This window comes from Diabrotica virgifera, chromosome 6 (genome assembly GCF_917563875.1).
Source record: "Diabrotica virgifera virgifera chromosome 6, PGI_DIABVI_V3a".
NCBI lineage: Eukaryota > Metazoa > Arthropoda > Insecta > Coleoptera > Chrysomelidae > Diabrotica > Diabrotica virgifera.
The window spans coordinates 56,738,817-57,315,532 of record NC_065448.1 but is presented as its reverse complement, the minus strand read 5'-3'; the positions used below and the strand labels follow the sequence as shown (position 1 = coordinate 57,315,532).

The following is a 576,716-nucleotide window of genomic DNA, read 5'->3' as shown; positions in this document are numbered from 1 at the left end:
ATCAAAGATAATCTCGGAACCCGATGATGTTTTTGTAGTTCGACGACGTTGTTCTGCAGCTTTAATATTCTTTGTCGAGTCATTGTAGCCGTCAAATACCACTGTCACTGTAAGCCCGTAATGTCTGCGTAGATACTGAACATATTTATCAAAAATAACGCTAAAGGTTTCTTCTCGATCCCACACAACATGATGTAGTAGGTACCCTCCATCAATAATGTAAGTAGCGTTTCTACGATCAACCTCAGTATTGACTGATTCAAAGCAATCATAAATTGCTGACTTTGTTGTTTTACGCATTCCAGCTGCATCGAAAAGTGATACGGGGTAAGAAGCTAACTCATACTCAAAAAATTTTTCAATCTCATGAACCAGACCTACGGACAATACTGTAGCCATTGCCTATAATAGACAATCTGTTCTTTTTTAAACAATGGTATAGCCAAATGTTTTTCAAGGCCACGTGGATAGAGGAAATTCAGTTTGGGACTAATTACCTTTTGAAGAAATATTTTCAGAATAGTATAATCTACTATATAAAAGAGACACAAATAGGCATTTATACTTGTCTTAAGGGCCACATATGTATATACGTGGCTTATATGTGCATATAATGTATAAAGTAACTTTTAAAATCACGATATCTCAGGAATGGTAACTCTTAGGAAAAAAATTGTAAGGACAATTTTTGTAGAGAATGTTAAGATCTACAACTTTGGTTTAAAGTTTTTTTTTGATAAAACTTACCGTTTTCGAAAAAAATCCAAAAAATCTCAAATTTTGACCTTTGACCCCGAATAACTTTTGACGCACACATGGGATCGATGGGGACTTTTTAAACTTTATTTGTTATGGTATACCCTAGCTCTCCACCAAAATTTGGCTCTCCGGCAATTTTTGTTATTTGCCAAGCATTTTGATGTCTAAGTTGACCGGATTAATACTTCTTCTACCGATTGGTGATTTAGCTCTTGGTATTTTGACCACACGTTTCTCCCCCATTCTCTTTATGTGGCTATTCTATTCTGTTTTTTATTCAGTGTCCATTCAATTATACGCTGCACGTTACATTGTCTTCTAACGTCTTCACTCTTCTTTCGATCTTTCAACGTACCTATTTCCTGTAATTCTTCTTCTCAGTACTCTTATCTCTGCCGTTTCTAGTAGTCTTTTTGTTGTGGCTGTATCCTGGAATAACATTAACAGACAAAAGATTGTTCTTTAGATTCTTTAAAATTTTAGCAGCTTAGTTAATTTCTTTTCGTAACCACCTCGTCATTATGACAAAAATACTGTGTTTATTTTTTTTTTATTTAGCTAATGCCTCGACAACTAATGGCCATTGGCATTGGCATACTTTAAATTTTTGCAGTTGGATACCTAGTGTCATGTGTAGTGTGTGTGTTGTTACCTAGAGTAAGTGTCTTGTTACTTTGCAAAGTCGACGTCATTGTCTTTGCAAAAAGACGCTAATAGGGAATTGCACATTTTTTAATTACATAGTAATGTTCAGTTTTGTTTAAAAATGAGATTTTCAAAATTTCACTCTTCAAAAACTCATAATAACTTAGAAATACAAATTTAAAATCTTCTGCGATATTGAAATAGTTCAAAAGACCCGTGACGTCACATAGTTTAACTATATGGTTATATTTAGGTATATCCTTCGTCTCCTTCTTTAGTTTATTGGCCTCCACCTACTTGGGTATTTGGCCAGCTTATCATCGTGGAATAAAGGAAAAAATATTTGTATTCTAATGACATTTACCGTATTTCATTATAATAATATGGAGAGATTGTTGAAATGAGAGACGTGAGAGATATGAGAAGAGGTATGAGAAGAGATATGAGAGACAGTTTGTTAAGATTGGAGTTTGATACGGTTTTTGAAGAAAAGGAAAGAAGGTTTTCTATGGAAAATAAAACCATTTTGTAAAAGTACATGTTTTCTATGAATAGTTTAAACGATCAAAAATCCTTGTGACGTCACAACTTTTTTATCATTGATACATGTTTTAAATTATATTCTGTTGTGATTTATAACATTTTTTTTCGAATTTAAAATGTTATGCAAGTTTCCTATGTCTGCGGTCCCTCCGGTGAGTACCGATCCCACAAGGACAGAAACTATTTTCATTCATTAATTTATAATAAACGAAAAATTTCTGACCCTGGTGGGATTCGAACTCACGACCATTCGGACCTTTCGATCCAAAGGTAAAGGTAGGCGCTCTTACCACTGAGTCACAGAGGGGGTTACTGTGTTTGATTTATTTATCAATAAACTCAGTTTTTTAATGAACAGCCAGTAACATAGCAACGTCACATAATTATAACTGTGAATTACCACCAACAATAAAGGATTATTATATTATTTGGTTTCTGTCTGAACTGAAATTCCTGTAAAGAAATAACGAAACGTTATGGATCTACAACCCCGTCACACTCTAAGGAACATATGAAGTTGACAAAATGCTGGTCTTTCAATAATCCTCCATCTTGATAATATCTAGATCAAAGTAAGTGCACAAAAAGAAAACAAGAATTGTTCAACTCTTTCCAGGACTGGCGTTGCATTTTATGAGATATGCGACTATCGTAAAAACTGCTCCCGATTAATGAGTGAAATAAAAATAACCTTTTGTTACAAAAACCTTGATATATAGAATGATAAATAACGCATGTATTAACGATAATAATGGTGATGTGTTACCGTGGACGTTCACATTATACACTGCGCGTCATAGAAAACGGGCACCCAAAAAAATGGGTCATTTTTGATATCACGTATCTCCTAAACCTGTTGTTCGATTTAAGTGATTTTTTAAATATGTTATAGCCTTATTCTTTTTCAATATCCCTGTAATAATATTTTTGCTAAACAGGTAAATTTTCATTGTATACCGGGTGTACGAATCAAACTGTGTTTTTTCTCAAAGTTCGCAACACCCTGTGGCATATTCTAGCATTTATAAAATACTAAAATTAAAACCCAACTAAAGCCTCAGGTTTTATTAACATTCTGTTTTTTGATTAATTCGTTTATGTTAGATAATACAAAAGTTATGTACTTTAACAACTAGTCATGTTCTTCATCAGTATAGGTTGTTTGTAAATAAGTGCGACAAACTTTAAGGGGCAATTCTGCATGAAAAAATAACGACCGTTTTCTTTATAAACTTATGTCCGCAAATGTTTCGTTTACGAGATACGGGATGTTGAATTTTTTTTACAATAGATAGTTATTGCGAATTTTTTGACTTGCAATTAAGAATTTTATATTCACTATTGGCGTGCATACGGGTAAAATAACCGATCATATTACCCGTATACACGCCAATAGTGAATATAAAATTCTTAATTGTATGTCAAAAAATGTGGAATAACTACGTCTTAAAACCCACTAAATTTCATTTGCATATCTCAACGAGTTTTAAAGCAATAAATAAATCGTCAGTTTGCAAGAAAAAATTCAACATCCCGTATCTCGGAAACGAAGCATTTGCGGACATACGATTATAAAGCAAACTGTCATTATTTTTTAATGCAGAACTACCCCTTAAAAGTTTGTCGCACTTGTTTAGAAACACCCTGTACTGAAAAAAAACATGGCTAGTTGTTAAAGTACCTAACTTTTGTACTATCCAACGTAAGCGAATGAATCAAACAACAGAATGTTAAGAAAACCTGAGGCTATAGTTGGGTTTTAATTTAAGTATTTTATAAGTGCTAGAATATTCCACAGGGTGTTGCGAACTTTGAGAAAAAACACAGTTTGATTCATACACCTGGTGTACAATGAAAATTTACCTGTTTAGTAAAAATATTACAGGGATATTGACAAAGAATAAGGCTATAACATATTCAAAAAATCACTTAAATCAAACAACAGGTTTAGGAGATACGCGACATCAAAAATTACCCTTTTTTAGGGTGCCCGTTTTCTATGACGCGCAGTGTATACGTTTTAACAAGTGGTGCATTTCAATAGTCTACTCTACATTTATCTAATGCATCAACTATTTTTTCTGCATGTCTACATTTGGTTCCAATTTTTGTAAGGTCATCGGTCCATGACCATCTGTCCTCTCCTTCCTCTTTTTCTTCCTGTTTATAAGCAATTCTGGTTGTTCATTGGCAGATTGATACCTCTATGGAAGGTTGTGACTCCACATACCTCTATGGAAGGTTCCACTGATTGGTGATTTATTGGTGACTCTGGTTGTTCCATTCTTTTTTTATTTAGTATCCATTGGTTTATTCACTGTACGTTACATTGTTTTCTAATCCCTTCTAGTGCCTATAGTAGTCAAATAATTTTCTTCTTTTTACTTTCATTTTGTAGGATCGGTCATCATTTTATTATAGGTACCTATTTATAATAGTTTACTACATATAACTGTTAAACTGAAAATAATTTAAGTTAAGGTATTGTATCCCACCTTCTATTTTCATATAATAAATATCTACAGAATACTAAAAATCAACATCGGAGAAAAAAATCATCATCATCAATCATGGATTTGTCCATTGTTGAACATAGGCATCCTCCAGATATTTCCATCTTTTGCTGTTTTGCACCTGATGTAACACAAGATGCCGAGAAGATCGGAGTGGGCAACTGGAAAATGCAAGTAAGGGACAGAACAAAATGGTGTAGAAAGTTTGAGAAGGTCGAGGCCCTCTAAGGGATGTAGCACCAGGATGATGATGATGATGTTTTGCACCACTTCTATCCAATTATTAACAATTCTTAAGTCGTCAATCCATCCCGTTAGGACTCTTCTCCAGCGTCGATGGTCTGCCCGTGATCTCCACTTAAGCAATTTTTTGTCCACCTGTCATCTTTTATTCTTGTAACAGGTTTTTTTAATGACATGGACTTTGTCATTCAGCCAATCACAACATGAGGTACTTAGTGTCATGTGTAGTGTCTGTGTTGAGTAATTGTCTTGTTACTTTGCAAAGAGACGCTAATTGTATCCAAACGTCTGCGGTCCCTCCGGTGAGATAACTTTCACTAGATTAGATATTGATTCCACTCCGGTTTGTCGAAGAATTTCCTCGATTTTTAGTCTATTTCTTAAGCTTATTTGAAGCATTGGTCTCTCCGTTTTACGTTTTGTCCTTCTCAATTTTTCTACTAATATTTTTGTGGGGTTTGCTATATATGTCAGGACTGGTATAACGCACTGACTGAAATGGATTAGGACATTTTTTTTAAACTCGTCTTTACTTTATGTCAATCCAGCACAACCTAAACTTCTGAGTAGCCTACATATTTGGTTACCTTGCATTAACCTTATTTCCTGATTCGAATACATACATCTTTCTACAACTTGAGCGATTTCTTGATTCTTGTTAGCTCATTAAGGACGAGATTTGTCATATTTTTTTTCTCATGGTGCTGTAGTTGCTGTAGACGGTGGCGCCCAAAATCCCGACAGCCAAAATCCCGACGACGGCCAAAACACCGACACGCCAGAATTCCGACACGCCAGAATCCCGACATGCCAAAATCCCGACATGCCACAATTCTCGCATAAGTAAAATTTCGACCACTACATTTTGAATATTTATTATTTCTTTTTCAAATGCAATACCAAATCATATTATAGAGTATTGAAATTGAAAAATGATTACTTAATAATAAGTACGGGTTCTGTACTTAATTCTAATTTTTAAAGCTTACAAATTAGGAAATCTTTAAATATTTGAAAAATGAAGGGAGATAGGTATAGGAAACCCTAATAATAATTGAAAGCTAAGTAAATTTTCTACGCGACAGACTAGTAAGATACAGGGTGTTCCATTTAAAATGAGTAAGTTATTACAGCTTGAATTTTTTAATAGAACAATCTAATATTTTGACGACCCTGTAAAAAGATAAGTATAGGAAACCCTAATACAAATTGAAAGCTAAGTAAATTTTCTACGCGATAAACTAGTAAGATACAAGGTTTTCCAGTTAAATAAGTAAGTTATTACAGCTTGAATTTGTTAATAGAACAATCTCATATTTTGACCACCCTGTAAGAAATTTTGTTACAGTAAGCATCTGCTTAAGTATGCTAAATAGTCTTTTATTAAGATCCAAGAAAGAATTTGTTACTTATTCTTAGATTCGTAGATATTAATTTTTTTCTAAAACCTTACATTTTCATAAAAATCGAAATAAATCAAAACACCCTGTCTTTAGGTATAGGGAACCCTTATGAAAGTATAGCTTTAATTGTGGAACAGGTTAAAAATTTGGAACGTCAGACTACGAAAACGGTCCATGTATTTTGTCGGACAGAACGTCCAATTGATTTGGTACCATTTCATTAAACTCTCATGCAAAAAGCTGAGATAGCTCTCAGGCTGGTATTTATCACCAACTGGGCATTTTAATGAGTGGTACACGAAGAACATGTCAAATGACAGAAATCATGTTGGTTAGTAATAGCAGTCAGACAGAACTGGATGTTCTGTCCGACAAAATACATGGGACGTCTTCGTAATCTGACATTCCAAATTTTTAAACTGTTCCACAATTAAAACTTCCCCTGTTCCAGTGTTCCCATACATCAAAGTTTGTCCGACTAGATACCGTTAAGCTATTAACAAATTTTCAGCTTGCTATTAATCAACTTTTTTTTGGTACGCGGGATCCAGGCCTATAAATTTTATAAGAGTTAATTGGAAGAAGGGTACAAGTTAAAAATTTTAGTTTTGATATAATCGCAGTTAAAGTTTCACAATTGAGGTGGCTTATAACTTTTGAGTTACATTACTTCTTAAATATATTTTGGTGGTAAGTAGTAGGCACTAAAGTCATTATATATGAAATATAACTATTCGGATTTTTGATGATATCAAATGGAGTTTTTTTATTAAAAAATTATATTTGTGCCCTTCTTCCATACACCAAGTACATTTGTTAGTGTTACTTTCTGTATATTAAATGGCGTTACAGAGTACATGTACCCTTCTTGCCTGCCAGATTAATTACTTTTTTTTATTTTCCATTGAAAAAAATATACCTAGGGATATTCGTAGGAAATTTGAAATGAAATTCTTGAATCACTTGTTTCATTGTATTAGAAAAATTTAAATTTTAGATACAAGTAGTAACACACTTCGTAATTTGTTAAAAACTTATTCAAAATACAAATCAAAATAAAACTGCTTAACATTACAAAATGCACATTACAAAAAATGACCTTACAACTCAATCTTTAGACGTTAGTTTTCTGGAGAATATTTTCGTAAAACCACTTGTGTTGCTCGGGAATATAAATAGCAATCTTTTCTACTGAAATTTTATTTCCTGGTTTCTTCTCTTAATCAAAATATTTTCTTGTGGAGACCAACCAGTTTTTCTTTTGAGGTCAACCATTAGAAAAGGTTTATAGCAGTTAAAAGAAGACTTGTATAGATAACTACCGAATTCAACAGTCCTTATCCACCTTATTTCATCCCTGTAGTTTACCTTTTGTTTCAATGTATTTTCAGTCCTTATTACCAAATTCATGTCAGTTTTCAATTGATCGAAATCGTAGAAATGTTGCTGCATATCTATTATTTGGGATTTTTTAATGCTTCCTTGTATTATGTTCCTATATTTATCAGGACTATAAATATTTTGGTGCTTTCTTAAGACCTTTTCCACTCTATCAAAGTCACGATCTGAATCCAAATAAGTGTGACCCAATTCTGGGAATTTATGATCTATTATTTTAAACTTTGATTTTAGTATAAGGTACTGATACAGCAGTATAAGGTTACTGTTTTTATTCTGCCCTCCGCATGAATCAGACCATACTATGAGGTGATCTTTACCTGTAATCATATTTTCACACATAATTGTAAAATAATACAGACAACTCATAATCTCGTTACTCCCTTTAGTACCAAAGTCTTCAGTCCAGTTAAGCATAACTGTGCTGTGATTAACTTCATCTACATTCTTAGGTACAAAATGTATACCAAAATTAAAAAACCAAATTTGTCTGAGATAGAATGATAGAGAAACTGAAAGTTTTGGCATGGGCATTAGCTGCTGAAGATCCATGGTAAGAAAGCACATTTGTTCATTCTCCTCACATTTTTGCCGATCAGACTTGATAAGGCTGTAACCGAGAGCAGCGTTCTCTTTGTGAGTTATTAACTCAGTATCTTCATTGACTAAATCACATTTTGAACAAGTGTCGCTCCTTGGAAGACCAAAACAAAAATTGAATTCTGTACAGAATATTTTTCTATATTGAGTTTCTTTTATTAAAAATGAGTTGTCTTTAGATTCCTCTTTACATGTTTCTTTATACAACTCATACATCTCACGAAGGGATAAAGTCGGTGATAGAAACTTTTTGTGGTGATTTTTGGTTCTCGAATAATGAGATTCTTCTGCTGGAAAGGATCCTATATGTTGACGTATATATTCAAGTACTTCTTTTTTAGTTTTATGAGGCCTATTGGTATGTTTTCCTCTCATATCAGGAGTAGGGGTACTGAATCCTTCGCACAATTTTTTTTAATTACATTTAGTTTCTTGGCACTAATTTGATGAAGGTTCATAAATGCCTTCTAACAAATTTATACAGTACCAGATTCTGATTGGATGAAATAGGTATATGTGTAATCTCTCTTTATTTTCGGGTTTCTCTTACCAAACTTGCATGGTTGGCGTTTCATATTTTGAAACAAGTATATATATTTTTTTGTTATTTACATCAAGTGTGTACTGTTCTTACGATGTCAGTTGAACCAGTATAAAAACAAAATTCGACACCGATTGTCGGCACCGTTTGTAAAACATAGACGGCGCAATAGAAATGAATGAGTAAACTTTTATTTTTAAATTATGGTTCAATATTTGTTAAACAGTAATAATGTTGTTAATTGTTCACATTTCTTTATGAAATTGACACCAAAGATAATTAAAAATACATAATACAAATGAAATTTAACGTGCTTATTAATTTGAGAACTAAAGAAATAAGACTACACTTTGAATATACACATAAAATACATGAAAACGAACAATTCCTCTTCCAGTCGAATTGTCTAATTCATGACTAATGAAGAGATCACTTTTACTATTGTATAGTATTTTCACTACAAAAGCGATATTACGTAGGTCAAAATTTTTGACGTAAGAGAACTGTCGAAACATTAGAATGTGACTCTTCATTAAATCCATGTTTATAATAAACATGGCAATAATGAAAATTCACATTCTAATGTTTTGACAGTTCTCTTACGTCAAAAATTTTGACCTACGTAATATCGCTTTTGTAGTAAAAATACTATACATAGGACATATTTTTGACAAGTTGAAATATATCACTATCCGTGTGTTCAGAACTTGATTCGACACTTGTCGTGTTTATAACTACCACACCAATATTGGAAAAGAAGTGAAAGGCGCAATTTACACAACAGTTATCAGACCAATAATGACATAAATACGCGGCAGAAACACGACTTGATACAGAAAGGACAGAAAGAATGCTAGAAACAGCAGAGATGAAAATACTTTGAAAAATCGATGGGATATGGGAAGAGCTAGAAGTGCAGATATACGACAGATATGCAAGGTGGACAACATCAATAACTGGGTAAAAAGCAGAAGAGTATAATGGAACAACTACATGAGCCAAATGACAAAAAACAAAGTAGTAAGGACGGCGAGAGACGGTTCCCCAATAGGAAGACGATCAGTTAGGTCTGTATCCCGCGTATGAAAAAAAAAGTTGATTAATAGTAAGCTGAAAATTTGTTAATAGCTTAAACGGTGTCTAGTCGGATAAATTGTGATATATGAGAACACTGTAACAGGGGCAGTTTTAATTGTGGTTAAAAATTTGGAACGGTCAGACTTAAACTCTCCGAACAGAGATTAAACTCTCATGCAAAAATCAGACTGCTATTTATCAGCTGTCATAATTCCTGTCATTTGACATATTCTACATGTTCCACTCATTAAAACGCCCATTTGGTGATAAATAGTAGGCTGATTTTTGCATGAGAGTTTAATCTCTGTTCGGAGAGTTTAAGTCTGTTCTGCCGGACAAAATACATGTGCCGTTTTCGTGGTCTGGCCGTTCCAAATTTTTAACCTGTTCCACAATTAAAACTTCCCCTATTCCAGTGTTCCCATATATCAAAGTTTCTCCAACTACACACCCTTAAGCTATTAAAAAATTTTCAGCTTGCTATTAATCAACTTTTTTTTCATACGCGGGATCCAAAACTAAGTGGGAAGACCACGAAAACGATGGAATGACAACTTACTGGAGCCACATTGAAAAACAGACAGTCATGTCTACACAAGAAGAAGAAGAAGGAAAAGAAGAAGAAGACATTAATATTGGTGACAAAGCAAGATAATATTTTTATTTTACTTGAACATGAGCTACACAATTTTTCCAAATGTCACTTTTGACTTGTAAGTATTGTTATGATCTGCTTCTTATTAATTTTATATTAATTGTTATTTATTTGATTAATTATTTAATTGTCGCAAATCATACATAAAAATTGAATAAAAAATCTCAGGGTGCCTTTTTTATACTATTAAAAAAATCCAAATTATCTCACGTTATACTTATCTTCTCTCGTGGGTTCAGTATCTCTGAGTTGATCCTAATCGGGATAAAATAGGGAAAAGAAATAAAGCAAAACATTAAAATAAAAATACAGAATTGTCTTTTATTTATCAAATTAATACTCTGAAATCTATCGAATCTAAAAACCTGTGGACACAGATGTCCGAATGAAATTTATACCACTTAAATTTATTATAGTAAAAAAAAACAATTTATCGGTTTGTTCCCGATGACTTTGGTAAAACAAACTAAACCAAACAAATTTATGTCTTCGCAAGATTACCTATATTTACTATTTATATTTTGAAATATTGGAATTTTAATTCATATGCTTTTTACTCAAAAATTTAGTTCCCAAACATAAAAATCTCTTTCACATAAATTGACTGACCTTTTGCTTCACTCACTCAGATGTCTTCTCGTGACCCCAAACAGCTCTCCCTCGTTGACTATGTTAAAGGCTACTCATCAAAGCCTCTCTCCGTTGTCCAGCTTCAAAACTATTAGCATACCAGCACCAATTCTCCAACAAGCCGGGTATCTTTTGACACGTACTCGATTCAAACAAAACTCCAAAAATTCTCTGCTCTCCTTCTCACAATAATACAGAATCAAAGAGGTATTTCGTCTCAATTTGATCTGTCTCTCGTTCCACTTTTCAACACTATTCTCCACTATCAAAACAGCCACTGGTATCTGCTAACTATCTATCCACTTAACACGTCGAACCGCTCAGCGATGCCAAAAACATAATGCCTTCCTTTTCAACCTCTCTCAATCATTCTAACTACTTTTCCCCTTCCACATTGCCAATAATCAGAAACATCGACTTTTCCATTCGAACAAACAAAACAGTCACCCTCAAAATTATTCCGATCATCCTAATTACTTTCTGAGAACTATACAATATTTACTCGTGTTGAAACAAAGATACTAAAATTCCAAACTTTCTCCATAAAACCACTTTTCTAGAAATTGATAATTACCTCTAAACTAAACAATCTTTTTCCATTTTAAATCTAAATACATCGTTATTTTCACTTTAATTATTCACAAAAGTCTTTAATGGTTCATCGGAAAGCTCATTAAAAGAGAAATCTGCTTACATCCAAACTACATTCTAAGAAATATCTACAGCTCAATACAGGGTGTATCAAATTTTGTGCCCGCGTTATTTAAAAAAAAATTAATTTAATTTTCATTTTGCTTTTGATTGATAAATTGAAAACACAATAGTATATATATTGTATTAAAACAGAAAATAGTGAAGAATTACCAAGAATGATGGAAGCACTAGATAGTGAATCGACAAAGATGGGACTGAACATCGCTTACAGTAAAACAAAAGCCATGACCGATCAACAAGGAGAACCAATAATTACAGTGGCACAAACAAGAATAAAGCAAGTAAAAGAGATATTCTAGGACAAATCACTAAATTAAATAAAAAAAATCAGACCGAAGAAATAAAAAAAAAATAATAAGATTGACCTGGGCATCACTCGGAAAACTGTCTTTTATTCTAAAGAAAAAAAAATACCCCCAATACCTAAAATCAAGAGTCTTCAATCAATGTACACTCCCTCTCCTCATATATGGCTCTTAGACATGGACGCATACAAAGGAAAATATGGAAAAAATAAAAATATGAAACATGAAAAATTCCATTAATTACATTATCCAATCAGCGGACTGAGCAAATTGACGTCATTAAATCTCGCATAATATATGGGACATCCTGTATAAACAATACAGTTTCAGTATAATACAATACAATAAAATTTAAAATTGATCATTAAAAGTATATAATACTTACAAATGCAATTTAATGTGCTTATTCATTTTTTAAGTACTAAAGAAATGAGACAAAAAATGTATTATAAAAATAAAATAATTGTAAGTTATGACAAAGACACTGTCTATTTAGTGTTTATATTGCTTGCCGCCTTTGAAACATGAGAAGGTATTTTGACCAGATAACGATATGATTTGAGCCTAAGGACTTCCGAACAATTTGACCAATTACTCTTCAGTATTGCCCAATAAGATACGTTAGAAAGTAGTAAGCCACACCCGCGTCCATGTGGACTAATACAAGAAGTGATCAATTTTGAAGCAAGCAAATGTTTATATGGTTTATCTTTATTTCTATGCTCTTCGTAGAATTATTGACCGGACCCCAAAAATGTTTCTGGTCCAACTGACATCGTAAGAACAGTAGTAAGTATTCATAATACGTTTCTTGTCTTCTATTGTGAAATTTTTGTTACATTTCTTTTTACAAGAACATATAGGAGTTTCGCACATTTTTTTTTGCGGGAACTAACTGTCCTTTGTAATTTTTATAGTCAAGACCTTTTTCTCTATTTATGTAATTGATCTTTCGTTTCCACGTTTCTGGATTGCACTGTCGTTTTCTTGTTAATTTCTCTTTAGCAGGATAGTCGTGTTTACGTTTTCGTGGTGTATCCAGTGGTTCTATTAATGTTAGTTGAGTTGACTGTTGATTGATATTGGTAGGTATTTCGGATTCATATTTATTATTATTTTCATCGCTAATATGGTTCAAACTTGTCATGTTACCTGGTATTGCCAATTCTTGAACCAGATCAGAATTAAATAATAATTATTGATTATTATTACTAGCAGTAGCATAGATTTCTTCTGATGAATAATCTTTGTTTTGAACAGAGTTCAAAGTCTGCAGCTCATTTCCTTCATTCATCAGACTTTCATCACTGTCATCACTACTGTCTGGGATGTAATTATCTGATGAACCTGCAGAAAATGGTTCACTTTTCGATGAAGAAGTACTATCTGAAAAGGAAAAGAAAATATTTGGTACATGGTTCCTTTTCTCATAGCTTTACAAAATGTGGTTCTACATAAGTATGACTTTGACCCTACGTTAAGTATAACAAATTGATGTTTTTCTGTATTTATGTGAGATTGAGAACTAGATAAATCGGTACTTGATACAGTAGATCAAATTTTGTAAAAACAAAAAAATACTAACCATATTCATCATTCGCTGCAGAACTAGTAATTTTTTGCTCAAATAATTCAGTGTCATTATTCCTGTTGGATTCTGCTCTAGTCACTAATTCAAGAATTTTTTTCCTCTAGTGTTACTCATTTTTGCTGAAGAATGAAAAAAATCCACTTTCTACTACAAAACTGCACCTTTTGTATCAACACCACAATTAACATAACTACAAATCTACAACGTTTTACGCCTGAATGCACGAACAGAGTGAGAGAGAAATACTGACTACCTGCGTTTAAAAATCAAAAAGACTCCTTTTGAATGAAGGTAATTTCTTTTAGGATAACAAAGTTGTTGTAGGAATGGGTTAATATCGTAAGTATCTTTCATCAAACGACATTCTATAAATAAAAATTATATTAACAATGCAGAAAAATGGGCACAAAACATATTGAATCCTTCATCCATGAAAAACAATGACCAGCTTTTAGGCATTTTTAAAGTGAAGAAGGCTACTAACATGTTTGAGTTCTTTTATGTTTAAATTATTTCATTAATATTTTTTCTTTATTTGCGTATGAAGGTTTCAAACTGACATGAATTATTTTTCCACCAGACAGTTGAAAAATAACCTCCTTAAACTTGACTTTTAGAAGATTCAAAAATTAAAGACCCTGTTTTACAACTGAAAACATGTACACCTAGCAACTTGTATCCTTCTTGCACTTGATATTTTCCTTAATTTTAGTCGTAGAGCAATGAAAGTCAGACACAATGCAACTATATAAAAAACTGTACATATTGGAATGATTTACCGAAGAAGGGTTTAAGTTACATATTTGCCTTCTTCCAATTAACTCTTCATGTAATGCCTGATAGAAACTTTTCACTATTATACATTTGTGTAATATGCCTGTAATATAAGTTGGAAGATTTTTTTGCCATTTTAGATTTTTCTTCTCAATGCTTTCATACTTTGGTTTTGTTCTATGGTTTTTGTTATCTTTCCCTTGTTGTATTTCTAATGTCTAGAGTTAGGCAAATATGCAAATAAAATGGTATGAAATATGCGCATAAATATGCAGCAGTATTTTGCCAAAAATATGGATGCAAAAATATTTTTGTCTAGAAAATATGCATGTAATAAAAAATATTTACAGTATCTTCACATGTTTCTTAAATAACATGTACCTATGTATTTTACAAACTAAGCTTATGTAATTAAATATTTAAGTATTTTAACAAATAAATCTAACAATAAAATACTGAAAACGTTTGTTTTCTATACTTCCACAAAATGTATTACAACTATGTGACTACAGCTGTTTCGGCAGAGTGCCTTTCTCAAGTGACATCTCAAGTGCCTTTCGTTACTTGAGAAAGGCACTATGCCGAAACAGCTGTAGTCACATATTTTTATAATAAATTTTGTAGTAGTACAGAAAACAAACGTTTTCAGTGTTTTATTGTTAGATAAAATGAACTTCCATCAAGTAACGGTCGAATCCATCAATTATAACAAATAAATGATTTATTTTGAATTGTGGCAACAACAAATATTATCAAATGCCGTTCAAAATTTTCTAATAAAAATTTATGGCTTCCATCTAAGTACAAATAAAACCTTCTTTCAGCATCAACTGATGTAACTTGGGCATTTTTCAAATTTACGATAATAGTTGGTTATAAATTAAGTGGTTCGGAAAATGTCCCAGCTAACACTGATGTAACTGGGGCGTTTTTCAAGTTTACAATAAGAGTTGGTTCTAAATTAAGTGGTTCGGAAAATGTCCCAGCTAATACTTAAACCACTTCAGAAAGAACCTGGTAACCACTGTTTTTCCCATGGTTGTTTTAAATTTTTGGAAAATTTTCTTTCCAATAATGTATTACTTTTAACGTTTCACGTTGACACAATGATTAAAATTCTTTTATTAAAAATGTAATGTCTAACAATGATAATTTGGAGGATTCTAATTGGGTAATAGTTTTCTAAAGTTACCTTACTTTTTTATTATCCAATATAAGCGAGTGAACAATAAAAAAAGGAATGAAAAAAACGTGACAAAACTATGTGTAAGCCTATAAATCTTTTATTAATTACTACATTCCGATACCAAAAATTTGAATGCAAAGAGATTATAAAACAAAATGAACTATTGAGATTTTCAAGCTATTTGTTACATGGATATAAAAAGATATGTATAGTTACAATCAAAATTTCAAACTATATGCACTTTATGCACACTTATACAAAAATATGCAAAATTGGACATTTTTGCATTTTTTATGCCTAATATGCAAACTATATTTGCCTAAGTCTACATGTCTCATTTGATAGCTTTAGAAATTTCTTTATTTATGGTGTTTATCAATTGTGGGTCAATAGTTTTTTGAGAGAAATAAAGATAATATTTCCTAAAAAGCACGGGCCTGCTAGAATAAACTGTAAGTAAAATCAACCCCTAGTTTTCACAATCATAAATTTATCAGGATAACACGTTTCACAATGAAAATAAATCACGTTCCACAATTAAAGCTTCCCCTGTTCCAGTGTTCCGATACATCAAAGTTTGTCCGACTAGACTTCTTCTTCTACGGCACTACAGCCCAAATTGAGCCTTGGCCTCCTTTATTTTTTGCCTCCACCCTTGCCTGTCTGTGGCTGCTCTTCTCCATACACGGACTCCTAAAAGGGCTTGTGCGTCGCTGTTTACTGTGTCTTCCCAGCGCTTTCGTGGCTTCCCAACCGGTCTCTTTCCTTGCATTCTAGCATTCAGTGCTCGTTTTGGTAGCCTATCCTCTCCCATTCTTATCACATGTCCGGCCCATTGCAATCTTTGTAATCTAATGAAGTCTGACAGGGGCGTTTCCTTATAAAGTTGATAAAGCTCGTTGTTGTATCGACTTCTGAAGATTCCGTTTTCCCTCACAGGTCCTAGTATTCTCCTAAGTACTTTCCTTTCGAATGTGTCGAGTTTGTTTTTGGATGTTTCTTTCAGCACCCAGACTTCACTGCCATAGCATGTTATTGGTCGAATTAAGGTTTTATAGATTCTCATCTTTGTATTTCGGTGGACACTTTTTGACCGAAATATATGGGAGAGGGCAAAATAAGCTCTGTTTGCCTGCGTTATTCTCTTCCTTATTTCTCCATCTTCTGATCCGTCGGCATATATTTCTACTCCCAGGTATGTAAACTTTTCAACCGATTCAATGTCATCTTCATGTATAATGTTTTCTGGGACTATATTTCTTCTCGTCTGAGTCATTATTTTTGTTTTTTCTGTGTTAATTTCCAGACCTAGCATTTTTGTTTGTGTTTTTAACTCTGCATATGTTTCCTGTGCTCCTGTTGATGTTCTACTCATAATATTAATATCATCAGCATAAGCGGCCAGTTGAACCGTTCGGTTGATCAGTAGATTTCCTCGTCCAGTTTGCATTTGCCTAACCGCATACTCCAGTGCCAGGTTAAACAATGTTGGGGCCAGCCCATCTCCCTGTTTTAGTCCCTGCGAAATGTTAAAAAAGTCTGTCCGGTGGTTTTGTATTCGTACACATGCTTGAGTTTCATCCATTGTGGCTTTAATGAGTCTTATTAACTTGTGTGGTATTGCCAATTCAGCCAATATATAGTATAGTTTGTTCCTTTTGACTGAGTCGTATGCCTGTTTGAAGTCTACAAACACGTTGTGAACATCAATATCGTGTTCCCATGCTTTGCTCAAGATCTGTTTTACTGTGAATATTTGATCCAGTGTCGATCTTCCCCGTCGGAAGCCCGTCTGATACTCTCCAATAATATTTTCTGCTAGTGGTTGGAGCCGCTGGTTTATAATATACGTGAGGACTTTATATGCTGTACATAGTAGAGAGATTCCACGGTAGTTTTTGCACTGGAGTTTGTCTCCTTTTTTATAGATCGGGCATACTATACTTTTCTTCCAGTCGTCGGGTATTTTCTCTTCTTGCCATACGTCTCTGATGAGCGCGTGGATGTGACTTGCTAGGTGGTCGCCACCTACCTTATATAGTTCTGCTGGTATTTCATCAACTCCCGGAGCTTTATTGTTTTTCTGGGCCTTAATGGCTTCGAAAACTTCCTCTATGGTTGGAGCTTCTACTCCATTCTCTTCTACGTAGATCATACCCATTTCATCTTCCATGTCTACTTGAGTTCCAAGTAGTGTCTGAAAATAATGCTTCCAGGTTTCTGTGACTTTCTGTTGGTCACTGATTATTTGCCCACTTTCATCTTTACATAGACTTGTTTGAGGTTTATACCCACTTTTTATCTTTTTTAGGTATTCGTAAGCCCCTCTAATTTCGTTATTTTTGAAATGTTCTTCCATTTTTTCTATTTGTCCATTTTCATAGGCTCTCTTTTTATTTCTACATGTCTTGTCTGCTTTCCGTCTTGCGACTTCAAATAATGTTCGTCTTTCCCGTGTTCTTCTTGTTATGTACATTTTGTGTGCTTCATTTCTTTCCTCGATTGCTTGTCTGCACTCGTCATCAAACCATGCTGCTCTTCTCTCCTTTTTCTTGTTTCCCAGGGTGGACGCTGCTGCTGTCAGTACTGCTGTTTTGATATTAGTCCATTTGCCCTCTATGGAGTGCAGTTCTAGCGTCCTTAACTCATTTGCGACTACTTGTTCGAACTTCTCTTTACATTCCTGAATCTTCAGTTTTTCCAGGTCCAGTTTGTTTGTTCTTTGTTGTCTTTCGTTTCTTTTGCTGTTAACTCTGCATCTAAATTTGGTTTGTACTAAAAGATGGTCTGATCCACAGCATGCTCCTCGTCGTGTTCTCACATCGGAGATACTACTGGCTGCCCTTGTGTCTATCAGCACATGGTCAATTTGATTGGTTGTGGTTCCATCTGGTGAAATCCATGTCATTTTGTGTATGCCTTTATGTGGGAAGCATGTGGAACTTATAACCATGTTTTTACTGGTGGCAAAATTTATCAAAAACTCCCCATTCTCGCTTGTTTCATTGTGCTGAGAGTGTTTTCCTATTGTGCCATAGAACTGCGGTTCCTTGCCTATTTTAGCATTCATATCACCCATTATAATCTTGATGTCATTTTTTGGCGCATTATCATATACTATCTCCAGCTGTTGGTAAAAGCTTTCCTTTGTATGTTGCTCTTGATCTTCTGTTGGACAGTGAATGTTTATCATTGTTAGGTTGAAGAAGTGGGTGCGAATTCTCAACTTACATATCCTTTCACTAACTGCCTGGAAGTCGATGATTTTTGACTTAAAATCATTATCCACCACAAATGCGACTCCACATTCTTTGCTTCCTTGTTCCTTCCCACTATATAGAATTGTGTGCGTTTTAGTGTCCCTGACACCTTTCCCCAGCCATCTCGTCTCTTGAAGAGCAGTAATCATGATCTTATATCTTTTTAGTTCTTGCAGAAGTGCGGTTTGAGCTCCTGGTCTATTTAGCGTCCTCACATTCCAGTTTCCAAATGCATAGTCCATGTTTCGTAGCTTGAGTCGTTTCCGAAAGTTCCGTCCTGTATTCCGAGGCAAATGTTCAGGTTTCGTAACAGTGTGTTTTTTCCGGGAGTGGGTTGTCAGCCCACTGCCCAACCTTCCTCCTTTATCCGGGCTTAGGACCGGCAGTGGTGACTCCTGAGCTACTCGATTCACCCATTTGTCACCACAGGCGGAGTTTGTCCGACTAGACACCGTTAAGCTATTAACAGATTTTCAGCTTGCTATTAATAAACTTTTTTTGGCGAGCGGGCTCCAGGCCTATTCTGTGAGATATCTGATGCATTTAAAACACCACTTTAAGTAGTTAATTGAACATTTCAATAAAAGCATATTATTATAAGACATCAGTATATTCGTTCTCATGTTGTGCAAAACACAAGAAGTGTTTACAAATACAGCACAGTTCGGACCTGAGAAATTCTAGTTACGGCTACTGTTGAACTTGACAGAAAGCATTTGAAGATGAATGACGTAGAGACTAACCAGGCCGGCGTCTCTGCTAAAACTCTCATGTCATCGGGAGAGGAGAACAGTGCAGTGGACATATTTATTTTATTTGAAAAATATACGACTGCCTGTTTTTGCCCTTTACTGCATAGAAACAGTTGCGTTTCATCATATGTTATATAATTGAATTAGCAAATATGATGTAAAAGAAATACTACTCTGGTGTGGTAATACCTAACCATCAACATTTTAAAGGTAGGGCTAAGAAAATAGAGAGAATCTTATACTGCAAGATGATTAAAAATTATAACAGATAAGTATGACTTGAAATTCTAGATTCGGTTAAAAGACTATAGACGGTAAGCTGTGAAAGCAGGTAAAAATCTGTAAAAAATACAGATCCTCAGAAAACACTGTGTTTACAGTCTTCAGGTTAATTCCCAAACAAATCAGGAAGATTTATAAAACACAGTATCTACATTTTAAATAATAAATTAAAAAGTGTAGGAAGAAATAAAATCACAGGATTGTCAACGAAATGGTAAGGTAAATGCAATATAATCGTTAAAAATTAAAACACGATATCGTAATAATTATTATCGATATTTTGATCACTTTTCTCGTGAAAGATGAGACTAAAAAATTTACATCACAGTGTGGACGCTAGACGAGACATCGATTGGTATCTCTAGACTCTAGACTATGTCTATGTTAAAGTTTAGACCGTCGCGAGACCGTCGCGCAACGTGGTCTACAAGTGAATACGAGGCTTAAAGAAGTACCTATAACTTCAATAAGTTTTGTTATACTCTACTAATATCCTTTTGAATTACACTTATTACTTATTACCAAAACAAATCAAGACAAAATGCTTTCTAAGTAAGGAAATTAACAAGCATCGTTATTTAATTGGCACCCTTTCCGATAAAGTTAGATCTGGCAATTTTTCACCCCGCTGGTTCGTACATCAGTAAGATTTACTGAATTATTCAATCACTGAAATCACAAAAAGAAATACTTCTTTTTATCTTTATATCCCTATGCTTCTACTTTACCCGGAAAATCCATTAGATTAATTGCATAAAATTCATTGTGGGTTTGCTCCTAAGTAAATATATGTTTGTCTTAAATTAGAGCCACTCTCCCGTTCTTGAAGAATAAATGGCGTTGATTTGCATTTATCAATTCCATCTTTCTCTTCTTCTCCTACAAGTTCAAGTATCCATTTTAAAACGGCAGATGAATGTTAGAAAATCAAATCTTATTTTTTTGAAAATCAGTTCTGCTTAAAATCTTTCATTATTTACGTTTTTTGGATACATAAACAATATTTCGTTATTTAATACTAATAAAGACACATTAGATTTTATGTCTCTGCATTTATGTACATAAGTAAATGCACAAAGTCCAAAATCAAAATGCTTATTGCATAATTTATACGTCAGTCAATAAGTAACAAACCTACCCATGCAATGGTGACTCTAATAAATTTTTCATATACAGTGCGTCCATAAAGTAACGCATAAATTCATTATTTCGTAAACCGGCGGCTTTAAGGAAAAATGCCCAAACGCCCCGATTTTTATTTTAAATTTACGATTTTTTAGCATATATATGTTACCGGCCAAACCCGATTTCAGGAAAAACTAGTTTGTCCTAACCGCCTTAGGATAAACTAGTATGACCTAGGCCAAACTAGTTTATCCTATTGCGCGTAGGCCAAACTAGTTTATCCTGATATAAATAAACACACTTCAGGCCAAACTAGTTTATCCTGATATAATAAACATTCACACTTCAGGATAAACTAGTACGGCTTTCTTCTTCTTCTTCTTCTTCTTCTTCTTCTTCTTCTTCTTCTTCTTCTTCTTCTTCTTCTTCTTGTTGTAATGCGAATCCGTTTCGGATGTTGGCGACCATCATGGCAATATCTACTTTTCACACTGCTGCTCTAAAAAGACTTGTAGTGGTTGTGTTGAACCACGTACGTAGATTTTTCAGCCAGGAAATCCTTCGTCTCATACGGCCTAGCCTACACTAATTTAGCCGAGTCGAAAGTAATTTGACTAACATGTAAGGACTTTTACATGTGGGGAATTCCCAAACCACGTCCTTTATAATCCAAGGATGGTACCAAAAGTGAGAAATTTGACCTAGGCTGTCTGTCCGTCGGTCCGTCCGACCGCGAATATAACTGCTCCATCACTATACCAGCTAGAATGACAAATTAGGTGTTAAATGAAAGCTTATAATCCAAAGATGGCACTAAAAGTTAGGAATTTGACCTAGGCTGTCTGTCAGTCGGTCCGTTCGACCGCGAATATAACTGCTCCGTCACTATACCAGGTAGAATGACAAATGAGGTGTCAAATGAAAGCGTATAATCCAAGTCTGGTACTAAAGGTGAGAAATTTGAGCTAGGCTGTCTGTCCGTCGGTCCGTCCGACCGCGAATATAACTGCTCCGTCACAATTACATTGTTTACATTTAACTTGTTAATATTTAAGTGTAAGTAAAAAAGTAAAATTACACAAATTTAATATTTCAACACAATTAACTTGCCCGCCATCGATCAAGTCGAGTCGGGTTTTAATTCGTGTTAAAAAATAAAATAAAATGAAAAATAATTAAGTTTCTCATTTCTCTTGTAACTCTATAGCTCGTTACAAACCACCTGTAATTACCGCATTTGGCGTTGGTCAATCAACCAATCGCGAATGAAGGGTAACAGTTATTAATCAAAGGATTTACACTAATTACAGCCTCCATCAATGCACCGACTAGTCGAAAGTGTTAATTATCCAATTTCTGAGTTTAAAACGTCGACATTTTATTACGGAAAATCTCAAACTCGTTTACTTGATTCACTGGACTTTCGATTAACTGATTGATAGATAACCTCCTGGATTTAAATATTAAATCATAGGGTGTAATAATTAATTGCAATTTGTTTGCTACAATTCGTTAGAGTTATAAGAATACATTTATACACTGTGTTTGGTAAAGAATGGGCCATAGCTTAACCTTAGATTCTTGTGCTTAAAACAGGTCAATTTAAGCTAACTTACCTTAGTACGAAAGTTGATAATAACCGAAATACAGGGTGTCAAAGTTAAACTTTTATTTTATTCATTCTTGAATATTTCCTGATAGGCACGGGATAACAACACGAAATTTGGTAAGCTGGAGTTTTTTGTGATGATAAATCTAAATTCGCCACCAACAATTATGTATTACCCAGAGGGCGCCACATACGTCTTTCAGCGCACATTTAATACGTTCAATTTTTTTATCCGCCACTCTATATACTATTTGAATCAAAACTTTTTTCTCTTAATATTTCTACTTAAAACTGGTATACTACATTCATCTCACCAAATTCAACTGTTTTCGAGATAAATGCATTTTAAATCTGCGATACAACCTAATTTTTTGGATAATATCATTGTAGTTAGACCGGAAAAATAAACCTAACACCATAATAATTGTGCCAGTTCTCATATTTATGTCATTGTATCGCAAATTCCATTTGAAGAAATTTGTGATAATTTTTTTTTTAATTTGTATGGTTTTAAGTTATATCTCGGGTCTAAATACAATGATATTATTATGCAAAAAATTATGTTACCTCGCAGATTTAAAATCGCTTTATCTCGAAAACGGTTGAGTTTAGCGAGATAAATGTAGTATGCCTTTTTTAGGTAAAAATATTAAAAGAATAAAAGTTTTGATTATATACAAATTTTTAGGGGGCCAGACGTGAAGCTGTTGCATTACTTTGGATTACAATATATTGCTTAAAGCAACCAAAACGGTCTCTATGTGTATGGGCGCCTATGAATCAACCCCCGGTGCACCTGGTGCTCATAAATCCTCCAAACATCAGAAGATAACATGCTTTAGCAGTGACCTTTAGCACTAGGTGGTCTGAGAGTCCTTTCTGATGGCGTATTAGTATTCAGCGACCCCAAAATCCGCCGAGTAATCTATTTGCATGCATTAAAGGCCGAAAACCATCGAAACTCCAGAAGAGGACGTACCTTAGCAGTGACCGTGGGCGCCAGGTGTACCGGGAGTCAGTTGTGTTGGCGTATACGTGTTCATTAACCCCAAAAATAGCCTGTGTAATCTTTTTGCACCAATTTAGTACCGAAATCACTCGAAACTCGAGAAGATGACGTGACCTTGGACACCAGATGCTCCGGGTGGTGGTTCTGATGACGTATTCGTTTTCACTCACCCCAAACACCGCCCGAGTAATCTATTTGCATCAATTTAACCCACGGTTACACGCGTCTGCTATTGTGACGTGGTTGGATGCGTATGAGCAATCGCCCTCACCTACATCAGTTCGACTTATTTCAAGGAAGAATGAATGTCAACATGTAATAAATATAAAATGGGTTGTACTCACATATCATAAAAAGTCTCGTAAACCAACTTTTTTTATTAATTTAACAAAACAAAAGTAAAAATAATATAGATCCAAAGTATAAAAATGTCAGATACAAAAAGCAAAAATAATATGATAATAGACAAAAGAGATAGTCAATACAAAAATGAAAAGTTTTAAAAATATTGCACATCTCTAAAGATAAGTAAATACATCTACTCAGATTCTTCCCCCTCTATTTCCCAACAGGAATTACACTAGTTATTAAATTAAATTAAGTTTTTGTGTTTTCCTTATAAGTTAAAAATTGGTCTTCTATGTAAAATTTAGCTTGCAGCATTTTTTGTGAATTTTTCTGTTCTGCGAATTAGGACAGTATGCACATTTATTAGATACTTTTTTCATTTCTGCAGGCTCTGCTTTATCTCGAATTCCCAAATGATCCCTTATTTGCATTCGTAACAATACAGGAATAGTTCTTATGTTCGCGGCCATTCAATATTAGTAGTTTCATAATATTAATATTTTCAAAACCTTCATTTGTGTTTTCTTCATTTTCAATTTCAGCAAGCCACTGAAGTAATTGACGTTCTTTACGCGAATCCATTTTAATAAAAGAACAAATTAAAATTAATAATTTTTCTGTAGATATTTCTTTGTGGCATTTATGTAATTAACTATTAATATTTTGTATTTTGATAACGACGTCCAAGGTGGAATTCGAAATGTCAATAAAATCAATTTTTCAAGTTAAATTGTGGCTTATTTCAAAATTAGAATAGGTAAAATTAAAAATGGGCTCTTAACCAGTGGCGCACCTAGTATTATTTGTGAAAGACAAGTTACATTTTCCTTCTTTCATTTATATATATTTCTATATTATGCTCTGGGAGGGATTTTAACTCCCAAACCCTCCCCCTTCGGTGCGCCACTTTCCCTAACCTAACTTAAACAATAATATTTTAATTAAACTTACCCAAATATTAACAAAAACCTAAAAGTTTCTTTGAAATAACAGAAGCGTGATTTCACCGTGATTGCACGCGCAGTGAGGAATTCTCTCACTTGAAGAGGGATGTCACTTCTTTCAAGTATCACAGCGCGCTGACCACCTGAAATATTCTATAGCTTTGTCATACCCTCTCATGGACGATGATAAAAGCATTCCTGGGTGCTCAAGGTTATCGTAATAGTTAAGACAATTTCATTGGTTATAAACAAATATGGTGAGGTGTTCCCTCATAGCGCGTGTAATGGAGGGGTAATGCCGAAAACCCTTGAAACTCCAAAAGATGAAGTGCTTTACCAGTGAAACGGGGCACCAGGTGCTCCGGGGATAGGTTCTGATCGTGTATCCGTGTTCATCGACTCCAGAAACCTCCAAGTAATCTGTTTGTATCAATTTAGTGCCAATAACTTCGAACTTCCTGATTGTGTGCCTTAGCAGTATCTCTGGACACCAGGTGCTCTGGAAGTCGGTTCTGATGGCATAGTGGTTGTGTTCAGCGATCCCAAAAACCCATAATAGCAAAATCTGGCCCTTGACAGGTTTTTGCACTTTTGGATGCATTTTATGCCTTTAAAATGCAATTATGCATTTTCATCCATTTTTAAGCGCTTTTCTTTACTTCAATAGATTGCATCGAATCTTTAGACGGTAATTTGACTGACTTTTCTTCAATGCAAATGAATGAAAATTTGCAGACGTATGCATTCGCGGAAACAATACACGAATAGTCAATATTTTTTTTTATGTTTATTACTTGTTTAAATGAAAAAAAAAACGATTTTAATGGAAAATGCTTAAATTCTCTTCTTTGTTTAATTTCACTTTTTACGTTAATTGTTTACGTTATGCTTCATAAATAAACAATAAAGCTTCAAATTTTGAACGCTCATATATTTGTTTATATATAAATCAGCGTTTATTCGTGTCAAATTTCAATACGATACGAAACAAAACTTCAACCAAAACTCGAATTAAAAAAATTCGTATTTTTATCGTAGTCTTAGAAAAACCACTGGTAGAGACGTTTTGTGCTACAATTACAATTAGAATTCGTTTTGTATTATTAATTCATTAAACGCTTTTCTTTAGTTCAATCGTTTGGTTCAAATGTTTCGACGTTAATTTGACTGCCTTTTCTTCAATGCAAATTACTAAAAATTTGCAGACATATGTATTCGCGGGAACAATACACGAATAGTCAATAAAAATTTTTTTTTATTAATTTAAATAAAAAAAAACGATTTTAACGGAAAATGCTTAAATTCTCTTGTTTTTTATATTGAAGAAACTTGAAACTTGTACAGATTGTAGCTAATTATATTAACTATAAATAATTTCAATTTTTACGTTAATTGTTTACGTTATGCTTCATAAATAAGCACTAAAGTTTTAAATTTTTTGCCGATTCTGACTACTTTTCATGTTTGTACATCATATGTTTTATACATATTTTAAAAAACATGACGATATATTTTATTGTTTGAAAAGTGTAAGACTAAAAAGTAAAAAATAAAAAAATATGAAAAAAATATTTTTAAGAAACGCTTTTCTTTAGATACGAGTGACTAAAATTGAACATATAAAAAAATCGGTAACCCGTCAAAATAGCCCCGTCAAAAAAGCTCCGACAAAATAGCCCCGACATAATATGCCGCACACAAAACAGCTCCGACAAAATAGCCTGCAGACAAAATAGCAGCGGAATAATAGCCCGCCAACAAAATAGCACCGACAAAATAGCCCCGACAAAAAAGGTCCCTTCAGAATTCATCATGAAATAATTCCTTAAAAATACATTTTTTCGGAAATGGTAATTATCCTCTATTCAGATGTTTATCTTAACCACATTAAATAAAAATGGTTTTTTCAGAGACCTCGAGTCCTGTCTTCCCTGCCTCTGGGAAGTTTGAACATTTAAATTAAGCGAAAATCAATGTTTATTTATGATATAAACATTTTTTTCTGTTTTCGAGCTACAGTAAAATGCATTTTAAATTAAATAAATTAAAAATACATTCTTCCTTTTTGTCAAATAATTTAAATTAAAAAAAAAGTTTTTGGACACCTTGTATAAACAATTATGTAATTGTTTATACAAGGGCCGGGCTGTTTTAGCCGGGGCTATTTTAGCTGGGGCTTTTTTGACGGGGCTGTTTTGACCGGGCTATTTTGAGGGGTCATAAAAAAATCAACTAAAAACAAAAAAATAAAAAAAAATTGAAAAAATCTAACACATTCGTTAAAGAAAAGCGTGGTGTGAAAACCGTTTATTCGATGAAGACGCGCCACGCTTTTCTATGACGAATGTGTTAGATTTTTTCAATTTTTTTTTTTGCCTTTTGGTTGATTTTTTTATATTATGTTTAATTTTAGTCACTCATAACTAAAGAAAAGCGTTTCTTAAAAATATTTTTTCTACGGCCGTGCTAAAAGAGCCACTTTCACGCACGCATTTCGTTTCCGAAAGTTTTCGAAAATAAAATACCTTATATGGAATTATAATATATTATAATACATGCAATAAACTAATATTTAGATACTATTTACTAATTTATTTCAAATTTATCTTATTATGTTCATGTTTTAATGAAATTAGCGCGATTATTTCATTTATAGGAGATTCTGACCAATAGAAAGCTACAGAAATCTAAATTAAATCGATAATTTTTGATAATTTTCTGTCGTCAAGTATATTACGTCAGATGCCCTTCGTTGCTACGAAAAAATACATTCAGTGACATTAATGACAATTAATGTTTTAAAAATTATAAAAGTGATGACTTTCAACCGTAAAATTATTATTTATAACAACTGCTTGTTTAATTGTACTAATTTGTACAGATAAATAAATTACAATAAAATTTTGGTTTTGAACAGTTTTATTCATGAAATAATCGCAACAAATTGCACTCGATCTCTAAAATTAATATAGAACTTTTGCCCTCGTGACACTTTGACATAATCTCACTCGCCTTCGGCTCGTGAAATTAAAACTGTCAAAGTGTCACTCGGGAAAAATTCAATAATTTTAGAGCTCTTGTGCAATTACTACTGATAATTCGATGAAATAAATTTATTTTTACATAATATTTAAAAGTCAGATCAGTAGACAATTACAATGGTTTTGAATCGTCGCGTCGTCATGGAAACCAATATCGTCGTCATGGTAACCCATTATATTGAAAGTTTGGTTTTGAGAACCTTGTCAAATAATTAATTTGTGTATTTTCGCTTCTAAATAAAAATTGATATAACTCTGTTTTTTGTGGCTTTTTTCCAAACGTACGGCCCTAGAAAAAATATTATTCCGAACTCATGCGGAAAGTGTCTTTCCCGCACTCGACTGCTTGCCCGAACTCAGCTATCGCGTCGTTCGGGTCAACGGCAGTGCGTGAAAGTATCACTTTCCGCACTAGTTGGGAAAATAACTATTTTTCATATTTTTTTATTGTATAGTATATGTACTTTTTTCCTGACGTCATATCATCCTGAACACAACGCAAAAAGTTGTAAGTCTATAGGTGGTGTATTTAAAATTCGATTTATATCGGTGAATTAGTGCTAGATGCCCTGGCCTATTATACATAAAAACTTTTAATCTGTTCACTAAAATAAAATTTATTTTAATAGTACATTTTACAAAAAATGAGTAACAAGGGATAAAAACTAGAAATTTTATCTGACTAAATACCAGCAAACGGGCAAAAAAATCGTGACTCAAACATTTCAAGCTACTTTGTGCCTAAAAATTGTTTAGTCAGTAGTGTCTTCGCGGAGAGGCGGGTTTTGGGACGTATTGTTTTGTGTGATTAAAACGGTTTTCGGTTAAAAACTATTAATTTTATTTACAATCGTAATTTAATGAATTGACTGAAAATAGTGCCATAATGTGAGCTTGAAGTATAATAGTCCAAGTAATGAAGCTTAAAATAGGAAAAAACCTCGCAATTTTTACAGAATGGATCGATTTGTTTGAAAATTTGAGAATAAGTAGTGGATAGTCCAAGGATCAAAATCTATATCATGCCAAAAGGCGCTTTCACTATGGGTGTGGTTACCACCCCATCTCGGGGGTGAAAATTTTTTCTTATATTTTAATCACGAAAGTTGGTAAAAACGTTCATTCTAAGCAAAAAACGTTCCATACATTTTTTTGATAAAATTGATAGTTTTCGATTTATTCGCTATCGAAAATATTAGTTTTATATCGAAAAAATCAATGTTTTTAATAAGTTTTCTGCTAATAACTCCAAAAGTTTTCGTTTTATCAAAACAACTATACTCAACAAAAATGTATCTTTTGAAAAAATAAACAAAATAATTTTTTTAAATTTTCTTTAAGACCAATAGTAATCGAGCTATACTGTATTATATATTGGCTCTTCTTCGTCAAATGCTAAATATTGTACTTTCAGCGTCAAAAGACGGGAAAACTATGCATTTTTCGAGGACAACTTGTTCAAACTAATTTAAAGTACCTAAAAATATCCATCTTCAGAAATAAAAAAAAGTCTCTAGCTCAAAAATTAAGTGACTTATAATGAAAAGAATGTCAGTCCCTATTTTTTTCAGCGATAAAGTGATTGCAAGCAACCCCCTAATCACCAACCTAATTAAAATTTGTCATTGACCTTATTTGGTCTTTTTTATTTATGTATTATTAATAGGTTCTAGAAGTTTAACCGGCTTAGAATGATTAGTTTTAAATAGATGGAGTTAAAATAAATAACGAATTTTTGTAGTTTGGAAAAAATGGCCTTTTCTTCAGAATAGCAAGATTATCATCAGAGATACGAAAAAATGTTTTAATATAAAATTGTAGCTTATTTAATTCCCAAGAACCTGGTTTGCAAAAATTTTTTTTACGGCAAAAATTGAGTCAGATATTGATAATTAAAACTTGTAATAACATGCAAACACCACCTTTACCAACCCTTTCAAAGTCACCTCTTCTTGCGACTGAGGATTTTAAAAAGATTTAATACCGATAAACTTATAGATCATGTAAAAACCTACAAAATTATTTTCTACCAAACTTTCTGAGATAAAAAATAAACAAGTTACGGTTAAAAAATCAATATATTTAAAAAAAAAGGAGAAATCCAATTGGAAGCATAATAATGTAAGTTAGAGGTGTTTTTAGTCATTGGCCTTATTCATTCTTATTTATTTACGTATTATTAATAGATTATAGAAGTTGGGCTGGCTTATAATAATTAGTTTTTAAAAACTGAAGTTAAAAGCGAATAACGAATTTTTGTAGTTTGGTAAAAAATGCCATTTTCTTCAGAATAGAAAGATTTGCATGAGAGATAGAAAAAATGTTTAAATACAAAATTGTAGGTTATTTAATTCCCAAGAACGTGGTTTGAAAAAAAAATTTTTACGGCAAAAATTGAGTGAATCGTAAATGGGTACGTATATCGAAAAACATTGATTTTTTCCATACAAAACGAACATTTACGATAGCGAATAAATCGAAAACTGTTAATTCTAGCAAAAAAACCTATAGGACATTTTTGCTTAGAATGAACGTTTTTATCAACTTTTGCGGTCAAAATATAATAAAAATTTTCCACCCCCAAGATGGGGTGGCAACCACCCCCACGGTAAAAGCGCCTTTCGGAATCATATAGATTTTGATCCTTGGACGATCCACTAATTATTCTCAAATTTTCAATCAAATCGATCCATTCTGTAAAAATTGCGAGGTGAAAAGCTTCGATTCCTGGCCTATAAAGAAAGGTTAGTAATTATTTTTATATTTTCCCTTTAGACCAGAGAAATTAGCAAATAAGTAGCCTATTTCGTACAATAACGTAATATTTCGTAAAACAATAACCTTTTCCTATGTTCATATACAGTGAGGACGTCTTAGTTGGAATAAATTCATTTTCTCGAGAATCGGCGACTCTGGAGCTAAATCCCTAGACAGGTCGATTTTTGTTTTTAAATTATAATTTCTTGGCATACATATCATACTAGTGATCCATCTGGGAGTGATGACGTAATTGATGATTTTTATAAACGAGAATAGGGATCTTGTGATAGCTCATTCGGAAGGTTATTCAATTCTCTATAATTCTCTATTCACTAATATAAACATTAACCCGCGAGTACTCGCGCGGTGAGATAGAATCTAAATTTTTATCCTTTTTCGCGATAACTTAAAGAACAATTTTGCAATTTTGAAAAAATTTCGTAAATGCCTCGAGGAAGGGTGTAGTAATGCGTAGGACTTTTTTTTCTTCTTCTTCTTTTTGTGGAATTTATGGCTTTGGGAGAGCCAATTAGCTTTAACCCGCGAGTAGTCGCGCCGTTAGATAGAATCTTACATTTCATCCTTTTTCTCAATGCAGTAAAACCTGTCAGTAACGGCCACTAAAAATGAAAGAACTATTGGCCGATATAGAAAGGTGGCCGCTATTGCCAGTTTTTGTAGTCTACATAATAATTGGTTTGGGACATTTTTAAACTGGCCGTTAGAACAGGTGGCCGATGTTGGCAGGTGGCCGTTAACACAGGTTTTTTTAATAAAATTGTTAGAAATATATATTTTCAATATAAAAAGTAGATAAAAATAGTACAAAATAAAAATTTGTTATAAATTCGTATTTTGAGATAGAATCTCACACGCTGCTATCGACGTTACAGAAGTGAGCGCGACTACTCCCGGGTTAACATAATTGTTTATACAGGGTGACCCTAAAATTTTTTTTTAATTAAATTAATTGAGACAAAAAGAAGAATGTATATAATTTGTTTAATACAAAATACATTTTACTGCTGTCAGAAAACAAAAAAAAATGTTAATATGAAAAATAAACATTGCATTTCGCTTAAATTAAATGTTCAAACTGCTAAGAGGCAGGTGAGTGGCAGCTTTAATATTAAATTTAGGGGAAAAACAATATTTATTTATGAAATAAACATTCTTTCCTGTTCTCTGACAACAGTAAAATCTATTTCGAATTAAATAAATTATATACATTATTCTTTTTCTCTCAATTAACTTGATTAAAAAAATTTTTTTGGGCACCCTCTATAAAGAATTATGTTAATGGTTATATTAGTGGATAAAGCATTGAATAACCTTTCGAATGAGCTATCAAGCGACCCCTGTTCTTATTTTAAAAAAATATCGGTTAGGTCATCACGTCCAGATAGATGACGTCACTCGTATGATGTATATGTCAAAAAATTATAATTTAAAAATAAAAATAAAGCTGTTTCCGGATTTATCTTTATAGTCCCCCATTCTCGAGAAAATTAATTTAACAAACAACTAAGTTTTCAATCTTATAGCACATAAAACAACATCCAAAAATGTTATTCTACATCCTATCAGACTGAAAACAATGGGAACCTTCTATGAAAATGAATTTATTCCAACTCAAACGTCCTCACAGTATATTGTTAATTAACTACTAATTGAGTATGGTAATTAGCATTATAATATGTCAGAACAATGATTATATATCATCATTTTAGTATAACTTTTATATTACTAGTATAATTAGCTACTTGTAGTAACTCCGAATTTAACCTAATTTTGCAATTAAAAAGCTTTTAATTTTGTGCACAAGTACGGTTGTAATTAAATAAATAAATGCCGCTATTCGAATACATTGGTAAAATTGTATTAGTATTTAAATTAATTTCGATTTGGGGAAATAAATAATCGAAAATCTACAGGCATAAATTGAAATTGTAATTCAAAATTCATTGATGTGACGACACAAGAGTATTTAATTAATGTAAAAATACAATAATTAATACAATACCAATGAAATACCCGATTTTTAGATTGTATGCCTCTATTTTGTTTTACAAAATATGTCCTTCTTGTATCAGTATATATCGGCCTGTGAGTTTGACCCTTTAAAACCTAGCTTATCCATCGAGTAAATTTTTTATTCATTATGACAACTATGTCTGTATTGTTTGTATAGGTATATTTTGAAACCATCACAAAAATTAAATTTATAAACAGTATCACGAATATTACTGTACGAGTAAGCAGAGTAGCAGAATCGATTTCAAGATTGCACGAACATTTTAATCAGTGTTTGAAAAATAGTGTGTTTTGTAGTCTGGAGTTAATGAGATTTGAGCCAAATTGGCCATACATTGGCAAAATACCTGGCCAAACCTATTGCCGAATGTGCTTCCACTTTCGTAAAACTTTCTTTTGATTTCATCGAACTTCTCAAACAATACCCTATCTCACACTCAGACATTCTAGTAAGTTTCGACATCGTTTCACTTTTTAAAAACACTCCTAGAGATGAAACCCTAAATATTCTGCAAACTAAATACATTACCTAGCAAGACCACTTATCCCTCATTAAACATTTCATGTTCAACATTTCTTTCATCTTCCCCAATCAATTCTACAGACAAATAGATGGTACCGCAATGGGCTCACCACTCGCTTCAGTAATTACCAATATCTGTATGGAAGATTTCTAGACCCGAGCACTATCTACGTCTACGCTCAAATCTCGATATGTTGACAAGACATTCATATTTTGGCCCTAATGCAGGGATGCTCTGGTGTCTTTTCAGACATATCTGGATGGTGTACATGCAAGTATTCAGTTCACGATGGAGATAGAGACTGCCTCTGACCTGCTTCTTGGCAGTTTTCTGACCAATGTTTCAAGAATGTTTGGATAAATTAATATCACTATCCTTTCAATTAACGACTAGTTTGTTCAATATAAGACAACACACAATGTGTGTTGTTTTACACACATCAGTTTACAACGAATCCTGTCTACTACATTGGTCTTCTCCATTTTTATATAATATATTTTATACACTCACCGGCACAAACTTCCTCCACCCAAAAATTTTTATTAAGTTTGACAATTTATAACTTTATTATTTGTGCTCCGATTTTCAAGATTCTTGCACGAGTGTGTAGGTGCATGTATTCGTATCGTTTGGTATTATTCCGGTAACAAAAAAAATTTGCTTACATGGCATTATACAGGAGTGACTGAAAGCGGTGTGTTTACTTATAACTTTAAAAAATTCTGTGGAAAAATGAAAGGGCTGACCTTTTTCATAGTAAAGTCATATTATCCCGAACGCATCACTAAAATTTTGTTTTTTGAATTATCCGAATATCTCTTTCCTGTAAGAGCTGTACCATTTTTTTTTAAATAAAAACACTGATTGACTCATAAAATAGAGGTTGGATTGATAAGATTAAAATGGCCCGCACGCAGCCCACATCTCAATCCTATTGAGCATTTATGGGACGAATTAAAAAAAGCTATTCGCCTTCATCTCAGGACTCCGGAAAATTTGGTACAGTTATGGCCTTTTAGAGGAATACCGGGCTATTCCCCAGGCAAGGATAACATATCTTTATTCGATGAGAAACAGATTGCGAGCAGTCATTGCTGCAGGAGGTGGACATACCCGCTATTTAATTGTTTTGTTTTGTTGTCAGTTTTGTTTTGTTAATTTCAGTGGGTTTGATATTTTTAATTAAATACACCTTTAGAGCAGTGTTTTAATTTACAGCTCCTACAAGAAAAGAGATATTCAGATAATTCAAAAAACAAAGCTTTAGTGACAAATCTAGGATAAAATTTCATAAAGAGTATGAAATAAAATCAACCCTCCATTTTTTCCACAGAATTTTTTGAAGTTAGGAGAAAATACAACGCTTCAATTCACCCCCTTATAATGCCATCCAAGCAAAAAAAATTTGTTACCGGAATAATAGCAAACGAGATTAGTTGCTTACGAATGTGGTACATATCAAAGAAGAATATTCTGAATGAATTGCTCTTAGTAACTAGAATCTGACCATATTCGAAGCCATAGTGGTCAGAAGGCAGAGCATGTGTGGATACAGCACAAGAATGTTTATATCAATTAATATCACTACGATGCAAAATAAGGCGTCCTTTCAATGGACGACCAATTTGTCCGACATATGATTCAATAAAATTGTGTTTTGACTAGGAAAGTTTTGGGGTAGTTCTGATTTCTTTTAATAAATATGGATTTTGGGCTGATGAATCCGAATATGAGGTTTGCGGACAAAATTTCTTGCCTGAACATTGAAAAAATCGCGAAAAAAGCGAAAAATTTCAGCTTTTTCCCACTTTTTTGCTCAACTCTCGAAAACTATTAACTTTTAGTAAATGTTCTGTTAACAGAAATTAAAGTACTTAAAATTATCTACAAACATCACTATTTACTTTTTTTTTCAGACGAACCCTTTGGTCTAAAGTACAAGTTGAAAATTGCCAATTTTTAACGGTCTCCGCAAAACCCATTTTTTACATTCCAAAACTTTATTTTTTATTAGAATGCTGTCATTTGATAAATTTCTCCCAGTTTTCTGTACAAATAATAAATGTTAGTTTATAATATGAATATGGTATGTCTCTTCTCACAGCTTACATGAATCCATTCCATCCTAAAATACCGAGAATGTCCCTGCTTTTCCCTTAGAGCCACAGAAGATCAGGCACAGATGGAGGCACAGTTTCAGTTGGTGTGAACATCCCCTTCAGATCTTGATTTCTGATAAACCTTGAGGTTTTGTCCTTTGTATTAGTTGAACAGCTCTCTGACTTCCATAAACCTTAGGTGCGGGTTTAGTTTTAAGCCGAGGAATGGATTGGTTAGGAGCTATTGCATGTTTTGGTGCAATACAAGAAATGCCACCCATGACGTAAAAAGTGTGGTATCCGTCGACTGTATGTACGTTAACCCTTTCTGTCCCAACGTTGCATATATATGTTTTTGAAAAAGCGGGTCTGTATTCCCAGCCGCCGTATAATACGTTATCGTACACCTGCTGTGTGAAGCACGGCAGGTCAATTTTCTACGGATCGCCTGCGAATGCTGACACTTCCAGGCGAGCAGCTTCTGTATAGGATGAACAAAACCCCAAAGAGGAAACTACATCAACCTATTTTCTTGAGCCGTACTTTTTGTAGAGAAAACGTCCAACCCTGCAAGGAATGGTGAGACCAACTATCTGGGCCTTACTGCCGCTACAAGACTTTGAGCAAGCGCGTTGCTTATCTGGAAGTGTCAACAATCGTAGGCGATTAGCAGAAAATTGACCAGCCGTACTTTACACAACAGGTGTACGAAAACCCTGATTTTAACCCTTTCTATGCCATGCCTTAATTTGCATGTTGGTCCCTCAATCCCAAAGGTTTTTTCATGCTTAGAGTCCCATTGCCTTATATATACGTCGCATATAAATAAACAAATAAATCATCAAAACATGATTGTTAATGAGTTTTCTTTAACCAACTTAAACGTTTTCTTTTCAAAAGTACTCATCAGAGAGCAAAACCAACTTGAAAAGATGTAATAAACTTAAAAAAATAATGTAATGTAAATTAACATTAAAAGTTTTCTTTTGTCTGGTACTCCTCAAAACATGACACTACGCAAAGGCCGACTCCGCATCTTGCACACATGTTTCTCGATTCGCTTCCTTTTTTCTGGTCTTTTCTGTGGCTACAAACGCTTCACCTTCTAGCAGCTACCTATAAGCGTTGCCACCAGTGCTACAATATAGCATATATCTAAAATATGTGAACAAATATATACGGCAATGGGTCCGCATGACCTGTCTTAGGTGCCAATATTTTGAGGCTTTGAATTAAATGAGTCTAAAATTTTATAAGCAACGCATATTTTCGGCTTTGGTAAATTGAGACCATAACACCTTGAACGTATATATACGGCGGCTGGGAATACAGACCCACTTTTTCAAAAACTTATATACGCAGCGTTGGGACAGAAAGGGTTAACGTACATACAATCGACGGATACCACATTTTTACGTCATGGGTGGCATTTCTTGTATTGCACCAAAACATGCAATAGCTCCTAACCAATCCATTCTTCGGTTAAAATCTAAACCCGCACCTGAGGTTTATGGAAGTCACAGAGCTGTTCAACTAATACATTTTGAAAGGACAAAACCTCAAGGTTTATCAGAAATCAAGATCCGAAGGGAATGTTCACACCAACTGAAACTGTGACTCCATCTGTGCCTGATCTTCTGTGGCTCTAAGGGAAAAGCAGAGACATTCTCGGTATTTTAGGATGGAATGGATTCATGAAAGCTGTGAGAAGAGACATACCATATTCATTATGAACTAACATTTATTATTTGTACAGAAAACTAGGAGAAATTTATCAAATGACAGCATTCTAATAAAAACTAAAGTTTTGGAATGTAAAAAGTGGGTTTTGCCGAGACCGTTAAAAATTTGCAATTTTCAACTTGCACTTTAGACCGAACGGTTCGTCTAAAAAAAGTAAATAGTGATATTTGTAGACAATTTTAAGTACTTTAATTTCTGTTAACAGACCATTTACTAAAAGTTAATGGTTTTTGAGATTTGAGCAAAAAAGCGGAAAAAAGTTGAAATTTTTCGATTTTCTCGCGATTTTTCCAATGTTCTGACAAGAAATTTTGTCCGCAAACCTCATATTCGGATTCAACAGCCCAAAATCCATATATAATGAAAGAAATCATAACTACCCCAAAACTTTCCCACTAGGGAGCTCGTAGAGTACAACAACAGAGTTACAAGACAACACGCAATCTATACAAGCAATCCTGTCTACTGCATGGGTCTTCTCAATTTTTATGTAATATATATTATATAAACAATATCTTGTTTTTACGAATTTTCAATAGAATGTTGTGTCAATAAAGAACACTAAATAACCGTCTATCTGTATTCATAATTTAAATTCTGTCACCATAATAATTAACTATGTAATCTCACTGCTTTCCCATTTAAAATAATCTGTTTCCATTCGACATACGGATTACTGTTTTCCTGTTTTTTTATCCACTGGTCTGTTTTTAGTACCAATGATTTTCGAAAGAAAAATCACCATGAAAAACAGTATGCAATTTTAGTTTTGCCTGACGAACCGAATTGGTTGCATTTGTGTTGAATTTGCATGTCGAATTTATAGCGCATCAAAGTTTATGTGCGCCTTTAATTGACTCGTAGTGTGATAGAGGCACGTCATTAAGGACACATTCATATAATTACTACAAGCTATTACGCTTCTGATAGGACAAATCGTTTGTACCTACACTAAAAAAAGATAAAAGTACCGACGTTTGTTGCTGTTTTACGTTCGACAAAAAACACTTTGGTATTGACGTTTGTAATTTGTATAAAGTTAATTACTATAGTGTTCTGTGCTATCAATAAAAGGACCACACACGGTCGCATTTGTTACTTGTTTTAAAATATAAAATCTAGCACCGACATATTAAAAAAACTTTTTGAATTTATACTTCTTTAGGCGCGAATAAGAGTAAAATTTCATAATACTGCGCGCATGCTCACACAAACATTATGGCGTTTAGTTGCTGAATTTTTTAAGTTATATATAAATATATTAGTGCAAGAAAAGGCGTGATAAGTATATATTTATATAGGTGTTTTTAGTAAATATATTTATTATAATTTTTGTCTCTTTGGATTTGCCTTCCTCAGGAGTAAGATGAGTATTATTAAAACATTTTATTGTATATTTATTATACTTGTCTGTTTTTTACCGTGGATTGTCATTAGGTACGTCCGAACCGATACAGACAGTCCTCGTAGCGTGTTTGGTATAGCATTCGACCAGAGATCGAGAGGTCTTGAGTTCGAGTCCGGAGCAATCCTATACTTTTTTTTATTTTTTTGAAAGCGGTAGGCACAAAATTAGTTTGGTGTTTAAAAAATTAAAACAAACTGTTTAAAATATATTTATTTTTAAGAAATCATATAATAGAAGTATAACTTCTTACGTGCGTACAAAGTACACACACATTATGTTGTTTTATATGCCGTTGGATTGAAAACTTAGTCTTTTGTAGCAGTTGCCGCTAGGGCATCTATGCCATTTCGTTCGTTGCAATCCGTGACTGCACGCCGGGTTTTGTTTTGGTTGGATCAGAGAGAGCAGCATATGTGCCTCCTGATGAGAGACTAATAAGTTTCGAAACCGGTAGAGGTGCTTGCTGCACTCTCTGATTGGACTAGAATACTAGAATATGATGCGGCTGTATTTTCATTTTGCAACGAAATTGAAAATGGTTATTCATTTTTGATTTACATTTACTCTGATTGGACTACGAAGGGAACCATTCTCGTTAGAACTTTACCGCGCTGAGCAGATGGGACGTGAATTATAAATTGTAAAATTCCCTCATCTTCCTTGGTCTCAGCATCCGTTATGGCTTGCAAATTGTAGAAGCCTCGGAGGTGTAACCAGAGAAGGTTCCCAGAGTTTTCAGTCTGGTGGTATGTAGAATAGCATTATGTTGTTTTATATGCCATTGGATTGAAAACTTAGTCTTTTGTAGTAGTTGCCGCTAGGGCATCTATGCCGTTTCGTTCGTTGCAATCCGTGACTGCACGTCGGGATTTGTTTTGGTTGGATCAGAGAGAGCAGCATATGTGCCTCCTGATGAGAGACTAATAAGTTTCGAAACCGGTAGAGGTGCTTGCTACACTCTCTGATTGGACTAGAATACGATGCGGCTGTATTTTCGTTTTGCAACGAAATTGAAAATGGTTATTCATTTTTGATTTACATTTACTCTGATTGGAGTACGAAGGGAACCATTCTCGTTGGAACTTTACCGCGCTGAGCAGATGGGACGTGAATTATAAATTGTAAAATTCCCTCATCTTCCTTAGTCTCAGCATCCGTTATGGCTTGCAAATTGTAGAAGCCTCGGAGGTGTAACCAGAGAAGGTTCCCATTGTTGTAACCAGATGGAAAACTTAGTCTACTATTTTTTTCTTTAAAAAATTCAGACCATTACCCCTACGCGCGCCAATGGTCAATATAAAATTACTCTATCACCTTTAAAGGAGGTAATTTTAAACATTTGTTGTAGCCTTGCACATATTGGAGAGTTCTTGATAATGTATTAAGGTGATACAGTAGCGATCAACAGGTAGCCAAAACGCGTTCCAAGATTGCGGCTGTAATTTTGAATATTTTTTTGAGATATTTGGCACACATATTCGTCTTCTTCTTCCTTCTTCCTTCTTGTATGTAGGCTTTAAAGACTGTTTCTTCTTCAATATTATCCTCCTAAATTGTTTAGGTTATCGCACCACCTTTTTCTTGGTCTGCCAATACTTCTTCGTCCATTTGGTGACTTATCTCGTGCTATTCGTACTATCCTATCCTCTGCCATTCTACTAATGTGTTCGTTCCACTCCTGTTTCCGTTTTGTCACCCATCCATTTATGTCTTCTATATTGCATGATCTTCTTATGTTTTCGCTCCTCTCCCTATCCAACAGACTTTTTCCTGATATTCGTCGGAGTATTTTCATCTCTGTTGTTTCTAGTAGTCGTCTCGTTTTAGATGTGTCAGTCCTTGTCTCCGCCGTGTATGTTAATATAGGTCTAATTGCTGCTTTATAGATTCTTGCTTTTGTGTCTTGTCTTAAGTGTTTGTTCTTCCAGATTGTGTCATTAAGAGATCCCGCCGCTTTACTTGCTTTTAAGCTTTGTTGTCGTACTTCCTCTTCAACATCTCCGTAACTGGTTATATCAATTCCCAGATATCTAAACCTTGCTTCCTGCTTTATTATTTTCCCATCAATTTCGATTTTACATCGTAGTGGGTATTTAGATGTTGTCATATATTTGGTTTTTTCTGCTGATATTATCATATTGTATTTCTTGGCTGTTGTATTAAAGATGTGTGTTAATCTTTGGAGATCGTCTTCTGTCTCGGCGATTAATGCGGCGTCGTCTGCATAACACAATACTTTGATTTCTTTATTCCCCATTCTGTAACCACGACCTTTACGTACTGCTTCTATTATTTCGTCCATTATTATATTAAAGAGCAGTGGGCTTAATGAGTCACCTTGTCTGACTCCACTTTGTACTGGTATAAACTGCGTTAGTTTTCCATTTATCTTTGCCTGTATTCGATTATGAAAGTAGATGTTTTCGATGGTTTGTATAATATTGATTGGTATGTTTCTTCCATACAGTAAATGTAAGACGTCTTCGACTTGGATGCGATCGAAAGCCTTTGTCAGGTCTATAAAACATAGATATGCTGGTTTATTGTACTCAATGGCCTTTTCTGTGATTTGTCTCAGTACAAATACGGCGTCTACGCAGGATCTTCCGGATCTGAATCCTTGTTGTTCATCTGATAAAGTTGTTAGTTTATTGATTTTGTTGGTTAGGACTTTTGTGGTTAGCTTAAGTGCGGTGTTTAGTAGATTTATACCTCTATAATTGTTGGGGTCTTCTTTGTCTCCTTTTTTGAACATTGGTATCATTATGCTGTTTCTCCATGCGTCTGGTATCTTGCAGTGCAATATTAGTTTTTGTATAAGTTTTGTCATCTCTAGGGTTATACTTTCTCCTCCGTATTTTAGAAGCTCGTTGGTTATTCCGTCTGGTCCTGGTGACTTTCTATTTTTGAGTGAATTTATGGCTACCCCTACTTCCTGAAAACTGATTTCAATTTCGTGTCTTAATTCAGGTAGGTTATTATTTTGATTATGATTTTCCTTTCCTTTAAACAGTTCCGTCAAATATCTTTCCCATTCGTTTGCTGGTATGTTATTGTATTCCTACAATTCTGCGATTTCTTTCCGTTGGTTTCTTATGAATCTCCATATTTGTTTTTGTGTTCCGTAGAAGTCGCTTTCCATCCTTTTTGTAAACTGTTCCCAGTGTTCATTTTTTGTTCTTCTTACCAATTGCTTTGTTTCATTTCGTATTCTTCTATAGGTGTCTCTGGATTCTGGAGTGTTTGATGTTTTATACTTCATGTAGGCGTCTCTCTTCTCTTTACATTTGTCTTTTATTTCTTTTCTGAACCATGGTGTATTGTTGTTGTTTCTTTTGTTCAGTATGACTTTGCGTTTTCCTAGAGCTTCTGTTGCTGCCTCTTCAATATTGTTTTTAATTTTCTCCCAGCTCGCGTTTATATCTTCGATGTCGTCAATCTGCTTCAGCTGTATCTTCTGTGCTAGCCTCCTTTGGTACATTTCTTTGGTAGAATCGTTCCACAGTGATTCTACATTGAATTTTTCCTCGGTGATTTCCTGTGGAAAATGTTTTGGTGTTAGTTTCATTCTTATTTTTGCTAGGACTAATTTGTGTTCACTCCCTGCGTCTGCCGAGTTTAAAGTTCGAATATCTAGAATCTGCTCTGGGTGGATTTTTCTATTAGTGACTATAAAGTCAATCATAGATTTATGCCCCCTGGAGTTTTCAAACGTATATTTATACTGAAGCTTATGGTCGAAAAATGTATTATTGATTCGCAGTTCGTTAAAAGCACAGAGATTAGCCATGAGTTCTCCATTTGAGTTGACATGGTTTTCATTGAATCTTTGTTTTACTCCTGGAACTATTTCATTTCCGATTCGTGCATTAAAATCCCCCATAAGAATTAAGTGTTCTTCATGAGGTATGTCGTCCAGGGTGGTTTGCAACTGTTCGTAGAATGCCTCTCGTTCCTTCTTAGGTTTGCAGTCCTCGGGGCTATTGATAGATATAACATTTAATTTTTGGTAGTCCATTGTGATGTTCATATGTATTATTCTTTCGGAGATGTAACGGCAGTTACTTATGTTGTCTTTAAATTTTTTATGGACAAGTATACCTACACCTGCTCGTGCTCGTTCTTCTTTCTTCACTCCACTATATGCTAAAATATATTGGTTATAGTCTCTTTGACCTTTAACTTTCTTCTTGGTTTCTTGGATTGCACAAATGTCTATGTTTTTGTTTATCGGTTCTTCGATTATCTTTTGGTCTTTGTTGTTGAACGAAGTTATGTTCCATGTTGCTAATCTGATTGTTGACTTCTTTTTCCTTTTCGTTTTTTTTTTCTTTGCGTGGCTCGTCATCTTAGGTTCCGTCGGGTTCCGAGGCTTTATATCGGTTCTTTGAGCCTTGTTTTCTTTTATAATGGGTAGGATGCTAACCTGGCCCATCAACCCTCCTCTTTTTTTCCGGGCTTGGGACCGGCTGTGAGTGTGAACGTGACTTCTGAGCTACTCAATCCACTCAGTCTTCGCGCTCACAACCCCCAGGCAGAGTTACACATATTCGTAATATAATAAAGAATGGCGGTACATTGCCCAATTTGAAAAATATATTAATATGTGGAAATTACTCTGTAGTTAAATACAATACTAAAAAAAACGAGCCTGTACCGCCATTAAGAAGAACAAAAAATACACTTTTCCGCAAATCGCCAGGAAATTTTGACATTCCTGTCAAAATTTCTTGAAGAAAAAGTCAGGACTTTCTTACTGTAAGGAAATGTCATTTCCTTACTGTAAGGAAATGATATTTCCGTACAGTTGTTAGTGTTCTACATAAATGATAGAAAACACATTGCTTATAAGGAATTAATTTATATTTTGAAAACATCAAGTCATTGCTGAATACATTTTTAAGATCAATTTGTTATATTTACAGTAATTTGACAGTTAGTACAATTATTGAACATTGGAGGAACACTCTTAGAACTATGAGAAACATTTTGGACAACATGCAGGGTGGAAGGGTCATTTTGTTGAATATTTTGTACTGTGAAAATTTTATTTGCCACCTCAACCTTATTGTTAAGCGATTCTTCGATATATCCTTCAGCAACGTTTGATGACTTCCATCCGCCATGTTTTTTTTAAATCAATCAATATCTGTCGAATTTTAAACGATTTGCGGAAAAATAGTATGTTTACCTCGTAGGAAAAGCCACATTCCTGGACTCTGTGTTGCTAAGTCTCGGCTTGCGCCTCGACTTAGCAATCTTCACAGTCGTCCAGGAATGTTAAGCTTTTCCTACCCGGTAAACAATGTACTATTCTTCAAATAAACTTTTTTTATCCGATGCCTAGATTTTGTGTCATTTTGGAACAACTAATGAAATAAAAAATTTTAGTAGTTCCAAAATGACACAAAATCTAGGCATCGGATAAAAAAGTTTATTTGAAGAAAGTGTATCTTTTTGTTCTTCTTAATGGCGGTACAGGCTCGTTTTTTTAATATTGTATTTAATTACAGAGTAATTTCCACATATTAATATATTTTTCAAATTGGGCTCTGTACCGCCATTCTTTATTATTACAAATACGTGTGCCAAATATCTCGAAAAATATATTCAAAATTACATCCGCAATCTTGGAACGCGTTTTCGCTACCTGTTGATCGCTACTGTTTCCTCTTAAGAAATGAAAAATACGCGCAAGATGTTTTATTTTTTTGCATAAAAACGGTGCACCATATAAAAAAGGCAAGAAAGGTTTTTTAATCATAAATAAGACGTGGAATTTCAAAATAATTTTTATTCGAAATATCTCAGTGGCGTACTATTTTTTTTAATTCAGGTCATTACCCGTAGGTTCGCCAATGATGAATACAAAATTCTTAATTGTATGTCAAAGAATGCACAATAGCTACCTCTTAAAATACACCAAATTTCATTTACATAGCTCAACCAGTCTTAAGGGATAAATAAATTGGCAATTTGAAATAAAAATTTCAACACCCCGTATCTCGGAAACGAAGCATTTGCGGACATAGATTTATAAAGCAAACTGTCATTATTTTTTCATGTAGACTTAACCCTTAAAGTTATCATACTTACTAACACCCTGCATATTTTTTATTTTCCATTAAAAAAAGTGATATGAGTTAAGGTGTAGACAATTTAATTTTCTATAAATACCGTCTAATAAAATTTTCTATAGGGTTGTTAGTTTACGAGATAGCGTTCGAAAATCATTTGCACCACTTTTTCCAATATGGCGGCAGGGGGACACGGGTCACGACCCTTACTACTTGAACTTAATCTTATACTTACCTTCTCAATATATCACAAAAACAAAATTGGGTCCTCTCACAAATGCACGCTAAGGCCTAAACAATCTAATCATTTTAATGGAATAATGTTTAAACAACTTTACTGACGAATTGATTATGCTACAGCGAAAATACACTAATTGGATTTACTAGTAAAATATATTAGCAAAGAATAAAAACAATGAAACACCAAAATTTCATTTGCACATTAATGTAGTTACACATTTAAATAAACTGTTCATGCATTTGTGTTTAATTTCGATTATGAGTTAATGTTCAGTTGAAATGGTCCACAAAAATGCATAATAGGCCTGGATCCCGCGTCCCGAAAAAAGTTTATGAATACCAAGCAGGATATTTGTTAATAGCTTAACGGTGTCCTGTCGGACAAACTTTGATGTACGGAACACTGGAACAGGGGAAGTTTTAATCGTGGAACAGGCTACAGGTTTCACTTCAGACTACAAAAACGTTCCATGTCTTTTGTCGGACAGAACTTCCAATAGCAGCTAATCTGGAAAGCTCAGCGTAGGCAGGCGCGGATCTAGAAATTCATAATAGGGGGGGGCTGGACTTCCCGAAAATGTTATTATTATTATTATCCAGATTTAGCCATACGGCTCGCGCTCCCCCTAAGGCACTGAGTTGCGGTCCCAGTATAGCTTGTAGTTGTCGTTTTGAAGCATTTAGTCAGGGATGTATTGATAACAAGGGAGATGGTCGGTTTGGAGAAGTCCCACTTTACTGGTAAATTCCTGGTGAATAATCTTTCCTCTGCTTCGGCAAATATCCTTCCTGATATCAACCAGTAGTTCGACTCATCCAGGTTTGCATTTTCTTGCTTAGAAAAGTGGTTTTTGCTCATTGTTTTTCCATCAGTTTAAGCCGCGCTGTTTCATTTAATGCCCAAATTGCGCGATTTAAAGTAGATATCTCGGCTTGCGGCTGAAAATAGGTTTTTAAATTAGCATCCAGCTTTTCTATTTGCTTGACTATACACATAAGTCCTATTCCTCCTGGATACCGCGGTAATGTTGTTCCCTCTACTGCACTCAATGGATAGAGCTCTGGTGCTACTATCTCTATCCTATCTCTACCTACTCTATCTCTTTCCATGCTACTGAGCCCTAGGTAACTTTGTATGCTGGAGTATCTGCCAAAAATAAAATTTTCGTGTATATCTGGTCGATGAAACTGGTACACCTTTCAGCATGGTCTATACAGATATTCATTCAGACTCTACTATTTTATGTTTTCTAGAAGGTTCTTCGGAATGACTCCAGTAGTAGAGAGAATAATAGGTAGGTATTGTTTCGGTACTTCCAAATCTCCGTACTTGGCTTTCTTTTCATTATATTTTACACGCAGATTATTGTTGTTAAGTATCGCCACATTAATTAGTGTTTTGTATCATGAATTTATTAACAAATGAGATCTGTTCTATTATATGCCACTGTTTAGTCTGCTGTCCCAGTAATTGTAATTCTATTGTATTTATAATATGGGAAATAAGCCAAAATTTTATTAAAAAAATTATTTTATTAACGTTTCGACGCCCAAATCGGGTGTCGTTGTCAAAATACAAAAAAGATTAATGTTTTTTGTATTTTGACAACGACACCCGATTTGGGCGTCGAAACGTTAATAAAATCATTTTTTTTAGTAAAATTGTGGCTTATTTCCCATCAAAACTAGTTAATTGCAAAAATGTTACAAGAAAATAGCTTTATTAATATTTTTTTTATTTTGACAACGACACCCGATTTGGGCGTCGAAACGTTAATAAAATCATTTTAAAATGATTTTTTTAGTAAAATTGTGGCTTATTTCCCATCAAAACCAGTTAATTGCAAAAATTCCAAAAGAAAATAGCTTCAGAACAACATTATAATATGGGAGATGGTTGGTTTGGAGAAGTCCCACTTTGATACCTTATTTGATATACCTGATATATCTGATTTTATATATCTGATCTCTTAATGAAGGATCTTTCCCACTGAGTCATGCCGTTCCTTATTCAGCAAACGCCTGGCATCCCCCGGTAAGATATTGGATGGTTTTTTGGGATTGACATCCATATCAGAAATTGTCGTTTTGAATCTGATTGTGTTTAAATACCGCTAGTTTTGCTACACCCAAACCGAATTACAGCAGTGAATCAACTGTATTGAATGTTCCAATGTTGCCACATAGGCTCGACCGTTGTGTGAATGCATTCGGACATACCTACTGTTCATTGTTTAAAATGTGGAAAACATATTGTTGCAATAATTAATAATTCAAATCAAACATTCTGCGTAAAACAGTTACACAGAATGAGAATTAATTGCAGTAATGTTCCTTTGCTTACGTCGGGACAATTGTAAAACTGTAAAAAAAAATAATATTTAGAGACTAATTACAATAGGGGGGTCTAAAGCCCCGTTGACCCCCCTCTGTATCCGCGCCTGAACGTAGGTGGCGCTTGTGTAGTTGGAGGTCACGTAAACTGACGTCAACTATTCAAATCAATCTTTTAATTTGAGTCTTTGAATTTAATTTGAGAAAATAAAATGCCTCAATGTTGTGCCGTGCCTTTGTACTTATCGAGAACATCAGGATACAGGTTACCCAAAGATATTCTGATGAGAAAAAAGTAAATTGTTGCAAAAAGAAGGGATAAATATCTGCCGACAATAAATGTACGTATATGCAATAAACATTTTGTTGAAACAGATTACGTATTGCCCCTGGATTCGACTGTATAAAGTCGAATACTTCACTATAAAACTCAGATCAACATAAATATTTTTAGATAAAAAAGATCAAGGCAGGTTTTGTTTATATTTGATTCAGAGTTGGACCACCATCTCCATATAGCTATTTCAGCATCCTTATGCCTCATCAGTGAAGCTCAGAAGTCTCAACTCTGAAGGAAATACAAACAATTCTGCCAATTTAAGGCAAACCATCGCAATGCAATGAACCCACCTCTGAGACGCAATTTAGCGACATCTCTCGTATTACGAGGAAAACAACGAAAAGCCCCAGATACAAAGTTTACTACCTTTTAAACAATTAAAATAATTGAAATAAAAATATAATAAACAATATTTTAAATCTAAGACTTTTCGTTATATATAAATATTTTTATTTTGGTCTGAGCTATAGAAATAAAATATTAAGGGCCGGTTGTTCGAACGCTAATCAAAAATGATCATTATCAAATATATAATTACTGTCACAACTGTCAATGTCAACTTTGATTGGGTTGCTGAAAACATAATTATTGATTACAATTATGAAATTATTTAATCAATTATGTTAATAATTGTTATATTAATTGATTAACTAATCTCATAATTATAATCAATTATGTTTTAGCAAACCCAACCAAAGTTGACATTGACAGCAGATGACCGTAATTAAATATTTGATAGTGATCATTGCTGATTAGCGTTCGAACAACCGGCCCCAAGACGATGATAAATATAGCTTACCCTTCGAAAAGGGCTACCTTTTTTCCAGTAACTCTCGCATTCCAGCAAAAAGAATATCGAAGGAAAATGGAAGAACTGAAACTTATTAATGAAAAGGGGCTTCAAGATATTAATCAACTACGAAATGAATTAAAGATCTCCAACGAAAGAATACAAAAATTAGAAAGAGAGGGAAGAAGGAAAAATATTGTGATTCAAGGACTGCAGATTGACACCGATCAACCACTCGTGCTAGGGAATGAGGTAAAAAAATTCATAGAAAAGAAAATGCGAGTAAAAGTAAACGTTAATGAAGCAAGAAAGCTGGAAGACAAAATATATTTGGTAGAGATTAATAGAAAGAGAGAAAAGAACAAAGTAATGCAAAATAAGATGAATCTCAAACAACTGAGAGAAAGAATGTACATAAATGATGATCTGACGAAGGACGGAAAGGGAAATAATGGCCAAAATAAGAAGAATTGCTAAGGAAGAGAAAATCAAAGGAAGTAGTACAAAACAGGGTACCAAACACTGACAATAAACAATGAATTATGGAAATGGAAGAAAGAAAAGAAGCAGCTGGAAAGAATAGAGGAAGACGTTGCAAAATACTAGAATTGAATGCAGTATTAGGAGACCTAACAAAGATGACCCGGCAAAGAAAACGGAAACGAGAATCGAAAAATAATAAACGAGATAATGGCAATAAAGAAGAACTAGTTAAAATAGCGACGTGGAATATAAGAGGATCATCAAAAGAAGGAAAACTGAAGCATCTAGTAAACGAAGCCAAAAAATATAAATTTGACCTTGTGGCAACAAGAGACTAAGCAACTGGGACAGGGCAGTTAGGAAATAGATATTGCTATATAAACAGTGAAGGCTGTTAAAGGGCTTCCTTTTTTTCCAGTAACTCTCGCATTCCTTCTCCTCAATTCATTTTTCAACGTACAGACAGTCCAAGATCCGTATTTTTTTGCCATAATGTATTATTTATTAAATCGTAAACAAAAACACCATATACAAACTTCACGAATTGTCAAAACGTTGACCCCCAACTACACTAGCGCCCCCAAGCGGGAGCAACGGCGCACATAGCTGCCATTGATTTGTTACCCTTTCATTAAACTCTCATGCAAAAATCAGACTGCTATTACTAACCAACATAATCCCTGTCATTTGACATGTTTTATGTGTCGGACTTATTAAAATGCCCAACATATTTGGCGGACAAACCTTTTTTCATATAATATTATAAAAAGTTTAGTATTGAATACACTTAAAAGCAACCTGCTAGTTTTCACAATCATAAACTTGTCACAATGACAAGTTCCACAATTAAAATCACGTTCCACAATTAAAACTTTCCTGTCTGTTCCACTCTTCCCATACATCAAAGTTTGTCCGACTAGACACCGTTAAGCTATTAACAAATTTTCAGCTTGCTATTAATAAATTGTTTCGGCACGCGGGATCCAGGACTATATATTTTATGCAGAAAAAATTAAAAATAACAATAAAGAAGTATTTAATTATTCCATGTACATATTAACTACAAACCTATGACAGTTGTAATGGAAAATAAACAACATATTTTCATAGAAAGCAATGTACATTTGCATGTTTCAATATGGTTTTTGTAACGTATATCGGTTTTAATAATGTAATTGGGATTTGCACATGCATTATGTTTGTTCTAGCTTTTGGGAAAATTGTATTATCTCACCATCGTGAAAAAAGTGCACACTTTACGATAGTGCATTAGACTCTGTATTAGATTCCGCATTTGTATAAAACAAGCGTAAGAGTAACTAATAGACCCGGATCCTGCGTACCAAAAAAAAGTTGATTAATAGCAAGCTGAAAATTTGTTTATAGCTTAACGGTGTCTAGTCAGACAAACTTTGATCTATGGGAACACATGGGGAAATTTTAATTGTGGAACAGGTTAAAAATTTGGAATGTCAGATTACGAAAACGTTCCATGTATTTTGTCGGACAGAACTTCCAATTGATTTGTTACCATTTCATTAAACTCTCATGCAAAAATCAGAGTGGTGTTTATCACCAACTGGGCATTTTAATGAGTAGGACACGAAGAACATGTCAGAGAGGAATCGTGTTGGTTAGTAATAGCAGTCTGATTTTTGCATGAGAGTTTAACGAATGGGTAACAAATGGAATGTTCTGTCCGACAAAATACATCTGGACGTTTTCGTAACCTAACGTTCCAAATTTTTAAACTGTTTCACAATTTAAACCCCTGTTCCAGTGTTCCCGTACATCAAAGTTTGTCCGACTATTTGTCAACTTTTTTTTGGTACGCGGGATTCAGGCCTATAACTACAATAATTCTTTTAAGCAAAACTCAAATTGAATAAAGTATGTATATACAAAATTCTTATCTATCGTTACATAGTCAGAATTCACCTTCATGCTGTATTTTTTTATTACAATTTCTAATACTAATTTGAATAATATAGTGGACAAAGAATCTCCTTATCCTAGGCCTTTTACAACCGTAAATTGACCCGAAATGTCACCGTCCCAGGCAATTTTACAGGTAGAGTTATTTAGTGTAATTTTGACTAGTCTGATCAATTTTTTTGGTATTCACTGTGAGCTTCGCTGGTATGGCCAACTAGCGGATTACTAGCGAAACTTCGGCTGGAAATTTCAAACTATAATATCAAAGTGTGAAAAAACCAAATGTCAGTATTTAAAACGTAAATATATTTAAGGTAAAAATATATGCCACAGCTTTTGCCAACTAATATTTTTTCCTAATAATGTATTTAATTTCAATGTTTTAAATTAATCACTTTGACATTTATGTCAAATTTCCAGCAAAAGTTCATTAATTTGTCACTACTCCCGCTCACAAACTTTTTATTATCCCCCCTACCTGCGAGCTCACAGCAGATACACAAATGTTCCATTACTCGATACATTTTGACTCTATCTGCTCTATAATATGCTTGTCTAAAATCCACTAACAAAACATGCAGGGGTCCTTTACCTTCATAACAAGTTGCCTGTATCACCTTTAAGGAGAAGATTTGATCTATATTAGATCTGCCCTTTGTCATATATCTCTATTCTGTCTCAGTATAGCAATTTAGTCTAATCGTATCAATATTTTTACACAATATCTAGTAAGACTATACCTCTATAGTTGTCACAATTTAGTTTATCTCCTCTTTTATGCAGCGGATATACGCGGACCCCAAACCAATCAGTTGGCATTATTTCATCTTCCCACACTTGCACTATTAGTTGATAGATCTTTCTTTGCAGTTGATCTCCACCAATCTTTTGATCATTTCTATGCACACGTCATTAATTATTCCATGTGCACATTCAGTACAAAGCTAAAAGAGTTGTAATGGAAAATAACCAACTTGTTTTCATAGAAAATATTGTACATTTTCATGTATATGGTTTTTGTAACGTATTGGTAATCGGTTTTAATAATGTAACTGGGATTTGCACATGCATATGTTTGTTTTAGTTTTTGGGAAAATTGTATTATTTCACCATCATCGTGAAAAAAGTGCACAAAGTGGCGTAACTAACGCCAATGCAACCAATGCGGTGCATTGGGGCGCAGGCCTTAGGGGGGCGCAAAATTGTGGAAAATTTTTAGCAAAAAATATGTTGAAGCAAAACTCCCTGTAGCTTACCGAAAATAAATGTAAAAAATATTCGTAGTAATAATTGCGATATCATGTATACATATTGTATAGGCATAGGGCACTGAATAAAATATAAAATGTTAAGTAAAGTAAGACGTAGTCTATATTTTATCGTCCTACAAAGTACATTAATTAATTGTAAGTATCTACTGTGATCCTTACTGCAGTTGTGTTAATGATGTTTGAAAATGTTTAGTAACTTAATTTTACTTTTAATTAATTTTTTTAATAATAATTTTTCTAATAATTAACTTTAAAATTACTGTACATTACAATAAATTATATTTCTTTGTATACGTACAGTTGTATACAGTATTGTTTATTGGTAAAAAACTCACAAACTAAAAAAAGTGAAAAAATGTTTGTTTTGTCTGATGAAAATCGGTTCGGGTTAGCCGGACTTCCGAGTTATCGCGGGCCGTCTTATCGGGGTTCGGGGGTTATGATTCGGGAGTTCTCCTAGTACTATTTAACGTGTCTTGGTTTGTTTATTTCAACTGTATCTTGATTGCAAATTTAGTATAGTACCTGTTCCAATTACAATGTTTTGTCCAATTCTGATATTTTTCAGCCAATATTCCGTTATCGTAATTATCACACAGTCGGGTAATTTGATTTTGAATGTATAAATCAAATTGGCTGAAATGTTTTTCGTGTATTTTGGCACCTTTGTATTGTAGTGTAATTGAAACTAGAGGATGTATTATGATTTTTCGCGTTTTGTTTGCTTTCCCCAATCGAGTTTTCTGTAATTGGTTTATCGTTGAATTAACCTGATTGATGGAAATTATAGTTTAAAACTGTTTAAATTGTTGATAGGCGAAATGAAATAGTCAATATAAGTTTTCAATTGAAAGCTTGAAAACATCAAAACCAGTTAAATTAAAAAGGCAAAACAATTTCTATATATATATATATATATATATATATATATATATATATATATATATATATATATACAGGGTAGCGATAAAGTATGGAAACACGGTAATTTCTCGGAAACCGCTAGAACGATTTTTATAAATTTTGGTGGGTAAGGGTCTTCTACTGGGGCCAATATTATTGTGGTAATTACATTGTTCTGTTGGAGAAAATCTAATGAACTTTCTTATTTTAAATGGAACATTGCAGATGAGAGTTGACTTTGATAACGGCCGACACAACCATGAAATTTGCCTTAGACAAACTAAATAGCCAGGACTCTAGCCTTAGTGCCGATATATCTGAAGCACTACCAACAGAATCGTGGAATGGTGCCTCTCTGAAATTACAGGTATATTAGTGCACTTACAAAAAATCTAAAATCTAAAAATCTAAAAAAGTATGGCGAAGGACTAAACAATCCTGGTTATTTCCTCATGCTGAAAAAGAATGCAATGCGACAAATGATGAAAAATTTGTTGAGTCGTATAAATAAACAAGTGATTGTGGAACCAGTGCAACGGTTCTATTCTTGGTACAGACACAGCTTTTTTGGTTGTCTCTCAACAACTAACTCTTCACCCTCAAGAAATCCCAAATCCCATAAACTTGTTTACCTTTGTAACATTCTCCGTCTATTCCACCATATCCCGTTAGCATAACTTAAGCAGAAACATCATGTTAGGAATACTGAGGTTATAGTTCCTTGTATCCGAATGTAAGTACGACACGTTATAATTGCATGATTGTTGACAGTATACATCTGCATGTGTTTGTGAGCTTGGGGATGTTTGTTACCGCCCCCGTTTTTACATGCTTATGTATTTGTCTGCTGTTTTTACTATTTTTATGTATGTTGTTCAACATTGGCTTGATCTTATCGATCTTTAGCATCTTTTATAACCAGACATTGTTTTAACTCTGGTTTTTATTTGTAGCATTTAGTGACTTGTAACCGTTGACCTGATGATGCTCTGCAACCTATAGAGAGCGAAACCGGTCATCGGAAGTACACAATTAAATGATTGAGAGTACGTCTGTCTTTTACTTCATTTAAAATGAACTCTCACATGCAACCCATTCAACATTTGAAATATTATATCTATTTTTTATAAATATAAAGCCGAGTAAACTTTATTGATTAATAAATAAAACTTTTTTGATTTATAAAACCAAATAAACAATAAACGCAAATAAACCAAACGCAATAAAACGCAGATAAACTGTCACTGTCATTGAAAATTATAAACGTCAAAATTCATAAGCTATCAAAGACATTCGGTATTGTTTATCCTTGTTAAACTTATTGTGATTTCTATGGAACAGCCGCTTAATTTTGCAATACTAGTTTCTGTGAGCTAAAAGAGACCTAGTATACAAAGTAATTCGTGAATAATTTCATGCACGCTAAAAGCTGGCTTGGAAGAACTATATGAGCATATATCAAAAATAAAGAAAAATAAGACAAAAAGACTAAGTTTTCACTCTAATGGCATATAAAACAACATAATGCTATTCTACATCCCACCAGAATGAAAACAATGGGAACCTTCTCTGGTTACACCTCCGAGGCTTCTACAATTTACAAGCCATACGGATGCTGAGACTAAGGAAGATGAGGGAATTCTACAATTTGCAATTCACGTCCCATCTGCTCAGCGCGGTAAAGTTCCAACGAGAATGGTTCCCTTCATACTCCACACAGAGTAAATGTAAATCAAAAATGAATAACCATTTTCAATTTCGTTGCAAAACGAAAACACAGCCGAACCATATTCTAGTCCAATCAGAGAGTGCCGCAAGCACCCCTACCGGTTTCGAAACTTATTAGTCTCTCATCAGGAGGCACATATGCTGCTCTCCCTGATCCAACCAAAACAAACCCCAGCGTGCAGTCCCGGATTGCAACGAACGAAATGGCATAGATGCCCTAGCGGCAACTGCTAGCAAAAAGACTAAGTTTTCACTCTAATGGCATATAAAACAACATAATGCTATTCTACATCCCACCAGAATGAAAACAATGGGAACCTTCTCTGGTTACACCTCCGAGGCTTCTACAATTTGCAAGCCATACGGATGCTGAAACTAAGAAAGATGAGGGAATTCTACAATTTGCAATTCACGTCCCATCTGCTCAGCGCGGTAAAGTTCCAACTTCTGCACGCTGGGGTTTGTTTTGGTTGGATCAGGGAGAGCAGCATATGTGCCTCCTGATGAGAGACTAATAAGTTTCGAAACCGGTAGGGGTGCTTGCGGCACTCTCTGATTGGACTAGAATATGGTTCGGCTGTGTTTTCGTTTTGCAACGAAATTGAAAATGGTTATTCATTTTTGATTTACATTTACTCTGTGTGGAGTATGAAGGGAACCATTCTCGTTGGAACTTTACCGCGCTGAGCAGATGGGACGTGAATTGCAAATTGTAGAATTCCCTCATCTTCCTTAGTCTCAGCATCCGTATGGCTTGCAAATTGTAGAAGCCTCGAAGGTGTAACCAGAGAAGGTTCCCATTGTTTTCCTTCTGGTGGGATGTAGAATAGCATTATGTTGTTTTATATGCCATTAGAGTGAAAACTTAGTCTTTTTGCTAGCAGTTGCCGCTAGGGCATCTATGCCATTTCGTTCGTTGCAATCCGGGACTGCACGCTGGGGTTTGTTTGGGTTGGATCAGGGAGAGCAGCATATGTGCCTCCTGATGAGAGACTAATAAGTTTCAAAAACGGTAGGGGTGCTTGCGGCACTCTCTGATTGGACTAGAATATGGTTCGGCTGTGTTTTCGTTTTGCAACGAAATTGAAAATGGTTATTCATTTTTAAAAATAAGACAGTTTATCAAAAAGTATTGCAAGCGGGAGACGAACAAACAAAAATACAATATAAAACGTTGAATATAGCGGTAAACAAGAAGTGCTTACAAAAATAGCACCTGGGAAAAATGTTAATATAAAGACAACCACCTAAGAGACACAAGCAGTTCAGAAGTGACCTGATGTATGCTAAAAAAAGGACAGAGCTAAAAATAGAACTTGTGAAAGATTCATTTAAAAGGATGAAATTTAAAAAATCAGCGGTGGAACACACCCTGACCTAATAAAATATAGTTCACAAAATCTGGGTGAATGACAAAATCTACCGAAATGTGTGAGGAAATGCCGAAGAATGGGAATATCGTTGTAAGAACAGAAGCTTTTTACACATTTCTTTGCTGATGACTAGACTTAGGCAAATATGCAAATTGCATATTTTGCATATAATGCATAAAAAATTCAAAAATGTCAAATTTTGCATATTTTCATAAAAGTGAGAATAAAGTGCATATAATTTGAAAATTTGGTGTTAACTATATATTTTTATATTCTAACTTACAGATAGCATGAAATTGCAAATATTTAATTTTGTTTTATAATCACTTGATATTCAAATTCTTGGTATAGTAACTAATAAAAGACAGCGGCTTATAGTTTTGTCACGTTTTGTCCTGGAATTAAGGGTTTGTGTTTGCCAGTTTATGTCTCTAGGTAAAGATTTTTATTTTGACGGTCAGTTTCACTTGTTTTGTACAATTGGAGATACACTTGGTGTATTTCTAATTGTGAATAATTATTTTGCTTTGAAAATTCCGAAAATAAGCAATGTTTCAACTTGGATAAAACCTTACAAAGATCCTCTATGGATATGGATAAACGTTATTGCTCATGTTGTGGAAAAACCGTAAGTACATACGTATTATTTTGTATTTTATTTTAAAAATTTACACGGTGGTACCAACAAAGGTTTTAAAATTGGAGATTATGTTTAAGGAAAGTACCGACACAAGGCTAGTTCGCAATAAATCGATGTATTTTTGCTTTTTTCAGGCATTTTTTAAACTCCTTGCGATAAAAAATAGAATACTTATTTAAAATTCAAACCATTCAATAGTCTACTGAAAGGTCGCTAACATTTTTTTCTAACAATAGCATAGTTTGCTTTAATTTTGCTAAAAACAAAAACATATATATCGGACTTAATTAATTAAGCGCTTTTCTCACAGTATTTTTTCTTTAAATGTAAACAGAAAAGAGCAAGAGCCTCTTGTAAATATTTGGGGGTTCTTCCTTCTTGCACAGTCATTTCTTGACATTATAAGATTACTACACCGATTTTTATTTGATTTAATTTAAATATTTTAATTGTTATGCAAAAATGGTTCATTTTTAGTTTATTTCTACAATATTAGATTTTATAGATGGGAACAACTATAGAATATTTATATTCTTTTTTGGATTCCATCTGAAAAAAAATTTCAGCAAATTTCAAATAGATCAGCATGTCAGAACCGCCAAACATTTAGCTAAAAAAGTAAAAACCTCATCCGGTGAAAAATATCAACTTTCAGTGTCCAAGTGCTTTCAGTCAAGTTCCAAAAAACAAACCGAACAAGAAACTTTTAAGGAAGACTTGTGTCGTGCATTAGTATCTTCTAATACACCGCTTTCAAAATTATCTAATGAAAACATTAGTTCTTTTTTAAAAACATTTTGCAAACAAAACATTTCCAGTGAACGAACTCTAAAGAGAAATAATGTCAATTTGTTATACTCCTCAGTTATCCACAACATAAAAGCCGAAATAGGTAATAATTACTTTTACATTTGTGTGAACGAGACCACTGACTCGTCAGGAAGATACATTGTGCACTTATTGATTGATGTACTTAGCGATTAAACCTTTCCAAAATCGTATTTAATTTCCTGTAAGCAAATGGAAAAAACCAACGCTCTAACAATATCACGGTTTCTACAAGAAGCATTAGCAAACTTTTTTCTTCCTGCTGCTGTGCCTAATGATGAATTATTGCTTATTTTATCTGATGCCGTACCAAAATATGGTTTGCAGGACAAAATTTAAAAATATTTTATCCAAACTTAATACGTCACTTGTTTAGCGCATGGAATAAACAGAGTTGCGGAGGAAGCAAGAAAAAAATTTCCACTAGTAAACAGCTTAACAGCGAGCGTCAAAAAGGTATTCCTGAAATCACCTGTAAGAATACAATGTTACAGAGATATGCTTCCTGCTATTCCACTGCCACCGCAACCCATTTTAACACGTTGGGGAACATGGCTGGAAGCAGCTAATTTCTATGCTGATCATTTTGTTGATTTAAAAAAAATAATTAACCTTTTAACGGATGATAGTTGCCAATCTTTATTGGAAGCTAAGCAAGCCTTCCAAAATAACATCCTCCAACAGCAACTGTCATTCATAAAATTAAATTATAGTTTTGTCCAGAAAACTTTAACTCAATTAGAATCCTCCAAATTATCATTGTTAGAGAGTACAGTTTTAATAAAAAATTTGAGTCATTGTGTCAAAACGTTAAAGGGACTATTGGAAAGGAAATTTTTCAAAAATTTAAAGTAACTATGGAAGAAAATAGTGGTTACCAGGTTCTTTCTGAAGTGGTTCAAGTACTAGCTGGGACATTTTCCGAACTACTTAATTTGGAACCATCTATTATAGTAAATTTGAAAAATGCCCCAATTACATCAGTTGATGTCGAAAGAAGTTTTTCTATTTACAAATATATGTATTCAGATAGAAGCCATAAGTTTTTATTAGAAAATTTTGAACATCATTTGATAATCTATTGTTACCACAATTCAAAATAATATTTATATGGTAAAATATTTGTATATGTTATGTACATATTTATAATATTGTAAGAATTTTTGCAAATAAAAAAATATTGTAAATATTTTTTATTACATGCATATTTTCTAGATAAATAGCATATTTTACATAAAATACTGCATATTTTTGCATAAAATACTGCATATTTATGCGCATATTTCATACTTTTTTATTTGCATATTTGCCTAAGCCTACTGATGACCAAATAGTGATCGCTGAAGATGAAGATGTTCTTACCTATATGATAAGGAAATTAAAAGAAGTGTGTGTCTGTTTTGTGTTTTATTGGCACTGGTTTTCACAACCAACTGGCCAGTCAATTTCATAATGATTTTTTAGGCTGTAACTTATCACTAACTCAGGGGAGTAATCTGTAGTATGTGTGTTGAGTAGGTGTCTTGTTATTTTGCAAAGTCGATGTCATTGTCTTTGCAAACAGACGCTAATTGTATCCGAACGTCTGCGGTCAATCCGGTGAGTACTGATCCCACAGAGACAGAAACTATTTTCATTTATTAATTTATAATGAAGTGCTTACGACCAAAACTGGGAAAAACAGAAATAAATGCCATCAAAAATACTCATAGGCTATTGATTATGTATTTTAGAAAGGAACTACAAAGTTAACGGAGTTTTATTGTTTCATATAGTCAATGGACCTCTAAGTATGAAAAACCCGCGGAGTGCTACCATTTAAAGGGGTGCGTTTTTGAGAAAGAGGTGAATTAGTCCCTAGGCACAGGGCGAATTAGGGTGAGTTCTATGCACTTTTGGTACAAACACATCTACAGGAAAATTGTTCCAGGTTAAATTTACTATCCAAAGATCACATTTTAAAGTAAAAAATATTTTTTTTTACAAAAATGTATTCAAAAGAAAAGCAAGAAGAAAACACAAAAGATAGCAATTTTCCTTTTTGGCCCATAACTTTTTTCTACGGGGATATAGGTATAGGCATTGCTTCATACAAAAAAAACTTCTATCATTATTCTTTAAAATGACGTTTAGTACAAGTCTCTATGATTTACAGTTTCCAAAATATGATTTTTCAAAGTTCACCACTCACAGCGACTTAGGCCCATTTTCCTTGTTACTTCTCAAACATTGTTCTGTAACTTTTTTCTACGTAGCTTTAGGTATATGCAATGTTACATTTAATAGGAAAAAAAGTAAATTACCTTTAAAACAGTCACGTAAAAGGCTGTGTGACTACTTTTGAGCAAGATATGGTTGTTCAAAGTTTTATACTTTTAATGATTTTTAATATATTTTACGATTATTTTTAAATTTCGCATTATAACTTTTTTTATTGTATATGTAGGTATATACATTGTCTAATAAAAAAAAGCCTATTTTCTTTACTTTAAAATGGTGTACCGTGAAAAATTCTGTGACTATTTTTAAACAAGATATGCTTTATCAAAATGTGACATATACACATGCAATAGGTCCCACTAAGTTGGAACCAGATGGAAAACTTTTTTATTATTAACTTTATGAAAAAAAATTATTCCTTATAAAATGCTCTGCATAGTCTAATACCTAAGTTGCAATCATCAGATATAAAATTTTATCAATAGTGTACGAGGTATATTAAAAATATGAATTTCGATCAAGAGTAAAGTACCTTTATATTTCATAATATCGAAAAGTGTTATTAAGGAAAGGTATTTGGAATTAAAAATTATGTTATAATATGCAATCATATTTTTCTAACTGAAAAAATTTTAAAAATTTTAATTTTTTCTCAAATTACGGATACTCTTTGATATCCTACGGATATCTTGTTTAAAAATTATCCTAGAATTTTTTCCAATACACCATTTTAAAGTAAAGAAAATAATCTTTTTTTATTCCACAATGTATATACCTAAATGTACAAGAAAAAAAGTCATAATGAGAAATTTAAAAAATAATCATTAAAAATATCAAAAATTATTAAAAGTATGAAGCCTTGAAAAAGCATAACTTGTTTAAAAAGAGCCGTATAACCTTATACAGTAGGCCATTTCAAAGCTAATTGACTTCTTTTTCTACTAAATGTATCATTGCATATACCTAGAAATGCGTAGGAAAAATTTACAGAACAATGTTTGCGAAATAATGGGGAAAATTGCCCAAAAATGCTGTGGGCGGTGAAGTTTGAAAAATCCTATTTCGGAAACTGTTAATCTTAGAGAATTTTACCAATCTTTATTTTAAAGAAGAAGGATGGAAGTTATTTTTCACTAAAGCAATGCATATACCTATATCCCTGTGGAAAAAAATTATGGGGCAAACAACAAAATTGCTTTCTTTCGTGTTTTTTTCTTGCTTTTCTTTTGAATATGTTTTTGTTAAAAAAATATATTTGACTTTAAAATATGATATTTCGATTGTAAATTTAACCTGGAACAATTTTCCTGTAGACGTGTTTGTACTAAAAATGCATAGAACTCACCCTAATTCACCCTGTGCCTAGGGACTAATTCACCCCTTTCTCAAAAACGCACCCATTTAAACGGTAGCACTCCGCGGTTTTTTCATATTTAGAGGTCCATTGACCATATGAAACAATAAAACCCCGTTAACGTTGTAGTTCCTTTTAGCTCTCTTATTTTGAACATAATCAATAGCCTATCTGGGAGAAGAGACCAACGATATACATGAAATATTAGCAATAACACAACAGTATTACTTAGACTTATATCAAGGCAAACAACCACCGACACAGTAAACTCTTCAAAAATTGAAAACTATAATAAAAAATGCTAACGCCCGGTTTCCGAAAGGATGATCATCTCAAAAATTATGTAATCGACGATTAACAATAGATTAAATGCGTCAGAAACGTCAACCAAACTAGTTTTAACAACAGTCGATCACCTGACAAAAGATTAATCGTTAGTTAACAGCCGATCATGAGTGTTTTGAGCCTCTGAAAGGTCGATTAACCAGTTTCGCTTGTCAAACGGCGGTAAAAATGGACTGTTACCTAATCTGCGACTATCCGTCGATTAACGGGCTGTTAAGAGTTCTTTTTTAGTTTTTTAATTACTGTGATTAACAAATACCGGGAAAAAATTGTCAAATAACACATATATAAATGATATAAATCATATTGTTCAATAAAAATAAGATTTTTTTATGGAAGAAATAATTTAAAATATTTATTTAACTTGCAGAACATGGATATCTCGGACATTTTTTATATTTGATTATATAATTTATATTTTTTTTCTTTTAAAAATTTAAGATAACAAGGATGCTAGACTCATAGAGCTATTGTTTGAGAGGCCAGAGCTCTAAAAAGCAGAACATAATGATTATAGCGATGTAAATAAGAGGGAAAACGTGTGAGAAATTATAGCAGCTAACTTTGAAGAAAATAAAACAGCCGGTAGATAAATTAAAAATAAATATAAAAAGTAAATAAATAGACCAAAAATAAAAATAAGATTATAAAATATTATAGATCATAAATAAACTGTTTTATATTTCCAACTCTCGTCACATTACCTAGCCTCATTTTTAAAATGCTCTCGTTCAATTCTTGCTTCAAACAAAAGTGACAGTACGTAAAAGAGAATGCACCTTTAGAATCTAAAGATACAAGTTTGGATTTAGAGGTTAATATAATTGAAATTTTGAAGGATAACAGCCAATTGTGACAGTATCGCTACCAAATTGTATGTCAGATCATCGATTACATGATCTATGATCATGCAATTTTACAATAATTGGCGTTTGAGAAACCCATCACAGGTTAACAGTTGATCAAATCTGACAGCCGATTAGATGATCGGAGATTTGAATAACGTTTCGGAAACCGGCTGTTAGTCTGACCTACAACCAGAGATTAGCAAATCAGAAATAAAGAAAGCCCTAAGAGAAATGAAAAATAATAAATCACCAGGAAGAGACGGCATTACAGTGGAGATGATTAAAAATGGCGGAAAAATTACAAGGGAAGGCTTATAAAATATGTAGGGTGAGGCAGATAAAGGGCTAAACATATCTCAAGAAATAACGGTAAGAGAATTATGAAAATTGGAATACAGGGGTTTTGAGGTATGAACTATTTAACGAAAATATTTTGGTTTCTTTGCTACTTCCGGTTATACCGGAAGTTGATTGTAACTTCGTTTTTTTTTAATAGGACACCCTGTATATTTTTATATTTTTGGATTCAGCTCGACGTCTTCTTTCTTAAAGTATGAGGCTTTGTAATTTTATACAGGGTCATTTAAAAGATAATTACGGTTTTTTATAAATTTTGTAGCAAACTTCACACCCTGTAGAATTGTACTGATTTGATATCAAAAACTCCATTTATGTTCAGGTGATTTTTAATATAGTCTATTATTATTAAAAAATATTAACATAGCGAAATGTTGAATTTTAGTATACAGGGTTGATCGAAATTCGGAATGAGTATTTTCTGAGTTTTGTTAAATAAAACACCCTGTATTTTAGTATGGTAATGAAATGATATTTTATAGTACTTTTTCATTTCTTAAGCATTCCCTATACCTAACTGCTTTAGTTTGTAAGTCATTCGTAGTTCTTTAAGACAAACATTAATTGCAACAAAAATTACGTGAAATTTTATTAGGTTTGCCGTGAAAATATTCAATCATAAATAATTTTTTGAAAATAAATACATGTTTATCTAGAATGTTCCTTAATTTGTTAATATTGGATGAGATACCAAATAGTCCGTTCTTTAACGGTAAAATATTGCAAAACCTCTAAATTTTAAAGAACCGCTTGGATTGACATGAAATTTGGCATACAGATAACAAGTCAAAGAAAAAAAGTGATATTGTGCCGATATGTGCTTTTGCACTGGGGGTGGTTTTCACCCCCTCTTGGGGGTGAAAAAATATTCGTCCAAAGAAAGTCAGGAAATGGATAAACTGGCTAATTTTAAGTAACTTTTGTTCTATAGAGTTTTTTCACTAAGTCAATAATTTTCGAGTTATTTGTCAGTGAATATGTTAATTTCTTCAACAAAATAACCACGCTTTTAGACGGTTTTTCGCAAATAACTCAAATAGTAAGTATTTTGTCGAAAAAACAATCTTAGAAAAAATATAGCCTGTAAATTATTTTAAAAAATGGTGTATATATCACGTCTCTACACCTAGTAGAAGCAGAGATATAGCTAATGAAAAATAGGTTCATATTCGTCAAATTCCAAATGGAATACTTTAAAGCGAAATAACCAAAAATAAAGCACATTTCGGAGAAAACACATTTTTGTTTTATAAAAAAAATTTCTAGCATCAAAATTAAACAAGTTACGCTCCAAATAAAATTAGTCCATTTTGGTTTTGGTAAAAAAATCGAGAAAATCACCCCCTAATTAGTATCTTAAATGAACTTAATCGTTACGACTTCACAAGTTTCTTGACTCGTGTATATATTGTTTATATCATCTGTAAGTTTCATCGGTTCAAAGTCTTTATTATTGAACGGGCTGTAGTTAAAACGGGTTGAACGAGTCACTGATCACGAATGTATGCAAATTTAGAAACACCAAATCTTAATAAATTTTTGTCTAACAGAAAAACAAAGAAATACATGATATTCAGAAAAGCAAATCTGACTTTTTTTGTTGTTCGAGATATTTGGTATCGCTAACAATTTTTAAGTTATTTTGAAAAAAAGCATATTTTTCAAAATTTAAATTTTTAAAAATTTTAATTTGAAACCAAATTTTTTCAAAAATAAGCACTTTGAATCGATGAAACTTACAGATCATATAAACACAACATAAGTAAAATATTTTGTGGAGCGGTAACGATTAATTTCATTTAAGTTGCGAATTAATGGTTGGTCTTCCCGATTTTTTTTTTCAAAAACAAAAGGGACCAACTTTATTTTGAGCGTAACTTGCTTAAATTTAATGCTAGAAAATTTTCGTAAAAACAGAAATAAAGCTTTTTTTAAACAATTTAAAAAAGTTATAATCAGTTTTCCCCAAAAAGTGCTTAATTTTTTGGATATTTCACGTCGAAATATTCTATTTGAAATTTGGTGAATATGAATCTATTTTTCATTGGCTATAACTCTGGTTCTACGAGATCCAGAGACCTAACGCGTACACCATTTTTTTAAATTTTTTATAAGCTATATTTTTGTTAAGAACATTTTTTTTCGACAAAATACTTACTTTTTGAGTTATTTGCGAAAAATCGTCTAAAAATGTGGTTATTTTGTTGAAAAATGAACATATTTACTCGCAAATAACTCGAAAAGTGTTGACTTGGCGAAAAAGCTCTATAGAACAAAAGTTACTTAAAATTAGTCAGTTTACCCTTTTGTGGACTTATTTTGGACATATATTTTTTCACCCCCGAGAGGGGGTGAAAGTCACCCCCAGGGCAAAAGCACACATCGGCACAATATCACTTTTTTTCTTTGACATATAAGCTACACGCATGCCAAATTTCATGTCAATCCAAGCGGTTCTTTAAAATTTAGAGCAAAAACCGTGAAAGAATGGACTAAAAATGGCTACGTTGTTAAGATTGTTGGTGCATAAAATATTAATAAAAACAAACCATATTCTACCTAGTTGGCTATGGCTTTGACACTAAACTTGATTAAATATAAGGCATTCTATAATTTTTATAGTTCCAGTTGGTTTGTTACCATTACTAATATAAATCTTTGTAATGGGGAACTGATTAGCAAAGTTTTTTTTCTAGGAGAGTATAACAAAAATGTGCTACTAGCAATAAGAATAATTTATCATCTGCAACTCCTTGATAGACAACAACCAAGAAGAGAAACTTTTCAAAGTTTACTAGAACCGTTTCGACGTACTAGATACTTAGATTATGAGAACGTGCATACTAATATGCAGACTCAGTAACACTAACATTTAATTCATTTTAATCATTTACAATAGTTTTTGTTCGCTCAGATTTCTCATAATCTAAATGTTCGTTGAAACCGCTCTAGTAAATTTTGAAAAGTTCTCTTTTGGGTGGTCACCAATCATGGAATTGCTGATGATAAATTCTTATTGCTAGTAGCACATTTTTATTTGTTATACTCTCCTAGAACAAAAAAAAAACATCTGAATCAGTTCCTCATTAGAAAAATTCATATTAGTAATGGTAGCAAAGCAACTGGAACTTCAAAAATAGTTCTCTAGCGTTAGGGTAAAAGGACTTAAGTCAGTAAATGGTTTATTGCAGAAATAATTTTTAAATATTTCATTAAACATGCTAAATCTATTTTTATCCTAATTAAATATTTTGTCAGCACATATGGGTCAAAAACAGCTTATTTACAATACATATTATAGTTTAATATGCAATATTGTAAAATAATAAAGTTTGATGTGACTTAAGTCCTTTGGATCAGAGAATAAAATACTTAAGATTTTTTGACCTGATATTTTAATCATATTAATTATAGAAGTTTATATTTTAATAACAGTAATATTTAGTTTTTATATTATAATATAACTATGATGAAGTTATTCGTCATCAGAAACAAACTCCTCTAAATCTGGGTCCTTATCGTCCTTATCGTTTATACTTGTAGTTGGCAGTTCTTGATAAAAAAATTTGTATACTTCTGGTACAAGAGGTAAGAGATCTAGAAGATGTTGCTGTTTTTCAAGAGTTATAGGTATGAACCCATCATACTTTTTCTTGGGTTCTATTGCACTTTGTCGACCTCTTCTAGTAAAATGAATTTCCTTAAAATTTTCTGACTCTTCCAGAGAACTCTTATAAAATATTGTATGTAGTATGTAGCATATTTTTTTCTGTGTTACAGCCAACGACATTTCGGCAATTTGAACAACTCTCCATCAACATGTTTTTGCTTCTTTACAAACGTTGTCCTTAATAAAGCAGCAAAATCGTAGAAGTCATCTAAAGTTAATTCAATGAACTTAAATGGACGTTTCTTGTTTGTGCATCTAATGAGAGTAGCCCAATCATGAGGATGAGCAATTTTCATTCCCGATTTTTTTTCTGTTTTTCAATAAGGGAATAGTCGACATCGCATTCCATGTGTAAATGCCCAGAGATCATAAATTTATGGTTGATCTCATTTATTGAGCTTTTCATTTGCATGACTGACATGAATATGGCAGCTACGTGGAAATTTTTATTCTACCCTGCACATGTATCTGAGTAGAAGGTTATTTTAGTGACTTCAGGTGGCAGGTTCATTATTTCCTTGAAAAGACAAGAAGCAATATCATATGCACCACGGTGAGCAATTGATTCATGTCAGATATAACAGGAAGCTGCTCGTGAAGCACAATTATGTACAGAGTACAGTTAAATTGTAATTCCAGTACTTTCTCTTATAAAAAGAAACAGAAGAAGAAGAAGAACACTTTTAGCGTTTATCAATCAACAAGTGAGTGTTTTAGCACGATCAGTAAGATTTATATCATAAACACATACAGCGGCACCTACGCGTGGACTATTGATACAGAGGACTTAAGTTTCATAAGTCGTTTATATCGGACAAAACAAAGGATTTAAGTTAGATACAGTCGAAAAAATGAAAGAATACCCATGAACGTACATATAAAATACGCTGTATTTTCCTGTCACCGTTTCACAAAGAAAATTGCCCAGCTCAAGTACATGTAATAATAATTATTACATGTACTTGCGCTGGCCAATTTTATGTATGACACGGTGACAGGAAAATACAGCGTGTTTTATATATGTTCGTTCATGGGTATTCTTTCATTTTTCCTACTGTATGTTCGTTTGCTCAAACAAAAATAGTCTGATGTAACTTATATTCTTTGAACCAATCTTAATAAAAACCTTATATTTTAAGATAGACTTAATTCTTTTTTACCAAAACAAACTTCTTCACAATTTACAACCAAATGTGTAGATAACTCATTTTGGCCAAAAATGGACTTAAGTCCTTTTGCCGTAACACTAGAGAGTTGAATGTTCAAGCAAAGCAAATGTTTAAGCATAAAGTCATAGCCAACTAGATAGAATATTGTATGTTTTTATTAATACATATTAAACACACCAACAATGCAACAATCTTAACTACGTAGGTATTTTGATATATCAACCAGTATTAATAAATTAAGGGTCAGTCGAGATTAACATGTGTTTATTTTCGAAAAATTATTTATGAGTGAATATTTTCACGGCAAACCTAATAAAATTTCACGTAATTTTTGTTGCAATTAATGTTTGGCTTGAAGAACTACGAATAACTTACAAATTAAAGCAGTTAGGTATAGGGAATGCTTAAGAAATAAAAAAGTACTATAAAATGTCAGTTCATTACAATACAAAAATACAGGGTGTTCCGTATAAGAAAACTCAGAAAATACTCATTCCGAGTTTCGACCAACCCTGTATACTAAAGTTAAACATTTCGCTATATGATTAGTATTTAATTGACTATATTAAAAATCACTCAAATATAAATGAAGTTTTTGATATCTAATCAGTACAATTCTACAGGGTGTGAATTTGCTACAAAAATAAAAAACCATAATTACCTTTTAAACTACCCCGTATAATATTACAAAACCTCATATTTTAAGAAAGAAGACATCGGGTAGAATCCTTCTTCTTCTTTCTCATAATCCTTAGTGCCCTTCAGGGCGTCGGATGTCGGGTTCCGCCTTTTATCCACTTCTTCCTATTGCTTCTATTGGTGGCCAGGTTCTTCATATCCCTCATACTGATGTGTCTCCTTTCACCTATATCTTGGATCTGGTCCATCCGTGTCTTCCTCGGCCTTCCCTTTTTTCTTTTGTTTCCCATTTTGGCTTCATGTACCTTCTTTGTAAGTCTATTTTGCTCCATTCGTTGTATGTGTCCAAACCAGCTTAATTGTTTGTTTTCGATCTTCCTAATTATCGGTTCTTGTTCCAGCTCTCTTCTTATATCTTCATTTCTGAATCTGTCAAACTTCGTAACTCCGGCTATTCTTCTCATGTATTTCATCTCGGTCGCGTTTATCATTGATTCATGTTTCTTTTGGATAATCTATGTTTCCGCCCCATATGTTATTATCGGATTTACTATGCTGTTATATATTCTGAGTTTAGTTTTATTGCTTATTTCTGACTTTCCAAAAATTGTATTATTTAAAGAGTAATACACGCTAGTTGCCTTCTTCAGTTTATTACTTATTGCCAAGTCCGTTTTCCCATCATCTGTTATTATATTTCCCAGATATTCAAAAGTAGATACATGTTCTATTACTTTTTCCCTTACTATTGTATTAGTATTCCTTTCTCTTTCCTCATCTTCATTTATTATCATAAGATTTGTTTTGTTGAGGTTCATTTCCATTTTTAATTTATGTATCTCTTTTTGTATCTATTAGTTTCTGCATTTTCTCTACTGTGTCTGTGCTTAAAACTATATCATCAGCGCGGGTAGAATCCAAAAATGTAAAGATATACAGGGTGTCCTATTTAAAAAAACGAAGTTACAATCAACTTCCGGTATAACGGAAAGTAGCAAAGAGACTAAAATATTTTCATTAAATAGTTCATACCTCAAAACCCCTGTATTCTAATTTTCATGATTCTCTTACCTTTAGTTCTCATTTCTAATAGGCCCTTTATCTGCCTCACCCTGTATATTATTGAACAAAATACTAAATACCCGAAATATACCCAGTAATTGGAATGAAGCAATCATCCTATTATTGTTTAAAAAAGGAGACAAAAAGGATCTGAAAAATTATAGACCGATTACCTTGCTTAATGTTATGTACAAATTGTTAACTAAAATATTAACCAACAGACTAACGCCTAAATTCGAAAATTATCAGACCAAAGAACAGGCAGGATTCAGAAAAGGCTACAGTAAATGTGATCACCTACTGACAATGAAGTTACTTATTGAGAAAATAAATGAATACCAAATACCCATATATATGGTATTTATAGATTTTTCGACTCCATAGAACACTGGGCAGTGAAACAATCACTGCACAATAGCAGAGTAGATTACAGGTATACAGAACTAATTTCTAATATATACAGTAAGGCCACAACTACGATCCAATTTGAACAGAATACACACCCCATACCCATCAAAAGGGGCGTTAAGAGATGATAACAAGTTAAGAAGATAAGTTAAGAGTCGTAGTTAAACAAAACCAAATAGAGGAAGTGAATGAATACATATACGTGGGACAAATAATAAAATTGAATAGAGACGACCAAACAGCAGAAATAAAGAGACGAACGAAGTTAGCCTGGGCCTCGTTTGGTAAGCTCAGCTTCATATTGAAGAACAAAAAATACCCTCAATATCTAAAAACGAAAATCTACGACCAATGTGTTCTTCCGGTCCTTACATATGGATGTCAAACGTGGACGTTCACAAAAGCGAATATGGACAGAATTGCGAAAACACAAAGAGCAATGGAAAGACAAATGATCAACGTAAGACTGTCAGATAGAAAAAGGAATTCCTGGGTAAGAAATATCACAAAAGTTAAAGATGCTACTCTTCAAACAGCTAAACGAAAATGAAAATTCGCCGGTCATACGATTAGACAAAAAGACGAAAGATGAAATAAAATTATTACAGAGTGGAGACCATGGACATATAAACGAAAGAGAGGGAGACCACAGATGAGATGGGTAGATGACCTAAAACACCAAACCGGCTCAAAATGGATGCACATGGCTCAGGATAGAGAAAGATGGAGGAGCGAAGGGGAGGCCTATGTCCAATATTGGATGTCACAAGGCTAATAGATAGATAGAATTTATAATAAACGAAAAATTCCTAACCATGGTGAGATTCGAACTCACGACCATTCGGTCCTTTCGATCCAAAGGTAGGCGCTCTTACCACTGAGCAACAGAGGGGGTAAAATTAAAAGAAGAATAATCTAATTGAAGAATCTAATAGTGGGCAATGACGAAACACCCACAAATAGTCAAGGGTAATTTTAAATAAGAAAGGGAATAGTTAAGATGAAGTCAGAGCGAGAATAACTAAGGGCAGAACAGAGACACGAGCGTTAAACTCTTATCACTGGCAAAAGTCAATAAAAAAAAAACAAAGAGAACACGTAACTGCAGAGAACTGCAAAAGTGTTACTCTATACGGTTCGGAGGTTTGGGATGGTATCAAAGCTAATTAAAACAAACTTACGTCGACAGAGATAGACTATTTAAGACAGATGTGATAAATCAAAATTAGTAAGAGTCAAAAACGAGTCATTACGTCGAGCAGCACATCCCTAATTTGAAGCTTAGAAATCGAAAAAGCGACCATGATAGGTGAATGGCAAATTTTGGTCATTCTTTATATTTTCGAGGTCGCTGAATCCAAATATGAAGTTTATTTTTATCTAGAATTGGTGGAACATGTTCAAAAATCGAATTTTATGCAAAAATTCGGAAAGTCCATTTTGATGATTTTTCATATTTACCTCGCTCTATCTTTGGTCGCGGTAAATATTTTCTTTTGAAAATTTTACTTTGTTACCTTTGAAGGATTTAGATTTAGATAACAACGAACTTTGTCCAAAATGTTGAAAGAAATTAAATTAAATGGGGAGTTGCTAATTTTTAAATATTTTGTCGTCAGATTTCGTTAGTTTCATGTTTACTTAAAGAAGTTGAGTGACAAACTTTTTAATTTATAATTTTAACTAACACAGCAATATAATATGATTCAAGAAGAAGTTTTATGAAAAATTTTAAGTAAAAATATGAAATAGGAAAAAAGTTATGTGACTTTAGGCAAAATCGCAATTTTACCTTAAAAATAAAAAAAATGAAATCACATTTTTCTTAAAATTAAAAGTGGCGTTATTTTTTTTTTTTTCTATAAAAAATTTTATTTTTTGTATCCTATATTTTAACATAAATTTAATTAAAAAGCTAAATTTCAAGTTTTGTCACTCAAGTTTTGCGATTAAACTTTGCAATTCAAGACTTTGCACCGTTTACTTTAAACAATCCATAACTTTTGTTACAATAAGACAGAAAGATTAAAACTAATACCATTATCTTCAGAAAGGTAAGAAATATATTTTTTAAAAATTTCAGAAAAAAATATTAAAATGGAACAGAGTTGTCGCGAGTTAAACGCAGAAAAATGTGATTTATTTTTTTTTATTTCTAGGGTAAAATTGCGATTTTGCCAATTAGTCCAGAGAAATAAGATTTTTCTCGTGACACATCCCCCTCCAGGCCGAAACCAAATTTTTTGAGTAGTATGGACATCTATATTATTAACCTATATGTTTCCTGCAGCCGATTTTGATCATATACATAGTTATAAACAAATGAAGATCAAAAAACGCTAAATTTTCGCTTTTTTCGTCTATTACCAAAAAGTTAAGCACTTTAAACAAATTTGACTGTAAGAAACTCATAAATCGTATAAAAAACTTCAATATGGCGTTCGCTGAATATGTCCATCCTTATTGGTTGCTTAGAAAATTGCAAAATAAATAATAAATTTTGAATTTTTAAAAATATTCATAACTTATTTAAAAATTAACTTAGAACCTTCTTATTACACGGAATGCTGATACTTCTTGTACTTAAATTATATTTTAAATTTCAAAGCAATTGGTCAAATAGTTTAAAAGTTATTTAATTTGTTTATCCCAAATTCATTTTTTTTGCAACACTATAAGTCAGAAAATTATGAGGGTACAATCATACTTCGGACAGTTTATGAAAGAAGAACATTTATACTATTACCATTATTAAAAATAAATGACAAAAAATAATTTTAAACAGTATAAAATTATTTTGAAAAAACATGTCGATTTTTTGCTTATTTATAAACAATTAGAATAACGTTTTAACCGTTACCTGTAGAAAAATTATTTTTTCATATTTAGAAAGACTGAATTTTTATACACATTTATAAAGAAAAACAACTGTCCTAGGACAATTAGGGACAAAGTTAGCCCCCCCCCCCCCATTTATTTAATTCACATGTTTTTGCAAAATAATTTTGCAATATTTATAATTATTTTTTGTAATTTTTTTTAATTAAATTAATACTGTAAATTTTCTTCTTCCATAAACTATCCAAAGTATTACTGTAGCTTCATCATTTTCTGACTTAAGTGTTGCAAAAAAAATAAATTTGGGATAATCAAATTAAATAACTTTTAAACTATCTGACCAATTTCTTCGAAATTTAGGGTATTAATTAAGCACCATAAGTCTTAACATTACGTGTAATAAGAGGGTTCTAAGTTAATTTTTACATACGTTATAAATATTTATAAAAACTCAAAATTTATGATTTATTTTGCAATTTTCTAAGCAACCAATAAGGATAGACATATTAGGCAAACGCCATATTGAAGTTTTTTATACGGTTTATGAGTTTCTTACTCTCAAATTTGTTTAAAATGCCTATTTTCTTAGTAATAGACGAAAAAAGCGAAAATTTACCGTTTTTTGATCTTCATTTGTTTGTAACTATGTATATCATCAAAATCGGCTGCAGGAAATATATAGGTTATTATTATAGATGTCCATATTACTCAAAAAATTTAGTTTCGGCCTGGAGGGGGTTGTGTCACCAACAGGCTATTTTTTTCCTTATTTCTCTGAACTAAATGTTCCCCGACGTAAAATTCAAAATAAACCTAATTTTCGTATTCAGCAGCATCAAAAACATACAGTATTACCAAAATTAGCCATTCACCACACCGAGGTCATCACACCACACAGTATCTCGAGAAATAAGCATTTTTGGGGGTGTGTCGCTCGTATATAAAGTCACATAACTTTTTTCCTGTGACATATTTTGCTTTAATATGTTTTAGAAAATTTCTTCATGAATTATGCTTTAATGCTGAGTTGGTTAAGTTTATAAAATAAAATGTTTGTCACTCAACTTTTTTAAGTAAACGTACAACTAACGAAATCTAACGACAAAATGTTTAAAAATTAACAACTCCTCCTTTAATTTGTTTCAACCTTTTTGGACAAAGGTCATTGTTATCTAAATTCTTTAAAGATAACACAGTAAAATTTTAAAAAGGAAATATTTACAGTGACCCAAGATACAGCGAGGTAAATTTAAAAATCATCAAAATTGACTTTTTGCATTTTTGCATAAAATTTGATTTTTGAGCATGTTACACCAACTCTAGATAAAAATAAACTTCATATTCAGATTCAGCAATCTTGAAAACATTAAGAATCACCAAAATTGGTCATTCACCTTAAAGTTGATTTTCGTGGTCGGTATAACGAAATTTTAGGAAAATTGAAGAAAAAAAAAGAATGTGTGTACTTTGTACGCACGTAAGAAGTTATACTTCTATTATATGATTTCAACGAAATTAATATACTTTAAACAGTTTATTTATATATTATTTAAATATTAAACTAATTTTAGTACTTACTACTTTTCAAAAAATTTTATTAAAACAGTACCAAAAATTAAAAAAATCAAAGAATAAAACACACACAAACACATTGAAAAATGCGACAAATGATTTCTGAACAATAATTGTCGGAAAATTTTTTAACTTAATATGTATTTTCTGAAAAAAATTTATATAATAAATATACTTACAATCATAAAATGTATAAAAAAAAAACAAAAAAATAAAAGTTTCTATTGGGGTTCGAACCCGCTTATGTTTGCGCAGTTAGTATTGGAATTCATTAATTTTACACTTCTTCACACAGAGACACCTGCATCATGTGGGAAGATCGACGAACTAAACGGTTTAAACTTTTGACAGTTCTGAATTTAACCAAATTATTTTGAGTTTTGTAGAATATTGAAATGTTAAAATACAACAAAACATAGAGTAAGAAAACAATATATTAGGTGAATATTGACAGAAATTTTGATATTCAAATTATGTAAATCAAAGCATTACATGCTATTTTGATAGGTTCATTTTAAATTTTCCAAATAGGTAGGTATCTATGTAATTTTTATTAGGATACTGAAACATTTACAATTATTAGGTACCCGTCGCTTTTAGAAACTATTTAAAAAGTCACTACAATTATAAACATGCTTTTTTCTCTGCCATCACAACAACAAAAACTAATATACACAACATTTGTTAATGTACAATTATTGACAGATGATTTTAACACCCAATACGATCCCGTATAACGTTTGAGCGACTATACTGTCATATATAACGATAATTGACTAATATACTGTCGGTGTGCGCATGCGCCAGGGAATGTAAAATTCACCCTCGTGCCTAAAGAAGTATAACTTCAAAAATATTCTGTATAAAAGGTATATTTATTTGAAAACCCCAGTTAAGGGCTACATTAAAAAACAGAACGTTTTCGCTCTAAAGGGAACATCATCAGTGTTCTAAGCAAGCTCTACATGCTAGCTTAGAACACTGATTATGCTCTCTTTAGAGCGAAAACGTTCTGTTTTTTAATGTAGCCCTATATTGGGGTTTTCAAATAAATATACCTTTTACACAGAAGATTTTAATTTGTAATTTTAGGGGTTGCTGCCATTCGCCTATATAATATGACATGAAGACATGAAGCTAGATCGTAGCATAAGCAAGCTTAATGTTTTAATTTTTTAAATATTAATATGTTTTTTTTTTGTTTCAGGTAAGTTAGCGACAACGTACATTTAAAATTTAAGAAAAACATCTATAATGTAGATAAGTCATTCGGTAAGTTTTGTCTTATAGAATTATATTGTAAACTAAAAATTATGTGTTTTTTTATACTCTGTCAGTGGAAACACTTTCCGTGGCGTTACAACCCTTGGTGGGTTTTAGCCGACTTGAAAACATGCCTCCATTCATATCTCTCTCTCTCTCTCTCTCTCTCTCTCTCTCTCTCTCTCTCTCTCTCTCTCTCTCTCTCTCTCTCTCTCTCTCTATCTTGAGAAATTTTCTAACCATTAAGTTTTTGCCTAATTTCTAGTTATCAAGACATACATTGTTCCACTGTTGACTGTAAAATAAAATTGTTTCGTGTTTTAAAACCAAAATTGCAACCCATAATATTACAAACTTATTTGGCTGTTATTTAGTAAATATTTTCTGTTTCTATACATTAAAAGTTAATCTGAAACTCCCTAAATAATAAATAAAGTTTGCTATTTTACATTTATACAGGGTGTAACAAAAATACAGGTCATAAATTAAATCACATAATCTGGGACCAAAATTAGTTCGATTGAACCTAACTTACCTTAGTACAAATGTGCACATAGAAAAAGTTATAGCCCCTTGATGTTACACAATAAAAATCGATTTTTCCAATATATTAAAAACTAATAGGAACTTTTTACTGAAAATGGACATGTGGCATTCTTATGACAGGAACATCTTAAAAAAAAATAAAAGCGAAGTTTGTGCAACCCATTAAAATTTTATGGGGGTCGTGTTCCCTGAAACCCCCCAAATATTTGTGTACATTCCAATTAAATTATTATTATGGTACCATTAGTTAAACAAAATAATTTTAAAACTTTTCTGTTTCTTTGTAATTTTTCGATAAGTCTTTTACCGAGATATTTTGAACATTTGTAAAATCAATCACACATTTTTACATGGTAAGTACGATTATAGAGACCTGGTAATAATATGAAAATTTTTCATGAAGAGAAGTATCCATATTTCTCAAATGCAAATGTGGTCTCGAGGTAACGAAGTACAAAAAACTCGAAAAAGCACCACAATTTTTTTTTATGTTGAAAGGTCATACCAGGACGCGTTTGGGCTCATCCCGAGCCATCATCAGCTTAAAATACAGGAACAAAAACAACGGACTGACCAGACCAGGAAGGAGGAAGAATCCACTAGTTTACATTATACCTATAGTTCTGCAAACTTCATTATTACGCTTTTAAGCTATTTTAACATTTTAGTTTTAATTTGACTGCAAAAATTGTGTTAAACTACTACATTGGGAGGAACCATCTTGTGGACAGATCAGGTGTCCCCTGATATATAAAGAGGCAAAAAAGTTTTAAAAACATTGTGTTTAACTAATGGTACCGCAGTAATAATTTAATTGGAACGTACACAAAAGATTGGGAGGGGGTTTAAGGGAACAAACCCCTTAAAATATTTATGTGGTGTACAAATTTCACTGTTTTTCAAAGGGCTGTAACTTATGTGCACATTTGTACTAAGGTAAGTTAGGTTCAATCGAGCTATTTTTGGTCCCAGAATATGTGATTTAATTTATGACCTGCATTTTTGTTACACCCTGTATAATGAAAAATAAATTATGGCGTTTTGGCAGATTTTTTGAGGAGCCGTTGAATTTAAGATGCAAGAGAGAGGTGAGGGGGGACTGTGTGGGTGTGAAGCAGTAAGTGGCAGACTGACACGGTACTGTGCGCGTGATCATCACAAGGGAACAAAGTATTTTATGTATTGCGAGGCCTAAGAATGTCTTCCAAAAATATAAAAATGACGTGGATTATTTTTTCTATATTTGCTCCCTAATTGCATTGCTCCATAAGTTTCTATCTTGGGTCATATCAGCATCAATCCCCTTTACCGACATGTCCTGCCTAATCGTCTCACCAGATCTCCTTTGGTATTCCCCGTCTGCTTCTTCCAGGAACTTCCAGTGCAGCAATTCTTCTTATTTGGTGATTACCGTCTTGACGTTGAACATTACCAAACTATCTCAATATATGCTCCCTCATTTTGGCGTCAATTGTCCCCCAGACTTTCGCGAATATACTTATTCCTAATTTTATCCTTTTTTGTTACTCCACTCACCCATCTAAGTCAAGTATTCCTATTTCGGCCAAATACAATCGCTGTTCCTGTTTGGAGCAACGTAATGTTTTCAAATGAGTGGTGGTTTTGTCTCAATGGGTCAGACGGACGTCGTCGAGTATGGAGAAGATCCGGAAAACTATATGTTGCGGCTTGTATTGATAAGTGATTCACATTAATTTGGCGGTGGGTCAGTTATCGTCTGGGCAGGAATTATTTCACAAGTACGCACAGCGTTAATCTGCACAGAAAATGGCTCCGTTACGGCTCACAGATACATTACAGAACTTTTAAATGATTATGTTCTGCCTTTCATGACCATTATGGGCGAACATGGCATTTTCTTGCAAGATGATGCTAGACCCCACACCGCCAGAGTTGTCAGAAAATATGTTGATGAAGTAGGAATTAAGCGGTTTGATTGGCCACTACTCAGTCCAGACATGAATCGTTTCGTATATGTCTTGGATGAGTTGTACCGAAGTATCCGAAGGCATACACCCTCTCCAAGAAGTACCCAGAGGCTACGAGAATTGTTATTGCAATAATGGAATACCATCGACCAGAATGAGATCCGTGATTTAATTGAAAGTATGTCTTGTCATCTACAGGCTGTCATTAATGCACGGGTGTAAATACACGCAACTGATGAAGATATCTTTTTCCAAATAATGTTAAGTTTTAATCATTTTTTTTTCAGTTTCTTTCTCTTCTTCTCAAAGTCACACTTTGTTTTAACTGTAAACTTGTTCCTATCTCTAAATAAAGCTCAAAAACCAAAATATTGCTATTAATTCAATATTGACTGTTAAAGTTAGTTTTCAAAATACAGTACCAATGGTTTACAAGCGCAATCAGAAGTTTGCAAGCGAAAATATCAACGAGATATAACAATAATTTCAGTGTGACCTAGTTTGTTTGCTCGCCAGTGTATTTCAATTTAATTAAAAATTATTTCAGTATGTATTAATTGAAACAAAATCTTCTCAAGGGTAAATAATTTTATAGTAGATAAATACCAAATGAAAAAAGAAAGCACACATCTCCTTTCATCTTATTCTCACAGAACTTTTTGCACTAGTCATCGTTGACGCAATAAAAAATCCCAATGTCCCAGTTTCCGTAAGATTCAGGAAATTTGAAAAGTTAAAAAGAAAAAGGTATTAAGATAATCTTATTTCTTCTCTCACGACACGGTAGAGTGGTAAAAGCTCCTCTAAAACCATTACATTCCCTAAAACATTTTGTAACAAGACATGCTAGGTTAACTTTTCTTTTTGTCGTGTTTTTCCAACAGTATACTTCGCCGAAACTCAAGTAGGTTTTCAGTTTCCTGGTGATATATTAACGTTATTTCTTTCTAAAAACAAGCTCTGTTGGATTTGAATACTTACAGTCAGAAGTCAAGGAAGGCAAATATAGTAAAATATATAAACTATTAAAGTTCTAGAAAATTTCCTTTGTATTTACTAGGTAGGTACTAAATAATTTACAAAAAATGATGTACAGTTACGATCACTGAATAGTGTACACCTAATTTTTATATTGTAATACTCTACAATTATTGCAGTGTCGTACGGATTTGATAAATGTCAAAGTCAAAAAATTTAAAATTCAATGCTTGTCAAAAATTTCGCTAGTGTTGAAAAATAAAATAAAATAAAATAAAACGATATCAAACTCCTCCAAAATGGTTAGAATGCATTTGAGTGATATGCAAAAAGCAAGAGCAATTGCCAAACTCGAAGAAAGTTGTTCACTAAGGAAAGTTGCTGCAGATTTGTACGTGAGCCACATGTGGATATGGAAAATCAAAGAAAGATGGGATAATTATAACTCTATAGCAATGCTGGGCGGTTCAAGACGACAGAAGATCTCCACAGATCAACAAGATGAGTTGTTCGTAGATTATTTGAGAGAATCTCCTTTTGTCAGAGCTCAAAAAGCTAACGAAGAGACAGCGTTTCCGGGCAGTATTTGCACTGCACGTAGAAGCATTACACAAATTATGGTTTATTATTTAACATTGTTTATCATTATTTAATATGAAATAGAGTTAAATAAAATGGATATTTTAAAACCATACTTCCCTAGTTTCGGTACCTATTAAGACTACAATTCATTTTATTCAAATAATCTTCTTTCCATACTATCCATGTTGTTAAATTTTGTAAAATATATTTTTTATATTATTTTGATTTTTTAATTTTAATCAACATAATGTAGATACACCACTGTTAAGGTCACTTTAACGTAAAAGGTGGGTTTAAACGAGGTAAAAATTTAAAAAATTGGCTCCTAGATACGTAAGCCTGTAAACTATTCAATGATCGTAACTGTACCTACAGACAAAATTATTGCATATTTTATCTTCAATCATTATTTTTTCTACGGCCGTGCTAAAACAGCCACTTTCCCGCACGCATTTCTTTCCCGAAAGTTGCAATTTTCCGCACTAGTGCAGAAAAGTAGAATACCTTGTAATATAGCTTTATAGAATATTAGAATGCATGCAATAAACTAATATTTAATTGATGTTATTTACTAATTTATTTAAAATTTTTCTGATTGCGTTTTAATGAAATTAACGCGATTATTTCATTCATAGGAGATTCTGACCAATAGAAAGCTACAGAAATAAAAATTAAACTGATAATTTTTGATAATATCCCGTCGTCAATTATATTACGTCAGATGCCCTTCGTTGGTACGAAAAAATACATTCAGTGACATTAATGACAATTAATGTTTTAAAAATTATAAAAGTGATGACTTTCAATCGTCAAATGTTTATAACAACTGTGTGTTTAATTGTACTAATTTGTACTTACATAAATAAATTACAATAAAATTTTGGTTTTAAACAGTTTTATTCATGAAATAATCGTAACATATTGCACTCGATCTCTAAAATTATTATCGAATTGTTGCCCTCGTGACACTTTGACATAATTTCACTCCCCTTCGGGTCGTGAAATTAAACAAAGTGCCACTCGGGAAAAATTCGATAATTTTAGAGCTCTTGTGCAATTAGAAAGCTACAGACATGCAAATTAAGGTGATAATTTTTGATAATCTCCCGTCGTTAAGCATATTACGTCAGATGCCCTTCGTTGCTACGAAAAAATACATTCAGTGACATTAATGACAAATGTTTTAAAAATTATAAAAGTGATGACTTTCAACCGTCAAATACATATTTATAACAACTGTGTGTTTAATTTCACTAATTGGTACTTACATATACAAATTACAATAAAATTTTGGTTTTGAACAGTTTTATTCATGAAATAATCGCAACAAATTGCACTCGAACTCTAAAATTAATATAGAATTTTAGAGCTCTTGTGCAATTACTACTGATAATTCTTTGAAATAGAATTATTTTGATATAATATTCAAACGTCAAATCAGTAAACAATACCAGTCTTTTTTAATAATCGTTATGGAAACCAAGTTGATTTTATTGAAAGTTTGGTTTTGACGACAACCTTGTCCGAGAACGTAATGAACAAATCAAGGATCAGCTTGCATCAGTGATACATTTGCAAAATGGCACGAATTGTTCATTTATATTACCAAGCAATAAGGAAAGACATTCTTGTTTTTCCAAATGATTAAATTTGCATACATTTTTGTATTACGTATTGTTGTATGTTGTATTTAATCTTAAATAAAAATTGATATAACTCTATTTGTTGTGGCTTTTTTCAAACGTATATCCGTAGAAAAACTATTGTTCCTAACTCATGCGGAAAGTGTCTTTCCCGCACTCGACTGCTTGCCCGAACTCCGCTATCGTGTCGTTCGGGTCAATGGCAGTGCCGTGCGGGAAAGTATCGCTTTCCTCACTAGTTAGGAAAATAACTATTTTATCCTTGAAATATTATATATTTTTTTTATTCCGGAATGTGTTATCTTGGAATGTTACAATTACAATTTATTGGGGATAAAAGAATGCTTAGAAATATTTTTTATAGCCGAAGCCGAAGAAGCGGTAATGTCACAAACGAATAAACATTGCATAGTATGCAAAGTTTGCTTTGGCGACACAATGATTCTTGTTTCGTTTATTGGGATTGAAATATCAGATGGAATATCGTCGGCTTACTGCCAAAACCAACTAACTCCACTTTTTAAAGTTTTGAGGAATCGACGTTTTAAACTTTAATTTGAAATGAAAAATCGTTTGAATTTAAAAATGATTACTGACTGAAAAATATTAAAGTAAATAACATTATAAACGAAACATTTTGTTAAAAAAATTATTAAAATGAAGTAAAAGTTAAAAAAAAAGTACAAAAAACATTTTTTTTTCGGCACTTGTCGGGTTTTGGCTGTACAAAGTTGTCAACTTCTAGGTAACTTTGAACATCACTGTCCTCCAAATCAGGCACTTGTCTTGTTTTGACAGAACTAGAATATTGTAAATGATAAAATACTATTTTATTTAAACAGAGATGTGCAGACAACTGCACATATCTGTTTTTGGCTGAATAAAAGTGTCATCATTGGAATTAGTTGTTTTGAGACCCTTCTGTTTCCCACATTTAAAATCTGCTTTGAAGTGTCTGGTTTCATCAGTACATTCTTTGATAATTATTAAGTACAAAGGCGTACTTAACTCAGAATCGACAAAAAGTGGAGTTAGTTGGTTTTGGCAGTAAGCCGACGATATGTAAAGTGGATTTAAGTATTATGGTTATAATAGGATTTGGCCACAATTAGTGGTGTAATGAAAATTACATTTTTAATTAACTAGTGTTTTGACGTTTCGATTTCTGGGAAATCTTCACAGAAATCTGAATTTCTGGGAAGATTTTATAACCTCATTTTTGTAAAATAAATTTTTTACAAAATAAAACTTTCCCAGATTTTCTTTAATTTTTGAGAACGATTTCCGGAGTGAAAATAAAATCGTCAAAAGATTAGCTAATTAAAATTAAAGTTTCATTACACCAATAATTGTGAGTAATTCACATATAACCAAAATCATCATCATCATCATCAATCCGTACGCGTCCACCGTTGGACATAGGTCTTCCCGCAGCTCTTTCCATTTGTCTCTGTCCTGTGCGGCCTGCATCCAGTTACTGATAAAACGCTTCAGATCGTCGGTCCATCTGGTTGGTGGGCGTTTTCTGCTCCGTATTGCTTCTTCTCGTGGCCTCTTCACTCGACAATACGTTTTGTCCATCGGTTGTCTGATAATCTGGCGAGGTGTCCTACCCAATTCCATTTAAGGGACGCGATTCTTTCGACAGCGTCTGTTGTTTTTGTTCTACAACGTATTTTTTCGTTTGGAATTCGGTCTCTCCGGAAGGCACCCAACATCTGGCGCTTCATAGCCTCTGAGTTACGCGACTCTTTTTCACTAGAGATGTTGAAAAAGTATCTATTCGTTACAAAGTACTCGTTACTTACGAATACCGAAAGTAACGATTACTATACAGAAAGGCAAATCGTTACTTTGATTACTCTGATTACTTCGTTACTTCGTACCAATCCTATCAGCGCGAGTAACTACTATTGTATCAACTTTGATTACTCTGATTACTTCGTTATTTCGTACCAATCGTATCAGAGCGAGTAACGACTATTATATCTACACACATGTCCAAAAGTTTGGAATACGTACAAATAATATATCTACGCCTATGGTGGTTTCAAAACTGTTGTTGATATTCATTTTAGAGCGTTTTTACATGAAAATGATAAAAACTTTTAATCGTTTTTGAATCATTTTGCCCATTTTGGTCACATTCAACTGATTAGGCGTATTTACACATTATTTCAGTCTGTGTTTAAATTTGAATTGAGCTGTTTAAAAATGCTTAGAAACGTGATATCTCACTTTGACAGATCTAGGGTAATTGCTTTGTTACAACAGGGCTTTAGTCAAAGTGATATCGCGAATATTGTTGATGTTACTCAGAGTGCTGTATCTAAAATTAAAAACAAATCCAAGAGACAATTGACGTCAAGGATCGTCCCAGAAGTGGTAGAAGTCGATGTAAAACAGCAGCACAAGATCGGCAGATAACATTGATAGCTCGAAGAAATCGTCTGGAATCTACAACTGATATATCCAGAGGAATTTGTGGGCTGCAAGGACTGAATATTTCACGGCAAACAATAACACGCCGACTAAATGCGGTAAATTTGTATCGTAGAAGTCCCTTACATGTTCCTAAACTAACCTACCAACACAAAATAGTAAGGTTGCAATGGGCTAGAGAAATGGTGCAACATGGTCCTAACTAGAATAACGTGATGTTCTCTGATGAGTCAAAAATTGGCTTGGTATCTGATTCGTGAATAACACTGGTTTGGAGGGCCCCAGGACGACAAGCCCGACTAGAAACAGCCCAACCGTGTGTCCCGTTTGAAGGTGGCAGTATTATGGTTTGGGGTGGTATTATGAGTGGTACACGGACGCCACTGCTGGTTCTGGAGCGAAGTGTCACTGGTGCTGTGTACATCCAGGAAGTTTTAAATCCTGTAGTACGTCTATTCCGAGGGGCAGTAGGTGATGAATTTGTGTTTATGCATGACAACGCACCTCCTCATCGAACAGCAGCAGTACAAAATTTTCTGGAAGAAGAAGGAATATCTACATTACAGTGGTCCTCGAATTCCCCCGATATGAACGTTATTGAATATGCTTGGGACATTCTCAAAACACGCATCAAAAAGCGAAACAATCCCCCTATTACACTTCGCGAACTAAAAGATGCTGCTCGTGAAGAATGGGAGAGAATTCCGCAAGCCCAGCTCGACCAGTTAATCGACAGCATGCCAAATCGCCTACAGGCATGCATACCGGCCAATGGAGGAAATACTAATTATTACTTTTATTGAAAATTATTTTTTTCTTTACCAATTTATTTTTAAATGTAAGTTGTACTTTCTAAGTTTTTCACTCCAAGAGAATAAATATTTTTTTTTGCATATCGTTTATTTGGTTTTGAGGTTTATTTAGTATTGTTAAGAATTGAAACAAAATGATGTTTAACCATTCAGAAAAGTTTATATATAAAAATCAATAAAAATACGAAATATTCCAATATTCCAAACTTTTGGACATATGTGTACTTTGACTATTGTATCTACTTTGATTACTTTGATTACTTCGTTACTTCGTAGCAATCGTATCAGAGCGAGTAACGACTATTGTATCTACAACCAGTACACTTGATTAGTTTCTACCAATCGAATCCCAGCGAGTAAAAACAGATCGGTGAAGGTCATTGTTATATCGGAATACGAATACCTATACAAAATACCTACCTACTGAGAAATACGAATCTTAATATGATTAAAGGTACTCAAATACAAAAATAACAAAAGTAATCATAGTAATCAAACCATTTTTATCCCGTAAACAGATCGGCGAAGGTCGTTGTTATATCGGAATACCTATACAAAATACCTACCTACTGATGAATACGATTCTCGATATGATTACCGGTACTTAAATACAAAAGTAACAAAAGTAATCATAGTAATCAAAGTAACGAATACTGTAAATTATTACTTTATACAAAAGTAACGATTTGTAATGAATACTCGAAAGTAACTCTAATCAACATCACTATTGTTCACTACCTTTTTTATGAGTGTTAATGCAGGAAAACAGTTTCAGAATCATGTCAATTGGAGTGTTTTAATTTTTGGTTTTGAAAATTTCTTGCTGATCTTCCACATTTAAGTGAGTCACTGTTAGAATTGTTATTTTAGCACTTTAGTAAAGCGTAAAAAATAAAAGTAAAGGTAATGTAGTAAGGCGATACAATGAGACTTAAGAATACAAACGGCGATCTGTTCAAGGACGAAGAAGATGTACAGCACCAAAAGAAGACCAATGTTTGAGACTTCAATCTTTGCGAAATCGCACACTTACCAAATATCAAAAATGAATTACCGAAGACAATACAAGATAATGTAAATATTAAAACAGTGACAAGGAAACTTAAAGAGGTTGGTTTAACTCCAAAATGGCCTGCGTCAGGCCGCCTGCCAGAGTTCTACGTCTTTTCACATGGCGCAAAACCCAACGGTTACAATTTACAAGAGCCCAAAGCGGCTTCTGCCGTTCTTCAACAAACCTCTCTCTTTGAGAGCTCCAACTTGAATTCACAATCTCACAACTTGAATACCTCTCCTCAAACCAAAACGCTTCCTTCCAAAAACCCACTCCATTTCTCTCATTCTACCCTACTCATCCAATCAACCAATAAGAAAAAAGTTTAATCATTCCTTCTTTCATCAATGAATAATAAAAAAATAACCAAGCGTCCTACATTTACTATCGACCAATAGGTAAAATCAAAACACATTAATCAAGTCCAACCTCTTTGGTAGGGAATTATACTCTTTAACCAATAGGGTTATTTAGCCATGTCAGAAAACCTTATTTCGCCTTAACATTTTGAAAAAAGGTATTGCTGAGTCCACAAGTAACTCCCGCGCGTTCTGATATTGATACTAGCACGTATCTATATCTAACTCCCAGGATTCGTGGGGCCAAAACGATCATTAGCTACATTGTAACTCTTTTTTACATCACAAACTGAACACAGGAAATCGAATATAGATACCCATGACCGTAAAATATAGTAACGTATTTCTTTAACAAGACGGATAAACTTCAAAATCTTACGTTTTTTTTTTGAACAGAAATAAATTCCTTACATTCGCTTGGCATATGAAGCGATATTTTTATGTCTACAGGATGGGACAAAAATATGTAACGATATATTTACAATTTTTGGTTTCTACATAAGGCAAAATAATTGCGTTCTATTGAACCGTTTCAATCTGAACGTCCTAAAATAATGTATAAGAGCAAGAAATCTAGCTTCAAACTCATTTGAATAATTGAGAATTGATGCACAGAAGGAATGGGATCCACTTCCGCAATAATCCGTTCAAGTGCTTCTGTTAAGCATCCTAGAAGAATGCAGGTTATCAATAAAGCTGGAAGAGAAAATACAACGTACTAAATTGTTGCAATGTTGCCATAAAATAGTGCTCTATTGTAGTTATTGTTTTTCTTTCTAATTATGTGTTGTATGCACAATCAGACTATTTCATTAGTTTCTATACAAATTTGTTGTAGCTGTTCAATATGCAAGTTACTTGACAATACATATACGTAGAATAGTCCAGCACTACTTAGCAATAAAAAGTATAAAACTTTTCAAAAGGAAAAAATATACTTACAAGATAAAATATACAACATTTTTATCTGTAAGTTTATAACTAAAACGCTGGACGGAAGGGCCGCCCGAGACCTTTATCGTACCGATATATTATTGTTATGGTACTAGATATTGGCATTCTATAAAAATAACAAAGTTACTCGTTATTTTGATATTTTAGAAACACCTTGTGTACTTGAAAGTATTTTATGGTTCTACGCATCATTAATTCCTGCAGTTGAGAAAATGTTCGATGCCATATTTCGGGGACACACTATAGATGTATAGATTATAGCATAAATCAATAGAATATTATAGTCATACTTTCATTTCAAATTAGTTTATTTTTCTGAGAAATTAATAGTTTACAATATTTACATTTCATTCTATTTCGATTACGCCAGTTAATGAGCGAAATTAAGAACAAGATATTACCTCCGAATTCTATCCTACTGCATGGATTTTAATCAAATTTTGGGAGTAGCCCAATCTCCTAATTCAAAGTCTATCCTATATACTATGGCGCTTTTATCATGGGGGCGGTTCCCACCACTTCTCAGGGGTGAAATATTTTTATTTTCGAATTACATGGAGAAAAAGGAAGATTTTTAAGAAAATTTAAAAATGCATTTCATAATTTGATCACATTTTTTAGAAAAACCATTCATTTTAAACCCGTTCAACTTTTTGAAAGTAGAAACACTATATTAAAAGGTATTGCAAAAGAAAAGCAATACATTTAAATTATGATGGATGGGGAGTTGAATGTATATACTTCTCATTTTTCCTTAAAGTACATTAGTCATACATTTTTTTTTACCATATCTCGCTTAGTTTGTACACTACAACACTACAAAAGGTGTTGGTAGCATTATACACCTTAAACCTACCGTTCCTCTGTTATTTCAAGTTGAATACATCAATTTGTGCATGCACCAAAAAACAAACTATTTTCACCTACCATATCTCTTTTTATATTATAAATAGAACATTTACGAAAGAACGAATCTCTTTATTATTTATAATCTAAAAAATGTTTTATATAGTGTTTTTAGTTCGATGCATAGTTTTTAAGGATTCACAAAAAAATCCGTCCGAAAAGGTGTCATTTTTCAATGAAAATGGCCAATTTTTAACTACGCAAGACTCAAAAAGTATTGAGTTCTCAAAAAAAGTATAGACCAGTTTTTGCTTAGAAATAGGTTCTTTAGCCACTTCCGTGCTTATTTTGACCAACAAATTTTCCACCCCCTTGAAGAAGTGGGAATCGCCCCAAGATAAAAAGCGCCATAGTATATAGGGTAGATTTTGTTTCTTAGGCTATTCCATACTTACTGTGATAATATCAAGTTACATCAATGTAGTAGGATGAAATTCGGAGCCAAATACCCTTATTGACTGCCCTACAATAATGCTCTGCTATGATCGCGTGAGAGAGGACACACATAAGATTATAGCAAAATTTCTATTTACCGTAACTTTTCGAGTTTTTGAGCTATAGCAACGAATTTTATGTCATTGGAAAGATAATTTTGCATTATTTTAAAATATGTAAAAATATGCAGAGCTTATCTAAAAAATAAGATTTTTTTCTTCATTTCCGGTTCAACCGGAAGCCATATTTTTGGTAAAATTTATTGTAATAATAGATAATAAAGTACCATATATGTCTGCAAAATTTCAAATTTTAGCTTCTATTAAGAAGGAAGTTACGGGCACTCGAATATTTTTTTATAAAAAATTCATAACTCCCCTCCTATGGGGGGTTAAGAAATCTGACTATTGTCATTCAATTTACCGATAGGATAACAAAATATATCAAAAAATAAAAAATTCCTTGGAGCCATTTTTGAGAAAATCTAGTTCAAATTTATGTCAATTTTTGACCCCTTAAATATAGCCAACCCGTAACTTTTTCTGGAAAACGATAATATTCTTCTTATAGCCCCATCTTTAGGCTATATAACTACTTTTTCAAATTAATCTTATCTTAAACAAGTTTTTAGATAGGTAGGGAAATGTGTCGGGTGGGCGGTCAGCCATGTTGGCCGCCATTTTGAATTTGGAAATGTCAAATTCGGCATTTTTACTTACCTATCGATGGGCTAACTTAGAGTTGAATTTCATTCATTTCGGTCAAAATTTGCAAAAATGGGCCCTAAATAACCCCCCTATTTCGGCCCCCCTTTGAGTTGTTTTTTTTAAAGCTTAGTTTCTCGACAAAATTCTCTTAAACTTACTCATACCGAATTTCATCGAAATCGGTCCAGTAGTTTTTGCTGGGCGGTGGCGACATACGTACGTACGTACATACGTATGTACATACGTACGTACATACTTCCGACATGTTTTTTTTATTTGCTTTTTAGACTCAAGGGGACTCAAAACGTCGAAAAAAAGTGAAATCTGAAAATTTTTCTTTTGCACGATCCTATAACTTTATCTATTATACTATACTACGTATATAGTACGATAAAGTAAAAAATCGTACATAAACATTAAAAAATATTAGCTTTATAAGTTTTATGACTGTATGATGTGTCAATGGTCGGTTGTCAGTATGTGCACTTTTATACACTTCATTTCAGAGACTTCACCTAGTTTATTATGAAGTCGACACTTTCACAGCTTTACCATTTTTGTTATAGAGCTCAATCTTTTTGATAGCCTACATAAAGTTTATTCACAATTATAGTAATTGACTTATGCAAGATTTAAGAGTATACGCTGATAAGGTCAAAGAGCTAAAGGAATTTACCAACTTTGGGTAGCTTGTATAAAGGGCCAGCTTAAAGAATTTGATATAAGGTCTTTTTGTGTTCACTTGATAGTATTTATTCATTTTATGGATTTAAATGTGGCGAATAATATTTCCTCGAATTCTTAACTTAATCCATCAAGGCCCAAATGGTTTTTTTTTAATAATTTAAAAAAAATTACTTATACGTAATTATCAGTAATATAGTCCAGGGTAATAAGGTTTTTTCCATGACACATTGAACAGCCAGAGTACTGAAGCGTTTTTTCGACAGCTATTACCTATAAGAGCAAATTGTATCTATTTCCTGCGTAGGATCTGGCGGCTATTTTTATTTATATACAATTAAGTGTCAAAAAATGGCATTTTTCACTTTTTTTTTCAAATCAATGGAAAACAGGGAAACTTATGGTTGTTTTTGTACAAAATAAATATCTTCGAGATTATGGAAAATGATTTAAAATGACGTATTACAAAGTTTGGTATACTCATTTATTGTTAATATAATTGCGAAAAAATTTCGGAATTGCAAAAAAAAATATTTTCTCAATAACTGTTGTAAAAATTAGTGTACAGCTTTGAAATTTTTGTCAAATAAGGGTTCTTTGGTGTTGCGATAAAAATTTCAAAGCGATTCATTCATTTGTTTAAATTTTATTCAAATGGTTTATCCCAGAGAGCATTTTTTGCAATAACATAAGTCAGAAGAAAATGACGTTAGAACCATTCCACAGGTGTCAAATGAAAAAGCATGAGCTATATCTTCAACTTGTTTTAAAAAAAGTGAATAAAAAATGCATTTATTAATAATAAATAATTATGCAAAAGAATCGTAAATCTTTCCTTATAAACTTTTTATTTTGCATATAAGAAATTATACATATTTATTACAATTTTTTATCAATTATGATATAGATATTATTACTTGGTAGTTGTGCACTTAAAACAGGGTAGAACAGTTAATTTTTTTGGAAAAAGTTATTCAAAAAGTTTATAAAGAAAAATTGACGATACTTTTGCATAATTATTTATTACTAATAAATGCATTTTTTATTCACTTTTTTAAACCATGTTGAAAATGTAGCTCATGCTCTTTCATTTGACACCTGTGGAATGATCTAAGGTCATTTTTTTCTGACTTATGTTATTGAAAAAAAAAATGCTCTCTGGGAAAAACAATTTGAATAAAATTTAAACAATTGAAAGAATCGCTTTAAAATTTTTATCACATATTAAGCACCCAAGAACCCTCATTTGACAAAAATTTCAAATCTGTACACCAATTTTTACAACAGTTATTGAGAAAATATTTTTTTTTGCAATTCCGACCTTTTTTCACAATTATAGTAACAATAAATGAGTATATCAAACTTTGTAATACGTCATTTTAAAGCTTTTTCCATAATCTCGAAGATATTTGTACTAAAAAAATCATAAGCTTCACTGTTTTCCTTTGATTTGAAAAAAAAGGGGAAAATGCCATTTTTTGACAGTTAATTGTTTATAAATAAAAATTGCCGCCAGATCCTACGCAGGAAATAGTTATAATTTGTTCCTATTACCTGTCGAAAAAACGCTTCAGTACCCTGGCTGCTAAAGTGTTACGAACAGGGTATATTTTTGTCTTATTACCCTGGCCTAATATTGTTCTTAATAATTGACCTATACCACAATCACAATTAAGATTCACTAGAAATAAATAAACAAAGACACATTGAATGTTCGAAGAGCACACCCAAATTATGATTTACAATGTATGTATATGCTCGTACATTGTAAATACCAAATCATGATTTACAAAGTTTGTACATTGTAAATCATGATTCGGGAGTGCTCCTCGTAACATTCAGCGTGTCTTGGTCTGTTTATTTCTAGTGCATCTTTATTGTGATTTTAGTATACATACTTCTTTTTACATTGTGTTCAGGAACATCAGGCGAAAAAAGTACTACAGAAAAATGGGTGTAAATGCATAGTTGCAATTTAAGGCACATAAAATGCATCCAAAAGTTCATAAACGTCAAAATAAGTGTATTAAGTGCCAGATTTTGTTACTCGGGGGGTTTTGGGGGTCGCTGAACAAGAACCGACCTGGTATAAAATTTGATATGTGACGGTTGCATTTTTGGTATTTGACCAGATATAGCTTTTTCTTAAGAACAACTTTTTTCCTAAAATTCATAATTAAAAAGTTATCCATATTGTTCCAAGTTCCTTAAGCACACTGTATTTTAATAAATAAATAACTGTAGGCGTTGCAAACTTAGAGTTCCTATGTCAAATAAATGTATGATACTAATTAGGGATTGCAATCCAGCAGCATTTTCAATCCAGCTGGATTTTTGCAAGATTGGCCTGAATTAAGCTGGATCCAGCGGAAATCCAGCAAAATATGGAATCAAAATAAATACACGATTTTAATGGTTCTTTTATCTGTATTCTAAATTTCTAAACAGAAACATGAAATATTTAGTTTTTTGGAAATGTGACTTTAAAAAACATAGGCCTAACCTACTTCGCACTTTGGTCTCATAAACGGCCATTTCCTTTTCCTAAATCTTTTGCAACCCAGCAGTATTTTCAATCCAGCTGGATTTTTGCAAGATTGGTCTGAATCTAGTTGGATCCAGCGCCGATCCAGCAAAATATGGAATCAAAATAAAAACACGATTTTATTTTTTTTAATCTGTATTCTAAATTTCTAAACAACAGAAACATTAAATATTTAGTTTTTTGGAAATGAGACTTTAAAAACAGAGGCCTAACCAACTTCGCACTTTGGTCTCATAAACAACCATTTCCTTTTCCAAAATCTTTTCGTAATCGTTTTGAGAACCAGTTTTTTTTGGTTATACATATATATTTTCTCTTTCTGGATTCAATTAAATCTCAAGTTCTTGTTCAAAAGTAAAATTCACAGACTCCTAATTAGTTGGCCCATCTTCTTCCATTATGTCCTCTTGTACTGGTTCCACAATCACTTGTTTATTTATACGACTAAACAAATTTTTCATCTCTTGTCGCATTGCATTCTTTTTCGGCATGGGAAAATAACCAGGACTGGTTTAGTCATTCGTCATACTTTTTTGGATTTTGTAAGTACACTATAGTCCATTCTTTCACGGTTTTTGCTCTAAATTTTAAAGAACCGCTTGGATTGACATGAAATTTGGCATGCGCATAGCTTACATGTCAAAGAAAAAAGTGATATTGTGCCGATGTGTGCTTTTGCCCTGGGGGTGACTTGGTGAAAAAATATATGTCCAAAATAAGTCCGGAAATGGGTAAATTGACTAATTTTAAGCAACTTTTGTTCTATAGACCTTTTTCGCCAAGTCAACACTTTTCGAGTTATTTGCGACTGAATATGTTCATTTTTCAACAAAATAACCACATTTTTAGACGATTTTTCGCAAATAACTCAAAAAGTAAATATTTTGTCGAAAAAAACGTTCTTAGCAAAAATATAGCTTATAAAAAAGTAAAAAAATGGTGTACGCGTTAGGTCTCTGGATCTCGTAGAACCAGAGTCATAGCCAATGAAAAATAGATTCATATTCACCAAATTTCAAATAGAATATTCCGACGTGAAATATCCAAAAAATTAAGCACTTCTTGGGAAAGGTCCATTATAACTTTTTTAAAGTGTTTAAAAAAATCTTTATTTCTCTTTTTACAAAAAGTCTCTAGCATTAAATTTAAGCAAGTTACGCTCAAAATAAAGTTGGTCCCTTTTGTTTTTGCAAAAAAAAAATTGGGAAGACCAACCCCTAATTAGCAACTTAAATGAAAGTAATCGTTACCGCTCCACAAATTATTTTACTTATGTTGTGTTTATATGATCTGTAAGTTTCATCGATTCAAAGTACTTATTTTTGAAAAAATTTGGTTTCAAAGTAAAATTTTTAAAAATTTAAATTTTGAAAAATATGCTTTTGTTCAAAATAACTTAAAAATTGTTAGAGATACCAAAAATCTCGAAAAACAAAAAAAGTCAGATTTGCTTTTCTGAATATCATGTATTTTTTTGTTTTTCTGTTAGACACAAATTGATTAAGATTTGGTGTTTCTAAATTTGCTTACATTCCTGATCAGTGACTCGTTCAACCCCTTTTAACTACAGCCTTTTCAATAATAAGGACTTTGAACCGATGAAACTTACAGATATATAAACAATATATACACGAGTCAAGAAAGTTGTGAAGTCGTAACGATTAAGTTCATTTAAGATACTAATTAGGGGGTGATTTTCTCGATTTTTTTACCAAAACCAAAAGGAAGTAACTTTATTTTGAGCGTAACTTGTTTAATTTTGATGCTAAAAATTTTTTTATAAAACAAAAATGAAGCTTTTTTAAACACTTTAAATAAGTTTTAATGAGTTTTCCCGGAAATGTGCTTCATTTTTGGTTATTTCACGTTAAAGTATTCCATTTCGAATTTGACGAATATGAACCTATTTTTCATTAGCTATATCTCTGCTTCTACTAGGTATAGAGACGTGTTGTATACACCATTTTTTTAAATTTTTTACAGGCTATATTTTTGCTAAAAATATTTTTTCGACAAAATACTTACTATTTGAGTTATTTGCGAAAAACCGTCTAAAAGCATGGTTATTTTGTTGAAAAAATGAACATATTCACTGCCAAATAACTCGAAAAGTATTGACTTAGTGAAAAAACTCTATAGGACAAAAGTTACTTAAAATTAGCCAGTTTATCCATTTCCTGACTTTCTTTGGACGAATATTTTTTCACCCCCAAGAGGGGGTGAAAACCACCCCCAGGACAAAAGCACATATCGGCATAATATCACTTTTTTTCTTTGACTTGTTAGCTATGTGTATGCCATAGTTCATGTCAATCCAAGCGGTTCTTTAAAATTTAGAGGTTTTGTAATATTTTTCCGTTAAAGAACGGACTACTAATGTACCTGTAATTTCAGAGATGAGCTGTTCCGCGATTCTGTTAGAGTCTTGGCTATTTAGTTGGTCTAAGACAAATTTCATGGTTGTGTCGGCCGTTATCAAAGTGGAATCTCTTCTCCTAAGAGCTTCTACAGCCAGTTTCGCCGGTTAAAGAGTGGTCATCAACTCATTGATTATTGACCACCGTCATCAGAGAATTTTATCGCAGAATCAATGTCTATCAACGCTTTATCGATGCAAACTTTTAGGCTGTAGAAACTTTCCAGCATACTGAGCTACTGTTAGCGCGATAGAATGGCAAGTTGTCGACTCATTACAAAATTTGGCTTTGAATAAATTGGCTAATGAAGACATTAAGTAACTTATTTCGAATTTGACGCTTTTACGAATCCGCGCTGTTGGATCCAGCACAATTTGCTGGATCCAGCATGTAAGAATAAGCGCTAGATCCAGCTGGATTGCTGGATCTAGCAATTGCAATCTCTAATACTAATTAGAACTAAGAAGAATATAATACAATAGTGCATTTTTTACTTGCATTTTATTATTCAGTTACACGGATCAAGATTAAAAAGTAACATGTGTTAGTCATTTTTGCAGCAGGAATGAATAGAAAAAACTACAAAAAACCGCACACACAGTTTTCTGTTTTGCCGGGTAGCGTGTCACGCTACACCCTGCAACAATGGTTCTGCAGCGAGAAAGGTGGTCTGAATAAAAGCGAGATGGCCAATCGAGCGCATCATTGGTATGCGATGCACCAGCAGATAAACCAGAAGCATCAGACCATTCAACCATAAGTCGCCTTCTAACTGTCCATTCACTTACATTTACATGTTTCACTTATTGCAGATGATTTCGAAGCTAAACTACCGTGACCTTTTGGTTTCCCAAAGTACTAAAAATGATAAAGCGGTCATCTCTAGCTATTGTAATTCAGTCACGACCTAACCAGGTCCTCAAGTAAGCAGACCAGTCTCTTCGTACCATACACGTTGCATATTCGATAGATTTACACCAACGTTTCTTGCAGTTTTGCGCCGACCGTGGCTATCTTCTAACGCCCCGTCACAATTCTTGGCACCACAACAGAACTAACTTATGCTTAATGCAATACGCCGACAGTGACAACATTATATAAATAATTACAATTGACGTTAAAACACACAGAAACTAAAATTATTCTGATTATTTCATTCATAGGAGATTCTGACCAATAGAAATCTACAGAAATAAAAATTAAACTGATTATTTTTTGATGATTTTATCTTCCAATCGTATAGTAAGATATTTGATCACGTGTTTAATTCTGTCCAATCAGATTAAAATTATACTGAGAATTATCTACTGTAGAAAATTACCGATAGAATTTTTTTAAGTAGATTGGTTCTGTTTAATGGCAACCAGTTTCCTAGTTTTGACAACTGTCACATTTAAGAAAATATCCATAATACACGTATTAAAAAATAATCTTACGAATATCACACGACAGTAAGAATAAATAAGAAAATAATGCTTCATTTTTACTCAAATTTGTTGTCATTGGGCAATAGCCACTCGAGCCCTGCTGGCTCTCGTGTCTACTGCCAGACAACAAATTTTCGAAAAACTGTCGCATTATTTTCAATTTATTCTCACTCTCTTGTGATATTATACCCGATAATTTTTGATAATACCCCGTCGTCAAGTATATAACGTCAGATGCCCTTCGTTGCTACGAAAAAATACATTCAGTGACATTAATGAGAATTAATGTTTTTTTTCTTTTATGGCCTTTGTGAACTGCGCCCATTTAGCCAGCAACACTTCTTGCAATCGACACCTCACCATATACCAAGACCATTACGAATCCATCTCCGAATCCATTACAAAAACAATCCAGGGTAGGCAAGGGAAAAAAAACTTTTCGCACCCAGATCGTTCAGGGTGACTAACCACATACTAAGTAGGGATACGGGGTATTATTAATTTATACGACTAATTTTATAATCTAAAGTTTCAATTTACACGACATAACATAATTTAGAAGAATCCTAAAGATTGACGGTTTGTTCAAAGCTAGTAAGTTCATCAGATTATATGGGGGATAAACGTTTTCTTGCAATAGCTGCATATTCAACAAATTTCTTTTTGCCACATATTTGTCACATGCAAAAAATATATGATCCAAGTCACTTATTGTACTGCAGTTTTCGCACAAATCCGACTGTATTATATTGATTTTATATAGATGTGCGGGATAACAGGCATGGCCAAATTTTAGTCGAGAGATAGTAACAATATCGTGTCTTGAAAAATCTAAAGTTTTATGCCAATAATCTGTCAGGATTTTCGGATGTAAAATGTAAAAGAGTATACCTTGTCGGACAGTTTATACAGTATTGATTCCATTGAAGTTTCCAGTTATCATGTAATCTGGTTTTACTTACGGTTATACATTCTTGAAGTCCAATATCATTCAATGTTTCCTCGCCACTGAAAATGCTGTCTTTTGCCAACTGATCTACTTTTTCATTATTTTCGAGTCCAATATGAGCTTTAATCCACGTGAACACTATATTACACTGCATAGTTGTTAGATTAGATAATAGTATCTTTAATTCTTTGAAGGGATTTACGTTAACAGAATTTTTCTAGTTGACTAGAAAAACTTTTTAAAACTGATAATGAGTCGGATAATATGTTTATTTGTTTGAAATTTTTAATTTCGGCGTATTGGTATGCTTTTAGGATAGCTATGGTTTCTGCTGAAAATATTGATGTACTGGAATTCAGTTTAAATTTTTTTTGGACATCTAGTGATGGTATATAAAAAGCACAGCCCACACCATCACTTTGTTTTGAAGCATCGGTTAATGTTTTAAAAATTATAAAAGTGATGACTTTCAACCGTCAAATATTTATAACAACTGTGTGTTTAATTGTACTAATTTTGTACTTAAATAAATAAATTATAATAAAATTTTGGTTTTGAACAGTTTTATTCATGAAATAATCGCAACAAATTGCACTCGATCTCTAAAATTATTATCGAATTTTTGCCCTCGTGACACTTTGACATAATTTCACTCCCCCTTCGGGTCGTGAAATTGTATGTGTGTTTATGTTTTATTGGCACTGGTTTAAGCAACCAACTGGCCAGTCAATGAAATTGAAATTAAAATGGTCGTCACTCGGGAAAAATTCGATAATTTTAGAGCTCTTGTGCAATTACTACTGATAATAGTTTTCAGTAATTAGGATAAGGGCTCCGTTTATCACAAAAGCTTTTCGAAACAGCAACAACAATTTTTTTCAAGCAATGCATTAGAAAAGTATGTAAATAGTAAAAAAAGAATAACTATTTCTAATATAAAGTCAATTTAGGGACAGATCCTAATTTTATGCTCGGTAGTACATTATAATAATTAAATATGTAGCTGCATGCGTTAAGTAAAAATATAAAGTTTAAGTTTCTTTCAAACCTGACGTCCTATGTCGAATAAAGTAATATGCGTTACTAATTAAAGAACATACTACAATAGTGCATTTTTCACTTGCATTTTATTATTCAGTTACACGGATCTAGATTAAAAAGTAACATGTGCGAGTCATTTTTGCAGCAGGAATGAATACAAAAAACACCAAAAAACCGCACACACCGTTTCCTGTTTTGTCGGGTAGCGTGTTACGCTACACCCTGCAACAATTGTGGTCTGGAGAAAAGCGAGATGGCTAAGCGAGCGCATTGGTATGTGATGTGTGAATAGTACGTACGTAGGTAGCCAGCAGCCAGCTCGCCGACCCTTCGTTGATTTACAACGCTGTATTTGGCCATAGTCCAACTAAATCTTTAGCTTGCTAAAAGCAATATAGCCCGCTCGATTGCATCCCACTATTGCGATGCGCTGGAGGCAGAATGAAAAGAAGAGGAACATGAATATAGACGAATCTGCATTTTTGGTTGAATAAGTCAATTCAATTTTCCAACAGTTTACGTGAGACTGACCCTATCTGCTTGTATCCCATCCATATTTGAAAGATATTATTATTCCATAATTCGGGTTGAGTATTAAATTTTATTATAAATTTAGACTATACAGGGTCATTGATTAGTGTGATAAAGCTCATTATATCCGCGATAGTAATAGATAGCAATAAAAGTTAATAATAAAAGTTGTAGCCAACTTTGAGCTCCACATTATAAAATTAGATAGAATGCTACAGGGTGTTCGATAACATAGTGGTAGACCAAACATATGTTTTCTTTAATGGACCACCGTGCATTTTATTTTGTATTCGAAATCTTCTTAACTTCTTCATTACAAAATACCTATAAAGGTTTGTTATGTTATACAGGATATTTACAAAGTTATAACCAATTTTATATAAAATTGTAACAAGTTCAACTCACTCTATAAATAAAAATAAGTACAACAGCAATATATTGTTGATGCCATATTTTTTTTATTTATTGTCAAAATTTTCAAAAATGATTGATATTGCTAATTTTCTTTATATAGAATACAGGGTAAGTCAAAACGCAAGTACATTATTTTCTCAGTAATTTTAAATGGAACACCCTGTATTTTATATAGCTGTCGAAAAGCACCATTACCTTACTTTAATTTTTACATAACATTCTCTATAATTCATTCTAAATTTATTAGTTTTCGAGATATTTTCATTTTCAGAGCAAATTATTAATTAGGTGTCAAAATTTTTCCAAATTTTAAGTAGGCCATGACTGAATTGGCTAAAACTGACAATTTACGATTACTGAGTATTAATCCAGTAATCAATGTAACAATATAGTAAATAAAGAGACTGATTTTAATGATTGTCGCTATGATTTTTTAGGCCACATCTAACAGTGATATTCCCCGATAGTTTTGACATTCTGCCTCATCGCCATCCTTTAAAATCGGTATTATTGTTGCTTTTTCTCAATCCTTCGGCATCTGCTCCTGTCTCCATATGTCCACAATTAGTTCATACAGTTTACATTTTATCTCTCTGCCAGCATATTTAATATTTTCAATTGCTATTAAATTCTGTCCGGCGCTCTTATTGTTTTTCATGTTACTTAAGATTTTTTGTACCTCTTATTCTGTTGGTTCCTGTACTTCAATATTGCCTTCTCCTATTGTCTGCCATTCTTCTTCTCCTGGGTTTTCGTTCAGCAATTCACAGAAATATTCTCTCCATCTCTCTTTCATTTTTTCTTCGTCGCCTAATAAATTTCCTTCCTTGTCCTTTATATACACATTGTTATTATATCTATTTTTTCCTTTCCTTAGTTTCTCTGTAAAAGTCTCTAATTTCTTTTCTTTTATAGTAGCCTTCTATTTTTTTACTCTTTGTTCATTACTTGCTCTTTTCTTTTGTCTGTTAATCTTTTTCACTTTTGCTCGCTGTTCCTTATATGCTACTTTTGCATCAGGTTGCTGTGTTTTTAATGCTAACATTCTTAGTTTATTTCTTTTTTCTCTCTCTGCACGGCATTCCTCATCCCACCATGCTTCATTTTTCTGCGGTTTTTATATGATAATATTTGCTCGGTAGCTTTCGTCTCTATTATTATTAATTATTGTCCATTATTATTATGTCCTCTAATTGTTTCCATTGGTCGTTTATACCCTCTACTTTATCCTGTTCTTTTTCTTGGCATATTCGTTGCAATTCTTTCTCATAACTTTGTTACACTTTTGATTCCATCAACTTTTCTACATCAAATCTTTTAATTCTAGTTTCTTTATTTTTATTTTTCCCTTTTCTCTTTCTTTTATCTTGACATCTATTTTGACTAGAAAGTGATCTGAGTCCATATCTGCCCCTCTACATGATCTTACATTCTTTATTGCTGCATGATGTGCCTTATCTATAACTACATGATCGATTTGATTTGTGTATTCCCCATTTGGTGCCATCCAGGTTCCTTTATAAATGTCCTTGCGCTTGAAACGTGTGCTCATCACTTTCATGTTCCGCTCTTTCGCGAACTCAATTACTCTCCTTCCATTATTATTTGTTATTTCATGTTTGCTTTCTCCTCCTACTATTTTTTTGTACCTTATTTCTCTTCCTATTTTGGCATTCATATCCCCCATGACGATCCTGGTGTTATGCTTGTTCAGTTTATTGTATTCTCTTTCTAATATTTCATAAAATTCATCTTTTAAATCTTCCGTCTTCTCCTCTGTTGGTGCATGTACGTTTATTAGTGAGATGTTATTTTTATCCTTTATTTCTATGCAGCATATTTTATCGGAAATAGGGACAAACTGCACGATATTTCCCTTCAATTCTTTATTTGCGAGAAAGCCAACTCCATATATCCTTGTTTCTCCTCCACTTGTAAACAAATATAATCTGCCAGCTCCGAGGTCTTGTTTCTTTTATATGGGTCTCTTGAACTGCTAACACGTCCAGTTTCTATTTCTTTGCCTCTATTTCCAGTGTTTTTATTGCACCTTCATCATTCATTCCTCGTACATTCCATGTTCCAAACCTCAAATGATTTTCTTTTATTCCCCTTATTTTTTCCCTATGTAAATACTTTTTGTCTTTGTCCTTTTCGTTATCCTGTTTTGTCTCAGTATAATCAATTGGTGCATCCTTTTTTTGTCAATTATCCGTTGTGTAAGGACTGTCATTTGCTGCCGCTACCAATTCGTTCTTTTGCTCGTCCCAAAACCACATTTTCATTACGTCTCATTCGTTTACTATTAGTTTCATATACCCTATCTTAGTTTGCTTTCCTCTTTTTTTTTCTCTTCTTTGGCTTTCTGAGAAATCTTGTTCTGAATTTATTTTTTCTTTTTTTGTCAGATCTAGACAATCCAGATCAATCTAGACCTGACACCAGCTTAATAACGTTAAAATTTAAACATACTGTCATACTATCAGTAATAACGTATGTTGGACAATGGACTCTGAAACAGAAAAAATAATAGATGCCCTTGGGATGAATATAATATGCAGACTTATGCTGATAATTCCATGGGTACAAAAAGGCACCAATGATGAGGTACTTCGTCGCACGACCAAAACAAAAGAATCACTAAATATGATTAAAGAGAGGAAACTATAATACTTGGGTCATGTTTTGAGAGGTGTGAGTTATGAATTATTTCGAATCATAGTGAAAGGTAAAGTACAGGGTAAAAGATTAGTAGGAAGAGTCCACAAATCGTGGCTGAAAGACCAGAGGGGATGGTGACCGCTTATTTGTAGAAATCTTTCGTGCAGCAATTTTCAAAGTTACAATTGCCATTTGGATCGCCAAACTTCGAGGCAAAATGGCGCAATGAAAAGAAAAATTATTTATTATGTTGTCTCTAAAAACTGTATGGTAGATACTCGTTACTACCTCTGGACGGCCAAAAAATAATGTAGATAATTAGGAAACATTTGATTATTAATATTATTAACTTAAGTCAAAAACCCGATAACAAAGTCGCTATTTAAGTTTAAAGGTACAATATTTTGGGTTTAGATTCCATTATTCAATATTAAATAACACCATTTCAATAGTAATCTGGAAAAAAAAACGATACGATTAAATCAATCGTATAATATTTCGGTAACAATAAACCAAACAAATGAAAAACCACAGAAGGTCCTCTGCGGGTATTTTACGGTTGCTCTTATATAATTAGAAAACGACATCAAATATTTATACACTATCGTCGTGCGAAAGCGCCTGTTTTTCCATCAACCACAGCTGTTTACTGCGTTGCGAACAACTTCCGGCCATAAAAGTACCACTTTCAACACCGAGCGTGTACGTGTAGATGTATATGCATGTTTTATTGATTATCCAAAAGCATTTGACTATGTTAACCATCAAAAGATGATCATTCTGAGAACAACAGGAATTAACGAACAAAACTTGCGAATTATTTCAGAACTATATTAGCCCTTAAAGCCAACAATTGAAATGCGGCACACAATATCCAAAGATAACGACGAAGAGTGCGACTTATCACCGTTATTATTTAAACTGTATTCGGAACCTATATTCAGAAAAACAATAGATGAGATCCAAGGTAAAATCAAAATTAATGGAACGAACATAGACAACATCAGAAAAGCTGATAATACCGTCGTAATAGCAAGGAAACTATAACATATAATAAATTCGGTAATTCGTCATAGAGAAATCTTCGGTTTAGATGTAAATCTTTTCAAAACTAATATTCTAGTTTTTTTCAAATATATCAATAAACGTACATATGTATGCCAAAGGACAAATAATAGAAACACTTACAAAATATTTGGGAGCAAACGTGAATGACTGTAACCAAAAAAAAAAAAATGAAATTTTACCAAGAATCGAACAAAAGAGGACACTCATGAACGTGAAAAAAATATTTTTTAGAACGAGTAGAAAATGTACACTTTCTGAATAATTTTTGGTCCAGAAAAAACCAGAAAGTTTGGGATCGGTAAAAGCTGTTTCCGGTCCTTATAGTTTATTTTCTAATCGCTATTTCGACTGAATTCGCAGGTCACTGCTTTCGTTGAAGCTCAGCAACTGTACTCGTAGATGGAGGAGGTGATATTATAAATTTAAAACGACACGGAGGATGAAAATCCTCTACTGTAGCAGAAGGCTACCTTGAAGATTCAATAAAAAACAAAGTTGAAACAAAGAAAACAAACTTTTCTGTCTGGTTCAAAAAACAATATACAGGAAACTAATTTTGTTAATACCACTACAAATAAAATATAACAATTCCTAGCATTTCAGACACATCTTCCCTTGAGATGTTTAACAGTTACAATTGTACATTTAACATATTATCTAAATATTAAAAAATAATGTACCCATTTATTCAGTTTATGCAGTTATATTCATTATCTAGTTTTAGTATTTGTTAATAATTTTATTATATAAAGTAAAATTAAATAAAGAATTATTCCAGGGAACAGTCGTCAACTCTAAATGGGACCAAACAACCGAAATACGATCTAGAATTGAAAGGTCCAGAGCAACATTTAACCACATGAGAAATATATTCACCCATTCCGATATATCTCTCCCAATAAAAATATGGATGCTTATATGTGTAATAATGAAAACCTGGTATGTAAAAGTCTAAAAGGCTATTTATAAAAAAATAGAAGAATAATAAATATTCTGACACAAAATTGACATAAATCTTGTTCCGTCAATTTTAAAATCTAATTTAATATTTTCTTACATATTTGTTAATTTTTTTCGTTTAAACTTGTTAATGTATTATTTGTTATTGTTAATTTAAAGATTAGAATGTTAAAGACTTATAAAACCGATTTTCTTTAAGGTATGTAAATATTTTGTCATGATTGTATTCAAAATTAATAAATTTTGTTCTTTAAGGAGAAAAAACGGTGTTTAGTCTATGTCCCGAGTTTCCAGAGTTTCTACATTATAAATCGGTTTTTGGTCACCTTGAAAACAGGAAGATGTCAACAAAGAAGGTACGAATCCATTTGGAACTTGGTGAAGAAAATAGCTTAGAGGTAGTTAAATTAACAACAATTAGATTATTATCAGATGATATCACTTATTTCTTTCCAACAAATTTACAAAATTTAAAACATCATAAAGATTTATTTGACACAAGTAGTACTGTCAAAATGGCAAGTAAAGCTTTGACAAAAGTAGGTCAGTATAGGAACATCACGATTACATTAAATCCTGAGATTGTTACTTTGTATTTAGATGAAGATTGTAATTTTGTTTTTAAAAATTGTTATTTAGAGGAATTAGTAGAGAATAGCACGCTGATAAATACTCCGGTTTCATTAGAAGCAACAGATAAAACTAAAGTAGATTTAATTAGACTAATTGATAAATTAAGTAATAAACTCGAGACAAAAGTAAACAGGGGGCTGGATATCTCCCAAATTCAAAGTCAGTTTGTTTTAAATAAATTTCAAGGCAAAGAAAATGCTAGACAGTGGATGACTAATTTTGAAAATGAGTGCGAAAGACATGAAATAGTAATAGATGAAGCTAAAATACAAATATTACGTCTATTTCTGGAACATAATGCTATAGAATGGTATAGCTCAACTTTATGTAAATTAACAATGCATGGAGCATGGTTGGAATGGCAAAATTCTTTTTTAGAAACTTACGGCGATAAAAGTTGGCGAACAGTATATCTAGCATATACTTATAAGTATATAAACGGTTCTTTTCTAGACTATGCGCTAAAAAAAGAAAGGATGTTGTTAGAGACTGAGCCATCTATGTCAGATCAATCGCGCATAAATCACATTGTGGTGGGTCTGCCATTGGACATTCAAGATCGCTTGGACAAAGAGACCATTAATACTACTGAACAGCTTATGAATCAGCTACGTAGATACACATCAATATTTCCTAGATTCAAAAAAAGACAAGGAAGATTTTTAAGTGTTACTAATGAGACTGATATTCGTTTGAATGAAAGTAGAAATCAAAAATCGATAGAAAAACGACCATGCAGTAACTGCGAGGCTCGTGGGTACCCAGGACGTTTTCATCCAGTTGAAATTTGCAGATACAAAACCCGTAGCGCTGAGGCGAGAAGGGTAAATCTAGCGGATGTGGGTGAAGTTGCTGTTAATGCTCAAGAGGAAGAACAACAAAAAAACTAGATTATACACCACTAATTAAATTAACTGTTACAATAAACAATAATAAAGTTACTGGAGTTTATGACAGTGGATCTAATATAACACTGATAAATTCAAAGATTATTGAAGATGTTAAACATAATATGTTGGAAAATGAACAGACATTTAGAGCAATTAGTGGTGTGGAAAAAAGTTATAATAAAATAAAGTTACCTATGAAAATCCATAAAATAGAACAAGAAATAGATGCTTTTGTGATTAAAAATGATAATTTTTCTTATGACGTATTGCTAGGATTAGATGCCATTAAACAGTTTCGTTTGCTGCAAGATGAAAATTTGAATATTCTCCAAAGAGTGGATGAAAATAAGATAGAAGATATTAAGATATTAGAGGAAAATTTAAGATATAGTCATAATAGTACAACCGAGACTGTAGATAACAATAAAGTTCAGGTAAGACATTTCGAAGAAAACTCCTATGATTATTTAGATAAAGTAAAACATCTAGACAACATTAAAATAAAACACATTTCTAAAATTTTGGATGAAAACTTATCGATATTTGCGAAACACAAGTACGATGTAGGAGAAGTAAAAAATCAGGAAGCTCACATTAAACTCTTAGAAAATAAATATATTTCAAAGAAACCTTATAGATGTTCCATTCCTGATGAACGTGAAATTGAAAGTCAGATAACCAAGTTACTTGAAGCAGGATTGATAGAGGAATCTGAATCTCCTTTTGCTGCACCAGTGACCTTGGCATATAAGAAAGATGAAGGAAGACGATCGAGACTCTGTGTTGATTTTCGTGAACTGAATAAAATTTTGGTACCCGAATCACAACCATTCCCACGAATCGAAGACATTATAGTAAAGGCTCGAAACTGTAAATGGTATACAGTTTTGGATATTAATTCAGCATTTTGGACAATACCAGTAAGGCAAAAAGATCGTTATAAGACGGCATTTGTTACACAGTCCGGTCATTATCAATGGAAGAAATTACCTTTTGGTTTAAAAATATCTCCAGCGATTTTTCAACGAATACTAGCCACTACTATTCGACGTAACGGACTTCAGGGCTTTTGCATAAATTATATTGATGATATTCTAATCTTTTCTTCTGATTTCGAAGAACACATACATCACATAGAACAATTACTTCATGCACTTAGACAAGAAGGGTTCCTGCTGAAACTATCAAAATGTAAATTTGCTCAATTTTCTGTGAAGTATTTAGGCCATGTTCTCTCTTACAATTCTGTTAGACCACATAATGATAACTTAAAATCTATTAAGCACTTTCCCAGACCTCAAAATAAGAAAAATATTCGTCAGTTCCTAGGAAAAATAAATTTTTACCATAAATACATTCCAGATCATACTAGGTTTCTTGAGCCCATCCATAATCTTCTACGTAATAAAACAGAGTTTAAATGGACAGATGAATGCGAGGCAACATTTATTCGAATCAAAGAATATCTCTGCCAGAGTCCCATCTTGTCAATTTTTGACCCAGAGAAAAGAACTTTTTTATTTACAGATGCTAGTGCTTTAGGAGTTGGGGCAGTTTTGAAACAGTTACAAGACAATGGTGAGTTGCATCCAGTAGCATATTTTTCAAAGAAATTCACGCCATCACAAGCAAAGAAAAAAGCGGTCTATTTGGAGTGTCTCGCAATAAGAGAAGCGCTACGTTATTGGCAGCATTGGTTAATAGGGCTTAAGTTTCAGGTAATCACAGATCATAAACCATTAGAAAATCTTAAAATAAAAGCACGAACTGATGAAGAACTTGGAGACCTAGTGTACTATATGTCTCAATATGATTTTACCATTACATATTCTCCAGGTAAAACGAACCAAGAAGCAGATGCTCTTTCGAGAAACCCTGTTTTGGAATCATTTGAGAATACTGATGATATACTACAAGTGGTTAATTTGATAACCATCGAAGACCTAAAAGAAGATCAACAAAATAATAGCACTGAGCTCTCTTTAGACAAACGTATAGTTAAAAAAGGCGAACTTCTTTATAAAAAACTAAGAAACAAAGAACGCATCTTTATATCTAAGAACTTTGGTTTACAGTTGGTAAAAAAAATTCATTCTCACTATGGCCACATTGGAACTGGTCATATGATAGCAAAGATACGACCTTTTTATTATTTTAAACATATGGATGCAGTTATAGCAGAATTTTGTAACCAATGTGATATTTGCAAGAAAAACAAGTCAAGAAGAAGCCGAGAAATTGGTCGTTTATCACAGTTAGGGCCAGCCAAGGACCCATATGAAATCATGTCACTTGACACTATTGGTGGGTTTGCAGGCAACCATTCACCTAAACGTTATCTTCATCTTCTGGTAGATCATTTTAGTAGGTTTGCTTATACATTCCCTTCTAAAGGCCAACAAGCTAAGGATCTAATCAGGTTCTTACGTCCTATTTTTGAGAAGAATAAGGTGAAAGTTCTCCTGGCTGATCGTTATGCAGCGATTAATTCAAATGAGTTCAAATCCTTCATACGAAACTGTGGCATAACTTTAATTTTTACGGCTGTTGACTGTCCTTTTTCAAACGGATTAAATGAGCGTCTCAACCAAACACTGGTAAATCGTATCCGCTGCAAGGTTAACGAGAAACCACGACATCCATGGTCCAATATCGCAATTGAATGTACAGAAGAATACAACCGGACAACACACAGCGTAACAAAATTCTCTCCACTTTATTTACTCACGGGTGAACAATCTTCAATTTTGCCCTTAGATCTTAATCAGCCCCAAGATTTGGCTCAGAACAGAACTCTGGCATTCCAAAATTCACAAAGAGCTCACAATAACAATAAAATTAGAGTTGACCAGAAGAAGCAAGACTATGAATTTAAAGTCGGAGACTTAGTCTATGTCGAAATGGGTAACCGTCTTAACAGAAACAAACTTGATCCGATAAGAAAGGGGCCATTCAAAATTTTAAACAGGTTTTCGTCATCAATTTATGAAATAAATGGAGGCTATCGTCGGAATCAGAAAAATTTTGTCCATAGCAGTAAGCTCTTGCCTTTTCAAGGGGGGGAGATGTAATAATGAAAACCTGGTATGTAAAAGTCTAAAAGGCTATTTATAAAAAAATAGAAGAATAATAAATATTCTGACACAAAATTGACATAAATCTTGTTCCGTCAATTTTAAAATCTAATTTAATATTTTCTTACATATTTGTTAATTTTTTTCGCTTAAACTTGTTAATGTATTATTTGTTATTGTTAATTTAAAGATTAGAATGTTAAAGACTTATAAAACCGATTTTCTTTAAGGTATGTAAATATTTTGTCATGATTGTATTCAAAATTAATAAATTTTGTTCTTTAAGGAGAAAAAACGGTGTTTAGTCTATGTCCCGAGTTTCCAGAGTTTCTACATTATATATGTTATGTATTTCCAGTCTTGCTGTATGGCGCAGAGGCATGGACACTAACGGAAACATTAATGAGGAAGCTGGAGGCATTCGAAATGTGGGTGTATCAACGTATCCTCAAAATATCCTGGACGACTCACACCACCAACGTAGAGGTATTGCGTCGATTGGGAAAACAAAAAGAAATCTCTTTCACAATTAAGAAACGGAAAGTTGAATACCTCGGTCATATCATGAGACATGATAAATATTATATACTCCAACTAATAATACAGGGTAAAATAGAAAGCAAATGTAAACCCGGAAGAAGAAGACACTCATGGCTTCAAAACCTACGTCAATGGTTTGGACTAACATCGATCGAGTTGTTCAGAAACGCCGCAAATAACATTAAAATTGCTGTGATGATAGCCAACGTCCGCAACGGACAAGGCACATGAAGAAGATTCCAGGGAAGTAGATTCCAGGGCTCGCCTGCGGCTCGTCCTGGAATCTGCTTGGCTTGACTTAAAAAACACCACTTTCCGGTCTTGTAACGTAAATACAGTGGAACCCCGTTAACTCGGATTAATTGGGACCGCGGCCGATCCGGGTTATCGAAAATCCGGGTTAGCCGGAGAAAATGGTAAAAATTAATAAAATATGGTATGCTTACAGATAAACTCCGTTATAATTGTCACACAGACACTGGTAAACCACGTTCGCATTCCACACAAAACCACACATACAAAGCGTCGTCAAAAGTCTCATTCTTAGCTTTATTAGCTTTGCACCGATTAAACTGTCTTTTGTTATCATTTTGAAAAAAAAAATTCTTCGATTTTAGTTCTATTTTTCTTCCAATCCGATACTGTAGATGTATCGACACCATAATATAATGCTGCAAGATTCACCTTTATCAATTCTACTTAATGCTTCTAGTTTCTTTTCCATTGTCACTACAACATTTTTACGTTTTGTTGCCCTTATAGACAAAAGACACACAAACACAAAATCTGAATAAATTTACGAACGATTACAAAACGGAAGCGAACAATAATACGACTTTACTACACATAATACCGTCTCTGATGTTATGTTATTTAATAAAAGTGATGACTAAGACCATTGTTAAAAAAAGAATTTTAATAGTCTTTTCTAAACAATGCTAACACAGACAGTTTCAAAAAAATAAAGGATAATACAGGTGCATGTTGTTTTCGACAATGAATGTGGTGTACCATGAGTCATTTTTACTATGTTATATGTAGTTCAATCCGGTTCCATTATCTCTCAAATATTATATTACATAGAGTTGGTACAAAACCTCGTGAACCTTGAAAATGCGTATGTATAAACGAAATAAAATGAAGCCAAAAACATACGACTATTTTATTTGCTGCGAATTGCGCGACAGGGTCCCATCTGCACCCTGATTGCCCTGATATTTTCAGTAATGTCGGATTCATCAATCGTTTCGTTCGTATATTGACGTCACCAAATGAATGAATTAGGTTTACGAGATTTTGTAACAGCAATACATTTTTATTGTTGAAATGTTTGTCTGATAAAAATCGGTCCGGGTTAGCCGGAGTTCCGGGTTATCGGGGGCCGACTTATCGGGGTTCCACTGTAACTATTTTCTATAATGTCTCATAAATGCTGTATTGCAGATCCTGGTTTATAATTCTCGTTGACCGAAAAATACTGTAGATAATTAGGAAACCCTTGTTTGTTCTTCTTAAAGTGTCTATCCGTTCCGGATGTTGGCGATCATCATTACTATCTTGACTTTGTTTACCGCAGCGCGGAACAGTTCAGTGGTAGCCGTGTTATACCACTTTCTTAAATTTTGAAGCCAGGAAATGCGTCTTCTTCCCGGTCCTCTTTTACCATTTACCTTACCTTGGAGAATCAGTTTGAGAAGGCCGTAACGTTCTTGATTTCTCATTACATGTCCTAGATATTCTATTTTTTTTTGTTTTGATGGTTATGAGAATTTCACACTCTTTCCCCATTCTACGCAGGACTTTCCCACATTAGTAATTCGGTCAATCCAGGATATAGGTAAGATGCGCCTATGACACCACATTTCGAAAGCTTCGAGCCGATTCATAGATGCAACAGTTAGTGTCCACGCTTCCATTCCGTAGAGCAGAACTGTGAATATGTAGCATTTCAACAGACGGTATTTTGTTTTTAATGATATGTCTCGACTGTTGAAAATGGGTCTCATTCTAACGTATGCTGCTTTCGCTTTTATTATTCGCTGTTTAATTTCTCTATTACCGCCATGAGGTGGTAATAGGTCTGGTGGCTGAGCTATAGCGGCCTAAGTCCGGGATTTACTTGGATGTATAATAAAAATACCATATATATATATATATATATATATATATATCGGTTTTAAAACGTTCTCCTACGTCTTCCGATGCCTAGTCGCCATTCACTTCGTCTAGTCGCCATTCAACTAAGGCGGGGTCTTCCTCTTTTTCGTCTACCATGAGGGGTCCACGTTAGGATTTGTTTCGGGAGTCGTTCTTCGGACATTCTTTGTACGTGTCCATACCATCTAAGCTGTTTGGTACTAATGTCATCTACTATTGTGTGTTTCACATTCATTATTTCCCTAATTCTGTTGTTGGTTACCCTTTCTAATCTTGATTTTCCTGCTGAGCGCCTCCAGAATTTCATTTCTGTTGCTTCAAGTTTTCTCTTGTATCTTTCTTTTATTTGCCATACTTCACTGCTGTAAGTGATTATACTCTTAACAATTGTATTGTATATTATATGTTTGTTGTTGTTTGATATTGACTGGTCCCACAGGATGCTATTGAGAAGGGTAATTGCTTTTCTTCCCTGGTTGTTTCTTTCTTATATCGTCCGGTCTACGTTTCCTTCTTGTGTGATGGTCATACCCAGGTATTTATATGCGTCGCAATGTTTAATAATTTCGCCATTCCCCAGTGTAAGCTCCTGCTGTGTCCCACCGATACACATATATTCGGTCTTCTTTATGTTTATTTCCAAACCACCTTTTTTGTACTCCTCTATTAATTTCCTTGTCATATATTCTATATCATCGTAGTCTTGCGCTAGTACAAGTTGGTCGTCTGCAAATGACAAAGTGTATATTGTATTGTTGTTGATCGGTAATCCCATGTTTTTGCATTTGCGTTTCCAAAGTTTTAGAGTTTGCTCGAGGTAGATCTTAAATAATGTCGGTGAAAGGCAACACCCTTGTTTTAGGCCTTTGCTAATTTGGAATCCTCTCGATAGCCTGCTTCCAACTTTCACCCTTGCTGCAGTTTTGGTATAAAATTGTTTCGTCGCTGTTATTAAATTTGCGCTTATATTGGTTTTCTCTAATGCTTCCCATAGTTTGTTTTGTGGGATGCTATCATACGCCTAAAAAAAATACCATTCTCACCATAATTATATTTGAACTTCACAGTGTTCGTTTAAACATTTAAACAACGGTCTATTTATAAATAATAACAATGTCGCGACTAGCGTGTTATTATTTCATAGCGTGATTAATTGATTGATCTGAAGTTGAGTGGTCCCATTGGCTATTTAAATTCGTGCCCAGATATGTATATTGCTTAACTCTTTCGATATTCTGTTGTTTGATTGTAAGTTGAGCGTTTAGTATTAGCTTTTTACTAATTGTCATAAATTTGGTCTTCTTTATGTTTAGAGCTAGTCCGTATCTGTTGCTGACTTCTGTTATACGATTTGTTAATATCTGTAAATCATTCAGATTGTCGGCAAAACTATGGTGTCATCTGCATATCTAATGTTGTTCAACCATTCACCATTTACTAATTCTCCCTTCGCACAACCGTCTAAAGCTTTCTTAAATACCCATTCAGAGTAAATATTGAATAGTAGTGGAGATAAAAACAGTCCTGTCGTACTCCTCTTCCGTACTAAACGTTTGTTTATTAATGTTTAATATAGCATAAGCAATAAGAAACAATCAATTCAGCGACCCTTTAGTCAAAAATCCCATAACATAGTCGCAATTTAAGTTTAAAAGAACATCTTCTAGTTTGTTATTCAATTATTATTGAGTATGATATAATAACATAATTCCAATATTTATTTCAACGAACAACCACAAAAAGCGATAAGATTAAATCGCATAATATTTCGGTAACAATAAACCAAACAAATAAAAAACACAGAAGGTCCTCTGCGGGTATTTTACGGTAGCTCTTATATAATTAGAAAAGGACATCAAATATTTATACGTTATCTTCGTGCGAAAGCGCCTGTTTTTCCATCAACCACAGCTGTTTACTGCGTTGCGAACAACTTCCGGCCATAAAAGTATCACTTTCAACACCGAGCGTGTGCGTTTCCTGTATGAACTGATTACCCTTTTGCCCTTTTGTCTTTCGATTTCCTGGTCACGTGTCTACACCAACTTACGCCTGTTTCGAGCGACTTAAATGTTCTAATTTATACCGTAGATAAGACACTATTAACTTGCAGATCGATTTCCCAAACTAATTTGCATGGGTACCAACTTTGGGGCACTATTAGTTTGCGGTAATTTACCGTATCAATGTCTTCACCTCGATATATAACTCCGGAGGAAGTCGTGATGCCAACTTGATCTCGCGCTGCTAATAATTATGAGACGTGAGGTAAGAACTAAATCCCCAACTTCGTGTGTACGCTGAAATAGGAAAATTAATAACTACTAATTAACAAACACGTACACATAATAGAGTACACAGAAAAGAAAAAAATACGTGTATATTTAAATACTACCACCACAACGATTTTAAACCTTCGGTCTACTTTCATTCCTGGCTACTATCTATTTCTAACCTGTTTGATTGTTTTCGGATACAGAAATGCTGTGATAATATTTTCTTTATGGCGAACACTGCATCTGTATATCTGTACCGTTGTGCATTATTTTTTACCGCCTTTTTTAAATAGTGGGATTAGTATGCTTGTCCTACATTGTTTCGTTATTTCTCTATTCTATTATTGTTTACACCCATTTTGAAAAAAGAAAGTTGTTTCACCCATTTTGAACAAATGTGAAAAATTTGAATAATCTCTGTCCGCCCGTCCCAGGGACATTGTAAACACAACTCCTACTATTAGTAGGGGAGCGAAGTATGCTAAATGTGCAGTCACTCGAGCGCTTTGGGGACATATTGGGTTGTGAAGAGTAGGTCCTAAAACCAAAAACAATAAGTAAAGTGTTCCATTTTAGTGGGCGCTTGCCATTTTTTAATTTAATTTTCCATTTCCAACAATCGTTTGTTCTGATTACACCGCCATCTATCCATAATTTGAGAAAATGTTTCGAATAAAAGTTGCATATTTTTACGTAAAGAATCCAAATCTGGAATAAAAATTTTGGACTCCTATTTAAGATTTTAAAGTAACCCCCACCCCCAGTGGCGGCTGGTCCTATGAGGCAGGTGAGGCAGTGCCTCACCAGTATACCAATCGACTATTTACGTTATTTCGTTATTTCATCATCAATTCTTTAAATACAATTTAACTGTTTGAAATTTGCTAAATAACTTTATTTTCGTTATATCATCATCAATAATTCTTTAAATACAATTTAACTTTTTGAAAATTGCTAAATAATTTAATTTTTATTATAAAACTTTTTTTATTAACTTTATTTTTATGATAAAAAAAAATTAGTACGGCCCTGACCCGTTCTTCATAACACACCGATATACCTACTCTACAAGGTACCATTAGAGGCACTGCCTCTGATGGTACCTCGACTAGCATATTACGAAGCCGACGGAGATCGGCCGGCAGCATGACTGAGAATAATTTTTGGAAGCGGGATTAAGTATCCTTTCAGAGGCAGGCAAAAATATGCCTCTAGCGTGGTTTTGCAGTTTTAGGTAGTTTGTTAGAGCAGTTTGTTCTAGTTACGTGTACTTACTATTAGTATAATAGATACAATAGATGTTTAGAATATGTTACTATGCTCTGACTGGCTGAAAGTCATTTGCCAATGTCAATTAAATAAATAAATTAATAAAAAAATTAGAAATTATGATTTCTTTCATAATAATTCATTTACTTTTAAGTACGCTGTTTATAAAATAAATAAAAAACCAAAAAAATAAAATTTAACCCTTAGTTTATTTAACATAAAAAAACAATCTTATAATATAACCGTAATTTGCTTACTTGCTTGTTTCTATTTGCATATATGCAATACATTTACAATATAATAAAATTGGTTCTAAAATGAAATTATCACGTGTTTGCAGGTATATTTTTTGCGTACCATAACTTCATTTTGGCAAGTGATTAATAATAACAGAATCAGTCAACGGCCAAACCAGAATGATCCTAAGGGGGGCTACAACTGGTGGGTCTCTGGGGGTATGGATTTAAGGATTTAAGGCATTTAAGGCTTATAACCCCCAACCCCCCCAGTTAGCCACTGGAATCAATTGTCCGTTGTTTTCATGTAGTATATAATGTAATTTTTGCTTAATATGGCTGTTCAAGTGTTCAACGCTGATGAGCCAACGACGAAACATCTGATTCATGCTGTTTTGATATGTGGTATCATATTAATTATTATTTTTAGCTAAAACAACAGCTACTATGAGTATGAACCTGTTAGAGACTTAGAACTTGCGTAGCTATTCTTTTGCGAATAAAATTGTTATTTAATATCGTTTGGAAGCCTTAAAATAAATACGGTGCCGTTCTGTGACGTTATGACGTCACAAAATCGACCTTCCGGCTATTAAAGAAAATCTAACCATAATAATAATAATCCTCAAGTGTAGTGTGCCTCACCATCTTGTACTATCACGAGCCGCCCCTGCCCACCCCACCTCCGTGGGGGTCGTGTTTGGTACCATTCGATAGATTTTTCAAAAATATTGATTAAGTGTAGTTTGCAGTTTTTCGATCTAATGTTTATTTTGCGAAATATCCCGGGATTTGTATTTAAAATTTTAAATTTACCCCCCCCCCCTCTCCGTGGGGTGTCATGTTTGGTATCATTCGATAAATTTTTGAAAAATATTGAACACTTATTTTTTAGTTTTTCAATCTAACGTTCATTTCACGAATTATTCGCTTTTTTTTGTGAAACTTTTTAACTCGTCCATTTCCTTACGCCCCGCTCAAATCGTCAGATTTTTAAAATATACACTGTTTTGCATGTCCTTAACTTACCATATCTTAATCTGACAATTTCGAGTAATTTTAAGGATATATTTTTTTTCGGGCCCCCCTTAACGAACTCCCCTGTGTTAAAAGCCAATATATGGTAGAGGTACATCTACAGGGTACCAGGTTTTTCCCCATATGATAATCTGACGCGCTCGAGTAACTGCAAAAATCCCCGCTTGGGCTCCCCTACCATACGTGATTGTACCAGATAGAATGACATAATGAGGTGTTGAATGAAAGCTTATAACGCGAGGATGTTATTAAAGGTGAGAAATTTGATCCCGGACTTTAGAGTTAAAACCAGAAGTATGAAATTTGAGGTCTTGATATGTTGCTACTAGCCACCAATGATCAGTTATTAGAATATTCCTTTTACAGGAATACTGGTATGAACAGATTAAAAAACAGGAAAGCTGCAGTTGTGGATAATACAGGGTGTTTCATTAATAATTGTCCATATGATAACTGGAGAAACCTTAGCACAAAATACGAAGATTTAACCTAAAACACTTAAATAAAATGTGGTTCCTTACTGAGTTACAGGGTGTTTTATCTAAAAATTTAAAAACTATTTTTGATCAGCATTTTAAAACTGTTCGACGTATCCTTTTCATACTTGGCAGGTAGTATAGGTACTGTACAAGCTACTAAATTACGTTAAACAAAGGTTTTTGGCTATTACCAGCGGCGTACGACGGGGGAAAGTGAATGGTTGACCCTTTCCAAATTCTACGTCACTGGCTAAATTGCTAATTTAGTTCAATTTTTTGATTCTCCAATACTCTCTATGAAAATAATATACTCTTCATTCGTAACGATAAAGTCATTAGTTTTCGAGATCTTTGAAGTTAAAAATGAAACGACAAACGACATGGTTATTTTGATTAATGTATTGTGTCGCTTCATTTTTAATTTCAAATATCTCGAAAACTAATCATTTTATCGTTACGAATGAAGTGTATAATATTTACATAAAAAGTATTGCAAAATCAAAAAATTACACTAAAATAGCAATTTCGTCAGTGGAGTAGAATATGGGAAGGGTCAACCAGCCACTATCCCCTGTCGTACGCCTCTGGTAGTAGCTAGAAACGTTAATTTATCTTAATTTAGTAGGATGTACAGTACCTACACTTTCTGCCAAGTATGATAAGGATACGCCAGATAGTTTTAAATTACTGGGTACAAATAATTTTTAAATTTTAATCATATGAATTATATTATCATAAATTATCAGTAGTAATTGCACAAGAGCTCTAAAATTATTGAATTTTTCCCGAGTGTCACTTTGGCAGTTTTAATTTCACGAGCCGAAGGCGAGTGAAATTATGTCAAAGTGTCACGAGGGCAAAAATTCTATACGCTGTGAGCTCGTACGTAGAGGGGATATTTACAAATTCGCGAGCGCCAGTAGTGACAAGTCTGTAAACCTTTACCGGAAATTTGACAAAAATGTCAAAGTGATTAATTTAAAATTAAAATTAAAAACATTAATTATAAAAAATATTAGTTGGTCAAAGCTGTGGTATATATTTTTATCTTAAATATACTTGCGTTTTAAATACTGAATTTAAGTTTTTTTAATGTTCTATTAATCTATTAATATATGAATCTTACCACCATCTACACGATAATTGTGAAAGTATCCCACGTAAGAAATTCATATTTTGTCAATCGAACGTCAAAATTATTAGCAAAATCTTAAAAAAATCGATTAAAATTTAATTAATTTTTTGCGTTGTAAATATTAAGCGATAACAATTAAATAATAAATTTAAAAATTACCGCTAAAAGTTGAATTAGTAACCGCTAGGAGCGACACCAGCGAAGCTCACAGCGTATATTAATTTTAGAGTTCGAGTGCAATTTGTTGCGATTATTTCATGAATAAAACTGTTCAAAACCAAAATTTTATTTTAATTTATATATGTAAGTACCAATTAGTGAAATTAAACACACAGTTGTTATAAATATACCATAAATATAATATAAGTACCAATTAGTGAAATTAAACACACAGTTGTTATAAATATGTATTTGACGGTTGAAAGTCATCACTTTTATAATTTTTAAAACATTTGTCATTAATGTCACTGAGTGTATTTTTTCGTAGCAACGAAGGGCATCTGACGTAATATGCTTAACGACGGGAGATTATCAAAAATTATCACCTTAATTTGCATGTCTGTAGCTTTCTATTGGTCAGAATCTCCTATGAATGAAATAATCAAAATAACTGTACCGTTTCATATTAAACTTCAAATATCTCGAAAACTAATGACTTTATCGTTAGCAATAAAGAGTATATTATTTACGTAGAACATATTGGAGAATCTAAAAATGACACTAAAATAGTAATTCCTCCAATGGAGTAGAATTTGAGAAGGGTCAACCATTCACCATCCCGTGTTGTACACCTCTGGTAGTATCTAGAAACGTTTGTTTATCATAATTTAGTAGGGTGTCTAGTAGTCGCACTTTCTGCCAAGTATAAAAAGGATACGTCGAACAGTTTTAAAATGCTGAGCAAAAATAGTTTTTAAATTTTTAGATGAAACACCCTGTAACTCAATAAGGAACCACATTTTATTTAAGTGTTTTAGGTTAAATCTTCGTATTTTGTGTTAAGGTTTCTCCAGTTGCTATATGGACAATTATTAATGAAACACCCTGTATATGCAGTGAACAAATAAAGCATCTAGGCCAAGGAGCAAGAAACTGGATCTTGCAACCTTACAACACGTGCTGCAAAGACTGCAAAATTCCAAAATTGTGGAGAAAATCTAAAGTAATAGCCCTGTTTAAAACCAAGAAAATCCCAGTAGCTACAGACTTATTTCGCTGTTGTGTCACTTTTTCAAACTATATGAGCGGATCATCCTCGCCAGAATAGAAAAAAAAAATATCGACAAGCACCTCATCTCACAACAAGGAGGACTCAGAACCGGCAAATATTGCACCGGTCAAGTCCTCGCACTAACAGAACACATTGAAGAGGGATTTAAAGAAAAACTTATAACACGGGCTGCTTTCGTTGATTTGACAGCAGCCTATGACACACTAAGACACAAAACATTGCTCCGCAAATTATACGACACTCTCTATGACCACCATCTAGGTAAGGTGGTATATTCCTTACTGCAAAATAGACGTTTTTTCGTTGTGCTGGAGGATAAAGTGAGTAGGTAGAGTCCAAAAGAATGTTCTCCCACAGGGCCGTGTTTTAGCACTAATGTTCTTCAATATATACACCAACGACCAACCTACGCCGACTGAAACCAAGCATTTCCTCTATGCTGACGATCTCGTAATATGTGCTCAAGGAAATAGCTTTGAAGAAGTGGAGGAGAAACTCGAAACTGCCTTAAAACAATGACAGAGTACTATCTGCAGAATTCCCAGAGACCCAATCCCTCTAAAACACAAGTCTGCGCCTTCCACCTTCACGCAAAGGAAGCCAAGCGAAAACTCCAAATTGTGTGGAATGGTAATATACTAGAACGCACAGAATATCCTATATATCTTGGAGTAACTCTGGACCGGTCCCGCACCTACAGACAACATTGCATAAAAACGAGATAGAAAGTAACAACTAGGAACAGCATACTCAGAAAGCTAACGGGAAGTAAATGGGATGCATGTCCTGGCGTCTTAAGAACAACGGCGCAGGCACTGTGTTTCTCAACTGTGACTTGCCACCATATGAACCACATGTGAACAAGTCAATTTTGGGATCAAATGATACCTGGAGCATAATACATTGGATATTTTATACATCTATGTTTAAGTTCACATATTTTATCTATGTTTCCATGACGGATAAATTTTAAATGGTTTTTACCCACATATTTTTGTATTTTGGTGGTTAGCATGTTAGAATTACGTAAGCATGTATGATGATCGATCATCCGATCGAAAATTAGTTCTGTGATGTAGCGCTTGTTAGGGATTTTAATATACCTTTAATAAAGTATTTTATTCGTTTTTAGAATAAATATAAAATGTAATAAGGCTGAAAACATAAAAACGAAAAGGTACCCTATAGTCCAGGGTAATAAGGTTTTTCCCATGACACTCGAGCAGCCAGGGTACTGAAGCGTTTTTTCGACAGGTAATACCTATAAGAGCAAATTGTAACTATTTCCTGCGTAGGATCTGGCGGCCATTTTTATTTATAAACAATTAAGTGTCAAAAATTGCATTTTTCCCTTTTTTTTTTCAAATCAATGGAAAACAGTGAAACTTATGGTTTTCTTAGTACAAATATCTTTGAGATTATGGAAAAAGCTCTAAAATGACGTATTACAAAGTTTGATATACTCATTTATTGTTAATATAATTGCGAAAAAAGTTCGGGATTGTAAAAGAAATTAATTTCGCAATATCTATTGTAAAAATTAGTGTAGAGTTTTTAAATTTTTGTCATGTAAGGGTTCTTTGGTGCTTAATATGTGATAAAAATTTCAAAGCGATTCATTCAATTGTTTAAATTTTATTTAAATTGTTTATCCCAGAGAGCATTTTTTTTGCAATAACATAAGTCAGAAAAAAATGACGTTAGAACCATTCCACAAGTGTCAAATGAAAGAGCATGAGCTATATTTTTAACTTGGTTTAAAAAACGTGACTAAAAAATACATTTATTAGTAATAATTAATTATGCAAAAGTATCGTAAATCTTTCCTTATATACTTTTTATTTTGTTATATAAGAAGTTATATATATTTATTACAATTTTTTATCAGTTATGATATAAATAACATTACTTGGTAGTTGTGCACTTAAAACAGGGTAAAAAAGTTAATTTTTTTGGAAAAAGTTATCCAAAAAGTTTATAAGGAAAGATTTACTATACTTTTCCATAATTATTTATTACTAATAAATGCATTTTTTATTCGCTTTTTTTAAATCAAGTTGAAAATATAGCTCATGCTCTTTCATTTGACACCTGTGGAATGGTTCTAACGTCATTTTCTTCTGACTTATGTTATTGCAAAAAAAAATGCTCTGTGGGATAAACAATTTGAATAAAATTTAAACAGTTGCATGAATCACTTTAACATTTTTATCACATATTAAGTACCAAAGAACCCTTATATGACAAAAATTTCAAAGCTCTACAGTGATTTTTACAACAGATATTGCGAAATTAATTTTTTTTGCAATTCCGACCTTTTTTCGCAATTATATTAACAATAAATGAGTATATCAAACTTTATAATAAGTCATTTTAAAGCATTTTCCATACTCTCAAAGATATTTGTACTAAGAAAACCATAAGTTTCACTGTTTTTCATTGATTTGAAAAAAATGGGGAAATGCCATTTTTTGACAGTTAATTGTATATAAATAAAAATGGCCGCCAGATCCTACGCAGAAAATAGTTACAATTTGTTCCTATATGTATTACTTGTCGACAAAACGCTTCAGTACCCTGGCTGCTGAAGTGTCACGAACAGGGTATATTTTTGTCTTATTACCCTGGCCTACTAGAGATAAACTATACAACGAGTGGATCTCTTTTCTTCATAAACTGAAACTAGCGCCAAAAACCAAAGATACATAAGGAATAAAAAATGAAGAAGATTAAAAAGAGATGAGAAGAAAACACGAAAATAAAAATACCCAGCAAGAGCAGAGGACGCCATTATAAACGAAAATGTCCAGATAAATTATAATAACAAGAAACCATTTTGATCGACAACAAAGATAGAAAACCAAATAAAAGGAAAGAAAAATCTTACCAAAAGTGGATGTGCACAGGAGATCAAGAAGACAAAAAAATATACAGAAGGGAATCTTATAAAACAAAAAAATAAGTAAAGCACAGAAAAACAAATTTTGGCAAAAAATGGTAAAAATATAGATAGATTAATGGGAATGTCAGAAGTAAGGAAGTCAGTGAAAACGTTGAGAGACTTCAGACAGAATATTCATGAAAGGATAAAGATAGAACCAATTCAAATGGACAATGGGGTGAAATATTACTCAGAATTATTGCAAGAAAAAAGGTATCTAATACTTTATGGTCTAAGAGCATCGCTTTCGAAAAACTATTTTAAGACAGCTGATTCTTTCATATATTGTTCCCTATGCTTCCTCGAACACCGTACCGTCCATATGGCTACTGATACAGGTTGCGCTCATTACTGCGCAGCACACCGGTACAGGTAAATAGAAAATCAGGGTGATTAATTAGTGTGATAAAGCTTAGTAAATCCGCTATAGTAATAGATAGAAATAAAAGTTAATAACAAAACTTGTAGCCCACTTTGAGCTTCACATTACAAAATTAGTTAAAATGTTACAGGGTGTTCGATATCATAGTGGCAGACCAAACTTATGTTTTTTTAAATGGAACAGCCTATATTTTATTTTATATTCGAAGTCCTGTTAACTTCTTCATCACAAAAATATAAAGGCTTGTTATGTTATACACGGTATTTACAAAGTTATAACCAATGTTCTACGAAAATCGTAATAAGTTCAGCTCCCTGTATAAATAAAAATAAGCACAGCAGCAATGGTTTATTGGTGCCACATTTTTTTGTGGATTGTCAAAATTTTTAAAAATGGTTGATATTGCTAATTTTCTTTATATCGAATACAGGATGAGTCAAAACGCAAGTACATTATTTTCTCAGTAATTTTAAATAGAACACCTTAATTAATAACTTGTTTTGAAAAATGAAAATATCTCGAAAACTAACAAATTTAGGCATAGGGAATATTATACAAAAATTAAAGTAAGGTAATGATACTTTTCGATGGTGATATAAAATACATGGTGTTTCATTTAAAATTTCTGAGGAAAGAATGTACTTGCGTTTTGACTCACCGTGTATTCGATATAAGGAAAATTAGTAATATCAACCATTTTTATAAATTTTGACAATCAACAAAAAATATAGCACCAATAAACAATTGCTGTTGTGCTTATTTTTATTTATACAGGGAGCTGAACTTGTTACGTTTTTCAAAAAAAATTGGTTATTTTGGTTATTGGTTATTAAAACTTTGTAAAAGCCCTATAAACATAACAAACCTTTATATTTTTGTGATGGTAAAGTTGTGTGAAAGAAGAATTTCGAATATAAAATAAAATATAGGGTGTTCCATTTAAAAAAACATAAGTTTGATTTGCCACTATGTTATCGACCACCCTGTAACATACTAACTAGTTTCGTAATATAAAGCTGAAAGTTGGCTACAATTTTTGTTATCAACTTTTATTGCTATCTATTACTATAGCGGATCTACTGAGCTTTATCACACTCATCAATCACCCTGTATATCGAATTTAAAATTATTGTAAGACGAAAAATTATTTTCTCATTACTTTTTAAACCACAAAAATGTCTGGCGATTATAGTTTATATTTCTAATAATGTAAAGTAATGACAAAATAATTTTTCGTCTTAAATAATTTTAAATTCGATATGTTTACCTATACAAATGTGCTGCGCAGTAATGAACGCAACCTGTATCAGCACCCAGATGGCCGGTAGATGTTCGAGGAAGCATAGGAAATAATATATTAAAGAACCAGTTGTCTTAAAATAATTTTTTTTCCGACGTTGCTAGCTCTTGGTTCAATGACTTACTGGGAGATATTGGATTCCATCAAACCAAAAAAAAAAAAAATTACAATATTTGGGTCTTATAACACGTGGTGACAGATATGAACTACTAAAATTAATAATGCAGGGAAAGGTTGAAGGAAGGAGCAGTATAGGTAGAAGAAAATGTCCTGGCTGAGAATCATCAGCGAATGGTTTGGATGCGGCGCAACTGAACTCTTTCGGGCTGTAGTGTCAAAAGTTAGAATAGCCATGATGATTGCCAAGCTTCGTCTCTGAGATGGCACGTAAAGAAGAAGGCTATACTTACGAAATAAAAGACAAATAAACACAAGTTACAGATATATCTGAAAACAAATTAAGATATGCGCTAAAAAGGATGAAACACATCAGAGCAACCGGCCTTGGAGACATAACTCCATAACTGATCAAATACGCCTCTTAGGCCTTAATAGAGGACAACTATTAAATGAAAATCACTATTTAACAAAAATGCTTATTTGATGGAAAAATACTCCAGGAATGGAAAATGGGCTTAAGCTTCATACATAAAAAGGAAAACAAAAAAGATCCCACTAATTAAAAGTGAATATGCGTTACACCTCCTTGAAAATGCGTTACCTTGAAAATGTCATAATTAATTTATAGAGATGGCTTTTCAATGTTCTTGTATAACTGTTATTTTTATAATTGCAAATTATTAACTCAGTTAATAAATGTGATAATTTTTTCACTAACTATGTATTCAGTGATTGTAATAATTTATATGTACAACAAAAACTAATACTCAATCGAAAAAAGAGGAAAAGTGTTAAAGTGATTTTTTAATAATATACCTATTGTTACTATGGAACGCTTACAATTTTGAACATCTTTAACAACAAAATATTACTTGGATCACAGAATATATTATCCTGATGTATTCTCTGCTTGGATCTTCCACAAATAATACACAATAAATAACTTTTTATTAAGTTCACGTCTTAAATCAATTATTTATCAAATACACTATATATCAATATTACTTAATCAACAACTCAAAGTATTCCCGATGCCATGTCAAATATTTAAAATTGTCACTGATTGTCACTGTCTGACTGACAGTATGCTGACAATATTCTATTCGACTGAGTGCGTTGTATCACAAAGATAGATTTGGAAATATTGCCACGGACATTGTGTTCATTTTTTTCGAATCCTGAAAAAACCAATAAATATTTTTGAAAAATTTAAACGCAGAATGAAAAACTATATTATTACCGAGGGCTGAAAGTCCCTTATTATAAATAAAAAGTTTATTTTGAATGAGACATTTTAAATTAAATATCACACTAAATTTTCTCTTAGTTTTTCACCCCTGTAACTTATTAAAATAAACATTATAGAAGTTCTCAGGGACTTTCTGCCCTCGCCAATAACGCAATATTTCATTCTGCGTTTAAATTTTTCAAAAATACTTATTAGTTTTCTCAGGATTCGAAAAAAAAATGAATCCCAATTTGAATAGCATTGCAGCCGAAAATACGTACCCATCCTCTTAATCCAAAAAGCGCTCTCTTGTGTTTATATTTTTGTTGTTGTAAGGCATAAATTGCTATCAAATTCAAGGGGTGGACAAGTAAACGATTGAAACAATACAAACAGATAAAATTAAGATAATAAATGTTAAGAAAAGTGTATGTAGCATCAATAATTGTTGCCAAAGTGAGGACACGTATGTTAAGATTGTTGGGTCATGCAAAATAATATGGTTACAGTCAAAACTAGAAAAATTTGGATAAATGTGATTAGGAATACCCACCTACAATAAGAAAAAAATTAAATACCGTAACAGTCACTCTCAACATGCGGCTTTAATAGTGTATTAAGCAATGTTAGTAACTTTTTCTTTAAACATTGAAAGCACTTTATAGATATACTATTACTACATAATGTACTTCGTTTTTAAGATTTATTGTTATTCTAAAATCGTTGTTCTACTCGTAAATACAACAAAAAACAATACCTAATACAGTCAATATCGTAGAGTTTAAGAAATTCTTATAATTTATTTCTACTCCATTTGAAAATAAAAAAGCAATCAAGATGATTGATTTTAGTACATTCTATAAATTTTTGCACTTGTATATCACTGTCAAATCCTGCAGGGTCCATTATCCTCGCATTCATCGTAAATAAAGTCAAATAACGTCAAATTAGGCCATAAACATAATAATGATTAATTTGGCCCATCCGTACATACAATAAACAAAATCCGCTGGCCCATTTCCCAGAACAAATGCCACCTAATAAATTTTTATATATCATAAACGATAAATCTCACAATGGGAAATTATCAACTATATCGCGGATGGGATCGGATTGGAAACGCATTTATTTCCATCATAAACAGCAAAACATTTCTCCATAAAATAAACAAATAACCACTAGAATATTATACATGCGCTATTGTTTTCCTCAAAAATCGGTTTCTTTTTTCATTGTTGAATATAACATATTTTGAAACCTATTGACATAATATATTGATAAATTTTACGGTAATATGTTAAATGTTGGAGTGAGTTATGAAATAATAAAGCGGTTTGTTTTTTTAAATAAAAAAAAAGAATTACAGATCCCCCTATCTATTTTGCTATCTCATCATCTGGATCAAATTTCCTATCTCTCTTACCTTTTCGAGGGTCTGAAAGTAGATATTGTATTAGCCATTAACAATTATTTAATGTTTCTTTTATCCCACTGCTGTCACCAATGTTAGAGATGTTTTTAATCCTTTTTTTAAATAGCAAACAATATTACAATGCTTGTTAACTAAATGACAGAACTATTCAAATACTCAATTACTGTTACTCCTGTGAACTGTCAACTTTCTGTCTATATACATTTTCTGACGTTCCAAACTTTACGAAACATATTTCCTTAATAGTGCGGCAAATTCGTGCAAATATTATAAGAATTGTGCATTTAATGATAAAAGCATATAATTTGGACCACATATACTACACATATAAACGTCCAAATTTAGATGGGAGGCCATCTCAGATTTTGCCTTTTACTTACAAAAATGGCGGGAATTCAAAATGGTGGCGACTATACATTGTGACTAATAGCACGATAACTTTTGAACGAGACTTCAGATTTCAACCAAATTTGATACATAGGTTCTTTTTTTGATGAATAATATCGAGCTGTTGAACCAGAAGAATCGGTTTACCAGGATTTGTGTTTTTACTGTTTTTTTTTTTATGTAAAAATAGCTTGTTTCTCTTTCAATTCTTTCACCCTGTACATGCTAATTTTTCAAAAAGGTAACACCGGCGTTGAAAAGAGCGTAAAACTATTTTTTAGGAAATATTTTGAACTCTTTAGTAATATTAATTACCATTTAATAAATGCATAACGTATCTTCACATCTAGGTACCTATGTGCGGCAGATTCGTGCAAATAATAATATAAGAATTATTGTGTATTTAATGGTAGAAGCATATAATTTGTACCGCACATACTACACATACAAAGATTCAAATTTAGATATGAGGCCATCTCCGATTTGGTCTTTTACAAAAATGGCGGGCATTCAAAATGAATCTGCCGCCCTTAGGTACATGTGAACATACGTTATGCATTTATTAAATGGTAATTAAAACAACTGAAAAGATAAAAATATTTCCTAAAAAATATATTTACACTTTTTTCAATGGCGTTATTACCTTTTTGAAAAATTTATATATACAGGGTGAAAAAATTGAAAAAGAAACAACATATTTTCACATAAGGAAACAGTAAAAACACAAATTTTTTAAACCGATTCTTCTGGTTCAAAACTTCGATATTATTCATCAAAAAAACAACCTTTATACCAAATTTGGCTCAAATCTGACGTCTCGTTCAAAAGTTATCGTGCTATTAGTCACATATGTATAGTCGCCATTTTGAATGCCCGCCATTTTTGTAAAAGGAACAAAAACTGAGATGGCCTTGTATCTAAATTTGAACCTTTATGTGTGTAGTATATGTGGTCAAAATTATATGCTTCTACCATTAAATGCACAATAATTTTTATAATATTTGCACGAATCTGCCGCATATAGGTTCATGTGAAAATACGTTTTGCATTTATTAAATGGTAATTAACATAACTAAAAAGTTAAAAATATTTCCTAAAAAATATTTTTTCCTGAAAAATATTTTTACGCTCTTGTCAATGGCGGTATTAACTTTTTGAAGAAATAATACATACAGGGTGAAAGAATTGAAAAAAAAACAGCATATTTTCACATAAAAACCAGGAAAAACACAACTTCTGGTAAACCGATTCTTCTGGTTCAAGACCTCGATCTTCTACATCAAAAAAAGAACCTATATACCAAATTTGGTTGAAATCTGAAGTCTCGTTTAAAAGTTATCGTGCTATAAGTCACATATGTATAGTCGCCATTTGGATCCCCGCCATTTTTGTAAAAGGTAAAATCTGAGATGGCCTCCCATCTACATTTGAACCTTTATATGTGCAGTATATGTGGTCCAAATTATATACTTCTACCATTAAATGCACAATTGTTTTACATATCGGCTGCACTATAACACAAAGATTTCGATACCTTGCTGACATTTTGATGACGTATATACCTCGTTTTTAAACTAGGAAGAGTAATTTCAATTTACCGCGCCGTAATGCTTGCTTCTAATTGTTCCAACCGCAAGCAAGTTATCTCCATTAAATTATGAAATTTTGACACTATTGGCATTTAAAATTTATAGGTTAATTAAGTTACATCAGTGATGTTTGTATTTTCTGTATTTTTTTTTTGTATTCTTTTAATTTTTAGGTTTGCACTCTGCATTTATATAAAAAAACAGTTGTTTTTTTGCATGGATTACCGTCGAAGGCTGACACGATCAACCAAAAAGAAAATGAATCTAGTGATTTTCCTAGTGATGTTATTGTGTAAATCTATCTTTTTTATAGAACATTTTAATTTATTTTTCTTCTTTTCGTCAAGTGACTTTTTCTATATGGATTAAATATTACGAAACTATCGTAACAGTCAGCTATGAAACAAATATGTATAATTAATATATTTTATAAAATAGAATAAATGACCACAAATAACAATTACCAAACAACAATTTATATTAATATTACTCAAATAAAGTTTGGTAAATTATAACCATTAATTTTAATTTAGAATAAATTGGATAGACAATGTTATTTATTTATATTTCCTTTTATTGGTGTATGTGTATTATATGTTCATAATTTTAATCGACGCAATGATAGGCCTGTCGCCAATGGGGGTACAACGGCCTCCTTTATTCAGATGGACTTACCCAAGTTTTGTGTGTATTTTGACCCGTAGGACACGAATTTTTTGAATAACAGTTGATCCGAATGTCGATATGATTGTTATAAACAAAGAACTTAAGGAATTACATAACAGCTATTTTTCGCAATACAACTTTTTTTGTAGTTTTTCGGTCATTGTTAGCAAAAATGTTCTTACAAGTTTTTTCGTAGCCTGCATAGTTTTCGAGATAAACACGGTTGAACTTTAAAAAAATCGAAAAATTGCAATTTTTTAACCTGAATAAATTTTGATTAAAAAATAAAATAGCAATTCTGCTTACCGAATTTCAAAGTTCAAGTCAAATTATACCGGTTTTGATTATTTGCATTGTTAAAAATATTTTTTTATCGTCAAACAAACCTTATAAACAAATAGTGTCTGAGAGTTTTGACCCGTGCCCAATGCATGCGTTGTAAATCAAGCTACGTAGAAATTGCCTCTTTTTTGACGCACATATTCGTTTGATTTTAAATGAGAGATGCATTAGAAACATCACTCAACCACTATGTGTTTATAGCTTTGTTTAACAATAAAAAAAATAATTTTTAGCAATGCAAATATTCAAAAGCGGTATAATTTGACTTGAACTTTCAAATGCGGTAAGCAGAATTGCTATTTTATTTTTTAATCAAAAGTTATTCGTGTTCAAAAATTGCAATTTTTCGATATTTTGAAAGTTCAACCGCGTTTATCTCGAAAACTATGCAGCCTACGAAAAAACTTTGCTTACAATGACTCAAATAATTCAAAAAAATATTTTGTTTTGCGAAAAATCGACGTTATGTAATTCCTCAAGTTTTTTGTTTATAACAATCTTATCGACATCCGGATCAACTGTTACTCAAAAAATTCGTGTTCTACGGGTCAAAATACATAAAAAATTTGGGTAAGTCCATCTGAATAACAAACGCCGTTGTACCCGCCCTGGCGACACGATTATGAGCATTATGACAGGACAGGACTATGAGCATAGCGATGGATAGAACGGACCTGAGCCGAATCTCAAAATATGTTTTTATTACAGTTGAACCCGCTTATTAAAATACCAGTTAAAGGAATATCCTGGTCAAAGGAATATAAGTTGGTGGTCCCGAAACCTTTCTACTAGTTCGGATTATATTAAAAATTAAGCAATAAAACACAAAAATTAAAAATGAAAAATAAATACAATTTTTTTGTAATTATTAGGTATAGATATTTATATGTATTTTCAGATAATCCAAAATAATTTGCTGATACATGTTGATACATAATGATTTCGTTCTAAGTAGACTATCAGCAAAGGGCCTTGATCAATCCGTACTTATAACATCATACAAAGAGGTTAAAAACCTTTGTGATAGATGACGTAACCCAGATAGTTGGACATATAACTAAAATGCAATATTTTGAACCTTTTATCCGACACTTTTGTAGCATCCCGTATGTCCGAGCAGTGTAATTTTCTCAATAAAAAAGTAGTTAAACAAAGTTATATACTTTCTAATGATGTTTAACATAATACAAATTCTGTTATACAAAAAAAAGCATTCGCAATAGTAGTAGCAGACTTTAATAAAGAGTATTAAGGTAAACGGCATATTTTTTATTATATATGCCCAGGACATAACGATTATTACAGATATTATCGAAGATCTTCAACGTCTTTTAAATGATCTAACTCTTGCAGGTGATGCTTTGGGTTTGAAAATAAATATAAAGAAGAAAAAACAATGATTATAGGTAGAAATAACTAGTTAAATACAAAGATTCCTCCATATTATGAGGAACCTCCATATATTATGAGAAGAACAATACACTTTTCAGCAAGTAGAACTAGACAAAAAGATAGAGGGCAATTCATATCCGAGAATTAAACAATATTTTAATTAAACAATTAAACACTCAGTATATCATATTGTAATGATATGATGCCCACAGCTAGCGATCGGCAGGTCAACCGTAGATGATCGAAGGAGTATCCAAGTTGGTGCATCCCCTCTACATACCCCACTAGGCGAAAGCGAAGGAGAAATTGCACCGAGAGCGTATTTAAGACGAGGAGAAGAATCGTAAAATCGGTCCTACTTGACGGATTGAATCCAGAAGGGCTCAATGGCAGAGATGCGGCGGGTTGAGCCGGTACTTTGCCGAGGTAGGCGCCTCAGTATTGACGTTGAGTTCCACCGTCCATCGTTCTACGATGGACGTGCGACTGTGTGTCGCTGTTTAATGTTATCGCATTGGATTGAAATGCAATGGCTGCGAGTCTGAATGTGTAGATAGGTTGATTCCGTGTAGCGTGGTTGCTATTGTATATATTGTGTTGTGTATTGTATCATTTTAATATTACTGATATGTTTTGATCATAGTAGTAAGTATAATGTTATTTTTTCTTTGCAGAAGATAGATTTATATTTTATTTTATTTATTTTCATACTGTATATAAATATCTTAAATATATTTACTTTGTTTGTGACCTGTGTTTTACTGAGTCGGTAGTCCTGAAAGATCTACCCGTTACAATATTAACACAATTTTATTATTGTATAGTATATACCATGCGCGACCGGCCAATTTAGTTGATAATTACAAGTCATAAGCAACATATTTTGGAGATTGCACACAAATGCTGACGATGTAATAATATCCTTTGTTTTTTTTATATTTGTTATAACATTACGACGCGTGGGGCCTGACCCAAAAATATATTGCCACTAAGAAAATCATTAACTATTATTATTCATTCGAATCAGTTCATAGAGACAAGATGTAGTTCCATTGATTACTAGCTTCATACTTTGCAACTGTTAATAACTATTGGGTATCTCCCGGGTTGGAGTTTTTAGGATAAATAAATTTGTATCCTGGTAAATTGATGTTTCACTACATGAAGAAGTCCGAACTGCTCCTGCAACGATTCAAGGGTCATCTAGGTAGACTTCGCTTAGCTGATTCTTTTCACTTCGTAATATTCGCCAATGGACAAGAAACAGATATGAAATGCTTCGCAATGCTGCCAAAAATAGAATAATTCAATTCTGACCATCTAACATCTCACTTGACAAGACAATATACGGTGGACGCCTACGCAGAAATGAACGGCATTTTAACCCATTTAGCGCCAAAGGTGCGAAAACGCACCATTTTTTTGTAGAATTTATTTTTGACAATTCGTTAATTTTTTTTTAGATCTTTGTATTTTTAAGCAACCAGAAAATATAGGTGTAACTAAATTTAATTTTGTTTAATTTCCAAAATCATGCTTTCATCACAAAAATATTTTCTAAATGTCCGACATTTTCAATCCTTCGACACAACTTTATTTTTACTGTAGTAATTTTATTGACATGACATTTTGTGGTCAATTAAATTAAAACATTATTTTTTTAACCTATTTGTACACCAGTTGTTATAAAAATACAAAAAAAATTATGAGTCATCAAATCTCGTGTTTGAAAATAATGGTTCGATAACGAACCATTGGCGGAAGTCGACATATATAATCCTGTCTGATCAGGAATAAGTTCAAGGTGATGCACAGGCAGTAATTTGTTGGGATATTTCTTTATTATGTGTAAAAACACGTATCCACTATGCTTGCGCTCCGAGCTCCTGCAACTGCTCCACATAGTGGACACGTTTGGCGCTCCCGGACTGTGCAATTGAGCGCACTCTGCCTCGGCGCTCCAATCTATGGCGGTTTATATGTAAGGGAGCGCATACCGTATCGATTGGAGCAGTTGCAGGGAGCGCGGAGCGCAACAAGTTCGTGAGCATAGTGGATGGTTGGCGCTCTCGGACCATGCAACAGTGTGCGCTCGGCCTCAACGGTCCAATAGGTGGCGGTTTATATGTAGAGGAGCGCATGCCGTATCGATGGGAGCAGTTGGAGGGAGCGCGGAGCGCAAGATGTTTCTAAACATAGTGAATGGTAGGCACTCCGCCTCGGTGTTCCAATTGGTGTCGGTTTATATGTAGAGGAGAGCATACCGTATCGATTGGAGCAGTTGGAGGGAGCGCGGAGTGCAAGAGGTTCGTGAACATAGTGGATGGTTGGCGCTCCCGGACTGTGCAACAGTGCGCTAAAGACCGTGCGGCAGTGCCTCGGTGGTCCAATATTACGAACGTAGTGGATACGTACCTTTAAAAAGACGGGTATTCTGGTATTCAGTTTTGTTATAATCTAGGGTGGGGGAGGGGCTACATAAGGGAGGTTGTGTAGTGTTGTAGACAACATGTCGATTTGTCGAATTTATGCAACTAGCACAGTGCAAGATACAGGATTGGAAAGTGTGAACTGGAAATATCTAAAATAATTTCTAAAAAAGATAGAGGGCCGTTCGACTTCGTTTTTGAGAAAGAAGCTGAAGAAGGTGTAGGCAATGTTCTAACCATACTATTTTTGTTTATCAAAACTTCCAGGTCCATTTACACTCTAAATGTTTTGAGACTTTTCACAAACAATAAAATTGTGTATTTCAATTTTTATATCTCATTTCCGCCAAAGGTTCGAAAACGAACCATTTTGTTGTTGTGACACCTGCCATTATCAAAGTGTAAAACAATTTTTTTACGAATGTTTAAGTTTATTTTACTCTAGTTAATCAAATATATTACTTATTATTGTAGTATTTCTTTGCTTGGCGGTTAATGGGTTAAGAAGAAGAATGCTTTTTATGTTCATATTATTACTAATAAACGACTGTTTTACACATTAAATGAATAAATAAACTACGTCCATTATTATGAAAAAATTAATAATATTGTAGTAAATATAATTATTTAGTGACATTACATAGAGAATTTTTAATTAAAAATGGTGATAAAAGTCAAACTATCGTTAAGTTTTTATTTAAATTTTTAGAAAGTAACGATAATCCTCTTACCATAGCGTCAGCCGACTGGTTCACTAAGATATTCCCGTCAAAAATATAACTCCCTTTCTGTTTGACAGAGTATGATTAAAATTGGCCCGCTGCAGTAATTCTCATAAATATTCATTGAAAAACGTGCCTTTGTGACCGGAAAATACTTCGAAATTATCAAATACCCATTCTGGAGCTATTTCAGTTTAATGCGTAAGATCAAAGTCAAATAATGCATTTTAAATTGGCTCTTATTTGTCGGAGAACTACCAGATGAGCTATTCCTAAAAGGATAAGTTAATTAAGAAATTCCGTTCGACTGTTTGTAGTGAGATTAAAGAATAAGCTACATAGAGTACAAATAAAAATCATAGAGCCATATGCGGTCACAAATAAAGAAAAATGTTTAATTAAATTATGTTGAGTATCTCTCTCTTCAGTCATGATCCCACGGAAGGAGTGTAGTCCTCCTAGTGACGTGTATTGTCCGTGTTCAAATATTTCTCTCTAATCATTTCTTTTAACTCACGAATAGGTCGCATATTCCTGTAATTTAGTAGACCCATCTTGTTGGGATCTTCCTCGTGTTCTTTGACCGTCTACCTTTCCTTGGATAATAAGTATTTCCATGTTTTCTGCCTCTGCTCTCATAAAGTGTTCTTTTTCTTCAGCTCTTTCCCTTTATGAGTTTACCTTTTTCGTCCTCCATAGTCCTCTCTTCTCCCAGTCTCCTTATCTGAGGTCTCTATCTATCATAGAATTTCCTATGTATGTAATGTAATTTTTCATCTCATCGCAGTTTTTCCTTTTCGTCTTCTTCTTGGCAGGTCCCAGTCCAATATTCTTTTCGGCCACATGTACCCTGGCATTCTTTGTATATGCTCGAACCACAACAGGGCATTGCTTGTTAACTTTTTTGTATTTGAGCATTCTACGTCCATTCTGTTCCATATTTCCTCAGTCCTTTCCGACATAACAGTCTTACAACTTTAAATATAGTCTCTTCTAAACTGATGGTCAAATCAGCAACCTCTGATCTAATTCATATATATTTAAAAAACCATTAAATCCTTTATAAAAGGTATATTTGTTAAAATCCCTATACAGGGCTACCTCACATAACAGAACTAGTTTTCAATAGGTTGACCGATCATCATCAGTGTTTGCTTGAATCTAACATGCTAACCACCAAATAAAAAATATTTGGGTAAAAACCCTTTACAATTAATCCCTTATACGAACATAGAAATAAGATGCGAATTTAAACATGGATGTTTAAAATATCCAATGTTTTATGCTCTTGGTACCATTGAGCTCGTATTTGACTTGTTCACATCATCACTTTATGGTAGCAAGTTGTAATAATGAGTATTTTTGGCCTCTCTTCATATGTTCCAAGTACTCAAGTTTTCGTCTTTTGATAGTTAATATTATTTCCGGTTTATTTCCTATCCTTCTAGTTATTTCCACGTTTTACATTCTTTGAATCCATGATATTCGTAGGATTCTTTTGTAACACCAAAATTCAAAGGCGGCCAACTTATTCAGATTGACTTGTTTTAATATCCACGCTTCCAAGCCATAAAGAAGAGTAGAAAACACGTAACACCGAAGAATTCTTAAGCGTAGTTCTAACCTTATGTCCCGACAACAAAGAAACTTTTTAATTTTAATGAATGATGCACGTGCTATTTCAATACGTATCTTAATTTCTTTGATTTGGTCTACATTTGATGTTATCCATGTGCCTAAGTATTTGTAATTATCCACACTCTCAATTACAGTATCTTCAATGGTCAATTGGATGTTTGCGTCTGCTGATTTAGTCATGGTCTTGCATTTAGTTTTCTTTAAATTCATCTTCAGAACATACTCATGACAGCGTTCATTAAGGCGCTGCATTACGTTCTGTAAATCATTGTTGTTATCCGTTATTATTACTGTATCGTCTGCAAAACCTAAGTTGTTTAAGACTTCTCCATTGATAGATATACCTTCGATTGAATCTGAGAGCGCTTCTTGAAATACCGCTCCACTGTAGACATTGAAGAGTAGTGGAAACAGCACGCAACCTTGACGGACTCCTCTCTGTATTTTGATGTCTTGGCTTTTCCGGTTGTCAACTCTTTCCTTGGCAGTTTGATTCCAATATAATAAGATATAATTTTCATATCACCACAGTCAATATTTTTGCTTTTTAATATATCTACAAGCTTTTTATGTTGAACTTTAGCAAATGCCTTTTAAAAGTCTACAAAACACAAGTACATATCCTGATTCATGCCCATGCATATCTGGGCCAGCACATTCAAGCCGAACAAAGCATCTCTTGTGCTCATACCATTTCTAAAGCCAAATTGTGTGTCACTAATTTCATATTCAAGAGTTTTAACAATTCTGCTGTGTATTATTTTCAAAAATATTTTAAGTGTGTGACTCATTAAATATTGTTCTGTGATCTGAGCAGGTTGTTGCACTTGACTTTTTGGGAATTGCTACAAAGGTCGACTATAACCATTGTCTGGGGATTGTGGCAGTCTGATATATTAGATTAAAGAACTCAATCAATACATTGATAACATCTTCATCAATAAGTTTAATAATTCGATGGGCACAACATCTGGTCCAGTAGCTTTACCCTCTTTTGTGGTTTTATTGGCACAGATGATTACGTAGATAGGGCTACGTATTTCTTATGGACGAGAGAAGCGCACCGATCTATTGTATCGAGAATGAATCGTACATAGGCAAACTAGTAGCAACACGTGCGTGAGAGTTTTGGAAAGACTGATCTGCATAAGCCAAATGTTCCGTTCTTAATGTGAAATAAAGTACAGTATTTCAAAGTTAAGAAAGTTAGAAACAGACAAGAAACTTTTAATTGAAATACATCTTTTTATATAATATTTAATGTTATTTATATAGGTACTTGTGCGGTATGCAGCTCAAACATGTTCAATCAAAGGTGGATTAACTTATTCTTCTTCTTCTTCTTCTTCTTCTTCTTCTTCTTCTTCTTCTTCTTCCTTTCATTCTTCTTCTTCTTCTTCCTCTTCTTCTTCTTGTTCTTCTTCTTCTTCCTCTTCTTCTTCTTCTTCTTCTTCTTCTTCTTCTTCTTCTTCTTCTTTAAGTGCCGTGTCCGTATTCAGACGATGGCCGTAATCAGACTTACAAGTTCCTGAAACCTTTCTCTATCGGCTGCTGCTCGAAATAATCCTTTTACTGTGGAACCACATTATTGTCAGATATTACGCAACCATGAAAGTTTCTTTCGACCAATCTATTTCTTTCCCCCCACTTTGCTATTTAGGACCTCTAATTAATTGGGCGAATTATTCTGTTTATCTCCTCTTTATGATGTTTATGAGCAGACGTTCTGAATTCATCATTTGAAGAACATCTTCATTGGAAGTGTGCGAAACCCACGACATCTTTAGGATTCGTGGATATCATCACAATTCGGATGCTTCTAATTTGTTTCGAATTGTGGTTTTTAACGTCCATGTCTCACAACCATACAATAAGATGGATATCCATTAAGCGATAGCAGACCTTGATCTATATTAATCTTTCCAACTGCCATCCACTACACAGTAAAATTTTTATTTCTTTTGCATATTATAAAAACTGACTAATTGTGTTTAAATATGTTTTTAGTATTATCTATAATTTAAAGGTATAAATCATACGTCTAGATTTTAATCAACTTACAGGTATACTTGAGTAAGCGAATGTAAACAAGCCATTATACCGTTACGAACGGAATGATCAAAATGTCAAAGAAAATATCGCAACAGCACTGATATATTACCTCTATATAATTTACCTTTAGAGAAAACAGTAAATTATATATAAAGCCTTATGTAGTCCAGCAATAATTGAAAACGGCTTGTTTGTTTTGAATTAGACACAGGTGCACTCATTTCGTGCACTATATTTGACTTTTATGATAATATATTAAGTAAAATACTATTTTAGCCTTATGGTATTAGAAGCTTATTTAAGAAACATAATTTTGTAAAATAATAGAACTGGCGTTAATATTCGCATAAAATGTTAAAAAATGTGAATTTTTCGAAAAATTATTTTGCAGTTTAGAATGTTTCTTATAAAAGGTTATTCTTATGCACTCATTTTTTCTTTAAACGAGTATTTGTTCCTTCATATATTTGTTCCAAAGATAAGAAATCATTGGCGCAGTAGTTTAACAATATTCCTTTCAGTAAAAGCTTTATTATTAGTGTATCTTTTCATCAATGAAATTATGAATATTCTGAAATGTATTTGGTGTTTACAGATATTTAGGCCACTTTACCAGTGGTGAAATATGAGATATTAGGGCTGACAATGTAAGGTAAAATTAAGGGTAAAAAATCCACATGAAGACCAAGAATTTCCTGGCTGAGAAACTTAAAAGAGTGGCATAGTTGCAGCTTAGTAGTTCTTTTCAGAGCAGCCGCTAATAAGGTGCGGATAGCTGTGATGATAGCCAACCTCCGACAAGAGAAGGAACTAAATGAATAAAAAGACTATTATTTTTAATCGATTGTTCTGTAAATCCAAAATTACACAACAGTCTAATACACGTAAATCATAACATTTATTAAGTTGTTTCTTCACAAAACTCGTATTTAAAGGATTTATTGTTAATTATATTGTTGAACGTATATAGAATTATTGTAGTACATCGTTAGACCGCAGGTTCGATAGAAACAAGAATAAATTCATTATTACTCTTCTATTTTATGTCCCTGTTCCGTTATCCCTTACGTTTGCAAAATTCTATTGAACGTTTCCCGATTTTTCCCGATTCCAGCGCATACCTATCCAGATCAGGTCGCGAATGTTCTTCAGCCAAGCTGCTTGTTTTCTACCAACTTCTTTTCATCCTACTATCGTGTCCTTTATTATTAGTTTTAAGATGCGATACTAACGAACCCCAAGAATGTGACCTAGATAGGAAATTTTTCTTAATTGTGTGGTTGTTACAAACTCTCAAATCGTATTATAACTCCTTTATATTTAGTCCTTTATATTATGTAGACCTTTATAGAACTTTTTTGGTTTTCCACCCATAGTGTCGGTAAAATTTTTGTGGAAATCCACATCTATAGTTTTTTATGGTGGATATTTTTAAAGGTTAGGTTCAAATACCGTACCAAAGCAGGTTGACTATATTTAACAGCGGCAGTGTTTTTACGGCATCAGTACAAATGTAGATGTCAACCGTTTGCTTATTTTACTTTACTTTTTCGGGTCTGCCTAAAAGAATTATCGCGTAACAATATAAACAGAAATTGTCAAATACATAAAAAAAGAAGGAATAGCGCCAGATTTTAGAACGAACAATAACTTAAGCACATATTTATTAAAAACAACCAGAGCCAAAAGAAAAAGCAATTACATAGTGTATATTTACAGTTCAAGTTGATTCTCAGTTAACTAGTTGGAGTCAACTCCAACTGAAACGAGCAGTAAAAGTTGATTTTAAAAATTTAAATCAACTTTTACTAGTTGGAGTTGACTCTTCCTGGATCGATTCAGTAAATGTTGATTATACGAGAATCGCAAGTGCATTTTTGATGAGTGTGCGTTTCTTTGTTTTGACCGTTTCAACTACTTATTAGTATAGCCTGTAACGTCGCCCCCGTTAGGTAAATTATTCTGATTCGATTTTTTGCACAAACTTACTCAAAGAAATACATCCGTATAACAATCCTTATAACAAATACACAGGGTGTCACGCGGTACCGCGGTCGAAAAATTGTTTAACCAATTTTTGTTAACCAAATTCACAAAAATAATTTTTATCTACTCTATCTCATATTATGTAAAGCAGCGGTTCTCAATCTGTGGTACATGTACCACTGGTGGTACATATCATTATTTGCGGTCCTGCCAAAGACAAACCATTTTCATTTCCAATAATGACACGAGCCGTCTCACCGTGCCTCGGAGAGCACGTTAAGCCGTCGGCCCCCTGGGCTAGTGTACATCGACACTAGTTACTTGAAAGAGGGTTAAAGATGTAATTGGCGCCGGAACTGTCCGAAAGGCAAAAATGCCATACGATATTGTATATTATGATAGTCAGAAACTAAAAAAAAATCAAAAATTAAAGCTACCTCTATAAGATCCTGAAGAAATTTTTGTCATTATTTCATTAATAAGATATTATTTTTAATTATCAACAATGAGCGCTAAGCGTGTATTGAGGTGGCCGTCAATGCGAATGCGAGTGAGATTCACCATAGGACGGCCGGAATGGTGTATCTCTTTAGCACTCACCATTGGCGGCCGCCTAATACGCACTTAGCGCTCATTGTTAACAATTAAAGATAAAGATTAGTAATAAAATATGTAGTGACAAAAATTTCTGCTGGATCTTGTAGAGGGGGCTATAAACTTTGATTTGGTCACTTTCTGACTTTCATAATAATTAATAATGGATTTTAACCGAGTTATTAAGCCTTGAAAGTGGCTATTTTCGCATTTTTCAAATTGTAAATCACGTATAACTCGACAACAATCAATTTTAGAGAAAAATCACAAAATACCTTTTTTTGCTCAGACTAACCCAAATGATCTAAAAAAAATTGTTCGAAGTGAAAAAATAATTTTTGTGAATTTGTCTAAAAAAATGTTTAAACAATTTATCGATCAAGTAGTGCCTGGCACCCAGTAGATTTGTTATAAGGACCTCTTTTTGAGTAAGTTTGTGCAAAAAAATTCGAATCGGACTAATTTACCTAACGGGGGCGACGATACAGCCTAGACTAATTTGAACATATTCAGTAACATGTAATTTCTAGAATCGGCTGTTTGTGTGAACCAGAATCAACTTTTACTAAATGGCATTGGGAAGAGTATACTTTTCCTAGTTGGAGTCTACTTTTACTAGTAAATGTTGAATATAAATCTTCATTTTATATTTATAATCAACTTTTACTGAAACCAGCCGTTAGAGTTGACTCCAACTAGTTGGAGTCAACTCCAACTGGATAATCAACTTGAACTGTAACATATACATACTTACATATGGTGACCGCCCAAAAACTTACATCGGTCAAACTGTTAGAACCTTTAACACACTTATAGCAAAACACAAAATAGCTTGCAATAATAGAAAAACTGATTCTACGTACGCACTTGATCTAGTAGATTATAATCATTATTTTAATCACCAATGTCAAATTCTCCCTATTCAAAATAAGGACCTTGAGCTATCTCGATTGGAAGCTATGAAAATTAATAAATAAAAAAATACGCATATAATTCTCAACTTAAGACAAACAAACTCTCTCATGCCTTCAAAAGATGTATGATGCATATGGGATACATCTTCTTACATATGATTCACCAAAAACCATGGATTAATTTGCACCCCTCTTTTGGTCTGACTGCACATAAATGTTAAAAATTTCGAATTTTAGAATTAAATTTTTCTTAAATTTCTGAATGCCGAATTAATTCGGCATCGTTTGTATAATCAATAAAAGAAAACACTTCTATTATGCCGAAATAAAAGCAAAACATAAACCGAACAGGTTTAAAATTCACGTTTCATATTGTGAAAAAGTTTACATAATTTAAAATGTTTGAAACTTGAGACAAAAATCGGCAAATAGATGCTGTCATAATTCAATGCAAATATCATAATAAAGATAGCATAATATTAATTAGCAAATTTACTTATTTTGTTTGCGATCAACCACTATTTCATTATAATCCGGTATTCTAATAAAAATTATGAAATATTCTGCACTAATGTGATATAAATGAAATATTAATAGAAATACATACACAGTTTTGTTTTATAATTAAATGAAATGTTTAGATTTGCATAACGGACTCCCCTTGTAGAGTAAATTGACTCTTTCAACTATTTTACGTGTCATGACAATTTTTCATTTTACTATCCGCTGGTAGGTTTGATATGGAGGAGACATGACATGCCGACAGTGCTTCTCATGGTGGCATAATTTATAAGCCGTCCCCCACTAGAGATAAATTCAGTTCTTTTTCTTCACCATATTTTCTTAACTTATTAATGAAATCCACCTCTTTTTTCAACCAGATCGTTTGGAAACACAAAGAATCTACATATCCCTCCCCCTTTCACTATAGTGCTTACAATCCTAGGCAAAGCACATTACCATTTTTATTATACAAAATACAATGGTTCACAAAAGTTCCTAACCTTTGCTTGGGGAACCTTTGCTGATTACTAAAAAACTATATTTCATCGACATTTAAGACCGAATTATGGTAGTATTATCTTAAAAAACACTATACTTTAGCAGAAAAAGGAGCAAAGGAAGCAAAATTTTAACTCTACAGGAATTAAAAAGGCTTGAGATCGGGCAAATCCTGGCTGTTCAACCTTTGTTTACAAACGAGATAATACCAACATAACAGTAGTGACGTCACACTTCTCCTGTCAGCCATAAAATCTCTTCGTGTTTTTTTATATTTAAACTTCAATATTACATTTAAACTATATTTATATTTATCATGTCAGACATTTTCTGCCAAATAGAGTATTTATAGCAACTTTCCAGTAACATATTCATGCATTAGCACAAAATTAATATGTAGAACATTATTAAATAATTTCTTGTTTTTGTAAATCAAATATAAAGCATACACATAAGATCGTCCCCCGCGTTGACAGAGTGTACCAAGTGATCTATAGTCAAAGTTAACGCTCCCAGCGGATAGAGAAAAATGAATACAAAATCTGTGTAAAAACTCACTTCAAAGACTGCGTGCATAGTTTGTAAATAATTCGTTGTGTACATATATTCAAATTGTATTCAGTTTTTATCTGTGGTAACCTTTTATACTATAGTTACTTAGTTTTGTTAATGACTGCAATCTAGTTGCGCATGCAATATTAAAATTTCCGTCGTTTTGCATAATGCACAACATGGATAGTTGAATTCCTCGCAGACACTTTACCGTTAACCTCTTATCTATTCGCGAATGTCTTTTGCACATTTGCCAATCCTAGCGAGAAGAATAACAATAAGTGCGAGAGCCAGAAGCGGATAGATGCTGGTTGAAGAGGACATTTTAATATGCACGTCGAGTTTGGGAGCGCGTTTGGAATCCTGAAAGGGAGAACTTACTCTCGAAATTATAGTTAAGACGCAAGACATTAGGACAATGTAGCCAAGTTCACAGTGCTTGATAAATATGCGCTTTTGCCTACTAACTAAAAAATTAAAGTAAATAAAACAGTTTAGACAACGTGTATTATACAAAAAGGTAGAATATATTATATTATATAGCATTTAAGAGTTTACTTGGATATAAATAAAATACACATATAGTTTCAAAAGATATACATCACCCAAAAAATTTTCAGTAGTAATTGCACAAGAGTTCTAAAATTCTATATTAATTTTAGAGATCGAGTGCAATTTGTTGCGATTTTTTCATGAATCAAACTGTTAAAAACCAAATAATAAAATTTTTATTGTAATTTATGTATGTAAGTACAAATTTGTACAATTAAACACACAGTTGTTATAAATATTTTACGGTTGAAAGTCATCACATTTATAATTTTTAAAACATTAATTGTCATTAATGTCACTGAATGTATTTTTTCGTAGCAACGAAGTTCATCTGACGTAATATACTTGACGACGGGAAATTTATCAAAAATTAACGATTTAATTCAGATTTATTTAGCTTTCTATTGGTCAGAATCTCCTATGAATGAAATAATCGCTATTATAAACTAATTTCAGAAACTACTGTTATAGATCATTTATAAAAAAATATCGTAACGTTAGAACAGAGGTATGCTTTATTGTAAAATTGTACAATTTTATCGACAAAGGTTATAAAAGGTCAAGAAAACAAAACAATAACAATTTAATTTACTAAAATTACATAAATCGTCAAAATAATAAAAAAAAATAATGAGGTAAAACAGAAACAATCAATTGCAAAATTTAAATATTTAAACAAATTGCAAATTGCATAGTCTATCTAGTAACTAATAAGTTTAAAGTTAAGCTGCTGCATATGATACCCAAATATAGATAAACATAATAATAAAAATACTACTTGTGTAAAGGGTACTGTAATTTCTTATGGTAGGGGAGCAAAGTATGCTAAATGTGCAGTCACTCGAGCGCTTTGGGGACCTATTGGGATGTGAAGAGTAGGTATTAAAATCAAAAAAAGTTAAGTAAAGTTTTCCATTTTAGCGGGCGCTCGCCATTTTTTAATTTAATTTTCCATTTCCAACAATTGTTTTTTCCGATTATAACGCCATCTATCCATAATTCAAAAAAATGTTTCGAATAAAAGTTACTTATTTTTACGTAAGAAATCCAAATCTGCGATAAAAAATGAGGGTTCCTATTTAAGATTTTAAAGTAGCCCCCCACCCCACCTCCGTAGGGGGTCGTGTTTGATACCATTCGATAGATTTTTCAAAAATATTGAATAAGTGTATTTTACAGTTTTTCGATGTGATCTTCATTTCGCGAAATATCGCGGGATTCGTATTTAAAATATTAAATTTACCCCCACCCCTCTCCGTGGGAAGTAGTGTTTGGTATCATTCGATAGATTTTTAAAAAATATTAAGCACATATTTTTTAGTTTTTCGATCTGTCATTCATTTCGCGAAATATTCGCTTTTTTCTTGTGAAACTTTGGGACCCACCCATTTCCTTATGCCCGGCTCAAATCGTCAGATTTTTTAAATACACACTCTTTTGCATGTGCTTAACTTACCTTATCTTAATCTGACAATTTCGAGTTTTTTTAAGGATAGATTTTTTTTTTCGAGCCCCCCTTAACGAACTCCCCTGTGTTAAGAGCCAATATATGGTAGAGGTATATCTGCAGGGTACCAGATTTCTCCCCATATGATAATCTGACGCGCTCGAGTAACTGCAAAAATCCCCGCTTGGGCTCCCCTACCATTAGTTATTGATTAAGAAAATCTACTGAATAATAATATGGTCTTTCAGATCGGTAGGCTTTTGTTATATTACGGAATTTGGGGAAAGATGCTGCAGATTTATGTTGTAGAGGGAGATGGTTGTAAAGTTTTTTTGTGAAATATAATATTAGTACATTGTTTACCGGGTAGGAAAAGCTTAACATTCCTGGACGACTGTGAAGATTGCTAAGTCGAGGCGCAAGCCGAGACTTAGCAACACAGAGTCCAGGAATGTGGCTTTTCCTACGAGGTAAACATACTATTTTTCCGCAAATCGTTTAAAATTCGACAGATATTGATTGATTTAAAAAAAAACGCGATAATTTTATTCCCAAAATAAATGGTGCTTTGAAATTCCTAATAAAATTACTTGGGTTACTATGGAAACGTATTGAGGTTGAATTGTCAAACTTGACGCTTATAAATTTAATTGCTGGTGTTCTCGAAAGTAAAATGATAAGTGATAATGAAATTTCCATTCCTGGGACTCCTCCAGAGCTGGTTGAGGCAGTGAATACTGCTTCATTAGAATTATTGCCAAAGAAATCAAGAGAAAAGTACGAAAATGCATACAGACGTTTTATGGATTATCGCATGAGTAAAAATACGAGTTCTTTCTCAGAAAATGTTGTAATGGCATACTTCCTAGACCTTTAAATAATTGATGGATTCGACCGTTACTTGATGGAAGTTCATTTTATCTAACAATAAAAAACTGAAAACGTTTGTTTTCTATACTTCCACAAAATTTATTATATCTAAGTGACTACAGCTGTTTCGGCGGAGTGCCTTTCTCAAGTAATATAGTTTACAATGTGTTTGCCTTTTTAATCTTCAACTGAAGAGGTTGAGGAGTGGGGAGCTGTTTGTCTCGAGTTGGTCATTCAGAATTATATCTGTATTTTTCAGTTTATTAATTTCCATAGATTCTAAAAAAGATAGCTTAAGGCCTTTATTTTGAATATGTAGAATTTTAAACTCTTCATTGAAAGAATGATTATGATCTAGAAGGTGAAGTGCGTATGTAGAAGTGTCTGTTTTTCTATTGTTGAATGCCCTTTTGTGTTCTGCTATCCGTTTGTCAAAAGTTCTGCCAGTTTGACCGATGTACGTTTTCGGACAGTCACCACAAGTTAGTTTGTACACACCACTCTGTAGTTGCTTTCTCTTTCGGCTTTTATTGTTCTTAATATATTTGCTTAAGTTGTTGTTAGTTCTGAAAGCTGGTGTTATTCCTTTCTTTTTTATGTATCTGGCTATTGTTGTTGTTATCTTTTGTGGTAATTTTTGGGGGGGTGTTTTTGACAATCTTTGGTGGCCGTCATTCTTTGAAAGACTTCGAAGAATGAGATGTCCAAAGAATCTGTACGGAAGTCTCAGAAACTACTGTCAAGACCGATATGCAAGCCTAAGCTGTCCAACAGGAAAAAAGACAAAACATATCACAAAAGGATGTCCACAAGGATCAGTTTGTGGACCTATGTTCTGGGATGTAATGCTAGAGGAACTGCTGGAACAATTGACTATAGATCCTGAAGTGCTTGGAAGCATAGCATATGCAGATGATTTGTTGTTGATCATAGATGCAAACTCAAGAAGAGAATTAGAAAATAAATCAAATGAAGTATTAATAAGAGTAAATGATTGGATGAATAAAGTAAAATTAACAATATCAGATTCAAAAACAACATATAGTTTAATAAAAGGAAATTTAGAAAGAGATCCAATTATAAAAATTAGAGGGAAAACAATAAAAAGAAAAATGGAAACAAGATATTTAGGTATTATAATAGACGAACAAAAATTATTTACAAAACACATGAATTGTGTCTGTGAAAAGGCAACAAAGATCATGCATAGCATTGCTAGTCTAGCACAGAAGGAATATAGAATTTCGTTCCGACAGATGAGAATATACCTAAGTACAATACTTGCATCAATTGTAGGGTACGGTTCAAGTGTATGGGCACATAGATTAATAAATAAAAAAAACGCAGAAAAATTAAATAGAGCTCAGAGAGGATTTCTTGTAAGAATGACGGGAGCATTTGGAACAACTGCAACACAGGCACTCACAGTTTTAACTGGAGTAATGCCAATGCATTTAGAAACACAAAAAAGAGCATGTAATTATTGGCTAAAAAACGAAAAACATGAAAAAATAATACAAATAATAGGATTAGATATAAGAAATAAAAGAGAATTAAAAGAAATAATAAATAGAAAAAGACAAAATGAATGGGAAAATTCAACAAAATCTAGACGTTTATACAATTTTATACCAATATTAGAAAACATTCCAAATTATTTTAATCCAAAACAAGGTTTAATACACTTTTTAACAGGACATGGACCGTACCCAACATATTTGGAAAGATTTAACTTAAAAGATGATGCATATTGTGAATGTGGAGAACTAGGTACACCAGAACATATAGTGTTACATTGTGAAAATACTATAGAAAATGAAGAACACAGAGAAATGAGAAGAAGATTAGAAAGAATTGAAATAAGAGATATATTACAAAATGAAGAATATTTTGAAATATTAAACAATCTCGCACAAATAATATCTAAAAAACAACAAGAAATCTATAATAATAGAAGAAGACAACCAATAATCCAACCCTGATGAAGTTGAGTAAGATAAAGTTAAAATAAATAAAATAAAATATAAATTCAAAAATAGATATTTACAATTATAATAATAATAATTCAATATAAAATAAATAAATAAAAATAATAATTCAATACATAATTCATAAAAATAAAAAAAAAAAAAAAAAACTACCAACTCTCTTCTGAAAATAGAGGGACTGTCTTTATAACTTAGAAGGGAGTTGATAGTACCAAAAATATTTTAAATTGTTTATTTAAATTTGTTTGTTATACGTAATTAAGAGATTATGGCAAATTGTTATTGTAAAAATAGATTTAATAGTTGAGTAAAAAATGTAAAAATATAAAAAAAAATATCTGTAATCCCATCAGGAAAAAACGACCTGGATTAGTCACTAGAGGCCAGGTCATATGTATAAATAATAAATAAATAAATGTTGTTGTTATCTTGCCAGTATATGTGAGAGAGCAGAAGGTACTGGGTTCTTTCTGTGGTGGTGGATACACTAATTTCAGGGCTTTCTTATGGAGTTTTTGGTTTAAAATTTTGTTAACTGTTTGTTCGTTATAGCCGTTGTTTACTGCTATTTGTTTAATGATGTTTAGTTCTATTTCGAAGTTATTTTTTGTCATGGGAATTTCTGTCAGTCTATGTATCATGCTATGGTAGGCTGCTAATTTGTGTTGTGTAGGATGGGATGATGAATTGTGTATAGTTGTGTCAGTATGGGTAGGTTTATGATATATGGAGAACTCATGTTTGTTGTGTAGTCTGGAAATCGTTACATCTAGAAAGTTTATAGAGTTATTCTGTTCTGTTTCTACTGTAAACTCAATATTATTATGAAGTGAATTAATATATGATAGTAATTGGTCAAGTTGTCTGTTAGTTCCTGTAAAGCATACTAGTATATCATCCACGTATCTCCACCAATATAAGAACTGTTTAAATACGGGATGTTTAGAAATTGTTGTTTCAAGTTGGTTCATAAATATATCTGATAGCAATGGGCTTAGAGGATTACCCATAATAAGTCCTGCACTGTTGTTTGTGTATATTTGATTATTGAATTCAAAATAGTCTTGATTTATGCAAATTTCAAGAAGGTGTAAAATTTCAGATGCAATGATCGGATTTAGACCATAATAGTACAAATCCGATCATTGCATCTGAAATTTTACACCTTCTTGAAATTTGCATAAATCAAGACTATTTTGAATTCAATAATCAAATATACACAAACAACAGTGCAGGACTTATTATGGGTAATCCTCTAAGCCCATTGCTATCAGATATATTTAAGAACCAACTTGAAACAACAATTTCTAAACATCCCGTATTTAAACAGTTCTTATATTGGTGGAGATACGTGGATGATATACTAGTATGCTTTACAGGAACTAACAGACAACTTGACCAATTTCTATCATATATTAATTCACTTCATAATAATATTGAGTTTACAGTAGAAACAGAACAGAATAACTCTAGACAGAAATTCCCATGACAAAAAATAACTTCGAAATAGAACTAAACATCATTAAACAAATAGCAGTAAACAACGGCTATAACGAACAAACAGTTAACAAAATTTTAAACCAAAAACTCCATAAGAAAGCCCTGAAATTAGTGTATCCACCACCACAGAAAGAACCCAGTACCTTCTGCTCTCTCACATATACTGGCAAGATAACAACAACAATAGCCAGATACATAAAAAAGAAAGGAATAACACCAGCTTTCAGAACTAACAACAACTTAAGCAAATATATTAAGAACAATAAAAGCCGAAAGAGAAAGCAACTACAGAGTGGTGTGTACAAACTAACTTGTGGTGACTGTCCGAAAACGTACATCGGTCAAACTGGCAGAACTTTTGACAAACGGATAGCAGAACACAAAAGGGCATTCAACAATAGAAAAACAGACACTTCTACATACGCACTTCACCTTCTAGATCATAATCATTCTTTCAATGAAGAGTTTAAAATTCTACATATTCAAAATAAAGGCCTTAAGCTATCTTTTTTAGAATCTATGGAAATTAATAAACTGAAAAATACAGATATAATTCTGAATGACCAACTCGAGACAAACAGCTCCCCACTCCTCAACCTCTTCAGTTGAAGATTAAAAAGGCAAACACATTGTAAACTATATTACTTGAGAAAGGCACTCCGCCGAAACAGCTGTAGTCACTTAGATATAATAAATTTTGTGGAAGTATAGAAAACAAACGTTTTCAGTTTTTTATTCCTAGACCTTTGTTTAAAGATGAAATCTTCAACATTATGGGCCAATTATTCAATGCTGAAGTCAACCCTTGCACTTAAACACAATGTAGATATATCTACATACTCAAAACTTCGTTCTTTATTGAAACGGCAAGCTCAAGGTTATAGGGCAAAGAAATCTAAGATTTTAACGAAGGAAGAAATTGAAAAATTTATCCAGGAAGATCCAGATAAAGAAAATTTAATGATTAAGGTAATTGACAAGGTTTTAATAGCAATGTGTTTTCTATCATTTATGTAGAACACTAACAACTGTACGGAAATATCATTTCCTTACAGTAAGGAAGTCCTGACTTTTTCTTCAAGAAATTTTGACAGAAATGTCAAAATTTCCTGGCGATTTGCGGAAAATTATATTTTTTACTAACTCAAAAGACGGGCTCGGTTAAATAGAAATATGTTTTATTGTTATGAAAAATTTAACAATTTTATAGACAAAGCTTACAAGAATCATCAATCGTTAATATAAATAAAATATAATGAAGAGAAACAAAAAACCGTAACAATCTATTGCAAAATTTAAAAAAATTTGCAAATTGCATAATCTACCTTAAGAAATTTAATAAGTTAAGTTAGGCTGCTGCATATGACACTCAAATATAGATTAAGATTCTACTTATATATAAGAATACTGTACTTTCTTAGTTATTGGTTAAGAAACTCTGCTATTGAGTAAATTGGTCTTTCAGATAAATAGGCTTCAGTAGGAGATGGTTGTAAAGTTTTTTTGCAGAATATAATATAGAGTTCTTTACTAACTCACTGGACGGGATCGGTAAATAGATGTCAAAGGTAGAATTTCTGGTGGAATAGTCATGTCTAGGTCTTGCTGGAAAGACATGTAGATGTTTACGAATTAAGCAAACAGTTTCTAAAACATATAAAGAAGATAGTGTTAGAATACTGTGATCTTTGAAGTAGCTTCTGCAGTGTGTTGTTCTTCTGAGGCCAAACAAATATCTTATTGCTCTTTTTTGTAATTTGAAAATAACATCGAATTGGGCAGCTGTATCAGAACCCCAAAAAAAAGGACCATATCGAAGATGCGACTCGAACAAAGAAAAATATGTTACTTTGGAAGATGCTAAATTGAGTTCATTCGAAACAGATCTTATAAGCATAGCAAGCTGAAGATAGTTTCTTCCTTAACAAATCGATATGAAGGGATCATTTTTAAGGTTGCTGTCTAAAAATATATCAAGGAATTTTGCAGAATCAACGGTACTGATCTGCCTGTTATTAAGAGGCAAAGGCTGAAGCCTTCCTTTTTAAGATAATGCTTCTGTTTTATCTACGTTAAACGAGAGTAAATTGGAGTCAACAGGTTTTTATTGATAGTAAATCAGAAATTACAGTAGCATGAAAAGTTGCAATATTTGAGTTGCTCCAAGTGATACTGGTATCATCAGCAAAAAGAAAAATTTTCCCATCGATTTTTAAATTAGTGATGTCATTTATAAAGATAAGGAACAGAAGAGGACCCATACTGAACCTTGTGGTACTCCACATACAATGTTTTTGAGACTAGAGTCAGTATCATTTGCTCTAAATAGTTGTTTCCTATTATTCAAGTAGGATTGGAACCAATTTAAAGAAATACCTCGAATTCCATAGAAATTTAGTTTTTTTTATCAAAATAAAAACCTTACACCATCAAAAGCTTTGGCGTAGTTATAAAAAACGGTGGCAGTGTGAAGATTATTTTTCAGTGCTTGATAAACCTCATGTACCTAGTACAGAAAACATGGCATCAGTGGTGGAATTTATTATTTAAAAAGCCGAACTGATTTTGTGATAAAATTATTTTAACGAGAAAGGACGTAAGTCTTTTATGAGTCTCTCAATAATTTTGGAGAGTGAAAGTACCGGTAGTAGTGCAGTAGGTCTATAAATGCAGGTATTAGATGTTTCCCCAACCTTACGAAGAGGAATAATAATGGCTGTTTTTAGGCATTCTGGAAATTTACCTTTCTCAAAAAAATAATTAATTAGCATTATTTTCTATCTTGTGCTATTAGTTTCATTTCTTCAAGCGTTTTCTCTTTAATTTTTCCCGCATCTACTATTTGCTGTATCCAATGTTTCCTCTGTCTGCCTTTTTCTTTTTTGTCAGATTCCTTATTTCGTGAATTTTCATTGTTAGTCTGCTAGGTTTCATTCTCATCAGATGTCCATATCAGTTTAATTGTCTCTTTATTATTTTATTCATTATTGGTTCCTGTTTAGTTATCCCTTTTATTGCCTCATTTCTTATTCTATCCTATTTGGTCTTTCCGGCTATAGCTCGTAGATGTCTCATCTCAGTTGCATTTATACTACTATTATGCTTTTTCTGTAAAGTCCAATTTTCGCTCGTATACAGTATCGTCGGTATCACAATCGTATTCTACAAATATTTTAATTTTTGTTTTGTGGGACAATTCTTTTTTCCTCAGAACTGGCGCTAGTGCGTAGTACAATTGGTTTGATTTTTTAGTTCTGTTAGTTATTTCGAGGTCTATTTTCCCATCATTGGTAATTATACTTCCAAGATAATCATATGCGGTAACTATTTCCAGTTGAGTATTTTTCCATTTTATATTTATTTCATTTTCTTCCTTTTCGCCAATGACCATTATTTTACTTTTCTCGATTTTACTTTATAAGTTTTTTGCATTTTGTCACGGAATCTGCTATAAGGATTATGTCATCCGCATACAATAAGGCTTCTATTTTTATTGGCTCTAATCTTTGGTATCCTATGATTGTCTGTATTTGATTCGTTCTTTCTCCAGCATTTCTAGTCAATTCGTTCATGACTATTATGAATAGTAGCGAACTAAGACTGTCTCCTTGTTTGATTCTTCTTTTCCAATTGAATTCTTCAGATCTTTCTCCTGATATCTGTACGCGTCCTTGTACTATTTTGTATATACTTTCAATTATTTTTATCAGTGTAATTGGTACTTTCATGTTCTGTAAGCATTTCCATATAATTTTTCTTTCTGTAGAGTCGAATGCTGCCCTTAGATCTATGAATACCAAAATGAGCTTGTTTAAAAATGAGATTTCCAAAATTTCATGCTTCAAAAACTCGTAATAACTTAGAAATACATATTTAAAGTCTTCTGCGGTATAAAATAGTTCAAACGACCCGTGACGTCACATAGTTTTACATTAGTTATTGTTATGGTTATATTTCGCTGTGTCTAGGTACACGCTAACGTGTACGCAAATAAAAAAGTTAATACACGCGAATTAAATTTCATCAAGCCAGTAACGTCATTAATTAGCGTGCGAAGTGACTGTATATAATATTTTGGTACATGTTATTTTGATATGTTTAGTGTTTGTTTGATAGAAAAATATTTGTTAAGAGAAGGGAAGCAGAACTATTCAGATGTTTCAAACTTAATTGTAATAAATCAATGTAGGTATATATAAAAGTATATATTTAGGTTAGCATAATAAATATATGTATTTAGTTGACATGACACGAACAAAATATTGTTAAAATAATTTTTATACGTAAGTTATTTATTATAATCAACTATTCTAAATGGGAAATAAGCCACAATTTAACTAAAAAAATGATTTTATTAACGTTTCGACGTCCAAATCGGATGTCATTGTCAAAATACAAAAATTAGTCAGATTAAATAAATTGTTAGAAAAAATTTTTTACTAATTAACAACATTTTTGTTTAATTTAATAATATTTGTTATTTTGACAACGACGTCCGATTTAGACGTCGAAACGTTAATAAAATCATTTTTTTTAGTTAAATTGTGGCTTAGTCCCCATTTAGAATAGTTGATTACAAAAATGCCACAAGTAAATAGCTTCAGAACAAGTTAAATATTATTGTGAAAGCTTTAGGTCTTCCTTTTATTTTAATTTTGAACGGTAATACTATTTCACTTATAACTAAAAAAATATATATGTATTAATTTATAGTCTCTTAACTTTTTCATACTGTTTTAAAATATTGTTAAACTCATTAAAACAACTAAATAATTGTCCACACTGCATAGTTAATTTAAAAACAAACACTAAACAAATAAAAAATAAGAAATCTCTTTACTAATCAATATTAAAATTAAAGTGTAAACACAACGCGATTAAACAAATTCCAACGCTCTGACACTCTAACTTTTTTATTTATTTGCGTACACGTTAGCGTGTATCTAGACACAGCGTTATATTTAGGTATATTCTTCTTCTCCTTCTTTAGTTTATTGGCCTCCACCTACTTGGGTATTTGGCCAGCTCGTCGTCGGGTAATAAAGGAAAAATATTTATATTCTAATGATATTTATCGTATGTCGTTGTAATAATATATACCAGTTTGTTGAGATTGGAGTTTGATACAGTTTTTGAAGGAAAGGAAAGAAGGTTTACTATTGAAAATAAAACCATTTTGTAAAAGTCAAAATTTTCTATGAATATTTCAAACGATCAAAAACACTTTTAACGTCACATCACTGTATTTTTTACTGACGTTTATGTCTAATTTAAAATTATATATACAATTGGTGTAGAATGTAAACATACAGCGGCGTGACGTCAAGACGCGTTTTGGAGTGGCTGGTATAAGTTGAATTTTTAGTCGTCTTTAGGGGCCAAACGAAAGACAAACAAAACTTTTTTATCTTTGTTACAGGTTTTAAATTAGGTTCTGTTGTGATTTATAACATTTGTTTCGAATTTAAAATTTTATGCAAGTTCCCTATTGAAATGTTTATTACAACCTTCAGTTATTTTACAATAAAATATAGTTGTAGAAATATTTATCTAAATCGATATGTAATACTTTTTAAATACTTATAAGTATATAAAATTTGTGTATTCAAAAGAAAACATAAGGAGAAATGTCGCCGCCGAATGAAGCCCACGAAGAAATTTCGGCGATAATTTGCAAAAACACGTAGCCGTATACACTCTTAAAGCTTTCAAATTACCTCGTGCCTGTCTAATTTGCTTCCAGCCGCACAAAAAGAAACATTTATTACGACTCAAACATCTATTAAGGCGGGTGTTCCACAGTTTCGGCCACCAACCGCGAGTTAATGAGGCGCTAAGAGTCGAATGCACAGCAACCCGTTCTGATCCGCCAGGCCAGCCGACATGGCCCGGTTAAGATCGTAAATCGGGACGGAAACTCTCTATTTTGACCTTAGCGGGAGCGGGGTTTTCTTGGCGGATCCGCCACGATATTTCAATAATATTTATGTTTCCACGTGATATGTGAGACCACCCCGAACTGTTTATGAAGAGTGCTTGTAGGGGGTATAACTTAATTGTTACCAGTTTATCTTTCAAAAAGTGTATTTTTTTATTCCATTTTATTGCTACCAATATATTAGAAGTCATGTATTAAGTTAAAACAAAATAAAAGTCCTAATTTTTTTTCATTACAAAATGTTGCATATAAGCCACGAAGGAATTTCCCAGAATAAAGGGGTTTTGTTTTTCAACTACTTTGAAATTCTTTAGAGTAATTTGGATGCGGATGGATGTTACACTTCGCACGCACACACTAGTAGTACTTTTGCACTATTTGCATCTCCTTTTTTCATTATTATCTTCCATTCCTTTGCAATTATATAACGGAAATTATAAAATCGAATCGAATCCCAGCTCACAAATTATTTCTGTATTGTCGTCTGCAATTCTGGACCTCGGAGGTAAACTACACTATGTTGACATAGTGTTCTTTTGAATCAGTTTTTTTTAATCCACTTATTTTATTAGTTGGATTATACAGGGTGTCCCGAAAAGATTGGTCATAAATTATACCACACATTCTGGGGTCAAAAATAGTTCGATTGAACCTAACTTATCTTAGTACAAATGTGCTCATAAAAAAAGTTACAGCCCTTTGAAGTTACAAAATGAAAATGGATTTTTTTCAATATATCGAAAAATATTAGAGATTTTTTATTGAAAATGGACATGTACCATTCTTACAGCAGGAACCTCTTAAAACAAAATTATAGTGAAATTTGTCCACCACATAAAATTTTTATGGGGGTTTTGTTCCCTTAACCCCCCCCCCAAACTTTTATGTACGTTCCAGTTTATTCATTATTGTGGTACTATTAGTTAAACACAACGTTTTTAAACCTTTTTTGCCTTTTAGTATTTTTTCGATAAGTCAGTTTTTATCGAGATGCGGCTTCTTTTTTAATATATTTACATAAAAATTTTATGGGGATTTTGTTCCTTTAAACCCCCCAAATGTTTGTGTACGTTCCAATTAAACTATTATTGTGGTACCATTAGTTAAACACAGTGTTTTTAAAACTTGTTTGCCTCTTAGTCTTTTTTTGATAAGTCACCTTTTATCGAGATGCGGCTTCTTTTTCAAAATATACCGAAAAATGTAAATTATAAATAAATTTTAAGATTATTAACAGGTCTATAATCGTACTTAACCAAACCATATACAAATAATATGTGGTGGATTCGACAAGTATTCAAAATATGTTGATAAACACTGGCTTATCGAAAAAGCACTAAGAGACAAAAAAGTTTTAAAAACATTGTGTTTAACTAACGGTGCCACAATAATATTTTAATTGGAACGTACACAGAAGTTTGGGGGGGTTGAAGGGAAGAAAACCCCAATAAAATTTTTATGGGGTGCACAAATTTCACTTTATTTTTTTTTTAAGATGTTGCTACTATAAGGATGTCACATGTCCATTTTCAATAAAAAATCTCTAAGAGTTTTCGATATATGAAAAAAAAATCGATTTTCATTTTGTAATTTCAAAGGGCTGTAACTTTTTTTGTGTGCACTATTGTATATAGGTAAGTGAGGTTCAGTCAATCTATTTGTGACCCCAGAATCTGTGATATAATTTATGACCAATCTTTTCGGGACACCCTGTATAATAAATTGGTTATATTTGTATTATCATTAAAATATAGTCACATTGCCCTTCGAACAATTATGGGATACACCAGACTTTTTCATGGGATATATCAGATTTTAAATACATTCAAAGTGCTCTACTTCACAGTTTGTCGAAACGACATAGTGTAGTTTACCTTCGATGGACAGAATTGGATCTTATAGGATTGTTTATTTGATCCTGTGGAGCTGATCTACCGTCTCCTTGAACGCTGTCTTGGATGAGTGCTACTTATATGGATGAGTGCTATGTAAGACAATCGAATAAGCACATTTTGCTTTTGCTTGCCACGTTACATATTTTCCATGCACTGACAATAACTCTATCTATTGATAGATAGATCAATTTACATTGATAATTTTAGAAACATAATTTTACCTTTAGTAAGGAAATTATCATAAGGAAATTATCAGTATTTCATCGACTTAGAAAAAGCGTTCGACAGGGTCCGACATGAAAAACTAATAGAATTATTGAAAAACAGAGATATAGACAGACGAGATTTACTAATTATCATCAATCTGTATTGGAATCAAAAGGCCAATATAAAGATAGAAGAACAGGAGTCCGAGAATATTGATATAAAGAGAGGAGTAAGACAGGGTTGTGTTCTGTTGCCGCTACTGTTTAACCTGTACAGTGAAGCCATATTTCAGGAAGCGATAGCGGAGCTAAGTGATGGATCCTCTATAAACGGAAGAATAGTAAATAACATAAGATTCGCTGATGACACCGTTATAATGACAGACACCCTGGAATCACTACAAGAATTGCTAAATAGAATTAACGAATATTGCATTCGATACGGACTAAAAATAAACAAGAAAAAAACTAAATTTATGATTGTCTCAAAAACAGAACATGGAAATGAAAGGTTAATGATAGAGCAAACCCAAATAGAAAAAGTTAAGACATACAAATATCTGGGAACCTGGGTTGATGACAAAAATGACCAAAGCAAAGAAATTAAAGTCCGAATTGAAACTGCAAGGCAAGCATTTATAAAAATGAAGACACTGCTTACAAACAAAGACCTTCAGTTGCCTCTCAGATTGAGGGCTCTAAGATGCTACATATTTTCTATATTGCTATACGGAATGGAAGCTTGGACATTGAAGAGACAACACATAAGAAGAATAGAAGCGTTCGAAATGTGGTGTTACAGAAGAATATTGAAAATTCAGTGGGTTCAAAGGATTACCAATGTTAAAGTGCTACTACGTTTAAATAAAGAGTTAGAAATTATGAAAAGTATAAAAACTAGGAAACTGGAATATTTGGGTCACATTACCAGAGGAGAAAAATATGAGTTGCTGAGAATTATTATGCAAGGAAGGATCCAAGGAAGAAGAGGCATAGGAAGAAGACGCATCTCCTGGCTGAGGAACCTTAGAGAATGGTTTAACTGTAGTTCATTACAACTGTTCAGAGCAGCAGCCAACAAAGTGACCATAGCCATTATGATATCCAACCTCCGATAGGAGAGGGAACTTTAAGAAGAAGAAGGAAATTATAGCGACAAAAATATGAAAAATTACCGGACAGATAAAAAGAAGAAAATCTGTGACAGCTCATTGACTTATAACAAGAAAAATAGTGCAAACATATATCTAGGACTTGGCATTAATTCCGATCAGAATCCTGTTCTTTTAAAAGTGCACTCAAGACAAAATTACTAAAGAAACAAAATAGTCCAGGGTAATAAGGTTTTTTCCATGGCACTTCAACAGCCAGGGTACTGAAGCGTTTTTTCGACAGGTAATACCTATAAGAACAAATTGTAACTATTTCATGCGTATGATCTGGCGGTCATTTTTATTTATAAACAATTTAGTGTCAAAAAACGGTCTTTTTTCCTTTTGTTTCAAATTAATGGAAAACAGTAAGACCTATGGTTTTCTTAGTACAAACATCTTCGAGAGAATGGAAAAGCTTTAAAATGGCGTAAAGTATATTCAAATGGGAAATAAGCCACAATTGTGGCTTATTTCCCATTTGAGTATACTTGATTATAAAAATGCCACAAGAAAATAGCTTCAGAACAACATTAAAATGGCGTATTACAAAAGTTTAATACACTCGATTATTGTTAATATAATTGCGAAAACAGTCGAAATTTCAAAAAAATTAATTTCCCAAAAATTATTGGCAAAATATGTATAGAGCTTTGAAATTTTTGTCAAATGAGGGTTGTTTGGTGCTTAATATGTGACAAAAATTTCAAAGCGATTCATTCAATTGTTTAATTTTATTCAAATTGTTTATCCCAGAGAGCTTTTTTTTGCAATAACATAAGTAAAAAAAATAATAATAGAACCATTCTACAGATGTCAAATCAAAGAGCATGGGCTAAACTTTCAAATTGTTTTAAAAAAAGTGAATAAAAAAATGCATTTATTAGTAATAAATAATTATGCAAAAGTATGTTAAATTTCTCCTAATAAACTTTTTATTTTTTTATATAATAAATTATTTATATTTATTACAAGTTTTCATCAATCATATAAATAACATAACTTGGTAGTTATGCACCTTATAAACGGTAAAAAATAGATTTTTTGAAAAAAGTTATTCAAAAAGTTTAAAGGATTCAAGAAAAGAAAACGTGATACTCGAACAATTTGAAAGTTCAGTTCATGCTCTTTCATTTGACACCTGTTGAATGGTTCTAACATTATTCTTTTCTGACTTATAGTATTGCAAAAAAAGCTCTCTGGGATGAACAATTTGAATAAAATTTAAACAATTGAATAAATCGCTTTAAAATTTTTGTCACATATGAAGCACCAAAGATTCCTCATTGGACAAAAATTTCAAAGCTCTATACTTATTTTTACAATAGTTATTGCAAAATTAATTTCTTTGCAATTTCGACCTTTCTTCACAATTATATTAACAACAAATGAGTGTAAGTACCAAACTTTGTAATACGCCATTTTAAAGCTTTTTTCATTCTCTCGAAGATGTCTGTACTAATAAAACCATAACAGTCCAGGGCGCATCTGTTTTGAGATGGACGTTGAGAGGTGACTCAAATTTTTTTGCAGAAATTGCTTGAAAATAAATCAAATAATAATATTTGAGTTATCCTCCCTCTCAAAAAGTTCCGGAACATTGTTAAAAATAATTAAAATATCAAAAACTTAAGAAAAAATTCGATTTTTTTTTCGTTTTTTGATTATAACTGTAAAAGTATTCATTTCCGAGAAAAGTTTTACTAACATAAAAGTTGCGTAATTAAATTTCCTACAATATAGAATTGGTAAAAAATTTTAAAAAGAGTCACCCTTGTTGCAAAATAGCAATAATTGCGAAAAACAGTACAAAAACAAGTATTCGCATTTTACGTTTTTCAACCATTTATGCTATACTTAGGACCTTCATATTTCACCCAGAAAAACTTTATGATACATTAAAACAATGCTGTAAATTTTATTAAGATCGGTTCAATAGATTTTGCAAAATAAATTTTGCAGTCCAGCTTTCGCAAAAAAATTCATTTTTTCAAAATGTTACAGGAATGAAAATGAAGCAGATAGCAAGTTGAAAATTTTTTGCTTATAGACGTATACTGTACCTTTAATTTGCAATTTGCAAAATTAAAATCGATTAACTACCACGGCGTCAGGAAACTTTTTAAATAAACATTAATTTTTGGTGCTACGCGCAGGGCAGCGGTGTTCAATTCACACAAGTTGATTTCCACCAAAATTTCTTATAATCTTTATCTAATATATTATTTTCTTACTCTATATTTTGTTGTATTTTAATATTTTAATTCCACAAAAATCAAACTAATTTTATTATTGTTTGTGAAATATTGTTTAAACAATTGCTTTTATGTTTAAAAATAATAAACTTTTATTCTCTAAGTTAAAATATATAAACAATAAAGTTTTTGGTAATAAAAGTGTTACAAAGGAGAGAGTATGTGTTTTTATTGTGCAATAAACAAATTTGTTTATTTATACCGAAACGTAATAAAAATTAAAATGTATCAATCATTATCAAAGGTCATTGGAATGCCCAATAAGAGCAAACTATCCGCTGTCCTGCGCGTAGCACCAATAATGAATGTTTATTTAAAAAAAATTCCTGACGCCGTGGTAGTTAATCGATTTTAATTTTGCAAAATTGCAAATAAAAGGTACAGTACACTTCTATAAGCAAAAAAAATTTCAACTTGTTATCTGCTTTATTTTCAGTCCTGTAACATTTTGAAAAAATGAATTTTTTTTGCGAAAGCTGGATTGCAAAATTTATTTTGCAAAATCTATTAAACCGATCTTAATGAAATTTACAGTATTATTTTGCTGTGTAATAGAGTTTTTCTTGGTGAAATATAAAGCTCCTAAGTGTAGCATAGATGGTTGAAAAACGTCGTAAAATGCGAATACTTGTTTTTGTATGTTTTTTCGCAGTTATTGCTATTTTGCAACAAGGGTGACTATTTTCTTAAATTCTTAATCAGTTCTATATTGTAGGAAACTTAATTAGACAACTTTTATGTTTGTACAACTTTTCTCGGAAATGAATACTTTATAAGTTATAATCAAAAAACGAAAAAAAAAATCGAATTTTTCCTTTATTTTTTGACATTTTGATTATTTAAACAATGTTCCGGACCTTTTTGAGAGGGAGAATAACTCAAATATTATTATGTGATTCATTTTCAAGCGATTTCTGCAAAAAAATTTGAGTCACCTCTCAACGTCCAAATGTGCTAATATTTTTACAGATGAGCCCTGGTCTATAAGTCTTACTTTTTTCTATTAATTTACAAAAAAAGGAAAAAAGACCGTTTTTTGACACTAAATGGTTTATAAATAAAAATGGCCGCCAGATCCTACACAGGAAATAGTTACAATTTGTTCTTATAGGTATTACCTGTCGAAAAAACGCTTCAGTACCCTGGCTGTTGAAGTGTCACGAACAGGGTATATTTTTGTCTTATTACGCTAGCCTAAAAAGCTCAACACAACCTAGATATTCCATTATTGAAATCAACACTATACTACAGACAGTACACAAAAAATTATGAAATATTGACGACCATAGAATTACAGAGTCCAATAAAGTAAACCTTTAATATTTAGATTACTATAGCCCAAGGAAAACTATAGGTAAATTTCTTGATTTTGACGGTTCCAATTTTGCAATCCACTCCTGAGACAAAATATTGGATGCGCAACGATAAAGACCAATCACGGGAAACGTAGGATGCAGTTAACTGTCATTCATCTGCGCAAAGGACTAAAATTTTTGGTAAATTCGGTGACATTGTTATCAAAATGGAACATGACAACAAAGTATTTTTCGCGGAGTGACCCTACTGATTCGTTATATACAGTTGAGTCCGCGAATCTTTACCCGTGTGTCATCATTTAAAGCATACGAAAGTCGATGACAAGTCGGAAATTCAAATTTACAAAACGTAACAGCAAGTGACAGTAAGACCGGGAGCAAATTGAACCTAAGCCAGACACAACCTGCGCCGGCGGGAAGGGTGACCCGTGCATTTATTTTTCTAGCGTGCCGCATATTGAACACAAGCCAACCCAACCGTTCGCTATCGACGTCGCGAATAGAGACGGGCAAAATCAGTGCGGACATGTAACGGTTACTTTTGATACCGGTTCTCAGTGGAACTGAGTACAAATACTGATTACAAAATACTGATGTATCTGGTTCTTGTACTGAATTGAGTAGGCAACTTAAAATCGGTATTTCCGTACTTGTAACTAGTAACGTTTTAAGCCCGCACTTCACTCTCGCCGAAGTCGATCGAGGTTCAACAAGTACGAGAGTGTAGACGGCCACCTTGTGTAACTTGGCCTCACTTCGTTCTACTTCCATCCTCTGTCGGTCTGGTCAAGGGGATCTTTGTCGGTATCGCACCGTTCTTTGTCAGTATCGCACTTCGAACGAGTGTGTAGAGACCATGTGTATAGAGACAGTACTTCGGTTTTGGGTCAACTTTGGCGAAGTAACTTCGCCGAGAGTGTGGAGCCCGTTTTAAAAATATCTTACACGTCCCTAGTAGTCGTAGCGGTATGACTTTCGAAAACATCGAATTTGATCATAAGCGGGTGCATAAAACGATATTTGAGTATAAACTGAGTATTTTATTTCTGCATATAATACCTACATATTTAAAATAATCTCTCCCCTACTGCTAGGTCATAACTCATATTCCTCAATTTACTGCTCGAATCACAATCATTTACAATTACTGCATGTCATAATTCATAATCCCTCCGCTACTGATCGGTCATAAAAAATAACACTATTTGTAATAAACAAAAATGTAATATGCCGACAAGTTGAATTTGAGGGTAATACGATATTTTTATCGATCACGGTTTTAAGTAACATGAATATTTTCTAATAATGTGTTTTTGTAAAGGCATAACTTTGATTATTAATTTCGTATAGCCGCTTATTTAGTCTACCAAAAGTTATCAAAATTTAATGACAAAGATAACGCAGTTTTCACTCGGGGTGTTGACTATGCTAATATTTTTATTTATCATAATAAATTGTACTTAGGTACCATCCGTATTCATTTCAGATACGTCCACCTCGCAAACAAAAACAAGTAAAAATAAACATCTGGCGGTGAGTCACGCGTCCCACGGCCCAAGAAAACTGTGCGCCGATGACAAACGCTTCCAAGCTTGACTTGCGAACGAATGAACTGATAGCAAGATGCGCAGAACTGTTTACGCAGTTCGCCGGCGCAGGTTGTGTCTGGCTTAGGTTCAATTTGCACCCGGCCTTAGTGACTTGCTGTTGCGTTTAGTAAATTTCAATTTCCGACTTATCATCGACTTACTTAGTATGCTTTAAATGATGACGCACGGGTAAAGATTCCCGGACTCAACTGTACCCTATAGCATTTTACTGTGGTATGGGCTACTTAGGACACCCTCTCCACTCCCGCTGTAATGTGACAAGCCCCATTCACTGAAGTCATAATTCCCGCTCCCAAGATGACCGTCATCTCCTTTTCTCTCTGTCAAATCTTCTTTTTTCCGTAGCCTTCGGCTGTTGTGGTAACTGACAATTCTTCTTCTTTTCAGTATGTCAATTCGTCTTCTTTTCTATCAATGAACTCGTTTTTTTCCCGTCTGTCAATTCGCCTTCTTTTTATTGGTCAATTCGTGTTTTTGTCGTCAGCCAATGTGATTGCGAGTTTTTCCGTTTCGAACAGACTTCTAGTATTATTGCAATATAACTTAAAGTTCGAACGTTTAGACAATTCCTCCCGAGGATTCTTAACGAAAAAATTATATTCATTTACCAATAAAACATCCTCTATTTTGTGTTCGTTTACTTAAAAAAAATGTTTACTTAATGACTCAGTGTACAGCAGCGTACAATGTACTGATATACAAATTAGTAAAGCTTTTTATATAGAAAATAGTTAATTTATTCCAAACTGGTAATATATGCACTTTGCTATCTCTGCCTTGTTTTGGTGCACAGGTGGTCCAAATAAATCTTTTGCTAATGGTCTTCTAGACTTAATCAGATAACATATTGTTAGCGACTAAGATTTCGAAGAAGATTCTTGTTTACGTCAATTATTAAAATCAAAGAAAAAACTACACTTTTAACAATTTTCGAGCACAATATTTGAAATAAATTTTACTTCCTTGTGTCTATGTTAGTTTCTGTTTCTTTTTAGGTTTTCTCCTGATGATTTTAAACTACTAGTTTGATAATTTATTACTAATTTTTAACTTTTCGTTTCTCGGAAGTATACATTTACCTAGTGCATTATTCCTGATTGATTTCAAATTATTATTTTGATTATTTTTTAATGATTTTAATTTCCAATCATGTAGTAAAATTTTTCATCGCGTGTTTAATTCTGTCCAATCAGATGATTATTATACTGGGAATAATCTACTTACAGTATTATACTGAGAATAATTTTTAAGTACCCATTTTGTTTCTGTTTTATAGTTTTGATGACAGTCACGTTTAAGAAAATTAACCACAATAAACTTTTAGTTCTGCATCTAATGTCAATTTGTCACAAGGGGAATAAAAATCGGCAATTTTAAGCGCTCGAGGGTAATTCAGTAAGATTATTTCATAAATAAAACTGTATTTATAAATAATTTTAACTAATATTTTATTGATATGTTCGTCTAAATATTTGCTAAACCAACTCATGTTGTTCAGTTCGACAAGTTGTAAAACATTAATAATTGTGATAAATGTCAATGAATGTTTATTTACAAAGACTTTAATTTTGTATGTTTGTATTAAAAAATAATATTTTGAATACCGCGCGATAGTAATAATAAATAAGAATATAATGCTGCAGTTTTTTCTCAAACTTGTTGCCATTCGGCAATAGTCACTCGAGCCCTGCGGCTCTTGTGTCTATTGTCGCATTATTTTCAATTTATTCTCACTTGATTCAGTCAATTTGTACTCTACGAGGCCCCCATTGGGAAAGTTTTGGGGTAGTTCTGATTTCTTTGATTATATATGGATTTTGGGCTGCTGAATCCGAATATTATGTTTGCGGACAAAATGTCTTGCCGGAACATTGAAAAAATCGCGAAAAAATCGAAAAATTTCAGCTTTTTTCCGCTTTTTTGCTCAAATCTCGAAAACTATTAACTTTTAGTAAATGGTCTATTAACAGAAATTAAAGTACATAAAATTATCTACAAATATCACTATTTACTTTTTCTTTTCAGACGAATCGTTCGGTTTAAAGTGCAAGTTGAAAATTGCCAATTTTTAGCGGTCTCAGCAAAACCCACTTTTGACATTCCAAAACTTTAGTTTTTATTAGAATGCTTTATAAATTTCTTCTAGTTTTCTGTACAAATAATAAATGTTAGTTCATAATATGAATATGGTATTTCTTAGAGCCACAGATGATCAGGCACAGATGGAGTCACAGTTTCAATTGGTGTGAACATTCCCTTCGGATCTTGATTTCCTGATAAACCTTGAGGTTTTGTCCTTTCAAAATGTATTAGTTGAACAGCTCTCTGACTTCCATAAACCTCAGGTGCGGATTTAGTTTTTAGACGAGGAATGGCTTGGTTAGGAGCTATTGCATGTTTTGGTGCAATACAAGAAATGCTACCCATCACGTAAAAAGTGTGGTATCCGTCAATTGTATGTATGTTAACCCTTTCTGTCCCAACGCTGCATATATATGTTTTTGAAAAGGTGGGTCTGTATTCCCAGCCGTCACGCGCCGTATATATACGTTCAAGGTGTTATGGTCTCAATTTACCAAAGCCTAAAATATGCGTTGCTTATAAAAATTTTAGACTCATTGGTATCCCAATGCCGTAGAAATATGTCCGAAAATGTTAGATTATTGATCCCAAAGCCTCAAAATGTTGGCACCTAAGACAGGTCGTGCGGACCCATTGCCGTTTATATTTGTTTACTTGTTAATTTTAATTTTAATGTTAATTTACATTACATTATTTTTTTAAGTTATTTACCTTTTTTGAAGTTGGTTTTGCTCTCTGATGAGTAGTTTTGAAAAGAAAAGGTTTAAGTTGATTAAAAAAAACTCATTAGAAACATAGTCCTGTCGCCAGGGGGGGTACAACGGCCTCGTTAATTCAGATGGACTTACCCAAGTTTTTTTTATGTATTTTGACCCGTAGAACACGAATTTTTTGGGTAACAGTTGATCCGGATGTCGATAAGATTGTTATAGACCAAGAACTTGAGGAATCAAATAACAGCGATTTTTGGCAAAACAAAACAATATTTTGTATTTTTTGGGTCATTTTAAGCAAAAAGTATTTCTACAAGTTTTTTAGTAGGATGCACAGTTTTCGAGATAAACGCGGTTGAACTTTCAAAAAATCGAAAAACTGCAATTTTTAAACCCGAATAACTTTTGATTAAAAAATAAAATAGCAATTCTGCTTAGCGCCTTTGAAAGTTCAAGTCAAATTATGTCGGTTTTGATTATTTGCATTGCTAAAAATTTATTGTGTTATTGTTAAACAAAGCTACAAACAACTAGTGCGTGAGTGATGTTTCTATGATTTCTCATTTAAAATCGAACGAGTAGGTAGAATAGGTACTAGTGCAATCAAGACTATTTCTACGTTACATGCGTTAAAACGCATGTAAAAGCACGGGAAACCCTACGTATTTATAGCTTTGTTAAACAATAAAAAAATAAATTTTTACCAATGCAAATAATCAAAACCGATATAATTTGACTTAAACTTTCAAATGCGGTAAGCAGACTTGCTATTTTATTTTTTAATCAAAAGTTATTCGGGTTCAAAAATTGCAATTTTTCGATTTTTTTAAAGTTCGACCGCGTTTATCTCGAAAACTGTGCATCCTACGAAAAAACTTGTAGAAATATTTTTTACTTAAAATGGCCCAAAAAATACAAAATATTGTTTTGTTTTGCCAAAAATCGCTGTTATTTGATTCCTCAAGTTCTTGGTCTATAACAATCTTATCGACATCCGGATCAACTGTTACCCAAAAAATTCGTGTTCTACGGGTCAAAATACATAAAAAAAACTTGAGTAAGTCCATCTGAATTAACGAGGCCGTTGTACCCCCCCTGGCGACAGGACTAACATGTTTTGGTAATTTATTTGCTTATTTATATGCGACGTATATACATATAAGGCAATGGAACTCTAAGCATAAAAAACCTTTGGGATTGAGGGACCAACATGCAAATTAAGGCCTGGCATAGAAAGGGTTAAAATCAGCATTTTCGTACACCTGTTGTGTAAAGCACGGCTGGTCAATTTTCTGCGGATCGCCTGCGATTGCTGACACTTCCAGATAAGCAACGCGCTTGCTCAAAGTCTTCTAGCAGCAGTAAGGCCCAGATAGTTGGTCTCACCATTCCTTGCAGGGTTGGCCGTTTTCTCTACAAAAAGTACGGCTCAAGAATATAAGTTGATGCAGTTTCCTCTTTGGGGTTTTGTTCATTCTATACAGAAGCTGTTCGCCGGGAAGTGTCAGCATTCGCAGGCGATCGGCAGAAAATTGACCTGCTGTGCTTTACACAGCAGGTGTACGATAACTCTGATTTTAAGGTACATACAATCGACGAATACCACACTTTTCACGTCTTATGTGACATTTCTTGTATTGCACCAAAACATGCAGTAGCTCCTAAGCAATCCATTCCTCGGATACAACAGAAACCCGCGCCTGAGTTTTATGGAAGTCAGGGAGTTGTTCAAGTAATTCATTTTAAAAGGACAAAACCTCAAAGTTTAGCAGAAATCAAGATAACAGATCCGAAGGAAATGTTCACACCAACTGAAACTGTGACTCCATCTGTGCCTGATCTTCTGTGGCTCTAAGGGAAAAGCAGAGACATTCCCGGCCTCTTAGGACGGAATGGACTCATGTAAGCTGTCACAAGAGACATACCATATAGTCCTGTCGCCGGGGGGGGTACAACGGCCTTCTTAATTCAGATGGACTTACCCAAGTTTTTTTTATGTATTTTGGCCCGTAGAACACGAATTTTTTGGGTAACAGTTGATCCGGATGTCGATAAGATTGTTATAAACAAAGAAGTTGAGGAATTACATAACAGCGATTTCTCGCAAAACAAAACATTTTTTTGTATTTTTTGGGTCATTCTAACCAAAAAATGTTCCTACAAGTTTTTTCGTAGGATGCACAGTTTTCGAGATAAACGCGGTTGAACTTTCAAAAAATCGAAAAATTGCAATTTTTGAACCCGAATAACCTTTGAATAAGAAATAAAATAGCAATTCTGCTTACCGCCTTTAAAAGTTTGAGTCAAATTATATCTGTTTTAAATATTTGCATTGCTAAAAATTTATTTTTTGATTGTTAAAAAAGCTCTAAACGCATAGTGTTTCCCGTGCCTAATACATGCGTTTTAATGCATGCTACGTAGAAATAGCCTCGCTTGCACTTTTACCTCTTCTACCTACTCGTTCGATTTTAAATGAGAAATCATTAAAAACATCACTCAAGCACTAGGTGTTTATAGCTTTTTTTAACAATAAAATAATAAATTTTTAGCAATAGAAATAATTAAAACCGATATAATTTGACTTGAACTTTCAAATGCGGTAAGCAGAATTGCTATTTTATTTTTTAATCAAAAGTTATTCGGGTTCGAAAGTTGCAATTTTTCGATTTTTTGAAAGTTCAACCGCATTTATCTCGAAAACTGTATCCTACGAAAAAATTTGTAGGAACATTTTTTTGTTAGAATGGCCCAAAAAATACAAAAAAACGTTTTGTTTTGCGAGAAATCGCTGTTATGTGATTCTTCAACTTCTTGGTTTATAACAATCTTATCGACATCCGGATCAACTGTTACCCAAAAAATTCGTATTCTACAGGTCAAAATACATAAAAAAAACTTGGGTAAGTCTATCTGAATACAGGAGGCCGTTGTACCCCCCCTGGCGACAAGACTAATACCTATGAACTGACATTTATTATTTGTACAGAAAACTAGGATAAATTTATCAAATGACAGCATTCTAATAAAAAATAAAGTTTTGGAATGTAAAAAGTGAGTTTTGCCGAGGCCGTTAAAAATTGGCAATTTTCAACTTGTACTTTAGACCGAACGGTTCGTCTGAAAAAAGAAGTAAATAGTGATATTTGTAGATAATTGTAAGTACTTTAATTTCTGTTATCAGACCATTTCCTAAAAGTTAATAGTTTTCGAGATTTGAGCAAAAAAGCGGAAAAAAGCTGAAATTTTTCGCTTTTTTCGCGATTTTTTCAATGTTCCGGCAATTAATTTTATCCGCAAACCTCATATTCTGATTCAGCAGCCCAAAATCCGTATATACTGAAAGAAATCAGAACTACCCCAAAACTTTCCTAGTCAAAACACAATTTTATTGAATCAACTCTCTTGTGATATTTATGTTGATAACTGAATAATACTAATTTTGAAATTTTCGTTTCTCGCAGGTATACTGATTCACTCTAAACTAAACTTAACTAAAAAACTAAACTCTGTACAATTTGATACATCTCGAAAATAATTATTTAAAGTGACACTTTAAATAAATTAATTTATTTTAATGGAACAAACGCTTTCTAAACGTTGATTTAAAGGTAAACAAATTATTAAATTGAACAACACAGTAGTTTACTTTATATTTCGACTTGTGAAGTTACTTTTACCGTTATAACTTTTGTAACCACTGCTCTTCAATTTAAATAGCTAACTTGCATCCGAGTTAAATTTAATTCAACGTCTGTATTGCATTACTTACTTGTTAGCAAAGATGTAGCTTAACTCAGTTACTTCACTTCACTTCTGTGTGTTCTTGGATTATGGTTATGCGGTACCTCCGCAGCAAATAAATTGTGCAATTCGGTAACTAACGTTCTCCTCTGTCTAGTGGTTGTATCTTGCAGGCAGGGTTAATAAGTGCTCTTTCAGGCAACTGGAGGCTGTGTAAGAGGCTGTTTACATAGACGTGCTTATTTCATTTGCTCGTATAAAAGTGTTAGATGACAAATATTTGATTACACAAGGTTAATCACGTTTTTAGTTTTAATATTTCGAGTATTTTTTGAAAGTATAATTATTATCGATGATGGATTCGAGCCTCAATGTTCTTCAAGCACTCCTTCATAATCCCTCTAATAGCACGCTACTTACTTACTTTCCGTGTCCGGAACACCAACAACTTTAAAATTCGATATTTCCAATGGTTGGCCACATATATGGCCTTGTCATTTGCTAAAATTAAGTCTTCTTCTGTGCAGGTCTCTCTCATCTCTGTGCATGACAGTAGATTCCGGCTGGTCTGAACCGCGCCACAGTGGCAGATATCGTCCTCCCGGTATCCCCATTTTTTCAAGTTACTAGCACAACGTGAAACGCCGGTTTCCAAGTCAGATACGGTCTCTTTAACGCTTTCCAAGTCAGATACGGTAAATTGTGTCCAGCAGCCATTTCCTCTGAGGGAGGAAAATGTGTTGCGGTTGCTGACGCTTGCCACAGGTGTATGCGGTGCATCTCTGGCGCTTCGGGGATGGATCTTGATGTTTTCAGAAAGCTTTTCCGAGATCTTAATCTACGTGGCTGAGTTTGGTGGTCATAAAAGGGGTTTCTTTGGTCTGTCTCCTGCTTTTTTGGTTCTACATCTGACGTGACTTTACTCCTGATAGATGGTGGAGCAATCTCAGCTATGGGGTAGACCTCTTCGATAAGGGTCGGTTTCAGGCAACCCGATATTATACGAACCATTTCATTTAGAGTCACGTCAACGTTCTTTGCGTGAGCAGAGTTTGCCCATATCGGTGCTGCAAACTCCGCGGCCTAAAACATAATGCTAAGGCAGAAGTGCGGATAGTGTGTGGTTGTGCTCCCCATTTTGTATTAGTTAGCTTGCAGATGACATTATTTCTGGCACTTACTTTCTTCTTGACATCTTGACAGTGGTATCAGTAAGACAGAGTTCTACCCAGACGTACGCCGAGGTATTTTGGCGTCTCGTTGTGTTCCAGCATCTGACCACGCCATTCCACCTCCAGCGGCCTTCGGGCATGCTTGTTTCTAAGGTGAAAAGCACATACCTGGGTTTTTGTGGGATTGGATTTCAGATGGTTTTCATCGTAGTATAGAGATAAGTCTCCCAGGGCATCTGTCAGTTTCACTTCGACTTGAAGGTTCTTCCCTAAGCTGCCACAGATCATCAGCGTAAATAAATTGCCTTGTTTGTTGGTGTATGGGTTGGTCGTTGGTATATATGTTGTATAGAATCGGCGCGAGGACACTTCCCTGTGGGAGCCCAATTTTTTGCTCCCTCCGCCGATTGTTCTTGGACTGGAGCGTTACGTAGAAGCGTCTATTCTGGAGGAGACATTTCACTAACCTTGTTAGTCGAAAATCCTTTGTAGTTTTGTAGAGTTTTGCGAGTAGCCGTTGATGGTTAACTGTGTCATAGGCGGCAGTTAGGTCTATGAACGCTACTCCTGTTATTTCTTTCCATTCAAAACCATCTCCTATATGTTGGGTGAGATTAAGAATTTGACTGCAGCAGCACTTACCGGGTCTGAATCCTGCTTGTTCTGAAATAATTTTAGTATCCACAGATTCAGCGATCCGGTTCAGTATCATTCTTTAAAATACCTTGAAACGGTGGCACAAAAGAGAGACAGGTCTAAAACTCTTTGTATCCGCCGGATCCTTCCCAGGTTTTAAGAGGGCAACCACTCTAGCTTTCCTCCAGATTTTGGGGATTTGTAATGTACGGATCCACGCTGATAAGCTATGAGAGGCTACTACCATAACGATGCTTGTAAAGTGAGAATCTTCGGAAACGAGACTCTCACTTGACGTCTTCTCTGCATGAACAGCGTGAGGCGTTTTGTCCCGTTGATTTCTTTTTCTAGTTATCTTTATGTATTTCAGATGCTTAGCATCGAACTTCTATTCTATTAGTCTATCAGAGTCTTTCGGCCAAGCAGACTCCAGATACTCCAGAGTCTCAATGTATTGATTTTATTTTTCCCGAACACTGTTATATATTCGGTCTCTGTTATTTAATTCAGGGGATCTGGCGTTAAGCCAGCCACTCACGATACTGCGGCGTTGTTAAAATTTGTCGAATTCGACTAATTGACAAAAATGTTGATCAAATGTGACCGTGCATCCAAAAAAATTGACACAATTTGACCACAGAGAGACTGGCCGCCTCTCTCCTGTAGTACTTCAGAATTGATATCATAGACCATTTTGTCGAACGACACCGCAGAACCGTGAGTGGTTGGCTTTAATGTCACCAATTATGATTCTTGGTTCATCTTTGTTGAAGAATGCGTCCAGTTTTTTGTCGAATAGGGAATCTCTGGATCTTACATGTACTCACGTTATCCTTATTGGGGTTTATCTCATTTGGACTGTGATCGAAGTTACGTCCATGGTGTTGAGTCCCGCTGGTGTTGCCAGTTTTATGTGTTTTATATATTTCTTCAAAAGGATTGCTATTTTCCCTGAGTTTGTTCTGTAGTCATTTCTGTACATGTATTATCCAGGGAGCTTTATGCTCATGTCCTTGCTGAACTTTATTTTTTGAATTGCAACTTTGTCCATTTCCAACCTGTTTATTATTTCATCTAGGATGTTCTTGTTTTTTTTTTCTGTCCGTCTGGATTCCAGGACCCTATCTTCAGATTTCCCCTTACTTCGTTGGTGACCATTTTTGCCGAAATATTGTGAAGGCTTCTTGCATGAAGGTTTGCAAGAAAGCCTGCAAGAAGGCGAGGAAATCCACCTGTCTGGTTTCTGCGATGCCTAGGATCTTGGTTGGCTGTGGAATCTGTGGTGAATATATTATTAGTGTTTACATTACCTGGATGAGCGGTTGTGGCAGCGGTATGTTTCCTGGAGACCTGGGCCTAGGTTGGCTTGGCTATTTTCTAATTAGTTCTCTCTTCCCCAAGTTAGTACTATAGGGCATCGTTTGTAGCTGGCTGGATGGTCTCTTTTGCAATTAGCGCATTTCGCTTTTATTTCTTTTCCCATTTTCCATTCGTGGATGCGATGTTCTTTTCCGCACTTTGGCAGCTTCTTGCAGATATTTTATATATGGTGGAAATCCTGGCAGATGTAACAGTGAGTTAGGGCCCAAGTTCTTCTAAAGTTCCCTATTGTGGCTATTATTTTGCAGAGGTAGTGTACCTGGACTAACTACTTCCTGTTTTCTTTATTCACCTCTGTGATAAATATGTCAGAGATTTTTTGTCCAGTTTTCTTGATATCATATTCGCGATTTCTATGATATCTACGTCTTGTCCTATTAATCCTTTCTTTAACATTTAACTTAACCGGTATTAGATTATCCGGTAGGCCTTTTATCAGAGCTTTGCAAGTTATGTCTTCCTCCAGCTGGAAGGCAATTCATTCTATTAGTTTCTTTTTTGGGATTTTCTAAGATTTTTTATTTTCCGTGGCTATATCCAAGATTTTTTGTTCTAGTCACTATGCAATTTTATTACGGGTGACTTGTATGCTTTCTTCACTACTGGAGTTACTTCTTCTAGATGATTATTTGATATATTTGTTTTGCGATGGTGGACATTGTTCTCTTTCCTTTTTTTGGGTTTCCTTTTTATCTTCATTCTTTCTTCTTGTCCCCTTATTCTCTGCCTTTCCACTGTTTGTAGGAGCTGGTACTGTCTTCTTTTACTGTTGGTTTTGTCTTCTTTGTAGAGGTTTTCTCCGCCTGTTGGTTGTTGAAACGCTGCTTTAGCTCAGAATTTTCTCTTTCAGGCTTTCGATTTGTTTCTTGGGATTCTTGGTTTATATTAGCAGCTCTTTCGACGAGATCTCTCCATCATTGTTGCTGTCCTGGCTGCTATTTTAAGGCTTTGTTCTCTTTTTGCTAGGTTCGCGTTCTGTCGCGGACAAGACTAAAGATGGATACCTAGTCGCTTAACGTGAGATCGAGCACCTGGCGATACACTGGTCACTGCGTTGAACAGGACACAAATGTTTACTTCGAAGTTCACAAAATTTTTTTGGCAGTGGTAATAAAACTTATAATTAATAATTTAATTGAAAACAGAGCCAATCTCATACATATCCCATTCATTAATCCGTTTCAAAGAAAAGTTGTATCCACACATAAAACCTAAAGTCGATATTAATTACAGTCTTCGAAATAAATCTAAATCGTATATTCAAATTTTGGGTCAAATATTTTCGAAAATTTTGCATGCATATCGTCATGACCAAGAAGAAGACGCTTTCGATTTTTCATTACTTCCAGAGCTGCTGGACCTCAGAGTTTAGAATTTCAACTATTCAATTTACCAGAAACTGTTAAACTAATAATTAATATAGATTATGTTCGTTTTACACTCACCGACAAAATTAACCGCCACCTTATATTTCTTACAATTTGCAGAATTTGGAAAATTTGCAGAAAATGATATCCTAGATATCCGATTGAGGGATATTGTGCCACTCATCTAACGCGGCCGTCTTGCTCTTATCCGTTTTTTGAGGTTGTCTTAAATGTGTTCAATTGGGTTAAGATCGGTACTGTGTGTCGGCTATAGTAAAACTTAAATCCCGACTTCATTTTAGGTACTAACGGATGAATCTTGTGGTATGGCCAACGACATTGTCATGCACTAATTTAAAGTTTTCACCAACGAACGGTGTGAAAGGCCTGACATGGTCTTGGAGAACTTCTTCCACGTATGTTTGAGCATTCACTTTGCCTCTTTCGAGCCCAACGAGATCCGTACGAGCTTCGTAATAGATACCTTCCAAAATCGTTATTGATCCTCCTCGGTAAGCCACTTTTCGCTTATAGTGCATGTAGAAAACCTTTCATTTTGACGTCTATAGACAAGCTGACATCCATCTGGACCTCTTACATCTATTCTTCTCTGATCTGAGAACCGTATTTTCTTCCATTCCGCCACTGTCCAGTTAGCATATTCTCACGCAAAACCAAGTCTAGCTCTACGATGCTGTGGGAGCCGCTGTGGGGCGTGACCTGGATGTAAAGCCCTCAAATTTATGTCTGTCAGTCTTCTGTCTTCTTCTAATGGTACGTTCACTCACAGTAAGATGTCACATCAAAAACACGCAGCTTTAGTGTATGTGCTTCAGGAGCAGTTGCTGACAATGAAGCTGTCATCTCGAATTGTAGTGCATCGATGTCGGCCTTGACCTGGCTTGCGGGTATATGAACCTATCTCCCGAAATCGTATGATAGCATCCCGTACCATATCCCTACATCCTTCGGAGAGCCCAAGACGACCGTAGTAGAGGAGTGGCACAATATCCGCCAATCTGATATTCGGGATATCAAAAATTTATTGACGAACCTGATCTAAGATGCCCTAAGGTCAAATGGCGGCAACACCCATTATTATTACTCATATTTTTGGAGATATTCTTCTTTAGCGGCGAATCGATTGAGGGTAAAATTGTACATGATCCGCGCGCCTGCGCACACTGACAGTATGTAGTTCTGACAGTATGTAGTTCATTGCTAATCTTTCAAGATAGGTATGTATGTATCTGTAACCGTGCAAATAAGTCATTAAAAGAATATATTAGTGGTTTTAGGAAATGTATTATTTATTATAATTCTTGTGTTTTTGGATTTGTGTTTCCCTGTAGTAAAATAATAAAATATTATGTAAGCATAACATTTTTACACTATATGTCGCCGTGTTGTGTAATTATATCCGAAACTTACATGTCTACTTCTAGGGCCTCGCTGGAGTAGTGGGAAATGCGTTAGCACTGAGATTGGAAGGTTGCGGGTTCAATTCGTGGGCGATTCATATTTTTTTTATTTTTGGTTGTTTTAATAAAGTTTTTTTGAAAGTGGTAGATAAGAAAGTTAGTTTGATTTTTAAATAAAATACAAATAACCTTTTAAGTATATTTATTTCGTTTAAATTACCTATTATATAATAGAAGAATATCTTCTTACGTGCGTACACAGTACACACACGTTCTTTTTTTAATTAGACTGGATTTTCAAAATTATATTTGTTTGCATTTTCTTCGAAGATTTTTAACATTAGATTTTTTTGGGTTTAGGACGTTTCATCGCCGCCAGTTCTTCGCCGCCGTTTCGATGCCGCCAGTTCATCGCCGGCCGATTCATTGCCAGTCAGTTAATCGCTGTCTGATATATTTCCGAATGTTCGACAGCTACATTTATTATTTATTTTTAGTATTAATTAGGAATTCTAGGAAATGCGAGATATGACCATTCCCGTTGCCATACTTAATCTTTTAATAGACTTTTAAACTGTTATAATATAAAATAAACTGCGCGTCATAGAAAACGGGCACCCTAAAAAATGGGTCATTTTGATGTCACGTATCTCCTAAACCTGTTGTCCGATTTAAGTGATTTTTTCAATATGTTATAGCCCTATTCTTTGTCAATATCCCTGTATTAATATTTTTGCAAAACACGTAAATTTTCATTGTATACCGGGTGTACGAATCAAACTGTGTTTTTTTCTCAAAGTTCGCAACACCCTGTGGCATATTCTAGCATTTATAAAATACTGAAATTAAAACCCAACTATAGCCTCAGGTTTTCTTAACATTCTGTTTTTTGATTCATTCGTTTATGATGGATAATACAAAAGTTATGTACTTTAACAACTAGGCATGCTCTTTATCAGTACAGGGTGTTTCTAAAGAAGTACGACAAACTTTAAGGGGCAATTCTGCATGAAAACATAATGACCGGTTGCTTTATAAACATATGTCCGCAAATACTTCGTTTCCGACATACAGGATGTTGAATTTTTTCTTAAAAACTGACGATTTATTTATTGCCCTAAAACCGGTTGAAATATGCAAATGAAATTTGGTAGGTTTTAAGACGTAATTTTTGAACATTTTTTGATATACAATTGAGAATTTTTTATTCACCATTGGCGTAAATACGAATAATATGATCGGTCATATTACCCGTATGCGCTCCAATAGTTAATTTAAAATTCTTAGTTGAATGTCAAAAAATGCGCAATAACCATCTCTTAAAACCTACCAAATTTCATTTGCATATCTCAACCGGTTTTAAAGCAATAAATAAATCATCAGTTTGTAAGAAAAAATTTAACATCCCGTATCTTGGAAACGAAGCTTTTGCGGATATATGATTATAAAGCAAACTGTCATTATTTATAATGCAGAATTACCCTTTCAAGTTTGTCGAACTTATTTAGTCCCTAAAACACTTTAGACTTATAACACCCTGTACTGATGAAGAACATGGCTAGTTGTTAAAGTACATAACTTTTGTATTATCCAACATAAGCGAATGAATCAAAAAACAGAATGTTAAGAAGACCTGAGGCTATAATTGAATTTTAATTTCAGTATTTTATAAATGCTAGAATAATCCACAGGGTGTTGCGAACTTTGAGAAAAAAGCACAGTTTGATTCGTACACCCGGTATACAATGAAAATTTACCTGTTTTGCAAAAATATTATTACAGAGATATTGACAAAGAACAGGGCTATAACATATTCAAAAAATTATTTAAATCGGACAACAGGTTTAGGAGATACGCGACCTCAAAAATGACCCATTTTTTAGGGTGCCCGTTTGCTATGACGCGCAGTTTATATTATAATGAATAATGATAATCTTCTAAATTTCACGGTCAACATTTCCAACAAAGACAAACTGTTTCTTAAATTCGAAAAGAACCCAAAATTTCTATACAAAAATTTTGGGAGAAGTAGAACAATAAATATAATAATATTTTTTATCTTTTTAATTGTCATAAGTTTTGAACTGAATTTAACGTCGTGTCGTGTCATCTCCCATAATACAAAATCAACTGACTAACTGGCGATGAAACGGACGGCGATGAAACGGACGGCGATGAAACGGATGGCGATGAAATGGACTGGCGATGAACCGGTGGTATCGAAACGGCGGCGATGAACCGGCGGCGATGAAACGTCCCATTCCGGATTTTTTTAAACATCCCTTGATAAACGACTTTTTTTCATAAATTTTACTGCTTTGTTTCCCTCAAAGGTGGTTTTTATCGTATCTTTCATAAAATGAGGTCCAAGATTGATAGTTTCTGCAAATTGAAAAAAATACAAGCTGGGCAGTTAATTGTACCGGTGAGTGTATTTACAGTCGAAGCTTCTTATTCGCGGAGTATATGTTCTGTAAATAATAATAATAATAAAGGACTTTATTTAAGGGGAAAAAATTATTATTATTATTATTATTATTATTATACATAAACAAGGGCAGAGGGACAAGTCCCTATTATGCCCAAAAACAAAGAAATTACATAAGTAACCTACTAGTAAATACAATAAAAAAAAAAAAAAACAACAACAAAAAAAAAAGATACAATTTGGGTTTACATAAAAAATATTTTAACTATAATAGAAAACTGTCAAGTCTGTTTTTAAATGTGTTGGTAGAGGGGGCTGAGACAATGTTATCATCCAGGTTATTCCAAATATCGAAAACTCTATTTGGTAAAAAATTCTGTCTTGGTCTCGTACAAAAGTTCTCTTTTTTCAGTTTAAATTGGTGACCTCTAAGGCGTTCATCTTGATTGATTGTAAAAATTTCGTCGAGATTTCCGAAATTAAATTTTAATATTTTAAATGTGGTTATTAAGTCGCCGCGTTGTCGGCGAAGTCCAAAAGAAGTTAGGTGGGCCATACTGAGCCTTTCTTCATAGGAAGGTCTTCTCAGTCCCAATGGAATTCGAGTGGCTTTTCTTTGGACGTTTTCCAACAAAATTTTGTCTCGAACCAAATCAGGATACCACGTTGGGCCAGCATATTCAAGAATCGGTCTTATGTAAATAGTGTAAAGTTTACAGAATGACTGCATTGAAGCTCTCGAAAAACACCTCCGAATAAGATATAGTCTGGAGTTCGCACGTTTACAAATAGACTGAATATTACAGTCAGTTACAATAATAAAAAAAAATGTTCCCTATCATGTCCTGGTTTGGTATCATATCCTAAATATACCGTGAATACAAAAACCGTGAATATGGAATGGTAATTTATATGGAGTTATAAAGAATACGTTCTTAGATGACGAAATAACAAAGCAAATACTTAAAAAAACAGTTTAATTTAAATTTTTGACCATACATATATCGATCAATTACATATTATCTTCAGGTTTAGCAATGGTTTCAAGAATTTAGTAATTTTCTCTTGCTTGGCAGGTTTAAAAACTCCTTCAATTCGGACTGGTATTTAGGAGTGGCATTGCCAATTTGCCTCGTAAGAATAATGGTTCGTTCCATAGATGGATCAATTTTCATAAAAAAATCACAAAGCTCATTTTCCATTCTTAAACCGTCACAATTTTTTTTCAAATTAAATGTTAAGTTTGCAGTGCTTGTTAAATCCTCTTCTTCAATGGATTGAGAATTTAACATTTCCCCCATCTTGCGATTCAAGCATCTCCTGAACCTCACTTTTTTCTATCTGTTCAAAACTATCTCGTTCCATTTCACTCGCAATTGCAGGAATGTTTGCAGTTAAAGTTTGAGCTTGCACAGATTCTTCATTTCCCACAGTTAGAACAGTTCACACTTTTTTCCAGAACAATTTGAGTGTCAAACTTGAGTTCTTGCAATAATTCTTTTATTTTTACAATTCATTTTGCTACGTCAAATTCCTTCCACATTCCATAACATTTAGATATGCTCTGGGATATATTCCCAAAGCTTGGAGAAGGGCAAGGGTGGCGTTTATTCCCAAACAAGGAAAAACAGATTACACCTTAGCAAAATCCTACAGGCCTATAAGTCTGACCTCATTCATGTTAAAAACCATGGAAAAAATCTTGAATGAACACATCAAGAAAAACAATTTAAATGAAATTCCACTGCACCAACGGCAATGGGCGTATCAAGCAGGGGAAATCAGGTGAAGCCGCCCTGAAAAATCTAGTGTCGGAACTCGAAAGGAGTCTGCATCAGAAAGAAGTCGCCCTTGCTGCATTTTTAGATATAGAAGGTGCATTTGATAATACCTCAATCGAGTCTACAAAGCGCACTGGTGAGGAAGAAAATCAACAACACAACATGCAAGTGGATTATTCAGATGCTTCAGAGCAGAATAATATCCACAGATACGCATGAAGATACCATAAATCTGAGGGCAACTAAGGGATGCCCTCAAGGCGGTGTATTGTCACCGTCATTATGGAACATAGTTGTCGATGATCTGATTCATGGGCTAAGCGCCCAAGGAATCTGGGTCCAGGGTTTCGCAGATGATATCGTAATAGTAAGTAAGGGAGAATTTTCCAGCACTGTTGCGTATCAGATGCGATATGCCCTTCACTACATAGAGAACTGGTGTCTGAAAGAAAACCTATCCGTGAATACTCATATTGGGATATAACCTGGGGATTGAAACCAAAGGTGATATGTTGGTTGTACACATCAGTGATACGACCGACAGTTACTTATGGGGCAGTACTCTGGTGGAGAAAGACGGCTTTGCAATCTTGTGTGACCACTCTCACCACCCTACAAAGACAAGTGCTTCTAAATATAACAGGAGCCTTGAATAGTACAAGAACGGCTTCATTAGAGGCCATCACAGGTCTCCCTCCGCTGAAATTATATATTTGGGCGGTAGCCTTTATGACCATCCTGAGGCTCAAAGCAAACAATACTTGGAGGCCAAATTATGTATTGAATAGCCACACAAACATTACTGGGACTATACTTGAGGAATCCATCTTTATGATGAACTTAGATATGATGACACCAGAACTAATCTTCACTGAGAAGATTAACACAATTTTACCATCTAGAGAACAAAAAGTCTCAAACATTAATGGGGACTTAATATGGTTCATTGATGGATCTAAAACTGCCCATGGTACTGGATCAAGAGCCTTTGGGCAAACATGTAACTATAATAAATCTTACAGCCTAGGTCAACATACAACGGTGTTCCAGGCTGAAGTTTCTGCTTTGGTGGCCTGCATTGATGAAATCAGTGATGAAGACCCTAAATCTAAGAGAATCAACATTTACACAGATTCTGGCTGTAAAGGACCCTCTCACCAAATCAAAACTAGTGAGAAACTGCAAAGATCTCCTCAATAACCTGGCAAAAGACAATAAAGTGTCTTTAATATGGGTGCCGGGTCATGAAGGGGTGCATGGGAATGAACGAGCAGATGTGTTAGCGAAACAAGGCTCGAGAGAAACTTTTGAAGGCCCAGAACCTTTCTGTGGCATCACTAAAGATGCTATGAAAAACGAGGTTCAGAAATGGCTGATAAAGAATCATCAAAATAAATGGAGAACCACTCAAGGGCAAATCCAGACTACAAAAATAATCAAGAATATTGATAAAAAACTCTCGAACAGTTTGATGATCCTCAATAAACGAGAGATCAAAACGGTCACTGAAATGGTGACTGGACATTGCCGTTTAAGAAATCACCTATACAAACTAGGTAAGGTGAATGAACCATGGTGCAGAAAGTGCGAAATGGAAGAAGAAACTGCCATACACATACTATGCCATTGCAGTGTGCTAGGTGATGTAAGGCAGGACTTCACTGGTCAAATAAGGTTAGAACCAGGAGAGATCCTAAAACTACCAATAAGAAAACTGTTGGCCTTCGTTGAGGCCATAGGACAAGTTTAAGGAGAAGAACAGGGTTTGGTACAAAGGTCTTATGACCAAGTGCCAGAGACTAACGAGTTTCGCCTGAGTTAAGAAGAAGAAGAAGAAGAACATTTAGATATGGATCACATTCCATGTTATTCAGTATCCTTTTGAAGGTTCGTCTAATGTAATAGAGCTTAAAGGCCTGGATTATTCTTTGGTCCATAGTTTGAATTAAAACCTACGCCAATCTAGGTGTAGTTGTAATAAGGTCAATATTATTTTTTTTTGTCCACTTCCTAACGCGTTGACAAAGGATACCGAATGCTTTTTATTTTGGTATATGTATGTACCGATGTATCAATTCGATCCGCGAACAAAACAATCTTAGACCGCGAATACAGGAATTGGATCGCACTTTTTCAGTCCGCAAATAGTGAAAACTCGAATAAAGGAAGCGCGAATAAGGAGCTTTGACTGTACTTTGTTTTATTTTTTAATTTTATAATTTGTATTTTTATAATTTTGGTTTATCAAAAACGTCATCATCTGCTAAAATTATGCCGTTTACAAATATTCCATTTTCAATCATTTAAATTTTCCTCTGATACGACCGAGGAAGGAAGTATGCGAATGTTGGTAAGTGTCTAAACAGAAAGTGGAACTAGAGAGAGGGTGAAGGTGCAAAAAATCTCAAGTCTGAGGTCGTTGACAAACAAAATAGGGTGAAATACGAAGTTATAAATAAGTTGCTCAGATCTTTCCCCCTCATGTTCAAATGCGATTTAGGGATGGATACAGAGCATACAATTTTAATTGTATCTACTACTAAGCTAAGCAAGAATCTTAGTTTCACATGATTAATACATTAATGTATTAGTTAAAAATAAAAGTAAAATCGTATTTAAAAATTATGAAATATACCTAATTTTTAAATTGCAAAAGGTATCTTAATAGGCTAGTAATAATAAGGTACCCTGAGGCAATCCTTGATAATTTTTCTAAAATTATTCTAATAATTATATTGTACTCAGAAGATGTGGAAGATGTGAGTTAAATGTTTTAGTAATTATAGTGCAGTCACTAAAGGTTTTTACCTCCGATTTCGTTGAACCTCCAACGACTTTCATGAAAATGGGTGAGTAGTTAGAGGATACCTCAAGGAACAAAAGTGACATGGTACCAACTTGCGCTTTCACCCTGGGGGTGGAGGCTACCCCTTCTCGGGGGTGAAAATTATTGTATTAAAAATAATACCATAATTTTTGTAATTTTTGTAATTTTTGTTAAAATAGTTTTTGAGTTATTAAAGATCAAAGATTTTAGTTTTTCGTAAAAAGAATGCATGTTTTCTAGCTATTTTTCACGTATCACTCAAATACTATAAGCTTTTACAAAAAAAATTAACCAAAATTGCCAAAATTGAAGATAATCAAAAATTTAATACATTCCTTACTTAAAGAACTACACTCGTGTTAACTCAAAGTGAGTTATGGATAATTGAATGTATATTTTTTAGGCGAGTACTTAAATCTAAGTATTCAAGATAAAATAACGGGAAAAATATGCATTGTATAAGATATACCCCCCAAGCCCAAGCACTTATCAAAGTACTTCGAAGTATCTATCAAATGAGCTCCAGTATAAGTTAATGGCATCAAAATTAAGCAAGTTTTATGATGAAAATAAGAGAACTCTCTCGAGTTTTTTAGGAAAAAGTGAAAAATAAAACATACGCCATTTCCACAAAATTTAAAATTTATAGTAATCCTTACAAGAATTAGCATACTAATGCTAATAGTAATGATTTCAACAATTTTGACTGGTTTAGATGCATGTTTTTGAAAAAAAGATATACCCAATTTAAAAGAATCAAAATTTTTGAAATTACCGTAATTTTCGTTTTTTTTTCTTTATCAATTATTTTACTTGTTTTACTATTTCTGTAAGGTAAAAAATAACCGAGGTAGAAATGTTTAGAGCTTAAATTTTACTGTGAGAGCCATGTAACCGGGGCCATTTAACCTTTTATATTTAAAAAAGTAGGCGGTTTAAAAGATTAAATTCATTTATTAAACATGGTTTAATAGCCCCTGAGATTAGCTTTAAAATTTTTTTGAAGGTGAGTCTAATATCGTAAAAATTAAGGGAGTTATTCAAAAAAGAAACAGTAACATTTTTTGGTAAAATTTTTAGAAGATAAATGTTGTCAAATTTTTGGAGCATAAATTTTAATGCTATCAAGTTGTTCGGCGGCTTATTTGATAGATATTTTTACGTACTTTGACAAATGTTTAATAAGTTTATGTTATAAAATGCACCATTTTCCCGTTATAAGCTTAAATACTAAATACTTAGATTTGGGTACTCGCTGAAAAAAATATATGTACATTAAATTACCTACAACTCACTTTTAGTTGACATTAAAAGGTTTTTCAAGTATAGAGTTTATTTTTTTTAATTGTCTTCAATTTTGGTAATAATAAATTTTTTGTAAAAACTTATAGTTTTTAAGTTATTTATGAAAAATCGGTTTAAAGCATGAATTTTCCTGACGAAAAATTAAAACCTTTGATCTTTAATAACTTAAAAAGTATTGATTTCGTTTAATATATTTATTTGACAAATTTTGCTTAGAATATGTCCCTCTATCGATTTATGGGGTCATTTTCAATCAAATAATTTTCACCCCCGAGAACGGGTGGCATCCACCCCCAGGGTAAAAGCGCAAGTTGGCACCATGTCACCTTCGTTCCTTGAGATATCCTCTAACCACTCACCAATTTTCATGCAAATGGATAAAGGTTCCACAAAATCGGAGGTATATCCACCTTCAGTGACGGCACAATTAGGGGAATTAGGAATTTCGTTGTATTTAATATGCGACTTTGACGACTATTTATTCAATATATAGGATAACCGACAACTCATACAAACTGTGCATATAAAAAAAAATAAAGTAGAAACTTCCCAAATATATTGTTTAAAAAACCATTTACTGCAAGGTAAATTCTGTTTATAGAAACAATTGCTTAATTTTAAGTAACTAATGCTAATTATATATTACAACAAACAATTTCGCTTATAACTACTTCTGGAGTTGTTGAATCTTATGACATTCTCGTATTATGCTTCAACGATAGTTCCCTATCATATTTATATTCCATCTACCATGCTACTGTGCCGACATGATCTTTAAATCTTGGGGAAATCGCTCACCCTGCTCAGCACTTTCTACACCAGGATTTTCCGGGAAATCCAGCATGGTGGCTATGTAAAAAGTGCGGTTTAATGCTCATGTTGCAATCTAGCTGCTTGAACTCAAAGACTTGCTGGACAATTTTACCGTAATTATGTGTTCGTATACTTCTAAGAAAGTCCATAACAATGCTTTGAACGGCCACTAAGCATTTCTTCAATTTCTGGCAGTCTTCCAATGAATTATTAATCTTTTAGAAGCTGTATAGACCATCAAAAACACCGGCCTTTATTTTTTCAAATCTCAGGCTAGGAAATGCCAAAATTAGATATATGTACTTGAAAAAGTTTTCGTTCAATTGGCAAAGTATTAACGAATTGTTTTATGAGACCCAATTTAATATGCAGAAGTGAAATATTACGTACTATCTATCAAAAATTGGTTGATACAATGTTTGGTTTACCAGGTTTTAGGTCAGATATTAACAGCCAATTCATTATGAATAAAACCATACAGAATATATGGGAAGCTTGGGAATGAAAGATACTTCGCAGAATATTTGGCGAAAATGTAGTTAAGGGAGAATGGAGAAATCGAACGAATGAAGAAGTGTACCAGCTGTATTCGAACCCGCTTATATCAATAATACTGAAAAAAAGCAGACTAGAACGGCTTGGGAATCTAGAAAGAATGCAGGAAGGTAGACAAGTCAAGTATATTGGTTGGAGAGCACCGTAGGGCAAAAAAAGAGAGGAAGGCGAAGAACAAAATGGAGAGATGCAGTAGTGGAAGACCTCATTGAGTTGGGAATCAGAGATTGGAAGCAGACAGCTAAGAATAGAAAACGATGGATATTATCCATTCAGCAATATGCAAAAGGCCTGTTTACGCTATAGATACATACATTGGCAGCCAATTCGACTATATCCAATATTTCTTCCAACTTCTGCTGCCCTACATACACAAAATCAAGGATACTTTATATGTCCAAGAAGATAGCAGATCATTTTAAGGTAGACTCAAGTTATCTGTTGGTCCATTCCATTGAGGAGAAGAATGCACTTCAAGTTTCGGTTTGAGCTATCGATAAACAGTCGTCATTCAGTTGAAATATAAGATGATATTCCCAACTCTCATTAAATTACGTACATTACGGCAATACACAAATACACCAACACTTCGAATGTATTGTAGAAACGCACTTTCTCCTGATAGAAAATATCTTGGCTCCGCTTTTAAGCATATTTTTTCTTAATCCGTCAAGATGCTTAGAACTCTGAAACTTTTTGAATACTTCTAAACCACATACTAAATCATTCAACCACTACGAAGGTAACCATTTTCAATTTCACAATTTGATGTATTTGGGGTCACTTTGATCTTGATTCTAAAAAGGGTAATTCACTGAAAACCTGAACTGAGATTTCAGCTGAATGAGGCATTGAGCGTATATAGCTGATGGTAAACTAAATAGTATGCCTGCTCTATTTTCCATTAGTTTTTCTTGATGAAACCTGATGTATTCACTGTAGAAAAGTAACAATCATTTGAATGATTTCTGGGCTCTCTCCAAATCATAGGTATACAGAATGGAAATTTATCACATATTCCCTTGGTTCACATCAGTAAACTCTTAACACAATGCTCACACACTTTATAAGGAGCCCATGATTTATCTTCATTACTAATTTTTACTTTGGTTCACATAGATAACAAAACGAATCTGGCTGTTTAAGCACTTGCGACGGGAACCAGCAGAGGTAGACAAAAGGAAGTTTTAGATCATATAAATACTAGCTAATCTACATACAGTGGTGCTAAAAAGTCCTGCATCACCTAAGCGCCTTATAGTTTTTGAGGTTTAACACAAGTTTTTTGTATATTTTAGCTAATTCATTTTAAGTTTGTGCTTGTCATTAGCATTATCGGTATACCTACTAATGTTTTTTTAATTACTAGCTCAAAATTCTACAGAAAAGATTAAAATAATGTGATTGAAGGAATTTCCCATAATCCGAGAGAATTATGAGGTGATTATTAAGTCGTTAAAGTACCATTAAATTGAATCTTAATGACAAATTTGCCACATATTTTGACTACACAAACACTGTAATTACCCTAACACATTTATTCGCTCTTTGATTTTTGATAAAAAGATCAAAACGTCATCCCAGACCAAAAAAACTAAATTATCGAACGAAAAGCGTTTTGAAATTATTTTTCACCATAAAAACGACAAATCTAGTCGCTAAATAGCATCCGCAGTAAACTGTAATCAATCTACAGTAATTAGGAAGTATGCTGAACAAGGAAAAATCGACGACAGACCGCGTATTTGGTAAGGTGATGCAGGACTTTTTAACACCACTGTAGGAAGAACTAACTACAAACTAACTTTTGTTACCCTTTTTATAACAGTCTAGACTTTTTGTAACATTTTTGGTTGTAAGTGATCATTTAAAACGATTTTTACCACTTTTTTTCCTTAAGCTACCTACATTAAGAAACATTGTACGAAATCACAAACCTAACATCTAATGATTTTATTATGTATTTATATCACATGTTTTTCGTTTATCACGTAGTATTACGACTTCATACTACTTGAGCTAATCATAATAAAAAATAAAAGATACTGCGAATAAATTTAAGTTTGCTCGTTTTATTTTATTTTTTAAACTTTTCTCCATACTTAGCACTTGTTTTGAATGGGTTTTTGATTAAGTATGACTTCCATGACAATATACTTAATATATTCACGGAATTACGCCCTTGAGATGAATCTAATTTTGCGCTTCAACGTTATTGATCGTCAACTTAAAACCAGCAAATACCAAACTCGCGAACCGTATTTGCCTCGTTCTAATTCGAAATTCAATGAGCCCTCACTACTCAACACTAATCGTGTTAACTTCTTCCTAGCAATTTAAGCTTTATCTAAGCACGCGATCTGATCTGCTTAGCATGTCTACCACGCATATTGATATATCATTACTACAGATACAGGTAATGCATTAAAGGGTTGTCGTGAGATATAAATCGCGGGAAAAGTCGCTATCCTTTGTTGTAATAGTGAGTAATATCGGCCGAAGAACACGGTAATATAGTTGAAACTAACGATTGTGCAAGTGATTAGAAAGCTAGAAAAAGTCCTTTGCTTTTAGAGTATGTTGAAACTGTACATACAATTATGCTAAAGACCTTCTATACATTCAAATATAGCTTAGAGCAATACTAACACGATTTGTAGTTGTAGAAAAATAAGGAACTTAATAATTTTTAGGCCTATTAACCCTTATAAGACCTTGCAGTTACTGGAGACCCAAAGCGCAGTTTCAAAACAATTTCCGATTAAAATTTTTTTACTTAAATTAAAAAAAAGTGTAATAATCTAGCAATCAGTGTATTAGCCAAGCCGCACACCAAAGAAACATGAAACGAAAAACATGAAACATGAAACGAAAAACATGTTTCATGAAAAGAAAACACTGCTAAAAAAATCTCAAAGTCCGCCTACTAATGAAACGAGTGTGATTCATGCTCATGACACATTTTTATTTTCGGAGAGTTTCATAAATGGCCGGACGTATATTTGTTTAGCAGTGGTTTATTTCCATGAAACGTAATTTACGTTTCATGTTTCTTTGATGTGCGGCCGGGCTAAGTGTGAGGTTTCTACCTATAACATTGGCTACTAATTGTTTAACAATAAAATAACACCTGAAATTACTTGTTTATAGCTAACAACGGGTAGTCATTTTTAGTCAAAACCTTGGTAAGCAGGTTTTTTTTCCTTGAAATGTATTGAGCTGGTGCTTTGAGCTCTGTCATACGTTGAGTTGATGATTCCTTTCTTGATGTTTACGTTGTGGTTGAAGTAGTTCTTTTCTGTTTCTTTTAAAATACAATCTGTTACATTACATAGCAAGTAACACCAAGCACTTTTGTTCAACGAATATATTGTAAGCAAAAGTTTAAATCCAATCACTGTCAATTCCTAGTTAGTTTTTCATATTGGAATAGTAGTTTAAATATCTGTTTTCATGTCCACCTTGAAACAGGAAAACAATACCTCAGGTGTGCTACTTACAAAAGTGGACAAAGGAAATGCAACCTAATTATACATAAAACCAATCCATAAAACATAATCTACACAACCACATCTATGAAACAGATTTCACAAATAAATAAACACATTACAAAAACAGGCAGAATTTGATATCCTTAGGCCTAGGGCAATGACTAAAACAATTTTGTCACCTACACACTTGCTATAATATCTAGGTCAAGGATGTCAATTTTTGAAAAGGGATACTTCTTCTTCTTCTACAGCAGTACAGCCCAAATTGAGCCTTGGCCTCCTTTATTGTATGTTATTGTATGATAAAGGCCCCTTGCTTGTTTGTGGCTGCTCTTCCATATACATGGACTTCTAAAAGGGTTTGTACGTCGCTGTTTAATGTATCTTCCTAGCGCTTTCTTGGCTTTCAAACCGGTCTCTTTCCCTCATTCTAGCGTTCAGTGCTCTTTTCGGTAGCCTATACTCTCCCATTTTTATCACATGTCCGGCCCATTGCCATTTTTGGGTTCTAATGAAGTCTGACAGAGGTGTTTTCTTATAAAGTTGATAAAGCTCGTTGTTGTATCGATCTCTGAAGATTCCGTTTTCCCTCACAGGTCCTAGTATTCTTCTCAGTACTTTCCTTTCGAATGTGTCGAGTTTGTTTTTGGATGTTTCTTTCAGGACCAAGGCTTCACTGCCATAGCATGCTATTGTTCGAATTAAGGTCAAAAAGGGATACAGAAGCTAACAAATCTAGGTTATACAATCTTCCTAGAATTTTTAGACAATTTTTTTTGAGAACTATTTCCTGAGTAGAAAGGTCAAACATTCGTTAACTAAAAATGTAATTTTCCTTACACCAATAATTGTAGCTCAATCCCATAACAACATAAAACTTAAGTTAGACATGTCACAAAAAAACAGTTTCAGAACCTCAAGATTATCAAGTAACCTACATACACTGAAAATTAAATGAAAACAAAATCTAAAAATATTTTATCGAATCGTGTCTCCCACCCACACATTCGCACAGAACATATTTTCTAATACACGGACCCCTTTACTTTATTAATATACATTTCCCAAGGCTCTACAAATTCCACGAAATGGAAAAATCGGATAAATATAAATAAGGATCCTACGTCTAGAAATACCCTTTACACAACTTTTCCCGATGCCGTAGTTGTTTCCAATTTCCATCCTTTTTTGTGTCTTCTCAACTTTAAAGTCCATATAGTACGTGCCGTATCCGCAATAAAACAAAAGTAATTAAGTCTGGGTGGAATGTATTCACACAGCAAACTAGATTCTGTCGTCCTTCTGGTAGTTTCACAAAAAAAAGTAATAACAAGAGTGTTAGGGGTGCAGAAATAATAGGGTTCTCTGAACCGCAATATTCCAGTGAGACGCCCTAGAGACGTGGACTAAAGGATTCGATGTCGTTATTGAAGCTGTGTCACGATGTTTTCATTACGCAGAGTCGGGTTTTGGGCGGATTAGCTTTTTTAGGCTTTGGGGTAGTTAACACCAAAACTATGCAAAATAAAGGAAAGATATTGTTGCGGTAATGTCATTAAATTTAATAGAAAATTAAGTCTTGGCTGTCGCTTTAAGAAGATAGAATACGTTGAACAATACGTATTTAAAATGAGTGAAAACCGTTGTAATACGGTTGTAATACGGAACTATACTATGAAAATTAACTTTTTAGAGCTGGTAGTTTGTCGCTTTCATACAATAACAATTTAACATTTAAATTGAACTTAAATATTTCTACAGTAGGAAAAATGAAAGAATACCCATGAACGAACATATAAAACATGCTGTATTTTCCTGTCACCGTGTCACAAAGGAAATTGCCCAGCGCAAGTACATATAATAATAATTATTACAAAAGATGTAGATCTTTGAAATACACTCAGTGATCAAAAGATCCAAGGTTAATGGTTTAACGACCACTCGTACGAAATCAAACAGATGAAATAGAGAATGTGGAAAAATCCCTTACGAACAATAATTCACACATCCACCATTTCGGGCTGGGAAAAATTTTTTGAATAGAATCAAAGATCCAAACACCAGTTCGTAGAAATGTGTTTCGCCCTCTTCAACCTCTCTGGGCTCATCAGTAAAGATGAGAGGTTGAATACCTTTAGACACATTCCAATCAAAAAACAACATTCGAGACCTAGACATAGCAGGAGCGTAAATCTACTGCAAATCTGACAATGACAGTCTCAAGTTTTAATTCCCTAATTACTTAAAGTAAGTAAAATATATGTTTAAAAACAAAAGATGTAGATCTTTGAAACACACTCAGTGATCAAAAGATCCAAGGTTAATGGTTTAAAGACCAATCTTTTAATGTTTTAACGTAGTTAAATTAGTTCTAGTTAATGGTTTAACGTAGATTTACGCTCCTGCTATGTCTAGGTCTCGAATGTTGTTTTTTGATTGGAATGTGTCTAAAGATATTCAACCTCTTATCTTTACTGATGAGCACAGAGAGGTTGAAGAGGGCGAAACATATTTCTAAGAGCTGGTATTTGGATCTTTGATTCTATTCAAAAAAATTTTCCCAGCCCGAAATGGTGGATGTGTGAATTGTTCGTAAGGGGATTTTTCCACATTCTCTATTTCATCTGTTTGATTTGGTACGAGTGGTCGTTAAACCATTAACCTTGGATCTTTTGATCCCTGAGTGTGTTTCAAAGATCTACATCTTTTGTTTTTAAACATATATTTTACTTAATTTAAGTAATTAGGAAATTAAAACTTGAGACTGTCATTGTCAGATTTGTCATAGATTTACGCTCCTGCTATGTCTAGGTCTCGAATGTTGTTTTTTGATTGGAAGGTGTCTAAAGATATTCAACCTCTCATCTTTACTGATGAGCCCAGAGAGGTTGAAGAGGGCGAAACACATTTCTAAGAGCTGGTATTTGGATCTTTGATTATATTCAAAAAATTTTTCCCAGCCCGAAATGGTGGATGTGTGAATTGTTCGTAAGGGGATTTTTCCACATTCTCTATTTCATCTGCTTGATTTCATACGAGTGGTCGTTAAACCATTAACCTTGGATCTTTTGATCACTGAGTGTGTTTCAAAGATCTACATCTTTTGTTTTTAAACATATATTTTACTTACTTTAAGTAATTAGGGAATTAAAACTTGAGACTGTCATTGTCAGATTTGCCGTAGATTTACGCTCCTGCTATGTGTAGGTCTCGAATGTTGTTTTTTGATTGGAATGTGTCTAAAGATATTCAACCTCTCATCTTTAATGATGAGCCCAGAGAGTTTGAAGAGGACGAAACACATTTCTAAGAACTGGTGTTTGGATCTTTAATTCTATTCAAAAAAATTTTCCCAGCCCGAAATGGTGGATGTGTGAATTGTTCGTAAAGGGATTTTTTCTCATTCTCTATTTCATCTCTTTAATAATTATAACATGTACTTGCGCTGGCCAATTTTTTGTATGACACGGTGACAGAAAAATACAGCGTGTTTTATATGTTCGTTCATGGGTATTCTTTCATTTTTCCTACTGTACTGACCGCCAATGATATTTTTTGCCTTCTTGCAGGTCCATTGTTTTGTTTGTTTAAAGTGCATAACTTTGCAGTAGAAAAACAACACATTTCTTAAATAAAGAAGAATTTTTTCCTTAACATAATTTTGAAAATGTGAGGCCTGCATCGCGCCAGCTAAGAAGTAAAATTGTCGAGTTGATGCCATGCGCTGTTGTTAGTACATCCACTCGCAAATATCCGAATTATAGAGGACAAACTTCATTTCTCCAACAAAAGATACGTCTTGCGCACGATAGAGAGCTCCCACATTAGAGCTAAAGGAACCCTGAAAACTCCTTGACACCGACCAGCCAATCTTCTACATTTGGACGATACCGAACTAACTGATAAGTACTACGACGTTCTAGAAAAAACTATGCTTGTTAAGAGGCATTCCCAGTTCCCATGTATAACTGGTAACCTCCTTTTTTTGGACTGAGGTGGAACGCTCTTAGCAGACTAGGGAAGGAGTCCCTAGTACTGTTGCACTCGAACAGGAGAGGAGAACACGCTAGGGTGCACCAACCACAGTATGGCCCATGCGTCCCGCGTGTCCCCCATGACCAGCCGCTTACCAAGTAAAACCATCCCCTCTTCCGACCCGGAATATCCCTGGACGTGCTCCTTAGGGAGCGATACATGGGATATCCCGAGCTGTCTGGAAGAATGTAACTAGAAGCATTGGGTCATTTAAGGGTCTATTTTCCAGCCCAAAAACGGTAGGACTAAATAGGGAAAATATCTGATTCCTATACGGAGGAAGGTGGGCTAACCCCTGCCTGAAAACGGCAGGGCTTGAGTAGCTGTTCTGTAGTGTGGCAGATAGAATAAGCCTAGAGGAATTAGGGTCATATTTCTCTGACGCAGGTTACGGTGTGGACTCTTTCTGTGTGCCAATATAACTTTTACACGTACAGAGGAACTTAATACGTTGGGTTTGTAGGTGTGCCCAAAGGAATTCTACACTTACCAACGCATTATCTGCGATTGCTACGCTTATTTGTTTTTAGTTTTTTTTTATTTCTTATTTTGTTTATTTTATTTATTATTTTTTATTGTTATTATTTTTTATATAATTTTGTTTTATTTTATAACTATTGTGGAGATCCACATCACCCATCACCCAGTTTGCTCCAGTCGTTCTAACTGGGATTTTCTCTTAATGATACCGGTTATTGTTAGGACCGATGTCGCCAAACCTATTACGAAGCCTGACCTGCTCGTGAGTAAAGACGCTGCACCGGAAAACGCAGTGTTCTACGTTCTACGTCTTCTCCCTCGCGCGACAGGTCCGACATAGGTCATCGTCCGACTTCCCGATCCTGTGGGTGAATGCCTTGAATGATCCATGACCGGTCAAAAATTGCGTAAAGTAAAAATTTACTCTCTTGAACTTGCAGGCGTACCACGACTCTACATTCGGGATCAGCCTTTTGGTCCATTGGGCTTTGGTAGATTCCGTCTCCCATTCCAGCTGCCAGTCCGCCAGGAGTTGTTGTCGTCGTACGGCCGATCTCACCTCGGTGGCCGTGCCGATGCTCATATAGGAACTGGCGTTCCTTAGCTAGCAGATGGATGGGAGGGGCGCCCGCAATCACCTGTAGAGCCACGGTTGATGCAGTCTTGTATGAGCTTACTACATCCATCAGAGGCTTCCTCTGTGCCTTGTTTATCATATCTCTATATTTCTTGTGACGTAGAACCTCAATACAGACCGGGACTCCGTAGAGAACGGTAGACTGTACGATATGTAGGTACAGTCTTCTCCGGGCACTACTTGGCCCTCCGATATTTTTTGTTATTTTTCGGAGAGCTGCAGTTTGTGCCTCGGCCTTCCTGACCACCCTTTCGAGGTGTTTGGTGTATCTCAGGCCATTGTCGAGGTCCACGACAAGATATTTGACACAGAGGCTCGACTTGACTTCGCTGTTTCCAAAATGGAACAACAGGTCCGGTCTATCCCTAGGTCCCTTTAGGATAACCACCTCTGTCTTATCGCCTGCGAGTTCAAGGTCGTTCTCGTTCATCCAGGCATTCACCCGCCTGAAACACATCTCGGCCGTACTAACCACCTCCCAGTACAGATCGCCGGTTACGAGAATGGCCAGGTCGTCACCGTATGCAACTGCGATGCAATGTCCGACCGGATCGTATATTCAAAGCTGGTAACATCCTAGGTGCTTCATTCTCACGGTTGGTTGAGTTGTCTACATTCACTATAACAAACACTTCACTCTTAGGTTCTAGCTACACCAACCTTACTCTCCCCGCTCCACTGGCAGTTTTCCTACTTCGCCTAGCAAATACCGTTTGCTCGTCCCAATCTCTAGGTTCCCGTAAAAAAAGTCTACCGTGAAGAGGCAAAAGCTGAACCAAGGTTTCATAACGTTTAGGATTCGATTTGCCATGCGATGCATACCTGCCTAGCAAATTTGCAACAACAGACCTGCATATTGCAGCTGATTGGTTGAGTCTAATCAGTGTATCAATTCAAATCGACTTGTTACCATAGTAAATGTGTACTAGTAAGGGAAAAACGGGTGACTGTGACACATATCAAAGAAAACTTCAAGAATTAATGGATGATATACTCATATGTTATCAAATGAATAAATGTTTGGGTATTCATCGTAGAGTTTTGAAATGCAGTAATAGTAGGGTTCTCTGAACGGCAGTATTCCAGTGAAACGCCCTAGAGACGTGGCTAAATGATTCGATGTCGTTATTGAAGCTGTGTCACGATGTTTTTATTACGCAGAGTCGGGTTTTAGGCGGATTAGCTTTTTTAGGCTTTGGGGTAGTTAACACCAAAACTATGCAAAATAAAGGAAATATATTGTTGCGGTAATGTCATTAAATTTAATATAAAATTAAGTCTTGGCAGCGGCTTTAAGAAGATAGAATACTGTGAACAATAGGTATTTATTTTGAATGAAAACGTGTAATGACGCAAACTTAATACTTAGAACAATGCTGTAAAATTTAACTTTTTATAGTTAATGCTTTGCCGCTTTTAGACAACAACAATTTAATATTGAAATTTAACTTAGACTACAGGGTTGCACCTGGTATACGGACGGGTCTAAAACTGCAGACGGTTCGGGCGCAGGAGTATTCTGTAATGGTGGAAATTTCAACATTTCTATTCCACTGAGAGAATATACCTCCGTATTTCAGGCAGAGATTTTTGCAATCTTGCAGTGTGCAAGAGAAAACAACCTAAGGGCATCCGAACTGCAGCGGGTTAACATATGCACAGATAGCCAAGCAGCCATTGGGGCTCTTATCAGCCCTAAGGTGAACTCTAGGCTGGTGTGGGAATGTCGACAAGAACTTGATAGACTCGCACAACATAACAGTGTTATACTGGTATGGGTTCCAGGTCATCTGGGCATATACGGCAATGAAAGAGCTGATGCACTTGCCAAGAGAGCATCAGCTACAAAATACCTGGGTCTAGAGCCGGCCGTGGGAGTGCCAAAAAGCACCGTCCGTGAACGAAAAAAGCCTGGATCCGAAGCCAACACAACTCACACTGGGAGAGTGTACCTGGTCAAACACATGGCAAGATGTACATATATTGGACGGAAATGTGCTAGTAGGGCTGAGTTACTGCTGAAAACAAGCAGGAATCAGCTCAGAATCATAACAGGTTTCCTCACTGGACATGCGCCAGTTAAGGGTCACCGGCATACAATGGGGATGTTTCATGGAGACTTGAGCTGCAGACTCTGTAACAGAGAACCTGAAACAGTCAACCATATTTTGCATGACTGCGAGGCATTGGATCGGAGGCGTCAAACACTTTTCGGAGACATCGAAGTGACTCCAAATTTATATGGCACCCACCCACTAGACCTGTACAAGCTGGTACAGGGTTCCAGAATTCTGGAATGGGTTTCATAAACGAATGAAAGATGTACAATAAGCCAAGTGGCTGCAGAACAACCGACAACAAACGGCTTCCAGGAAAAAAAGCCTTGACCGCAGTTTTTCAAATTTTAATTTACGTATAACTCGACAACAACCAATTTTAGAAAAAAGGCACAAGAGACCTTTTATGCTCATAATGACCCAACAATTTAAAAAAAATTAAATTGTACGAAGTAAAAAAATTGATTTTTTGAATTTTTTTAAAACAAATTGTTTAGTTTAAACAATTTTCCGACCGTGGCACATCGAGGCACCTTGTGGATTTGTTATAAGGACCTCTTTTTGAGTAAGTTTGTGCAAAAAAACGAATCGGAATAATTTACCTAACGGGGGCGACGATACAACCTGGTCTATCTATATGTTCTGCTGATAAGACCCTTTGCTATTTTGTTTTCTATTCTAGTCTGTGTTGATATCAAGTTTTTTGTTGAGTCAAAAAATTTTTCTTTTTGAATTTTTTTTCGTATATTGATGATTGTTTTGTGATACACTTATGAAATTCTATGATATATTTTTATAAATTATTTCATTTTAGCACTTCACCACTTTTTTTATTTTTACATTGAATACACTGAAAAGTTTAACAGTGTAGTATAAAAACAATCTTCTTGTTTTCCTCTGAAGTCGCATTAAAACCAATAGCTTTATATGAGTCTCGGCATAAAAGGGGATAGAACTTTGTGACACTCAACACTCCTGAGTACACAGTCACATGCGATTTAAATGAGATATGTAGCATACTTCAAATTGTTCTAAAAGTTTATTCTGTTAGACTAATTTTAATTTGATCTGCTTGTGTGCTTGAAAAACTTGGATGTCTTGTTGAAGAGACTCAGAGCGAGGTTAAAACAAAATGGGGTGAGAGTTTCATTTCGGGTCTCTTGAAGTGTATACAAGAATTTAAAGAAGATAACGGCTAATTAAAATAAACCATATGATAAACGAATAATAAGCATTACGTAATTAATTGGTGTTTTAGGAATATCTGCTTGCAATTAAATTAAATATAATAGATATCTTGAAGTAGCTACGAACTTAAGCAGGCAATTTAATAAGTAATATATAAATGACAACATTAATACAAACAATTAGCAAAAAAGTGTACTTTGAAAGGTTAGTCATGTAATAGACCTAGTCAAAACTTCTTGCTAGCCATAAGTCGCTCTCGACTTATGGAAAATTGTTCTACGAATTAAACACATTACAAAATTTTGTAAAATATAAATTTTATTAAAGTATTTGCCAAATTTAGGCCACACATAGTGCAAGAATGTGTATAAGGTTGCGTTAGGTCACAATGAAATTATTATATTAACAATATTTTGAACTGTCAGTATTTTTAAATTTATCATTTATTTTTTAAAAAACAATAAAGTTGAAAAGATTTCCTCAGTTGAGGAGAAAGTAGTAATAATAAAGTTGTTTTATTCAGTCAATAGTGTGCACACTGTCAGAAATAGTAACATGAGGTCTTACGTTTACGCACTTACTATGGCAATAAACGTATTATATTTTTCAAAATTTTAAAATGTGTTTAAATCTTAGAACAATTTTAACTTTTGATTTTAATACAGATTTTAATCCTCTACAAATAGTTTCTCATGACTTTTGATGTAAAATAATTAGGGAAGTAGGAATTCAACAATTTAGAATTTTACACTGAGTTTCCTATGGCCCGTTTTCCAATTCACCACCCGGTATACAAAAATTTTCTTAGTATTATTGACAAAACTACATTTTTTTAAACGCGTTTTCTGAAAAACACGTTTTTTGAGGCGGTGTACATCATAACTCAAAAATTAATGCACCGATCTTTCTGAAATTTTGCATACTTCTTTTTTAGATATTTTACTAGGTAGTGACGTCGAGCTTTTGGTCATTTTAACAATTTTTTTGTTTATATTACCATTTTTCTCTTTATCAAACACACTTTTTTTGTTTTTTTTTTCGACTTTTTCACTTTAAAGTTATACCATGAATTTAAAAATCAATATAATAATAAAAACTCGACGTCACTACCTCAAGAAACCCTTAAGCTAAAATAATCTTTTTGGTTTATATGTTTTAAATAATTCTGTCCGAAGATATAGTGTACACCGCAAATCATCTTCTTTTTTGGATCGTCTACTTAAAAATGACGCTACTGCTTTATTTTTTAAAAATTTTTAACAAAAATTTAACTAAATAATCTCCGTGTTGTTCTTTAAGATATCCTTTTATCCATTTAATTTAACCCCACTACTTTCAAGGTAACGCGTTTTAAAGTTATGCAAAAAAAACGCAGAATTAACTATACCCCCTCCCTTAAACACAGCCTCACTTAAATTCCAAGCTTCTTATTAAGTCCAGACCGTAGCCCTGGAAAAATATAGCAATATGTCATCCCAATGCGACGAGTCAATATTAAGATAGGCTGCAAAGTACGTTTCTCATTTTTACAAAAATGTTGCTCGTGCTCATTATTATTCTTTAGGTTCCTTCCCCTATCGGAGGTAGGAAATCATCATCTCTATTTTAATTTTATTGGCCAAATCATGGAAATCATCATCGCTATATTAACTTCTGAATAATTCTAATGAGCTGCAACCGAACCACTCGCTCAAATTTCTTAGCCAGGATATTTTGCGTCGTCCTGGGTTTCTCTTCCCTTGTATCTTCCCTTGCATAATTAACCTAAGTAATACGTACTTCTCGCCCCTCATTATATGACCCATATATTGAGTCTTTCTAATTTTAACAGTTTTTATGACTTCACATTCTTTCTTCATTCTTTGTAACACCTCTATATTAGTTACTTTTTCAGTCCACGATATTCGGTAGATCCTCCTGTAGCACCACATTTCAAAGGAGTTTAATTTTTTGATTTCAGACTGTTTTATTTTCAACGCTTCCATGCCGTATAGTAAAGTAGAAAAAACGTAACAACGTAGCATTCTTGTATGTGTTTCTTGCCATTTCTATTCTAGATCTGATTTCTTTTGTTTGATCTCCATCTTCGGTTAGCCACGTTCCTAAATATTTATATGTTGTTACTCTTTTGATCATTGTATTATTGATGATCAGGTTATCTACATTTTGTGTTTTTTTTTGAGAATATCATTGCTTTCGTTTTCTTGAGATTCATTTGCAGTCCATACCTTTCACATGCATTGTATACATCAGAGGTCCCCAAACTATTTTTTCTCGTAGACCACAGTAAACTACTTGTTTCGGTGGACCCCCTGGTCCCCCCCGCGAGAGGGGTAAAAATAAGACATTGAAGGTCGTACCGTGTTTTTTTCTTCTTTTTTTTTTCAAAATATATAATTTAAGCAATTTTACACTGTTTTTGAATTTATTTAAACAAATTTGTATTTTTTGTCAATGTATCAATGGAAAAAATAATGCTTTAATAGAAGGGACTCAAAAATGTGATTATTAGGCATTATAACAAGTTTTTTAATTGAAAACAAGTTTTTGATCTAATTTTAATGTAGAAAACGTTAAAATACTATTACATTTTCCTCCATTGCCAAAATACATGTTCTTCTATTTGGCTGAAAATTTGCCCACAGATAGCCAAAGCACAGAACTTTAAGTGGTTAAAAGAATTTGTATAGTTTTACAATACAAGAAAAGTTACATGCAATAATATCAGAGTCAAAATTATATAGTCCAGTTGGGTTATCATTTGATCTTGCAAATGCCGAGCTACCCAAACAAAATTCCATTTTTCCAATCTCTAGGGGTCAATTAGTGTAAATTTAAAATCGCGAATGAATTCTGCCGTTGCGTTAGCCGTCATCTTGATTTTAAAGGAGAATCGTTATTGCTATATTTTCCGAGTTAATTGTACTTACAGTAGACGCATATATTTTTAAATTTGATTATTCCACGCTTGCAGAACATGAAAGTACCAAGTACACTGATAAAAATAGTTGAAAATATATACGGAGTAGTAAAAGGACGTGTACAGATAGCAGGAGAAAGATCTGAAGAATTCAATTGGGAAAGAGGTATCAAGCAAGGAGACAGTCTTAGTCCGCTACTATTCATAATAGTCATGAATGAATTGACTAGAAATACTGGAGAAAGAACGAACCAAATACAGAAAACAATAGGATACCAAAGATTACAGCCAATAAAAATAGAAGCCCTATTGTATGCGGATGACATAGTCCTTATAGCAGATTCCGTGACAAAAATGCAAAAACTCATAAATATATGGACAGAAGAAATAGAGAAATTAAAAATGGAAATAAACATCGAGAAAAGTAAAATAATGGTCATCGGCGAAAAGGAAGAAAATGAAGTAATTATAAAATGCAAAAATACTCAACTGGAAATAGTTACAGCATATGATTATCTTGGAAGTATTATTACCAATGATGGGAAAATAGACCTCGAAATAACAAACAGAACTAAAAAATCAAATAAACTGTACTACGCACTAGCGCCAATTCTGAGGAAAAAAGAATTGTCCCACGAAACAAAAATTAAAATATATAATACGATTGTGATACCGACGATACTGTATACAAGCGAAAATTGGACTTTACAGAAAAAGCATAATAGTAGGATAAATGCAATTGAGATGAGACATTTACGTGCTATAGCCGGAAAGACCAAATGGGATAGAATAAGAAATGAGACAATAAGAGGGATAACTAAACAGGAACCAATAATGAATAAAATAATAAAGAGGCAATTAAACTGGTATGGACATCTGATGAGAATGAAACCTAGTAGACTAGCAAGGAAAATTCACGAAACAAGGAATATTACAAAAAAGAAAAAAGGCAGGCCGAAGAAAAAATGGATACAGCAAATAGTAGAAGCAGGAAAAATCAAACAGAAAACGCTAGAAGAAATGAAACTAATAGCACAGGACCGAAAGGAATGGAAGAGATGGGTGAATATGTAGCTAAATTAAACCCAAATCCGACACCTGAAAGGGTATAAGGAAGGGGAGAAAGAAAGAAAGATTATTCCACGTATTTTTTTTTGTACTGTAATACTACACAAATTCTTTAACCACTTAAAGTCCTGTGTTTTGGCTATCTGTGGGCAAATTTTCAGTCAAATCGAAGGACACGTATTTTGGGAATGGAGGAAAATGTAAAAAACGGTATTTTAACGTTTTCTACACTAAATTTTTAGCAGAACTTGTTTTTAATCAAAATTATAAATATTATAATGCGTTTTAATTATATTTTTGAGTTCCTACTATTAAAACATTATTTTTTGCATTGAAATTTTACGATAAAAAATTGCAAATTTGTTTAGATAAATACCAAATCACTATAAAATTATCGTGAACCCCCACTTAAAACTTGTGAACCCCCATTTTTCTTTCACGCCAACGTAGACCCACGTTGAGTCCCTCGTGGACCCCTGGGGGTCCACTTGGACCACTTAGAGAATCACTGGTATACATGTTGTATTATTTACTGTAGATCTTCCATGTCTCTTGCAAATATGACCGTATCGTCCGCATATCTAATAATATTAATGCTATTTTCGTTGACCAAAATACCTTCCACAATATCCAATAAAGCTTCCTGAAATATCACTTTACTGTAGACGTTGAATAAGAGTGGTGAAAGTATGCACCCTTATCGAACTGCTCTAAGTATACTTACTTCCTCTGTCAGTTCTCCTTCGACTCTTACTCTTGCTTTCTGAATTTGATACAATGCTCGTGCTCATTATACTCGGCTTTTAATTCCTACAGTTGGATCCCGGCTTTCAATAATATTGCTGTCGAGATACACCAGTTTCTCTACCTTGTCGATGACTTGTGTACCATCCTTCTGTATATAATTTTGTTTGCTACCATACAATTAGTTTTCTTAAAGTTGAGTTTCAGTCGAGTTTATTCTGTTTACTAGATCACATTTAAATGTCTTTGGCTTCGCAATTAGCCAGCACTAAAGTATCGTCGGTATATCTAATAATGTTCATAGTTACACCATTCCCAATTATCCCTTCTCATGCCTCCATTAAGCATTTCTTAAAATATTTCCTTGTATATTAATACAAGTTAAAGAATAACGGCAGGAGTATAGAGTTGTGTATTACTTTCCTTTTTAATACTACTCTGGGCTAATTAGCAAAATACAAGGAAAAGTTTTACCAGCAATTTTATTGCTGGAATCGAATCTTATGATTGTATGTATTAATAATATAGGTATGCAAAGTTTGCAGATAGTGTGCTACTTTTTTTATAAACAAAATGGCGCCCAAAAATCGTGTTTTTTTCAATTTTTGCTCGATAACTCCAAAGATTTTAACTTTACACCAAAAACACTCAAATAAAAATTCACCGTAATTAAATTATTCATAGAGACATGTTTTTCCCGATTCACTTCGACGAAAACTTTCCCCGGAAAAAGCGGGTTTTTCCAACAAAATCTTTAATTTTCAACTAAACTTTTAGATAAGTAATTGTTAATCAATAATTAAATAACTTAGCAATGTAAAAGCCTTTCTCGCATAGATTATAATTCCAGAAGCCGATGGAAACTGAATGAACAGTTTAGCAACAATTGAATTGTTAATTAAAAATTTACGGTCGCTATAATAACGACAATAATTACGATGTATAAGAATAACTCTGATTTTTTCATAAAAAGACACTATACATATCTAATGTACTTTACAGAATTGAAATTGGACTATTTAAGCGGCCTCAGGAATATTTTAAAATTATAAACAATTTTTTGGCTTATAAACAAATAGAATATCTCGGAAAATGTTAAATTAAATTAAATTTTGAAAGTGGTATTCGAAAAACAGCGGCAGTACGCTTCTTCTAAAAGAAAAAATGTTTAATTAGGACGAGTCGTTCCTAAGATACAACCCATGAAAGTTGACCGGAATTTACGGCAAAGATATAAACAATAGGATCATAATTTTCAAACCATCACCTTTTTATTTTTGTCCTCTTTCTCCACACCAATTTTCATATCTTTAAATACTCATAACTATATTATTATAATAAAAACTATCGATAATACGTGTGAAAATTGCCAAAAATAGCAAAATTCCAATCAAAAATTAGGTTGGAGAAAATGTAACTCTCAAAGTTCGAAATCGGTATACGTTAAAAAAATGCATTTTCTCGGCTTCCCGTGGAGCAATTTCCTTCATTCTTTTTTTGTTCCCTAATAACTCGAGTAGAGCCATCGAACTAACGAATTATTAAATGTCAAACTTGCTTTTGTTTTGTTATAATAGATTAATTTATTTATAAGAACAGTAAACTACATATTTTTCCAGTTGTAGGCTTTTGTTTAGATAAACTTACTACAAGTGTACCTTTTAAAGTTAAAACATAAATATTCTCATTTGAAAGCTGTATAATTATTTAAACAATTCTTATTTAAACACATTAAAATTTTGTGTTATAATAAATTAATTAATTTATTAAAACAAAACAAAAACAAGTCTGATATTTAATTATGCGTTAGTTCGATGGCTCTACTCGAGTTACTTGGGAACAAAAAAAGAATGAAGGAAATTGCTCCATGGGAAGCCGAGAAAGTGCATTTTCTTTAACGTATACCGATTTTGAACTTTGAGGGTTACGTTTTCTCCAACCTAATTTTTGATTGGAATTTTTGCTATTTTTGGCAATTTTCATAAGTATTATCGATAGTTTTTATTATAATAATACATGTTATGAGTACTTTAAGGACATGAAAATTGGCGTGAAGAAAGACGGCAAAAATAGAAAAGTGATGTTTGGAAAATTATGATCCTATTGTTTATATCTTTGCCGTAAATTTCGGTCAACTTTGACTGGTTGTATCTCAGGAACTACTTATCATAATTAAACGTTTTTTCTTTTAAAAGAAGCGTCCTGCCGCTGTTTTCGAAAACCGTTTTTAAAATTTAATTTAGTTTAATATTTCCCGAGATATTCTATTTGTTTATAAGCCAAAAAATTGTTTGTAATTTTAAAATATTCCTGAGGCCGCCTAAATAGTCCAATGTCAATTCTGTAAAGTACATTAGATAGGTATAGTGTCTTTTTATGAAAAAATCATAGCTATTCCTATGCATCGTAATTATTGTCGTCATTATAGCGATCGTAAAATTTTAATCAACAATTCAATTGTTGCTAAACTGTTTATTCAATTTACATCGGCTTCTGGAATTATAATCTATGTGAAAGGGGCTTTTACATTACCAAGTTATTTAATTATTGATTAAGAATTACTTATCTAAAGGTTTAGTTAAAAATTAAAGATTTTGTTGGAAAAATCCGCTTTTTCCGGGGAAATTTTTCGTCGAAGTAAATCGGAAAAAACACGCCTCTATGCAGAATTTAATTGCGGTGAATTTTTATTTGAGTATTTTTGGTGTAAAGTTAAAATCTTTGGAGTTATAGAGCAAAAATTGAAAAAAACACGATTTTTGGGCGCCATTTGGTTTATAAAAAAAAGTAGCACACTATCTGCGGACTTTACATACCTATATTATTAATATATACAATCATAAGATTCGATTCCAGCAATAAAATTACTAGTAAATAACTTTTCCCAAAAATGGCCTATTCTCCGATAATCAGCCCAGACTATACACATTTTATTCGACAGTTATTGTTCAACCTTTATCCTTTTCACTCAATCCCTTTATAGTTTTGTAATTATTATACAATACAAATGACCTGCGTCGTAAAAATCGTGCTATAAATAATTTTCAAACGGAGTATAAGATAAGACATAAAAATATTAAAAACATCTACAACTTCGAGGACATAAATAGCTCTGAAATTAATATTTTGTATTTATAATTTTTGCGGCATTCTCTTCATTAGCAGGCAATAAAGACAAAAATATAATAAACTTTAAAATTGTAAATTCTTGTGTGTTGCGTCCGAAACGCCTATAAACAAAAAGTAGCACCGAACAGGGAGGTAAAATAATAAAATCGAATTCATCAGGTAAACCTCAATAGCCGCAATTGCACATTATCCACCTCTTTGGAGCATTACGAATACCGCTATGGAAAATTCATTTTAAGTGGTGGTTTAAAACCCCATCACTGCGCTAAAAACGTAATATATCTCACCTATGATCGTGTTTGACATTTGAATAGCGATTGGGCCGGCCTTGGGCCAGCATTAAATCGTCGTACATTCAAGCGATATGGAATACTTTGACAATGGGCGCGATCACAATGTGGTAGTATTGTTTTCGGTTCTTTTTTTATTTTTTTACTAGCCGCTAGCCGCAGTTTGTGTTTTGTTCTCGAAAATTTGTATTGTGGTGTAGGTCTTTGTTCACAGCAGCCATATTAGTTTGGTAACTTGGAACAATTTAGATTTGCTTTGTTTTTCAGGTTATAAACGAAGTTTACTATTTTCCGTATTTGGTCAATAAAACCCTCATTTATATTAAGTGGGAAACGCGAACGTAAAATGTCGTTCCTCATTTTGTTCATACATGAAATTAACTTATACAGTGAAAGCAACTAAACAATTACATACACAAAATAAGTTAACATTGTAAGATGCTACAATATTCGTAATGTATATAATTTATATATACTCTAACAGTGTTTGCACATATCCATAATTCAGGAAAACACGTGGCCTCTACGAATGCCAACAGTTTCATTATTCGTAGTTTTCGGATCTATTTTGGTTCAAATCTCAGTTGACCAGTGATCTGATGCCTCAACTGCCTCATCACTCAGCAGGTGGCAAAAGCATAGGATATAGGATGTTTCCATGAAGTAGCAAGCGAAAATCAATGTCAATCTGAAAATAATAAAATAATATTAGATGCCTTAAATATAAATGCATCTAGATTTTTTTAATTGAGGTTTTCTTCGGAAACATCTGTATCTTCGTAGTTATCATTTTCAGTTTGATCTAGATTTAGTTGACGACGTATTTTCTTCCTTCCGTCTGTCTTCGAGTTTGGGGTAGATTTCTGTTAGCATTGTTAATAGTCCTGCTAGGTCCTTCGTGTATTTCTGTGCGATACTTAATGGATTGGGGGAACCGTGTGCATCATCCAGAAAGCTGACTATCTCTGTATAGTTTAATTCAAACAGGGTTGAAGCTTTATCAATAAATTCCTTTGCAGGTTGGATAAGTGGTTCATTAGAAACTGTTTCTCCAGTTTTTGTATCAGATTTAGTGACTCTTGGCTTTTTTGTTGATCTTGCTTTAGGTTTTGTAAAATCTATTTCTGTGTTTTCTACCGGTGGTGTATTAACTGGAGACTATATTTCAGAATGAGAACGTGTCGGTATAGTAATTTCTGTAGGGAGTTCTTGGGAGTCCATTACTACACCAGTGTTTTCTGTTTGATTCTGGACAAAGTGATTTTTGTCTTCAGCTGTTGCATTACAGGAAGAAATAGAGTCTTGGTCAGTTTGGGATGTAGGTATGGACGGGTTTGACTGGATGGCCGTATAGGTACATGTTAAGGCGATATGACTAGATTGATGACAGAGATAGCAAGTGAGTCCATCAGAAAGAAAGATTCAGTAAGATGTATTATCGAAGTCAATGAGAATTGATTCAGGTATAACAAGATTGTCGACAGGTATATAGTACACCTGCCTACGAAAGGTTAATAGGTGACTATATTGAGGATCTTAAATTCCCGCTCTTAAGAAAGACATCGGTGAAAGAAGATGAAAGCCCTTCTCGGCAAGATATTTTTCGAGGATGTGATGAGGCATAGACGGACATATACTAGACAGCAGTAACCTATTAGCAGGAGTGACTAGTCTTCTTGCTCCGATAACATTATCTCCTATTTTTATACCTCCGTGGTCTGTTAAAAAAGTGTCAACAACTTCTTTGCTGGAAAGGTAGATGCAGATTCTGTCGTTAGAAATTCGTGATGAAAAAAGTACATTTTTGGGTTGTACTAGTGATCCTATTGCTGTAACGTAGTCTTCTAATTTTAGTATGTCTACTGCTGGGATAATAACGGCTTGTAATTTCGAAGGGAATGTAGCTGCTTTCCGTTGGGTAATTGTAGAGTAAGATGGTGTTTGTTGATCGGGTAACATTGGAGGACCCCTGTAGTCAGAAGTACCAGCCATCGGATGAAATCGTTAAATACTTTTTATTTTAATTTTCTTATTTCGTTTCATTATATTGTAATTGGGTCTGAAACAATCAATTTAATGTCAATCTATAAGTTACTATCGCTAAATTTAACACCTCCACTAGGTTCATCTCTTTTGTCTCACAACTTAACATGTTTTCCATCTTTTGCGTTATTTTGCCGGTTATTAGTGCGCTCATCACTGTATATTTATTAACAAAAATCAAAAATCAGAAAAAAAAGTCTGTCATTAGAAAAAGTCTCGCCGAAAAATCTCCTCGTTCTCTGAATCTCAAATATTAACTTAAAGAACCAGAATTTCGCACAGCGATTGCGAAAACTTAAGATTAGTGTAACAACATATTAGATATAATCAACAAATCAACCTAGTATACCTGTTTCCTGTTACCTATAGTGCGTGCAGAAATAAAAGTTTGTATCGTGTTACTCTTATCTTTACGTACTAAAAGAAACTCCCAATAATACAGTCCATTTAACAACTCCAGATAATACACCAACAACCCCAGAGAAGACAAGGTGGTTACAGATTCACAAGAACGAAATAACACAATTCAATCTCAAGCCGCCTGCCTTTTCTCCATGGTTAATTGAAAATACAGGCAGAACCTAAAGCTAGAGAGGGAAGCAATAAAAGGATCACTGAAAAAAGATTTTAAAGAAATTGAAGAGGTGAATCCCAGTGACGAGAAGACAATACAAAGACTCCTGCAACAAATTGATGATAAAGCAGAGCGAGTATTTTGTTCTATAGACAACAGCATAAAAGACATTATTTGCAGAAGAAAAAAATAGAATGTAAATTATTGATCAAAAATTTAAAAACTTTGAAAGATCAAGGAAATAAAGGTACAAGAAATGAAAAACCTGTCAAAAAATACATCTGCCAAAAATTGAAATAAAGATATTTGATGGAAATGTCAAAAATTGGATAAATTTTTGGGGCCAGTTTAGAAAAATCAATGAAGTCGCAGACTTTCCAAACGAAGACAAGTTAAGTCAGAAAAAGGTTAAAGATCAAGGTATTGAAAGAACATTGAAGACTCCTGTCAGATTCCCCGTCGCCTGATTCCTGGGTCCGGAGAATGTTGGGACACTAGAATCTAGTATATACACTAGATATAATACGTTGTTGTGGGTAACCACATATAGTTTAGTTTTACGATTAGTATATTGTTTTTGAGTTGTCAAATAAATTAATAAGAAAAATCACAAATTCACGTTTCCCTTTCTACATAAAATACTCTACATAAAACACAAAAATTACATTATTATATATTTATTAACAAAAATCAAAAATCAGAAAAAAAGTCTGTCATTAGAAAAAGTCTCGCCGAAAAATCTCCTCGCTCTCTGAATCTCAAATATTAACTTGAAGAACCAGAATTTGGCACAGCGATTGCCAAAACTTAAGATTAATGTAACAACATATTAGATATAATCAACAAATCAACCTAGTATACCTGTTCCTGTTACCTATAGTGCGTACAGAAATAAAAGTTTTTATAGTGTTACTCTTATCTTTACGTACTAAAAGAAACTCCCAATAATATAGTCCATTTAACAACTCCAGAAAACACACCAACAACCCCAGAGAAGACAAGGTGGTTAAAGATTCACAAGAACGAAATAACACAATTCAATCTCAAGCCGCCTGCCTTTTCTCCATAGTTAATTGAAAATACAGGCAGAACCTAAAGCTAGAGAGGGAAGCAATAAAAGGATCACTGAAAAAAGTTTTTAAAGAAATTGAAGAGGTGAATCCCAGTGACGAGAAGACAATACAAAGACTCCTGCAACAAATTGATGGTAAAGTAGAGCGAGTATTTCTTCTAGACAACAGCATAAAAGACATTCTATTTGCAGAAGAAACCAGCACGGAAACTATTAGCAAGGAATTAAATGGTGAAGAAAACTTTCGTGACGAGGTAGAAAAATTTTGAATAGAATGTAAATATTTGATCAAAAATTTAAAAACTTTGAAAGCTCAAGAAAATAAAGGTACAAGAAATGAAAAACCTGTCAAAAATTACATCTGCCAAAAATTGAAATAAAGAAATTTGATGGAAATGTCAAAAATTGGATAAATTTTTGGGGCCAGTTTAAAAAATCGATGAAGACGCAGACCTTCCAAACGAAGACAAGTTAAGTCAGAAAAAGGTAAAAGATTAAGGTCTAGAAGAACATTGAAGACTCCTGTCAGATTCACCGCCGCCTGATTCCTGGGTCCGGAGAATGTTGGGACACTAGAATCTAGTATATATGTTACAGTTCAAGTTGATTCTCAGTTAGAGTTAACTATTCCTAGTTCGAGCCAACTCCAACTAACACGAGCAGTAAAAGTTAATTTGAAAAATTTAATTCAACTGTTACTAGTTTGAATTGACTATTCCTGGATCGATTCAGTAAATGTTGATTATACGAGTATAATTTCACGTGCTTTTTTGATGACTGTGCGTCTTTTTGTTTTTACCGTTTCAACTACTTATCATGATTTGAACATATAGGCCAGGAAATGAAGCTGAAAAAAATGGAAAAACCTCGCAGTTTTTTCGTCCAGCATAGATTTGTACAAAAAATTTGGGATTAGGATCATTTTACCCTCTAGTACATTTTCTATATTGAGCCGTTGTATGCTTTTGGTTTTTTAAGGGTGATAACTACCCCTGATTATTGTAAAAAATTATAAAATAACATTTTAAACTTTAATATGGTCAACATTTAGTTCCTATAACTTAAATCATCATTATTTTATGCTTTAAAATATAATATTATAATATTTCAACTCTTAAAACCACCCTTGTTGGAGCTATATATAAAAAATATTTATTCTAAAAGAATGATTTCGGCTTGCATTAATTTGCATAAAAATTTGGGATTAGGATCATCTCACCCGGTACTTTATATTCTATATCATGCCCAAGGGCGTTGATTATCCTTAGGGGTGTAAACTACCCCTTATTTTCAAAAATTATATAAGACATTGTAAACCTTAATATGGGTAAAATTTGGTTTTGATTGGTTAAATAATGACTGTATTATGCTTTAAGATATAATATCATAATACTTCAACCCTTAAAAATCACCCTTAATAACATTGCAATTTTTATAAGTAATTTAATAGATCTATACAGAAAAAAAGTAGAATTACGTACAAGAACATTTATTTACACAAAAATACGAATTTACAAATACAAATACAAATAGTTTTTTAGTCATCTTCATCGAGATCGATGTCATCTTCGTCTTTTTCTATAACTGGTGGGCTATCTTATATCTATATGAGCTAAATTTTACATAAAGACTTTGTAAATTAAATTCCTTAAGATCCCTTAGTTTTTAAGTAGGGTGAGTATAAAGGGCTCGAATGAGGAGTTGTTTGCTTGTAAATAGAGGTTTTAAGCAGCTATAACTCGCTAAATGTTCACTGTAAAGAAAATCTTTGCAAAGGTTAATTTTAGATATTAAAAAAGATAAAATTTAATACATACTTTATAATTTTTTTGTATCTCTAATATTTCGGAGATATTTTGAATAAGAAATATTTGAGCAAAATAAAAAAAAATATCTCTTTTAACTCCAATTTTTCTAAATTTGAAATAGGTCACACTTCTTGGGTGTATCGATAATACATATATAAAAAGAATTACAGAAGGCCGAAGATCAATTTGAATTAGGAAGGGTATTTTTCACTGATTTTTTCGTAGAAAAAAGTAGGTACCGACCTTATTTTGATCATAAGTCGCTCAATTTTTATGCTAAGAGCTTTTTTTTTAATGATCTAATTTTATACTTAAAAAATATTCTGAAAGTTTTCCTCGAAAAATGCAGTTTTTCCGTTATTTGGCTTGGAATATTTCAAATTATGCATTTGACGAAAAAGCTAACCTTTAACATGCCGTATCTCAGTTTGTATTGGTTGTAGAAAAATGATAAAAAAACGATTTTGTTTCTGTTTCTAACAGATACAACTTTTAAAACTACAGTTTTTTTATTTGCTGTATATTTTTTGAGTTGTTCTCAAAAAAACCTCTAAAAAGTCGATTTTTTGTCGAAAAACTGTTACTTTCAACCGCGAATACCTAAGGAACAATTTTTGAAAGAAGAAAACGTAAGGAACAATTTTTTTAGAAGTGCATTTTCCATCGATTTCCCTGGTTAAAATGTAATGAAAAATTCCCGCCCCCAGATGGGGTGGCAACCACCTCTAAGGTTTTATCGTACAGCGGCATGATATAGAAAATGATCCTTGGGCTATTCCCTACCTTCTGTGAAGATTTCAAGTAAATCCATGATAAACGAAAAAATTGCGAGCCGAAATGCTTCATTTCCTGAACTAATATCCAGTTACATTTAATTTCTAAATAGAACCGGTTGTTTGTGTGAATCAACTTTTACTAAATGGCATTGGCAAGAGTATACTTTAACTAGTTGCAGTCTACTGTTACTAGTAAATGTTGAATAAAAATTTTCATTTTATATTTATAATCAACATTTACTGAAACGAGCCGTTTAAGTTGACTCGAACTAGGAATAGTCAACTCCAACTGGATAATCAACTTGAACTGTTAGTCCAGGGCGCATCTGTTTTGAGATGGACGTTGAGAGGTGACTCAAATTTTTTTGCAGAAATTGTTCGAAAATAAATGAAATAATAATATTTGAGTTATCCTCCCTCTCAAAAAGGTCCGGAACATTGTTTAAATATTCAAAATGTCAAAAAATTAAGGAAAAAATCGGTTTTTTTCTTCGTTTTTTGATTATAACTTTAAAAGTATTCATTTCTGAGAAAAGTTGTACTCACATAAAAGTTGCATAATTAAATTTACTACAATATAGAATTGGTTAAAAATTTAAAAAATAGTCACCCTAGTTGCAAAATAGCAATAATTGCGAAAAAAACATACAAAAACAAGTATTCGCATTTTACGTTTTTCAACCATTTATGCTACACTTAGGACTTTCATATTTAACCCAGAAAAACTTTATGATACAGTAAAACAATACTGTAAATTTCATTAAGATCGGTTCAATAGATTTTGCAAAATAAATTTTGAAATCCAACTTTCGCAAAAGAAATTAATTTTTTCAAAATGTTACAAAACTGAAACTAAAACAGATAGCAAGTTGAAATTTTTTTTGCTTATAGAAGTGTACTGTACCTTTCATTTTCAATTTGCAAAATTAAAATCGATTAATTACCAAGGCGTCAGGAAATTTTTTAAATAAACATTAATATTTGGTGCTACGCGCAGGACAGCGGTGTTAGATTCACACAAGTTGACTTCCACCAAAATTTCTTTCAATCTTTATCTAATATATTATTTTCTTACTCTATATTTTGTTGTATTTTAATATTTTAATTCCACAAAAAACAAACTAATTTTATTATTGTTTGTGAAATATTGTTTAAACAATTGCATATGTTTAAAAATAATAAACTTTTATTCTCTAAGTTAAAATATATGAACAAAGAAAGTTTTTGCTAATAAAAGTGATATTTCAAAGGATAGAGTATGTGTTTTTTTTTGCAATAAACAAATTTATTTATTTATATCGAAATGTAATAAAAATTAAAATGTATCAATCATTATCAAAGGTCATTGGAATGCCCAATCAGAGCAAACTATCCGCTGTCCTGCGCGTAGCACCAATAATTAATGTTTATTGAAAAAAATTCCTGACGCCGTTGTGTTAATCGATTTTAATTTTGCAAAATTGCAAATGAAAGGTACAGTACACTTCTATACGCAAAAAAATTTTCAACTTGCTATCTGCTTTATTTTCAGTCCTGTAACATTTTGAAAAAATGATTTTTTTTTGCGAAAGCTGGATTGCAAAATTTATTTTGCAAAATCTATTGAACCGATCTTAATGAAATTTACATTATTGTTTTACTGTATCATAAAATTTTTCTGAGTGAAATATGAAGGTTCTAAATTTAGCATAAATGGTTGAAAAACGTAAAATGCAAATACTTGTTTTTGTATGGTTTTTTCGCAATTATTGCTATTATGCAACAAGGCTGACTATTTTTAAAATTTTTAACCAATTCTATATTGTAGGAAATTTATTTACGCAACTTTTATGTCAGTACAACTTTTCTCGAAAATGAAAATTTTTAAAGTTATAATCAAAAAACTAAGAAAAAAATCGAATTTTTCCTTAATTTTTTGACATTTTGATTATTTAAACCATGTTCCGGACCTATTTGAGAGGGAGGATAACTCAAATATGATTATTTGATTTATTTTCAAGCAATTTCTGCAAAAAAATTTGAGTCACCTCTCAACGTCCAAATGTACTAATATTTTTACAGATGCTCCCTGGTCTATGTAACATATACACTAGATATGTATAATACGTTGTTGTGGGTAACCATATATAGTTTAGTTTTACGATTAGTATATTGTTTTTGAGAAGTTGTCAAATAAATTAATAAGAAAAGTCACAAATTCACGTTTTCCTTTCTACATAAAATACTCTAATAAAACACACAAAAATTGCAGTTGGGTCAAGTGTATCGAGCTAAAAGGAGACAAAGGTTAAAAATAAATCGCCACTTTTCCAAAATTTTCATTTTTCTTTTGAAGGCTAAATTATCATATAAACTATATGCTGGCGATACCTTAGTACCCGCCAATTCAACCTTCTGAACCTGCTGAGCCAGTGACCTTCAACATCTAATGAACAAAATAAATTAGACTTGTGATTAGTATGGATTAAAACATAATGTCAAGAAACCTTTTCTACATCTACTGAAATATTTACAATCATTTAAGTAATGCACCTACGAACAATATTTTTTATTACAATAATAGCCTTTGTTGACATACTGTATTAATTTTTATTAAATCTGCTTATGAATATAAAACATATTTTCCTTTTCTTCAATTATTTTGATAATCTGGTTTAATCAAATTCCATTTCATTAAAAAAGAAATTCAGGACCAGCTCTTATTAATTAATTCTACCATAATTTTTTGATCTGACGAAGTATAAACAAAGAGAAACATTCAAAATGATAATTTATTTTTGACTGTCAGCATTGCCAGAAAGAAAATGTGTAAATTAAACCGATTTAACGAGCTTTGCTGTACCATCAAAATTTGTCAAAGGACGAAAATTAGACAGTTTATTTCCTTATATTTCCGTTCTTCTTCGAATAAAGATTGTGTGTAGAGCTTATTTTTTTCTGAAAAATACTAAAAGATTACTACATTATTCCTTAATCATTAGATTAAAATATATATGTATGTATTTTAAAAATGTGTATAATAAAAATGGTGTCTATTATTATGACATTTTTCACTTTTTTTAGTATGGTTTTTGTTGGTTTATCATTTAAAAATTAATTGTTTCCACATAATAGGCGTTTTAAAATTATTGTTTTGTGTATTTTAGATTAAATTGAAATATATTTGGTTTCAAATTTTGACATCTTTTTTTATCATTATTATTGTTTTAAATTTCTAGAGTCCAGGAACTCTCTATTATTTCTGTTATGTTCAATTTTTAGAATTTTAATGTTCGTGAAAATCAAATTTATGTTTCTTTTCGTTTCCATGCTTTGTTAGGGGTGTAGAGTTTTTTTGTCATATTTGGGAGAACGTATTCTTGAGTTAGGTAGCTGACTGGCTTGTCCAATACATACCCTAATGTAATTTTAGTAGGGAATTTCATATTAAACATTAGATTTGTTTTAAGTTATGTTTTTTTTTTTAGTTTTGTAAAATTATTTTCAATAGAACGAGTCTACAAATTAGAATGCAATAACTACCGAGGGCTATCAGTAACGAGTACGGTAAGTAGGATCTATGGAAGAATAATCAGAGATATGATCGAAGACGAATACAAAAACCAAGAGGAAGAGGAGCAGAGCGGGTTTCGAGCTGGTAGATTTTGCACAGACAACGTGTTCTGCTTGAAACAAATTATAGAGAAGAAACTAGCACGGAATAGATCAACACACTTTACATTCATAGATTTAGAAAAAGCATATTTTATGATAACATACCTATCTATAAACCATGGCAGGTACTCCAGGAAACTTATCAATCATACGCTCATAAAGGCTGTTCAGAATATATACAACAACATGGAAGCCCATATAAAATTAGACAACAGAATATCCGAACCATTCAGCGTCAATAAAGGCCTACGACAGGGGTGCTTCATATCACCGACACATTTTAAAATCTACATTGGTAAATCTCTTCACCAGTGTAAATCGAAATGCAAAGGAATGGTCATACAGGTGGACGATGATACTTGTTTGTATTCTTCTTCTTAACGTGCCCTATCAAGTCCCCTTGACGTTGGCGATTAACATGGCGAAACTGTCTCTGTCTCGAGCTATTCTAAATAGGTGTTCTGCTTTCTTTATTCCTGTCCACTCCCGGATATTCTTCAACCAAGAGGCCTGCTCTCTACCAATTCCTCTGCGTCCTTCGATTTTACCCATCATAATAAGTTGAAGAATATTATACCGGTCTCCCCTTACTACGTGTCCAAAATAGGCCATCTTTCTATATTTGATGTTATCAAGCAGCTCGCGGGTAGCATTTGCTCTCTTAAGGACTGCCACATTTGTCAGCATAGCCGTCCATGGTATTTTCAGAATACGTCTGTGCAGCCACATTTCAAAGGCCTCCAAACGGTTAATGGTGGATATTTTTAATGTCCATGCTTCGACACCATACAAGAGGACTGACCAAATGTAGCATTTAATCATGCGCTTTCGAAGCTGAAGTTGCAAGGTATCATTACAGAAGAATGACCTCATTTTTAAAAATGTCGTGCGGGCTATCTCGATTCTACATTTTATCTCTTTATCTGGATCTAGTTGTTCAGTAATATGGCAACCAAGATATTTAAAACTGGGTACTCTTTGAATTGTATGACCATCAACATATAAACGTGAATCTTGATGGGCCAAACGGCTAAATACCATGTATTTTGTTTTTGAACAGTTTATATTTAGGCCAAACTCTCTTCCCACTGTGTCAATGGCATTTAAAAGGTGTTGTAATCCATTTATATCATCACTTAAAATAACTGTATCGTCTGCATATCTGATTGTATTTATCAGAATTCCATTAACCTTCACACCCCATTCCAAATTATGCAGCGCTCCCTTAAATATTCTATCTGAATACAAATTGAACAACAGTGGGGACAGTATACAACCCTGTCTGACACCTCTTTGTATTTTGCATATTTCTGATGATTTTCCATTTATTATGCAAGCTGTCGCTGTTTGACGCCAGTATAATTTTTCTATGATTCGCACATCTTGAATATCAACTCCTTTATCCTTTAATATTTTAATTAATTTGTGATGTTGTACTCGATCAAAGGCCTTCTCATAGTCAATAAATACAGCAAAGACGTCTTTACTTTGATCTCGGCATTTCTGCAATAATACATTTAGTGCAAAGAGTGCGTCCCGGGTTCCCAGTCCATTTCTGAAGCCAAATTGTGTTTCATCCTGGTCTTCTTCACATTTATCTCTGATTCTACTGTGGATGATACGTAGAAAGATTTTCAAGGTGTGGCTCATAGGGCTTATCATTCTATAGTCGCTACAGTTTTTCGGATGTTGTTTTTTTGGTAGGGTTTGAATTCGGGCTTTAACCAATCTTCAGGGATATCACCAGTCGAATAAACATCATTGAAAAGTTTGACTAGTATTCCAATGTTTTCCTCATTTATGAGCTTTAACATTTCTGTAGGTATGTTGTCGGGACCAACGGCTTTCTTGTTTTTTGCCAATTTTATAGCATGTTGTATTTCTGATTTTAGTATTTCTGGTCCTTCACCTTCATCTAAAGTGTCCAGTTCTTTGGGTCGATCATCATTATACAGTTCATTTATATAATTATACCAGGTAGTTCGAATTTCGTGTTCGTCTATTATCATTTTTCCACTTGTTTGTATGCCCTCCAATTTGCCGATGATCAAGTAATATGTGCAAATGACAAAGAGGATCTCGAGTACATGACACGAAAATTAAATGAGGAATTTGAAAAATAAGGTTTGCTAATGAACATGGAAAAGACGGTGTACCTCTGAGTAGGAGACGAAACTACTGACCTGCAACTGGAAAACAGTAAAACAGTAAAAAGATGTGAAGACTGTAAATACCTCGGAATAAATATTAACAAAAAAGGAACGGATGATGCAGATATAAACAGTAGAATAAATAAAGCTAGAAAATTAATTAAATCTCTGAATGGAATTTTATGGAGTACTGAAAGAGGAAAACAAAGAAAATTGAAAATATATGACACAATGATAAAAAGCACACTGCTGTACGGATCTGAAACTTGGCGTCTGAAAGAACATGAAATAAGGAAAATAGAAGCTACAGAAATGGATGCACTAAGAAGAGCAGCTAGAAAAACGAAGCTTGATAGGGTTCGAAACAACACAATTAAGGAAGAAATGGGTCTAAAAGACACTGACCGACTGCATAGATAGAAAACAGCTTATATGGTATGGGCATGTTCAAAGAATGCCAGAAGGAAGACTACCAAAGAAAGTAGCAAAATGGATACCACCGGAACACAGGAAACGAGGAAGACCAAAGAAATCGTGGATGGAAAGAGTTCGAAGATCAATGAGCGAACAAGGATTGACAGAGGACGACTGTAATGATAGGACGCGATGGCAATTGGGCATCAGACAACATCGCAGGACGTTCTAACCCGAATATATTTATAAAATTATTTTTAAAAGATTGTACCCTTTTGCAGCAAATGTAATATCATTTTTGTTCTGATAATATTTTTTATAGAGAAGAGACATTTCTTCTTTACCCTTTTTAAAACCTTTTTATATACTTGGGTTGGTTGGTGTCACGGACTCCGCAAATTTTTTAATCCATTTTAAAAATAGTTCTAGGCTACCTAGACACCTGAAATTTTCAGGATAGCTTAGAACTAGCTAACAATGTAATATTTTATTTCTATTATACAGAGTGATTAATAATTAGTGGGGTGAAGCTCCGTAGATCCGTTATAGTAATGTGTAGCGATAAAACTTAATAACAAAAATTGTAGCGAACTTTGAGCTTCACATTACAAAATAAGTTAGAATGTTACAGGGTGTTCGATAACATAGTGGCAGACCAAACTTATGTTTTTTTTTTAAATAGAACACCCTGTATTTTATTTTATATTCGGAATATTCGTAACTTTTCGATTACAAAAATATAAAGGTTTGGTATGTTATACAGGGTATTTACAAAGTTATAACCAATTTTATATGAAAATCGTAACAAGTTTAACTACCTGTATAAATAAAAGCAAGCACAAGGTCAATGGTTTACTGACGTCATATTTTTTTATTTATTGTCAAAATTTTCGTAAGTCGTTGTTTTGCTAATTTTCTTTATATTGAATACAGGGTGAGTCAAAACACAAGTACATTATTTTCTCAGTAATTTTAAATACAACACCCTGTATTTTATATCATTATCGAAAAGTACCATTACCGTACTATAATTTTTGTATAACATTCCCTATGTGTAAATTTATTAGTTTTCGAGATATTTTCATTTTTAGAGCAAAATTATTAATAATTACGGGTCTAAATCTTTCCAAATTTTAAGTAAGCCATGACTGAATAATTGTCTAGAACTTACAATTTACGATTACTGATTATCAATCTGTAATCAAAGTTGGCTACAATTTTTGTTATTAACTTTTATTACTATATATTGCTTACAACGGATCTACAAAGCTTTACCCCACTGACCAATCACACTGTATGGATAAGTCGACTTTTTTTTAATTTCAAACTATTTTAAAAATGTGACTAATGCAATGATATTTTAAAGTACGTTAATAAATCGATATCTACAAATTGATGGTGCCTCAGTGGCATTAGACTGCAGATCGAGAGGTCCCCAGTTGGAAACCGGCTGTTGCGGATCTTTTTTTAATTGTTTTAATAAATAATTAAAAGTTTATATTTAAAATTATAATATACCATTTTAAACAACCGTGGTATTATAAAAGATACTATTTTATACTAGTGTAATTTTTGGAATCATAATTATAAATAACAGTTAATATACCTACTAAAAATTCATATTTTATAAGTTAATTATTCTTTCCAAACATGTTGTGTCCTATATGTACAATAACAAAATCGTGATATTATAAAAAGTACTTTTTTATTAGAGTGTAATTTTTGGAATTTTAAGCATGTTATCGTTAAATCGTTTATCGTTAAATTATTTTATATTCTTTCCTATAAATAATAAAAAGGTTTTATTATAAAAAAGTTCTTTTTTATAAAAGTGTAATTATTTTAGTTTCTATACTTGTTAATGTAAAATGTATGTAATCGCAACGTAAAAGTGTTGTTGACGAGGTGATGTGGGTCTGAGGTCTATTGATAGGGCCGGATAATCTTATAGATCTGTCGGCGAGGCCGATACTAGCTCTTTTGTAACTAGGGATGATGAGAGTTGAAATTCGAATTAACTTCAACACGTTGCAGAACATATTGAAGTTACTGTTCTAAATTATCGGTATTCATGTCCTCACAGTAATCCCCGTTTTCTTTTTGATAAACAAATTAAACCACCGTCTCTCACGTAACCGCTATCAAGGCCATATGAATCGCTACCCTTTACCTGTAGGTCATAGGAATTCTTGGAATAGAAAAGAATTTCGCCGTGAAACGAAAACAAGAGACGTATTGTATTTCAGTTTGTTCAGAGAGCGCCATGCATACCCTTACTAGTTTCATCCCCATTAGAAATCATCATTGAGTGTATATATGGATTAGTGATGTAACGAATATTCGTATTCGCATTCGCATTCGCGAATATTCGCGTGTTTTTGCATATTCGCATTCGCATCCGCATTCGCGAAATTTGTGCGAATGTTTTGCGAATATGAAAACCAGAAAAAAAATAATTTTAAGATAATATTAGGTTAATAAAATCAAAATCTATTCACTTCTCATCTTTTTTTTATTAAGAAAAGGTAACTTAACCTCAAACATGCAGCTACTCTCAAATGGAAATATGCAGGACACAACAGCAGACAAAGAGACGGAAGATGGAATGAAGCGATAACTCACTGGAGACCTTGGGACTACAAAAGAGGAAGGGGCAGACCACGGACGAGATGGTCGGATGACCTAAAAAGATACGCATGGACCAAATCGACAGCATTAGCACTGAACCGAGAAGAGTGGAAAAATAAGGCGGAGGCCTACTTTCAACTTTGGACAAATGAAGGGCAATAGATAGATAGAACTTAATCTTGTATAATCACATTATCAGCCTTCACTTTTTTTATTATTTGGTATTATGTAATAAAGCTTAAGATTCAGATTGATTTACACTAAATATCAATTAACTTTTCATTATAAATTTAGGAAACATTACAAAAATAAAAACAAATCTAAAAAAAACTGGACATTCGCATTCGCATCCGCATTCGCGAATGTCGGTAGCAGATATTCGCATTCGCATTCGTATTCGCGAATGTTCAAAAAATGACATTCGTTACATCACTAATATGGATATCTCTGAACAAACTGAAATAAACCGAGCCCACTAGTATCGAATCCCGACAAAATAACTCAATATGGATGTAGTAGCAACATTTGTCTACAAGAATTTAAAGTTTTATTTCTGAAGAAAATAAAACTTTTAATGAGACCAAGTTTGTGGTTACGCCTTCGTGGTTTTTATTACAGTGGAACCCCGATAAGTCGGCCTCCGATAACCTGGAAGTCCGGCTAACCCGGATCGATTTTCATCAGATAAAATAAAAATGTTTTCACTTTGACTGAGTTTTTTTACCAAGAAATAAACAACAATGTATACAACTGTACGTAATTTAGATGTACTGGACGTAAGTATTTCATTTTTTTGGCAATTATAATTAAGTTTATCTGTAAGGGTACCGTATTTTATTAATTTTTACCATATTCTCCGGCTAACCTGGATTTCCGATAACCCGGATCGGCCGCGGTCCCGATTAATCCGACTTATCGAGGTTCCACTGTACTTGCAAATCATATGAATATTGAATTAAAGAAGACTAGGGGAGGTCTATAATTTGCACTTCAATTCCCTTCTATTCAACGTGGCAAAATTCCAGCTCTTACTAATTAATTTTACCACAATTTTTTGAACTGATGAAGTCTAAACAAAGAGAAACATTCAAAAAGATAATTTATTTTTGACTATCACCATTGCCAGCAAGAAAATGTGTACATTAAACCGATTTATCATCAAAATTTAACATCCAGGTTTTTGGTGCACCACGAAATAGTTATAGTACGATTTTCTCTATGTAAAGTTAGGCACAGAAAATTGATCTGACAATTTTTTTTTTAATTTCTAATGCAAACTTTACTTTTTGGTGGAAGTTATTAAACTCATATAACAAAACATCCATTTTATCCTCTGGTGCCGCACTAAAACAGTCATATTGTAACAATAGATAAAAGGTATAGATTTTAATGAGTAAAGATTTTGGGTCATCATCGTCTTTTAAATAGTGTGAATTTTTCTGAATTAAAAATAATGTTCTTTAAATATTTTAAAGGTTTTCAAAAGCAAACTGAATACATGAGACAATAGAGCTCAGAGGCATACCTTCTTTATGTGTTTTGTGCATTCTCATAGTAAGGAATATTTTTCCCCGAAGGCATTTTTGAATTTCAGCCTTTCGGCTTTTTAAAGTGTGAGTGTATTCACTTTGGCGACTATGATATCAAGCAATATCCACACTTATCCATCATCAACACAATATCCATCGTTATCCATAACGATCACGCAGGACCTTCAACAAGACGCAGAACATATTGAGACCAACAAACACAAAGGCACCTGTATATTTCTAACACAAAATGTACCTTACTCTGAGAAAACTAAATATAATGGGCAATATACTCATCCTGTCTCTGTTATTGACACGCTTCTTGGTAAAGGTCCTAGTGATAGCGTGAACGTGAGTGATCACGTGAATGCCTCATTTCATTATTTTTGTTTGAAGAAGTTATTGTCTATGTGTGTAGACACTAACTACATAATTTCGGTGATGTACTTATTCATTTTAATGATCTCAGCCTTTAAGGCTTATCTTTCAAAATTTTAATATATCGGCAATATTGGATTAAAATGATGCAATTTATCACTTTCTCATATTTATTCAAATCCCTATGTTTGCACAGCATCCCAATGCGAAAGATGTTTACAAAAAAAAAACAATTTATAACCCAAACGGAGTGAATTAAAAAGCGGTAAGAGGCTGACAAGATGGGAGTGAAAGATAAAGAGACAGTATTCTATGCATCGACTACTAGATGCAAATTACTGCTCGCCAGCATCCGATTTCGAAGCAGAGCAGAGTGATTAATTTAAGCAAGGATTAGTTAAGGCTAAGCTGTCGTCGTGTTTATTAGAACTTACAGTTTGTTTTATCGATGAGCGACTTAATTGATTCTTATACATTCACATCCATAAAATTATAGGGGAGACACAATATTTTTGTCGTAAAATTAGCGAAATGTTTATTTTATTTAGTGTAAGCTTTGCCGACAATTAACAAGGATTATTTGTTATTACACTATGCTGCTATAGAATTTGATATTTTTTGGGAAAACTGTTAAGTCATATTAAAATTAAACCATATTCTTAGATATGTACATATGTTCAAAGAGGTGGGCTTTTGGCCTATATTCCACTGCAACCTGTTCAAATATATTGTGTTCCTCTAGTCCTAGACCTTTTAAAAGGTCTAATAGCTTTGAGACGAACTTCCATGTAGCCCTTTGCCGGTGAATTTTCTTCTCCTAATGCAAAAAACCGCACATTTGCCAGACTGTCACACTGACACAGAATGTGCTCTGCTGTTTCTTCTTTCAGATGCCTGAATCTGCACAGGTCATCATCTGACAATCCCATCAGCTTTACGTGCTTCTTCAGCTTACAGTTAATATACCTACTAAGGCTTTGACTGTGGTCCTGTCTTTGCCTATTAAGTCTGCCGTAAACTTTGGTGAATATTCTGTAATGAACTGTTTCGCTTATCTTTATCCTGGTGAGTTTCTCCCACCATTCCAAAGATTTGTGAGCTACCCACTTTCTTGTAGCCGCTCTTGTTACTGCCTTTGCAACGCCGCATTGATCAAATGAAACTTGTTTGGCCAGTTCATCTGCTTTTTCATACACCTTATGAGAATGGCGATGATGCTTCCTACGGTTCTTCTTAGACAAGACATTACTGCGCATAAGAAAAGTTTATCCAAGTCTGTGGTTCACTGGTGTTGCTTCCGCTGAGAAATGTTTCTATATTTTGTTAAACAACTTAGACAAATTGGGCAGTAAAGGGATTATCGTCGAAGTAGATGAAGCAAAATTTTGTAGGAAAAAGTATAACATAGGTCACTTGTATCCTGGCCAGTGGGTTTTCGGTGGATTCGATCTCAACCCCAAAAAAATTTTTTTAGTGTCCGTAGAAACCAGAGATACAGATACTTTATTAAAATAATTAAAGAATGGATTCTTCTGAGGGAAAACAGTTACAGTGACTGTTGGAAATCTTATATATGTTTGGCTCATGAAGGATTTCAACACCAAACCGTAAATAATTACAAACAATTTGTCGATCTTGAAAAGGCTACCGACACAAATGAATTGGAAAGAATGTGGAGGGAAGTAAGAACTACCACACCAAATATGATGTAAAGCAAGATGACTACTTCGTAGTTATCTTGCCCAATTCTTTTAAAGATAAAATTTCCCGACATGTGAGTGAATACATCACTTTTTTCTTGCTGCCGTGAAATTATATCCACATGCATATTAGTATCACCAGAAAGTATTAATTCATTTAAAAATTAAATGAGTTTTCGTTGTTTTGATGTTTGATAGTTATAATTGGTTTACCGATTTTATGTAACTAAGGCCATTTCGTCTTTTGATAACCATCTTTGCAAATTTTCTATTTCCTACTTTTTATAAAGTTTTTTTTTTAATGTCATCGTCTGGAAAAATGTGTATTTTTAGCTATTATTTTACTACTGGAAACAAATGCCCAGATAACGTAATGAACATGCGAAATATTGTAGATACTTCTTTGTATTTTGTAGTTTACTTTCAAGTAATACCGAACATACTTCTTGCATTCGAACTTGAAATATTTGACATTTGCGTTCTCGCTTCTGTGCACTTAAACCACTTAAACGATACATTCTTGTAAATTTGGAATCGAACGAGCTACATAACGGTCGCTAGTGTTGCCTCTCTTGGCACAAAGCCGAGACTATGGCTCGAATGGTTTCGGTCGAATTTACGAGCAGGGCATGGTCAGATGTTTTATATACCAGAAGCAAAACTGCTACATGGTACACTAGTATTTAAATGGAAAAGCTTGGTTAATACTGCAGCCTCGTAAAATGTCTAAAACCACGCACTGGATGATATTGTACATGGAGTAAACAATCTGGTTTCTGATAATGAGCGAAATGAATAAAGGATATTATAAAAAATTACACACACAGTTTAAGAAAAACGCCTTTATGTAGAAATATCTTTTTCTCTTTTTATATATTGTTATGATCTGCTTCTTATTAATTTTTTATTAATTATTATTTATTTGATTAATTATTTAATTTTCGCAAATCATACATAAAAATGAATAAAAAACTCAGGGTGCCTTTTTATACTATTAAAAAAAATCTAAATTATCTCACGTTATACTTATCTTCTCTCGTGGGTTCAGTATCTCTTAGTTGATCCTAATCGGGATAAAATAAGGGAAAGAAATAAAGCAAAATATTAAAATAAACATACAGAATTGTCTTTTATTTATCAAAATCAATACTCTAAAATCTATCAAATCTAAAACCTGTGGACACAGATGTCCGAATGAAATTTTTATTATTTAAATTTATTATAGTTAAAAAAATAATTTATCGGTTTGTTCCGATGACTTTGGTAAAACAAACTAAACAAAACAAATTTATGCATTCGCAAGATTAGCTATACTTCCTATTTACTTTTAGAAATATTGGAATTTTAATTCATATGCTTTTTACTCAAAATTTAGTTTCCGAACATAAAAATATCTTTCACATAAGTTGACTGACCTTTTTCTTCACTCACTCTGATGTCTTCTCGTGACCCAAAAACAGCTCTCCCTCGTTGACTATGTTAAAGGCTACTCCTCAAAGCCCTCTCCGTTCTCCAGCTTCAAAACTATCAGCATACCAGCACCAATTTTCCAACAAGCCGGGCCTCTTTTGACACGTACTTGATTCAAACAAAACTCCAAAAATTCTCTGCTCTCCTTCTCACAATAATACAGAATCAAAGAGGTATTTCGTCTCAATTTGATCTGTCTCTCGCTCCACTTTTCAACACTATTCTCCACTATCAAACAGCCACTGGTACTTGCTAACTATCTATCCACGAAAACGTCGAACTGCTCTTCAGCGATGCCAAAAACATAATCTCTTTTTCAAACTCTCTCAATCATTCAAACTACCTTTCCCCTTCCAACTTGCCAAGAATCAGGAACAATCTTTTCCATTCGACAAACAAACATTCATTTTCAAAATTATTCCGACCATCCTAATTACTTTCGGGGAAACTCTACAACATTTACTCGTGTTGAACAAAGATATTAAATTTCCAAACTTTCTTTTTAAACCACTTTCCCAGAAAGTGATAATTACATCCAGCTGTGGATTCTATAGTTTCCGTAGTAAACAAATTTGTCCATTTTAAACCTAAATACATCGTCCTTTTCACTTTAATTATTCACAAAAGTCTTTAATGGTTCATCGGAAAGCTCATTAAAAGAGAAATCCACTTACATCCAAACTAAATTCTAATAAATATTTACAGCTCAATATACAGGGTGTATCAAATTTATGTGCCGCATTATAAATTTAATTTAATTTTCATTTTGCCTTTGATTGATAAATTGAAAACACAATAACATATTCTCATACTATAATATATTAATTAAGATGTCACTACCTGTATCATAATGAATTTCATTATGATACAGATTTTCATTAAGATACAGATTTTTAACCAATAGAATCGCGATATGGCATTTGCGATAGAGGTGGCACACGCGGAGCGACCAATGGCGAGTCAAATACATACGCTTTGATAGTTCTCAATACGTAAACAAACTGTCAAACTGACAAACTACTTAATTTGTTTGCGTTACAAAATTAATAAATCTGAATAAATTTTTTGTTGCGAATGATCATAGAAAAAAATCGTGTATACAACTTGCATATAATTATCATTATGAAGCTCGTACTCTGACTCGCCGCTAGGCGGCTTGTTTCGTATACCTCATACTCGCTTCATAGTGACCATCATTAAATGTTCGTTGTACAATATACTATTATATGATTTATATGCATTTTATTACTGATTTAATATTTTTAGTGTACAGTACAGAATGTAATAGAACTAACTGTATTAAGACGGTAATAATTATCTGTCAAACATTTTAAACTATTTTTTCCAACTATTGGTTATTAACCATAAAGTAATAAACAATACTATAAAATATGTAAAAATTTAAATATATCTACACGCCGACAATGTAGCGATCGTCGTACCGTCAGTATGATGAGCCATGAACAGAAAATGTTAAGTACGGTACTCCAAAATTTACAACACAATAGAAGTACAACTTACAACTGGACGTTAAATGTGGAGACAATGAGACGACTTAACGCCTTTGAAATGTGGACCTATAGAAGAATTATGAGGGTTTTCTGGGTAGATAGAGTTACGAACAACGAAGTACTGAGAAAAATAGGTAAAGAGAAGGAAGTTGAACTTACAATTAAAGGAAGAAAACACTACAGTATCTCGGACATGTGATGCGGGGCGAGAAGTATGGCATCCTGCGACTCATAATTCAAGAAAAGATAGATGGCAGAAGAAGCATCGGAAGAAGCCGAATTTCATGGCTGAATAACCTAAGATAATGGTTTGGTTGCAGATCAAAACAACTATTTAGAGCTACTGCCTCAAAAATTAAAATAGCCATGATGATTGCCAACCTCCGTAGCGAAGATGGCACCTGAAGAAGAAGAAAAAGTAGAACTACGACAAAGACAGTTTGGTTTCAAACAACTCGAGAACGAGAGAAGCATTAGTTAATTTGCAGGTTATGCTTCAAAGACATCGAAAAGGCATTTGGCCAGATAACCCACGATAAACTGATAGGTTTATTGTTGGTTATCATTTTTATTTTATTTTAAAGGACTATCCGAGAAACTTAAAACAATAGAAAATAAATTCAACATTTCAACAACATTCAAAACAACAAACACATTGAGATCTATTCTATCTAAAACTAAACCTAACAATGATCAAGAAAGAACAAAGAATTGCATTTATAAAATACCTTGTGAATGCGAACAATTTTAGTAAGGTGAGATATCAAGACCACTAGACGTTAGAATAAGTGAACATCAATCTTATATTAAAAATAGAGAATTTGAGAGATCTCAAATATGTCAACACGCATGGGATAATGAACATAGAGTTCAGTGGAGAGATTCAAGTATAGTCCCGAAAGAATCAGATAGTAAAAAGAGAAAAATCAAAGAAGCGGCTCTAATTATGCTAAATGAAACCAATTGTGTCGCAAATTCCTCGGTAGAATGCAGTAGGATGTGGTTACCCATACTGAAAGAGGAAGTCAATAGAAAGAAAATACCAAGATTAGTAAGTCAATAATATCGAGCTAGTACATATTTTATATTTTAGTATTACTTATATATCTAGTATTATTAATATTATTTATAATTTTAACATGTTACAAGTCAGAATTTGGTATTATTTTTTGAGAGTAAATTAATGTAAGACCAAATACTTACGATGTCGGGATAGTATCACAGGGTTTTTTCCTGGTTTTTCATTGTGATTTACTATGAAGTCTTTAACGCGAGAATTTTACTGTCGTTGCATTTGGTTGTCTTTTTAAAGACAGATCACATGCTATAATTTTTTATGACGGATATTCTTGAGTTGGGGTTGATTTCATGTAATCGAATGAACTATCTTTCAGTAAGTCGTCCCAGGAACGCAACTCATAAATATTGGCAATATCATTTTAAAGTCTTCTACTTTAAAATGTATAATATATGTCTGAATTGCCAATATAAATGAGTGAGATTAAATAAATTATTAGAAGAATTTTTTTGCTTAGCAACAACACTTTGGTTTATTTTAGTATTATTTTGTATTTTGACAACGGCACCCGATTTGGGAGTCGAAACGTTAATAAAATTATTTTTTTCATTTTAATTGTGGCTTATTTCCCATATAAATAATTAATCATAAAAATGCCACAAGGAAATAGCTTTAGAACAACATTAACAAACTGATAGGTATCTTGCAATAGGTAGAAATTAATGATTATGACCTTCGTATTATCAAAAAATTGCATTGACATCAATGTGCAAACGTACCAATAATTATTGACAGCACGACGGAAACAGTCTAGATAGGAGGTGGGGTGAGGGAAGGGCGTATTTTACTGCCTCTACTTTTTAATATCTACTCTGAACTTATCTTCAAAGAAAAATTAAATAAAATACCAAAAAAATCCAAAATTACCAATATCACATATTTGGGAGCCAATGTTAACGATAACTAGGATATAAACAAAGAAATAAGAATACTTAAGAAATTACATAAAACCTTAAACGCCGAATACTACGCTGCTATATATTCTCCACATTACTGTAAAGAATGGAGAGCTAAACCTTTACATAGACATTAAAACAAAAATTTGATGCCTTTGATATGTGGATTTATCGGGTACGCACACAAACGAGTTGGTACCCACGATTTGGTGTTGAATTCCTTCATGAGCCAAACAATTATAAGATTTCCAACAATCACTGTAAATGTCGGTCACCGGAAGAATCTATTCCTGAATTATTCGCAATAAAGTATCTGTATCTCTGGTTTCTCCTGGCATTGGAAAGCATTTTGCCGTTCGAATCCACCGAAGACCCACTGGCCAGTGTAAATGTGACCTATGTTGTACTTTTTCCTACCGAATTTTGCTTCATTTTTTCGACCATTATCCCCTTGCCGGTCAATTTCTCTGAGTTACTTATTGCAACACCTAACAAAACTTCTCGGTCGAAGGAATACCAGCGAACTAGAGACCTGGATGAAATTTTCAACTCAAGCATGTTTCCAATTTAGTACTAATATTTGTTTTAGGCACAACTTTCAAATTTCTCTAATTAAAAATCAAAATTTCCAATATTTCATTTCTTCCTCAAATTTTTTCAGTGAAATCGAAATTAGAACATCAGAATATGCGACACAAATTAAATTAATTATTTAAAGAAGATAATTCCACTTATTTGGAAATTATTCATATATACAAATACTGTTTTATCTTATTTTAGTGTTTTGTCGAATTTCCGATTCTTCGTTCTATTTTCAGACACGCACGTGTTGTTGCTTTGAATTATCTGTGTTCCTTCACAGTTGTTTGCCAAAGTTAAATTAAGTTTTAAATTATGTATATGTTTCGCTCCTTACAATTTTTTATACTTTTGTGAGTTTGACACATGTATTTGCTTATATACCTTGATGAATTGCTTTATATCGTGACTCATGTTTTATTTGGCTCTGTTCGAATTTCGTCAAAACAGTTTCCGTAACTTTGAGTAACATTCTCTAATAATAGGTTCTCGCTATATAATATGTAATTAATATTTATGTACGGAACTCAATTTCTATTTTTCGGGAATTTTAACACTTAACTTTTCTCTTAAAGTTGATTGTAACGCAAAAAAATATTATTTGGCACGACTTAATAATTGCAACAACTACAAAGGGAATTATTGCAGCCAACGTACAATATTTGTTTAGCTATTTTTCGCCATTTTTTCTACGTTAGTGCATCAACTATCTTCAATTTGTACATAATATGTGTCAAAATAAATAAGTTATCGTATGTAGTCGCTAATAAACTATGGTTTTGTCTAAATAAAACAGCTACATACATAAAGAGCTATAGTACATTCTTTCACGGTTTTTGCTCAAAATTTTAAAGAACCGCTTGGATTGACATGAAATTTGGCATACGTATAGCTTACATATCAAAGAAAGAAGTGATATTGTGCCGATGTGTGCTTTTGCCCTGGGGGTGACTTTCACCCCACCTTGTGGGTGAAAAATTATATGTCCAAAATAAATCCGGAAATGGGTAAACTGACTAATTTTAAGTAACCTTTGTTTCATAGAGCTTTTTCGACAAGTCAACACTTTTCGAGTTATTTGCGAGTGAATATGTTCATTTTTCAACGAAATACCCACATTTTTAGACGGTTTTTCGCAAATAACTCAAAAAGTAAGTAATTTGTCGAAAAAAACGTTCTTAGCAAAAATATAGCCTGTAGAAAAGTAAAAAAAAAATTATGTACGCATTAGGTCTCTGGATCTCGCAGAACAAGAGTTATAGCCAATGAAAAATAAATTCATATTCACCAAATTTCAAATAGAATATTTCGACGTCAAATATCCAAAAAGTTAAGCACTTTTTGGGGAAAACCCATTATAACTTTTTTAAAGTGTTTAAAAGAAGCTTTATTTCTGTTTTTATAAAAAGGTTCTAGCGTTAAATTTAAGCAAGTTACGGTCAAATAAAGTTGGTCCCTTTTGTTTTGGCAAAAAAAAAATCGGGAAGACCACCCCCCAATTAGCAACCCAAATGAACTTAATCGTTACCGCTCCACAAATTATTTTACTTATGTTGTCTTTATATGATCTGTAAGTTTCGTCGATTCAAAGTGTTTATTTTTGAAAAAATTTGGTTTCCAAGTAAAATTTTTAAAAATTTTAATTTTGAAAAATATGCTTTTGTTCAAGATAACTTAAAAATTGTTAGATATACCAAAAGTCTCGAAAAACAAAAAAAGTCAGCATTGCTTTTCTGAATATCATGTATTTTTTTGTTTTTTTGTTAGACAAAAATTTATTAAGATTTGGTGTTTCTAAATTTGCATACATTCGTGATCAGTGACTCATTCAACCTCTTTTAACTTTAGCCTTGTGAAGTCGTAACGATTAAGTTCATTTAAGATACTAATTAGTGGGTGATTATCTCGATTTTTTTACCAAAACAAAAAGGGACTAACTTTATTTTGAGCGTAACTTGTTTAATTTTAATGCTAGAAATTTTTTTTATAAAACAAAAATGAAGCTTTTTTTAAACAATTTAAATAATTTGTAATGAGTTTTTCCCGAAACGTTCTCCATTTTTGGTTATTTCACGTTAAAATATTCCATTTGGAATTTGACGAATATGAACCTATTATACATTAGTTATAACTTTGCTTCTACTAGATATGGAGACGTGGTATATACACCATTTTTTAAAATTTTGTACACGATATATTTTTGCTCAGAATGTTTTTTCGACAAAATACTTACTATTTGAGTTATTTGCGAAAAACCGTCTAAAACCGTGGTTATTTTGTTAAAAAAATGAACATATTCACTGGCAAATAAATCGATAAGTATTGACTTCGTGAAAAAACTCTATAGAACAAAAGTTACTTAAAATTAGTCAGTTCATCCATTTCCTGACTTACTTTGAACGAATATTTTTTCACCCACAAGATGGGGTGAAAACCACCCCCAGAGCAAAAGCACATATCGGCACAATATCACTTCTTTTCTTTGACTTGTTAGCTATGTGTATTTGCCAAATTTTATGTCAATCCAAGCGGTTCTTTAAAATTTAGAGGTTTTGAAATATTTTACCGTTAAAGAACGGACTACTACGCGAACTGATAAAAGGTATGTTGAAAACAGAAAAAATGCTAGGATGGTGGATCATAGCAAGCAAATGCCCTATACCCAAGTAGTGTACAAAATCTATAGGTACACAAATGATACGGAAAATGCTAAATCAATACACGGAGAAGATATTGGCCGAATGTCAGGTAGGATTTAGAAACAGTAGGTAGACGATAGAGCAAATATTTGCGCTAAAATAAATCCAGACTAGTTACTGCGAACATAAAACAGTATAGTAGAGGATCCGATATAAGGTCGATTTGCAAATTTGCACCGATCTGTTTAATGGATAAAAATGATTGGATATGTAATTTAGCATGTTAACAATTACAAAAAACAAGGGTTGTCCGATTTAATCTTGTTCTAACTATAATTAATTAATAATTAAAAAATGACTTTTTTTATGAATTTAAAAAAAAATTTCGACCCGGCCAGATATTATTTCAGATTTTTTGCATCATTCTAAACAATAAAGATCTTTTGTAATTTTTCTCTAAAGTTGATCGTTTTCGAGTTATAAACAATTTAAAATTGAAAAAAGAACTAATGATGACAATTTTCAAGGCTCAAAAACACAAGTAAAAAATATCGTATTTGTAGTCATCAAGTACATAAATTCAAGTTCAAACCTTTTTCTATTAGGTCTCGATAAGAATTTTAGCCATGTTTTGTTCTAAAACATATTTTTTTAATTGTTAATGAGGAGGGTTTCTTATGGGGAGATGGGCATTATCAACTAAAAAACAATATTTCAGAATAAAATAAGTCCAAAAGACTTATCAAGAACTGATATAATAAGATTTGAGCTTGAATTTAGGTACTTCGTAATTTCAAAAATGATATTTTATACCTATGTTTTTGAGTCTTGAATATCGTCATCTTTTGTTCTGTTTTCAGTTTTAAATTGTTTATAACTAGTAAACTTTCGAGAAAAATTACAGAAGACCTTTTTTGTTTAGAATGACCTAAAAATCTGAAATAATATCTGCCCGGGTCAAAATTTTTTTTATTTAATTTATAAAAAAAATGTAATTTTTAGTTATTAATTAATTATAGTTAGAACAAGATTAGATCTAGCAACCCTTGGTTTTTTGTAATTGTTAACATGCTAAATTACATATCCAATAATTTTTATCCATTAAACAGATCGGTGCAAATCGACCTTATATCATATCTTAGATTAGTAGTATATGTTTCAGTTCTTCGATTTTAAGTACACCTACGACAGATGAACGAAATAATGAGAGTTGGAGCTACAGAGTAGAATCGTCAGGATGGTGAAAATTACTATGGAAAATACAACAAACGAAATAGCATGGTAAGGTCATAAATCAAATAATTATGAAACAAAGGAAGAATTATTACGAGAAGGAGACCCACTACCGAGGACTTTTTATCTAATACTAAATCTAATCTGCTACTAAAAGAAATAATTCAAAATTCAAAATAAATATAAAAGAAACATTTACCAATGGATATCAATGTATAGCATTAGCAACGCTATTAACGACAATTAAGAGAGAACTAACAGGGGTTATGAATATTATAATTATATCAGCAAAATATTTGTACTTATAATAAGTAGAGAGAAGACCAAATACATGATGACAATAATTTATTGTAAACATAGATAATGGTAGGGGAGCCCAAGCGAGCATTTTTGCAGTTACTCGAGCGGTCAGATTATTACATGGGGAGAAACCTTTTACCCTGAAAATGTACCTCTACCATATATTGGCTCTTAATGCAGGGGAGTTAGTTAAGGGGGGCCGAAAAAAAAATCTATTCTTAGAAAAACTCGAAAGCGTCAGATTAAGATAAGGTAAGTTAAGTACATACATACATACAAAACAGTGTATATTTCAAAAATCTAACGATTTGAGCGGGGCGTAAGGAAATAGGTGAGTCCCAAAGTTTCACAAGAAAAAAGTGAATATTTCGCGAAATGAATGACAGATCGAAAAACTAAAAAATACTTGCTCAATATTTTTCAAAAATCTATCGAATTATAACAAACACGACTTCCCGCGGAGAGGGGTGGGGGTAAATTTAAAATTTTAAATACGAATCCCGCGATATTTCGCGAAATGAACATCAGATCGAAAAACTGAAAAATACACTAATTCAATATTTTTGAAAAATATATCGAATGGCACCAAACGCGAACCCCACGGAGGTGGGGTGGGGGGTTACTTTAAAATATTAAATGGGAGAATTGAATGGAAGGAAATAGAAATTAATAAACAGATGCTCATTTGGTATTCATTTTATAATTGTATACAGTTATCTTATTCGATAAATTTATGCAGAAATTTTTCCAAAAAATTTTTACTCTCTCTCTGTAATTTGTTGCCGGGATATCAGCAGAAATTAAAGCTGGGCTATATAAAATTATTGAATATTTAATTATTTTCCAGTTTTGTTTGCTCCATCTTGAAATACATACTTCAAAGGCCATTGTCTCGTTTTTCTTTTTAATAAGTTGTTGAACTTTTCTTTTATACAGTTCGGTAGCAAAATAATATATAAATTGAAAACTACTATCAGGGGGATCCTGAAATGCACAGAGCATTATTGATTTTATTATAAAAAGGCGTTATTGTCTTTTTACTAATGAACATGGTTTTAACAGTTTTTGTTTTGTATAAAACACCTAAGCGGGTGCTTTGTATATTTTTGTATCTAATCATAAAAGAAAAAGATAGTCTATTAAGCTTAATCTGTAGTCAAAAATTAAAATTACGAGCAATTGTTTTCTATGAACGCTCATAATACCAATGTTTGTTGAGCTCTTTCCAGTGGTATTCCTGTTGAAAGTATTTTTATTTAACATTAAGCAATAACCATTAATTTTTTACCAATTTCTCGAATAAATTTGTTACCAAAAGACCAATGATAATCTTCTAACTGCTCATGCAAATTAGCTCATCCAAAATTGATTCCCTCATTGGGCGGTAACATATCTTTTGTTCTTTTGTTGATTTCTCAATGAGTGTAAAACAATTAAATCTGGTCTAGTCACAACTGGACAGAACAATTGCCACAACAAAAGCCAACTTGGAGCAAATATCTAGAGTCGGTCGGAGGCAAAGCGACATGGAACTCTGTAAGTGAGGTTTACAACTGTAATCAGCAGAAACACGGCAAGGCGTTTTAATTACTGAAATGCACCAGTGGCGGATACAACTAATAAATATTTCTGAGTGTTTCACAACGCCTAAAATTCATTTCCATTACATAACGCTAAATAAATCTGGTTTCTAATTTAGACCGTTTAATTGGGATTTGAGGTTTGGAATACAATTAACGAATACAAACTAAGTCTAATAATTACACTTTAAAATAATAATGTAATGAAACCCTGAGATTGATGAAAATTAACCTAGTTGGAGTAGCCAATTCAATCAAAATAACATTGATTTTGCCACATTGGAGAATAATAATATCATCTTTAGAGTCACCATATTCTTGACAGATTTGTTATGTTCTAGCATTGAGCTTCAGCAGCTCAGACACTTTGGGTCCAAGTGGTCTTTTCTCCAATCACCGTGGTTATAGATATCTGTCGCTTCAATACCTATATTGTTTTTGAGAAGCTTTTTTGTAATATTTAGATCGGTGTGGAGATCTGCCCCTGAGCAGCTACCTATGTCGCTGACCTCGAGGTCTTAATTGGACCAACAATCCTCCATTTTGGGTTCAAATGATGGGACATGACCAAAGATCTTTAAAATTCTATAGTAAACTCTCCTCTAAGAGAGGCTTATTTAGTATACAAGTGCTATTTCAACGATGTAGAGACGTAAATTGCGATATTTATGCATTTTTGAAGTTATACTTCTTTACGATCGAGAGTGAAATTTTATAATACCGGGCGCATGCGCAGACAAACAGTATGTAGGTCGTTGTAAGTCATTAAAAGAATATATTAGTGTTCTTAGTAAATGTATTATATATTATAATTTTTGTGTCTTTGGATTTGTCTTCCTCGGGCGTAAGATAATAAAATATCTATTTTTATACTTCACTTTAATCTATTTGTCACCGTGATGTGTAATTATATCCGACGCGTCAATAGCACGGGGCTTGATAGCTCGATTGGTATAGCATTGGACCAGAGATCGAGAGATCGCGGGTTCAAATCCCGGACGATTCATATTCATTTTATATTTTTTATTTATTTTTATTTATTTTTATTTTCGGTATTGGTATTGTTAAGTTTTAGTTAATTTTTGTCAATTATTGTTAACTTTTGGTATTGTAACTGTTAATATATATTTTGAAAAGAAGAACTAGTAATTACAGTGGCACAAACAAGAATAGAACAAGTAAAAGAATATATATATATATATATATATATATATATATATATATATATATATATATATATATATATATATATATATATCTAGGACAAATCACTAGATTAAATAAAGAAAATCAGACCGAAGAAATAAAGAGAAGAATAAGGTTGGCCTGGGCATCATTCGGAAAACTGTCTTATATTCTAAAGAACAGAAAATACCCGCAATACCTAAAAACAAAAGTCTTCAATCAATGTATACTCCCTGTTTTAATATATGGCTCTCAGACATGGACGTTTACAAAAGAGAATATGGAAAAAATAGCAAAGACAGAAAGAGCCATGGAAAGACAAATGCTGAACATTAAATTATCAGACAGGAAAAGAAACGAATGGATCCGTAACAAAACAAAAGTGAAAGACGTCTCTACCCAAGTAGCAAAGCTTAAATGGAAGTTCGCCGGACACACCCTACGGCAGAAGGATGAAAGATGGACTAAGATGGTAATACATTGGAGACCATGGAACCACAAACGAAAAAGGGGAAGGCCACAGATGCGATGGTCAGATGACCTGAAGAAATACACTGGGTCAAAATGGATGCAAATTGCCCAAGATAGAGAGGCATGGAAGAAGGAAGAGGAGGCCTATATCCAAGGATGGATGTTTAGGGCTGATTAGATAGAAGTATATTTATTTCGTTGAAATTATATAATATAAGTATAACTTCTTACGTGCGTACAGAGTACACACACATTCTTTTTTATTGATTACCATAAAGTGTTCGATACTGTAAAGTACGACAAGCTGATGGAGATACTAAACAATATTAGAATAAACACCTGTGGTTTAAGGATTATCAGCAATCTTTACTGGAAACAAACATCATCTATCTGAACAGAGGCAGAAGAATCCGATTATATGAAAATCAAACGTAGGGTCCGTCAGGGATGTGTACTATCACCACTGCTGTGTAAAATCTACTTTGAGAAAATCTTTCAAGAACCAGTGGAGGATGTTGAAGCCGGAATTCGAATTAACGGAGAATGTATCAATAACATAAGATACGCAGACGACATAGTGGTATTCGCTGACTGAAGATCTCCAAGAGTTAATGAACAGAGTCGCAGAAGTCAGTCAGAGATTTGATCTTTCGCTAAACACTAAGAAAACAAAATTTATGATGATCTCTAAGAAGGAACAGTAATTTGGACGAATCAGTGTGAACGGTCAACAAATAGAAAAAGTAAAAACATACACCTACCTGGGTACGAACGTCAATGAAAATTGGGACCATTCCATAGAAATCAAATGTAGGATAGAGAAAGCAAGATCTGCAAGTTATTTAAATGCCATGACTTGTCGATACCCATAAAAATCAGGTTACTACGATGTTATATCTTTCCTATACTGTTGTACGGAGTTGAGTCGGGGACTCTCACAGATGCCACCTGCAAGAAAATTGTGGCGTTTGAAATGTGGCTTTATCGTCGAAATCTGAAGATATCTTAAACCGACCACATTACTAATCAGAGTGTTTTGCTGAGAATGCACAAAGAAAAAGAGCCGTTATTCACAATAAAAACAGCCAAAATCGAATACTTCGGTCACATCATGAGGAACAGTGAAAGTTATGGACTGCTACAACTAATCTTGCAAGGAAAAGTAGAAGGAAAGCGATGACCAGGAAGGCGAAGGATTTCTTGGCTGAAAATTCTACGCACGTGGTTCAACACAACAACCACACATCTTTTTAGAGCAGCAGTGTGCAAAGTACAGATTGCCATAATGGTAGCCAACATCCGAAACGGATAGACACTACAAGAAGAAGAAGCTGTCCTAGGAAGACGTTGACTGGGCTTAATTTTGTCTAGAACCGCGACATTCGTGTGGTGAGCCGTCCATTGAATTCGAATTAGTCGTCTCCCTATTTACGTTTTAAGAACAACTAGGCGTTGTCTATCCAGTTCTTTAAAAGCCTGTCTTGAAAATATCAGAGTTAAATCTAGTCTCTTCCCGATTTCGATACTAATGTGGCGATCACGCCAGATCCCGTTTAGTTGAGTGGTTTCCACTCTTGTGTCTTACTTAACACACCAAGCTAAGCATTTTCTATCTCGAGATTCTTTTTCTAAGTTTAATAAGTTGGTGATTCTTCATTAACATTTTTCTTCCATTCAAAAGAAGGTTAGTAGTGTCACCAAGACTCTACTCAACTCATTCTGAATGGATGAACTAAGAAGCGATACTAAGAACTAAGGCCCAAAAAGTAGAAGAAGACTAAATCAGACGACAAACCAACTAGAAACTACATTTCTTTTACTAAAAGAACTACTAAAAGATGATTTGATCAAACTTAAAAACGAGAAAGCTGCAGGCATGTATGATGTAAACATTTAGGTCAAGGAGTAAAAAATGGATCTTACAATGGATTTAGTGTCCGCAGTAATATAAACCCAAATAAACAAAACAAAAACTCAATGTCTCAATGTACAAATGGATCTTAAAGTCTGCTGAAATTTAAAATCATGAAGAAACTCTAAAATAGTCGCTTATTTTTTTTAAATTTGTATACTAAACGACCAAACCGCGCCAACTTAAGCCAAGCACTTCCTCTATGTTGACGATTTGGCAATATGTGCTCAAAGAAACAGTTTTAAAGAAGTAGAAGAGAAACTGCCTTAAGCACAGTGACTACGTATTGTAACCTCTGAGATCGGTGGGAAAATTTACACTCAAAATAACAAAATTCAGATTGGCAACAGTGTGTGAATGTTGATAGTAACATATCCTTTTTAAGATAAACAGAACTGTAATTTAGTCCAGACAAACTAATATATTTTTTTGCCAATAAAAATGAGATTTTTCAACCAAATAATGTTTCAAATATGATGAAACTTTATGAAGAAATTTTAAATTTCACTCATTAAATCATTATCGTCCAGTTATCGTCTTAATTATTTCAACTGTACTAATATCCGTCGACTAATTCTGAATGGTTAATGGGTTGTTAAAACATTTTGTCTGTAGCGGCTTTTGGAATGTCTTAAAAATATCAAATTTCATTGATAAAATGCGCATATCCCACCAATCTTCGCTTCGACCATACTACATACAGAATTTTTTTAGACCCAATCCTTCTAAAACCCAATTCTCGGCCTTCCACGTTCGTGCAAAAAAGGCTAAGCGAAAAGTTTAAAATGTATGGAATGGTAATGCATCAGAACACATAGGTCAACCTAAATATCTTAGAGTGAATCTAAACTGGTCCCTACCCTACATACAAGACTACATAAAAACGAGAGGAAAAGTAGTACATAGTAACAGCATATTCAGGAAGCTAACGGGAAGTAAATAGGATGTTGTCTTAAAAACAACGGCAAAGGCAATGTTTTTTTTTAACTGCTCAATACATGTGCTCCGTTTGAAAGATATCTGTCCACAAAAAACAAGTAGATAGTGCGCTAAATGAGACATGCAGAAAAGTAATGGGATGCATGAAACCAATAACTATCAAATCTACAAATATAATTTATAGACAATAGTTGTATATAAAGTAGCGGGATTTGATGATCCTCTGTCACGTAGAAATGTAGCAGTTCCTTTTTTTAACCAATCTCGGATGGGAGGAATAACCTATGTAAAGATCAAACACCATGAGAGCGACTGAAATCCACGAAAAGCTGGCAGTAGCTCCAGTAAAACATGACAAAATATTAGAACATAGACCAAGATGATGTATGAAATGAATATGGAACATCTTAGATTCAAAAACTGTCCTAAGCCGTCTTCACTTGGAGATTTATGGTTTGCCAACAAAGATGGATCCGACGTAGCCCAATACTGAGCCGAAATTTTATGAACTACGGAATGTGCGGACACGATAATGTAAAAAAGTCTACACCAAAAATAAAGTATGTCGACTTTCCACTTCCACGTACTAAATGACTGCTAAGAAAATGGCATAAGATAATAATTTATATCTCACGTGAGTACTGCGGTATAAAATAGTTTAAGGGAACAAACTAGAGTAAGGCATAAGATAATAATTTATATCTCACGTGAGTACTGCGGTATAAAATAGTTTAAGGGAACAAACTAGAGTACTTATTCTCAAAGCAAAAATGACAAAATAGTATTAGATAAAAGTCATAGCAACAAACATAGAGCCACACAGCAGTAAACTTGTATAAAGGAAATTATAAACAACACTGACAGGAGACTTTCAGCTAGTCGAATTAATCATGCTGGTGACCAGTACCATCAACATAACTCAAATTAGAGATTTTTCTACTTTCCACCGTTACTAACCCGACCCATTCTTCTAAAGCCATCCTCATGACATGTTCTCCATAAATGTTGAATAAACCAGGTTAAAAAACGCATCCTTATCTAACACCTCTCTCTGCTTTGAATTGTTCTGAGATCCTCTGATATAGTCGTATTGTAGCTATATTGGATTGGTACAGATTTTTAATAAATCAAAACGGCAACTGGTGTATGTTATCAAAAAAACTGATAGTGTGTAAAAACTTTATTTAAATTCAGCTAAGTACTTTGAGCATATCAAAATGCCATCATCAGAGCTATCGTCGCATAGGTATAAATACCTCAAATGCAGAGTAATCGTTGAATAACACATTACAAAATTTAAAATTGACCCAGGAATTAACCACTGGTCATGGGTAAAAACCCTTAAAATAAATAATTATCACATTTAACGTGAGTTCTAAATAATGGCTACCATTTTACATTTAGCAGCTGTTAAGCAGTAACATTATTTAACAATTTAGTTACTGTTATCAGCTGGTAAATGTAAAATGGTAGCCATTATTTAGAACTCACATTAAATGTGATAATTATATATTTTAAGGTTTTTTACCCATGACCAGTGGTTGTTCCCTGGGTCAACTTTAAATTTTGTAATGTGTTGTTCAACGATTACTCTTCATTTGAGTAATTTATATCTATGAGACGATAGCTCTGATGATGGCATTTTGATATGCTGAAAGTACGTAGCTGAATTTCAATAATGTTTTTACACACTATCAGTTCTTTTGAAAATATACACCAGTTGCCGTTTTAATTTATATAGAAGTGTGTACAAGTCATACAGTTTTTTTCTATTTATATTTTTAATAATAAATGTGATCGGGTGTATCAAAGATTTATTCAGCTTACACAGTCGAATGCTCTCTGGTAGTCAACAAAGCATATTATCATATGTACTTGAAATTCTCTCTACTTTTTAATGAGTTGTAGGATTTGCTTACGTCTACCTTCTCCCTTTATAAGCCCCGCTTCCCCCTTCGGTATTTGATAATACAGGTATAGTACGTTCTTTAACGGTAAAATATTGCAAAACCTCTAAATTTTAAAGAACCGCTTGGATTGACATGAAATTTGGCATACACATAGCTAACAAGTCAAAGAAAAAAAGTGATATTGTGCCGATGTGTGCTTTTGCCCTGGGGGTGGTTTTCACCCCCCCCCCCTTTGGGGGTGAAAAATTATACGACCAAAGTAAGTCCGGAAATGGACAAACTGACTAATTGTAAGTAACTTTTGTTTTATAGAGTTTTTTCATTAAGTCAATATTTTTCGAGTTATTTGCCAGTGAATATGTTCATTTTTTCAACAAAATAACCACGCTTTTAGACAGTTTTTCGCAAATAACTCAAAAAGTAAGTATTTTGTTGAAAAAAACATTCTTAACAAAAATATAGCCTGTAAAAAATTTAAGAAAATGGTGTATATATCACGTCTTTATACCTAATAGAAGCAGAGTTATAGCTAATGAAAAATAGGTTCATATTCGTCAAATTCCAAGTGAAATACTTTAACGTGAAATAACCAAAAATGAAGCACATTTCGGGGAAAACTCATTATAACTTATTTAAAGCGTTTAAAAAAAGCTTCATTTTTGTTTTATAAAAAAAAAATTTAGCATCAACAGTAAACAAGTTACGCTCAAAATAAAGTTAGTCCCTTTTTTTTGGTAAAAAAATCGGGAAAATCACCTCCTAATTAGTATCTCGAATGAACTTAATCGTTACGACTTCACAAGTTTCTTGACTCGTATATGTATTGTTTATATGATCTGTAAGTTTCATCGGTTCAAAGTCCTTATTTTTGAAACGGCTGTAGTTAAAAGGGGTTGAACGAGTCACTGATCACGAATGTATGCAAATTTAGAAACACCAAATCTTAATCAATTTTTGTCTTACGGAAAAACAAAAGAATACAGGAATTCAGAAAAGCAATGCTGACTTTTTTTGTTTTTTGTTATTTTTGGTATCTCTAACAATTTTTAAGTTAGTTTGAAAAAATCATATTTTCAAAATTAAAATTTTTGAAAATTTTACTTTGAAACCAAATTTTTTCAAAAATAAGCACTTTGAATCGATGAAACTTAAACATCATATAAACACAACATAAGTAAAATAACTTTTGGAGCGGTAACGACTAATCTCATATAAGTTGCTAATTAGGGGGTGGTCTTCCCGATTTATTTTTGCCAAAACAAAAGGGACCAACTCTATTTTGAGCGTAACTTGCTTAAATTTGATGCTAGAAACTTTTTATAAAAACAGAAATAAAGCTTTTTTTAAGCACTTTAAAAAAGTTTGGGTTTTCCCCAAAAAGTGCTTAATTTTTTGGATATTTCACGTCGAAATATTCTATTTGAAATTTGGCGCATATGAACCTATTTTTCATTGGCTATAACTCTGCTCCTATGAGGTCGGGAGACCTAACGCGTACACCATTTTTTCTACTTTTTTACAGGCTATATTTTTGCTAAGAACGTTTTTTTCGGCAAAATAATTACTTTTTGAGTAATTTGCGAAAAACCGACTAAAAATGTGGTTATTTTGTTGAAAAATGAACATATTCACTCGAAAAAACTTGAAAATAACTCGAAAAGTGTTGACTTGGTGAAAAAGCTCTATAGAACAAAAGTTACTTAAAATTAGTCAGTTTATCCATTTCCGGACTTATTTTGGACATATATTTTTTCACCCCCCAAGAGGGGGTGAAAGTCATCCCCAAGGCAAAAACACACATCGGCACAATATCACTTTTTTTCTTTGACATGTAAGCTATGCGTATGCCAAATTTCATGTCAATTCAAGTCGTTCTTTAAAATTTAGAGCAAAAACCGTGAAAGAATGTACTAGTAAACTTTTGATCTGTTTGTGATGATATGCAACAAGATTTTACTGGCATGTATTATTTGTGACTATGTGCGGTAGTTTTCCCATCTGGTAGTTACTGTTTTTTTATGTAGTGGAATATAAACTGCGGTACATCAATGAGATGGCCATTTCCTAAATCCCAAACAGCGACACAGGACCCTGATTTTTGACCCTTCGCTTCGTTATCGATCATTCGCTATCTGTATCTGTAGAGTGTACAGATAGCGAATGATCGAATACGAATCGAATGATCAAAAATAGCGAATATCTGTAAACTCTACAGATACAGATAGCGAATGATCGATAACGGGGTCCTAATAGAATGAATGAAGCATTAGGTAATAACGATAATAAAAAATTGTTTGGTAATACAGTGGAATTTCGATAATTCGGATTAATTGGGACCGCGGCCGATCCGGGTTATCGAAAATCCGGGTTAGCCGGAGAATATGGTAAAAATTAATAAAATACGGTATACTTACAGATAAACTCCGTTATAATTGAAATAACATAAAATATATAGGCACAGTACACATCTAAATTACTAAAAACACGTAAACACAAACCAAAGCAAACGGAAGTGAACAATACAAGACTGTACTACACACAATACAGTCACAATCGGAACGATGTTATGTTATTTAAGAACAGTGAAGAACTAAGACCATTGTTTAAAAAAGAATTTTTTAAATAGTCTTTTAGTCTTTTTAAACAATGCTAAGACAGTTTGATTGAAATAAATAAGGGAATATTACAACAGGTGCCTGTTGTTTCCGACAATTCAAGACAATGAACCTGCCGCAGTGTGCCATGAGTCATTTTTATATCGTATAGCTCAAATTACACAAATAGATACACATTAACTCTCAAATATTATATTACATTTTTATTTTGAATTGTTGAAATGTTTGTCTGATGAAAATCGGTCCGGGTTAGCCGGACTTGCGGGTTATCGGGGACCGACTTATCGGGGTTCCACTGTGCTGTTATATAAAGAAGACTCCGATCAGTGGATATACAGTGCGTCCATAAAGTAACGCATAAATTCATTATGTCGTAAACCGGCAATATTAAGGAAAAATTCCGAAACAGGTCGATTTTTATTTTTAAATTCCGATTTTTTGGCATATATATCATACTAGTGACGTCATCCATCTGGGCATAATGACGTAATCGATGATTTTTTTAAATGAGAATAGGGGTCATGTGATAGCTCATTTGAAAGGGTATTCAATTCTCTATTCACTAATATAAACATTAACATATTTATTTATACAAGGTGTTCAAAAAAACATTTTTTTAATTAAAATAATTGAGACAAAAAGAAGAATGTATGTAATTTATTTAATTCAAAATACGTTTTACTGTTGTCAGAAAACAGGAAAAAAATGTTTATGTGACAAATAAATATTGTTTTTCGCTTAAATTCAATGTTAAAGCTGCTACCCACCTGCCTCTTAGCAGTTTGAACATTTCGTTTAAACGAAAATCAATGTTTATTTGTCAAATAAAATTTTTTTCTCTGTACTGACAGTAGTAAAATGCATTTTGATTTAAAATAAATTACATATATTCTTCTTTTTGTCTCACTTATTTTAATCAAAAAAATGTTTTTTGAACACCCTGTATAAATAATTATGTTAATGTTTATATTATTGGATATAGAATTAAATACCCTTTCAAATGAGGAGTCATCACGCCCAGATGGATGATGTCACGAGGATGATATTATTATATATGCCAAAAAATCGTAATTTAAAAATAAAAATCGACCTGTTTCGGGATTTCGCCGGTTTACGAAATATCGAATTTATGCGTTACTTTATGGACGCACTGTATGTGGTTTATCGCTGATTCAAGTACTTATTCTATTGTAAAACACAATGAAAATATAACATGATATATCTATCTGTAATAATAATAGATATTTCTGAAACATTTTATATATTACATTAATTTATTATTATTGTACATTTATGTCTCTCTAAATAAGTTTTCTCCCATTCGAATTTTTTACGAATAAGCTAAAATGTTTTGCGACGTTAAGATTCGCTTTCACTTCAATTTTTTTTATATTTTTTTGTTGGAAATGTACTCCACTGGCGCGAAAGCCTTTCTAAGAGGTGTAGTAATACTTTCTTTTTGAAGCTGAGTAAGGCTCAAGAGCAGCACAATGCCAGTTTTAATTAAAGATATCCAGAATCCAGACGGTTGTTATACACAATGGAATTTATGTGCGCGACTGTATACAGGGTCACAGATTGATAAGAAATTCTATGTGAGATAATTGGTAAATGAGAAAAGTTTCTTAATTGTTGTCCTTCCTATTGTGCTTGAAAAGTGTCTCTTGTTTGAAGATGCTCTGAAATGAGCTCTCGTTGATAGAGTTTGTTTTAAACTTTGAATCATTTTACGAATTTCCCGAAATGATAAAGCGGATTAGCCCTAATAAAAATATACTTCCTGATTTGAGTTCAACAAAAGATTTGTCGACAAAGAAATCCTTTAGAATGCATCTAATTATACAAGTTTTTTTGCAGTTTTTGAGAATAAACAAAAAGAGAAAAATTGTAGGTTTATTTATTTTTAGAGACAATAAAAAATGTATTACGATGGTCTTAAGGGAGTCTTTAGCCAGCTGGGGTAGTGAGTCAGGATACCCATGTATTTATACTAAATTTACAATCAAGATGCAGTAGAAATAAACAAACCAAGACACGTTAAATGCTACTAGGAGCACTCCCAAATCATAATTTACAATTTATATACATTGTAAATCCCAAATTATGATTTCCAAAGTTTATATAATGTAAATTATTATTAGGGAGTGCTCCTAGTAGCATTTACCGTGTCTTGGTTTGTTTATTTTTACTGCATCTTGATTTTAAATTTAGATAGTCATCACGTATTTGCTAATATTGTATATAAGTCGGCATCATATGGGAAACTTTTTTATTCTTAGTTTTATGAAAAAAAGTTAGTCTTTATAAAAAGTTGTGCATGGTCTACAACTTAAAATGCAACCATCAGTTATCAATTTTTTTAAGCCGTATACGAGGTATGTAAAAAATATATGAATTTTACTCAAGAGTAAAGTAGCTTTATTTTTCACAATATTGAAAATTGTTATAAAGAAAAATTGTTTGGAATTAAGAACTATATTTTATTATGCAATTTCATCCTTCTAATTGAAAAAAAAATTTGAATTTGTTTTTAATTATGGATAGCCAACATTATTTTCAGTTATTTTAATTATGATAACTCTTTTATTATTAATTTTACGAAAAACAGTTATTCTGTATAAAATGTTCTGCATGATCTAAAACCTAAAATACAACTATGTTATATCAGCTTTTGTCAATTTTATACGAGGTATATAAAAAATATGAATTCGCTTTACTTAATACTCGAATTACTTAAATAAAATCCCGTTATTTTTCGCAATATTGAAAACTGTGATTATGGTAGGGAAGCCCAAGCGGGGATTTTTGCAGTTACTCGAGCGCGTCAGATTAGCATATAAGGAGAAACCTGGTACCCTGTAGATGTACCTCTACCATATATTGGCTCTTAACACAGGAGAGTTCGTTAAGGGGTGCCCGAAAAACAAAATCTATCCTTAGAAAAACTCGAAATTGTCAGATTAACATAAGGTAAGTTAAGAATATGCAAAAGAGTGTATATTTCAAAAATTTGATGATTTGAGCTTGGCGTAAGGAAATGGGTGAGTTTTAAAGTTTCACAAGAAAAAAGCTAATATTTCGCGAAATGAATGACAGATCGAAAAACTAAAAAAAAATATGTGCTCAATATTTTTTAAAAATCTATCGAATGATACCAAACAAGACTTCCCACGGAGAGAGGTGGGGGCTAAATTCAATATTTTAAATACGAATCCCGAGATATTTCGCGAAATGAACATCAGATCGAAAAACTATAAAATACACTTATTCAATATTTTTGAAAAATCTATCGAATGGCACCAAACACGACCCCCCACGGAGGTGGGGTGGGGGGTTACTTTAAAATCTTAAATTATAGCTCCCATTTTTTAGTGCTGATTTGGATTCCTTATGCAAAAATAAGTAACTATTATTCGAAACAGTTTTTCGAATTATGGATAGATGGCGTTATAATCGGAAAAAACCATTGTTGGAAATGAAAAATTAAATTAAAAAATGGCAAGCGCCCACTAAAATGGAAAACTTTACTTAACTTTTTTTGGTTTTAGGACCTACTCTTCACAACCCAATAGGTCCCCAAAGCGCTCGAGTGACTGCACATTTAGCATACTTTGCTCCCCTACTACTATGTAAAGTTGTATAGAACTAAAAATCATATTCCAATATGTCATTAAATCCTTTTTATTGAAATATTCTGAACTATAAAGGTACTTTATTCTTGATCTAAATTCATCTTATTTGACATACCTCGTACAAAATTGATCAAATTTGATATTAGATGGTTGTATTCAAGGCTTTTAACCATGCAGAACTTTTTATGAAGTATAGAGTTTTTTCGTAAAATTAATAATAAAAGAGTTATTATAATTTAAATAACTGAAAATATATTGTGGGTTATCCATAAAGAAAATCCAATTTTTTTTCCAATTAGAAGGATAAAATTGCATATTAAAATATAGTTTTAATTTCCTAACAACTTTTCATAATAACAATTTTCAATATTGTGAAAAATAAAGCTACTTTACTCTTGAGTAAAATTCATATTTTTTGACATACCTCGTATACGGCTTAAAAAATTGATAAGTGATGGTTGTATTTTAAGTTTCAGACCATGCACAACTTTTTATAAGGAATTACCTTTTTTTTTAAACTAAAAATAAAGAAGTTTCCCATATGATGCCGACTTAATTGGACACGCTGTATATGCACCGTATTTAGGCGTCAACACCCTTCGGTAGGGATCTATGGAGGAGTATCACCAAGCCGCAAGCCCTTATCGCTTGCCGTACTGCTCCTCCATAGGCAGATCAGACACCAGTTTATTCCAGACCAAGTCGTAGGTTCTATTGAATTTTATAATACGACGTTGGCCTTTTTATTAATTTCAAATGACCGGGCTGGAGCTCGAACCACGATCGCAAATTCACTAAACTTGTCGATCGACTGCGCCTCAGCCAACTAGGCTGTCTGATCGACTATGAACTAATATTGAATACTATTGAACTATGTATTTACAATTTCGGTTACGCTGGTTTGGTACTTAATTTAGTCTGAACCGCGTGTTATCATCCTATACTGGTACTAAGTTTTAATTTTAAGTGTCACATCTCCCACGTACTTCTTTTTATATCAACAAATATTATGTGACACACCGTCCTTAGTTAGTCAAGTATATATTTTACAACAGTGCTTATAGGTCTGGATCCCGCGTATGAAACAAAAGTTGATTAATAGCAAGCTGAAAATTTGTTAATAGCTTAAGGGTGTCTAGTCGGACAAGCTTTGATGTATGGGAACACTGGAACAGAGGGAAGTTTTAATTGTGGAACAGGTAAAAAATTTGTAATGTCACACCACGAAAAGTTCCCCATGTATTTTGTCGGACAGAACTTCCAACTGATTTGTTACCCTTTCATTAAACTCTCATACAAAAATCAGACTGCTATTTGTCACTTGTCATAATTCCTGTCATTTGACATGTTCTACGTGTTCCACTCATTATAGTAGGGGAGCAAAATATGCTAAATTTGCATTCTCTCGAGCGTTATGGGGACCTATAGGGTTGTGATTATTAGGTCCTAAAATCAAAAAAAGTTAAGTAAAATTTTCCATTTTAGCGGGCGCTTGCCATTTTTTAATTTAATTTTCCATTTCGAACAAATGTTTTTTCCGATTATAGCGCCATCTATCCATAAGTCGAAAAAATGTCTCGAATAAAAGTTGCTTATTTTTACGTAGAGAATCTAAATCTGCAATAAAAATTTGGGGTTTCTATTTAATATTTTAAAGTAACCTCCACCCCGCCTCCGTGGGGGGTCGTGATTGGTACCATTCGATAGATTTTTCAAAAATATTTGGAAAGTGTATTTTGCAGTTTTTCGATCTGATGATCATTTTGCGAAATATCGCGGGGTTTGTATTTAAAATTTAAAATTTACCCCCCACCCCTCTCCGTGGGGGTCATGTTTAGTACTATTCGATAGATTTTTGAAGAATATTGAAGAGGAATTTTTAAGTTTTTCGATTTGACGTTCATTTCGCGAAATATTCGCTTTTCTTTGTGAAAATTTTTGACTCACCCATTTCCTTACGCCCCGCTCAAATCGTCAGATTTTTTAAATATACACTCTTTTGCATATACTTAACTTACCTTATCTTAATCTGACAATTTCGAGTATTTTTAAGGATATATTTTTTTTCGGCTCCCCCTTAAAGAAACTTCCCTGTGTTAAGAGCCAATATATGATACAGGTACATCTGCAGGGTACCAGGTTTCTCTCCATAGGATAATCTGACGCGCTCGAGTAACTTCAAAAATCCCCGCTTTGGCTCCCCTACCATTAAAATGCCCAGTTGGTGATAAATAGCAGTCTGATTTTTACAGGACAGTTTAATGAAAGGGTAACAAATTATTGGAAGTTTTGTCTGACAAAATACATGGGACGTTTTCGTAGTCTGACGTTCCAAATTTTTAACCTGTTCCACAATTAAAACTTCCCCTGTTCCAGTGTTCCCATACATCAAAGCTTGTCCGACTAGACACCCTTAAGCTATTAAAAAATTTTCAGCTTGCTATTAATCATTTTTTTTTCATACGCGAGATCCAGACCTATTAGAATAGACCAAAATTGTTTAAAATTGGATTTTCTCCATTTTTTAGGTTCATTTTTGTCGTAAAACTAATAGGTCTGGATCCCGCGTATGAAAAAAAAAGTTGATTAATAGCAAGCTGAAAATTTGTTAATAGCTTAAGGGTGTCTAGTCGGATGAACTTTGATATATGGGAACACTGGAACAGGGGCAGTTTTAATTGTGGAACAGGTTAAAAATTTGGAACGGTCAGACCACGAAAACGGCACATGTATTTTGTCCGACAGAACAGACTTAAACTCTCCGAACAGAGATTAAACTCTCATGCAAAAATCAGACTGCTATTTATCACTAAATGGGCGTTTTAATGAGTGGAACATGTAGAATATGTCAAATGACAGCAATTATGACAGGTGATAAATAGCAGTCTGATTTTTGCATGAGAGTTTAATCTCTGTTCGAAGAGTTTAAGTCTATTCTGTCGGACAAAATAAATGTGCCGTTTTCGTGGTCTGACCGTTCCAAATTTTTAGCCTGTTCCACAATTAAAACTGCCCCTGTTCCAGTGTTCCTATATATCAAAGTTTATCCGAATAGACACTCTTAAGCTATTAACAAATTTTCAGCTTGCTATTAATCAACTTTTTTTTAACACGCGGGGTCCAGACCTATAACAACAAATGAGATAATTCAATAGATATGCTCCAACTATCACTGTTTTCTCCCTTAAGTCGAAAAATATCGACCGCACGAAAATAATTGTAAAATAGAAACGATGGAAAATTGCATTTTCATTAATTTCAGTCCTGACACTTTGTCGAAAAGTTGAAAATGGGCAGTTTCAAAAAGGCAAGATGGCAAAAAATTCAGTAGCAATTTTTCATTTAGAGTACCATTGACCCTCCTTAAAGATTAGATAAATAACATTTTTGTCAAGGTCAAATGCTATCCTGACTGGACTATAATACGGTATTTTGAATTACCTCATTTTAGAGAAATGAGTATTCCGAAATCTAAACAATAAATCTGAAAATTCTCTTGGAACCACTTTCTGGTAACATCCTTAATCTCTGCCTTTCACAATTTATAAGACAAGGAGACCACGAATGAAAGACGAAAAGGCGAAAAGACTAAAGGGACTCCACAATATGCAGTCACATTTCGTCCTACTCAATTTATTTTAATATTTTTGTTTTTTAACATTTTTAAGTATATTTTACACTGTATGTGTATATATTTACTTTTATATTATTTTATTCCATTATAACTAATTATAATAAAAATATTTTTAAAAATATCATATAATATTACCTTCAAGTAGAACGTGTTTATAATGTCCTACTTTGTGTACAAAATACTGTATAAACTCACATGCTACGGTTATTTTAAAGATTTTTATTTCTTTTCAGTAACGTCTTCGTACGATGTGGAAGCCGTTCAAGGGGGAGTTGCCAAGTTGCCATGTGATATAGAGCCCTCTATACCCGGTGATAAAATGCATATTGTGATCTGGTTCAAAGACGGGGAGAACAGAAAAACACCCATCTATTCGTAAGTACAATCGACGACAAAGGATTCAGGGTACTTACCCTAACAATGTAATATTAGTAATAAGGGATGCCGGTTTTTCGTATAAAAGCTAGGGATATGAAAACTTATGGCTTGTAAAATTTTTTGGATTATAGCTAAAGTTAAATCTGCGGATTTTATTGGGAAATTATTCTTTGGGTTACGAGGTTAAATGGATATTGTTTGCTCCTATTTCGATTCTTGAAAATAAAATTTTGAACGCATTAGTTTTCAACGCATACATAGTAGGGTGAAACGAAAGGATAGGAGAAAAATATTTTTTTCAAAGAACCTTCTAATAGCACTTGAAAGTTCCCATATCATGACTACAATAAAACTACAAAATATTTTTGTTCTATGTTTACATCTTCGGGTGCCGCAAGAGCTTTGAAAAGAGAGGTTTTTAACAAAAAAATACAGAAAATTTCAAATATCTTCTATATTTAACGTGGTGCCGTAGCTAACATATCTTAGTCAAATATTGTTTCTAATAACAGTTAACATTGCTATCATTGATATATGTACACATTGCTATAAGATTTCTTTAGTTACAATATTTACCTTGATACTAAAATAAATTGTTTTTCTGTCTCAAACTTGGTCATAATCTTTTGAGAAGCAATATTTGCTCTAACAAAGCCATTTTTACTTCAAGACCGCAGACACATAGAGATGACTTAGTCACGAGCTTTATGACTCTTTTCACTGCCTGTGTATGACAGGAAAAACACGAAAAATCCACACACTGCACCTGACAACTAGGGTCGCTTCCTTAACTTATATACTTTTTTAAGTTCTCGTCAGTTATATGTTTTGTCATAGGACGCTCAGTAATTTCTTCTTCCGTACAGTTAATTATATCAATGTAGTCATTGGCATTAAAGTTAAGCTTCTGGACAACAAACTTCCTTACACCATTTATGAGTTCCGATCTTGCCTTCAAAAGTCGCCCAGACCTAGCTCGCTTATGTGTTTTCTCTCGTCACATAACATGGAGAGAAGCACATTTTCTGGGTGACAGAAATAATCATTCCTTTGAATTACTCTATCAACTATTTGGAGATGTTCCTTACAAAGATAACAAGAAAAGTTGATTTGTCTCCATAGATGTTTTGATCCATTTACACAAAATGGTTTCAGTTTGATATCAAACCAGACTGGCGCATACACCTTCATCACATACATAAAGTTTTCAGATTATTTGAAGGATTCTTATGCAACATATAACCAATAAAGGTGATTGGCCAACGTAAGCCATCGTAAATGAGCTAATTTCCTAGGGGTTTTTAAAGAAATATTAGAAGGACACACACCACTGGGGATTGCTTTGCACATTTCAAGTAAATATTTTTGATCTGTGCTTAGATCACCCTTAATCTCTAGAATAGGGAGGTTGTTTTGTATGGGAGCGAAATTAATCACAGGAAGCTGGTTACAGATTTTAAGTTCTTTGCCTAAAAGCACTCCAAATTGAAGGTATAGAAGAAACAAATCAACCACTTTAGCGGCTTATTTAGGTTTCTTTGTATTAAAGCAATTACACCATTGTTAACACCGGTATTAGTGGCAGTTCCATCACATCCGACAGCTGTTATATTGGAAATGTTCAAAGGATCGTCACCTTGAAAATGCTCCAATATGCTATCTTTTGTAGCTTCGCCTGTTCCGGAAGCAGGAGTTATATGCCCTAGGAAGGTTGATCCAGATTCCTCTACTATTGTAATGTGCTCTTCTACTATAGTTAGAATATTCAATTATATTAAGGAATGAAATAAATATTTACCATTAAATATTTCTTTAAATGTGAAATTCAAGTTCAAACTTTGCCAGTTTTAGTAGAATTTAATATTGGATTGTTGTAAGTTAAAACTAAAATTATCTTGAAAAATTAGTTTTAGAGTGTGTATTTATTATTTAAAGTAGGAATTAAGACATTTAGGTTTTTTACCAAACCAAAATCATCAAAATTCGCAAAATTTAACTAAAAATTCTAACTTTCAGCCCTTTTGCGGCACATCTAAAAATATTTTGTTTAAAAAAATATTTTATTTGTGGCTTAACAATGGCTAAAGGCAACTTTCTATCACTACAACACATTGAAATTATAAAAACATTTTTTTCGTTCCACCCTAATAAGCCTGGATTCCGCGTACCAAATAAAAGTTTATGAATAGTAAGCTGAAAATTTGTTAATAACTTAACGGTGTCAAGTTGTACAAACTTTGATGTAGGGGAACACTGGAACAGGGGTAGTTTTAATTGTGGAACTTGAATTTGATTGTAAAAGGTGTCATCCAGATAAGTTTGCGATTGTGAAAACTAGCCTGTTGTTTTTAAATTTGTTCAATAGCAAACTTTACATAATACACTGATCAAAACAAAAAAGGAGCCACTAACTTAATTCAATGTAAATTGTTTATTTCATTGGGTAGGAACTTAAAAATTTACGTCCCCCCAGTAGACACATAAAGTTTTTGTAAATGAAAGAAAAAGAAAGTTTCATTTATTCGTTTTTCTTGTATTCTTAACTATAATTATAATGTATATAACGTAAGCCTTAACTATAATTATATAAAAATAATATAGTCATAAAATGAATTAGATCAAAATTACGAACATCTTTATAAGTGGCTCCTTTTTCGTTTTGATAAGTGTATATGAACAAATATTTGTCCCACAAATATGTTGGTCATTTTAATAGTCCGACACGTAGAATATGCTAAATGACAGGAATTATGTTGGTGTTGTGGTAAATAGCAGTCTGATGTTTGTATGAGAGTTTAATGAAAAAGTAACAAATCAATTGGAAGTTCTGTCCGACAAAAAACATCGGACTTTTTCGTAGTTGGATGTTCGACCTGAAATCTGTTCCACAATTAAAACTTGCCCTGTTCCAGTGTTCCCGTACATCAAAGTTTGTCCGACTAGACACCGTTAAGCTATTAACAAATTTTCAGGTTGCTTTTAAAAAACTTTTTTTGGTACTCAGGCTCCAGGTCTAACACCAATTCAAGTTAAACCATATATAATAAAGAGTTGGTAAACTATTGATGGAGTTTTCTTAAATTTGTTAAGTAGAAATAGTATTTTTAACATAAAAACAAAAACAAAATACAAATATATCCAAATACGTTCAAAACAAAAAAAGTGGTAAGCGGTACTGTAGACTAGTTCACTCCTTATTAATAACTTCTAATTGAACAAAAAATAACTGTTATATCAGGTTATCCTTAAATCTTTGTCTACCTAGGGAGAAAACTGTAGGGCCAACATGTATGGCCAGAAATTCTAATATTGACATTATTGATATATTACTAACTAAAATATTAGCCATTGTTGATGTAAAGTAAAATGTACCCAATGGAATCATTCTACATGATACCACTCTGGAATCTATCAACTCCGCCGTTCCCTAGTCCCAATTGTAGGATGAGAAAGAAGATGGATTAAGCGAGGGACTAACTATTGCTTTCTGTTAAAATACAACCAGTTATGAATCAGGAGGCACATGTTTTATACACTGTCCAGCAAAAGTAACTGGACACTAAGTATATTTTAAGTAAATTAAAAATTATTAGAAAAACTTCAATTTCCGTAAATTATTTTTATTGTATGTTCAATAACAAACCATAAAATATAAAACAGATTTCTAAATATTGACTAATGTAACAAAAAATAAAAATTTGCAAATTTTTTTCATTTCGGAGTAAGCCATTTTTCAAATTAAAATCAAAAAATATTTCTAAAATATAGGTAATAAAATAAATTATTTGAAATTAAAACTGTCAAAGGGTCACTCGGGATACAAATCGATAATTTTAGAGCTCTCTTGTAATTACTACTAATAATAATTATATTTAATTACTATACAGAGCAATTCAACAAAACTAAAGGGAGAAAACTGTGGAAGTTCACGTGTCCGGTTACTTTGCGGGTCAGTGTATTAACGGAATCCGTTTTCATTTTTTCTCGATTTTTCACCCATTAGAAAGGTGAAAGGTTTTAAGTTAAGCTGTATCCATTTTCTGCACAAATGCCTCAGTTACTTCGTCACTAATTACTTTTATGTTTGTTTACGTCCCACTCTATATATTCACCACGATGGTCACGCTTTTAATTAAAATCCATTTCATAATATTCGGATATTGTAATTTTAAACATCTTTTCGGTTTTATTTCAATAATGAATATGCAGACCTCATATTTTTCCAAATTTGAAAGCTCGAGATAATAAAAGCACAGAAAACAAATAAAATACCGAACAACACGTTCGCCTACTCTGCATTATAATAAGAACAACAAGACCAAAATAGAGTGGATTAAGCTCTTGAAAATAGGAACGCTCCTACCTTTTATATATATTTATATCTATTTTATAAGTTTGCTGCAAACATATATAAGTTTGTTATTACTAGCTAAGCTAGATCATAATATAGGCATCAAGTTTTAGAAAGAGATTTTGCTATTTATAAAAGATTTGTTTTCATATTGTTACACCTTTAAGTAATAGGTATGTGTTTTCTGAGCCGGTGAAAATGAAAGTGCTATAATTAAATTAAAGACTACATGGTCTTAGGACTAGGTACATGGTTAAAATCGTTTGAAAAAAAAATCAAATGAAACGATATTTCAATACAAATAATAGAAAAATATACAGGGTGTTAGTAAATAACTATGAAAGACTTTAAGGGATAATTCTGCATGAAAAAATAATGGCAGTTTTCTCTATAAACGTATGTCCGCGAATGCTTTGTTTCCGAGATACAGGGTGTTGAAATTTTTATTTCAAACTGCCAATTTTTTTATTGCTCTAAGACCGGTTAAGGTATGAAAATTACACTTGGTGGGATTCAAGAGGCAGTTATTGCGCATTTTTTGGCAAACAAATAACAATTTTATATTCATCATTGGCGCGCATACGGGTAATGGTTTAAATTTTTTTAAAGAAAAAAATTGTACTCCACTGTAATATTTCAAATTAAAAATTATTTTTGTATTCCACTTTAGATTTATGAAAAAGAACTTTTTCTGTATTTTTACGTATGGTGTACCGTTTTTATGCGAAAAAATAAAACATCTTCGAGTGTATTTTTCATTTCTTAATACATTATTAAGATATCTCCAATATAATAATACCAAAGTAGAACAATAACAGAAAATATTACTAAAAAGATTTTAACTAGGTGCAAAGCTACAACAAATGTTTAAAATTACCTCCTTTAAAGGTGACGGAATAATTTTATACTCACCATTGGCGCCTGTGCAGGTAATGGTCTGAATTTTTAAAGTAAAAAAATAGTACGCCACTGAGAAACGTCAAATTAAAAATAATTTTTGAATTCTTCGTTCAATTTACGACAAAAAATCATTCTTGCCTTTTTTATATGCGGTGCGGTTTTAATACAAAAAAATAAAACATCTTAACGCTTACAAATTATATTCGAGGTAGATTCCATATGCATAGAAACTTATTTCAAATACTTTGTAAACGTTAAGATATTTTATATTTTTGCATAAAAACGGCGCCTCATTTAAAATAAAAAAATCTAAAAAAAAATTTTTAAGAAACGCTATTCTTTAGTTACGAGTGACTAAAATTAAAAATAGTATAAAAAAAATCAACCAAAAAGCAAAAAATAAAAAAATTGAAAAACTCTAACACATTCGTCAAAGAAAAGCGTGGCGCGAAAACGGCCTTCGCGAAAAAACGGTTTTCTTCATCGAAAAAACGGTTTTCGCCCCACGCTTTTCTTTAACGAATGTGTTAGATTTTTTCAATTTTTTTTATTTTTTGCGTTTTGGTTGATTTTTTTTATACTATTTTTAATTTTAGTCACTCGTAACTAAAGAAAAGCATTTCGTAAAAAAATTTTTTTTTTATTTTTTACTTATTAGTCTTACACTTTTCAAACATTAAAATATATCGTCATGTTTATTAAAATATGTATAAAACATATGATGTACTAACATGAAAAGTAGTCGGAATCGGCAAAAAATTTGAAACTTTATTGTTTATTTATGAAGTATAGCGTAAACAATTAACGTAAAAAGTGAAATTATGTATAGTTCATATCATTAGCTATAATCCGTAAAAGCTCCAAGTTTTTACATTGTAAAAAAAGGAGAGAATTTTAGCATTTGCCGTTAAAATCGTTTTTTTTTTTATTTAAACAATTAACAAACATAAAAACAATTTTTTTTATTGACTATTCGTGTATTGTTCCCGCGAATGCATATATCTGCAAATTTTCATTAATTTGCATTGGAGAAAAGGCAGTTAAATTAACGTCTAAAAATTTGACGCAAACTATTGAACTAAGTAAAAGCGTTTAAAAAAGACGAAAACGATTTTTTGTCCTAAATTAAACGTGGAATTCAAAAATGATTTTTAATTTGACTTAATCTCAGTGGTGTACTATTTTTTTCTTTTATAAATTCCGGCCATTACTCGTACGCGCGCCAATGGTGAATATAAAATTACTCTGTCACCTTTAAAGGAGGTCATTTTGAACATTTGTTGTAGCCTTGCATATAGTTAAAATCTTTTTTAGATATATGTTCTGTTATTGTTCTGGCATTATTATATTGGAGAGTTCTTGATAATATATTACGAAATGAAAAATACCCGCGAAAATGTTTTATTTTTTTGCATAAAAACGGCGCATCATATGAAAAAAGACAAGAAAAGTCCTTTATCATAAATGAAACGTGGAATACAAAAATAATTTTTAATTTGAAATATCTCAGTGGCGTACTATTTTTTTCTTTAAAAAAATTTAGACCATTACCCGTAGGCGCGCCAATGATGAATATAAAATTGTTATTTGTTTGCTAAAATATGCGCAATAACTACCTCTTGAAACTCATTAAATTAAATTTTTATAGTTTAAAAGGTCTTAGAGCAAAAAAATTCGCAGTTTGAAAAAAAAATCAACACTCCGTATCTTGGAAACGAAGCATTTGCGGACATACGTTTATAGAACAAACTGTCATTATTTTTTCATGTAGAATTACCCCTTTCACACTTATTTACTAACACCCTGTATATGTTTATTTGACCAATCTCATCTAGGAATTGGAATTGTACATAATATATAATTATACAATAGAAAAAAATATCTAGATTGACTTAAATCACTATTATTAAAAACATGTGTAAGGTAAATTAAATCATAACGATCTAAATCTGGAAAAACAGTGAATTTTATTGAAGTTTTTCTTTTTCTTCATCAAGCATTTTCTGTCCACTCCTCATTGTAGGTTAATCCAAAATGCTTCCATCTTATCTACATTGCGCTAATATATTCTATTGTTTGACTGCCAGTGCTCTTATGTCATCTATGTACCTATTTCCTTTGAGTTCCTTTCAGAATAAACATTTAACGTGAATTTTGTTATATTATTATCTCGTTGAATACATTGAATATATAAATTCATTTTTGGCAGATCTTCACGTTTGTCCTCTTTTCCTACATTATTAGGCTCACCGATTTTCCTCTTCTTGGTACGGTAAAGGTCCAATATCGTTTAACATCATCTGCTGTGTTTAGATCCAAGACAAACGTGTTATGCACCGAAGGAATCGAGCACATCGATCATGTCTTGCTTTTTCAATGCCTAACAGGTCTCTTTGATGGATAAAATCTTTCATATCGCATATATTCTTTAGAAGATTAAAAATTTTCAAATGAGCGTGTTCATCTTTGCTTCAGATTGCTGCAATCTCAAGCAAACATAAAGACGCTCATTTAAAAATATTTAATCTTTTAACAACAACTTGTTGTCGTATTAGATTAAGTCAATATGGCTTAACATTTGTTATTTAAAGGTCATATGACCAATTTCTGTGGCTAGTTTCAAAATTTAAAATCTTTAACAGTCAAAATTTAAATCTTTTTGCATTAAGCTGGATTTATAGTTTGATATAGACGCAACGTAGACGCACTGGAAAAATTCAACACCGAATTTTGTGTACTCTTGTTTATAAATGAACGTAAACGCATGACGGAATGACGGAACTTTCATCTTTTACAGTGCGTTTCTTGCGTCTGGCCAATCAAACGGAAGAATTTTGTTCTGTCACCCAAAGTTGACCCGCCCTCATCCATTTTGTTAATTTGTTTATCTACATATTCGAACATAAAATAAAGTAATTTTTCCCCTTATTACTAATTGCCACTCTCATTAACATGAGAGCGCAAAGTATGAGGACATGGACAACCATGTTCCGAATTAAAGGATATACGGAGGATATCTAGAGAGTAAGGATATACGGAGTACGTTTAGTATGATAACTTAGATGTTAGATGAAAATAGAGTTGCCTACAGAACTGGCTACAAACAGGTATTTAACGGAAAAACAAGTTAAAACGAATACAGATGATAATTATTAATGAAATAGTAGAGAAAATGGAATAAAATAATTATTTAAAAATAAAATAGCAAAGACGTGACGTTTGAAACGTTACACACTACTTAATAATACTCAATGCATCTTTATTTATGGAATTATTTCAAATGATGAAAGGGTTGCCAATGCGAGTCCATTATACTATTCAATATAGATATTGAGTCAATACTCGCAATCTTAAAGTTTGTATTTTTAATAGTTGTTACAAAATCATGGGACAACCGGTTTCGAGGCTTACAATTTCTGCCTCATCATCAGATTCAGTACATAAAATCTTCACAATTACAAACTACAAGCTAAAAATAACAAAAAGACAAAAATGTACACATATATAAAAACAACTATGTATTGATTTAACTTAAAATACATATATTAAAGCAAAACAACTGTAGAGTATTGAATTTAGTAGTCTATATGATATATTTATATTCAGACATTTTGCCATTGGGAGTGACCAATCTAATGAGAATTGCTCGGTATATAAATAATATAAATATACTGCCAGCAATCCTTAAGTGGTTAAGGGTTGATAATAATAATAATAATAATAATAATAGCTTTATTGCCCAACAGTTTCCCATTTATAGGACAAATACAGAAAAAAAAATAATCACATTATTCATTAGTATAACATCTACAAAGTAATAGTAGAGACCTAATCTAAGCAAAGAGAAGCCATTTTTAACAAATCATTAAGTGAGCACGAAAAAATATCACAATGATTGCAAATACTATTATAATTCTTACACATGACAAAAAGAGGCGATTTAACTAATATATTTGTTCTTGCTCTTGGACACTTAAATAAAACGTTTGATCTAGATCTAACTCGAGGAACGTTGAAATTAATTTGTGCTAATAAATCACTACAGTCAATACTGTTATGTAATAATTTATACAAAAATGTTGTGAACTAATTTCTCTCCTTAATTCTAAACTAACCATGTCAACTCTACAACATAATGTATTAATATCACATCCACGGTTAGCATAGATTCCATCAATTTTAAATATCAGATATTTTATAAGTTTTCTCTGTACTTTTTCAATATCTTTTGTATAACAATTATATATAGGATACCAAACTAAACTGCAATATTCTAATTTTGGACGTATTAGAGAATAGTATAATAATTTTATTGGTGTTATGTTGGTGAAGTTTCTGCAATTCCTAATAATGAAACCGTACATTCTCATAGCTTCAGAAACTTTTTGTTCAATATGCAAATTGAAAGTTAACTTGCAGTCAAAAATGACACCTAAGTCTTTGAGGCTATTACATTTTTCCAAAACAGAGTTCTGAGTTATATAGTTAAAGTTAACTGTCGTCAATTTCCTGCAAAAACTCACTACTTTACATTTTGCAGAATTTAATAGTAGTTTGTTATTAGTACACCATGTATCAATAGCAGTTAAGTTACGCTGAAGTTCTAAACAATCGCCAATAGTGTCGATCTTACAGAAAATTTTCAAGTCGTCCGCAAAACACAATTTTTTACAGTTAATTTCTTGAAACAAGTCGTTAATATAAAGTAAAAATAATAACGGTCCTAGATTGGAGCCTTGCGGAACACCAGACTTAGACAGAATTAAATCTGACTTAAAGCCATTATAGAATACATACTGTCTCCTTCCTATTAAATAACTACCAAAGAATTTAATTAAATTAACAGAAAATCCTAAATTTGATAACTTGGATAATAAATACGGATGAACCACCTTATCAAATGCCTTCGAGAAATCTGTATATACGACATCAATTTGTCCTTGTTCATCTAATACTTCAGAAATAAATTGTGTCATCACTACCAGGCTTGTGACGGTAGATCGTTTATCTATGAATCCGTGTTGAAAAGGTGCAATATAGCCGCGAACACACGGATATATACGATTATACAGAACAATCTCGAAAATCTTTGAGAAGTTACACAACAGAGAGACAGGTCTGTAATTAGATATATCAGATTTAACTCCATTTTTAAATATAGGACATACTTTTGACTATTTCCATATTTCAGGATATTTTCCAGTTTCCAAAGACAAGTTAAACAGTTTTTGAAGCGGTTTGACAAATATTCGTGTACAATCTTTAACTAGAAATGCTGGAATATTATCTGGACCAGTCGTCATTTTATTTTTTAATCTTTTAGAAGCTTCCAGAATTTCATTTTCTTCAAATTTCAAAAAATTAATGGTTGGTAAATTAAAACCCTGAACGCTGATGTCCTCTGGTTCATTATTTTCAGTAGATACATATACTTTTTCAAAAAATGTTTTAAAAGCGTTGACAATATCCTGGGGATTATCAAAAATATTTCCCTCATAGCACATTTCACCTGGAATTCGCTATGACTTATTTTTAGTATGTACATAAGACCAAAATGATTTTGTTTCAATGGTAATACTGTCTTGAATGTTTTTAATGTAATTGTTATATGCAGTTTTAATTTGCTGTTTAATAACTTTGCGCAATCTTTTAAATTCTATGTGATATATTTCGTTTCCTGTTTTTCTATACTTTTGACGGTTTTTGGCTTTGAGTTTAATATTTTTAATAATATCTGAGTGATACCAATTTGGATACTTATGTTTATAATTTTTGTATACCGGAACATACCTATCAACTATTGTATACAATATATTATAAAATTGCTTTAATGCTATATTTACATCATCGTAATTATCTAAAATGTCCCAATTAGTTTGTAATAGTTCAGAATACAGAGAAGTGAAATTTGCTTTCCGAAAATTATACATTTTCGAATTAGAATTTGGTAAAAACCTAATTTCCTTTTTTCCCAAATTATTAATCCTTATCATAAGTGCAGGATGATGACCATCTTCTTTAACCAGTGAAGAATCATCATGAATAATATCACATTTCTCTGATGACATTACTAAATCCAACAAACGACATAAGTTATTAGGCACATCATTGTATTGAACTAAATTAAATAAACTTAAAAAATCTAATACAGTTGATGTTTTTATATCTAATCTGCTTTGATCTACAAACTTGGGTACATTGAAGTCACCTAATATAACAGTGGTTTCATTAAATATATCCAGTTGTTCTAAACATTCAAAAAAGTATTCGAAGTCTTCAGAACTTAACTTATTGATAATATAAAGAACTAAAACATAAAATTTTCTATAACCAACACAACATTTTACAGCTAACATATCGATTAGGGGAAACTGTAGATCGTATGTGGATACATCGATAACAGACGATTTAATCTCCGTCTTCAGCGCTAATAAGACGCCTCCCCCAGTGGTTTTATCTACAACATCAAATTTTCGATCCTTTCTATACACATCGTATTGATCAGGAAACAACTCTAGACTGGACACATCCTTGTTCAACCAGGTCTCACTTAAAGCAATAATGTCATATTCACCCTCACTTACACTAGTATAAAACTCTGAAACTTTAGAGTTAAGACCACGTACATTTTGGTAATAACATATAAGTTCACATCCTACAACACTGTCGGGCTCTATTGGTTTAAAGGCACTACCTTGGGTATACCATTCATATACTTGTTTTTGAAAGATCCATTTCCACTCGCATTCATGTTGTTTAGTTCAACCTTTACATTGTTGTAATAATTAATTTGATTTCTAGTTCGATCAAATGACATTGACGCATTTTTGTAGTTCCCATTTCTTAGAAATTTAGCTTGCCGTATTAAAGCAAATACATCATTTTCATCATCTAATATGACCTTAATTGGTCGAATTCGCCCTTGGTTAACTTGCCCAAGTCTGAAGAGCTTAATGTTGGCAGTGTTCACATTAGGACTTACGCTTGAGATTATTTTTTGAACTTCAGACTTATCGCTATTCTTACGATGATCCTCAGATAGTTGTTGATCCTGTTCCGGCACACCAAAGAAAATAACATTTCGTTTTCTTTTATTTCGTTCGTTGATTTCTTGTATTATTTCTTCCATTTCTAGTGGGTTCGTAGAAGATTTCAAAATCTGGTTATCATTTTTTAGGGCTTGTATTTCAGCCTGAAGTGAGAGAATTAATGATTTTAAGTCCTTAATCTGATTACCAATTTGTCTACAATTTATGCAAGACCAGTCACATCCCTTCTCTTCATCATTAATCAGTTCAAGCTCATTTGCACTAATGTTAACACAAGTATGTCTAAATACTTTAGTACACACAGAGCATTTTAACATTAAATTTGGTTTGTACGATTTTCTGCAGAAAGAACGTATTAAATTTGACGGCATATTTCCGAAAATACAGCTAACGATACGCTTATGTTCCTCCAAATACTTTAAAAAGAACAAGAAAAAAAAACAGACTGGAATGTGTTACCTTACTTTATGAATTCTTGTAATTAGCAAGCAATTAAAAATTCTAATATACCTGTTCCAAAACACTAATTGCAAATCACTTTTTAGACTAGTAAAAAGAAATCACAACAAATATCAAATATTAATACGTTGATTCGGTTGATTCGGTTATTAAAGAGATTCGATGTTGCTTCGATCGTGTCTCAACTACTATTCCTGATGGAGTCTTAAGAAGATGGTATCATCAAAATACACATAAAGGTATTAATAATAGGTATGTACTTACATATCAGTGACGAAACTGTTCTACAGCTAAAGATATTCATGAATGTCACCAGCCCCATCAAACAGCAGACTAGTTTAGTAGCTCTTAATATGTGGATTATTTGTTATATTGTGAAATATAGATTTGTTTTTTATTTGTGTGTTCTCAGGAATTATTTCACTAATAATTAATGTATAAATAAATAGCTCCTTACAGGCATTACTATAGGCCTAAAACTTTTTCAAGGTCAAAGATGTGGTCAGGTCAAAAGTTTCAATATCGGTAGGTGAAGAGACATAGACCGAAAGGTAATTGTAGAGGCGAATGTCACCTCATACAGTTTACCGTTTAATAGGAAGCGTTAATTGGTTCCTTAATAAACATGCATTAACTGTATATGCTCCCCGAGGACCGTCTAACCTAATTTGAAACATGTATCAAAGCTGTATATAGTCACTTAGTTGATTGCTTGATTTAATATATCCTAAAAGGATATCGATATGTAGGTAGGAGTCTGTCAGTAGTTTTTTAATTAGAAATTATTGAAAATTTCTCAACCGGTGCGTGGTAGTCGAAGAGATAGAAGCGGATTTTGTGCGTGATAATTAATATGGAAAAACTATACGGGGATAAATAAGTTAAATTAGTTGTGTACATGACTTTCCCCAATGGGCAGAAACCAGAGTGGGGGATGAGGGTAGTTATAAGGGGTCAAAATCGCGGTTTTTATTGTTTTTTTTTTGTGACGTTCGTGATCGAGATAGTGCACCAAAATTTGGGAATAAGTAGGTTATGACGTAACGAAGTAAAATCTTCAGGGGCGGAACGCTGCGTGGCCGACAAAGGGGTGGGGGCAGGTGTGAATATAAAAATTATAAGGGATTTTTTGTGACGTTCGTGATCGAGAGAGTGAATCAAAATTTGGGAGTAAGTAGATCATGACATAACTAAGCAAGATCTCCAGGGGCGGAAACCAAAGTTGGGGATGAGGGTAGTTTTAAGGGGTCAAAGTTGCAGTTTGTATTATTTTTCTTTGTGACGCAGCACAACATAATTTGTCCCCCACGCAGCTTTCCGGCCCTGGAGTGTTTACTTAGACTTATTGTACTATCTCGATCACGAACGGCGAAAAAAAACCCTTATATTTTTATACTCACCCCTGCCTACCATCCCTTTGTACCCCAAGCAGCGTTCTGCCCCTGGATTTTTTACTTAGTTACGTCATTACCTACTTATTCCCAAATTTTGGTGCACCATCTCCATCATAATCGTCACAAAAAAAATAATAAAACCGCGACTTTTACCCCTTATAACTACCCTCTCTTGTTTCCGCCTCTGGGGATTTCACTTAAATATGTTATGTTCTACTTATTCCCAAATTTTGGTGCACTTATCCCGACAAGGAACGTCAAAAAAACACCTTATAGTTTTTATATTCACCCCTGCTCCTCCCCTTTGTCGGCCACGCAGCGTTCCGCCCCTGAAGATTTTACTTAGTTACGTCATGACCTACTTATTCCCAAATTTTGGTGCACTATCTCGATCATGAGCGTCAAAAAAATAATAAAAACCGCGACTTTGACCCCTTGCAAAATCATGCACACAACTAATTCAACATATCCCCGTATAGTTTTTCATATTACTTATCACGCACAAAATCCGCTCCCAGCTCTTAGACTATGGGTGTCATATTAAAATAAAATTACATTATAAGAATAAAAATTAATTATTTGTAGATATTTTACACATAAATAAATGAAGTGGTGATATTGAAAGTCGCATAAGTCATAAAATTTAAAAAAATAGTTAAGTCCTTTTTTTAATCCCTTAACATAGTAGTTACTATTGAGAATGAAAGTGGCTTTACTCATTAGTACATAAATTCGCCACTAAATAAAAATATAGCCAAAAGAAATAAATTTATAAATATTTTTAAATACTCGTACATCCAGCCTATGTAAAGTATGAGGCGAAGCTGTGGTACCGTGAAGATCTGCCAGTCTTCTAGTCAAAGTTGCAACAGTAACTGTCAACTCTCGAAGCTCTTCATCTCCACGGTATTGGTTGACTTTGATCTTCCTTGTACTTGTATTCTTGCGAAGCATATCTCCAATATACCGAATTGAACCCACATCATTATGAAGAGCAAAAGCATTCCTCTGGCCCCATTACAAATTACTATTTGATATTAGAAACAACGCATTTTTTTACTAAATGCAAAGTTTTTCTTTCCCGAACAAGCAGTCACCGTAGCTGTACCAAAGAGGAATATAATCAACTTAATAATAAGCATTAAATAAAACCGAAAAGTCTCAGATACAGAATTCACTATTATTGTAATAAAAATTAAAATGGTAAATAATTATTTAAATCTGAAAACTTCTCTTGTTGGAACTTCTTTCTCGTATATACTTAATCTGTGACTTTTACAATTTATAAAAAAATAGACGACGAATAAAGAAAGCGAAAAGGACTCTACAATATGCAGTCACATTCCGTTTTCATTCGTCTAGGAAAAACGTTCCGAAAGAAAGTTCTTAGTACTCAAATCTGAGTCAAGATAGAAGTGAAAAAGATAGATTATGTTTCCTTTCGATTCAGAGACAATTCACAATCTGCAGACAGCTGTTTCTGTCTTACGACATCATCGGTGGAGCTGCGTGCACGCCTCTGAAACCAAACGAAACCTACTGTATATTTATGTAGAATTTTGAAGATTGTTTAATATATGTCTTTTCGCTTTATTTATTCGTCGTCTGTTGTCTTATAAAATGTAAAAGTCACAGATTAACCCGGCATTGGCCGCTATAATTGGCATTGGCCATAAACCGCTCTCGCGGTTTCATAATATTGCATACAACGTTTTCCCTGGTAAACTACACACATGCTGTAGTTCCTTCTAGTCTCCTAATTATCCTTCTTCTACAATCGAATAGACTCGTCTGCTAAGATGGTGGTACAGTTGACTTAGTATGGCCCGATTGTTATGTCAGTGCGCTTGGGTATTAGTACAAATTTGAAATTGATATTGAAATATTAAAATTATTATGTATTATTTCTACATCTTTAGATTAGAGTAAAATGTACCGGGTGTCCCAATAAGAATGGCTCTCGGCCATATATCAGGAACCGTTTATAGTACAGCTTTGAGAAAAAAATATTTATAACCAAAGTTACCTCGGGAAAAGCCTGGAAATTATTTAAATATTTGTAAGTCCACCGCTAGAGGGTGTAATTGAATATCAAAAATTAAGAAATCAAATGAAAGAATTAATAAATTAAAATTAATTTAAATTAAATAAAATAAAAAATTAAAAAATCAAATACCTAATGAAAGAGCACTGGATATCCAATCATCGTATTCTTCATAAAATTCTGCGCATATTTGATTTAAAAGTTTAAGTCTACCGTTGCAAATAAGAGCTGGGGGTGAGTGGGAACCTTCTTATGAAAAAATGGCTTTAAGTCCGGTTCCGCTAAATCTAATTTGGCATACTTGGTCTTGTTGAAAACAGCTCTTTTTCGTCAATGTAAGTGTCTTATTTTCGAAATAGCCTGATAATATGCAAGCTAGGAGGCGTTATTTAATTATTTTCAGAAATCTAGTTTTCTTTGGAAAATATTAAATACAAGTATACATTTTAATCCTGTATTACAAAATTAGACCAAATTAGCAATATAATACCGAAAACCGCATGTCGATACCTTTTTTCTATCTCGAGATATCTTAAGAAATGTGTAAATTTTAAACATAACTGTTACTGTCACCGGTAAACGAGGTTAATAAAAAGTAGTGTGCTATGTAAAAAACTAATAAATAATTTTCCAGATGTAACCGTATATAATTAATTAAAACAACAATAAGACAAACAACACTATAAAATACAGGGTGTCCCGAAAATATTGCTCATAAATTATACCCCAGATTCTGGGGTCAAAAATAGGTTGATTGAACCTCACTTACCTGTATACAATAGTGCACACAAAAAAGTTACAGCCCTTTGAAATTACAAAATAAAAATCGATTTTTTTTCGTATATCGAAAACTCTTAGAGATTTTTTATTGAAAATGGACATGTGTTATTTTTATGGCAGCATCATCTTAAAAAAAATTAAAGTGAAATTTGTGCACCCCATAAAAATTTTATCGGGGTTTTGTTCCCGTAAACCCCCCAAACTTTTGTGTACGTTCCAATTAAATTATTATTGTGGCACCATTAGTTAAAAACAGTGTTTTTAAAACTTTTTTGCCTCTTAGTACTTTTTCGATAAGCCAGTGTTTATCAAGATATTTTGAATATTTGTCGAATCCACCACATATGTGTATATGGTTAAGTACGATTTTAGAGACCTGGTAATAATATGAAAATTTATTTATAATTTAAATTTTTAAGTATATTTTGAAAAAGAAGCCACATCTCGATAAAAGGTGACTTATCAAAAAAAGATTAAGAGGCAAAAAAGTTTTAAAAACACTGTGTTTAACTAATGGTACCACAATAATAGTTAAATTGGAACGTATACAAACATTTGTGGGGTTTAAAGGAACAAAACCCCCATAAAATTTGTATGTAAATATATTAAAAAAGAAGCCGCATCTCGATAAAAACTCGGTTATAGAAAAAATACTAAGAGGCAAAAAAATTTTAAAAACGTTGTGTTTAACTAAACACAACGTTTGGGGGGTTTAAGGGAACAAAACCCCCATAAAATTTTTATGGGGTGGACAAATCTCACTATAATATTGTTTTAAGATGCTCCTCCTATGAGAATGATACATGTCCATTTTCAATAAAAAATCTCTGATAGTTTTCGATATATTGAAAAAAATCGATTATCATTTTGTAACTTCAAAGGGCTGTAACTTGTTTTATGAGCACATTTATACTAAGGTAAGTTAGGTTCAATCGAACTATTTTTGACTCCAGAATGTCTGGTATAATTTATGACCAATCTTTTCGGGACACCCTGTATAACAAAGAAATAAAAGCAACTACTTACTTAGTCTTAGTGACTGCCTAAATGTTCAAATTGTTGCCCATCATTTTGGATGCAAGCATTTACTCTTTCAAGAGTAGATTGAATAGCAACAGATTTAACTGTTTTAGACTTTCATTTGTGGGGACGGATTAAAGACCTTGTTTTTGCCGCTAGGCCCATTACTCGAGAAAACATTATCTAGAATCTAGAGAATACGAAACGCCATTCACAGCATTGCGAAAGCAGAAATTGAGACTGCTGTTCAATCTACTCTTGAAAGAGTAAATGCTTGCATTGAAAATGATGGTCAACAATTTGAACATTTAGGTCGTCACTGGGTAAGTAGTTGCTTTTATTTCTTTGTTATATTTTATAGTGTTGTTTGTCTTATTGTTGTTTTAATTAATTATATACGTTTATATCTGGAAAATGTTTCTTCGTTTTTCCATAGCACACTAATTTTCCTTAACTTCCTTTAGGAATATCCTTCGACATTACCAGTTGTTTAAAATTTACAGGTTTCTTAAGATATCTCGAGATAGGAAAAAGGTATCGGCATGCGGTTTTCGGTATTATGTTGCTAATTTGGTCTAATTTTGTAATACAGAATTAAAAATGCATACTTGTATTTAATATTCTCCAAAGAAAACTAGATTTCCGAAAATAATAAAATAATGCCTACTAGCTGGCCTATTACTTATTAGGCTGTGAAATCAGATACGCGCAGAATTTTATGAAGAATACGATGATTAAATTTCCAGTGCCCTTTCATTAGGTAAATTTTGTAAAATTTTGATTTTTTAATTTTTGATATTCAATTACGCCCTCTAGCGGTGGACCTACAATTATGAAAATAATTTCCAGGCTTTTCCCGAGGCAACTTTTGTTATAAATATTTTTTTCTCAAAGCTGTACTATAAACGGTTCCTGAGATATGGCCGAGAGCCATTCTTATTGGGACACCTGGTACATACCGCATGTCACATTGTGTAAAGCTAATAATAACTTTATTGTCTAAATTTAAAATATAAAATATTTATTTTGAAAATTTTATTTCGTAAAAAAGGCAAACTTTGGATCTGTGAGACAAAATCTAACGCGCGACCACTCGCCTAATAGTCAACCTAGCGACCAATGCCGAGTTAAGGGTGTACCAGAAAGAAGTTCCAACAAGAAAAAAAATCAGATTTAAATAATTATTTACCATTTTAATTTTTATTATAATGGTTAATTCTTATCCGAGACTTTTTGATTTATTTAAGAGATGTCGCTGACGCGTTAAAAAACAGTGGATTTTAAACGTTCTTTAAAATTCCACATAAATTTTCAGTTTGGTTTCAGAGGCGGGCACGCAGCTCCACCGATGACGTCGCAAGGCAGAAACAGCTGTCTAGAGATTGTGCATCGCATCTGAATCGAAAGGAAACATAATAACCCGGTCTATATAGACATTTCAATTAACAAAAATTGCCGGAGAGCCAAATTTTGGTGGAGAGCTAGGGTATACCATAACAAATAAAGTTTAAAAAGTCCCCATCGATCCCATGTGTGCGTCAAAAGTTATTCGGGGTCAAAGGTCAAAATTTGAGATTTTTTGGATTTTTTTCGAAAACGGTAAGATTTATCAAAAAAAAACCTTAAACCAAAGTTGTAGATCTTAAAATTCTCTACAAAAATAGTCCTTACTATTTTTTTCCTAAGAGTTGCCATTCCTGAGATATCGCGATTCAAAGAGTCACATTATACATGATTTGCACACGTTTTCACACCACCTGTGAGGTAGTGTACTCGGCCCGTTTTTTTTACCGTGGTTTCCCCTGTAGGCCTACTCCACTAACTGTTTTGACAATTTTAGGATAATTTAAGAAAACAATACCGGTCAAGTTCTAGATATTACCTTATTATTGATATTGATTTTTGATATTGCTATTGATTATTAGGTTAACTATTTTTTTTGATTTCTTTAGATATTTTAATCAGATTCATATTGTTGAAAGTCTACTTTAACAGTCAAGTCTTCTTCGATTTCATCTTCTTCCTCTTCCTCTTGCTGGATGTTCAAAAATTGTTTAAATGTGAGTGAGTCATTGGTCTCTTCATTAAAATTACAGGAGTCTTCCTCTGTTGTACTAAACTGGACATTTGAGCAAGACTGACCTTGGCAGTTGGTACACACTAGAGAACACAGCAACCCGACTTTTTTTACATCCACATTTGGCACTACAACCTTTTTGCAATTGCAAAAAATAGTGTTAAGGAGTTTTTCTGGAGCAGGTGATGTTAACTGATAAATTAACAGCTGCGAATATTGAAGTGAAACAAGCTAAAAATGACGCAGATGTCCTTATAATTGAGACAGCAATTGAAAAATTTAAGGCAACAAACACAACAATTGTAGTTGGTGAAGGTGTTGATTTGTTGGTACTGATTACTGCAAGGACTCCAGTAGATAAAGTTATTTATTTTCTGAAACCTGGAAGGGCTCAACAGCGAACAGAGATATATTCTTCGAATAGTTTATCGGCTTATCGCAAATGCCAAAAGTACATTTTATTTTTACATGCGATAACCGGCTGCGACACTACGTCCGCAATGTACAGAAGGGGCAAAACGTCAGTACTTAAATTATTCGAAAAAAAAAAAAAGATTTGACTGACTGCTGTAAAGTTTTTACAGAACTTGATTCTACACCGCAAACAATAATTACGGAAGGAATTCGCTTTCTTCTTGCGGTTTATGGAGCTCCAAAAAAATTATTTGTCTTGATAAATACCGATACTTAACTTTTGTAGAAAATACGCGAAACATGAAACAAGTACAACTATCATGTCTTCCTCCAACATCAGCATCTGCTTTTCAACATTTGTATCGAGTATATTATCAAGTTCAAACATGGCTAGGCAATGAACTGAATCCAGAAGACTGGGGTTGGAAATTAATAGATAATACTCTGGAACCGATTAAAACCTTACTCCCACCTGCTCCAGAAAAACTCCTTTTACACTATTTTTTGCAATTGCAAAAAAGGTTGTAGTGCCAAACGTAGATGTAAAAAAGTCGGGTTGCTGTGTTCTCTAGTGTGTACCAACTGCCAAGGTCAGTCTTGCTCAAATGTCCAGTTTAGTACAACAGAGGAAGACTCCTGTGATTTTAATGAAGAGACCGATGACTCAGTCACATTTGAACAATTTCTGAACATCCAGCAAGAGGAAGAGGAAGAAGATGAAATCGAAGAAGACTTGACTGTTAAAGTAGACTTTCAAGAATATGAATCTGATTAAAATATCTAAAGAAATCAAAACAATAGTTAACCTAATAATCAATAGCAATATCAATAATCAATATCAATAATAAGGTAATATCTAGAACTTGACCGGTATTGTTTCCTTAAATTATCCAAAAATTGTCAAAACAGTTAGTGGAGTAGGCCTACAGGGGAAACCACGGTAAAAAAAACACGCCGAGTACACTACCTCACAGGTGGTATGAAAACGTGTGCAAATCATGTATAATGTGACTTTTGAATCGCGATATCTCAGGAATGGCAACTCTTAGGAAAAAATAGTAAAGACTATTTTTGTAGAGAATTTTAAGATGTACAACTTTGGTTTAAGGCATTTTTTGATTAAACTTACCGTTTTCGAAAAACATCCAAAAATCTGAAATTTTGACCTTTGAGCCCGAATAACTTTTGACGCACACATGGGATCGATGGGGACTTTTTAAACTTTATTTGTTAAGGTATACCCTAGCTCTCCACCAAAATTTGGCTCTCCGGCAATTTTTGTTATTTGCCAAGCATTTTGATGTCTAAGTTGACCGGATTATAAACTGTATTTGTCAGTTATAAGCATTATTTTAGTAAATATTCGATTTAACATAACAAAAACTTTTAAGTCACAGAACATGACAACTTTTAATCTGTTTAAAATAACAAATTAATGGATAGAACAAGTTGTATTATGATAAGTATATTTAATTACTATACAAGGTAATTCAACAAAACTAAAAGGCGAAAACTATTTAACACCAAAACACATTTAATGGCAGAATTATTTAAAAATTTAATAATTAACAAAAATATAAGCCTGCAAAATAACTAGAAATAGTAACTTTTGCATTTCGTCTAGAATTCTTCATTAAATTTGTCTCAGTTTATAACAAAACCCCAAAACTTCACCTGAATTATAATTGAAAACGCAAGACAAGAGTAACCATTTCCAAAAATAAACTTTCTTCCAAGACATTCAGAAACCAATAAGAAACCTACATGTTAAATATTTAAAGCCCAACTTTTTGTAGTGTAGTCAGGTAGCATCCGATTTCGGTTGGTAGACCTGAAAAGGACAGAAAGTATTTTCTCCGGACAAATATATTTATTCGTGATTTGCTCCAATTGAATTTTAATAGCTTTTCTTTTCTTTATTTCCCTTAATATACTACAGCCTGCAGAACACGGTTTGTACAAATCAGGCTGGTAAATTGAAAAAATATCGTACGAAAAGTAAGGAATAAATAATCTAAAAAACTGAAAACGACATATTTTCAGTAAAAAGCATCGATGTGAATATGTGAACTCGGCAAACGGCATGTAGTCCAGTCATCAGAGTCGAAAATGCCACTGACTCTCTAAAAATCATAAATAGTGGAGTCACTGAAGGTTTTCGCCTCCGATTTCGTTGAACCTCCATCGATTTTTATGAAAATTGGTAAGTATGTAGAGGATACCTCAAGAAACAAAGGTGACATGGTGCCAACTTGCGCTTTTACCCTGGGGGTGCAGGACACCCAGAGCCGGATTTAAGCCTCTGGGGGCCCCTGGGCAGAATTGGTGTAGGGGCCCTACCTCCTACCATTAAAAAAATATTGATCTACTTTTATAAATGTAATTTTAAATAATAAAAAGTACAAGAGCTGTAACTTGTTACAGTAAAATACTAAAAATAATAGTAAGATGTATGGTTAAAATCCGGGAACTTTTCGAGATATTTTAATTAAAAATTTCTTGATTATGTGGGACATAAGTTGCATTTAAAAATCGAAGCCAATGCTCATTGTAGAGAGATGAGTCTAACACTCTTGGCCCATCATAAACCGAAGTCGATTTTTAATTAACTTAAATTTTCAGAATGATCTCTAACCACTGCAGTCAGTTAGCATCAGACCTAAATATTAACAAAGTGTCACCTCAACATTTGGAAAAGCATCATTCATATTCTTTTTTTTTTTAGCAGTTGGTACATTTGAAATTCTTTGCTTATATTTGATGAGCTGATTTCCTCTTTAAATGAATTAAAGAATCTTACAAACTGTACCAGATGGACACATAAGTTTTCATCTAAATCATTGCTATAAATGTTGGTAAGCTTTAGTGAGTGAGCTTCAATTTCATTCAGAGTTAAATTTTCCAATTTTCCAAAATGATGTAAAAATCCAAAATTGGAATGGATAGAATCCTATGCAGAAAGCCTCTGACTTAGACGTAATCTATAATACCGATAAAATTTTGAGTTCTAAACTTCCCCGATGTTCTCATATCTTTCGAAATTGTCACGTCTTGACTGTAAAATTTGTATAAGTGATCTAAGTGCTGCCACTCCTGAATTAAGGTCAATATTTGGATCATGAAGAATACGACTTGTGCTGTTTGTCCTCCCTGATATCCTCTCTGTTTCCAGTAAACACATTTGATTATAGGTACAACAACCCATTTGCAATGAGTTTTAGACTGTTGCTCATAGTCTTCCAAAATTTTGGATATTGCTCCTTTAATCTGAATATAACCTTTAACTAGTTCTTTTGCGGCATTACCTCGATGGCCATCTAGTAGTATTTCCTCTTTTAGGAACAATAATATTTTTGGCACGGTCTGTATTGCTGTCGCTTTAAGACGCAGCTTTAAAACATTCTGTTAAGTTGTATCTGTATGTAGAGGAAGTGAAAAATATATATAAGCTAGTTCTTCTAAGAAATTAAAGAATGCGGTGCTATGCTAATGCATGATAACACTCAGTTGCAGCTTTTGAAACTAAATTTAGAGAGTGGGCGACACAAGGAATCCACAACTCCAAGATGCTAAGGTACGTACCCATACGTGGGTGCTCCGTGCTCGGTGTAGCAGCTCCACATAGTAGATACGTTGGTGATTGCCAACCAGTGATTTAACCGGTTTGCTGTTTATATGTAGGGGAGCGCATGCCGTATCCATTTAAGCAGCTACACCGAGCACGGAGCACCCACGTATGGATATGTACCTTTTTGTTCTATAATTTCAGCCTGAACACCATTGTATTTTCCATTGATATCTGACGCATTAACGTAGAACGGTCTCCTGCAGTTTTTCAGATCGATATCATGTTCTTGCAAAAATGTCATTAGATAATTAAATATATCTTCTGCTTTATGACGGCGATTTGGCAAAAATATGGTAAACCTTTCAACAGGAGTGAAACCTTCTATGTAACGAAATGCACAGTTAATTGATTTGTATGAACTGAATAATATTTTGACTTGTTAATCCTTGAAACTACTTCATTTAATACGTTTTGACCCATCAGATGTACAATTTCCTCACATATGGTTGATGAAAGATAGTTGACATGTCCGCTTCCAGGATTTGAATATTTATTAAAATATGGTGCTTCAAAAATTTATCATATTCAGCTAATAACTGGAGTATTTTCAAATAATTTTCATTTTGTGATAAACTCGACAACTCCTTTTCGCTGCGAAATGCTAAATCTCGTTCACAAATATACTTTATAACTCTAAAATTAGTCTTTGAGTTACCATTTTCCAATAATTCTTTATTTCTTCGGTCTGTTTTGCTACTTCAGTATCAATACGCCCAATTCTTTCGTGTGCTTTAAACATTTCGTGATCCATAAGCCTACTATCTGCATCTACATGTTTCTTATCACAAAATTCTCTTCTCATCACTTCATAAGAATTTACAAACGAAGCAATACACCCACCCGGTGGAAGGTCAAAAAAATAACCATGAACAATGCAATATTATCACTCCTTCGCTCCTTCATTTTATACTTGTAATAAATTGTTCCGGTATCTCCTGCCAATATCTGTTTAAATGAATCTTTTATGTGTGGGACTTTGTGGGGGCCCCCGAAATGTGGGGGCCCCGGGCAGCTGCCCAGCCTGCCCTCCCTTAAATCTGGCCCTGAGGACACCCCTTCACGGGGGTGAAAATATTTTATTAAAAATAATACCATAAGTCGATAGAGGGACAAATTCTAAGCAAAATTTTTTATATAAAGTTATTAAAATAAATCAAAACTTTTTGAGTTATTAAACATCAAAAATTTTAAAAAATTTTAATTTTTCGTGAGAAAAATCTCATGTTTTCAATGGATTTTTCATAAATAACTCAAAAACTATAAGTTTTTACAAAAAAGTTATAATCACCAAAATTGAAGCTAATAAAAACGAAATAAACTCCTTGCTTAAAAAACTAAACTAATGTCAACTGAAAGTGAGTTAGGGGTAATTGGATGTATATTTTTTTAGACGAGAACTGAAATCTAAGTATTCAATCTTAAATAACGGGAAAACTATGCATTTTATAAAATATACCTGCAATGTACTTATCAAAGTACTTCGGAATACCTATCAAATGAGCTCCAGGAGAAGCAATTAGCATCAAAATTAAGCAAGTTATGATGAAAATAAGAGAGCCCTTTCGAATTTTTTAGGAAAAAATGAAAAATTAAACATACGCCATTTCCACAAAAATTAAAATTTATAGTAATCCTTACTTGAATTTCTTTACATTAGTATAAGTAATGATTTTAACAATTTTGACTGGTTTAGAATGCATATTTTTGAAAAAAAGATATAATTTAAGAAAATCAGAATTTTTAAAATTATAGTAATTTTCATTTTCTTTTGATGTTAACTCCAAAAATACTCAATATACGTAAAAAATGATATATAACCAAATTTTAGTTTTTTCTGTACCAAATAATCTACCGTTTTTAGTATTTCCCTAGGGTAAAAAATAACCGAGATAGAAACGTCTAAATCTTAAATTTTGCTGCGACAACCATGTAACCGGGACTATTTAACCTTTTATTTTTTTAAAAGTAAGACGTTTAAAAGAATAAATTTGACTTGTAGGGGAGTGCATTTAGATTTTCACTTCGGAAAAAATCAAACAAGATAAAACTTTTTGTAATTTCATTAAGAAATGTTTAATAAACAACATATCAAAAAGTTCTACTCGAGAAGTGGGTGCTTCATTTTTTATTAAACAAATGAACAGCGAAGTTAGATGTTTTTTTAAATAACTCTGAAAATATAATTTTTAGAAAAAAACTGACTTGACCATTGAAAAATTCAGAAAATTTTACAAAAAAAACCTTATATAAAGATTTCTCTAAAATTAAATCTCTAGCTTCCGTAATTTTTTATTTATAACGCTAAAGTCACTCTTCTCACACACATTGGCGCACTGTAAACTAGCGTTGGAAGAAGTGCACGGTTGAGTTTTTTTATTGTAATTCTTTAACTAATGGATCAAAAGAAATTTTACAGATTGAACATGAAAGAAGATGAAATGAGCTATCTTATGGTTGTAATAAAAAGAAATAAAATGTATGGACATAAGTACGGTGTGGCGGAAAGTGAGCCTTACATGAATTTTGTTTAAAAATGATTTAAAAATGGGTAACTAATACAATTTTACTTATATAACTCTCAAATTTGCACAACTTAACTCTCAATCATCTTACTAAAAGATGTTTTATTAGAAAAAAATCTCAAAAATTTAATTTAAATAATACGATGTCTCAAAAAATGTAATTTTTGAAAACTTCGTAGTTTTACAGAATTCCCATCATTTTATGACGGTATTACTCAAGTTTAAATAAATCTAATACAATTTTTTTGCTATTTTTTTAAAGGTTGGGATGTGATCTTTAAAAAACATTGAATTATTTTGGTTTAAACTTTAAATAAACAATTTATTTTTGAGAAAACTAAGAAAGATAACAAAAATGTAATACAAAAACCGAAAATTACTAGCTGAAAAAATGTATATACAGAGTGATCAAAACTTTTTTCTGTAAAACTTACCTAAAATACATTTAATAATAAGCCTCAACAATAATAAATGTTCAACAAAAAAACTTTTTTTTATCTCTTATACAGTATGTCTGCGTAACTTGGAACCTATTGATAACTTTTTTAATATCAGTTTTACGAAAAAAAAAAGTATTTTTTATAAAATGCTCTGCATCGTATATAAAATAAGATGCAATAATCAAATATCAAATTTTGTTAATTTTGTACGAGGTATGTCAAAAAATATGAATTTCACTCAAGAGTAAAGTACCTTTATATTTCACAATATCGAAAATTATTATAAAGAAAAGTTGTTTGGAATTACAAACTATGTTCCAATATGTAATTATATCCTTTTAATCGAAAATTTGTTTTTTTTTAATATTCTTTCTAATAAATTTTAATTTTTAATATTATTGTGAAAATTATTTGTTTATCTTTTTTTTAAGAATGAAATTCCATATTTGTTTGATTGGATTCTACTTGTTTTTCATTTAAATATCCGCCATTTTGGATCCGCCATTTTGAAATTTAAATTTTTAATCTTTAATTCAGATTCAACAACCTGTTAAAAATAAAGAAAATAAATGTTTTACAAAAATGTTCTTTTTATGTTCTTTTTAGAAAATCCGCATTTTGGATCCGCCATTTTATAGTTTATAATGTTAACATTTAAGTTAGGTTTATCAAAGCACTCAAAAATAAATATATGTAGAAATAAATACATTTTGTAAAGTAATTATGATTTTACAACTATTTTTTAAGTTATCCGCCATTTTGGATCTGCCATTTTATAATTTAAATTATCAAAATTTGATTCAGGTTCAGCAACCTTTCAAAAATATCCACATATCACAAACAAACAGGTTTTATAAAAAAAATTCGGATTTTACAACTATTTTTTAAGGATTTTTAGGAAAAAATCCGCCATTTTGAATCCGTCATTTTGAATTTGCAAATTGTAATGTCAGATTCGGGTTCAGCATAATCAAAACTAAAATAAAAATATTTTTTATCAAAATAAAATATTGAATTCACCCATATTCTTAACATTATTTATACAAAACAATTGTTATTGTTTAAACAATTAATAAACAATTAGCGGCGAAATTTGTGAGTAGAACTTTTTACTTTAACATATTTATAAACTAACAAAAAAGTTTTAGAAAAATATAACCTTGTTTGATTTTTTCCGAAACATTGTATCTATTCGTTCTAATTGCACTCCCCTATTGGTTTGTTACCTCTTGAAATTAGCTTTTAATTGATTTTTAAGTGCACCTGATATCGTAAAAATTTACGAGTTATTAAAAGACACCATTTTTTGGAAAAAACTTTAAAAGATAAATTTTTCAAAAAATTTTGGTGCATAAACGTTTAATGCTATCATCTTGTTCGGGGGCTCATTTGATAGATGTTTTAAGTACTTTGACAAATGTTAATAGTTTATGCAGTTGTTCCCAACCTTTTTCCGATGATCGCCCCCTTAGACATGTTTCGTCATTTATGAATACTACAATCGCCCCCCCCCTCTCAAATTAAATTGAAACAAATAATTAATCAGTACAAATAGACAGGGCGAAAACGGCGGGTTCGTTGGGAAAATATTCCCATGAGATTTTTTTGCATAATCATATTCGTGAGACATCCCCGAATAAGGTTCAAGAAGTCGCCCACGTGAAAAGTGGTCCAAATTTTTTCTTAACAATTTTTTTTAGGTTTTTTGGATCATTCTAGACAAAAAAGGGCTCTTATAATTTTTCTTTAAATTTGATCTTTTTCGAGTTATAATCAATTTAAAAGGTGAAAATCCCTAAAAATTGCCATTTTTAAGACTTAATAACTCGGTTAAAAATTATTATTATCAAAGTCAGAAAGTGACTAAAACAAAGTTAAAAGCCCCCACTACATCTTCCTGAAAAAATCTGTGTCATTAATTTATTACTAAGCTGTTATTTTTAATTAATAACAATGAGAGGTTAGATCGTATTGACGCGGCTGTAAATGTGAGTGCGAGTAAGATGCACAATTGGACTGCCGGAATGGCATCTCTCTCGCACTCAGCATTGACGGCTGTCTAACACGTGCATGGCGCTGGTTATTATTATTTAAAAATACCAGCTTAGTAATAAAATGACAAACATTTTTTCAGAATCTTGTAGGGAGGGCTTTAAACTTTGATTTAGTCACTTTTTGACTTTCAGAATAATAACTTTTAACCTAGTTGTTAAGCCTTAAAAATCGCCATTTTTCGTTTTTTTTTTTTCAGTTTTAAATTGCTTATAACTCGAAAACAATCAACTTAAGAGAAAAATTATAAGAGAACTTTTTTGTGCAGAATAGTCCAAAAAAAACTAAAAAAAAAAACTGTCCGGGCCAAAAATATTGATTTTTACAATTTGTTTAAAAAAAAATTGTTAAAAAAAATTTGGACCACTTTTCACGTGGGCGACTTCTTGAACCTTATTCTGGGATGTCTCACGAATGTGATTATGGAAAAAAATCTCATGGGAATATTTTTTCCAACGAACCCGCCGTTTTCGCCTTGTCTAAAAAGGTACGTATCCGTATTTATTTATTTTTACATTTCGTAAAATGATAAATTATTAAATGTAATGGCTTCCTTGGGCCTGGTGTCTCTCACATAATTTCTTTATGTCTGGCTTAATGTTGGTTAATAGCAACCTCAAATCCCCTCTTTAAATTATGTTCAGCCTATTTCTTTGTTTGTTTTTCAATAATCATACAGAACTAAAACCTTTCTCCACTAGATATATTGTGGGGAATGCTGATAATCGTAATTTGATTGCATTCCACAAGATTGGATACACTTCTTTTATCTGCGGTCAAAATCTTTCATAGCCACACTCCTGAAACAGACTTTCATTTTCAACATCATGTTTCAAATCAATCAAGCTTTCTTGAAGATAAGGACATGCCGTTGAAACTTTCACGCTCAAAGGATTGATAAACCAATTTGGCACTTTCAGACTAGTCAGATCTTGGAATCGGGGCTGCAGATTTCTTTCAATATTTGAAGGTGGAGGCAATATGTTTGAAGATCCTCAGAATCACCACAACCACAAGAGGATTTCTTGTTGGGGAATTTGGTGAGATCTCTTCTCTGCATATTTTATTCAAAGATAGATAGATTGTCACTGAATACTCCGACTACTCCCTTCGCTTTGGCCATATTTATGTTCTTCCCTTGTAGTTGCAGGTTCATTTCGTTTAATTATTCGCATAGTACATTTAAAATAATTACATTATAACTATTACGCAAGAGAAATTGAACGTTTTTTCTACTTTTAAGGACAAAGAAGCAAATTAATTAGCGAATCGAATTAAAAATTATTTTTCACATCAAATTTTAGTAGGGGAGGAAAGTATCCTAAATTTGCAGTTACTGGAGCGTTATGGAAAAGTATTGGGTTGTGAAGGGTAGATCCTAAAACCAAAAAAGTTGAGTTAAGTTTTTCATAAGTGGGGAGACTTTCCATTTTTTAATTTAATTTTTTATTTCCAACAATCGTTTTTCCCATTATAGCGCCATCTATCCATAACTCGAAAAAATGTCTCGAAAAAAAGTTACTTAATTTTACGTAAGAAATCCAAACCTGCAATAAAAATATGAGGGCTTCAATTTAAGATTTTAAAGTACCTTCCCACCCCACCTCCATGGGGGGTCGTGTTTGGAGTCATTCGATAGATTTTTGAAAAATATTGAATACCTGAATTTTTCAGCTTTTCGATCTGATATTCATTTCGCGAAATATTGCAGGGTTCGTATTTAAAATTTTAAATTTAGATGCACGCCTCTCCGTAGGGGGTCGTGTTTGGTATGATTCTATAGATTATTGAAAAATATTGAACACGTATTTTTTAGTTTTCCGATCTGACTTCATTTCGCGAAATATTCGCTTTTTCTTTGTGAAATTTTGTGACTCGCCCATTTCGTTACACCCCGCTCAAATCGTTAGATTTTTGAAATATACACTGTTTTGTATGCACTTAACTTACCTTATCTTAATCTGAAGATTTCGGGTTTTTCTAAGGATAGATTTTTTTTTCAGACCCTTCGACCCGGATCTTTTTCGAACCTTTTTCCTGAACGAACTCCCCTGTATGAAGAGCCAATATATTTATGGTAGAGGTACATTTACAGGGTACAGGGTTTTTCCCCCTGTGATTTTCTGACGCGCTCGAGTAACTGCAAAAATCCCCGCTTGGGCTCCCCTACCATTTGAAACATTATTTGGTTAAAACATCTCAGTTTTTTGGCAAATATATATTTTTATTTGTCTGGATTCAATTATGGTTCTGTCGATATCTGAGAAGACTTGGTATTTACACAATGTCGCCATATTAAATTTTGTTATAATCGGTTTAAATTTTCTAGTCCATTTGCGAGGCGACTATGCCTATCGAATTAAATTGTGTCATGATTCATAGCCCTCTATTACTAGACGAGATGCTTGTGTTATTATTACCATATTACCTGCACGGGTATACATATTAACTTTTTATTATCCTATGGATATCCGATCGGAAGTATTGTATTTTTTTTTCTCAACTGCCCATTTCTCGTTTCCCGGATTCTAAACGCCCCCTTATCGCCCCATTTTCTCTATCGCCCCCCATATCGCCCCCTTCGCTCTGTCGCCCCCCTGAAAATCTTAAATCGCCCACCGGTGGGCGATAGCCCCCCGGTTGGGAATCACTTATCACTATAAGATGCATAATTTTCCCGTTATTTAAGCTTGAATATTTGGATTTGGTCATTAGCCGAAAAAAATATACATTCAATTACCTATAACTCACTTTAAATTAACACTAAAATTTTTTTTTAGTAAGAAGTTTATTTCGTTTTTTATTAGCTTCAATTTTGGTAATAATAACTTTTTTTCTAAAAACTTACAGTGTTTGAGTTATTTATGAAAAATCGGTTAAAAACATGGATTTTTCTCACGAAAAATTAAAATATTTCATGTTTAATAGCTCAAAAAGTTTTGATTTATTTTAATAACTTTATATAAAAAATTTTGTTAGAAGTTATCCTTCTATCGATTTGTGGTATTATTTTTAATAAAATAATTTTTAAATTACCCCCGAGAAGGGGTAGCATGCACCCAGGGTAAAAGCGCAAGTTCTCATCATGTCACCTTTGTTCCTTGAGGTATTCTCTAACTACTCACCAATTTTCATGAGAATCGATGAATGTTCAACGAAATCGGAGGTAATAGCTTATATCCACCTTCAGTGACTGCACTAAAAAGAAAAAGCTCACTTTTGCTGGGAATGTCAATTTTGAGGCAACAAAAAAAAACAAATCCCTAAAAAATGGTGGCATTGATTTACCAAAAAAGAATACGTACGCCGTAGAAAAATACTAAATTACGCCAAATTAAGAAACAAGGAAATAAAAATATTATTTGAACATGAACAATAAGGCTTCGAAATCAAAAATCATGTACAAATTCACGCTATGATACGCTTGTAACGGCAGTTCTTAGTCAAATACAGGCTTATAACAAATACATATATTCTTGATATTTATATAGAAAGTAAAATCAAAATAAAATAAAAAATAAAAAACAAAATGTATACCATTTTTATTCAGTTGCAATGCGAAGGCAAAACAATCTTACTTTTCAATTAGAATACGGAGCGCAGTCCAGTCCTTTGAATCGCGATTTTCGGCTCTTATTGGAGCCTCATCGGAAAGAACGTAGGCACTGTTCTCCATACCCCAATTGACTAGCGTCGAGAGCTTTTCCCACCCATTGCAACCGAAGTGAAGTTATTAGGTGACTAGCGTCATCTGGCAATTGAAAGATGAAGTTAGTTTTCAATCCTAATAGCAAAATTAATAACATCGAAAATATTAAAAACATTACTAAAAGATTTTTAAATTGAAAACTTATTGGTGCATTTCCCTGGTGACACCTCCAAGGCTTCTACAATTTGCAAGCCAAATGGATGCTGCAGTGAAGACAAAGGGAAGGAATTCTACACTATGCAATTCACATCCCCCGTCTGCAGCTCGGTAAAGTTCCAACGGAAAATGCACCTGGTTACTCTACGGAGTAATACGACTATAAAATAAAAATGTATACCATTTTTATTCAGTTGCAATGCGAAGGCAAAACAATCTTACTTTTAAAGAAGAATACAGAGCGCAGTCCAGTCCTCTGAATCGCGATTTTCGGCTCTTATTGGAGCCTCATCGGAAAGAGCGTAGGCACTGTTCTCCATACCCCAATTGACTAGCGTCGAGAGTTTTTCCCACCCACTGCAGCATCCATTTGGCTTGCAAATTGTAGAAGCCTTGGAGGTGTCATCAGGGAAATGCACCAATAAGTTTTCAATTTAAAAATCTTTGAGTAATGTTTTTAATATTTTTGATATTATTAATTTTGCTATTATGATTGAAAACTAACTTCAACTTTCAATTGCCAGATGACGCTAGTCACCTAATACCTTCACTTCGATTGCAATGGGTGGGAAAAACTCTCGACGCTAGTCAATTAGGGTATGGAGAACAGTGCCTACGTTCTTTCCGATGAGGTTCCAATAAGAGCCGAAAATCGCGATTCAGAGGACTGGACTGCGCTCCGTATTCTAATTGAGAAGTAAGATTGTTTTGCCTTCGCATTGCAACTGAATAAAAATGGTATACATTTTTATTTTATAGTCGTATTACTCCGTAGAGTAACCAGGTGCATTTTCCGTTGGAACTTTACCGAGCTGCAGACGGGGATGTGAATTGCATAGTGTAGAATTCCTTCCCTTTGTCTTCTCTGTAGCATCCATTTGGCTTGCAAATTGTAGGAGCCTTGGAGGTGTCACCAGGGAAATGCACCAATAAGTTTTCAATTTAAAAATCTTTTAGTAATGTTTTTAATATTTTAGATATTATTAATTTTGCTATAAGGATTGAAAACTAAGTTCATCTTTCAATTGCCAGATGACGCTAGTCACCTAATACCTTCACTTCGGTTGCAATGGGTGGGAAAAACTCTCGACGCTAGTCAATTGGGGTATGGAGAACAGTGCCTACGTTCTTTCCGATGAGGCTCCAATAAGAGCCGAAAATCGCGATTCAGAGGACTGGACTGCGCTCCGTATTCTAATTGAAAATTAAGATTGTTTTGCCTTCGCATTGCAACTAAATAAAAATGGCATTTGGCTTGCAAATTGTAGAAGCCTTGGAGGTGTCACCAGGGAAATGCACCAATAAGTTTTCAATTTAAAAATCTTTTAGTAATGTTTTTAATATTTTTGATATTATTAATTTTGCTATTAGGATTGAAAACTAACTTCATCTTTCATCTTAAAATCAAAATGATCACATAAAACAGTATTATATTTCCACAAGTAAGAATTTCCTGTAGCTGGCTGTATACCATTAATTACAAGTAAATTTAATGAAAAAGTTGTCTTGGTAAAAGGTATATTTATTTAAAAAGCCCATGAAAGGGCTACAAATATTAAAACAAAACGTTTTCGCTCTGTAGCAAGAGCATCATCAGTGTTACAAGAACATGCTAAGCCACCCAAAAATACTAAGGTTAAAACCCTTTAAAAATAGACTAAATAATTTTTATAAATGGATATGTTACCGGCCCAACCCGATTTCAGGACAAACTAGTTTGACCTAGGCCAAAATAGTTTATCCTAAGCACGTTAGGATAAACTAGTATGGCCTAGGCCAAACTAGTTTGTCCTATCGCGCGTAGGCCAAACTAGTTTGTCCTAGGCCAAACCAGTTTATCCTGATATAAAGACGCACACTTCAGGCCAAACAAGTTTATCCTGAAGTGTATGTTTTTATATCAGGATAAACTAGTTTAGCCTAGTCTAAACCAATTTAATCTAGTCGAAAGTACATAATTGATTACAGATTGGTTGCTGATTTAAACGTAAGTTTAGAAGACACTATTAAGAGTTGTAAGACTTTAAGTATTTGGGGTAAGTGATAAACCGAGATGGCACTTGTATGAAAGATATAGAAATGAAAATAGTACGGGGAAAACATGCCACGAAAGCACTTCATGGAGTGATATGGAAAAACACTAAGTAAAGAAAACAAAAAAGGAGTTTTCAGGGCATAATGCTGAATATTACCCTACAAGAGCGGAAGAATGGCCAGTGACAACATTAATACGAAGTAAAATACGAACAGTTGAATTGGAGTTTATGAGAAGGTGTCTACAAATTACCAGGTAGGATAGAATATGAACAGAGGAAATATGAAACAGAATGCTCAATTACAAAAAAATTGTGGTAGTAAAAGTAGAGCCCTGAAATGGTACGGGCATGTACAAAGAATGCCGGGCACTGGTGGCCGAAAAGATTACTGGACTGGGATCCGCGGGGAGGAAGACGGAGAGGAAGACCTGCTGTGAGATGGAAAACTCACATAGGAAATGCTATGACAGATAAAGACCTCAAAGATGACGACTGGGAGAATAGAGTGCTATGGAAGACGAAAATGGCAAACTCATAATGGGAAAAAGCCAAGAAGAAGAAAGTAATTCAGCGAACTAGTACGGCTTAATATAAATAATAAATTGAATATAATACTTTGTTCTTGGAAAAATAATCATTTTTAATAAAATTATAATTATTCGTAACAAACAAACAATAATAGTAAGTTATATTCGCGGTCGGACGGACAGACAGCCTAAGTCAAATTTCTCATCTTTAGTACCATACTTGGATTATAAGCTTTCACTTGACACCTCATTTGTCATTCTACCTGGTATAATGACGGAGAAGTTGAGTTCACGGACAGACAGAGGGACTGACGGACGGACAGACGGACGTGGATAATTCAACGTTTTCACATTTTTTCAAAATTGGTGAAAACAATATTAATTCATGCTCAATTTTATCAGTAAGTGTATCTTTTCTTTTAGTTTTTGGAGAAAACCTCATCCTTTTATTTATTATTTTTTATATTATTTAATTATACAAGAATATATTGATTTATAGCAGGTATCAATATCTTCATTCTATGTATCATTATGATACAATATATTGATGTATAATTTTTTTGCCATCCCTGTTGGGACGTGATTTGGGAATTCCCCGCATGTAAAAGCCCTTACATGTTCGCTAAATTACTTTCGACTCGACTAAATTGGTTTAGACAAGACCGTACTAGTTTATCCTGAAGTGTGAGTACTTATTATATCAAGATAAACTAATTTGGCCTAGGCCAAACTAGTTTGGCCTGAAGTATGTGTATTTATATCAGGATAAACTAGTTTGGCCTAGGACAAACTAGTTTAGTCCATACTAGTTTATCCTAACGGGCTTAGGACAAACTAGTTTGGACTTGGCCAAACTAGTTTGTCCTAAAATCGGGTTTGGCCGCTAACAGATACATAATAAAATCCAAAGGATGGATGTAATTCCTATGGATATGGCCTTAGAGCAACATATGACTCCCACACGTGGTACGTGGGTTGCTAGATATTAATTAATTAGGTCATTACGTTGAAAGAGGTGAAAGACAACTACTTGACTGCTAGACAACTACGGTATCCGCCCACGGTTATTAGACTTTATTACGGTTGCCTTGACCGACGGTAGTGGGGAGACTTATATTTTTGACTTTACGTCACAAGAGTTCACATTCCCATATTTTTAAATTATTTTCAATCATTGAATGTGTGTTATTGTGTATATATGTGTATTATTTGTGTTATTATGAAATAATAAGACAAATAGTACACATTTTATCTTATACCGGGTGGTGAATCGTAAAAAGACCGTTGAATTCCTGCTTCCCTAATTATTTTACATCAAAAGTCGTAAGAGAATACTTGTAGAGAATTAAAATCTGCATTAAAATAAAAAGTTAATATTGTTCTACGATTTAAATGCATTTCAAACTTTTGAAAAATATGATACATTTGTCACAATAGGTATGCGTGTAAAAGTTAGGCCACACGTTACTATTTAACTGACAGTGCTCACACCATTGACTGAATAAAAAATCTTTATTATTAATACTTTCTCCGCAACTGAGGGTATTTTATCAACTGTATTGTTTTTAAACAATAGATGATAAAATAAAAATATTGACAGTTCAAAAATGTGAACATTGTTGCATTGTGTGTGGCCTAAGTTCGGGCTGAAAACTAAAATGTATTACATTTTTACAAAATTTTGGAATAATATGTTTAATTAGGTAGACAAATTTTAACAGTTGTTTTCAATACAGATTTCAATCCTCTACAAATAGTTTCTAATGTCTTTTGATGTAAAATATTTAGGGAAGCTGGAATTCAACAGTTTAGAATTTTACATTGAGTTAATGCAAAATTTTGACGCATGTCAAAATTCTCAATGTGTTTTAATTGTATTAATTTTTTGCGAATCTTGAGAAAACTAATAAATATTTTTGAAATATTTAAACTCAGAATGAAAGACTACATTATTACCGAGGGCCGAAAGTTCCTGAAAACTTCTATAATGTTTATTTTAATAAGTTACAGGGTTGAAAATAAAAGAGAAGTGTGATATTTAATTTCAAATATTTCATTCAATAGAAACTGCTTGTTTATTCTCGGTATTAATGTAATCTTTCATCCTGCGTTTAAATTTTTCTAAAATACTTGGTTTTCTCAGGATCCGAAAAAAATCATATTACGATTCAAATGACAGTACACTCTCGTGATGTAATCGCACCCTTAATGTTCATTGGTTAGTCGATCTAGGCAACCGTAGTCACGGTTTTTAGACATTACTACGGTTGCCTAAATCGACTAACCAATGAACATTAAGGGTGAGATTACGTCACGAGAGTTTACTGTCATTTAAATCGTAATATGATTTTTTTCGAATCCTGAGAAAACCAAGTATTTTAGAAAAATTTAAACGCAGAATGCAAGATTACATTATTACCGAGGGCGGAAAGCCCCTTAGAATAAACAATCAGATTCTATTGAATGAAATATTTGAAATTAAATATCACACTTCTCTTTTATTTTCAGCCCTGTAACTTATTAAAATAAACATTATAGAAGTTTTCAGGGACTTTCAGCCCTCGGTAATAATGTAGTCTTTCATTCTGAGTTTAAATTTTAAAAAAATATTTATTAGTTTTCTCAGGATTCGAAAAAAATGAATACAATTAAAATACATTGAGAATTTTGACATGCGGCAAAATTTTACATTAACTCAATGTAAAATTCTGAACTGTTGAATTCCAGCTTCCCTAATAATTATTGCACATCAAAAGACATTAGAAACTATTTGCAGAGGATTGAAATCTGTATTGGAAATAACTGTTAAAATTGGTCTACGTAATTAAACATGTTCCAAAATTTTGTAAAAATGTAATACATTTTAGTTTTCAGCCCAAACTTAGGCCACACACAATTCAATAATGTTCACATTTTTGAACTGTCAATATTTTTATTTTTTCATCTATTGTTTAAAAACAATACAGTTGATAAAATACCCTCAGTTGCGGAGAAAGGATTAATAATAAAGATTTTTTTATTCAGTCAATGGTGTGAGCACTGTCAGTTAAATAGTAACGTGTGGCCTTACTTTTACACGCATACCTATTGTGGCAAATGTATCATATTTTTCAAAATTTTGGAATGCATTTAAATCGCAGAACAATTTTAACTTTTGATTTTAATACAGATTTTAATTCTCTACAAGTATTCTCTCATGACTTTTGATGTAAAATAATTAGGGAAGCAGGAATTCAAAAATTCAGAATTTTACATTGAGTTTCCTATGGACCTTTTTACGATTCACCACCCGGTATAAGATAAAATGTGTACTATTTGTCTAATTATTTGATAATAACACAAATAATACACATATATACACAATAACACACATTCAATGATCGGAAATCATTTAAAAATATGTGAATGTAAACTCTTGTGACGTAAAGTCAAAAATATAAGTCTCCCCACCACCGTCGGACAAGACAACCGTAATAAAGTCTAATAACCGTGAACCGTAGTAATGTCTAGAACCGTGGTATCCGCCAAAAATAAACAGTACCGAAATTAAGAGGGCTACGAAATTGCGCACGCAAGTTATATTTATCATATTTCGTATACTTGTCATTAGTTGTCAACCTGACATTACGTTACAAATGTAGCAAATTAAATTTTCTACAATTTTGTTTGTATTACTTTTTATCGTCAAGTGACCAACAAAAAGATATAAACAAAACTAAGTAAACATTTTTCAACAAGTTTCCTTTTGGAGGTTATAACTTTCTTTCAGTTCAATTTACAATAAAATAACATTAAATAGACAGTATTATTTGATTATGATAGAAACAATGGACAAGCATTTATTGTACTTTAGATATAAAGATGACACCTGCTTCTAAAACAATAAGTTTAAAAGACTGTGTTAAATTCATTATAAAGTCGCTTAAGAAGCTAACGAAAATCTAAATCTAATTATTTAGCTAGGTTAGCTTATTTTTTTTAACTAACGATTGTAAAACAATAACTCTTATGTATTGTAATTTTTTATCTAAGTATTCCATTGTAAAGTACAGCACAAAAAAAGACAACAAAAAACAAAACTACTTCCAAGATAGTTGATTCAAGTTCGAATTAATAAAAGTGGTTTAACGTTGGGTTTAAATGAGGCAATTAGAATTAGACAGCTTTACTATTCGAGGTATATAAAAGAGATTATATTATACCGAGATAGTTTTAACTTTAATTGATCCCAAACGAAATGGAAATGTATCTTTGTTGTATTAGAGTTTAAAGGATATACAATTACAAAATGGTAAACATGTTTCCGTTAAACTTCTAGATTTTAATATCAATATAATTACTATATAACCAAGTGCCATGCATATTAAATTTATGAAGAATAAATATGGAAAGAACATTTAAATTTTTTTACGTACATTAAAAAAAATTAAGGGCGTAGGCCCAAAATTTCGCGCCAATGTGTATTAAATGTATTAATGTTTCTCGAATTCTGACAAAACTATTTTTGAAAAAATTAAAAGCCGAATGAAAAACTACATTATTACCGATGGCGGAAAGTCCCTTGGAATAACCAAAAAGTCTCTTTTGAATGAGATATCTGAAATTATCTGAAAAATCACACTAAATTTTCTCTTTTTTTTTTCACCCCTGTAACTTATTAAAAGAAACATAGAAGTTTTCAGGGACTTTCGACCCTGGCTAGTAATGCATTCTTTCATTCTGCGTTTAATTTTTTCAAAAATACTTATTAGTTTTCTCAGGATTCGAAAAAAAATGAATGCATTTTAAACACATTGGCGCGAAATTTTGAGCCTACGCCCTTAATAACTCACCAATATCATAGCCCAGGGGTCTAATTTTTGATAAAAAAAAATAGTAATAGGATGCACCCATGGTAAATAGTATGGTATAGTTAGACCCAAACCCAGACATCCAAAGTGAAAGTTATCCTCCAACACCAAATTGTTCTATATGGTCCACATAATGCTCAGAAAAAAGTCACACCATTTTGAGCGTCGGGTTTGGGTGGGAGAGGGTGGAGAAATCTGCAAATTCGTAGTTTTTTAGGTTTTTCGTCAATATTTCTAAAAGTAAGCTGTTTAGCATGAACAACCCTCTACACAAAATTGTTCTACATTAAATTTGAAATAAAAAAGACCCTTTGCATAACCCTTCTAAAATGAACGGTTCCAAATTTACGGAGGTAGTATAGTATACCTGGTCCAAAAAAAGGCCTAACCCAGACATCCAAAGTAAAAGTTTTCCTTTAACACCAAATTGTTCTATATGGTCCACATATTGTTCAGTAAGAAGTTACACCATTTTGAGCGTCCGGTTTGGGGGGAGATGGGGGAGAAGTCAGTAAATTAGTAGTTTTTTACGTTTTTCGTCAATATTTCTAAAACTATGCTTTAGCGTAAGGAATGTTCTATAGAAAAATGTTCTACATAAAATTTAAAACAAAAAAGTTTGTATACATAATTGTTATAAAATCAAAGGTTCCAGAGTTACGGAGGGTGAAAAGTGGAGGTTTTCGATACTTTTTATATTTACCGATTTCTCCCCGCTCTCCCACCAAACTCGACGCTCAAAAGGGTGTGACTTTTTTATGTGGACCATATAGAACAATTTGGTGTTGGAGGATAACTTTCACTTTGGATGTCTGGGTTTTTGGTATAGTTATATCATAAATATTGCCCAAAAAATATAAAAAGTATCGAAAACCTCGACTTTTCACCCTCCGTAACTCTGGAACCGTTGACTTTATAGAAGATTTTTTGTTTTAAATTTTATGTAGAACATTTTTATATATAACATTGTTTACGCTAAAGCATAGTTTTAGAAATATTGACGAAAAACATAAAAAAAACTACTAATTTACCGGCTTCTCTTCCATCTCCCTCCCAAATCGGACGGGCAAAATGGTGTAACTTTTTACTGAACAATATGTGGACCATATGGAACATTTTGGTGTTGGAGGAAAACTTTTACTTTGGATGTTTGGGTTAGGCCTTTTTTTGGACCAATTATACTATACTACCTCCGTAACTTTGGAACCATTCATTTTATAAAGATTATGCATAGGGCCTTTTTTATTTCAAATTTAATGTAGAACAATTTTGTAGAAAGGGTTGTTCATGCTAAACCGCATAGTTTTAGAAATATTGGCGAAAAACTTAAAAAACTATGAATTTACCGATTTCTCCCCCCTCTCCCCCCCCCTCACGCTCAAAATGGTGTGACTTTTTTCTGGACATTGTATGGACCATATAGAACAATTTGGTGTTGAAGGATAACTTTCACTTTGGATGTCTGGGTTATGCCATCTTTTGGATCAACTATACTATACTAAAAAGGAAGAAAATATAACGAAAATTAAAGGAAGAATAATTTACTGGCGACCTGTGGTTAAGAAGTGGAAGGGTTGAGGTTTTAAGTGTAAAAAACGGTCCATCATGATTTCCGGCAAAACTAAAACTGGGAAAACTAACAACGGAGAAAAGAGAAAAAGCGCAATTTTAGATAAGAAAACAATAATTATGTTTTGCCTCCAGGGTATCGATGTATTTATTCGTTAGGCAATTAGGTGCGGCGCAGAAATTTTAAGGGTAGGAATGCGAGTTTTCTTTTGATATGTCTGAGGAATAGATGGTTGTAAAATGAGCAGGCAGTTTTGAGTATGTTTTGGAATCAGAAGTTTTGGGTCCTGATGTCTTGTAGTGTTTAGCTCCTGTACAGAAAGGTGAGGCTCTCAAGTATGGATTAGACCGGGCCCTAGAAGTATTTGATTATGCAAAACCTGAAGACCGGCAACTATGTTCGGATTCTTTTACCTTAGACTTTGAACAATAAAAAACTGAATCTTCCCGGAAGGTGCGATGGTGCCTTGTTACACCCCCCCCCCTCCATTGTTAAGGGCAGATAAAAAGCAAGTTTTCGCAAAACAAAACATTTGTTGTATTTTTTGGGTCATTCTGTGCAAAAAATGCTTTTACACGTTTCTTCGTAAAATGCATAGTTTTCTAGATAAACGCGATTAAACTTTAAAAAATCGAAATATTGCAATTTTTGAACCCGAATAACATTTGATTAAAAAATAAAATAACAATTCTGGTTGCAGCATTTGAAAGTTCAAGTCAAGTTATACCCGTTTTAAATTTGCTTTGCTAAAAATTAATTTTTTTATTGTTAAAACAAGCTATAAACACACAGTGTTTGAGCGTTTTGTCGCATGTGTGCACCGCGCCAAGGATTAAAACCGAACGGAACCGACAAGCCGATTGCAGATCCTACATAGCTTTCTACTCATACTGGTTCAGAGAAATAAGAAAAAAAAATATCCTTTTAGTGACACAACCCCCTCCAGTCCGAAACCAAATATTTTGAGTAGTATGAACATCTATAATAATAACATATAGGTTTCCTGCAGCCGATTTTGATGATATACATAGTTATAAACAAATGAAGATCAAAAAACGGTAAATTTTCGCTTTTTTGTCTATTATTAAAAAGGTAAACATTTTAAACAAATTTGAGAGTAAGAAACTCATAAATCGTATAAAAAAAACTTCAACATGGCGTTCGCTGCATATGTATATTCTTATCTGTTGCTTAGAAAATTGCAAAATAAATCATAAATTTTGAGATTGTATAAAAATGTTCATAACTTATGTAAAAATTAACTTACAACCTTCTAATTACACCGAATGCTGATAATTCTGGTGCTTAAATCATACCCTAAATTTCAAAGCAATCGGTCAAATAGTTTAAAAGTTATTTAATTTGTTTTCCCAAATTAATTTTTTTGCAACACTATAAGTCAGAAAATGATGAAGTTACAGTAATACTTTGGGTAGTTTATGAAAGAAGAAGATATACACTATTGATTTAATTTAAAAAAAAATGAAAAAAATATTTCTAAATATTGCAAAACTATTTTGCAAGAACATGTGAATTAAAAAAAGGGGGGCTAGCTTCGTTCCTAATTGATTTGTATAAAAATTCAGTTTTTCTCAATATGAAAAAAAAAATAATTTTTCTACGGGTAACGGTTAAAAAATTATTCTAATAAAGTATGCAAAAAATTAACATGTTTTTGCAAAATAATTTTACACTGTTTAAAATTACTTTTTGTCATTTTTTTTAATTAACCTTTAACTACACGCGCTGGCGTACTTTGTACGCCAGATATAAGAATTCTACTGGAAATATATTTAAAAATTTCATTTTTGACCTTGCTTATTTTTCTAACCTATCACTGGAATGTGCTTTACAATTTGGTTTTAGTTTCGTTATAATCGGCGTTCTGGAAAGATCGTAATTTACATTTTATTATTTGTTTTTTCCGGTGGTGGACAATATACCCAAGGATTATATTACTATAAATCTTAATATAAGTACATATTTTAATTGCTTTTTAGTCATTATGGCAAAAAATATATTTTTCTTTGTAAACAATACTTTTTCTCCTGTAAAAAATCACATTTAAAAAACTTTTTTATTAGTAATTTTATTTATTATGGAATCCAGTTATTCCATGATTCCAGTTATAAATCCCAATTGGCTTACTAAGAAGGAACTCCAAGTATTCACTGATGCCGAATAAGGTTTATAACAAACAACTAAGTGTATCTTTTCAAAAAAAATTAAACAAATCCGCTGTTTTTAAGTGTATTTTCTTGTGGAGTACAAAGTACGCCACGCGTGTAGTTATGTTATAACTTGACGCGCGGGTAGTTAAAGGTTAAGTTAATAAATCTTCTTTTGTCAGAAACTATCCAAAGTATTACTGTAACTTCATCATTTTCTGACTTATAGTGTTGCAAGAAAAAATTAATTTGGGATAAAGAAATTAAATAACTTTTAAACTATTTGACCAATTCCTTTGAAATTTAGAGTATGATTTAAGCACCAGAAGTCTTAGCATTCCGTGTAAGAAGAAGGTTCTTAGTTAATTTTTACATAAGTTATGAACATTTCTATAAAATCTCAAAATTTATGATTTATTTTGCAATTTTCTAAGCAACAAATAAGGACATACATATGTATGCAGCGAACGCCATGTTGAAGTTTTTGATCTAATTTATGAGTTTCTTATTCTCAAATTTGTTTGGAATGCTTCACTTTTTAGTAATAGACGAAAAAAGCGAAAATTTAGCGTTTTTTGATCTTCATTTGTTTATAGCTATGTATATCATCAAAATCGGCTGCAGGAAACATATAGGTTATTAATATAGATGTCCATACTACTCAAAAAATTTGGTTTCGGCCTGGAGGGCGATGTGTCACGAGAAAAATCTTTCTCTGCACTATACGGTTTTAATCCTTGGCGCGGTGCTGACATGCGATAAAACGCTCAAACACTGTTGGTTTATAGCTTTGTTTAAGAATAAAAAAATTAATTTCTAGCAATGAAAATTATCAAAACTAGTACAGTTTAACTTGAACTTTCAAATGCTGCAACCAGAGTTGCTATTTTATTTTTTAGCCGAAAGGTATTCGGGTTCAAAAATTGCAATTTTTCGATTTTTTTTAAGTTTTAACGCATTTATCTCGAAAACTATAAATTTACTATACAAGTAAAAACTTGTAAGAACAATTTTTGCTTAGAATGATCCAAGATATACAAAAAATATTTTGTTTTGCAAAAAATCGCTTTTATCTGCCCTTGATAATGGGTGGGACGGGGTAACAAGGCACCATCGCGCCTTCCGGCAAGATTCAGTTTGTCATTTTTCAAGGTCTCAGGTAAAATAATCCGAACATAGTTGCCGGTCCTCAGGTTTTGCATACTCAAATACTTCCAGGGCCTGCACTAGATGGGATATTCAATATTTGATGTATTAGAATACTCATTTCCAACGATGGCAGATATTAGACCAGGTTACGAGGTATAAGTGTTTTGGTATGAATTCATTCGAATTTCCCACACAGAGCGTTGAGTAGGCCGACTCTTTGACTAACCCTGTTGTGGGTAGTGATCAGATCTTGTCTGTAGTTTAGTGTATGATATTGTCGTCTTAATGGCATTTTATACTTTTGCCGATATTTCATCACCAGCTCATATCGATGGTAGTGGTAGGCTGATGGTGGAAGAGCGGCCACACACAGAGAGACAAGCTCATTGTAAGCAGTGACGATGTTATAGTTACAAAATGAAATGATACTAGGTATACCTCAATTCAAGGAAAAATCCAAGGATTGTCGATAGTGGGAACAATATGAAAATGGCATAATCAGCATGAAAATAAAACAATAGAAAAAGTCAAACAGAGATAAGGAGGGCTAATCCACGTAAGAGTAGGAAAATAAGCAAAAGTGTAAGCAATAATCAGAAGGGACTAAAAAAGCGACAATGATGATGATGATGTTCCGTAATGATGTTTTATAGCATCTTAACGCCTTTAATTTGGATCTGAATCACAATTAAACAGTTTCAGAAGTAATAAGAAGGAATATTTAACGATTTAAGCTGTTTGATGTTTAAACAGAACTTTCTTAATTATATTTAAGTTTGAATTATAGTTATTGTATAAAGTTTACATTAGATACGCACGATTCAAGGGAGCAGACAAGTGTGAGGAGAATTTGCATAATAAAAAGGTCGACTAAGGCGATGCGAGTTTCGTGAAGAAGCTGCATTAAAATTCCAGAAGGAAGTTCAGCCTAAATAGGTCGACGCAGGTGTTTCAAACTATCGCATCGACTAAGTATTGAAAAATATTTATAAATTTATTTCTTTTCAGTATATTTTTATTTTAACTTTATTTTTAACTTTACTGGATACTACTTATATTATTTGTAAAGAACTATGTAACAATTGAACGTTTACATTTAATGTAAAGGGTGGCCAAGGCAACGAAATAGATGCTTTAATTTGGAACTGCGACAACATTTTTGAAAAACTCAGGTACACGTAGATTTGTAATTAACTTTCCGACGACCAACCTTTTTTGTTACACAGATGACCAACGGGGGTAAAAAATTACCCCAAGTCAAAAATGACAATTGACAAAAGAAATAAATTGTTTTAAGAAATAAAATAACGTATTCGTAATTTTAATATTAGTATTGTATCAATAAATGATATCGATAAATTATAAATAAGCATTAGTAAAACATATTTCAATCACAACTGAACCAAAACAGGAATCATCATTCTGAACATAGAACTAAAGAAATTTTGAAATATACACTAATTTAGGTCGCCACAGTTTTAACAAACAACTTTTTTTCAATATTGGAATATTTCTTTTCTTACAAACAATTCCACATAATAGACGGTATTTACTTAATATAAAATTGGAACATGGAAGGCCAAGGGAGTTCGTCTGTGACCCCACATTCAGAAAAAAATAATTTTTTTCGTAAAATACAGGGTGTAACAAAAATACAGGTCATAAATTAAATCACATATTCTGGCACCAAAAATAGTTCGATTGAACCTAACTTGCCTTAGTACAAATATGCACACAAAAAAAGTTACAGCCCTTTGAAGTTACAAAATGAAAATCGATTTTTTCCGATATATCGAAAACTATTAGAGATTTTTTAATGAAAATGGACATGTGGCATTCCTATGGCATGAACATCCCAAAAAGAAATTAAATTGAAATTTGTGCAGCCCATAAAAATTTTATGAGGGTTTTGTTCCCTTAAACCCCCCAAACTTTTATGTGCGTCCCAATTAAATTATTTTTGTAGTACCATTAGTTAAACACAATGTTTTTGAAACTTTTTTGTCTCTTTGTACTTTTTCGGTAAACCAGTTTTAATCGAGATGCGGCTTCTTTTTTAATATGTTTACATAAACATTTTATGGGTGTTTTGTGCCTTTAAACCCTCCAAATGTTTGTGTACGTTTTAATTAAACTATTATTGTTGTACCATTAGTTAAACACAGTATTTTTGAAACTTTTTGCCTCTTATTATTTTTCAGATAAGGGACCTTTTATCGAGATGTGGCTTCTTTTTTAATATGGTTCAAAGTATACCTCAAACTGTAATTTATAAATAAATTTTCATATTATTACAAAGTCTCTAAAATCGTACTTAATACACAAATATGTAGTGGATTTGACAAAATATTCAAAATATCTCAAAAAAAACTAACTTTTCGAAAAAGTACTAAGAGGCAAAAAAGTTTTAAAAACATTGTGTTTAACTAATTGTGCGACAATGATAATTTAAATGGAACGTACACAAAAGTTTGGGGGGGTTTAATGGAACAAAACCCCCATAAAATTTTTATGGGGTACACAAATTTCACTATAATTTTTTTTTCAGATGTTCCTATCATAATAATGTCACATGTCCGTTTTCAATAAGAAACCTCGAACAGTGTTCGATCTATTGAAAAAAATCGATTTTTATTTTGTAACTTCAAAGGGCTGTAACTTTTTTTTAAGTGCACATTTGTACTAAGGTAAGTTAGGTTCAATCGAACTATTTTTGGTCCCAGAATATGCGATTTAATTTATGACCTGTATTTTTGTTACACCCTGTATAGGGATTTTTTTATTACAAAATATGAGGGTATCTAGAATGATATTAAAATTAAATAAAAAATAATGAGTTTAAAATTGAAAACATTTCTGAATTTACTAAATAAAAACTTACGTTGGGGTTAAAATTTACCCCCAATATATTGTAGTGTAAATGGGGGTTAAATAAGATATTGTTTTAGTCCTTTCAGTTCCCTATGCATTAGTCTTTAAATTTTTAAAATCGGCCCAATACTTTATTTTTTGAGTTATTTAAAAAAGTACATTTTAAAATTTATATTTCTAGCTGGATACTTATTTCTTAGTTGCAAAAATGTTAAAACTGATGACCTCCACCGTCCAACAATGTTAAAAGCTTTGTTCAAAACGTTCTCTCACATTTCGAAGTGCTAAAAGTGATTCTTCGGCATTGATCAATTCGTTGATATAAATATTCTAAAGATGCGGGTGGTGGTCTGTAGATTTTACTATTCAGAAGACATCTAGGGAAGACAAATCTGGTGACTAAGGAGGCACTCGATGTTGTTCTAAATCTTGACGGATTCATAAAGCATAAAGAAATTCATAGATTTCTTTTTAATTCTTCTTCAATTTCGGAATTTGTTTTCATTCTTATTTCTTCCTCTCTTGTTACATTGTGTATTAATTGTTCTCATTATTTTACTTTTAAATTTCAGAAGGCTCTTCCTCTTTCTTGTTAATCGTCGTTGTTTCCATCCCACATCTAACAACAGGTCTTATATAGGATATTAGACTTAGAGTCTTGATTCTCAGCAGATTTCTATTCATTCCATATGTTTTTGCGCCTTTCAGAATTCTTTCCTCTCCTACTCTATTTTTTGGTTTTCCCTATTGTTACTCCCAAATAGCTAAAGATGAACACAGTTTCAAATTTATAGTTCTGTATTATTAGATATTTCTGAGTGTCATCCTTCCCTATCGTTATGTATTCATTTTGTGGTGGTTTATCTCCAGTCCTATTCTCTTAGCTTCCTTATCTAATTTCCAACTGCTTTTATAAGTGTCATATTCTTCGTCTTCGCCATGATGACTAGATCATCTGCATACGCTACTAGTTAAAGTTGATCTGTAATAATGTTTTTGTTTGCAAAGTTTGTCCTCCATATGATTACTTACAATACCGAGCCAAAATCTCAATACCGGTATTTGGTATTTAAAATTTCAAATACCGGGATCCCGGTATTAAAACCGGTATTATGAATAAAAATATCCACGTTATATTTATACTATCCTCAGTTGTTATATCGACTTATCATTAAATAATACGGCTTTTCATGCACAGTCATTTGTTTCGAGCTTCTGTCATATGTCATATAATCCGTGTATATTAATATTATACACAGATTATACAACATATGACAGAAGCTCGAAACAAATGACAATCGATGAAAAGCCTTATATATGAAACCTATTAAATTTTGTTTTCAAATGAGAAGATGTTTATAATATTACATGGAGATTAGGAATAGATAGATACAAAAAAGGTGCAAATAGAAAAACTATATATTTGATTCTAGGATAAATTTTGCATATATGTAGTACTTTTACTTATGAAATTTGCTATTTTTAAATTAATTTAACTTTAAAATATATTGATACAAAGATTAACTTACTGTGACATATATTCAATATAGATTACTCTGTGTTTAGACTGCTATATGGTAGGGGAGCCCAAGCGGGGATTTTTGCAGTTACTCGAGCGCGTCAGATTATCATATGGGGAGAAACGTGGTACCCTGCAGATGTACCTCTGCCATATATTGGCTCTTAACACAGGGGAGTTCGTTTAGGGGGGCCCGAAAAAAAAATTTCTCCTTACAAATACTCGAAATTGTCAGATTAAGATAAGGTAAGTTAAGTACATGCAAAACAGTGTATATTTAAAAAATCTGACGATTTGAGCGGGGCGTAAGGGAATTGGTGAGTCACAAAGTTTCACAAGAAAAAGGCGAATATTTCGCGAAATGAACGTCAGATCGAAAAACTAAAAACTACACGTTCAATATTTTTCAAAAATTTATCGATAGATACCAAACACGACCCCTCGCAGAGAGGGGTGGGGGGTAAATTTTAAATTTTAAATACAAATCCCGCGATATTTAGCAAAATAAGCATTAGATCGAAAAACTGCAAAATACAATTATTTAATATTTTTGAAAAATATATCGAATGGTACCAAACGCGACCCCCCACGGAGGTGGGGTGGGGGGTTACTTTAAAATCTTAAATGGGAGCCCCCATTTTTTATTCCAGATTTGAATTCTCTTCATAAAAATAAGCAACTTTTATTCGAAACATTTTTTCGAATTATGGATAGATGGTGCTATATTCGGAAAAAACGATTAATGGAAATGGAAAATTAAATTAAAAAATGGCAAGCGCCCGCTAAAATGGAAAATTTTACTTAACTTTTTTTGGTTTTAGGACCTAATAATCACAACCCAATAGGTCCCCAAAGCGCTCGAGTGACTGCACATTTAGCATACTTCGCTCCCCTACCATATATTTTCAATTATTGTAAATAATTCAGAAAATAAGTGAGCCTAATTTATACACCACAATACACAAAAAAATGAAAAATAGATCTAAAAATGTAAAAACAATTCTGATTATCTTACGGCTTATTTATAAAATAAAGTAGTCTAATTTTAAAAATTTAAGGATTTTTATATAACTCATTTTATGTATTTGTTTAGACGAGATTTAATAATTTGGTCGTAGAAACTGATAGAACCATTCGCCTGAAATTAACGACATTCACGCTTTTAGAAAGCGCTATGCTTGACTTGTATATAGGTAATAAACGTGTTTAATAATTATTTTTTCAATGAAATTGGTTGTTTATCTTCAAAAATAATTTCTTGTAATAGCAAAAAATATTTTATAAGAAAGTTTATTGTGCATCAATTCACTTTTTATAAATTAAGCTAATACCGAAATACCGGTATCGAATACCGGAAAAAAATCGTCCGGGATTCCGGTATTCGGGATCCCGGAATACCGGTATTGTAAGCTCTACTTGGGGGGATAGGGTCACCTTGTTTCCCGCCTTTGTTTACATTGATCTCCTTAGAAGTGAAGTTGTTCTGTTGAGCACTGTTAGCATATTGTCTTAATTTTTCTGGTATTCCAACATTCTCTAACTGCTCTATCATTTTCGTCCGATTGATTGTATCAAAAGTGCTTTTGAAATATATGAATATTAGGTTCATTTCTCCGTTGTATTCTCTCGATTTTTTGAATTATTTGCTCCACTGTATGTATGGAATTAATCGTTGCCCTACCCGGTCTTAACCCATTCTGGTATTCTCCTAATATTCCTTCAGTGCATAATGTAAGTCTCATGTTTAGTATATTTACTAGAATGTTATATGTGGCGTTTAATAAAGTTTCTCCCGATTTCCTTTCTATATATATATCTATAGGGACCTATGTTCTAGTCATCTGGTAGTCTGTACTTCTTTTTCTGTGAAAATTCCTACTTCGTCGTTTTCTTGTACGGCCTTACTTCTTCATCGCAGTGTGTTTCCTTTATAGTGAACAGCATTTTTTCGTAATATTCTTCTCATATTCTGCTAATTTGTTTGTCTTTAAATACGGATTTTCCTTTATGGTTTTTTAATCTTGTTGTTTTGTTGAGTTGGCTTTGTTTCTCGCTATTTCATATTCTTCCCTGTTTTGTTCTAATCGGTTTTTGATCCATGTCATTCTAGCAGAGTTTTTCTTTTGTCTTGTCTTGATCGTACGTACATTGCATATTCAAAGCTAAATTCAAAAGGATTTATAGGTCTCAAATTAGCTAAAAGACTATGTTGTTTGAATCACCCCTACCTGATAAGGTATCGTCCCAAGCCTTTCTTGGCAGTGGCGCACTCACGGGGGGTTAAAACCCATTCCCTCAGAGCATATGAAAAATATATAAAGAATAGCAGGAAAATGTAAAAAAAAGTTCGGTGCCCAAGCCACCCCCCCCCCCCCCCAAAGAAAAAAATAAAAAATTCCAGGTGCGCTACTGCTCCTTGGATGTGTCCCGTTTTTTCAAGTTTATGATTTGGTCATCCTTGTGTAAAGGAACTTTCCGGCCACCCTATACTCTTGATCATTTTCAACAATATCAGTCAAGGCAAGATTAATTACGTAACTGTAAACACATTTCTCCAGACAAATTGTCGGGTAAAAAAATGGTCCCACCAATGGGTCATCGAAAATACTAGCCCAAACATTTAATTTTTTGCAGTTGTTGTATATGCACATGCACCTCGTGGAAAATATTTTGGTCTAAATCAGACCAATAACGGCAACTGTGACTATCTACACGTTTGATCAACAGTAAGTAGCTTATTATGAATCGGCAAGGTGACGTTTATTAGAACTAGCCAGTACATGTTTTTATATCTTATCACGTTAATTACTGTTTTTTAATTTTGTTTCTTATCAAGGTACGTATAGATATGCGCGCCGAACACTTCGCGCCGTGTGTGCGGTACGCGTTCGTGGCGGGTTCGTTAGATTAGTACGCGTTAGTACGTTTTTGCAAGTGGCACACACACGGTGGTCACACGATCCAACTTCTGTCGGCGCCAAGAACGCACGGCGTACACACGGCACGAAGTGCGCGGCGCACATATCTGTACATACCTTTAACCCGGCACCTGCCACGTGGTTTGCAACACGTTAACTGCCACGTGGGGTGCTCACAGCACCCCTTAAAAATTTTCTGTGATCTACTTGTTTATAAACAAAATAATGTGTTGAGTTACACAAGAATATAGAAAAGCATGTGTTAAACTTATTAGCCACTAGTAATATATTATAAAAGTTAAAAAAATAAAATTAAAAAGGTGTTATGAGCAAATCAGCAAGTACCAACCCATAATAAATGAAGTGAAGTAAAATATCTAAAAAAATTAAGATTTATTGAGTATAGAAACTATATTAATAACTTAAATCAAATAATAAATAAAAAAATGTAAATCTGACCTGTGTATCAAAAACATAAAAAAATTTAAAACTTAAACTGCCAGATTATGATGAGACCCCAATTCGACTATAGAGCTACAAGTTCAGAATGACACTAAATAACCACTTTAAACGCAAACAGATCTATGCTATATTATTATAGAAAGCTACTCTGACGCACAGCACGGTTAACAAACTTGAAATACCAAATATTTGACGAAAATGTGTTATGGAGTGCTGGTAGCATCCCACGTGGCAGGTGCCGAGTTAAGAATTCGAATAGATAACCGTTGAATTTTAAACGCTGGAAACGTCTAACTCCATTTCCAGACCATCTCGTTTCACCGATTCCCAAAATATTAACGTTTAGTTTTTTCATTTCCTTTATTATGGTATTGCGTACATGTGTTTCACTGCATAGAGTGTGCGAACATTCCATGTCGAAACTATTTTTTAATATTGCTATGCCATTTCGGACATTCTTTACTCAATTTTCAATCACAATTGACTTAACACTTGCCCGGAAATGAGAACCATTTTTTCGTTTTTCCTGGTCATTATTCAACATAATGGCAGTATGCATTTCATGGGGGAATAACGTATTAAAAAAATAAAAAAGAGTTCACTGAAGGGCGAAGATCACTGAAATGCGAATGGTATAGATTGTAGATTTACAAAAAAAAGTATTAAAGTGTCTGGTTAAAAGAAGAGCAATAATAAGTTCTTTTAATATACAGCGAGGACGTTTGGGTTGGAATAAATTCAGTTTCTCGAGAATGGGTGAGTTTAGAGGTAAATCCCGAAACAGGTCGATTTTTATTTTTAAATTATGATTTCTTGGCATATACTTATATCATACTAGTGACGTCACTCATCTGGGCGTGATGACGTAATCGATGATTTTTAAACGAGAATAGGAGTCGTGTGCTAGCTCATAAGGTTATTTAATTCTCTAAACTCTAAACAGTAATTTAAACATTAATTTAATTACATATACAAGGTGTCCCAAATTTTTTGATTAAATTTATGGACACAAAAATAAGAATGTAAGAAATTTATTTAATTCAAAATATATTTTACTGCTGTCAAAAAACAGGTAAAAAATGTTTATTTCACGAATAAACATTGCTTTTCGCTTACGTTCAATATTAAAACTGCTAAGAGACAGGTGGGTGGCAGTTTTAACATTGAATTTAAGCGATAAACAATATTTATTTGTCAGCTAAACATTTCCTTCTGTAATCAAAATGTATTTTGAATTAAATGAATTACATACATTCCCCTTTTTGTTTAATTAATTTTCTTAAAAACAATTTTTTTGTACACCCTATATAAATCATTATGTTAGCCAAAAATGAATAACCATTTTTAATTTCGAAACTTATTAGTCTCTCATCAGGAGGCACATATTTATGCTGCTCTCTCCGATCCAGCCAAAACAAACCCCAGCGTGCAGTCCCGGATTGCAACGAACGAAATGGCATAGATGCCCTAGCGGCAACTGCTAGGAAAAAAGCTAAGTTTTCACTCTAATGGCATATAAAACAACATAATGCTATTCCACATCCCACCAGAATGAAGACAAGGGGAACCTTCTCTGGTTACACCTCCGAGGCTTCTACAATTTGCAAGCCATACGGATGCTGAGACTAAGGAAGATGAGGAAATTCTACAATTTACAATTCACCTCCTATCTGCTCAGCGCGGTAAAGTTCCAACGAGAATGGTTCCCTTCGTACTCCAATCAGAGTAAATGTAAATCAAAAATGAATAACCATTTTCATTTTTTTATTTAGCGTATGGCAATTTGATACACAACATTATCACACATATGTTATAGTCTAACATCTAATGTATTAATATATTCAATCGACGCTGGTGTTGCAGAGGCGAAGTCCAGAGGATCTCCATCATACTTTCTCCGAGGGCATTCGGCAATCATATGCTGGATGGTCTGTTTCTCGGCGCCGCAGTCGCACTCAGCAGAGGTTCTCATTTTCCATTTATAAAGGGAATCTGCGCAGACTCCATGACCCGTTCTTATCCTGTTAAGAGTTGACCATGATTTTCGGGGGAGGTCAAAACCTGGTGGAGTTTCTGTGATTCATGGAGTGTTTCTCATTATTAGGTTCGGTCTGTCGCTCTGCATGTTCTTCCACTGGGAGTTCATTTGGAAATTGTTGGAACTCAAGTTTATTGCATCTCTAGTCGGAGGTTTTCTGGAGCGCAATCGATGTGAGTTAGCGTCGGCGACATATGTGTGTATAGGTAACTGCGGGTTGTTAAAAAGCTTTTGGAATTCTACAATTTACAATTCACGTCCCATCTGCTCAGCGCGGTAAAGTTCCAAGGAGAATGGTTCCCTTCGTACTCCAATCAGGGTAAATGTAAATCAGAAATGAATAACCATTTTCAATTTCGTTGCAAAACGAAAATACAGCCGAATCATATTCTAGTCCAATCAGAGAGTGCAGCAAGCACCTCTACCGGTTTCGAAACTTAGTAGTTTCTCATCAGGAGGCACATATGCTGCTCTTTCCGATCCAACCAAAACAAACCCCAGCGTGCAGTCCCGGATTGCAACGAACGAAATGGCATAGATGCCCTAGCGGCAACTGCTAGCAAAAAGACGAAGTTTTCACTCTAAGGGCATATAAAACAACATAATGGTATTCCACATCCCACCAGAATGAAAACAATGGGAACATTCTCTGGTTACACCTCCGATGTTTCTACAATTTGCAAGCTATACGGATGCTGAGACTAAGGAAGATGAGGGAATTCTACAATTTACAATTCACGTCCCATCTGCTCAGCGCGGTAAAGTTCCAAGCCTCCTGATGAGAGACTAATAAGTTTCGAAACCGGTAGAGGTGCTTGCTGCATTCTCTGATTGGACTAGAATATGATTCAGCTGTATTTTCGTTTTGCAACGAAATTGAAAATGGTTATTCATTTCTGATTTACATTTACCCTGATTGGAGTACGAAGGGAACCATTCTCGTTGGAACTTTACCGCGCTGAGCAGATGGGACGTGAATTGTAAATTGTAGAATTCCCTCATCTTCCTTAGTCTCAGCATCCGTATGGTTTGCAAATTGTAGAAGCCTCGGAGGTGTAACCAGAGAAGGTTCCCATTGTATTCTTCCTGGTGGGATGTGGAATAGCATTATGTTATTTTATATGCCATTAGAGTGAAAACTTACTCATTATGTTAACGTTTATACTGCTGAATAGAGAATTAAATAAACTGTCAAATGAGCTACTACACGACCTCATAGTCTATTCTCATTTAAAAAAATCATCGATTGCGTCATCAGGCCCAAATGGATGAGGTTACTAGTAAGACATCCCTGCCAAAAAATCATAATACAGTGGAACCCCGTTAACTCGGATTAATCGGGACCGCGGCCGATCCGGGTTATCGAAAATCCGGGTTAGCCGGAGATAATGGTAAAAATTAATAAAATACGGTATGCTTACAGATAAACTCCGTTATAATTGTCACACAGACACTGGTAAACCATGTTCGCATTCCATACAAAACCACACATACAAAGCGTCGTCAAGAGTCTCATTCTTAGCTTTATTAGCTTTGCACCGATTGTCCAAACTGTCTTTTGTTATCATTTTGAAAAAAAATTCTCCGATTTTAGTTCTATTTTTCTTCCAATCCGATACTGTAGATGTACCGACACCATATAATGCTGCAAGATTCACCTTTATCAATTCTACTTAATGCTTCTAGTTTCTTTTCCATTGTCACTACAACATTTTTACGTTTTGTTGCCCTTATAGACAAAAGACACGCACACAAAATCTGAATAGATTTACGAACGATTACAGAACGGAAGCGAACACTACGACTTTACTACACACAATACCGTCTCTGATGTTATGTTATTTAATAACAGTGATGACTAAGACCATTGTTAAAAAAAGAATTTTAATAGTCTTTTCTAAACAATGCTAAGACAATTTCAAATAAATAAAGGATAATACAGGTGCCTGTTGTTTTCGATAACACGACAATGAATGTGGTGTGCCATGAGTCATTTTTACTATGGTATATGTAGTTCAAATTACACAAATACCCATTATCTCTCAAATATTATATTACATAGACTTGGTACAAAACCTCGTGAACCTTGAAAATGCGTCTGTATAACCGAAATAAAATGAAGCCAAAAACATACCACTATTTTACTTGCTGCGAATTGCGCGACAGGGTCCCATCTGCACCCTGATATTTTCAGTAATGTCGGATTCAATCGTTTCGTTCGTATATTGACGTCACCAAATGAATGAATTAGGTTCACGAGATTTTGTAACAGCAATGCATTTTTATTGTTGAAATGTTTGTCTGATAAAAATCGGTCCGGGTTAGCCGGAGTTCCGGGTTATCGGGGGCCGACTTATCGGGGTTCCAGTGTATAAATAAAAAAAATCGACCTGTTTCTGGATTTCTCTCAAAAGTTGCCCATTCTCGTGAAAATGAATTCATTCCAACCTAATCGTCCTCACTGTATAATAAGAGCGCGTTCACATAGGCGTTTAACGCGCAATTAAACTACATACCTTTTACTTGAGATCGTTCACATGCTAATGCGTATTTAAGTCATTTAAATCATTAAAACGCGGGTTAGCATGTGAACGGTCTCAAGTAAAATGTATAAAGTTGTAATCGCGCGTTATCAAAACGCGCGTTTAGCGTCCCTCATGTGAACGGGCTCTAAGAAATAATAATATCTAAAATCTAAAAATAATGCAAATTCAGTATTTTTATTGTCCTATTGCATAATTTTTAGATTTACTAATTGCATTCTTCCAGTTAATGCAAATACAACCAACCAATTTGAAAGAGACAATTTAAACCTCTTTTATTTGTATCAATTTATCACTACTTTGGTGTTTTCTTTAAGCTTATTTAAATTTATTTTTGTTTTAGGTTCGACTCTCGAGATAAATCATTGGAGCAAGGAAAACACTGGGCGGACGAGAGTGTCCTCGGTGGCAGAGGCTATTTCCGGTATCAAGACAAACCAGCTAAATTGACTCTGGAGACAGTTAAAGACAGTGACGGTGGAATTTATCACTGTAGAGTCGATTTCAAGCAAACACCTACTAGAAACATTAAAGTTAACCTGACGATTATAAGTAAGTAATCACTTAAATTCTTCTTAATACTTCTATTGTGGGCATTATATGCAAAACGCAGCTGATTATTATACAGGGTGTCCCAAAAGTAGGGGAACGGTCGAATATTTCGCGAACTAAACATCGGATCGAAAAACTGAAAAATACGTGTTCAATCATTTTCAAAAATCTATCCACTGACACCAAACACCAACCCCCACTACACCCCCTGGAGGTGGGCTGGAGGGTAACTTTAAAATCTCAAATGGAAACCCCTAGTTTTTCTTGCAGATTTGGATTCGTTACGTAAAAGTAAGTAACTTTTATTCAAGACATTTTTTCGAATTGTGGATAGATGGCGCTATAATTGAGAAATACGATTTATCCTGATACCATAGGTAAATTATAGAAACGGTCTAATATCTCGAGAAATACACTTCCAAATGAGAAACCAAAAAAAAAGGTGTTTAATACTTTTCGAAAACCTATCGAATAACGCTAAACATGACTCTCCAACCCATCCCCTGGAGGTGGGGTGGGGGGTAACTTTAAAATCTTGAATAGCAACCCCCACTTTTTATTACAGATTCTGATTCGTCGTGAAAAATTAAGCAACATTTATTCGAAACATTTTTTAGAATTGTTGATAGATGGCGCTTTAATTGGAAAAATACGATTTATTAGCGCCATCTATCAGCAATTTTAAAAAATGTTCCGAATAAATGTTGCTTAATTTTTCATGACGAATTTGAATCTGCAATAAAAAGTGGGGGTTGCTATTTAAGATTTTAAATTTACCCCCTACCCCGTCTCCAGGGGGTGGGTTAGAGGGTCATTTTTGGTGTTTATCGATAGGTTTTCGAAAAATATTAAAAACCTGTTTTTTGGTTTCTCATTTGGAAGTGTATTTCTCGAGATATTAGACCGTTTCTATAATTTACCTATGGTATCAGGATAAATGGTTTTTCCCAATTATAGCGCCATCTATCCACTGTTCGAAAAAATGTCTTGAATAAAAGTTGCTTACTTTTACGTAACGAATCCAAATCTGCAAGAAAAACTAGGGGTTTCTATTTGAGATTTTAAAGTTACCCCCCACCCCACCTCCAGGGGGCGTAGTGGGGGTTAGTGTTTGGTGTCATTGGATAGATTTTTAAAAATTATTGAACACGTATTTTTCAGTTTTTCGATCCGATGTTTAGTTCGCTAAATATTCGACCGTTCCACTACTTTTGGGACACCCTATATGTATATCATCATAATATCCCTATAAATGAATTTTTAATAAAATTGAAATAATAAACACAGGTTTGGGTAATATAACATTATCATCATTATTTCTCTTCTACCGTCAGGTATCGAGGGAGTTGCGTCTTAGTTCAGGGTAATAAGGATTTTCTCGGGACACTCAAAGCGCCAAGTAGCTGACTACTTTTTTAGTTATTGTAGACCTATAGGAAGAAAACCTACCTGTTTCCTGCCTAGAGATCGCGTCCGTTTTTTAACTATTAACAATTTAGTGCAAAAATCGCGATATTTTCGATTTTTTGCACTCTATTCAAAAGCTAAATAGTTGACATAAAATTACAAAAGTCGGTTTTTTAAAACATTGAAAAACGTTCAGAATAAATTTAATCTACGCAAACTGCAAAATAAGTGAAAATCTTATCTGTTAATAAGTTTTACTAGAACTACCTTAGAACTTTAGTGTTTCACCCAAAGTTGGATATTGGCGTACTTAAAAAAACTTCAAAATTTGAGACCGATCCATTAATTAGTTTAAGAGGTATTCTATTTGTTTATCCCAGAGACCTTTATTTTGCAATAAGATAAGACAGAAAATAATTAAGATAGGGCCATTCTGAGTATGCCAAATGAAAGTAGAAGAATGATAGTATCAAAATGTATTAAAAAAAGATAAAAAATAATTAATATAGTCAAAACCCCGAATGTAATTTAAAAATGTTGTCCGTAGAAACAATATTTTTATATATTCGAAAAAATAGTATTTTAACACGAATTTTCAAATAAAAAATTTAGCCTGTTTTCATTTCGGACAAAGTTAGCCATATGTTTTTTTTTTAATTCACAGCTAATTTGTTTATAAAAATTAAGGAATCTAAATAATGCCATTTTAAAGAATGGGATTTGTATTTTTTTTTAATTTGCACAAAGAGTGTACCTTCAGAGCACCCTCTACGATTTTTCAAAAATGTAGTTCAAACGATTACTAGGGGGAACCTTGAAATCCACCTAGTTAAAATACCGAAAAAGCAAATTCAAACGAATATAATTTTCTGTATCTCCGGATCAGCTCAATGGATTTTGATCTTTTATTTTTTAATTTGTATGTAATTTCTACGTACATTACAAATATGCAATTTGTTTATAAACTTATTAATTAGTAAACAGTCTAATTTGTTTAAACAATTCTTGAAACAATTTTTTTTACAAAAATCTATTTTTTAGTCATAGGATCATTAATGATCACAGAAAAAGTTAAAGTACACTTTAATAAATAAATGATAAATAAGTCATTTAGAAGAAATGTGTACAATGACAGGCGATTCTGAAGAGCATACGACTTTGCCCGGCGAGGGGACATATTAGTGGTTTTTTCTAAAATTATTTTTTTTGCATCGAACATTTTTTTTTAGGTTTTTTGAATCATTCCAACCAGAAAAGATCCTTAGTGATTTTTCTCTTAAGTTAATAGTTTTTGTTACATAAGCGATGGAAAATTTTGAAAATTGGCAAATCGGCAATTTTTAACCCTAAATCGGACATTTATCTAAAAATTTCAATGTTACCAAGGTACGTAGATATTCGTTTTACATTGATTGATGAAATCCCGAAGAGTTTTTTGCAATAAAATATCGAAAACCCCTTTGTTTTTTTAATTGCTAAATCAAGCGAGCGAGACACTTTAGTTTAAGTGAGGACGTTTGAGTTTGCATAAATGCATTATCTCGAGAATGGGCTTTCAAGAGAAATCCTCAGACAGGTCGATTTTTATTTTTGAGTTAGGACTTTTTGGCATATATATAATACTAGTGACGTCATCCATCTGGGCGTGATGACGTAATCGATGATTTTTTTAAATAAGAGCAGGGGTTGTGTGATAGGTCATTTGAAAGGTTATTTAATTCTCTATTTAGTAGTATAAACATTAACCTAATTATTTATACAGGGTGTACAAAAAAATTTTTTTTACACCCTGTATAAATAATTATGTTAATGTTTATATTAGTGAATAGAGAATTAAATAACCTTTCAAATGAGCTATCGCACAATATCTACTCTTATTTAACTCATCGACTGCGTCGATGCATCTATTATAATCATCGACTGCGTCATCACGCTCAGATGGATGACGTCACTTTATTATGTATATGCCAAAAAGTCATTTAAAAATAAAAATCGACCTGTCTGAGGACTTTTCTTGAAATTTGCCCATTCTCGAGATAATGAATTAATGCCAACTCAAACATCCTCACTTATACTACAATGTCGCGCCCGCTTGATTAGCAATTAAAAAAACAAAGGGGTTTTCGATATTTTATTGCAAAAAACTCTTCGGGATTTCATCAATGAATATCTAAAGAATATTTACGTACCTTGGCAACATTGAAATTTTTAGATAAATGTTTGATTTAGGGTTAAAATTGGCCGATTTCGCAATTTTCAAAATTTTCAATCGCTTATATAACAAAAACTATAAACTTAAGAGAAAAATCATTAAAAACCTTTTCTGTTTGGAATGATTCAAAAAATCTAAAAAAATTTGTTCGGTGCAAAAAAAATTTGGGAAAAACACCTAATCTTTCCCCTCGCCTGGCAAGGTCTTATGCTCTTCAGAATCGCCTGTCATTGTACACATTTCGTCTAAATGACTTACTCAACCACATACTTAAATTTAAACCTTACATGAGAAAGTTTATTTTACCCCTAAACTATGCACTTTTTGATTCACCTGGTAGATACACGTGCACGGCTGATGCCTGCCAGGTCATGGTTTTTAGCCTTGGTGTGCTATGAATTATCACTAGACAAATTTCTAGCCTTACAGAATGACCGTTAGGCGGAGGGTGCACTAGCTCTTAGACTATCACCATTTGAACTATATTTTTAAAAATTCGTGTAAAATAACAGCTTTTCTAATATGTAAAATGATTTTTTCTACGGACAATATTTTTAAAATTATTCTAAATGTTTATAAACCACAAAATTCCACAAATTTGGCATTACGATTTTTGACTATATTAGATAATTTTTTATCTTTTTTTTTAGTACATTTTATTAGCATTAGTTTTCTATTTTCATTTGGCATACGCAGAATTTCCCTGTCTTTATTATTGTCTGTCTTATGTTGTTACAAAATAAAGGTCTCTGGGATAAACAATTCGAATAACTCTTAAACTAAATAATCGATCGGTCTTAAATTTTGTGGGTTTGTTAAGTACCCAAATACCCGACTTTCGGTGAAACACTAAGGTTCTAAGGTAGTTTTAGTAAAAGTTATTATAAGAAATAATGATTTTAACTTATTTTGCAGTTTGCATAGCAACAAATTAACTTTTTAACTTTCAAAAATCGGCATTTTGAAAGTTTTTTAATTTTCTAAAAAAAACTAAATTTTGTAATTTTATGTCAACTATTTAGCTTTTAAATGGGGTGCAAAAATCTAAAAAATTGCAATTTTTGCACTAAATTGTTAATAATTAAAAAACGGACGCGAACTCTAGGCAGAAAACAGGTAGGTTTTCTTCCTATAGGTCTACAATAACTAAAAAAGTAGTCAGCTACCTGGATCTTTGAGTGTCCCGAACATGGTCTATTTCTAGCTTATTACCCTGGAGTATCTAGCTGTTGACGAATTTCCTCTATTCTTTTCTGTCCTTCGCCATTTGTTTCTGGCCAAGATTTACTCTTACTTTGTAACATCTTTTCTATTTTTTCTTCTTTATTGTGTCAAGCATCGATTTAATTTCTTAGCTTCTTATGAAGGGTCCTTTTCATTTCTTCATTTCTGTGCCTGTCCTTTTGTTCGTATCTTTCTTCTGAGGTATTTTATCTCTACTGCGTCTCCGGTGTCTTCTGCTTAAAACTCAGTTTTCTGCTTCGTATGTTAGCGATAGCATATCCATTGTTTCGTATATTGTCATATTTCTTTGTTGAGAAATATTGTATTTAGTGTCTGGAATAGTCTTTCTGCACACTCTGGTCGGTCAGTGTTCTTTAAAGCTTTTCTTACATTCTTTCTGTATCTTATCTATTACATTTATAAAAAGTACGGGGCTTAATCTACCTATTTATTTTTTTTTCTTCCTTATTGGCTTTGGATTACTTGATCCATTCAGCCACGATAGATAATAAATTACTGTTTGCTACAATATTCCAAATATAATACATTGCATTACATAATACATTAGGTACATGTGCGCACATATAATACTTATGCACGCACATACATACATACATATGTAGAAGTGGAAACATTTAATTGACCAGTAGGTATACTCCTCATTCATGGCCCTAACCAACTTAAATTAATTTACAAATAATTAAATCGACAAAAAAAACTACATGCTAATACTAAATACTAATACTAAATGCTAATAAATATATGTTTTTTTTACACAGCGATAAGGCTTCAACCCGGATCAACCCCGCGGAGGTTTACACCCTCTTTGTGTTTTTAATTTTTTTTTTCTCTTTTTTATTTTTTTATAATTTATTATGCTTTTTTTTATTTATTTAATTTTTTTTTAATAAGATTTAATTTTTTTTATACATTTTTTTTTGTATACATATTTTTTGTATAATTTTTTTTTTTTTAATTTTTTCAATATAAACTTTTATACAATTCTATTCTTATTACCTCCCTGCAAAATCTACTTAATGAACTTTCACAGGGAGACAATATTACATAATAAGGATAAACATAAAAAAACAATAATTATTGCTAAACACATTCAACCGGACTCATTCAGTGCAAGTTAAATTTTCCTCTTAGTCCTTTTTAAAAACTCCCAGATGATTTGTTTAATTTTAGAATTTCTACGAGACAAATATAAAAGAGAAGCATTATTTTGTGGGAAAGGTATTTCTTCTTGAACCAGATTGTGCATCAAAAACTTAATTGCAACATCATTATGTTTGCATCCAAACAACCAATGATTAATATCGTCAACATATCCATTGCAATCGCAAAGATCTGATTCGGATAGGTTAAATCTATAGAGGTATGACTTGACAGTGGCATGATTAAAGAGACATCTAATAAACATGGCATATATATTTCTATTGGGATAACTTCTGATAGCAAAAGGCTCAGTAGGTAAACTAGGATGAATTTTGGTGTAGAGATTGTTGCTTCGATTGCAGAAAGCGTGCCACTCAATATCCCAATTTTGTTTCAAACTTTTCTTGCGAGTAGCTGTTAGATCGCTTCTATCTAGCCAAGTTATTTCCGATCCTTTTAAGATTGCCTCTTTAGCAAAAAAATCTGCTTTTATGTTACCGGAAATACCAATATGTCCTTTTACCCAGACGAAAGTTACAGAAGTCTGTTTTTCCAGTAGCTTTAGTTGGTTTTCTAAAATTTTGACGACAAGGCTATTTTTATATAAATGTTTACGTGTGTTTTCTAGAGCTAATAACGAAGATCTTGAATCTGACATAATTACAACTTGCTTGTTAGAAATTTTTTTGTTGACAGCCCATTCTAGAGCTTGATAAATCGCGAACATTTCTGCAGAGTATATGGAACATTGTTTATCTAACTTGAACATCAAGGATTCTTGGTGATCCGGAATATATACAGCACATCCAACTCCCAATCTTGATTTTGAACCATCCGTGAAAATCCTGCATGGATTATCAAGCTTGGCTATATGTTGCTGAAAGTCAACTGGATTCTCACTGTCAAAATTTGGGAACCAAACATTAACATTGGCATAAGATATATTAAAACTCGATTTAAAGAAAGTTAATGCACCTGGACTGTTTAGGTGATGAGAAACGTTCGAGTATGCCACTGCTAAAATAGGAGAATTCCTGTTGTGCCACCATTTGTCGACAAGATTAGAAACAGAGATGTCACATATTTTTTGTAGTAGTTCAGTTTGGTTGTAAGATTGGCATTTAAGAATAAATTTTTCAGCCAAAAATAGTCGTCTTAAATGTAAAGGAGGCTCCATGGATTCAGCTAAAAGATTCTCTATAGGCGTAGACTTGAGCGCACCTAGAACTAACCACAGAGCCTTATATTGAATGCGATCTAGTTTTTTAAGGCGACTGTTTGTGGCAGATCCATATAGAATGCTTCCATAGTCGAGAATGGATCTGGTATATGCACGATAAAACATTAAATTAATTTTAGGGTCAGCACCCCATCGATAGCGATTAACTATATCTACCTACTTATGTTATTTCAAATGGTTTCAACTGCATATTTTGTATTCTTATTCTATCTACTGCTTTTATAAATATATTTATAAAAAATTATTATTTATAAAAGTATACTTCTGGACCTCGGAGGTAAACTACACTATGTCATTTTAAGCAACTTTTCAGTAGGGCCGTTTGAATATTTTAAAAATCCTATATTTCCCATAATTAGGTATCTTTCGCTCTGAAAGACAATGTGATCATATTTTAATTATAACATGTAACTAGTTTATACAATCCAACTAATAAAACGGTAAAATTTTCCCAAATTACTGTAATTAATGGTAATTTACAGTGACATAGTGCAGTTTACCTCTGAATGTTTTAAAACTCTTATATATCCCATAATTAGGTATCTTTCGCTCTGAAAGACAATGCGATCGTATTTTAATCATAACATATAAGTAGTTTGTACAATCCAACTAATGAAACGTTAAAATTTGCCTTAATTACTGTAATTAATGGTAATTTACAGTGACATAATGCAGTTTACCTCTGATAGGTTTGATCTAAACTTATAAAATATTTATTGAATTTAAAGTTATTTAAGCGCAAAAAATAGCTAGGTACTTCTCATGAAAAAAACTTTTATTTTAGTTAAATGTTATTGTATTAAAACCTGTGTTAACGGCCACCTGTCAAAATCGGAAACCTGTACTAACGGCCATTTAAATAATACGGACGAGGCCAAATAATCTCATTATTTTTAAAACCCATTTTATAGAAATTTACCAATTACTATCGGCCAAAATATTTTTGTATGGGTACTTGTTGATAATACCCAGTATGGCGAAATACCCAATACTATTTTATTACTTCGTATTTATCTAAAATGAGATTAAAAATAACCTGCATAAGGGTTGGTGTCGGCGAACACGAAGAAAGGATGTCGTAAAATAAGAAACCTTTGTCGCTAAGAAACATAATAAAAATATTATAATGGCTGAGAAAATGAAAAGTCTGGTTTGAATTTACAAAAGTTTGCCGAAAATATAGTGTTGTAAAATTATGAAGCTGTATTATAAAAAAAATAAAAGTAAGTTGAAGAATTCTTTAAAACGCTTCACTAAACGCTAACATTTGATAACAATCTGAACAGATTTTGTTTTTTCCGTAGTATACAGTCTCTGGCCAAATTATTAGACGCACTATAAAAGATTAAAAAAAATGGTTAATATGAGGTAATACCATTGTAATACTAAATAGGTTTTATGTATGTACCAGACACAAGGTATATTGTTTGGTTGCCCATTTAATTTTATATATTTTATCACAAAAGGAACATTATTATTAATGAACTAATATGTATTTATTGACTCTTGAAAGAAAACAGAAATAACAACAATGTTGGCAATTTGTTGCTGACATATTGTGGCTCAACAAAATAATAATATTTAATAATACTTGTTGTTATTTCTGTTTCTTTTATATATATTTTTTTTAATTTAGCATAATTTTAAGTGATGCATAACTTTTGAAACTATACCTATGTACTTATAATTAGAATAATACCGTTCGAAATAGAAACACCAATTTTTAAGAGAAGGTACACAATATTTGTTGCTTGTTTATTACAATGTATTAATAACCATGATTTTTATAAAAACAACTAGGTAACTATAGAAAAAAAATAGATGAAAACAAAGAGATTTATTTCTGTTCAGAAGAATAGTTACCTATGACCCGTTTGCCGGTAGGTGCTCAGTGCACTAAGTCAACATAGTGTTGTTTGCGATCAACACTCAGTTAGTAACTGTAAGGTAAAAACACCCAAATTTACATGGCGCTTTTTACCTCTCAAATTATTTGAACATAGTATTCTACTTTTTTGGTAATTTCGTTTTCGTGGTCATTAGTACCAAGTGTAGTATACCTCTAGAAAGCTCTTGGAGAGCTGTGTGAGTTAAAGGAATAAAAACAAAACAACGCCATGTCGACATAGTGTAGTTTACCTCCGAGGTCCAGACTTTTAGTTACTTTTATCAGGTCCTCACTTATTCTTTTTCAGGCTCCTAAATATAGTTTTAATTGAATCGAATTCTTTGTCTTTGTATATAATACCATATGTCCATATCTTTCTTGAAGACTTTATGTATAACCTGTTGCATGGTGAATATATTATGAGCTTGTTTGTTATGTCCTTTTCTGAATCCACTTTGTATATCATCTAGCTAGTCTAAGTTCTACTTCTAGACGGAGAGCTAGAGGCGAGAAATCATCGTCATAAATAATATGGAGTTTGGCATGTGAAATGTGTCTATTGTATATTGATAACTATGACCCCTTTCAGGCTGACACCTCAGTGGATACAGAAAGTAGCAATAAGGGATGAAAGAGGAAAGTTGGTGCAGTCATTAAATGTTTTCACCTTCTATTTTGTTAAACCTCCATCGATTTGCATGAAAATTGGTGAGTAGTTAGAGCATAACTCAAGAAACAAAACTGATATGGTGCCAACGTGCGCTTTTACCCTGGGGGTGGATGCCACCCCTTCTCGGGGGTGATAACTATTTTAATAAAAATAACCCCACTAATCGATAGAGGGACAAATTTTAAGCAAAATTTGTTACTTCTAATTATTAAAATAAATCAATACTTTTTGAGTTATTAAAGATCAAAGATTTGAATTTTTGGTGAAATAAATGCATGATGCAAAGCGGTTTTTCGTGAATAATTCAAAAACTGTAAGTTTTATCAAAATAGTTATGATTACCAAAATTGAAGATAATAAAAAATAAAAGAGAATTCTTATTCGAAAAACCTTTGAGAATTAACAAAAAGTGAGTTATAGGTGATGGAATGTATATTTTTTTCGGCTAGTACCCAAATCTAAGTATTCAAGCTCAAATAACGGGAAAACGGTGCATTTTATAAAATATATTTACTGAACACTTGTCAAAGTACTCAAGAATACCTATCAAGTGAGCTCCAGATGAAGATTATAACATCAAAGCTAAGCAAGTGATGATGAAAATAAAAGAACCCTTTCGAGTTTTTAGGAAAAAGTGAAAATTAAAACATACGCTATTTATATATTATATATATATATATATATATATATATATATATATATATATATATATATATATATATATATATATATATATATATATATATATATATAGTCTTTTGAGTCCCTTTTACTTTTCAGTGTCGGGACTGGCACATCCTTTCACGTGTGTACAAATGTTGACCATTGTTTCTTATTGTATGCTAATCGGCTTGCTTCTGCTATTGTTTTCCCCTTCCTTTGGATGATTTTAGCGACTACTGTATCCCAATCTTCTCTAGGTCTTCCTCTACTTCTTTTCTTTTGTATCCTGGCTTCCCATATTTTCTTCACCGGTATGTTGTCTTTCATTCTTTTCATGTGTCCCCACCAACTTAGTTGTTTTTCTTCAATATACTCAAGTACAGATTTTGTCTTAAGATCTGTGCGTATATCTGTGCTTCTTATTCTGTCTCTCATTGTCACTCCTCTAACTCTTCGTAAATACTTCATTTCTAGGGCTTGTATCTTGCTTTTTAGTTTTCTAGTTAGTATCCATGATTCACAGCCGTATGTAAGCACTGGTCTATATATGGTGTTAAATACAGTTAGTTTGGTTTTTCTTGTGATTTCCTTTTTGTTTAAGAAGCTATTTTTTATTGCATGAAATAGTTTTGATGTTTTACTTATCCTCTCTTCAACATCTTTGTCCTGCCTTCCATTATTTTCGATTGTAACGCCCAAGTATTGGAAATGGTTTACTTGTTCTATTGCTTCCTCATTAATTTGCATATTTATTACGACTGGTTCTTGCGATATTACCATGGTCTTCGTCTTATGTGTATTTATCTTCATACCCTGTTTACATAATGCGTGATTCCATGCTTGCAGGTTATTTTGCAGGTCTTCTTCTTTTTCTGAGATAACTACTACATCATCTGCGAACGCACATTCCGAAATGGTTACGCTATGGAGATTCCTGTACCCTACATGCAATTTCTTTAGTTGTGGTGTGCACTCTATCATGATTTCGTCCATAAAGATGTTGAAGAGGGTTGGGCTCATGACACCTCCTTGCCTTAGTCCTTCAGTTGTTTCGAATTCTGTTGATTTCATGTTTTTATGTATTATGTAGTTCCTGTTTCTCTTATAAAGCTTTTGATGATTTCAACTAGTTTATCGTCAACCCCTCTTCTTATCAAGCTGTCCCACACAGTTTGTCGTTTTACCCTGTCGAATGCCTTTTCCAGGTCTATGAAGGCCATATATGCTTTCTTTTTAGACAGTAACGTTTTTTCAATTATTTGTTTTACCGTGAAAATATGGTCTTGTACTCCTCGTCCCTTTCTAAAGCCACTCTGTGCTTCATTTAAAGTAGTTTCTGTAATGTTTCTCAGCTTTTTTTCTAGTACTGTTTCATAGACTTTGAGAGAAGAACATAACAGTGTAATTCCTCGATAGTTGTTACAATCTTTGTGGTCTCCTTTCTTATATATCGGTACTATTACTCCAATCTCCCAGTCCTTCGGTATTGTTTCTTTTTTGCTTGCTTCTTTGAATATTTCAGCTAATTGTTTTACGCCTTTCATTCCCATGTACTTCAGCATTTCCGGTGGTATATGGTCGTGTCCAGGTGCCTTTCCGTTTTTAAGTTTGCCTATTGCTTCTATTGTATCTTCGATTGTTATCTCGATGTTTGTTCTCTGTTCTTCACTACCTGTCGCGGTACTGTTTTCTTTATTCCTATCCTCTTTTGTGGTAGTTAATAATTCTTGGAAGTGTTGTCGCCATCTTTCAATAATTTCTTTTTCTTCTGTGATTAATTTTCCTTCTTTGTTTTTAATTCTCATATCCTTACTAGGTTTGTCTGTTCTCAGAGATTTTAATGTTCTATAAAAAAGTTTTTGATTTTCTTTGCTATTGTGTTCCAGCTGTTGTCCAAATTGATGCCAACTCTTTTCCTTTTCTGTTTTTATCATATCTCTTACTGCAGTTCTTGCCTCTTTGTATTTGTTGTAATTGTTTACTGTTTTGTTTCCTAAATAATTATTCCAAAGTTTTTTCTTAGTTTTCACTTGTTGTTTTATTTCGGCATTCCACCAGTTTGTTTGTTTCACCTTGTCATTCCTTTTACTAATGCCACATACTTTTTTCGCCGCTTCCAGTAATATATTTTTAAATGATTGCCATTTTTGTTCTAGGTTGTTACTATCATTTGCATTTTCCAGAGCTGCTATTTCTAAATTAACCATTTCTTTGTATCTTAGGGCAATCTCTTTGTTTCTGAGCTTGTAAGTTCTGATTGATTCGTATTCAATTTTTCTTTTGTTTTCTTTTGTATGTTCCTGGGGTTTTTTGTTTTTATTCTTTATTCTAGCTTCCAACAAATAATGGTCACTACTTATTTCTGGTCCTCTTCTGACTCTAACGTCTTGAATTACCTTTCGATTGTCGCGTTCTACTAGTATGTAATCAATTATTGACTTTTCTGATTCTCTTGGTCCTTGCCTAGTAAATTTATGTATGTCTTTGTGTTGGTAGTGTGTGTTTGTTACTATTAAATTATTTAGTACGCAGAATTCTATTAACCGTTTTCCATTATCATTTCTCACTTCTTCACCGTACCTTCCAATTACATCCGTTACTGTCTCATCTTTGATTCCTACTCTTCCGTTGAAGTCTCCAATGACGTAAATCCGCCCTTTACTGTTTTCTATTGCTATATTTAGGTCTGTCCAGAATTTTTCTTTGATTTCTTTTTTCTCATTTTCATCGGGTCCATATGCCGTAATTATTGTCTCTGACTCTCCTTGTTCATCTTTCATCTCAAGAGCGACTATTCTTTCTGACCAGCCTTTCCAGTCCTGTATATTTATTACTTTTTCTTTTTTTAATTATAGTACCTACTCCTGCAGCTGCTCTCTTTTCCGGTGGAACCCCGCTATATATAAGCAAATGACCGCCTTCTAGGTATATTTCACCAATTCCTTTCTTTTTTGTTTCTGTAATACCTAATATTTCTATTTTGTTTTTATCGAACTCGTAACTCAATTCTGTTTCTTTACCATTTAGTCCTCTGATATTCCACGTTGCTAGTCTCCAAATATTTTTCTTATCCTGTTTGCCATTGTCATTACCTATTTCTTGCCTTGTCGTTTCCTTATGGTCCTTGCACTTGCTTTTCCTTGCAGTTAATTTGTCCAGTTTTTTTGTATTGGCATTATCCCTTTCCAATTCGCTGCTTTTTGTATTCCAAGTCCATTTCTGCCCATTGATTATAATTTTTGGTATCCAATTTTTACGGTTTTCCTTTCTTCTGTTTTTTGTTTTGCAATTTCCTTCAGTTTTTGTTGAATTTTTCTTTCGTTTTGGGTCAAGTCGTTATTTATATATACTTGATTATATTTCCCCCTAGTTAATTTAGCTTTGTTTTTCATTATCTCCAATTTTTGTGCAAAATTCTCTACTTTAATCAGGTATGTCTTCTCCTTTATTTAATTTATTTTTGGGACAGAAATTTTTATCTTTAATTGGTTTTCGAAAAAATGTTTTACATTATCTTCCATTTCCTTTTCTGTAGCATTTGGAATTTCCAGACCGCTTATAATAATATTGTTCTTTCTGTCTTTCTTATCAGCTACTTCCAGCCTTTCTTCTATTTCTTCAATTTTAATCATTTTAACTCGCAATTCTTTCATTTCCTGTTTTATCTTCAAATTTTCCTCTTTTAGCTGTTTTATTTCTTCTCTGTATATTTTATTCATTTCTTTTACCTCGTTAATCAGTTCCTTCGTATCTTTCATAATTTCAGCTGTAGTCTCGTTTATTAATTCCTTGATAATTTCCTTAAATTGCATAATTTCTTCATTAGTCATGTTCATCCTGATTTATTTGCCCTTATCTCAGCACGCCACTGCTGTAATGTGTGCTGTCTATATGTTTATATTTATATATTTATTTTGAAATTTGTTAACAGAATAGTTTTTAATGGAATTTCGGGAATGAAGTTAGGATTATAATTTATTATCAAGTTCGTTTTATTACAATTTAAATATTTTAAACAAGTTAAAAATGCGAGCATTATTATAACGAAAACTTTGTTTTTTATGTATTTAAATTCCTAATATGGAAAATTGCTATTATAAAAAGTTGTTTAGAATTAAAAGTTATGTTTAATGTGCAATTATATCCTACTATTTAAATATTGTGAGCTATAAAGGACTTTTCTAAGCGAATTTCTTGAGCGAAATTCATATTTTTTACACATCGACTAAAATCGATACAATTTTATATAATCTTATGTTTATGATTGCATCTTTTTAGAAGATTAGATCTTTTTATGAAGAATAATTTTTGTTCGTAAAATTAATAATAAAAGAGTTGTAAATGAAAATGATGATTGGTAGGTATCTCTAATTTGAGAAAAAAATAAAATATTTTCTTTTGATTAGAAGAATGTAGATAATAGTTACATTATTATAATAATTATTAATTATTTAATTATAATAATAACAACTATTGCATATATTAGAACACAGTTTTTAATTCCAAACCATTTTTCCTAGTAATAATTTACAACAGTGCGAAAAAAGGTACTTTAATCTTGAGCGAAATTCATATTTTTTAAAATACCTCCTATAATATAAGTAAAATTTGCTATCTGATGATTGAATCGTAGGTTTTAGACGATGTAGAACTTTTTATGAATTTTAACTTTATTTCGTAAAATTAAAAATAAAAAAGTGTCCCGTAATATATGTGTCCAACTTAAGTAGACACACTGTATATTATACAACATAATATACATAATACATAAATCATTGGGTAGACAGCACCAAAAATTTGTAACCTGCCATTTAACATTATTTACATTAAAATTAATAAGTAATATTTATTTGTTTGATATTTCAATTCTTTTACAGTTTATATGAAGTAATATATTTTTGAAATAATATGAAATTTTCATTAACATTTTTACGTACAGTGTCTCCATTCTAGAATTATCTCGCTATCTAAAATTGCTAAAAAATCATAAATTGCTGTCCCGAGATGCAACTTGTCTTTGAGGTCGGTTATCTCGAAAATGGTTTGAGATATCTAAATGCCGTTTTCAGATTTGGATTCAGGAGACAAAACTACATTGGCATCGGTACATAAGCTCCAGATATTGCAGGAGTGGCAACGCAGGAACGAACGACCGGACTTTGCGAATTTATAAACGAAATCAAAATTTTCGTTGAAAATACTATTTATTTTTCATTTTCGCTGTCACATTCACCAAAATCGCTATCATAATTATTTTCATCACTTTCGCTATTATGAATGTCATCATCAGCTTGCTCATCATCCATCTCATCGTCTGTTTCATTCTCAAAAGTAATATCTCTAACAATCTCTGGCATTTGAGGCCCTTCAAACCATTTGAATTTATATGTGTTATCTTCAGCAAGTTCCCAACCATTTTGTTCAATAACCAGATCTGTTGGATTTTTTTTACAGGCGTTCAACCAAATACTTGTAATGTATCGTGCTCGTAAAAAATGTTGATATAGCTCAGATTAAAATGGTGGTAAAGTTGATGCATCAAAATTTTTCAGATATTTTTTAAAAAATGGTTCATTTACGTCTTTTAGTTTATATCGACGATTAAATATTGTAAGCCGTATGACATTGACTTCTTTGGAGAATTCTTTTTGTAATCCCTGTACCGTATGTGACAAATATATGTTTCTAGAATTTCAAAAATCGTCTCTTCGTCAAAATCGATATCTCCAAGAGCATACAATGCTTCCTTATATTGCTCAAATGATTTCATAATATTGAATGGTTTTTTTTTCCTTTCTATGAAACCATGGATTATAGTCACAGCCAGTTAGAGCGTGGAAACCGGCTAAAGCTTTGCATATTGAATCTCCAAAATGTTCGTAAATTTTACAGATATCAATATAATGTTTTTTCCTGCGGTTCCAGACTGTATCCAAATGTGTAAATTACTGTTCAAATGATGCATATTACTTAACATAATAACCAGAATATCTGTATCTGAGCACTTTATGATTACATTGGCATCTTTCTGTAGTTGATATACGTGGTATATTATTTTAGTGTCTGCCTCCTCATGAGCTGGACAACTAAAATATGGAGCTTCGTCTTTCTGCACTTCTCCATTTTTACTAACGAAAAACTTGTGACACTCAACAAAATTAACATATATTATTTTACCTTGCAGAAAAGGTGCTATTTCGTTATCAGCCCAATAAGTAAAAAAAAAAAATCGAACCAAAGCCTCTTTGAATTTGTTATTTCTTAACTCTTTAATAAAATCGACTCGTCTCTTTTGATTGGGTCCTGATATACAGAAAACGCGATCGGCTTCTTTGTTACCTCTTGTAGATCTTTCATAGTCTTTAATTGACGGTAGGAAATATTGATCAAATATCATCAATCCGTCAATTTAAGAGCACATGCGTGAAGTTACGAATGATAAAAAGAACATATTATTATTAATTAAATGAATGTTACTAAAATATTATTTTTATATTATTTCGATATTTAATTGAATTTTTTCTATCGATATAAACTTAGTTGTGGTTCTAGCCAGGGGCAAGGGGCAGCTGCCCCCCCCTTCAGTTTTTACAATACTTTTGTACTATAATTTTCGTTAAAAAGGCACGTTATCTTATTTATTCACCGGTTGTGTTCCCTTGCCCCCCACTTTTTTTGGTCTAGAACCGCCCCTGTATAAACTGAATATGTACAGAAACTGAGGGTGTCCAATAATGGGCACATTTGACATAATATTCAAATACATTTTTGCTATATTTTATATAAATGTCTTAAAACAATTTTAAAAACTTATATAAATAATATAATAATTAAGCTCCAAATTTTTGGAGCCTAAACTTTGAAAAATGTTTGTAGCATAATGTTTAATGGTATCAACTTTTCCGGGAGCTCATTTGATACATATTTCCAAGTACTTTGACAAGTGTCAGTAAATATATTTTATAAAATGCACCGTTTTCCCGTTATTTGAGCTTGAATACAAAGATTTGGGTACTAGCCGAAAAAAATATACATTCCATCACCTATAACTCACTTTTTATTAATTCTCAAAGGTTTTTCGAATAACAAACCTCTTTTATTTTTTATTATCTTCAATTTTGGTAATCATAACTATTTTGATAAAACTTACAGTTTTTGAATTATTTACGAAAAACTCTTTACATCATGCATTTATTTCACGAAAAATTCAAATCTTTGATCTTTAATAACTCAAAAAGTATTGATTTATTTTAATAATTAGAGGTAATAAATTTTGCTTAAAATTTGTCCCTCTATCGATTAGTGGGGTTATTTTTAATAAAATAGTTCTCACCTCTGAGAAGGGGTGGCATCCACCCCCAGGGTAAAAGCACACGTTGGCAGCATATCAGTTTTATTTCTTGAGGTATGCTCTAAGTACTCACCAATTTTCATGTAAATCGATGGAGGTTTAACAAAATAGGAGGTGAAAACCTTTAATGACTGCGTTAACTTTCCCCTTTCATCCCTTATTGCTACTCCCTGTATCCACTGAGGTGTCAGCCTGAAAGGGGTCATAATTATCAACATACAATAGACACATTTCACATGCCAAACTCCATATTACTTATGACGATGATTTCTCGCCTCTAGCTCTTAGACTATTCCATTCTGATTTTTCCTTCTATTATTATTTTGTATAGTTTTGCTGCTACACGTAATTAGACCGGGGCAGATCTGTTTTGAGGTGGATGTGAGAGGTGGCATTCGGACTTTTGCAGATTAAGTTAGGTGATAACTTCAGTAGTTATAATAATTGACTTATGCTCCTTCTCAAATATTCCCGGAAAATTAATAAAAAAATTAAAATATTTAAAAGTTCCGAAATTCATCGATTTTTCTTCTATTTTCTTTGCTTATAACTTTCAAACGATTCATTTTGGAACAAAGTTGTACAGAAATAAAATAAATATAATTGAATTTTGTATACTATACAACTGGTTAAAAATATCTTAAATTATTACCCTTTCTGCAAAGTAGCAATAAATACAAAATAAGGGGGCAAAATAAGCATGTTATTTTTCTGTGTTTTTCAACCACTTTGGTTGCACTTACAACCTTTGTATTTCGCTTTGAAAATGCTTATGCCATACTTAAACTGTCCACCAAATTTTATTAAAATCGACCTAATAGATTTTGCATAATATATTTTCAATCTAATTTTTTTTTGAAAGCTCAAATTCTTAAAAACTTTCTAAACAAAAAGTAGACCATTTAGAAATTTACTAATTTTTTTGCATATAAACAGGCTATCGAATAAACTACTTTACAGAATTAAAATGGGATTATTTAGTCAGCCTCAGCAATGTTTTAAAGTTGTACACAATTGTTTGGCTTATTATCAAATAGAATATTTCTGTTACTGTTATAATAAATTTATTTTACAAACGGAACTAAAATACTCGGTACGACGCTGCGGACGCTTATTTTAACCGGCTATATCTCATGAACTAGTCCTCACAATTCAACTTTTTTACTTTTAAAATAAGCGTCATACCGAATATTTTCTAGTTCCGTTTTGTAAATGTAATTTAATGTAATCATAACGGAGATATTCTATTTGTTTATAAGCCAAAAAATTGTCTACAACATTGGTGTAAAGCTCTGTTAAGTTTATTAGATAGGTAGAGCGCCTGTTTATATGTAAAAAATTAGCAAACTTCTAAATTGTCTACTTTTTGTTCAGAAAGTTTTTAAAAAATTTGAGCTTAAAAAAATTAAATTGATTATTTCATCCATAGGAGATTCTGACCAATAGAAAGCTACATAAATCTAAATTAAATCGATAATTTTTGATAATTTCCCGTCGTCAAGTATATTACGTCAGATGCCCTTCGTTGCTACGAAAAAATACATTGAGTGACATTAATGACAATTAATGTTTTAAACATAAAAATGATGACTTTCAACCGTAAAATATTTATAACAACTGTGTGTTTAATTGCACTAATTTGTACTTACATACATAAATTACAATAAAATTTTGGTTTTTAACAGTTTTATTCATGAAATAATCGCAACAAATTGCACTCGATCTCTAAAATTAATATAGAGTTTTAGAGCTCTTGTGCAATTACTACTGAAAATTTATTGTGCAAAATCTATTAGGCCGATTTTAATGAAATTTGGTAAACGGTTTAAGTATGTATGTTACAATAGTCATTTTCTAAGTGAATTACGACGGTTTCAAGTGCAACCAAAGTGGCTGAAAAACATTGAATAAAAACAGGCTTATTTTACTTATTTATTGCTATTTTGCAGAAAGGGTAATAATTTAAGACATTTTAAGCCAGTCGTATATTATACAAAATTCAATAAATTTTATTTTATTTCTGTACAACTATGTTCCAAAATGAATCGTTTTAAAGTTATAAGCAAAGGAAGTAGAACAAAATCGATGTTTCTCAAAATTTTTAAATATTTTAATTTTTTTATTAATGTTCCGGGCATATTTGAGAAGGAGCATAAGTCAATTATAATTATTGAAGTTGTCACCTAACTTTTTCAGCAAAAATCCGAATGCCGCCTCTTACATCCAAAGATAGTTTTTTCACAGATCAGCCCTGGTCTAAATAGGGATATGCCTCTAAAGTTCTGACAATTTCTTGTATATTCCTTTTTGTGTACTGGTACAATTATTGCATTTGACCATTCTCTTAGCAACCTTTTTTCTTCCATACTACAGTTAGGATGTATAATAATCTTTTTTTTTTGCTTTTTCTCCTATATATTTTAACATTTCTAACTTTATCGGTGCAGAAGCTTTCCCAGTCTTTATTGTTGCTATATATAGCTTCATCTAGTTCTTCTTCCTGTATAGCTCCCTAAGTGCTCTTTTATTGACAGTTGGGTCATTTTCATTGTCCTTTGCTTTTCCTTGCTCTTAGTTCAATATTTGTTCTAAATGTTCCCTCCATATTTCTTTAGATCCTTGTCGTCGGTTAATATTGTTCCGTTTTTGGTAATTATTTGTCTTAGATTTGTCATTTCTCTGTCGCTTAATACCGTTTTCAGTGTTACATAAAACAATTATAACTTTCTTTTATTGACGTTATACTTCTTTAGGCACGAGGGTGAATTTTTACATTCCCTGGCGCATGCGCACACTGACAGTATGGTATTAGTCGCTACATCTTTTAACCTTCGGATGACCAAGCGGGGGAAATTGTGACCCCAGTGTATGTTTTTCTTTAATAAATTCAAAAGTATTTTCAATTTTTAACTCATTTTTTATTTGACTTTAATATTATTCTAGATATCCTCGTATTTTGAAATAAAAAAAAGAATGTGTGTGTACTTTGTACGCACGTAAGAAGTTATACTTCTATTATATAATTTTAACGAAGTAATTGTATTCTACTTAAATATTAAACTAACTTTCTTATCTACCACTTTCAAAAAATTTTTATTAAAACAACTAAAAAAAAAATGAATCGTAGAGGATTGGAACCCGGGACGTTTCGAACTCTGACCGAACGCTCAACAACTAGACCACCGAGGTCATGTGATTGACACGTACGTTTCGGATATAATTATGAGTGCAGCTGATCTCACTACTACCAACTTTGTTAAATTTCGAAACAGTAATTTCACTTTTATTTAATAATGGTACGGTAAACAATCCTCATTTTTTAATATGTTATTCCTTACAAAAATACCTTTAATTTAAGCACAAATAATTAAAAATCGTAAATTTGGGTCAAAAGTTATTAACTTTTTAAGAATTCCCATAAGAGCCCATGTTAAAACTTAACTTTGACCCTTAATAGTAATTAAACGGCACGGTAAAACATTTTTTAAAAAATCAAGTCTTAGTTTTTTGAAGTAAACTATAACATACTAAAATTTCATGCAAATCCTTAATTCTTTGCCGAAGGTGTAGAACGTCATTAAACTTGTGATATTTTGAAAATTGATCAAATTATTTTAATTTTGATTTGAAATGATTTAAGTGCACTTTACATCAACAATAAATTGAACAAGAAATTGACAAAGTTATTCAAGGCCAAATTTGACGAGTACAAAATGTATGGTTTGTAAAAGAAAATGAAGGAATTTGATGAAATAGAACAATTGGATATGTTTTATTTTGTCAAATTTCTTTATTTTCTTTTTATTCACGGCAAAATTGGATGTAGAATTGTGTTTTGTATAAGCCAAATTTGACCTTGAATAACTTGTTGTCAATTTCTTATTCAATTATTGTTGATGTAAAGTGGACTTTAGAATTGAAAAAAAATACAACAAAACATATAGTAAGAAAACAATATATTAGGTGAATATTGATGGTAATCAAATTACATAAATAAAAGTATTACATTATTACATACTATGTATTTTGGCAGATCAAACAGGTAGGTTTATATCCATGATACATTAACAATTATTACGTACCTGTTGCTTTTAAAAACTATTTAAAAGTCACTACAATATTATAAACTGTTTTGTTTCTGTCCTCACAACAATAAAACTAATATATTATACATTTGTTTACCTTTACCTTTTCCTCCAAACCACAGCTGTCCTACAGCTGCCATATTGGATAATTTTTGACATGTCATTTGAACATCCAATCAGAACAAAGTTATAATGCGCGTATGCGCCTGGGTGATGCGTATGCGCCTGGGTGATGCGTATGCGCCTGGTTTTAACATATAAAAATTCACCCTCATCGCGCGTAAAGAAGTATAACTTCAAAAATTCCCTATATTTTACGAATAAAAAATATATTCTGAAGTTGATGTTTAGTAAAATACCGTCTCTTATGTGTAATTCCAAGTAGTTTTACACTAATGACGTCGACTTTGCAAAGTAAGAAGACACTTACTCAACATACACACTACACATGACACTAATACTCATTTTGTGACTGTTTGAAAGACATAAAGTCCAAGCAAAAAAAAACTTCATTTTTTGTTAAATGTCATTTTTGACATTTTTGACCTGGGGTCATTTCCCCCCCCCCCCCCTTGGTCACCCGTGTAACAAAAAAAGGTTGGTCATCGGAAGGTTAAGTTATGTAGCGCAAATAAGGTGCGCGTGAAAAGAATATATTATTAGTGTTTTTAGTAAATATATTATTATTTTTATGTCTGTGGATTTGTCTATCTCCTAATAAGTATTATTGAAAATGTTTATTCTCAATTAATTTATCTGTCACCATGATTGTAATTATGTCGGAGAAATGATCGACTGAATACAAAAACGGTGGTAGATGATCGGTAGAGCATTCGTCTAGGGATCGGGAGGTCCCCTGTTCAAATCCCGACAAAGTCATATCTTTTTTAGTTTTTGGTATTTTTTTGTTGTTTCTAAAATTAGTCTAATATTTAAACACAATACAAAAAGACTGTTTAAAGTAGATAGCTATATTGATTTCGTTGAAATCATAACATGAAGTTAGATTATATTATAATTATATTATAATTCTTTCTTCTTCTTCCATTTTTAACTATTTTGGGCTATTTCTTAAGTTTTATTTTCTGTATTTTATATGTTTCCTATTTTTGTTGCGTTTTGTCTTTTATGTATTCTTTCCACAATTTCCAATTTTCTTTTATTTCAAATTTTATCTATTTATTCATCTGTAGTGTCCGTTTCTTTTTTTATTATTTTTTCTACTCCCACTTACTAGTTTTACTTTATTTGTCATAGCATTTTTAAATTTTCTCCATTCTTCTACTATTTCTGTTATTACGCCTACTTTGACCATTTCCTGCTCTAACTTCTTCCTGTACCTTATTTTCGTTGCTTTCTCCCTTAGTTTATGTAATCTAATTATTTCCTGGTATTTCTTATTCTTGCCCTCGGTGGTTTGTATTTCTATGATTTTGCGGTTAAGTGTAGTTTTAAGTCTCAGGTTATATCTCAGTAGATTATATCCTGGCAGGATCTTCATCTAAGGTAAAGGCGGTTGTACCTATGTAAGGTACTTTTGAATAATAATAATAATAATAATAATAATAAAGGCCTTTATTCATTCTATAATATTATTCACATAATGAATATTAGTTTAAAAAAAAGCTCCAGGCGAGTTTCAGTTCAGGAGATGTATAATGCGGGGCAGAATACATGTCCTGTCTGTTCAGCTAACCTGGGCAAAACAAATAATAAAAAAAAATATCTAGGATTATGTATAATAGGTTACCTACTAACATTTAAATAAAAATAAATCAAAATGTAACATTAATTAACTTTAGTTTACCAATATGCGCTTTGAATGTAAGCTCTACTCATACCATGTCAGCCAACTCTACCTATGCAATATTTCCTAATTTTTCAATAACGAACCTTCTAAATTTGTTTTGAGTAAAATTAGTACCAGTAGTATATTTATTCATAACTTGGGCTATTTGATATGTAAAAGACCGCTTGTATTGCTGTGTACGATGATAAGGAATAGAAATGGTGTTTTTATGTCTTATGTTAATATTGTGTACATCAGTACGGAATTTTATTTTATTATAGAGATACGGGGGGTTTTGAAAATAATAATTTTTTGGAATTGACAAGCTGAATGTACATGTCTTCTATGTTTTATACTTAACCACCCTGTTTCTTTAAGTTTGTAACTAATTGCTTGATATCTACGGATACCATGTATCAAACGCAGACAAGAATTTTGCATTTTTTGTATCCGATAACTGTCACGTTCTGTGATACAGGAATTATAAATGGTATCACAGTAATTAAAGTGTGATAACACCAAAGTATCACAGAGCAATTTTTTTAATTTTTTAGTAAATATATGACGAGATTGGAATAAAAACTTCAGGTTCAAATAACTTTTCTGCAAACACTTGGCCATATGACCACCAAATCTTAGGTTTTGATCTATATGTAAACCTAAGTTTTTCACAGTTTCCTTAAACTCTATTGAAGAATTATCGATGGTGATCATGTGAGCAAAGTCTCTCAGAAAGATTTCTCTCCGCGCCGCTGAACCAAACACTATGCCTACCGACTTGTTGTTATTAAGTCGAAGACAATGGCTAGTCGAAAACTGATAAACTCTTTCTAAATCATAGTTGACTGCTGCCACTGCCTGTTCAGACTCATCAGGCTTAAAAGATAAATATATTTGAGTATCATCAGCAAAATAGTGTTGGTTACAAGAGAGAAAGTTTGCAGGAAAGTTTGAAGTGTAAATACTAAACAATTTGGGACCCAAAATAGAGCCCTGTGGTACCCCTTTATTTGTATTAAGATAGTTTGATGTCCTACCGTTGTAATGAACAGCTTGACTTCTATTACTGAGATAACTAGATATCATATCCGATGCCCGCTGAGACATACCAATATACTTAAACATTGAAGTTAATAGCGAATGATCAAGCGTATCAAATGCTTTCGAGTAATCCAGAAGTATCAGCACTGTGATTAAACCATTATCGCAGGCATCAAATATGTCATCAGTTATCTTTAACAAGGCACTAGTACAGCTGTGATCCCTTCTGAAACCAGACTGATTTTCTGGTAGAACTTTATGTTGACTCAAGTGAACCTGTAGTTGCTGATTTAGAATTTTCTCTAGTATCTTTGAGAAAGTGGGCAGTATACTAATTGGTCGGATTTCGTTATATCCTGTCGGATTAGTTGTTTTCGGTACCGGTATAATTTTTGCAACTTTCCACATTGACGGGAACTCGGCTCTTAGAATGCAAGCATTAATAATGTGTGTCAAATAAGGCAATAAAAAGGGAAGGCACATATTAATTGTTAGTATATTTATTTTATCATATCCGGTAGCAGCACTCTTTATACTTTTAATGACATTTAAAACGTCACTTTCTTCAACACATGAAAAATTTGCTTCCACGTCCACACGACAATTATGACTATAAAAGTTTTTAAGTGTTAAATTAGGATTCATATTGGGAACACAATTTATAAAGTAGTCATTCATTGCCGAAATATCACTTAAATTTTCTGACAGTTGCGTATTGTTTTGAGTTTCCCTACCAAGACCTATAACTTTTAAGGATTTCCAAAGATCTTTCCCGTTTTTATTATCCAATTTTTTTGAATAGAAAGCCCTTTTTTCTCTTCTGACAGCTAAAGTAAACATATTTCTAATTGATTTGTATTCCTCCCAAGTTTGGATGTTTTTGTATTTCTTGTATAAACTCAATACTTTGTCCCTTTCTTTTTTCATAATACGTAAAGTGTCAGTCATCCATGGTGCATAATTTTTCGAAATTTTATAGGTTACATAGGGAGCATGACGATCCAGTAAGCATATTATATTATTGGTAAGAAACTCGACTTTATCATCAAGACCCTCAATATCAAAAATATTTCGCCACGGTAGAGATTGTAATTCCTCATAGAATACGGTCTGATTTATCGCCTTAAGGTTTCTTACAGTCTTATAAACAATTTCTTTCTTTTTAATCTCTATATTTATATTAGATATCAACAACTCGTGGTCACTAAAATCAACACATTCCACGACAACATCAAGAATTGTTCTTCGTTTTGTAGTTAAAATATAATCAATTAGGGTTGCCGTACTAGATGTAATTCTAGTCGGCTGATCTATGACTTTATGTAACCCCATTGTTTCAAAAAAATCACAGACAACTCTAGTATCAGGGCAATCAGTATTTAACAAATTAACATTGAAGTCACCAGTACAATAAAATGTTTCAATCAACGGCAAAACATCAGATAGAATATTCTCAAACTCGTCAAAAAAATGTCGGACATTAAATTTAGGTGGTTTGTATACAACACAGAATCCATACGATTTATTACTTACGAACAATTCCAAGCAAAGGTGTTCAATACTGTTATTATTTGTTTGTAGAACTTTATATTTAATTTGAGATCTAACATAGAATGCCACACCTCCCCCATTTCCATTTCTATCCCTTCTTATCACATTATACCCATCTATACCTATATCCTTGTCGGTAATGAAATTTGTAAGCCAAGTTTCACTAACTGCTAGTACATCAAATTTTTTTAAGAGAACACAGTTTTTGAATTCAATAAAATGTGCAGTCAGTGATCTTACATTAATATGACCAAAAGTAATCATAATGTAAAAAGAAGAATTTATTTATATCTAATTTAATATGAGAATAATAATTATATCGCACTAATAGGTAGAGGCATAATATTTAAATTTGTAGAACTGTACATTTATTTTTACTATAATAAATAAACAGAAACAAGTAATTAATGGGAAAACAAACAAAAAAAAACTAGGACTCTACGTAAAGTTTGTGTTTTGATTGTCAAAAATGGCACATAGTTGGCCCCACAGCTCAACTTTTTGTTAATAGCAAGAAATCAACAAATAAATTTTTTTACTCACTGGTTAAATTATGATTTAGTCTCCCATATCCAAACTCGTGATTTGTTTCTTTTCACCACCGACACTTGCAAAAATTTGGTCTTTCCACGACCAACAGCACTTATAGCCAAACTTGTCACACGCGTATTTATAAAGAGCTTGATTTTCTCTTGTGAGGAGTTCCATCATAACAAGTCCACTGCCTTTCAATTTTGTTTTATTTGTGAACACTAGATCACGCTTCCACTTGTTTATAAACATAACTGCCGTTGGTCGAGGTTTCCTTTGACTGACAGCTCGTTCTTGTTTTTTGCCAATTCGATAGCAAAAATTAATATCGTTTTCGGATATTTGTATGTTTAATTTATTACTAATGATTTTTGCTACCTGTTGATGTAGTTGTTCTTCACTCTCTGGAATATTGTTAAACACAATACCGTTTAGCAAGTAGTTCTGATGTTGATATTCCATCCTTTTTTTAGAGGAATTAGACGTGTCTCTTAGTTTTTCTATCTCGCTTTTGATACTGTTAAGGGATCTATTAAAATTATCTTCCAGCATTTTAATTCTTTCTAAGATATTCTTACTATTGGAATTGGGTTTGGAACTCTCATCCATATTTTGTTCTCCTATAAGCGATTTTAGTTCCTCAATGCCACCTTTCACGTCAGATTCTAGTCGTTTAACCTGACTTTCAAGTTGCTGTTGCTACTTCTGTTGTTGACGGGTTTTTCTTATATTTTCAGTCATAATTACTTGATGAAGACCAAATATCATAAATTTTAACTATTAACAAATATTAACCACTACTTTTCACAATTATATACAGGAGCCAACCTAGCACAACCTACACTTACAGCGCCATCTTGAACTCGAACTGGAATATTAAGTAGCTAGCAAATAATAAAATAAAAATACATTTTCTGAACGAAATGTCAGTTTATTCTGATCTTTTATTCTATTATTTTCAAATATTGAAGTGTGTTAAAATTCTTTAAAACCATCATACACTAATGTCTTACGCAAAAATGGTTTCCTCATAATTTTTAATGAGATAATCAATTTTTTAATATGGTAAGGAATATTTGTCATCATATGGCGGTGGTCTCCAATAGACGCTATAGGCTGCGTACAGCATCAGGCCGTAGGAAAATTGTTCATTTTCGTTACTTTTAATAAACTTTGAAGGACAAAAACTATCATACAACCGAAAATAGTTAAACAAGAGTAATTCTAAAATAAATTCAAGTTACGGGGTGAATTGAAGTGATCACTGACTTAGCCGTTTGACTCCAATAGACGCCGCGCCGTAGGCTGCGTTCAGCGTGTATTGGAGACCATCGACTTATGATTTATCAAAAGCATTAAGATGTTAGTTTCTTTTTGAGAAATATTTTGTCAACTGTTCCATTAGACGGTGTAAGCTGCGTACAGCATCAGACCGTAGGAAAATCAAAAGATACATTTGTGTGTTATTTTAATTTCTGTTTAAAGTCATTATTCACATTACGAAAGTTTATCCTTACCTTATTATAATTTAAGTACATACTTCGTCTTTATAATCTTATCATATTATTATCTTATCTCATTTGATTATCACGTCACATCAATATGGAACGAACTACGGTAAGGCGCTTAATTTGCCTTTTTTAAGGAAACTGGAAGCTTAGCATTAATATCGGTGTCTCGTCTACCCAGAGTGACATCAGCGAGGGATCAATATATGGCTAATTTCATCCGGAGACAATTTTAAGTATCATCACATTAAACAGCCCTACTAAGCCATTTTTTGGGAATATATTAATAGATACAGTCGGAAAAATGAAAGATTACTTATGACCGATCACATCAGTCAGATATTTTTTATTTGCTGTCTTTTTCTATTAATAACAAACGTTTGTTATAAAAAAAGACAGCAAATACAAAATAAGTGATTGATGTGATCGTTCATGGGTAATCTTTTATTTTTCCAACTGTAGGTTCATTTAATACTATCAAATGGTTCACTCGAAAAAAAAACTGTAAAAAAACAGATAGAATTTTTGAAAATGGCCATTTTTGATGATTTTTAATCAGATTTTATATATCGACGAAGATGTAAAATAACGTGAAAATAAGTGTTTATTTATGTTCAATTAACCTAAAAAAAATTATAAAATGTTTCCCAGTTTTTTTTTGTATTTTGGTTTTTGCTAATCACAAATTAATGACCACTCAGATTTTTTTGTGCAAAACGAGATCTTTACCAAATGCGCTTAAATCAATATCTGGAACAATAAACAACAAAACTCGGTTCGTGCTTTCGATACTAATCTTTTATTCACCCGTGTTGAGCTGGCCCCCCCCCACTTGCAAAAATTAAAAAACAAATAGCCCTGATTTATGAGCTATTTATGAGCTCTCATATTCCGCAAACTAAAAATTTTGAGCTCGTTCCACTGAGCAGGAATTTAATACCCTAGTGGGGGGGGCTGAGTCAGCCCCCCCCACTACTTAAAAATAGGAATATTGAATCGGTTTTTGCGGCAGAATTACGAGCTATTTATGAGCTCTTGAAATTATATAGTTTCGATTTTTGAGCTCATCCCCTTCACCCCCAAACAACCCTTTAATTGATTTAACTTAAGAGAAAGATGCTGAGAAAACTTAAAATATATCGTGTTGCGGATATAATTCCTATAGCTTATATACTCTAAGAATAAACTATTAAATCAAGGGCATTTCGATTATTGAGCTATAACCCCTTCGCAAGAAAACCACCCTATCTTCCCGGCTTAAGAGAAAGTTGTACTTAAAATGCGTTAAACTAATTATTTGGCGACTACATATCATTTAATAATTTATAAGCTTCCAAATTACGCGCATTTAGATCAGTAAATTGCAATTTATTTTGTATAGTGCAGTCACTGAAGGTAAAAATCAACGATTACCTTCAAGTTCGGTGAACCTTCATCGATTTTCACGAAAATTGGTCAGTGGTTAGAAGATACGTCAAGAAACAAAGGTGACATGGTACCACCTTGCGCCTTTACCCTGAGGGTGGATACCGCCCCTTCTCCGGGGTGAAAATTATTTTATAAAAAATAATTGCACAAATCAATAAAAGAACAAATTAAAAGCAAAATTTATTATATAAAGTTAATAAAATAAGTCAATACTTTTTAAGTTATGAAAGATCAAAGATTTTAATTATTTGTGAAAAAAATGCATGTTTTGAAGAGGTTTTTTGTAAATCACTGAAAAACTGTAAATTTTTACAAAAAAGTTAATAGTAGTTTAATTCGTATAGCTTATATTCTAAGAATAAACTCTTAAATCACGCACCTTTCGATTATAGCTACAAACCCTTCGCAAGAAAACGACCCCATTTACCCGGCTTAAGAGAGAGTTGTTCTTAAAATAATTTAAATTGATTATTTGGCGACTACATATCGTTTAATAATTTATTAGCTTGCAAAATATACGCATCTCAATTATTGAATTGCCATTTTCTTTCTATAGTGCAGTCACTGAAGGTAAAAATCAACTATTACCTTCGATTTCGGTAAATCTCCATTTATTTTCACGAATTGACAATAACAACTTGGGGTTTTAGCCTGGGGTATATGTCACCCCTTCTCGGGAGTAAAAATTACTTTATTAAAAATAACCCCACAAATCGAGAGAGGGACAAATTGTAAGCAAAATTTGTTACATAATGTGATTAAAATAAATCAATACTTTTTGAGTTATTAAAGATCAAATATTTTAATTTTTGGAAAGACAATGCATGCTTTAGAGCGATATTTCATAAATGACTCAAAAACTGTAAGTTTTTACAAAAAAGTTTTCATCACTAAAATTGAAGCTAATAAAAAATATAATAAATTGCTTACTTGAAAAACCTTTAATGTTAATTTAAAGTAAGTTATTGGTAATTAAATGTATATTTTTTTCCGCGACTGTTCAAATCTAAGGGTTCAACCTTAAATAACGGGAAAAAGATGCAATTTATAACACTTAGGTACTAAATACTTGTCAAAGTACTTAGAAATACCCATCAAAAATAAGATCCAGAAAAAGTTGATAGTATCAAAATCCGCTTACCAATTTTCGTGAAAATGAATGGAGATTTACCGAAATCGAAGGTCATAGTTGATTTTTACCTTCAGTGACTGCACTATAGAAAGAAAATGGCAATTCAATAATTGAGATGCGTATATTTTGCGAGCTCATAAATTATTAAACAATATATAGTCGACAAATAATTAATTTAAATTATTTTAAGTACAACCCTCTCTTAAGCCGGGAATATGGGATGGTTTTCTTGCGAAGGGGTTGTAGTTCAATAATCGAAAGGCGCGCGATTTTAGAGATTATTCTTAGAATATAAGCTATACGAATTAAACTACTATTAACTTTTTTGTAAAAACTTACAGTTTTTCAGTGATTTACAAAAAACCTCTTCAAAACATGCATTTTTTTTCACAAATAATTAAAATCTTTGATCTTTAATAACTTAAAAAGTATTGACTTATTTTATTAACTTTATATAATAAATTTTGCTTTTAATTTGTTCTTTTATTGATTTGTGCAGTTATTTTTTATAAAATAATTTTCACCCCGGAGAAGGGGCGGTATCGACCCTCAGGGTAAAGGCGCAAGGTGGTACTATGTCACCTTTGTTTCTTGACGTATCCTCTAACCACTGACCAATTTTCGTGAAAATCGATGAAGGTTCACCGAAATTGAAGGTAATCGTTGATTTTTACCTTCAGTGACTGCACTATACAAAATAAATTGCAATTTACTGATCTAAATGCGCGTAATTTGGAAGCTTATAAATTATTAAATGATATGTAGTCGCCAAATAATTAGTTTAACGCATTTTAAGTACAACTTTCTCTTAAGCCGGGAAGATAGGGTGGTTTTCTTGCGAAGGGGTTGTAGCTCAATAATCGAAATGCCCTTGGTTTAATAGTTTATTCTTAGAGTATATAAGCTATAGGAATTATATCCGCAATACGATATATTTTAAGTTTTCTCAGCATCTTTCTCTTAAGTTAAATCAATTAAAGGGTTGTTTGGGGGTGAAGGGGATGAGCTCAAAAATCGAAACTATATAATTTCAAGAGCTCATAAATAGCTCGTAATTCTGCCGCAAAAACCGATTCAATATTCCTATTTTTAAGTAGTGGGGGGGGCTGACTCAGCCCCCCCCCACTAGGGTATTAAATTCCTGCTCAGTGGAACGAGCTCAAAATTTTTAGTTTGCGGAATATGAGAGCTCATAAATAGCTCATAAATTAGGGCTATTTGTTTTTTAATTTTTGCAAGTGGGGGGGGCCAGCTCAACACGGGTCTTTTATTCTATATACAGAGAAAGTCTGTAAAGTGGAAGAAATTCAATATCTCAAATACTAATTGTTTTTTTGGAAAATGCTCAGACCCGTCGATTAGTATTTCAAATTGTCCTTTTTGACATTCAATAATAATGTATACAGGGTGTCCCAATTTAGAGATATGACGTCATCGTCGATTTTCTTAAATGGCAACACTGTCATTTTGATAGCTAATTTGATAGGGTTTGTAAAGTTATACATAACTGCAAAATATCAAATTTTTATTCTCTACCATTTACAAGATAATAGAAAATAACAAAGTTATATCTGTAATTTGGAATATATTCAATAATTAAAATACTAACTGTTTTTTTGAAAAATGCTCAGACCCGTCGATTAGTATATCAAATTGTCCTTTTTGACATATAATAATAATGTATACAGGTTGTCCCAATTTAGAGATATGACGTCATCGTTGATTTTCTTAAATGGCAACACTGTCATTTTGATAGCTATTTTGATAGGGTGTGTAAAGTTATACACAACTGCAAAATTTCAAATTTGTATTCTCTACCATTTAGATGATAATAAAAAATAACAAAGTTATGAAAAAGAAGTAATCAACTAATAATTGAATTTAATTATTTCAATAAATTAAGCAAAAACTCATAATGTTGCCCTCAATTATTGTCAAATTGTCAATGGGCAACGTTATGAGCATTTGCTTAATTGAAATAAATAAATTCAATTATTATTTGATTACTTTTTGTTCTTCATAACTTTGTTATTTTTTATTATCTTGTAAATGGTAGGGAATAAAAATTTGAAATTTTTCAGATGTGTATAACTTTACACACGCTATCAAAATAGCTATCAAAATAATAGTGTTGCCATTTAAGAAAATCAACGATGACGTCATATCTCTAAATTGGGACACCCTGTATACATTATTATTATATGTCAAAAATGACAATTTGATATACTAATCGACGGGTCTGAGCATTTTTCAAAAAAACAGTTAGTATTTTAATTATTGAATATATTCCAAATTACAGATATAACTTTGTTATTTTCTCTTATCTTGTAAATGGTAGAGAATAAAAATTTGATATTTTGCAGTTATGTATAACTTTACAAACCCTATCAAATTAGCTATCAAAATGACAGTGTTGCCATTTAAGAAAATCGACGATGACGTCATATCTCTAAATTGGGACACCCTGTATACATTATTATTGAATGTCAAAAAGGACAATTTGAAATACTAATCGACGGGTCTGAGCATTTTCCAAAAAAACAATTAGTATTTGAGATATTGAATTTATTCCACTTTACAGACTCTCTCTGTATAAACTGCTCGTCAAAAGTTAGGGATATAGAAAATTATGCTCATTTTCATAGTTGATTTTTTCGTGAATAGATTATCGGATTCCGTTAATTTTTTTATTATTTTAATTTTTTTTTAGTATTTACATACTCGTGCAAAGATTTACTCAAACTTCTTTTCTGTACTTATACCGGGTGGAAGAAAAAAATGTTTTTCTTATGTTAAGTTTGTGACACCCTGTAGGGAGGACAAGGTACGAATGTTAGTACACATTGGAATTTTATTGTAGTCTTATGTTTTGTGAACATTTTGTTTTTTGATTGTCCCTGATATCTTTACAAACAAAGAAGATAGGTGGTTTTACTCTTTAACAGGTTTTTAACTGAAACAAAACTAAATTAACAATAAAAGATAACAGTTAACGAAATTTTAAAAACAGCGAGGCACATAAGGTAAACAGTTCTTGCCGACACCTATAAGAGTTATTTGTCGACAAGTAAGCGATATTCACAGCGCAACATAAGAGAGACGAGATTATTTAGTGGAGGCTCTGTGAGGTTTTCGGGTGGAAATTTCTTGAGAATAAGTACGGATTTGGTGTCTACGTGGAGGCTCCTTAAATAGCAAGAGGTATATTACACAGATTTTTTTTCCTTTAAACGTTCTTTTCGCACTACATATATGTAGGAAATAATTTCATCTTAGTTGTATGATAAGATATGGCCTCCTCACATATCGCATGTCGTAAGTTAAAACACATATTATGGAGTAAAACCGTCTAGTTTCTTTGTTATTAAAGATATCAGAGAAATTAAAAAAACAAACTATTTGCAAAATATCAGACTACAAGATAGTGTCGATTTACACTTTTTTACCTTTTTCTCCCTACAAGGTGTCTCAAACTTTTGTTTCGGTTAAAACACATGTTAAACTAGACTAGAGAACAGTATAATATATTATTCTTTGTTCCTAAATATATCAAGGAGATTCAAAAAACAGAATGTTCATAAAACATAAGACTACAATACGATTCTGATGTTTACTTACATTTATACCTTGTTCTCTCTACAGGGTGTCTCAAACTTACATAAGAAAAACGTTTGTTTTCTTCCACCCGGTATAAGTATAAAAAAGAAGTTTAAGTAAACCTTTGCACAACTGTGTAAGAATTAAAGAAAAATCTAAAATAATAAAAAAACCATTTAGCGAAATCCGTTAATCTGTTCACGAAAAAATTAACTATGAAAATGAGCATAATTTTCTATATCCCTTACTTTTGACGAGCAGTTTATTTATGTAGATGCTTTAGATTTTCCGATATAATTTCTACCTATTCACTATACAGCATCCTTTGTAACATTTTTTGTTTCTTTTAGAAACTAAATTGTGAAGTAATATTTCAATATCCAACTGCTATCTTTTGGTCAATCTGCTGGACGCATTTGTCTGAATAGATAAAACTTACGGGCGATGATCTGTCCAGATAATAAATTTTTTCCAGATTTACAGATTGTAATAAAAATGTAATTTTCATTACAATATGAAAATTGTAACATAATATTTCCATTACAATATTTTCATTACTGTTTAGTGTAATATGAAAACGGTGGATAAGCTCGATATCAGGCACCGAGGCTTAAGTATTACCATTGTGCTTCAACACCCTTCAGACTTCTATTAGAAGAGTCAATAAAACTAACTGCCATAGATTGTGAGATCTCAGTTTCGTAACTATTTTCAGGAATAAACGTTCAAACTGCCAAGATGCAGGCGGGCGACAGTTTGAACATGCAGAGTTTAAGCAAAAAGCAATGTCTTGTTGTCAAATAGTAATTATGTCTGTTTTCTGACATAGGTCTGGATCCCGCGTATGAAAAAAATGTTGATTAATAGCAAGCTGAAAATTTGTTAATGGCTTAAGGGTGTCTAGTCGGATAAAGTTTGATATATGGGAACACTGGAACAGGGGCAGTTTTAATTGTGGAACAGGTTAAAAATTTGGAACGGTCACACCACGAAAACGGCACATTTATTTTGTCCGACAGAACAGACTTAAACTCTCCGAACAGAGATTAAACTCTCGTGCAAAAATCAGACTGCTATTTATCACCTGTCATAATTCCTGTCATTTGACATATTCTACATGTTCCACTCATTAAAACGCCCATTTGGTGATAAATAGCAGTCTGATTTTTGCATGAGAGTTTAATCTCTGTTCGAAGAGTTTAAGTCTGTTCTGTCGGACAAAATACATGTGCCGTTTTCGTGGTCTGACCGTTCCAAATTTTTAACTTGTTCCACAATTAAAACTTCCCCTGTTCCAGTGTTCCCATATATCAAGGTTTGTCCGACTAGACACCCTTAAGCTATTAACAAATTTTCAGCTTGCTATTAATCAACTTTTTTTTCATACGCGGGATCCAGACCTAACAGCAGTAAAGTGTATTTTGAATTAAATAAACTACGCACATTCTTCTTTTTGTGTCAATTAATTTAACTAAAAAAAATTTTTTTGGTCACTCTGTATAAATAATTACGTTAATGTTTATATTATTTAATAGAGAATTGAATTAGCTTTAAAATGAGCTAGCATGTGACCCCTATTCTCGTTTAAAAAATTTCTCATTACGTCCAGACAGATGACGTCACTAATATGATATATTATTATATCATGCCAAAAAATCATAAATTAAAATCAAAAATCGATCTGTTTCGGGAATTTCAAATAATGTTGTTTATTTAGCTAATAATGAATTTATGCGTTACTTTATGGACGCACTGTATATTTATATCAATACTAGCTGACCCGGCAGACTTCGTTCTGCCTCAATAGATAAAAACAAACTTTTGCAAACAATAAATCTAAAATAAACAAAAGAAATTAGTAATTAATAAACAAAAAATGCTCGATGTGAATGAGTTTTTATTATTTTTAATGAATTACACATGATGTTTGAAGTAATAAAGCTTAGTTAGAAATAACAAAATAAAGTTTGCAGTGCAACAGTTGCAATCTTAAATTTGTTTATCGTATAATTAATATAACAGCTTTATTTTATATACATTCAAAACAACCCTGTATTTATAATTGTGTACGGGGTTGTCCAACGATATAGGTGTTAATTAATCAAAATAAAATAAAATTAAAATTAAATATGATTAAATAAAATGAAACAGAATTTCTAAAAATTGTATAAAAGTTAATAAAAATAAATAAAACTGAATAAACTCAAATAAAAATAATTAAAATTTAATAAAATGAAATAAAATAAAATAAACGAAAATAAATAAAATACTTAAATTAAATAAAATTAAATAAAATGAAACAAAATTAATTAAAATTAAATAAAATTTTATAATTTGCTGCTCGTTCTTTTCGTGTGCTCAGAACTTTTCTCCTGCTTGCCGTTCGTCAGAAAAGTTCGACAGAGGTATTTTTTGAAAGTTTCGAAAAATTAAGAAATTCATATTTTGCCCAATTTAAGTCCAAAAGTTAAACAGTTGCACTTTTCTTCGATGAAATTTGTTGCTCGTTCTTCTTCTGTCCTCAGAATATTTATACGGCTTAAGAGATTTTATTTTGGACACCGATTGAGCTAGAGAAAAAATTTTAACACGCTTCTGTGCGGAATTCAGCAAGGAATCCAACTACTTAATTTCGTATTTTTCACGTCATTATTGTGAGACTTACGGCGTCATGGGTAATCCCCTTATGACGTACGGGTATGAAATATAGACAACAACCTACTCCCAGTCCGGTCGAATATACCTGCCCAATTTCATAAAAATCGGTAAAGTCGTTTCGGAGGAGTATGGCAACAAACACTGTAAAAACAGCATTTTATACATATAGGTGTAAAAATTTTGGTGGCTACTAAAATGACTATATAAAACCGTATAAACCTTCCCTGAACTTCTACAAATAATTCAACATCAAAATTAGCCAAATCGGTCCAGCCATTCTCGAGTTTTAGCGAGACACACGAACAGCAATTGATTTTTATATATAAGATGCAGACATTTAGATGGCTATTAAAAAATAACGGTTGAAGATAGAAAAGTGAAAATTTACGGTTGTATTTACCTTTTCCTTCCACATCACACAAAATTAAGAAAAAACAGTTTGACCAAAAAAATAAAAAAATATATTAGGGGGGCAGCCCCCTTTATGACGTACGGATGTGAAAAATATATAGCAACCTATTCTCAGTCCGGTCGAATATACGTGGTAAATTTATTTGGTGGTAACTGACACGATGTTCTTTTGTTTATATAGATGAAAAATATTTAAATGGCTATTAAAAAATAACGGTCAGAGATAGAAAAGTGAAAATTTAGGGTTGTATGTATCTTTACGTTCTACATCACACAAAAATTAAAAGAAGAGTTTGTCCGAAAAAATAAAAAAATATATCAGGGGGGCAACCCCCCTTATTACGTACGGGTATGAAATATAGATAACAACCTACTCCCAGTCCGGTCGAAGAATACCTGCCAAATTTCATAAAAATCGGTAAAGTCGTTTCGGAGGAGTATGGCAACAAAAACTGTAAAAACAGCATTTTATACATATAGGTGTAAAAATTTTGGTGGCTACTAAAATGACTATATAAAACCGTATAAACCTTCCCTGAACTTCTGCAAATAATTCAACATCAAAATTAGCCAAATCGGTCCAGCCATTTTTGAGTTTTAGCGAGACACACGAACAGCAATTGATTTTTATATATAAGACAAGTACATATTATTTATTTATACAGTGCTAGTCAAAAGTGTGTACCCCCTCTTATCTTTTGAACGGTTATACCTATAATAGTGAAATTTGGAGGGAGGAAATAAACGGACGTAAGCTTCTTAACTAGTCGTGACAGGTGACGTAATAGTGACAGATGACTTTACAGCGCCACTGTGAGAGATAATTTTAAATGGGACCTTATGGCAAGTCATACCTCGTTTGAAAGGTATTGAAAATACCTATTCAGTCATACTAACTTTGTTTGACTTTAAGAGCAAACAGTAGCGATCAACAGGTAGCAACAAATGCGTTCCAAGATTGCGGCTCTCATTTTGAATATTTTTTCGAGATATTTGGCACACGTATCCGTAATATAATAAAGAATGGCGGTACAGAGCCCAATTTCAGAAATATGCTAGTATGTGTAAATTACTCTATAACTAAATAAAATATTAAAAAAAGGAACCTGTACCGCCATTAAGAAAGACAAAAAAATAAACTTTCTTCAAATAAACTTTTTTATCCCGTGCCTAGATTTTGTGTCACATTGGAACTACTAAAAATCGATTTTTTTATAAAAAGAAATCGAACGTCATTGACTTGGAAACATTTCGCACCTATGTGTAAAAAAATTATTGTTTTTGATAGTATAAACGTCACTGTCAGTGTCGAATTACCGACGCACTGTTGCCTCACTTTTGAAAGTTCGCAGAACTTTCGCAATCTTGGACCGTGTTTTTTGCTACCTGTTGATTGCTACTGTGTGGTCTTAAGCTAATTTTGAGGAACAAATGAAATAAATATAAAATTGTAATTTCGCATTTAATTAATAAAAATTCAAAATTCCGCCTATGATTACTTGTTAAAAAGGTTGACGTTGACGTAAAAACTACTAGAGAATTGAAAAACGTCAACTTTTTTGACAGAAAAACCATAGGCGGACATTTTAATTTTCATTAATTAAATGCGAAACTACAATATTATATTTATTTAATTTTTTCATCAAAATCAAAATCAACTTAAACCTAAAAAAATTAGTATGACTGAATAGGTATTTTGAATACCTTTCAAACGAGGTATCACTTGCCATAAGGTCCCATTTAAAATTATCCATCACAGTGGTTCTGTAACGTCATCTGTCACTATTACGTCACCTGTCATGACTAGTTAAGGAGCTTACGTCCGTTTCTTTCCTCCCTCTAAATTTCACTATTGTAGGTATAACCGTTCAAAAGATACGAGGGGGGTACGGACTTTTGACTAGTAGTGTATATTTATTCGATCAGTATATTATAGTATATCCTTTAATCGCCTTCTATATGAATTGGATATCGGTCTCTCTAAATAACAAGATATAATTTTGTAAAACCCTTCATACGTTTATCATTTTATAATTACATAAGCTTCGTATTTACTTGTTAATGCTTGCCAATCGTTTAGACCAATATGAAAACGGCGGATAAGCTCGATATGCACCCTGCAAAAGGAAATTCCATCATCAGACTTCTCTCTTGAGTGCCGCCATTAATTTTGCACATATTCCTTGGCAAATCGTATTAAAGCTTTTGCATTACTCATTTGTTTCTTGTCAGAAATTTGCATACTCTGATGAAAATGTTTACTAAAGTAAATATGTGCTCCTGATGAGTTGAAGAACTTCTGGTTGATTTCAACATCAACGTTGTTGTGGGCTTGTTGTTTTTGTGTATTTCCAAGATGAAAGACAAACAGTTTTAATCTATTTATTGGCAAACTGCTCGACAAAAGATTGTTAGCTCCTTTAGGAGTAACTACACAAACTTTGTGATCATAAATTAACTTTCAAGTTCCGTTTCCATTAAAGTTTTTAAATCGGAACCGCCAGGTTGCATTTTTCCATTTTCCATTGATTCGGAGTGATGTAGTTTTGTCCCCGTTGGTGCTGTAATGTAATGTACAGAACCGGTGTTGCTAAAAGTCTCAATAATAATAAGTATGTTATAATGTATTCCTTAAAAAAAATAAATACAAGTAGTATGTATAGTTAAAATCTCTTAGGCTCATTGTTAACAGTTTGTTGATCACTCTAATTAATACACTCACCGGCACAATTAACCACCTACCTTATATTTCTTTCAATTTGCAGAAATTGTCAATCTTGTGAAATCTCTTTCATTTTATAAAAGATAATATAAAAACTACTACAGAAAACAAAAAAGTTATTGAAAAACAATCGTTTGTCAAAGGATGCTCAGCAAAAATCCAATGTTTAAAAATCTTCGAAGAAAATGCAAACAAACATAATTTTGAAAATCATATAGACCTGGATTCCGCATACCAAAAAAGTTGATTAATAGCAAGCTGAAAATTTGTTAATAGCTTAACGGTGTCTAGTCGGTCAAACTGAAATGTATGGGAACACTGGAACAGGGGAAGTTTTAATTGTGAAACAGGTTAAAAATTTGGAACGTCAGACTACGAAAACGTTCCATGTATTTTGTCGGACAGAACTTCCAAATGATTTGTTACCATTTCAGTAAACTCTCACGCAAAAATCAGACTGGTGTTTATAACCAACTGGGCATTTTAATGAGTGCAACACGAAGAGCATGTCAAATGATAGGAACCTTATTCTGGGGTGTATTACAAATGTGATTATGCAAAAAAATCTCATGGGAATATTGTTTCCAACGAAGCAGCCGTTTTCGTTTTGTCTATAGGGAAAAAGTGTCGTAAATCAAATTTTTTGACGAAAACTGTATTATTTCGAATTAAAATGTCGTTTTTCGTCGTTATTTCTATTGTTTTTGTTATTACCTAAAATAGTCGAGGCATTGAAGCACAAAAATAGGCCTTACTGTCGATTTTTGGTGCAGTAAGACGGATTTTAATGCAGTTTGGTGCGTTGAATTCGTGTGAATGTCAGGAAATTTTGTGAACTAATGTAATGAATAAGAAATCTCAAATTGCATTTGTGCATAAGAAAAATGCATTTCAAAAATGCATTTCGATAAATAGTAGGAAAAATTGACTCAATTTTCTTACTCGAGGGGTCTTTGGGGTGGCTGAAAACGAATATGAGGTCGGCGAGATTGTGCAAAGTACCTGGTGCCTGCAGCGGGTGTAATAAACGTCTTCCTCTGGAGTATTGTGGTAATTTATCATATAATTGTGTGCAAACTATCTGGTGCCTGCAGCGGGTGTAATAAACGTCTTCCTCTGGAGTATTGTGGTAATTTATCATATACTTGGCTTAAACTCATTACTCGGGAGTTTTTGGGGTAGCTGAAAATGAATATGAGGTCGGCGAGAGTGTGCAAACTACCTGGTGCCTGCAGCGGGTGTAATAAACGTCTTCCTCTGGAGTATTGTGGTAATTTATCATATAATTGGCTTAAACTCATTACTCGGGGGGTTTTTGTGGTCGCTAAAAATGAATATGAGGTCGGCGAAAGTGTGCAAACTACCTGGTGCCTGCAGTAGGTGTAATAAACGTCTTCCCCTGGATTATTATGGTAATTTGTTAAATAATTGGCCCAAACTTGTTACTCGGGGGTCTTTGGGGTCACTCAAAATAAATATTGCAACGACTAAATTCTAATTTCATATCATTTAAAGCAGTTTGAATTAAGGCGCAAGTAGATGATGTGGTTTTGCCTTGAGAGAAAATTACTAGATACAGAATGTACTTAATGGCTATTGCCAAAAATAAAAAGATTGTCATTGGAAAAATTCTTTCATCTGTTGATGCATTTACCCAGCATTTAAAAAGGGTATATTTACAAAGACAAATTCGGCGGCATGGAGAGGACAGTAACATGAACCCAACCGATTGGGGATGGGAATTACAAAATAATGTAATAATTCCAGTTAGAATGACTCAGTCACCTGGTCCTCCAAACATTTTAAATTTAATATTCTGTAGTTGTAAGTGTAAGTCAGACTGCGGCAACGCATGCGGGTGCAGGAAGCATGGGTTAGTTTGTAATTTAGCCTGCAAAAGTTGTGCAGGCTCTGATTGCACAAATATTGCATTTGACTCGAGAAAGAAAGGCAATAATGAAGAAGAAGATGATAATGATGAAGAAAATGAATTTTTAAGATAAATTACGATAAATTTTGTATAATGAACTTTTTTAACCATAAATATATTATAATAATAAAAATTTATGTTTATTTATAATAAAAATACCACCCTTTTCGATCACTATAGTTACATCGAAGAAAATAGATTACCCCAAAAACCCCGAGTAACGAGTTTAAACTAATTATATGATAAATTACCATAATACTCAAGAGGAAGACGTTTATTACACCCGCTGCATGCACCAGGTACTTTGCACACTCTCGCCGACCTCATATTCATTTTCAGCGACCCCAAAAACCCCCCGAGTTACAAGTTTGGGCCAATTATTTAACAAATTACCATAATACTCCAGAGGAAGACGTTTATTACATCCGCTGCAGGCACCAGGTAGTTTTCACACTCTCGCCGACCTCATATTCGTTTTCAGCGACCCCAAAAACCCCCGTGTAAGAAAATTGAGACAATTTTCCCCACTATTTACCGAAATGTATTTTTGAAATGCATTTTTCTTATGCACAAATGCAATTTGAGATTTCTTATTCATTAAATTAGTTCACAAAATTTCCTGACATTCTCACGAATCCAACGCACCAATCCGCATTAAAATCCGTCTTGCTGCAAAAAAATCGACACTTCAATCCTTCAATGCCTCGACTAAAATAAAAATTATATTAGGAAATAATCAAAGCAAATATTTTGTTTTCTCTTTTTTGTAAAATTTTAATTTTTTGAGTTGTTACGGTTTAGAGCAGAATATGCGAATATCCATCTATCTTTGTCTATAAATTTTATTTGTTTGATTGCAAGATGTTATATTTATATAAAAGCCCATTTTATGAGCCATTTTTTCGTTCATTTACATTTCGTCTCGTATGTCGTTTAAATTTTATGTGTGGTTCAGCTTATTAAACTTTGATAAAACTCTGAAATATGCATCTTCTCAAGCTGAATCCTCTCCTGGTTTGAGTTTTTCGCTAGAGGCGACTTCCAGCATCACGACTTTGAGAGGAAAAAGTTTGAATTGAATAATAAAGGTAATTTTCTGGCTACATCGTCTTTAATTTCAAACTTTTGAACTTCAAAATGGAATGAAGTGACACTTTGTTTATAAAGAATATATCTAAAATATGTTCAAGAAATGAGCATAAAAGACCTATTTCCTTTTACTAAAATGAGTATAATAAACTCTAAAATACAGGAACTACACATCGGAAAACTCTAGGGCTATATTTTATAACTTAATAAAATTATTAAAAATAAGACTAAGTTTTCACTCTAATGGCACATAACATATCCCACCAGAATGAAAACAATGGGAACCTTCTCTGGTTACACCTCCGAGGCTTCTACAATTTGCAAGCCATACGGATGCTGTGACTAAGGAAGATGAGGGAATTCTACAATTTACAATTCACGTCACATCTGCTCAGCGCGGTAAAGTTCCAACGAGACTGGTTCCCTTCATACTCCACACAGAGTAAATGTAAATCAAAAATGAATAACCATTTTCAATTTCGTTGCAAAACGAAAATACAGCCGAACCATATTCCAGTCCAATCAGAGAGTGCTGCAAGCACCTCTACCGGTTTCGAAACTTATTAGTCTCTCATCAGGAGGCACATATGCTGCTCTCCCTGATCCAACCAAAACAAACCCCAGCGTGCAGTCCCGAATTGCAACGAACGAAATGGCATAGATGCCCTAGCGGCAACTGCTAGCAAAAGACTAAGTTTTCACTCTAATGGCACATAACATATCCCACCAGAATGAAAACAATGGGAACCTTCTCTGGTTACACCTCCGAGGCTTCTACAATTTGCAAGCCATACGGATGCTGAGACTAAGGAAGATGAGGGAATTCTACAATTTACAATTCACGTCACATCTGCTCAGCGCGGTAAAGTTCCAACGAGACTGGTTCCCTTCATACTCCACACAGAGTAAATGTAAATCAAAAAGGTTCCCATTGTTTTCATTCTGGTGGGATATGTTATGTGCCATTAGAGTGAAAACTTAGTCTTTTGCTAGCAGTTGCCGCTAGGGCATCTATGCCATTTCGTTCGTTGCAATTCGGGACTGCACGCTGGGGTTTGTTTTGGTTGAATCAGGGAGAGCAGCATATGTGCCTCCTGATGAGAGACTAATAAGTTTCGAAACCGGTAGAGGTGCTTGCAGCACTCTCTGATTGGACTGGAATATGGTTCGGCTGTATTTTCGTTTTGCAACGAAATTGAAAATGGTTATTCATTTTTGATTTACATTTACTCTGTGTGGAGTATGAAGGGAACCAGTCTCGTTGGAACTTTACCGCGCTGAGCAGATGTGACGTGAATTGTAAATTGTAGAATTCCCTCATCTTCCTTAGTCTCAGCATCCGTATGGCTTGCAAATTGTAGAAGCCTCGGAGGTGTAACCAGAGAAGGTTCCCATTGTTTTCATTCTGGTGGGATATGTTATGTGCCATTAGAGTGAAAACTTAGTCTTTTGCTAGCAGTTGCCGCTAGGGCATCTATGCCATTTCGTTCGTTGCAATTCGGGACTGCACGCTGGGGTTTGTTTTGGTTGGATCAGGGAGAGCAGCATATGTGCCTCCTGATGAGAGACTAATAAGTTTCGAAACCGGTAGAGGTGCTTGCAGCACTCTCTGATTGGACTGGAATATGGTTCGGCTGTATTTTCGTTTTGCAACGAAATTGAAAATGGTTATTCATTTTTGATTTACATTTACTCTGTGTGGAGTATGAAGGGAACCAGTCTCTTATTACAAATAAATGTACGTGGTCATTTAATTCCAATTCAATTTGTACAAAAAATACAAGATCCTTTGTAAAAGGTATATTTAAAATAATAAGGGTTACATCACAAAACAAAACGTTTTCGGATTAATAGGTAATCCATCATCAGTGTTAAGCCCTAAAATAGTAAGTATAACCTAATTAATAATAGATAATGTTATAAAAGTTGACTGAGGTTAAGAATTGACAGAGGCCATACTTACAATAGCATGCATGCGTGAGCCACCAAAAAGTTGCCTTTACCTGCGTGAGCCTCCTTTAAAAGTTTCAAGATCTTAAATAATACTACATACATATTTTTAATAAAACAGAAGGATGTTGTAAATATTCCTGGATAAACCCAGGTCAACACAGGACTCTAATCCACGTGGATGTGATATGCAAGGAATGAACCTCACATAATGAAAATTGAGTGTCAACTGAACTGAAAGGTGAAATAACTTTAGAAGTATGCCAGTGACAGATTTTCAATGCGACGTTATGAACTATTTTGTTACTTCAGCCAATGAATTTAAAGTTTATGTTGATGTTGAAAATAAAACATTATCAAATATCCATATATTGGTGTTAGAAATATTCGAACATAAATGTAAAATTGTGAAATGTGTGATGATTAAATATATGAACATGACAAATGATAAATAGGTACTAGGAGTTATGCAGTCAGCAACACATTAAGATCTTACAGAAGTGGTAATAGACTTAGAATTATTAAAAAGGCCTTTTAGGAAATGCGTTTAGGATATAAGAATTTTTTTAATATGTACATAAATGTACAATTCTAAGTTATTGATTAATGTATGAGTGTTTTGATGATTAATAATTTGGTCTAATTTGTTGAGTACAGATAAACTTGAGAAAATTGGAAAATGATGGTAGGTATATTTCGTTTGGCTGAAGAAATTTTGTTGTTATGTGCGAATGAGAATGAGACTAAAAACACCCGATAACCGAAGAGACTCAATCCCAAACCGCACAAAGGATCTTGTATTTTTTGTGATTTATGGTATACAGCCAGCTGCAGGAATTTTATTTTTCTCGTGGATTTTCAATTTGTACAGTTGCTTATCCTGTAGATCTTGGTGAATAAAGCATAACGGCAAATGTTATAACAAATATTTGACAAAGATTTTAACAGAAAAGAAAAAAAACTATAGGTTTTATACCGCACTAAATATTCTGCTGGTTTCGATTTTGTTCATGCTATAAAGTTTTGTTTAGTTAACACTAAAAATATTGTTTTTTAAGGAATTACGTCATTTAACTTTGGATGAGATGAATTGGACTGTATCTTCTTCAATGTGGCATGCGGCAAACTAATGTAGCTGAACGCATGGGCTTCTCCCAAAGTGTTACAAATCAATGGTGGCGGCATTTTTGTGACACAGGTAGTCCAGCCTAACGTAGATTTTTAGTATTAAATGCTAGAAGATAACCAATAATTACAGCGCCTGAATTGGTTAGCGACTTGTAGAGGGCACACCAGGTAACAGAAGGCTGTAATACTTCTCCATGAAGCCAATCTTGAAGATTAGAATCAAGATTAAAGTGGTGTCAAGAATATCAAAACTGGGATGAAAATGATTGGGCTACAGTTTTATTCTCCGACGAATCTAGATTTGGATTTCATCCAAATTCTCGTCGAGTAAGAGTGTGGAAACGATCTGGAAATGTAGAACACAGAATATGTTCAGGACGTATACACATACAAAGGTGGCGCAATGAGTGGAATAGTAGTCGGTAGCAGAATGGACCCCGTTTTTCCAAACAGCTTTCTTACAGCTCGGCAGTACCTCGACACCATTGTGTAGCCTATCGTTCATTCCGGCTGATGCGGTTGGTCAAAACTTCCACCTTATGCATCATAATGCCCATTCACTTTTCGCACGCCCATTGACATACTGGATGACCAACGAAGGTATTGATGTTTTGCCTTGCCCAGCATAATCCCCCGATCTGAAACCCATCAACCATGTATGGGACATTCTTCAACGAAGAATTACTCCACATATGGGTAACATATACACGCCGTTTCGTTTCCGAGAACGTCTGATAGAAGAATGGGCACACGTACCTCAACAACGTATCAACAATCTCATTTTATCTATGAACGACAGATATAAGCTTGATAGTTAGAGCCTTAATAAATCAGAGTAAACGCGTTACTTTTTATTCACTTTGTTTTTTTTTGTATTACGACCATATTTTGTGATGACCTATTTTTTTAGTTGTACTTCTCGATATTTTTGACATTTCAACAAATATTGTTGTATAATAAATACTACTCAACACTACAAATCGATTGTTATTTATTTTTTCTATTCTCATACTATAACATATTTTATGATGTCACTACCTGTATCATAATGAACTTCATTATGATACAGATTTTCATTAAGATACAGATTTTTAACCAATAGAATCGCGATATGGCAGTCGCGATAAAGGTGGCACACGCGCAGTCACCAATGTCGAGTCAAATACATACGCTTTGACAGTTCTCAATATGTAAACAAACTGTCAAACTACTTAATTTGTTTGTGTTACAAAATTAATAAATTTGAATATATTTTTTGTTGTGAATGATCATAGAAAAAATTGTGTACACAACTTGCATTTAATTATCATTATGAAGCTCGTACTCTATACGAAACTCGCCGCATACAGATCGTTTCGTATCCCTCATACTCGCTTCATAATGACCATCATTAAATGCTCGTTGCATAATACACTATTAAAATAATTAAAGAAGAATTGGCCTTTCTTTTTAAAAATAATATCCCTATATGTGTATTTATGTATAGCTGTGATTAGCTGTTTTTAATAACAATATATGAAATATATAGGCACTTATTGACACACGCCATATAGGACTTAAAAAATTTGTTATCTTTTTTGTTTGTGTCACAGTTTTTCCTTTTTCTTTTTTGAAGTGTAACGTTACAAAAATCTTCGAGACACGACGATTTTCCTGCAAGGTTTTTATAAATTGACAATTTCCTCTTTCATGTTTATTCGCTCTCAGTTTGTTGTTGTCGATGTTCTTTTTTATAGTTATTTTTTTACTGTAATAAAATTTTTTTTAAAGGGTGTATTGTACGACATACACCTTAACCATACATTTTGATGAATAAGTTTTACAAAATGAACCAACCAACTTAATGTTGAATATATTATGAACACTTAGAAATATAGTACTGAAAAATAGATATTTTAATAGGTTTGTGTTAGCTTGTCCTGAAACCATCATTGTGGTGAAGGCCTCCGATACACTACCACAAAATATTGGAATTTAAAAGTACAAAACCGAAAAAAAAAATAGAGAATGATTTTTTTGTTTAGCTTAAATGCATCGATAACTAAGGACATTCGCATGGTACAGTTGATTTGGCAATCAGGTTATAGTTTTATGTGTAGTGTGGGTTGAGTAAATGTCTTGTTACTTTGAAGAGTCGACTTTATTATGGTCTTTACAAAGAGACGCTAATTGTATTCGAAGGTCTGCTGTCCCTTAGTTTTTAAATTTTAAAATGCTTAAATATTGAGTTTCTGTAAATCCCCACGAATGGTTAAATTTAAAAAAATGACGACTGTCTTACCTTGTTAAAACAAACTTCTTCTTGTAGTGCCTATGCCTCTCGGATGTTGGCGACTATCATGGCAATTTTAAGTTTGCATACTGCCGCTCTGAAAAGATTTGTGTTTGTTATGTTGAACCATGTATGTAGATTTTTCAGCCAGGAAATTTTTCGCATTCCTGGTCCTCGTTTTCTTTCTACTTTTCCCTGCAAGGTTAGTTGATAGCTGAAACTCTGATTATGCTACATTTCTCTCCCTGTTCCTTATGATGTGACCGAGGTATTCGCTATATCATTTTGGCTGTTTTTATTGTGGTCAATAGCTCTTTTTCTTTTTGATAGTCAGATTACCCGTATGGTCGGCAATGGTGAATATTAAATTCTTAATTGTATGTCAAAAAATGTGCAATAACTACGTCTTAAAACCCACCAAACTAATGGGAATCAAGAAGAAACCCTGCGGAAAATAATCGAAATCAAGTGGCTGATTTTTTGATCTGAGTTTCATTTAAGGGCAATTGCCCATTATTTAATTGCAGAGTGTTAGATTTTAAAAACCCCTTTTGATACCATCTGAACCGCTTATGCTAGCGTAAAAAACTTTCAGCGATTACCCATGTACAAGTGTTATTTACAAATTTGTATTATGCACCCCCATATTTTCCCCAGAACCACCTCAAAAAATGGAGAGTTAATAAAGAAAATATGTAAAAATTTAATTTGGGCCACCACTGTGGCTTTAGGGTGCAAAGAAAATAAAATAAGGGTAGGTCATAACGTGTAGTAGACAGTGTGTTCTTTTATTTTCCATAAGTACATTATCAATAAGTGACGAAAAAAAAAAACAAAACCTGGAGCCCGCCGAAGCATTTCTGAGGTTTACGGCGCCACTGTGCCGTAACGGTTGTTATACGAGAAAAATGCATAGGACCTTATTTGTAGAGCAAATAGTGGTCAAATTTATTTTCAGGGATAGGGGTAGTTTCCGCAGGGATGTTGCAATCACCATATATGTTCTTAAAAAACCCTATCGATAGAGCTTATATGGGTTAAAAAGCAAAAAAAATTCTTTCAACCCCCCGTTTTATTTTTTTTTGCTACAGGGGTGCCCCAAGGAATCGCTTTTGGTGTCCACGCATGCGGGGCATAACGTGCATAAAAGGATATATGAAGCATTTTAATAAAGGGCATGGTGTGTGAAGCATTCCAAGAAAGCCACTTTCTTTATTAATTCTCCTTTTTTGGGGTGGTTTCGGGGCAAAATGGGGGTGCAGTATACAAATTTATAAATAACACCAGTAAATCGGTAATCGCTGAAAGTTTTTTAATGTAGCATAAGCGGTTCAGATGGTATAAAAAGGGGTTTATTAAAATGTAACATCCTGTAATTAAAAAATGAACAATTACCCTTAAATAAAACCTATACCAAAAAATGAGCCACTTATTTTTGATTAATTGCCGCAGAGTTCCTTCTTGATTACATTACAGTTAGGGAGAAATATTTCTTTTAAACAGGACAGTTACGGGAAGCCCTTTGTTTCGCTAAAACCACAAATTTCCCCCTTTAAGGAGATGAAACTGGGGGTTCCGTGGCGAAGTTTTTTAAGAATAAGTTTTTCTCAGAACAAGCACCCCTTGATGTACCAGAAAAAAAACCGGACTTGTGTCCAGTTTGGGAGGTTCAAATATGATTCCTACATTATATGTTTAAAAAACAAACCGTCATTATTTTTTCATGGATAATTACCTCTTAAAGTTTGCCATACTTATTTAAAAACACCCTTTATTAATGAAAAACATGGCTAGTTGTTAAAGTACCTAACTTTTTTGCAGTGAAAAAGCATGAAGCTATAGTTGGATTTTAATTGCAGTATTTTATAAATGTTAGAATATTCCACGATGAGAAAAAAAACAGTTTAATTGGTACACCCGGTATACAATAAAAATTTACCCATTTAGCAACAATATTATTAAAGCGATATTGTTAAAAAATAAAGCTATAGCATATTACAAATTCACTTAAATCGGACAACAGGTTTAGGAAATTCGAGACATCAAAAATGACATGACCCATTTTTAATGTGGGCGGTTAATTTTTCTGGTGCGTGTATATAAACGAATAATACACAAACACCCAAAATCATCAGAATTGGATACCACCCTTAGGGTAAAGCTACCACCCTTAGAATTTTCAACTACTAGGATGGCCATTTGCCTACAATATCGAGGCCAAAGAAATTCACCCATCAGTTTTACAATCGCTAAACAATTTTTTGGTTATATTTTTATTATCTTTTTGAAAACAATTTCCGGAGTGGAGATAGAAACGTCGAAAAACAATTATGCACTATTATAATTTTGATTTCAATAAAAATTGTGGCTTAATTCCATTGAAACATGCCACAATACAATAGTTTTAAAACCTTTTTCTACGACCGTTTAATAATATGCTCATTATTAGCTACTTTTTCATAGATAATAGCACTCATTACTGTACCCGTGAGTAATAGTTCATTACTCACGGGCTGAAGTTAGACTCAAGTGGCGCATGCCACTTTTAATATTAATCGTATATAAACTGCAAATAAAGTTACTTAAAACTTGTTTATTTAATTCAACAATTATTGTAATTTATGTATATCAATAATTAACTTCTAAATATTTTTAAATGAATTTTAACTGTAACAATGTAGTATATTTTTTACGTTTATAGCTTGTTTACTAAAAATTTTGACGTTTATCATTTATTTTAGTGACAAAGACATTACCGCATTTTGTTTGTGTTAATTAGAATTTATAACTAATATTGTGTTTACTTTTCAAGTTATATTGTGTTAAATATGTTATAACATATTATAATTATATTAATATATTAAATATAGTTAAATGTAAATACACATTATAACTATATGAGATATGTCCACCGAAAATAGCCATTTCCTATTTATTAAATTCACTGACAGTAAGTACAAATGTATGCTTATAATTTTTCAGAAACGAATAGAACTTGGATTTACTATTTCTTGTTGTATTTTTACAATAAATAAGAATCTGGTAATAGAAGGCAACAAATTATTCAGCCTAGGGGTACACAGCATTTAGGTATTTTTGTAAATTATTATAATTTAAATCTTGAGTAGTTGATAATTATATTTTTTATAAATTAAAATTAAAAAATGTCGTAGAAATAGTATAGTATTCTACTTGCATGTAATGGCTATTACTCACTCTGATGAATTACGACACTCGCCTACGGCTCGTGTCGCAAACTTCATCATCGTGAGTAATAGCCATCATTACATGCTCGTTGAATAATATACTATTTTACACAAGACACATCAATAGTGTTATTTACGTGTATTGAACTGAATATTAATTCGTGTTTGATGTGCCGTTACATCTACAATATGAATTTCCTTTTGTAATGGATAACATGATGAAATATTCTTTGATCCGTGGTTTATCGACAGACATAATCACTAGTAATATACCTATTTTCCAAACCTACTCGATATATAATAATAGTACAGTGTACGAAGGTAAAAATCAACTTTTCTCTCAGTATACTCAGTATACTAGTGTACTCGTTAGTTATTTTACCCATATTAAAGGAGGAAGTCAATAGAAAGAAAATACCACGATTAGTAAGTCAATAACATATACAGTTAGTACATATTTTATACTTTAGTATTATTTATATATCTATGTATTATTAATATTATTTATAATTTAAAATACCATATGTATATTAAGGTCAGAATTTGGTATTAGTTTTGAGAGTAAACTAAATGTAAGGCCTAATACTTACGAAGTCGGGATAGTATCACGAGGTTTTTTCCTGGTTTTTCCTCGTGATTTACTATGCAATCTCTAACACGGGAATTTTACTGTCACCGTTGCATGTGGTTGTCTTTTTAAAGACAGAGCACATGCTATGATTTTTTTGTGACGGATATTGTTCAGTTGAGGTTGATTTCATGTAATAGAGTGAACTATCCTTCAGCAAAGTCGTCCCAGGAACTCAACTCATAAATATTGGCAATAAGTCTTCTACTATAAAATGTATAATATATGTCTGAATTGCCGATATAAATGAGTCAGATTAAATAAATTACTAGAAGAATTTTTTACTAAGCAACAACATTTTTGTTTGATTTATTAATATTTTGTATTTTGACAACGGCATCCAATTTGGACGTTGAAACGTTAATAAAATCATTTTTTTCTTAAACTATTCGATAGGTTATTTTTGTTTCCTCGTATTTTTGTCATAACTTGCTTAATTTTCATTTACTATAACACCTCCGAGACTTCTACAATTTGCAAGCCATAACGGACGCTGAGACTAAGGAAGATGATTGAATTTTACAATTTATAATTCACGTCCCATCTGCTAAGCGCCGTAAAGTTCCAACGAGAATGGTTCCCTTAGTGCTCCAATTAGAGTAAACATGTAAATCAAAAATGAATAACCATTTTCAATTTCGTTGCAACACGAAACTACAGCCGCGTCATTATTCCAGTTCAATCAGAGAGCGCAGCAAGCACCTCTACAGGTTTCGAAACTTATTAGTCTCCCACCAGGAGGCACATATGCTGCTCTCTCTGACCCAACTAAGACAAACCACGGCGTGCAGTCACGGATTGCAACGAACGAAATGGCAGGGATGCCCTAGCGGCAACTGCTAGCAAAAAACTAAGTTTTCAATCTAATAGCACATAAAACAAAACCCAAAAATGTTACTCTACATCCTACCAGACTGAAAACAATGAGAATCTTCTCTGGTAATATCTCCGAGGCTTCTACAATTTGTAAGTCATAACGGATACTGAGATTAAGGAAGATGTGGGAATTTTACAATCTATAATTCACGTCCCATCTGCACAACCAGCGCGGTAAAGCTCCAACGGGAATGGTTCCCTTCGTACTCCAATCAGAGTAAACATGTAAATAAAAAATGAATAACCATTTTCAATTTCGTTGCAAAACGAAACTACAGCCGCATCATTATTCCAGTTCAATCAGAGAGCGCAGCAAGCACCTCTACCGGTTTCGAAACTTGTTAGTCTCACTCATTATTTTAATAACTTAATATAACAAATTTTGCGTGGAATTTGTTTCTTGATCTATTTATGGAGTTATTTTTAGTATAATAATTTTCACCCACGAGAAGGAGTTGCATCTAAACACAGGGTAAAAGTTGGCACCAGGTTAATTTTGTTTCTTGAGGTATCCTCTAACTACCCACCAATCTTCATGAAAATCGATGAAACTCGAAGATGAAAACCTTCAGTAACTGTACTAATACATCAATTAGAGACAACTCTATAATACACAGAAATGATGAAAACTCATCAATAAAGTCCCAATGCGAAGTATATAATCAATTAGGAAATTATTCAAAAGCAATTTGAGAAGCGACCATTTTATGATTCTATGCAAATTTGAGTATTAATATTTTATATTAAACTTCCCAGAGCTGTATGGTATCTTGCCAAAAGGCAAATTTTACATATGTCATCATATATATTCAAGTTGGCCTATGCCGCATTCCCGTATATGCTCAGCCAAATTTATGGACAACAATTAAACCTAGAGAGAATGAATTTCTAGATTCGGTTTGGTCCGCTTTCCGAAAGGATGTTTTAACGTTACGCAACGGAGTAATGGTGTATATTTGTATATATTTAGCGTTCAGCAAAATCAATTTCATAATTTATTTATTTTTAATTAATTTAATCAATGACGTAATAGTAGGGGAGGAAGGTATGCTAGATTTGCAGTTACTCGAGCGTTATTAGGACCTATTGGGTTGTGAAGATTATGCCCTAAAACCAAAAAAAGTTAAGTAAAGGTTTCCATTTAAGTGGGGACTTTCCATTTTTAATTTAATTTTCCATTTCCAACAATAGTTTTTTCCGATTATAGCGCGATCTATCCACAATTCGAAAAAATATCTCGAATAAAAGTTACTTATTTTTACGTAAGAAATCCAAATCTGCAGTAAAAAATGGGGGCTCCAATTAAATATTTTAAAATAAACCCCACCCCAACTCCGTGGGGGGTCGTGTATGGTGTCAGTTGATAGATTTTTCAAAAATATTGAATACGTGTATTTTGCAGTTTTTCGATCTGATGTTTATTTCGCGAAATATCGCGGGGTTCCCATTTAAAATTTTAAATTTACTCCCACCCCTCTTCGTGGGGGTCGTATTTGGTATCATTCGATGGACTTTTAAAAAATATTGGAGACGTATTTTTTAGTTTTTCGATCTGACGTTCATTTCGCGAAATGTTCGCTTTTTTTTGTGAAACTTTGTGACTCGCCCCTTTCCTTACGTCCAAACCGTCAGGTTTTTGAAATATACACTGTTTTGCATGTACTTAACTTACCTTATATTAATCTGAAGAGTTCGAGCTTTTCTAAGTATAGATACCCCTTAGCAAACGCCCCTGTATTAAGAGCCAATGTAGAGGACCAAATACTTACAATGTCGGAATAGTATCATGAGGGTTTTTCCTGGTTTTTCGTCGTGATTTACTATGAAATCAGACTGTACAATGAGACTGTAGATCTTTTGGCAAAGGTGAGCACTTTCGTAGGAACTGAAGCTACTTATGATATATACGCTCCAGAAGTTCTAAGGATATCTGAAAATAAAGTCCTTAATAGATGGAACTACGCATGGAAGGAATACTATTTTACAAATCACAATAGATACAACAGTAGTCAAGCAGTGCTCCCCAAATAATATTGGCATAAAGAACTTGATGTGCCAAGGAGATACATCACAACGATAACCAGAATAAATTCTGGCGTGAAAGGTGACTTAGACCATATATTTTTTTGCTGCATTAAAAATATAAAAGAAGCAAATTAATTATAATACAATTTATATTGTAATATAATATATTATATTATAATAGCTTTTTAATTTTGGATGGCAATCTCCTGTTAACATATTACAGTGTTTGCTAATTTTGGGATCGGAAGAAATATAGAGGTCCATTCAGATTTAAAAGGAACATATCGAGTTCATACAGTGCCTCGATCCTACATTTGAAATAGCAGACCAGTTTAAAGTTCGACACGACACCACAAATATAGCAACGATAAATTATTTGACACGCAGAAAATAACCTGCTTCTTTTGCGAAGCCCTCTCTCTTTCGCCCGAGTCGGGCCGAAAGGCCAGAAAGTAGTCGAGTCACGTACACTGATCGCTTACAATTAGTATAACAGGGTTGCCATGTCTCTCTAAAATCTCTGCATTTTGAAAATTAAGAGCGTGGGCTCAAAATTTCTGTTAATGTTTAACTGCATTTTTTTTTCGAATCCTGAAAAAAACTAATAAGTATTTTTGAAAAACTTAAACGCAGAATGAAAGAGAACATTATTACCGAGGGCCGAAAATGTCTAAAAACTTCTATAATGTTTATTTTAATAATTTACAGGGATGAAGAAAACAAGAGAGGATAGAGTGTGATGTTTAATTTCAAATATCTTATTTAAAAGAAACTTTTTGTTTATTCTAAGGGACTTTGGGCCCTCGGTAATAATGCAGTCTTTCATTCTGCGTTTAAATTTTTCAAAAATATAAATTAGTTTTTTCAGGGTTTGAAAAGGACTAGTAAACCAAAATCAATGCAAGAAATGCAAGAAAACTCCTGTAGAAAAATATATTTATTCTTATTCCAGATAATGTGTTGTCATTAGTCAAGACTTAACTAATTTTTGTAAACCTACCAAGTCATTTTATTTGAAAAAAGGGGTTAATATTTGCACATACCCTGAGAAATATTACGGTGTTATTTGCATAATAGTAAAGAAAATAAATTTGCATAAAATTTATTGTATATTCCCAAATATTAGTAGTATAAATGTTTATTAGTACTTAGCAATAAACAATAAACATTTTGCCTACGAAGGTGTAAACCCTTCTGAGAAAATATTATGGTGAATAGCCGCACATGTATACAGTACTATCAAAAACAATCTTTACAAAGTGAATAAAACGCAAAAGTCAGAAGAATTAATATTTTAATTCTACAAATTAATAGTTTGTCATATCAATTTACTAGTTCAACTGGAAATAAGCCACAAATTTGCCTTATTCCGAAATAAAATAGCAAATTTATATGACAAATTCAATTAATATTATTAAGTATTAATTTGTAAAATTAAAATAATAATTCTTATGATTTATCCGGTTTATTCACTCTGTAAAGGTTTTCTTGTCAGCATTGTAACATAGTGGTGCTTATAAACCACATCCCTCGGTAGACCGCATACTATAGTAGTACCCCGCATACTATAGTAGAACTTATTTGGTTTTTCTTCTAAATAAGTTTTAATATTATGTTTCATATTTTTTAAAAAAGTTGATCGTTATTTATTATTTTGTATTGTTTTTATTTTTTTATGGAAATAAATTATTATTACGATTATATTACTATAATATATTACTGTAATACATAATAAATTGGCATTTTTATTTGAAGAAATCATTTCCAACAAAAAAATGATAATTTTGGCAACATTGTACCATTCGACATTATTCCACTTTCAGTGACTTTTGTGCTGAAATAGTTCAGAATCCAGTAGCCCTCTTGAGTATTTGATTTTTATAATATAATTCTTTGACAACCTTTTGTTGTTCAACTGCGTGGAGCGGAGTTGAGATATGAATTACATGCAAACTGTATGTTCCATTTAAAATCGAATTTATCTGTATAGCTTACTTATTGACTTTCTCACAAATTGTAAAATTGTATTATAGTAGTAAAAATTTTTATTAGGTTGAGTTAGTTTTTGACACCTATGTCTCACCTTCTATAAATTTATCTTACTTATCCGTGGCCGAGTCTTGTGTTGTACTAAAATGTCCGGATGGGTCCCTGGGCGAAAAGTGTGTGTCGCAGTTAATGTTCTTTTGTTATAATTATTATTGATTTTGTCTTTTGGATATTCGCTTAGGGTAGTTAGGATTATTTAGGTTAGTTAGGACTAAAACATTAACTTATAACTGGCTGAATCACTATTGTGAATGCCAATACAAAACAAAACAAAAAAAATACCATGGAATCACTAAGACTAGAATTTTACTGTCACCATGGCGTGTGATTGTCTATTTAAAGACAGATCACATGGTATGATTTTTTGTGACGGATATTCTTGTTAAAGTTGATTTCATGTAACCGAAAGAACTATCTTTCAATAAAGTCGTCCCAGGAACGCAACTCATAAATATTGGCAATATAATATTGGTATAATATATGTCTGAATTTCCGATATGACTGAGTCAGATTAAATTCTTAGAAGAATTTTTTTTACTGAGCAACAATATTTTTGTTTAATTTATTAATATTTTGTATTTTGATAACGACGTCCGAGGTGGAAGTCGAAACTTCAATAAAATCATTTTTCAAGTTAAATTGTGGCTTATTTCCCAATTAGAACAGTAAATTTTGTGTACAAATTTTTTGTATAGAATTAAACTTCTCATTACCTATAAACGTTAAAATTCAAAACATGTTCCTACACAATTGTAACCGTTTACCACAAACATTATTAGCCTTACTAATACAGGAATTAATCATCAGTCAGATGTCTTTGTCATTGATTGTTGTTAATTAGAGCCCTATGTTAATTAGTGAATAATTAATTAATCACTGTTTATGGAATTAATATAGCTGTCAGTATTTAATGCCAAAATATTAATATTTCGTTTTATTTTAGTAATAGAAACTGCTTTTAATTAATTAGGTACTAAAATACACGTTGCTCATTTTCTGTGAGTAGGTTTATATCAAATTCCAAAAGTAATTTTTGTAAAAGTTCTATATTTCCTACTCTGAATAGTTAATTCTGAGTAACAGCAGATAATAACTAATCGGAAATATTTGTTTATACATGTTGATGCAAATTATGCAATAAATTCTTTATTTCAGAGAAACTAGTGGAGATGGAAATGATCGTTATAAACGTATAAATTAACATTACATTACATAGTTTCCCACCTTTAGAAGTATCAGAGGATTATGACAACTGTCACTGGGACAGTAGAATTTTATAAATTACTACTAGACCAGTAAGGATCTGTTTTTAGGTGGATGTGAGAGGTGGCATTCAGATTTTTGCGGATAAAGTTAGGCGGTAACTTCGTTAATAGTAATTGGTTTATGCTCCTTCTCAAATATGCCCGGAACATTAATAAAAAATATAAAATATTTAAAAATTTCAAAAAATTTCGTTTTTTTTTTCTATTTTTTTTTGCTTATAACTTAAAACTAGTCATTTTAGAACAAAGTCCTATAGGAATAAAACAAAGATAATTAAATTTTCTATCAGATGCGATTGGTTAAAAATGTCTTAATTTATCACTCTTGCTTCAAAATAGCAATAAACATAAAATAAGGGGGCAAAACAAGCCTGTCCTTATTCAATGATTTTCCATCACTTAGGTTACACTTGAAACCTTCCTAATTCGCTTAGAAAATTTTTGTAATGTGCTAAAACCTTACACCAAATTTCATTAAAATTGACTACTAGATTTTGAATAATAATTTTGCAATCTAAACTTTTTTTAAAAAATTTAAATTTTTTAAAATCTTGCACAACAAAAACTAGAACATACAAAGATTTGTCAATTTTTTTGCATATAAAGAAGTACTCCACCTATCTAATGCACTTTACAGAATTGAAATCGGATTATTTAAGCAGCCTCAGCAATGTTTTAAATGTATAAACAATTTTTTGGCTTATAAACAAATTAGTGCTGTGGCCAGGGGGGGATGCTACGGGCTCCTTTATTTAGATGGACTTACCCAAGTTTTTTTATGTATTTTGACCCGTAGAACACGAATTTTTTGGGTAACAGTTAATCCGGATGTCGATAAGATTGTTATAAACAAAGAACTTGCGGAATTACATAAAATAGATTTTTCGCAAAATAAAACATTTTTTTGTATTTCTTGGGTAATTCTAAGCAAAAGATATTTTTACAAGTTTTTTCGTAGGATGCATAGTTTTCGAGATAAACGCGGTGGAACTTTCAAAAAATCGAGAAATTGCAATTTTTGAACGCGAATAATGTTTGATTAGAAAATAAAATAGCAATTCCGCTGACAGCATTTGAAAGTTTAAGTCAAATTATATCGGTTTTAATTATTTGCATTGCTAAAAATTAATATTTTTATTCACTAAAAAGGGGTAGTTCCCTGGATTGGCTGTATACCTTATAGTTAAACAAACTGGAACATGAAGTAAAAACCACTTCTATGTAAAAGGTATATTTACTAAAAATTTTTTTAGAATCCCAATGGATTCAATAAAATGAGTTCATCAGAACGTTTTCAAACCTATCGGTCCATCATCAGTGATTTGAATACTTACAAAATAGCCCCAGAACCAAACAATGGTTGTGATTATAAATAAATCTACATTATGTTGAAATAAATTTAAAATGGCTAAACGCCGATGTTAAAGGATTAAACCTCTGGGAACATGGTGAAACTCTACCCGAGGACCCAATCAACCATCTTCGGTCAACGATGACTACTTACATAGTCATCAGTAGTCATCGTTGACCGAAGATGGTTGATTGGGTCCTCGGGTAGAGTTTCACCATGTTCCCGGAGGTTTAATCCTTTAACATCGGCGTTTAGCCATTTTAAATTTATTTCAACATAATGTAGATTTATTTATAATCACAACCTTTGTTTGGTTCTGGGGCTATTTTGCAAGTATTCAAATCACTGATGATGGACCGATAGGTTTGAAAACGTTCTGATGAACTCATTTTATTGAATCCATTGGGATTCTAAAAATTTTTAGTAAATATACCTTTTACATAGAAGTGGTTTTTACTTCATGTTCCAGTTTGAATATTTTTATTATTAAACAAAGCTCTATTTTTTTATAAGCCAAAAAACTGTTTATAAATTTAAAACAATGCTGCGGCCCCTTAAATAATCCGATTTTAATTCTGTAAAGTGTATTCGATAGTTAGAGCACCTCTTTATATGTAAAAAAATTAGCCAACTTCTAAATGGTCTACTTTTTGTTCAGAAAGATTTTAAAAAATTTGAACTTTTTTAAAAACATCTAGATTGCAAATTTATTATGCAAAATTTATTAGGTCGATTTTAATGACATTTGATACACGATTTAAGTATGTTACACAGAATTTTCTAAGCGAATTACTAAGGTTCTAAGTGCCACCAAAGTGGTTAAAAAATATTGAATAACAACAGACTTATTTTGCCCCCTTATTTTGTATTTATTGCTATATTGCAGAAAAGATAATACCTTAAGACATTTTTTACCAGTCGTCTATCATACAAAATTCAATTATCTTTATTTTATTTCTGTACGACTTTGTTCCAAAACGAATCGTTTTAAAGTTATAAGCAAAAAAGCAGAAAAAATCGATGTTTTTCGAAATTTTTAAATATTTTAATTTTTTATTAATGTTCCGGGCATATTTGAGAAGGAGCATAAGTCTATTATTATTACTGAAGGTGTCACCTAACATTATCTGCAAAAATCCGAATACCACCTCTCACATTCAAACATAGACGTTTTTTCGCAGATCCTTACTGGTCAGTACTGTCACAGACGTCTACATGTGGGGAACTATGTAATGTAATGTTAATTTATACCTATATAATGATGATTTCCACCTCCACTAGTTTCATCTCCTTTTGTTTGGCAATGTATTAGGTATGTTTTCCATCTTTTGCGCTATTTTGCCGGTTATTATCGCGCTCATCACTGTATATGAATTTATAATAAATTCATATATACCTACATAACAACAGAAGTGTTTATTTACCCTTTTTAAAGTTTTATTCGAATTATAAATCGTCTCATTATCTGAGAAAAGCTCCTTTTGCCATAACTTGAAGCTAGCGAAGAGACGTTTTCGGGCAGCATTCGTACTGCACATAGAAATATTAATTGTTCACAATTCATTGCAAATGAAATGATAAATTATGCAGACACAAGGAAACCCCTTTTGACTGAGACTGAGGGACAAGAGGAAATGAGTTGTATTTTGTAATGAATTCATGCCACAAAATAACTGTTGCAACAATGACGTAATTGCAATTGGGATCAAATTTAGGGATGAAAAATATTTCGAATGTGTAGTAGAGTTACAGTATATCACCTAATATCACGGTGGCCAAGTATAACTGCAATACTAATCCAATATCTCCATTGTGCTTCATTGCATGAGGTATTAAATAAAATAATTTTATATTTTTGGCTCTCCTGAAAAGTTACACTTTTGCGGTTGCGTCATTGTTCCACCGGGACAGCGATAATAATTTGTTTAATTGAATGTGTTTAACTCGTAGAACAATTTTAACAATTGTTTTTAATAAAGATTTCAATCCTCTACAAATAGATTTTCATGTCTTTTGATGTAGAATAATTAGGGAAGCAGAAATTCAACAGTTTAGAATTTTACATTGAGTTTCCTATGGTCCGTTTTCCAATACACCACCCTGTATAAGACTTTTAGTCTATTTTTAAAAGGTTTTAACCTTTGTATTTTTGGGTGGCTCACCATGTTCTTGTAACACTGATGATGCTCTTGTTACAGAGCGAAAACGTTTTGTTTTTATATTTGTAGCCCTTCTAGGGGCTGCTTAAATTAATATACCTTTTACCAAGACGAATTTTTCATTAAATTTATATGTACCTACCTAATTAATATATCGTGTGTATTTATGTATATGGCTGATGGTAGCGTTTAATTAGAAGTACATTTAGATATTATATTCTTTTTTTCTGTGACATGCTATAATTTTTATCAGCAAATGTTAAGAAAACTGCCTTACACATCTAACTAAAACATTTGTTTCTTCTCTTATTCTCATTCTCACATATCGACTCCGGCTTCTTTTACTTTTTGAATTCCTATGTGTAATAAGTTAATAACTATTACCATCCCTAAGGTATCCGGAATTGATCAATGAACTGTCGACTTCTTACTCAATCGATAAGGCCAGCAACAACTCTTGACAATCAGTACTTCATACTCCCGAGAGGTTCTCACCCTTCTCAAAGTTTCCTTTATATTGAGATTCTCCCTCGGGTCTTCCCACGGTCCGCCAGTGGACACAAAAATTGGAAATTAGCGTTCGTACAAAGCCATCGATTTATAACTAACCACATGATTGGGGACGTGCTCGGAATGTGAGAAAGGGTATATTACTAAAATTGTTTTACTATTTGTTGCACAGAGAATTAAACTATGTCAGATATGTAATATGCAACAAAAAATTATTTCTAAAAATTTTTGGGCATAGCTTCGGTATGTTTTTAAATTAAAAATATAAATTTCATCAGGGTCAATCCAAGCCAAGTCGTCCAAAGGTGGTTGCTTGACTATTTTTAATATTTTTTATTTTTCTACCTTTTAAACAGTCTATAGAGAGTACAAAATTGCATTTATTTTATTTTTTAAAAACTTAGTTTGCCGATGACGGCCATTTTTGTTAAAGCGTGTCGATCATTTTCACGGAAAACATGGCTTCGCTCATTAGCCAATATTTTTTCCGAGGTTTGTCCTAGAACAATAAATCAAAAACCAAACTTTTTAGAAAAGTATGCTCTAAAATTACAGCCTATAGCATTATTTAATTTCAAACTACCCTTAAGGCCTTAAATGAACCTCAAACTTTGAATAGGTAAACTGATAAAATTCCATTTTCAGCATTTTTTTAACAGCATAATGTAAGCCGATATTGGTTTGTAATTTTTTTCTGGAAAAGACATACTTTAAATAAAAAAAGTTTGAGCTATGAGACTTGAGTAAATTTGAAAAAAAAAATCTCAAAAACGTAATTTTTTGAAAAATCTCAAAGTTTGACCCGTTATATCTCTAATGGGCACTGATGAAAAAATTTGAAATTTGGCTGAATGTTAGCGCCTATCAATTACAATAAGGAGTAGAAATTTGAAGTTGCAGACTTACGTCATATAGGAGTTACAGGCCTGAGAAAATGGCCAAAAATCAAAATGGTCAAAATTTAAGCGTTTGCGGGCAGGGTAATTAAAATTCAAATAAACTGTCTAATGAAATAAAAATTAATCTATTTTCACCAGATTTCACAATGAATATAAATTTATACAGGGTGGGCCAAAGAAAAGAGTCCACCTCGATATTTGGCAATAGTTACCTATTAGATTTTAAGGAAATGCCGAAATAGGTCCATTTTGTATTTTTATTATATTGCAACTTTTTGGGATATATTTCATACTACGTGACGTCATCCATCAGAGCGTGATGACATAATCGATGATTTTTTTAAATAGGAATAGGGGTCTTGTGGCAACTAAAGATACATTGTACTACTGTCAGAAAATAGAAAAAAATGTTTATTTCACAAATAAACCTTTCTTTTCGCTTAAATTAAATCACAAACAGCTTCCCATTTACCTTTTGACAGTTTAAACATTTAATTTAAGCGAAAAGCAATGTTTATTTGCCAAATAATAATTTTTTTCTATTTTATGACAGCAATAAAATGTATTTTGAGTTAAATAAATTACCTACATACATTCTACTTTTTGTGTCAATTAACTTAATTCAAAAATTATTTTTTGGCCACACTGTATAAATAATTATAATATTATTGTTTATACTACTGACTAGAGAATTGAACACTCTTTCAAATGAGATAACATACGACCCCTATTACCATTAAAACAATAATCGATTACGTCATCACGCCCAGGTGGATGACGTCACTGACGATCACACGTCATGGAGACGTATGAAATATATATAAAAAATTGTAATTTAAAAATAAAAATCTACCCTGTATAAAATTTTATTCATTGTAAAATCTGGTGAAAATAGATTAATTTTTATTTCATTAGACAGTTTATTTGAATTTTAATTACCCTGCCCGCAAACCCTCAAACTTTAACCATTTTGATTTTTGACCATTTTTCTGGCCTGTAACTCCTATATGACGTAAGTCTGCAACTCCAAATTTTTACTCCTTATTCTACTTGCTAGGGGCTAACATTCAGCCAAATTTCAAATTTTTTCATCTTTGCCCGTCAGAGATAAAAGGGGTCAAACTTTGATATTTTTAAAAAAATTACGTTTTTGAGATTTTTTTTTTTGAAAGAATGTACTGAAGTCTCAAAGCTCAAACTTTTTTTTGTTTAAAGCATGTACGTACGTGTTTTGCAGAAACAAATTACAAACCACTATCGTCTTGCCTTATGCTGTTAAAAAACTGCTGAAAATGGAATTTTATCAGTTTACCTCTTCAAATTTTGAGGTTCATTTAAGGCCTTAAGGGTAGTTTGAAATTAAATAATGCTATAGGCCATTTTTAAGAGCATACTTTTCTAAAAAGTTTTATTTTTGATTTATTGTTCTAGGACAAACCTCAGTGAAAATATTGGCTAAAGGACGAAGCCATGTTTTCCGTGAAAATGATCGATACGTTTTAACAAAAATCAGCATTCTCCAGAACAATCCTCCACTTACTCCAGTTTCTGGCAACTCTTCTCCATTCTCTAATTCCGCTACATTTTAAATCACTCTCTACGTTGTCTTCGTACCGTCCTATCTCGGTCTCGGTCTTCCTCTTGCTCGTCGCCCTATCGGCCCTCTTTGGTCAGAAACTTATCTTACTCTCGCCTGATTACATGAACTATCCATCTAAGGCCGAGTTCAGAGTGGACGAGCAAAGAGCAAAGAGCAAAGAGCAAAGAGCAACGAGCAAAGAGCAAAGAGCAAAAAGTGCACGTTCAGAGTGGACGAGCAAAAAGCAAAGAGCAAAGAGCAAAGAAGTGCTAATAGCGGGTAGTTACGCTAGACGAGAGTTTAGTTGTTTTCCACTCGGCAGGTTAGGATATTTGCTCTTTACTCTCACAGTAGTCTATGTAGTGAGACCGCTCCCGTCTGAAAAAATTTCCGATTCGGTCTCTTTGTGGATTCCTATTTAAAAATATTTTAAAATTTCCTTTAAACAAATCTGAAGGGTGCCGGGCGGAATTTTTGGGCAGAAATTGTTTAAACAATTTTTTTAAACAAATACAAAAGATCACGTTTTTTGCTCTGGAACATATATTTTTAAGTTTTGTGGGTCATTCTAAACAACAAAGGTATCTTGTAAATGTTCTCAAAAATTGATAGTTTTCGAGTTATAGGCAATTTAAAATCTGAAAAATGCGAAAATACGCATTTTCGAGGCCTAAAAACTCATATTTAGATTAGTATTTTTGAGGTTGCCAGATAATTAAATTGAAGTTTAAACATTGAGCTTCAAGACTCTGAAGAGTGATCGCGTCTAACCTTAATTTATACCGTTGTTTTTTAATTGTTAAATATGCGTGTTTATCCGATTTTTTGCCGGTGCGGCGCGCTCTATTTCAAAAATCTCCTATTTTCCTCCGAAAATTATTTTTTCTAGATTTTTTGGGATTTTCTAAATAAAATAAGTTTCTTGACATTTTTCTCAAAAGTTAACAGTTTTAAAGTTATAAGCGATTTAAAATCCAAAAATGAGTCTTTTATTAACTTATAACTTTAAAACTATTAACTTTTGAGAAAAATGTCAAGAAACTTATTTTATTTAGAATGTCCCAAAAAATCTAGAAAAAATAATTTTCGGAGGAAATAGGATATTTTTGAAATAGAGCGCGCCGCACCGGCAAAAAAATCGGATAAACACGCATATTTAACAATTAAAAAACAAGGGTATAAATTAAGGTTAGACGCGATTACTCTTCAGAATCGAAGCTGAATGTTTAATCATCAATTTAAGTATCTGGCAATCTCAAAAATACTAATTGAAATATGAATTTTTAAGCCTAGAAAATGCGTATTTTCGCATTTTTCAGATTTTAAATCGCCTATAACTCGAACACTATTAATTTTTGGGAAAAATTACAAGATACCTTTTTTGTTTAGAATAACCCAAAAAACTTAAAAATATATGTTCCGGAGCAAAAAAACGTGATCTTTTGTATTTGTTTAAAAATAGTTATTTATGAAACAGTTCGTGAAGTATGCTTTTTGCGAACGCACGCGATATTTAGAGCACGAGCGACAGCGGGACGAGTGCTATACATCGCGTAATTTCGCAAAAAGTACTTCACGCACAGTTTCATACAATATTTTATCTACTCTACCATAAACAAATAAAAAAACTGTAACTCTTCGTCACTGGAATTCATTTCTATTCTACAATTTTTAGAACTTTGACATTAAAAAAGTCTAACTTCTTTCAAACCACAAAACTGTAAAAACTTTTGTCGTAATTTATTGCTCATTATGTCATCACCATGACAACGCCAAAGTTAAGGATATTTGATTATATGAAAGTGTGTTAAAAACAGTGCGAAAAAGTAAGTCCCATTTAAAATACATTGTTACTTCACGCTCACTTTAAACACTTCACGCACTGCTATCTAGAATGACAGTTTTCACAAACTAAAAACTTACACATAATATAACATAGAGTAGATAAAATTGTTTAAACAATTTCTGCCCAAAAATTCCGCCCGGTGCTCTTCAGATTTGTTTAAAGGGGACATTTTTGAATAGGAATTGACAAAGAAACCGAATCAAAAATTTTTTCAGACGGGAGCGGTCTCACCACATGGACCAAAGAGTGCGAGCGGAGAAATCAAACTTGTTTGGTTTCGCCGCTTTGCTCTTTGCTAGCACTCTGTGTACCTCCATTTCCCAGTATGAGTTTGATTTCTCCGCTTTGCTCTTTGCTCTTTGCTCGTCCACTCTGAACGCGGCCTAAGGCGTGCAACTTTAAGGCCATCTGTCTTCTTAAGTCATAGTAACACTTACTGGCCAGCACGACTCTTCTTTTAATTTCTTCACTGACATTGTTATCTTTAGTTAGCTGGAGCCTAAGTATATGAAGGTGTCGCCACCTTCCTCTTCCAGTTCTAGGTCGTCAATTATTATTCGTGTAGGTGTCGGGCGGCTTGATCTAGTGCAGCACATATTATATTTGGTCTTTTGAACATTTATATTTAGTCCCATTTTCTATGCAGATGCTCTTAATGGCCGAAATGCTTCAGTCAGAGATTATGTGGACCTACCTATGATGTGTATGTCATCTGCGTATCCGACAATTTGCACTTATTTGTTAAAAATAGTACCATTCGTATTAATCTGGGAATCTCGAATTATTTTTTCTAATGTCAGGTTAAATAAGACACACGATAGTCCAGGTCTTTGTCCATTCCTGCAATTGAAAGGTCTTGAAAAATCGTTTTGGATTTTTACCATGTTCTCTGCTCCTGTGAGTGTAAGTTCAGTTAATTGTACAAGATGAAGCGGTATTTGAAATTGTACCATAATAGCAAGTAGAAGTTTACCTCTAATAACTGAGTCGTATGCGGCTTTGAAGTCCACGAATATGTGGTGAGTGTCGTCGCCGAACTCTAGGGTTTTTTCAGGGATGTTCTTCACTATAAATATCTGGTACATTGATGATTTATTAGGACGGAAACCGCATTGATATCCTCCCACTATGTGTTTGGCGTAGGAGAGGAGTCTTTTGTACAGTACATTGGACAACGCTTTATATGCGATATTGTCGAGTGATGCATATTTAATTATCACAAGATATCATGTCTCCTTTTTTTGTGTAGAGGAGACAGTACACAACTTCCATTCTGTGGGTGTTTCTTTCTGTTGCCAGATTGCAGTTATCACTTTTTGCATGTATTTCAAGAAGGTGTCGCCGCCGTTTTTGAAAAGTTCGGCAGTGAGATTATCCGAACCGGGGAATTTATTATTTTTCCGTGTTAAGATGGCTTCCCTAATTAGATTTAATTAGAAGTATATTAAATTTGAGTTGCTCAAAAGCATATTAGTCCAGAAAGCCACTGCGCATCCGTTAGGAAAAATATTCTAATTCGGATTTTTTGCACAATCTACCTCAAAAAGGGCCCCTTTTAACAAATTTGCATGTAGCCAGGACCAAAAGTTGATCAAAAATTTTTTAAACGTTTTTTTTTGTTTTTTTCCTAAAATTATTTTTTTTGCATGGAACAAATTTTTTATTAGGTTTTTTGGATCATTCCAAATAGAAAAGGTCTTTAGTGACTTTTCTCTAAAGTTGATAGTTTTTGACATATAAGCGATTAAAAATTGAAAAATTGCGAAATCGGCCATTTTTAACCCTCAAAAACTATGTGAAAAACTGAAAATTTTAATGTTGCCAAGGTAGGTAGATATTCTTTAAACATCGATTGATGAAATCCCGAAGAGTTTACACCCTGTATAAATAATTATATACATGTTTGTATTACTGGATAGAGAATTGAAAAACCTTTCAAATGAGCCAGCACAGGACCCGTTTCTCATTTAAAAAAATCATCGATTACGTCATCACGCCCAGATGGATGACGTCACTAGTATACTATATATGCCACAATATCATAACTTAAAAATAAAAGCCGACTTGTTTTGGGATTTTTCCTTAAAGTCAGCGGTTTACGAAATAACGAATTTATTCCTTTCATTTGCACCATACTGTATACACATGCAACGGTGGAAAATAGTGTCGCGCATGCTTGATTGGCAATTAAAATACAAAGGGGTTTTTGATATTGTATTGCAAAAAAATTATCGGGATTTCATCAATGGATGTTTAAAGAATATGTACCTACCTTGGCAACATTCAAATTTTCAGTTTTTCACATAGTTCTTGAGGGTTAAAAATGGCCGATTTCGCAATTTTTCAATTTTTAATCGCTTATAATATGTCAAAAACTATCAACTTTAGAGAAAAGTCACTAAAGACCTTTTCTGTTTGGAATGATCCAAAAAATCTAAAAAAAAATTGTTCCATGCAAAAAAAATAATTTTAGGAAAAAAACAAAAAAAAAACGTTTAAAGAATTTTTGACCAACTTTTGGTCTTGGCAACATGCAAATTTGTTAAAAGGGGTCCTTTTTGAGTAAGATTGTGCAAAAATTTTAAATTAGAATATTTTTCCTAGCGGATGCGCAGTGGCTTTCTGGACTATATATTATTCTGCATTTTACAATGATATCTGAGGAAAAAATAGATAGTGAACAATCAGGTAGCAAGTTACTGTGTTATTACCAATGTGGTACTGTAAAGATACAAAAAACTTTATTTTTTTTTTAAATTCGATTTGGTTTAGAACAGAGCAACTTTTTGCGACCCTATATATCATAAAGGTGCATACTGACTAAAGAATTTTCTTCCGATGATCGAAACTAACCGAATGTGCCGAGCGCGCACAAACAAGTGAATGATCAGGTTTTTTGAAGTATTCGTTCTATTCGTCGCGTTCCCATATTCTGCTGATTTTATTTCAGTGTTCATCCGACCATGGTAGCAGAGAGTGTGGAGTACTCACTAAGTACTCACGTGTCCACTGGACATCAAGAAAATTTTATTGTAATTTATTTATGTAAGTACCATTAAACACACAGTTTTTATAAATATTTGACGATTGAAAGTCATCACTTTTATAATTTTTAAAACATTAATTGTCATTAATGTCACTGAATGTATTTTTTGGTAGCAACGAAGGGCATCTGACGTAATATACTTAACGATGGGAGATGATCAAAAATTATCGATTTAATTCAGATTTCTGTAGCTTTCTATTGGTCAGAATCTCCTATGAATGAAATAATCAGTAGTAATTGCACAAGAGCTCTAAAATTATCGAATTTTTCCCGAGTGACACTTTGACAGTTTTAATTTCACCACCCGAAGGGGAGTGACATGTCAAAGTGTCACAAGGGCAAAAATTCGATAGTAATTTTAGAGGTCGAGTGCAATTTGTTGCGATTATTTCATGAATAAAACTGTTCAAAACCAAAATTTTATTGTAATTTATTTATGTAAGTACAAATTAGTACAATTAAACACACAGTTGTTATAAATATTTGTCGGTTGAAAGTCATCACTTTTATAATTTTTAAAACAATAAATTGTCATTAATGCCACTGAATGTATTTTTTCGTAGCAACGAATGGCATCTGACGTAATATACTTGACGACGGGATATTATCAAAAATTACTACTTTAATGTTTATTTCTGTTGCTTTCTATTGGTCAGAATCTCCTATGAATAAAATAATCGGCATTATTATCACAAGAGAGTGAGAATAAATCGACAAAATTGCGATAAGTTTTCGAAAACGTGTTGTCTGGTAATGACAACTAGTTTGAGAAAAAGTGAAGCATTATTTTCTAATGTATTCTTTCTATCGTGTGATATTCGTAACGTTGTTTTTTAATACTTAAATATATCTCAATTAATGTGACACACATTTTTCAACTTGTCAAAGTGAACAGCATTTTAGTAAATATTTAGATGAAGATATTAGAATTAGACGAAGAATTAGTTATAAATACAGTTGTATTCATGAAATAATCTTATCGAAGTAAACTCGAGAGCTTAAATTTGCCGATTTGTGTTCTCCTCGTGACAATTTGACATTGGATGCAGAACTAAAAGTTTTTTGTAGATATTTTCTTAAATGTGACAGTTTTTTCAAAACTAGAAAACTGATTGCAATTAAACAGAAACAAGCTACTTAAAAAATTCCCACTGTCATTTTGTACAGTAGCAAATTACCGATGTAATAATAATCTGATTGGTCAGAATTAAACAAGTAATGAAAAATCTTACTACAGGATTGGAAGTTAAAATCATTAAAAAATAATCAGTAGTAATTGCACGAGAGCTCTAAAATTATCGATTAGTCTCCCGGGTGACACTTTGACAGTTTTAATTGATGTCAAAGTTTCACGAGGACGATGTCAAAGTCGATAATAATTTTAGAGATCTAGGTTAATTAGCTGAGATTATTTCATGAATAAAATTGTCTTTTTAAATCATTTTAACTAATATTTTATCGATATCTTCACCTGAATATTTGCTAAATGAATGTGTTTCATGGTGTTCTCTGTGACAAGTTGTAAAATATTAATTGTCATTAATGTCACTGAATGTTCATTTTTGCATAGTATCGAAGGGAATCTGACGTAGTTCTTGACGACGGGATATTATCAAACAGTATCACTCGAATTTTTATTTATGTAGATTTCTATGTAGATTTCTATTAGGATAAAATAATCAGTAAAATGACTAAAAAAATTTACCTTTTTTTTTAGGTATTTTACATTTTTCCTGTGGATATATATTTCATAATTTATTTGGAAATTACTAACTTAATTTAAAATATCTCCTGTCAGAAGATTATCCGTCCAGATATCTGAAAATTGTCTAACTTAGGAAATCACTTCAAACCTCATACTGAAGCATTATATAATATCTCTTCGTCTGAGGAGTAACTAACAAAGTAAGAAAAAATTCCTGGCTGAAGAGGACTTAGCGAGATCTCCCTCGTCTATTAGTCCAGGGCGCATCTATTTTGAGATGGACGTTGAGAGGTGACTCAAATTTTTTTGCAGAAATTGCTTGAAAATAACTCAAGTCATAATACTTGAGATACCCTCCCACTTAAAATGGTCCGGAACATTGTTTAAATAATCAAAATGTCAAAATATGAAGGAAAAATTCGATTATTTTATTGGTTTTTGATTATAAATTTAAAACTATTCATTTCTCAGAAAAGTTGTACTAACATAAGGGTTGCGTAATTAAATTTCCTACAATATAGAATTGGTTAAAAATTCAAAAAAAATATTCACTCTTGTTGCAGAATAGCAATAATTGCGAAAAAAAACCATACAAAGCAAGTATTCGCATTTTACGTATTTCAACCATTTTGCTACACTTAGGATCTTCATATTTTATAGAGAAAACCTTTATGATATAGTAAAATAACACTGTAAATTTCAATAAGATCGGTTTAATAGATTTTGGAAAATAAATTTTGCAATCCAGTTTTCGCAAAAAAAATTCATTTATATTTAATGTTGCCGGACTGAAAATAAAGCAGATAGCAAGTTGATTTTTTTTGCTTATATAAGTGTACTTACTGTACTTTCATTTGCAATTTGCACAATTAAAATCGATTAATTACCACGGCGTTAGGAAATTTTTTAAAATAAACATTAATTTTTGGTGCTACGCGCAGGACAGCGGTGTTCGATTCACACAAGTTGATTTCCACCAAAATTTCTTCCAATCTTTATCTAATATATTTATTATTTTCTTACTCTATATTTTGTTGTATTTGAATATTTTAATTCCACAAAAATCAAACTAATTTTATTGTTGTTTGTGAGATATTTTTTAAACAATTGCATATGTTTAAAAATAATAAACTTTTATTCTCTAAGTTAAAATATATGAACGAAGAAAGTTTTTGCTAGAAAAAGTGTTATTTCAAAGGATAGAGTATGTGTTTTTATTTTGAAATAAACAAATTTATTTCTTTATATCGAAATGTAATAAAAATTAAAATGTATCAATCATTATCAAAGGTCTCTGGAATTCCCAATCAGAGCAAACTATCCGCTGTCCTGCGCGTAGCACCAATAATTAATGTTTATTTAAAAAAAATTCTGACGCCGTGGTAGTTAATCTATTTTAATTTTGAAAATTGAAAATGAAAGGTACAGTAAACTTCTATAAGCAAAAAAAATTTCAACTTGCTATCTGCTTTATTTTCAGTCCTGTAACATTTTGAAAAAATTAATATTTTTTGCGAAATCTGGATTGCAAAATTTATTTTGCAAAATCTATTGAACCGATCTTAATGAAATTTGCAGTATTGCTTTACTGTATGTAAAATTTTTCTGGGTGAAATATGAAGGTCCTAAATGTAGCATAAATCGTTAAAAAACGTAAAATGCGAATACTTGTTTTTGTATGGTTTTTTCGCAATTATTGCTATTTTGCAACAAATGTGACTATTTTTTAAATTTCTAACCAATTCTATATTATAGATAATTTAGTTATGCAACTTTTATGTCAGTACAACTTTTTTCGAAAATGAACACTTTTACAGTTATAATCAAAAACGAGGAAAAAAATCGAATTTTTCCTTCATTTTTTGACATTTTGATTATTTAAACAATGTTCCGGACCTTTTTGAGAGGGAGGATAACTTAAATATTATTATTTGAGTTATTTTCAAGCAATTTCTGCAAAAAAATTGAGTCACCTCTCAACGTCCAAATGTACTAATATTTTTACAGATGCGCCCTGGTCTAGATCTAGTTTAAATAAATCAGATGAGTAGGTAGTAGTAGTGTAACGTTTGGCCAATATATGAGACACATCGAATTTCAGTTCAAAAGTTATGACGAATTGAAATTTGAAATCACCATTTATTTTTTCAACGATGGCAGCAAAAACTTTTTAATGGTCATTTGATATTCTCCATAGGGGCCTCCATATGGGGTAGGAGTATGTACATATATTTCCTCGTGATTAAACCTGTATATATTTTTGAATTTTTAGTAAAACGTCTTCTTAACTGTTTCCTGTAGTGTTTTTATATTTTTCCTGTAGGTACCTATATATTCTATAATTTATGTGCAAATTACTAATTTAATTTAAAATCTCCTCTGCTGTTTTAAATCGCATCCCCTGTCAGAAGATTATCCGTCCAGATATCTGAAAATTGTCTAACTCAGGAAATCACTTCAAACCTCATACTAAAGTATTATATCATCTCCCTTTGTCTGAGCAGTAACTAACAAAGTAAGTACAAATTCCTGGTTGAATAGGACTTAGCGAGACCTCCCCCGTCTTTGACGAGGCCGTCGCCGGCAAAACGGCCCTGTGCCTGTGGTCCTGGGCCCCGAATCGTTGAAAGTGCCGAGATGAAATTTATCTGGGTATTAATTCTGATTTACGCGAATTGCTGAAACTCGCTTGGTTCCAGACCATTTCTCATCTCAATCTGGCAATTTGTCGCCCGTTCCAACAAATTTTTGCTAAAATGTTAGTACGCTTGTTTATCACCAATTCCAACAAATTTATAATTCGCGGAATGTTCTCACTTGAAAATTTATATGAGGCCGAGTTAAAAAAACTATTACCCTATTTATACAAAATATTATTAAATTCACAGGTAATACAAATTGGAATAGAAAGTTTTTTTATTTACAAAACGCTTCAGCCTATACGGCTATTAGCGAAAAATAATAGTATATTATTCAACGAGCATGTAATGATGGCTATTACTCACTCTGATGAATTACGAGCCATTACATGCGAGTAGAATACTATACCTTTTTTACGACCATTTTTTTATTTTAATTAGTAAAAAATTTAATTATCAACTACTCGAGATTTAAATTATAATAATTTAAAAAAATACCTAAATGCTATTTACCCCTAGTACGTGGCTGAATAATTGGTTGCCTACTATTACTTAATTTTTATTTATTGTAAAAATACAAGTAGAAATAGTCAATATTTGTTCTATTCGTTTCCGAAAAATTATAAGCTCAAATTTTTACCTACTGTCAGTGAATCTAATAAATAGGAAATGGCTGTTGTCGGTGGACCTATTTCATATATATTATACCTAGTTATAATGTCTATTTACATTTAACCATATACAGTGCGGTGGAATAAGTGTTGCCCCCCCCCCTGTTAACTTGTTTATTTTAAGAAAATAAGCAAAACGCTCGGACAGGTCGATTTTTAAACTAACCATAGTATATGATAGTATCAACGTTTCGAACTTTACGCGATCCCTCTTCAGGTGACAGCCATAACTTTGATTTTTTTTTTAAATGGGAAAGTACATCATGTGACACCTCATTTAAAAGCTCTTAAAATACTGAGTTCAAAAATCTATAATACTTTAATCCTGTTTGAGAGCGTAAGCGCAAAATTCTGGTCGAATTATTTCTAAATGCAATCATTTTTTGCGAATTCTGAAAAAACTAATGAATATTTTTGAAAAATTTAAACGCAGAATGAAATATTACAGTATTCTCGATGGTCCAAAGTCCCTGAGAACTCCTATAATGTTTATTTCAATAAGTCACAGTGGTGGAAAAAAGAGAAAATTTAGTGTGATTTTTAATTTCAAATATATCATTCAAAAGAAACTTTTTGTTTATTCTAAGGGACTGTCAGCCCTCGGTAATAATCTAATCTTTCATTCTGCGTTTAAATTTTTCAAAAATATTTATTATTTTTGTCAGAATTCGAAAAAAATAAATGCGTTTAAAAAGAGTTCGACCGAAATTTTGGGCCTGTGATCTCAGAAAGGATTAAAGTATTATACATTTTTGAAATCAGTATTTTAAAAGCTGTTAAATGAGGTGTCACATGATGTACTTTACTATTTAAAAAAATCAAAGTTATGCCTGTCACCTGAAGAGGGATCGCGTTCGAAACGTTGATGCTATGATATACTATGATTAGTTTAAAATTCGACCTGTCTGAGCGTTTTGCTTATATTCTTAAAATAAACAAGTTAACAGGGGGGGGCAACACTTATTCCACCGCACTGTATAATATAATAATATAACTATACATAATATGTTATAACATATTTAACACAATATAACTTGAAAAACAAAAACAATATTATAAGTTATAAATTCCAATTAACATAAACAAAATTCGCTAATGTCATTGTCACTAAATTAAATGATAAACGTCAAAATTTTTAGTAAACAAGATATAAACGTAAAAAATATACTGACATTGTTACAGTTAAAATTCCTTTAAAATTTTTTCGAAGTTAATTATTACATTAAATAAACAAGTTTAAGTAATTTTACTTGCAGTTTATATACGATTAATATTAAAAGTGGCATGCGCCATTTGAATCTAACTTCAGCCCGTGAGTAATGACCAGTGAGTAACTTCAGCCCGTGAGTAATGAATTATTACTCACGGGTACAGTAATGGGTGTTATCTATGAAAAAATAGCGAATAATGAGCATGTTATTAAACGGTCGAAGAAAAAGAATATTAACATACACTCAGGTACAAAAAAATCGATCCACTTAAAAAGTTGATCATTTTTGATGTCTCGAATTTCCGAAACCTGTTTACCATGTTACAGCCTTATTGGTACAAGTCTTGTAGAGCTTCGAGGAAGTACATAACTTCTATTATTAGAGTACGATTCGGGCACGCATGTTATCCAAAGCATTTATTTAAGATACCTACAGGTTTTGGATAATGATAAATGTGAGCATTGTGAAGAGGAAAGTGATTTAGATCATATATTTTTTGGTTGTTCTAAAAATACAATTTACTCATCTAAATTAATAAATGATTTATTAAAATGTAAAGTAGCAGCTCCTTGGAATATACTATATTTATTATCACTTGGCTCTGTAGATGTATACAACTCTTTAATTAACTTTTTAAAAGACAGCAAATTATCAGTAGTAATTGCACAAGAGTTCTAAAATCATCGAATTTTTCCCGAGTGACACTTTGACAGTTTTAATTTCACGACCCGAAGGGGAGTGAAATTGTGTCAAAGTGTCACGAGGGCAAAAATTTGATAATAATTTTAGAGACCGAGTGAAATTTGCTGCGATTATTTCATGAATAAAACTGTTGTTGACAGACTTGACATTCTTTTTTTAGATTCATTCGCTTATGTTGGATAATAAAAAAGTTAGGTACTTTAACAACTGGCCATGTTCGTTATCAGTACAGGGTGTTTCTAAATAAGTGCGACAAACTTTAAGGCAGCGTTTCTCAACCTTTTACCCTTTACGACCCAATTTTCCATAATTATTTTCACCGCGACCCCCCCTCGTACAGTAACAATATATCTATGCAATAATATTGTACCTTGAGTATTTTGACAAAAAACAATAAAATCTTACTTTTTAGTATTGAGTGCGCTCTTTGTGATTATAACTCCGCATTAGTGTTCATGTGTATTTTATTTTTTATTTTGTCAGAATTTTGTTTTTCTTTGAGTTTAGTAAATTAGGTAATGTTGTTGGTGTGTATTTTTATATGCTCACGGCCCCCCATTAATAAAAGCTCGCCCCCCTAGGGGAGCGCGCCCCACAGGTTGAGAATCACTGCTTTAAGGTGTAATTTTACATGAGAAAATAATGGCAGTTTGCTTTTTAATCATATGTTCGCAAGCGCTTCGTTTCCGAGATACGGGATGTTCAATTTTTTAAACTGACGATTAATTTATTGCCTTAATACCAGTTGAGGTATGCAAATCAAATTTGGTGGGTTTTAAGACGTAGTTATTGCACATTTTTTGACGTACAATTAAGAATTTAATATTCACCATTGGCGCGCAAATGGGTATTATGACCGATCATATTACCTGTATGCACGCCATACAGGTATAATAATAGAACAAAAACTAGATGAAGTGCAAAATGATTTCCAGCTCATGAAACTAGAAATGGCAGAATTAAGTTTAAATGAACATCGGCAGACGGATTATGGGCCCGATCAGAATGGACACAGAGAAAAGAGTATAAGAATTAACGATGAACTAAGAGATATAATGAAGGGAGAAGATATAGTAAGCTTTATTAAAGCTCAGAGACTGAGCTGGCTTGGACACATAGTGAGAAGGAAAAACGACCGACTGATTAAGAGGATCACCAGATGGAAACCAGAAACTGAAAGACCAAGAGGAATACCCAGAGAGAGATAAGAGGACCAGGTCATGAGAGATGTCAAAATTCTAGAAGTGAGAAACTGGAGGGAACTATGCACATATCGAAATGAGTGGAAGTAAATTTTAACGAATTCCAAGTCATACAACAAACTTTGTCAACACTCAAGTGAAATGCGGAGTGATTCACCGCAATAAGCGTATCAGAGAGCTCTATGTAAGAGCGGCAAACATTCCATCCGGAATGAAATGCCCTGATGATGATGATTAGATTACTGTCTCAATCGAAAAAGCTGGGTTGTGTAAAGCTTTGTAAATTTTAAAAGTAAAAAATAATTAACCTGAATTAATGCTTCAAATATAAATTATTAATTAATACAAATCGTTCTATTAGAGGTAAACTCACTAAGTGCACTTTTTTGAGATTTTGATATTTTCAATAATTTGAAATCAAGACGGTACTGCCCAGCCCTGGAGAAGTCATCTGGGGCTGGGTATAGAGGAAACTGTTTTGTATAAACTTATTTATGTTTATTAACATTTTATTCATTATCTATTTCTTTCATTTTGAATCCAAACATCATGATACTTTATGAAGACAAATTCATTAACTTCTCAATATCCAATAATTGTGTTCATGGAAAAATTCATCAAGTACAAAGTGTAGTTAGTGAGTTTTACTTCTAATACGATATCAATATCCATTAACTGTGTTCGTGGAAAAACCCATCAACTACAAAAATTGATCTAATATTGATTATATCATAGTTCCTGCTAAATTTGTTAGATGACTTGCCTCATAGAAGCAGAAAAATTCTGTGCGGGGACTTCCTGCTTGTGCTACCCAAATGTGCTTGATCAACATATTTGAATCATATGGTCTCTCAATGCACGTTAATTCTCCTACAAGGATTACAAAAACTTCATCTACCATAATTGACTATATTGTCTCAGATTTCTCACCCCTTGATGTATGCTCTACAATTATTAATGCGGGATTATCAGATCATGAAGCAGTATTTACGAAGTTTAACATCTTCAGCAAACCCTCCTCGAAAACCCGACGTTTAAGTAGGATTTTTTCCGCTCGGAATTTTCATAAATTTCAAAATTTATGCTTAACTTTTGAGTGGCATTTTCCTTCTGCGGACGTGGACTATAATTTCAACGATTTTATATAAAAGCTTGTCTCTATCTTCAATAAGGCATTTCCTTTAATTTTAATTAAGCCAAAACATCACAAACCCTGGGCTACCAAAGGTATCCGCATATCAGCCAAAAATTTGCGCTCACTATTGTATATCAGGAAATTTGCTACCAACGTCTCTGTCACTCAATATATCACCAAGTACAGGGTAACCTATCTAAAACTCATCAAATCAGCTAAAAAAGCCTACTGTCAAAATCATATGGAAAGCTCTAAAAGTGTTGCAAAAGAAACTTGGTCCATAATAAACGATCTTCGAAATAGAACTCACGCAGTTCAAACATTTGCCCTTCCAGACCCGGAAAATCTAAACGAATATTTCGTTTAATGTGAGTAAAAATATAACTTCTACTATTTTGCCACAAAAAGATCCCATTTCCTATCTCCCCAATTCAGGAGTGTTCTCGAATTCATTCTTTTTAAGACCAATCGATATATCTGAACTGATCCAAACTATCAATAGTATCAAAAGCAAATCATCCTGTAGTACTGATGGACTATCCATAAAAATCTTCCCAAATCTCACAGAAAATGTGTTGGAAATCCTCGTCTCACTAATTAATGATTCCTTTGAAAGAGGCAAATTCCCAGAGTGCCTAAAGATAGCCATTATTATTCCCCTTCATAAGGGTGGTGAAAAATCTAATGCTTGCAACTATAGACCTATTGCCTTACTACCGGTACTTAAACAAATTGATACAAAAATTATTGAGAGACTCATAAAAACCCGTCTTATGTCATTTCTCATTGACAACAACATCTTATCCCAAAATCAGTTCGGCTTTTTAACTAATAAATGTACCACTGATGCCTTGTTTTCTGTGCTTCATGAGGTTTACCAAGCACTAAACAATAATTTTTATACTGCCACTGTTTTCTGTGACTATGCCAAAGCTTTTGATTGTGTAAATCACGACATTTTGATTAAAAAACTAAATTTCTATGGGATTCGAGGTATTTCTTTGAGTTGATTCCAATCTTACTTGAATAATAGGAAACAACTAGTTAGAGCAAATTATACTGACTCGAGTCTCAAAAACATTGTATGTGGAGTACCACAAGATTCAGTATTGGGTCCTCTACTGTTCCTTATCTTTATAAATGACATCACTAACTTAAAAATCGATGGAAAAATTTTTCTTTTTGCTGATGATACCAGTATTACTTGGAGCAACTGAACTATTGCATCTCTTCATGCAACTATAACTTCTGATTTGCTTACGATAAAAACCTGGTCTGACTCTAATTTACTCTCTTTTAACGTGGATAAGACAGTAGCATTATCCTATAAAAGTGCTCTTCAACCCCTGCTTGTTAATAACAGCCAGATCTCTACCGTTGATCCTGTAAAATTTCTTGGTATTTTTTTAGACAGCAACCTCAAATGGCCCCTTCATATCGATTTGTTAAGTAAGAAACTCGCCTCAGCCTGCTATGCTATAAGATCTGTTTCGAAAGAACTCAATTTAGCATCTTCTAAACTAACATATTTTTCTTTGTTCGAGTCTCATCTTCGATATGGTCTTCCTTTTCGGGGTTCTAGTACAGCTGCCCAATTAGATGTTATTTTTAAATTACAAAAAAGAGCAATAAGGTATCTGTTTGGCCTCAGAAGAACAACACATTGCAGAAGTTACTTCAAAGATCACGGCATTTTAACCCTTACATCTTTATATATTTTAGAAACTGTTTGCTTAATTCGTAAACACACGCATGTCTTTCCAGCAAGGCCTCGTCATGACTACTCCACCAGAAATTCAAATTTTGATGTCTATTTACCGATCCCGTCCTCTGAGTTAGTAAAGAAATCTATATTATATTCCGCAAAAAAAACTATACAACCATCTTCCTTTACAACTCAAATCTGCAACATCTTTCCTCAAGTTCCGTAAAATGACAAAAGCTCATCTATCTAAAACACCATATTATTCAGTAGAAGAGTTTCTTAATGACTAACTAAGAAATTACAGTAATGTACAAGTAACCAAACTTATCTATATTTGGGTGTCACATGCAGAAGCTTAAACTTATTAGTTCTTATGTCTATAAATAGTTTACTTTGTTGTATATTCACTTTGCAATTTCTATAAATTGTTGCAATAATTTATTAACTTATATTTTGTATTTATGTATATTTTTTTATATTGACGATTTATCAAATTTCAGAAAATTGTATTTGTTATTGTTATTGCTAGATATTATTTATTTATTTTTTTCTGACTTTAATTAAGCTTTGTCCATAAAATTTGTATTTTCAGTGACAATAAAGCATATTTCTGTGACGAAACATGACTTAAAATATCTGTTTTTATTTATTCTTTAAAGTTGCATTAAAAAAATTCCAATGTTCAAGTCAGGTGAATTTAATAAACGATTTGTGCCTTTAAGTCGATTTTTCTCCACTTTCTGAAAAGTATAGTTAGTGAGTTATACCTCTAATAGGACGAAATATTGAGATTTTCCCAAACCGGGAACAAGTCAATTACAAAGATTTTAACTCTTTTATCAAATGAAATTCCTCATATTATTCCAGCCTTTTAAAAGAAATTGCTCTGATTATAACAGTCATAAAGTAAGACTGGTCATCCATCATGAATACCAATTGCTCTTGATTTAAAAAAATACGTGTAGAGATATACTACCTACTATATAAGTTATTGTTAATTAAAAACGTTAAATCTAAAAGCCTCTTTAAGATTCTTGCACAGTAAGTCCTGATATTATTAACAAATCCAATTGACCTTAATGTACAAAAGACATGCTAGCAGAATCGCGATTAAAAAATTGAAATGTAAAGAGCGAGAAATAAATAGGTACAAGAAAAATTTTTCCCTGCACACAAAATATATTTAACTGGGAAATTCTAAATTATAACCGCCTTTGATCTTACTGCATTCATACCCAGTAGTTAAACACAAACGCCCACTGAATAAAATTTCAATTTTCACGGAAAACCCATACACTCACGGCGGTTAGCAAATAATTATGAGTCCGATAAAATGGTTCATTGCAGGAATTCACACTCCGTTCTTTGCAACTAGAGTTATAAATGGACAAAAATTATTTTTATTGCTTTGTAGAAATAATTAAAACATCGGCTATTATTCATTAGTAAAATGTCAACGACAAAGAGCACAATTACTCCAGGCTGTGGGTGAAAAATAAGTCGATTTCAGGATATAATTCAGGAATTTTTGAAACCTATCAGGTGTTGTAAAGGACGATGCCAGGAATAACTTTTACTAAAATGTGACCAAAAATATTGTGAGCTTTTTTTTATTGCGATTTTCATTTTTTAAATTTGCAATTTTTAAAGATTTTTTATTTTGCAGCTTAGGATATTAATTTTAGAGAAAAACTTTTTAATAGAAAGTTGTAGTAAATTAAAAAACCTACAATTTGAGCTATGGCAAGTTTAATTTCGTTTATTGGTTATTGCAAAACAGCCGGCGAAATGTCCAAAATGGCCGTTTTTTACAATTGCGTTATTTATTGTACAAATAATTTTTTTTATTTTTTAAAGCTTTAACATGAAGATCTTTCAATTCCAAACATAAAAAAAATTGTAAGGCCGGATTAACGAATTTGTTGCTTAGATATTATAAATTGTTTATCCCAAGAGGCCAAACGTCGAAGGCTAAAACTTTTTGAAAAAAACTCGTAGAGAGTTGGTGAAACATCCAATCTTTTTCTAAAGAGTTATATTTTCATATTCTCATGTAAATAAATGCGTAACACCTTTTTAAATTTCTAATTTTTGTGTTTGAAAATAAGGGGGCAAATTTCGTTATAAATATTTAGAGCTGAAGCGGCCCTCTACATCCTATAAGTTTTTAACTTACAGATTATTGTTGCTGAAGACCAAACGAAGATTTATAAAAAAATAAAAAATTTCTACGACCAACTGAAGCCGAGCTAAATGTTGGATTTGAAAATAAGGGGGCAAATTTCGTTATAAACATTTAGAGCTGAAGCGGCCCTGTACGTCCTATGAGTTTCAAACTTACAGATTATTGTTACTGAAGACGAAACGAAGATTTATAAAAAAAATGAAAATTTTCTACAAGCAACTGAAGTCAAGATAATTGTTTCTTTTTTCTTAAATCGTAGTGCCTTTATTTATAACAATTAAGAAATTATTTTACAGTCATTGACTAAAGAAAGACTTATATTATTTTCAAATAAAAATTATTATAACATGTGGTTACATTTAATTATTAAAAATTATTTTTAAAATCGGTGCTTTTGCGAGCGGCCGAATTTTGCAAATCGCCCGGCTCGCTTCAAATCCGCGGGCTCGGAACATGTTTACGTAACTTGTATTAAAGGACATCGCACACATCTTATGGAAAATATAATGTCACTCAAATTCAATAAAATTTATACGAATAGATGCGTTTTAAATTAACGGTCAAATCTTATCATTGCGCCAACTCTTAATTATGATTAATTACGGCGCAAATTGCAATTAAAGTTTATCGAAATCACATTTTTTGAGTCAGTAAAAGTGTCAGTTACAATTACTATTGCTCTGGGTGCTATTCACAAGAGCTTAAACCCCGCTGGGTCTAAGCGGATTAGTGAAACTAATCCGCTGATTTATGGAGTACCGACAATTTGGGTATTTTAAAATATTTTTTCTCTCTCTAACTTATGTACGTACCCATTTGATTTCAGATTTATTTATATCAATTTCTGATCTTATTATTGAAAATATAGAGTTGGCGCAATGATAAGATTTGACCGTTAATTTAAAACGCATCTATTCGTATAAATTTTATTGAATTTAAGTGACATTATATTTTCCATAAGATGTGTGCGATGTCCTTTTGACCGAAAACAATTTAATAATATTACCATTATAATATACAGTCTATCTATCACTGTATTTGTTTTTCTTGATAAACTTTTATATGTGAAATCTCATTTCTGAAGAAATAATATTACAAAAATGATACATATATTTTTAATTTTTTCATTGTTATATAAATATAATAATAATAATGTTACTTCTTATTATACAATATAAAACTTTTTCTTCTTGTAGTGACTATCCGTTTTGGATGTTGGCGACCATCATGGCAATCTGTACTTGCACACTAAATCGGTACTGCTGCTCTAAAAAGATTTGTAGTTGTTGTGTTGAACGACGTACGTAAATTTTCTAGCAAGGTAATCCTTCGCCTTCCTGGTTCTCAGTTTCCAAATGGGGTTTGCCAAATTGCCATGATGGTCGCCAACATCCAAAACGGATAGTCACTACAAGAAGAAAAAGTTTTATATTGTATAATAAGAAGTAACATTATTATTATTATATTTATATAACAATGAAAAAATTAAAAATATAGTTATATATTTCATATATATGTATCATTTTTGTAATATTATTTCTTCAGAAATGAGATTTCACATATAAAATTTTATCAAGAAAAACAAATACAGTGGTAAATAGACTGTATATTGTAATGGTAATATTATTAAATTGTTTTCGGTCAAAATTTAATACAAGTTACGTAAAAATTTTCCGAGCGCGCGGATTTGAAGCGAGCCGGGCGATTTGCAAAATTCGGCCGCTCGCAAAAGCACCGATTTTAAAAATAATTTTTAATAATTAAATGTAACAATATTTTATAATAATTTTTATTTTAAGATAATATAAGTCTTTCTTTAGTCAATGACTGTAAAATAATTTCTTAATTGTTATAAATAAAGGCACTGCGATTTAAGATAAAAGAAACAATTATCTCGTCTTCCTTTGGTTGTAAAATTTTTTTATTTTTTGATAAATCTTCGTTTCGTCTTCAGCAACAATAATCTGTAAGTTAAAAACTCGTAGGATGTACAGGAGCGCTTCAGCTCTAAATGTTTATAACGAAATTTGCCCCCTTATTCTCAAACACAAAAATTAGAAATTTAAAAATATTTTACGCATTTATTTACACCAGAATATGAAAATATAACTCTTTAGAAGGAGATTGGATGTTTCACCAACTCTCTACGATTATTTTTCAAAAAGTTATAGCCTTCGACGTTTGACCTCTTGGGATAAGCAATTTATAATATCTTAACAACAAATTCGTTAATCCGGCCTTACAATTTTTTTATGTTTGGAATTGAAAGATCTTCATTTTAAAGCTTTAAAAAATAAAAAAAATTATTTGTACAATAAATAACGCCATTGTAAAAAAACAGCCATTTTGGACTTTTCGCAGGCTGTTTTGCAATAACCAATAAACGAAATTAAACTTACCATAGCTCAAATTGTAGGTTTTTTTAATTTACTGCAACTTTCTATTAAAAAGTTTTTCTCTAAAATCAATATCCTAAGCTGCAAAATTAAAAATCTTTAAAAATTGCAAATTTAACAAATGAAAATCGCAATAAAAAAAAAGCTCCCAATATTTTTGGTCACATTTTAGTGGAAGTTATTCCTGGCATCGTCTTTTACAACACCTGATAGGTTTCAAAAATTCCTGAATTATATCACGTTTTTTCATCTACAGCCTGGGGTAAATAGATTGGCTTAGAAATTAGTTAAAATTAAGTAACGTTGGTATTTTAGTCACTACTTCTTTTTATTTAAGTGCCATCTCCGCGCCGAAAGTTGGCAATCATCATGGATATTCTGACTTTTGAACCAGCTGCTCTGAACAGTTGCCTTGAGCTGCAACCAAACCATTCTCTCAGGCTCTTCAACCAGAAAACGTGTCTCCTTCCTACGCCTCTCCTACCCTCTACTATTCGTTGAATTATAAGTCTTACGATGTTATATTTTTTCCTCTTATCACATGCCCGATATATTGCAATTTAATTTATTTTATTGTGTTTTCCATTTCCCTCTCTATGCGTATTCTCCTTAATACTTCTATATTCGTGACCCTATCTACCCATGAAATCCTTAACAATCTTCTAAAATTCTCCACATTTCTTAGGCACATTTAATTAGCCTTATTATGAGAGCCAATGTTAGATTGTTGCTGCATAATATCTTTTTCATTTTCACGAAGTTGACTCTTGCTTTTTCAATTCTCACTCTTATTTTTGCAGTTTAATAGTTAATTTCTAGATTTCTACTAACTACCCTCTCACTACTAACATTCTCTATGATGTGACTTTTATGACGTGATGTCAATGTGTGTGTGTGTGTGTGTGTGTGTGTGTGTGTGTGTGTGTGTGTGTGTGTGTGTGTGTGTGGTTTCACAAAGAGGGGATGGCATTAGATAAACTTTTTGCCACAGATACTTTGATGTCAATGTAAAGCCATAATTATCATAAATTAATGTCATTATATCTTACTCCACTCTCTTCTGTCCTTAACTTTTTCTGTCCAATTTATATGTAATTTGTATCTTTTAGATCATCTATGATCTAACCATCTTTTTCTGGGCCTCCCTTTTTTACATTTTAGGTTAGGTCTCTTCCATGCGATATCTTTTACGTGACAACTATTTTCCATTCTATGAAATATTACACTTATTATTGTAATCTTTGTAATATTTAACTATTTCAGGTACTTTGAAGAGTTCATACAGTTGGTTATAATATGACCTTCTCTCCCTTCTACCTTCTGTTAGCCGCTTATTATCATACTTGTTTAGTCTGTAAATAGTAGGTGTAAATTTATAGTGCAGTCACTGAAGGTTTTCACCTCCGATTTCGTTGAACCTGCATCGATTTTCATGAAAATTGGTGAGTAATTAAAGGATTCCTCAAGGAACAAAGGTGGCATGGTGACAACTTGCGCTTTTACGGTGGATGCCACCCCTTCTCGGGGGTGAAAATTCTTATATTAAAAAGAATACCATAAGTCGATAGAGGGACAAATTATAAGCAAAATTTGTTATATAAAGTTATTAAAATAAATCAACACTTTTTGAGTTATTAAAGACCAAAGATTTTATTTTTTCGTAAAAAAATGCCTGTTTTAAATCGGTTTTTCACGTATAAATCAAAAACTATAAGCTTTTACAAAAAAGTTATAATTACTGAAATTGAAGATAATAAAAAATTGAACACATTCCTCACATAAAGAAACAAAGTAATGTTAGTTCAAAGTGAGTTATTGGCAATTGAATGTGTATTTTTTTTCGACGAGTACTCAATTCTAAGTATTCAAGCCTTAATAACGGGAAAACGATGCAATGTAAAAAATATTCCTGCAAAACATTTGCCAAAGTACTTCGAAATACCTGTCAAATGAGCTTCAGAACAAGATAATAGCGTAAAAATTAAGCAAGTTATAATGAAAATAAAAGAACCGTTTCGAATATTTTAGGAAAAAGTGAAAAATAAAACACGCCATTTCCACAAAAATTTAAATTTATAGTAATCCTTACTAGAACTTCTTTATATTAGCATAAGTAATGTTTTCGATAATTTTAACCCGTTTGGAATGCATATTTTTGAAAAAAAGGTTTAATTTAAAAAAATCGTAATTTTTAAAATTATTGAAATTCTCATATTCTTTTGATAATAACTCCAAAAATACTCAATATACTTAAAAAATTATACATAACCAAATTTTAGTTTTTTTGTGCCAAATATTTTACCTGTTTTAATATTTCTATAGGGTAAAAAATAACCGAGATAGAAACGTTTAAATCTTAAATTTTGCTGTGGTAACCATTTAACCTTTTATTTTTAAAAAAGTAAGGGGTTTAAAAGATTAGTTTTAACGTTCTTAAATAGCACTTGGAATTATCTTTCAAACAGTTTTTAGGTGAACCTGATATTGTAAACACGAACGGAGTTACTAAAAAAAACAATAACATTTTTTGGAAAAATTTTTAAAAGATAAATTTTGAAAAAAATTTGAAAAAATTTTAGAGCATAAATTTTAACTCTATCAACATGTGCGGGGGGGGCTCATTTAATAGATACTTTTAAGTACTTTCATAAATGTTTAATAAGTTTATGTTATAAAATGCACCAATTTTCTGTTATTTCAGCTTAAATACTTGAGGTTTTTACTCGCTGAAAAAAATATACATTCAATTATCTATAACTCACTTTTAGTTAACATTAAAAGGTTTTTGTAGTAAGGGGTTTATTTTATTTTTTATTAGCTTCAATTTTGATAATAATAACTTTTTTGTAAAAACTTACACTTTTTGAGTTATTGATGAAAAATTAGTTAAAAACATGCATTTTTCTCACGAAACATTAAAATCTTTGATCTTTAATAACTCAAAAAGTTTTGATTTATTTTAATAACTTTATATAACAGATGTTACTTAAAATTTGTCCCTCTATCGAATTATGGGGTTATTTTTAATAAAATAATTTTTACCCACGAGAAGGGGTGGCATCCACCTCCAGGGTAAAAGCGCAAGTTGGCACCATGTCACCTTTGTTCCTTGAATTATCCTCTAACCACTCACCAATTTTCAAGCAAATCGATGGAGGTTCAACGAAATCGGAGGTAAGCTCATATCCACCTTCAGTGACTCCATTATTAGCACTTTTCAATCAGTTGTGTTAGTGGGTGAATAGGGTCTATAGTTAATTTTCCTTTTCTGAATCCTTTTTGGTATTGCCCTAGTGAGATTTCGATGTATTTATTATTATGTTTCTCAAGATGCTTGTCAATATTTTATACGTGGTGTTCAGTAGTATAATTCCTTTATATTAAGTGGTATCCTTTTTGTCTCCTTTATAGAGGGTGTCCATAAAGTAACGCATAAATTCAATATTAGCTAAATAAACAACATTTTTTGAAAAATTTCCGGAACATGTCGGGTTTTTATTTTCATTTTTACATTCCGGTTTTTTTTTTTCATATTTTTATATATTATACTAGTGACGTCATCCATTTGGGCGTGATGATGTAATCAATTATTTTTTTAATAAGAATAGGGGGTATGTGATAGGTCATTTGAAACGGTATTCAATTCACTATTCAGTAATATAAAAATTAACACCATTTTATACAAAGTGTCCAAAAATACTTTTTTTAATTAAATTAATTGAGACAAAAAGAAGAATGTATATAATTTATTTAATTCAAAAATACGTTTCACTGTTGTCAGAAAACAGAAAAAAAATATTTTATTATATTTATTTGACAAGTAACTGTTTTTCGCTTAAATTCAATGTTAAAGCTTCCACCCTCCTGCCTCTTGGCAGTTTGAACATTTCATTTACTGACACCAGTAAAATGTATTTACATAGAATTAAATAAACTATACACATTCTTCTTTTTGTGTCAATTCTCATTTAAAAAAATCATCGATTACGTCATCACGCCGAGATAGATGACGTCACTAGTATGATATATATGCCAAAAAAGTCATAATTTAAAAATAAAATAAGACCTGTTTCCGAAATTTTTAATAATGTTGTCTATTTAGTTAATAATGAATTTATGCGTTACTTTATGAACGCAATTTATGGTTTGGCATATTGGGGTATGAGTCTGATCTGTTCTAGGTTCTTCTGGTTTTAGTAATGGAATTATTATAGCTTCATACCAACTGCTTACTGGAAAATACATTATTGCTCCATAATGTAATTATATAAATTTAGCAGATAATCTTTGTTCTTATCCGAATATTTTTCTAAAAGATAGTATATTATCAGGCCTTGTATCTTGTGTTGAAGCTGGGGCATAATTTAATTCAATTATAATAAAATTATAATTGATTGGATGGAATTCTTCTTGATTAAAATCTAAAGATAGTTTTTTACTATTAATAAGTTTTGTTGCTAAAAATGTTTGTGTATAATTGTTATCATGGGAATTGTTATCGAACTGTGTTGCTAATATACCTATTATTCTTTCATTATATTATTATAATATGTTCTCATAGTTCTTTCATTTACATTCGCCGCCTATGGTTTGTAGTGAGTAGTCGGTTGTAATCTGAGCTCCCGAAAAAGTAACATTTTAATAAGGAAATTCAGCGAAAAATTTCCTAATTTTTCAGTAGTGTGAATATAAAATAGTTTTGGTGCTGTGAGTTGAAAAAAAATTGGAACACTATGGTTATTACAAGAGAAGTAAAAGAAGCTATTGAAAATGCTGTAAGTCAAGCCATTATAAAAAGTCTCCAAAATAAAGATATTATAAAAATTCTTACTGATAATGTCGCCGTAGCCATTATAAATACCATTGAAACCCGTCTAGGTAATTTAGAAGAAACAGTGGCGTCACTTAAAGTGGATATTAACTCCACTAAAACAAACTTGGAGCGCAAAATAGAAGAATTGAACGAGAAATTTGATCGACTAGATCAAGGGAACCGGCGCATGTGTCTACGAATTTTTAATCTAAAGGAAAAGGAGAAAGAAGACACCAGAAACGAAATAATAAACCTAATAAATTCTAAAATGGGTTTAAAGTTAAAATATGAAGATATTAACTTATGTTATCGAATTGGTAAACAAGACAAGGATAAAGCTAGGGCTGTGTATCTTAAATTAAATACAATCGAGAATAAGCAAACAGTCTACGCTACGAAGAAGCTACTAAAGGGTACTGGGGTAGTTATTAAGGAAGATCTCACTAACTTAAAATTGGAATTGGTAAATCAGCTAACCAGTCTTGTGGGTTTAAAAAATGTGTGGACTGACAATGGTAAAATCTACGTCTGTCGAAACGGTAACGTAAAAATAATAAAAAATTCTAAAGACTTTGATGAATACAGAACTCATTATAATTTGTAAATAATATGTGTTTTATCAATTGTATTATTACTAATGCTCTCTAGGTTTTAAGGCTTTAAATTTTTGTTTTCGATACCATTTTTTCTATTTCGCTTTAATAAACGATTGATTAAATTTTGGGATATCAGGTACAATTTATGACTAAATGCTTGAATATCTAGAAATTTTAGATGATAATCAGGAAATCGATACAAACGAATATAATAATTTTCAAGATTACTTACTTGAACTGGAGAGGGTAAAATGGGAGAATGGAATTGGTGTGATTCACTTTAATATTCGAAGTTTACAAAAGCATTTTGATGAACTGCTCATATATTTAGAATCAGGTAAGGATCTTTTGGACATAATTATTTTATCCGAAACTAGGGAGGTAAATATAAATGATTTTCATATTCCGAATTACGGAATATATTATAATGAATCGTGTATAAATAAATGCGATGGTACGGTGATTTATATAAAAGATAGTATGTCATCTACAATTAGTACTATAGAGATAAATGATAGTAAATTTCTCCGCGTGAAATTTTTAACGAAACATTTAAATACTTATTATTCAGTTGGGATAACTGCCTATTATCGACCACCTGCAACAAATACTCAAATATTCTTAAACGATCTGGAACAATATCTGCAGCAGTTGGATATGCAACATCTTGAAGTTTATGTAGGTGATATAAATATCGACTTGTTAAAATCCTATACACCCGATACAACTAGGTATCTAAACATATTAAATACTTATGGTTTCATCTCTTATATAAATAAACCTACAAGAGTTACTTCTGATTCTAAGACAACAATAGATCATATATTTATTAGGAAAACTAATAATATAGAAAGTAAAATTGATATAGATTCGATAGTTTTTCAAACCGATATGACGGATCATTTTTCGCCATTTGTTTTGATATCCTTTAAAAGCTGTGACAGTATAAATACAGAACATAAAGAAAAAAATTACAACAAAAAAATTGACTTTAAAAAAATAAATAATTATTTAAAAAATGAATCATGGTCTGAAGTAATTAATAATAATAATGTTCAAATTTCTTACAACAATTTCATTAATAAAATAAACACAATTACAAACTCTTTCACTAAAATTGTTGTCAACAAAAATAACAAATACAAAAAATTACAACCATGGATATCTACGGCAATAATAACATCCATTCATAAACGTCATATCCTCAAAAAACAACTAAATAAAACGCCTACACCCATTCTAGAAGCACAGTATAAGGAATATAGAAATAAACTTAATGTGTTAATAAAAAAAGAGAAAAATGATTACTATAAACAAAAATTATATGGTACTCATGGGAATACTAAAAAATTATGGAATATTATTAATGAGGTTGCAGGAAGTAAAAATACACTAGATATTTCTAATATTGATATTGTTAATGAAAATGGGGACTGCGTTAAAAATAATACAGATAAGGCAAATGTGTTTAATAATTTTTTTATAAACTTAGGAATGAAACTGGCAAATAAAATAGAAAATTCAAATTTACCTGATAATTTGTTGAGAGATGTTTATGTAGAATCGTCTATTTTCTTAAAACCGGTAACGCAGGCCGAAATAACTATTTTGATATCTAATTTAAAGAATAATTGTTCTCCTGGTCCCGATAAGATTAGTAGCAAATTAATAAAATATATTCATCCTAATATATTGGGCCCATTAACCCATATAATAAATCTCAGTCTCTCAACAGGACAAATACCTACGCAATGGAAGCAATCTATAGTTTCTCCCATTTTCAAAAGCGGTTCTAAAAATAAACTAACTAATTATCGACCGATATCTGTAATAAATAACTTTGCTAAATTATTTGAAAAAGTATTAACAAATAGATTGGTTAGCTTTCTGGATCAGCATAATGTTCTTTCTAAAATTCAATACGGTTTCAGAAAAAAATCCTGTACAGAAGATGCCGCATTGAATCTAGTTGAAACAATAATTAAAGCTCTCGATAATTCTACAAAATGCCTAGCAGTCTTTCTGGATTTGGCTAAAGCCTTTGACACGGTATCTCATGCCAAACTGTTAGGTAAATTGAATAATTATGGTATTCGGGGTATTGCATTAGATCTTTTTAAAAATTATTTAACAAACAGAACGCAGCAAACTAAAATCGGTGACAAAATAAGCACTAATATTAATGTTCAGATGGGGATACCACAAGGAACGGTGTTAGGACCTATTTTATTTCTCGTATACATAAATAGTATTGCAACAATCCAGAATTTTGAGGGACAGTTGGTATGTTACGCAGATGATACTGCACTCATAATTACAGGAAATACTTGGGAAGAAGTGCATTTTGCGACAGAGGTTTGTCTTAAAAATATTAGAATTTGGCTAAATCATAATCTTTTAACTTTAAATGTCGAGAAAACAAAATATGTAACATTTTCCCCAACAGTTACGGACCAACCATCTTTAAAGATTAGACTGCATAATCCCAGATGTAAAGATAATATATGTGATTGCTCCATACTAGAACAAACCCCTGTAATAAAATATTTGGGTGTTATGATTGATCATCACACAAGGTGGTCACACCATATTACCTATGTCTCTAAACGTATAAGAGCTTTAATACATAAATTTTATAAAGTAAGGTTCATCCTATCTAAGGCCAATCTTATTATGATGTATAATTCATTAGTTGAATCAGTTCTAAGATATTGTATAACTATTTGGGGTGGTGCATTCTCTACTAATTTAAAAAATTTGCAAACTACACAAAATATTTTACTTAGAATAATATTTAAAAAACCTAGATTACACTCAACATCTCTACTCTACCAAGAAACAAAATTGTTCAAAATACGTCAAATTTATATACACCAATGTCTCCTAAGGACCCAATTTTCAAAAGTAAAAAACAATAAAAAAACTTCAATTACTAGAGCAGCTACTAATCTACATGTAAATACTAATTTATTTAAAAAAACTGTGACGCAGAGATCATTTTCCTATTATGGTCCTAAACTATTTAATATGTTACCAACGCATTTAAAAGAAATTAATATAAGACATAAATTTAGTAAGGAAGTAAAGAGTTTAATTATCAGTAACCCGGAAATGTTTAAAATATTTGAAAATGTTTGAATTTGATTTGCACAACCAATTCGTATTTTCTCCTTTTTTACTCTTTTATCTAATCATCTAATAATCATCTAATAAAAAAAAAACTAAATCACATAAACAGTTAAAATCTAAAAAGAAATGTATCGATTTGCTATTGTTATTAAATGTTTTGATTTATATTTTACTTTAATTTATGCATATTATAGACAGTGTATTTAATAAATTATATGTACATTGTATATTATATTGACTGACATCAGTGGGAGGTATCCGACAAACAGATGCCTTGTGTCTAGGTCTGCCTCCGGATGAATCAGTCAGTATAAGTATATTAATTAGGTCTGTTATATATATATATATATATATATATATATATATATATATATATATATATATATATATATATATATATATATTGTATAATAACTAAGTGGTTGAATAAATTATTTGATTTGATTTAGATTCCCGGTAATAATTAATTCCTTATTATGCGTTCTCTTATCTACTTCTCCTTGAAGTTGTTCTATAAATCGTTCCTTTCCTTATATCATATATTTAAGTATAATATGATATCATATCATATCGTATAAAAAAATAAAAGAAAATATATACCTATAATAATGTGCCTCCTCTTTACAGAAGATTCATTAACACGCACAAGTATAACAGAATAATTACGGGTCTAATAAAGAGGTTTATTAAAACAGAACACTCGCTGCGCTCATTACATCGCCTTCGTTTTTACATTAACGTGAATAAATTTATTAATCGCACCTTTCGCTTACCTTTATATTTTTGCCTCCCCCGACTATAAATACTGCAAATTCTTAACATAACTCAGGAACTTATGTTCCGTATATCATATCCGGAGCAATAATTTCGACATGATTTAAAACAACGGCATGGCGCGGCTTTAATAAGTTATGCGTTTTTGTATAAAGTGAACGCAATACAAACAGGATAACGTATCTTGAAGGCTTTTAAAGAGGTATCAAACAATTATTATATTTTTGAAGAAGTTCAAATAGAAATTTAAATCAGAATATCAATGTGTTTCGTACTCATTTATTATAATTATTATACAGGGTATCCAGAAACCAGAGATTCCTCAGATCATTTTTAGATAATTCCTCAGATAGCTTTTTAATCAGCAAACTGGCTAGACGATTTGGAAGACCAAATCAGAACGAGAACTCAGAAAACACATGAACGATTTAAAGGTCTTCTATGTATTAGACTTTCAAACTCTTATCAGGAGATACGGCAAAATGGACAAAACACAAGAATTAAAAAAAATTTACAAAAACATGCCCCCATATTACAAACTATACGTCAAGCAAAAAGATGTCACGTCCCTCAAAGACCTTATACCTCAGACTTAAGAATACGAAATGATCTAAAATAGCATCTGAAAAATAGAGGTAGACAAAGAAGCAGATCCCTATTTAATAGAATGTACCAGGAAATACCAAGAACAAACTATTAATCTTCTATAGACGAACATGATGCTGGAAATGTGGAAAGAGGGGCCACAACCGTAATACATGCCGGTCAACGCCGATACTTTTCTGTAGTAGATGCGTAACATTAAATATCTCACACAGAGATTACAGTTGCATTAATGCGGGAAACGACACAAGGGTCTGTCTAGACACCCAGAGGCATCTCGAACCCAAACCAGAATTAAGGGCATCTCTCACATCCTGCCGTAATGAGACAACCAATTTTGACAACAGACCGCATTGCTCACTAACTTTCACCAACGGAGTAACATTTCAAGCGCTGTTAGATACCGGATCACAGAAATCATTCAACGGGGAAACAGATCGGAAAACGCTATTAGAAGATAACATAACCGACGACGAGGAAAGAACAGAAAATACTTGCACATGAGCACTCAAAAAATAATAATAATTTCATAAACCATGTTAAGTTAAGGTACGGTGTCAGAGTTGTTGTTAAGGATATAGATATGAGATCAATCGGCAGATCTGCCGTACCCATTAGGATCTTTACGGAGAGAAATCCTTTTTTTAACTTTCATAATTTTTTTTTATTTTTGTATAAAATTTATTAAACTTCAAAAATAAACGCTGGTAGTTTGCACAATTTTTATGACGGTTTTATCTACGTACAATGCGACGTCTAAATAATATGGAACCATTATTTTAGAAGAAGTACTTAGTGGTAGTTGCAAGTAGTAGAAATCCCTATAAAGTACCTTCATATTACGTACCTGAGACTTCATATATGAATCCATAAACTTTGTAAAAGTTAGTAACATCATTCCGTTAAAAATTTTAATTTTAATAGTTATTTATGATATAAGTGTTAAAAGTACAATAGACCTGGATCCCGCGTAAGAAAAAAAAGTTGATTAATAGCAAGCTGAAAATTTGTTAATAGCTTAACGGTGTCTAGTCGGACAAACATTGATGCACGGGAACACTGAAACAGGGGAAGTTTTAACGGTGGAGCATGATAAACGTGTCGTCCTGACAAGTTTATGATGGTGAAAAATAGCAAGTTGTTTTTAAGTTTATTCAATAGCCAACGTTATATAATATATGAAAAAATGTTTGTCCGACAAAAAGGTTGGGCATTTTAACGAGTCCGACACGTAGAACATGTCACATCACAGGAGCTATGTTGGTGATGAATAGCAGTCTGATTTTTGCATGAGAGTTTAATGAAAGGTTAAAAAAGCAATTGGAAGTTCTGTCGGACAAAATGAATGGGAAATTTTCCTAGTCGGACATTCTAAACATGTAAGATATAGACAAGAATGTTGGTGATAAATAGCAAGCTAATTTTGATTTGTTTATGTACAAATTATATTTTGTAACGCAAAAAGTTATATGTCGGACAAAAAGTTTGGGCAAATCGAAGGAAATAAATAAAAAACATTTTTTCAGAATGACTTAGTCACATATTGATAAAGCTATTTTAGTTGTATATTATTATTTATATTCACATATTTGCATGTGCATATATATATATATATATATATATATATATATATATATATATATATATATATATATATATATATATATATATATATATATATATACATGCACACTCCAAAAACAGTAAGGTAAGTATCAATGCATGTATATATTGCAAAACAATTATTTTCTTCGGTGGGGTTTGTTCTAGATATTCTCAAAATGACAATAAAACATGTCAAAGAACATGTGAAAGCAATCTCTTAGGGTTTTCTAATTAGGCGCATCAGAATGTACGGAAAATTTCCTACAAAAAACGTTGTATACATTTTTTTCCATACTCAAATCTTAACCCTGTAAACGACATTGAAAAATGTGAAGAGTCTAAAACTTCGGTGCTTATAAGAATAGACGTAAATATGACACATTATGCTTAGAAGTATGTATTAGAAGGCTGCATTTGTCAGTGTGACACTTTGTGCTATACAAAGTAGTATTTGAAAGTACATGGTCTCTGAGTTTCTGTTTGCCACGTGTGTTGGAAATTAAAATTTATATTAACTATGGAGTGTTTTTGTGTCTATTTTTGAGTGTGAACAGTTTAAATTTTAAGTCGCCAAATCAAAAGTGAAACCATTCAACGGAACATTTTTGATTAATTTTCGAACATTTTACAAAGTTAGTAAAATACTTGGTCATCAATTCAATGAGGTTCAGTTGCCAGATAATTGTGAAAGTTCTATTGAATATCATTCTTCGTGCTATAATGCTTTGCTTGATTGAAAAAGGGTACCTAAATAAATTATATTACTAAAATTGTATAACGTAATTTTTCTCAACTTTCTACAAATTAAATAATAATGTAATTAATATGTCACATGGCAAGAAATAATTTGCTGCCAAAATAAATCGATTAGTTTAAATTTGAAGTTACGATTGCAATTTATTATGAATTATTGTCAAAAGTGACAGATTTTCTTAAATGGAAATGTATTCATAGACATAAGGGTAGACAGGGAATACAGTGCAAAAAGTCGATAGGTGGTCTATCTATCTCTTTTAACCAAGCGATCCCGCGCATGTGGCAGGCAAAGATAGCTAGACCACTCAATCCATAATATAATTTGCCTGATCTACTATAAATGTATTACAGTGAGGTATCTAAATGATGTTGACATAAATCGAAAGATATCGATTGTAATTGATTGCAGGTACTTTTGACAGAGAATAATCACCCCTTATTGAAATTTCAAAAATTATTTTTTTAAATTGTCCGACTACAAAATCTACCCCTTATTTTTTTCCGACAACAGTCATTCTTGGTAAGGAATAATTTACTTAATTAAATTTCGTCATTGTCGGAAAGCTATTTATCAACAGCATTTTTGTCTATATCTTACCTGTTTAGAATGTCCGACTACGAAAACTTCCCATTAATTTTGTCGGACAGAACTTCCAATTGCGTTTTTAACCTTTCATTAAACTCTCATGCAAAAATCAGACTGCTATTCATCACCAACATAATTCCTGTGATGTGACATGTTCTACATGTCGGACTCGTTAAAATGCCCAACATTTTTGTCGGACAAACACTTTCGCATATATTACATAACGTTGGCTATCGAATAAACTTAAAAACAACTTGCTATTTTTCACAATCATAAACTTGTCAGGACGACACGTTTATCATGCTCCACAGTTAAAACTTCCCCTGTTCCAGTGTTCCCGTGCATCAAAGTTTGTCCGACTAGACACCGTTAAGCTATTAACAAATTTTCAGCTTGCTATTAATCAACTTTTCTTTCTTACGCGGGATCCAGGTCTACAATTTTAAGGCACGCATGTGAAAGTTTTGCAGAATGAGCGAAGTGAATTCTGCAATTCACATGAGTGCCTTAAAAGTGTACTCTTAACAAGCATATCATACAATATTTTTTCTATAAACGTTATAAATTTATAAAATACAATATTTTTGTTAATTGCTGAAACAATGAAACCTATGACCCGTAAAAAATAGAACTGGTTGTCTACACTAGAGGGGAATGTCTAAAAATTCTTATGTCTATAAATTTATAAAATACAATATTTTTGTTAATTGCTGAAACAATAAAACCTATGACCCGTAAAAAATAGAACTGGTTGTCTACACTAGAGGGGAATGTCTAAAAATTCTTAGCGAAAATATTATACCGTTACATAAATTTGTTTTTTCTACAAACGTGTTAAAAATGCAATAATACTGTTTAAATTAAGTTTTAAAAAACCTTTTAAACCACCTTTTTCAAATTGCGCAAGTTGTACTATTAATATTAATATTAATAAATGAAATATATTTATTTTGACGTTTCACAATTTGACAATTCACTTTTAACTGCAGTGCCTTAAAATTTTGAAAGCACTAATGCCTTAAAGTAGCATTTTTAACACTCCTATGGAGTGCTAGAAATTGCATTTTTAACACGGTTGTAGAAAAAAAATTTTAAATTCACTTCTATGAATAAAATATTATTTTAATGTAAAACAAAAAAAATGTAACAACGTATTATAAAACATGACTGCCTTACAAATGTACTTTTTAACACGTATATCATACAATATTTTTTTACACACGTTAGAAATTTATAAAAATCATATTTTGTTAATTGCTGAAACCATGAAACCTATATGACTCGTAAAAGGTAGAACTGGTTGTCTACACTCGAGAGGAATGTCTAAAAATTATTAGCGAAAATATTATACCGTTAACTACATAAACTTGTTTTTTCTACAAACGTGTTAAAAATGTAATAATATAGTTTAAATTAAATTTTAAAAAAACTTTTAAACCACCTTTTTCAAATTTCGCAAGTTATACTATTAATATTAATGTTAATAAATGAAATATAAATATTTTTACGTTTCACAATTTGACAATTCACTTTTAACTGCAGTGCCTTAAAAACTTTAAAGCACTAGTGCCTTAAAGTAGCATTTTTACCGCTCCTATGGAGTGCTAAAAATTGCATTTTTAATACGGTTGTAGAAAAAATAATTTATATGTAGTTTTCTTAATAGGTATTTATGATATAAGTGTTAAAAGTACAATTTTAAGGCACGCATGTGAAAGTTTGCAGAATGAGCGAAACGAATTCTGCAATTCACATGAATGCCTTAAAAGTGTACTCTTAACAAGTATTAACTATTTATAATGGGAAATAAGCACAATATTATTAAAAAATGATTTTTATTAACGTTTCGACGCCCAAATCGGGTGCCGCTGTCAAAATACAAAATACTATTAACATAAACAAAAATGTTGTTGCTTAGTAAAAAAATTCTTCTAATAATTTATTTAATTTGACTCATTTATATCGGCAATTCAGATACATAATATGATACGTTTTAAAGTAGATATATATATATATATATATATATATATATATATATATATATATATATATATATATATATATATATATATATATACTTAACAAGTATATCATACAATATTTTTTCTATAAACGTTATAAATTTATAAAATACAATATTTTTGTTAATTGCTGAAACAATGAAACCTATGACTCGTAAAAAATAGAACTGGTTGTCTACACTAGAGGGGAATGTCTAAAAATTCTTAGCGAAAATATTATACCGTTACATAAACTTGTTTTTTCTACAAACGTGTTAAAAATGCAATAATACAGTTTAAATTAAGTTTTAAAAAACCTTTTAAACCACCTTTTTCAAATTGCGCAAGTTGTACTATTAATATTAATGTTAATAAATGAAATATATTCATTTTGACGTTTCACAATTTGACAATTCACTTTTAACTACAGTGCCTTAAAATTTTTAAAGCACTAGTGCCTTATAGTAGCATTTTTACCGCTCCTATGGAGTGCTAAAAATTGCATTTTTAATACGGTTGAAGAAAAAATAATTTATATGTAGTTTTCTTAATAGTTATTTATGATATAAGTGTTAAAAGTACAATTTTAAGGCACGCATGTGAAAGTTTGCAGAATGAGCGAAGCGAATTCTGCAATTCACATGAGTGCCTTAAAAGTGTACTCTTAACAAGTATATCATACAATATTTTTTCTATAAACGTTATAAATTTATAAAATACAATATTTTTGTTAATTGCTGAAACAATGAAACCTATGACTCGTAAAAAATAGAACTGGTTGTCTACACTAGAGGGGAATGTCTAAAAATTCTTAGCGAAAATATTATACCGTTACATAAACTTGTTTTTTCTACAAACGTGTTAAAAATGCAATAATACAGTTTAAATTAAGTTTTAAAAAACCTTTTAAACCACCTTTTTCAAATTGCGCAAGTTGTACTATTAACCTTTAAACGCCCAAGGGTGGGTAAAAAATGTCCACCTAATGAATATTCATTTGTAACATATTTATTACGTGTTTAAAATATTTTGAAAAATTATTTATTGTTAAAAAGACAGCCCTTTATCGAATGTTAATTTGGTTCTACCGATATTTTTGAAAATAAAAGTAATATCTTGAGTTAAATATGGGTGGGCACAAAAAGTACACCTTTAGTCAAACTTGTTACTAATGGTTTCTATATAATTTCTCGTTGGTAGGAACATAATTAATATAAATATCGACTTATAGTTACATAATCGACATAATTATCCGCCCATAAGGAGGCTGAAAGGAAGAATTTGGAGAAAATCGACAAATCTGAATTACCGGCTTTTACTAGTATGTTAATTTTGATGTACATTGTAATTTTGTCATAAGGTTTGTAAATTGTTTATATTAATATTTTAGAAGATGGTGTGTTTATTAAGCATAAGATTCTTAAGTTTAATCCATTTCTAACCACCCTCAATAAATATATTAGCTATTTTCTGGGTGGACATTTTTTGCCCAACCTTGAGCTTACATGGAACCAAAAAAAGGTTGGGCGTTTAAGGGTTAATATTAATGTTAATAAATGAAATATATTTATTTTGACGTTTCACAATTTGACAATTCACTTTTAACTGCAGTGCATTAAAATTTTTAAAGCACTAGTGCTTTAAAGTAGCATTTTTAACGCTCCTATGGAGTGCTAGAAATTGCATTTTTAACACGGTTGTAGAAAAAAAAAATTTCAAATTCACTTCTATGAATAAAATATTATTTTAATGTAAAACAAAAAAAAATGTAACAACGTATTATAAAACACCTTTTCTGATTTCCTTATATTGTTTCAGTTCCCCCGGAGAAACTGAGTGTACTAGACGAGACCGGAGTCCACATCCCGGATTATATCCTGGGACCCTATAATGAAGGATCCTCCATCAATATAACATGTGTTGCCACAGGAGGTAAGATAATATAATAATCCTCTTTGAGTCCGTCCGCAAAGACCTACCTTATGTTTCATTTAGAACGCCTCATTTCATTTTCTCCTAATATAGTGAACTAGTTTACGAGGTGCACGTTGAATATACTGCGGTGTAATATTTGCTTTGTTGCAAATAAGCAACTTTAAAATATGTAAAAGTATTTTATGTAAAGCAAAAAAATATCAATTTTAATGAACGGTATACTATGGGTATATTAAATAAAAAGAAGTATTTGCTTTTCCTTACAAGTATTTACTTCATAGTAATTAAATAAAGCATTAAAGAAATGACTTTATTCAATTACTATTAAGTAAACACTTAAATACTTGTAAGTAAAAACAAATACTTATTTTTATTCAATAGACCCTATATTATTAATTAAAACAGAAGTTTTTATTTGCATACAGACTTATAAATACGGTATGCGGCAAAATAAACAGTACTGAAATTCGTACTCCTCAAATTTGTATGTGTCATATGCCGAAACGTATTGAGTTGTTTCTGAACGTTGTTATAACGTTTGTCAATATCATGTAAATGTTAGATACTTCAGGATGGTTTTCAGTTTTGCAGAAATTTTTTTTATAATGGAGTAAGTACTATTTTCGGCCATACGGAAAAGGTCACGAAAATGGTCCAAGCTTAAAATCAACAGTGGTTTCAGCAGGACATGATAAGCTGTCACACTGCCAGAGAGTATCTTCGAATACTGTGTTATCACTTTTGGAACTTCCACTCACCAGAACTAACGGCACCAGATGCGTACACATGGGGAATGCTGAAGGGGTCTCCGTTTGCAATTTCGGAAATAAGGACTAAAATTAAAGATTTTTTCTTTCCAGAGGCAGTGGCGGATCTAGAAATTTCCCTTGGGAGGGGAAATTTGTTTAAGGGGGGAACTTCCAATGAAAAACCAACCAAAAGACATAAAAAAGAAAAACTCAGATTACATAAAAGACATAAATAATAACCTATACATATTAAGTTTCCTTAATTTTCCTAACTAGCGTGTTTATTGGGTTGAATTTGTCTTTCTGTGGTTTCGGTTGCATGTGAGCTAACATATTTTTATGTTTAAACAATTTTTTGCTTTAATTTTGGACCTTGTTAGGGTAGAAATTTCCCCATTTTCCCTCCCCGTAGATCCGCCACTGGCCAGAGGGCATCTTTAACATCTGTTTTATCGGAAACGTGCGTCGTCGTGAATGATGTTTGCAAGGTTATATCATGTATTATAGATATATAAATAATCATAAACATTTCAATATTCATTTCAGTACTGTTTATCTTACCGCATACTGTACACACAACCAAACTTACAGGGTGTAACGAAAATACAGGTCATAAATTTAATCACATATTCTGGAACCAAAAATAGTTTTATTGAACCTAACTTACCTTAGTACAAATTTGCACATAAAAAAAGTTACAGCCCTTTGAAATTACAAAATGAAAATCGATTTTTTCGAATATATCGAAAACTATTACCGATTTTTAATTGAATGGACATGTGGCATTTTTATGGCATTAGTATCTTAAGAAAAAATTGTAGTGAAATTTAGACACCCCATAAAAACTTTATGGGGGTTTTGTTCCTTTAACCCCCCCCCCCCCCAAACTTTTGTGTACGTTCCAATTTAATTATTATTGTAGTATCATTAGTTAAACACACTGTTTTAAAAACTTTTTACCTCTTAGTACTTTTTCGAAAAGTCAGTTTTTATCGAGATATTTTGAATATTTTTCAAATCCACCACATATTTGTATATTGTTAAGTACGATTATGGAGACTTGGTAATAGTAGGAAAATTTATTTATGATTTACATTTTTAGGTATATTTTGAACCATATTAAAAAAGAAGCCACATCTCGATAAAAGGTGGCTTGTCGAAAAAATACAAAGAAGCAAAAAAGTTTTAAAAACACTGTGTTTAACTCATGGTATCGCAGTAATAGCCTAATTGTAACGGACACAACCATTTGATGGGTTTAAAGGAACAACACCCCCATAAAATCTTTATGTAAATATATTAAAAAAGTGGCTGCAACTCGATAAAAACTGCCCTATCCGAAAAATACCAAGAGCCAAAAAAGTTTTAAAAATATTGAATTTAACTAATGGTATCACAATAATAATTTAATTGGAACGTACACAAAAGTTTGGGGGGGTTTAAGGGAATAAAACCCCTTAAAATTTTTATGGGGTGCACAAATTTTACTATAATTTTTCTTTAAGATACTCCTGCCATAAGAATGCCACATGTCTATTTTCAATAAAAAATCTCTAAGAGTTTTTGATATATTCGAAAAAATCGATTTTCATTTTGTAACTTCAAAGGGCTGTAACTTTTTTTATGTGCATATTTGTACTAAGGTAAGTTAGGTTCGTTCGAACTATTTTTGATCACAGAATATGTGGTTTAATTATATGACCTGTATTTTTGTTACACCCTGTATAAGGAATCACCATGTATTTCAAAGCAATATTTATTTCTTTTGAAAAAACTTGTTATTTTTGCAAAGAATAAAGGTTTTTATTGAAAATAAACAAATCGATAAGACAATCAGATAGTACCGTTCGGTACAATATAGATTATTTACTTGAGTTGCAAATTGAACGAAAATAAGTAAACTAACTTTTGCGTCCAAAAACGAAAATATGCCTCATGTGCGGTTATAGAACTTACAACGGGGAAACATATTGGTCTTGTGGAGAAAGTAATGTTCTCAGAGGGACATAGCTTTAGAGCTATGCGTAACACAGGGCGTTCTGTCCAAAACATATGCTAGGTAACAGGAACTAGGAAAGCTTAAAAATAAAGCAAGGGAAAGTCGCCAAAAAGTAATAACGGCTCGCCACGATCATTTAGTTATCCCATCAGCTGGAAAACACCCAACCATTTCTCACCTGCAGCTCCAAAGGCAGCTTTTGAAAGCTAAAAGTGTAACTTTTACAGTTAAAGCGATAAGAAGAAGAATTCGTGCCAAGAAGTTTACAGCAGGAGACAGTTATGAGTTCCCGAGTTATCCAGGCAGTACAAAATTGATCGCCTAAATTGGTTTCCTCACCATCAAAACTGGAACATTGGGAATTGACAAAATGTGCTATTTTCAGAAAAAGTCAGGATTGGTGTAAAATCAGATGACCCACGAATGAAGACAAGCAAGAACGAAAACTGTCAGATCTGTTCACAAATATACAAGGGGAAGTATAATGTTCTGGAGAGGAATTGTAATCCGTAAAAAAACTCCTTTAATTTTCATCCAATCTACTGTAACTGCTCACAAGTATGTTGGACCTCAACATACCATTAGAGTGATTAGAGACATCATTGAAGCAGAAGGTATCCCTTATTTGAAGTGGACTGCTTGCTCACTCGAGCTTAACCCTATAGAGTATTTGTGGGATACGCTTAAAAGAAAAATTAGGGCTCGCCGGGATAATCCACAAAACACCGCACGATTAGTATAAGTTTCTCTTGAAGAATGTAGCAATCTACCACAAGTATTATTACGTATTTGTTATTAAATTGCATTAAATTAAATTATGATTGACTTCGTGTGGTCATTTTTTTTTAAATTCCCACGAAATAATAAGAAATATCAGATAATTTCATATAAGTTTGGTTGTATGTATATTATAAATCTAACAGCGCAACGTAATATTATCAGTAGTAATTATATGAGTGCTCTAAAATTATCGATTTGTATCCCGAGTGACACTTTGACAGTTTTAATTTCACGACCCGAAGGAGAGTGAAATCATGTCAAAGTGTCTCGATGGCAAAACAAATCGGTAGTTTTTAAGAGCTCTAGTGTAATTCGGTAAGATTATTTCATGAATAAAACTGTTTTTTAAATAAATTTAAACTAATGTTTGATTGACGTATTCACCTGAATATTTGCTAAACCTGATCATGGTGTTTTCTTTAACAAGTTGTAAAACATTAATTGTCGTTAATGTCACTCAATGTTCATTTTTGCGTAGCAACGAAGTGCATCTAAAGTAAGACTTCACGATGGGAAAGTATCGAAAAAAACTTTAATATCACAAGAGAGTGAGAATAAATTGGCAATAATGCGGGCAATTTTTTGTTGTCTAAGTCCAAGTAATGAAGCTATTTTAGGACAAAATAAGCTGTCCTATTTTAGGACAAAACCTCGCAATTTTTACAGAATGAATTGATTTGCTTGAAAATTTGAGAATAAGTAGTGGATAGTCCAAGGATCAAAATCTATATGAGGCCGAAAGGCGCTTTTACCATGGGGGTGGTTGCCACTTCATGTCGGGGGTGGAAATTTTTTATTTTATTTTGACCGCAAAAGTTGGTAAAAACATTCATTTTAAGCAAAAAACGTTCTATACATTTTTTTGATAAAATTAATAGTTTTCTAATAATAGCTTTTTTAATAATAATAATAGCTAATAATTTTAATAATAATCAGTTTTCTGATAATAGCTCAAAAAGTTTTCGTTTTATCAAAAGAACTGTGCTTAACAAAAATGTATCTTTTAAAAAAATAAACAAAACTGTTTTTTTAATTTTCTTTAAGACCAATGGTAATCGAGCTTTACTTTATTATTTGTTAGCTCTTCTTTGTCAAATGCTAAATATTGTAGTTTCAAAGTCAAAAGACGGGAAAACTATGCATTTTTCGAGGATAACTTATTTAAACTAATTTAAAGTATTTAAAAATATCTATCTCCTGAAATAAAAAAGTAGTTTCTAGCTCAGAAATTAAGTGACTTATAATAAAAAGAATGTCAGTCCCTATTTTTTCAGCGAAAAAGTGATCGGAAACTTCCCCCTACTCACCACCCTAATTAAAATTAGTCATTGACCTTATTTGGTCTTCTTTATTTCTGTATTGTTAATAGGTTCTAGAGGTTTGACCGGCGTATAGTGATTAGTTAAAAAAAATGGAGTTAAAATCGAATAACGAATTTTTGTAGTTTGGTAAAAAATGCCCTTTTCTTCATAATATAAAGATTAGCTTCAGAGATACGAAAAAATATTTAAATATAAAATTGTAGGCTATTTAATTCCCAAGAACATGGTTTGAGAGAAATATTTTACGGCAAAAATTGAGTGAGCTATTACCAATTATAACTTGTAATTACATGCAAAAACCACCTTTACCAACCCTTTCAAAGTCACCCCTTTATATTAATATTAATAGCCTTATAGATCTTATAAAAACCTACAAAATTCTTTTTTAACAAACTTTCTAGGATAAGAATTTTTTTTATTATTTACATTAACGTGCCCGGCAACTATGGCCACTCGCACCAAATTTTAATATTTAGTTATTGCAAAAAAGTCACAAATGTGGGATTTGAAACAACCTTCGACAATTTTGTAGTGACATGAGTGAATGCGAGGCGTCCAAAATCATGGTAGAAATTAAGTTAATTTTAGAATAAAAAGTTACTACTAATTAAACTGTTTTTATTTTGCTTTATTGCCTTCAATTATTTTTATTTTATGCGAAATCAAAAAAAAAATGTTAATGTCATGTTAACGTCATACATCGGATAAAGTTATAGTTTTCTAGGATAAAAAATAAAAAAGTTATGGTAAAAAATTCAATATATTTTTTTGAAAAAAAAAGTAGAAATTCAATTGGAAGCATAATAATGTAAGTTAGCGGTGTTTCTAGTCGTTTGCCTTATTTATTCTTCTTTATTTATGCATTATTAATAGATTTCATAAGTTTGACTGGCTTAGAATGATTAGTTTTTAAAAAACTGGAGTTAACGGATAACGGATTTGTGTAGTTTGGGAAAAAATGCCATTTTCTTCAGAATAGGAAGATTAGCATCAGAGATACGAAAATATGTTTAGATATGAAATTGTAGATTATTTAATTCCCAAGAACTTGGGTTGAAAAAATGTTTTCTACGACAAAAATTGAGTAAATCGTAAATGAGTATAATATCAAAAAACATTGATTTTTTCGATATAAAACTAACACTTTCGATAGCGAATAAATCGAAAACTATTAATTTTATAAAAAAAAATGAATAGAAAGTTTTTTTGCTTAAAATGAATGTTTTTATCAACTTTTGCGGTCAAAATATAATAACAAATTTTCACCCACGAGAAGGGGTGGCAACCACCCCCATGGTAAAAGCGCTTTTCGGCATCATCTAGATTTTGATCCTTGGACTATCCACTACTTTTCCTCAAATTTTTAAGCAATTCGATAGATTCTGTAAAAATTGCGAGGTGAAAAGCTTCGGTTCCTGGACTATCTTGGCCAATAGACGACAGACTTGTTGCCTGACAATAAACACGAAAGGCCGGAGGGCTCGAGTGACTATTCATCATTATCTTTGGCTTTTACCACTCTTTGTGAGTCTTTGTCGCGTGTACTGTTGTCTTCCATTGGTTTCGATTCTGTGCTACTATTTCCCATGGTCTCACTTCCATCTTCTCCAGGTCTTCTACCGTCTGGTATTTCCCAAAACACATTGCTAATCAGTCTGTCGTCGTCAGACCGTACTCAAGAGAGTCTCTAATTTATTGTTGTATCTGCTCCTCCACTTATTTGTCACAGTGTCCCCGCAAGAACCATTATACGGTATTTTCTCCCCAAGCTAACATTTTAAGGTCCCTCTTGTTTTTTTTTAATAACTAATAGAAACCAATTTTTTTGCTTTGTTAGAACATTTGGCCTTAGAATAATTTAAACAATTTATAAAAACTTATATATTTTGCTCTTTTTCTTATTTAAAAAAAAAATAAATAAATTTTAAAAATCATTAGCGTGGATGTCCCCGACCTGATTTTTCAATGAATCCATAGCAATATTTTCATCATGGAGGTTTAATAACTTATTTTGTAATAGTTTACATGTACCCTAATAACCACTTATTCCAACCATACAACAACAGTTTTAAAATGTAATATAAATAACTTAATATGACAGCTTAAAGTTTGTCCCCAACTGTCCGCGTCATTAGCGTGGACCAACAGTTAACAGTTTAAAATTCCCGCGTGATATACCCAACCGGAAATTACCGTTTATATTTAAATTTCTATCCCCTCCAACAATACACTTAAGGTATTTTTCCTGCGCAATATTTATTTAGTCTTCAGAGATACGCGTTAAAAAGTACGTGCACGTGGTCGTGTATTAAGCTTCGTCATTAGAGTGGAGGTAAGTTTTTCAGAAAAAATCAAAATTAAAAAAGTTAATTTATGATCATGTTTGGCACTAATAAATAAGCTTTTAATTAGAATATCTTTCTTTATTAAAAAAATACTGAGGGAATTTTTATAAGAAAATATACACATTTTGTCATTAGAGTGGCTATTTATTTTCGTCATTAGCGTGCACAAATTAAACCACGCTAATGATGTTATGCCATGCTAATGATTTATTTTTTATCTTTGTAGATTACTTTGAAAAACTAACTTTGACTAGTAAATAATGGCACGCAAAAAGCAAAGTGAAGAAGAAAGAAAACGTAAAAAAGGGAATGCGAAAAAAAAGGAGACAAAAAATTAAAAATAACGCAGAAAGATATAAAATAGAGCAGGAAAAAAACATCAAATATATGAAAAAGCTAAGGAAAAGGGCATTGTTAAATTAAAAGAGGATTTAAGTCGCAGGGAACTAAAAGCAAAAAGGAAATCTTGGAAGGAGAATTCAAAAAAATATAGAAACCGGCAGAAATTTTTCAAAAATTTAAATGACAATACACCTCCAGTCAGTGAGAATGGTGAGCCTGAAGAACAAAACCCAGAAGTAAATTTTGAGGAAAATGAACCGTCCACTAGTTTTGCTTCGTCATTTAGTAGTACACCTATTAGCAGTGTAAGCAGACAAAAAAGGGAAGGAAAAAGGGTTAAAAGACGAAACCAAACGAAATTATTTAGGGAACTAAAAAAAACTCAACAGGAAAATAAAAAATTAAAATGTAAATTTGAAATGTATAAAAAAAGATTTTACAGAGCCATTAAGAAAAAAAAGTCGGTTTTATCTCCTCAGTCAAAGGTTACAGAACTACTTAAAAATTCACCAACAGTCCCTAAGGAACTAAAAAGACAATTACTTTTTGGAGAAGCTCTAAAAGAAGATCTTTCTTCTAAATTTTTATCCCTAAAAGATGACAAGTCCAAACAAATATTTACAAAGGCAATAGAGGGTCCCAACTTGAGAAAATATAAACTACTGAAAGATGCCAAACAATTCCTTCCTCCAGGTTTAAGGAGGGCCAATAGGAATAGAACAGAAGTTTTTAAATACGAAAGAAAATCATTTACTGGTTTTAGCTTTTTAAAAAAGACCATACATGACTTCTACTTACAAGAAGAACACTCTCGTATATGCCCTGGTAAAAAAGATACAGTTACAAGAAAATGCCAAAAAATGCAAAAAAGATACCTAAACAATACCTTAAAGAATTTATTTCACAAGTTTCAGTCAGAGTATCCATCATTGAAAGTGTCATATGCCTTATTTTGTAAAGTTCGCCCATTTTGGGTCATCTCTCAAAAATTAACGGGAAGGGATACATGCCTTTGTATACTGCATGAAAATGTAAAATTGCTTATAACAAGTTTATATACAAATAAAATAATATTGGAAAAGGACATAGATACACTTCTTGAAACTTTGTGCTGTTCAAAATACAATGAAGCATGTTTGGAACGAAAATGTGAAAATTGCAAATTTAAGAAGATATTCTACCATGTGGAAGATGAAATGTGGATAAGAAAATTTAAATATGAGAGGTGGATTACGCTAAAAGAAAAACGAATTAGTGTCAAAACTAAAAAGGACATTCTTGTTCAGATTACCAAAAAGGAGAAAGTGAGGTCTAATCCAGCAACACTAATTCAGAAATTAGAACTATATCAAAATAAAATTTTACGACATATTTTGACAATTAACCATCAATATTCAGTAATGAAGACATTAAAAGAAAGCCTAACTGAAAATGAAATTCTATTTCATATAGATTTTTCCGAAAATTTTCTCTGCAAGTATGCAAATGAAGCACAGTCTGTGCATTTTGGAGCATCCCGAGACCAAATAACACTTCATACTGGTATGATGTACCATAAATCAAAAAAAGAGGGTTTTTGTACCGTCTCCAAGTCCTTAAGACATGATCCTGCCTCCATAATGGCACATATGGAAATAATTATAAACCATTACCAGCATGAGTTAGAAACTGAATTTAAAACAATTCATTTTCTCTCAGACAGTCCAAGCAGCCAGTATCGAAATAAAAAAATGTTCTTTTACCTACAGCAAGTCTTACCAAAATTATTTCCACAAATCCAACATATTTCTTGGAACTATTCAGAGGCAGGACATGGAAAGGGAGCTCCAGATGGTATTGGTGCAACCATTAAAAGAACTGCATATCAACTCATAACATTTAACCATGACATAAATAACTTTGATGTCTTTGTGAAATGTATTCAAGAAAACATCAGCAATATACATATCAAATGTCTTAATGAAAATAATATTGAAAAATTTAATGCTTTTCTGCCTCCACTACTAAAACCATATAAAGGGACAATGCAAACACATCAAGTAACTTGGAATCACATTACTCGAGAGCTGAGTTTTAGAACTTTAAGCTGCTTTAAATGCAGCTTTGAGAATTGTATTCATTATGCGATTGAAAATAAAGTAGCGCCGCTACAGTCTTCATATTTAAGTGAGGAAAATGACAATGGAAGAGCCACTGCTCGGCCTACAGGAATAGAAGAATTTAGTGAAGATACCTGGGTTACAGCTATTTTTGATAATGATTGGTATCCAGGTAAGAGACTACAGTTTTTTACTATACTGCTTTTCTTTACTTTAAAATTTAATTGATAAATTTTATTAAGCTATACACTTTTTTCAGGAATCATTGAAAAAATTGATCGAAACATTATGACTGTTAACTTTATGATGAAAAATGGTAAAAGTTTTTTCTGGCCAGATATCGCTGATCGTCAAACTGTGACTACTAGAAATGGAATCTTATGTCAGCTAGTGCATCCACCTGAACCAGTTTCCAATAGATTCTACAAAATACAAGAATATGACTATATTGATAATTTATTTAAATCTTCAGTTTAGATGTTGTATGGTAAAGGAATGAAATCAAGTGAATGGTTTCACATAGCTGATGTTTCTTTTTTTATTATTTCTACATTTTTTTGGGGCAAAATGTTAAAATGAAATGTTCTTTTTTCTTTTAATATAAGTTGATTTTTGATGTAAACTTAGGGGTTGTTTTATTTTTTATCATTAGAGTGGCAGGTAAATCATTAGAATGGACATTTTTTTTCAAAAAACCTATATATAAAAAGAATTAAGCTCAACTTTCTATCACATTTAATTAAGAACCTCTCAAAGTGCTTTATACATTATTTTCAAAAATTTAACAACAATATTTTTTTTAAATCTAGTCAAGCCCAAAAAATGTATTTTGGAAGAAACACCCATACAGGGTGTTTCATTGAGAAACGGAAATACTTTAACGGTGAATAAAGGTTACCGAGCCGGTTCTAGACATACTACATTTTTTGCCCTACCGACTTTTATAAGCGAGTTACAGGGTGTTATAAGTATTTTACCCATTTCTTTCCTAAACCATAACTTTAGAACCACCCTGTATATTTTTTTGATATTTGGTACACATATGTCTCATTCAAAACCCAAACGATCGACATACTAACCATAAGAAAAATCTAGGTCCGGATTAACAAAAAAACATAAAGTGGTTGTGACCTTAAAACAACACCCTGTATATTCAAATTTTGAAAATCTGTTTGCATATTTAAAAAGAGCACAAAAATCTAAGTTTAATGGTTCACTTCAATTTTTAGGCCAGACAATTTTATGACCATAATTTTGAAAGTATATTGAATTTTTTAAGAACTCTGACATCAAAAGCCGGTATTATTAACTTTTAGTTATAAATTATTAAAGTTGATGAATAAATACGCATTTTAAAAATAATCAATACTCATTTATCACATTGGAACGACCAAATTACTAATCACAAGAAAAATCCAGGTACGGATTAACAAAAAAAATATAAAGTAATTGTGACCTTGAAACAACACCCTGTATATTGAAATTTTGAAAAGTTGTGCACGTATTTTAAAAGAGCATAAAAAACTGCGTTAAAAGGTGCATGTCAAATTTTTGCGCAGATAATTTAATTACGGCAATTTTAAAATTATATTGATTAATTATGTCAAGGTGACAAGAAGCTGCTAGAAAAATTAAAAACAATATAATTAGAAAATCGATTCGATTTTTTTTAAACGAGCAAGGAAAGGCATCGAACAAAATGGCGGACATTTTAAGCAACTGTTATAGTTCAAATATTTTTAATTTGTGTTAAATTGTTGAATTGTCTAAGAGAATTTTTTTATTAGATATAGTTGTGTTTTTTTTTTGTTTAGTTCTTTACTAAAGCATTAAAATATCCCAGTTTTCGCAATTCTAATTTTTAATGATGTGCATACAGCTACAAATCCAGAAAATCCATGAAGCCAGCGTAGTAAATAAGTATTAAGTATTTTTAAAATAAGTATTGATTCATTAACATTAAATTAAAAGTTAATAATACCTGGTTTTTATTCTCAGAATTCTTTACAATTTCAATATAATTTCCAAATTGATGTAATTAAATCATCTGCGCAAAAAATTAAAATGAACCTTTAATCACAGTTTTTATGCCCTTTTAAAATGCGCAGACAAATTTTCAAAATTTCAATATACAGGGCGTTAGTTCAAGGTAATAATTACTTTATATTTTTTTGTTAATCCGGACCTGAATCTTTCTTGTCATTAGTAATTGGGTCGTTCCATTATGGTAAATAATTATTGATTATTTTTAAAATGAATATTTATTCATTAACTTTAATAATTTGTAATTAAAAGTTAATAATACCTGATTTTTAATGTCAGAGTTCATAAAAAATTCAATATAATTTCAAAATTAAAGTCAAAAAATTGTCTGGCCGAAAAATTGAAGTGAACCAATAAAGTTTTTTGTGCTCTTTTCAAATATGCAAACAGATTTTCAAAATTTCAATATAGAGGGTGTTGTTTTAAGGTCACAATTACTTTATAATTTTTTGTTAATCCGAACCTGGATTTTTCTAGTGATCAGTATGTCGGTCGTTTGAGTTTTGAATGAGACATATGTGTATCAAATATAAAAAAATATACAGGGTGGTTCTAAAGTTATGGCTTGGAAAATAAATGAGCAAAATCGATAAAACACCCTGTAACTCGATTATAAAAGTCGGTAGGGCAAAAAATGTAGTATATCTAGAACCACCTCGGTGACCTCTATTCACCATTAAAGTATTTCCGTTTGCCAATGAAACACCCTGTATAACTCGCGGGATTATGCGTTTCAATACTAATAGTTTATTGATTTCTTTCTTTCTCCATGTTGAGTTACCATTGCCGGATATAAACAAGTTTGAAAAAAAAGGCAGCATTATTTTCATATTTATTCGTACTATCGTGTGATATTCGACAAGTTATTTTTAAATACTGTACATACAAAATTCCAAGTCTGTGTATAAAAGCATTCAGTGATATTTATCCCAATTGTGACACATATTTTCCAACTTGTCAAAGTGAACAGCACAGTTTAGCAAATATTCAGACTAAGATATCAATAAAATATTAATTTTAAATTTTTATAAATACAGTTTTATTCATGAAATAATCTTACCGAAATAAACTCGAGCGCTTGAAATTGCCAATTTGTGTTGTCCTCGTGACAATTTGACATTAGATACAGAACTTACAAGTTAATGATGGTTCGTTTTCGTAAATCTGACAATTGTCAAAACAGGAAAGTCGTAATTAAACAGAAATAATCTACAGAGCCTTATTCATTTCCACACCACCAGTGTTTCCGTTATCAGATTCCGCACCATAATAGGTTTGAACCGCCAGCACACATTGATCAAAGACCTTTCTCTTTAATCGGATGGGAAGAGGTATCCCTAGTTCCAAGCTTGCTTAAGTCAATCCTATTCTACGTATTAGTTCATTGGTCTGGTTGTCTCTACTTAAACGAATTTCGGGCCCCAGACATTTGTATGCTGATATTTGTTCTATACTTGTTCCAGCTATGTCGATGTTCTCACTCAGAACGAGGTTTTCATCACTTGTGTTTTTGAGTGGTTGATCTTTAAACCCACTTGTGTAGAGGCATGGGTAGAGACTTTCGCACATTTCGATGGCATGATCAATGCGATCTGTTGTCAGTACTGTGTAGTCCGCGAACCTGAGGTGACTTTGCTCTCCATTTATGTTCCCTTTTTGTCTAGGTTTGCCCGCTTACACATGTAGTCCAATAATATTGTGAACTGTTGAATGAATGAGTTTTGAATTTGTGTGTATCTTCAGAGCCTTAGTAGTAATACCTTAATAATATGGTAAACAGGCGCGGATACAGGGGGGGTCAACTGGTCCATGGCCACTTTTATTGTATTTAGTCTATAAGTATTTTTTTATTATTTATTATTTTTTTCTCTTAACTCTAAACTTTAAGCCATCAGTACAACACTAAATTACACGACAACCGCTTCCAAAGAATTTAAAGAAGCCATAAAATCTAATAAAACACCCTTCTCTGAAAAATAATCTGCAGGCGTATTTGTTAGGGTACCGGTGGAACCATAAACAACGGAAATATGTTTCTCAATTCAAAGAATAACAAAAATGATATTTTAAAATGCAAATACATTACACTGGGTATAAACCGTATCTCATGAAAAGTCACGTTTCAAATTTAATAATAATAGTCTCCCGTTTTATACCACTGTGGCTTTGGGAGTATAGCAGGGTAGTCTGCTGTATCTAGGGCCTACGGTATACAAGGAAGGTAACAGGGCCAGTGCTACGCTTCAACCGCCTATTATTACCCCTGGTTTTACCCAAGATACTCATTTTATTCAGGCTGAGTCGACCTGGGGCCTATAAACATTTTTAAAAATGTCTAGTTGTTCTTGCCGGCGCGGTAGGATTTGAACTCCGGACCAGCGGCACACGAGCCAAGCACACTACCACTTGGCTACGCCGGCCCTCGACGTTTCAAATTTGCGATACAATAAAAATATAAAAATTTGCATTTTACTAGATAATCCATGCGTACCTACCCATTGGTGGTAGAAGGTTAATCTTTATGGTAAAGAACGACCAGTGAGATTAATAGTCGTGAATTGTCTATCAATCGTAAGTGTGAGTCGTATGGCTAAATCTGGAAAATATAATATTTTTGTATTTGACGTAAGTCTGCCCCCCCCCCCTATTATGAATTTCTAGATCCGCGCCTGATAGTAACTGTGATAATAATTAATACTTTGGTAATTTTAATTTTATGTTAAAGTTGTTTGATGTAATAGTTAATACGGACTAAACTTGAATAAAGGTTAATTGTATTACTTGATTTGATTCGCATTGAGTGAATTATTTAGTGTGTGATTTTCGCCGATGTCCAGTTTTAACTCCCATTTAATTTCAGTTTTCAAGTGGATCCAATTCTGGTTCGTATTTACGGTTCAATTTTGTTATTATTATCCGATTACGATCCACCATTTCATTAAGTGAGAGTTAGTAGCTTAGATTAACTATGAATAATTGGAAATATTTCCTCTCGGCTATAAATATTGACGTTATATCGAACTCGATGCGAAATGAAGCTGAATTTCATTCCGGATTTAGTGATTATATCACTTAGTCAACAGCTCCTCTGGAAGATTTATTAACATCAGATTTTAGGATAAAATGGGAAATCGGTTTTTGGTGTGGCCTAAAGCTAGTTTTATGATTCGCGCGAGCGGCTCAAGTGGCGCTTTGACAACATTACACAACAACGAGCGGACGAATTTACTGCAGTTGGAGATTTACGACGTCCAGTTGGTATACAGTGCAAATATACAGAATTTAATCAATTTATTATACGTTGATGTAGTTGCAGATCTCTATGCGACTAGGAAGGCAGTCCGCGTTTATAAAATGTAATATTTTATAACCAAATTCAAAGAGATAACACTGACAGATAATACTCCATTACACATTTGTGAACATACTATATTTATAAGGAGCAACAACTGTCAACCTCAAAATGTAGTAAAGTAGTAGCAGATTAGTTAAGTTGAATGGGATGAATTCCCTTTCACACTGTGACAAATGAAGATTTCTCTCAAAGTTGTGGAGAAATAAAAGCCAAGATGTTATACTGCTCCATATATTAGCGAAAACATTTCATTTTGAACCCTCAAAACAGTATAAGTCCAAGTATCTGTAAAATATTGTTGCCTTTTAAAGCAACTTCTAATTTGAGCTTCGTCGAGCTTTCGGAAATTTTATTTCTTTATCAAGACATCCACATGTTAACACGACAGTCCAGAAAACAGCAACGGCCAGAGCTGCATTCAGAAGACTCGCAGGAAGAAGAAGCAAGTTAGCTAGATAATACTCCATTACACATTTGTGAACATATTATATTTATAAGGAGCAACAACTGTCAACCTCAAAATGTAGTAAAGTAGTAGCAGATTAGTTAAGTTGAATGGGATGAATTCCCTTTCACACTGTGACAAATGAAGATTTCTCTCAAAGTTGTGGAGAAAGAAAAGCCAAGATGTTATACTGCTCCATATATTAGCGAAAACATTTCGTTTTGAACCCTCAAAATAGTATAAGTCCAAGTATTTGTAAAATATTGTTGCCTTTTAAAGCAACTTCTAATTTGAGCTTCGTCGAGCTTTCGGAAATTTTATTTCTTTATCAAGACATCCACATGTTAACACGACAGTCCAGAAAACAGCAACGGCCAGAGCCGCATTCAGAAGATTCGCAGGAAGAAGAAGCAAGTTAGCTATGAAAACAAAATTGACAGCATCTCAGACAGGGTTACATACATGATTTTAAAACTAAATCCAAAAACAAAATTAAAGATTGTGCAAGTTTATGCTTCAACTGAAAAAGCAACTGATGAAGAAATAAACACTTTTTACGAAGATCTTAAAAAATTTATAGACAATAACAGAGAATCCAAAATAATAATATTGGGAGATTTTAACGCCAAAATTTGAAGTAAGATTAAAGACAGATGGAATTTCTGGAACAAGAAAGCATGTATGTCATGAATGCCTTCTACAAAAAGAAACCTAACAGAAAGTGGACATGAGTTGCACCTAACGGAACCACCAAAAATGAAATAGACTATTTTCTCTCAAACAACAAGAGAATATTTGAAGACGTAACAGCAATAAACAACGTAACAACGGGTAGTGACCATCCTGTAGTTAAAGCAAAATTAAATATTAACATGAAAGAAGAGAGAAAAAGAATATTTAAAAAAACAACGCGGATAGATGCCTTTAAACTAAAAACAAATGAAGAGAAATTCCGAGAGGTCTTAGCGGATAAGTTCGAATCCTTCACGTAATCAAGCTCAAATTGACGAAATTAACAAAAACATAAATAAGAACCTTCTCGAAGCCGGAGTACAGGTCGCAAAAAAAATAAGGACTAAAGAAGACAAAATAAGCAACGAAACTAAACAACTAACGACGAAAAGAAGACAACTACTAGCGCAAAACAAACGCCCTACCGAAGAATACATAGAACTTAATATAACAATTAGAAAACAACTAAAACGCGACATATAAAAATGGAACGAGAACTTAATAGAGCGAGTCATTGAAAACAACAGAGGCTTAAAATGCCTAAGACCCGCACTGGGCGTTAATAAAATCATCAAAATGAAAGACGCCAATAATAAAGAAGAGGATACAAAATCGACACCCCGATCGAACAAGGTTGTAACTCATTTTTAGCGATTTTACAGGAGAGGCAAAAAACGAAAACAAGAATTTTTAAAAATTTGTAGCGAAATTATTAGACCCTTTTACACTAATGTGATATGATATTTATAACATAATAAGGGACTACTGTGAGATGTATGCTTTGTAATTTTATTAACTATTGAGAATCTTGAGTTTGATTGAGATACAACCTTGAGATTAAACATGAGTGTTAGTAGAAAAAGGTTGTAACTCGCCTAACAACCATTTTACACTCTCCGTTTTAATTATTTTTTCCGGTTTAACTATTAAAAGGTTGTATGTTTTGAGTTATTTGCAATATAGCTAGAAGAAAATTAGTTTTTATGGTATATTTAAACAAAATATCAACTCACAGTTTACACAATTTTAATTGGAAATTATAAATTTTACAATAACAGTCATATTCAACACAATTTCTATCACTATAAAAAAATCATGGTATAAAATATCTCAAATTTTTTGCATTTTTATTGCGTATCTGTAAATATTTAATTTTAAACCATTTTACTTTATTACTTTACTCTTTTACTATTAATATCTACAAAATTAACATGTGTGTGCCCTTAAATGGGTTAAAATTTAGAATTTGCTTCTGATTTATTTCATTTACAGATTTAGGCTTGCCTGAGGCTTTGGCATATCGTATCATGGTTATCCATTGGTGTGGAGCATATACGACTCAATGTTTTTTCTGTTTTTCCATAAGGGCATGCATTGAATCACCCTCGTTTTGTGAATGTGCTATTTCTAAAAATATATGTGTAATGTTAATATTAAACTTTTTCACTACATAGAAGTACGTAGCAAACACTATTAGATACTTATTTTGTCCACCGCAACTACCAAAAAGGAAAAAAAACTCCGTAAATCCGTTTTTACTTTTATTTCGATAATTTGACTTATGAGATGCACCATATGTTTGAATACGTTATAAATTAAACATACGTGCAACAGAGTTGTAACTCATTTAAAAACCTTGTTAATCTTCAAGTATAAAGAAATTAAATATTTTACATAGGGAGTATCCAGTGTTACTGCCTTCTTCAAGCTAAAATGGAATAAAATGGCATACGTAACTTAAAATACAACTTCTTATTAGCCAAACTATTGAGAATTAAACTATGTCGTTTATATTGACGTGTGCGCAATTTTTTGCTGAATTCGCCTGTGTTGAAATCTGAAAAAAAGATGTAACTTGAGTTACAACCTTGTTCGATGGGGTGTCGAAATATAAAATAAAAAAATAGTCGAAGACTTCAACAAAACCTTGTTTGTACAGCTCGCAAAACCAGCCTTAATTAATCAACAAAGGAGAACGTCAAAAGAAAAATAAAAAACGTGGGATAAGAAGTACTACCAAATATAAAGCGATTCGAAATAGAAAAAGCGTTAAAAGAACTAAAAATAATAAAGCTGCGGGACGCATATTTACAGATGATGCGTGTGTAGACACCAGGGTGTTGAAATCAGTTAGGGTTTGGAGAAACGGTACATTTACAGATGCTAGCGCGTGATGACACCACGGTGTTGAAACCAGTTAGGGTTTGGAGAAACAGTACGTTTACAGACGCTAGCGTGTGTTGACACTAGGGTGTTGAAATCAGTTAGGGTTTGTAAAAACAGTACATTTACAAATACTAACAGATTTGGACACCAGAGTGTTGAATCCAGCTAGCTTTTTTAGTGGTTATTCATGCATAGATACTAACGGCTATTGACTTTGATTTTATATACCTACTGTTGTGGAAAAATATTTAAGTGATTTAGGTATTAGTAAATAATTAAACGTTGTTGGGATATAAAGAATAATATATTAACACAAAAGAACAACATAAAAAATAATGTTACTCTGAAGCTATTTGCTTGTGGAATTTTTATAATTAAGTATTTAGATGGGAAATAAGCCACAATTAAATTTAAAAAAATAATTTTATTAACGTTTCGATGCCCAAATCGGGTGTCGTTGTCAAAATAAAAAATACTACTACAGTGTGTTTGGTAAAGAATGGGCCATAGCTTAACCTCAGGTTCCTGAGGTTAAAATAGGCCGATTTAAGCTAACTTACCTTAGTACAAAGTTTATAATAACCGAGATACAGGGTGTCAAAGTTAAACTTTTTTTTTTATTTATTATTGAATATTTCCTGACAGGCATGAGATATCAACACGAAATTTGGTTTGTGGGGGTTTTTCGGGACGAGAAAACTAAATTCCCTACCAAAAGTTATGTGTTGCCCAGAGGGCGCCACATACGCTTTTCAGCACTCATTTAATACGTTCAATTTTTTTTATCCGTCACTCCGTATAATTTTGACATTAAAATTTGTATTCCCCTATTAGTTTTACTTAAAAAAGGCATACCTCTTTCATCTCCCTAAACTCAACCGTTTACGAGATGAACGCATTTTAAATCTGCGGTGCAACATAATTTTTAGCATATCATTGTAGTTACAGCAGAAAAATAACTTAAAACCATAAAATTATCCAAAAATGTATCGCAAATTTCTTCAAATGGAATTTGCGATGCAATGCCATAAATTTGAGAACTGGCACAATTATTATGGTTTTAAGTTATTTTTCGGGTGTAACTACAATTAAGTTACGCTAAAAATGATGGTGTATCGCAGATTTAAAATGCGTTTATCTCGAAAACGGTTGAGTTTAGAGAGATGAAAGAAGTATAGCTTTTTTAAGTAAAACTAATAGGAGAATAAAAATTTTAATGTCAAAATTATACAGAGTGAGGGATAAAAAAAATTTAACGTAATAAATAAGTGCTGAAAGGCGTATGTGGCGCCCTCTGGGCAATACATAATTTTTGGTAGGGAATTTAGTTTTCTCGACCCAAATAAACCCCACATACCAAATTTAATGTTGTTATCTCATATCTGTCAGGAAATATTCAATAATAAATAAAAAAAAGTTTAATTTTGACACCCTGTATCTCGGTTATTATAAACTTTGTACTAAGGTAAGTTAGCTTAAATCGGCCTATTTTAACCTCAGGAACCTGAGGTTAAGCTATGGCCCATTCTTTACCAAACACCCTGTATATTAAACAAGAATGTTGTTGCTTATAGTATTTTTACTACAAAAGCGATATTACGTAGGTCAAAATTTTTGACGTAAGAGAACTGTCAAAACATTAGAATGTGACTTTTCATTATTGCCATGTTTATAATAAACATGGCAATAATTAAAAGTCACATTCTAATGTTTTGACAGTTCTCTTACGTCAAAAATTTTGACCTACGTAATATCGCTTTTGTAGTAAAAATACTATAGTAAAAAATTCTACTAATAATTTTTTTAATCTGACTCATTTATATTGGGAATTCATACATATATTACATTTTAAAGTATTTTTTACTAAACAACAACATTTTTGTTTAATTTAGTTGTACGTATTTTGTATTTTGACAACGACACCCGATTTGGGCGTCGAAACGTTAATAAAATTATTTTTTTTTAATTTAATTGTGGCTTATTTCCCGTCTAAATAGTTAATTATAAAAATGCCACAAGCACATAGCTTCAGAACAACATTATTTTTTATGTTGTTTTTTGTGTTAATATATTATTGTTTGTATCCCAACAACGTTTAATTATTTATTAATATCTAAATCACTTAAATATTTTTCCACAACAGTAGGTATATAAAATCAAAGTCAATAGCCGTTAGCATATATGCATGAATAACCACTAAAAAAGCTAGCTGGTTTCAACACTCTGGTGTCCAAATCTGTTAGTATTTGTAAATGTACTGTTTTTACAAACCCTAACTGATTTCAACACCCTAGTGTCAACACACGCTAGCGTCTGTAAACGTACGGTTTTTCCAAACCCTAACTGGTTTCAACACCGTGGTGTCATCACGCGCTAGCATCTGTAAATGTACCGTTTCTCCAAACCCTAACTGATTTCAACACCCTGGTGTCTACACACGCAAGCATCTGTAAATATGCCTCCGGCATACGACGGTATAATTGCCGAGCTCTTGAAAACAAGCAAAACAGTAACAATCCCTATACTAACAGAGCTATTTAATAAATATCTCCATAACAGCAAGGTCCCTAAAGACTGGAACGAAAGTCTAGTAATACTTTTACACCAAAAAGGGGACATATGTGACCTACATCATTATAGACCTATATCGTTGCTCAGTCAAGTATACAAACTATTTATGGGAATTATTAACAACCGGTTGACCTACAAAATTAACAGTTACCAACCAGTATAACAGGCTGGCTTCCGCAAAGGATATAGTACATCAGACCATCTGTTGACAATGAGAACATTGATACAGAAGGCAAATGAATACCAACTACCCGTATTTCTTACCTTCGTAGGCTATGAAAAGGCGTTTGATAGTATCGAGATGTGGGCCATAGAACAAGCTAGTAATAACTAGGATAGATTCGAGATATAGACAGCTAATACATAATATATATGAAAATGCAGCTATGATAGTACAACTAGACGAAAATACAAATCCCATCGCCATTAAGAGAGGTGTGAGACAGGGAGATGTAATATCGCCAAAGCTTTTCAACCTAGCCCTAGAAGACGTCTTCAAAACGACAAATTGGTCAACCTATGACATTAACGTCAATGGCAAGAAGCTAATCCACCTCAGATTCGCTGACAATATTGCAATTATAGCGAGCTCATTCGAGGAACTGCAAATTATGATGTAGGAACTCGCAGGCAGCTCCCAATATGTCGGCCTGAAAATGAACATGAGAAAAACAAACATAATGACAAACACATGACCCCAGACGTATAACTGTAAATGGCAGTGAGATAGAAAAAGTCGAGGAATATATCTACCTTGGCCAAATCCTGAAACTTGACAAAGAGAACCAAAGTGCGGAAATTACTAGGAGAGCAAGATTAGCATGGGCAGGATTTGGAAAACTTAGTTGGATACTTAAGAACCGCAAAATACCCCAATACTTGAGGACCAAAGTGTTCAGCCATTGCATCTTTTCTCTCATGACATATGTATGTCAAACCTGGACCCTAACTATGGCAAATATGAATAAACTAGCCACAACAGAAGGAGCAATGGAAAGAACAATGTTTAGGTATACGACTGTCAGATAAAAAGAGGAACGACTGGGTAAGATCAAAAACAAAAGTCGAGGACATAACAACAAAAGTTGCCAAACTTAAATGGAGCTTCGCAGGCCACACTGCTTTACAAAAAGGCCAACGATGAAATGCAACAGTACAACATTGGAGACCTTACCAAAGTAAACGACCGAGAGGAAGACCACAGATGAGGTGGGTTGATGATATTAAAAGAGTAGCCGGAACAAACTGGAAATGTGTTGCTCAGGATACAGACTGATGGAAGGAGTTGGGAAAGGCCAATGTCCAAACGTGGTCGATAGAAGGCTAAGAAGAAGAAGAACAAACAGCATCATACTGCAACTATTACATATTATGCATCTCTTGCATGGGGACACACAAGCCATAACAACAAAAGAAGATTCAAGCGGCACACAATAACTTCCTTACGGAAGCTGCAAACGTGTCCATATGCGGGTATGCACCCTCGGGAAACATCTTAGGGTAGTTGGGGGTAGTTACCCCCTACCAATAGGGGTTGCTGAATTAAACAATATGTATAACTGTTGTTCTGAAGCTATTTTCTTGTGGCATTTTTACAATTTTAACTATTTAGAATGGGAAATAAGCCACAATATTATTAAAAAATTATTTTTATTAACGTTTCGACGCCCAAATCGGGTGCCGTTGTCAAAATACAAAATACTATTCATTATATTCAATAGTATTTTGTATTTTGACAACGGCACCCGATTTGGGCGTCGAAACGTTAATAAAAATCATTTTTTAATAATATTGTGGCTTATTTCCCATTCTAAATAGTTAAAAATGTATAACTGCTTATTTATTACCAACTATCAAGACCACAGTAAATAGTTGATGTGCTCGCGGTAAAACCATCTGCTAGAACATCTGGATTAAGAATGTTCTTTTTTAATAATACGAATGAATTAGAATGAATCACCATACCTTCGTGTTTATATAAACAAACTTATAACATCTAGTTTGTTTATTTTGTCGACTCAGCGTGGCCATGACATACGAAAATATGAATTAGTTGACTATGCAATATCGTCGACTGGTGCTTCTAACAAAACTAGGTGACCCAGTAAAAATATAAACAAATGTGTATGTTTTGGTTTTCGTTTCTAGTACATTTAAGAATTAAATGAATATGTGTTGAACTCAATTTTGGATGTTGATAAACCCTTACATCCAGATCTGTAGCTGAACGGTTCCTATTCAGAGACCTAAAACAAATAAGGGACGGATGTAGGCAATAACATACGGAATATGATGGATAAAAAAGCCAGACCAAAGGTCGCTGAGCTATAAGACTGCCCAAACCGGATCCTGCGAACGATATTAAGGTATGATGTGTACCATACATTGAAACACAGAAGACCCAAACTGCAAATATTAGCAAACATAAAGTCTAGCTACTCGTAGCTCTATTAAAAGAAGACAATGCGTCACCTTTGTCATCGTAGTCTATTTACTAATAATGATTGTATAAATGTTTCAGAAAACTCTCAAAAAAAATCATAACAAAAAAAAATACAAAAAGCGGATTTGGCCATTAAAAACAAATTAACAAAACGTAACAAAAGACCAAAGCCACAAAAAACTAACAAAATCCAAAAAAAGGCAAGACAAGCCCTATAGTCCTGTCGCCAGGGGGGTACAACGGCCTTCTTAATTCAGATGGACTTACCCAAGTTTTTTTTTATGTATTTTGGCCCGTAGAACACGAATTTTTTGGGTAACAGTTGATCCGGATGTCGATAAGATTGTTATAAACAAAGAACTTGAGGAATTACATAACAGCGATTTCTGGCAAAACAAAACATTTTTTTTGTATTTTTTGGGTCATTCTTACCAAAAAATGTTCCTACAAGTGTTTTCGTAGGATGCATATTTTTCGAGATAAACGCGGTTGAACTTTCAAAAAATCGAAAAATTGCAATTTTTGAACCCAAATACCCAAAATGTAGAAACAGCCCCGCTTGCACTTTTACCTCCTCTAACTACTCGTTCGATTTTAAATGAGAAATCATTGAAAACATCACTCAAGCACTAGGTGTTTATAGCTTTGTTTATCAATAAAATAATGAATTTTTAGCAATACAAATAATTAAAACCGATATAATTTGACTTGAACTTTCAAATGCGGTAAGCAGAATTGCTATTTTATTTTTTAATCAAAAGTTATTCGGGTTCAAAAATTGCAATTTTTCGATTTTTTGAAAGTTTAACCGCGTTTATCTCGAAAACTATGCATCCTACAAAAATAGTTGTAGGAACATTTTTTGGTTAGAATGGCCCAAAAAATACAAAAAAATGTTTTGTTTTGCGAGAAATCGCTGTTATGTGATTCCTCAACTTCTTGGTTTATAACAAACTAGTCGACAGTCGGATCAACTGTTACCCAAAAAATTCGTATTCTACAGGTCAAAATACATAAAAAAACTTGGGTAAGTCCATCTGAATACAGGAGGCCGTTGTACCCCCCCTGGCGACAGGACTACTATTCCCCGAGCATCAAGTCACCGAATTCGACGTAGTACTAGAGGTCCAATCAAGCAATACATATCGATGGTAAGTCACTAGAGATAGCGGAAATAAAGCGCCTCACGCTGACCACCATTGATCTGGGCAGGATTTCGTGTGGAAGTCCTTGTACCCGAACTCCCATATGATAAGCAATTTGGTGAGAGAGAGAGAACCTAGAGAGCATCAAAGTGGGGGCGGGAAGTGTATAGTCTGGAGCATTGGATCGGGGCGGAGTGATACCCACTTATGGGAGTTAATCCTCTTCTTCCCAATGAATTGTATGACCCGAATGTCATTCTCCAGCAGTGTGCATGTGTAAAAGTCTTTCGGGCTGGTTTAAACATTATTGCTTGCTGGCTTGCATTCTAAAAATGAATTTAATTCCGTATGTAGTGATTACATCACTTCGTCAACAGCTCCTCTAGAACAGGGGTCACCAATTAGCGGACCGCGGTCCGCATCCGGACCGTGAGCTAGTTTTGTGCGGACCGTCAATAAATTCAGAATAAACCTAGTGTTTGGTAATTTTGAAAATATTTGGCCATTAAATTGTGTACTAGTTATATTTGGCTCAACTTATGTGTGCGAAGCCGCTTTATCGGTAGAGATCTCACTTAACAGATGAATATATTAACTCCCGCTAATAACACTCAGTTGCACTAAACTCACTCCAAACTTCAGGGAGGTTGTACCATTGTTGTACATAAAAAAATGTCATTTTTCTCTCTGATAATTTAATTTTGTAAAGAGTTTTCCCTCTTATTGTTATACTTACTAATTATTAATTTTGAAATTAAGTAAGCTGTAATATAAAATTGTCATGTGCATTTTTTATATTCATTTCCTCTCTACTTATATGCTAAGTAGGAGTACTTTTCAGATGTGCATTTAATTAAAATAATTTTCAGATTTGATAAGTTTGCAACAAACACCTTGCATTGAAACTAATGTAGAAAAGATAACATGTTAATTAGCATTTTGTACTATGATTATTTATTTTAAATTCCTCAGTTTCCTTTTCCCAAAATTGACGATGTCTTAAAAGCTTCATTAGCATTCAAAATATAAATTCCTAATTTTTAAAATATTCTCAGTAATAATTTACAATAGTTTTCAAACTATACTGATAATAACATCAAAACAATACACCATGAATTTATATTTTATTTATTGTACCAGGAAAACTTACAGAAAAGTGTACAGTAACCAAAAAACAATCAGATATTATTAGTTTTCTTTTCCATATTAGTCCATGTGTGAGGCCACTTTCGTATGAAAAATGTTTCTGACTCGATTTATTTGCGGATTCCTGTTCAAAAATATCCCCTTTAAACTAATCAAAAAGGTGCCGGGTGAAACAATTTTTTAAGCAAATTCAAAATTACTTTTTTGCATAGAAAAGTGTATTTTTAGGTTTCTTGGGTAATTATAAACAATAAAGGTTTTTTATCATATTTCTGAAAAGTTGATAGTTTTCGAGTTATAAGCGATTTAAAATCTGAAAAATGCGAAAATATGCATTTGCGATGCTTGAAAATTCTTAAGTTTTAATAAAATGCTTTTTTATGTAAGATGACCCAAAAATGCTAAAAACATATTTTCGAGGGCAAAAAAGGTGATGTTTTGAATTTGTTAAAAAAAATATTAAACAATTTCTGTCCAAAAATTTCGCCCGGACCCCGGAAGTCTCATAGGTTTTCGAAACGGACCCTCAAGGAAACTAATTGGTGACCCCTGCTCTAGAAAATTTATAACCATAAGATTGTAGGATTAAATGGGAAATCGGTTTTTGGTTTGACCTAAAGCTAGTTTTATAATTCGCGCGAGCGGTTCAAGTGGCGCTTTTACAAAATTACACAACAACGAGCGGACGAATTTGCTGCAGTTAGAGATTTACGACGCGACGTCCAGTTGGTATACAGTTAATCAATTTATTCTAAGTTCATGTAGTTACAAATCTATATGACTAAAAAGGCAGAAAGGGTTTATAAAATCGTAATATTTTGTAACAAAATTCTAAGAGATGAAGACCGAAATATACTCTACTCTAATACATATCTGTAAGTCAAACACACACACACACATGTGAAGCAGCATAACATCACCATTCTCCACAATTACATTTAGTCATCAAAACAATGATTACAAGATCAGAAAGACTGACAGACTAAGAATATCAAAATGAAGAAATGCATAATGTGTGTTAATTATTAATCAATTAATTAATTATTAATACGCATAATAAGCGTTAAAAAAAAACGGCTTCTCTACATATACCATCCGAAACAGCTCAAAATGCTCGAAGAGAATGCTCGTACAAAAATTTGGAATTGCTTTTGGTTTTTTAAGGGTGAAAACTACCCCTAATTGAAAAAAATTATAAAATAACATTTTAAACTTTAATATTTGGTCAAAATTTGGTTTTTATTAGTTAAATAATAATTGCTTTGTGTTTTAGGATATAAAATCATAATATTTCAACTCTTAAACTCACCCTTGGTGGAGCTATATAATATATAAAAAATGTATTTATCCTTAAAGAATGATTTCGGCTTGCTTCCATTTGCATAAGAATTTGAGATTAGCATCATCTCATCCTGCACTTCTTAGTCTATATCATGATCAAGGGCGTTGATTATTTTTAGGGATGTAAACTACCCTTTATTGTCAAAAATTATATAAAAACATTGTAAACCTTAATATGGGTTAAATTTGTTTTGATTGGTTAAATAATGATTGTTTTATTCTTTAGGATATAAAATCATAATATTTCAACCCTTAAAAAACACCCTAATAACATTGCAATTTTTACAAGTAATTTAATGGATCTATATAAAAAAAGTAGAATTACGTTTTTCAGTCATTTTCATCGAGATCGATGTCATCTTCGTCTTCTTCTATAACTGCTGCACTATTATTGCAATATTCCCCTGAGCACCCAGAACAAGTGGTATTACAGTATAACCCCAATTTCCTGCACCCGTATTAAACGCCGCACTCTTTTTTGCGTTGGCAAAAAATCATGCAGTGCAGACCCATGAACAGATGTTTTTTTTTCTGTCTTTCGTTTTGAATGGAGAAAGTGTAACATATTAATAATATGATATTATAACGTATTACTGCCAAAAAACCGGTTCTGTGGTATTATATAGGGTGTCCCAAAAGTAGTGGAACGGTCGAATATTTCGCGAACTAAACATCGGATCGAAAAACTGAAAAATACGTGTTCAATTATTTTCAAAAATCTATCCAATGACACCAAACACCAAACCCCCACTATACCCCCTGGAGGTGGGGTGTGGGGTAACTTTAAAATCTCAAATGGAAACCCCTAGTTTTTCTTGCAGATTTGGATTCGTTACGTAAAAGTAAGCAACTTTTATTCAAGACATTTTTTCGAACTGTGGATAGATGACGCTTCAATTGGAAAAAAAAAACGATTTATCCTGATACCATAGATAAATTATAGAAACGGTCTAATATCTCGAGAAATACACTTCCAAATGAGAAACCAAAAAACAGGTTTTTAATAGTTTTCGAAAACCTATCGATAAACATCAAACATGACCCTCTAACCCACCCCCTGGAGATGGGGTAGGGGGTAAATTTAAAATCTTAAATAGCAACCCCCACGTTTTATTGCAGATTCGAATTCGTCATGAAAAATTAAACAACATTTATTTGAAACATTTTTTAAAATTGCTGATAGATGGCGCTAATAAATCGTATTTTTCCAATTAAAGCGCCATCTATCAACAATTCTAAAAAATGTTTCGAATAAATGTTGCTTAATTTTTCATGACGAATTCGAATCTGTAATAAAAAGTGGGGGTTGCTATTTAAAATATTAAAGTTACCCCCACCCCACCTCCCTGGGGTGGGTTAGAGGGTCATGTTTAGTGTTATTCGATAGGTTTTCGAAAACTATTAAAAACATGTTTTTTGGTTTCTCATTTGGAAGTGTATTTCTCGAGATATTAGACCGTTTCTATAATTTACCTATGGTATCAGGATAAATCGTTTTTCCCAATTATAGCGCCATCTATCCACAGTTCGAAAAAATGTCTTGAGTAAAAGTTGCTTAATTTTACGTAACGAATCCAAATCTGTAAGAAAAACTAGGGGTTTCCATTTGAGATTTTAAAGTTACCCCCCACCCCACCTCCAGGGGGTGTAGTGGGGGTTGGTGTTTGGTGTCATTGGATAGATTTTTGAAAATGATTGAACATGTATTTCTCAGTTTTTCGATCCGATGTTTAGTTTGCGAAATATTCGACCGTTTTACTACTTTTGGGACACTCTGTATATATTAAAAATGCTCTATTACACTCCCAAGAGGGCTATAAAAAAAATATTTTTATAAACATCGCTCCATTTTTGGTGATTAAAAGTTTTGTAAAAAATGATTTTGTAGGGATTTTTGAAGAGTTATAACCCGATGTAAATTAAATTCCGTAAGTCCACTTAGTTTTTAAGTGGGGCGAGTTTAAAGGTATCGAATAAATGGATGTTTTCTCGTAAGTAGAGGTTTTAACCAGCTACTTATACCTCGCTAATTATTCACTACAAAGAAAATCAATGCACAGTGAAATTTTAGTTATTAAAAAAGCTTCATTTTAATTTTGTATCATTTTTTTCCTATCTCCAGTATTTTTGGAGATATTTTGAAGAAAAGGAATAAAAAATACGAAATTGCAAAAAATTAATTTATCTTTAAACTCCAATTTTTCTAAAATTAGGCCTTTTAAATAGGTCAAGCTTCTTGGGTGTATTAATAATACATATTATATAAAAACAATTACAGAAGGGAGAACATCAATTTTAATTAGGAGGGTAGTTAGGCGGTTGTTTTCGATGATTTTTTCGTAGAAAAAAGTAGGTACCGACCTTATTTTGATATAAGTAGCTTAATTTTTATGCTAAAAATTATTTATTTTTGTTTTTTTTTTTTGAAAAGTCTAATGGTATACTTGAAAAAAGATTGTGTAAGTTTTCCCCGAAAAATGCAAAGTTTTCCTGTTATTCCCGTATTGTTTGTATTGGTAGTAGAAAAATTCATATTTTTCGATTTACTCTCAAAAAAACCCTCTAAAAAAGTCGAATATTTTGGTCGAAAGACTGTTACTTTCAACCGCGAATAACTCGAAAAATATTAGTTTTACGAAGAAAACGCAAAGAACATTTTTTGCTTAGAATTACTTTTTCCACCAATTTCGATGGTTAAGATGTAATTGAAAAATTCCCACCCCCATGATATAGAAAATGATCATTGGTCTATTCCCTATCTTCTGTGAAAATCTCCATGTGGACGAAAAAATTGCCATCTAAAATGCTTCATTTCCTGACCTAATAAGTTTGCTGTGTAAAAGATATTACCACTATAATCAAGCGAAGTTCTCTTCAGTAGGCAGTACATGTAGTCATGTAGACCAGTGTTTCTCAACCTTTTTCTTATTAGGGACCGGTAATACTTAGGATAATTTTTAGCGGACCGGTAGGTAATACTTAGAATAAGTTTTAGCGGACCATTAATTTTTTCAAATATGTATTACCCAAATTTTTAGTATATTATTATTAATAACTAAAATTACAAAAACTATTTTCACAAAATTTTTAACAGTTTAATGGGATTGTCTGTCCCTTCTGTATAACAGTGTCGATTTCGGGTTGTAAATTAGTTATAGTTGCTAATCGAAGTCACGTGTTTATCGGCAACCGATTACTCGCTTTGTTTTTAGTTGTCGTCATTGTCGAAAATCCCGCTTCACATAAATATGCTGTGGCAAAAGGGAGCAACATCTTCATAGCCTGGTTGTGAACGCTGGGATATTCTTCTTTCATTTTGATCCAAAATTCATTTAATGTCAATTGCTTTCACGTCAAATCGGGACCCAATTTTAAAATATATTGTTTCCCTTCATTGTTTAATTGAAGGTTTTCATATTCTATGAAAGGATTTGTTATCCATCAATTACTCTCAAGTAGGTACACCGATGTCTGTGGGAAAATACTTTTCAAACCCATCATTATTACAATGCTTGTAAATGGATACAAATTGTTGTATTAAGTTTTATATAATTTAATTCTTTTTTGGTATTTAGGAAATCTAAGTAAGCGGAGAATATTTTACAATTATTTTGTTTAATTTGCCTTATCCAACACTTAATAAAAATTGAAGAAAAACTTCTGTGTAAAAGGTATATTTATTGAAACCCCAATAAAGGGCTACATTAAAAGACAGAACGTTTTCGCTCTAAAGAGAGCAAAATCAGTGTTCTAAGCAAGCTCTACATGCTAAGCCACCAAAAATACATAGGTTAAAACCCTTAAAACGCCGACCAAAAGTCTTACATTGGCGTGTATTATGTTAAACCCTGGCGATGGGTGAAAATGAAAAAGATATACCTCACAGTATTATATGACTCTACCACGTGTATGTGGGTGGTTGAGTTGATCTCTCTGTCTTCACAAAGAGAAAGGTGCCAACAGTTGGCCAACTCAACCACCCACATACACGTGGTAGAGTCATATAATGCTGTGAGGTATATCTATTTCATTTTCGCCCATCGCCAGGGTTTAACATAATACACGCCAATGTAAGACTTTTGGTCGGCGTTTTAAGGGTTTTAACCTATGTATTTTTGGTGGCTTAGCATGTAGAGCTTGCTTAGAACACTGATGATGCTCTCTTTAGAGCGAAAACGTTCTGTCTTTTAATGTAGCCCTTTATTGGGGTTTTAATAAATACACCTTTTACACAGAAGTCTTTCTTCAATTTTTGTAATTAATGGTATACAGCCAGTTACGGGAAATTTTTCCTTATGGATTTCAACACTTAATCTTTTTCTTAAATGCATCTGTTTTGCTGTGCAAATTAAATATATTTGTTGTACTGCCCTTAAGACTTAAATTTAAATCGTTAACGTAATAAAATATGTCGGTCAGGTAGGCCAGTTTTGCGACACATTCTGTAACGGGAAAATAATTCGATCATGAAGATTTTTTTCATTTAGAAATATTTTCACTTCTGTTCGTAATTCAAATAGTTTTGTCAATACTTTGTCCCAAGACAACCATCTTACTTCAGCATGAATTGTATTAGTTGTAGTTAGAAGTAATGTTCTGCTCCTACTTCTTGGCAAAATATTGCAAATAATCTTGAGTTTAAATTGCTGTTCTTATTAAAATTCACTATTCTTATAAATTTACAAAAGAACATCATTTAGTTTTGGTGACAAATTTCTCGTTGCTAAATGTTGACGATGTATGACACAATGCGTAATGATGAGATCTGAGGACGAAACTTCTTGAATTTTTTTTAGAAACACCACAGTGCTTTCCTGTCATATTAGCTGCTCCATCAGTGCACAGGCCAACGAACTTTTTCTGTTGATGTCACTGTATCCGAGCGCGAAATTCGCGGGGGTTTGCAAATGCAACATATTTTCCACGGACCGGCGCCGGTCCATGGACCGGAGGTTGAGAAACACTTATCTAGACAGTTGAGTCTTTGAAATTAAGTAGTTTGTCAGTCTGTTTGTCAGTGACAGTTTGTTTACATATTGAGAAATGTCAAAGCGTATATCGTAAATCCACTAACTCACAAAAGTAAAGTTTTGAGAAGAACGCATTTAAACATTATTACACCTTATCGATTACCTCTTAAAAATCGGATATACTGGCTGTTCAACTATTGGTACCGGGATATGATTTTGAAGGATGTTAACCAAAGGTGTTGTGCACATACATGTAGATAAAAATATTTGGAAAAACATTATTTTGTTCATGAAAACTTAGAAAAAGGTGGAGTTAGTTGATTTTCTCTGTCATTGAATGTGCCGATTTAAGCACGGTGGATGACGAATTTGGAGATATAAGGTTTTTCCTGTTAAAATATTGATGTTTGTGGATTTAATGGTAGTAAACTATCAAAATTGAAAAAAAAATGGAGTTAGTTGATTTTCCCAGTATGCATTTAATTATCATTATGAAGCTCGTACTCTATACGAAACTCGCCGCTAGGCGGTTCGTTTCGTATCCCTTATACTCGCTTCATGATGACCATCATTAAATGCTCGTTGCTCATTTTAATTGGCTTAAATAAAAATCGTCTTATTGTTCTACGAATTTTTAACATACGGCATATGAATTTCGCACCAAATAACATTCAAAATACTATAATTGTTTTATTTTTATTTAATAATACAGTAACAAGTATTTTAAAATTAATCTCCTTTTAACAGACTCTAATAAAAACTTATCTTTTTCGGTGTACGAATATTTAACATTCCTTATATGAATTTGGAACCGAATAACATTCCGTATATGCGTTTGGAACCTCGCCGCCTATTGGTTAAAATATGACCGCGTGCTGCAACGAACCAATAGAAAACTCCTAGGTTCCAAATACATATACGGAATGTTTAGATGGAGACGGGCAGACCAAAGCCGACGTGGATGGACGGGGTAATACAGGATGATGAAATCCATCAATAAATCGATAAGGAATCCATTTACTTAACTACTGCTCTATCTTTTTTAATTCATTCTGGACTCCCATGTGGAATTCTGGGCAATATAATCTCGTTTGGTATAATTCTTATAAATAGGCAATTACTCTACATACACTACAATATACACGATGCACAATAAACTAATTGACCACAGTAGATCAAAATAAATCAGTGTTTTTAGTATTTTGTAAATAAATGCACATTGTGCTTTTTTAAAAGAAACGTTTTGCTTTTTACCAGTAATATAAAAGCAACAAAGGCACAATATATCAATAATTGTTGATATCATATTTGATGTTCATATAATTTGACAAAATAATATGTATTTGAATGATATTTCAAATATCATTTCCAATGAAGTGGCATTTCCAACTAACATTTCATGAAAACGAGCGTCATCATGGAATATGATCCGATGCCAAATATTTATTTCGCTTACAATTTACATAAAACTCCATATTTAGTATACATTTATTTACGAAATAAATTTTTCAACGGTACAGCTAATTTTTGCGTATGTAATCTAAAATAATTACTAAAAATTTTTATTACAAAAAATATAAAACTAATTTAATTTAGCGGGTGGTAATTTAATTTAGCAATGGGAAAAATATAGATTAATTATTAATACCAAACTTATTAAGGGGATAGGCGCAAATTTTCGGCTCCAATGCTATTTAAATGGGATCATTTTTTTTTAATATTGAGAAAACTAATAAGTATTTTTGAAAAATTTAAACGCAGAAAGAAAGATTACGTTATTACCACGGACCGAAAGTCCCTGAAAACTTCTACAATGTTTATTTTAGTAAGTTACAGGGGTAAAAAAAAGTGAAAATTTAGTGTGATTTTTAATTACAGATATATGATTTAAAAGGAACTTTTTATTTATTCTAAGGGACTTTCGGCCGTCGGTAATAACTTATTATTTCATTCTGCGTTTACATTTTTTTTTAAATATTTATTCGTTTTTTCAGGATTCGAAAAAAAAATGAACACCATGTCTGTGGTGATATTTTCCAAATCGAACATTCGCTATCTTTGTCATACAACTCGAACAAAATGTGCTGACAAGACAGTGACAGTTTTAAATATTTGACACGGCTTCAGGAATATTTTGAAATATGGTATATTGTGAATAGTATATTGAGTATATTGGGAATTTATAGTATATTTTTGAACAGTATATTTTGCAGCAAGTGCAGAAAGATACTATTTTCTCACGAGTTTGAAAAGTTGCGGCACGAGCGCAAGCGAGTACCACAATTCAAACGAGTGAGAAATTACCTTTCTGCACGTGTTACACACTATACTTTTTCTACAACCAGAGTTTTTGCTAAAAAAACACAGTTTCCCAACGAAGATTTATTATAATAATAAATTATAAATTTTAAACTGTATTTAATTAATACCACTCAATTTAAATTTCTTATACCTAAACAAATTACACAGAAATCAGTAACAAAATTCATGCAGTGCCTTAATTGTAGTTTTAATCCACTGTAAAATTGATTTTTTTTTAAATTTAAAATTCACTTAGTATTTACGTAATCAACAGGTAACTAGATAAACAATTATATTTATACTTCTTCTTCTTCTTCTTCTTCTTGACTGGTTTTACAACTCGGGGTGAGTCTTCGCCGCATCCACTATGGCCCTCCATCGTCTGCGATCTTGCGCTTCGATTTGCCATTGTTGTACCCCAATCCTAGATAGATCGGTTTCAACATCATCCTTCCATCTTTTTCTGGGACGGCCCACTGATCTTCTACTGTCTGGTCTCTCGAAGAACACTGTCTTTAGCACTCTGTATTCCTCTGATCTTACTACATGACCTGCCCATCTTATCCGATTAGCTTTTATATGTCTGACGATGTTTTCAGTACCATATAGAGTCACCAATTCAGCATTGCGGCGCCTTCTCCACTCTCCTGTCAATTCATCTCTTTGAGGACCAAATATCATTCTGAGGACTTTCCTTTCAAATATCAGCAATTTATTTATTTCTCGCTGATGTAGAGTCCATGTTTCACTCCCATATGTAACAACTGGGCGAATAATTGACATGTACAGCCTTAATTTAGATTGTCTTTTCAGCAGCTTAGATCTTAATAATGATGATAGGGAGTATAATGCTCTATTTCCCGCAGCTATTCTTGCTGAGACCTCTTTTTCTATGTGATTGTCCTCTGTGATTACTGCTCCCAGATATTTAAACTCTTTTACTACTTCAAAGTTGTGGTCATTAATAGTTACGTTCTGCCTAACTCTTGGTCTTGGATTTTTGGTCACCAGCATATATTTCGTCTTCTCTTCATTTATTCGAAGGCCCAGGTTACCTGTTTCCTCCTCGAGCTGTGAAAACACCTCTCTTACGTCTCTTGTAGAATGAGCGACTGCATCTAGATCATCGGCAAAGGCCAACAATAGTTTTGATCCTCGATTTGCGAATCCCCCTGTTAGTTCAGACGATATTTTACTTATTACGTATTCTAAAGCCAAATTGAATAGCAATGGTGATAAAGGGTCTCCTTGTCTAAGCCCTGATGTTATACTAAATGGCATCGATATTCTGTTTTCTATCTTTACCTGTGCATATGAGTCTGCCACGCACATTTGAGTGAGCTGCACTAATTTTCGTGGTATTCCCATTTCTAGCATTGCTAGCCATAGTCTGCTTCTTTTTATCGAGTCATATGCTTGCTGGAAATCTACGAAGATTTGGTGTACATCTCGGTTGAGTTCCCAGTTTTTTTCTAATATTTGTCGGATGGTAAATATTTGATCTATTGTTGACCTTCCACTTCGAAAGCCGCATTGGTAGTCGCCTAGAATATCTTCCGAATACGGAATGAGTCTCTTTAGTAAGATAATTGATAGAATCTTAGAATCTTAGAATCTTAGAATCTGATACGCTGTACTAATAAGCGATATGCCTCTGTAGTTTCGGAATTGCTCTTTATTTCCCTTCTTATGTATGGGTATTATAACGCTTCCATTCTATTCTCTAGGCATTTTCTGCTGTTGCCATACTCTGAGAATAATGTCATACAATTTTTGATGTAAAACGTTTCCTTCTTTTTATTATCAATTCTCCATTTATACCATCATTTCCTGGTGCTTTGTGATCTTTAAGAGATGCTATTGCATTCTTTACTTCTTGGAGTATTGGTGGTGGTATTTCCACATCTGCAGAATGAATTCCTCCATCTATGAATGAATAGTCTCTGATTCCTCCATCTAACTTTCAATATATAGTAAATTCCGAAAGTATTCCTTCCATCGCTCTACGATTTCTGTTTCCATCATTATCAGTTCACCTGCTTCATTTCTCATAGCTTGTGTTACCCCAACATTTCCACCTTGTCTGACTGTCTTCACTTCCCTAAAGAATTTTTTTATTTGATTCCTATCGCCACTTATTTCCATTACTCGTATTTGCTGTTCTATGTAGCTTCTCTTTTTAGTTCTGAGTAGTTGCCTTGTCTGTGCCCTCGTTCTGCGAAAATCTGCTTTGTTCTCATCTGTAGGGTTTTGTAGCATTTTCATTCTTTTGTAAGTTTTTGTTTCCAGCATTTCTCCGCATTGTTTGTCAAACCATTTCCGTTTTGGGCGAGTCCTCTTTTTCCCAATGGTTTCTTTCGCTGCTTGTTCTATCACTGATGCCACTCGCTGCCATGCATCTCCTAGGTCTACATTTTGGTCTTCCTCTCCTAGCAATTGAAATCTGTTGCTTATGGCTACTTGGTACTCCAGTTCTTTATTTGGTGTTTGAAGAGCTTCTATGTCCAATCTTTCTCATTGTTCTTGTTGCTCCATCTTCTGTACTGATATTCGTGTTCTCAACTTTAATTTTACAAGAAAATGATCACTATCGCTGTCAGCTCCTCTCATACTTCGTGTATTAATAATGCTACTATAGTGTCTTGCATCAATGAGGACATGATCTATTTGGTTACGTGTTCTTCCATCATTTGACACCCATGTGATCTTGTAAATGTCCTTTCTTTCAAATGGGGTGGATTTAATAATCATGTTATTAGATATTGCGAATTGTGTTAGCTGGTGTCCATTATAATTTGTTGCATCGTGTAGGCTATGTTTACCAATTACTTTTCTTAAATAGTCTTCCTTACCTAGTTTAGCATTACAGTCCCCCATTACTATTTTGATGTCATGTTTTGGCGCTGCTTTATACTATTGGGCTAGTAATTCGTAAAATTCGTCCTTCCTATCTTCTTCGGCATCTTCTGTTGGGGCATAAATTGAGAATATAGTGAGATTGAACCACTTACCTGTGAGTCTAATATAGCAGATACGTTCGTATATTGGCTTGAAATCTATCACTGCCGTTTTTAATCTTTTTGCAATTACGAATCCACATCCGTATTCATGTCTGTTCTCACTACCCGACCAAAAGACTATACCATCTTCCATTTCTAAATTTCCCGTTGCTGTCCATCTTATTTCCTGTATTGCTGTTATATCCATGTTATATTCTTGCAGTTGTTTAATTGCTCTTGTCGCTATTCCAGGTCTGTACCAACTTAACACATTCCACGTACCTATGCAAATATCCTTATTCCGTTGCGTGTGTCGTTTATATCGAGTATCCGTCTTGTTCCGAGGCAATAGTTTCTGTTTCGTGGCTTCAAAATTTTCATATGTACGGGACGCCGTCCCATAGCACAACCCCCTTTTCAGAGGACCATTTCACCCGCTCTCGTCCGTTCCCGACCCCACTTTCCACCCGGGTTTGATACCGGATCTCCGGCGGGTTTGCTCGGTTTAACAGGAGGTACCAGCGTGAAGGTGAGAGTCGGATTTGAGTAGAAGAGGCTAAGTGGAGTAAACTGGAATCAACTCCATATATTCGCATTCTACCCCTTTACCCCCTATTATATTTATACAGTCTCGGATTTCCACCATACTTCATTCGATGTATCTTGCTGAGGTTGCTAAATCTTTATTGGTTAATTGGTAGTTATAAAATGTTTATTGAAAATAAAATTGTAAAATAAAACAGTTGTAACATCCACAATTTAATTTCTATTCGATAATTAAGTTTAATAACACTGTCTTACAGGTTATATATTTTTGTCTACACTTTAATAACAGATGTCATTATTTTTTCATGCAGAATTACCTCTTAAACTTTGCCAAAAAATTTTAAAATAACCCTGTATTGATAAAAAACATGTCTAGATGTTAAAGCACCTAACTTTTTTATTATCCAACATAAGCGAATCAGTCAAACAACAAAGTATTGAGAAAGCATGAGGCTATAGTCAGGTTTTAACTTCAGTATTCTACAAATGCTAGAATATTACACAGGGTGATGCAAACTTTAAGAAAAAACACAGTTTGATTCGGACTTCGGACACCCGGTATTCAATGAAAATTTACCTGTTTAACAACAGTATTACTATAACGATATTGTCAAGGAATAAGGCTATGACATATTAAATAAATTACTTAAATCAGACAACAGGTTTAGAAGATATAAGACATCAAAAATGACCCGTTTTTAAGGTGGCCGGTTAATTTTGGCCCAGAGTGAATTTGTAAGATACTAATCTAATGCTACAAGCTTACTATTTGTTAATTTGTTTAATTTATTTTTTTAGGTCGTCCCCCACCCAAAGTAACTTGGTGGCAAGAAAACGCTCTTCTCGACGATTCTTTCGAGTATTTGTCTGAAAGAAGAGTTCGGAATATTCTTCACATCGATAAACTTGAACGAAAACACCTTCACACCGTTTTTACTTGCCAGGCGTCCAATAACAATCTCGTTGCTCCCATTTCCAGCTCCATCACCTTGGATATAAACCGTAAGTATTTATAATATTATGTACCTATTATATTTTTTTTATTTGGTCTATCTGCTATACTACAGTGTGGGCCAAAGAAAACAGTCCACCTCGATATTTGGCAGTATTTATTAGATTTTAAGGAAATGATGAAACAGGTCGATTTTTGATATAAGGGGGACACATTTATACGGTACGTACATCTGTCATTTGTCAACCCCCTCCCTCCCACCCCCCTTATTTTTAAATAGGGAATAGGGTTCGTATTCTAGCTCATTTGAAACGTTATTCAATTCTCTATTCAGAAATATTAACATTGATAGAATTATTTATACAGGGTGTCCAAGAAAAATTATTTTGAATTAAATTAATTGACACAAAAAGAAGAAGGTACGTAATTTATTTAACTCAAAATACATTCTACTGTGTTGATTAATACTAGTTGATTACTGTGATTATGTAGAGAAACATACTGCGGTCGGTCAAGCGAAACGTAGAACAGGGGTTACTGAGAGGGTGTCAAAGTTGCTTTCCCACGAAGGTAATTAAATTCATTTACTAAGGCTGAAAATCAGTACACACATTCTATATTGAATATAAATAAAAGTTATTATAGTCGGTCAGCTGTAGGACGGGACAGAGCCGGTCGGTCAGCCCCAGTGAATGTACAGAGTTATTCACTATATCTTGACCCCCTTGTAAACTGCTTTATTTACAGAATTAGAAAAAAATATAAATTACAAAAGTTATTCGATTTTTAAGTTATGATTTTTTGACATATATCGTACTAGTGACGTCATCCATTTGGGCGTGATGACGTAATCGATTATTTTTTTAAATAGGAATAGGGGTCGACTGCTAGCTCATTTGAAAGGTTATTCAATTCCCTATTCAGCAGTATAAACATTAACATGATTAATTATACAGGTTGTCCAATTTTTTTTTAAATTAAATTAATTGTTTAATTAATAATTCAAACATTTTCTTTGGACACCCTGTATAAACAATGATTTTCATATTTATAGTACTGTATAGAGAATTTAATAACCTTTCAAATGAGCTAGCACACTACCCCTATTCTCATTTAAAAAATAGTGGATTACGTCATCACGCCCAGATGGATTACGTCACTAGTACGATATATATGTCATAATTAAAGAATCGAATAATTCTTTTATCTTACATTAATTTCTAATTCTGTAAATAAAGCAGTTTATAAGGAGGTCAAAATATAGTGAATAACTCTGTACATTCATTGGGACCGACCTACCGGCTCTGTCCCGTCATACAGCTGACCGACTATAATAACTTTTATTTATATTCAATATAGAATGTGTGTACTGTTTTTCAGCCTTAGTAAATGGATTTAATTACCTTCGTAGGAAAGCAACTTTGATACCCTCTCAGTAACCCCTGTTCTACGTTTTGCTTGACCGACCTCAGTATGTTTCTCTACACAATCACAGTAATCAACTGTGAAACATTTAGCTTTAGTAAATTAAAAAAAAATTTTAGCGCGGCCTCTTCGTCTATAATTGTCGTTACAACCGAACTATGGCTAATCCCAAGAAAATATAACGTATTATATCCATTTTATTTTAAATCTAATTTATATTAGATAATGATAACGGTAACACAATTAATATTTGGTGGAAGCCTCATTATTGTCAATACAACTTTGTAATATTTTGTTCATAGATAGCACCATCTCCTCACGTTATATTCAACAAGCTCCTCCCATGCTTACTCATTGCTTCCCATAGTTCAATTCTTTTTCGTGATGTAAGGTTTCTTCCATTTAATTTCTTTGTTAACTTTGCGCACAAATTTTCTATGGGGTCTGGAGTCCGGAAAGCCCACGGAAGATTATTAACATAAGATTCTTCCAACCATTCAATTGTCATGTTGGAAGATGAAGTTGTTATTGAGGAATCTTCGGATTACTGATAGCAACATTATGTTCTCAAGAATATGTTTGCGATTTAATCCTATAACTTTTCTTCCATATGAGAACAAAAACCCAGGCCATCAGCATTTTTCTATCCTAATACGTTGAAACGGTTCAAAAGAACGCAATTATTTTGCCTTATGCAGAAACCAAAAATTGTAAATATATCGTAACATATTTTTGTCCTATCCTGTAGACATAAATATATCGCTTTATATGCCAAGCGAATGTAAGGAATTTATTTCTGTCCAAAAAAACGTGAGATTTTGAAGTTTATCCGTCTTGTTAAAGAAAGACGGTATTATATTTTACGGTCATAGGTATCTATATTCGATTTCCTGTGTTCAGTTTGTGATGTAAAAAAACAATGTAGCTAATGATCGTTTTGGCTCCACGAGTCCTGGGAGTTAGATACACATACGTGCTAATATCAGTATCAGAAAGCCCGGGTGTTAATTGTGTACTCAGCAATACCTTTCTACAAAATGTTAGAGCTGAGTAAAGTTCGCTGACATGGCTAAATGACCCCATTGGTTAAAGAGTATAATTCCCTGCCAAAGAGGTTGGATTTAGAATGTGTTTTGATTTTCCCTATTGGTTAATAAATGAGCGTAGGAAGCTTAGATATTCTTTTATTGGTCAAAAAAGAGAATTATGTGCCAGAAAGGAGAGGGAACAGAGGCTAGGACAGAAAGTCAAAGTTCTGAGGAAGGAAGTTAAGTTTGATCAGACATGCAGTGAAGTCCAGTTTTTTGGTCTGTGTCGAAGTTAGGCTCAGATGGAGTCTTAAGTAGATTCTGTAGTGAAAGTAGCAAAAGCGATGTGTTTGTCGTAAATACCATACCGGTATATTTTTGTGTTGTTGTTTCGGTAAAATAAATGGAACAGTGTATCTAGTAGTGGCGTAGAGTATGCCTTTTTCAAGGATAACTTAATTCGAGCTTCGAGGGACGTGTTTCCCGATCTTTTAACTAAAGATCAATTGTTTAAACAATTTTTTTTAATCATTAAATTGATGAAATGCTTCATTGATAATTAAATTAAGCAGTTACTTTTTTAAAAATAAAACAAGACTATGGAATTTTATCTTCCGTATAAAAACAATTTGTGTAATAGTACTTTCGATAAGAAACTGTAAAGTATTAGTGAAGTGTCGCTCTACTAGAGTTCCAACCGAGCTACACAAAGCTCCAGCCAACAGTACAACCGCAGATCATCGAGTATTTGTAACGAACTGTTTAATTCTTTTTCTTCAAACTTTTGAAAACGTGAAGAACTTAATATATTTATTCACTTCTTGCCAATTCGGTTTTGCTTTTTAACTATTTTTTTTCTATAAATAAACAATGAATAAGTTTTAAACTTATACGTCTTTGTATTTTGCACAATCTATCTCTGATCCTTATTGTCGTAAAACGTAGACTACCTCAGACATCAATGGTAAGTACCGATTTCTATTCAATGAAATGCTGTTGCAAGTAGTTTTTTTGTAATTTTTTTATAGGCATATGGCAGTATATTTTGATTTGTTGATGGCTCCCAATAATTAATACTTTTTTCTTAATATTAAATATTATTTCAAAAACTCACTCCCTTGATTCTCCGAGACTGTAGCTTACCGGGGTGTTACGAAAAGTTATGTAGCACAAAGTAGGTCATGCCTATGACCTAACAATACTATCAGTATATTTTTATGTTTGTCTAATTTGTCGTACCACAACGTTGACCAAGAATTCACCTCTATTTGTTAATTGATGAGTATCCGGCATTTCAATCCTATGATTTCTCGGCCTATCGACTCTTATTAGACTATCGCTATATAATTGAAATTTGTTTTTATTGGAAAATGCAAAAGGTTAGACCAAAAGTTGTTTTGTCACCTGCAAAATTCATCCATTGACTTGCTTTAATCGTTTTACGTGCAGTACGAATGCTGCCGAGAAACGCTGTCTCTACGCTAGGTTTTCGAGCTGCTGCAGAAGGAGCTTCTCTCAAATAATCTACTAACATCTCGTCTTGCTGCTCTGTGGAGATCTTCTGCTCTCTTAAACCACCCAACAGTGCTAAAGAGTGAAAATAATCCCATATTTGTTTGAATTGCTTTATTGGGAAATAAGCCACAATTTTACCAAAAAAATGATTTTGTTAATTAATATTAAAAAATGATTTTATTAATTAATAAAATATGCACATATGGCTCACGTTTAAATCTGCAGTAACTTACCTTAGTATATAACATAGATATAACATAGATATAACAGCTCTGCAGGAAATGAGATGGACTGGGATTGGCACCATCGACAAAAGACACCACATTATATTCTACCGGGTGGTGAATCGGAAAACGGGCCATAGGAAACTCAATGTAAAATTCTAAACTGTTGAATTCCTGCTTCCCTATCTATTTTACATCAAAAGTCATGAGAAGTTATTTGTAGAGGATTGAAATCTGTATTAAAAACAGAAGTTACAATTGTTCTACGATTTAAACACATTCCAAAATTTTGAAAAATATAATGTATTTACCGCAGTAGGTATGTGTGGGTATGTTAGGCCACACGTTACTATTTAACTGACAGTGAGCACATTATTGACTGAAGAAAATATCTTTATTATTAATACTTTCTCCTTAACTAAGGGTATCTTATCAACTTTATTGTGTTTTAAACAAAAAATGATAAAATAATTTAAAAAATTGACAGTTCTAATTGTTAATATAATAAATTCATTGTCAACAAATGCAATCTTATACACATTATTGTATTGTGTGTGGCCTAGCTTTGGCGTATTAATCTGAAAATTGTATTATATTTTTACAAAATTTTGAATAATTATTGTTCATAGAACAATATTAACAGTTGTTTTCAATAGAGATTTCAATTCTCTACAAATAGTTTCTGATGACTTTTGATGTAAAATAATTAGGGAAGCAGGAATTTAACAGCTTAGAATTTTACATTGAGTTTCCTATGGCCCGCTTTCCAATTCACCACCCGGTATAGTTGCGACTCTAAAGACCACGCACTAGGTACTGGCTTTATTGTAAATAAAAAGGTTAAGCACCTCGTAAGAGACTTTCGTGCTATGAACCCTAGAATGTGTATCCTAAAACTAAGGGGAACTTTTTTTAACTATAGCATTTTAAACAAAATTCTATGAAGACCTAGAAGCTGCATACTATTCATGCCCAAAGAATGACATCAAAATTATTTATGGTGATCTCAACGCAAAAATAGGAAAAGAGCCACAAAACCTACCAACGATAGGTAAGCACAGCCTCCATGAAGTATCCAATGACAATGGCATCAGACTAATAAATCTATAAACTTCCCTTAACATGGTCATTGCCAGCACATGCTTCCAGCGAAAAAATATTCATAAGGGAACGTGGAGATCTCCAGATGGGGTTACAGTAAACACGAGCGATCATGTTATTATTGACTCTAGACATCACTCAGACGTAATAAACGTATGCAGCAGACGAGGGGCAAATGCAGACTCAGATCACTACCTAGTGGAAAGTAGAATAAGAGCCAGAATCTCCAACATTAAAAAAAAGGATCAAAAATTGAAAAATATGAAATAAAAAAATTAGCAGACAACAGCAAAAGGGCCAAATACAAAGAATATATAAAAGGAAGGCTAGAAAAGAGACAAAAGCACGAGGATATAAACAGATAATGGGAAGCGTATAAAAACATCATACAAGACGCTGCCAAAGAGACCTTGGGTCTACAAAAAAAGGTCAAACCAACTGAAGGGAAGTGGTTCGATGAAGAGTGTCGTAACATAACAGAGAGAAAAAATAATGCATATCAACGACATAAAACAAGACAGCCAGAGGAGGAATATAGAATGCTAAGGAGGGAAGAGAAGAAAATACACCGCAGAAAGAAAAGAGAACATATAGAAAAAGAACTCCAAGAAATTGAAGAATTAAATAAACCAACAGAAACCAGAAAATTCTACCAAAAACTTAACAAAAGCAGAATAGAATTTAAACCAAGAACAATGGTGTGCAGAGACAAAGAAGGAGATATAGTAACTCAACAGAGTGAAATACTGCAAAGATGGACTGAATTCTTCAAAGAGAAGTTTGAACAAAACGGAGATCCACTATACGATGAAATTATACTGGATCAAACGGTTACCAGGGAAACAACCCCCCCTTCAGTAGCTGAAATGCAAGAAGCAGTTACCAGACTGAAAAACAACAAGTTACCTGGATTGGACAGCATTAGCGCAGAATTAATAAAAGACGGTGGAAACTCCCTACTGAATGCGATACACGAACTTATAGTGAACATATGGAATAATCAACAACTGCCACAAGACTGGAATACCGGAGTAATCATTTCACTACATAAAAAGGGAGATCAGTTCAATGTAACAACTACCGGACAATAACGCTACTGACTGTGGCACATAAAATACTGTCAAATATTGTGTATGAGCGATTGAGATCATATGCGGAACAAATAGTTTGGGGGATATCAATGTGGTTTCTGCAGACAGAAGTCCACAATAGATCAGATCTTAGTTTTGAGACAAATCTTGGAAAAGACTAGTGAATTTAATATAGAAACACATCATCTCTTCATTGACTTTGAGAGTGCCTATGATAGTATCCATCGAGAATTTCTGACCAACGCCCTGAAAGAGTTTAATATTCCAACTTATCTCATTGATATAGTAAAAGAAACACTTAAAGTACAAAGCAGGGTTCGAATTCAAACCGCACTAACATATACAATCCATGTTAGAACGGGCCTACGACAGGGAGATGCCCTATCCTGTATTCTATTCAACATCGCATTAGACAAAATAATTAGAAAGTCAAAAGTCAACACCAGAGGAACAATAATAACAAAAAGTGTACAAATATTGGCATTTGCAGATGATGTTGATATCATAGCGAGAAGCAAAAGAGAAATGATAGAAGCATTTAATGCTATAGAAAGAACGGCACAAAACAGTGGCCTAAATATTAATGAAACAAAAACCAAATACATGAAGGCCAGCAAATCGACAGGCCAAAGAAACCTACAGAATCTGACAATAGGAGACTATAACATCGAAAGCGTAAAAATTTTTACATATCTAGGTTCACTAGTTACCGCAGATAACAATGTCAGCGAAGAAGTTAAGAGAAGAATACATATTCCTAACAAAACATGTAATGGACTCATTAAACATCTAAGATCTAACAACATCACGAGAAAAACCAAATGCAAAATATACAAAACCCTGATAAAACCGGATCCTTATATATGGATCAGAGACATGGACACTGACGAAAAGCGATGAAAACTTATTAGGTACGTTTGAACGAAAAATCCTTAGACATATATATAAGGGGGTGAAAGAAAATGACGTATGGCGCAGAAGATATAATTTTAAACTATACGCAGCATACAACGAACCCGACGTCATAACATCCATAAAGATCAGACGTCTGCGCTGGATGGGCCATGTTGAACGAATGTTGTAGACCGAAACACCAAAACACATAATGAAGCAAACACCAGTAGGGAGAAGGTCAAAGGGAAGACCCAAACTTAGATACATGGAACAAGTGGAACAAGATCTGAAAACACTTGAGATTACCCACTGGAAGAACAAAGCAAGGAACAGAACAGAATGGCGGAAAATACTAGAACAAGCCAGGACCCAAAAAGGGTTGTCGAGCTACTGATGATGATGAACTTACCTTAGTGACCAACCTTCTTCGAGTTTGGCAATTGCTCTTGTTTTTTTGCGTGCCATTCAATAAATGCAGTCAATGCAGATTGAACGCGTTTAATAACTTTTTATTTTATTTTCAAATATGCGCAGAATTTTTGACAAGCTCTTTGATATTTAGCAAATCCGTACGACACGGTACACTATTCATTGACAGCAGCTGTACATACTTTACACTTTTCGGCTCCGTTTTTGCCTAAATTAAACTGAATTTTATAAATAATGGACATTGTAAAATTTCCTACATTACTATTTTCCCCAAAATGATTTATTAAACAGTTAAATATGCTAATTCGATGAAGTTTGTTTGTCACCGACTCGGCGCTGACGAGATTTCCGTCTTAACGTCCCACCTTGACATCAATATTACTAAACATTTCAACTGTACTCTCAACTAGATAAACATCAATAACCAGCTAACCCCTATAAGACCGCTCAACCGCTGTTAATCCAAACACCTAGAATTTGCTTTCGTGTACTCCGAGGATATAAACAATCCCTCGTGGAATTCTTCCTCACAGCGATACAAGGATATCTTAAGGAGGTTACTCTCAGCACAATATACATGTCATTCTGTAATTGCACCGACTCCTGACTCGACTGGTCTCTGAGGACTTGTTAGATCACGGACTCGCCTACCAATCATCGAAGTTAGTGGCTCGGTTCCTTTGGAATCTCAGTCACGTTGCTTTATTCTTTATGTACCGGTGAAGTTACTGCGGTAACTTTGCCAAAAATACTGCCAATTTATGAATGGAAAATGTTCCATTTTAGAAATAATATTAATAATTGAAAATAAATTGATTGTATGTATTTACAATACTAAATATTTGCGCTAAACCTGTTTATAGTCAGAGCCGTGCGTTACATTTTTTCAATATCATGAAAATCTTCGAAATGTCGCCCGTTAGATATTATTGAAACTTAACTGTTATTTTTATTAAAAGAAACTACACAAAATGAACGAAAACTTTTAGGCCTGGACCTGCGTACTAAAAAAAGTTGATTAACAGCAAGCTGAAAATTTGTTAATAGCTTAACGGTGTCTAGTCGGATAATCTTTGATGTACGGAAACACTGGAACAGGGCAAGTTTTAATTGTGGAACAGGTTAAAAATTTGGAACAGTCAGACAACGAAAACGTCACATGTATTCTGTCCGACAGAACAGACTTAAACTCTCCGAACAGAGATTAAACTCTCATGCAAAAATCAGACTGCTATTTATCACCAAATGGGCGTTATAATGAGTGGAACATGTAGAATATTTCAAATGACAGGAATTCTGACAGGTGATAAATAGCAGATTTTTGCATGAGAGTTTAATCTCTGTTCGGAGAGTTTAAGTCTGTTCTGTCGGACAAAATAAATGTGCCGTTTTCGTGGTCTGACCGTTCCAAATTTTTAACCTGTTCCACAATTAAAACTGCCCCTGTTCCAGTGTTCCCATATATCAAAGTTTATCCGACTAGACACTCTTAATCTATTAACAAATTTTCAGCTTGCTATTAATCAACTTTTTTTTCATACGCGGGATCCAGACATATAATGTAATCTTTCAAACAGCGTTTAAATTTTTTAAAAATATTAAGTAATTAGTTTTTTCAGGATTCGGAAAAAAGTGAAAGCATTTAAAAAGCAATGCTAGCAAATTTTGCGCCTATGCTCTCAAGTAACATTTACAAAAATTATAATTTTACCCTTCTGACTTTTTTTTAACCTTCTAATTAATTTTGGTACACTCGTCCATCAGAATGGGTGTAAGCCTAGTGAGAATAGATAAGTGTAGCAGCTACTGAGAATTATATTCAAATAAGTGCTAAATTTTTTGGTTTTGTTTGTCTTATGGAGCTTCGTAAATAGTTTTTAATTTTGAAAAACTTCTTTCCCCTCTAGCTACCGAGACAGGGAGTGTTAATAAAATTCTTAGTTTAAAACTACATTTGGGTATAAAGAAATTAGGTTATTTTGGTACAAATAGTTCAAAACCTCTAAAGGTTTCATGGAGTACGGTATAATTTGAAATATATCACTCAATTCTTCTAGAAGATCATTATATCATCAGATTTTTTTTCTTTTTATATTGAAAGTATTGAATGAAGATTCATACAATATTTTTTCTATTGTTTCATCATATATTTTCCTCAATTTAAAAATATATAAAAATTTAAACTTTTTATGAGTTTCTAGAAGGGAAAATCGATCAATCAAAGAATTAACGGCAATGTCTAAAATATAGATCAACAAATTTATTTTAAACTTAGCTTCATCTGTTAAGAGCTCATCCACAGACTTTTCGTAGTCAAATAAACGCTTTTTTCTCCTGGCTCGAATTTCATTTTCAGCTGGAAATTTGCAACTTATATCAAAATTTTCTGCAATTTCATTAAACTTTCATTTGGTAATTAGCCATATTAGTCCAGGAACCGAAGCATTTCACCTCGCAATTTTTACAGAATGGATCGATTTGCTTGAAAATTTAAAAATAAGTAGTGGATAGTTCAAGGATCAAAATCTATATGATGCCGAAAGGCGCTTTGACCATGGGGGCGGTTGCCACCACATCTTATGGGTGGAAATTTTTTATTATATTTTGACTGCAAAAGTTCATAAAAATATTTATTCTAAGCAAAAAATCTTCTATACATTTTTTTGATAAAATTAATTCTTTTCGATTTATTCGCTATCGAAAGTGTTAGTTTTATACAGAAAAAATCAATGTTTTTTTATATACTCAGTTACCATTCACTCAATTTTTGCCGTAGAAAAATTTTTTTCAAACTAAATTCTTGGGAATTAAATAACCTACAATTTCATATAATAACATTTTTTCGTATATCTGATGCTAATCTTTCTATTCTGAAGAAAATTGCATTTTTTGCCAAACTAAAAAATGTCGTTATTCGCTTTTAACTCCAGTTTTTTTAAAACTAATCATACTAAGCCAGTCAAACTTCTAGAATCTATTATTAATACATAAATAAAGAAGAATCAATAAGGCCAATGACTAAAAGCAAAGATAACTTACATTATTATGCTTCCAATTGAATTTCTTTTTTGTTATCAAAAAAATATATTGATTTATTAACCGTAACCTTTTAAATTTTTATCCTAGAAAGTTTGTTAAAAAATAATTTTGTAGGTTTTTACAAGATCTATGACTATTAGTAAGTAATCCTTTTAAAATCCTCAGTCGCAAAAAGTGGTGACTTTGAAAGGGTTGGTAAAGGTGATTTTTGCATGTTATTACAAGATTTAATTGTCAATAGCATTTAATTGTCAATAGCCAATAGCTCACTCAATTTTTACCGTAGAAAAAATTTTTGCAAGCCATGTTCTTGGGAATTAAATAAGCTACAATTTCATATTTAAATATTTTTTCGTATCTCTGATGATAATCTTTCTATTCTGAAGAAAAAAGAAATTTTTTACCAAACTTCAAAAATTCGATATTTGCTTTTGACTTAATTTTTTTGAAAACTAATCATTCTAAACCAGTTAAACTTCTAGAACCTATTAATAATACATAAGTAAAGAAGACGAAATAAGGTCAATGACTAATTTTTATCAGGGTGGTGATTAGGGGTTTGCTTTCGATCACTTTCTCGCTAAAAAATATAGGGTCTGACATTCTTTTCATTACAAGCCACTTAATTTTTGAGCTAAAGACTTTGTTGTATTTCTGGAGATAGATATTTTTAAATACTTCAAATTAATTTAAACAAGTTATCCTCGAAAAATGCATAGTTTTCCCGTCTTTTGAGTTTGAAACTACAATATTTAGCATTTGACGAAGAAGAGCTAACATATAATACAGTATAGCTCGATTACTATTGGTCTTAAGGAAAATTAAAAAAAAAACGGTTTTGTTTATTTTTTTAAAAGGTATATTTTTGTTAAGCAAAGTTGTTTTGATAAAACGAAAATTTTTGAGTTATTTGCAGAAAACTGATTAAAAACATTAATTTTTTTAATATAAAACTAACCCTTTCAATAGAGAAAAAATCGAAAACTATTAATTTTATCAAAAAAATGTATAGAACATTTTTTGCTTAGAATGAATGTTTTTACCAACTTTTGCGGTCAAAATATAATAAAAAGTTTTCACCCCCGACATGGGGCGGCAACCACCCCCATGGTAAAAGCGCCTTTCGGCATCATATAGATTTTGATCCTTGAACTATCCACTACTTACTCTCAAATTTTCAACCAAATCGATCCATTCTGTAAAAATTGCGAGGTTTTGTCCTATTTTAAGCTTCATTACTCGGACTATATTGTCTGTAACTTTTCATTTTTTCTGTAGTTTCTGACTACATTTTTACACAATCTGACAATTTTTTTTATTTTACTGATTATGCCGCCCCACTTGTGATGCTGCCTGATGCGACTGCCTCGCCGCATCATAGCACGGCACGGCCCTGTTTGTAGTAACAGTTTTAAAAATATTTCAAAAGAAATGTTAGACTCAGGCTTCATAATAAATAAATTACTATAGACCAGGGTGGATCTGTGAAAAAACTTCTACATTTGGATGTGAGAGGTAACATTCTGATTTCGCAGAAAAATGTGTATGCTAACTTCAGTAATAGTAATAGCAAGTGCTTTATCCTCCCCTCAAATAGGTCGGGAATGTTAATAAAAAAATTAAATATTTACAAATTACTAAAAACATCGTTATTTTTCTACTTTCCTTACCTATTTCTTCTTCTTCTTCTTTTGGTATCATAACCCTGGATGGGTCTTTGTCTGTCTGGTTTTGTCTTTCTATTCAGATCTCTCTTGTACCCTTCTCCTCCATTGTCTTGTAGTCATTGTTGTCAAGTCGTCGTCCAGGTCATCCAACTATCTCGTTCTAGGCTTTCCTGTTTTTTGTCTTTCTATCGGCTTCCACTGTAATATTTTCTTTCCTATTTTTTATCTTCTTGTCACTGGACATTAGGGTGGAGCGAAAAAATCGATTTTCAAATAATAATTTGCCTATATGCGGAAAAGTGGTCTAGGATTGAATCCTTACTTGTGTTAAAATCTTTGCTCAATCGGATGTTATTTAGTGGTGCCCCCACCCACATTTGTGAATATACGCTTTCTCTTGCTTAGTAAAAATTATGCTATAATTTATTAAGTCTGACTCATTTATATCGGTAATTCAAACATATATTTTACATTTTAAAGTAGAAGACTTAAAAATTATATTGCCAATATTTATGAGTTGCGTTCCTGGGACGACTTTACTGAAAGATAGTTCATTCGATTACATGAAATCAACCCCAACTCAAGAATATCCGTCGCAAAAAAACATAGCATGTGATCTGTCTTTAAAAAGACAACCAAATGCAACGATGACAGTAAAATTCTCATGAATTAAAATTAAAATCGTTATTTTAGTTAAATTGTGGCTTATTTCCCATTTGGAATAGTTGATTACCGAAGAACATATTGTGTTAGTTTCAGAACCAAACTCTGAGTATTTTGGACATCTTACTTTACAATCTGGTTCAGCAAAAAATATTGCAGACAATTTATTCAATTTCTTAACCCTTAACTACAGAGATCCGGTATTTTTTACCGGCGGGCATTCCCAAAATGTGGATTTCATGGTAACCTCACGACTTACAAGTTCATGTGTCTCTGTACCTCTCCACCTCTCGGGTAGTTTGTATAACAATGCTAATCAAAGCGTGTATTGTCAATATTTTCTTTTCTAGCACACATCAAAAATCTTAACCGGTAAAAATTACCGGATGTCTGTTTTAAGTATGTATTTTTATATCAGTACTATATTTGTAAATCTGAAATGTTTATATTATTTTTTTGTGTATTTAGGAAAAAAATAAAGAAATGGACTGTGGAAGTCATCCTCGACCTTCAATGAAGGTTAAATTTGACGATAAAAATTTTGAGGCCACTTTGCAAAAATGGAATTGCCATTTAATTCTGTGATAATTTTACCCCTTGCAGATTTTTTCTCATGGAAGTAAAAATTTTTGTAAATGCTATTTTAAGTTTCCTTTGTGATTCTATGTTACGTTTATTTGTTAAAAAAAAGTCTAAATTTTTGTTCATAGCATTTATGGCCGTTTGTTTCAATAGACCAAAAATGTTACCAAAGTTCTGGTTTAATAGATTATTCTTTAAAAATCTTGTATTATAATATTAAAATCACTCATTTTACCATTTTTCCCATATCTAGAGACTCCATAAAAACTCGTAAAGCAAAATTTTTTTGTTTTTTATTATTAACTTTATATTTTGACTCTATTTTATAATGACCGGTAAAAAATACCGGGGATCTGTAATTACGTGCTAATATTGGGATGTCTGTAGTTAATATAAGGGTTAAAATCGAAATGTGACTTTTCTACTTGGGTTGCAATTAGATGCGATGAAGCAGCGGTAAATACTGGCGTTCACAATGGTGCAATTCGCAAATTATTACTTCAAATTAAGAAACCATTACAGTGGTTCTGTTTGTCTTTTACATGGAAACGAGCTACCATTACGACATTAGATTAAGTGTAGATGGAGAAACCGCAGGACCTACCGGATTTTCGGGTGAAATAAGAAAGCTTTTAGAAACTTGTGAAACCCTACCTGATTTTGAATTTCGAAAAATTCAAAGTGAATTTCCTGAAGTAGATATTAATACAGTAAGTACAGACCAAAAATATTTGTACGAAATAAGCAAAGCTGTAAGTAATGGTACCATATCAGAGAGCTTAAAATATCGACAACCGGGAAAGATGGCACATTCGAGATGGATTACAACAGCAAACAGACTTTATGTAGGAAAATCCGACTTCCGATTTAAATATTTTTTCAACTTATCTGCAAAATGTGTATGTTCTCACTAGGTTTTCAATCAAAGTAAAGCCAGAAGTTAAATATGGGCCAATTCATTTATTTAATATGATTCAATGCTCGCAATATTTATCACTAATACCAAAGAAAGTAGTGAATAAAGTCTTTCAAGGTAATGGATATTTTGCACATCCAGCGAATATTCCCGTAGCCATTTTGGGTGATAAACGACCCCATATACGAGAGCTAGGTTTGAGGCGCATACTAAAGTCTAAGAATGGGCAAGAAACCAAGAAAATTCGCCAGTTTAAAATTCTATCTATAAATTTTGGAGCCAAAGAGTATTTTGACCTAATTAATTGGCAAACTGGTGTAATATCAGAACCACCAATAACAAATCAATTGTCAACAGATGAACTTAAAAAAATGATTGATGACACGACTTCAAATAAATTTGAAATTCCTAAATTTCCCTTTTTCCGATTTTTTTTCAAACTTTACAGTCAATAATTAAATAAACTATGTTGTAATAAGTTCCGAGTTGTAAACAAGCAAAAACAACATTAATATAAAATAAAAAAGTTATGTTTTTTTTTTCAATATTTTTTAATTTGTCAATTTTTATAGTTCTGGGGGCACCGGAAAATATTGTTCTATTAATCCCAAATTTTGGATAACGTTATGCAATAATATCTAACCACATGTCCGCATATAGGACATATCAATTTGTAACAGAAAATTTTTTTCTTTGTTTTCGCCCCACCCTACTGGACATGTTCCAGCTAGACAGTCTTTGACTTTTCACAAATGTCCCAATATCATACCCTTCATTCTTGTTCAGTTCAATCACCTCATCATTTCTCCTGATTCTCCATGTGTCGTCTTCCTCTTTCACCGGGCCATATACTTATCCAAGTGTCTTTCTCTCGAATGTCCTCAGTTGGGCTTCATATTTTTTGTCATTATTACCTAGGTTTCATAACTTAGGTTACTACGAATCTAGTTAATGTTCTGTAGATAATCATTGTGTATCTTTTGTCTAATAATTTAGATGTATTCAATCTTTTATTAGCATATATACGATTCCCACTGGAAATACGTGCATTAATTTGGCTACTTACCGAAATCTTCTGATTGATTTCTGTGCCCAGGTTTGTAGAGGCATCTACACTATCATTGGTATTTGGTATAGTGGTCAATTGCGATATTATTTTCATTGGCAGGCATTCTTTTGACGACATGTACTTCGTTTTGGTTTCGTTTATTTTTAGTGCTTCAGGATCAATTTACTTCAACGGTTCCATTAGTCTTTGCATGCTCCTACTGTATGAATAAAATGGTTGATAGTGCATCTCCCTGTCTCACTTTCACATTGATGTCAAATAGAAGAGTCAGTTCTCCATCTACCCTAACTGCGGCTTGTGAACCATGCAACCTCATGAGGCTGATATACAGGGTGCTAGTAAATATGTATGAAAAACTTTAAGGGCTAATTCTACATGAAAAAATAATGCCGGTTTGCTTTATAAACATATGTCCGCAAATGCTTCGTGTCCGAGATACGGGGTGTTAAAATTTTTAGTTCAAACTGCCAATTTATTTATTGCTCTAAGACCAGTTAAGCTATGAAAATGAACTTTGGTGAGATTTAGGAGGTACTTATTGTACATTTTTTGACAGACAATTAAGAATTTTATATTCATCATTGGCGCGCATACGGGTAAGAGTCTGAATTTTTTTAAAGAAAAAATAGTACGACCACTCAGATATGTCAAATTAAAAAATATTTTTAAATTCCACGTTTAATTTTTGATGGAAAACCTTGCATGCCTTTTTTTCATATGGTGCACCGTTTTTATACAGAAAAATAATACATCTTGACGCGTATTTTCCATTTCTTAATACGTTATCAAGAACTATCCAATATAATAATACTAAACTAGAAAAATAACAGAAAATATTACTAATAAGATTTTAACTAGGTGCAAAGCTGCAAGAAATGCTTAAAGTTATCTCCTTTACAGGTAACAGAAAAATTTTATATTCATCATTGGCGCGCGTACGGGTAATGGTCTGAATTTTTTTAAGAAAAAATAGTACGGTACTGGGATATGTCAAACTAAAAATAATTTTTGAATTCCTCGTTCACTTTACGACAAAAAATCTTTCTTGCCTTTTTTTCATACGAGGCGGCGTTTTTATACAAAAAAATAAAACATCTTAACGCTTACAAAGTATTTGAGGTGGTTTCCAATTTAGGCATAGAAACTTTGGTTGAAATACTTTGTAAACGTTAAGATGTTATATTTTTTTACATAAAAACGGCGCCGCATATGTAAAACGGCAAGAAAGATTTTTTGTAGTAAATTGAATGAGGAATTTAAAAATGATTTTTAGTTTGACATAACTCAGTGGCGTACTATTTTTTTCTAAAAAAAATTGAGACCATCACCCGTACGCGCGCCAATGATGAATATAAAATTCTTCTGTTACCTGTAAAGGAGATCATTTTAAACATTTCTTGCAGGTTTGCACCTAGTTAAAATCTGATTAGTAATATTTTCTGTTGTTGTTCTAGTTTAGTATTATTATATTGGATAGTTCTTGATCATGTATTAAGAAATGAAAAATACGTGTCAAGATGTATTATTTTTCTGCATAAAAACAGTGCACCATATGAAAAAAAGGCAAGAAAGGTTTTTTATTGAAAATTAAACGTGGAATTTAAAAATAATTTTTAATTTGAAATATCTCAGTGGCGTACTATTTTTTTCTTTAAAAAAATTCAGACTATTACCCGTATGCGCGCCAATGATAAATACAAAATTCTTAATTGTATGTCAAAAAATGTGCAATAAGTATCTCCTAAAACTCACCAAATTTCATTTTCATAGCTCAACTGGTCTCATAGCAATAAATACATTGGCAGTTTGAAATAAAAATTTTAACACCCCGTATCTCAGAAACGAAGTATTTGCGGAGATATATTTATAGAACAAACCGCCATTATTTTTTCATGTAGAATTAGCCCTTAAATTGTTTCATACTTTCATACATAAGATTTTGCTTGAAGCATTCTTAGTATGAACATATTATTATTGACTGTAGTGACTGTATTTGGTCTGACTCCACTTTGATACTTACCAATCATATTTTCAGAGTATTCTAGCAATCTATTGTAGATAATACCAAAGGAATTTTTATACTATGGTTGGCAATGTAATTGGCCTATAATTATGGTATTTACTTTTATCTCCTTTCTTATATATTGGTTACATAAGGCCAACTGCTTATTCCTACGGCATTTGCTTCTTGGTGCTTATTATTATTAGTAGATAATGAATTCTTTTTAAGAGTTCGGATCCTACATGTTTTAATAATTCTGACGAAATTCCGCCCGCTACTGGCGGTTTACTGTTTTTTAGTCTAGTTTATTATGTGTACCACTTCTTCATGAGTCATATTTTCAATATGTTGCTCGGCCGTATAATATATTGTCTCGATTTGTTCATTTTCTTAGATGAAAAAACTTTTCATGATCTATAGATTTGATAAAAAATGTTAAAGCTTTGTCTTCAAATCATATGCACGTGGATGTCACAAGCCCCCGATACACGTATTATATAAAGGAACATCCAATCAAGTGAAAAAAGTAGCAACCACTTTGTGCATAAAAAGACAGTGTGGAGGAACCAGTATCTAGAATGGAAAACAAAAACAAGTGTTAATAAAACCTGCGTTCGACCAAGAATTACAGAAGCGATAGAAACAAGAGACAACAGAACAGGTACTACGAACAGCTGAGATGACAACATTAACATCTATAATAGGGAAAGCTAGACGAATATGTAATAATAATATATGAAAAAAAAAACGAAGAAGAAATAAAAACCAACATGAAACGAAAATAGGAGAAGATATAATTGAAAAAATGTCACATATAAGAAACCAAACGGAAGAAAACTCCTAGGAGGACCATCAAATTGATGATAAGACCGTTGTTCTTCGGAATCACAAATACGACTAAATATTGCCCAGGAAACACCTGGGCAATATTCATCAACCTGACGTATGAAAAAAAAAATTAAGAAAGTTATTCTGTTATGTTGTAAACATCAAAGGATATGTATATTCTCTCTGCCGATTTTAATAATAAAGTATGGTATATGTATTAAAAATTAAATAATTTTTGCTGTGATATATTATTTAAATTTATTTGAGAGAAACCATAGGAAATGTATTATTTGATGGATAAATTATTGATACAGCCATAGGTCGTATATTCGCCACTTTTGCATTTCCGAATACCTCCCAATTCAAATTTTATTTGTCTGTATTATTTAGCCCTGAATATTTTATCTCCAAATTTTATTTGAATTATCTACATGATAACCCATAAATTTTCGGTCACTGGTTTTCTTTTACGCAATATAAAATCTTCCCCCTTATACTAAATATATATTTTTTATTTTCTACCGTACATCCCCGCTCGTACGTTTATTGCTTCGAATATACATCTTGGTAATAAAGTGTGGAAATGTAACATCATTCAAAGTGAAATGTATTTCCGGTTTGCGCAACAGAAACGAGAGAACTTTTATGACCAAATTAATGTATTGCAATGTATATTTGTTCTCCTTTAACAAACAACTTCTAAACACTTAATTCAGTTCAGTCTTCTGACAAGCCTCTTTGATAACGGGTCAAAGATGATAAGAGACTCGAATTGAATCAAAACTCAACCGTCTATATTTGTTTTTTTAACTTCTAGACAATTAGTCACAGATCCCAAGCCTATTTTCACCGTTTACTAATAACAGGCTAATTTTTCGTGAGTAGCTTCATTTTGACGAGACGCTCAACTTTTTTCCTTACAATAATTTCTGTATGTGGGAGATAACAAAGATAGCAGGGATGAAATATGTTGATTTGACGATTCTTAAATATTTATTACTAACTGTTTTTTTTTGTTAATTTTCGAGATAACAATTTAAATTAGCCGAAAAAATATTTGTCCTACAAAATGCAAGGTTTTATCAAAGATTCCCTTCCCTCTTTTCAACATGTAACGTTAACGAGGTCATAAAAAATGATTTCTAACCACCTGTTTTTTTTTTGTTTGTTAGTTAATATTTATATAATTTAAAACTCACATTGTCCTACAAATTGTGTGGTACGTTGTCCTGGTCCTGGTCCGACTTTCAAAAGTTGTTAATAGCACAAGCATGGGCGCCCATCACCATGGACAGGGGGCCACGGCCTCCAGCTTTTCGGGTGCTTTAAACTATATATGGTTATCCAAAGTAAGTATACAAAATACATGCATCATCTTCATGTCTGCCCTCCTCTCTAAAATTTTTTATATGGGCGCCCGTGACCACAAGAACTTTTTTTTATTAGTAACAGTAGGACAAATGTATCACTTCATAGGCTAGTGTATTTTTCATCCAAACAAAACAATGTCATACAAGGAAATAGGTATATATCTCTAGTCCGACAAGAATTGTCATTTTCATTTTCCTATTTGTAACACAACATAAAGTGAAAATCATCAGATAAATCTTCATCGTCTTCGCTACTAGCATCACTCTGATCTTCATCTCTCTCCCCTTCATTTTCTCAATTCGTGTTATCTGACTCTGTAATAGTAGGCTATTGATTATGTTCAAAATAAGAGAGCTAAAAGGAACTAAAACGTTAGCGGGATTTTATTGTCTCATATGATCAGTGGACCTCTATGTTAGAAAAACCGCGGAGTACTACCATTTAAATGGGTGCGTTTTTGAGAAAGGGATGAATTAGTCCCTAGGCACAGGGTGAATTAGGGTGAGTTGTATACACTTTTAGTACAAACATGTCTATAGGAAAACAATTGTTCCAGATTAAATTTACAATCGAAATATCACATTTTAACGTAAAACAGCAAGAAAAAAAAAACGACAGAATCAGTTTTGTTTTTTGCCCCATAACTTTTTTTCACAGGAATATAGGTATAAGCATTGCTTTAGCGAAAAATAACTTCCATCATTCCTCTTTAAAATGAAGTTTGGTAAAATTCTCTAAGATTTATAGTTTCCCAAATAGGATTTTTCTAATTTCGCCGCTCACAGTATTTTTGGGCAATTTTCCCCATTTTTTCGCAAACATTTTTCTGTAACTTTTTCTACCCATTTCTAGGTATACATTTAGTAGAAAGAGAAGTCAATTACCTTTAAAATGGTCTACAGTATAAGGTTTTCTGGCTCTTTTTAAGCAATTTATGCTTTTTCAAGGTTTCATACTTGTAATGATTTTTGATATTTTTAATGATTATTTTTTAAATTTCTCATTATGACTTTTTTCTTGTACATTTAAAAGTATCAGATTTCTTGTACAAAAAAGATTATTTTTTTTACTTGAAAATGGTGTATTGCAAAAAATTCTAGGACTATTTTTAAACAAGATATCCGTAGGATATCCAAAGGTATCCGTAATTTGAGAAAAATTTTAATTTTTTTTTTATTTATTTCAATTAGAAAAATGTAATTACATATTATAACATAATTTTTAAATCCAACTAACTTTTCTTAATAACACTTTTCGATATTGTGAAATATAAAGCTACTTTACTATTGAGCGAAATTCATATTTTTTAACATACCTCGTACACTATTAATAAAATTTTATATCTAATGATTGCATCTTAGGTATTAGACTATGCAAAGGTATTTTATAAGGAATATTTTTTTTTCATAATGTTAATAATAAAAAAGTTTTCTATATGGTTCCAACTTAGTGGGACCTATTGCATGTGTATGTCACATTTTGAAAAAGCATATTTCGTTTAAAAAATGGTCCCAGATCTTTTTACGATACACCATTTTAAAGGAAAAAAAAAGCTTTCTTTTTTATACTACCTACTATATACCTACATATACAATAAAAAAAGTTATAATGAGAAATTTAAAAATAATCGTAAAATATATCAAAAATCATTAAAAGTATAAAACTTTGAACAACCATATCTTGTTTAAAAATAGTCATATAGCCTTTAACAGTAGACCATTTTAAAGGTAATTTACTTTTATGCCTACAAATTGTGACGTTTCATATACCTAAAGCTACTTAGAAAAAAGTTACAGAACAATGTTTAAGAAGTAACAAGGAAAATGGGCCAAAATCGCTGTGAGTGACGAATGTTGAAAAATTATATTTTGGAAACTGTAAATTATAGAGATTGCTGCTAAGCGTCATTTTAAAGACTAACGATGGTTGTTTTTTTTTCTGTGAAGCATTGCCTATACCTATATCCCCGTGGAAAAAGTTATGGGCCAAAAAGCAAAATTGCTATATTTTGTGGTTTTTCTTGCTTTTCTTTTGAATGTATTTTTGTTAAAAAAATATTTTTGACTTTAAGATGTGATGTTTCGATGGTAAATTTAACCTGGAACAATTTTTCTGTAGATGTGTTTGTACCAAAAGTGCATAGGACTCACCCTAATTCGCCCTGTGCCTAGGGACTAATTTACCCCTTTCTCAAAAACGCACCCCTTTAAATAGTAGCACTCCGCGGTTTTGTCATATTTAGAGGTCCATTGACTATATAAAACAATAAAACCCCGTTAACGTTGTAGTTCCTTTCTAAAATACATAATCAATGTTAGGTCTGGATCCCGCGTATGAAAAAAAAGTTGATTAATAGCAAGCTGAAAATTTGTTAGTAGCTTAACGGTGTCTAGTCGGACAAACTTTGATATAGGAACACTGGAACAGGGGAAGTTTTAATTGTGGAACAGGTTAAAAATTTGGAACGATCAGACCACGAAAATTACATATGTATTTTGTCCGACAGAACTTCCAATTGATTTGTTACCCTTTCATTAAACTCTCATGCAAAAATCAAGCTGCTACTTATCACCAAATGGGAATTATAATGAGTGGAACACGTATAATATGTGAAATGACAGGAATTATGACAGGTGGTAAATAGCACTCTGATTTTTGCATGAGAGTTTAATGAAAGGGTAACAAATCAATTGGAAGTTCTGTCGGACAGAATACACGTGACGTTTTCGTGGTCTGACTGTTCCAAATTTTTAACCTGTTCCACAATTAAAACTTCCCCTGTTCCAGTGTTCCTATATATCAAAGTTAGTCCGACTAGACACCCTTAAGCTATTAACAAATTTTCAGCTTGCTATTAACAAATTTTCAGCTTGCTATTAATCAACTTTTTTTCATACGCGGGATCCAGACCTATAGCCTATAACATAAAAAAATTAATAAATCGCCGAATCTAATCCGATAAAATACTAATGCGACAAGTCACCCAGTCTGTCCAATCCTTTTGTCGATATGTAAACATTGAATGACGTTTAATAAACGGTAAAATTCCTTTATTCATTTTAAAAAATGTTATTTTATTATCTATAATGTACCTATATAATATAATTTGTTTAAAATATAAATAATAAAATGATTATCCGTGATACTAAATATTTTTTTGTATCCCAGTTAGTAATAAAAATCCTCGATGAAAAAGTTTTCCTGTAGTTAGCTGTATACCATATAATACAAAAAAAAGTAAAATCCTTTATAAAAGGTATATACCCTATTCCATGAATATACGACTGTGTTGGATTATTTCCACAACGAATAAATTTTATTGTGCAAAATATGAAGAACTAAAATAAATTGCAAATTACATTGCTGTTTATTGGAATAATTATTAGAGCCATTTACTTTCGTACTTCGTATGTTGCACACTGAAATAGTCGTTGTCACGATAATCCAAAACAGTCGTATGTTGGTGGAATGAACCATGCTTGTTAAAATTCCCTAAAGAGATAGATTCCCAGCTTGTTAAAATTCCCATCACAGAAATAGTTTTCGATCGGATGACCGATCACCACCAGTGCTGACGCGATTCTGACATGCTAACCAATAAAATACAAAAATATACAGCTAAAAACCCTTTAAAATTGATCCGTCGTATAAACATAATATATTAAGTTCGTGAACTTGAACACGGATGTACAAAATGTCCCATGTATCCTGCTCGAGGTACCATTTGAGCCCAAATTGATGGCAAGTTTCACTTGCCATCATCTATTCAATATGTGAACAAGTCAATTTGGGCTCAAATGGTACCTCGAACAGAATACATGAGATCAGAGTTCGGAACTGTAAATTGGAATATTTTCCTAACGGTGCCTTTTGGTATTGTCATACCTAGGTTAAACAGAGAACTTGAATCGAATCGAAATTCATTTCACTTATTCCCCATTAGAGGGCGTTCTAACCATATTGCGATATAAATAGTTTTAATTTATATCGAGAAACTACGGTCGTGTTGGTGTAAATTTGTCTTCCTCAGATCCTCCTTGACAACAAGTAGACCTAGAAATAGTACTATCGAAGGATGGAGGGAAACAGATTTAAATCAAAACGAAACCGTAGATTTTCTTATTTTACTAATGCCATACTCTGTATTAGAGTACACAGACTCGTTTCATACAGGTTCTCTGAACTGTAAATTGGAATATCTTCCTAACGGTGCCTTTTGGTATTGTCATACCTAGGTTAAACAGAGAACTTGAATCGAGTCGAAATTCATTTCACTTATTCCCCTTTAGAGGGCGTTCTAACCATACTGCGATATAAATAGTTTTAATTTATATCGAGAAACTACGGTCGTGTTGGTGTAAATTTGTGTTACTCAGATCCTCCTTGACAACAGGTAGACCTAGAAATAGTACTATCGGAGGATGGAGGGAGTCAGATTTAAATCAAAACGAAACCGTAGATTTTCTTAATTATATAATAATTCTTACAACTTTCCTTTCAAATACGAACAGCTTTTTTATTTCTCGCTTATACAGAATCATGATGCATAACATAGATGCTTCACTTGCATACGCACAATGATAAAAAATGTACCTGTTAACCATGCATAATGTTTCGGATATTTCGGTTTTTTACGTATCCGTCTATCACTCGCTCTTTCTCATATTTCTATGGTAAGACTCGTAGTTGTATGACCTGTTAGTCTGTGTATATTGCACATAATATCGTTGGGATTTGGGTGCAACTACTTGAACAGAAACTGCTCCATTTGTCGTACATTTGCCCAACTCTTTCTTTATTTTTATTTAATTATTTAAGGAACACACTCCTTTATTATTTTAGTTGCCATTATTAATTTGTACTCTCGAAATGTAGTCTTTCATTCTGCGTTTAAATTTTGCCAAAATATTTATTGGTTTTCTCAAAAAAAATTAATGCACTTAAATAGCATTGACCAAGATGTTGCGCCTACCGCCTAAATTATTATGTATTAAATAAATCTACTATATTTATACTCGTATCACACATAAACTAGTTTATAAATATTCAACACCAGAAAACTTATACCATATATATTTTTAGTCAGCTGTATGGTTCATAATCACTTTATTAGTTGACCAAGAGTCATTTGGTCAAATATTAAATTTCGCAGAGCAGTTATTGAGCATTGCGCCGAATAAACAACGAAAAATAAAGAATAATGGCAGCTATAACTGTAGCAATTAACAGTTGATTGCTGTGTTTCTGTGTGTACAAATAATCCCGGTTTGCTCGTTTGCCAGGCTCAGATTTTCATGGATTATGTGGGTGATATAAAATTTACCGGGTTGCTTCTATTTTTGCTGACTATTAGCAAACAAAATAGTTGATTTGGTTTTAAACATCATCAAATAATGGAACAAAATTATAATTTATTAAACATAATATGCGTAAATAATACATTTAGCTAAAGAAAATTTTGGATTTTTTAGTCTTCTAGAAACTAATATTAATTACAACTAAACTTTTAAAAGAACGAATAAACCACCTCATGCAGATGGCAACAAGGTTTCCGCAAGAAAAAGTTGTGTACAGAGACAACAATCATCATAAAACAGATTACAGGGAAAGTATTATGTAATATACAGTGCTAGTCAAAATCCGTACCCCCCCTCGTATCTTTTGAACGGTTATACATATAATAGTGAAATTTGGAGGGAGGAAATAAACGGACGTACGCTTCGTAACTAGTCATGACAGGTGACGTAATAGTGACAGATGACTTTACAGCGCCACTGTGACAGATCATTTTAAATGGGACCTTATGGCAAGTGACACCTCATTTGAAAGGTACTGATAATACCTATTCAGTCATACTAATTTTTTTGGGTTTAATTTGATTTTGATTTTGGTGAATAAATGAAATAAATATAACTTTGTAGTTTCGCATTTAATTATTAAAAATTCAAATGTCCGCCCATGGTTATTTTGTCAAAAAAGTTGACATTTTTCAGATCTCTAGTAGTTTTTACGTCAACGTCAACCTTTTTGACAAGTAACCATAGGCGGAGGTTTGAATTTTTATTAATTAAATGCGAAACTACAATTTTATATTATTTCATTTATTCATACAAATGAGTTTAAACTCAAACAAAATTAGTATAGCTGAATGGGTATTTTCAATACCTATCAAACGAGGTTTCGCTTACCATAGGGTACCATTTAAAATTATCTGTCACAGTGGCGCTGTAAAGTCATCTGTCACTTTTACGTCACCTGTCATGACTAGTTAAGAAGCATACGTCAGTTCATTTCCTTCCTCCAAATTTCACTATTATAAGTATAACCGTTCAAAAGTTACGAGGGGGGGTACGGACTTTTGACTAGCACTGTATACTGCGAGGCATAAGCTAGAGATATAGAAAATTATGCTCATTTTCATAGTTGATTTTTTCGCTATGCATTATCTGATGAGCCTCTAATAAGAGGAGAAATCGTCGATGAGAGTGCTGGTTGCGCTCTCTAAACTAAGTAAACATTAAGACAGCTTTGGCTTCGCATTGCAACTAAATAAAAATGGTATACATTTTTATTTTTTATTAGTATTACTCCTGCTGAGTAACATAGGTCCATTTTCCGTTGGAATTTACCACGCTGAACAGACGGGGTTGTGAATTGCAAATTTTAGAATTCTCTCGTATCTTCTTTGCTTCAGCATCCATCTGGCCTGCAATTTTTAGAAGCCGTTTAGGTGTTACCAGGAAAATAGTCCAATAAGTTTGCAATTTGATATTATTTTAAATATTTTTAAATATTTTATTAGGTGGAGAACTTTCACTTTATTTAATACATCCCTTACAATCCAATATGAAACATTAAGATGGAAGTCAAAATAGGTGGAAAATTTACGGAATCTATAGATACAGGCAATGGAATAAGAGAGATCGATTCACTACGTCGTACACCATTCAATTAATCTTACACAGTTAGCTTTTATATGTCTGACGATATTTTCAGTACCAAACAGAGTAACCAATTCTACGGCGCTTTCTCCACTTTGCTGTCGATTCATCTCTTTGACTGTCAAATCATTCTGAGAACCTTCTTTTCAAATACCAGCAGCTATTGATTTCTCCATGTTTCACTTCCATATTATGTCACTTCCATACAGTCTTAATTTAGATTGTCTTTTTAGTAGCTTAAGTGAATGAATCTAGGGACTATAGTGCTCTATTTCCCGCAGCCATCTTTTTTAATACTTCTTTTTATATCTGGTTGTCATCTGTGATTACCGCTCTCAGATATTTTAAACGCTTCCACTACTTCGAACATTTCATCATTCATAGTTATGTTCCTGTCTAACTCTTAGTCTTGGATTTTTGGTTACTAACTCACTCGTCATTTATTCGAAGACCTAGACTACCTGTGTCCTCAACGAGTTGTGAAACCTCTCTCACGTCTCTTGTAGATTGAGCGACTGCATCTAGATCATAAGCAAAGGCCAACAATAGTTTTGATGAACGATTCACAATTTCCCCGGTCGCTCAGCTGATATTTTAGTTATTGCATATTCTAAGTCCAAATTGAATAGCAACGGTGATAAGGGGTCTCCCTGTCTAAGTCCTCATGTTGTACTAAATGGCATAGATGTTTTGTTTCCTATCTTTACCTGTGCATATGAGTTTGTCATGCACATTTGACTTAACTCCACTAATTTTGTTGGTATTCCCATTTCTAGCATTGCTAGCCATAGTCTGCTTTTTTTATTGAATCATATGATTGCTTGGAATCTACGAAAATTTGGTGTACATCTCGGTTGAATTCCCAGTTTTTTTTTTTCTAATATTTGTCATATTCCTTTTTTTGTGCCTGACTTTTAATTATTGACACATTATTTTTTTACTTTAAAGATATCACAAAATAGATAAAGTACTTAGCCCGAAAATCTTTTAAAAATTCTTTTTACGTTCACTTTAAAAACATAAGTGTTAAGTAGAGTTTTCTTTCTTTATTTCACGCAAAAATAATCAGATGTAAGTTAAGAAGTACAAGTACAAAATGTTAGTATTGTATGTTAGATAATTGACAAGCGCTGAATTGTGTAGAGAAGTATACAAGAACACAGATAGCAAAAGCTTTTAAAATATGTTTTGGGAAGTTATCAAAAGTAACCAGATAGCTCATAGGCGCGTGTATTCTCCCGTAGTTATAAGTGATGTGAGTGCGACTACACTTTAAACAAAAAAGCCAAAAAAAATCTACAAACCTAGTTGCTATCTGATACGCAAATATTAACCATGCTTATCAGTGACGTAGTTAGCCCCACAGGGGCCCCATATCAAAGTTTGACGCAGGGCCCTTTTCCACCACTGATATGGCATAGTGCTAAAAAAAATTTCAACGAAAGAAGCAAAAACGCTTATATAGAATAAAATAGAAATATGCTTTATTGTCACTGAAAGTTTTACAATTTTATGGACAAAGTTTACAAAGATTGGGAAAAAAACAATAACAAATACAGTTACTGCAATTACAAAAATCGTCAATATTATTACAAAATAAAAGATAATGAAATAAAACAAAACAATACAGGGTATTTCATTAATAATTGGAAATATTTTAACTGTAGAATCCTGGGCTCAAAATATTAAGTATTAGCCCAAATCACCTACTCTGAAAATGCTTCCTAAGGGAGCTGGAGTTCTTTGAAGATGGTGACTTTTAATCAGTTTTTTTAAATACCTCTAGAACACTTCTATTTAGAAAAACTAAAACAGGTACGTCTATTTATCTTCCAGAGATAAGTCGATTTCATAAATTGTGAATTTCTAGAACCGGTCATATGCGTTCTGTTTGGGTAGGGTAATGGTTATTTTATCGCATAACTTTTTTTTCTTTGACTTTTAAGCATTTTTGACACTGGATTACTTAATCGTGAGGTCTTCTAGTACTAAAAGTTATTCTTACTTTAAGTCGGTAGGATACACCGTCTTCTAGAAAAATCGATTTGAAAATGTTTCGTTTTTTTGAATTTGGGCACAATTTAAAAAAATTTAAAAAAAAAAGGTGTATTTCACCGACGTAAAGCAAGAGTAACTTTTAGTATGTACTAGAATACCTCATAAGTTAATAATCTAGTGTCAAAAATGCTTCAAAATTAAACACACTACCCAAAACGGACGCATATAATCAGTTAGAAATTCGCAATTGATGAAATCGATTCATCTCTGGAATAAACGTACCAGTTCTCGTTTTTTGTTTTTGAGTTAAATCTTAATATTTTGAGCCCAGTAATCTACAGTTAAATTATTTCCAATTAATAATGAAATATCCTGTATATTGCAAAATTTACGTAAATTGCAAATTGCATAATACAACCTTAGAAACTAATGCGTATAAAACCCTAAATATAGATAATAATAATAAACCTAATAAACTCTAATAAACCAGAGTCGAAAAATAGATTTGAATTGTTGAGACTCGTTGTTTTAAAACCGATTCAGTTTTTTTAAGCCAATGGTAAATGGACATATAAAAGAACGTAAACAAAGAAGCTCTGTACTTTAACGGCGACCCACCGGCAAATACATAGATATTGCCATAGTTCAAATATTGAAATTTGGCATTACACTTTATACAATGTCTCACATACAACCAACGGTAAATAGACAATAAAAAGTAGCTTGAAAACAAAAAAGCTCTGTAGTTATAGAAAGACGAGAGGCAGGAAATAGACAGTACCTGTACATAAATATAATTTATATATACGAGTAAATACAGCATCCATTTCACGAAAATGTCGATATCCAAACAATATACACTGTTCGAAGCGTTTAATAGTGAAATAATTGTAGCATATTTTGTTCCATTTTTTGAATGCCGCGCTGGGGCACCTGAATGTCGGGAGCCCCGTATAATTGATACAGCTGATACGGCAGTAGCTACGCCTCTGATGCTTATCTTCGCCGGGTTCCATTGTTTATCACTCAATATAATATGACGTAAACTGAATAAAAAATTAGTGAAATCCTTTATAACATATATATTTTAATTAAAAATCCCTTAAGGGAGGGGGGGGATTTAAAATTTTTTTATTATTTCAAATAAAAGTGCATACTTTCAATAATACTCTCTGAAAATTTCAAAATAATCAGAGTAAAATTACCAGAGATACAGCGTGTTTGAATATTCCTACCTTCGACTCGCTTTGCCGCGACTTCGCGCTAGCACGCGTGAGCGTAGTGAGAAATGTTAAACAACTGTTCGCCTCCTCTTGTGTAAATTACTCCTCGATTCAAAAAATATATTTCATTGTGCATCACTTTACGATTTGGCAGACAAATAAGAAGATGAAGATGCAGTTGTCAAAACTTTAAACGCATTTTTCTCAAAACTACTTCTTCAAATGCGGTGGACATTGTAACTGAAAAACTACTCGGCCGATCTACCTGATATTTTGCACATATTTTCTTGAGACATTTCTTGAGGTAACAACGTCGAGATATTTTTCTTTTTTTGCTTATTTTTTGTTCAACAATAATAAATCTGTTGATTTTCACAAAATTTTTACCAAAAATTTCAATTTTTTGATTTCTGAGTGATGCCAAAAATTCAAAAATCATTAAAAATAAAAAAACTCGACGTTGTGACCTAGTAAAACTCATAAGCTAATTAAATCTTTTTGAATTTTTTGTTTCGTATGATCTAGTGACGAGTTCTGATGTCCACCGCAAAATCCATTTTTTTGTGAGCTGCCTGTCAAAATTTATCACCAATGGCTTACTTTTCAATATGTTGGATTGAATTTTTTTCTAAATATTCTTTGAATTGTACTTAATATGTTTATTTAATTTAAAAATAAAATAACTGTACCATAGCTTCGAAAAAAATTCACAAAAATGTGCTTGTTATGTTGATTTCAAACCATACCCCCCCTTAAAAGGATATGTCTTAAAGGGAAACTAGAGTCTAGGTTGCAATTTATCTACAACAATTAGTCTAAGCTGCAACATCACGTTCAATTGAACATAAACATGTAAACTTTTTATAATTTTACAACATTTAAAGGATTTTCACCCATATATTTTTTACTGCGTGTTAAAAACCTGTTAACAGCACTGATGATGAACTTTGTAATTCGAAAACGTTCTGTTATGTAACCCTTTAAGTAATTTTTAAATAAAAAAGAAGATATATTTCTTTTACAAAAAATTCTGCTAATTTTTTGTGATTATTGTTGTACCGCCAGCTATAAGAAAGTATTTTCTTTGTGGATTTTGTCAACAGAATAATCACCGGTTACTAGTAATGAATTTGATTTTGCAATCTGGCCTTAAACTTTTCTATAACGTGTGATCTAGCTCATTTAATTTTGTGCATCAAAATAACTAATTTTCATTAAAGTATTCTACGAGTAAACTATTCTGAAACTACTATACATCCAAATACCTGAAAGTTCTATAGTGTAATATGATTTTGTGCTAAATATAATTTATGAAGTTTATTGTTGTACGACTCTTACGGCATCTCCGTTCCATACGGTTATTGATTTTGTGAGAACAAGGCTAAAGTTTTACCAAATGCAATATTGAAAACGGAAACTTTCAATATTTTTGTTACACCATAAATATGGAAAATTTTATTAATTATTTGCTTATATTTTCGAAAAAGTATTTAGTGCATACTTAGATATTTCATTTTTTTATTTTTGTATTCTTATTATAGTAAGTGAGCTCACTAAGACGTCCGCAAACAAAATTCGAACAACACAGAGGGTAATGGAATAGTCCATGTTGGGACTAACCCTAAGATACCGAATAACCAACAGAGACTTGCGCCGTAGATCGGGAGTAACCGACACAATCAAAACAATATTATCAACCTTGAAATGGAACTGAGCAGGGCATATCCACAGCACACTCCAACCTAGCAATGCAAGTTCCGTGTTAACCAAAGAAGTATACAGGGTGAGTCATAACTATAGGGGCATAGACTAAGGACAGTTTATTTGGACCAAAATATGGCTATTGGGCCAAATATGCCTTAATAAAATGTTGCTGAGAAAAAAGATACAGGGTGTTAAAGTTAATTTTTGTTTTTCGTTTTTTTGCCAATAGTTTCCCTGTATATTTATAAATTTCTATCAAAATTGGCACAGAGGCATAATCTTAGACAAGAAATAGTATTTTATCTACAATTTTACGTTTTGTCATAGAGGGCGCCACGTGGATCATTCCTGATGATCAAATTGAGTCTAAACTTTTTTTGATGAAACTTTTTAGTAATTTTTATTAGAAAATATGACGTAAACATCATTTTTACGTAAAATTGGTACTCTTGTTTAAACATGATAATTTCAACCGTTTTCGATAAAAACGCAGTCGAACTGCTTAGAGTCTTAAAAAAGGATTTCAAATATTATTTCATTTATGAAAAGTATGCTTTGGACTGTCAGATAATTGTTGTTGGTAAATGTCATTTGTTGAGAGTAAATTATTTTTGATGTCACAGTGTAGTGTAGTGTTGCATTTTTTAAAAGTAATCATTACTTTTTTGATTGAAATGCCTCGTCACAATCATTTTACTAATGAAGAAGTGCGAGATATGATTTGCATATACGCACAAGAAAATTTTTGCGGTCGCTCGGCAGCCAGAACGTATGGAATGTTATACGCAAACAGAAGGCAACCAAATCACAAAACTTTTGCAAGATTATGTCGTAGTTTAGGTGAAACTGGGTCATTTCACACTAAAAATCGGGGTGGTCGACCGAAACAAATCACACCTAACCAAGAAGATGAACTTTTGGTTCGAGTAGATGAAAATCCTGAAATAAGTTCACGACATCTATCAGCAGCAACAGAAGTAAGTCAGTCGTCTATTGTTAGAATTCTAAAAAAAGAGAACCTCCATCCTTATCACTTCACTCCTGTTCAAAATTTACTTCCAACAGATCTTCCACAACGGTTACAGTTTTGCCAACGTATTCTGAATAAACATCGCAATGACAGACCTTTATTGAGAATATTAGGTTCACCGAGGAAGCAACTTTTACCAGACGAGGGGTTTTTAATTGGCGAAATAGTCATTATTGGGAAGAAGAAAGCCCGCATGCTATTAAAGCTAGACATTTTCAGCATGAGTTTAAATTGAATATTTGGTGTGGCATTATAGGCGACCAACTACTAGGGCCTTATGTTCTTCCTCCGAATTTAAATGGAGATTCTTATTTATTCTTTTTGGAAAATACTCTTAGTGATATTTTAGATGATCTGTCACTGGATGTAAGAAGAAAAATGTGGTTTATGCAGGATGGAGCGCCACCTCATTTTTCATTAGCTGTTAGAAATCATCTTAATGACGTATTTCCTCAACGATGGATTGGCAGAGGCAGAAATTTTCAATGGCCACCAAGAAGTCCTGAGTATAACCCGATAGATTTTTATTTTTGGGGACATATGAAGTCCTTAGTTTATGCCAATGAAATTAATACACGAGACAAACTTTGGAGATACATTCAAAATGCAGCTAATCTTATAAGGGGACAGAATAATATTTTTTAACGTCCGAAAATCCTTTATAAAATGAATTAGAAAAGGCATAGAAATCGGAGGAGACCATGTAGAACATTTAGTTTGAGTTTTTGTGAGTTCTTTTAAGTTAAAGTGTGTTTAGTTTTGATTTATCGTCAAAACGGAAACCTTACGTTAGTTGCAACTTTGTTTATTAGTTTGGTATTTGATATCCCCTTCTAAGTTCCTGAAATTTTCAATTGCGTTTTTATCGAAAATGGTTGAAATTATCATGTTTAAACAACAGTACCAATTTTACGTAAAAATTATGTTTACGTCATATTTTCTAATAAAAATTACTAAAAAGTTTCATCAGAAAAAGTTTAGACTCAATTTGATTATCAGGAATGATCCACGTGGCGCCCTCTATGACAAAACGTAAAATTGTAAATAAAATACTATTTCTTGTCTAAGATTATGCCTCTGTGCCAATTTTGATAACAATTTATAAATATACAGGGAAACTATTAGCAAAAAACGAAAAACAAAAATTAAATTTAACACCCTGTATCTTTTTTCTCAGCAACATTTTATCAAGGCATATTTGGCTTAATAGCCATATTTTGGTCCAAATAACCTGTCCTTAGCCTATGTCCCTATAGTTATGACTCACCCTGTATATTAACATAGAGTGAGCCTACACTCAGCGCTTCCTGACGACAAGATCTCTTCGACTGGTTTGCGGAATCTCTTTCTAGCACATTGTATCGAGAATCTAAGATGACATTAAGTGTGAGTGTAGGCACGGAAGGGGAGGACTACTGTCGCAGTTTTACTATGCGTAAGAGTGAAACAGCACTGATCCAAAGAAAAAAGATGGTGTCGTCACTTCGCTCTGAATGACACTCCGTCTATCACTAATTAAGTCTATGGTGTTAACGAGTGAAACGACGATTGTCGCATTAGCCAGTGGTAGGGAGCGTAACTATATGCCATATGGCGGTGAATTCAAAACGCCTGTAAAATTAACTGGAATTGATAACTCATGTTAATTTAAAGGAAAATCAATATAACCTTAACATAACAAAAGAAAACAAAATCCTTATCCTATGCGGTAATATTTATATCGTTGGTTGAAAAATATAAGATTGATTAAAATATATCTGTGTATTTATCAATCAACGTTTATAAATGTTTCGTATACTATTTGGTTTTTTTGTGTTATTTTGAGGTTATATTTCTTTTCCATTACATTAAAATGCCAAAGTGGTTAAAAAATTAAAGAATAAAATATAGAATACAATTTTTATTTATAAAAATGTTTATATGTATGTTCATCGTGTTCTGAGGCTATTTCCTTGTGGCATTTTTATAATCAACTATTTTCAATGGGAAATAAGCCGCAATTTTATCAAAAACAAAAAAGATTTTATTAACGTTTCAACGCTCAAGTCGGGTGTCGTAGTCAAAATACAAAATAATACTAAATTAAAAAAAATGTTGTTGCTTAGGAAAAAAGTTCTTCTAATAATTTAGTTAATCTGACTCATTTATATTGGCAATTCAGACATGTATTATACATTTTAAAGTAGAAGACTTTAAAATGATATTGCCAATATTGCCGACATAAATGAGTCAGATTAATAAATTATTAGAAGAATTTTTTTACTGAGGAACAACATTTTTGTTTAATTTAGTATTATTTTGTATTTTGACTACGACACCCGACTTGGGCGTCGAACGTTAATAAAATCAGTTTTTTTTATATAAAATTTTGGCTTATTTCCCATGGAAAATAGTTGATTATATGTATGTTCATAAAATATGTTTATTTTCAATTATCAATGTAAAAACTTAAAACATAACTATCTTATTACACATTTATTTACACAATATTATTATTTATTCATCAGTTATAACCACACCAAAGTTGTATACATTTGGAATAAAACACAACTGCAGTAATTCGCTTTACACTTTTTGTTGCTGGATGCTCTATTTTGAACTATTTAAACGCTATTTATGAAAAAATAAAACAAATAAATATGGCGTCGTGTTTTTCTCAAGGAAATGAAGACAAATGAAGACTGACATAAAGAAAGTGGCAACGAACTGAACGAACAACGTGCAGGAACCTGCAGAAATGAGACTAGCAGTGCCATCCCACGGAAGGGAGCTCCCGAGCAAACGTGCGTTGACCTTGAATATCCCTGTGAATAACATTGCTAGGTGGGAGTGTGCTATAGGCATATCGCGCGAAGAAGGACGGAAGATGGGCGAAACGTATTCTCGAGGTCTCGAGGGGAGACCCCAACAGGACGCCTTTCGAAGCACAGGACTGCCACCAACAAGATGGACAAATGAAATGAAGCGGATATGCCAAAATTGGATACAAGAGCCCAGGACAGGAATTTATGGGGTGAACTACAGGAGGTCTACGTTCAACAGTGGACAAGTATACGCTGAATAATGCTGATTCTTATTATATAGCCCTACTTAATTCCTTATTTTAATATTTTACAAGTTTCCCACGATGACATTGGCTCTATTCATATGTTTTTGTCGACAGGGAAGCACTAACAATTTTACCCATATGAGAAAATCACTTATTTACTCCAAAATGTCGAGTTAATAACTTTTACAGATTAACTTGAGAATTATCTAATTTATTACCTTATTTAAAATGCATACGAATGAGAATTTTTGTAAATTTCATTGCTGCCATTGTTCATCTAGGAAATGTAAGGATGCTTTATTATTGCAGGGTTGAACTTAGACTAAGAGTCCCTATTTAAGTTTCTTCATCCTCTTCAGGGTTTGCATTAGAGTCTGTTTCGAGCAAGAACAGTATCCGAAAAGTATCACTGGTGTAGTCGTCGGCTGGAGCGTGTGGTCACAGTATATAGAGGTTACACTTTGATCTCAAGAAGTAATACCGGCAGGACGCAATTGGTAATTCATCAGTGGTGGAGGCGGGTTTTCCCTGTTAAAATCTGTACGTTTCTATGCGACTTGCAATGCGAGAGTGGGGCAAAAGCGACTGCCAACATTGCGCGGTCGCCATGCGCGACTTCAGACTTTACTTCTAATTTTTCGGAGAGTAGTTCTACTGTCCCTTTTTATACTGTGGTGTGGTTATGAGCACACTGAAAGCCGTTTAGATGTGGACGACATTGATTGAGTTGTGGAATCAAAGAATATCGGTTTGCTGTAGTTGTGTTCTTTCCAGATTCTGTATGTATGTGATTTTGTTTGCCAGTGCTAGATACAGCGACTCTTGTACGCTGAAGCCCTTTGTACGTTCCCGAACAACAAAGTGTGTTGCACTAAAATTATGTCGTTGTTTGTTTACGTTATCGGCCAGTCCTCATCGGATTTTGAAAGACAGCAATGCCACCAACAAACGAGTGTGAATGTGTTAAGTGTGTGCGTGTGTGTATACTAGACATGAGGAAGGTGGCCATTGACATCTCGGTGAGCTATAGTTCCTGCAGCTGTTTGTACGACCCCAACACTCTGTTTTTGATGTATTTAATGCTCAGTTTTCCTGACAGTAGCGTTCTTGCGGTAACTTCCACGTATAAATGGTTGCATTCACAGGGTATTTTATAGATTCAGTTCTTTGATCTTTCTTGTGTGTTGTTGAGTTTGGTTTAAACTAGATATACCTCAGTTTATTGGGTGTTTTGAAGGTTGTTGTGATGTACTTGTTTCCTATCCTTTACTTTTCTGACAAGCCCTTTACATATGATATTCTTGTCGTCTTTAAATCCATTCGTAATATTTTTTCTGGATTGGTTATGATGGTTTTTTCCTTTCTTTAATCTTGTGAAATTCGTTGTTTATAAATAATGATGATGGGTAGTCATTTCTGGTCAAAACATTTATTATCAGCTTTTTTCTTCCCGAGATGCATTTTTAGCAGGTTTTTCAGGCTCTATCATTTATATAATGATTTGATAATTCCTTTTTTGATATTTGCGTTGTCGTTTGAGCGGTAATTTAAATTACAACTTTACTCAATGCCTAATTCACCATAAAAATATTTTGTTTTATTCTGATTTAGTCTATCTGCGGACAAAGCAGCACTAGTAAGTATGATACATCTTACGTTACAATTAAAGATATGCAAAAATCTTTATGTTGAATATAAAAAAATATTATTTGATTTACATACTTATTTATTAACCACCCTTAATACAACTAATATAAAAATATGTTGCACGCCTAATTCTGAACAAAAATGTTGTTAACCTTATCTAAAAGCCAGTGACAAATAAGTAAACATGCATTACTTGACCGAGAATGTGCATGCGGTTGCAATGATTTATGTATATAAAACATGGGTCAGAATTAGGTGTACGCGATTATACTCCGGTCAACTTACGCATCCGAGGCTACAAAAATTACCATCAATCTGAAAATTGGCAGGATTGTTCAAAATACCATCATAAATGAAATCTAAAAAGTCCTCATAAATCCGACCCCTGCTAAAAATTTTACGCGAGGTCAAAGGTCACCAAATATTGTTTTTAGCAATTTTCAGCAAAACGGTAAGTTTTATCGTAAAATGAGTTCTAACAAAAAATGTAGATTAGATAATTATCTATAAAAAATGCCTTATTACTTTTTTTCCTGAGAGCCACCGTTTTTGAGATATAACGATTCAAAAAGTGGTAATCGTCATAATATGCGCACACGTTTCCACACCATTTTTGAGGTAGTGTATTTAACGCGTTTTTTTTAACGTGGTTTCCCCAGTAGGCCTATTCCACGGATCTGTTGTGATTCTGTTTAATTTAAAGCTATTTAATAATTGATATTGGCAAGGGTTAAAAATGATAAAAGTTATATAAAGCGGTATAAATTAAAAAAAAAAGGGAAATTTATCAAACTGGTTCTTAATTTTCTAATACTTATGCTTCCCTTGTTCTTCTTTTCATTGTTCTTCTTCCTCTTCTTCATCTTCTAGTTTTTCTTCTTCTTTTTCATCTTGTTCTTCTTCTTCTTCTTCTTGTTCATCCTGGGTGCAAGTAAATTGTCCCAATAATGAAACATCGCATGGCTCCTCGATAGAATCAAATGAATCCTCAATTGTTGGTGATTCAGCCTTGGAGCACGACTGGTTTTGACAATTAATGCATGCTACCGAACAAAACAGTCCAACTTTTTTGCAACCACATTTAGCGCTACATCCCTTTTTACAGTTGCAAAAAATTGTGTTCAGGAGTTTTTCCGGCGCAGGGGGGAGTAAAGTTTGAATTGGTTCTAATCAACTGTCGACTAATTTCCATCCCCAGTCTTTTGGATCTAGCTGATAACCAAGCCACACTTGAAGTTGGTAATATACCCGACAAAGATGTTGATGAGCAGCCGCTGAGGTTGGAGGAAGACAAGATAACTGCACTTGTTTTTTGTTTCGAGTACTTTTTAAAAAACATGTATATCGAAACTTATCTAAGCACGTAGTTTTCTTAGGCGCTCCATACATAGAGAGAAGAAAGCTAATTCCGTTGGAAATAACTTCTTGTGGAGTTGAATTAGTTTTTTTTTAAACTTCAGCACATTCAAGTAAATCTTGTTTTTTAAACATTTTAAAAACAGTCGTTAAACCCCTCCTAAAAAATGCAGATGTCTTATCACAGCCAGTTATTGCGTGTAAAAATAGTATATGATTTTGTCATTTTGCAAAAGTAGATAAACTTTTCGATGAATATATTTCCGATTGGTTTTGAGCTTTTCCAGGTTTAAAAAAAAAAGATAGTTTTTTCGATTGGAGTTCTAGCAGTGAGTAATACGAGCAAGTCTACATCTTCACCTACAACAATAATTGTATTTGTTAAGTTGAATTGCTCTATGGCTGTTTCAATTATCATTACGTCAGCATCATTATTTAATTAGCTTGTTTTACCGATATATTTTCAGCAATAAACTTAGCTTTCAGCATTGAAATGAACCGAGATTTGTTGTGAGTATTTGCAAGAAATTTCTGTTGAGTGGTAGATAGTGTCATAGATTGATCAAATAAAATATTAGAAGATGAAGATGTTGCTGAAGTTCTACGACGTTGTTCTGCAGCTCTAATATTTCTCGTAAAATCATTATAGCCATCAAATAAAGTTGTCTTTCATTATTATGTTCAAACCCTTCTGAGAAAAGAATTGGTAGGGTGATTAGATTAGCCGACGAACGTGTTTATTCCGACAAAACCCATCTTTACAAATTGAACTAAGGCGCATAAATAAAAAGTATTATTGTAAGGTAATACTTTGTCATATCAATTTACTATTTTTGTTGGGATTAAGCCGTAAAATTCAAATAATTCTTATTATTTTCGAGTTACATTCACTTTGTAAAGATTTTTTTGTTGGCACTGTAATATAATACAGCTTATACATCGCATCCCTCGGTAGACCGCAAGCTGTATAGTAGAAACATTATCATATTTATAATGTTATATTATTATGTGTAATATAAGTTAAGTTGACCGATAGAATATTATGTTTACTTGTATTACAGCTTCAGTGATGTATATACCTGGTGTACTAACTAATACATATTTTATGATGATTAGAAGTCTTTCAACTCTTTGAATCGTTGTATCTCAAAAACAGTGGCTCTTAGGAAAAAAACTATTAAGATATTTTTTATAGATAATTATCTAACCTACATTTTTTGTTAGAGCTAATTAATACGATAAAACTTGCCGTTTCGCTGAAAATCGCTAAAAACCATATTTGGTGACCTTTCACCCCGTGTAAAATTTTTAGCCGGGGTCGGATTTATGAGGACTTTTTATATTTCATTTATGATGGTATTTTGAACAATCTTGCCAATTTTCAGCTTGATGGTAATTATTGTAGCCTCACTCCTATTTTTGAGTTTAACTAGACCGGTCTATTAGTATTTATTCATAGACGAGAGCATGTCGAAATAGTGCAGGGGCGTCATTTGGGCTTCCAGGGGGGGCATTTGCCCCCCCCCCTGGCCCTGAAAATGACTGAAATTTACAGAAAATACATCAATATTCATCATAACATCATATATAATGCATTGTATATATAGTGCTTGCCCCCCCCCCCCCAAACAAAATTTCAAATGACGCTCCTGAAATAGTGTTAGGCAGATGAGCAGGGCTGCTTTATCCATTAGGCAATATAGGCAGTTGCCTAGGGCGGCAAATTATGAGAGGGCGGCAAAAATATTGTACAAAAAATATTTGTATATAAGAATTAAAATCGAATAACATTTAAGTACATAGTACATCCATCAATGGAATATAAGTGGGCATTCATTTCTAGATAACAAATTGCATTTTCTTAACAGTATTCATTCAAAATGGACAAAAGCCGTAAATTTAGGGATTATTGGGCCGTCGCCGGCAGCACCGCAAAGGCGGCGGGCGCACTGTTCTATAATTTTTTTTAAACTGAATCTTTTTGGGTTATTCGTGGTTGAAAATTTGCCATTTTCATTGAAAAATGTCGCCTTTTCGGTCGGTTTTTTGCGAATACCTTAAAAATTATGCATCTAACAAAAAAAAATTATATACTTCAAACATTTTTGTAGCTTATGAAAAATCAAAGAGATTCGTTCATTCATAAGTTTTTTAGTGATAACATAAAAGAAGATATGGTAGGTTCAACTTAATAACAGAGATATGGTCGATTTTAAGGGTATAATGCTATCAGTATCTTTCGTAAGTACTACCTGAAAATACCTTTAAAACGACCGCAATGTTAAATTTCGATTGCATTCAAACTAAGCGAGATATGGTGCAACAAAAAAGGATGACTAGTTTATTTTAAGACAAAACGCGAAGTATGTATATTTTAACCCCTCATCCACCAGATTTAAATGCATCGTTTTGCTTCTACAATACATTTTACTAAAGTGTTATTTCTATGTTCAACAAGTTGGAGGGGTTTAAAATGTATGGTTTTTGAAAAAAATAAGATCAAATTATAGAGAGCATTTTTAATTTTTTTTTCAAATCTTCCTTTTTCTCCATGTAACTCGAAAATGATAATGAGATACAGTAATGAAGGAAAAATAAAATTGTTATCTAAAAGAAAACCTATACATTTTTGTAAGGTATTTTTTACGTATCTCTTATCACTTTCGAATTACATGGAGAAAAAAGGAGATTTTTAAAAAAATTTAAAAATGCGCTCTATAATAAACCCGTCCAACTTTTTGAATATAGAAATAACACTATAGTAGAAGGTATTCTAAAAGAAAAACGATGCATTTAAATTCTGGTGGATGAGAGGTTCAATATACTTCTAATTTTTCCTTACTTAAAATACATTAGTCATAGGTTTTTTTACACCATATCTCGCTTAGTTTAAATGTAACCGACATTTAACAGTTCTCGTTTTAAAGGTCTTTTTAAGTACTACAAAAGGTATTCGTAGCATTATACCCCTAAAATCGAGAATTTGAGCCGATTTGAGCATGCACCAAAAAAGATCTTTTTTCACCCACCATCTCTTTTTTTATTAAAACTAGAAGATTTATGAAAAAATGAATCTCTTTTTTTTTTCATAATTTACAAAAATGTTTTATATAGTTTTTTTGGTAGATGCACAATTTTTATGGTATTCCCAAAAAAACAGTCTCCGAAAAGTGTCATTTTTCAATGAAAATGACAAATTTTTAATAACGAATAACTCAAAAATATTGAGTTTTCAAAAAAATTTATAAAACAGTTATTGCTTAGAATTTGGTTCTCTAGCCACTTCCGGTGTTAGTTTGGTAAAAAAACATTTCAACCCCAGAGAACGGGTGGGAACCACCCCTAAGCTAAAAGCGTCATAGGATATAGTGTAGACTTTGTTTCTTGAGCTATTCCCTACTTACAGTGAAAATATCAAGTAAATTGATGCAGTGGGATGGAATTCGGAGCCAAATACCCTCACTTACTGCACTAATAGATACCTACATCATTCATACATGAATGCATTCACTTAAAGGTTTATTTGGATACCAGAGTAAAATCACCAATCACCAATAATTGACATATCTAAATATTAAAAGAAGAGTGGACTGAAAGAGATTTTCCCTAATTTTGATATTGCTTTGCTCATTTATTTGTGCCTCCAAGTTGCCAACCAACGTGTCCGCTGAAAGGTCATTTTCGAAAATGTCAAGAATTTAAAGTAGTCATGAAAATTATTTCCGATCCATTATGACGCAAGAACGTCTTAACAATTTGTCGATTTTGCCCATAGAAAGTGACGTAATAAAGGCGATAAATTATGACATTATAGATGAAGTTTCCAAAGAAAAATCAAGAAAGAGATCTGATGTGATCGAACTGGAATGACAATTTTTATGTATTCTTAATTAAATAAAAAAATCTGCTTGCATTTTTTTTAGAAAAAATGGTACATGCTTGAAGTGCGCCTACTAGAGAATTGCCTAGGGCATCAATTGACCTAAACGCGTCCCTGCAGATGAGTATTGTTATTTGTTTTTAGTTGTGTTTAAAGCACCGTTGTATATTAGAAATATAATACTCTGGGCTGATTATCGGACAATAGGCCATTTTTGGGAAAAGTTATTTACCAGCAATTTTATTGCTGGAATCGAATTATAAGATCCTATATATTAATAATATAGGTATGCAAAGTCCTCAGATAGTGTGCTACTTTTTTTATAAACAAAATGGCGCTCGAAAATCGTTTTTTTTTCAATTATTGCTGTAGAACTCCAAAGATTTTAACTTCACAACAAAAACACTCAAATAAAAATTGACCGTGACTAAATTCTGCATAGTTTTTCCTGGTCTGCTCCGACGAAAATTTTCCTCGGAAAATGCGGGTTTTCCCAACAAAATCTTTAATTTTCAAATAAAGTTTTAGATAAGTAATTATTTACCAATAATTAAATAATTTGGTGACTTAAAAGCCTCCTTGGTTTAGATTATAGTTCCAGAAGCTGGTGAAAATTAAACGAATATTTTAGCAACAATTCAATTGTTAATTAATAATTTACGGTCGCAATAATAACCAAAATAATAACTATACACTGATCAAAGTTTGAAATCTTATAAAGATGAGATGCCTATTTAACATTTTGTCGACAAAATATAAATTTTTTATTTTTTTGCATAATCTTTAAATGTTTAAAAAAATAGTTATATACAAATTAACGTTTCTCAGAAAGTTTTTTTTTATTATAATTTTAAAAATACCTAAAATGCGCATTTCAAATATCTTGAAAATGAATGCTTTAAAACTTTTTTGCAACCATTTGCAAAAAAGTTATGAAACAGCAAAGTAAGCATACGATTACTACGGTGTTAATAATTTTTTTTTAATTCTTTCAAAGCGTAGAAGTGAGTTTAAAGTACAAGCTAATTATTTATAAAACAATATCGATTATCAGCTTAATGGTTATATTTTAATTAAAGATTATAAATATATTTTTTTGTAATTTACACGCGCGAAAGTAGAATAATACAGTACCGTAGCTACCCGCCCACATACACAACTCGCGCGAGTTTAAGCGTGTCAGTCGCTTCGAGTGAACATTTTATCTCCGGCTCTGTATCAAGCCTACTTTCGCGCTAAAAATTACAAAAGAAAGTATTTTTAATCTTTGATTAAAATATAACCATTGCACTAATTTTTGACATTCATTGTGAGTAATTAGATTGTACCATAGACTCACTTTTAAGCTTTGAAACAATTAAAACAAACAAATTATAAACAATGGAGATATCGTATATTTATTTTGCTGTTTCCTAACTTTTTTGCAAATGGTTGGAAATTTTTTTAAAGCATTCATTTTCAAGACCTATGACATACGCATGTTAAGTATTTTTTAAAATTAGAATATATTAAACAATTTCTAAGGAATGTTAATTTGTTTATAACAATTTTTTTAAACATTTAAAGATTATGCAAAAAAATTAAAAATTAATATTTTGTCGACAAAATATTAAATAGGCATCACACCTTTATAATCTTTCTAAGTTTGATCAGTGTCTCATGATTATTTTGGTTGTTATTGCGACTGTAAATTGGTAATTAACAATTGAATTGTTGCTAAAATATTCGTTTCATTTTAACCAGCTTCTGAATTTATACTCTATACCAAGGAAGCTTTTATTTCACCAAGCTATATAATTATTGATAAATAATTACTGGCCCAAAAAATTTATTTGAAAATTCGAGATTTTGTTGGGAAAACCCACATTTTCCGAGGAAAATTTTCGTCGGAGCAAATCGTGAAAAACGTGCCTCTATGTAGAATTAAATTGGGGTGATTTTTTATTTGAGTATTTTTGGTGTAAAGTTAAAATCTTCGGAGTTATAGAGCAATAATTGAAAAAAATACGATTTGTCGGCGCCATTTTGTTTACAAAAAAAGTAGCACACTATCTGTGGACTTTGCATATCTATATTAATAATATATAGGATCTTATAATTCGATTAAAGCAATAAAATTGCTGGTAAATAACCTTTCTTTGTACTTTACTAATTAGACCAACGTATTATAACTATTTTTTTTTCAAAATTTAAAGATTACGCAAAAAAAAGAAAAATTTATATTTTGTCGATAAAATATTAAACAAGCATCTCATCTTTATAATCTTTATAAGTTTGATCAATGTATCATGAATATTTTGGTTATTATTGCGATCGTAAATTGTTAATTAACAATTGAATTGTTGCTAAAATATTCGTTTCATTTTCACCGGCTTCTGGAATTACAATATATACCAAGAAATCTTTGATGTCACTAAGATATTTAATTATTGATTAATAATTACTTACCTAAAACTTTATTTGAAAATTATAGTTTTTGTTAGGAAAACCCGCATTTTCCGAGGAAAATTTTCGTCGGAGCAAATCGTGAAAAACATATCTCTATGCAGAATTTAATTGCGGTGAATTTTTATTTGGGTGTTTTTGTTGTAAAGTTAAAATCTTCGGAGTTATAGAGCAATAATTGAAAAAAATACGATTTGTCGGCGTATAGAGACTGATAAATTTCATGTGAAAGTAGGATTGCATCAAGGTTCTGTGCTTAGTCCGTATTTATTCTCATTAGTTTTGGACCAGATAACAGCGAAAATACAGGGTAACATTCCATGGTGCTTAATGTATGCTGATGATGTCGTGTTAGTAGGAAATAGTGAAAGAGACTTAGAACAAAAACTGGAACAGTGGAGACAAGCTCTGGAGGAAAAAGGTTTAAAACTTAGTAGGACAAAAACAGAGTATTTGGAATGTTCATTTAAAGATGGAGCTACTACAAATAAAATGGTATCTTTGGATGGTGAAATGATTGTAAAAAGCAATAGTTTTAAGTACCTAGGATCGGTATTACAGAGTAATGGAGAAATAGATGGAGATGCATGCAGTAGAATTAGGGCTGGATGGATGAAGTGGAAAGAAGCGAGTGGTGTGTTGTGTGACAGAAAAATTCCAATGAAGCTGAAGGGAAAATTCTATAAAACAGCCATAAGACCAGCTATGATGTACGGAACTGAATGTTGGGCAGTGAAAAAGAAAGAGGAACAGCGAATGCATGTGGCGGAAATGAGAATGCTTAGATGGATGAGTGGAGTGACAAAGAAGGATAAAATTAGAAATGAGTATATTAGGGGAAGTCTAGGTGTGGCACCAATTGATGCCAAAATGAGAGAGCATAGGTTAAGATGGTTTGGTCATGTTCAACGTCGAGACGTTAACCACCCAATACGAAGAATAGCTGAAGTGCAGATTCCTGGAAGGAGTAGGAGAGGAAGACCAAAGAAGAGCTGGGGGGAGACGATAAGGCAGGACATGTTGGTAAAGGGGATTAACATTGATATGGCCCAAGATAGAATTGTGTGGAGAAATGCAATTAGGGAAGCCGACCCCGCATAGGGATAAGGCAAAGAGAATGATGATGATGACGATTTGTCGGCGCCATTTTGTTTATAAAAAAATAGCACACTATCTGCGGACTTTGCATACCTATATTATTAATATATAAGGTCTTATAATTCGATTCCAGCAATAAAATTGCTGGTAAATAACTTTTCCATGAATTTTGCTAATTAGCCCAGAGTATAATGCTGTCAAAATGAAGACATTTACTATAAATTTATTTAACTAAGTATCTAAGTACCAACCTCTGGCTGTAACATATTATACTATATCACTATCCTAAAGACATCCAGAAGAAGCTGGAAATTGCTTGAACAAACTTTAATGAATGCATTCCTTCGCAAAATATATAGGTACATGAAAAGTTTTATGTGCTGCTATAAATATAAATCTTTTTCATAAAGAGGTGGTTGGGTCAGTGATGAAGTTAAAACCCGGAAATGAACACGGAACTGTGGCGAGAACACGACTGCCATTTTTTTTATCTCTTAAGCTTCCAAGTCATGCACAAAAAGTAACAATGAAGTTAACATTTTATCATTTAGAGGAGATTAAAAAGCGACCAGAACTTCGTTTAAATTTAAGGAAAGTGTATTTTAATTAGTGACCCTGGGGTTGCGCTATAACGACTGTAAAGAATATCGTGCGGAGATAATTTTATTCTTTTTAATTAATTATCTTTATGTACAATATTTTTCTTTTAATTAATCGCATGAATTTGTATTAGACATAATTACTTTTGAAGACTGCAATGTATTAGACATAATTATTAAGTATTAATTAGACTTAACTTTTAAATACATAATCATTTTGGAATATTTCATTCATAGAGATTCTGACCAATAGACCCCTACAAAAATAAATGTGTCAGCGATTATTTTTTAATCATTTTAACTTCCAATCGTGTAGTAAGATTTTTCGTCACGTGTTTAATTCTGTCCAATCAGATTTTTATTACAGCGGGAATAATCGACTTACATTATTATACTGGGGATAAATTTTAAGTATTTTATTTCTAAAATGAATAACCATTTTCAATTTCGTTGCAACCCGAAACTACAGCCGCATCATTTTTCCCGTTCAATCAGAGAGTGCAGCAAGCACCTCTACCGGTTTCGAAACTTATTAGTCTCTCATCAGGAGGCACATATGCTGCTCTCTCTGACCCAACTAGGACAAACCCCGACGTGCAGTCACGGATTGCAACGAACGAAATGGCAGGGATGCCCTAGCGGCAACTGCTATCAAAAAACTAAGTTTTCAATCTAATAGCACATAAATAAACACCAAAAAATGTCACTCTACATCCTACCAGACTGAAAACAATGGGAACCTTCTCTGGTAACACCTCCGAGGCTTCTACAATTTGCAAGGCATAACGGATGCTGAGACTAAGGAAGATGAGGGAATTTTACAATTTATAATTCACGTCCCATCTGCTCAGCGCGGTAAAGTTCCAACGAGAATGTTTTCCCTTGTACTCCAATGGGAGTAAACATAAATCAAAAATGAATAACCATTTTCAATTCGTTGCAAGACGAAACTACAGCCGCATCATTATTCCAGTTCAATCAGATTATGAATTATTTTATTTCTGTTTAGTTACAACTAGTTTCCTAGATTTGATAGCTGCCAGATTTAAGAAAATGAACCGTAATAAACTTTTAGTTCTACATCTAATATCAAAGTGTCAAACATTGTATTTCCCACTGAAATATTTGGGAAAACGTCAGGAAAAAAGTTTGAGGATAAAGAGACTTGGTGGTGGTCAAACGAAGTACAAGGAAAAATAAAAGAGGAGAGAAAATTATATAAAAAGTGGCAAGAAACCAGATCCGACACAGATCTTCAAAACTATATGGTGGCAGGATTCGGTCGCTGACCAGCGAATAGAACACACGTGTTTAGCTCGTATCTTAACTCGATTCTCGGGCAGATATAGCAATAAAACAATTGTGTTATACAAAAGTGCAGTGTAACTATAAACCAATATATGTAGGTACATAAATAAACAACCTAATTAGTTAACTAATTATACAGTGAAAAAATCGGAAAAAAGTAATTCCAACGATAAGGAATTAAATTCTTGTGTAAAGTGATAAAAACTTGTGTGATATCGAATATAAACAAAGCAGGTTTTGCAGTAGGTGGAAACAAAACAATATTGTGAATGGTGTATTTCTACAGGAAAATAAAGCATATTAATAAACAGAATCAGCTGTAAGTAGAAAACTTTATTATAATATAATTAACTTTATTATAAACAGATAACCAGGGCCGGATTTTGATTTTGATTTTACCTAGGAATAAAAGTGCTGGAAAATTAGTAACGGCTAGCGCGGGTGCGGGTGGGAATTTGAACTGTGAGTAGAGTTCTCCACGAAACTTCACCCGTGACGCATTGACTAATAACTCTAGCACGAAAAATAACTAGGAATTAAGAACAATGAGTTCAGATAGCGAATTAGATGATGAAATGAAAAGGAGAAGGGAAGAGGAGGAACATCCCAGCAAAAAATCAAAAATAACAGCTAGAACATCACAAAAAACAGATGAAGATAACATAAGTGGAATGGAACAAATGATGAAAATGATGAGGGAATTAGCAATGGATATAAAAGACATAAAAAAAGAACAATATAGATCTGGAGACGAAATCACACAACTAAAGAATGAAATTAAAGAACTGAAAGATCAACAAAGCGGCTACAAAGATGAAATAAAAAAGCTGCGAGAAACAAACGAAAAAGCTATAAATCAAATAGGTCAATTAGAAAAAGAAATTAGTATAGCAAATGAAAAAATAGAGAAATTGGAAAGAGAAAGAAAGAGAAAAAATGTAATAATACAAGGAATAAAAATTGATACAAATGATCAGAAAGTTTTACGAGGGGCTATGGAGAATTTTATGGAAAAAGAGCTACAAGTTTCAGTAGATGTAAATGGAGCAAGGAAAATAGGAGAAAATACTGTCATAGTGGAACTCAACAGCGTGAAAAACAAAATAGAAGTAATGAAAAATAAAAGTAAATTAAAAACCAAAAAGGACGAAAGAATCTATATTAATGATGATATGTCAAAAGAAGAAAGAATTATTCAGAAAGAAATTAGAAGCAAGGCTATGGTAGAGAGGCATAATGGAAAAAATGTAAAAATAGGATACCAGAAGCTAATCATTAATGGTGAAATATGGACATGGAATAACAGCCAACAACAACTCATAAAAGAGAAAAATATACAACCAAAAAACTAGCAATACAACGAAAGCAGACTGAAATAACGGAGACGACATGGCAAAGTACAGGTACACGAAATAGACAAAATGTACAGATTATTAATGAAAAGCAGCCCATAAAAGAACATATATTAGTAGGAACATGGAATGTAAGAGGAACATACGAAGAAGGAAAACTGAAACACCTAGTAGATGAATGTAAAAAATATAAATTCGAAATAGTAGCACTACAAGAAACGAAACAACTAGGCCAAAACTCAATGGAAATAAATGACTATTTATTTTTCAATAGCGGAGGCGAAAATAGAATGTTAGGCACAGGATTTGTAGTAAACAAAAAGCTGAAAGATCTAATCGTTGACTTTAAACCAATTTCAGAGAGAATATGCATACTAAGAATAAGAGGAAAATACCAAAAAATAACATTTATAAACATACATGCACCGACTGAAGAGAAAAACATAGAGATAAAGGAAGACTTCTACAGTCAAATAGATACAGTATTCGAAAATATTCCCAAATACGATATAAAAATAGTACTAGGTGATGCTAATGCCAAAATAGGAAAAGAAGAAATATACACACCCACCATAGGAAAATATAGTCTGCATGAAACAACGAATGAAAATGGTCACCTCTTAATAGATTTTGCAAAAGAAAAAAACATGATCGTTATGAGCACGTACTTTCAACACAAAAGAATATATCAAGGAACATGGAGATCACCAGATGGAAAAACCATAAATCAAATAGATCATGTGCTCATCGAAAAAGACATGGAAAAATGTATAAAGAACATAAGAACATATAGAGGACCGGATGCAGACACAGATCACTTTATAGTCGGAATACAACTTAAACAGGTTATACCAGTTCTTAGAAATCAACAGAAAAAAAGGTACAAAGTAACTAAACCTATTAGACTACTGTCAGAAGAAGAACAAAGTAAATATGAAAGACTAGTCACTAGAGAACTGGAAAATATTGCAAAAAATGAAAACATCGAACAAAAATGGACGCAAATAAAAGTATGTATGACCAAAGCAGCGCAAGTCAGTAATAGAAATATAAAAGATGGATTCAAAGAATGGTTTGATGAAGAATGTAAAATAGAACTGGATGAAAGAAATAAGTTAAGACTCAAAATGATGCAAGTGAAAACACCAGAGATGGAGATACAATACAACGAACAAAGAAAACGAACTAAAAGAATCATAAGAGCAAAGAAAAGAAAGTACAACGAAGATAAATTGAAATGCATAGAAGAAAACTATAAAAATGGAGAAGTCAGGAACTTATATCAAGGAGTAAAAAATGAGAAAAAGGGGTTCCAAAGAAAACCTGTACACTACAAAAGCAAAAATGGAAGGAATTTAGTAAGCGACGAAGAAATACTGAGCAGATGGAGAGAATACTTCGAAGAGCTTCTAAATGAAATTCCCACAACAGAATATGCAGAAGAAGAAGAAGAAGGACCGAATGAAAATATTGATCAAGAAGAAATACAGGAAAGACCGCCTAATGAAAAAGAAATAAAAGAAATAATAGAAAAACTAAAGAAAAACAAGAGCCCAGGTAAGGATGAAATAACAGCTGAAATGTTTAAATATGGAGGACCAGTACTAATTAAGCATTTGGAAAAGCTGATAAAAGAAATTTGGGAACAAGAACACATACCAAAAGAATGGACTGAAGCCACACTGTGTCCAATTCACAAAAAAGGCGACAAAAGTTTATGCCATAATTACAGGGGAGTAGCCCTACTAAACGTTGCATATAAAATACTTGCAGTACATATAAAAGACAAGATAACACAAAAGATAGATAATGACATAGGAGAATATCAATGTGGATTCAGAAGAGGACGCAGCACGGTGGATCAAATTTTCCTGCTGCGTGAGATACAAGCGGAAAGCTACGAATACGGAAAATCTACAATGGCCCTATTCATTGACTTTAAACAAGCTTTTGACAGAGTTAAACGAAAAGAAATATACAAAGCACTATGTGAAATTGGAATTAGTAAAAAATTAATAAAGATGGTAAAAGTTACACTCAGAGAAACAGAGAACAGGGTTAAAATAAATGGAAAGGAAACAGATAAGTTTAGGGTCGGTGAAGGGGTACGACAAGGAGACCCACTGTCATCACTGTTGTTTAGTATCCTTCTTGAAATAGTCATCAGAGAAGCCGAAATTAACAGGACAGGACTTGTATACCAACGAAAACACCAATGCTTGGCATTCGCTGATGACATAGTAATGATAGCCAGAAGCAAACAAGAATTAAAAGAAATACTAAAAAGACTAGAGGCGATAGGAAGAAAGAAAGGGATATACATAAACGAAGAAAAGACTAAATATATGGAATGGACAGAACGAGAATACACACAAGGACAATACCTGACAATAAACACAGAGGCAAAAATATATAAATTCGAGGAAGTAGAGAGATTCCAATATCTAGGAGCGACATTCACTAGGAGACCAAATATAAAAGAAGAAATCCAAGCGAGAATTATGGCTGGCAATCGTTGTATCTTTGCTCTAAACAACTTATTGAGAAATAAGAACATATCTAGAGGGGCTAAGATAAGAATATACAAGACAGTGATAAGACCTATAGTCTTGTATGCCAGTGAAACATGGACGATGAACAAATCCGAGCAAGTCATGCTTAAAGTATGGGAAAGAAAAGTCCTAAGAAAAATATTTGGCGGAAAGATATGGAATGGAATGTGGATAAGAAGACCAAATGTGGAATTGGAGAGGATGTATGGTGAACCAAACATAGTAGGGATCGTAAAATCACAAAGACTGAGATGGTTGGGACATATCCAAAGGATGCCAAACACGAGACTTCCCAAAAAAATACTAACGGGAGGAATAGGAGGAAAGAAGAAGAAAGGTAGACCGAAAACCAGATGGAAGAAAGATGTTGAAAAAGACATAGAAGAACTGAAAATCACAAATTGGAAAAATAAAGCAGCAAATAGGAGAGATTGGAAAGGAATAGTAAACCAAGCCATGGGCCTTCTAGGCCTGGAGAGCTAAACTATATATATATGGTGGCAAAAAAGGAAGGGAAAGTAGTAGTAGCAAACGCCAAAGCAGAAGCGTATTTAAACCTATACGATCAACTTGATACCAGGAAGGCGAAACGAAGATATATAAAATAGCCAAACAGAGAGCAAAGAAAGCAAAAGATTTTAATTAGATTAGATGTATCCGAAATGAAAATAATAAAATACTAGTTCACGAAAGGGATGTCAAAAAGAGATGCAGAAAGTACTTTGACAGCTTATTAAATGATGAATTTGACAGACAGCCTGTAGAGTCAACGGAGACAGTAGCAGCAATGGTCACCAAAATAACAAACCAGGAAGTGGCTCAAGCGCTTCAAAAAATAAAGAAAGGAAAAGCGCTAGGACCAGATGATATTCCTGGGGAAGTATGGAGAGCATTGTTAGAGACAGGAACAAGGTGGCTAGCAGGCCTATTTAACAGAATTATGGAAGTTGGACAAATGCAAGACGAATGGAGAAGCAGTATACTGGTACCTGTTTACAAAAACAAGTTAGATATACAACAATGTACAAACTACAGGGCTATAAAACTGCTTAGCCACACCATGAAAATATGGAAAAAGAGTAATTGATAGACGAATACGTGAAGAGACCGAAATATCCGAGAATCAATTTGGCTTTATGCAGGGCAGATCAACAACATATGCAATTTTCATTATAAGGCAGTTGATGGAAAAATACAGAAGTAAAGAAACAAACGCTCATATGGTATTCATTGATCTTGAGAAAGCATATGATAGAGTTCCTCGAGAGTTTCTGTTGTAGACACTCAATAAAAAAGGATTCCCTGGTGAATACGTAAAGATTGTGAGGGATATGTATGAGGGAGTAACGACTAGTGCTAGGACAGGTGTGGGAGAGACAGATAAATTTCATGTGAAAGTAGGATTGCACCAAGGCTCTGTGCTTAGTCCATATTTATTCTCATTAGTTGTGGACCAGATAATAGCGAAACTTAGAAACCAGAAACAGCTTAGAACAAAAACTGGAACAGTGGAGGCAAGCTCTGGAGGAAAAAGGTTTAAAACTTAGTAGGACAAAAACAGAGTATTTGGAATGTTCCTTTAAAGATGGAGCTACTACAAATAAAATGGTATCTTTGGATGGTGAAGTGATTGTGAAAAGCAATAGTTTTAAGTACCTAGGATCGGTATTACAGAGTAATGGAGAAATAGATGGAGATACTTGCAGTAGAATTAGGGCTGGATGGATGAAGTAGAAAGAAGCGAGTGGTGTGTTGTGTGACGGAAAAATTCCAATGAAGCTGAAGGGAAAATTCTATAAAACAGCCATAAGACGGGCTATGATGTACGAAACTGAATGTTAGGCAGTGAAAAAGAAAGAGGAACAACGAATGCATGTGGCGGAAATGAGAATGCTTAGATGGATGAGTGGAGTGACAAAGAAAGATAAAATTAGAAATGAGTATATTACGGGAAGTCTAGGTGTGGCACCAATTGATGCCAAAATGAGAGAGCATAGGTTAAGATGGTTTGGTCATGTTCAACGTCGAGACGTTAATCACCCAATACGAAGAATAGCTGAAGTGCATATTTCTGGAAGGAGTAGGAGAGGAAGACTCAAAAAGACCTGAGGGGAGGCGATAAGGCAGGACATGTTGGTAAAGGGGATTAACATTGACATGACCCAAGATAGAATTGTGTGGAGAAATGCAATTAGGGAAGCCGACCCCGCATAGGGATAAGGCAAAGATAATGACAGAGGTTCTGACCAATATACCCCTACAAAAATAAATATGTCATCGATTATTTTTTAATGATTTTAATTTCCAATCGTGTAGTAAGATTTTTCATCTTGTGTTTAGTTCCGTCCAATCAGATTATTATTATACCGGGAATAATCGACTTACTGGGGATAAATTTTGAGTATTTCATTTCTGTTTAATTACAACCCGTTTCCTTGTTTTGATAACCGCAACATTTAAGAAAATGAACCGTAATTAACTTTTAGTTCTACATCTATTATCAAATTGTCACAAGGACAATACAAAGCGGCAATTTTAAGCGCACGAGTTAATTCGGTAAGGTTATTTCATGAATAAAACTGCATTTTTATAAATAATTTTAATTAACTATTTTTAATGGGAAATAAGCCACAATTTTCCTAAAAAATTATTTTTTTAACGTTTCGACGGCCTTATCGGATGCCGTTGTCAAAATACACAAAATATTAATAAATTAAACAAAAATGTTGTTGCTTAATAAAAAATTCTTTTAATAATTTATTAAATCTGACTCATTTATTTCAACAATTCAGACATATATTATACATTTTAAAGTAGAAGACTTCAAAATGATATTGCCAATATTTATGAGTTGCGTTCCTGGGACGACTTTACTGAAAGACAGTTCATTCAATTACATGAAATCAACCCTAACTCAAGAATATCCGCCACAAAAAAATCATAGCATGTGATCTGTCTTTAAAAAGACAACCACATGCAACGGTGACAGTAAAATTCTCGCGTTAGAGATTCCATAGTAAATCACGAGGGAAAACCAGGGAAAAACCTAGGGGTTAGGTAGAAGAGCAGACGTATGTTGACTACTAAAGCTTATTATTTGTAAAAATATATTGTTAAAAGTAACGTACGTACTGAATCTCGCCCCAAATTTATTTTCTGTTACTTTTTAATCTTTTTTTTGAACATTAATAAAGACCTTTATTATTATTATTATTAAAACCTCGTGATACTATCCCGACATCGTACGTATTAGGTCTTATTTTAGTTTACTCTCAATACTAATACCAAATTCTGACCTTAATATGTACTATTGTGTTTCAATTTATCAATCAAAAATAGAATAAAATTTTTTATTTTTTTTAATATAACGCAGGCACATAAATTTGATACACCCTGTATATTGATTTGTAAATATTTATTAGAAGTTAGCTTTCACGCAAGGTGGTTTCTCCTTTATGAATCTTTCCATGAAGAATATTAAAAACATTTGTAAATACAAGTGAAGTGAAAGTTATTTAGGATTATTATTTTAAACAGATTGTTTACGGGAAATGTAAAACCACAGGTAGATGTAATTATTAGTTCTTAAAAAATTAAGGTAAAGAAAGTTTGGAATTTTAATCTCTTTTTGTTTAACCCCGAGTAAATTTTGTAGAATTTCCCAAAAATAATTATTATGATGGTAGGAATATTTTTGAAAGTATAAGTGGGTGTTTCGAATGAAAAAAAGAATGGGGGAAGAAGAAATACCTCTGATTGGTTTGGTAATTTGGAATAGGAAGGAGAGAAGGTTGAATTTTCAGATAGTTTTGGAAAGAGGCATTATTGTGTTACCAGCATCCGAAAGGAGCAGTCAAAAGTTTTCGTGAGTAGTTCAGAAGCAAGTACTAGTGATTGTGTTGATAGGGAGAGTAGCTGAAAGGTGGAACGAGAGACAAATCAAATCGAGAAGAAATACCTCTTTGATTCTGTAAAGTCCAAGAGAGTAAGTTACAAGAATTATCGTTTTGGAGTTTATTAAACGAGTACTGGCAAAAAGAGGCCTGGTTTGTGTTTTGGAGAAATAGTTGCTGGTATCCTGCTGGATTGTTTGCTGAGAACGGAGAGGGCTTTGATTGGTAGCCTAACATAATCAACAAGGAGGAGCTGTTTGGGTCAAGAGGAGACATCATTGTGTGTGAATCAAAAAGGTCAATCAATAACCTATGTGATAGATTTTCTTTATAATCAGAAGTTAATTTTTTTACGTAAAAGCTTATTCATTTAAGATTCCAACATTTCAAAATTTAATAGCAAGTATAAGTAATTTTGCGAATACCAAATTTGTTTGTTTAGCTTGTTTTATTAATGGTATCAAGAACAAAGCGATAAATATTTTTTTGCATTAGATTAATTTATATGATAAAGGTTTTCATTTGGACAATTATGCCCACATAATTTAATTGATAAATTTACAGAGCATTGCTTTTGGTAATAAAGGTATTTGTATGTTTTTATTTATGGCATTTCTATTTATTTCCTTTTCCTATTTTATCCCGATAAGGATCAACTAAGAGATACTGAAACCACGACAGAAGATAAGTATAACATAAGATAATTTAGACATTTTTTTTATATTATAAAAAGGCACCCTGAGATTTTTTCTTAATATTTTTATGTATGATTTGCGTTAATTAAATAATTGATCAAATAAATAATAATTAATATAAAAGTAATAGAGAGCAGATCATAACAGTACATATTATGTTATTTTAAATTATAAATAATATTAATAATACATAGATATTATACAGGGTTGGGATAAAGTATGGAACCAAGGAAATATCTTTGAAACGAAAAGAACAATATTTATGAAACTTTGCATGAAAGTACAGTGACGCAAAAGGCATCTGATGCCATATTTTTTGTTACTACTCCACTTCCGAGTTCACCGGAAACACCCTTAACTTATTTACTTTAAATGGGACACCCTGTATATTTTTGCAGATTTTGAAAGAACTTGTTGTTTTTAATTCATACATACCAATTTTAGAAGAAAAAACTAATAAAACAAGAAATAAATCTCTTTACAGTTAAAAAATAGGTTAATTTATTTACGTTAGACCCATGATATTAAAAATAAAAAAAATATTTCAATTGTTGAAAATGTTTGCTGTTTACCTCCTGACAACGTGCAAGCCTATAAATAAATTTGTGAGTTACCTTTTGCACGATTTCTCCACGTATTAGTTCACATTCATCAACTATTCTTTGTCTCAAATCCTGCAAGCATGTTAGTCGCCTAACGTAAACACGTGATTGTAGATAACCCCAAAGAAAAAAATCTAACGGGTTGAGGTACGTAGAACGAGCGTGCGACTCTATGAATCCTCTACGTCCAATCCATCGATTTGGAAAATTCACTTCCAAAAAATTAAAACTCATCATAACCGATTAATTATCATTAATATTTCAATACGATCTTTTTCAATTACTTCAGTAACAGTTTTACCTACTATACTAAATTCAAGTAAGTCATGCAATGCATGTAAACAACAATTTTAGTCTACAGTACAGTATAGATGGTACTCGTTTATTTCGTACTACATTGTATTAATAAAAAAAATTATCTACAGACACTTTTTAACAAATTTTTTCTACCAAATTTGGTATGTATGAAATAAAAATAACAAGTTCTTTTAAAATTAGCAAAAATATACAGGGTGTTCCATTTAAATTAAATAAGTTAGGGGTATTTCCGGTGAAACCGGAAGTGGAGTAGTAACAAAAAATATGGCAACAGATACCTTTTGCGTCACTGTACTTGCATGCAAAGTTTCATAAATATTGTTTTTTTCATTTCAAAGATATTTGCTTGGTTCCATACTTTATCCCAACCCAGTATAAATAATACTAAAATATAAAATGTACTAACTCGACTACATTTTTTTCTTTTTATTTACATTAACGTGCTAGGCAACTATGGCCACTCGCACGGGACGATTACAAACAAAATTACAAGAGGTATAATTAAAGAGGAATAACAAGTTATGTCATGAAAAAAATTTAAAGTTTATGATACAATGATATTTTTTTAAACTGAAGAACTCTGTCTAACTGGTTGGTATCACTTAGAATGTCACATAGCTGTGGTTTAAGTTTGAGCTGTTGTCTTACTACACTGAATTGATGACAGTGATGACATTCGGTAATAATGTGGTTCACGGTAAGTTGGCACTGGCATGTTAGACATATAGGCCGGATATCTGATGACATCTGGAAGCCGTGAGTAAGCTTGGTGTGGCCTATACGGATTCTTCTTATAATTCTAAGGTCTTGTCTAGAGTGTAGAGCCAGTGTAAAGTGGCTTATATACTGAGGGCTGGATTGCACGTAAAGATGTATTTAAGGAGCTTCAGTGGGTTTGCCATAATCTCCATGTGAATCTGTATGTTTTCAAATCTTTACAAATTTGGATGTGGGTTGTTGACGTGGTATCTGTTGAAGCCGTTTTAGCATGCTGATCTGCGAGTTCATTGCCAGGTATACCAATGTGAGACGGAATCCATATAAATGTAATCTTAGTGTTTAAGGTAGAAAGGTGGTGGTAACAATGATGGATATTTTGGACAAGAGGATGATCGGTAAATAATTCCTGAATTTTATGACTACATTTTATATTTTATGTTTTATTATTATTTATATATCTATGTATTATTAATATTATTTATAATTTAAAATAACATAATATGTACATGTACATATTAAGGTCAGAATTTGGTATTATTTTTGAGAGTAAACTAAAGTAAGGCCTAATACTTACGATGTCGGGATAGTATCACGAGGTTTTTCCTGGTTTTCCCTCGTGATTTACTATGGAATCTCTAATGCGAGAATTTTACTGTCACCGTTGCATGTGGTTGTCTTTTTAAAGACAGATCACACTATGATTTTTTTGTAACGGATTGTGATAAATATTGGCAACAGAATTTTAAAGTCTTCTACTTTAAATTGTATATGTCTGAATTTCCGATATAAATGAGTCAGATTTAATAAATTATTAGAAGAATTTTTTACTAAGCAACAACATTTTTGTTTAATTTATTAATATTTTTTGTATTTTGACAACGGCATTTGATTTGGACGTCGAAACGTTAATAAAATCATTTTTTTAGCAAACTTGTGGCTTATTTCCCATTAAACATAGTTAATTACAATACCACACGAAAATAGCTTCAAAACAACATTAAAAATAATTATAACTCATAGTTCATTGATATCTTCGTCTGAATATTTGCTAAACTGTGCTATTCACTTTGATAAGTTGAAAAATATTAATTGTGATAAATGTCACTGAATATTTTTTTACAAAAACTTGAATTTTGTATGTAAGTATTAAAAAAATAACCTGTCGAATATCACACGACAGTAAAAATAAATAAGAAAATAATTTTCCAATTTTTTCTTAAACTTTCTTCCATTCGGCAATAGTCACTCGAGCCCTGGGGGCTCTCGTTTCGGAAAATTGTTGAATTATTTCCAATTTATTCTCGCTTTCTTGTGATATTAATGTTGAAATTTTTTTTTATCTTCCGTCATCAAGTAGCACGTCAGATGCCCTTCGTTGCTAGGAAAATTTAAAATTAAATAAACATGCAATGACATTAATCCCAATTAATATTTTACACCTTGTCAAAGTCAACACCATGAGCATGTTTAGCAAATAATCAGATGAAGATATCAATAAAATATTACTCAAAATGATTTAGATTACAGTTATATTCATAAAATAATCTTGCCGGATTACACGCCAGCTTTTAAAATTACCAATTACAATTACAAAAATAAAATGATATATTTGGATGGTGAAACGCCAAAAATGTAACGACTTTTGACTGATAATCTTCCTCTCCCTTACGCCAAAGTCATTTCTGAAAATAATTCACAGCAAACTTTAACAAAAGTGCGAAGAGGATGAACCATTTTTTTTCAGGAACGGTATGGAAACCTGGAAGCTTTTGTTTTGTTTCATTGTGGTCATGGCACAATGTCATTATCAACAAAAATATTCATAACTATATTACGGAATGGTATTTAATAAAGTCAAAAACGAGAAACTAATGGAATGTTTCCAAAAAAGAGAACATCGATTCCAAACGATATAAACTTTATACTACTTAAATTCAAGCTTAACCTCGCAATTCTAATTTCCTTTATCGATCTTCTTGAAAATTTGGAATTAAGTTCATTTTATCGTTCCCTTCAAACCTGACTTCGTAGCAAGGTATGCTCTTAATTTTTAACGGGTGAAAACTACCCCTTACTCCAATAAATTGAAAACTAATTAATTAAAGCGGAAATGGGCTATAATTATGTTCAAATATGTTAAATGTTGATTGTTTTGAATCATAACTTTAATATTTTGATATTTTACATCTCACCAACCCTTAAAAACAACCCCTCATATAAAGATTATTTCAAAAATATGGTCAAGAAACATGAAATTTTTTTATTTTGGTTCGTAATAGGAGAATTTCTTTCCTTCAAGTACAAGAAATCTGACACTTAATTTTTTTAATAATCCAACCAACAAAAACCACCCCTAAAAATTAAACTTCCGAACAAATTTAAAATTAATAAATGGAAGCAGTTATAGACACATCAATATGTTTAAACATATTAAAATTTTTGTTGTTTTTTTACAATGTAACTTTTTGTTGTTCGATATTTTTATATGTAGCTACTTAAAAACTACCCCTCATACAGTTTTTTTTTTAAATGGCTGAGATTATGAAATCGTTTTATTTTCGATCTTAAATGAAAAAAATATATATTATTTAGATATAAAAAATTTGATACATACAAGTTTATAATTTGATTCAACCCGTAAAAACTACCCCTTATAAGAAAAATTCGGGAAAAAATCTTTTTGAAACTTGAAGTAATGGAATTCGTTAAAAGAATGAAAATTAATTGTTTCTTATGATATAATGATATATTTATAAAATTTGTATCCCATAAAAATATACATTTGAGGGAAATTAATCTTTTTAAACTTCACATTTTGAGGATAATGAAAAATATCTTTTATTTTACAACATTAAATTAAGTATAAAATTATTATGATTTTTAAAGTAAATATCAATAATTTAACTTCAACTTCCAAATTCGTCTATTTCTTCTGCATCACCTTCCTTTTCTTCTTGGTCGACAGGAGGTAATTTTGGCAGCTCACCAGAGCAAGAACCGCAAGATTTATTGCAATATATTCCAAGTTTGCGACACCCACAAGTTGAGCCACATCCTTTTTTGCAATTGCAAAATATCATTTTAAGTAGTTCTTCTGGTGCAGAAACATCTGTCATTTTGTTTGGTACCAAGGTGCCATTCACTTTTGTCAATCCCTAATCAGCAAAATTGACAGTTTTGTTGTCCGATATGCAAATACAAACCACACACTGCATGTATAAAGAATTAGTACTCAAAAAACATCAAACTTTAGACGCTCCGTAATTTTATAACATTATCTCTAGAAAAATGTATTTGGTTTTTGAACAATAACTCAGCTTTCCTTTAAGCTTTTTGCATTCACTCTCACATCATTTTGTAGGTAATTTTATAAGCTATAAGATCATGATAGTGGCAATTTTTCTAGATTTTTTTGTTCAGAGAATTATAATGGTTAAAGGGCTAAAAAAACGCCTCCTTTGCATTGAAATCAATACTTTAAACGCTTATACCTGGCTTAATTTTTAAACTACGTAGTTATAAAACAAGCCAAATTGTCAGCAAAAAAAAAGCTAAATTTTTAGTCACAACACTTTTTTCATAAATCCAATAGTTTTTGAGATATTTTGAAAAAATAACGTATTTTTTTAAATCGAAAAAAATCTGTAAAAAGTTACGAATATCAATAAAAAAGATGTTATTGGAATATCTTTTATCATTAAATTTATTGTGTGGTAAAGAATGTGATTTAAAAAAAGAAACATGTTCTCAAAATGGGAACGTTGGCGTTAAAAGTTTAACAAAAACAGTGAGATTAATTTATTGTTAAATCCCTGAGGTAAATTTATTTGGAACACACATATCATATTTATGCAATTTACATTGTGGTAGGTCCCAGATGAATATCGTTCTTCATCATACCAGTACTAAACTATGTAGTATTAATAATTTTTTACTACTCCGATCAATATTGTCGTGTTCATCCATACAAATCATTTAATAAATTATTAGTAACTTCGTTAGTGTCCACTCAATTGGCTCAATTTAAAACCACCAATAGATTAATAATACGACATAACATTTCATTAATAGTAGGGGAGGAAAGAATGCTAAATTTGCAGTTACTCGAGCGTTATGGGGGCCCATTGAGTTGTGAAGAGTAGGTCCTAAAACCAAAAGAAGTTAAGTAAAATTTTCCATAAGGTGGGGACTTTCCATTTTTAAATTTAATTTTCCATTTCAACAATCGTTTTCCCTACTATAGCGCCATCTATACATAATTCGAAAAAATGTCTCGAAAAAAAGTTGCGTATTTTTACGTAAAGGATCCAAATCTGCAATCAAAATTGGGGGCTTCTATTTAAGATTTTAAAGTAACCCTCGCCCCACCTCCTTGGGGGGTCGTGTTTGGTCCATTCGATATATTTTTCCAAAATATTGAATACGTCTATTTTGCAGTTTTTCGATCTGATGTTCATTTCGCGAAATATCGCGGGGTTCGTATTTAAAATTTTAAATTTACCCCCCACTCCTCTCTGTGGGGGGTTGTGTTTGGTATGATTCCATAGATGTTTCAAAAATATAAAACACATATTTTTTAGTTTTTCTATCTGACGTTTATTTCGCGAAATATTCGCTTTTTTTGTGAAGTTGTGTCTACCCATTTCCTTACGCCCCGCTCAAATCGTCAGATTTTGTCAACTTACACTCTTTTGCATGTACTTACCTTATCTTAATCTGACGATTTCGAGTTTTTCTAAGGATAGATTTTTTTTCGAAGCCCCCTTAACGAACTCCCATGTATTAAGAGCCTATATATGGTAGAGGTACACTTACACGTACAAGATTTCTCCCCATGTAATAATCTGACGCGCTCAAGTAACTTAACAAATGGGCTCCTCTACCATAATAATGCCAGTTGCTCTTACACAATCCGTTGTAAGGGAACAACAGTTTTTTTTTGTCGATTTTGGCGTTTTCTGGTTTGTTTGTTCGTTAAATAAAATGTTGAATCGATGTTATACGTTTTGTTTTCATATTGAAACCATTCTTCGGTAACGAGTTTTTGAATAAACTGGTATTTTAATTCGTTGGTAGTCTTTTGTACTTTTTTAGCGATCCATCGATTGGAATTCGACATCTCTATATCTATCTATTGTCAGATTTTAACCGCAATGCGGATAGTAAGGATTACAGGAACAAAAACTTTAAACAAAAAACGAAAATTTGATTCGACAGTGTAATATATTTAGTAGTAAAGATCTAAAGCTATTAATGTCTACCTTAGTTACTACTGTTTTTATGTTTCTAGATTAATATAATATTGTCACTGTCATTAAATATAAATGAATAAATACTGTTAACATGTCCATTTCTTGTTTATAAGATTGGCGACGAGGTTAGTAGAATGGACATTAAAAAGCTAAAAAAAGTACGAGCCTGTTTACGAATCACTCTGACAAAAACTGAAAACTGTTTACATGAACGAGAAATCACAAACGAATATACAATATATATACAAAATATACAATATAATATCGAACAAGAAACTGAAGATGCAGATATAGAACAAGATACACAAGAAAGATTTGAATTTGATGAAAAATTTACAATGATAAAGACCAAACTCCTAATTTTGCGAAAGAGAAACGGATCAAACGACCAAGATATTATATGTAGTACGAAAATTCAAAACATAGACCATAGACCATAAGATACAATTACCAAAAGTTAGTTTTCAACCATTACAAGAAACAGAAACAATTAATAACTTTACAAGGAGATTGACGGTATTTTTCCTATTAAATAACATCACAGATGAGCAAAGTAAAATTTACTTTCTATCATCTACGATCTCTCCACAACTTTATGATAGTTTATATAATCTTTGTTCTCCGGAGGATCCATTAAATATAAGCTTTGAAGAATTAATTAAACTACTTGATGACTTTATTGATCCTAAACCTATTTTGTGGGCTCAACAATATAAATTTGTTAAACATTTACAACGACAAAATAAAACTCTTGAAACATACGCTGCAGAATTCAAGAAACTTGCTTCTAACTGTGAATTCAAATGCCAGAAGTCCACAATAGATGGATTTTGATCGTTACAGTTCATCAGAGAATTCCATGACAGCGAAATTCGAATAAAAATTCTGCAAGACAGAGAAACACACACATTCTCAAAATTAGTTCAGATAGCTACATCAATTGAAATGGAAAAAATAGAAAACAATAAAATATCTGCAGACACACGTAATGAAATTGAAACGGTGAACAAATTGTCGACATCTGTAAAAAACCCTCAAAGATCATGTACTTACAAGAAAAAACATGAAAATATTACAAGACATTTCAAACATTAAAAGACTTAAAGGGAAAATGTTTCAGATGTGGACAATCAGATCATAGATCCAACGAGTGTTGGGCCATTAAAAAAGAACTTGCAACAAATGTCAAAAAGAGGGACACTTAGCAAAAGTTTGTTTAAAAAGAAACAATGCACTCTATATTAATGATTGTACCAGTAATACAAGCGAAGAATCTATCGGCGAAATAAACCTTGTTCAGGATGAACGATCTGAAAAATATACAATTACAATCAGTATTGAAAATAGACCAGTTACTATGTTGATGTTACAGTTGATACAGGGGCAACACTATCTCTTATATCACTAAAATTGTACAAACAATTAAACATTCCAAAGAAAATTTTTAAAACAGACTTAATATTAAGAACTTACACGGAAAAAGTAATCAAACCTACTGGAGTTGCTTATGTTAAATGTAACTACAAGAACCAAACCTTCTTCAGCAAATTATACATTATAGCTAAAGACGATGATCCTTTATGCGGACGTAACTGGATGAAAGAAATAAATATTGAATTGGCAGATGTGAGAAGACTACAAACTGTTGAAATACCCAAATTAGACCAACTTCTTGAAGAATTTGCAACATCAGTATTTAGGTCAGACCTAGGAAAAATACCAAATTTCAAAGCTCGTTTGAACTCACAGGAGAATACACAACCAATTTTCATGAAATCTAGAAGAATTCCATACGCTCTAAAATCGAAAGTAGAAGCAGAAATAGAACGGCTGTTCTGAAGGTAATATAACAAAAATCGACCCAAGTAATTGGGGTATATCCATTGTACCAATTGTTAAACCTAATGGGAGTATAATACTATGTGCCGATTACAAAATAAATTTAAATAGAGCTATTAAAGGCGAAAAATACACGATACCTATCATAGAAGATATTTTTGCTCAAATGAATGGGGGTAAATTATTTTCTATATTAGATATTAAACAAGCTTACCTTAATATGGAGATGGACGAAGACAGCGCCCAAATACAAACTTTAAGCACTCATATGGGAATATACAAAGTAAACAGACTTACACCAAGTAAGGAACAAAAACAACTTAAAATAATTTGCAATTTAGAGGACTTAATACTAAATTTCTTAAAGTGATGTTGATTTAAAACGTATGCTGCACCAATTTATTGTAACCGCCAGAAAATTTGACATGTTAATTTCCCAAAAAAAGACAAAATGCATGGTTATAAAAGCAAATTTACTAAGATGTCAGTTAGAGCTAGAAGGTCAAATAATAGAACCAGCCATGGAGTTTAAATACGCAAGTACACACTATCTAGCTACAAAAAGCTCGAAACAGAAGTGGAAGATCAAGTGAAAGGAGCAAACAGAGCCACAGGTTGCCTAAATGAAACAATGTGAACAAATAAAAATATCTGAAAAAATGAAAAGCAGAATTTATAAAACAGTGATCAGACCAATAATAACACACGTACACGGCAAAAAAAGACTGACACAGAGAGAAAAAAAAAAGAATGCTAGAAACAGCAGAGTTCAAAATCGTTGGAAAAATCTAGGTTTAGACACTACGGGACAAAGTTTTACTGTGCTTCAAAGTGGAGAACGTTAAAGACTGGAAAAAAGAGAAGAGTAGAACGTAACGTTCATATAAGCCGACTGACAATAAAAAATAGAGTAGGCGAGAAACAAGAAGACTATCATGAGTAGACCACGATAACGATGGAACAACAAATTACTAGAGGCAAATTGAAAACATGTAGATATAGCGATACGCTTCATTTATTATTTTTTTAATTGCTAATTTTAAATATTAACTTTATTTTCTGAACGAAAATAATATGAGTCATTTAAAATTCACATGTGTTTCGCTCCTAAAATACAAAACCAGATTGTATAAAATTAATGTTTTTTTCTGTTAAACACATTCCCCATTAAATAGTTACCTTATCAGACCTTAATAAATCACTTTTGAAATGCATTCGAAGACGCTTCTAAAGGGCCAGCGGCTTTATATCAATAAATTAGTCTTTAACTTAAAACCACAGACGTGTTTTCAGTTCAGTCGATTCACAACCTTCCGTCGCTAGTCACACCCCAGCGGGCGTAGGGATAGGTCAACAACACAACAAACGAAGCACGCTTGTTTATCCAAAATAAATAATTATATTACTGTGCGTTGTTTTACACTTATTCTAATTTAAGTTAATTGATTCCGTTAACCACCAACGGAAGACATGTATAGTCATGTATTCACAAAAAGAAGAATAAGCACCATGGAGAAGTCCAGTTATAATTATTATTTTATTATCTGTTTGATATTATACTTCATTATATGCTTTCTATAAGAAGAAAGTAAAATATAGCCCAGCTTTAATAAAAATCCAATCTGATATTGAGTTTTCCATGTTTTCTTATTAAGATATCGTTGGTGTGTTTTATCCTGGACGTAACAAAAATGTTACATAAAATAATAATATTACATAACGTAAAAATATTACATCACAACGCAACATATATTACATTTTGTCAGAAGAATCGGAAGTTTAGGAAAAATGGAGCGTTATAGAAACCGCAAGTTTATTTTCTCCAAATGTATGATATACTTGTATCTGGTATCTCAAGAATAAGCAAGCACAACATATTATAAAAACCGTATTCACTTACAGAATATCATATTTCTACACCCAACTGAATTTAAGAGTTTATTAATATTCCTATTCTCTGCCTTACACACTCCCTTAATTTCTAAATAGGAGATAGTAAAACATTTATATTCTGCTTTGTCATGACTTTTCTCGATGAGTTCAAGACCTTTTTGAATGATCTAATTTGAATACGATATTACTTTTCAAACAAGGGTTCCATAATTTTATATTAAACAAAACAAAACATGTGTTTTTCTTGTATGTAATAATACTAGAAACAGCTGAGATGAAAAATCTATGGCAATACGATGTAGGTAGAAGTACTGATATACGATGGAGATGCAAACAGGTCATCATCAAGGGCTGGGTAAGGAAGAGCCAAATGAGAACTAATAAACTGGGATGTTGAGTAGAATATGGGCTGCTTCTTTGACTTTTCCCTTTTTCGTGTCTTTTTCTTTCCTGATATTTGATGCATCTTTCTATTGTGGTTTGTGCTCCTTATTCCACGCATATTTGCATATTTGGGATTTCTAGAAGTCTCTATTCTTGATGTATGTTTTATGCTCGTTAACCCTGAGACTTGGTGGTCTTGCAGTTTCTTTTACTTAGAAGTTGTCGCATTCACATGGTATTTTGTAGATGCAGTTTTTGGATCTGTCTTGTCTGTTGTTGGTTTGGTTTTGGACAGGATATAATATCTCAGAATGTTGGTTGTTTTTTGATAACCCCTTTATAACTTTTCTGATAAGCCCTCTACATGTGATATTGTTGTCATCTTTGAATCCCTTCCTTCGGATGTCTCTGGAAATAGGTTTACCGTGAATAGGCCGAAATCATTAGACAGAAAGCAGTAGGAAAAGCACTTTACCGAAACCTCACTAGACCGAACAGTAGGAGACCGAAAAGCAGGAGCAAATTAGAAGCAAATAAAATTTACCCTTAATTTATTTTTACTTGTCGTAGTAAAAGAGATTATTCTTTTTCTTCTTAGCATTCTATCATCCACGTTTGGACATAGGCCTCTACCAGTTCCTTCCACTGGTCTCTACCCTGGGCAACATACTTCCAATTTGTTCCGGCTACTCTTTTAATATCATCAACCCACCTTATCTGTGGTCTTCCTCTCGTCGTTTACTTTGGTAAGGTTTCCAGTGTTATATTGCTGCATTCCAACGTTGGTCTTTTTGTCTAGCAGTGTGGCCAAGTTTCAGGATTTAGTCTAGTTAGATATATTCCTGGACCTTTTCTGTCTCACTGCCATTTATAGTTATACGTCTGGGGTCATCTATGTTTGTCATTTTTTTCTCATGTTCATTTTCAGGCCGACGCCGACGTATTGGGAGCTAGACCAGGGCGCATCTGTAAAAATATTAGTACATTTGGACGTTGAGAGGTGACTCAAATTTTTTTGCAGAAATTGCTTGAAAATAAATCAAATAATAATATTTTAGTTATCCTCCCTCTCAAAAAGGTCCGGAACATTGTTTAAATAATCAAAATTTCAAAAAATTAAGGAAAAAGTCGATTTTTTTCTTGGTTTTTTGATTATAACTTTAAAAGTATTCAATTTCGAGAAAAGTTGTATTGACATAAACGTTGCGTAATTAAATTTCCTACAATATAGAATTGGTTAAAAATTTAAAAACTTGTCACCCTTTTTGAAAAATAGCAATAATTGTGAAAAAAACATGCAAAAACAAGTATTTGCATTATACATTTTTCAACCATTTATGCTACACTTAGGACCTTCATATTTCACCCTAAAAAAACATATGATACAGCAAAACAATACAGTATATTTCATTAAGATCGGTTCAATAAATTTTGCAAAATAAATTTTGCAATCCAGCTTTCGTAAAAAAAATCATTTTTTCAAAATGTTACAGGACTGAAAATAAAGCAGATAGCAAGTTGAAAATTTTTTTGCCTATAGAAGTGTACTGTACCTTTCATTTGCAATTTTGCAAAATTAAAATTGATTAACACCACGGCGTTAGCAATTTTTTTAAATAAACATTAATTATTGGTGCTACGCGCATGACAGCGGATAGTTTGTTTTGATTGGGCATTCCAATGACCTTTGATAATGATTGATACATTTTAATTTTTATTACATTTCGATATAAATAAATAAATTGTTTATTGCAAAATAAAAACACCTACTCTATCCTTTGAAATAACACTTTTATTAGTAAAAACTTTCATTGTTAATATATTTTAACTTAAATAATAAAAGTTTATTATTTTTAAACATATGCAATTGTTTAAACAATATTTCACAAACAATAATAAAATTAGTTTGATTTTTGTGGAATTAAAAGATTAAAATACAACAAAATATAGAGTAAGAAAATAATATATTAGATAAAGATTGGAAGAAATTTTGGTGGAAATCAACTTGTGTGAATCGAACACCGCTGTCCTGCGCGTAGCACCAAAAATTATTGTTTATTTCAAAAATTTTCGGACGCCGTGGTAATTAATCGATTTTAATTTTGAAAATTGCAAATGAAAGGTACAGTATACTTCTATAAGCAAAAAAAAATTCAACTTGCTATCTGCTTTATTTTCAGTCCTGTAACATTTTGAAAAAATGAATTTTTTTTGCGAAAGCTGGATTGCAAAATTTATTTTGCAAAATCTATTGAACCGCTCTTAATGAAATTTACAGTATTGTTTTACTGTATCATAAAGTTTTTCTGGGTGAAATATGAAGGTCCCAAGTCTAGCATGAATGGTTGAAAAACGTAAAATGGGAATACTTGTTTTTGTGTGGTTTTTTCGCAATTATTGCTATTTTGCAACTAGGGTGACTATTTTCTTAAATTTTTGACCAATTCTATATTGTAGGAAATTTAATTACACAACTTTTATGTCAGTACAACTTTTCTCGGAAATGAATACTTTTAAAGTTATAATCAAAAAACCAAGAAAAAAATCCAATTTTTCCTTCAATTTTTGCCATTTTGATTATTTAAACAATGTTCCGGACCTTTTTGAGAGGGAGGATAACTCAAATATTATTATTTGATTTATTTTCAAGCAATTTCTGCAAAAAAATTTGAGTCACCTCTCAACGTCCATCTCAAAACAGATGCGCCCTGGACTAAGCTGCCTGCGAGTTCCTCCATCATAATTTGCAGTTCCCCGAGGAACGTGGAGTAAAAGAGATAACACAAATATAATTACAACTAAATATTATTTGGCTGGTTATTAGAAACAGTTAAAATGGAGTTAACGTCACTCTACCCTTAATTTATTTTTACCTTCACTAATCTGTTTAACGGATGAAAAATTTTTCACGCCAGACTGTACAGAGTAACAATTTACAAAGTCTATATTTATATAAAATAATACAAAAAAATACAATAAACAAAAAGACAGATATACAAAATCTTAGCATAATTTACTGCAATCTTTTTTAATTTATGTACCATTTCGGTCTACTGCTGTTCGGTCTAGTGAGGTTTCGGTAAAATGCTTTTCGTTCGGTCCAATGAGTTCGGTCTACTGCTTTCGGTCTAATGATTTCGGTCTAATTGTCCTATACGCTAGAAATAATATTAGCAATAAAAATATTACCTACTAACAAACTAATATTAGAAAAAACTTATTCAGTTACAGAATGACATATCTCTACACCCAACTAAATTCAAGAGGTTATTAATATTTCTATCCTCTGCCTTACACACTCCCTTAATTTCTAAATAGGAGAGAGTAAAACATTTATATTCTGCTTTGTCATGAGTTTTCTCGATGAGTTCAAAACCTTTTAGAACGAGCTAATTTGAATACGAGATCACTTTTCATATAAGGGTTGCATAATTTTATATTAAAACGAAATCCGAGAGATACGCAGAAAATGAAATTATTTTCTTTCGACTTTGCCTTTTTGAAGTACATTTCTTTGTAGACGTACTCTCTTATTTCGGTTTCGTAGCCATATTTAATGAAATTAAGAAGACGTGTTCTTTACAAATTGGGTAATAAAAATTTTAACAAGTCTTAAATAAGTTTTGGTATTCTGTTGATTGTTTGCTATTTGGGTTATGTATACAGGGTTGCGAGAAAGTCTGGTAACACGGTAATTTCTCGGAAACCACTAGAACGATTTTTAGGGATTTTGGTGGGTGAGGGTCTTGTAATACGGTCGATATTATAGTGGTAATTACATTGTTGCCAAATCTTACGTTTTTTTGTGGAAATCTAATGAACTTTCATATTTCAAATGGAACACCCTGTATATTTTTTGCGTTTTGGGATTCCTAAGGGATACTGATTATTTTTCATATGATATTCCCTATACCTAAATACCATCATTTCGGAGTTATTGCTACATTTATAAAAAAAAATTAAACAATATATAAAAATCAATTTTTTGGCCCAGATATACATTATTTTAAGTTTATTGGGTCATTGTGAATAAAAAAGGTTTTTGTAATTTTCCTCTAAAGTTAATCGTTTCCGAGTTATAAACAATTTAAAACTGAAAAAAATCGAAAATAACGTTAAAACTACGAAGTGTCTAAATTCAATTTTGAGCCTTATTTTATCAGTTGCCGATAAGCAATTTGGTCTTGTTTCATTTTAAAATATTATTTTTTAGTTGTTATTGCAGCCCGTTCTCTCATATGCGCTTCATTAATAATTAAAAAACAATATTTTATAATAAAACGTGCCAAAAATTCTTACAGGTATCTGATAGAAAAAGGTATGATCTTGAATTTAAGTGGTTTGTAATTTCAAAAATTATTTTTTTACTTGTGTTTTTGAGCCTTGAAATTAGTCATTTTTCGTATTTTTTTTCAGTTTTAAATTGTTTATAACTCGAAAACGATTAATTTTAGAGAAAAATTACGACCAACCTTCTTTTTTCCAGTGATCTAAAGAATCTAAAATAATGTCTACCCGGGCCGAAAAAATTGATTTTTATAAATTGTTTAAACTTTTTTTTAATAAATGTAGCAATAACTCCGAAATTATGGCATTTAGATATAGGGAATATCATACGAAAAATATTCAGTATGTCTTGAGGATTCCAAAACTTAAAAACTACACAGGGTGTTTTATTTGAAATAAGAAAGTTCAGCAGACTTTCAGAAAAACGGACGATTTGACAACAATGTAATTACCACTATGATATCGGCCGCATTATAAGACCCTTACCCACCAAAATATATAAAAATCGTTCTAGCGATTTTCGAGAAAATAACGTGTTGCCAGACTTTTCGCAACCCTGTATAGATATGTATGTACCTATGTAAACAGCTAAAAATAAATTACAGCAAAAAATCAAATGGTATCAAAGTGTTTTCTTTTTCTCAAAAGCATTGTGTACAAACATACAAAATCTATTATAATGTAATATAATAGTATATTGTGCAACAAGTGCAGAAAGGTACTAATTTCTCACGAGTTTGAAAAGTTGCGGTACGAGCGCAAGCGAGTGCCGCAATTCAAACGAGTGAGAAATTACCTTTCTGCACGTGTTTCACACTATACTTTTTCTACAAGCACAGTTTTTCGTAAAAATAAAAATCACAATTTCCAAACCACGATTAATTATAATAGGTACCTATGTGATAAATTTTAAACTGTATTTAATTAATACCTACTAATCAATTTAAATTCCTTATACCTAAATAAATTGCACAGAAATCAGTTAAAAAATTAATGCACTGCCTTAATTTGTTTAAATTTAAACAATTATTACACATTATTGACATTATATTATTTATGCAGTCACGGATTTACACAAAACCTACTTCATTCGACGTCTCTTGCACAGGTTGCTAAATCCTTATTGGTTATTTGATAATTATAAAATGTTTAATAAGAATAAAATTGTAAAATAAAACAGTTGTAACATCCATAATTTAGTTTCTATGCTATAGTTAAATATTATAATTGTCTTATAGGTTATATATTTGTCTAAAGTTTAACCACGGATGTAAACAGAATATAACGTTACTCAGAATGCGGTAGTCCACGGATGTAAACAGAATATAACGTTACTCAGAATGAGGTAGTCAACTGTGCAGAAAAGAACTTTGCGGCACAGAAACGTCACTTTGCGGCACAGAAACGTCACTTTTCTGCACACTAATGTCAAATATCTTATACTGTGAGAAAATATCAAGTTTGCTAACATAAAACCGTGCAGAAAAGTGCACTTTGAATAGTGGTTGTAGAAAAAATATGTTTATAATAATTGGGAGTCAAATAAAGTAAAAATTGTGAATATATGAAATATTTGGCGAAAGATGTTGACAAGCAGAACATGAATGAACCTGGTCTTTAATTAATGTGGAAATTGTGCAGTCACACATGGAGAATCGACAAATTTTGTACTATGCTCTTTATTTCAATTTATACGAGAGCTTTAACTATAAGATTTAATAACCATTGAACCACCTCACTAATTCTACACCCAAATTAAATTTTCTTGAGAATCATCAAACGTCATATTTATGCAGACATACCTGGATAGACAAATAGCACAAGAGCCAGCAGGCTTCCTTAAGAGTGACGGCCCAAAGGAGTAAATTCTAAATATGCGATTCTTCTTCTTCTTCGGCCTTCAGTAATCCAACTTTGGACATAGGCCTCCTCCAATTCAATCCAATGTTGTCTATGTTGCGCCACCTGTTTCCAGTTGTGTCCTCCAAATTTCATTATGTCATCGGCCCATCTCATTTGTGGCCTTCCTCTACTTCTTCTTCCTAACCACGGTCTCCATTGTTGTATTTCTTGATTCCATCTTTTATCCTTCAGTCCGGCATTGTGTCCTGCGAAGCTCCATTTTATTTTGTTAGCATGTTCTCCTGCGTCTTTTACTTTGGTTTTGCTTCTAATCCATGTATTTGTTTTTTTGCCTATGAGCCTCACCCCGAACTTTGATCTTTCCATCGCTCTTTGTGCCTTTACTATTTTATCCACATTGGCCTTGGTGAGTGTCCATGTCTGTTAACCATACATAAGTATAGGGAGGATACACTGATCGTAAACTCTGGTTCTCAAATATTGTTCTATTTTAGTGTTTTTCAAGATCCAACTCAGTTTTCCAAATCCTGTTCACGCTAACCTTATTCTTCTAGTAATTTCGGCAGTTTGATTTTCTTTGTTAACTTTCATTATCTGTCCCAGGTAGATGTATTCGCTTACTGTTTCGAAATCTATGTCATTCAACGTTATTTTTGTAATGTTCGGTGTATTCGTCATTCCTTTTATTTTTTCCAAGTTCATCTTAAGACCTACTTTTTCCGAAGCTTGAAATAGTTGCGTCATCATGGTCTGTAATTCTTCGAAACTTATAGCGAATATTACAATGTCGTCAGCATATCTCAAATGACTCAGTTTTCTTCCATTTACATATATTCCTTTATCTATCCAGTTAATGTCTTTGAACACGTCTTCATGTCCCAGTGTGAACAGCTTTGGTGAAATAACGTCTCCCTGGTTAACTCTTCTATTAATTGGTATAGCTTTGGTTTTCTCCTCTATTTGTATTTTCATTGTAGCTCTCTTATAAATATTATGTATGAGCATTCTGTATCGAGAATCTATACTGCAGTTGTTCATAGCTCTCTCTATTGCCCAAAGTTCTATGGAGTCAAATGCCTTTTCATAATCAACGAAGCCAATGTATAAGTTTAGGTGATATTCATTGGCTTTCTCTATTAGCGTTCTGACTGTAAGAAGATGATCCGTTGTACTGTAACCCTTTCGGAATCCTGCCTGCTCTACCGGTTGATAGCTATCAAGCTTTGACGATAGCCTATTTTCTATTACTCTCATAAAAAGTTTGTACATTTGGTACAACAGGGAAATTGGCCTATAGTTCTTCAGATCTCCCCTGTCTTCTTTTTTGAAGAGAATTATTGTCAAGCTTTCTTTCCAATCATCTGGGACTTCTCCTTTGTGAAGGCATTGGTTGAAAAGATTTTTCAATTCTTCGAGAATAATTATTTCACTCCCCTCCTTTAACATTTCGGCAAGTATTCCATCTGGGTCCGGAGCCTTATTGTTCTTTAGTTGTGCCATAGCTTGTTTTATTTCGAAGGATTCTATATTAGGGAGTACTTCTGAGTTAAAATTTATTATCTTTTTCTGAAGATTTTCCTTTGCAGTGTTATCTGGGTCTTTTTTTGAGGAATATAAATCACGGTAAAATGTTTGTGTAACTTTTAGGATTTTGTTCTTTTCTCTTGTTTCTTTTCTATCTTTATCTTTTAATTAGATTATTAGAGGCTTTCCTTTGTTTGGTCTTAAGCATTTTAGGCCTCGTTTTTTTTTCTATAATTTTTTCTACCTTGTTTTCATTGTAGATCCCTAAGTCTTCCTTTACTCCCTTTTTTATTTGTTTATTCAATTCCTTGAAACCGTCGGTGTTTCGCTTTCCTTCGCTTAGAAATAGGCGTCTCTTTTCCATCAACCGTTTTGTTCCAACGGAACAAAAATATGCGATAGCTTATTGAAAAAAACGCAGAATTCAAAATTGCTATTATCATCTGCTATGGGAATTACTGGAAAGCAATGCAGTGTATAAGCTGGAAAGTCTTGTGAACAATACTACACAAAATTTAAGTTCATGTTCTTTTGTCGTTGGTACAACTTTGGAACAACTCTACTGGCGTCATCTGAAGAAAAGATGTCAAACTTTTTACAGCTAGTGGAAACCGACAGCAATAGATGCGGTCTCAATGTTAATAAATGAAAAAAAAAATATGATAGTCTATCTTTCAAACGCACTGCAAACAGCGAAATCTTGGACTAGTTTAAAACGAATAATGAGTTTTAATTATCTAGAATCCTCCGTTATTAACACAGGCTCTTGTGAAATCGAAATACATAGAATAGGGATGGCCAAAATGCTATAAGTCGATTATTAAAACTATAGAAAAATCGCACCTTGTTTAAGAACTTCAAAATTAAGTTGGTACGTGCCCTAATTTTTGCTATGTTCAGTTATAGTGGAGTCACTGAAGGTTTTCACCTCCGATTTCGTTGAATCTTCATCGATTTTCATGAAAATTGGTGAGTCATTAGAAGATACTTCAAGGAACAAAGGTGACATGATGCTAACTTGCGCTTTTACCCTGGGGGTGGATGCCACCCCTTCTCGGGGGTGAAATTTTTTTTAATAAAAATAATACCACAAATCGATAGAGAGGCAACTTCTAAGCAAAATTCGTTATATAAAGTTGTTAACATAAATCAATACTTTTTGAGTTATTAAATATCAAAAATTTCATTTTTTCTTAAAAAAAATGCATGTTTTAAAGAGGTTTTTCACGCATTACTCAAAAACTATAATAGGTCTGGATCCCGCGTATGAAAAAAAAGTTGATTATTAGCAAGCTAAAAATTTGTTATTAGCTTAAGGGTGTCTAGTCGGATAAACTTTGATATATGGGAACACTGTAACAGGGGCAGTTTTAATTGTGGAACAGGTTAAAAATTTGGAACGGTCATACCACGAAAACGGCACATTTATATTGTCCGACAGAACAGACTTAAACTCTCTGAACACAGAGATTAAACTCTCATGAAAAAATCAGACTGCTATTTATCACCTGTCATAATTCCTGTCATTTGACATATTCTACATGTTCCACTCATTAAAACGCCCATTTGGTGATAAATAGCAGTCTGATTTTTGCATGAGAGTTTAATCTCTGTTCGGAGAGTTTAAGTCTGTTCTGTCGGACAAAATAAATGTGCCGTTTTCGTGGTCTGATCGTTCCAAATTTTTAACCTGTTCCACAATTAAAACTTCCCCTGTTCCAGTGTTCCCATATATCAAAGTTTGTCCGACTATACACCCTTAAGCTATTAACAAATTTTCAGCTTACTATTAATCAACTTTTTTTTCATACGCGGGATCCAGATCTATAAGCTTTTGTAAAAAAGCTATTATCAAAAAAAAATTAAAGATAATAAAACATTTAATACACTCCCCACTAAAGAACTAAACTATTGTTATTTCAAAGTGAGTTACGGGTAATTGAATGTTAATTTTTTCGACGAGTATTCAAATCTAAGTATTCAAGCTTACATAACGGAAAAACGATGCATTTTATAGAATATACTTATTAAGCACTTGTCAAAATACTTCAGAATAACCATCAAATGACCTCCAGTAGAAGTTAATAGCATCAAAATTAAGCAAGTTATGATGAAAATAATAGAACCCTTTCGATTTTTTTAGGAAAAAGTGAAAAATAAAACATACGCCATTCCCACAAAAATTAAAATTTGTAGTAATTCTAACAAGAATTTCTTTAGGTTAACATACTTAATGATTTCAACAATTTTGACCGGTTTAGAATGCATACATATTTTTGAAAAAAAGATATAAATTAAAAAAATCAGAATTTTTAAAATTATCGTACTTATCATTTTCTTTTGAAAGTAACTCCAAAAATACTCAATATACGTAAAAAATGACATATAACTAAATTTTAGCTTTTTCTGTTCCAAATACTCTACCCATTTTACTATTTCCGTAGAGTAAAAAATAACCGAGATAGAAACGTTTAAAATTTCAATTTTGCTTCGAGAACTATGTAACCGGGGCCATTTAACCTTTTCTTTTTAAAAAATTAGTAGGTTTAAAAGACCAATTTCGACGTGTTTAATAGTTCTTTGAATCAGCTTTTAATTAGTTTTTAGGTGAACCTAATATATTAAAAATTAACGGAGTTATTTACAAAAAAACAATAATATTTTTTTGGCATGATTTTTAAAAGATACATTTTTAAAAATTTTTGATGCATAAATTTTAATGCTATCAACTTTTTCGAGGGCTTATTTGATAGATATTTCTATGAAATTTGACAAATGTTTAATAAGTTAATGTTATAAAATGCATCATTTTCCCGGTATTTAAGCTTGAATAGGTACTTAGATTTGGGTACTCGACGAAAGAAATATACATTCAATTACCTATAATTCACTTTTAGTTAACATTGAAAGGTTTTTCTAGTAAGGAGTTTATTTGATTTTTTATTAGCCACAATTTTGATAATAATAATTTTTTGGAAAAACTTATAGTTTTTGAGTTATTTATGAAAAATCGTTTAAAAACATGCATCTTTCTCACGACAAATTAAAATCTTTGATCTTTAATAACTCAAAAAGTTTTGATTTATTTTAATAACTTTATATAGCTAATTTTTCTTAATTTGTCCCTCTATCGAATTGTGGGATTATTTTTAATAAAATAATTTTCACCCACGAGGAGGGGTGGCATCCACCTCCAGGGTAAAAGCGCAAGTTGGCACCATGTCACCTTTGTGTCTTGAGATATCCTCTAACTACTCACCAATTTTAATGCAAATCGATGGACGTTCAACGAGATCGGAGGTAATAGCTCATATCCACCTTCATTGACTGCACTATTATAAGTCTAAAACATGGACAAAAAAATCGGAAAAAATGAAAATAATCAACGAGTTTAAAATGTGCTGTAGAAGAATACTTTGTCTGTTTATGAACAGAGAAAAGAACAAATCACTCAATCTTCCAAGAGGAAGCGTATGAAGATTACAAGAGAATAAAAATCAAGCACATGCAGTTGCAAAAAGAATTAAAAATGAACACTGCTTCTCAAAGAACTGGAACATGGTTTTTATGGTTTGCAAAAATAAATATGGCGCTTTATATGGGGTCAAAGAGCAGAGGTGAAGGAATTAATAGATCCAAAACACGTCTAAAAGAATGCATGGATCAAGAAAATCAAGACTGTATAAGACCAGTATAAGATCAGTAATGATGTATGCATTAGAAATAAGACCTGACACAACGAAAACATAAAGAATCCTGGAAACTGTAGAAATGACAATACTCAGAATACGGGGAAACCCGCTGAGAGACCGAATAAGGAGTGACGAGATCAGAACAAAATGTAATAGCCTGGGAGATATTATACAGAAGTTCAGCCACGATTTCGTAAGTCCTGCCCTTTGCAATAGTGGAAGGGTAGACGAGGTACTTACAATTTGTGGAAATATCCACAAATTTCCTGTGTGACATTTTCCTGTAAAAATTAGATTTTCCCAAAAAATAAAAATAGGGTTTTGCGATGAATTTCTGAGTCCTGCCATATCCGTAGAATGACAGGATACTATGGATTTTATGAAAAAAATTTTTTGGGCAGGAGGGTTGCAAACGGGATAACGGAGTATATATGTATATAAACATGTAAGGAAAATAATGAAATTTTCATTCTTTGGCAGGATCCTTTTCTGGCTCCTGCCAACTAAATAAATTAAACATATTTATTTCAAAATGATAAAAAAAATGTTGGCATGACGTCTCCTACTGTTTAAGTATACTTGTCCCTTGGAAAATTATGCGCAAAATTTTTAACCTGATTCCGTGATTTTCTGAGTCCTGCCTTTAAAAAGTTATAATACTCAAATACAATCAATACTTTTTCGGTATTCGGCAGGAAGGTTAAACGGTTCTTGTAAGACGACAGGAGTCCTAGATTTGTAAGAAAATTCGTGAAAAATTCCACGAAGTTCTGAGTCATGCCATTTTGCACATGTTTCAAGAATCTTAATATAAGTCTATTTACAAAGAGGCAGGATGGATTTATAGTTATTTCGTATACAGGGTGGGGCATTAGTGTGACAAAGTCCAATTACTCGTTTACCGTAAGAGATACGAAAAAAGTTATTTAGGTAAAACGTGGGGCAAAGAGATAATCATAATTTAAAAATATTTTATAATACACAGGGCTACCCGTATAGACAGGGTGATAGAAACTTATGTTTTTTTAATGGAACACCCTGTATATAATTTTAAGATTCCTAAGGTCATTTTAAGACAATTTAACACAATTCACATAATCCAAAAATATTTCCTAAGGGAGCTAGAGCTCTTTGAAGGTGACGCCTTGTAATAAGATTTTTTTTGGCTCCAGAACGCTTCCATATCGATAGACAAAAACTGGTTCGTCTTTTTATCTTCCAAATATAAATCGATTCCATCAATTGCGAATCTCTAGTACCGGTCATAGGAGTCCGTTTTGGGTATGGCAACGGTTATTTTATCGCATAACTTTTTTGTCTTTAACTTTTAAGCATTTTTGACACTATATTATTAAATTGTGAGGTATTCTAGTACTAAACGGTACTCTTGCTGTAAGTCGGTAGGATGCACCGTTTTCTAGAAATATCAATTTTAAATTTTTCGTATTTTAAATTTAAGAGAATTTTGAAAAAGATAAAAAAACGGTGTATTTACCGACTTAAAGCAAGTGTAACTTTTAGTACTAGAATACCTCATAATTTAATACTCTACTGTCAAAAATGCTTAAAAATTCAAGCAAGTTATGAGATTTCGTTGATCTACCCAAGACGAACGCCTATGACCGATACTAGAAATTCACAATTGATAAAATCTTCATCTCTGGAAGAGAAATAAACGTACCAGTTTTCGTTTTTCTAAATATTTTTTTTTTCAAATTCAAAAACCGAAAAATTTTTCAAATCGATTTTTCTAGAACACGGCGTATCCTACCGACTTTAAGTAAGAGTACCTTTTAGTACAAGAATACCCCATAGTTTAATAATTCAGTCTCAAAAATGCTTAAAAGTTAGACACAGAAAAGTTATGGGATAAAATATCCGTTTCCCTACCCTTAACGGACGCCTATGACCGGTACTAAAAATTGACAAATGATGGAATCGATTTATCTCTGGAAGATAAATAGGTGTATCAGTTTTCGTTTTTCTAAATAAAAGTGTTCTGGAGCTATTAAAAAAAACTAATTAGAATACGCCATCTTTAAAGAGCTCTAGCTTCATTGGGAAGCATTTTCGGACCAGGTGAATTGAGTTAAATTTTCTTAAAATTATCTGAGGAATCTCCGGGCTTCGATTGTTAGAAGAGTTTCTGGACACCCTGTATAATAGGTACAATCCCTACTATAACCAATTAATTGTAAAATTACTGATTTTCTTCCTATTATTTTTATTACGTTTACTTTGATACAAATATGATCTAATCGCTTAAAATAAATATGTTACAGTTTGGTATTAGATTTGAAAAGTGTGTAAAAATCCGAGACATTACTCAGGAAAATAATACTTAATACCGTACGATTCTTTTAACGATATAAAAATTAATTTTTATGTATTAAATATCTTTGCGGTTATCCTGCCACGTTGTAAACGGTTTTAGATTAGTGTTTTTTAAGCATACCTGACATGGCATGACTCAGAAAATTCTGGTGATATGAATATATATGTATAACAACCTGCAATAATTTTACTGACTTCAAATTTTATTTTTATATACGAAATAACTACACAACCATCCTGCTTCTCTGTAAATAGCTTTATATTAACATTCTTGAGATATGTCCAAAATGGCATGACTCAGAAAATAGTGTAACTTTTCACGAATTTCCTTACACATTTTTTAACTATGTTTAGTAAAAAAGGTGTAACTAAACATCCTGCCATTTTGAATAATGTCTACTTAAATTGAATCGTTTATTTCAGAAAGGGGTCAGGTGACTAATTTTGACAAAATGAGTTTTTGGTGAAATTTTTTAATTTAAACGTAAATACAGCTTTTGTTGCAGAAAGGAATCAATTGCTGCCATAGTGTTGCTTTGGCAGCGCAGAGAAATTAGCGTTTAGTGCAGAAAGGGGCCATGCAACGCATGACTCCTTGCTTAAAAATTGTGTAACCACCAACTTTATTTCAGAAAGGGGCCAAGTGCAAAAAATTATTTATTTTTTTCTTAAACAAATTAACAAGATAAATTTTTGAAAAATACAATACTTTTTGACAAACACTACAGGTTATTAGTGAGAATTTTTATTTTCCTATACAGAAGTAAAAACTTCAAATTGTATTTTGGTATAAAATAGTTTATTTAAAACTTCTAAAAGTCATCCACATGGATTGCAAAACGTTTTCGTTCTGAACAGAACATCTTCAGTGCATTTCGCAAAGTAGTTGTAACTAGCACACCAATGAAGGTGGTAACTTCAAAATATATGGCTTACATTATACCTTATGATAAAATATTATGACTACAAGTCGATGTTACTAGATTAAAATATGTATGTGCCTAAGGCTACGGCTCCACTGGCGGGAAATTGACGCTAGCAGTAGCAGTAAAATGAATTTAAGGTTCCGCGGAACGGAATAGGGATAGCCGAACTGTACCGATTACAGGACTTGTGCGTAGTCGGTTCAGTTCGGCTATTCCCATTCCGTTCCGCGGAACCTTAAGTTCATTTTACTGCTACTGCTAGCGTCAATTTCCCGCCCGTGGAGCCGTAGCCTAAAGAGCAACATGCTTCCCTGCTCGAAAAAACTGTTGGTCTGTGCTAATTCAAATGGCAAGTACCTAGTTTTTTCGAGCAGGGAAGCATGTTGCTCTTTAGGCACATACATATTTTAATCTAGTAACATCGACTTGTAGTCATAATATTTTACCATAAGGTATAATGTAAGCCATATATTTTGAAGTTACCACCTTCATTGGTGTGCTAGTTACAACTACTTTGCGGAATGCACTGAAGATGTTCTGTTCAGAACGAAAACGTTTTGCAATCCATGTGGATGACTTTTAGAAGTTTTAAATAAACTATTTTATACCAAAATACAATTTGAAGTTTTTACTTCTGTATAGGTTTTTAAACTATGGTATACAGCCAACTATTGGGATTTTTCCATTGATTTTATTTTTATTTTATATAAATAAAATTTTTCTTGAATGTAAACACCAACTTAATTTCAGAAAGGGGCCAAGTGCAAAAAATTATTTATTTTTTTCTTAAACAAATTAACAAGATAAATTTTTGAAAAATACAATACTTTTTGACAAACACTACAGGTTATTAGTGAGAATTTTTATTTTATATAAATAAAATTTTTGTTGAATGTAAACACGTTTTTTTTGTTTGTGTCAAAAGCAGGTTTTTGTGACTTGGCCCCTTTCTGAAATAAACGATTCAATTATTTATTTTATAATAAAATTTATTTTATAACTCAGAAAATCACGGAACCAGTGTGAAAATTTTCCACATAATTTTCCAAGAGACAAGTGCAGTTAAACATTAGGAGACGTCATGCCAACATTTTTTTCGATAATTTTCAAACAATTATGTTTAATTTATTAAGTTGTCAGGACTCAAAATTATGAAAATTTCATTATTTTCATTACACGTTCGTATATCCATATACTCCCTTAGTGCTTTTGCAACCCTTCTGCCCAAAAAATTTTCTTCATAAAATTGATAGTATCCTGTCATTCTATCGATATGGCAGGACTCAGAAAGTCATCGCAACTCTCCATTTTTTTCCTCATGGAAAATCTAATTTTCACAGGAAAATGTCACAGGAAACCCGTGGATTTTTCCATAAATTGTAAGTACCTTTTCTAACCTTCCAGTATTGCAAAGTGCAGGACTTAGAAAGTCGTGGTTGAAGTTCTGTTAATATCTCCCGATTTATAATGTAAAGAGTTTAAATGAGTGAACACTCAATAGAAAAAAAAGGAATAGTTTCATCAGTAGAATGGAGGACAAAAGTGTCGTTAAAATAGCAAGGGACAATCACGAGATAGTAGAAGTATGAGTCGACCGCGCAAGAGATGGAGTGGCGATCTTTTATACAGGCAACAACCCTCCATACTCCAGGGAAATAAGGCAAAAATATACCATGTTCGGGACACTTGAGCAGCCAGGTTGCCATTGGGTTTTTTGGGTACTATATACCTAATACATTATACATACAAAAATGCCCGTCACAGTTCGGACGAGAAATTTAGTTATTAACAAATAAGTGTCAAAAATGGCAGTTTTTTCGTTTAAATCGCTACGGGTAAAAATAGGGTAATTAAATATCTTATTTATACTGTTATTCTCGTAGTAGATGAGCCAACGTTTAAAATGGCAGTTTTTGAATTTCGGTTCAATCATTTGTTGCTTCAGAAATTGCAAAATAAGACTAAAATTTTGAAAATAAAAAAATTGCTATAACTTTTGTGAAAATGACCTTAACACTTTCATATTGCACCAAAAGTTGAGACAAACAGTCCATATAATGCACAAATAATTTTAAGACGATTCGTCAATTAGTTTAAATTTTATTCGATTTGTTTATCCCAATGAGCTTTTTTTTCGAAATAATATTGTTCAGAAAATAATAATGTAATAGCAATCCTGTGAAAACCACATGAAAGAATAAAAGTCATTATTTCAAAGTATTTAAAAAAAATCCTTAAAAAGTCATTTTTATCATTCCGAAAACATTTTTCTAAAGTAGGGTCATTTTTAGTTCATAAACAATTTGAATAACTTTGTTAATATTGACGGTAGATTAAAACTACTTTGGGATTTGAAAAGCTGGTATTTTTATACGAACTGCCAAAAAAACACTTTTTGCCTAGGTTAATTACAGTTAAAGTTAGCAACTTTTTTTATTTAATTGACAGCTACTTTGTTTATAACAATTAAGCAACCCAACTAGCTCCATTTCGAAGTTGAAAGTATATAGTTTATGTGTAAAAGTTTGAGTAAACTTTAAACTTCAACAGAGTTGTTAATAAAGCTTTAAAAATAACGTTCTAACGAAATCGATTTGTGGTCGGTGGAAATGAATTATTAAAAGCCGTGTACTCAAAAAATGAAACTGATTCTTCAAACATATGCTGCGATTAATATCTCCAGAGCTTGTTGATGGATTTTGATTATAATTTTTTTAAGTTGTATGTACTCGTAGTCTTGTAGAGTACGTTATGTACGTAAATCCCCACCTAACATTTCAAAATGTTAGGGGGAGTTCCCCTTATCACTCAGGGATATGAAAAATAGATTACGACCGATTCTAAGACCTACCGAATATACATATATAATTTCATAAAAATCGGTCAAGCGGTCTCGGAGGAGTATGACAACTAACACTGTGACAGGAGAATTTTATAGATGTAAATATATAGATGGGTATTAACAAATAGGGGTTGGTGATGGAAAAGTGTAAATAAAGGGTTGTATGTATTTTTTAATCCTACATCATATAAAATTAAGATAGACAATTTTGTCCAAAAAAAAATGTCAGGGGGGCAACCCCCCTTATACCTAATGGATATGAAAAATAGATTAAAACCTATTCTCAGTCCCATAGGATACACTTGTAAAATTTCATAAAAATCGGCCAAGCCGTTTCGGAGTAGTATGGTAACTAACACTGTTACAGGAGAATTTTATGTACATTGAAGTAACTGTGAATTAAATAATAAAAGTGGCTAACTTTGACCGTAATTAACATAGTGGAAAAGTTTTTTTTAATTTGTGTAAAAATACCAGCTTTTGAAATTCCAGGGTAAATTTACTCTACAGTCAATATTAACAAAGCTATTCAAATTGTTTTCAAGCCAAAAATGACTCTACTTTAGTAAAATGTTTTCGTAGTGACAAAAATCACTGTTTAATGATTTTCTTCAATAATTTCAAAACAAGACTATTGTTCTCTCATGTGGCTTACACATAATTTCTATATAATTATTATTTTCTGAACAATAACATTACAAAAAAAAAGCTCTTTGGGATAAACAAATTGAATAAAATTTAAACTAATTGACGAATCGTCTTATAATTTCTTGTGCAGTATATGGACTCTTTGACTCAACTTTTTGTGAAATATAAAAGTCGGCTTGTCGGATGAAACATTTTTTTTTATTAAATTTCATACATAGACAAACACGACCAGCATGGGTTGCCTATCAAAATCGTGTCATAGCTATCCTTAAGGGGGGCCGTAGGGGTTGAACTCAACATTCTTTTTGATTTTTTTTTTGAAAGTATAAGAGAATAATTTTCTTTTTAAATTAAATAAGCATATTAAGTATAATCCAAAGAATATTAAAAAAAAATTCAAGAAGAAATATTAAAAAATAAGCCAACGGTGGCAAATTCTATTACAATCAGCGAGCAATAGTAAGAATTGAAAAAGAAACATGTGAAGAAATGGAAATAAAGAGAGGAGTCAGGCAAGGCTGCATACTATCACCTCTATTATTTAACGCTTATTCTGAAGAGGTAATGCGAGAAACTCTGGAAGATGAAACAGTCGGCATAAGAGTAAATGGAGTCTTAGTTAACAACATCAGATATGCAGATGATACTGTAATAATAGCCGATAGTTTACAACACCTGCAAAGACTCATGAGTAAAATAGTAAGGTGTAGTAGGGAGTACGGACTCTCTCTCAATATCAAAAAGACGAAGTTTATGAAAATTAGTAAAAACAACCATAATACTAACGAAATCTTGATAGTAGAGGGCCAGCAGATCGAAAGAGTAAAAAAGTACACTTACCTAGGAACACTTATAACAGAAAATAACGACTACACTGCAGAAATAAAAGTCAGAATCGAAAAAGCACGTTCTAATTTTATAAAAATGAAAAAGGTCCTATGTAGCAAAGATTTAACATTAGCTCTTAAAGTACGCCTAACAAAATGTTACGTCTACAGTGTTCTATACTATGGAGTGGAATCATGGACGTTAAATGTAGAGACAATGAGACGACTTAACGCCTTTGAAATGTGGACCTATAGAAAAATTATGAGGGTTTCCTGGGTAGATAGAGTTACAAACAATGAAGTACTGAGAAGAATAGGTAAAGAAAAGGAAGTTGAACTTACAATTAAAGAAAAGAAGCTACAGTATCTCGGACATGTGATGCGGGGTGAGAAGTATGGCATCCTACGACTCATAATGCAGGGAAAGATAGATGGCAGAAGAAGCATCGGAAGAAGACGAATTTCATGGTTGAAGAACCTGAGAGAGTGGTTTGGATGCAGCTCGAAACAACTATTTAGAGCTACTGCCTCAAAAATTAAAATAGCTATGATGATTGCCAACCTCCGTAGCGGAGATGGCACCTGAAGAAGAAGGCAAATTTTTAAAAACACCTCAAAAAACAATGAATTTTGCGGTGGACATCAGAATTTATCATTGGATCATGGTAGACAAAAAATTCAAAAGGATTTTATTAGCTAATGAGTTTCTCAAGGTAACGCTGTCAAGTTCGTTTTAGTTTTAATGATCTTTGACTTTTTAGTATCACTCAGAAGTCAAAACAACGAAACTTTTTACAGAAAAAAGGGTGAAAATCAACATATTTATTATTGTTAAACAAAATATAAGCAAAAAAAATCTCTACAGTGTTTAATCAAGGAATGTCTAAAGAAAATATTATGTACAAAATTCCAGGTAAGTTGGTCAAGTATTTTTTGAGTTACAATATCTACAGTCTTTGAAAAAAGCAGTTTTGAGAAAAACGCTTTTAAAGTATTGTCAACTTTTATTTTCAATTTTTTTTGTCTGTGAAATCAAAAAGTGATGCACACCAGAATATGTTTTTGAATCGCGGGGTAATTTACAAAAGAAAATGAGAACAGCTTTTGACCGTTTCTCACTACGCTCAAGCGTGCTGGCGCAGGTAGGGAGATAGTGTTAAATATCCTTATCTTCGACTCGATTTGCAGCAGGTTCGCGTCAGCACGCTTGAACGTAATGAACAACGGTCAACAGCTGTTCTCATTTTCTTTTGTAAATTACTCCGCGATTCAAAAAGATATTCCGGTGTGCATCATTTTACGATTTGACAGAAAAACTGAAAATAAAACAGAAATTGAAAATAAAAGTTGACAATACTTACAACGCTTTTTCTTCAAAACTGCTTTTTTTAAAGGCTGTAGACATTGTAACTCAAAAACTAGTTAACCGACCGACCTGGAATTATGTATATATTTTCTTTAGACATTCCTTGAGGTAACAGTGTCGATATATTTTCTGTTTTATGCTTATTTTTTATTTAACAATAATAAATATGTTGATTTTCGCACTTTTTTGTGCAAAAAATTTCGTTGTTTTGAATTCTGAGTGATAACAAAGAGTCAAAAATCATTATAACTAAAAAAACTTGACAGAGTTATCTCGATGAACATATAAGCTAATAAAATCTTTTTGAATTTTTTGTTTAACATGATCCAATGATAAGTTCGGATGTTCACCAAATTTGCCATTGTTGGCTTATTTTTCGATATTTTTTCTTGAATTTTTTTTGAATATTCTTTGAATTATACTGAATACGCACATTTAATTTAAAAATAAAATAATTTTATCATACTTTCAAAAAAAATTCACAAAAATGTGCTTGAAATGTTGATTTCAACTAGCGTTACCAGGTGTCCCGATTTGCGCGGGACGTCCCGATTTTCAGGGGTCTGGGACGCGTACCGATTTGTACCTGATCGGGACACTAAATGTCCCGATTTTCACCCACGAAAACCAATTTCAGGAGGACTTGCAGTGAATTTTATAACTATGTTATAAAAACAAGGCACTCTTAAAAGCGGCAAAATCGAATGAAAAATATAATTTTAATAAAAAATAAATAATTTACTTAATCTACTTTCTTTTTGTAATTTCGTCTGATTATTATTATTATGTAGGATTAAATACAGTGTATAGAAACATCTTGTAGTCCAGTAACTGAACGGGAAATACGGCGATACCGTGTAATTTTCAGGAGTAACTCCATATTGCATGAAAATTTCAGACGGCTTTTGCCGTTGGTTGCTTTTACTCGGGTGACAGTCTCACTCCTAGTTGGGGGGTTAAAAACCGCGCGTTTAAAATAAGTCCGGAGATGGATAAATTGACTAATTCTAAGTAATTTTTGTTCTATAGAATTTTAACTTGCTTAATACTTTTCGAGTTATTTACGAATAAAAACGTTTTACTTTAGGAATAAAAAAATTTTTCGAAAAAAAACACGTTTTCAGTCGAGTTTCACAAATAACTCAAAAAGTATTTGATCAAAAAAAAATTCTTAGCAAAAATGTAGCATAATATAAAAAAATGAAAAAAATTGTGAACTCGTAAAGTCTATAGATCCAACAAAAGCAAAGTTCTAGCTCATGAAAAATACGTTTTTATTCGTCAAATTTCAAATCAAATATTTCAACGTGAAATAATCAAGCAATGAATCACTTTTCGGGAAAAACCAATTAAAACTTTTTTAATAAAGCTTAATTTTTATGTTTTAAAAAGTTTCTAGATTCAAAACTAAGTGAGTTATGCTCAAAATCAAGTTGACTCCTTTTTTTTGGTAAAAAAATCGTGAAAATCTCCCCCTACTTAGAACCTCAAATGCAATTATTCGTTACCGCTTTACAAACAATTTACTTTACTTATGTATTTTTTACATGAATGAAAGGGCCTGAACGAGTCCCTAATCACGAGTGTATGCAAAATATGAACACCCATATTTGAACCAATTTTTTTCTAAGAGAAAAACGAAATGAATATATCATATTTATAAAAGCAAAACCTACCTACTTTTTACTCCTTGAAAGTTTTAGTATCCCTAATACTTTTTAAGTTATTTTGAAAAAAGGGCATTTTCCAATATTTTAGGAAATTTGTTTTTACTATAAAACCAATTTTTTTCAAAACTAAGCACTTCCAACCGGTAAACCTTACAGATCATATAAACAATACACAAAATATAAAGTAAATGGTAAAGCGGTAACGATTAATTTTATTTACAATGCTAAATAGGGTGGAGATTTTCACGATTTTTTTTACCAAAAAAAGGAGCCAACTTTATTTTCAGCGTAACTCGCTTAATTCTAACGCTAGAGACTTTTATTTACTACTGGGCTATTGTTGTTTATTTGTCCCGATCTACAACCCTAAATCCCGATTTGTTTTTGCTTATGTACCGATTAAAAACAAATCGGACCTGGCAACACTAATTTCAACCCCTACGGCCCCCCTTAAGGATAGCTATGACACGATTTTGATAGGCAACCCATGCTGATCGTGTTTGTCTATGTATGAAATTTAATAGAAAGAATGTTTTATCCGGCAAGTAGATGGGTACATTTTGTCCTCCTATTCGGATCTTAGACTATACAGGGTGAGTCACCACTAACGGGACGGAAGATTACAGCGAAATGGTAAAATATTTGAAAAAAATTTTAAATTAGTAGTTTGTAAGTTTATAGAATCTACATTTTAAAATTATTTTGAAATATACAGGGTGTCCCAATAAATGGCGGCGTGTCAAAGTTATATTTTTTGTTATGGAACACCCTATATTTTATTGCATTTTTTAATTGTCCGCAAAAAAGAAGGTATAGTTTCATAAGACCTATACCTATGTACACAGTGTTCTGAGTTATGGTGACTTTTCTTAAAATGTAAAGTTTTAAAAGAAGGCTTATTTTCAAATTATTTAAGAAATTATGAAAAAAATACTTTTACATCTAAATAGTTGGATATTGGTTGAATGTATTCCATGATTAATTATTACACAATTATTTACAGGGTGTTCAACATTTACAGTTTCATTATTGGATTATTCAATGTGTCATATGATGCTTATTTTAAATAGAATACTATGTATATTAATAAACAGTTATACTAAAAAATTTTACCTCTTTCGAATGGTATATGGATGTCCTATACCTAGGTCTCATAGTTTTTGCGTAATTTACAATTATTTAAATTCTTAATCTGTAAATCGATTTTAAAACAAAAGATGTAGTTAATTAATGGCATTGTATGACATTGTCACGTTATGACAGTACGGTCTGGTAATTATTTTATAATTAATGTATTCCATGATTGATTATTACACATTTATTTACAGGGTGTTCAAAATTTACAGTTTCATTATTGGATTATTTAATGTGTCATATGATACTTATTTTAAATAGTATATTAATGTATATTAATAAATTATTATACTAAACACAGGTTCCTCTTTCGAATGGTACAGGGATGTTCTATAACTAGGAGTCATAGTTTTTGGGTAATTTACAATTTTCTTAAACGGTAAATTGATTTTAAAAATAATATTTATAGTCACTCTCGATTTTTAAACAGTACGAAATAAATGTTTGTTTACTGTATCATAATGAAATGAAAATTATGTCTATTTACTAGACCATTATTATGAAAAGTAGGTATGTTGGTCTGTATACAATACGTTCAAAAAAAATCAGGATCTTCTATAAAGTCTAAAGTTCATAAACGATAAGTTAAATATTTATCATAATCCTGTTTGGTCTAATACTGGTGTAGTTGAGTTTTATACGGATAATAGTGGTTTCTCTTAAGGATTCTAACAGTCGTTTGACTTATTTACAATTTACCCGAAATTTTTTCTTTGCTAGTATTTGGGTTTTCCGTAACAGAAAGCAGGACATCAAGCTTCTTGACGTCATCACAAATACCTGGTTTATTTTTATTTAACTTTCCGTATGCAACATTAGCAGTAGCACGGAATCTATTGAAATCTCTCAAAAACATCCTTTTTGGATGTCTTCTGTCTTCTATCAGGATACTTTTAAGCGTAAAGTTAAGAAGGTAAGATACAATTTTGCAAACACTCCCCAATGCAAAGTACCATGTCTACTCTTTCGTAGATAACGTGATTATATTGATTTTTAGGAACAATTAAATTTGAATGTCATACACTGATGTTTATATTTTTGATAATTACCAGACGGTACTGTCATAAAATGACGATGTCATACAATGAGGTACATCTTTTGTTTTAAACTCGATTTACAAATTAAGATTTTAAATAATTGTAAATTACGCAAAAACTATTAGGCCCAGGTATAGGACATCCATATGCCATTCGAAAGAGGTGACTCCGTTTAGTATAATGGTGTATTAATATACATGGTGTTTCATTTAAAATAAGCATCATATGACACGTTGAATAATCCAATAATGAAACTATAAATTTGAACACCTTGTAAATAATTGTGTAATAATTAATCATCGAATACATTCAACCAATATCCAACTATTTAGATGTAAAAGTATTTTTTTCATAATTTCTTAAATACCTTGAGAATAAGCCTTCTTTTAAAACTTTACATTTTAAGAAAAGTCACCATAACTCAGAACACTCTGTACATAGGTATAGGGAAGTCTTATGAAACTATACCTTATTTTTTGCGGACAATTAAAAATGCAATAAAATACAGGGTGTTCCATAAGAAAAAATATAACTTTGATACGCCGCCATTTATTGGGACACCCTGTATATTTCAAAATAATTTTAAAATGTAGATTTTATAAACCTACAAACTACTAATTTAAAATTTTTTTCATTTTTTTCAAATCTTTTACCATTTCGCTGTAATCTTCCGTCCCGTTAGAGGTGACTCACCCTGTATATTTAACAGATTTCTAAGCACTTATATCAATCAATCAATTGATTTAAATAATATCAATTACTTCTAAGAGTTTTATTTATTTGTGTATTATTGAGCAAATATTTTTAAAAACAATCAAGTTATTTTTATTAAATTCGAAACGAAAAGTTTATCTGGATTAATGTGAGCCGGTAGTATAATTTTTATTATTTTTTAATTAATTTTTCTCTCTAATAAATATCGCCATTCGAAACTGCCGGCTATTAATTTTTCCAGTGTAACTATAAAGCAAAATATCAACGGGTATAGTTGAAAATAAAAATAAAAAAGGATTTGTTCTCGTAACTACTGTAAATGACAAAGGACGTAATTGATGATTGGTTGCTATCGAAATATTTCCAATGGATGATGCGGGGCGTAACAAATACATATACGAATTTTAAAAATCGGACGGATAAATGCAACCATGAAAATTTAAATATCAAATACAAAATACTCATTCGTATTTTGCCATACTGATTAGTTTTAATATACAGGGTGTTCCAGACTAATTTATCCAGGCTATATTTCTTAAACGAATACGGATTTTCGAATGGGACAAAAACTGATCTATTCCATTTGTAATAGGTACACTTTAATACGGCTTATAAAAAAATCATCCCCTAAATATCCATCCCTTAGTTACAGGGTGCTATTAAAAAAATTAAGTTAGGGGTTGTAACTTGAAGCGTTTTACATGTCTGCTCTATGGGGACAAGGAAAGACTATCTATAGAGATACTGTGGGGTAGAAATGGGGCTAGTAGAAGGAACAGACACGCAAACCTTCATGCGAACGGCAGCTCATTTTTTTTGTGCGGTGGCGGGTCGTAGATTCGTTGGGAGGGGTAGGAGGGTTTAAAGAAGACTAACTACATAACCAAATAAGCAAAGGATACTTACACAGACTTGAGGACTTTCCTACTATTTAAACAAATTGGGACGCCGTTCGAAAAATCCTCAAATTCTCATATCGAGTACTTACTGGAAAGCAACTGGGGGACATTCATCGTAGATTCCTCGTTGGGGTTATAGTGGGCTACTTATTTATCATTATTGGCTTCTATGCCATTATATTTTCTTCTGTTCTAAAACTTATTCACTTGTATTAGATATCTGTTAATAATTTTTTTAAAAAAGAGGTTACAGAAATAAAGATGTGTACATTTTATAATGTTTATTTAAAACTTACTCCGAGAATAAACATATTCTCAAAAAAGAAATGAATAATAAAAACAAATATATGGTTTTACAATTTTTAACCTTATTTATTTTTAGCAGTGTACCAAAACTAAAATTTGACATGGCTGTCAAAAGTCACTGCCATTTTACATTTACTTTACAATAAAATATTTTCCATGTTGAAAACAAACATTTAATTATGTAAAACCTTTACCATTAATATCCACTTGTGAATTTATTTAAAATAAACATTATCATACCTTAAAACAAAAATCCATGTCACAACACTTGGAACTTCAAAACTTTCCATTCGAGATTGGAGGGAGGGAAGATATTCAAATCATTACTAAACTGGATAAAATCGATACCAAATAATATCATCCGGGCATTTCTTACTGGAACATGAACAAATCCATATATCATAAAAATAGCAACAGCTACATAAAGGACAGGAACCAGGAAACCACGCACTTCTTTTTTATACCACCGGCAAATCTAACTGCATAACAATAGAACTGTTTCACAATAATATATCCATTAAAATGCCGTGAAACTATTGTCATTATATTCGTTGACATTTACTGGGCAAACTGCCAGTCTTTCACTTCTTTTACCATAAAAATAAAACCATTTTGCCGGCAAAGTGCGACTTTCTACGAGTCTGTTGGTTGAGTTCTAACAAAAAGATGTTTACTGAAGTGATGTACTTTTAGAACTGGCTTTACATCGTCACGTCTCTCTCGCGTCCAAACGATGCATTTCTTCTCGATCGTTCCGCCAAAAGTATTGACCAATCGTCAACTACAACTCAAGGATCTTTCAAAATGCAGACCAATAATAACATGGGATTTTTAGCGCTCAAAACTTAAAGGAAAAACACTGAACCTTTTAGAGGATTCATTCTCGAATAATGGATGTTTTCAATAACAATCTACGTAGTTGGTTATTGCTACACAAATAAATAGGAAATTTCCTAACCTTTACAATGCGAACAGGAGCGGCTTGGAAATTTTAAAGATATATAAACTCGCAAAATATATTAGAAAAATTAATATTTTTCTTGGGATAGGATTAAAATTAATGGATATTTTTTATAAAATATTGTAGTAGAAATCCATCTGCTACAATAGCCTCCTCGGAAGAGAGGAAACTGGATTACCAATTCAGTTTTCGATAACTACAAAAATCCAACATTGACTTCTTGGGTGTGACAGGACAACAATACCAAAATATTTAAATAATGGCTAATGGGGATTAAACAAAAACAAAACATCATTAGGGAATGGGCTAGCGTGCCATCAATCGCCAGACTCTTTAAAGTCGAGTAGACTTAAATGTTAAGACTCTAATAAGAACTGTAGGTGATAAGAGTTTCTGTGTCTTGGGAAAGAAATAATCTTGTGCCCTGTGTGGACCTCGCTGACATCCACTGCAGTAACACAAGTGACATATATACTATATATACCATATAATATATACCATATAGCAGGGCAGACACAGCCTCATCACCTCGTTGCCTAACCGGGAGCGGTTTTCAAAAACTAAAAAAATCTTTCTGAGCTCTGGCTCAGCAGATAGGCATCTGCTTAAACTCTAAACACCTAGCGACTTTCACGGGGCATTCGGCAACGGTTCTGCAAAAGGAGGATTTAGACAATCCATTCTAAATACCTCGTTGAGATAAAATGTCACAAATAACTTATCTCAACAACTCATTCAAACAAGACCAAACAGGGGGGAATGCGTGTGACAACATAAAAGACCAAAAAAAACTAGTATACTGGATTCAAACGGGATATCAAACCATTTAATAAGATCAAAAAAAAATAACGTAACACATGACATAGGAAATACTACATCATTACGTTTCCAATCCAAAGTCCAATCTAGGACATAAAAGCTTTTCATGAAAGTTCACCAGACAACTTTCTCATTTTCAAATCACTAACTGGGATATTCTTCACTTTTCAAAACCGGGGATATGATCTTACTTTTCCAAAACATGAGTAGATCTTACTTTTCCAAAACAATGGGTAGACTTTATTTTTCCAAAACATGAGTAGACTTCACTCTTCCAAACTGGGGTTAGACTACTTTTTCAAAACAGGGATGAAAGCAAACACAAGGGAAAGACCTAAGGGACATTGGAAAGAATGACAGTTCCGACGAACGACCACTTCCATTTATCCACCGAAAGCAAACTTCACCTGTACTCAACGCGGCCAGATCCTAAGCTCACCAGCCTTGTCACAGCTTCTGCTCTTAGCCTACTTTCAATAAACAAACACAAGAGAGGTCAACGAACTATTCGCCAAAAAAATCAAACTCTATCATGGACAGGGGCTAACAGAACAATACGGGATAACAGACTCTAAAATTTCCAGACTAAACAGGGATAGACAAACAAGCAGGGAACAAACAGATTCATAAGACATTTAGACATTCTTCATATACATGGGCTTACAAACACAAATAATATTGAAACTTGGTTCTTAGTCATACTCCATATACATGGGCTTACAAACACAAATAATATTGAAACTTGGTTCTTAGTCATACTCCATATACATGGGCTTACAAACACAAATAAATATTGAAATTTGGTTCTTATATGAGCTTACACAAATAAAACTGTTCTTGCTCCGACTATTAATGGGAGTATTCCCAGACAACTGAACAACACTTCCTCATCACGAGTATTACACTTGTGATATGCCAGATACAAGAAAACATACATCATTTTATTAATAAGTGGAGGGGCCTCGCCACGGTTTCCCTCTTCACTTCTTCATGAACAAGTGGAGGGGCCTCGCCACGGTTTCCCTCTTCACTTCTTCATGGGGTTACTTTTTCTTCACTTCTAACATGAACAAATCCATATATCAAGGGTTATTTTCAAAACAGTGTCGACAGAGTACGCTATCTTCAAATCAAAAAGTGATAGCTTTTCTCCTGGCTGCTTGAAAAAACAAGGGGTCTACTTCTTCATTAATAAGTGGAGGGGCCTCGCCACGGTTTCCCTCTTCACTTCTTCATGGGGTTACTTCTTCAAGGATGACTTCTCCAACTAACCTGTGGCAATAATATACCCAAATATAGATAGGCTTCGCTGGAAAATCACGGGACTTACACACACAGACCATACCGAATTAGCTCATACACGGACCATACCAACTATTATCACACATCTACTCAAACGACCAAATCAATAATCACAAAAAACGTTTATTCTGTAAAAAAAACTGTTGATCTATAAGAATACATGCAAAAAAATACAACATATTGTTATACTCTATAAGTGTATTCAATATTAAAAACATTCTAATTGTAACTTTTAGCAAAATTTTCAAAAAAAAATCTCAACGTTACTTATACCAAAATTTTCTAAAAAAATTTTTACTTTACTTTATTTTTTACTCATCCGTTTGTCTATAAAATTCATCAAATTTTTTCCAAAAAATTTAACCAATGCTTTCATCATGGGTACAATATCAATACAATATAGTAAGTACGCTACAATATTTAGCATACTATTCTGTTGTACGATACATAAAATACAATACCAGTATACTACGGTTTACATAATATGGGGTTACAATGTAAATACACTATGATGTATGAAATGGTACATACTTATACAAACAACAGTACGACCAAATCAACACCACAATACTATGTGTACGTACTTATACCTCTTCGGAAAAAATTATTAACATTCTGCAACAAAAACTACAAAAATGGGCTCTTTCATGGGGACTAACAGACTGAAACAGTTTCGGGGGCACTAGAAGACATGAAACAGTTTCTGGGGGCAAGACAAGAGGAATCTGGGCTAAACTACTGGGGAAGACTGGGGCGATATTTACTCAGGTCAAACTTCAGGGTGTATGTTACAAATGTAACACTAAGTGGGGGGTGGCTAAAGACATTGGGGACTAGTAGATAGGCTAACTACTAGTTGAACATGTCTACAAGCTAGACTTGTAACAGTGGGCGTACACAAAATATGACAAAAGTCAAGCTTCCATGTTATCGGAAACACCTGCACCACAAACTGAGATCGGCTGCCCAAGGGGACGGGCACTGCCTAACAGTTGTAGTACAAATGAGACCGAAAGGAGGCTAAAAGGACATGGTAGTGGGAACATGCAAATGGGGTCTGAGGGAGGCAAAAAAGACATGCCCCACGTTCTAGGGCGACAGTTGAAGCGTTCAACTGGACAAGACAATAACTGGATACTGAAGGAGGCAGAAAAATGAATCGGCCTCACACGTTGGGTGCCAGTTGAAGCGTTTTACCTGTCTGCTCTAATGGGATCAAGGAAAGACTATCTATAGAGATACTGGGGAGTCGAAATGGGGCTAGCAGAAGGAACAGACACGCAAACCTTCATGCGAACGGCAGCTCATTTTTTGTGCGGTGGCAGGTCGTAGATTCGTTGGGAGGGGTAGGAGGGTTTAAAGAAGACTAAACTACATAACCAAATAAGCAAAGGATACTTACACAGACTTGAGGACTTTCCTACTATTTAAACAAATTGGGACGCCGTTTGAAAAATCCTCAAATTCTCATATCGAGTACTTACTGGAAAGCAACTGGGGGACATTCATCGTAGATTCCTCATTGGGGTTATAGTGGGCTACAAATTATCATCATTTGGCTTCTATGCCATTATATTTTCTTCTGTTCTAAAACTTATTCACTTGTATTAGATATCTGTTAATAATTTTCTTAAATAAAGAGGTTACAGAAATAAAGATGTGTACATTTTATAATGTTTATTTAAACCTTAATACCTTTTTATTTTTATTGAGAATAGACACATTCTCAAACCAGAAATGAATAATAATAACAAAATACATGATTTTACAATTTTTAACCTTATTTTTAGCAGTGTACCAAAACAAAAATTTGACATGGCTGTCAAATGTCACTGCCATCTAATATTTACTTTACATAATATATTTTCCATGTTGAAAACAAACATTTTTAATTATGTAAAACCTTTACCAATAATATCCACTTGTGAATTATTTAAAATAAACATTATCATACCTTGTTAAAACAAAAATCCATGTCACAACACTTGGAACTTCAAAATTTTCCATTCAGACGGGGCTGGGAGGGGAAGATATTCAAATCATTACAAAACTGGATAAAATCGATACCAAATAATATCATCTGGGCATTTCTTACTGGAACATGAACAAATCAAAACATCATAAAAATAGCAACAGCTACATAAAGGACAGGAACCAGGAAACCACGCACTTCTTTTACCGGCAAATCAAACTGCATAACAATAGAACTGTTTCACAATAATATATCCATTAAAATGCCGTGAAACTATTGTCATTATATTCCTTGACATGTTAGAAATCCATTAGTTCTTTTACTATAAGAAGAAAACCATTTTGGCCGGCAAAGTGCGACTTTTTGAGTTCTAACAAAAAGATGCTTACAGAGCTGATGTACTTTTAGAACTAACTTTACATCGTCACGTCTCTCTCGCGTCCAAACGATGCATTTCTTCTCGATCGTTCGGCCAAAACTATTGACCAATCGTCAACTACAACTCAAGGATCTTTCAAAATGCAGACCAATAATAACATGGGATTTTTATCGCTCAAAACTTAAAGGAAAAACACCAAACCTTTTAGAGGATTCATTCTCGAATAATGAATGATTTCACAATAACTATCTACGTAGTTGGTAAATGCTACTCAAATAAATAGGAACTTTCCTATGATTTTACTTTGTTGCGAAAATATTCTGAAATATTTCGAACAGGAGCGGCTTAGGAAATTTTAAAGATATTTAAACTGACAAAATAAATTAGAAAAATTGATATTTTTCTTGGGATAGGATTAAAATTAATGGATATTTTTTATAAAATATTGTAGTAGAAATCCATCTGCTACAAACTAAGGGATGAATATTTAGGGGATGATTTTTTATAGATTAGTTTTTGTCCCATTCGAAAATCTCTCTTCGTTAATATAGCCTGGATAATTTAGTCGGGGACTCATAATTATCAAAAATAAATTGAAAAATGTAACAACAATTAAAGGAAAATAAATAACGCCGATCTGAGGTCAGGAAGTGAGAGGGGCATTCTTTTTCGGGTTTATCATGATTTCCGAAAGAACTACAACTCCAATGGAAAAAGGATACAGAGCGTTTACTTTGTAATTAGATATACCACATTGAAGGAAGGGCTAAAATCGGCAACATTGCTTATTATTCCACTACAGTATCCATGTTTAATCGTCCATCGGCAGGTTCAAACAAATAATTAAAGTTGATAAAGGATTACTAAAAACAGCATCGTCTAAACTGTTAGTTGTACATTAATTTCCACTAATAGAATATAAACGCTTTGTGTTTAAATCTTTGCGTTTGGAAAGTATATTAAAGTGTAAAATCCTGTCAAAATTACAGAAATCTGGTCATTTGATCCTATAAATTAATAACTTAATAGTAAGACAAGCGGAAAGCCGCAGAATTAGTTATTTCAGTAGTAGGGGCGTATTGTTAACTCAGGATTTAGTCACTTCTTCTCTTTTCTTTCTTATAGTCCTACCTTTCCCTCGATCTTTCCTTTCACTATTGAGTATATATTTAGCACACAGTTTATCAAACTTAGGAAAGAGTTAGAAAATCTTACAATCACCGTAACGCCGTATGGCGATTGGAAGGTCTTCAAATGTATTCCTAAGTTTTACAATCTGTACTTGATGATGTTTTTCTAACTTTCATTGTGTTAAAAAGTTCTCAGTTTTTGCATATTACATGCAGTACTTTTTCATTTGTGGTCAAACATATTTTAAATGGCTCCAATTTATTTACGGTTGTAATTTAAGGGCCGGCATTTCAACTGCATAGAGAAGAGGCGAGCAGACATAGCATTTAGATAAACGAAGTCGAATTTCCAGTTTCATTCAAGAATCACATAACATACTTTTGATTTTTTTTAAGATTTTCTGGCCTGTTTTATTCTCGACCTTATTTCTAGATAAAGATTTAGGCTGCTATTGAGCACCCCAGTTACATAAATTTATTGACCTGTTTTAAAATTTGCCAGTTAAATGTGCAAGGTTGGGGTGTATTCTGGTTTTTTTGGATTGACATCACTTTGGTTTTCTTAATGTTAATTTTAATATCGAATTGCTTACAGACCGAGTTGTTCCTGTCAATGTGTCATTGTAGACTCAATTCGGAATCCTTAATCAACACCCCATCATCGACGTACCTGCTGCTGTGGATGTTTACGCCATTTACCTTGACTCCATCCTTGGAATCGTTCAGAGCATTTTTGAATAGAAATTCGGAATAAAGATTAAACAGCAGAGGTGACAAAACATATCCTTGTCTTATTCCCCTTCTGATTTCTACTTCTGCGGATGTGGAACCTTCGAGTTCCACATTCCTTCCAGTATTAGTTTTTTAGTAATTTAATGTCTTTCTCTCTCTAGTTTTGACATCTGAAGAGAATACAGTTGTTTGTCACACAGAGAAAATACTGCTAATCTCCCTCTCTTTGTTTCGCCTCTTGAAGGAAAAATACCGCGAATCTGCTAAATATAGTACAGTGAAAATATACCGCTAATCCGTTGTGGACAAAAACCGCTGGTCCGTTAAATCCAATTAAACTTCTTACGAGAAATATCCGCGTGTGGGAATGAAGACCTGCTATGCGATAACCGAAACTTACCTGTATGAATACCGCGAGTGTAACATGTTACAGTGATTTTGTTAATTTTTTTTATAAACTTAATTTAGATATTATCTGTACAACATAATTACCACTCTCAATTCATTTGAACCACACCTTAAAAGCTCCACAGCTCTGAAATATTTTAATAATTTCGCATACATACATACATACAGTACTTAATGGACCGTAATAGTCGTGACGTCAAATCAATGTTGGCTACTCTGAAATAATTGCCAAACAATATAAAAATTCACACGTGTTGTTTGTTTTCGTTTTTATAATTGGAATATATTGCGTGTAGGATGTTTAATTTTTACAAAATGGTAATGTGTTGGGTAACCGTGATTGTAATCAATGCTCATAGTATATTTTCCACCATATTTCCAAATAGGACTGGTTAAGAACCTGAAAAAACGCAGTAAGTACTATTGTAGTGTGTACATCCTTGATTTTGTGTAGGGCCATTTATAAAATTAAAATGCAACATGATTGATATGACTAACAAGGATTGTGTCTTTAGAAAAAATGTGCAGATGCTTGTTAAAACAAAATAAAATTAAAAATGATTACACAAATCACGTGTATAATCCATTGACAGACATCAAACATTTATTGATTTTTGATTTGTTTGGAAAAATATTTGACGTTTTGACGTCACACTATCACAGTCTATTGTCCAGTTCTAAACAGGGCGATTTTTTACCTTATTGGTCTGGACTCAATGTAGGGACCAAAAACATCAAAATAAAAATAAACCAATACAAGCAAAAACAATGGCTTTATCATCTTCTAACAAAACAAAAGTAGATAAAGGACTACTAAAAACGGCATTGTCTAAACTGTTATTGTACAATAATTTCCACTAATAGTATACAAACGCTTTGTGTTTGAATCGTTGCCTTTGCAAAGTAAATGAAAGTGTGAAATCCTGCGAAAATTACAGAAATCTGGTCATTTGATCCTATAAATTCATAAGTTAATAGTAAGACAAGCGGAAAGCCGCAGAATTAGTTATTTCAGTGGTAGCGCCGTATTGTTAACTCAGGATTTATTCCATGGCTTATACGTTAGTGTTCATAGGTAACTGGAGTCCCTTTTGTGATAGGGAATACGAACAATGTCTTTGTAACCGAATGCTGATAGCAAAGTAAATGTCACATCGGCTTTTGTTTCGAGTGTGAATATACACACGCAAACTGATATTATTTAGAATTTCAGCTTTACAATGTTGAATTTAGAATCGATGGAACTACTTTTCTATTAGCGTGTATGGTAGATTAGCTAGAATTATATACAAAATGCATGAATATATAGCTATGTACATGTCTAATGTTACGGTAAATTATTACACTAGTACAAATAAACGACAAAAATAATATACTGGATGTGTGTGGACAACTTTTTGAATAACTAAAGGTAACAGTTTCTCTTTTTATTTAGTTGCAATGTTACTTATCAGTGGTGTCATGGTGTGGGAACGCGTGGGAACGCCGTTCCCACACTGGTTAAGAAAAGAAAAAAAAATAATAGAGAATTTAGGTTTTGTAAACAAAAATTAGCAATGCGTTCCGGCACTGCGTTCCCGCACTGCTAATTTTGCCATGACACCACTGTTACTTATGATTATTTTGGTCCCAAAATGTTAATTATTTTCATACACGTATTTTATAGCCTTACGCCCGGCGCTAATTGAACCCAGTTTAGGCCCAGCACACGCCCCGGGCATACTTAAAGAGTCTTGTGAAGCACGGTTAGAGGCGAGGTACCGCAAATTGAACCCACCACACGACCAGCCCATGCACACGCCGCGCCGTTCCCACGTGGGAAAGTTTGTCAGTCGTTTAATTTTTTTCTGATGGACATAGAGCTGGTAATTGAACTCGTTCGGGAACATATATTTTATATTAAAATGTAAAAATGATTACCTAACTTTTCTTGTACGCGTTGTTTTTATATTAACTACGTTGGTATATGAAAATGGAATTTTATTTTAAAGTGAGTTAATTTTAATTTTTAACTGAAAAATACGGCTAACTTTTCTTTTGAGCATTACATTCTATCCCTACTATATTATTCTAGATTTTTCCAAGGACTTCCGAGAACTCCCTTCGCTTAAGGCGAAAAGAATATTTAAAACCGTTGACTGGAACTCCCGTAGAAAACTTGAACTATTCATGGCTATCTCTTCTTTACAAATACTGAATTTTCTTCTTTTTCCCTTCTGTTCTCATTTAATTAAGCATAATCACAACATTTTTTTCTTCGGAATCAGAGTCTAGTAAATTAGTTAACAAATTCATCTATATTAATATTATTTTGGCAACCGACCACACCTCGGCTGGGTTCAATGTACGCTGCGATAGAAAAAACGTGGAAAAATTAATGGGACGCCCGTAGGGGCGACGTGTACTGGGCCTGGGCTGAGTTAAATATGCGCCAGCCCATATATTGTTCCAGTTACTGTACATATTTTGTACCGAACTTACAGTTAAAATAAAACGAGCGATTCGTATTTACATACGACTTTATTTATTTATATAATATTACTTTACGAATTCTAACTTATAACTAAAACTCGATTTACAAAATTCGTTCGATATATATACCAGCCGTTATTTTTAGAATATTCTGCCCATCTCTTGTTATGGCGCTACATTCAGTCAATCGCAACTCTCCCCACCTCTGCATCGCGTCTTATCCAGAATTATCGATGTCGATCTGTGTGTGTAAAGATGAGACCTGTTTTACGAAGGTCGGCCAAAGTCCTATTTTGTTACAATATCGCTCGCTGAGAACATTAGTGACGTAACTCAAAAAATACCAATTGTGACTTAATCTATTAAACATACTCCTAATATTGAACATGTACAACCGAAGTTCTTTTTGTGATAGGGAATACGAACAATGTCTTTGTAACCGAATGCTGATAGCAAAGTAAATGTCACATCGGCTTTTGTTTCGAGTGTGAATATACACAAGCAAACTGATATTATTAAGATTTTGAGCTTTACAATGTTGAATTTAGAATCGATGGAACTACTTTTCTATTAGCGTCTATGGTAGATTAGCTGAAATTATGCACATAATGCATGAATTTAGCTATGTTATGTCCAATGTTTTAACTTGTAATTATGTAAATACAAATAAACAATAAAAATATGCTACTGGATATGTTTGCAAAATTGTTTGTATAACTATATAATAACTGAATGTAGCACAAAACTATTTTTTTTTCTATCTTTATTTAGTCCCAATATTACGAAGAATGTTTACATTTACACATTGATAAAAATTATTAAATTTACTATTCGAAAATACATTAGAATTCTAATTTAGTACTCAATCATCAATAGAAATAGCTGGAGAAATTCTAAACTTAATGACCGAGATTGATATCTCTTCTTCTTTTTAGGTGTTATTTTGTTAAGTTACTCTGGTCAAAAAAAAAAGAATGAAGGTTCTACGTGCCATAGAAGCCGAGATATTGTACATTTTGCCAGCGCAATTTAGTTTAAAGTTCCAAGTATGTAAAAAATATGAATTTCGCTTAAGAGTTAAGTGCCTTTATAGTTCACAATATTTCAATTAGAAGGATGTAATTGAGCATTGAAACATAGTACATAATTACAAACAACTTTTCTTAATAAAAATTTTCGATATTGTCAAATATAAAGGTACTTTATTTTTGAGTGAAATTCATATTTTTTGACATACCTCGTACAAAATTAATAAAATTTGATAGCTGATGATGAATCTTAGATTCTATACGATGCAGAGTATTTTACAAAGAATAACTTTTTTTTCGTAAAACTGATAATAAAAAAGTTATCAATAGGTTCCAAGATGCGCAAACATACTGTATGAGAGCTCAAAAAAATTTTTTGTTGAACATTTATTATTGTTGAAGCTTATTGTTAAATGTATTTTAGGTAAGTTTTAGAGAAAAAAGTTTTGATCACTTTGTATAAACATTTTTTTACCGGTAATTTTCAGTTTTTGTATTACATCTTTTTATCTTTCTTAATTTTCTCAAAAAGAAATTGTTTGTTTAATTTTTTGTAAAGTAAAATAATTTAGTGTATTTTAAAAATTAGGTACATCCTAAGCTATAAAAAAAACACCTATAAAATTGTAGTGAATCTGTTTAAACTTGAGTAATACCGTTTTAAAATGGTCGTAATTCTGTAAAACTACGAAGTTTTCAAAAATTAAATTTTTTGAGATCTGCTTATCACTTGAATTATTTTTTTTAAATGAAACATCATTTAGTAAGGTGTTTTAAAGGTAAGTTGTGCAAATTTGAGAGTATTATAGGTAAAATTGTATTAGTTATGCATTTTTAAATCATTTTTAAACAAAATTCAGGTAAGTCTCATTTTCCGCCCACACCGTACTTATGTCCATGCATTTTATTTCTTTTTTTATAACTATAACCATATAATAGCTTAATTATTCTTTTTTGATGTTCAAATTTATACATATTAAAATAACTCAATGTTTGTGAGAAGGGCGACTTTAGCATTATAAATAAAAAAATATAGAAGCTATAGATTTAATTTTAGAAAAATCTTAATATAAGTTTTTATTTAAAATTTTCTGAATTTTTCAATGGTCAAGTCAATTTTTTTCTAAGATTTATATTTTCGGCGTTATAAAAAACAACTAATTTCGCAGTTCATTTGTTTAATAAAAAATGAAGCATCCACTTCTGGAGTAGAACTTTTTGATATGTTGTTTATTAAACATTTCTTAATCAAATTACAAATATTGTTTGATTTTTTCCAAAGTCAAAGTCTGTATTAACTCCCCTATAATACATTATGTTACATGTATGCATCACCATCCTCAATTTAAAGTTGTAGGTAATATAATAGATAATTTATTAAATTATCACTCTTAAGATATTAGAGTCTATATACAGTATGTCCCTGTAAGTTGTATCCATATGGAAAACTTTTTTATTATTAATTTTATGAAAAAAAGTTATTCTTCATAAAAAGCTCTGCATGGTTCAAAACATAAAATTTAACCATCAGATATAAAATTTTATGAATGTTATACGAGGTATGTCGAAAAATTTGAATTTCACTCAAGAGTAAAGTAGCTTTATTTTTCACAATATTGAAAATTGCTGTTATGAAAAGTTGTTTGGAATTAAAAACTATATTCTAATATGCATTTACATCCTTCTAATTGAAAAAACAGTTTTTTTGAAAAATTACATTATTTTCAGTTACAGTAGACTCCCGTAAGTTCGGCCTCAGTTAGTTCGGTCTCCGCTTAGTCCGGCTGGCTCCCTGAGCATTAGTCACACAATTCTCGCATCAAAAATCATTAGAAAAGAAAATTCAGAAAAAAATTACTCACTTTTTTTAAGTGTTTATGAAGCCAAACCACCAATGGGCAATAATATTTTAAAATTTTATTAGGCCTAGAGTTCTGTAAGTATTGTTTTATAGTATTTTTGTCACGGTCTATCTTTTCATCTATTATGTTAAATATATGTCAGAGTATTCCTCTGTGTTGTCTTCTACTTAATGTACAAGTGTTTTTTTTTTTGCTAGATCCATACAAACATTAAATGGGCATTTTTTAGATAAGCATCGGTTAGTTCGGCCACTTTTAAGTTCGGCCTAGGGTCCGGTCCCGAGGTGGCCGAACTTACGGGAGTCTACTTCCGATTTCAATTCTGATAACTCTTTTATTATTAATTTTACAAAAAAAAGTGATTTTTAATAAAAAGTTCTGGATAGTCTAAAACCTAAAATACAACCATCTTATATCAAATTTTATTAATTTTATACGAGGTATGTCAAAAAAGATAAATTTAGATCAAAAGTAAAGTACCTTTATAGTTCAGAATATTTCAATTATAAGGATGTAATTACATACTGAAACATAGTTTTTAATTCTAAATAACTTTTCATAATAATAATTTTCGGTATTGTGAAAAATAAACGTATTTTACTCTTGAGCAAAATTCATATTTTTTGACATACCTCGTATAAAATTGATAAAATTTGACATATGATGGTTGTATTTTAGGGTTTAGACCATGCAGAACTTTTCATTAAGAATAAGTTTTTTTCGCAAAATTAATAATAAAAGAGTTATCTGAATTGAAATAACTGAAAATAATGTTAGTTATCCATAATTTTTCAAAAAAATAATTTTTCAATTAGAACGATGTAATTGCATACTAGAACATATTTTTTAATTCCAAACAACTTTTCATAATAGCAAATTTCAATATTGTGAGAAATAAAGCTACTTTACTCTTGAGTGAAATTCAAACTTTTTGACATACCTCGTATAATATTTAAAAAATTTGATATTTGATAGTTAAATCTTAGGTTTTCGACCATGCAGAGCTTTTTATGAAGAATAACTTTTTTTCGTAAAACTAATAATAAAAAAGTTTTCCATATGGATACCACTTACAGGGACATACTGTATAAAATAATATTAAACAAAGAAGATTCTAAATTTGTTTGGAACTAATAAAAATATTTTCATTTTTAACAACAACAAGTAGTCGAATATCATTTATTTGATATCTTATATTTCTTTTGTATCCATCCTTACAAGTTTTATATTACCGTGTTTTTCAAGAACCGTTCATGTCACAAGCTATTAATGATTAATGAGACCTGCAGAATCAGCTTTTGTAAGGAGAGATATCCTTCAAATTTAAAAGAAAATCCGTCATGCGAATAAAAAGTAAGGATTTTATTTTAAAATTACGATAAATCCCTTGGAAGAGAAACGTAAAAGTACCTACTACCCTCTGATAAGTTTTATTATTCAAAGATTTTTGTTTTTACCGAAGTCGTTAAAAAATATATATTTATTCGATCGTTAGGAATTTGTATATAGATTTGTGCGGATAAAATGGCACAGATATACAGAATAATCCGTAGAAAAAGCTTGCATTTAAATTTGTTTGAAGTATTTGCTGTTGTTAAAGACAAAATATATTTTTTTGCAGAAAATATTACTTATTCTCAATATGAATCATTGCACCACCACAAAATATTCCTTTTTCTACTCTCATACTTTAATATATCAATTACAATTTCATAGGCTATGTATTTTAGAAAGGAACTACAACGTTAACGGGGTTTTATTGTTTCAAAGAAACAAAGAAACAAAGAAACAAAGAAACAAAACAAGTGATATTGTGCCGATGTCTGTTTATACCCTGGGAGATAAGTTTCAGCCCTGAAAAGAGGTGAAAAAAGAAACCTTTAAAATAAGTCCGGAAGTGAATAAACTGATTAATTCTAAGCAACTTTTGTTCTATACAGTTTTTTCACTAACTCGGTACTTTTCGAGTTATTTGGTTTTTTTGTTGAAAAATAAACATATTCACTCGCATATAACTTGAAAAGTATTGACTTATTGAAAAAACTGTATAAAACAAACGTTGCATAGAATTAATCAGTATATCAAATTCGGGACTTATTTTAATGGTTTATTCTTTCACCCCCGAAACGGGGTGAAACTCACACCCAGGGTAAAAGCACATATCGGCACAATGTCATTTGTTTTGTTTGACATGTTAGCTACGTGCATGCCAAATTTTATGTCATTCCAAGATGTTTTTTAAAATTTAGAGCAAAAACCGTGAGTTAACGTGCTATAAGCCGTTATTTTTGCAATAATTTATTAATAACAAAGTCGGAACGTGGTTTAAGCTATCACGACTAGTGACAATCGATTTAGCGTATAAAAATACTATGAAAAAGACTACAAACTTGCTGTAGATAACGCATTTCGAGCTTTTCGCGAATGAAGAATTATTTTTTTATTAACAAAATAAGAACACATTTTGAGTAATCGCGACTAGTCACATTCGATTCAGCGACCAAAAATACACCAGAGAAGACCTTAACACTATCAATTTATTTACAGGGCTTCTAATAATTCCTTAAAAACGAATAATTTTACCATAATTTGTTAATAACAATTAAACGCACCACATTTGGGCTTCCAGACCACTTCCATTGGATTCAGCGACCCAAGAAACCTATAATACCACCATCAAATCGCGGCGACCTTAAAATGTCCACGGGATCCTGTATGTTGCGCCTAGACTATATTGTCGTGTATGTATTTTACAACAATACTCTGGCATATATGTCTGTAATAATTTGGAATGTGTTTATGCAGGGGTGGGCACAAGTCATGCTGTCTGACGCGTTTCTGCTTGGTCTTGAACTGCTTTTTAAATTAAAGGATACTTTTGAAAATATCCCAGAGTTTGCAGGTATTCGTTATTTTCAACAGGACGGCACTTTGCTGCACTTCAGGCTTGAAGTTCGCGAATACTTTAATGCCGAATTTAGCTTATGGATACAAAGAAGAGGAAGAATATAACAGCCAGAGCGGTTACCCGACCTAACACCATGCGATTTTGCTCTGTGCACAGTACTCAAAAACAAAGTGTTCGCCACCTCATTACGTGATATTGAACATTTGAAAACAAGAATTATTTGATACAACCTCTAAGCTTAAATAAGCGGTTAGTGTATAGATAGCAGTTTGTATATGTTACAGTTCAAGTTGATTCTCAGTTAGAGTTGACTCCAACTAGTTGGAGTCAACTCCAACTGAAACGAGCAGTAAAAGTTGATTTTAAAAATTTAAATCAACTTTTACTAGTTGGAGTTGACTCTTCCTGGATCGATTCAGTAAATGTTGATTATACGAGAATCTCAAGTGCATTTTTGATGAGTGTGCGTTTCTTTGTTTTGACCGTTTCAACTACTTATTAGTATAGTCTGTAACGTCGCCCCCGTTAGGTAAATTATTCTGATTCGATTTTTTGAACAAACTTACTCAAAGAAATACATCCGTATAACAATCCTTATAACAAATACACAGGGTGTCACGCGGTACTGCGGTCGAAAAATTGTTTAACCAATTTTTGTTAACCAAATTCACAAAAATAATTTTTATCTACTCTATCTCATATTATGTAAAGTGTGGTTTTATTGTGTGAAAATTGTAAATATAGATAGCAGTACATGAAGGGTTTAAAGTGTGTCTGAAGTAACAATCTATTTTGTATGAATATAATTGCGAAACACTACAGAATTTTACTTTTTGACATAAATTTTATTAATAATAAGAAAAATTCACCATTGGACGGCCGGAATGGTGCATCTCTTTAGCACTCACCATTGACGGCCGCCTAATACGCACTTAGCGCTCATTGTTAATAATTAATAGATAAAGCTTAGTAATAAAATAGTGACAAAAAATTTCTGCTGGATCTTGTAGAGGGGGCTATAAACTTTGATTTGGTCACTTTCCGACTTTCATAATAATGGATTTTAACCGAGTTATTAAGCCTTGAAAATAGCTATTTTCGCATTTTTAAAATTTTAAATCGCGTATAACTCGACAACAATCAATTTTAGAGAAAAATCACAAAATACTTTTTTTGCTCAGAATAACCCAAATGATCTAAAAAAAATTACTCGAAGTGAAAAAATTATTTTTGTGAATTTGTCTAAAAAAAAATGGTTTAAACAATTTATCGATCAAGGTACTGCCTGGCACCCAGTAGATTTGTTATAAAGTTATAAGGACCTCTTTTTTAGTAAGTTTGTGCAAAAATTCGAATCGGAGTAATTTACCTAAGGGGGCGACGATACAGCCTAGACTAATTTGAACATATTCAGTAACATTTAATTTCTAGAATCGGCTGTTTGTGTGAATCAGAATCAACTTTTACTAAATGGCATTGGGAAGAGTATACTTTTCCTAGTTGGAGTCTACTTTTACTAGTAAATGTTGAATATAAATCTTCATTTTATATTTATAATCAACTTTTACTGAAACCAGCCGTTAGAGTTGACTCCAACTAGTTGGAGTCAACTCCAACTGGATTATCAACTTGAACTGTAACATATATAATATGTAAATAGTAAAAGCAATAAACTAGTTTTCTATATAGTTTTTTCCTTTTTATTTATTACCTATGCAAATTGACTTATGCCCCTATGTTAATTTTATCTAGTTCATTAATTTTACTAACACTTTTAAGGAAAACTTAGTAACCATTTTTATAATAAACTAAATAAAACATAAATAAACTAATTACTGTTAACATCAACCAACTTTTCATGTCAAAGTTTCTGCACATCCGCACATCCGTTATTAAAATGACCGCTCGTGTAAATATTAAACAAAAACTAAAGCAAGCGTAATAAAGTATAATGAAATGAATGACGGATTATTATAAAAAGGGACCGAAAAACCCAAAATACATTTTATAACTTTCGTCATATGGATATAAATCGCTACAGGGACGGCTCGATCTTTAAATCGTGCACAGTTTTGATATTTTTGTTTTTGTCAATACATGCGTCCCGTATTTTGAATTATGTCACACATGTTACGGTTTCTTCGATCTATTCTCCTTATTCTTCTTCTTCGGCTCTTTCCCATCAATAGTTCGTTGTCCTCCACGGCACTCTTTGCTCCCAGTCACCTTCCCTGAGGGATCTATCTATCATGGCAATCTCCTATGTAAATTTTCCATCTCACAGCAAGTCTTCCTCTCCGTCTTCTTCCTGGCGGGTCCTAGTCAAATATTCTTTTGGGCCATCTGTGCTCTGTCATTCTGTGTACATGCCCGTACTACTGCAGGGCTTTGTTTTCCAGCTTTTTGTAATTGAACATTCTGATTTCATTGTTCTGCTGTCTTCTTATTCTCTCACCTCTAGTGATTTAAAGACAACTTGTAAAATCCACTTCAACTGTTCGTATTTTATTTCGTATTTTTGTTGTCCGCTTTTGAAAGGATGAAAAAATTCCTGATAAACTCTACTTTATCGTTGTATATCCGATACAAGACTCTCTTAACCCGCCGTTACACGCGTCTTCTATTGTGACGTGGTTGCACGCGTATGAGCGTCGCCCTCACCTACACCAATTCGACTTATTTCGAGGAAGAATAAATGTCAACCTGTATAAATATAAAATGGGTTGTACTCACATATTATAGAAAGTCTCGTAAACCATTTTTTTTTTAATTTAACAAAACAAAAGTAAAAATAATATACATAGATCAAAAGCAAGTTTTCTTAATTTTCAATTTCAGCAAGCCACTGAAGAAATTAACGTTCTTTACGCGAATTCATTTTACTAAAACTACAAATTAAAATTAACAACTGTTCTGAAGCTATTTCTTTGCGGTATTTATGTAATTAACTATTAATATTTTGTATTTTGATAACGACGTCCGAGGTGGAATTCGAAACGTCAATAAAATCAATTTTTCAAGTTAAATTGTGGCTTATTTCCCAATTAGAATAGGTAAATTTAAAAATGGGTTCTGAACCAGTGGCGCACCTAGAATTTTCCTCTGGGGGGAAGGGGGTTAGCTTGGGCACCGAAAGTTTTTTGTGAAAGACAAGTTACATTTTTCTACTTTCTTTTATATACATTTCTATATGCTCTGGGTGGGATTTTAACCCCCAAACCCCCCGCTCGGTGTGCCACTGTTCCTAACCTAATCCAAACAATAATATTTTAATTAAACCTACCTAAATATTAAATAAAAACCTAAAAGTTTCTTTGAGATAAGAGAAACGTGATTTCACCGTGATTGCACGTGCACGCGCAGTGAGGAATTCCCTCACTTGAAGAGGGATGTCTCTTCTTTCAACTATCCCACAGCACACTGACCGCCTGAAATACTCTATAACTTTTTCATACCCTCTCATGAACCATGCTAAAGGCATTCCTGGGTGCTTAAGGTTATCGTATTAGTTTACACAATTTCATTGGTTATAAACAAATATGGTGAGGGATTCCCTCATAGCGCGTGTAATGGCGGGTTAAACAGGGCACGTGACCAACAACGAGGTGCTGAGAAGAATGGGGAATAAGAGAGAACTACTAAATATTGTAAAAACAGAAAAACGAGTTATCTAGAACATATTTACGGAGGGGAAAGATATAACTTTTTACGACTCATAATGGAAGGAAGAGTGGAAGGAAGAAGAGGTCAAGGATAGACTGTAAGAGACAGGATAGGCATAGACACAAATTCGATACTAAGAACCGCTCACGATAGAAAGCCATTTGTTGTAGTTATAGCTAACCTTCAGTAATGGAGAAGGCACCTTAAGAAGAAGATTGTTGTTGTCCTTGACTGTACTTCCGCTCCATATAGGTAATATTTAACACTATGCTCTGAGAGATCCTCTTTTTGTTTTTTGAGAAAGTACCTCTTTTGAGAAAGCACCTTAAGAAGAAGATTGTTGTTGTCATTGACTGTACTTCCGCTCCATATTGGTAATATTTAACACTATGCTCTGAGAGATCCTCTTTTTGTTTTCTTCAGTTAGAGTGTTGTTCCATATCACCCCATGGAGTGCTTCCGTAGTTTGTTTTCCCCGTGATATTTTCATTTCTATATCTTTCATACAAGTACCATCTCGGCTCGTCATTGACCTTATATACTTAATACTCTTACAACTCTTAATAGTCTCTTCTAAAATTAAGTTTAAATCTGCAACCTGGGATCACGACCTGAGGTCATCGACGAAAAGTAATGAATATAGTATATACTCCTGTACTAGTATTCCCTTCGTTGCACATTTTCTATACCCTCTTTTCAAATTCTGACCGAAGGTTATGTTAAAAAGTGTTGGTGACAGACCACAACCCTGTTTGAGGCCTTTGGTTGAAATGATTGTTTTTGTTACGTCATTTCCTAACTATATTTGCATCTATGTTTCTTTATGCAGTCTTTGTCCATATCGTCGGGTTACAAGCAAAATACACTAAGTCAGTTTTTGTCGTTTGTGGCTTAATTACATATTGATATTGCAATTTGTTTAGGTTATGTACTAGCAAAATCCACTAAGTATTTTCTCATCTTTGACAACACAAAACAATAAAATTCGACATTCGCTAAGCCTTTACAACGAATTTTTTTCAGGCAAAATCCACTAAGTAACTTAGTGCATTTTGCTGAAGGCAATTATTTGACATAGTGGATTTTACTGATTAAATTTACGCTTTATGTGTGGTGATTGATGAGTCAGTCGTGTCCCAGTCCCAGACGTGGAAACGAAAATTTCATTATGAAACGTATTGACAAAATATTTGGCGACGTTAAAAAGTTTGAGAACGAAATTGTAAATTTGCCGGACAAGTAATCGACAATCTTTATTAATTAAATAAAAGTACTTTAAAAAAATGAATGGGTTGCATGTGTGAGTCCATACTATTGTAGTAAAGAAAAGAGAGACGTTCTCACAAACAATTTATTTTACAACTGACGACCGGTTTCGCTGTCTACAATATTCACAGCATCTTCAGGTCACGGTAAAAGTAAAATTAAATGCTACAAATAACAAAAAACCAGAGTTAGTTAAGTGGTCTGGTTGAAATCAAAAGGGTAATGATCAAGCCAATATTAAAGTATATATATTTATGCATACATATAAATACTAACATGTACGTAAATATGGTTTACAACCCTCACACTCACATACATGCACGCATTCAAATGTAGTGGCAACAAAAGTATGTTAAGTATAAGTATAAAATATACACTTACTTTCCGGTATAAGGGAAGAATATAGTAGTATTCAATATCATACTTTTTCTCTATATTATGCTAAAGGGAGAGACGGTAGAGGGACAGATTTGAATGTAATGCATTAACAAAACCAAAACAATTGGCAAGATCTTGAGGGGATTAGTAAGGAAACACGACATTAAACCGTGAAACCAAAAAAAATGTTAGTTATATATAAAGTGATGTTATTTTTATATTTTTAATTAATAGTGTATATTTTAATTTAGTTGGGATTATTAGATGTTTTTCTGGATGTTCAAGAACTAATAGATGTAAGATTGGTTGTGCAATTTTCCTAAACCAGAATTGGTCAGTTGTGTATTAGTTGTGGTGTGATTGTGAAAATATTTTAATTTGTTTTGTTGGATATATTGAAATTAAATTGGACAATAGTAATTAGGTAAAATTTGATAAAATTTTTTAATATTAAAAGTGTCAAACAATAAAATCATTAATAAATAATTCAGAATTAAAGTCAAGTGTAAAGGTTAAAGGTACATGAAATTAAATTTATAGTAATATAAGTATTATAATTTATATTACTATAAATTTAATTTCATGTACCTTTAACCTTTACACTTGACTTTAATTCTGAATTATTTATTAATGATTTTATTGTTTGACACTTTTAATATTAAAAAATTTTAGCAATTTTTACCTAATTACTATTGTTCAATTTAATTTCAATATCTCCAACAAAACAAATTAAAATATTTTCACAATCACACCACAACTAATACACAACTGACCAATTCTGGTTTAGGAAAATTGCACAACCAATCTTACATCTATTAGTTCTTGAACATCCCGAACAACATCTAATAATCCCAACTAAATTAAAATATACACTATTAATTAAAAATATAAAAATAACATCACTTTATATATAACTAACAATTTTTTTTGGTTTCACGGTATAATGTCATGTTTCCTTACTAATCCCCTCAAGATCCTGCCAATTGTTTTGGTTTTGTTAATGCAGTACATTCAAATCTGTCCCTCTACCGTCTCTCCCTTTAGCATAATATAGAGAAAAAGTATGATATTGAATACTACTATATTCTTCCGGAAAGTAAGTGTAAATTTTATACTTATACTTAACATACTTTTGTTGCCACTACATTTGAATGCGTGCATGTATGTGAGTGTGAGGGTTGTAAACCATATTTACGTACATGTTAGTATTTATATGTATGCATAAATATACAGAGTGGGTCAAATAAAAGGAGCCACCCCGATATTTGGCAGTATTTATTAGATTTTAAGAAAATAAAAAAACAGGTCAATTTTTGATCTAAGGGGGACACATTTTTGCGATACAAACATCTGTCATTTGTCAACTCCCTCCCTTTCACTTCCCCCACCCCTTATTTTTAAATAGGGAATAGGGGTCGTGTGCTAGCTCATTTTAAAGGTTATTTAATTCTCTATTCAGTAATATCAACATCGACTTAAAAATGTATACAGGGTGTCCAAGAAAAAATATTTTGAATTAAATTAATTGACACAAAAAGAAGAATGTATGTAATTTATTTAACTCAGAACACATTCTACTGCTGACAGAAAACAGAAAAAAATGTTTTTTGATAAATAAACACTGTTTTTTGCTTAATTTTAATGTTCAAGCTTCCACTCATCTGCCTCTTGGTAGGTTGAATATTGAATTTAAGCAACAAACAGTGTTTATTTATCAAATAAACATTTTTTTCTGTTTTTGATCAGCAGTAGAATGTATTCTGAGTTAATTAATTCTTCTTTTTGAGTCAATTAATTTAATTTAAAATTATTTTTCTTGGACGCCCTGTATAAATTTTTATGTCAATGTTGGTATTACTAAATAGAGAATTGAATATCCTTTCAAATGAGCTGGCACACGACCCCTACTCCCTATTTAAAAATAAGGGGTGGGAGAAGTGGAAGGGGGGGGTTGACAAATGACAGATGTTTGTACCGTAAAAATGTGTCCCCCTTAGATCAAAAATTGACCTGTTTTTTTATTTTCTTGAAATCTAATAAATACTGCCAAATATCGGGGTGGCTCCTTTTATTTGGCCGACTCTGTATATACTTTAATATTGGCTTGATCATTACCCTTTTGGTTTCAACCAGACCACTTAACTAACTCTGGTTTTTTGTTATTTGTAGCATTTAATTTTACTTTTACCGTGACCTGAAGATGCTGTGAATATTGTAGACAGCGAAACCGGTCGTCAGTTGTAAAATAAATTGTTTGTGAGAACGTCTCTCTTTTCTTTACTACAAAAGTACTTTAAATTGAAAACTAAGAGTTTTGTAATAATAAAACTACCGCGCGATAGTGACATCTTGCGGGTGACTGACTCTACGATTTTGTTATTACAAAACTCTTAATTTTCAATTTAAAGTGCCTGCTTACATTTAATAACTAATAAAGATTGTCGATATTTTATCCGACAAATTTACAGCCGCGTTTCGTTAGGCAAGCCGCACACCAAAGAAACATGAAACGAAAAACATGAAACATTAAACGTGAAACAGGTTTCATGAAAATAAAACACTGCTAAACAAATCTCAAAGTCCGCCTACCAATGAAATGAGTGATTCATGCTCATGACACATTTTTATTTTCGGAGAGTTGCATAAATGGCCGGACGTATATTTGTTTAGCAGTGTTTTATTTCCATGAAACGTAATTTACGTTTCATGTTTCTTTGATGATGCATTAGGGTGCATTGAAAAAATAAAAGTTGGAAATGTTATATCTAATAGTGTGAAAAAATTGCTAGTGTTATTTTTCAGCATATTAGTATTTTTAATTCTCAATTTTTAAATCTGATTTTTATGGAAATTTCAATTTATATTATTTGGAATAAAATATGTGCTAACTCGATCTAAGATCAATTAAAGAAAACTTAAAATGTTGTCAATTACAAATTTAAACGATATTTAAAGTTTTATTTGTTTTTTCAGTCTCCCCAACCCCTTTGAAATGTCTCGCTTTGTGGTAATTTTCACTTATGTTTGGTGCGATGCCTTACTTTGGTATTATTGTTGTTTGTAAATTAAAGATTTTTAAAATAGATAAACCAGGACCATGGGGAATAAAATCAAGATGTGCTGTGGACCGCCTCATTTTTGGGCAACCACCAATAAATATACCTGAAAATGTTTTACCGAAATACAAACAAGCGATGAAGTTTTGTGGTTGCAAAAGAATAAAAAAACTCAGCAAGAAAGAGCCAGAATTTTCTGGTATTGCCGAACAGGTTGCAATTAAATTAGAGGAAATATGGAAAAAGGCTTTAATTCCAATAATTTAACATACAAGGATTATTCAGCTTTTAAAAGCCTATCATGACAAATATATGAAACTTTTGAAACCATTTAAGAACAGACAAAACAGGGAATTTTACAAAAATAAAATTCAACGCTTTAAGAACAAAAGTAAAACTAGACGTTTTGATCTTGCAGCATGCAAATGTGACACTCTGATTAATTGTCTTTGTAGCAAATCTCAAAAAGTGCCTCTGGATGAGCGCGAAATTCTATTAAATCAAAGAGGTCCCACAAAAATGGTGATAAGCTTGATTGATAGGGAAAACAAAAACAAATATAATCAGTGTTGTTCTGAAGCTATTTCCTTGTGGCATTTTTATAATGAACTATTTTAAATGGGAAATAAGCCACAATTTTACCAAAAAATAAATTTATTAACGTTTCGACGCTTAAGTCGGGTGTCGTTGTCAAAATACAAAATATAATCAGAGAGAACAACGTTAAAAGAAGAAAGTTACCGACGCAAAGACAAAACTGTAGCTCAAGTAAAAAACAGTACCAAGTTTTATTGTCAATCGATCGTGGAAGAACACATAACACTTGTGCATGAGCCAGGGTGCAAATATTTCGGATATGGGTGTTCAATGTCTGGTATATCAGAAAGTATCAAATTCAGCTACTGCATGTGACGAAACAGTCGTAAATACTGGCGTTAAGGGTGATGTAATACGGCTGTTGGAAGAACATCTTAAAAAACCGCTTCAGTGGTTTGTATGTCTGCGACTTTCAAATGATCTACCCCTTGGACATTAAAAGAAGTTTGCCAGTGACCAAATCAAAAAACGTGAGAATCTTCAAACTTTCTCCTATAAAAATTTTTATTCAAACCACTAATTTGAGCTAATTAACTAACAAGAATATCATCTTACAGAACCACCTATATCTCTAGATTTTCGAGTGGCAATCTGCGAGATTTGATTAAGAACCCTAACTTAGACCCTTTTAACATTGAGATTGAGAAATATCACTGCCACAAACAAGGTGTAGAACAGCGTTTCTCAACCTTTTACCCTTTGCGACCCAATCTTTCATAATTATTTTCATCGCGCCCCCCCTCGTTCAATAATTTTGACAAAAAACGGTAAAATCTTACTTTTTAGTATTGACTGCTCTCTATGATTATAACTCCTATTCAGTGTTCATGTGTATTTTATTTTTTATTTTGTCAGAATTTTGTTTTCTTTTGAATTTAGTAAATTAGTTAATGATATTGGTGTATTTTTTTATATGCTCACGCCCTCCCCCCATTACTAAAAGCGCGCCCCAATAGGGGGTCGCGCCCCACAGGCTGAGAATCGCTGGTGTAGAACGATGTGTCAAGCTTGTGACACAAGCTTATCTAGCAGTTTGTGGAGCGGATTCGAGGGATGGATTTATAAAAACTCGAATTGATTCCAGACAAGCTATGCCTCACTTTAATGCTAAATTGGAAGACATCTTCGAATAGAATGCTTTTACCATTTTTTTTGTAATATTTATATACCTAATTTTGTACTTTGCTTTGTATTTATTTTAGTATTAAAAAAGTTGGGTGACGTCAGGGAGACGGATAAGTTAGGCTATTTTGTTAAAAAAAGAATATTTTAGTATACTTTTCTTAAGTTAAATTTTTAATAGCCTTGTGAAACCAGAAAATATTTTCCAATTTAAATGTAATTTATTTATTCAAATTCTATAAGCTATTACATTTCCCTTACAAAAGAAATTCGCATATTAATCTATTTTTTCTAATTTTTAGTTGCCGTGGGGGGCAGAAAATATTTTTTTATTTCAACGCAATATTACTAAAATACTAAATAGTGTGTTAGGCAACTTTTGTGAGCTATTACATTTTCGTTTCGAAATAAAATTTTTTTCGTCTGTTAACATTTTTCCTAATTTTTAATTGTCTTGGGGGAGCAGAAGATATTTTCCAATTTCGAAAAAATTTTACCAAAATACTGAACAGTTGATTGGGCAAATTTTGTGAGGTATTACTTTTCCATCGCAAAAAAAATTTTTTTTTCGCCTTTTTCGATGCTCCCTACTGCCCAAGTCCGACAATGTAAATATGTTAATTATGCGGGACGCGGAAACGTGTCCAACCTGCACTCTCAAATTTTTCAGAAAGTGGTAGACTCGCTCAAACGACGCAGTTAAGACCATTTTTAAGACTTCTGTAATCATCTTTCAAAAAGGACGATGTACTGTGGGCTATTACAGACGAATCTTCTGTAAGGAATACAATTTTTCATTTTTCAAACAAAAGAAAGATCAATGTATGACTAGCAGCGAATATGAATAGGCCGCTCCAGAGGAAAGGACAAAGCTAGAACAAAAGTATCAGATGCATTTAGAAAGAAAAGATGCAGCAATGAAAGAAAAAGAAGCCGACAAACAGAGAGCAACTGATGACAATGGTTTCATATCCATTTCCTGTGACATGCAAAGTGTGTTACAAATTCCAACATCTGAAATTAGTTTGCTTTAGTATTTACGGAAACTATACTTATACAATTTTACAATTTATGAAGCTGCTATACCCAATGATGCATTTTGTTATTCTTGATCATAAGTAAATGGAAAAAGAGGTAGCTGTAAATTTGGCACCTGGTTGTCACTTTAGATACAATAATTAACAGAGAATAGAAAAAATATGATGCATTTAACTATCTTCTCTGATACGTGTGGTGGCCAATATCGAAACACTCAAATATCCGCTGTATTGCATTATACTGTTCAATGCCATCCAACCCTTGATGTCATTGAACAGAAGTTTATGGGTAGTGGACATTCCTATATGGAAGTGGATTCTATGCATAGTGCCATCGAAATCGCCAAGCACAAAATAGATATTTTTAGTGTACATGAATACTAGAATATTTTTAGAATGGCAAGAAAAAACAGAAAAGGTGATAAATCTGCTTCCAAAACAAGAGAAATTGAATATGAGTAATTTTTTAATTTGAAGAAACTGACTCAGATGATGAGAATAAATAAAAACAAAGTCTTTGAAGAAAATTTTGTTAATTGGTTAAACGTGAAATGTTTTAGATAATATCAACAAAAACAGTTGTCCAACGTTATTCAATATAAATTTAATTTGCAGATGAGTATAAAAGTATACATGTTAGTTTCAGTGGCGCACCCGGGGGGTATAGAGGTTAGACCCCTCCCAGGGCATATAAAAAATATACAAAGATTGGTAGGAAAATGTAGCTTATCTTTCACAAACAGTACAAAAAAATTTCGGTGTCCAAGTCAATCCCCCTAGGGGAAAATTCTAGGTGCGTCACTGGTTAATTTTAAACGAACTCTTAGCAAGAGAAACGCTAAAGAGAACGTTTCAAAAATTCTAACCATTCCTAAATAGGGAACTTGCATAAATTTTTAAATATTAAAATTATATTAAAAACATAAGGTAACATGATCTTAAAATGCTTGCATGCAAAAAAAAACAAATATTTTTAACCCATTCGTTTATTACGAGGCTTTTGAAAATGCTATGAAATTCAAATTTCTTACGAGGCGCTTGAACGTGTTTCTATTGGTCTGACGTCATGGACCACGGTCAACCGGGCTAGGAGTCGAAAACAACGCGATTAGAGTATTACGGGAACTGTATATGTTTTAATCGCATTTAATTGGAAATTACCAGGTAGTATTTGTATTCTTGTATAGTTCTACAATCAATTGTACAGTTTTAAAGTGAAGTTTATAAATCTTTAGAAATTTCTACTTTTCTAAAGGGTTTAAAATGCATAAGTACTATTACTCATGAGGGTTTTTCAAAACAAAGCGATTAGGTCATTCTGGGGATTGTATACTGCCGTCCTAAGCCAAAATGACGTATCTCAAAATTTTTCGATTTTTATATTATGGTTCTTAAGCACCCCAAATACAATGTTTAACCTATTTCCTAAGCGAAAAAGACACATTTTATCTCAATAGTGAATAAAAATTGGTAATAATATTAGACGCATCTTAAAAATAATACAAAATCCTACTCCGATTCGACGTATCTCAATTTCCCAAGCGAATATGACGGTTCTCAAAGATGCGCCTTTTTCGCTTAGGACTTTTGGTAATTTTAAGTACAGTGCGCATTTAGATGCGTGTAAATTAGTTATTTTTTAAATCGTAGTTTCTGTATGGTGGTAAGAACACACAAGTAAGTGCAGTGAAGAATTTAATATTAATAACAACATTAATTTGAATAACGACATAAACTCTGGGAATTGTGTAACAGAAATCACCCCTGCCATTCACATACAATCGGAAAGGCCAGTTCTTTTCGATATTTCTAGGTCTTTTGTGTCAGTTCACTTTGAGGTTCTCGAAGAAGCAGACTTAAGCCCCCTTAAGTCAGAAGTACGTCATTCAGTCAGGGACTGAATTATGTGATCAAATCACGGAAGCAGCCGAGCCGCAATAATTGATGCATGAACCTATTCAAGACGAGCCTGTTACGGATCTGACGATTTTGAAGAACCGGACGGAACTGAAGTAAATAATACCGCACTTGTCGTTCAATACACTAAAAGGGAACAGTTCGAAAAAGAAAGAAGTTCGAATTATCAGTAAGTTCCAGAAAAAAAGCTAAGCATGAATCACTTGCGAAAAAGCACAGCGTTAAAGAAGGTTGTGGAAAATAATGTCTGTTGAAGATATCAGAAGAGAGAAGAAAATTTTTGAACAATGAATTTTGGAAAGTTTCAAATAATAAAGACAGAAAATATTTTATTTTACATCATGGTTCATCAAAACCTGTGAAACAGAGAACTACTTCAATAGGTGATCTGAGTTATCACAGAAATAATACGCTTAAAAATGAAAAAGGAACATCTGAAAATGTATGCAAGGTATTTTTTTTGACAACTCTCGGCTTAAGTAAACAAAGTGACAAAGTTATCCATACAGCATTACGTAATGCTAATAATTCTGTGGTACCTCATGAAATTATTGCTACTTAAATTATTATAAAATATTTCGAGCACGGCCATACATTTATGGCCGCAGATTCATTTCATCACAAAGTTAAACTGTCAATGAAAAAGATGGGCAACAAACTATACGAATTTGCAGATTTGGTTCAAGCCGTAAAACAATCCGCACGGCAAACTGAAGTTCTGCCAATATATACAGCATTTTTTTCTTTGGGAGGATTACACCTCTCAATATAAACTTAGTAAAATTGACCCCCGTTCATATCTAAATGAAATAGTCCAAGTACCTGTCCAAAGGGGTTTCCATATTATGACATACCAAAATGACTTCGATGGTCCAAAAATTGCACTTAATTTTCTTACCGCCAAAATTACAAAAAATAAAATACAGCCCCCGCCAAAAAAACAACAAAAAGTCCTTGGAAGTTCATCTAAAAAGAAAGAGTTAATAATAAAAAACCTCGATGCAATAATGAAGAACAACAGGCTTCAGTTTTGGAAAGACCTTCCAGTTTCCCAAGACGATGACTCAAACTAAAATGTTAGTATTTTTTTGTAAGCTGATATGTTAAACTTATTTACTTTCAATAAACCTTTGTTTAAAAATTATGTAATAAAGCTGTCCATTTCGTTTGTAATATTAGCAAATATATAATAATAATATTAGCAAAATGCAATATCCTTCATGACGTATCTGAAATTTGTACTAAAATCCTAAGTGGAATAGACGCATCTCATTTTTAACGAAAAATCACTTTCTAAACAAATAAAACTTCAAAGTTGTTTATTACTCATACTCATTACTACAAATAACTAAAGAAAGAAAAATCAAAAATTAAATAAATAAGAGTGCTTTTAATAAAAAACCGATAAATTGCAATAACTCAAAAACTTAAAATATTGAGATACGTCTTTTTGGCTTAGGACGGCAGTATAGTACATTTTAATCGTCTTTAATAATTGAAATGCTAAGGGTAAGTTTAATTTAATTGAACTAACTTGGGGATTAAAAATACAAGATCTTAAATATTTACTAATTAATGCAACATATTTTGCAAATATTCCCGAAGCATTTCTTTCGCTTATGGCGAAATCATCTCCAAGAGACATAAATGTGTATTCTGTTATCTTTTTTAGAGTTAAAAATAGATGCATTGTTTGTGTTTTATGTCCATTAACTAAAACGTATAAAATGAAACGTATATAATCTAGGTCTGTATTGACACTTCATCACTGTACAATTCAGATAAGAGACAAACTTTTAAATTGTTTTGCTTCCTCTTCTTTCGCATCTTCATCACAAGATACAGAATCACTTTCATTGTACCAATAGTTATCACTACCACTATATTCACTATTATCTTCAAATACAGAACTTTCTGATTCACTTTTTATATCTTCAAATAATGTTTCAAGTCTTTTATAGGTGAAGTTCATGTATCCTTATTATATATTTGTAATGCTGACAACTCGACTGTAATAACACTCCTTTGAAATTTACACTGAATACCTTTAGTGAGATATCGTTTTTGAGGTAAAGCTGGTTGGTTTTATTTCAGGTCCTGATTGAACTAAGTTTGTGAAATTAGGATCACACTGTCTCTTATCATCATTGTCCTCTAGTCTAGAACAGACTTAGATGTAGAAGCGGCATCTTCAAGAAGTTGTCGTTTAACCCTCTTAAGGGCTGCTTCCCTCACAGGCTGAGAAAAAGCTCGTTTTCTATCTAGTTGACAATCAAATTATGTACGGGACAACACCTGACTTATAATTTTGGGACCACCCATAATCTTGAATTATATAGAGTTATCCATGTCTTGTTCCAACTGTAACCAATAAACAAGTTTAAGTAGGCACATTTCATGAAACGACAACTAATATTTTTTCTTGAAATAGAAAATGTCTTAGGGCCATTCCATTTCAAATCACTCAATTTTGGAGCAAAAAAAAATTTTGGACCTCCGATTTGTCTGAAAATTGGTATATAGCTTCTACGGGACGTAAAAATAAGATATTTAAGGTCAAAAAATTTTCTTCTTCTTTTTTTCTCAAAATGTTATTTTATGCGATTTTACAGTGATTTGGTGTTTATTTATACAAATTTGCATTTTCTTAATGTTGTTCTGAAGCTATTTTCTTGTGGCATTTTTATAATCAAGTATATTCAAATGGGAAATAAGCCACAATTTTACCTAAAAATGATTTTATTAACGTTTCGACGCCCTATATTATTATTATATTATTATAAATAAATTATATTTATACTTTAAAATGTATAATACGTGTCTGAATTGCCGATATAAATGAGTCAGATTAAATAAATTATTAGAAGAATTTTTTACTAAGCAACAACATTTTTGTTTATTTAATATTATTTTGTATTTTGACAACGACACCCGACTTGGGCGTCGAAACGTTAATAAAATCATTTTTAGGTAAAATTGTGGCTTATTTCCCATTTGAATATACTTGATTTGCATTTTCTATCGTAAAGTA

At 32.6% G+C, this 576,716-nt stretch overlaps 2 protein-coding genes and 1 long non-coding RNA gene across 4 annotated transcripts; all 3 read left to right on the top strand.

Moving 5' to 3' along the window:
* Positions 1 to 251,350: 251,350 nt before the first annotated feature.
* Positions 251,351 to 515,325, top strand: LOC126886070 (uncharacterized). The gene is made up of 6 exons (XM_050652914.1): positions 251,351 to 251,568; positions 309,561 to 309,769; positions 412,078 to 412,191; positions 450,832 to 451,035; positions 465,166 to 465,353; positions 515,119 to 515,325. Exons 1-6 carry the CDS (start codon positions 251,351 to 251,353, stop codon positions 515,323 to 515,325), a joined length of 1,140 nt encoding a protein of 379 aa, XP_050508871.1.
* Positions 419,295 to 422,583, top strand: LOC114343082 (uncharacterized). 2 transcript variants are annotated; one of them, XR_003654475.2, is made up of 2 exons: positions 419,295 to 419,376; positions 422,090 to 422,583. XR_003654475.2 is itself a non-coding variant. In XM_028293903.2 (2 exons), exons 1-2 carry the CDS (start codon positions 421,756 to 421,758, stop codon positions 422,305 to 422,307), a joined length of 465 nt encoding a protein of 154 aa, XP_028149704.2. In that variant the 5' UTR covers positions 421,723 to 421,755; the 3' UTR covers positions 422,308 to 422,583. The 2 variants fall into 2 exon arrangements, 1 of the variants encoding a protein (XP_028149704.2); XM_028293903.2 differs by lacking the exon at positions 419,295 to 419,376 and adding an exon at positions 421,723 to 422,002.
* Positions 515,326 to 544,161: 28,836 nt separating the features above from the next.
* LOC126887003 (uncharacterized) lies at positions 544,162 to 549,874 on the top strand. The gene is made up of 2 exons (XR_007698864.1): positions 544,162 to 544,301; positions 549,084 to 549,874. It is a non-coding gene; the product is annotated as an uncharacterized LOC126887003 (long non-coding RNA).
* Positions 549,875 to 576,716: the final 26,842 nt, after the last annotated feature.

Bases quoted from the DNA above. Each gene is read 5' to 3' on its own strand.
- LOC114343082 (XM_028293903.2), top strand. From the start codon at position 421,756: ATGCAAACACATCAAGTAACTTGGAATCACATTACTCGAGAGCTGAGT. The intron at 422,003-422,089 runs GTAAGAGACTAC...CACTTTTTTCAG, and splicing joins TGATAATGATTGGTATCCAG to GAATCATTGAAAAAATTGAT.
- LOC126886070 (XM_050652914.1), top strand. From the start codon at position 251,351: ATGTCCTACTTTGTGTACAAAATACTGTATAAACTCACATGCTACGGT. The intron at 251,569-309,560 runs GTAAGTACAATC...TTTTTGTTTTAG, and splicing joins AGAAAAACACCCATCTATTC to GTTCGACTCTCGAGATAAAT. The intron at 465,354-515,118 runs GTAAGTACAGAC...TGTTCTCCGGAG, and splicing joins CTGAAGTAGATATTAATACA to GATCCATTAAATATAAGCTT.